The following is a 576716-nucleotide window of genomic DNA, read 5'->3' on the forward strand; positions in this document are numbered from 1 at the left end:
TCTCCTTGTTTGAGATATCTAAAACTCTTATCTGTCTCTTGATATGTATTTGTGGACAACAGCTTTTATCTGAATGTACAGCAGCATTCTTCTGGGTGTCCGCTCATGTATGCATGCATGCATCTGTGCTGTCCACATGTAGCGTTTCCCTGTCAGAGACCCACAGCGCAGGTATCAATCTTTAAACCTCCCCCTTTCCCCAAGGCTCGGACAGCTGCATATATCTCATTCCCCCCTTGAGAATGTGATCTTTGCAAGACGAGGAGGCATGATGGGAAATCCCCCAGTGCTGTGGCTGACCCTACAGCTTGACTTGAACAAGCCCATTGATAAAGGTTTGTTTCATCTGACACAGCCGCCACACAAAACATCAGCTCCGCGAACCTGGCTGACTCAGGGAAACATCAAGTGACAGATAAAGAGGAGGAAGAGGAAAATGAACAAGGGGGGGAAAAAATCCTGCTGAAAGAGGCAGAGGTGAAGAGCTTGGCGTGTGCGTCTGTTTTGTGTGTGCATTGACGGGAGTTGGAGGTGAGGAGGGAACACAAGCCATGGATGATCCATCCAGTGATAGGGATAGGACAAGTTGCCACGGCAACCCTGGCTCCTGATCCCTCAGACCGGCTGGAGCTGGCACAGAATGAGAGCGAGAGGGAGAGAGACAGACTGGAGGAGAGGGGAGGAGGGAGGGAGGTGCGATGGCTACGATGGGCTGGAGCGCTGCCAGAGGTTTTGACAACAGTTCGGTAATGAACAGGAGGGATGGAGCCATCGCATAGGAAGGAGAGTCTCCAGAGGGGCAACCTCTTAATAGTTAGGCCATCTGAAACCATCAACCTTTCGTGAACTGACAAGACTGCACACACACACACACACACACACACACACAAACACCTTCACTGAGCATTCCAATCCCCAGTAGGTACAGTGTGAAAAAACATACTGTACTGTATACTTACATACATACAAACACATAATACTGAAATATGGATGCAATCTGCTATAGACGAGTGTTTCACACACACAGATCTACAAACATATACACACAGAAATACACACACACTCGCCTAGGCACATGTGATATGAGATGATCTATGAACTCATATATAGCAGCCTTGTTCGAGATGCCACATATTAAAGTAGCCCTTCGAACATCTTGAAAAATTCACTTACCCTCGCTTTATTGCTGAGGCTTCGAAGCGATCGATACTGCACTCACATCTGGATGCTGAAGCTAAAATGGCAGAAGGTTAGCTTAGCTTAGCTTAGCTTAGCTTATCTTAGCTTAGCTTATCTTAGCTTAGAGACTGCAAACATATGGCAATACCACAAACCCATTTTAAAAACAACAAGATTTAAGGAGGGTGTGTGGGACTATTTCCTGGCCTAATGTGGGGACTTACCAGCGTCCTCCTTGATTTGCATTGTTCTTTCTATTGCCAACATATATGCATATATATTTTAGATATATCCTCTGTACATGAGTGTGCATCACTTTGATTTGGTTCCTATAACGTTCTAAGTGAGCCAACGTAAATTCTCCTAAAGATCTATCCTCATCAAGCTTTAGGAAACATTTGGACACTATGATAATGGTTTAGAACCTGAGGGTCGCACGATAAATATGAACGATCACAAGATGATTAAATTTTTCGTTACACAAAATGAATGTTTCTTTAACATGTTTTCCAATACATTTTCATTTCTTTCTCTTGTGAAAAACTGGATATTTTCCTTTCTTTGTGGCCTCTAAAACCTTGTAAGTATGGTCATATATAGACTTTGGGATCACAAGCCAGAAAGTCTTGGCGCCGCCACTGGTGTAGGTGTTTCAAATCAATAGTTCCTCTTATTTATATTTGATGCTAATCCAGAACAATGCCTTGCCCTGTTTTGGTTAGGGATAAAACACTGCATAACTACAGGATGTATTCTATTTGTGAATATGTACTGTAATCGCAAGAGCTACTGTACTCCCTGCAAATCATCAGGGAAATACAAGGGATTACCAGGATAGAAAGTAATTCAGTAGGTAAACAAAATCTAAAAATAACCCAGTCCCTGTGTGCTCTGTCAACACTGAGTGCAATGCATCATAATGTCGGTGTCATTGTGGCTTTGTGTTGTATGCATTGTGCTAAGAGTAGTGGCGTGGCATATATTGCTTCACATTTATGACTCCGTTCTTGATTGTTTTTATAGAAAGTACCCTATTTTTGAAATCTGATGTTGCCTGGAGTAGTCCTGCTGCCAAGTGAGAGATATTTTAATAAGGCGTTGTGCCAATATCATTCCTTAGAATCAAACGCCAACTCACTGTTGTTGCCAGAAGATGATTCATGCGACTTGTTTGTAATTCCGCGGCTGGGGGACATCCAGCTGCTCTCATAAATAGATGCGATTGTCACCATCTGTAATGGCAATCGCTCCTTCATTCAATTACGCATATAGGTGTGTGATGACTGCAGGTCTCAGGTGTAAACACGTGTTTACAAGACAAGCTGCGCGTGAGGAGAAGGCAGAGTGAGGAGCTCCGGCACGGGCGCTGTAATTTCATAAGTGACAAAGAATTTCATCGAGGTCTCTCGACAGGAGTCATTATAGGCCAAAGTAATGCTAAATGCAGAAACAGGAGTGAGTGCTATGCTCATGGGTTTGGTGGGAGGAACTGGCACAAGAAGCTGATCTGAGACTGATCTGGCTTGGGATTTGTGCTAATGATGCACTGAAGAGCAATCCTCAACAATCCTACGAGCCGGTCTTCATTTTAATTTCTGTTTATCCAGGAGGGGTTGCAAGGCATGTCGTTTGTTTTTTTCAGAAAGCTTTCTCACACATACAGTGGTAAAGTTTCATACATGGAAGCTACAGATACAGCATCTGATTAAGATTCTTGCTCAGCACTAGTTGTTGATGGTGAAGGAAAACATGCCAATATGTTGTGTTTTATTAAAGACCCACATTAACTCAAACAACAACACAAAAACTCTACAGCTATGCTACTGACTGGCAAGTGGCTTAACTAAGGCACAGTGCTGCTTTCAGCTAATGCTAGATAGACACATCGGAGGCACTGGAAGAAGGTATGACTGCACCCATTAAGATTCTAATATAGAGAGAAAAATCACTACAGATGGACTAAAATCACGGAAGAGTAAGATATCACACAAATGCACATAAAATATTAATACTGAATGGTGGTTTTAGATAAAAAGCTAAGTTAGGGTAGTGAGGGGGAATCAAACAGGAATAGAGTCCTAAATGTGCACCATTTAGGACTTTCAACTGGATCCTAGTGTCTACAGGGCATCTGTATCAAAAACCCAGTTCTAACAACTGTATTATATTCTCTTATTTTGTCCTCACATTATTCTTAAAGAAGTGTTTCACAAAATGACCTCAGTAAAACTGAGAAACGATGACACTGGGACCAGGTAGTATTTCAGCAGAGAGATACTGATTGGTTTCTGGGCCTGGGTGCTGTGTGCACTGTACTTGATGGGGACTTGGAGCAAAATGGCCCAAACAGCTAATTCCTGCCCCGGGGCCTTAAAACAGGTTCATGTTGCCGCGGTCACAACTCCATAAAGAAGTGGGAACAGGCTGAAATGACCTCACTTCCAAAATGGCCTCCTTCCAGTGGGCTTAAAACTCAAATGTGTTCTCGCAAGGACAGCAACACAAGTACAGACACACAGAGAGCCACACACACACACACACACACACACACACACACACTTCCCTGAGTCAGTCACTCCACTTTGGCACCTCGAGTGGACTAGCCAAGAGACGGGGACATGAGCAGGGTGATACATCTCTGGGATGACACCTCTGTTTGGCGATGAGCTGTGCAGTCACAGGCATTTAGCTGTGATGGCGACACTGACAGAAGACAAAGCCACGGGTTTACAGAGAGCCGCCGGCGGTATCTCGGAGTGACACGTGGGTTATCGTTGACAGGCCAACACTGCATCTCCGGCGCGTATTTCCCATGAACCGCTGAGCCGAACAGCACAGCTTTCAAAAGATAGGAAGACAGCAGATGAGGAAAGGTGAGACATTAATCTGTGGAAGGGGCCCGCTGTGGAAAAAGTGTGGGGCAAAGTTGGATGGGTGACTCCGTTGAAAACAAAAAGTACGACCGGCAACACAGGATAACTTTCTTGTCAGTCTTCATCATCTGTGCCAGCCTTGCTTTCTGAAACTTTTCTATTCTGCTATACGCTGTCTCTAATCATTCAGCTGTGATCTTGACGGTCAGCCTTCTCCTATTGTCTTTTCCTGGCTCCAAGCCACAGTGGAGATCAAGGCCCGGCGAAAACAAGCACAGGCAGACATAAAGCGGGAAAGAATGGGGAGAACGTGGGGGTCATTCCTGGGTGTGGGCAGCCGTTTGTCCAAGAGATATCCGTGGATTAGGGGCCAAGGCCCGGCTGCCAGATCTAAATTGCTCCACATAGTGAACAGATTAAGTTAAAAATGAATGGACCAACCGAGCTGATAGAGTCAGGCTTATGGGGGGGGGATATTCTCCTTTCACAAACACTCCCGGCAGCAGCAAGGAGGCTGAAGGCTGATAGCAGTTGGGAGATTAACATAGAGGGGAATCTATTTTCTCACTTAGGAACGCTCTGATTGGTCTGGGTATACCCTCAGCGGTGCTACTTATTTAGTAGCATCATTATCGCAGCCATTATCACTATCAGTATAAGTAATCGTTGTCAGGCTTAATGCCACTGTCATCATGATTATGCTTGCCATCATTAACTCTCTAATCATCATCTTCATCATCACCAGTTTATCTTCATGGTCACTACTACCGTATCAGCAGTACTGTCATCCTCATCCTCTTTAGCAGCACTAATGGTTTAGTTCTAGGGAGAGCAACGTTGGTCCTACAACCTTTTGATGCATTGTATTTGCATTGTATTTCGTGTGGATATTCTTGATCCCCAGAGGAACGATCCCTTTGACTTTGGCGATCCCATGACTTCTCATGTCAAGCCACCAGCGGGTCAAATTTTTCATTTTTGCAGTGAAATATCTCAACATCTACTGGATCGATTTGGAAAAAAAATTTGTGCTGACATTTATGGTCTCCAGAGGATGAATCCCTTTTTGCTCTAGTGATCTCCTGACTTTTCTTTTGGTGCATCCATGAGGTTGACATTTGTTTTGATTGATATGTTTCAACAACTATTGAATGGATTACCATCACATTTGTTCCAGACATTCATGGTCCCATTTAGATGAATGGCCAGAACCATCAGGCCACAGTCATATGCACTGTCATTGTGAGTGTGTTAACATGCTAATGTTTGCATTTTGCTCAAAGCCTAAGCCAGGTAAGTCTCCACAAAGACCTCATACTCAGTTTCATATCATGTATTAATCAAAAGGAATTGCCCACCCGGCCCACATCGACATTTGTCTCGCCAGGGCAATAATGTGTCATATGGGATTTAAAAGCAGCTGTAGAAGAATTATGTGAGAAATGAGAGACACACATCCGCCCATTATGTAAGTTCTCTCTGAACAGGATTAATTTTCTATGTACTAATTCAGCATTTTTCTTTGTATTAATTAATTTTGTGATCCTTGGTCTTTATCTTCTCGTCTCTCATTCTGTGTGGAGCCTTTATTTTGGTCCCAAAACATAGATGTGCATCACTTTCTCTGCACTCTACCTTTGTAGGAGTAATACGAATCCTGACAAATACAACTATCTGTATAACTCCATTTTATTTTTTATCCTATATCTTTACTTTCACCTTATTCCAACCACCACCTTGTTCATACTATCATAAATATGTATGCATGTTGGCTCAATTCTGATAAACCTACAGAACTGCATCTGAAAAAGACTTTCTGTCAAGAGATATCCAGATGCTCCTGATATAATTAAATAATCTCACATACCTTCTATTCAGTCCTTTCTGTAGTCATGAATGAGCTGATGTTGAGTGGATTAGGCCGTGCTGGGTTTATTTAATGACTGCTGCACAGGCTACAGTACACTGAGCCTCTCTCATGGGCTGAGGTCAGAGAAAATGCCTCATAGTAATAGAGATCTTTTACAACCACCGGGGGAAATCACTGCTGGTTTGTCGGCAGTCCATGTAATTAACCATGTTAGCTTTCTTACGCACACACAAAATCTGGAGAAGAAACCCCTTGCAGGTCCAGACCTCTAAATCCTGTGCCACATAAAGTGGATGGAGGCAATGTTTGACAGCTGGCAGCATCCCTAAATTCTGAATGCCAAACTCAATTTTAAATGATCTAGGACTGACAGTGGAGGAGGAAATTATGTGTTATTCAACTGATTGAATTCAGCGCGTGCTCTCGCTCCAGGACAGTTCAGCAGGATGGATGTTTGCTGTCAAAAGGGGCTTGAACCCAGGCTGAAGGACAGCCTCCCCAGTCACTTCTCACACCTTCTGTATCACTGTATCATGCTACCACATGCGATGCTGGGCCTGGACCTCCTCGCTGTAAGAGTGTCAGTCTGTCAGGAGCTTGCGGTGTTTGGTATTAGTCTATCTAATTAGCTGGGCCCAGGGCAAGGTTACACACTACAGTAATAACCATTTTTTTCCCTCCTCCAATACATCATAATGATGGTGATGATCCCACAGGGCAGAGTTGTAATCATTCACTTGCTGACTCAGCTCCAATTATAAAGCGTTGGTTTCAGCTCGATCCTTTTTCAAACTGAGGCATTTCAGAGCAAAACCCAGAGAATAACATCCATTCTTGGTCCAAACAAAGCCATCGCTTAAGACAAACTTTACAGTTCTTGCCCCTCAAGCCCTGGTCAAAATTAGCCCTGAAACTTTTTTGCAAGGAAATTAATTAATTTTGCACATCTTCTGATAAGATTTGATTTAGAGTTTATTTTGCACAGTTCCTCTTGCTTGACAAACACATTTGCACCAATGACTAAAAGCAAACTGTCTTGATCTGGGCAGACCCAATTGCCAGTACAGTTGTTAGCTAAGTTTGTTCCTGCAAAACCATGGATAAGTTAAAAGTGAATGTTTCTATATGTTACAACTTTTAAGTTTGCTCAGGTTACTTTTTTTTCTATTTCTCTTATGTTGGAATGCTTTGCTTAGGTTTAGGCACAAAAACCACTTGGTTAGGGTTCGGTAAACATCATGTTTGGCTTAAGATATCAGGTGAAGCTGGTTTTTGACAGTGGTGTGACTTGGTGTGACGGCAGTTGGCTGGCTTGTTTGTTATCTGTTTCGGTTACACTAGATTAGCACCAGCTGTATGATTCGTCAACAAGCTACTGCAACATGTTTGTGAGCGATTCACATTCAGAGTCCATGAGTGACTGCTTCATTATTACAGGTGCAGAACTCAATCACCGGACAGGTTCAGTTGACTGTAAAATTGTTGGACAAAGTGACTCTCCAGACAGGCAATATTTCCCAAGAGGCAAAGGGTCTTAACATGTCAGTCTGATAGAAATGATCACTTGGTTGCACTTAATGGAATACAGCTGAACTCATAATAACCGCAGCAGATATCTCCCCTGAAATATTCTCAAACCCTCTAGGTTTACTTCAGAAGCCCCTGATGTTTTACCACTAAGACCCACAACCCGCTTGCATTGTTTAATTTCCACTTAATTATTCATTACACCTTTAACAGCATCTCAGGGATAAAACTTAATTTCCCTCTCTTAGTGTGACTCATAAAGGCGGTCAGTGGGCTGCAATCTCATAAAGCGCATAAACAGATAAGTGATGCTTCCGATAAATGAAGAGTAAATACAGTTTCATCTATTTATAGCTATTGGGTCCCATAAACAGCGGAGCCTCCTTGCCAACAGTATCTGGTAAGAGGTACACAGGAACACAGTGAGCATTTATTATTCTCACCTCTCATAAAACATCTACTGATACTGATGAAGACTTTCCAAAGGTAATCATATAGTTCCTTTGGATGTAGTTTAGGGGGCTTACTGGACAGATTTATGTGACCTTTCTTTAAAACTAAAAAATACCTTTGAAATGTTCTGTGATGTTGAAATGAAATGTTATTCCAGTATATATTTGTTGGAATATTATACATCCATGGATTCGACACTTTTGGGAATGTTTTAATGTTGGCACATCTATAAAGACAGCTGTCTGTTATAGCCCTGTATTTCAAAAGAAGCCCACAGTACTGCTGGCGGCTTTATGTGAGAGACAATGGTGCTTATAGCTTAATGCTAACATCACCTCTCTAACATCCTGACAAAAACAAGGCTAACGCAGTGATATTAAACAGATATAATGTTTGCCACAGTCAGTTTATTAGACCAGTAAACATACTGACCGGATGAATCCTTGAAATGGAAGGACTCATACAGACGGGGACATGGCTGTGCGCGGAAAATTTCAAACTACGCATAGTTGGACAAACAAAGTCCATATGACTCACCCTCTGGGGAACATGAACGTCTCCACAGAACATCATGGCAAACCTCTGATTAACTGTTGAGACATTTCAGTCTTGACTACAATGGTAGCCTGAAAAACACAGTGTCCCATTCCGCCAGCATAGATGAAAATTGTGTGGCAGTTTGTTTTTTTTTATTTTTATTAATGGTTCCCAAAGGAACTGAAAAAAGAAAGATACAATCCAATTAAAATGTTGAAACCAAGGAGCTGTCCACTGTGCTGAAATGGCCCATTATGTTGTATCTTTCTGTAGCTATATTGTGGTTTTTGGCCTGGCCCCGAGCCAGTAATGTGTCTCCCTTGTTTCCCCACAGCCTTTATGTTATAGCTAATTAAACTGGAGCAGATGTCTTTTGAAATAGTCTGAGTGAAGGTTTTGTTTGTCTTGAAGAGGAACTTGAGGTCCTTATAACGTGTGAATACATACAAATGCCCTTCACAAATATCCCAAACAGGAATTCCTGTATTTCTACGGTGCTGACACTGTGTGCGTCTTAAAGATTATGTTCCCCTCTCTGTTACAAACCACGTTTGTCACCACCAGCTGTCTATTCAGAGAGCATATTATGAGCTAAAATACAATTAATTAATGCCGTCACTCCCTTTAATGCGAATATGACTCAAGGGCAGGCCTACCCTTTGCTGCCTCACCGCTGAGAGTCGCTCGCTGTGTGACAGAGACGGAGATGATGGAGAGGGAGACAAAAGATTTGTGCGGCGGATTAACTTGTTTTTATGGATTCAAACATCATTACCGCGTTAAGTGTGTTGAGAAATTGGATGCGGGCAACAAAATGCAGATCAGCGCTGATAAATATTCCAACGCAGCCAATAGCTTGTGCGACAGGCTGGGCCCGAGAGCCGCGGGGTGGGGAGGGAAGTAACACATCCAGAGAGGGCGGCTGTCGGCGCATGACAAGGAGGAGAGTGTTCGAACAATGGCTGCCTCCACGAGGAGTCTACTGTAGTTGCTGTTGAAACAAAAGGTCGTAAAAGCAACATATGCCACCTTCTCTCCAGCCTCCCCCCCGTCTGTGTGTATATTCAATCGTTTTTCTCAATGGACCAGATGGAGGGAGAGCGAGTGGAAGACCAGGACAGATGTTTCACTCGACTCGGGGTGTGTTTGTTTGCCTGTGTGAGTGTGTGTGTCTGAGAGTGAGACGCTGAAAAGAGACACGTGGAGGGAATTAAATTGAATCTGAAAGGAGAGAAGAACAAGGGGAATAAATTGAAAGGAGGGAGAGTATTAACTCGTTTTAAGTCCAGATTACCTGCCATCGTTTCAATCTGTATACAAAATAGAGACTCCAAGTGGTTTGAGGTACAGGTATAAAGACGTCAAATGTCAATTTACACTTAGGAAAACAGTGACCAGACCAGTGATACATTTTTTGTTAAGTTGCGTACCTTAACTATCCAAAACCCGGAGAAATCCATATTTTTGTGATGAGTGTGAGTTTCATTCACCTGTGAATGGTTGCTTTCACTTCCTGCGAGACACAGGGAAGGCCAGACAATGTGTCAGAGTGAGGAAGCTAGTTAAATTACTCACTTTGCTGTCAGCTGTTGTTTTTATTGCACACTTGACCTGACTTTTGCCAGAGTCACGAAAGATAGCTTTAACTGAGAATCGCGATAAAAGCAACAACTCCCATGATCCCACACTATTTCAGGTCATCAAACTCCTGCTTTTGTAAACGATTTGATCCACAGACCCCCTTGCTGCAGAAATTACATACCGTGCCTTTACGTGTTTCTATTATTTTAATGGTACTTTATGCTTCCTGTACTCTTCTACTGCATTATAAAGGACAAAGTATTGTACTTCTTATAAGACTTTACAAAAAAAAAATGTAATAGTGATCAGTAAAGTGTCATAATAATTGTGTTTTTGTTCACCCCATTTCATCTGCATTTATGTCACAAGAAGGGCAGCTGTGGCTCAGGGGATAGAGCCAGTGGCCTGTTATCAGAAGGTCGCTGTTTCAATTCCCCTGGTCTGCATGTCGAAGCGTCCTTGGGCAAAATACGGAATTGAAAACTGCTCCTGATGTGCTAGTTGGCATCTTGCCCCTCAATCTGTGTATGAATTATTGTAAGTTGCTTTGGACAAAAGTGTATAAAAAGGTAAATAAAACATATTCCACTTTCTTAACACCCAAAAGAAAAAAAGAGACTTTCTTGTACACTTCAAGCTTCATGACCACAAGAAGACTTCTCCCCCTCTCTGTGTTAGAGACGCTTACAAAATGTCTTCCATGCTCAGACAGCATTAGAGGGAGAGAAAGTGAAGGTGCCTCCTGCAGCAGCACCATGGCCAGCGCCTCTGCTCGGGCGGGCACCGGCTCCCTTTCACTCCCGAGGCGGAGACATGTGTTTTTTTGTTTTGTTTTTTTGTTTTTTTATGCAAACAGCATGTGGAGAGCAAAGCGGACACTGGAGGCTACAGCCGACATTCGAGACAAATCATGGCCGAGGGGCGCCCTCCGTTAATGAGGCAGCCGATACACCTGTGCGCGCTGGCGTGACGTCACGCCTGGAGGCAGCGCTGACTCAGAGAGCAGTCGCAGGTGCAGCTGAAGGTAATCAGTCATTAGTGTCAGAGGTGACGGTTAAAGGGGCTGCTGCGTCGCAAAATTACACTACAGCTTCTGCCGTTAAAGTTAAACTAGCAGGCGCTCAATAAGCTACGTTTGTTTACCTGCTGTGTGACGGAAGTAAGACCGGAAATGACCGGCAGGAAGAGGTAATGTTTACATAACTTGACTTGGGAGAAAAAGCACAATTACCTCTGAAATGAGAGGTTTCATTACTCCTCTCCGTGTGCTGCACCTTAAAACCAATGTGAAACTACAGCTGTAGCCGAGAAAGTTAAGCTAGTTAACGCTCAATAAGTTAGCTCGGTTGGTGACGTAAAAAAGACCGGAAGTGAGTGGAGGAAAAATGAAATACAGGCATAATTTGAAAAAAAAATAGATAGGGTAATGATTAACAGTTAAAAGTTTGTGATTAGGTTGTTTTCACGCCCAATGCTGTGGGACATAAATCAGACCCGGAAACAAACAGAGAGGAAGCTGTTATATGTTAATAATTTCACTGGAAGAAAAAGCCAAAGGCTGCTGCCCGTTATATATATATATATATATATATATATATATATATATATATATATATATATATATATATATATATATATATATATATATATATATATATATATATATATATATATATATATATATATATATAAAGGAGATGCAAGGTAATTATTATTAATTATACATTATTAATTGTTGACTAACTTAGTTTTACCCGCTGTGTGAAATACATAATTGAGGTAGTGTTGGTGTTTTGAGGAGAAGTCAAAAGTAATCACTCATTTGTGTCAGAAGTGATGTTTTATTTGTGTGGTCGTGACTGCATCATAAGATCAAAAAGTACAGTTAGGCAGAGAAAGTTAAAGCAAGCTAACTCTCTTAGGATGACTTAACTTTACCCACAGTGATATAACGTTAAATAGGACCGGACATGACTGATATTTTCATAATTTGACTTCATGCGTCAGATGAAATAAGCTATGAATTTGTCACTGTAAGCGTGCTCATGACAGAACAGAGTCGTGAGCTCAGAGCGCTGTAACGCGTTACAGTAATCTGTTACTCCGGAGCCCTGCCTCTACTATCTCCGTCTGCCGCTTTGTCTACGCATCCATGTGGGCTCTTCCCCCTCGCTGTGTCGGTGCTGCGCCTCTCCCGGCTCCGCCAGCCTCTCTCAGCCATTGGCCTCGGACACCATCCGTCCCCCCCCCACCAACCCCCCTCCACAACAATAGACCCCCACGCGCACACCCGCACGCACCGCATCCACTCTCACGCGCCGCCACAGACGCGCACAGCGCTTTCGAGGAGCGACGGTGAAATGTTGGTGAAACTGCGGCTTACCGACTCCTTTCTTTCCAGCTTCACATCGGCGAGGAGCGCAGGGAAGCGTCTGCTGAGATGCGCTCAACCGGGGACGCGTCGGAGTTGAAATAAGGGAAACACGGGGGGGTCGGGGGAGGAAAAAAAAAAAAAAAAAACAGAAACAAGAGGGGGGAGATTTTCGTGCGAGGATGACTGACTGGTGACAAAGAAAACGGGGAGCCCCTTTGGCTTCGGTTGTCATCACCCGCTAGAACTTGACGGAAGGCGTTTCGGGGGACCGGCTTGCTCTTCTCACTTGGACGGCCAAAGATTTTTTGTCATCATAATTTTTGGAGGGGAACCATGCCTGTCCGGAGGGGTCATGTTGCGCCACAAAACACATTTTTGGGAGTAATTATTCGGAAATTCGAGGGACAAAGTGAGTATCTGTCTCTCCCTGGTGTCCAGTGCTGTGTGGGTGCGTTTGTGTTGTGTTGTGCTGCCTTCCCTTTTGTGTCTGTCCTGCTGCATCCTCTGAACAATTAGGAAATCGTCTAATAGGCCATCGTTTATAACACGACTTAAAATGCAGGGACACTGGACTCAATTCTATAACATCTCCCCCCAGATATTTCATTAAACTATATTATAGAGGTCTATGAAAAGTCATTAGAAGTTAATTATTCTGCTATCTTATCGAGCACCTGCTTTGTGTACAGTCCTGTGATGCTCCTGCTCCAGTAGAGATTGTAGTTTAAAAAAGCTGCATATGAGAAATAAAAAGGATTAAAGGATTTCATAAGTTCAGATCACATCCCCAAAGTGCCTTCATTGCCCTTATTAAATCCCCCCGACATGTTTAGTTCTTGTGGATTATTTGCGGTGCTGTGTAGTCGCACACCACGCTGGAGCAGGCCTATTGAATAAAGCATAATTTGTGCCATAAATCTGGTTTTACAGCTGAATATTTCCTTACATTTCTTATTAAAATGTCAAATTGAAGGCAATCATATGAAGCACAATAAGCAATCCAGCCTTCTTTTGGAGATTTATTTGTATTCACTGGAACAGTGTGATGGAGGATAAGCCCATGTAAACCCATTACATCCACCTACCTGTATCTATGTTTGACATATTCTATTTTTTTATATTCCTGTTGATGTATTTCCAGTTTTAATGTATTTATTGTTATGTCCACATGTAATAACTGAATAGTACAGTAAATTGGTCTTGTTTCTGTGATACTCTGCCCATGATCAAATTTCCCCAATTAACTCCCCCAATCTCCCTCCACAGATAAGAAATTCATCATAGCCAATGCCCGTGTGCAGAACTGCGCTATCATCTACTGTAATGATGGCTTCTGCGAGATGACGGGCTTCTCCAGGCCGGACATCATGCAGAAGCCGTGCACTTGTGACTTCCTCCACGGCCAGTTCACCACCCGGCACGCGGTGGCCCAGGTGGCCCAGGCGCTGCTGGGCTCCGAGGAGCGCAAGGTGGAGATCACCTACCACCGCAAAGATGGTGAGTGCTGCGGGCTGTCTGTCTGCACGGGCTCAGGTGGCTCGTACAGCACATGACATGAAGCCTTTACAGTTGTGTCACTTTAAAAATGCACTCTGCTGCAGAAGCTCTTTCAACCCCTCTTCAAAAGCAATCATCATGTCTTGGTCTCTATTTCCACCTCGGAAAACACTTTGATTTGTGCTGCCTGTGTACTGCACAAGGCAGACCCACCTGCAGTGTTAATGCAAGCTACTTCAGTGTGGGATAAATGTGTGAGAGGTGACTTTTACAATGTCTAACGCTGCAGGTACACAGTGGGTAATTTTTAGTTCTGAGTCGGCTCTATCTGGAGCATTTTGCAGCAGCAAATCACTGAGTGCACCCATTTAGAACCCTGAGGGGAGAAGAGCAGCTGCGAAGGTTTCCTTCGCTGTGACGTCCAGTTTTGAAATGATGCAGGCGCTGGGTGGCTGGGAAAGATGTTCATTAGCCTGCGCTGGATAGGGCAACCTGGGAAGGATGTAGCTCACTTCCCTAAAGACTAATGCAAAGATAGTGAGGCGTGCAGTTTCTCTGCTTCTCTTAAATGCTAACTTTAGCATTTTTAGATCCTGTTAATGCTCCCAGAGCTGAAAATTGCTTGTGAATGGCCGTATCTGTTTAGCTTTTCCATCATTTAGATAATCTTCTAGCGTGCATATGCTGCTTATGAATACTGCATGCAGATCATGACTTGGCATGACAGCTGGTATTGTTTTGATGAGTTACAAGGCGAGCCTATACAGTGAACGTTTGAAAGAGTAGCATCAACTATGCTGGTTCAGGGAGAGTTCATGTAGTGACCTCTAACAATGACATATGTATTCAGATGATTAAGCCTCCTTGCATAACGTTCAAGGGCTAGGTGAGGAAATGAGGATTAGCAGTTTTATAAGAACTACGTGGGGATCACCCTCACATGTCTGTTTGGGGTTATTGTTTACTGGAGGCCCCCAGCAGGTGTATTTTCTCATCAGCATTTTGTTAATACTACAACGTGGGAGGTGTAGTTAATCAAACTGACGATAGGTGCATCCCTAATAAAAATCAATCGACTGCACACAAGCTTAGCCTGTTGGGCACGGCAGTTTTTCTTGAAGTTGTGGCAGCTTTTGTTAAAACACATTGAATGTAATTGATGATTACTGCACAAAGAGTTAGCTGAATCAAGAAACTATACTTTCTGTATCAATAAGTCAGGCCTTGAGGACAGTTCGCAATAGGGTTGCTCTGGTACGATAACGGTATCGGAAATGCTTCAGATACATCCTAAAATGCTTGATCTGTTATCAGCCAGGCATGTCTAAACTATTCAACAAAGGGCTGTTTGACTCCAGGTTTTTGTTCCAACCAGTCAAGAGCACACAGTTTGACCAATCAACTTTCTGAAGACTGAGATCAGTTGATTAAATGAGTCACGTCTGGTGTGCTGCTGCTTGGTTGAAAAGAAAACCTGCAGCGACATCGGCTCTTTGAGGAATAGTTTGGACATGGCTGCTGCGATTATGCATCAAACTGATGCCTTGTAATTTATTAGCATTGCATTTGGAACCTGCTACTACCTGGATGCATCCTGTACACCGGTACTGCTCAAGTAGTCAGTATCCATAAATGACAAGCGGCATGTCACTCAACTTCCATTTGTTGGTTTCTGTAACCTTTTTAGCGATGACTCACTGTCATACTTGAATTTGTATTTTCTTTCTGAAATATTGATAAATAATTGCTGAATAAACTGTATCTGCAAACTCCTCTAAAGCTCACTTGAGGCCTGTGCCCACCAGCTGATATAGCACCAGGTAGAGTAACCATAGTTCATCTGAGTGTCTGTCAAATGGCCACGAGTGTTGTAGGAGAAATGTACTGTCAGGTTTCCTTTCTGGAGAAAGTTTCAAACTTATCTCTGCTCACAAAAAGATGGACTCTCGTATGGATAATGAGACAAGATGCTGTCAGGGCGATTTGTTTGGACGTTTGATGTGTGATGGGAGCTCTGGATCAGTGATGATATTGCGGTCTCAACTTGTGTGTGTATGTGCGTGTCCGTCTGTGTAATTCATACTCAGGCAGGTATGAGAAAACCCAGAGGGAGAGAGGTGCCGCAGATTAGGTCGAAGACAGTTTACAGAGCAGTTACAAATGATAGTATCCGTGGAGACATAGATGTGTGGGGTCAAAGGTTGGAAGATAAAGTTAGAGAAAAATGCTTGAGGGAATAGACAGGGAGAGATGTCAGCTTATTTTCGAGTGGGCTTCAGCCTGTGCCCCTCGAGACCACGTATATGCAACCCAAAGCCTTGTTGTATATTGTTTTTACTGAACTTTGACTAGCCCGAGATAGCACCATAGGATAGGCGCAGTCGGTATCAGCTAAGTTACATGAATTCTACTATTACGGAGCGCTTATAATGTTTCTGTTTTGTTTTGTTTTGTTTTTTTATAATGTCAGAAAGGAAATAATTCTATTTTATGTTTATTATTGAGTGTGTAGTGGTTGGTGGTGGTGGTGTTCATTATATTGAAAGGTGTTCCGAATACTCTGCTAATCCCATGTATGTCAAAGAGGTGGCTAAAATATTGGAAACTCTTATAAATACAATGCAGTGACTACAACGTCACAAATAAACATCTAGTTAAATACTTCTCCGACAGTGTAAATCAAAACTGAACATTATTATCTTTGAAAAGGCAGAAATTGTAAAGGAAGCAATAACTTTTGCCAGTTGTAGAGCTGCAACAATTGTTTGATCAGTAATTGTCGACTGTTAAAATATTAATAAACAACTATTTTGATAATTGATATGCGTAAGAAGTCAAAATTCTCTGAAGCCAGACTTTATTATATTCATTTTTGATTATAATAAAACAGTTTTGTAACCAAGTTGCGATTCACCATGTGAATGTGTGCACATGCTCAGCTGAGAGGTTGTGTCCCGCCCAGTAGAGAGCGGAGTCGTCTTCAGTGTTTGACAAATATTAACAGAATAATTAGTGACAAAACACATTAAGAATGGCATTGATTGCACAGACAGGGAGCATCCTCATTAGATGAGTTTATTTACGCTTGTTTCAGAAACTGGACTATTGTGCAGTGTGTATTAAAAAGTCTCGCTACATTCTACATCTGGCTGGTAACTCCATATCCATGTGGAAAGCCCTGCTTGGGGAAATGATCTTGCACATTTTCTCATGATCAGAAAACTTTTTTCAAACTTTTCTCAGAAGAAAACTTGCTGTGGTGGTTCCTAAAACATTTTCTTAAACTCACCAGAACAATTTATAGTTACAAGCACCTTCAAGGAAGTTTCTCTGGATGTTCTGTAGAGGTAGTTTTAAGAATCAGCACGCAGGAGTCGTTAATGAACGATCCCATTAGTAAGCAATATTGTGTAACCACAAGATAAAGTAATGAATAACCCCTCAGGGAATATTTGTTGAACTAATTAACCAAACAAACTGTTCTTTGAAGGCATACAGAGTGTATACAACGTGTTATCAACCATATTGGTAACAAGTTCAAGTTGAGTACTGTACTTTTACTTTAAGCGCTTAGTACATTTGAACCTTTCAATGTGGAACATTCACTCATATTAGAGTATTTTTATGCTGAGCTATGAGCGGTCTGAGGTAAAGGATTTAAGTACTTTAAACTCGGCCATAAGAGGTCTGATGCCTCTGTGGGCTGGCGCATTGTCAGCCAAACCAAGCTGGGGATTCAGTCTGCATCGATCCACTGAGCAAACAGCTTTAATGAGGACACAAATACCTTCATGTTGCATTGATCTTCAAAACCGGTGCATTGGAGAGGGGAAATCAATGACGGCCGAACGCCCTCCCTCCACCCGCTGGCCCGCAGGAGACTTGAATAAAAAGAGCTGGAGGGCTTCTGCCTGTCGGACCCGGCAGCGAGGGAAAAGGCCTCATTACCATTCTGTATGCTGTGCCTCTAATTACCTCAGTGTTTTCCTCTCACCTGACTCAGAGCTTCTCCAGGGAAGGTCATACACCTGTTTCAACAAGGCAGACTGCTCTTATAATCTCCTATTTATTATCAGCAAGTATGGCTGCACAGTTTATCAGGCTGGAGAACATCAGGATTTTCTATGTCTACAGTTCATTATTTTGTAAATACAGTGACAATGGAGTTATTTTATGTATTTTTTTTATTTTTGATAAGGTGAATGGTGTCTCTGTCTCAGCCAGTTGGACCCCCAATCACTTGTTTCTGCACTGTGTAACTTAAGTGAGAGGTTAAGATCGAAGTCTTAAATATACACGTTTTCAACTCATAACATTATTATGATGTGATGAGTTTTGTTTGAAGTTACCCCCGAACAGTTCTGTTGTACTCAATATTTTTTCAGCATCATGATACTCAACATGTAACAAAAATCATATATTACAATTATGCGTTTGTCAAAGAATACATTCAGGGCTACAAATAAATAGCTCAACTTAGAGATTAAACATGAAACCTCCTTATCTTAAAGTTGCTTCATAAATCATCTTGTAAAAGTGAAGAAAAAGATGCAGCCTTTAAATCAGCCAAAGACGGAACTATCCCAAGCATAACTTCTCAGATTTGTATCCATTTAACATTTTTGACGTTCATTTAATCCAAAAGTAAAGAGAGCGGCTTCAGTTGGAAAAATGCAGATAGTGATAGTTTGTCTTTGAAAGCATAAGGAAACGAATGGACGACAGTAAGGCAGAACTATCCATCTTATTTTGAGCAATACCGCGATGTAAACAATGCAGAAATCTATGAATGAATCAATGTACGTACTTCTGTCCCTTCCTCGATCCAACAAACACACACACTCTCTCACACAAACTCACACAGCTCTCAGACAATCTCGATTGTCTCCTGTATTGGAATTCCAGGAGAAATGTCATTGCAGTGAGCTGATTGCTCTCCCTGCAGTGGACCACTGGGGTTTCTGTGAGGCAATCTTCTGCTTTTTAATCCTGTGACCCAGGGTCTGCATAAACGCATCGCCCGCTGTCCTTTACAGTCCGTGAAGGAGATTCTGCTCGTCAGCACAATCTTCCGGCACATTCTTAATGCTTTATGATTTGTGCCCTTACAGAGCCACTGGTCCTTTCGCCTTCCTGCGTTCATATCTCGATGACCTCTATAGGGAAGCCAGCGTCATTAAAGTGGCAAAAGTTTACTCCAAAGTCCTGTGCTTGACATTTAGATGCTGAGCTCTTTACTGCTCTCAGTCTCTCAAACACAGGACAGGTCAGCTATTCTCTTATATGACTGTTGTGTCATCTAGTTTCACATACTGTCCAGTACTGCTATTACTCACCTTTAACATGGCACTTTTGTTTTTATGATAATTAACCAAGGCATATTCTCTGTTCTCGGCACCTTTTAAGACAGAGAGTGAGGCATTAGAGCTATTTTGCGTTGCTCTTTGCTGTCGCCATCCCACATATTTATGCATTTTAGTCTTTGTTTCCATTCGTAACCATTGGAAAAAACAAACCTGCACCTTTTGTGCAAGAGGAAGAGGATACCTCAGCAGTCATTCTGCATAATGTAGTGTGTGTAATATATGCAGACTGGCAGTGTGAGCAGGCTGTATGGATGTTCTGTGTCAGGGGTGTTTTCTAAGACAGACGATGACAGATGAATTTCACAGTTATAATCACATGAAAACAACCAACCAAATGCATGCAGGATAAAGTAATTGATTCATAAATCTTGAGCTTACAAAGCAGCCAGTAATTATTTCAAGGACGAACAGATTTAGAAACATGTGTGTAACTTACCACTTTGCAGATGTTTAATCCTCAACATGTTAATCTTACTAAACATAATGTTTCGCAGGGATACTTTTGTAACCTAACAATGATTCCACTTGTCCATAGTCATTTTTGTGCAAAGTGCTGGTGTTGTGTGTGTGATGTTGAATTCTCTCACTCAAAGGAAATTATTATTTTCCCCAGTCAGTGGCTTTTTCATTAGCAGAAAACTGCTGTTCAAACATGTCAAATAACCTTCATATTAGGCCCCACATTGCAGGGAGATCACTTTCTCTAACACAGCAGGTTAGGGCAAAGGATGTCATTAAAAAATCAAAAATTATCCAGGGGCTGTCATTTAGGGATCATTTGTTCAGAGAGAAAAATGGGAAGAATAGCTTTCCATTCAATTAGCCCTTGACTGAGTCGCTCCATTATGTGGCCTTACTGTAAAGGCGAGGTGCCAAGACTTTGGATTGAGGTTCATTTTTCATTCATTTTCCTCCACAATTTCATGAAAGATATCCACATGGCCTTTTTTAAATGGAAATGCTTAACAGTGCGATTAGACAATGAAGTAGTGAGGAATTGCATTTGTAAGATGAGCTGATCTCTTTTCATCTAAAGCAAATGCAAATGATAAAGCAGATGGTGAGATCAGATCTCAAGTTCTTCTGTTTGTCAGTGAATACATTCAGGGCTACAAATGAATAGCTCAACTTAGAGATTAAACATGAAACCTCCTCATCTTAAAGATGCTTCATGAATCACCTTGTAAAAAGTGAAGAAAAAAACACAGTTGTAACCAACACAGCCTATATTTACTCAGCAGCAGTTGCTCTTTGTGCCTTTTCATTCAGTGAATCCGATCAGAATAAATCTCAGTGTTTTGCCTTCCATACTAAAGAGCTGACTCTCTGGGTCCTTGGTGTATCAAGAAATCCATAAGCTCAGTACATGGTAAAAGCTCTCACTTGCAAATAGCAAATGAGACTGAAAATGTCATGCTATAAATAGATGAAAGTTGGTTGTGCTTCAGCGATGCTCTCTGAGATTAGAGGTTTTCTTCCCCTCACATTTAAAATGAAAAATTAAAGCTATAAGAATACCGGGGACATTTTGAAATCTGTGTGTAATGGAAACATCGCCATCAGTCCTCTCTGTTGAAATGCCGTCCTCTTACTTATTTAACATACACATAAAAAGCTGTTTTGTGCGTTACTAAATGTTGAATGAGGATGCCACAAACAATTATTTGGCATTTTGTAAGTTTCAGCTTTCCTTTCAAAACCTGATGACTTACCCATAATGCTGCTGGTTGTTGGACTAATGGAGTGTATATATATATATCATTACAATATCAGTCAAAAAATGTTATTACATTATTGGTTTTATCATTGATTATTATTATAATAGCAATCAAGATGAGTGCACATTTTCTTCCATTATCAGGAATTATTATTATGTGGATGCCATTAGGTGACTTTACACTTCTGATGCATCTCCTCCACACTGTGTACAAGCAGTGAGTGAACTAGGATCTATAGCCCTGAGTGGAAGCCAGATATGTTGAGTGATGATGATGATACCGCCCTGGGTCATTTGCGGCCAGAGTTTGATGGTGCGACTCTGGAATGGAAACCATTCTCTGTTCAACCAATTCTTGTATATCCGCTGCTGTGCAAACAAGATAAGCTCTTATTCTGTTTCGCCTGCAGTCTCTTTCACATTCTCAGGTTCAGCTGAGTGCCTGCAGTGGACAGCTTGTGTGTGTGAAAGACATATGTACGAGGCGAGATAGAGTGGAATAAAAGAGGAGCGCAGATGCAGTGCAGAGAGAGAGAGAGAGAGAGAGAGGGCATCAGCAAGACAAAATTAGGCACATAAATGAGACGGAGGGAGTGTGTGGATGAAGAAAAGGAGTGTTCATCCTAAACTGAGTTTGACGTTTTGTGTTAATTTATATTCTCTCGCCTGCTCTCTCACTTAAGTGGTGGTAGAGGGAGAGAAATTAGGGGAAGCTAAATATCAAGACAGATTCTTCCAAAGTGGGAACTCCCTCCTGAATCCAGTCCAGCAGCTCTGTTACTGTTCTGTAGCCCTCAGTGTGTCTCTCAAAGGATAACAGTGCAGATGTGTACATAATCTTCAATTGACCACCGTAGAAATTGTAGCTTCCGACACAAACTAAACCCATAAAGGATCAAATGAATAAAGGCTCGGCAAATGGTGTGTGACTTTGAATATGGCTGTCCAGCTCGCTCTCATCAGTCCTCAGATCCTGAGAGAGAGCAGTGTAATGAGCAAGCCCCCCACTCTCAATCTAAAGCGACATGGACAGATTTGTGTTGTAGCAGAAGCTTCGATTTCCTCTGTGTGTTCATGCCTCGCAGTGGAGCTCATTTATAACAAGTCTTATCAATGGCTTCTTAGAAGAAGAAGAGGCTTCAGGACTACAGATTGGTCGTTTACGAGAAAAGCACATTTGTGGTTGGTTACTCTCAGGAGGATGGTTTCCATTATATACTTGAGTGCTTTTAAACAGACAAAGTGCAGTGATGTAAAATAGTTTTGTGTTAACATACCACGAGCTGTTCGGATGAACATCGTCCTCTCTGTCACACCTTCATGTTTCCATCCCTATAAGAAAAAGTCTCTGTGCAGCACAGCATAGTGTCGTCCTGGCAACCGTTGAAAGAGCCATGATACATCACTGCAGCTCACCCTAGCGGCTCTGCCTATGGGACTCACAGCTGGAGAACAGAGCAGACTACTGGGGGCTGGTCACACAATTCTGAAAATACCATTAAATTTAAAATTAGCATCTGAGTCAAGTACAACTCATGCAGAGGAATTTGACGCAGTGATGATGCTGGTGTAGAGCCATACAGTACTGACACGTCTAGTATATAAGAAGAGCAGGATCGATAGTGTGATGCAGAATGATGGACAGCCATTTAAACTCAGGCAGCTCATGATTCAATTCCTTTTAGTTTTGGAGGGCTGCAATGTGATTTAGAAAAACAATTAACAATATATCATAATGTATCAACATTTTTGATTATATACGTGATTTGACTTCTTGCTACTTTTAAAAAATGGGACTCTATTTTATGCTTGGTGCAAAGCGGGGCACAGTGCAGCACAAGTGACATGGTTATTTTTCAGACCAACACTTTTGCATTTTCACACACAAAGGCCACGTTGTGTAATTGGCAAATGTGCCTCCGCCCACCTGATCAGACCTGAGCATGTTGGTCTCAAAATGAGGTTTGGTCAGGCGCGTTGATGGCTTATTGCTATTTTGAGATGACAGAAATGGACTGCACCACATACCAACAAAAAGCCACCACCTGTAAAGGCCATTTCACATCACATGTACACTGTTTTTATGATTAGAGAGGCTGCTTTCACTTATTTTAAACATTTCCATACAGGCAGTAATGTCACTGCAGCAAACAATGTGGCACAATTAAGCAGCAGTTCTAAAAGCTGTAATGATAAAATCGACAGGACAGAGGAAACTGAATTACTTTTAGCTTCTTTTAGACAGGGTTTCTGGATTTATCAGGCAGACGGCTGCTTCATAGAAAACTATTTTACTGCATGAATCTGGACTGTGTGACCTTTTGATATGACGATCCACAGTAAATCTTATAGTTCAGTCCTTAATTGCGACATAAGAGCATTGCGATGCGTCCTCCTTGCCCTTACATTTAAATTCATGCCTAGTTGAAATGCTGCTAAGGCCAATTCCAATAAGGCATCCTTGGAGAGACAAGCTTCACCCTAGGACTGAAAGATAAACACTTTAAATTTGTAAGTAACTTACTCAAGAAGAAATGCAGCATCTGTCATGACAGTCAGAAAGTGCTAAGTATGCCCTCAGAGCGATGAATGATATGCTCTTTTTTACCTGTGTGTTTTGAAAATCGTGGTCGTTTGGATCAATAATCCAATCCTTTAGAGGTCATCCCTTCTCCATTATCTTCCTGCAGGGTCATTCTTTACAGTCCCACTTCTTGACATTAATTTCTCCCAGAGGCCACCCCGTCAAGTTAAACGACCAACAATGTGGCATGAACGGGTCATTTTCAAGATGGTTATGTCTTCAGAGGCAAATTCACCTTCAAAGAATGTTGTCTGTTTTTGGCATATCACATTTGAATTTTGACAACTGATACCAAAACTGACATTTTCGGCTGAATTTGAGCCTGTTTGTAATAAGTTAAAATTCCACAATTCCCACTGTTAAATTGTTCCAATAATCGGATGCTTTTAGGCTTTTGTTTGAAGCATTCATACACATGAAAATGAGCAAAGAAGATTTAAATGAAGGGGACGGACAGCTGTGGACATCAAATCAGCAGTTGTCTATATAAACTGTCTGATATATGATATTTTATGATTGCCAGTATCAACAACATTGACCAGTTTAACCTCAGCTTGTACATATGAAATCTATATCACAGCCTCAGTTTGCAGTCACCGTGCCAGAATATAAATATAGGTCATGCTGATGTTGCATCTATGCATTAAGCCCACACAGGCTGCCATTATGTGATGGTATTATCAGGAACAGACCGTAAACAGTCTGACGGCCCCCTCCCCCAACTTACACCGGCTTGAACACCTCGCTCCACAGCTCCCCCTTCCCCCTTCGTCTATCCCCATTCTTGCCTTTATTGCGGGGCTCCCCTCACCCACCCGCCACAGCTGTACACCAGACGGCTCCGTGCACCAGGAGATCTCGTCCATCCAGCTGTGATCTGAGCGATAAATGACAAGCTGGATGTGAGCAAGGAAGATTATTTTGCCAGATCATATAGAATTTTTTATAGTGTTAAAATCGTAGAATGTGTCACGCGAGCACATTTAAAAGGTTTGAGTTGACATGTTGATTCAACCCCCCCCCCCGCAGCAGTCATCCACTCATTTTTGTCAGAATGATTTCAGACCATGATCCCTGCTTTACACTCATTCACAGATTGGATATGAGCACATCTGTGAATGAGCAGCTGCAAGTGAATGAATTATTTTCATCCTTCCGTTCACGTGCTGGCTGGATTGTTTTCATTCATGTACATGTTTGACATTTGCTCAATTTCTAAATGTTTCTATGGAGTAGTTCCTCTTTTAGTTGATTGATTTGCTTCAAATGTAACCACTTTCCGTAAGAACTTATTATTTTAGAAATTGGGCTTATTTGTGCTTTTTATTGCCACTTTTGGGAGGTGGTGTTTTGGAGGCTTGTCTTTGTGAAACATCAGATGTTTTTTTTGTTTTATTTTTTACATTTTCTTTATTTTCTCAGGGAAACTCGAAAGCATCTCAAAGAAAAACGTTAGGTATATTAAGGTGGTTGGTATGTGTGAGTGACTACAAGGGGACTCTTGGGCCTTGGCAGAGGTATGTGCCGTTCTAGTTTTATCTGTATTTTTCTTCCTCAGTCCTCCTCTTAGACATATTCACAGGCCTGATGCTCTGCAGGGTAATTTATATGTTGATGTTACTGCAGTGTCTCCATGCCAGGGTCTCGACACGCTTGAATCAGATGACTCCCACAGTAAATCACCCAGATGAATTAGGTGAAATCTTGTGTACATGAGTCAGCCCCTCACTAAACACCAGACAGGCAGGGATCTGCGATCTGTGGCGCTTGCAGAGTCACTTTGATGGAGCTTGAATCAGCAAACCCTTAGAGTCTAAACTGGCGGCACACAATCGCTGGCCCGTTTCATCACAGCCACTCGTATTATCAACAAAACCTTGCATCAGCAGATTATCAAGGACCATGATGGTCAAACCCTGCCATTTCTCTGAAGCTTCTGATTTGTCTTTGTCCGTTTGAATCCTCCTCATGGTCTCTGTCCAGCTGATACACTCCAGGGCACATACTGTTTTTTATTCTTCTTCTGCTGTAGGCTGACAGTTCTTTGACAAAAGTAATTTAGTGCTGCAATGAGACAAGGGTGACAAGAACAGGGGCCTGCTAAGGTTTTATAGTGTTCTTTAATCGAATTTGTTTCGGCATCTGCAGGAGAACTTACAATGTAACCCAGTGATTGCTTTTGCTTGTATATATGTCATGCTCTCTTGTCAGCCCCAGTTCAGTCTCGGAAAATTAGATAAGATTATTCATTGTTTGGATCAAGTCTATCGTGGAAAAAAAAATGCGTGCTATGCTACTGCCGTCAACAAACCAAGCAACCAACAAAATACACACATTAACTGAACAGAAAGAAAGCCAAAGCACACTGTGTATGACGCCATTCAACCATCCAACCACAAAAACTTGACTCAACAGTTCATGAGAGGGAGGAATTGAGAAATAAGAATCTGTATTATCTTAATGCATGAAAAATAACAAGTGGGCATCAGTTTGTCAGAGAGAGACCAAAAAATCTGAAAAAAGTCAACTTTTTTTTTTCCAACACGTCCAATCAAGTCACTTACTTTGCTTTGCTATTTTTTGTTCACGGCACCATCTGTCAAGCCTTTTTCCCCATGTCATAATGATAAACAGTGTATTTGTGGCACTATCACAGCTTGCTGTTTGACAGAGTCCACAGTGCCTTCCATCACCCACCACGATCACCCAGATAACCTTTTGCAGCGACACTGCATGGTGCACAAAGCTTCAGACAGATTATTCCTGTTAATACTGCTATGCAATGCTTTGTTGTATTCCGTGAATTGCTTCAGACTTGCTCCGTGACCTTAGATTATCTCCTTGTTCCCTGTCACAAATCTGTCGTGGCAAGCCAACAAAAAGTACAATAATGTCTTGCATTGCAGGCATAATAGGATTCCAACATCAAACCTTTCTATTAACAGGGGCAACATGCTGATAGCAAGCCTCTTTTTCCTGTTTTCCAGCTATGAATAGGATGAACATCTTAATTATAATACATTTTTTAAGGCAATTTGTTGTGATTGCTAAAACAAATAGAAGTCTGAAAAGCTGAAATTCTAAGTGCATTTAAACTCATGCCCCTCAGCATGAATTTGGCAGATGAGTGCCATAACTTGGTAGTGACGTATGCTTAGTAAACACGACTGCGCTTTTCTGAGACAGGACACAATGACATGAAATCGCTAACATGGAAAATATAGCAAGATCATACAGTGTAGCCGCCTCTTGCTCTGGGTTTTTGCTCTATCATACTCAAAATTTGGTCAAAAGAAAGGAAAAAGGAAAAAGTTGGTTACTGGCTTAGTTATTTGTGTGTTGCTTAAGAAGGGGTTACTACGCTCCTTGACAAACTCTAGTTTGTAGTGTATTTGCAGTTGTTTGGTGTTGAATTCTCAACTACTACTAAATATTTGTATTTGCATTTTTTATAATGTTACCTGTATTAAATTGATTTAAATACACTATATGGAAAAGTAAAAAAAATGGCACCCTCAATTCAGTTCAGACTAATTTTAGATGATCTCAGAATGAAATGCAAACCTGACTAAGATATTAAATCCCTGGCTGACTTTGAGTACACTGGAGTACCACCTGATCATTCAGCGGGCTCTTACAGCGTACTTACACGCACTTGTACTCACTTAATGGGAAGTGTGGAGGCTTGTAAGACGCGGTGACCTTGATTTTTTTCTGTGAGTCAGATATGTGATCTTCTGTTTAAAGGGCTGTCTCCCCAAATATCAGACTCTCTTTTGCCAACATGATTAAGTCCTGTTCAAAGTCATTATGCACTGACATATAGAGTTTTCAAGAGTTAATGGATTCTTCTCATCTTGTACTCTCTACATTGATTTTGTCTATCTAGTTTTCTAGTGCACGTATATATCGGCTGCCTCCACATCCACGAACGGCAGCCGTGCATCTCTGTATCACACCCACTAGTCCTGTCAGGTTAGTCGAGGCAATCACACATGGGAGTACAGATGGCATGATATGGATTTTTGCCCCCAGCCTGATTCTCTATTATGCATCATTTCTTGTATGGAATACATTCTCTTACTCGTTTTTTAATGGAGACTTGGCCTTATTTAAGAGCAACATTACTTTAGGCCTGTACCAATAAATTTGAAGCTTCTGTTGAAGAATAATGACAGAAGCAAAAGATGAAGTACACAGAACCAAAAAGTCCACATCTGGAGGATGCCACCACTTTCACCCAGGTGACCAGGTCAGTGGTGACCGTTTGGAGGAAGGGGTCATTATTTTTCTTTCTTCGTCATTGCAAATTCACAAAACAACACACATGCAATTTCACCTTCTTTTCTCCCTGTCTTGCTTCCTTTCCCCCCCACTCAGCTATAACAGCTTAACCCTCCCTCTTCCTCCTTCCATCTCAGTTTAGACTTGCATTACTAATACAAATCCTGTGCTATGACTTGAGTACGTCTTATTACAGGCAGCCTCCAAAGTGGTGGCTTTGGCCTTGTTTACGGACCCTGTAGAAAGTTCTATCATGAGCAAATCTAGTATTGCACACATTTTCTAGCATACACTTTGTGTGGTTTCAGTTTTGAAGTAATTGTTTTGAGCAAGACCTTGATCTTTTCCTAAATAACCTAGTAGTTTTGGTGACATGGTTGACATGGTGAACTGGCTTGTCTGTTGCACTGTTTGTCCTGATACAATGTTGCATTGTTAGTATTATACTGTTTTAATTGGATTCCAATGGTGGTTTTGCAGTATTGTGACTTGTGTGATCCAAACATTTCCAGTAACTCCTGAGCATGTCCAAAAAGAAAATGTTTTTAGCTCATGAAATGTTCTGTGTTTGTAGGCCTCTACAAAAACCCTTCAAAATAACATTTTCATAGAAGTCAGAAAAATGACTTGCCGCTTTTGCTGCACACAAAGGGAGGCACACACCTGTAGGCAGGGGCAGTCTAGCAGCAACATACAGTGTGTATAGATTAAAATGATTTTCAATCATCTGCAGCAAATCACTTAGACAGCAGACCGGACATAACACCAGGATCTCGTACTGGTGAACCAGCTGATGACTTTGCTTCTACAGCTACAGTAATAGAGTAAAATGGGGGGTTGGTGTATAGACATTTTCAGTGATGACGTCCATCGATGGACAAACGTCTCTGTTGCAGTGATTTGACACGCGACCTTTGGGCTTCAGTACTCTGGAACCACCAGGCCAACGTGCCACCACTGATGATATTGTATCCCCGGGGATAAAGTAGCGCTCTCCCTCCTGGATTAGAGAGTTAAACAGCTCTTAGTACAACTGAATGTTCCCGGGGGAGAAGAGGAAGGGATCACATTTCCCTAGAATGGAAAGCAAAAAACTAAGCCTTCCACCCTCTGAAAGAAGGTCAATTCTCATATTTAACTTTTTTATTATCTCCACACTCATAATCTTACACCAGCTGTGTCAACTTTGGGGAATTATTGAAGATTTTCACCCCCTAAAACAACATTTTACTGTGAACTTTGCTTCATTTTCAAGATTCAACATTCTTGTCAGCGTTTTGCGCTTGTGCTTGTTTTGCTCACCTCTTCATGTAAAGTCAAAGAGGAGGCAGTAGTAGTGCAGCAGCCATTGACTCAGACACGCTGACATGTGGACATAGGGTCAGAGAGCGACCCTGTTAAGTTGATTTGATGACAATTAGCCGTGCCAAGATGAAGACGCTCCCCGCTGAGCTTTTGACAGAGAGAGGGAGATGTCACCATAACCCCTCAAGCAGTGTAGCACCTACCAGCAGCTCCCTGCTGCTGGAGGCTCAGCTCCCATCAGTGTCACTCACACACCTAACGACTGGATGTACACACATACACACGCAATTTAGAAAGGTTTTGACTGCGATACTCCTGGCAGCAGTTTCTCCAAATGAGGGCTATAAAGATTCCCATATGCCATCATCCCACAATCACCGTTAGATACAACCAGTCAGCAGATGTTGAACTGGTCTGTGTGTGTTTGTGTGCTTGGTGTGTGTGTGTGTGTGTGGAAGGGAAAGGAAGGCATTTTAATCACACCTGGTGATCAATGTGTGTGCACCCTGCTTCTGTGAACAAGCGCACGTTGAGCTGCATTGTCTTAATTATTGATAGTGGAAATAGAATCTAATGAAATTTCCAGCATCTTGAAACTAGAACTCCTCTCACTGCTCCGCCTATGTGCGCACACTCAACAAATCCTGTTTGTTCAGTCAGATTCCTTCAGTTGTAATAAAGGGATTTTCTGTAATGAAATAACAGGTAGCTCCATATTTGTACTTTCTCAGAATCAACTTCATTGGCCAGCTATGTGCACACACACACAAGGAAATTTACTCTGTTAACATTGCTCTCAATATACAAGGAATAAAGAGTTGAGACTAAAGAAGAATACAGTGCAATTTGCTTCCTTCAGTATATTGATTGAACAGCTGTAGTTACTTTGGTTTAATATGCAAAAAAACATATGATACATTATTATAGAGCTGTGTGATGGGATTTACCATGTGCTAAGAAGAAATATTCATGGTGCAAAAGTAACAAAAGTGTCCCTAAAGAGCTGCACAAGATATTTTTTTGTGTACATAATATCAAAAATAATTATTTTTCAGGACCTCAGGGCTCCATAATTTAGCATCTAAAAAGTCTTTTTGGATAATGAGTAGGATTACTTTTCATACTAAACCTTAGGGTTGCAACTCATGATTATTTTCCTTTTTGATTGATTTGCAACCTTTTCGAGATGAATTAATAGTGAAGAATTTATAGTGATTGAATGACACAGTGACCAACAATGCCATAGTTGCTATGCACAAATGGTTTGTAGCAATATACTAAAAAAGTATCAAAATAAATATGACTGCACAACTGAGACAGCTGGATTGCACAGGTACTCTAGCATTATGTGGATTTTTTTTTTTTTTTTTTGCTTTTTTGACCAGTTCAGACACAAAAAAACATTACTATGTCATGTATAGGATGGGATAAAGTCTGTATGAATGAGGTATATGTGAATCAACACTAGTGTTGTTTTCACTAAGCTAATGAATTGGATGAAGTGTTTTGAATCAAGTTAAATCTTAACTTAAATAGTTTGTATGGGTAAATAAATGTAAGGAGGACTTTGGTATATACAGTGATAATAAGAAAAGTCGACCTCATCTGCATGAAAAACAAAAACCACATCCCTGTTTAATTATTAATACAATAGACTGAAATGAAAGTGAGCAAAAGCAGTAGCGAGGGGAGTGCATCACCTTTACCACAGAGGAGTAGTGAGCCCTCAAGCTGAAAATGAGGTTGAACCGACGCAACCTTTTATAAAGTGTAATTAATATAACTTAAGCTAAAGAACGGGGAGGTGGCAAGAGACACAGGGTGAGTCTACTGAGGTGAACAGGGAGGTAATATCATAGTGGGGGGTGTGTGTGTGTGTGGGTTGGCAAGCTCTGTGTAACGAAGGTACATCTCTGTGGGAACAGTTGGTCAGCGGTGTATCAGAGCGTCCTCATCTGAACTTTGTCCTGACGTCCAACAGTGGTGCTGCCTTCAGTCCAAATCTCAAGGTCAAACAAACGAAAGCAGACCGTATGCTTAAAAATCCAAGTTGGTTGTGTTTGTTTCTCCAGCATGTTTTGGATGAATAGCCACAAATCTCCATCTGTCTGTGCATATAATTGTGCTTTTTCCTTGACTCACAACCAGTCGTCATCCAGTCCAAAACAAACTGGCGTGGAGGTGATTTTCGTGTGTGTGGACCGGCCTTCTTTAATCTTTTGGTTTATCAGACTGAAAACTGAATCCCCCACAGCACCAAAGTAGCGGTGACGCTAAACAACGCAGCTTTGTCTGAAAACATTCAAGAGCCCCTCAGCATACTGTGATTTGGCATATTCTGTGTACGCACTTGGTGCCATGCCGTGCTGTCATCCTGCCGAGCCATCTGTGTAGCAACAGATTACCAGGTAGCCCTATTAATCCAGGTAGGCGGCGCCGCGTCAGGGAGGAAATGAAGCCGAGTGGAAAATGTTTAAATCGATAAGACCTACGTTTCCACTCAGGCCTCAGGCTTATGGCTTGACTTTGACACACCAGGCCAGTGAAGCAATGCGCTAGCAGCGCAGTAGGCTTATCAGGTTGTTTTTATAGGATTCACTCTGCTGTTCTCATGGATTGTGTGTGTGTTTATGTGTGTGATTGGCAGCTCTGTGTTTTTTAACTGACTTTCACCTTGCCAAAGTTTGAGATTGTTTGCCTCCCTCAAAGCACAAGTCAGCACTCTCCTCCTTCCATCATCCTTGAAGGATTAGAGTGCAGAAAAGAAAAGATTTTGTTCGGTGCATCCATCCATGATTGTATTTGAGTTGAGAAGGAGAGTGCAGAGTCACCTTTTCTATTTCTCAATCTGTTTACACAGAAGACCTGATGGCACAGATGTATCATATTATGATGTTTCACTACGTTTTGTTGTGCCGCTCCGTATGAATATTCAAATCCGAGATACTCTGAGTGAAGCTGTTTTAGTGCCTTTCAAAGGTGCGTTCTCTCATTGCACCACACCGTGTAAACCAGCTCCATCGCCTGCTTATTAGATTTAGTTGGACAGCGAACATTCTGCTAATTAATGCTGCCGGCAGGCTGTGTGTGAGCCACTGTGTTTGTGTCTGTGCTGAGCTGAGATCTGTGAACCTCATTAGTGTTTGTCTGCGTGCGCCTCTCGTGTGCATGCTCATCCATCTCTATACCAGTGTGCGACTGAGCAATGTAAATGTTATTTCTGTTTGCGTGAGTGTGTGCGCGCATGTGTGTGTTTGTCTTTGACCCTCCGCTGAGGCAGGATGTGCAGGCTGCAGACAGGCTGAAATTTGCATCAGCGGCAGCGCCAGAGATCTGTTTGATCTGTCCACTTATAACACGTCAGGTGGCCTTCCTGCAGAGAACCTGGGCCGCTATCTCATTTCTCAGGAAGAGAGACCTACACACTGATAGGGAAAGAGTGAGCAGGCACAGTGAGGCTGAAGGGAGAAACGGGGGATAGTTAGAAAAAAGAAAACAAACGAGTGGAGTCGGGTGGATTTAATAACAGTGAAGCAGGCAGAGAGTGACAGACGAAGACGTGGAGAGAGAAAAGAGTGACTGAGGCAGACAGTGTGTGAAAAGACGTAAGTTATAATGGGAAATGGAGGGGAAAGAGTAGGAAATGGAAAAATAAATTGTATTAACAGATTTATTTTATTTCAGAATGAATTCATTCTGTTGTGCCTCATCACACACTTATGTACATCTTTGAGAGTAATGGGGAAAAAAAAGAAATGAGCGCCGCTCCGGCTCTTACAGCCAGCAGTAGCAGATGATATTGTCAGTTTTACATTAGGATGCAGATTTGAAGCACAAATAGACAAATAGAGGTGGAGGTTAATACAGAGAATTAACACACATACCCACATACTGCACTGTATACCCCACTCCAACTCTGTCCCACTTCACACACACCTACACATGACATAAACACACCCACACACACACAAAATGCATAGTCCCCTCTTATGCCGGTACAGTTGACCTCTCTTCCTCTTGCTTTCAAATTCAAATGCATTTAGCTGTTGTTGCAAGTATCTGACATAATGTTACACACATGCATGAACAAAACAATGATTAACTTTAATAGATGGAATGGAAATTATGATGGATGTATCTATAGATGTCTCGTGCTTGACAAGCTTATTAGCTGCATTTCGAGGTTTTCAGCCAAAGTTTGTGATACAAGATGTTGTTGGTTTTAGGGTTAAAAGGATTTCCACAAAACCTGGATCGAGGACAGGTCTCAGCCCAGAATAGACCCCTTTAACTTTTGGTGCAGATCTTGGATTGTTTTCTAATTATCTCTTACTTTTTCGCTAGTTTCTCAGTGAATAAAGTATTGATCTTTATGGACAAAATCAGGTGTATTTAGGTGGCTGGTATCCATGAGCAAGTACAAGTTGATGGAGTTATGGTAGAAGCAGTTATAGGCTCTACTGAGTGCCATTCCCATTAATATGTCATCATTCAGACATAAGGCAATTCAGATTGCTTTACAGGGGCATAGACATACATTAGAAATAGAAATAAATATATTAAGAAAAGTAAAAGTCGCATGTCAAAGATTTAAAAATGCAAACGCAAGCAAATGAATAATAATGCTCCAGTAAAAGCCACAGTAACCAGTAATGCTTAAGCCCTGATTTTGAATTAGTTCACAGTTTTAACAGACCAAAGGTATTCAGGAAGCTTGTTCCACAGGTGAGGAGTATAACGCTGAGTAAACCTGTCCCAGATGACCTGCCGTGTCCACATCCTTCATAACATGTAAATGAGAAATGTATTTAGGCCTGAGGTAATTTAAATTTGTTGATATGTATCTATTCTGGAACCAACTCTCTCTCCACACACATAACCATCGAGCCTCCTCTTTCTTATATTGCCTAAACAACCATTATGCTTTCTAGAACATAATACTTAGCTCCTTTGAATTATATATGCCTATGGTTTCCAACCGGCTTATTTTTAGAGTGCATGCACTCACACACACACACACATGCACACACATATGCACACAGATTGCTTTACAAAGCTGGGGTTACATGCCTTCATGATGCATGCAGAGGTTAAACAAAGGCACTCTAAGGGATGAATTATGTGCAGAAGAAATTTGTTTTTCGCATGATAGCCACTCATTGCAACCTCAATCATCAGTTTAACCTCTTCAGCTGAAGCTTGTTTCTGTGTCTGCTTGTGTTGCTGCAGAGGAAATGAGTCCATGATGATGCACAATAAGCTCTATCTTAACTTGTTTAGTCTGGTATTGAGTAGCTAAGCCTTAACTTTTGCAAGGTGTAAAATGTGCCAATGTCTCTCAAGCTGACAGATGTCTTCATTTGAGAAACATCTTGAAGTTTCTTCATGCTGGACAAAAAAGAAAAACTAATCTCCAACTTGGCACAGGAAGTTTAGCTTTTCTTCAGAGCGCTCACTTGTTTCCATGGAGACACGCATCCGTCGTTTTTAGTTTGCAAAACAAAATGAATTGTCAGGGTTTTAAATAATAGCACGCCCATCACTGTCGTTGCTGCTCCTTGTGCTTACGGAGATAAAACGGACACGTTTGTACTTTAGTGTCAGTATGTAAAGGCTCCTACACTGACATCATTTTATGTCTTACAAGGAGTTGTTTGGGATTAGTCAAGTATACAAGATCATCTGAATTTTCTCCCAAAGCCTTTTTCTGTTCCTCTTAAAACTTCCACTGATAGTCCAGGCCCTCTTGCAGCATACAGTATGTTTTCCCTTCAGCTACAGTGCTGGAAACCACGAAAGCAGAGACACCTCCACTTGGAGCCAGGGCCTCTTTTGCATATCGTCACTGAAGGCAGGAGAGGCGTGATACTGCTTGCCCCCCCCCATCACTCCGTCTGACTGAAATTAATGGCTCCATCCACTCACAGTGACACTGATGTACTGTTAGGGGCAGGTTACTGCTTAGCCCAGCGGAATCATTGCTCCCCAATACATAAATCAAACCCCGGACTGGTAGGGCGCCGGTTTGTTATGTTGCTTCACAATAGGGTTTCTTGGTTTGACGGTGATACAATGAGGGGAAAATGACCGCAGCTAGTATTCTGCTATTATTTTGTTTGCGTAGGTCTGTGTGTGACAGCGGTGTGTGTGCACATGTTCGCAAGTGCATGAATAGAGTCAGCAGCAGCAGCAGCAGTGTGTCTGTGTCTCTGTGTTTCCCCCAGTAAAGAAATGCTGTAGGCCGGGTGCCTGCTGGGCGAGCTATAAATAGCCTCGTGGTGACAGCAGGACTTCGAGCTTAATGTGAGGGAGAGCATCTTCCAGAGATGTCCACGTTTATTATTTAAAACTTAATATACACTTCATTTTCTACACCAGTAACCTTGAGCTTCTCTACAGCTCATCTAGTCAATGCTGGCAACCAAAGATGCTACCTCAACTTATCAATGAAGTCAGGGAAATCTAAAATATCTTGGCGACTATCTTTATCTTATTTTCTGAATCATTATATTTGATTTGGTGCGAAGACAAGACAGATGGTGTAAGTGGTGCACCATCTCAGTTTCTTCTGTGTTCTCTTGTCTGCTGTGATAAATTAGGAACATTTAGAGGCATTAGCGACTGAGCAGGGTTGCATTAAATTTACCTCCCACTATGGAGCCATCGGCAACCCTAATAATTGGAATAAAGTACTGAGAGCAATTTAACTTTTTTCTGTGAGACCAAATTGTGAGGAATAGGGCTGAAACTAATGATTTTAACGATTTCTCAATTAATTGATGAGGTTTTTGGTCTATAATATATCAGAAAATTGTAATCAGTATTTCTTAAACCCCAAGAAAACATCCTCAGTTGTCTTGTTTAATCCACAATTCAAAGATACTCAGTTTACTGTCACAGGGGAGTAAAGACACCAGAAAACCTTCTCATTCATAAACTAGAATCAATTAATTTTGACCTTTTTTCTTGGTTGCTGTATTTGCGTGTGTACGCATCATTATTTGTGTTACACAGTGATGACTTTGCATGTCCTGTCACCAGGGTGGATATAAATTGGATCAGGCATTAATGTTAACTAGAGGTGAACTGATGTTTGCACTGTATTTGACTGTACTGAACTGTAGCAGGACAGACTCGGGGCACGTCTGGATATATGAAATCATTCAGCTCCCAAGGCTTTCCTCTCAGCGGACCTCTTGACCTTTTCCCCCTCATTTCTCCTCCGTTTCCGCACACACGGCTTTATTTGGAATAAGATATTTGAATGTCAAAGAGTGTTAATGGAAAGCTCCAGGGTCAAGCTGCACTGTATCTGAAACGCTGTTATGTTACTTTGAGCCTTTGTTCAGGGGTTTTACCATCTTGTTTGGCACAGAAAATCATTAGATTAAGAATTTTCAATCAGGCCAACTTGCCTTGTAGATTGATGGGGCTCATAATTTCAGGCCTCTATAACTGATTGCAGTGGATCTTGTACCAAGTCCATCACTCACAAAACATAAAAGTTTATTAACCATTTCTAACCCTGATATATGTTCCTGTTGGTCAGGTTCGGACTTCCTGTGCGCCACACATATCATCCCAGTGAAGAACGAGGAGGGCGTGGTGATGATGTTCATCCTTAACTTCGATTACATCCTGGACGAAGGCAGCAGTGACTCACTGGAGAGACTCAACCACACCTCACCATCCAAAGCTGACCAATGTGAGTAAAGTTATAAAATAGGCTGGAGGCAAGGAGGTTAGTGCAAGGTGACATGACGTATGGTGAAAGCTTGTACTCCCTTTTCCTGGCCTTGTTGACAGGAGAAATATATACCGTTTTACCTTTTTTCTTTTATTCTGTTCCTACATGTACTCCATGTACCTGTGGCTATATAGAGCATGGATGACGCTCCTAGTTCTGAAAGATGAAGCCATTGCAGTACCTGCATTCCTGCTAATGGCCAACTAGGGGCGAGTCATCTGGTTTCAAAAAGGAATCCTATTGTATGTGAGCTTATGAGAAAATGATCCTAGTTTTTACTTGAATTAGTACCCTGATAAGCAATTTCCTAATGAGTTTATGGTCTCAAATACTAGTTTCAAGTCAATGACATTAATTTTGTAAATTATGGTCCCATTTAGTGTAAGGGCCTGACAAATGAAACTGACATCAAAGCACGAAAAGACTACAGTCAGTGGCCAAGTAGCTCTTACATTCTATGCCTTTGTAAGAAGAAATACCTTGCCATATCACCAGTTTTTTTTAAACCATTTACACTAACATCTGCACTTCTCATTCAGAATGTCTTACAAAAAAGTTGCAAATTGCATTCATCGCAATAAGTGGGTGAAATCCTGGATACTACACTGAAAGTCTCAAGTGGCTTTTCCTTTCTTCTTCTGTTTCTTCAGAGTGAGTTTTCTCACTGACATGTTGCGCTGCTGATTCTACAAACTCAGTCAGTGAAAAAGCCATCAACAAGGGCCGTCTCGTGCCAGTGGTGCAGGCAACAAGACGCTAACCAACGGCCCTGACATTGGCAGATGGCCAACCTTCATCTGGTGTGTCAGTGCCCTAAAAATGACCACAAAGTAGAGTATGCTTTCAGGCATCGCTACCTTGTGATTGACGCTACCAAGGCTTGTCCTCAGGTTCTTGGTCAGATCCAGTCAGTATCCTCCCAAGCTCCATGCTGTCAGCCACAATGCCAAGTTCAAGGGTTCAAATTGGCCATGCACAAAGCACTTGGTGATTTCATGAAGGGTTTACACTTGTACATGTACAGAAGAAAGACGTCATCACATGGAAAGAGCAAGCAGGAAGAAAACAAGTGATAGTAGTGTAACAGCTAGTTATGACCTTTTACTTGCAACCTTTTCCCACATCCACATCAATTTTTGCCTTTACGCAGTCCCTGCTGTGTCTTAACTACTTGACATGACCCTAATATTAATGCTGCACAACCTGCTAGATGCTATTATGCAAAGCATTTCTCTAGCATCTTTAGCCTTCTTAGCACTGTGCTTATGCAGACATAACTTGTGGCGATCACATTCACTTCTCCTCGCAACAGTGCGGTGCAGGATATCCCTGCTAGACAGCTCCTTTGGCATGTTGACACCAGCGTTTAGCAGACACTGATGTGTTAGCCTGCCATCATCTCAAAGGTCTGGCCCAATTATAGCTCATAGCCTGCCAGGATGGCCTGATGAACTACTGGAGCAGTGCTGCAGAGGACTCAGCTTCCCAGAGCTGTCGGTGTAATGCTGTATAATGCCATTCCCCTGCGGTGCGCTCAAACACGCTCTTGATGCCTCCTCTCTCTTCTCTGTCGCTCTCTTCCTCCACTTTGTGTCTGTGACATATAAAGCAGCAGCATAGAGGACCAGAGGTCACCTCTGGATGACTGTAATTGGATGAGGCCCTTAACAGGCTGCGGTGCCTCATGGGGGTGGGATGGGGGTGGGATGGGGGTGGGGTGGGGAACAGAGTGGGAACGCGTGTGTTGAGTGTAAAAGCTACTCTTGTGTGTGTTTGTGTACAGACTCTCGCGAAACCATGCGTGAACGTATAAGCTTTTCAATTTGTGAGTGTTTGCGTGTACGTGTCGCTGATAAGGCCTACTCCTTTCACTCTTCTATGGGAGGTTGCCCAACCAAACACAAGGGCAATCCCTGATGGAGCAGGTCTCTGTGAATTACAGCCTATTCATGCTTATCTGAATATCTAAGTGGGCGTTCCTGCAAATCTGGTGCTTGACGGTCAGATTTGTTTACAAGGGCGAGTCTCAGTACTGGACACCATCTCTTTCTCTCTCTCCCCCTCTTTCTCTCTCTCTGCCTACATGCAGCCGCTGCCGTCGCAGGGATTACCAGAGAGAGTTGGAAGTTCTTGGCTTCGTTTCATCACAGCTAACTCTACTGCACTTTTACTAGCAGATAGACAGAGGTCACACATTATGAATAACTCTGCATGATTTAAGAGAACAAACTGCTACAGATGTAAATTTAACTTGGATGAAACCCATCATGTTGCTATTCTGAGGAGCAGCTCTGCAGTATGTGTAGAAGAAGCTGCCTTCAGATGGTGCGAGGTGATGATCCATGTGTTGCATTATGTAGACTGCCTCTTGGGAATGAGCAGCCGGGCATTAGGTGATGCCTATCGATTGCCTCCGCTGCCCTGCGATGATTTCATACATTCTGCAGCTGTCTTGGATTTCCCCATTTTGGTTTGATGCGGCGGAGAAGAGCGACTTCCACACAAAAAAGTCAAGTGGCATTTAAACGTGCTATGTGAAGAAATGTATTAAAGCAACATTATGCAATAATAATTTCTCACAGTTTCGGATTGGGATTCACCTCACACAATTGTAGTAAATATGGATTGAACACTAGCAAGTCAACTGTGTAAGTCCTCGCTTATACAGACAAACATCAAGCAAGTGCAACGACAAAACACAACACATAGCAAGCCAACTTTATTACTCAGTAGTCCAAAAGCAAGAAGTGTAGGTTGGTGTCTGCCATGTAGCCTTTTATATTTTGTCAAAGTTTTGACCTTGCTAACGCCAAAAAGCCAGTCAAGATTTACTCCCATCTGGCCTCTTTCTCAGTCACTCTCTCTTTTTCTCTTCTTAGTGTCCTCCATCAGTTGGTCTCGCCTGTATCGTGATTTCCGTAGAGGCTCAACATTCCTTGTCACTGGCCTGAAAACCTCCACATCACAGTGGTTCAAAGCTCAGTGCCAGCTGTGGAACCACCTCCCAACTGCTGTGGGCATAGTCTGCTAGCTGCTCGCCTATCGGAGCTAGCTAACTGCAGCTACAATCAGCAGCAGTGAGTGGTTACTTTGTAACAACTAAAGCTGTCCACCAGGAAATTCTGTTCATCACAAAACGTTGAAGCAGATCAGCAGGAGGAAAAACAAGAAAACATTTTCTATAAATATGACCTGTTTTCACCGTCATAGTTGGTGGTGTGTGACATGGTACATAAAGAGTGCAAGGAAGGGCATGTAGCGCCATTCTCCCTATTACAAGTTAGTGTAGCATCAAAATGATTTTGTAGCTGTTATTTTCAAGTTAAAATAGTGACATAATGTGTAGTGAAAAAAATCCTGTTTTGATGGATCTGTACTCTTTCAGCCTCTTATCCAATACAAGTACTCGACAACCCCTAAGCTGGAGCCAACAATGGCTACACCAAGCTCAGCACGACCTACTGTCATTCAGGGGAAGAAAATAAACTGCTTTGATTTTCCCCTGCAGCACTGATACAGCAGGACACTGAAAATGTCCAGTGAAAGCCTCATAAAAGTGTGTACTAAGTGTGTTCATAAGAGGAGAGGGTGAATGCTACAGGCACCAGGAGCTAAAAGCCAACAATGGTGTGTTTCCACGAGGAGACACATGAACGCTGCAGGTGCAGGGTACCAAATCTATGCAAATGAGTGGTCGGCCAAAGTATCTGCATGACTGACAGCGACAGCCACCTGCACAAGACCAACTGTAGCTGAAATTCCTCCATTTTGATTCCTTTCCCTCCTCCATGTTTATTATATAATTAAGAAAAATGCCAAAATCAAAATGTACCTCTGTTAACTGAGGCTCATTGCAGTAATAATTTAGTTTTCTCTCTATATAAATGAGTTGGGGGCAAAGTGGGGACACAGCAGAATTATCCATGTTATTCTCTAGAGCTGGTGAGTAATAGGAGAACTGGGAGCCCAGGTAAACACTCCTTAAGGTAAAAGAACACTGCATGCAAATCAGGTTTTTTTTATTTTCATTCAACGTCAGCAAAACCACAAGAGCAGCAGGGAAAAACAAAAGGACACAAAGCCGTTTTTGTCCCGGCTTTTTACCAGAGGATCAGGCTCTATTGTTCTCTCTCTACTTCTCCCCTGACATCTGAATCATGTTCACATTACAGAAAGACATTTCACTCCCCAACATGGGGATCTGAGGGCCCAATTAATATTCAATGCAAATATTACTACCCGGTATCATAGCAACAAGGGCCACTGTACGTCCATTGGTTGTGTGAAGCCGCTGGTGAGTTTTTGCAGGCTAAGAATGAGAGGGTTTGAGAGGGAGTTAGAGCGAGCACACACTGTACAATACACACACACACACACACACACACACACACACACACACACACACAGAGCACACTAACAGCATATTCCTGCAAGGTTTAGCCTTTTCAATATCACCATTAAATATAGCTCAATACAACGTTCTCAGCACACACAGTCGATGCATGACTGACTTATGAGCTAATTAAAAGATTTGTGGTATACATGTTTATCCTCCAGGCACAGTAATTAGAAACAGAGCTGTGAGCATGTGAAAGCTCATGAGCTACCATTCATTATTTTGTTAAGGTGTCATTTTATCAGTGTTTAAATCAAGCTAACGGAAATGTGAGGCGCTCAGGCTGTAAGACTGAATGATGTTGTAATATCGCAGTGGTGTGATTGCAAAAGGTAGTGATTTTTCTTTGGAGGGAAGAACCCCAATAAACAGAGTTTCGCTGTATTGTGCGCACTCTTTGGCATATAAATTGGATTTGCTGGTTTGGGAGCAGCTGAAAACTGAAGATCAGAAGGTATCAGCAGTTTTATCTGCCTCGTAGCACCAACCTCAGATGAAACAAACTTTTGTGATTCTTTTACAGAAAAACAAGAGACATCGTTTCACTGTGATTATGATGAATTACCTCGTGTAGTCATACTGGCTCCAGATCCAGCTCTGACTCAACAATTTAATGCAAATCATTATTTCCAGTGTCACCAGCATCCAGTTCCACACTTAATTCTTAACTTAATACAAGAATTATACTCTACTGAGGCCCTAGGATCCAAAATTGATTTTAAAAAAACATTATTTAAATTTTTACTGTAGCTGCTAAAATAAAAGCGTTAGTGCCCACCTTGTCTGGAGTGGGTGCAGGAGCTCGACCGCATGCATTGTTGTATATTTATGTGCAAATGAATGGATAACAAAAGACAACTACAGCACCAACTCAGAAAAACATATAAAAAAAAATCAAATTTGAAGTTCAGGAGAATGCTCGACTCTGTTTTGCCATGAAGCTCCGGTAATGTTTTGTGGACTTTGAAACTTCACCCAACTTTCTGTCCATACAGAGGTGAGTAGATTTTGACTGAATATTAAGTTTTGAGTGAACTTGACCTTTTAATTGAAACACACCACACCTGACCTGAGCAGATGCTGGGCATTGTGTCTAAAAGTAGTTCTTCCCTCTCCGTCTCATGCCAGTAAAAGGAAAACAAATCAGCATGCTGCTCCCTGCTGAGCCTCAAACATTAATTCTATTTTCTATTTTGCCTCCTGTTGTGTCTCTGAATACATCCATAGCTGCTAAACGGGGTGTGTCAAATACAATGTGCTGTACTTTGCTCTAGGGCAGTCAGATTTGTCCGAAAATGGCATTAAATTATTCCCTCTTAAAAAAAAAAAATGAAAAACCCACAAAAAGGTATCACATCTATTTTAGCTCGTGTTTACCAAACCAAAACAACGAGAGAGAAAAATATGTAGGTTTATATTTTTTAATAGAGCTACATACCTACTCATTGCATAAAGTAGTGAGGCAAATATTGTACTTTTTCTCAACTACATTTATTTGGTAAATGTAGTTATTAGTTACTTGCCTGCTCTCTCTACTCTCTCTGTGGCTGAGTTGGGTTGTGAACTCTCCATCATTACCACACGGTTGCTGTTAAACTACTTGCTCATTTACTTGTTGCCCAGCAATTATAAAAAGAGAACGTAATGATCTGTCATGATTTGTTTTTTTTTTATATTTTATTTTATTCAGGTTTGCTTGTCCTTTTTACTTTAAATGTTTTTAGGATTGACTTTAGTATATTGCATGACAGTGACTCTTGTTTCCAGGGACTGAGATAGCGCCCTGATCTGTATGTATGGCATATGTTCAATCGACTAAATGATTCACAGCATGCAGGCCACAGTTTGTGGTCCATATGGGGAATCTAGCAAGCGTGACTGTCTCTCTCATGACATGTTTGCAGATATTGTTAGATGCAACTAAGTGTGTCTTTTTGTGAATGGTGTGTGAGTGGGTGTGTGCTACGTGTACGTAACATAGCGTACATGTACTCATTTTCACAAACTTCACACTTTTCTTCACCTTTTCCTGCACATCGCTCCCTCAGAAGTACCTGCTGTTATGACAGCAGAGCCCTAAATATCACTCCTTCATCTCCACAGGAGCTATCACTCACTCATTAAAATCCTGCACATAATTCTTGAAAGGACCGACTCCTCACGCACTACTGCCATTACAATATTTCAGTAAATGTCCTCCTCCATGAATAATTGAAGGAAATTGAAGATTGAACTAGTGCCCAAGGCGGAGCGGGCATTTGTTTTGATCTGCCAGGGTCTTTTTAAGATAGCTGCATTGGCAGGCTTTTCAGTGCTATTGGCAAAGAAGTGTGAGATATCAGCGGGGATGTTGAAGGCTGCAAGCAAGTTCTGCTACAAACACACCATCAAAACACAACACAAGGTCATTGGGGGTTATGTCGATCCCACTGGCTCATTAAAAAGCACCGTGCATTCTGTTTTTATGCTGTTTTTGGTCTCAAAGCAGCCAAGTAACTTGCTGTGTAGACTCCTCATGATAATTGTGCAACTTAGCTCTCACAGCCTCAGACTTGATGGTGATACATGAAATAAATCGCTCCAAGGCACTTCGTGCTCTGTTGCTGGTCACTATAAACTGATGTCAGATGAATAATGTGGCAGTAATGAGCTCTATTCTTTGTCTCTTTCTTCTTCTCTGTCAGGGAAAGGGAGATTCTTTCGCTTCCGTTTCCCAGCCTTACCTCTCCTGGGCATCAGTAAGCAGTCCCTGCCCCAGGAAGACCCCGACGCCGTCATGGTAGACTCCCCTCGCCACAGTGACGGCTCGGTGGCCACACGCGACTACCAACTTCCCACCACCCGCGAGAGCTGCAGTCCCTCGTACGCCAACGACACCCGTGCCCTCATCGGCCCTAGCCATTGCTCCACCCCCGTGTCCGGGCCTTTAGACCACTCGTCGCCTAAGGGCCCCTGGGACCGGGTATACCCGGACCAGGCTGTGGCCCAGACGCAGCACCAGAGCCAGGAGAACACACTCGTCGCAGCTCCTTCAATCCCGGGCCTCACTCCAACCGCCTCCAGAGAGAGTGTGTGCAGTATTCGCAGAGCCTCCTCCGTACATGACATGGAAGGCTATGGGGCCAACTCCAAGATGGTGTTCAGGGACAGACATGCCAGTGAAGGTAGGAATCTCTTACCAGCCCTTCATGTGTGCAGTAAAGCAGCTTTCACTGCATATCAAACACAGTTTATTTATATATTTATTTATTTAGTCTTTTAGACTAACAAGTTGTTCTAAATGTAGTTTTTTCATTCAAGATCAACTTCACTTAACATTTTGTAAAGTCACTTTGAATTTGATACTTAAGGACTATTTTTACATGAATCTGTCAAAAGGGGAAAGTTTCTCGGTGCTCTTGTCCAATCTCTTTAAAACATAAAAGTCTGAAATCACTTTCTAACATCACAACTGGTTTGAAAGCCAATTGTTGCATTTATACATGTATTTTTTAAAGCATTACTGGAAGGGGAGATCTCTTGGTGTGTGTGTGTGTGTGTGTGTGTGTGTGTGTGTGTGTGTGTGTGTGTGTGGTTGATGGCTACTGCTCAACATAAGCACTATGTGCCAAGTCGTGTCAGTAATAACAAAGAGTCAGAAGTGGTCATTACCCAAATGTTATATTTCACATTAAGGGACCAAGAAGGAATTTATTATTCGTGACGACAGTAATTTGGCTTTATTAATTACCAAACTCCCTGTGGTCCCAAAATAGGAAATGCAAGATGCTAGTCTCTTAATCAGCATTATAGTGAGTCACCATCTGTACCGGGTGCTATTGATCTTCCCTTGAGTCTAAATCACTCATTAGCCTTTTGGCCCTCATTTGGATGAGGGTAGAAGTGCCCCAGACTGGCCCCGTTTCCTCCAGGCCAATCAGTCTACCCCGTCCCCTTATCTACAATCGTCATTCAAATAGCTCCCAGTGGCTGACACAGTAATACGTCTACTTCACGATAATGAATTGTTCACGGGCGCACTAGCAGGGGTTTAATGCCAGCTGCCATTTGTCATGATAGAAAACCAGAAATTCTTTTCTCTCTCTTCCTTCTCCTCGCTGTGTCGCCACCATCACAGACAATGGTCGCAATATTAAAGGTAATGAACAGCAGCATCTTGAGCTGCTGAATTGCATGTAGCATGGATGCTACATGTGTGCTGCACAAAGCCTGCTTGTTGCATGCGTTTTTTCCACATGACTGGGGTTGATGTTGAATGCAAATGCCTTGGCGGAGTGACTGACAGTGTGTTTGTAAGTTCTTGCACCAGAGCCTCGAAACAATGGCTCTAAATGCCTCAGTCTCAGTGCACATAACCCGCTGATCCCCAGATAGTCGCCCAGGGGAAGCCTCTGATAAAAAAAAAAAAAAAAACACACTGACCTCTGCACGCGCCTGCATGAAGCAACATATTACTTTTCCTGCGTTTGCTCATTGAAGAAAATCAATGAAGCTTTAAAAGATGATACCTCCCACTGTCTGTAACCTCTCTTTTCTTCTGTGCAACCTCTGGTTTACTCTGCCATGTCTTAGTGAATGAACAGAAACCTGACTGTGTTTCCATTTGAATTTAATATGCTGGCCCTTTTGTAAGCTGCAATGGAAGCGTAGCAGTGCATATGCTGCATGCAACATTATCTCACTCACACAGGCAATGACTTGATGCATAAATTAAAGTATAACTGACCAATGTTGATGTTTTGCAATATTAATAAGAAAGGTTTACATGCAGCACTGCCATAATGTTATATTTTAAGTACTGTTTGTACCCTACAACCCACCCATCCTTCCATATTTTCCCTTTTACCTCCTATTTCTTCTCTCTCCTGGTTTGCTAGTATCTCGCTCCTGGATGGCTGGGGGTATGGCTTCAGCTTTTCCCTTTTTAATTTCTTTCTTCATGACTGCAGTGATGTAACCTTACTGTGGCATGTATTGAAGCTGTGCATGCAATCTCTCATCCTCAGCTGTCTGTTTCTCTGTCCTTGACTCTCAATCACTGTACTGTACTTTGTGAAAAGGGGGAGAAACAAAAAACACCAACAGTGCCACCAGTGCAACTCAGCAATTCTCTCTTTTTCACTTTTTACCACTCTCATTGGAACACGTGTCGGTGTGCGTCACAGTGCTGTCACATAATGTTGCGGTGCCAAATACTCTCATGAGAAAACAGGGAATTAATTTTGTGGAGTTTTTACCATGCTGTGAAATTGTAGAGGACACTGTGTGCTAAGATGAGGGAACATTTTGTTAATTCACCGCACTGTCTGATTCATCAGACAGATAGATGGTTCGAGTAATGCCTTGTTTCCACATGATTGTGCGCAGACATGCAACTCAGCCAGCAGTCCTTTCATTTATATGGAAGGCTACATAATCTCCGGTGTGTTTGCAAAACTCCTCCTTTAATTTTCGTACTTCAGCCTTGTATACGCCTTGCATGTATTTTAAAAAGCACATCTTTCATGTTGAGTGTGCAACAGGAAGTTAGCATTAAAACAATGTAGCTAACTGAAGTGATGAATGCAATACAACTCTATTTATACATGTCTTCTCAGTAAAAAGCTGTGTAACATACAGAATGCATGTTCCTTAAATGAGATCAGATAGCCGATCAACATTAAAGGCTAGTCCACCTAAAGAAGTTAGAGGCTAACCCCCTTGACTTTAATCAGCAGATGGAAAGCCAGACATGCCAGAAGAGTTGGCCGACGTCACATAACGTTGCTTTAATTGTCCACCTTAATGCCTTCTGGCTTGCCTTGCCTTTCTGTTTTTCTCTCTTCTAACAACGGTGTCTGCAGCTTCTTTCATCAGCTTTATAAAGTCACCTAAAAAAACCACACACCCAGGTTTTGTTGCGTTGAACACTAGAGGTGTACGTCCGTATTTACAGAGACAAAACAAAACTGTGTGGAAACGAGGCGTAACTGTGTGAAGTTGCATTCTTTGTGCATTGAATCATTCTTTTCTTTCACCAACAGTGTTCTTCATTAGTTTTTAATGAGAAACCTTGAAAAGCCTCCTCACCCTAGACGGGTCAATCAGAGGCTGTAGAGTTTCTATTTCAGTATCTGTTGTATTGTGTTGTGGTTGAACTCACTCCAAAAGTACGAGCCGCTCCATGCTCACTACTCATGTCACAACAATCACAAAATGAACAGTAGACTGTTCTCTGATGTCCACAATTCACATCAGCAATAACCCAACCACAATGACGATGTGGCGATTTTTAATGACATCGTCCCTCTGTCGTCGTGTCTCTCTCAGGGCCGCTCAGTCAGATCAAATCCAGCCTGCTCGGCTCCACCTCTGACTCGAACCTCAACAAGTACAGCACCATCAACAAGATCCCCCTCATCACACTCAACTTCTCCGAGGCCAACAATGAGAAGAAGTGCCCCTCCCCTCCGTCATCTGAGAAAACCATCATCGCTCCAAAGGTCAAGGACCGCACGCACAATGTCACCGACAAAGTCACGCAGGTAAGATGCTAATTCAGCCAGGCTCTCCACAAAAAAGGAGTGAAAAGTTTCTGAGAAAATAAGAAAATAAGACTTCGAGAGATTTCAGAAAATTAGTCTTTGCATGTAAACAAACTGTTTTTGGAGTTTGACTTTTAAATGACTTTATAATCGTTCCAAGGATATTATTATTATATCGCTGCTGTTTTTCTACCACAGTTGCTTGTTAATTAATCGATCGTCATGCTGCTGCTAGTCTTCTCCCCCTGTGTGGGTCTGGACTGCATTTTGGATCAGGACTAATTTTCCTCAGATCTCTTCAGGTTGTGTCTCGCTGTGTTTGGGCTTCATATCAAGTTACTTTATTTAAAAGATACATTCATGCTGGTGGGGCAAGGGTAGATATTTCTTATTTCCATGGGGCTTTATCAAAGGGCATAGAGCAAAATGCCTCTGGACGCAATTGGGTAGACCTACAACCAATCGCAGCAAAGAAAGAATGAGGGAGCACTGAGTGACACATGCAAGTTGCGGCAGTTTTTGGACGAAAGACAGTGTACAAGCAGTGTATTACAGCTAGACAGTATAGTAAAGTGTGTTTTAGGTACATTTTTTGAGGTTGAAAATGGGCAACACAGTAGCTGAGTTGGATTTTTGTGAGTCTGGTGGTGCGCTGCTGGGCCGACCTGCTGGCTGAATGGTATTAGTCCTACGTCCAATCAGGGCAGTGAAACAAGTGACGTGACCTTTCAAACCTGGACCAGTAATGCTTCCTTGTCAGTCCTCGTAACAGACCTGCCCTATATTAATGTAGTATGATATAACTGGTTGTGATTCACCAGACACAGACCAGATCAGATGGAAATCTGCCTAAAATAGAGTGGGAAAGGATGGATCTGCCATCTGCAAATAAGCTCAGCAGATTTTTCTGCGTCTGAATATTCATCTGTATACCTCTAGTACAGCCAGTCGGTCTTGATTAAATGTCCATAAAACACACAATTTTCCCCAGTTTGAATTTCTCTTTTTTTCTCTTCTCCAAAAAGCAATGTTTTGAGGTTGTTATTCTTGACAGCGTTGTATAGAATCCATCGTCCCTCCATCTGTTAGGAAGTCATGATTATTATGGGTGCTTTGCTCAGACTAAAAATAAAAAGTAATTAAGAACTATGGTGGGCATGTATATTTTGCATTTATTAATAATTCATAACACCAATTAGTTGCTGACTATCCGAGGTTGTGCAGACTGGAGAGGAGAGACATTGGAAGTCGATGTTCATCATATTATCGTTTACTATCATCACAAATCACGCTTGCACAGATTGAGCAGCTGATGAAGTCAGCAGATTGCATCCACACCCCCTGCCCGTCCTCCCCCCGCCTGCCCTCTGTGAGCCTCACGATGATTAATTGAAACTCAAGGGGTCTGATACGTAAAACGGCCAAGGTGTCTATCACCTGTGCCAGATAATCAGGGATAGTTTTACTGCTGCCAGACAGTGTCCAGAGCTCAGGCCATATTTCTAAAGTTACAGACAGGGTTAGAGGTCATTGTCACCTTCCCTGCTGTGGCTGAGAGGCAGCACAGAGGAGCCAAGGACTCTTAGTTAATGTATTCTCAGGTTTTTGCCCCTAACCACTGATTAGGTCTCAGTTTTGCATTTTGCCCATTAATGGTGTAACGGATAGAGGGCATGGAAATTGACCCCTGTTCTCACTCAAAGGCAACTTCAGCTGAGGGCCTTCGACTGGAGCCAGAGGCAGAGACAGAGAGGACAGTGCGGCACTCTGACCTCTCCATCCAGCTTTAAAGCTGAAGTTATTAAGCAGCACACAGGGCACTCCTGCTAATGTGGTTCTAATGGACTTCTGCTGGTACCTGATGCACTAGGGCTGCATCTGAAAGTTACTTTAATGATTAATTAGTGAATTGGTTTAGTCTGTAAATTGTCAAAATGTACAAAAAAATGTCCAGTGACATCTTCATATTGCTTCTTAGAACATTCCCAAAGGTGAATCATATCTCAGCCATTATGATTGTCAAAATAACCACAATCTGATGTGTTTTATTCAATTGTGAAGCTCTTCTTATGTGCCAGTGGTCCAATATTCATCTGTGTTACTGTAACATCCTCGCTCTTATTCTTCCCTCTCTGTGATGTTTCATGTGTTGTCACAGTTTTATCTCCTACAAGCTGCTCTTCCTGGAAATTAGCTGTCAGATACATGTTTCTGTGGATACACTGGTAGCTACACCAGTATTTAATCTTCAGCTCATCTCCCCTCTTCCTCCATCTCTGACTGAGCATATGCTTTTCAACACAGACTCTTATTTCTGTTTTGCTTATTGCATGCTGCTAGGCATTAAAATGATCATAATCACAGATAAATAAGCCATGGGGAGATCTCGGCAAATCCCAGTCTACCACAGTTTAAACAGTTCTCTAGACACCTGACTGCGAGGAACACAAAAGCAACAGCAGATGTCTTGAAACCAACTCCGGAGTTCATCTGAAGCTCTGATCAAGGCGTGTGAACAGACACGCTCTCATCTGGCCTTGGCTGCCTTCAGAGCCACCACAGGCAGATGGAGGGTTCACCCAGGGAGCCAGTCAAAAAGAAAGGAAAGCAGCTCTCATGCTGCTTCTTACATTTTGAACGTCTCAGTGCATGCAGCTCCAGTCTCAGATGCCCACAACTTTCCATTAATGCCTCATTTGAAACTTTTTAGTATTATCTGAAGCTGAACATAGAGTCAAAGTGGTGGCACATGCATCATTTTTAATGATGGAAGCCACGAGAACATGAAACAACACTCCACTCTTATAAATAATACCCCAGCCCTGTCAGTGCAGCGCAAAAAGAAACGAAGAAGGGAAGCAAGCTGATGCTCATTTGCATATCGTTTGAGGCCAAGCCAAACACAGAACGAGCCTTCCATTATCCCACAAGAGAGAGTTAATTTGCGCCAAGTGCACATAGCTACAGTAGGTAGGTTAAATAATTAAGACGGGATCTTTTATTTAGGAACAGATTGGCTGCAACACGTTAATCCAGAGCTGTCACGCAGCCAACGGACCGACTCCTCCCAGGCTTCCTAGTAGGCCGAGGGGTAATGTATCCATGCATGCAGAGCGCCGTGGGTGCAGTGCAGAGTTACCATGTTGTTTGTGTCATCAGTAACTGCACGACGGCTGTGAAGAAATTAAGAGCTTGGTTGAAACGACATTAGCTTTCTAACAAAAATCAATTCAAGAACACATCAGTCGAAGCACAGTTATTGGAAAGTCAACAGCAATGACATGTTTCGTCGTGAATGTAATGAAACAAGTGGCAGCCCACTGAATAATTTACCACACCTTCCTTTTGTCTGTCCGCTGTTTTCTGATCGATCTCAAAGGTTATCCCATATCATGGGGTGAAAGCATTTGACCCTCGCCATCACACCGGGAGCAGGAGATTCTAATAACCAATTCAATTATTAACACTCAGCCTTTTCTTGTGCAATACATCATCCTGCTGCCCCCCCAGTCGTCTCCTCTCAATCAGAGAGGTTATGAAGGTGACCAGGGCAGAGATAAGGCGACACGCAGGTGGTGATGGATGCAAAAATAGAGCCATTTGAGGCTTTTCTGCTTTGTTTTATTCTCTCGCTCACTCATACACAGTAATTGTCTCTCTGCCCTTGCAGCTCATGTACTCCACCTGCCTCACTCTCTTTGCATTCCTCCTTAGAGCTACAATAATCAGCGGTGAGAGCCACGGCCTGAAAATTCCTGGCTATTGAAGTGTCAGACACTTAAATGAATAGATGTATCCTCTGCCCGCACCTATAATTACCCACAAGTCATCAAGGCTCTTATCTGAAATGGTCCATGACGCTGCTGTAATATTGATGTTAAAAGCTATTCGGATGTATATGGTAACTGCAATAACACCGATAATGATAGTGACATCCTGGCTTGCTGGAATGGATCACAGCTCCGTCCTCAATGCAAAACATTGTTCGGATTTTATGCATGCTTGTTTTTGGAAGGTGTTTGTACATAATTCATGCACATTTTTTTGTTTTTGTTTGTATTTTTCTCGGAAACCCTTTGATTTTCTGTTCTGATGCAAAGTTATGCACACTTTCCACAAGTGATCATGATTAAAAATGTATTCCCACAACGGCATTTTTTAGACTTTTCTCAAACATGTTACACCATGGCTCTAAACCAACCTTCCCCCTATATGAATTATGTGAAATATTTTTAATGCATAGTTTAAATTTCAAATTATTAGACTAGAAGCGTTTTTTTTTAAAGTCATCCATTACTTAACACATGAATGATTTATTATGAGAGTGGAGTTTTTATGCCTCAAGTAATGTGCTTGTCCAAGATTTTAGTCAGGAGATAATGTGTATCTACATTAGGTTTGTACAGTATGTACAGCGTGTACAGTCGTAGAGCTGAAGTTCAACTCCTACAGCCAGATTACTCACATATCAACAAACATGACCTTTGCTAGACCTAATCTTCAGTCATGTCAAGGTACAATTCTACAAACCAGCACGCACAACACTGTAAAGGCACAGAGACACTAATGCATGTTGATGTAAGTTTAACTGTATTTACATTTTACTGAATTAAGCCTGTTTCCTTGAACCACAAGGCTTGTTTAAGATTCATCTGCTGTTCTTCATCCTAAACTCATTTAAATGGGAAATTTGGAGGTAATAAAATATATTTGTTCCCCTTTAGCAGGAATGAACAAAAAAAAAAATTAAAAACATGGTCTACTTACATCTTCTTCTACTTACTAAACAATATAAGCCAGCAAAAATCAAAAAGGAACAGTTTGTCTCTAGCAGTCCTAGTAGCTGACTTACATTAGACCTCGAGTTGCCAGGAGATAAACCAGACAAGGAACCCACCTTGGTACTGTATTCTGCTGCGTTCAGGTGTTTGATGAGTCTTCTTACCACTTATTCGGCTGTGTTCCCTTGTGGGAGCTCACGGTCAGACAGAGTCTGTTACTTTGACATCTAGCGGCATGGCAGGGCCATTACTCACATTCTACGCAAATAGTTTCCGTGCTGTAATGGTCAGAAACACAGTATTTTTCTTACTTTTCTTGCTGCAGCACCTTAATTCACCCTCTGCCAGAACGCTCTCTACTGAAAAGTCCAGCCTTCTCTGATTGGTCAGCTCTCACAGGCCTGAGCAGACACCAGTGACTGTGTTTTTATACCTTACAGAAATCCTGATGTCTCTGAAGTCACAGTTCAAGAGTACTGTCTGTGTTTTTCTGTGGACTGACAGTTTTGATACTTTCACAGTAATTATACATCCCCCCTGACTTGTTTTATAATCAAAAAAGATGTGGAAGGCTCACTTTCTACAGTATGGGACATTTTAGGACATCACTTCAGTGATGTAGTATTGTCCTTTCACAAGTTGTGAGACTCGTACAAGGTTATACAAAGAATTGCCAGAACGAGAGGAGCAGGTGGTGAGATATCATGATTTTTTGTTGTAAAAATGGGCTCTTTGTAATGAGTAATCTTATCTCCATCTGGAAATTCAATGAAGTGCCCCTTTAAATCGAGACAGAAATCTGCAAATATATTGTTATTTCTGGCAGAAAGCTGAGAAGAGGGAGTGATTAAATGTCACTGGATTAAATGAAATAAATTCTTTGTCTTCTTTCCTCAGGTTCTTTCTCTGGGTGCAGACGTGCTGCCTGAGTATAAGCTCCAAACACCGCGAATGGACAAGTGGACCATCCTCCATTACAGCCCCTTCAAAGCAGTGTGGGACTGGCTCATCCTGCTGCTGGTCATCTACACGGCCATTTTCACCCCCTACTCTGCTGCCTTCCTCCTCAACGACATCGAGGAGCAGAGGAGGCGGGAGTGCGGCTACTCCTGCTCCCCCCTCAACGTGGTGGACCTCATCGTGGACATTATGTTCATTGTGGACATCCTCATAAACTTCAGGACCACGTACGTCAACGCCAACGAGGAGGTGGTCAGCCACCCAGGCAAGATCGCCATCCACTACTTTAAAGGCTGGTTCCTCATAGACATGGTGGCCGCCATCCCGTTTGACCTGCTCATCTTTGGCTCAGGATCAGATGAGGTGAGAGGGGGGTAATGATGCAGTGATTCTGAGGAAGGCTGCCAATCAATCCACAAATCAATCAGCCTGTCCATCGTTTGGATTTTCTTACAAGAGAAGCTCTTCTGGGAGGCAGAAATAGAAAAAATAAATAAATTAAACGTTAGTATGCAGCAGCCGACTGGTTCACAGACCAGGAAAAAAAAATGAGAAGCTCTTTTTTTTGTAATTTATGAGCATAAATGAAGAGTCTTCAGGTTTTAGGTTAGAAACTGGGATGAGCATTTGAATTTTTATAGACTGTAAAGATCAATTTATCATGAAATAATCCATACATTAACTGATAATGAATGTAAAATGTAGCCCTAGTGACAAGACTGTGACTGGAGTGGATGTTGTCTTTAAGTATCCTGTGGGTACTGCCAGAGTAAGCCCAGCAGAAATAGACATATCTTCCTTTTTGCACATTGCAGTCTCGTATATTTCTGAAACTATTTCTGAAAGTTTGATTCAGTAAGAGTTGAACAATCTGTGAATACAATTGTGTCCTGCATAATCTTAATATCACTGCGTGAACGTGATCCTGGAAATGATCACGATCACTCATGATGTTTTGGATGGAGATCTAGAAGGACGACTGGCAGGAGCAGACATCCCGAGGGAGTTATTAGCAGAGAGATGAGTTTTAATTGGTCTACATTTTTTTCATGGAACTGTGTGAACTGTTTTCAACTTGTCAGCATCCAACACGCCTGTTGATTAGGAGTAGAAATGGTTTGAACATGTTTGATGTGGACACCAGCACCGGAGTTTCAGTGGTTATTTTGCAACAGTATCGGAGCTTGTTGAGCAGCAGACAGCCTAAATTTGGCTCGACTTTAGGGCTGGGCTGAAAAAAATGTTCAGAAAAATGTTTTCATTTCTGATATTGATGCATATTTTGTAAGACCAGGAGAAATTATGTTGAATTGAACCATTTTATTCTGAAATCGAACCTTGTATTGCACAGTCTCTTCTTGCTATTGGTGAAGTGGCTATCTTTTTGTCACCCAGCCCTACTTGACATTGTGCAGTATCACTCCAGTTAGAGGCTGCAGATGGAACAGATGCCTGGTTCCTTCAGATGCTGTCAAGAGAGACGGGAGAGAAAAGGAAGAGCCTCAGTAATCCCTCAATCGTTATTCTGTCTGGCTGGCATCAATAAGATAATTAGTAGATATTAATCATGTTGTGATAACTAGTTTGGCTACATGGATTTCAGCACTACTGCTTTTAAGGAAGCACCAACTTCCTTTACAAACTGAGCCCCTCCTCGGTCACTCCTGTGTTGTGACATAAGGCTGCATCTCCGGCAGTCATGTTTCCGAACAGCTTTCCTCAAATGTTTAGACCGCTAAACTAATCTGACGCCTGGCTGTCACATCTGCTTCCTTCTGCTCTGTCTTCATCAGAGCCGGACTGGAAAGGCCCTGGGCGATCAAAATGAGTTAAAAAGGTCTCAGCCTTCCTAAGCACTCCGCCTGTGAGAAACTATTTAGCTCATGTAAGACACCTCTTTCTTTAGTTACAAAAAGCGTGCAGAGTAGAAGCGCTCAATCCACTAAAATGTGCCAGATGCCAGGATTTGTTATGTAACAACTCCAAACACGCAAAAAACACTCCAGATTGATGGGTGTGTTGACAATGAGGCCCCCCCGCTGTGATCGGCTGGTTTGCGGAGTCATTATTTACCATTCGGTGTGTGTTGCTGTGAGGGAGTCTGTGGCTAGAGGCTGGCAGTGAGTGGCAGGTGGAGAAAAAAGAGCAGACAGCTGAGTGCGATGTATGTCCTCGTCATACAGCTAGATGACTGGTGCAGCGACAGAATGTGTGTTCCCGTTACAGCTCGTGTCCAAAGCACACAGTGACAGGATGAGTAGAATGACAGAACGTTGTATTTTTAGCTCCTCCAATCAGCTGCAGAAACTGAAAATAACACATCCATGTACAGTTTTAGCTCCTGTCTTTAAGGTTATTTTAGCTCTTCGTGCAGAGACGAGGGCTATTTTTAGACATAATCTCGTGCACCTTAGTTGCCTGGAAACCATCACCGACAATATGTTAAGTTTTTTTTTTTTTTTTTTTCCAGATTTCATTGGAAACATGGCAGGTTGAAATCTCCCATGAGAGAGGTGCAGGATTTCAGCTGTGCACTAGAAGCTGAATTTCCCTACAGGAGCCATATGAGCTCCATCATTTTCATATCAACGTCCTGTTGTGATAAAATGAGATTTGCCTATTATGTCCGCACTCACGTGTACATAGTGTTCAAATTTGAGGTAATTGCAAATTATAGAGGCTTAGTGCAAGTCTGCTCTGAGCCAGAATTCAAATATTATTTTGTTTTAATCCTGGGCAGGGTAGAGTTCATTTGTGTACATACACAAGTGCAGGAAATAGCTTTGAACTCAGCCAACTTACCCAAAATGTCTTAGGGCACGGGTGATTTTACTTTATGAGTAGATTTTTTGCTTCAGTAGTCTCAAACTCTCACAAGACAAATATCTTTCTTAGCTCAGTGTGAATTAACATAAACAAGTCCACAGCGTCAGGCTTTTATTTGCTGTCAATGAAGCAGTTCCACACAGTTAATCATTTCAGTGATTGTTACTGATTGGGTCTCCTCTTCGGGAGATTTTTTTTTTTTTTTTTCAAAGTGAACCAAAAGCTCTTTTCGGCAGATTTTCTATATACATTTCCATGTAAATTAAACAAGTGTTTGTTTTTTATTTGTTTTCGTGCGATTGTAGTCTGTACATTGCCTGTACAGAAATGTTCTCCATCTCCTATTATGCACCAAAAACCTGCAGCAACGTCTGTGCTAAACAAAGCAGAAAGAGGAGGCAGGTTCACTGTAACAAGCAGCCCCCACAGTCTCACTTGTGCCCTGCTGGAACTGTGTTCTCAGTCAGAAGAGACACAGAAAATCAGATTCTTTCTACTCAGACAATCGTGTAGCTGTACACAGCATGTGTTCTTTGTAGATTAGATGAATAAGCAAAACAATATTGTTGACTTGCTCTATGACCTGTGCAGCTCGGTGTATGCAGTGGATATGGTTAAATCAATATGTTCATATTAACGTTGAACCGCATGACTAAATTGCGGTGAAGGGTGTCGATGTGCTGTGATGAACCCACAAACTTTGCAATTCACCTCAGCTCTGTGGAACTTTTCAGCATTTTTCAGTTCAGTGATTTTGTTTTACAACTTTACTGCTCTGGTTAAGTCTCTCTGCTCTTGTCTGTTGTCACTTGCTGCCACAGCAGGCTGCTGTTTTCAGCGAAAAAGCTCTCAAGAATCAGCAGCAGATAGACACAATTACAGACTGGCTGGTGAACATGAGTGGCGAAAGAGCCACAAATTTCCCTCAGGAGTTTGTGGAGAGCAGAACAGACCTAAAAGTAGAGTAAATATTAGACTTGCATTCAAAGGGGGGCACAAACATGACTCTAAATGAATGCTAATGTTGCTCTGTAACTGCTGGATGTGTAAATAAGCAACTGTTTTCTAACTTAAAGGACCACTTTGTAGGATTTAGTGACAACTAGCAGTAAGGCTGCAGCCTCACCAACTTCCCTACAACAGCTCCTAAAAACATAAAAGACATGTAGAGCCAGCGGTTGTTTTTTCTATTCTTGGCTACTGTGGAAACATGTTGGTGTGACATGGCAGACTTCCTGGAAGAGAGCCTGCTCCCTCTGTATGTACTGTATGTTAAAGGCTAATTCCTAATTTGGATTCTTGAGCTTCCTAATCCACTAACTTCGGAGAATAGGCTGAAATGATGATGTTTGCTTTATGAGTAATTTCATAAGAGCATGTTGTGTACAAAGTCAGAGGGTTACATCACAGCCGTGATTGACTCTTGGTGTTTTAAAGTGGCCAGGCGAGCCTAGAAAGCCACAGTGGCAGATGGCCAGAGGGGGATATTCAGCGGATACGTTTTATACAGCTGGTTGCTAATTGGAGCTTTAGCTTCGCTCCTCAGCCCCAAACGCCTTGGACTTACTGTAAACCCAGATTTTAATCAACATTACACTGTGTGGCCACATCATACGGCGTGTGCTGTGTCATCTGTGCAGGTCACTCAGCTACACTACACCTAAGGCAGTGCACGCTCACAGGCGGCGTTTGCTGGATAATTTAGGGCTCATCTGTTTCTGTGTATGATTCATTCACTGTTCGCTCAGTTGTCAGTGAAAGGGTGCGCTGGCCTGACGCACAGCAGTGAATGATGGCAGTGATTTAGGGGTGAGATTGGGAGGATGGAGGCTCTTTAATGGACCCATCAGAAGCAGCTACAGCACTCTTCCTCACCATGACGGAGACACACTCTCCCTCATGAATCATCTCCCTCCAAAAAACATAAAACCCCACCACCTGTCCTGCTTTTACTACCTTGAATAAGTCATTGTCATGTTTAGTCTCACCTGTACAAGAAGCCTAAATCAGCAAGCAGAGACATGAGGAAGCACAATTACAGCAGGAGGTAGTGGCTAATGATTTCCCTGAAGATATTAGGATAATTGTCAGGTGCAAAAGGGAGTGGTAGGACCCATTAGCACTCTGGAAGTCTCGCTTATCGTATTTACAGATTGCGCCATTCTAATAGATCGGAACCTGTGTCATGGCTGTTTGCTGGTCCCCCTTCTACCCAACTCCCCCTCCCATAGTCAGTGTGTTAAATCAGTCCAGCTTGAAAATTGAGACTGGAGGATTAAAGTGCTTTGAATTAAATGGAACAGCAGGCAGTATTGTGTGTACATTGTGATGTATGCACGCAAGCTGCTTAGATGCTCTTGTCTTCCCATTGACTGGCTTTGACTAAGGCTCCAAGCTGCTGATGTTTATGCTTTATCGAGCTCATTTTTCCATCCTCATATGCCTTTTCATCCTTGGCCAAATGAATGACTCACCAAACTCTCTCCTTCTCTCTCGTACGTTTATGTCCATGCCAGCCTGTTCCACTAAAAGCCAGTTCAAAACAGACTTTCATGATGTGCGGAGCCACGGGCAGCCCTGTCTCAGTCAGTGAGGTTGTGTTGACACTGAGGGATGCTGAGACCTTGAGAGATCTGTTTACAGCATCAGGAATGATCCGCTGTCTCGCCTGTGTGTCTGGTACTGTATGTGCAGAGTGCGAATAAGATTAAGTATTCCGAAGCTACATATGTTTTTGAATCTCTAATCCTGAGCTGACCCTGACCCCACAAGTTAGAAGTGTCAAGTGACAGACCTGAGAGGATGCTGGACTTTAAAGGTTAGATGTTCCACAAAATATTTAATGGCAATAACTAGTAATTCAGTTTAAATATTTTACTTAAAAGCCGAGAAGAGTTCCAGCATCGTGTGAGAATGACCTGCTTAGTAATTAAGTAGATACACTCAAGAACTGTACTTAAACTGGCAATAGACACCAGTGTTGATTGCACAATGTAGTGGCTATAGAATAACGACAGCATGTGCATTTAGATAATCCTCCCTTTGGCTTTGCAACTGTGTCTAGCACTGGGTTTGAAATTTAGTGCTCAGTTTACGATACGATACGGCACGGTCAGTGAGTAAACTCACGCTTTTCCTTCTTGTCATGTTTTCTTCTAGTCAACCGTGACAACAGCCCCTGCTGTAGTTACAGTTTCTCTTTACTTCTTCAGTAATTATGCTGATTTCTTCTCTCCTATTTTCATGCTTGTGTTGATTGTTTCCTTGATGCAAAATTTAGAAGAAATGCCTGCCGCATTGTTAGTATAAGCCCAGTGATTCCAAACCATTAGACTTGGGACCTCTTGGGGAAAAGTAGCCCAGCTGGAGCTCCTTCCCACATTTTGAATAAGGTGAATGTTGCGATTAATTTAGTTGAGTTTAAGTTGAACAACATCTGGGTTGTAAAACATATTTGGTGTTAAAGTCCCTTTATGCTACATAAGAAAAAACAAACAAATTGAAGTGGCTGAACACCTGAGGAAAGAAAGCTGCTCTGGTGTCTGGTGGTACGGCAGCGAATGCTTCTGTATCTTTTGCCAGGTGGCAGCAGGATGATCAGACTGTGGCCGGGGTGGGTGTTGTTTTTACTTTCTGTGGGCTCTGTGATATCTATTAAAGAAATGTTTCCCCTTTTATATTTCGGGTGGTATAATTCATAATTTTTTGCAGTCCAAAGAAGACAAATGATCCAGTGTGTAGTTTTTCTGTCTGTTCTTTCCCTTTAATCATCTTGTGAGAGTTTGAAGGGGCCTGATCTGTGGATTAAACTACCCACAGTAACTGCATACAAAGTAGTTAGTGTGCTGCTTACACACTGATGCATCAGTGTTTACAATTTAACAATGTATGACATTATAACATGAGTCACAGGGGAGACCTTACCACAGAATGAGTTTTTGATACTTTAAGTACATTTAGCTCAAAACACAAATAGTCTGGTGTAATCAGGGACAACAGCAGGTGATCCACACATGAATCTGTGGGGGATTTTACTAAATCCTGTATGCTTCTGTTTGTGTTTCACCTTAGACCACCACTCTGATTGGCCTGTTAAAGACAGCCCGTCTCCTACGGCTGGTACGAGTCGCCCGTAAGCTGGACCGCTATTCAGAGTACGGTGCTGCCGTCCTCATGCTGCTTATGTGCATTTTTGCCCTCATCGCCCACTGGCTGGCCTGCATCTGGTACGCCATTGGCAACGTGGAGAAGCCTTACCTGGAGCATAAGATTGGCTGGCTGGACAACCTGGGCGTATCGATAGGTGATCTCTCTTGTTTTCTGTTCCAGTTTTAAAGAACGATTTAGGGATGCCATTTTGGATGCTGAACCACAAATGTATATGAAGTCTGATTGTATGTAAGCTTATGAGAAAATTACCCTATTTCTCACTTGATTTATTGCATCAGTAAACAGTTTCCAAATGAGTTTATGGTCTCAATCGCTAGTATAAAGTCTTCAATCAAGCATGATGTTCATTTTGTAAATTATTGTCCCATTTAGAGAAAAAGAGACTGTAAAATAAGGTATGCTTCAGGGTGTGGCTGCCTTTTGATTGATAAGTAACTACTGGCTCATTGAAATACGATCACCTCCGAAAACCAAGATGGCGAAGGCTGTAATGCCCAATTCGAGACTTTAAAATGGTCATGCAGTGTAAGTTTTAGTTGTGCCAAACCCAGGTTTTTCAACCGTTGTGTTATTTTTATTCATTGTAGGGAAAAAGTACAACTACAGTGACCCCAGCTCAGGCCCCTCCATCAAAGATAAGTACGTCACGGCGCTGTACTTCACCTTCAGCAGTCTGACCAGTGTGGGCTTTGGGAACGTCTCCCCCAACACCAACTCAGAGAAGATTTTCTCCATCTGTGTCATGCTCATTGGATGTGAGTGACAGCTGAGTCACAGTACATACAGTTCTTTAATCCTGCTATTACTGAAACCATCTGTAAGGTTGCTGCTATTGAATATCTAAAACCAGACGTTTTATAAGACAAATGCACTGATACAAACAATTTACACTCACTCAATAGGTAAATATTGAATTCTGAATGTTCTTTTATTGCCTCCCATTTTAACACAATTGTGATTTAATGGCTTCCCATTGCATGAAAGCCCCTGGGTAGGTCTTTCCCTGAGAAAACCCTGACACACAGGCAGCAGCAGTGGTTTATTTGGTAGGTACTTTGCATGAGCAGCCTCAGCCGCCATGCCTCAACGGTCACCTGTTTGGCTTCTCTCCCAGCTCTAATGTACGCCAGCATCTTTGGGAACGTGTCCGCCATCATCCAGAGGTTGTATTCAGGTACGGCCAGGTATCACCTCCAGATGCTACGGGTCAAAGAGTTCATCCGCTTTCACCAGATCCCGAACCCGCTGAGGCAGCGGCTGGAGGAGTACTTCCAACACGCCTGGACGTACACCAATGGCATCGACATGAACATGGTACGAGAGGAAGTGTGTGTGTATCAGTGTGTCTTTAATTTGTCTCAGAATATTAAGTTTGTTGTTGTGTCTTCCGTTGCTTCTTCTCTCTTTCCAATATCATTTTGTGCGACTTAGAACCATTTCTGCCCAGTTGCCTGTCCCCCGAAAAAAAATGCTCTTACCACATCGTGAAGCAATCTCGCTATGTCACTGGCATAGTATAATGTTTTCATCCCGATTATACTGTGCAATGTTCAGTCATAGCCTCAAGTGAAATGAAAGCCACAGTCGCTTTAATGCAGACAGTAACTGTGGCTTTCCTCATCATGATACTGTTCATGGTACTTATATAAGTTTGTCTTTTCCATGTCTGCCTCATGTCAAATGGAATGACCCCGCCACTCTGGTAAGAGCAGGAGGTACATGTGTTAACCCAACTAATGTTGATATGAATGTTCCCCAGTGGTAGAGCTTCATCTAGCTGTTTCTGATACTAGTAGTGTTAGCTGTTAGCTTCATATGCAGATAGTGTGAAAGAGTTAATATGTTTAATTACTGTCCCAAAATGCATGTTAATGGAGGACATGTCCCCAGTGTCTTATCTGTACACACATGAACACATACTGTAAACACTTGCTGTGATGCTGCATCATAGATGGATTTACAGTATCTACTTGTGCATGCCAGTTACTGCAGACGACACTGAGTTTTCTCGCAGGCCACATTAATTGTCCATTACCTTGCACGTGGCCGGCCTCGAGGTCCCTCTTTGCATGAAATCTGTGTATTCAAACAAAACCCCATGATATTCATCTGGTACCAGAGACAGAGTGAATCACGCCTGTGAGAGTGGGCACAGCCTCGCCGGGCGCTGCCAGGTTTCCCTCCCACTGTGGGAGGCTTGGCTGCACGCTCCGCGGTGGCACCTGCGCTTGCCAAATGTTGTTCAGTCTTTCCTTTCCAAATCTACTGATCAGTTGTTGTTCTGAGCAAACAAAAAAAGCCTATCAGAGCCAGGAAAAGAATCAGCTCAGGCTTCATTTCTTTTGCTGTGCTCGTGTCATTAGCACATTGTATTTTATGTGTAAATGACAAAGATGAGAAATGTGTTTTTTACTTGTTTCAACTTTCCCTTACGTGTCCTCGAAGCCCCCACCCCCTTCGCCTTCCAGTGTCTGTTCAGGTGTCAGTGTTTGGAAATGTGGTCCTTCACAGTCAGTTCATGTTGTCCAGAGACTGTTAGTTGTTTTGTCAGTGGTCCCTGTATCTTTGTCTTTAAAGGGTAAGTGTGCTATATATTTGTATGCATCAGAAAATCCTCAAAGAAAATGTTAAATTTGATATTAAATATTTTTCTATTGTTTCCCAGGCTAACATGGATGAGTCGGAATGCTTGATCAATCAACATTTGTATTTCTTTTTTTTCTTTCTTTCTTTTTTTTTTTTTTTAATGCAAAGCAGATTCTGCTTCAGGGTAGAGGTGACGAGATGTCCCGGTACTGACGATAACTTTGCAGTGTTGGGCAAGTTACTCAAGAAGTGTGATAAGTTACACTTACTGCTTTTTCTAAAGTAATAATATTACTTTACTTATTACTTGGTATCAAAAGTAATAAGTTGCGTTACTCATTATATATATTTTTCTGAGGTAACACCTTCTCAACCTACCAAGCAACAAGCTTCTTTACATCTTGTCCACTTAATGTCTCTCCACAACTGTGTCATGCTCTTAAATCCAGTTTCTGTAGTTTATCTGGAGAGCGTGCTGCGTCACTGGGAATAGACAACTCATTTCCAACACAGGTTTTTATTCAACAAGTTTCACATTGCTGTGCTGCCATATTAGATGATTCAGTAATTTACATGTTGTATTTTTCATGGTTGGAAGCGTGTGGCTGCTCACACAGAGTTCACAACCCTCTCACCCTCATCCTGCAGTCACCCTGACCTGCCGTGTGTACATAGGACACATACAAAAAAATTGCGCACTGGTAGCACAGTAATGCTGCTTTACTGAATATAGTAAATAAAATATTTCTAATTTTGAAATTGCAATCCTTTATACTACTCATCACTGAGAAAAGTAATAATATTACCATAATATATTTACTGAGTAGTGCTTTAATGCCCAACACTGATTGTGATATTAAAAAATGAAATATTGATATTGTGTTAATAATACACACATGCTGAAATCTTGCGAGTGATCCAGTGCAGATATCAGGCCATGTCGATGTTTTGCTGTGGTGTCCGTTACACATTTTACTAAGTGGAATTGTTCTTTTTATGTACTTTTGAACATTACTACATTTTATTAATTGCAATTGAATTTTTTTTTGAGATTTAAGTTCTGACATTTTGACTGAAGACCGACTATTTTCACCGCCTGTTGAGTGTAACAGGTTATGGTTCATAGAGTTGCTTCATCATGAAGAAAGTCCTGCAGAGAGAAGACACAATAAAGTGTGTGACGTTTTTTGCTGTCGTTTATCTGCAGCTTCTCAGTCTCTGTTCTGTCTCGTCTCTCGTCTGCTGCTGAAACTCTCAGAGAACCGTAGCTCTGTGTAGAGGGACATTGCAGGCTATTTCTGCTGCAGCGTGTAATAGGTTTTGAGAAGAAGGAAAGAACACAAGTGGCAATTGTATCAAATTTCTCTGGAAATCTGCTCAATTCGACCCGAAACTTCACCCCCCCAAATCAATATTCAACACACATAATCTCTGCACAAGAAAACAGACTCTCCTTCCACATCCCATCTGACCACAGTGATGTCTGCTTTGACCCGTGTTTCACTCTCAGGTCCTGAAGGGTTTTCCAGAGTGCCTGCAGGCGGATATCTGCCTCCACCTCAACAAGAACCTCCTCCAGGGCTGTAAGGCGTTTCGCGGGGCCACCAAGGGCTGCCTCCGGGCCCTGGCCATGAGGTTCAAGACCACCCATGCGCCCCCTGGAGACACCTTGGTCCACAGCGGGGACGTGCTTACTGCTCTCTACTTTGTGTCTCGCGGCTCCATCGAGATCCTCAAAGATGACGTTGTAGTGGCCATCCTGGGTGGGTCTGATGTTCACCTCCATAATGCTGTGATCCAGTCATTTGTTATGGATTACTATGACCTCATGACTTTGTCAACATTAAGCAGTTTCACCTCTTCAGTCGCTGACCCATGAAGTTGGTGTCAGCACTAATGTATGTGTTGAGAAATCAATGGAGATTTTTCAAACCAGCAGATACAAGAAGCAAAATGCTGTCGTTTGGCAAAATGCTCATAACCGCTAACAGACACAAGTATTTTATCACATGCTTATTTTCAGGGGGAAATTGACTCCAGCTTCAAACGCGCAGACGCCATTCTTATGTATTCATTTAAGCAATGAGATTAAACCTATTTAGTCAGAAAATCTGTTATCATAGATAATCAGATTTCCAACACATTTACCAAATTCTAAAGCTATATCAGTTTGGGAATGATGTTATCTGAAGTTCACATTCATTCTTGTACTGTGGATGTGTCCCACGCTGTGCTTATGAGCAGAGTCATCAGAAGTTTGATGTAATCTCAGCAAAATAAGACACTTTGTGAATACATAATGTCTTTGCGATGCTTGGGCTCACCAGGATAGATATATTAAACCCACAGCACATTTACATGTCACATCTTATTTGTTAAATCCATACAAAGATTTGAAGGTATTAAACAACAAGTTACAAATTAACAAGAAAAAATTCATGGCTGGACTTTGTGACTTTCTGGAGTCACATTACCAGGCAGCCAGCTAGCCTCCAGTTTTTAAGATAAGCTGAGCTGAGACAGAGACACCATTCACCCTTTTACGAGACACTGAGCCATTAAAATGATTCTGAAGCTGTTATTTGAAGGTTCAATATAACGCTGCTTTAAAACAGTGAATTGCATCCAAACATTCATGTTTGTTCATGAAAAATATCTAGTGAACCATGTCCAGGCCTCATAAGGTCCCCACATAGATCTATAAATTGAGCTACTGTAAGCCAGGCACTTTACATACCTTCCACTGCACACTCAGATATCTAAGAAAGAATCCAGTAGCTTGTCTGGCTGTAGATTATAAAGTCTGACGATGCAAGGAATGTCATTGCAGAGTTCAGTGTAAGCACACACACACACACACACACACACACACACACACACACACACACACACACACACGTGATGAGGAAACTTGGTGACATTCATTTAGCATTCATGAACACAGAATGTCTAAACATTTCTAATTAGCCCTGTCAGTTCTGTTGTTGAGCTAGTATGAAGCACAAAAACGCTTCAGGAAGAAGTCTGATCGTTCTGTCATTCCAGCCTGATTAGCTTTGCCTGAACTCGCCTGCATTAGCGTAGACGCGGGTGGGCCAACTAAATGAAGATGGCTCTGTTGTGCTGTGATATGGCTGGGTTGGCAGCTGAGATCCCTGTTGGGTATGTTGTAATAACTTACTTCAAAGAACACTGTGATTGCTGCCGCCTCACAGTCGTGCCTCAGATGATGGGAGAGGACAGGAGAGAGTGGGGGAGGACACGTGGTGGGACGAGGGTAACCGAGGATCTGTGTTGATGATTGCTTTCGAATAGAGATGGATGACAATAGAAACAGGAAGGGATGGAGAGCTGAGCGAGTGGGCAGGGTAGAAGGAGAAGACGAGAGTAAAGGAAAGAAGGCAGATTGAGGAATTCAGGAGAGAACCGAAGAGCCAGAGGGAGTAAGAGGGACGTCAGGGAGAGTTTCGTGTGGTTGTCACTGTGGTGTGATGTAGCGCTTGATGAATGTAATCACAGTTAATCTCATCTCCAGCGGCCGGCAGGTGTATCCTACTGAGCCTTTTATGCATTTGTTTCTCTTTTTAATGGCTGTTCTCGTGCAGCCAATAAGGGTTGGAGAAACCGGGTGACACAATAGGGTCACGATGAGCAAGACGCATGGAAGCTGAAGTTGTAGGTTACACTCAACTCAGCACTTTTGCTCTGCTATAGCAAAAGAACTGCTGATTACTCAGTTTTCACACTAACATACCTATACACTACTGTCATATGATCACATATTTCCCTACAAATGGAAGATCCATTTTCAGTGCCGAGGACAAGACAAATGTGACCCTCTTCAAACGCCAACAAACTAAATAAATACTGAAACTGAAATAATGACCTGATAAGATTTTATTCCTGTGTAGACACATCCTTCTATCGGAGTCCACAGTGATATTAGTCGATTAGTCAATATTAAATGGATTTAAAAATACATTTAAAAGACAATTAACCAATAAATAACTGAAGAAATTATTAAAGTCTAATAATTGTTTGCGATGTTCTGATTACACCAAAACTGCAGAGCAGATTTCCACTAACCTTGCATGGAAGAAGAATCTCAGCCCAGAATAGATCCCATTAACTTTTGGTGCAGATCCAAATAAAGGGATATATCAGGACTTTTTTCCTCACTTTCTTTAACATTGCAAGATTGTTTTTTGATATACTTTTGTTGATATCACAGGCATAATGCATTGATCTTTAATATTTGAAGGCTGTTTGATGTGATTTCTGGATCTGATGAGCTTAAATTATTGTTAAGCAAAACAATGGGCTGTTTAAAATTTGGAGAAAAACAGGACTGTCAAGTTTGATATTGGATTAGGCTTGATTGAATGGAAGAGGACTGATTGGTCTTGGAGGAGTGCCATCCGAGATGGATATGAGCTCCAGAACAGCTTCTAGATTTAGCCCGTTAAGATCAGCTGAAAAATGAGAGGGGGGAGAAAAGCCACTGTTAAAAGTGACATTATGATACAAAAAGCAACATTATGAAATAAAGTGTAACATGGAATAAAGAGCGGCCATAAATTAAAAAAAAAAAAAAAAAACATTAATCGCTGCCTTGAGACTGATCTCCACTGAAGCCAGTAAACCCTGTGGCCCTCCCATGTAGGTCAATTCTCACCGAACAGAGGCAGGAATGTGTGGCCCGCGTGACTTCATGCGGACTGACTGGCATTGTGTAAATCCTTTTTTAGATGACGCTGATGCCCTTTAGCCTCTTTAACATTCTTCTCTACCAGGTGGCCCACCTCTTTATAGGTCATCACATACAGTACTGTCCTTTTACATACAGCTGAACTAAAGAACAACCTCTAACATACTTCATCTGTTTATGAGGGCAAAAATAGATGAGGAGAAAAGCTTATGTCCTCAATTAGCTAAGAAGGGTCTTTTACTTACATTTGATTGCTTTCCTTTCACCCCCCCACCCCCAATCTCTCCTGTCTGTTTCTTCTTTAGGCAAGAACGACATTTTTGGCGAGTTGATCCATGTCTTTTCCAAGCCCGGGAAATCCTGCGCAGACGTGCGGGCGCTGAGCTACTGCGACCTCCACACCATTCAGAGGGAGGAGATCCTGGAGGTGCTGGACATGTATCCAGAGTTCGCCGACCACTTCCTCACCAACTTGGAGCTGACCTTTGACCTCCGTGATGAAAACCGCAAGGTAATCCACGCAATGTAGGTGCCACTGCTAATTCCAGGAAGCAGTAGCATGGATTGCAGACCTTTTATCTAAAGTCAATCTGCTTTACTTTACAGTAAGAAAGCTCCAAGTAGAGACCATTAACTTAAATTAAACAATCTATTCCTTGTACAATATCTCTGTCCATTTCAACTGGAGGAATGACTTTTTTATTAACTCTCCTTAGTGCTTCAATTTATCCCTGGTTGTTGGAATAAAAGCACAAGGGCTAATTTAGGCGTTTACAGTAGAGAGTATTAGTCAAGCACTAAGGGTGGGGTGGACATGATTGTGGGCTGTAATTGAGATAAATTGGGTGTACGAGAAAGACTTTTAAGGCCTGTGGCAGTACATGAATCCACATTAGTCAGTTGTTTTATTTATCTTTTAACAGAGAGCGGGAAGTGCACTTTGTGTTGGCCTTCTGTTATTTATTCAGAGAATTGGAAAGAAGAGACAGGAGAGGAGAGACATGAGATGGTTCTGGTAGGATTACATCAAAAACAGGAGCGACACGGATCTCCGACAACACCGGCAGGATGTTACCTTCCTTAGTTAAGCTGTTAAGCTGCGCAGCCCGCCAGGCAAACAAAAGGAGAAGAGAGCCAGCCAGCTAGTGTGTATGTTTAGTTTTGCCAACTCGCCAATAAAGTGTCTAGGTGTTTCATTAGTGCGTCGACTCCAACGAAAACTGTCTCATTTTATACCCAGATGTAGATGTGCAGTTTCCATGCTTCCAGCTGACTCATTTCACAGCAGACACCATCATCTCTCTACACCAGTGGTTTTTAATGACAGCTCATCTCAAGCAGATAGGAGCTTCTAAGCCCGCCTTAGAGCCTACAAAGGCCAATGAGTGATCGTGGAGACAAGTGACCCACTCTCTCTTCAGATCTAGTAATATCTAATTTTTAAAGCCCAAAACTTATGTGTTATTTTCAGTGATATTGTTATCTAATTTCCAAGACAAGCAGAGTTAACCTCTTCATTATTAATCTGATAATGTTTTTATTCCCTCTACAGATGAGCACCCAAGCAACTGATTCCAATGTGGACGAAATCAAGTGTCCAAGACGAGTGTCCTACAGAAGGAAATCCTCCACAGGTCGGCTTCAGGCACAACACAACACCTGCTCCTACGCTTTAAAATCATAAAACCAGGTTCAACTTTAAAATTAGAGACAGTTGTCTGACTAACATCTCAGTCCCTCTGCAGCTTCATTAGACAAAAGAAGACCTCATGGGTAAAGCTCCACCCATCCTCTGTGCACAAGTGTAGGCAATGACTTCATTTCAGTTGGGGTGTGAACCGGGTATCAACAAATATCTGAATTTACTGTTCAGATGATTATCACAGTCCTACCACAGAAATTAAACAGATTTTTATAAGATATAACAAGTACGTGCTCTCAAGGGGAAAAACAAACTCAGGTCTAAGCGTCTGAAAAGCTTTTAATTTAATTAGTGCAACAGTGGTAGCTACAAATAAAATACAGTAGTTTGATAATGCAGGTAATATGATTAGTTGTTCTGCTAATGCTATTTGAGTCTTAACTCTTAATCCATGCTGTATATGGTCGCATCATTCCTTATAATGTGACACTGCAGCTTTGCTTCTTAATGCATTTCAAGAATAAAACATAAACCTCTTATTTTTATGTTTAAGGTTAAGGAAAGGAGGCTGTCGTGCAGAGAATTAATGAGCTCCAGTATGCTGATGTTGTAACCGATCAATCTGATGTGTGTTATTTTGTTGCAGACATTTGCACAGCATTAAATGAAGGTAAACACAGTGGCACGCTGGTAGTAGATTTATCAACGTGTGTCATGCTGCCTTCAGGTGTCTGCAGGGATTTAATGAACCAAAGAAGAAGCTTTTCATACAGTAGAGAACAAAAACCCTTGCTTTCATTTATACATTAATGCAGACTGATTTACATATGTCCTTGATTTAACCACATTAAACATGTTTCTTTTCATGCCAAATATCAAATACAATACAATTGATCCCTCTAACTACTGTAGTTTCATGTGATTTGTCTGTAACATCCACCAAATCCACAAAAGGACTAAATGATGACATCAAAAACTGTTAAGTATCCAATGTTTGAATCAGATAATGAAACAGTTATTTGATTAACCAACCAATTGAGCAAAAATTTAAAATATCCACTCATTCCATCCTTGACACAATGTGAAATTGCTTTTATCTATTTTCTAGCATATTAAATGTGAAGATCTCACTCTGTGTTCGGTGCAGTTTTATTACTTGTCCTTGACATTTTATAGATTCATTTAAGATTGATTTATAATCTGAGTACCTCCTCAGAAAATCAAGAATCCTTACAAATTGTAGACAGTATTTTACTCAGTGTGCAAATGCAAATGCTTTAACCATATTATCAAATCAAAAGCAGGCTCATATTTTGATATCTAGTAGTGAAACTCAGTATTGTGTCACTGATATCAAGACTTTCAAGCAATCCTAAAGCTAGGTCTAAATAATGTATGTAAACTGCAAAGACGATTCAGGTGTAATTATGTGTATATTATTGACTTTGGTCTCTCTAAGACTGATGGTCCAAATACATGTGTGTTTATTAGAAGACACTTCCACTCATTCCACTACTCCTGTGCACAGACTGGGTGAAGCAGAGCTGATATAAGACCTTCTTTTGTGACTCTTTCAACTCTGAAAGACTTTTGCTTTTTTCTTTTACATTATTTTTTCAAGAATCCACATCCAACCGACTGTAACAGTCTTTGTTGTTGTTGTCGTTGTCTTTGGTGTTGCTAGGGTTCATTGACCTCTGTTTGAGAGGGCTGTGGTCTCATCCCAGGTCAGACATCATGTTTAGTCTTTACTATGATGGCATTTGACAAAGTTTTATTTATATTATGAAGCTCCACTCTCACATTGTCAGGTTGAGAGCTTGCAGGTCTGCTGGCGTTCATGAATAGCTCATTAGCCAAAGTGATAGTTACATCAGTGGGAAGCACGATTACCAGTTAAACCAGGCTTCCTAAAGTCAATTCTACTTAAAAAATTCAATTTAAATATGTCTAAAAGTGTTTAAATCAGTCTGACAAATTGGTACTTCCCCTCGAGGGTTCCTCTTTACTGTTGTACTGGCTGCATTCAGAACACTTGTTTGCTGTGCATATTTGCTTTTAAATGCACTGCAATCATAGGAAAATTAATAAGCAAATTTGGCTGTAGTCTCACAGTAAGCAGCCATTTGGCATCAATTAAATAATACAATAAATACAAGAGGGCTACACGGCCAATCTGAGGGTATTTAAACAGCATAATCACCATATGGAGTATCTTAAATCACTTGTGCCCCTGGCTGAGGTCCTGTTTCATCTTGTACATATTTGATTGATCCATGATTACAGCAGAGCACCGTGACACTGCAAAATAGCAGAGCTAAAATACAGGAAATAAACAGTAAACTTAGGGAGGAAATGACTTCGTAATAATGAAATTATCTTTCCACACAGCAAGATAATGTAACTTGAAATTACTTGGTTGAAATGTGTAGAAAAAGCTTTTTTTTTTTTTAGATCAGATTACTTCAGATGAGCACAGTCACACTCCATGTCGTTAGCACAGTCCCTGACAGAGGTTACAGCGCTGACGGTTTTTTTGGGGGGGGTACTGTTAAAGTTTAATTTAGAGGCAAACTCTGTAGGATTTGTTGGTTGCTTTTTGGAAAACATCTGAACACGACTCCCCAGAGAGACAGAGCATCGGTGGTCAGGCGAGCGACAGAGTGGAAAACAGCCCAAACAGCAGTAGCGCGCCTAAAGCAGTGAATCAGAAAAATAAATGATATTTGGTGGTTATGTTCTAAAGCACAAAAACAATCCTCTGGGAAGGTGCCTCATGCTGAATTCTGTGTGAATTCAGCCAAAGCTTCATCCTGTTGGTTGTGTGTGGTCACTGGCCAGCCTTGTGTCTCTGAGTGTCTTTCAGCCACACACTCCATTTTCAAACGGACACAGACCTGTAGCGCTCCGTCAGAGTCGAGGTCCGCTAAGTGGGCTATGTGTGGAGCATGGGAACATGTGGGAAAGTGTTTTCAGGGGGCCTAGAGAATAAATAAAACACACAGAACTTGACCAGAGCTTTATTTTTGGCTGCTTTGAATACATAAGGAACACTGCTGGAAAACTATAGACGATATTAAAAAAACAAATGACAATAAAGAAATCACTAATCTAAGTGTAACATCACTGAATACTAGTGGACTACGGTTATGTTGTAACTTGAAACAGGTACTTTAGTGTTAGTGTAGAGCTGTGTGTGGCTTCACTTTGTCTGATGTAGCTTGTTTCACCTGTAAATGTCTTATTTTTAAGAAGTTTAAAACAGGTCTAAAAGAATTGTATAATCAATTTAAGATCATACCATGAATAAAACCATTACAAATCTTGGCTAGCTCTAAACTTCTTGCAGTGAACAGACCGAGCTAACAGACGTTTAAATCAAAATAAACTCCTCTGGGCTCACTGCTTCTCTTTTCTTATTGTTTATTTGGCTCCGATTTTCTCAGCCTCCTTCATGAAACACCCCACAGTACCTGTGTGTTCTTGTTATACACTGTGCTCGGATCAGTTACGCTATAGATAAACACAGCAGCCGTCAGACCAGAGTGACCGTATACAGCGTGTTTGACCGAGAGCAGCCACGGGAACGTTTGTAATTTCACTTCAAACAGCCAGGAAACTCGGGGACGCAGCAGTTGGCTTCGATTCAGGCAAATCTAATCGGTAACCATGGTTACAGGCCGTCTGAATACAGTGTCACCACCATCTCCCAAATATACCACAAGTGAGGACAGAACCAGCAGTCGGTTTCACAGTGCAGCAGCCGGTGTATCCTGCCTCCATCCATCAGGTGTGAAGATGTAGAATGCTCATTTAAACACACATTCAGAGCGACTGTCCATTTCGTAATGTGATCAAAGAGCATAAAACGCTTGCTGTTAAATTCTCCTTCAACATTGTTTGTCCTCAGTTTAACCCCGAAGCAAAATACTGTTGTCAAAGACAATGAGTCAACCCCCAGAGGAGGACTGAGCGCAAAAGTCAGTGTTACCCCAGCAGATCTCCTGATTAGTGTTTGTCCCTGTAGGCTGCTCCCACAACAAGGAGCAAGTAGCCTCCTACTGCAACACCAAGATGTACGCCTCCTCAGCCGCCCAGGAGAGGAGAGAGTCCGCCGAGGACGGCGAAGACGAGGAGGAGGATGAGGACGAGGAAGGCAGGGAGGAGGAGGAGGAGCAGAGGCCCTTGTGTTCTGGCGTGTTGGGCTACCCGGTGGTGAGGGACCACACCCTGGGGCTCGGGCTGAGCGGCGCTGCAGACGCACAGGCTGGAGACAACACACAGAGCCAGACATATAAAGGTGACGACAGAAACACCCATCTCATCTGTTTAAACAGTGGTTTATTTTTAGCTCAAGAAAGAACGCCATTTCGTAAACAGATTTCTATTTTTGCCACGCAGAATAACACTGAGGAGACAGTTTTAATTACATCTGCGTTAAACAAATCACTTTCTTGTTCAAACGGACTCAAAATTTCCTGTGAATCTGTGAGCTCGCCCTCTAAAGTTTCACTCCACAATTGTAATTGGCTCAGAAGTTAATTTAGAAAAGCCCAAAAAAAATCCCTAAGCCCCAGAGGAGGAATGTCACACCTATTAAAAATCCAAACATGGATTATGTGTCATTATGGTGAAACCTAAAACCGCCTCAGTAATAAAACGTAAGAGGATTATATCCAGCAACCGGTCCGGGGTCACCCCCTTTTGATCGTAGGTCACGACTAAATAAAGGCTTTACAGGAAACATTCTGTAAAATGGTGTTGTTGACATCACTGTATCTGGTGTGTCAGGTCATGTTTAATTTATTTAGGAAATCCGAGATGGTGGTTTTAATTATTTACTCAGCCACTGTGAAAATTAGACTCTGCGATACAAGTAAGGGGAGTTATAAAATCCTCAGCTGCATCTGGAGTCGATATCCCCGGCGAGCTCCCGGAGAAATCCTCACTTTCACAGTCCGCCTGCTGAGACGTGGCGAGCACTCCGGTTGGTGTCTGGGGCCCGACCTCACATAGCCTCTAGTCAGAGGAAGCCTCTGTGCAGTCAACTTAAACCCCCATAAAATCATCCAGTGTGAACAAAAGCTGCTGCACACACACGCACGCACAGGCAGGCAGGCACTCCCTATATTTTAACTGCCAAGGTAAACGCGCCATGATTCCTCGCTGCGATGGGGAAACTGTGTCAGCGTGTTGATTTGATAGTAATATCCCATAATTTATCTGCTGCAGCCTTAAGAGGATTTCTGCGAGTAGAGAGAGCAGAGTCATATTGATCCCTATAAACAAACATACAGAAAATGCCAGTTTAATCTCCAGCCATCGCCTGCGGAAAGCCTAAATGAGAGGAGCTTAAGTCCCACCGGTGTGATTGTCGACCAGAGTCAGACCTGTTTTCATCTGTAGGATGGATGTTAGGATGCAGGATGTGGTGAGCTCAAGTAAAAGCTAAATGATGAGAAGGCACAACACAGGAAGATGCTTCCCCAGAGGCACAGCTCTAATAACACACCCCGTTGTGTGTGCCTGTGTGCGTGTGTTCATGTCTGTTTGCACACACGTCTCTCCCTCCAGAGCACCAATCAGAGGAGTGGGTGCGTCAGCGTCCCAATGAGGTTGCGGAGGAGTTGGCCCAGTGTCAGGAGACACCGGCCAGGGAGGATGACAGCGACACGGATCTCACCTACGGAGAGGTGGAGCAACGGCTGGACCTGCTGCAGCAGCACCTCAACAGGTGGGGAGAGGAAACAGCATGTTGTCAGCTGAACACCACACGCTAACGTGGCCTCTGACTGTGATGATCTGTGGCCTCATTTATATAATCCTTCACAGGCTTTATCTCAGATCCCATCATATCATTGTTGCAGAGAATATTCTGGAAGTCAGGTGGCTTTTCAATGTGGTTTTCACACCTTCAGAAGGAAACTCCACTCGTTTCACACATGACTACAACTGCATATGTGAAAAAAGCCTTTAGTGTCTCCAGAGAGAGCAGTGTGAAGTCTGATAAATGCCCTCAAGTGATGTCACTAGAGTCAGCATCAGCTGGTGCCAAAGACAAGTTTGAGAATGATTCAGATGTGGAGTTAGAAACAAGTCAGCCTGAGACTTAGAGCTTCGACTCTACCAGCATAACAAAGCTAAACTTCAGACTGAACTGAAGTTGAATCTGTTCATGGACTGTTGAATCCATGACAAGTGCTGATTGTTCAGTCAAGTTCTAGTCAAGGTCTTTGATGGTGCAGGACATAGTTCTGAGTTCAGTAATACAAAACCTCATCTAACTCGGACATTTTTCTGTAACGAGGCCCAAGGGTTTGACAAGAAAGAAGATATAGATCCCTGTTTTAGAAGCTGTCTGTAATGATACTGACAATGTTAAGTCTGTTTTTTTTGTAGTTTTAGTATCACATAAATCCAGATGTAATGAATGGAAGTGATTATTTGAAACTTTGAGCTGAGGTCTGAAGCACAGAAAGTCTTCTTTCAGAGATGAGACTTGTGACCTTTAGATAACTAAAAACCCTTTGTGATTCTGCTTGGTTCAGTTTCCCATTATAGGTTTTTTTTTATGTGTCTTCAACTTCATTTCCACACAGTCATCTCTCAGAGCTCACAGGATTTCTGCCTGTAATTGGCAGAAAATTCCCACAGAGACATTTTTAAGGCCAGACACCCGCCAGAGCCGCGTTAATGCAGAGAGCGGACTGTGCGAGCAGCTTGGTGTGATTCTCAGCTGGTGCACCGATACAGATGAGGGGGAGGCAGACAGTCAGCAGCTGTCTATTTATAGCATGCAGCCACGAGATGCAGACACATTGCAAAGACTCTTGACGTCATCCTGTGAGGTCTGCATGCTGGATGTCATGGTGAAGTTGCGGCGTGCACTTTAGGAGGAAACAGGTGAGAGTTTATCTGAGGAGGCACAGGAACAGACCGGAGCCAAAGTGTTTACGTGGACCTACTGTCCTCCAAAGAGCCAAACAGGCTGCTGGCAGAGCGACAGAGGCTCTCCCCTCTCCCTCTGTGTTCCCTCTTTTTTCTTTCTTTTTTTTTTTTGTGCTGATGGACCGAAAAAAGGAGTGTGTGGAGAAAATAGGTTATTCACCATCTCAGACACTCCATGCTATGATGTAACTTGCTGCATAGGTGATGACACACAGTGCAGGTGTTCAGTATTTCTCTACCTGCCTAACAGAATCTCTGCTGCCTACATCAAAGCTCATCTTCAGCTCACAGGTACATAAATATTAAATATACCTGGCAGAGATCTGAAAGAGGAGATTGCAGCTTACAGCCGTTGTAAGACAAAATATATCTTTATCTGTTCTTTGATATTTTCTTTACAATTCAAGTAAAAAGTGCGTTCACGAGACTGAAGTATAATTTGAAGGTGCTTGTTCTTTAATTTCATACATCGTACATCTACATCATCACATTTCAGAAGGAAGGCTTGTGAAACTCATACAAAACACACTCCATTTTTAGGTAAAAGCAGCTTCCCTTCAACTAGATACAACATAACAGTGCTGCTTAAATCCTCTGGGGTCATTACTGAAACTTCAAATTGTAATGGAGTATTTTTACTTTATTAAAGGTTAAGATGACTTATCTCTTTAGCTTTATGAGGCTAACATGTCATACTTCCTGCTGTTATTGCTTTTCAGAAGAGCTGTATTTCTCCATGTATATTAAACCACCTGCAGTTGTAAGGTTTCAAGGTTTCAGACTCCCCCCTAGTGTTTGGTATTAGTATTGATTACCCGTCCACCATCCCATAATGATAATAGCACTGCACTTCACTGTAATTAAATACATTTTCAGACCTTTTGCTTCTTGCCTTTCAGACCGACATACGAAATCTCTCCACTATTCGTATTGTTTAGTGTTCCTGACAAAAGTAGGGCGAAAGATAATAGCCGTCATCATATTAATCACAGGGCTGACAGTCTAGCAGCAGTGATGAGATCAAATTATTGATCCCTGTGGTGAAATTGGGTCGCTGCAGAAACAAGACGAATGGAGAGCAAACATAAAGCAAACAGTGGCAAATGCAACACAACATTAAACACAGAGCAAGAGTGTGTGGGTGTTACAGACCTAGTTTAATCATACTGTACTGAGAACTATTGATTGTCATCAGTATTTAAAATTAGTATTGATTTAGAAAACCGAGCATCTAAACAATCAACTCTCACGACTCATTTTGCTGCATAAACAGTCAATAAAAATAGTAAATCTGTCCAGAACCAAGATCAAGTCTTAAGTTTTAAAAGTTTCAATTATACAGTTTTATTCTCCGTCCGTCCATCAGACTGGAGTCCCAGATGACGTCAGACATCCAGGCCATACTGCAGCTCCTCCAGAGGCAAACCACGGCCGGTCCCCCCGCCTACAGCACCGTCACCTCCAGCCCCGAGTACCAGAGGCCGGCCATCAGAGTCCAGCCAGTGCCTGCAGTCCAGACAGATCTCAGCCTCGCTCCCGCTCCGCCTCAGCCACAGGTACCTCACTCTGCTTCAGCACCAAGCCAGGGAGGACAGGAGGGGTGACTTCACGTAACACACTGCATTTTTTAAACCAATCTGAGACAAATAATCTACTACTAATATACATAGCCGCCTCATTGAGCACTGGACCATACATCGACGTTGCCGCCATATTGGATGTGGCGGCTCTGCCTCGAGAACTAATACAAGTCACTGGAGTGAACTTTATAAAGCTCCTTCTGCAAAGTGCTGTAAGTTAATGCCTCTCATTTACACACTCACACACATACCACTATATCTGGGACCAAAACTACTTATGTAATGCTCTTACGGTTTACAGTTATCTATGTATGTAACTGTATGTGTAGCTGCTCCCATTCAACGGCAACAATATGCAGAAAATAGCAGTAGTAGTAGTAGTAATAACAATAATAATTGTAAAAAAAAAACATATATAGTGCATATTTATAATATGTACCTTCACCCTGTTTCTTCTCGCCTCTGTCACCAGGTGATGCTCAGGAGGGAAATGGCGCTCTCTGCAGATCAACTCTTCAGTCTGGTTTAGCCCTACGCAATCTGGAAAGTGGCATCACACAACGTTTGTTGGCACTTATCAAATAAAGGTCTATTGATGTGTATTATGGGCAAGTTTCATGGATCCCAATGCAACAACTTTTAAAATTTTGCCCCGTCCTCGCACTTCAGTAAAATTTCAGCTGCTCGCGCTTCATTTTTTCATAACCCCCTGCTTCCATCTCTCAGAAAGCCCGGGGAGGAGACACAGCTCCCCCCCGAGGCCCGCCACACCAGCTCGGCAGAGTGCCTATTCGCGCTACAAACACGGAGCAGACCCACTACTCCACCAGTCCGCCAGGCACTTCGACTACTTCTCTGGGCGCTTTTCAATTCATACTTCAAACTTATGACTTTTATAAGAATCAAACACAAACTCAATCAGGACTCGAACCCACCACCTTCACAACTGCTCACCAGGCTCCTATCAGCCTGAGCTACTGGATCTGATTGATACCATCTATTTCTTTAACATTTCAGCCTCACTGAGTTTCCAGTGTTGAGGTTCAAAAGGGTGAAGTGTGTAAGAAACAGTGAGTATCAGTCAGGTCCAGTAGCTCAGACTGATAGGAGCCTGGTCAGCAGTTGTGAGATTGCAGGTTTGATTCTTATAATACTTTGTGGGTTCAAACCCTGGGTAGTTCATGTGATATTTAAACCTGATGTCCAAAACAAAGAGTGAAATCCTCTCAGAAACAGAAGTTTATTCCCAATTCTTTAGCTCAGGAAGACAAAGTGTTGCTTTGAAGAGTGAATTGACTTTTGAAGGCTGCTGTCCACCTGTGTGATCCAGCAGCTCAGGTGTCCCAGACCAAACTAATTATGCCTGCTGTGACTGTACAGGTCAGAGTTTGATCTCACGAGACTCGGTGACTTTTGAAGTCCAACACTTAAAATAGAAAACTTAAAAGCGCTCAGAGAAGAGATGTGTGAGAAGATCCTGAGTGTTTGTGAAGTCGCTGCTCAGAAGAAGGAATGAAAACCTCTGAGAGACAGTGAGATTGTTACTTCTGGTTAGCTCAGCAGGGTAAAACTGGGGTTTGAAGTTTTCAGGTTGTGGGTTCGATTCTTGATTAAAATTTAAGGTTTGACGTTCAAAAAAGTGACATGTGAAAGAAACAAAGCACATGAGTCAGATTAAGTAGCTCAGGCTGATAGCGGGCTGGTCAGCAGTTCTGAGAGTGCAGGTTTGGTTCTCATAATACTCAGTGAAGTGTGCTGGTTTTGGGTTCAAACCCTGGGTAGTTCAGGTGATTTTTAAACCTGATGTCCAAAACAAAGAGTGAACTCCTCTCAGACACAAGCATTTATCCCCAACTCATTAGCTCAGGAAGATAAAGTGTTCTTTTGAAGACTGAAGGTTGTGGGTTCAAACCCTGAGAGAGTTTTGAAGGCTGATGTCCACCTGCCAAGATCCTGACTCTTTATGAAGTTTTGAGGTCGTAGGTTTGACTCTTGATTGGTTGATAGGAGCCTGGTCAGCAGTTGTGAGTTTGGGTTTCATTCTTATAAAAGTTTGAAGTAGTGACTGCCGAGCACTTCAACTTCTCTGGCCACGTTTCATTCTGTACTTTTATAAGAATGAAACCCAAACTTAATCAGGACTCGAACCCACAACCTCAGAACTGCTGGCCAGGCTCATATTAGCCTGAGCTACTGGACCTGACTGATACTCACTGTTTCTTTAACATTCGAATCCTTTGTGTGGCTTTTGAAGTTACTTATCCAAAGGAAGAAGTGAAAAGCCTGCAGACGCGCAAGTGAAGCCTGTCTGGTCAGATAGCGCAGCATGTTAGAAGCTTGGTTAGAGATTCGGAGCATGTTGGTTCGAATCCTTTGTGTGGCTTTTGAAGTTACTTATCCTAAGGAAGAAGTGAAAAGCCTGCAGACGTGCAGGTGAAGACTGTCAGGTCGGATAGCGCAGCGTGTTAGAAGCTTGGTTAGAGATTTGGAGCATGTTGGTTCGAATCCTTTGTGTGGCTTTTGAAGTTACTTATCCTAAGGAAGAGGTGAAAAGCCTGCAGACGCGCAGGTGAAGACTGTCAGGTCGGATAGCGCAGCGTGTTAGAAGCTTGGTTAGAAGTTTGGAGCATGTTGGTTCGAATCCTTTGTGTGGCTTTTGAAGTTACTTATCCTAAGGAAGAGGTGAAAAGCCTGCAGACGCGCAGGTGAAGTCTGTCTGGTCAGATAGCGCAGCGTGTTAGAAGCTTGGTTAGAGATTCGGAGCATGTTGGTTCGAATCCTTTGTGGGCCTTTTAAAGGCCAACACGGAAACTGAAAACTAAAAAGCGCTCGGAGAGAAGGTTTGAGTGTGAAGGGGACTCGGTGGCGCGGTGGGTTTGTTCGTGACCGTTGAAGGTACCAGGGGCGTAAGCACCTGGTTCGAATCCCGCCCGTGGCCAGTACCTGGAACAAAGGAACAATCCCGCAGTAGTGGGGTCGGGGAGGAGGAGCGTTCCTCCCCGGCATTTCGGAGAGATGTACGGGGTGGGTTATGGTACAGAAAACTAGAAACGGCTGAAGTCTTGCGGCGAGTGGAGGCGGCGGTGGGCGAGTGGAGGCGGCGGTGGGCGAGTGGAGGCGGCGGTGGGCGAGTGGAGGCGGCGGTGGGCGAGTGGAGGCGGCGGTGGGCGAGTGGAGGCGGCGGTGCAGCGGAGCAAAAATGTTGGAAAAATTACTTGATTCCTTTGTATGTATGTTCCTGTAAGGGTTAGGCTCTTGTAATATAGGTTGGAATGTGTGGATTGGTATGTTTTTGTGTGCAGGTCAGAGAATCATGTATCTTAGGATTTTGTATCTTTATGGTTTGGTTTTTCCATCTTTGTAATTTATGTTATGTTTTGTACTTTAACTTGTATATTTGTAGAAAAGATTAAACTGCCTCCAAGGTTTTTGAATAAGTAACATAGGAATGCAAATGTGTGTTATTGGGCAGCTGACCTAACTACTTGTAGTCAACTAACATTGGAACAAAGACACTGTTTGATTCCCCTTTATTGGGGCAGGAAGTAGAGTTGACACAGTTGATGATACCTCCTGTGTACTCTGTGTTGTTCGTCCAGTGTGATAAGTCAATGTCAGCTGTTCCAGCTATGACCAGCTCCAGCTCCCTGGCATGAAAGCCAGACACCAGCCTGGCATCCACCACCTGGACAAAACACAGTGTGGTCACATCTTCTGCAGTACATTCAAAGAGGCCACAAGTTATTGCACTTTCAGTAAGCTTTTTTCGATTCCCTGCCGAGCTGGTGTGGCGGGCCGAAGGGGAGCTGTGTCTCCTCCCCGGGCTTTCTGAGAGATGGAAGCAGGGGGTTATGAAAAAACGAAGCGCGTAGGGCTAAACCAGACTGAAGAGTTGATCTGCAGAGAGCGCCATTTCCCTCCTGAGCATCACCTGGTGACAGAGGCGAGAAGAAACAGGGTGAAGGGTTGTTGTGTATGTGAAGTGGTCAACTTGCAGTAGAGTTCATATTATGTACATATTATAAATATGCACTATATATGTTTTTGCAGAAGGAGCTTTATAAAGTTCACTCCAGTGACTTGTATTAGTTCTCGGGGCAGAGCCGCCACATCCAATATGGCGGCAACGTCGACGGATCTCTCTCCACTTTCACTCTTTGAAATTCTGAATTTGAGAAAAATAAAGCACATTAATTAAGAATGAAAATAATCATTACTGGCAGCCTTTGAATTGTATTCATTGGTTTCTTTTAAAAGAATAATAGGCCTTTAAAAAGTAGACTGACATTTTAGTAAGCTTATGAAAACATTGGTGTTTGAAATGATGGAGATTTAAGCCAAAATTGAACACTGACAGCCTCAGTCCTTTCACAATAAAGTCAAGTAAGTTTTCCCATCCATCCATAATTTGTGCAGAATTCAATGTAATGTTTAAGTGCAGAGAAGCATTTGCATTTGGTATTAAAAATACTGTTGGACTACTGACTTACTGAAGTAAAAACTCAAGTTTGTAGAGGGATCTTCAATGATTCAGTGACCGTCTGCTTCCTAATAAGTATTCAAACTTGAGTCTGTATTCTGCTGCGAGCTGTGAAAACTGAGCCATGGTAAAACTGTAAATGTTTCCAGTTCCTATCAGACTGTGTCAGGAGCGGGTCAGCTGCTTCTGTCCAAACACACATTTGTATGGTGTCTGCGTGTCGTCTGTTTCCTCTCATCTATCTGTCTGTAGTGTCTCTGCCAAATGGCTCATGACGCCCACTGTCTTCCCTCAGAGCCCCGGCCCAGAAAAGGCCCAGAACAATTCCAAAGAAACCTCCCCGGTCCTCCTTCACACAGAGACTCTTCCAGACGGGAACTTCGCCGCCACACACACAGAGCAGAGACACACACACAACAACAGCGCGGACTCTCTAGAGCAGCAGCCTCCGAGGTTCCCCTCGGGCCGACAAGCCTCTCTACCTGACGTCCCCAGCAGCTCAGGAACGTTGGGACTCCACAGGCCAGTTTCTGACCCGGGGCTTCCAGGAAAGTAGACTGCCGGTCTTCTCTCAAAGCTTGACTCAGGGTCTAAGAAAGAGACTGAATATGCAAAGGAAACAAACTGTAGACTTTTCTTCCATTCCTTTTGGGAAAATTCTGCCCTGTCCTTCCAACTCTCTGTTGTATAAAGTCCATTTATACAGAGGTATTTATACACTATATTACTAAACATATGTAGAGTCATCATCTACCGTGTACATACTCCAATAGAACACTGCCAGCAACACGAGGCACCTGATGTGCTTTTTCTAAAGAGAGATATGCATGTTTCTGTTTCTCATGGTTCCTTTTAGTTTCTGGTGCATGTTCCTCACACACACTGCAAACTCACCGGGCAATCAGGTGTGATCTTGGCATGCTTACAGACTACTGTAGCTATCAAGTCTCATTTTGTACGACTCTCCCCCTCTCCGTGGGGACAAAAAGCTACTTGAAACTCCCTCCGAGGCATTTCTGTACTCCACACCGCAGCTTTGAAGCTCATCTTTTATCTGCAGCTCCGAAACGGTCGGCGACAATGGAGGTCTGTCTGTATATTTAGCGTGCCTACTGTACACAACATTGCCACAAAATCACTTCTTATTCAGCTCAAAGTCCAGACCGCAGTGGAACAATAATGTGTGTCGACATCCCATAGCACAACAAGACTCTTGTCAGTCTTTGAGAGCAATAATGATGAAACGAACTGACTTTAATACGCTCTGGTGGCTATTTTATACAAACCAGAGCAAAGAGGAAAAAAAAAAACAAACAGCATTTTATGTTGTGAATTTATTTGTTAGGATCCGTCTCAAACATCAGGGCGATTCAGTGGGTCACTGTAAATGTTCAACACAACAAACTGAATGCTTAAATTGTGGATTTTAGTAGATTTAAAAACATAGAACCACCTTATAACCACCTGCATCGTGTCAATATTACGTAAGCTTGGTTGTGGGGTGTTTGCAGTCACAGTCAAGATGAGTAATGGACATTAACGCCATGGCAGTTTGGAGATTTTAATGACTTCTACTAATACCGTTACATCATCTGTATCGGCCAGTAAAAGCTTTTCAAATCAAACATCATCTGCTGTGAGACTTGTGATCGTCTTAGCTTACCGCCCGTCCTTTTTGCAGTCAGCATTGCCCACTCTCCTCACTACAGCACCTCATGAACATGGAGCGGTAACCTCCAGACATGGCAGCAAACAGGATTCTGCTCTCACCGCGTGTCTCCTGTAGATGTTATTTTTAAAAACCTTTCAATTACATGTTTTTTTTCTCAGCAACTAGTTACTTCCCAACATCCACCAAAACACAGCTCTGCAAGTCACTTCATGTATATTTTTGACCCACCTTGTAGAAGTACATTCCTCGATCATTCTGTCACAGAAAAAGAAAGGTTGTAGAAATGATTAAAAACCCCAATTTGCCCTGATTTAATGTCCTCTACAAGTGTTTATGTAAATGACTGCAACCGTCAGACAGGAAGTGACGTCCTGAATCTTCTTCACAGCCAGAGGGGAACTCTTTGACTATCGCGTGATAGTTTTTGGTTGCATGCTTTAGGTCTTCCATTATCCTCTTTAACAAGTACAATTTAATCATCACTAACGACGCATCTTCAGAAAAAACATAAAACATAAAAACAAAAAAAAAAGTTCATGTTTGGGGCCGAGGACGCAGCTCAGCCTTCAATAGCCTTAGCTTTATAAGCCTGCTCTAGCCTTTACAGACAACATGGATCCAATGCAACAGACAACCTGCTTCTCCACCATCACACGTGTAAATGTACTGAACCTGAACGTTTTTAGGCTGAACTGCATGACGAAAAATTAGCCATTTTAGATTCCTTAACTACACGAATTTCCCACACGAGCTCATGTATTGCATGGAGACTGCACTCGAACTTAATTATTGAAAAGGTCTCAATCAGCTGTGTGTTACATGTATCGACGCATAAGGTCCAGCACATAAAACTCCACCAGAGATTTAGTAAGAACGGTTAGACCTATTTTTCTAAAACAAAGTATTTAATTTGCCATTATTTTTCTATGTGACTTGTTTTTTTTTTTTTAAAACAGCCCCTGGTGTTAGTTAGAACGGTGTGGACTGCTGGCGGGATGATGAAAGTGATGAATGCACTGCAGAGCCTCTCAATGTAGCAGCAAGACGCCAGCGACGGGCGACACTTTGAGCTTTGCGCTGTTGAAATAGTTTGTCTCGAGTTGATATTGCACATTGATTTTCATGTTCCTCCATTTTTCTGTCTGAACTTATTCAACTCCTTACTGTCACATGAAGTCCAATGGAAACCTCCTCACCCCCCGGTAATAACGTCAAACGCTCATGTTCCTACACTTCGAGAGGAGCCCAAGTGAAGAGGTGACGGCAGGATTGAGACGGACTACACAGATGTTTCCAGCAGAACGCGGGGTGTTTTCTTTGATAAGCTTTCTTTCCAGAGCACAGATGTAGAACAAAAGTTGCTGAGGCCTAACTCGACACGTCCAACGTCCTGAAAAGAGTCGTCCACTGAACTTTCATGGGATTTGCAAACTTTTGCACAGAGATTAGAAAAACTTGCTGTACTGGATATAAATGTCACTTTTTAAATCTAGTGCTGTTCACAATTGTTTTTATGCATTTTTTAAATGTTTGCCACTGTATTTTATACAATGCAACACTTAACAGCTAATTTGAATGTTTCCGTTCTTAACTATATTTAAAGAAAATAAATATATTGTGTAAATAGACTGGGGAAAAAAATGCGCAATTGTATAAATTAATAAACAGAATGCATACTGATTAAAAAGTGTTTATTGTGAGTAACAAAATATGACTTTTACTACAACAATGTGTCATGCAGAGCTGACTTTTTACATGAAAATCTGAACAGAATGTTTACAGCATTTGTAGCTATATAACAATAATAGTTTCATATCTCAGTATTATTAATAACAGGTGTCACTGTGGATTTAACACAGTCACTTTGGCTTGTTATGAAGCTAAACTACATCTATGATCTACTGTTCTTTTATAAAATAAGTGCACAGAATATCAAACATGACAAATCATAAGTCATGATGCTTCCATTACTGTAAAGTTATACTTTTAATATATTAGAACATACATTCGGAGATTATAATGGCACAATAGGTAAACAGGATCCTTATACAATCAGTTCACATTGCAGTTTCTGATAGAAGCCAGAGCTTATTATTCACACGTATATGATGGTTAGTAGATTAACTCCTACATTATTCCACTGAAACCTCCATTCTTTGACTTTCATAATATACTGACACTAATCTGTTTTTATTTTCTAAAAAATCACGTAAGGGCTTTAAAGACACTGACATGTTTATCTATTATGTTCTCTCTAATGTTGATACAAACTGTGTGTGTGTGTGTGTGTGTGTGTGTGTGTGCGCACCTGATACACCTTCAGCACGTCCCTGTGTCACATACAAGACTAAAGCATTACAGCAAGCATTACAAGCAATGTGTACTTCTCCGTCACGGCTCATGACAGCTCAGTCCGATATACTGGCCTCCCTCTGCATTGCTGTGAGGCAGCGCTCCGCAACCCACCACCGAGTGGTTCGTTAAATGCCCTGACCTCGTGGTGTGGGACACATGGCAGCACTTAGATGGCCATTGTGCAGAGGATGAACTGTGGACAGGGAGAGCAGAGACATAGAGTGTCAACAACCGGAGTCGTTTTTGTGAAATCACCCACAGGAGCGCAACAGGAAATGCTAATTAAAGCTGCATTCATGCTGAGACGGCAGGTCATTACAGCGAGGGATGAAGCGCAAAAAGTTGGGTAATGTATCTGTGCACCAGGGGCCGTAACAATTAAGTAAGCAGGACCAAAATACCTGGTTTAAATCAGGTGGAATTAGGGGCTGTCCAAAGTTATTAGGGGCCAAAAGTGGTGGAGGAACAACAGGTTTTTTAGGTTTATTTTTGGGAAGGGACCGTTTCTGAGTGGCAGGGTGAGTCTGTTTATACTACTTTGATACAGTCAAAACAAACTGGAGGATGGAGCGAGAGGGACAAAAATAAAAGGACCTTGTGTGAGGTGGACTTACATCATCATACTGGAAGTTGACAGAGCCCTGATGCATGGTATCTCTCCGCCGGAAGTTCTCTGTAACGGGAAGAACAAGCGCTCATGATTTCAATAAAGCTCATTTCAACACCTGAATGTCACGACACTTCAGAGGTAACACTGGGGATTCCAGGTGGAGGAGAAACCACAAGCAATTTCACTGTCAGTCCACATTTTAAAGTCTGCACAGAAATCGGGTTATTTCCATCCACCACTGATCCTGGCTCTGTTTCTTACCTGTGAGAGCTCGCAGTTTGACACAGCAGGCCACGTAGTCATCGAAGAAGATCCTTCCTCCTTTGTTGTAGCGTTTGATGATGGCGTTCAGAGCCTGAGGACTGACACGGTAGCCTGAAAAACAAAATGTCAGAGTCACTGAACCTTTTACTTATTTCACCAGTCTTTCCTGTGAGGCTGTGTATGAAAAGAGCAACTTCACACGACTGTTAAGCCCTATAATCTTTTTAAAAAACACTGAAGGAAGTGAGTTGGTAAAATATTATGATAAGATTAATATCCTGAAATTTTGTCTAGTTCACCAACTTCCCCATCACAGAGGTACCATGTGAAATACACAGTTACCATGAGTTAACTGGGTCTGGATTTTAACATTGTTAGAAACATTTGGAATAATGCACAAGTACACAACTCAACAAAACCTGAGTCAAACGACCTGATTAAAATGCAACTACAAGTCACAGACATGTTTATTCCTCCATCGTAACTCTCTGCTCTAAAGGGCCGCCTGTCAATTTTTGATGAATAGATGCAATAAAACGTTTGAATATGGAGCACATGTAGTAATGTTTTCCTCTGTTGAACTGTGGGTAATATTCAGCATGTGCCTCCACTGTGATCACAAGCACGATAAGTCGGAGAGGGATCGCTCTAATCGGCTCATATTAACATATTAACTGACTCCTATGAGGTCTAATTAAGTGTCATGAAACATTCTGATCAAGGTCGGACCTGTCATCTCCATCATGTTAATCATCCATCATGTTAAACCGTTCAACCCCTCACCCATAGAGCTGATTGCCTGGCTCATCTCGTGAGGCTCCACGGTTCCACTCCGGTCCTGGTCGAACATCATGAAGTTCTGCTTCCAGCCGTTCAGAGCGGTGAAAAGCTCCTTGAACTCATTGAAGCCCATCTTGCCCGTGAAGTCCCTCTGGTGGACGCGTGGTTAAGGTTTAATAACAGCTGACTCAGAGGGAGGAGGAAGCAATGAAGAGAGACGCCGCTTCAAGGCTGAACCACAGCTGGTGTTAATATGTCACATCGCTGAGGACCGGAGGTGTCGGTACAAAAAGGATACGTCGAGCATTGCGATCATGATCCTGCACGTCTCCAGGCTGAATGCTGTGAAGACAAAACAAGCAGGATTAGATTCAGCTGGTGGCTCCGTAGGATTGATTCTGACTCGTGTGATCCAAACATTTCCCAAAAGCCCAGAGTGTTGTGAATTTTGGAAATGATTACACCTATCCTTTTTCAATAAATGTTGACTTTTCAGACTTCACAACACGTTATTATCTTCAAAGACTTGTCAACATTCACTAAGACCTTTATGTCTCAGCCTCTGAAGCAGATAGAAGCTCGAAATAAAAAAAAAAAAGAGCTCAACTTCAGCGTTAATTTGACATTATTGCTTACGCGCTGATGTTCATTAACAGATCTCAATGGATTTCTACAGTCATCAGTCTTGAAAGTGAAAACATCATCCAAAACACACTCACATGTCATCAGGCTCCACAGGGAGAAACACGCAAACGTCGCGCCCGTCATAACTCATGATGACAGACACCGAACGCTTCATTCACAAACCACAATAGAGGCTCCATGACATCTGGCACCGATGAGTCATTTAATGGTATAATCTGATTGTCAACATTAGCTGTACAACCTGCTTTCGTATTAAGAGGCATGCTCACAAAACATCCTGAGGCGAAAAGTTTTCTCCTGCTTGTACTCTGCTGATTGTTGCAGGTAATGTGCTCATGTATCAGTATTGTGTTAAAATACCACTTGAAAAGCTCATTTTGCTGCCAGGGGAGTGATTAAGGATCCAAAAAGTTGTTTCTTTCCAGCCCTAATCTACCCAACCTTTCCTCACACCACTTGGTTTAACATTTCATTAAGTGTTAATTAAATACAGACAAAGTTGTAGCCTAACGTCACATGGTGATAGTAAATAGTCTGAGGCGTGTGGAATCTGTGACACATATTTTACAACAGTTTTACATACTATTCATCCTCATGCTTTTGTAAATTGACAAGTCATTTTGTTCACGTGAACTCACACAGACATATCAGCAAACTGTGCACACACTGTCGATGTGTTTCAGTCGTGGTTTAACAAGCCACTGCTCACTTCCCCTCTACAGAATCCCCACCTGTCTGTTCAGGCTCAAATTCGCTACTTATAAATCCAAGAGCAAGTGACGGCATGTTACATTCTTTGGCTGTCCAAGGAGAATAAAAATCACTTGAGGGCATTAATCCGAACTGAGCGATATAGAATAACTCGCAGGAGGGCTGTGATTATGAAGTTAGTCCTCCTCTTGTGTGGAAGGGAGAGTGGTGAACTCACGAGTGTAGCTGCCAGTGAAACCAGACTGGGTCAGACACCTCTGGAGCTCCTCAGCATCGATTTCACCGTCCTGCACAGAACAGGAAGCGATATTCAGACATTTTAACTTTCAGAGGGATTTAAAAAATAATAATAATAATAATAATAATAATAATAATAATAAAAAGGTTATAAGGAGACTGGTCTGCTGGTCAAGTGTGAAGTGATGAGAGCAGAAAAACAACAAATAAAGTTATTCAGCTGACATTTCCCCACACTTACCTGGCCTGCGATGGCTGTGAAGTAACCCCACATTGGATCATTGGCGGCTGGTTGTGGGGCGCCGTATGTACCTGGATAGCCTCCTCCATAGGGGGAGGGATATCCTCCTTGACCTGGTGCACCTCCCATGGGCCCACCCATGGGCCCACCCATGGGGCCTCCCATGGGGCCTCCCATGGGGCCTCCCATGGGGCCTCCTGGCATTCCTTGGGGCGGCATCCCCTGAGCCGGCATGCCTGGCATCGGACCCCCATACTGAGGCAGAGAACAGACACAAAGCGTCTCAGAACAACATTTTGTTTTGAGTGGGACAAAAGGTTAAAGGAGACATTTGATACTCATTTCCAGGTTCATCATTTATAAAGTGTTACTACTAGAATAGGTTTACATGCTTTAATGCTCAAGAAACACATCAGTTTTTCTGTCCAGTCTTGCAGTACTGTATTCCTCTTTGTTTTAACTCTTTTCTCTTTAAGGCCGGGTCCCCGAAAACACCATGTCTGGTCTGATTGGTCAGCTTACACACGCCTGAGCTAACACCGCTCACTTTGTTGCTTTCTCGACTCTGACATGTATTCAGCTTCCGGTATTCATTTTAAATAAGTGATTGTGTGACGTAGTGATGTCACAAAGTCATGTAATTAAAGATGGAACTACAGCAGAGCCGTTTCAGGTACTTTAGGTGCAGTGTTTTCTGTGGGAGAGAGGAGCTCCCATTGGCACAGACTTAGGACTTTTTACTTTTGAGACCATTTACATATATAAGAATTTACAGTATATGACACACTTAAAGAAATCAAAAACACAAAATAGGTCTTCTTTAAGAAGAGGGCAAAACAGTTAGGTTGCATGTTCAGTTGGGATTTTAGTTGCTACACACATTGTACATTTTGGAAACAAATGATACGCGGTACACACAACGTGAAAACGGATTCACTGTGAATATAACCAGAGTTTACTCTGCTCTGCTTTGCTCTGGTGTCACTGAAGGACAATGAACAACACTCCCTTTGCTTCAAATATACAAACTTGCCCATAAACTTTTTATGTAATTGACTCAGTTCTAAAAACAGAGAAAATCGCACGTGTCTACTTAAAATACAAACATTTTACATGACTGTTGTGTCTCATGTGATCATCTTATGAAGACTATCCCAAATTAAATTAAGTGGGTGTGGATGCAGCTGAACTTTGACCCTGTCACCTTTGGAGGCCAGCTGATGGCTGGATGGAAGGCACTGTGGGTTTGCTAAAACTTATGTCAAGCTTCCTTAAACAATCACTTTCAGTCTCACTTTGATTCACGAACTTTTAAAAGACTCCCCAGATAGTAAATTTAAAAAAAGAACAGGATGTGGTTACTGTCCCTCCCTGCAATCAATATGTCACAGTGCATTCAGAAAGACACTTATAATGACACCAGGTCAGTATTTGTAAGAGTTGTATCTAAATAATTGTATTACAGTATAAGATTCATAATCCTTTTAGAAGATTTTGATAAGCACATCGCACTGCATGTTGAGCCTCTTCACACCCACATGCAGTGGTCTACTGGTACCGTGGTCTCGCCCCTCAACACTGCGAGATACCGGAAGACAGAGTTATTTGTTAATTTCTGACAGCTGAGAATGCAAACATGCCTCCAAATTATCAAAGGAAACTGAGCCAAAGTCTTCTGCTGTGGTTTGTGCGTGTCCACATTTCTACAGGAGGCAGGAAAACATGTAACAGCACATCTTCGGACAAATTATCGGAAATTCACTGACACCCGAGCCCCGGGCTAGCTTTAATGCTAACCAGTGCAGCTCGCTAATCACAATAATGTCACGGTCACAAGTCGTTTACTCACCCCACCGTAGCCTGGATACGCCATTTTGTGATATGAAGCAGGCTGTCAAAAGTTTAATGTCTTTGAAGTGATTGTCGGTGAAGTGTACACGGTGCTAACTTCCGATAACTCCGAAACAGACGCTACATCACATCCGAGCCGTTCAAAGATGCCGGAAGTGATTGACTGACCGCGCGGATACACCAATGAGTGAGAAGGAGTAGGAGAAGCCCCGCCCAACAGCTGCGTTGCTATTTAGAGTGCGGCTTTTAGGTGATGCTCGAAAACTCTAGTTACCACTGAACGACGGTCGAAAAGGATGGGAAGTCAGAGGTGTAAACATAAAAATATAAATCAAAATAAGTAATAAGATTACAGAAATGTTCAATTCATGAACCCCTATTGCTTCTATGCGCCCCAGCTCCTGAATGTCATGTTGAATTGAACTATACTATTCCTATATGCCATGAAAGTAGGATTCTCCACTTTGCCAGTTTTTCAACTCACCCTGAAGACCTCCCCGTGTTCTTTCCTTTGCGGCCTTAAACGCGTGTTTTTGACCTTTTAATGGCGGAGATTTCCTGTGCAAATGCTCACAGTCTAGTAAAATATAACACGTCTAATGCTTTTACAAAGCTAGAGATCCAGTCAACATGTCTGTGAAGCTTTTTAACTTCGGGAAAGTGATTTGGGCCGTTCTGCATGGCTTCCTTTCACCGCTAGATGGTGCTGTTGGGACTTCTGCTATTGCCATGGCTGTATTTTATTTCTACAACAACCAACAAACTTTCTGCAAGAACTTGTACAAGAACTTTTAGATAGAAGCAGAATTCACTCAAACTGCTTTGAAGCACGCAACAACACACCGAAGAGCAGCATAAAATACATTTGAAGTGGAATACATTTAAACAATAAAGTACATTTATGAGAAAATGTCTGTTTTCTACAGCTCAACTTTCTAGATAATATCAAACTCCCTCTTTATCCATCAAGTGTCTGTATTATTAAGCTTGAACAAAATAAACGCTCACAAATCATGTGTGACTTCTATCTCAAAGGCTGTCATCTGTGATGGGATTTGATCAGGAGCTACAAGGTGAGAATCCACATCCCTGAGAGTGATTGGAGGAGACACACCTGTCCTTGACTGTATTTCATCCTTGAGCAGTAGCGCTCCGAGGAAGCGTACTGTGAACTCTACTGTAAAGCAGCATATTCCGTTATGCAGGAAGCAGGCAGTTAAGGTTGCAGAGGATGTCACAACTTCCTGGTGAACTCAACTGCGGCGTCTCATGGCTCCGACTCAGCCAAACATCTGTGCTGGGAGGTGTCCACTTTCCAAAACCGAAGGGGCATGCCACCACTCATGCAATGAAACATGGCCGTGACAGACAGATTAGTGAAAGTGTGAGTGGTGCTGATAATGGAATATAAGGGCACACACTGGCAGCTATGAAGGTAAATATGTTGTGATAATATGCGGGAGCTTGTCTTTTGTGAAACACCTAATGTACATGACTGTGGCTTTTAATATGACACGGTATGATTACAGATTTGACAATGTTACAAACAAGCAATGGGAACACAGTCTTCAGCCATTATGTTAAGAGTGATTACTTTCCATGCCATTTTTCATTCACAAATATCTTCTTAAAGTCCATTTCCTTGTCTGCAAACATGGACTTCCTGATAAAACTGTGGCTGTCACAATCTTAGTATAAGGTATTATAAAAAAAAAAAAAAAAAACATTGGTATTATCAGTTATAATGACCTTCACAGGAGTAAGAGTAAAAACGAAATATAGAAACTGTCAAGGCCTCATCTGAGGATAGTAAGTTGGGTCTTTTGCGGAAGATGGAGAGTGATGGGGGTCACATGGGAGAATTTATGAAGATTGTAAACGAGGCGCGCTGCAGCATTCTGGATTCGCTGAAGTGGTTCAGTCACAGAGGCGGGGAGTCCGGCCAATACGAGCAGATACACACAGTGTAATGGAAGCTTCACTGACCCATTTTTTAAACACCACCAATTCCCTCACAGTCCCCCAAACAATAACTTCCCAACTTGAACACTCCTCAACCTCAAGCCAAGAATGCAATTATGGCACCGACGCTCGCGCCACATCTGGCAAAATCAAAACCCAGCACCCCTGTTTATCCCCGCGAATAAACACTGGACGTCTCCCTGAGACGAACTGGTTACAGTCGGGGATTTTCAAGTGCCAAATACCCAGCAGCCGTTGCAGGAAGTAAACAGTGTTATGTGCTCAAGTGATGATTAATGACTATGAGATTAACCCCACTTCTTCTATGTTGTGCAACTTTTCGACTAACAGAAACATTTGGAACACGACCTTTGCCCACTGTTTCATATTAGAACTGGACCAAGAATAAGTCAAACAACAATAATCGCCATGATGTATTACTCGTTTCAGTCGTTTAATCAGGCAAACACTGCCAATATTCCACATTCGTATATGCAAAGATTGACCTGAATATCTCTGAGGTTCACAGTGTTTGAAGACATCTCTGTGCACTCTCAGAACTTAGGATGGACATGGAAAACTATTGATAATTAAAGGGCAGCTCCATCAATTTTACACATTCAAGTGTGTTTACAGGTCTTGGAGTGAATACTGCAATAGTAAAAAAGCGGTATAAAGCCTTTTGTGGCTCCAGGAGAAGCTACATGAAGCTGATATATTAGTGTCATTGCATTGTGGGTAATGTAGGCACCAAACAGTCCACTGGTTTGGACTCATATGGATGATATGTTTTAATAACACAAGATTAAAATCGATAGAGCAGAACCAGAGATGCCACCTTTTTATTCCACACATTCTGGGGTCTATATTACCCACAATGCAACTTTGCCACTTGTGACATCAGTGAGGTCACTGGAGGCAGTTAATCAGATTACATACAGCTTCTTCTGGAGCCACAAAAGGCTTTATACTACTTTTTAATTTTTTTTTACATGTGTTATAGTATTCCTGCTCCTCACTTGTAAACACAATATAATGTGGAAAACTGGTGGACTGAGCCTTTAATTGTAGGCTTATTTCATATTGTTAGTATACTGATTACAAAATGAATTGATCCATAGGCAACAATGGACAAGAAAACAGAGATTAAACAACATCCTTGAATCTAATTTTATATACACAAGAAATAACTTCCTAAAAAACATCTGTACACAGATTTAAACGACCTTTTCAATCACATCTCTTTAACACACCGACGGCTGTTTCCTTTCCTATTCAACTGTATCGCTCCAAATAAGACGAAATGTGTCCAAAGCGACACCTATAAACGTTTTTAGTGTCAGCTAAATGGAGGCATCTATGAGGTGACGCTCTTCAAACAAGCCGTGCTGCATTAAGGGAAGCATCCACTGGCTGTTTGTTTGCTGAGGATGTCCGGTGTGAGGGGAGCGAGTGCAGAATATGATGTCTATTCCTCATAAAGGCACAGCTTTATATTTGTTAAGCTTTTAGCAGGCTTTTAGCATTCACTGGGCCTGCTCAGCACTTAGAGTATGTGCAAAGGGGAAAACTTCCACAGTCTGTGGCCACACACACTAACACCGACTTTATTTCCCCCTTGCTTTGAAGTGTGGTTCATGCATTCGTTTTAAAGAAAAAGAAAGAAAACACATATTACTCCTTTAAAATTTGAATACAGTTAACAAGTTTTTACCTTGGAGATTCTCCATCCTCGTGTCCGGCAGTCATGGCATTGGTCTTGCGCTGCCTTCAAGAACCGAAACAGGAAGCTTATTAATGATTATGTAAATACAGTTTGTGCATTTTATGGCATTTATGATGGTCAGGTTCATTAACCTTCGTCGCAGCTACAGCTCTGATGTCATCAACACTTATGTGAAATCATCTGAGGGTGCGGCGGACATGATAGAAGACATGAGGTGAGTGAGTTTGAGATCTCAGTCAGTAGTTTTAGGTCTTCTTCAATAAAGCATGATGTTCATTTTATAAATGATGGTCCTATTTACAGTAAAATAGACGATACAGGGGATTTGCTTCACGGCGCGTCTATCTTGTGATTCTCTTGTGATTTAAAAAACAAAAAAAGGCGACTACTAAGGCCATTGATGAATGTAACAAATATATTGGCAATGGTTAATGGATCAATATTTCACAACACTGTCATCCCCAAAGGGTGGCACGGTGTGCAAAAGTTGAGCAAAGTTGTGGCATATCATCGAATGCTTTGTGTATTCTGGGTTGTAAAATGGCAGCACACATTGAATTTACTGAATGATGGCACAACACGTTATCTGCTCAGGAAGTACATCAGTAAGAAAAAGAAAAAAAAAAAATCAGGAAACAACTTTTGCCCCCAATTTGCCTCATCATACATGTGACGATTGTTAAAGGATGAACTGGCAATAAACGGCCGCGTTACGTAAGAGGTGTCCAGCTAGAATTTGGGATCTTGCAGACGGCTAAGCAGCTCAACAAACGGGGCCTGAGTGTTCTCAGCGGCTAAGTATAGCAAATGGGTGCACTTAATGAGGCGCCGAGGCCAGGAGTGTGTAAAGTGTTGCTGGCCGGTGCCCCGCAGAACCCACAGTACCCACAGGTGACTATTATGGGATAACATTAAATGCGCAAATGTAGTGAGACAGCAGCAGAAGTAGAAAAAGAGTCAGGAGTCAGCAAACTGACCCGACCGCTTGCGTTTGTTTCACAGCAACATCTGCATACGTTTGCTGATAATAGCAAACATCAGCCTCTCTAACTACCGGACACACCAACCCCTGAGTGTATTGTTGAGCGAAGGTGTGTATTGCGGCTTGTGAATTAAACGTTTCACTTGCAGAGATGATACTGTGTCATTTCTTCAACCAAACCTCAAAGTGTGGTAACGTTGTTGCTGCTGTCTATGTTTCGTTGTTTTTGAAACAATGTACAATAAACCTCTATCCCACCTAAACATTATATATTTCATAAGCTGCTGGTCCGACTGGCAAAACTCCAGTATATTGAGCATGGGTGTGTTTTAGTGCTCAAACATTTGCCTGTGTGTTAGTTCTTATTTTGCATGTTCAAGTCTTGCTTTAAGGAACTCTTTCAGCAAACAGTCGGCAGAGACCTTCAGGTCATTTTGAATGAAGTCTGAGAACTTTTCTGTTGGATAGTTTTCTACGTTTCAACTGTTGTATTTTCTTAAATTTATTCATTCTTTTGTATTCATTTGTATTCAGCTGTATGGCCTCTGCTTTTTAATAATGTCCTGAACTCGATGAAGAATAGGGGGGGTCGTGGCCCCCCCCACTGCCTCCACGTTATTTACGCCCATGGTTATTATTTATTCAGTGCATTACTTCATTATTTTTCTACAATTTTTACACACACTTAACATAAAAAAAAACCTTAAATGAGCAAATATTTTGTATTACTTGTATTTCAAATGTGTATTGTGTGTACTCTGAGCATCACCTCTACACACAGACACCTGTTTTTCTTTGCTCTACATCATTATGGTGGCATAATTTGCCTGCAGCACCAGCCTGACGACAGTGAGCAAACAATTCTGCCTGACTGTCTAATCCAGCCTCATATCTGGGCCTTTGTCTCATTACATTACACGTGTTTTATATGCTATCTATTCAGTAATCACAGAATTAACAGGATAAACATCCGGATGAGGTGCAGGAAGTTTTTGAAAGAAAAAGGCGACTTGTTTCATATCAGTTGCAGGCCTCTGATAATGATAATATTTATAAGATAAATCATATTCTCATAGAGATGGTAGTAGAGGTGTGAATGAAGAACTTGTCTATGGTGAAGGTTTACAGGGAAGCAGCCACACACACTTCCTCAAAACACAGGCACGCCACCTCCATCCAAACCTGACGAACTTTACTCGGCTGGACATTTATTGTCCCACCTTTGAAACTTAACTTGAGATAATATTTAACAGCAAAGCCGGAGTAGCGCATAACTTCAGTGCAGTCCGCGCGTCGAGCCGGCTGGATCGTTGGAGCTGTGATCCGGACGGATTTGGGTTGCACACTTCGCTGAAGAAATAATGGTTGGTGTTGGTGGTTTGTTGGTACTCACTTAATCGATGCCGTGTCGGGGGTGAGCTTCGCCTGGAGCTCTTTTGGAGCGGCTTTCTCACTTTTTTTCCCTTCTTTTTTCCGCACAGGTCTCCTTCGCCAAGGTGCTCCTCGCAGTGTTCGGGGTAGCAGTCGTCGTCATTTTGATCGCGGTGCCCACGGCGATCTTCCTAAATAGTGAGTACTGGCTGTTAAGTGATTCACATGTTGGCATTAATGCACCATCCGTGGTCCGACGCACCGTTAACCCGCAGAAAGAGGGTAACATTACGCACGCGTCATTACGCACGCTGTTAAACGGCACCACTTTGGACACTGAGAGGGAATGTGAAGACATTCAATTAGACTGTGCTTTAATTTAAGAAAACACATGTCTTCGTGAAATACATTTTATTTCATTAAATTTGTCGCGTCATAATTTAGTTTTGCTGACGAAACACGTGCGTTCCTCTAAATAGCTTCAAACTCACTCAGCACTCCAGGACAGTTCTCATAATTACGCCCTGACGTAAGAAATATTCCGCTCGCCATTATCAGTTACAGCCTTTACAGCACTTACCCTCTTTTATGATGATGATCGTAATGTGCGTCCGATACCGTATCTGTGACCTGTGACCTTCAGCCCTCTGCCAACGTTATTTTTTTTTTCTGACATGTGCCTCAGAGGACACTGACGGAAGCAACCAGAGATCTTTCACCCTGGGGGATGTGTTCAACAACACCCTGAAACCGAGGTCCTACAACTTGAGGTGGATCTCAGGTGGGAGAAAATGAGCCTTGACAGTGGCATTGATTACAGACAGGTGTGTCTGATTGCTAAACTGTGAATCTGTGTGGGATCTGAGGACACCTTACTGTCCTCTGTTCTGGTTACTTATTCACTGGTGATTGATCCCCTGATTTCAATCTCACCTGTGTGTGCGTTCATACACGTGAGTTATTTGAAATTTAGTGGGTGCAAAACACATGTTGGTGCCAGACTTGTGAGGATATAATTATACACAAATAAATGCAGGATATTCATGTTGGTCAGCCTTAAGGAAAGCATTAAGTCAGTATAAGTGTATGTGATTAGTCTTGTTTGATAGTGGGTTGATAACTGTTAACTCACAGTCACACCACACACTAAAGGTTCAGTGTGTAAATCTACTGGCCAAAATTGGTTATACGGATGGATCACTGTGATATTTATTACAGACATTCATGGTCCCATTACACATTTAACTAAGATTGCCATGCAACAGACATGCTTTACAGCCTCAGCATCATTGTGTGCGCATGTTGCCATGCTAGCATTAATGATTAAGTCCAACCTCACTGAGCCCCCAGTATCTGTAGACTCTTTCCTTTTCTTTTTCTTTTTTTTTTAAACATACATTTTTCTAATTTTCCTCCACAGATCATGAGTATCTGCACAAGTCCCAGGGCTCCGTTACGATCCACAATGTGGCTTCTGGAACCTCCTCCGAGTTCTTGAGCAAAGCAACTTTCGTAAGTGATTCGGTGTGCATCTGTGTCATCACCGAACATAATCCACAAAAAGATTCCGATTGCAGTTCCATACAAACGGTCGCAGTGTTGTCTGCGGCTGACGCGAGCAGCGGCTCGGTGTGGCTCTCACGACACTTTTCTTTTATCCAACACAGGATCAAGTCCAGGCTTATGATTACCAGCTGTCTGCTGACCGCAAATATGTTGCGTTCATGAGCAACTATACCAAGGTACGGTGAACTCATACATTTTACAGTCACATGAATTCAATGCATATTTAAAGCTCCTGGAGTGATCCACAATGTTATGTGTCTTTTTTTTGTCCCATTAGCTGTGGAGGCATTCATATACAGCTACATATTCACTTTACGACTTGGACAACAAGTAAGTACTCTAACTATGGACGGCCCAATTCATGTACTCACAATAATTCAAAGTACATTATTTTACTTTTCTTTCTAAATCAATACTAGTGCAGCAGTTGTGGAGTAAATGTTACAGAGTAAGTAACGCCGTTCTTGTCTTTTTTGACTTTATTTCAGCAAATTTCTCACATCCAACATTCTTCACGAAGTTCAGTACTTTTCCTGGGCTCCTGTAGGGAACAAACTGGTGAGCCTGGACGCACAAATGATTGGTTATGTTTGCATGACTTTGACTGACAGTCGGCCGCTTTGAAGTGGCGATCGAGCATACCTCTCACAAACACTTAGCAGAGCACAATGGGTTCAAAGTGGGGTTTTTTCTGAAGGTGTGTGTTTGTGCTCTCGTTGTATTTTCAGGCCTACGTTCAGGATTATAATGTGTATGTAAAGAGCACACCTGAGTCGAAGCCGGTTCAAGTCACTTTCAACGGCGAGTATAATGTGATCCTGAACGGGATCCCGGACTGGGTCTACGAGGGTGAGTGTCAGATGTTCATAATTCATGTCAAACCTTAAAACCTGTTCACACATGGTATTAATGCCTGGATTTGGATGATGGCATCTGATCCACAGGGGATTTAGGGATCGAACCATTCCCTTTTTCCGATTACTCATTATTATTATTATTATTATTATTATTATTATTATTAGTATTAGTATTAGTATTAGTATTAGTATTAGTATTAGTATTCATTCTGGAGTCCATTCTGCAGCCGACCCGATCTACAATCCCAAAGCGTCAGTATTCTACAAATTGGGACCGGGATTCAAAACTCTTTCTCTTTTCTTACAAATAGAAATTAAAAGATAGTTAATTTTAGGGCACAGGTTCCTCATCCACCATGTTACTAGTTACAACTCCAATTTGCATTCTGGACACTTTCCGAGATTGAGCACAACCTGAAAGCATCAGATTGCCCACCAGTAATTGAACCTCAGCCTGACTCCGACTGAAGTCCTGAATCCTAACTTCGCTTCGCACTTTCCCCCTTCCAGAGGAAATGTTTTCATCCCATCAGGGCTTCTGGTGGTCACCTGGAGGGAAGCACCTGGCCTATATTGAGACCAACGACACTGAGGTCCACCTAATAGAATACACGTGGTACGGTGATGGACAGTACCCCAGAACTGTTCAAATTCCATATCCAAAGGTGAGACAGCGATGCGTGGCTTGTTTGACTCTAACATTCTTTCACTTGGCTCCTTGTATTGTTGCATGTCGTTAAACTGTGCACGCTGTGTTCAGATTTGGCGGACATAATCTTTATTATGTGATCTTTATTTTATGCATCTCATGCTCTTTTTTTGTGCAGCCAGGTACTCCCAACCCTGTTGTAAAACTATTCGTGGTGGACACCGATAACGTGACTGACATTACTGAGGTTGTAGTTCCAGCCACATGGAAGGGCTCGAGGTGATGAAACAGTTTCTATTACGCTGTTAAACTTCGTATCGGGATATTCAGTCCTGCTATCAGGGAGCGAGATCATAAACAGAGCGTCATAATTGATTTGATTTCTTTCTTGCTTACAGTGAGCATTACTTGGCCACTGTCACTTGGGTGACAGATGAGCAGATTGCCGTCCAGTGGCTGAAGAGGCTGCAACAACACCTCATCCTTCAGATCTACAATCTGACTGGATCTACATGGAGTCCTTATGAGGTAAAGCTTGATGTCATGAACGGCTTTTTTTATTTCATCGACATCACACCGGGAAAATGACACGGAATTTACCCATTTTCACAGCAATTCAACCTACAAGCAACACTTTTACTGAAAGGGAGGATAACTACGCCTTGGTTAGGTTTAGGAAAAGATCACGGTCTCAACTAAAATAAGTACATTAATCACACAAGTTACATTTTGTACGCAAGAGTGTAATGACCAGACAGCAAAGACCAGTGGATGAGGTCGGGATAGATGGGTTGAGCCAAGACCTTCACGCAGGTGAAGAGTTTAACTCAAACCATGATCTCCTTCCCTTTCCTGCCATTGTTAAATATCTCATGATTGTCAGAGGAAATGGAAATAGGAAGCTACCTTGTGTTGAACCTTGCGTTTTGTGTCGACCAATTATCTTGTGTGTGTTAATTTGGTAGAATCAATGTCTTATGGCGCTGGATCACGGCCACACACACTTGTTTATTCCGTCTAAATTGCCTTAAATCAAATGTACCCACACATAAATAAGTGAGGAGACAATGACAGCTCTATTTTAAAAGTATATTAACCCAGAGCCTTTGGAATGTGGTTTTGCCACCATCTTTATCATTGGAACACATTATTTTAAATTGATCTGAATTAAGCTACCTGACATTTAGCAATAACTCAACTGTAAAGGGAACAATATTGAACATCTCTTTTCTCTGCTCCTTTTCACAAAAGGCTCTTGCTCTTCACTACTTTGTTACTAGCGATGGTTTCCACCTGAAAGTCACATCTGCCATCGATTTAACCTGTTAAACGGCAAACTTTGTAGCTTAAAGCAGTGAGGCTTCATACAGAAATTCAGTTAATAGCAGCAGCTTCAATGACATTCATCTGTGTAAAAATGTTTCACGTGTTATAGCAGCCTGTTGTTGGAAATTCCCTATCAGCTAAACAGTCTCTAAATTCACTTCTGGCTTTAAACTGATAAGGCCGGTGTATTTTTATATTATATAGCTGTAATATAGTTACAGGTACAGCTATAAAAAAAAAACTATTCTGTATCTTTTGCAGAACCTGGAGGTGAACAGTCCCACCGGCTGGGTTGGGCGGGTATGTACAAGCAACAAATGTGAATCACTGCTGAAAAAAAATCCCACAACAAATGTACTGTTTCCTGTTCCAGTCCGGGCTAATAAACTTGTTCTTTCTAGTTCTCTCCACCAGAACCAGTTTTTGCCACAGACAAGAACAGCTATTACCTGCTGAAGAGCAACACCGATGGGTACAAGCACATCCATCACGTGGTCGCTGTAGGTAGACAGAGGCAGTCCAGTGCCACACCGTTTTCATGAGTCTTGCCCGTCATTACAGTATCCCTCATACATTTTTTTTTTTCTGTGACATTTTTCCAACTCATTCATGCAGGGCAAAGCTACACCAATCACTTCTGGAGAGTGGGAGGTCATTGACATTCTCAAAGTAACCGCAGACAGCGTGTAAGTTGGAAAGCGTTGCATTGTCTGCATGACCCGTGTGCTCACATCCTCAGTTACTGTAGCCCGCTCAATCATCCCAATTATTCCACAGGTATTATTCAAGTAACCAAGAGGGCGGCAGGCCAGGAGGAAGGAACATTTACAAGTAAGGGACTTTATTCTACAGTTTTATTATTTCTGTGATCAAGAAGCATTTCCACTGACTAACAGCGCCGGTGTTCGTCAGGTGGACTAAACAAGGGACGCGCAATCCGAACACCTGTCTGACTTGTGCGTTACAAGAAGACTGTCTTTATAACTCAGCCTACTTCAGCCATGATGCTTCCTTCTACCGTATGAGCTGCAGTGGTAAGTTACATTTTTTCTTCCCCTTTTCAGATTTTGCAATAAATATTTATATGTATTTGTATGTATTTTATTAAAGGTAGATACTAAATGACTAAATATTATTTTATTTTACACAAAGGTCCTGGCATTCCTAAATATTCCATCATTGATAACCGGAACAATAAAGGTAATCCACAAGTTTGTAAGTAAATCTAAAATTGTACCCATGAGAAAACATTACATTAACCAGCTTTGTGTATTTGTACTTGTAGAGACAACAGTTTTGGAGAACAATGAGGATTTTAAAGGCCTAATATCGGAAAAAGCAATGCCCACGATGCTTCGAGACAAAATTAAACTTTATGGATTTGGTGAGTAAATTCAGCAGCATTTTCTCAAGTATTGTATTTAATTACACATTTGAAGCTTCAAATTCACTTCATACCTCTGCTCCACATTATTTCAGAGAAAATTATTATACTCCTTACTCCACTACATTTACCCGAGAGCTATCGTTATAGTTCTGATATCAAACTATTTTTTTTGACAGATCTCTGGTACCAGATGTATTTGCCTCCAGGATTTGATAAATCCAAGAAGTACCCTTTACTAATAGATGTGTAAGGATTTATACATGAAATTAAATGTAAGGCCCATGCTTTTCAAAATAGACTGGCAAATAAACTGGTGGATTTTGCCCAACCTTCCAGGTACGGTGGTCCCTGCAGTCAGAAAGCAGACTACATCTACAGGGTGGGCTGGTCCAGCTTCCTGGCCAGCACTGAGAAAATCATCGTCGCCAGCTTTGACGGAAGAGGAAGCGGTTTCCAAGGCGACAAGTTAATGCACGCAATCTACAAACGTCTGGGAACCTATGAGGTGGAAGATCAGATAAGAGCAGCCAGGTAAGGAGAGCGAGGAGCAGGTTAGACAAGTCAGTGCATCTCCCGCTCAAACAAACAGCCTCACGCTCCCCGTTTCCCAGAAAAGCTTGATGAAACTGGATTTGACTTGTTTTCTTGGGTTGAAACTCACCCAGGTGTTCACAAACACACTCACAGGAAATGCCATTAGCACCACCAAGTGACAACAATAATCAGAAGGCCTTTGTCCAGTTGATATGCTTTTAATTTCACTGCCTTTTTTTCCATATTTTAGGGAATTCATTGACATGGGCTTCATTGACAAAGACAGAGTTGCTATTTGGGGCTGGGTAAGTTGTCAACAGCAAGTTTTTATCACCTAAAAATGTTACGTAAATAAGAATAAAATGTATTCACGTTGCGTTTGTACTTCATGGCTCAGAGGGCAGTAAATGACTGTCAAAACAAGTTAATGTTTGACCCCTCTGTCAGTGCGATCGGTCTTTACTCAAGGCTTATGGTTAAGATGAGCTGTTTATCTCTCGCAGTCTTATGGTGGATACGTGACGTCAATGGTCCTGGGAGCTGGGAGTGGAGTCTTCAAATGCGGCATGGCGGTCGCTCCAGTTTCCAAGTGGTACTATTATGGTAGGTTTCTGTCTTTTTGAGCAATCTTTCCAGGGCTCATACACTTCACTGACACGCGATGTCTCTGATCACCGTTTATTCCAGATTCCATCTACACCGAGCGTTACATGATGCAGCCGTCAGAGAACAAAGCTTTCTACGAGGTAACGTTCCAGACTCTGATAATAAACTCTCATCTCTTGTGGCAGAATGTCAAAAATAGCTTTCCTATTGCTTACGGTCGATAATAAACACAAATGTAATTGTGTGCAGAACTCAACGGTGACAGAGAGGGCCAAGAATTTCCACTCAGTGCAGTACCTGCTGGTTCATGGAACAGCTGACGGTCAGTTAAAGGAGCCATTATTTACCAATGTATTTGTTTGATATTTCTCTGCATATTATGTGTTATGTGTTACAGTGTTTCTCTCAAAACCTGATGACTATACATTTCACAAGTTAGAACTGGCATGAAGGTCAAGGAGATATGTGTGTGCATGGGCATTGGCTACGGGAGTGGGCGGGGCATTATCACCATAACAAGGCAGGCATTATTATATAAAAGTAGGATAGTCGGGGTCTGTGGTCAACCAAACCATCTAAAGCCTGGTTATTTAAATGTTGTTGTGTTTTTCCAGACAATGTTCATTTCCAGCAGGCAGCAGAGATCTCTGAAGCTCTGGTGGAGGAGCAGGTGGACTTTGAGGCGATGGTGAGTAATCAGGACAATCGGAAGAGGAATCACTGGAATCCTTTGTATGACGAAGTCTAGACTAGACCTTGCTGATGAGATTTGCATAAAAATCCTGGACATTTAGCATACTGGGACTTAATATTAGTGGAATATTAATGAACTTTTGTGTGTTCTTCTCTCAGTGGTACACGGACAAGGACCATGGGCTGGAGGGCGAGGCGTATGAACACCTCTACACCCACATGACTCACTTCCTGCAGAGGTGCTTTGCGTGAGGTCCACTGGATCAGCAAGATCTCTTTTCGCTGCTCATGTGAATTAAAATAAATCTTGCTTTGGGATAAAGGTTGTAATTGTTAATGCCTGCTTGATTGTCAGAGCGCCAGATGTCTTCAGCAGAAACGTGATGAGTCCAAAGCTGTCCAGGACATAATGTCTGTTCAGCGTGGATGAAATGTTTTGTTGTATATTATATGTTCAGTGAGAAACAAGCAGCTACTCGAAGGTATGATATTTTTTACTTATAACACATCTTCATGATTTCTTTTTTGGGGTGGGGTTGTGTGTGTGTTTATTTGTTTCATAAATTAAGAGGGCATACATACGGCCGATGTAATACTGTAAACATAGAAGATGTCCTGTCAAACTGTAAGGGTACTACTTCAACATGAAGGGTTTTAAAATACTGTATTAAATTATGTGCAGAAATGCAACGCGCCACAGTGATTTTAGACTTTTTTTAGTAATTTTTTTGAGATTGTTGATGTCTGATGTAATAATTGCTTTTCTAAAATAATAAAGAATAAAATAACGTTGACTTTCTTTGTTTGAAATAGCATGTGTTTCATTTGATTTTAAGGAGAATTAGCAGCGTGATGTTCGCATTTATTGTTGAACTTTCTAACATATGCAGCTCTGTGAGGCTGTCAGGTACGATGCTACTACACCCACAATCTCAATATTAGCATTTTAAGGGATGTATTTTTCACTGCTAGCCTCTCAGCTATCAGGTAGTAGTAAAACAATGGGTAAGAGAAAGATATCAGATATTGAAAACCTAACTTTCTGCAATAAGATTTAGGTTAGTTGGGATTTCATGCTACCGTAGTTGAGATAAGATGGTGCAACAGCTTCAGCATTAAAGTAGTTCCAGCGTATCATTTGGCGTGAACTAGCTTCAGAGAGAACTTGCATATCAAACCGTTGATGTTAAGCGTGTTCACCATCAGCCACAGCATCTGCTAGTAGCACTCAAGACGATCAATTCAGCAAACATTTCACTCAAAACTACAAATATCAAGCTCATGGTGCCGAGAGCACAAAGCTCAGGATGCATCTCTGACATCGAGCACCAGCAGCAGATCAAACGTTTCACTCATCCAGTAAAAACTTTCGATTACATTTTTTGGTTTTGAGTGAAACTTCCCATAACTACTGAACAACCTGCCAGGAAAAAGGGATCGCCCCGTGTTCACCTTCCACTCAAGATAAAAACTGTGCACAGATCTGCTAGCATGGCTCCAGACTTCTTGACTTTAAATAGGAATGAATTGAGGTTAAACGATGAGAAGTGTTCTTCTACATGAGTAAGCTTAGCATCAGGCTACTGACAATAGGTCTAAGTAGGCTGATGTGTTATTCGATTAAATAAAGTTTTGTTTTATGGGGATTTTTAGGCCGAATAACAGAGAAATCTTGTGATCTGTCAGTCTTAACACCATGCTGATAGTTCTTGGCCTTTGCTACATGGGACTGTATATGAGTCATACACATAAACGTGTTTATTCACAGGGCATCAATCTTTATTGATCAATGGCCCTTGTAAAAACGGAGATAACAGCCACTGATGCGAAGAGCGGTCCATTTTTCCCACCTTTTAAATTTGATCGGAAAGAATCCGCAAATACTGACCCAACCTCGCAGATACGACCACACACGTATCTCTTCCTATCGTGATGACACAGTAGCACATTAAAGCATCTCCCTTACTTTCTGTTTAACAGGATGAGCCGCCGTTGTTTGATCTTAACACCTAAGTACCAGCTGGCATCACGCATGAATGGCACCTTTCCTCTTGGCTTGTTGATTCGGCAGATGAGACAGGGCCCGTGTCTAATGGGTTGAGAGTAACAGGTGGACCTGGCCGAGTGGTAAAATCGTCCCACCTGAGCGGACCCGTCCTCCTCCTCCTATTACAGTATATAAGACAACAAAGTTAGAGAGGAGGGTTAGATTCACACAGGGGAACTAACAGCAGCGCTCTTTGGAAAGACAAGAAGAAAAGGTGAGTTCTGTTTTGTCACATTGGTGAAACTTCTTTACATTTGGCTCTCTGATGCCACATGCAAACTCTTCCTATGTGTGTGTGAATGTGCTGTCGCGTGGTGCAGGTATAACCATGAAAAGCATCCACTCCCTGGCCGGTATCCTTCTGCTCCTCGGCTTTGTGCAGAGCAGCTGGCAGGTTCCTCTGCTCGAGGCTGATGACAGCTCAAGGTACAGAAATCCCATCTGGACTAACGAGGTCGTCTTTGTTTAAGGAACCACAGTTGCTGCTGCTTTTATTGTCTTTATGTTCAGTGAACGCATTTCTCAGATTAATTCTATTATTCAATGGACCCAAAATATGTCCCAAAAAAAGAGGATGAAATATTTTAGCTATGGATAACATCTTTTTTGAAAACCTATAGACAGTAAAGGCATAAAGTCTCCCTGCAGTTAAATCAGAAGATAGATATACTGCACTGATATCCTGTCATTCACTTTTTTATTATAAGAATATGGTGCTGCAGATGTGGATCATCACACTTCTCATTTTTCATAAATGTTGAAAGGCTGTTGTACAAAAATAAAGCAAAAAATTTTATAGAAACTAAAAAATGGGAGATATAATTGAGATTTGGGAATCGATGCAGCTCAGACCTGTGGAGAACATGTGCGAGGAAGACAGCATTTTTAAAGATTGGTTTTATTACTCAAAATAAATATACTAAATATGAGTTGTGGACAAATCTGTGCAAATTTAAGTTATATTTTGGAAAACCAAAGAAGAAATTCTCTGGATGCATATTTCACGTTTTAATTACTTTTTTTAAAAATGCGTAAAAAAGAAAATAACTTCCTCAAAATGTAAAACTTTGTTCCAAGTAATTCAAAGAAATTTCAGTATTTTTTTTTTCTTTTTCACATTTTCCCTTTAATATATTTGTTTTACTTTATTGCAATTACTATAATTCTTTTTATTATCAGTGTGGAATGATTCCCCACTATGATATATACAAATGTTTAAACATGATGATTAGGATTTTATGACTCATTATGCACAGGGATCAAATAAATAGATAAGATGATATAGGAAAAAATAAGTTAATTTAAAGAAAAAAAACTTCTTTTTTAAAAAAATAGATTTCAATTTGTCCATCTGGTACCATAGCATTTGTAGTATTTTGCAGCTGATCTACAAATATGAACTGGATAAGCTGACCCGAGTGTTTTCCCTCCCGTAGTTTCGAGGCAGACGACACGTTAGGCGACGAGCAGAAGGAGCTGTCCAACATGAAGCGACACTCGGAGGGGACCTTCTCAAACGACTACAGCAAATACCTGGAGGACAGGAAGGCGCAGGACTTTGTCCGGTGGCTGATGAACAACAAGAGGAGCGGGTCAGGGTGGGAAGTGTAAAAAACAATTATCATCACAATCGTTTTTTTTTAATTTCTAATTGTTAGACCACTACATCACATTATATGGTTAAGACATTTTGTTGTTATAGCTGCTACAGATGGAGATAGATTCAACCACACTGGGCCCTGCAAAGAGTTGCAAGATAGATCTGAGGGGTCATGAGAGGATTAATGAGCGAGGAAGATGGAAACACTGTTCTGCTACATACACACATCTGGACTTATTACTTATTTGATATATTTGATCATTGGACCTCTTTAGACCTGAAACTATTATTTAAATGGAATCACCTGAAACCAAAAACAGGAGACAACCGGTTTAATGTTCCTGTTAAATTTGATATTCATGATTGAATTAGTAACATCAAAGTTTTAAAAAGCCACAATTTGCTTTTGTATATTAACAGATCATGAATCATAGGTGCTAAATTCTTATTGGTGCTTTGAAGCTTGTGACATCAGCTCTTCCCAACTAGGCCCTGCCTTCTTTAAATCAGTGAGAAAATATGTATTTGGCACAAATGTGTATTTAGGGCCTTTAACATTGCATAGTATCAGGTTGTCATGTATTTCAATGTAATCCTAAAGGTTCAAAGTTTAACAATGTAAACGTTTAACCTCTCTTTGTGTTTCCAGCGCTGCAGAGAAGCGCCACGCAGACGGGACCTTCACCAGCGACGTGAGCTCCTACCTCAAGGACCAGCTAATCAAAGACTTTGTCGCCAGGCTCAAGTCTGGACAAGTCAGAAGAGAGTAGGCTGTCCCTCCTTCCTCCTCCTCCTCCTCCTCCTCCTCCTACAATGCCAAAATCCCACAATCACTCCACCGTGATGAGAGAGACAGAGAGCTAACCAATCACCAGCTTCTTGTGCCACTTGTTTCCTTTCTTTGCTTTTTTTCCCCCCCTCGATGTTCCTTGTTGTGCTTGTGCTAAAATAAATCACCTGAACTTTTCTCACGGCGTTGATTGATTATCTTTACTGTGTGAGATGATTTTTTTATTTTGTTGTTGACACGAGCAAGACAAATGCACCAATCACGAGAATGATCGCAGCGACGTGAAATGCCATCACCAATCAGGTTAATCATTAAAAGATGGTGTTCTGATGGTCACACTGTTAGAGGCCAAATGGCACGTTGCATTATGTGCCTGTGTACATGCTCAGATCTGAAATGGAGAGGCGGGGTGAGGCGTTCAGCAGGAGGCATGTAGACGGGAGCTTCACCAGCGATGTGAACAAGGTGCTGGACTCCATGGCGGCTAAGGAATATTTACTCTGGGTCATGACCTCCAAGCCTTCAGGGGAGAGGTAAAACCGAGTCACGCGGCTCATCTGATATGTAACAGGAATGCGAGGCTCGGTGTGATTGTGATTTTCTCTCTTTTTGCAGTAAGAAAAGACAAGCGGGCCAATGAGACGCTCCGGGACTCCCTCTGCGCTGCTCACTAAGCCATATTCAAGAGGAATAGGAAGCCATACAGCTTTGGATGTGATCGTTTTAAAGTCTTTTTTTTTTTCTACTTAAGTGTGTGATGCAGACGTGACAAAATCTGCCCCCCTCGTCCATAGTTCTTATGGTGGACCGGAGAGGAGCTGTGAAAATCGAGAGCATATTTTTTTCTACAAGTTTAAATTATTTTCTATATTTTTAATGTAAAAAGAACACAATTTAAATCTCAGGTTTAGAAGCCTATAGGGAAAAAAATAACAAAAAACACATAGTGTAGTTGGTTTTCATTGCATATTCTAAATCCACTCTGCAAAATAAAGTTTTTCATTGTGTGTTTGTGGTATTATTTTTATATACTGATAGACATCTTTATTTTCATCAGCTGGGCTCACACATGGGATATTCTTTAAAAAAGGCTCAATAACTACCTGAAACAACTGGTTACTTTAGTTTGGCATTTGTTGGGGCTATTTTCAGCAGTGGATTAATACACATTTGACTCTCCAGTGAGTATAATGCTTTTCACCATTTTTCCTTCTTGATTATTTACTGCACGTACAAATATGAATGTGGAACTTTGACTTGAAGTGGAATATTTGTGCTTTCAGGATCGGACTCCATCGCAGTTTGTCTAGACAGATGAGATTTAAGACTTGGTCTAATGAAAATAGATAAAGAAACAAATTTAAATTATCTAGTAGTAATTTGCGGCTCTTCAGAATTACTGCAACTTTGAATTATCATTCATTAAAAATTGTAAACTTACATGCTTATCTTCTCTCGGCAGTTATTTCATGCAATCCAAGTTATCTCCTGGGATCAGGGGGAAAAAAGCCACAGCACAATTCAAAACCAGCCTGCAGGAGGTGCAACAGATTCCTCCCACTGTTTTCTGATTCACGCAGCCATTTTGAACAGGGATGGCAGTCTCTCCGGGAGCATCACGGGTCAGAGAATACAGGCCTGTACCCTGTATCTCTGCCATGTGGAGGCCTGAGGGTGCAGGGGGGCTCTCTGCTCTCCATCTCCCATGAAGCCAAAGACACGGAGCTCCTGAGGTCAAAGGTCGAGAGGGAGCCAGTAACCACACACTGAAGCTGGAGAGCTGCATGGAACCACTCTGGGGAATACAGGATGATACAATATTGAAAAAATATCTACATACGGTGCGAGAATTGACTATCTTGTGGACAAGAGCAAACTTGTACAGCACAGAGATCAATAAAGTACCACATCACTTCAGCAGAGTTGGTTTAACATCTTTATTTCTGCTCTCACTCACTCGCTCTCTCATTCTCGTGAAACAAATCACACTATAACAACAGATCTGAACTGATAGGTTTCTATACAGGTGACTTAAATTATTGAACAGAAAGTGTACAGCTATCACTACCAAATTTAAGGCAGAATTCCACACAGAAGTGGTCAAAATATTTGATATTGATATAATTTTGACCCATATTAGTTTTTCTAATCAACTAAGAACCATCAAGTAGACAAAGGGAAAATAACATCTACAACAAAAACCTGCTTCAACACTGACTTTGTATTATTAATATATTAGTAACACTTTACATGAATAAAATATACTATGTATTATACATTGTTAAGACTCTTTACTGTTTATTACATGTTGCCCTTCCCCGAAAAAGGGTTTTATTGCATCTCTAGAAGTAACCATGGTCCTGCTGCGGGACAGTCAAGTCTGCCTCACCAACATGCAGGTGTTTTCTTTAAAAACAATTAGCTTCTGATGCTAACACATTGAGGGTCGTTTGGATAGGAGATCACATGTCCATGGATGACACTTACTGACAAGATGACAAAGAGTATGACGGTGGAAAACACAGAGCTTTCTGTACAATCACCCTTTAGTTCAGCATTTGAGTTTTTAAAAAGCCAAGGCCAAGTAGCTAAAGATACTGAGAGTACCCAAATTATGCTGCCATGCTAGCTTGAAAATGTAGTTTTCCAGTAAGCTGCCCCAGAAATACTGTCCTCAAAGGAATGGTGTATTTTGGGAGTTGTGCATATTCACTTTCTTGGTCAGAGTCAGATGAGAAGATTTATTTGCTTTCTTATATCTGTACGCTAAATATGAAGCTGGGGTATCTCTCGCTATTAGCCGAGAAACTTGTTGTTATTGTTCACTTTTTATACAGACTTTACAAACAGTGTTAATTAGTGAGCTTTAAGCAGATTTTTTTTGCATCTGGATACAGACAGGTTAGCTGTTTCGCCATTTTAGGTCTCCGTGCTAAGCTAAGCTAGCCGGCCACTGACTCTATCTTCAGTAGCCTCACCGATATGAGAGTGGCATCAATCTGCTTGTCCAACTCTTAGCAAGAAAATGAACATGCTTAATTCCCAGAATGTCAAACTATTCCTTTAAATCACTTGGGGAGAAGCCTTACTGGAGACATTTGTGTATGAAACTGCAATGGAGAACACTCTGGAGTGATATGAGTTGTCACTGTCACAAAAACATTTAGATATACAGAATATATAAAACGTATATTTAATAATTCCAAAAAATGACTAGATTCGCTATAGAGTCAACTCGTTGAGATACCAGTGAAATAGATTTGTATTGGCAAATATCTACTCTATAGATTTTCTATTGTGAGGTGCATCAAGTCAATAGCGGCGTTAAATACTGCACACTACGTCCACACGTTTGCAGTTTGCTGTGGCACGTTTTTAAAAGGACAACTCGCAATTGTTGTAGGTGGAAAAATATAAAAACATACAAAATACAAATAAAGTAGATTTAAAAATTGTTTAAAATTTCTAATTGGCCCATTGACACAGCATTTACTGTAAGTGTTGTATAATTCTGGCTTCCTTCTGCTGCTGGTATCACCAAACATAGATATACATAGAAAAAGAACACAAGTGTGTCTCGGTTCATCGTGTTAATACTGTTGCTAACAAATGTTTCTTTTAATTTACACAACTCGCACACAGACTAACATGACAAAAAACACAGTGTAGCACAGTACAAAGGTGGCTGAGTGTGGCACGGTAAAGTTTTTTTTTGTTTTTTGATCTACTGATTTGACAGCACAGTGGCACCGCCAGTATGTGTCATCACAAACTTGTCTCCCTGTCCAAGCTCTTGTCATGCCTCCGGCGCTTGTGTCGCTTTTCGCCGCCACTGGAACTACTGCACGGAGAAAACAAACACTGAATTAAACCAAAAGAGAGGAAAAAAGCAGATGTATTTAGATCCATTTTCAGTACAAATTCAAATGTGGAGTGCAGATGCCTTGCCAGCATGCTGACAACAATCCAGATCACACAGCATGCAACTATGTCTCATAAATCTTTAAAGCATTAAAGCCCTGACACTTCAATATCTTGTGACATTGAAATATACAGTCAGGCTGCTTTTACAACATGCAGAAGACATCATAAAACATGTCCTTGCGGTAACATGCACACCCAGGCCATGCTGTCCCGTCATTTCACCAACATCCATGTATTACTGAATTATCTCTGTTTACCGAGTCGTCGAATCATCACTTGCAGCTCAGGCCAGCACCGCTTTCAACATGCAACAATCGACAGTCACCAGCATTAAACACAAGACAAGACTCTCCATGCTGACAGGGACTGGGAACTACTTACCTTTGGGATATCAGCTTCTGAGAGGTTAGGAAGGGGAGCTTTAGGGGTGGGGTGGAATGAGAGAGGCAGGCGTGAGACACTATGTTAGTCTACTCTGTGGGAAATCTGCAAGGGCAGGGCTGCTCTTAGATAAACCCCTTTTATCTAAACATACTAGCTTCTCAGTTTCCTGGAAAAATACAAAGTAAGTGTTCCATAACTAAACATCCTACTACTTGCTTTGACACCCAAAACACAATTTTCCCTTGAAATTAACACTTTTTTCTTTTGACCCTGCAAAAATTCACAGGATTTGGATTCAGTAAGTCTCTATGCAGCATTTGATATCAACCTCTCTGATGTATTAGAGATGTGGAAATCAGAGTAATGTGGATAAGGAGGCTAACCTTTTAGCACTTGGTTCCTTCTTGGTGCTCTCAGCAGGGCTTACACTCTTCCACACATTCCCGAAAGATCCTTTGGACATCTCGTCAGTGATGTTCACTGTGGCAGGGTCACACCTTTAGAAACACACACAGACAAATATAAAATATTTCAGATTTCCAGGAAAAGTTTCTCCTTGGAAACATGAGTACTTAAGGATAAAGGGGAAGAGAAAGTAAGGAATACTGATACCTGGCGCAGCCTCCTGTTTTTTAAAAAAATCAGCATTTTGGAAAATAGGCTTAAACACTTTCTTGCCAAGAGCTAAATAAGAAGATTGATACTACTCCTCGCAGTAAATTAAGCTACAGTCGGGGAACCATTAAGCCTAGCTTAGCTGAGCTTAATATGATTAGTTGAGAGGGGTGAGACCGCTCTAAAACTGTTAAGTTGTTGGTTAGAAAACCTAAAACTGAAAGACACTAAAAGGTTCTGTAGAGTTGGTTGATAATTCTCTGTTAGTACGTGGCTATGTGCAACACCATATTCATTTAATCAATTATTAATCTAAAAATACTGATTAGAGCAGCTGTAAGTGCATTTTGCTGATATTAGTTGGGTAAAAATTGTTAGATTTCTACCTATAACTATTTCTGCACTATTGTGTTCCCACATTTACTCAAATGAATGTCCTTCTTCCACCTCAAATGAAGAATAAGATTAAGGATCAAAATGACTTACTTGAAGTTCCCCTCCAGTGGCACCTGTACAATCCCTTCCTCCTCTGCAATAATACTGTGCTCCTCCTGAAGAACGAAGCAAAACAAGAAAACCTAAAAAACTGCGTGGTAGCAACTTTTCCGCTGCAGCAGTGAAACACAGGTCATCAAGAGTCTGCCTTCATTAAAGTCTACTCCTGTACCTCTTGTTGTGCATCCTCCAGTTTCTTCTTCTTCCACTCTGGCATCAGGTCGTCCAGCCAGCTCAGTTCTCTCTTAGTGAACATGAAGTCTAGCAGCTTACGAATAAACACCAGGGCCAAGACCTAATGCGGCAGAAACAGACAAATATCAACCAATCATATGCATTAAACAAGCATGTATATGTGCACAGATAAACACACTCTGATTACCATCATGGGGAAGACGATGGCGGCCTTGGAGGTCTTGATGACCCAGAGCAGGATCAAGCAGCTGAGCTGGACGATGGTGAAGAGGTGCACCTTCCTCAGTGGGACGTGACGAAGGTAGATGAAGTCCGGCTGATGTTTGGCCGGCATGCTGAACAGCCTCAGACGGTCAAAGAACTGTATAGAAGCAAACAGATAATCCATTCGTTATCTTGCATCTTTTTCTCAATTAGTTCTTCTGATCAAGCACCAGCAGGCAGAATCTGGGCTCACCTGGATGCCTCTGAGTGAGGACGCTCCCATGTACAAGAAGACGCCGTACAGCACAGGCATGGGGATGAACTGGAGACAGACAGACAAATAATCTGGATCAGTGGCCATATTACAGGAACTCGTCTGGAGTCTTATGTCAATTAAGGATGATATTAGGGATTTTTGGTAAATAATTTTTTTACTGTTCATCCACTGACCTTTAGCACAGAGGTCATGAAGACAGAGCAGCCCATCAGGGTGAAGATCATGAGGCCCGTGAAGCGCTGCTCTCGGATGCCCAGGAACTTGGGCTGCTCTCCGGGGGCCGAACACTCTGACTCCAGCTTCAGGCTGTTGACATGGGAGATGGAGAGCACGGTGGCTGCGACGAACCATGGCAGGCCCATCACCGAGCACACACCCAGCATCACCCCCACCACAAACAGGTCCAGGTGGTAGCCACAGCCTTTCTGGAGATTGAGAAGAACATGGCAGATTTAGGTTATTTCATAAACAAATTGGGGGCAGGTGGTTGTTTTTATCTCTTATCTTAAATGTCAGTTTTGAAAATACCTTCAGTTTGTGCTCCTTCCTGTTAATAATGACAGCTGTGATCTGTTGGTCCATGAAGATGAGGATGGTGCAGAGCAGAGCAGGAATGAAGGTGATGATGGTGGTCCACCAGGGGTTAGGCCCCACAGGGTTTATAAGCCAGCCACGATCGTCTCTAGTTGGCTGGGGAGAGCAAAGAGAAAGGTAGAATGAAAAATAATATGATAAGAGAAATCTGATGTCTAAAAATATATGATTTTTAATTTATTTTCATTTGACTTTTTAAAGCAGAGGACTTCAGTCAGCTATTGATAAACAGCCAAAGGATTGAAAATTTATAAAAAATTATCTAGTTTTCTGCAGTAGTATAATCAAACGTGCAAACAAAACTAAAACTAAAAAATAACAAAAACGTAACCAGCAAATTTCATTCATGTTAAAAAGAATAAACATCACAATTGGATGGCATCAAATCTAAACAATGTTACTGTTCTCCATACATCTCTCTTGGCTGTTTTTCTTTTAAGGATCTATAATGGAGGCTTTCATGTGGACTTACTTTGAACTTGTTGGGAACCTGTAATTTAGGTGAGGGGATCCCCAAGGCATAATCTACAAAGACCATTGTGAGGATGGTGATGAAGACGGCAAAGTCGCTGATGATGCCCCGCACCTGAAGAGAACAAAGACATTACACACTTCAGACAGTTTTACGGGGGCTGGATCAAAACACAAACTCAAGGCAAAAGTAAGACACAATATGTGCACACTGTACTGAAAGGTTCCAGTTTAAAATAATTAGCAATTTAATGTGAATATATGTAAGTTAGAGTTGTGAGTTTTGTTTTTATTTCCCTCTAGTGTCTGCCCATTGCTAGCTTGTATGCACTTTGGTCATTGAAACCCTTTTGGATCATTATTAGATATATACATAAATGTTTCTATGTTATATCTTTCTGCATGTGTTGTAGTTTTGATCACTGCCTCCTTTGGTGAATTATATTTGGTATGTTGTTGTATAATGTTACTTTTGATCTTTATTTTCATATTTTGACCTTCAAAAAAAGGCATGTTTTTTTCCACCACAGTGAAGCATCAAACAGGTTTTCGTCTGAGAGGAAATTTACTGTCAATTGAGCAGATACATATTGTTCTGCTTGATGATCTCTTCGTAAGACAGAACAATTAGTCTACTGGGAACTGTCCAAAATAGTCCCTCAAATCAAACCCAGGTGCAGATATGTTGTCTGACTTTGAGATAACAGCAGTGACATCACCACAAGGTGGCGCCGGTACACTATAGATTATTGTGTCAGCATCACGCCACATATTACGCCCATGAGTGTCATCTCAATGATAAATCATAGAAATTGCACACATAGAAAGGCCACACAGACTGCAGGATGTTTGCTGTGCTGTAAAACAACCAATAGATGGCAGCACACTCTAAAATGACACACAGGCAAAGTTAGGACATGAAAACCAATTTCAGTGCAATTTCAGATCCCAAAGGCGAAATGAAAAGTAAATCGAGGACTGTAAAATCAATGGAGCTTTAATTCACTTGATGACAGCGTTAAACAGGAACATCATTTCCAAACATAAAGATGTGTTTGTGTGATATTTAGGGACGATTAAATTGTGGGTACACGTGCCTTGGTGGGGAAGTAGCGGCTCGTCTTGAACTCCTTGAGGAAGGCAGACATGAAGACGGTGGAAAAGAAGAGGACCACGCACCAGAAGAGGACGTCGGGAATGTAAGGGCCGTGAGGGCTACAGGCGGTGCCCACGAAATCTCCATGGAACATCTCGCACTCCTACTGGCACCAGAGGACACAGTGATGATGATGATGATGATGATGATGATGATGGTGATGATGATGATGAAGATGGGATGAGGCCAATAAAAATGATTAGAGTGGCAGTGGCGATAATGGCGATGATGGATGTCGGCAGTGAATTAGTGAAGTCTGAATACCAACAATGTAGAACACTCATTATTGATTACTTCAGCGCTCGATGCTTTAAATATATATGTAGTGCATGATTCATGCATTTGAAAACAATCCCTGCCTTCCAGACTAGTTTCTGCTATACGTCTGATGAGCACGTGTAGGAGTGACGCAGCATGTAGTCACTGGCACGACTGATTTGTGTCTGGAAGTGTGAGAATCCACTCATTACACCACGTCCACATTCTCATTCTGCACGACTTAATCCTGTGAAATCCTGCCCACACGTTCTTAATCCCTGCCTAGACTCATGACGCTTCTTGATAAAGCAAAATGTGGGCAAAGTAAGACACAACACAGTGCCAGAGACTGTGAGAAATAACCCCAACTTCCAAGGGAAATTTGTTTGTGGGCGAAGTTTGAAGGCTGTGCGCTATTTATTTCCCCTCTTCTCTCCTCCACACACACTTTGACTGCTATTACTTAACAGCTTACAGATCCAGATCTTCTTTGGGGTGTTTATCCATCATTAGAAGTCTACTTGCATCCAAGAAAGTCTGTTTCAACTCTAGGATCTTTAGGCCACTGAAAAAACTTATTACCAACAAGCTATAATATGCTATAATTTTCTCCACATGTCAAGGGATCCTTACCTTGACCTCCAGCATGGTCCAGTTGACTTGGGAGGACGTGATGTTTCTCTCCTCCCAGTACTGCAGGGTCTCATTGCTGGGGTCCCTTGGCTCCGTGCACATACACCTACAGAGGAAATTTTTATTTAGTGTTCTGAGAACAAGTACTATACTAATAGAGTAAAAATAAACATATTAATAATGACACTTTTGGTAAGAAACACAACCAAAAGAAGAATGAAGTCAGCTTGTTTGACTAACATAGTTCAGTGTGCCCACTTGGGATTTTGAAATTAGGGATTTTTCAATTTGCTCTACATTTTTTAGAGCATAAATTGGCTAGCGGGTGATTTCATCTTCAAAACAAAGCGTATCACTGGAGAAAATTAATCGATATTTGCTGCCATTAGCTAGTTAGCTCAGTCAGCCCTGCAGCTAGTGGTCAGCGAGGGAGTGTTGGTGTTTGCACCAATTGGAAAGGCAGAGGGGGTACCTGGTTAGCATGCTAACTTCAGTAAATAACATAACATAAAATGCCATAATGTCAAAACTGTTACTCCATCGCATTCTGTGGGTTAAAACTCAAATACTGCACCTTTAATAAATAATAACAAATAATCATCAGTTGCCGCTTTAAAGTACACACCAATGTTCCACCATCGACATGATATGAGTTTTTCTGCTGGCATTTTACAAAACTAAATGTCAGCATCCCCCGCTGTCCACCACACCAGAATAGAAAACCACAGAAGGAGCTCTTGGCTTCACACAGCTACTCCCCAGCTTAATGCATGACGCTCCTGACACACACTCAACATGGGATTATTCACTGTAAAACAAAACCCATCACAGCAAAACTGGACAGGATGTCTACTGTACCACTGCACCATCTGTCCGTTTGATGACGCAGCAAAACATTGGAGCACGTGCGTGCAAATGTGCCAAGTTGGGTTTACTGTGCGTGTAACACAGGGCTGCAACAACAATGACAACATCAGTACAGAATACTTAAAGGAGGCAATTTAATTTTTTTATACTCCAATGGATAGATGACTGGGAATGATATACAGTATGTAACCCTAAGTCAGCAGAAAATCCTTAAAAAAATAAAAGAAAACTGAAATATTTTTTAATTTCTCATAAGAGTATTCATTTTACATTTCATATATATAATTTTGGCCATTAAATGTTGGAAAATGACAAAAAACCCTGAGAGGCAACTTATACAAAGAATTCTGTTTAAGTCTTATCTTAACTATTTTCATGACTTGAGAACAGGTGAAAAATTTGACTGGTAAAAAAATAATGATAATACACAAATAGATAAAAATAATTCAACTGGAAAAAAATGTTTCTAACCTGTATCACCTATTTAAAAAAAACGGGAGAGAGGGGTAGTCCCTATTTTAACTGCACTTCCTCAAATGAAATTATTACTTTTTCAATGATTCACTGTTTAAGAATTTGAGATCTTTTTTAAAAACAATGTCCACTTGATTTCGAGTAAAATCTGGACAAACACAACAGATTTGGCTGAGTTATGACTCTAAGAAGCAGCACAAATTCTAATGCAAATTCCAGATCACGTCTCTCTGCTTCATGTCACAGAATAATGGAAAAATTCCAAAATTTCCTTGTTTTACTTGCTTTGATTTCACATTCAGAGACAATACAATATCATTATTAAACAAACGAAAAAGGAAAGCAGCATTTAGGGATTTCAAAAAGGCTCTTACCAGTACTGCGTGAGTTTCTGAAGGTCGTTGTTCTTATTGATGGGGTAGTGATGCCCCAGGTGGAGCAGCTTCTCCAGAGCCTCGTAGATGAAAATGATGCAGATCAGTGCCGCGAAAGCTTCCTCGGTGAAGCGTGTGATGTAACAGACAAGCGAGCTGGCATCCGTGGCCACCAGCAGTAGACAGAAGAAGGCCGTCCACAGGCCAATGCAGGCCCTCAGGGAGAGGTAGGAGAGGCCATACTCCCTGAGAGAGACAGGCGACAGAGGAGAAGGAATAAGCAATTAGATATGGCATCCCTACTCAAGCAGAAAGCACAACATCAACACTAAACAAAAAAAAGACATTTCTACAAAAAAACAAAACAGGAAAAAGAAGATAACCTACTTGCAGAACTTGAAGAGGATCTTCTCAAAGACGAGAACTGGCCCCGTGCTGCCCAGGATGGTGAGGGGCTGCCCGGCAAAAAGGGAGTAGGCTATCCCAGTCATGGAAGCCCCGAACAGGGACTCAATAGCACTCTGAAATAATAAGGGAATAACTCTCCGATTCAACTTGTCGCTTCGATCAGTCACTTACTTCTGCTTCACTGTTAAGTTAATTTCAACCAAAACTTTATATCTTATTAATTTCCCTCATAAATATCAAGGCACACCTCCTCATTCAATTTTAACAAGACTAAGAGTCTACTAAATGTCTAGCCGCCCTGTGAGGGTGTGCTTAAACAGAGCAATGCATTAAGCTCAATGCTAATGCTAGCATGCCAACATGCTCTCAGTGATGATGGTAACATTCTGATGTTTAGCAGGTTGAGAAAGCCAAAATGAACGCTAAACTTCAGGTTTAGTTGCAGATGTAAGGCATTGGCTTGGATAGAAACACAGCACAAGCTTACAGAACTTTTTCTTCTATTTGTTAGAAGTAGAAGTTAGAAGTAAGTGTGGAGCAACATTTGAAATTCAAGGCTATGTTCCCTTTACTCAGCAACTAGTTTCAAGGTGCCTTTGAGCAACAAGTATCAACAGTTTAACTTTGACTCAGGGTGTGGATGAAAAGAGCCTCTGTTCTGAGTCATGTGTTCCCCAGACAGTGACCCTGTATGTAAATTTTTAAAAAAGAACAGCCAGATATGTCCCCAGGAGGTGGTGGAGACCAAAAACAGCGCTAAAAGAGAGTGAATATCAGCCAAAACATGACTCTGAATGAATGCTGATGTTGCCCTGTAACTACTCGGTTGTTAACAAATTCAACATACTTTTAGGTCTGATCATGGTCTCTTGGAGTAAAGATCCTGCTTCTTACCACACGTCCCTCTGTGGCCTCACCCAGGAGTCCTCCAAAGGTGATGACAGGCGACATGCAGGCGCAGTAGAGGAAGAGGAAGGAGGCCAGACACTGAAGGCTGATGGCATCCGTGTAGTCAGAAAGGTAGTGAGGAGCCTTTCGCTTGATGTCCAGGATGAGCCCGCCAAATATCCTATGGTGAAACAGGGATTTAATCAAAGAATTACAAATTATTCCTTGCGTATATATCTTTTAATCTTGTTTAATAAAATCCATAAAAAAGAGGAGACTTACTAATACTAAGTATTAAACAGAAAAGATACAGCATGCTGCTTATTGAGATTTAGAGGAGCTAGTAGGTAGATTTTGTTATCTTTGGACAGGACCAGGCTGGCTGGTCAACGTTCAGTCTTTCATTATGATGCTTTAGCCAAGCGAAGCTAATGGCCTCCTGGCTCCAGCTTGATATTTAGCATGCAGACATGAAAGCGGTATAAATCTTTTCATTTAAGAAAGGGCAAGAAAGGGAGTATGCTGATTGCTTAAAACAATTTTTGAGCTGAGCAAAGACGCACTGAGCGTTCCAGCCCATCTATTTTCAGTGTTACTCGTGCGGACGACAAGAAAAAAATAGAGGAACAGGACAAAGTGCCACCACGCTGAGCTTACATCTGTGACGTGAGTGTTTAAATCCATGTAAAAGCTGCATGTGTGTACATTAGTTGACTCATGCATCTATCTTTGAGCGAGCACACTCTCCTGCTGCAGCGAGATGGGACCTAGCTGGAGGTGGTTGCTATGGCAACGGTGGGCGGGACTTTATGCTTATTTCAGTCGGAGCAGTAGGCAGGGATGCCATGGCCCAGGAGGTGGTGGTGGAGCGAGAGGGGAGGGAAGGAGGGAATCGGTTTGATAGCTGAGACTGGGCTTCCGGCCAATCTTAGCTGGGATAAGAGCCGCAGCATACCGCAGCTCAGCAGCAGCACGTCACTCACCCTGCTGCTGCTAAACCACCGACATCTACACTTCACACCTATGCACACATCAGGAATACTCTGGTTGTCACTGGGGGATTTCTGAGTGATGACAACATGATGCTTTTAACATCTTTAATCCCTTCTTTAAGATCTCAATATGTGCCTCATTGTTTAATCTCGCTATCTAAAAGCCACAAAGTGCTTGTAAACTCCTCCAAAACACATTTTTCCCCTTTTCTTGTCACATTTTGATCCTAAAGCTTTCAGAGTGTGTTGATATTTTTTACTGCATTACACAAATACTACTGAGCCTGCCAAGCGACTAGCACAAAAAAACAAGTTGGTCAGCAAAGGAATCACTAGCAACTGTTCAAAATAAACAGTTTATGGAATAGACTGGAAGACCTGTCTTTTAAATCTAACTGAAGGAATTAGACACAGGAACATGTTTAATGGTTAAGCTACAATTTAAAAAAGCCAACAGTCTAATGAGGCTGTAGTAATATAGAGCCTCATTAGGTGTCTCCTGTTGCAAATCAAGTAATTACTGTTTATTCAGCAATGAGAAATGATAGAAATTCAATTTCACAGCACAAAAAAGTGCCTTGTTATTAGCACCGGGGCATGATTATCATAATGAGGAGAGCGAGAGTGAAGAGACTGGAAATAAACAACACACCATGATATTATGTGTTTTGATTAATGAATGCAGTGTTGGGGGAAGCACGTCTTTACTTCTGTAAAAAATAATTAATTAATGAGTGGTCTAAATACAATTAATGTGAATGTACCATAAGTAAAGTAAAGTAAAAGTGCAGTTTCTAACTGTGATGGATCAACACTCAAGTAGCATTTTACTGTTGTAGCTGAAGGAGCTAGAGTTTTAGAGCTGGAGCTGCTTTATATACAGTTAATGTTTTCTTAGTACAGTGGTTCCCAACCTGGGAGTCAGACCCCTCTAAAGGGTCACAAGATAAATCTCTGAGAGGTCGTCAGGTGATTAACTGAAATAAAGTTTTACTGCACGAATTTGGACATCCCTCTAACCTTTTAGCTCTTTGAAATACTAGATAATTTAACCTCTGTTGGCTTCAAACTGCTTTTTTAGATGAAACCATGTGAGAAGTTGAAGCTGGAATTGCCTCCAGTGGTGCAGGTGAGGCATCTCATGTGTTAGAAATAACTACACTATGTACAGTAGGCCTACTTGAGTAAATGTATTTATTTACTTTTTTGCCACTGAGTAAATGAAATTTGCTGTGTGAGGACCAGTATGCAGGTATGCATTATTGTGACTGAAGTCTTGTGTGACTTAATGTGTGGGATAGAGTGCTGGGATGCCTTTTAAAGTAAGATTGAATTGAGATTCAAACAAAAGGTCTTTGTGGAGTTGAAGTGTGAGGAATGATAATGGGCCAGAAGGGTAGTCTGCCTCTTCAGAGAGCTAAATTTACAGTTTGGGGACAGCGAGACAGCGAACAGGCGACAGGCAGACGGGGACAAAGACAAGTTTAGAGAGCTCCAGGCTGTACATCACGAACCATGCGGTTTCTCTCTCACACATACCTCCCAGTGCGCTGGAGCTCAGGGCCACCGTGCCCTCCATGTTCCTCCAACTCTCCAAGATCTGTCACTCCGTTGGGAACAGGGGGAATCTTCCGCTTTTCCTGTGAGGTTAAGATCACCGTCAGTCAACTGTCTGTCTTCATGAGAACAATAACAAGCGTCAGCTGCACTTAAATCTCCACTGAGTCACCAGATGTTACGCTTATTTCAAACAAGGCTCAGTCCCAAACGAGTGATCCCTTATGCATGAATCTGGCATATTATGACTCAGAGTTCATCAGCATAACAATCTAATTGCACAGTGGCGTGTCATTAATACACCTCAGGAGCCTAATGACAAAGAGGCAAAGGAACATTTTTTTAATCATCAGGAACAGCTTTCTTTTAGATAGCAGCATTTCTCTCTCCACAACAAGATGGTGAATCGCTTTTCAAAGGCGACCAAAATAACTAATGGAGGAAAAACAACTAATGTTTTGGAGAGGATTGAGAGCAGAACCCTGGGGAGAGGCATCAAAGCAGCGAGTACAACGCAGTTGAGATTAGACGAGAACGCAGATGTTTAAAAATTTCTCAGCAGGCAACACGATGCAGAGGGGACTCATAGGAACGGATACATACACAGACTCAAACTCTAAACACACTTTCAAATAGTTTAGTTAAGTAGTTTTTGAGTGGCAGCTTCTTAAAAAAAAACAAAAACGGAAACAGTCACCCATTTTTACCTCTTGTTACAAGCAACACGTGCCATTCTTGTGATGTAAATATGGAGTTTACCTGAGAGGGCACATTTTTGGGAGGCTCTATTCTGATGGAGGGGTCCCACTCTCCGGGAGGTAACACCGTCACCTGGTCCAGGAACTCATCAATGCCCGCCACCAGGTCGTTCCTGTCTTTGGCCTTGTATGCAACATCATGGAAAATCTGTCGAGTAAGATAGAAAATTTGAGTGACATGATGACTTTAATTATTATTTTCTTTATTAGAAAATAAAGAATATTTAATTTTCTGCTCTGTCCTTTTCTGCTGAGTCATTGAGTGCATTTCTGTGGATTTACAGACAGAAATTTACATACCAGAGCTATAAAGCTTTACTCAGCAGGGGATTATCTCCATACACAATATCAACAGCACAACAACTTGAAATGTCACATTATTTAAAATATCCCATTATCAGAATAACAGAATATGATTCTTGTACACTATACACACTATATCACGAAGCAGATGGACATCCATACGCCTCTATTTTCGTACGTCCCAGAGGACAACATCTGGCTCCGATGATGGGTGGTAATATTAGCTCATAGCTGCACTGTGGGAAATGCTGTCACAGTCATACTCAGCTGACCCCCAGAGGCTTCTCCAGAGGTCAAAGGTCAGGTTCTGAAAGGTAGAGCTACTCCCTAAGCCACTCTAATGCCACATCAACAAACACATATAAAAGATGTAATGCCTTGGTTGGGACTTCTTTGGAAATGAGTCAAGGCTAGAAAGAAATAAGATTTCTTAAATTCAGTTACTGAGAGAAATGTCTTTATATGATGTAGGTTTCTGGATATGAGACAGCACAATACTTTATAAAGTTCTTAAAATCAGTTCCACCTTAACCCAGAGCTGCTTTCAAGTTATCTAAACCAAATCACATTCCAAGTCTTTGAGAAGTCACTTTATCTATAATCTAATTTTGCTATGGCAAGGATGCACTGAGGATGTAGCGGCTGGTAGCTCCTACAAATTATTCTACATTTTTATTTTTCTTCTTATGGCAGCAATACCATGAACAGAACTGGAGAACAAAGTGGGTGTTTTGGATTACGAGCAGCTGACTTTAAGACCATTATGACCCACAGTATCTTTCTACCATCCGACAAGCCAGACTGCCCCAGGGAGGAAGAGAGTCAGAATAAGAGCTATGCTAATCCAGCTTGGTTTATGACTGATATGGACAAATAGGACTCTAGCTGGCAGAACAACGTGTAATCAGAAGCTATTGTGCCTACAGAGACCTGTCTCCACCACATCATCTCGGATCAAGCGCTTGCACTCGATGGGTGGACCATGTTTTGAGCCAGCAGAGAGCGGGACTACAGCTGGACGAGGAAAGGTCGACTCTGAGTTTATGTCAGCAATGCTTGGTGCCACAACCACAATATCATCACCATCATTTTGCCACTGTTTACATTCACACTGACACAAGATGCCGTACGTGTTCATGTATATTTGTATATGTATGTATATTTCATGTGTTCATGTTATATAAATAACTGTATATTTGTCATTTATGTAGCAAAAAGGAGTTCATGAACTTCCATTTTGTGTTGTATAATGATGATTAAATTCATCGTGGAAATGTCTTTAAAAAACTAAAATAAATTGTTTCTGTGTCTGAATAATTTTCACAGCCTCAGGGATGAAACTATCCTTGACACGAAGAGGTGAAACTATTGAGTTGATCATTTATGTCTAAACACATCAATTTTATAATGAAAAGTTAATTTTACTCATTTACTCGAATTCAGGGTTTTTCTCACTTTTGTGTGAGGTACGTGGTACAAGTGAAGGTGTCCTCTTTTCCTGGTTACGTTATTTATTAATCACGAAAGGTTGGTTGGTTGGTTTATTAAATTTACTTGAATGTGAATACTTCTCCTAGAGCAATTTGAACCTTGACAACATTCTATTAAGGCCTCACCTCGTCAGTCATCAGGGTAGCAATAGACCGGCCAATTTCATGATACTGTGGACCTTTTCCAAGAGGGCCGAGCAAGATGAAAAGAAACCTGTGCAACACAAAGGAAAACAGTTTTCTTGGGGAGTAAAATTCAAATCCTTTTCTAATGAAGCATTCAGGGAATCATCAGCTCAACTGCACAGACTTGACACAGAGTACAGAGAAGTACAGAGAGGGGGCTTTTCAGAGCAGCTGGTGTATAACCTGGTGGTGATGGGAACCTCAGCCAGTCCGTTAAGCAGCACAGCAGGAGCAAGGCGGATGAAGGCCACCACAGGGCGGTCTAGGAACTCAAGCTCCCCCACCAGGACGTTGGATGCCTCGGCACCTGGAGGGATCTTCTTCATGAAGTGGAGGTCAATCTGTGAGACAGAGAGAAACCATAACAACGCTAATACAAAATATTAGTATTGAAAACATGTGGTTTGAGGTTTACGAATTGAAAGTGATTATAAAAGTGAAACAAAGTCCAAAACATTGTCTGGATCTGATTCTAGTGGTCCACTCAACAAAAGAAAACAAGCTTTACTCCTGTTAAATTCCAGTCAGTTTCCCAGGGCATGAGTCTTACGGTGACCATTTCACACGTAACCCAATCTTGGTAAAATATACAGCACTAGTAATGTGTCCACTATCAGTGCCCGTAGATAAACAGCAGGATCAGCGGTGGGTCCGGCTGCTCACCTTGCTGAAGTCGACGGCACTGTTTTCTCGGCTGACGTCCTGTTTGCCCTCATTGTTAGCCGGCTGGGACTGAGGTGAGACTGTTTGGCCTGTCGGGCAGAGCAGGAAACCAACATGATGTCAGCTTTCATTATCACAACACTGCTTTCCCACACAAAGACAAAGGTCTCCAGTGAGTGACTAGAGGGTACAGTTACATTCTCCGAAAAACTATGATACAACAGTGGACCTTTTAGGTAGGTGCTGTACATTTGCTAATGACAAAAGACACAGTGTTGTACCATTTTTCAGAGTGTACCGTGAGTAAGCTTGATATTAATATTAATATTATTATTATTATTATTATTATTCTATGATGAATGCTTGCTGGTGCAGTGGACAAAGTGATTTTAGCTAGGCTCAATCTTCCCAAATCAAGTGTAGTGAACTAAATAAGATACAATCTTTGACTTCCATTTCAGTCTCATGTGTATCAACTAATAATTCCTTACTTACATGGCTTATTTGTGGGGGGGTTTAAACAAAGCCAAAGATTGCTCCTTTAAAATCTAAAGCAATTTGTGATGTGGATGAACCAGTTGTTTGAGCAAATCACAGAATTTTGACAGAAATTGTAAAAAATGTGGTTTGCTCAAACCCTGACCTGTTTTAGTGAGGGTGTAATACTGCTACTGTTACAAGAATTGTTCAGCACTTTAAGAAATACTCTTACACTCTTTACTTTTGCCAAGAGTTCAATGAGAGGATTAATGCCACTCTCATAGCTCTATACAATTACAAAGAGACAGTGAAGCCAGCAGCCAGTTAGCTTAGCTTAGCTGACTGTAAACAGCTGGCCTGACTTAGTTCAATGGTAACAAATCCACCAAACATTGAAGCTCAACATTGAACAGAACTAAGATAGCTGTTTCCATGCTTTATACTAAACTAACTATCTTAGCTTCATGTTTTGCAGACAGGCATGAGAATGATATAGATCAATGATGAGACTGTTACCAGTATCATCATTTTGGAATCTCAACCAATCTTGCATGTTCAAAATGAAGCCAGTCGCCAGTTTCATCTTAGCATTAACACTATGGCACATAACCCCCTTTGTTAAACCCCAATTTGCTTACTTTCTACTGGGTTTCTTACTATTTCTTATAGATTAAACAAGATGTAATCTTGTAATTAATGACCTGTTGGCAGAGCTTGTCAGCCTTTTCTAAAATAAACTTTTTCCTGTGTGGTATGATTAACTCTCAGCAAATAAGTAAATAAGTGTATTTCCCAAAATGTTGCACTATTTTTTAAAATAGCAGTCCTAAAGGCAACAAAATGAGGATTATATTTTGTGTTGTTAAGTGACACCATTAATTCAAAGTGAGAAGCTATCATTATTAGTAATTAGTGACTGAGTGTAGAACATGACTCACAACTCTGCTATGGTTTCTAGTCATGAAACACATTGACAAGAAAAGGGGAGCATTATCATGAGTCTTTGGCACATTGCTTGGCCACATACATAAATAATTCATAATGACTACACTTTCTAAGATGTTGAAAGCACTAAAAAAAGTACATACTGTAATCATCTTTCATTGACTTTACTTTTAAGATTCAAAAATAGAACAGCTAGAGGGACATCATGACTGTGAGCAGTCGGCGCATGAGGAAGAGAAAGCTGCATGAGTTTAAAAATGCAGTGGTTTTCTTCTCTCAATTACTTTCTTCTTGACTGCGCATAAACTCTTTCTAACCCCTCATGATGATACTCTCCTCTTTAATGAGTGCCTTTTTATGCTATCACTACAACTATTGCAGTGCTTTTAGTGTTTAGTATAAGCTAAGGCGTTCTGGTTGCCTGTCCAGATTTCCTGCTCTGTGTCTTCATGTTCGATGGGACAGTAGCCTTGTGCCACTGCCTGGAGGACACTAAGGCGTTTGGTCGAGGCTACGCCAAAGCCTGTGTCTGTTGCCAAGTGGCCATGGCTCCTGGAGGAGCTCGAAGGTGATGGAGTGGTGGACGGACATGACACGCAACACACACACCGTGGCCATGCAACACTGGGAAAAAAGGTCTTTCTGGGAGAAGCACTCTTTGGAGGTGTATTATCAGGCAAATACTTGGGAGTGTGATAGAAGCCATTTACTGATTAAGTGTACAACACACATGCGCACACACATGCAACATACAAACACATACACAAACACGGAGAAACACAACAAGAGGAGAGAATGAGATATCAAACAGCAGTAAGACAACAAGTCACAGATGGACACACTTTGGAAAAATCATGCAAAGGATTACAAGATTATACATAAAACATACTTCATATATTTACATACAACAACATTTATGATCACCAGGGAAAAAGGCAGAGACTAATACAGAGTGAAGAAAAGACTGCAGTCATGATAAGTAGCAGGTGTGTGTAGGTGTCCAAGTGTTCAGACCATTTGCTCACCATTCTTGTCCATGGAATGAGGTTCAGACTGCTTCTTGCCAATATCAGCGAAGGAGCGCACAATAGGTATACGGTTGGCCAGTTTCTTGTGGTTTTGGTGGTGATGCTGTTTGAGCAGGGCCTCGCGGATCTTCTTCCTGGCATCCTGACCTAGAGAGCCTGACACCTCATGCTGATCCAGAACCATGTCTGATTCAAAACACACACACACACACACACACACGAGAGAAAAACAAACGTGGGTTTTTCCACATTACTCTTTGAAGAGCTCATTTTAAATTCACAAAGGTTACTCCTGATAGTGTTTGTCCCTGCGTGTGAGCCAGCTGTGCTAAGCTGATTATTCCAACAAAAACCGACCCACTGCTGCTGATTTAATCGCACAAAACCAGGTTAAGTTCAAGAGATCTCTTCAGCAGCACAGTGTTTCCCACAGTCAGATAAACAATCTCTTTGCTGCCCTTAAAACCTTATTCTTTTTTTAGACCTGGTCCAATGAGCCTGCACATGAAGTCGCAAGTCTTTGAAACCAAATTGTTGAATGGCCTCTGCCTGTCTTCAAAATGGTGCCTTTAAAAATGTATGTTTGTAGTAAAAGGCAAGTCTATTTATAGAGCACTAGACAACAGGGTAATTCTGCAATGCTGAGAAAAGACATATAAGAAACACAATGTTATGTAAAAACACAAATATATAAAATTATATTATATAAAATGATCTAGAAATTAATTTAAAGTGGCAACAAACAAATTGTCCCCCTTAACGTATCCCCATGGTTTTATTGTTGGTGAACTTGATAATTATTGTTTGGCTCAGAGTCACAAACAGCAACACTAGTCCCAAATTACAACCACACAGGACACATTGTGAGTATATTCAACCATTAAGTCAATAATAGAAATAATCTGGCGGAGAACCTTCCTTTTCCCAGCAGAATACATGTCTATTGCCAGTTAAAAATGATTAAATAGGAGAATTAAAATTTTGCTGTTTCAGTGGAGAGAGAGAGATCTGAATGATTCCGCATGGAGTAGCAGATAAGAAATGTAAATTAGCCGCAAACCATTCAGTGCTTTATGATGGCAGCAATTCTTGAACAAAAAGAAAGCAAGTACAAAGATTTGATAACTTGAGTTAAAATGATTCACTTTCTTGATTGAGTCTTATGAATAAAAATGCACAGATAACGTTGCAAAGTCTATCTGAGACAGAAGTCATTTCATTCTTTATATATTTCCAAGGGTAACTTTTTTTAAATTTGCCTAAAGCTATTCATGGCTTCACAGGGAGTGTCATTAATTGCCTTAATGTCCACTGAATCAGTGTCAGTTGGAGCTAAAGACTACAAACTTGAAAAGGAATCTATGGTTATGGCATTAGAAAGAAGTGAGTTGACCTTCGCATCCCACTTATCATCTCAACTTCAGGCTAGCAGCTCGAGACTACCTCAACTACTACTACTACTACTACTAATACTCTGTGGAGTATTCTTTTAAATATATATGCATGTCGTTTGCATAATTCTGTTAAGATATTGGATTGTTTCCAATAATCTGAGCTATTACATTAGAAATGATGAGGAATAAGCAAGGAGCCTTGGGGAGCTCCAGAACAGGGCACAATCAGTCATATTTTAGTTCTAACCACCTAGTTTTACAAATCAATGTTAGTGTTTACCTGCAATCTCCTCCAGTGAGTTGGCCCTCATGTCCAGCATCACGGTGCCATTCATGATGCAGCTGCGGAGCTCGAAAAGACTGTGTAGAGACAGTGTGGCTACATAGGGTTTACTCCACCGCTCTCCACCATCCTCAACATCCTCCTCAAACTTCAGCCACCTGCACACATGAAAAAATGTGTAATGAGTTTGAGTTTATTAAGTTATGATGAAGTTATTCAATGTACAGTGGAACATTAGGTTAAGTGTTAACATCCTGAGAGGTATGGCTTCACAATAAGTTGGCAGCTAGACACAAACAGGATCAAACTCTCAGGTGCAGCATAGGAAACTAGTCACAGCTGGACAGACTCAGCCTGTGTGGCCGACTACAGCGGTGTACCTGGCTGTCTCTTTCCATTCGGCGTCCTCACCCTCCCTGAGGCAGATTTCGTCCAGCTCGGTGAACAGGGCATGGGGGATGTGTTCCTCGTCGCCATCCTCTGTCCCCAACAGAAACTGCACCCTCTGAGCTGGTGTGTCTGCTGCAGCAAATGGAACAGGCAGAGGACGAGTGGAAATAGAGGAAGGAGGATAAAAGGAACAAAGCATACAACAAGAGAAATGCTGAAATGTGATGCATGCATTTTTAAAACTAATTTTGAGTGAAGGGTTCCATAACGGAGCTGAGTCTATTTCTGAGACCTACTGTGTGACGGGGATTCTCTTCCATCATCAGCTGTAGAGTCCCGTTCCTTGGACCTCTTCCTGTGTCTGTGTCCATGGTGACGGTGACGTCTGTGTGACCTCCTGCCCAGAGGGACGTGAACCCCAATGTAGAGAGTGCGGTGACCTGGAGACATGCAGCAGACAGCATAAGATTCCTTTGTCTGAATTTAAAGGAGACTTCTTACAGTGTTACCAAAACTCACATTTTTTCCTTCGTCCTTACATCCCTTGCACAAGGATTAGAGAGCTAATTCTTTGAGGTACCTGAGATCAAGTCTTGACTTTTATGATCGTTTTTGTTACAACTTGAACAAAACACATTATGAGACCTGACCACATGTTTGTTAAACTTCTAAAAGTTAAACAAAAAATCTAAGCATACCTACCTACAGAAAAATACTGTCAACCTGAGCAATGAGAAATGTTGAAAAAAGGTGCCAACAAAGCAATAACTATCAAAACCCAGAAAAGCACTTAACGAATTAGCTACTATCTCCACGCCCTCTTGTGCTTGCGCTTCAATAAAAGGCTGTTGTCCTCTTTGAGGATGCTGAAATCGATTCTGAAACTAGATGGCTTTTACAATTAGGGGTATTTTAATCTTAAATCAATACAGAAAAGTTAATGAGACTGTGATTCTGAAACTATCTGATGTGTTTAGCCTGTGCGTGTACATGCGCGTACGAGTTTGCATCCACAGGGTCAGCGTGAAGATAATCTGAGCTGACTCTTTCCTCCTTTATTGCAGTCGAGCTGCCTTGCCGATGCTTCCTTCCCGCCCTCGGCTCAGTGGCCGGACACAGACGAGACTATTGGACACCCTGTTCTCTTTATCTGCCTCCTGCATGATATGAGGCGCCACAGTGTCCAACATTATGTCACACCAAGGGCATGTGATGCCTCAGAGCCAGAAAATGGGGTCCATCAGAGGATAATAAATTGGTTCTCTAATTCATCATTACCTTTTTTTTTAACATGAGGAGAGCACTGATTGCAGAGGGATCACTGTTAATAATTAAGTTTGCTCACTTCACTGCTGTTTTCACCACAGCAGGCAGTCCAATCACACTGTACCAGCTTACAAAAATATTCCCAGATGGCATTTATTAAACTATGATCTAATCAAGATGAATTTCCAGTGGTAATGGCGGTCATGTCCCCCTCGTTTTTTGGCCACCTGACTTTTACAGTCTTATTTTCATTTATAACTAAAGGTCCACTGAAAAATGTCCCCTACAACTGACAAAATCCAGAAATAAACTAGAAGATATTACTGGGATCTTACAGCATTTAAGCTTTATGAGCAGTGTTGTGGTTATTTGGGGTTTGTGAGGAAGACTGAAGCTGCTATTCGTGGCTGAAGAAGGTCCCAGGTAAGAGATCATTTCAGGTTTACATCTCACTTTTTACTAAAAAGGATCCTAAAGGCATTGATACACTGGTTGCCTTTTTTCATCTGATTAATTTGCACTTCAATATATTTTTTACAGAAACATGATATTACATGATGAAAAAGCAATATCATTATTTTCAGAATGAGGTCAATACTTCTGTGCTTTCGCACCATGAACGAACACATCCACTCATGACAGTAGTGTTGATCATTGAGGTTTGCCATCACCCTGTATTATATGACTAAGGACACAACACTACAAAAACAATGAGACAAAGATGATGTGGGATGAGCAGTCTCGATTGCTCTCTGCACAGGCAGAGTGCTATGTGGGATTTACCAACAGGGAGCTGAAGCTGTTATCTCCATCTGTGCTCTCTTCAAATCCAGCAGACTACATTGATAAGTACAGTAATTTTACCTCCCAGAACAAAGGAGTTGCATATCTACTCAGCTGCTGTTGTTGAATGTATTAATACATCTTTAAGGACGGGCGAGACTGGAGCACTGAGACAGTCAGCTGAGATGAACCCGGTGAACCTTTCTCAACCTGTCAGCAAGTGGGTCAGTGCTGCAGAGACTTGTAGAGAATACTGTAGCAAATCTGTGTCGCTGCCAGCATTATTTATTGACTTTAAAGGGGCTCTACGTTACAACCTCTAGTCATTTACATGTATCAATCACATTTTCACTTGGCCGTTTGTGAGCAGATTTTAACGTGACATGAAAAGTGAGACCTTTCACATTTCTTTTAGGACCTTCCTTAAGAAGGATTTTCTACGACAGTCCAAAGGCTAAACATTAGCTAACATTAGTTTAGAATTTTAGTTCACTTCTATAAACAAACAACGGGCTACCACCACAACAGAGACTTTCCACAGAGCCCTTCTAAAGGTTCCTTGTTGGCATGGAATATGGTCGTTAGATTTTCTGTCAGCATTTTGATTTAACATATTTACATTTTTCAAAAAGTCAGATCACTTTCAAGGAAATTAGGGGTCACTATCAGGTTGGTGCATACAGTGCATAATTGGTAGACATTAGTAGACAAACATTATTTAGTTGATGATTATAACCAATTTCATCATAATGTCTTAATACTACTGCTATTAATTTCATATAACCAAAAAAAAAAAAAAAAGCACTTACACTACTAGTACACAATTTTGAAACTAAATTCACTCTTGAAGTTATACTAGAAAAATGCTCTGCCTTCAAAGAGCCATTTGTGCAGATTCAGAAATAAATTAGCTAGTTATTGTCAGTGGGAAATCTCCATATATTTTCATTTCATCGAGGGGAAAACATTCAACGTGAATGCCATAAATTGTTTTCACTTGCTTGGAGACACAACTAATCACATCATAGCGCACTAATCAGATTTAAGCAGAGCACAGACATAACATGAATCACCTCGGAGCTGACACTGACATCACAGCATTTGAAAGGGAGCCTCTCACGCAATATCTTCCGCCAATAGTAAAACAGGTTAAGTGAGGTCTCCAAGAACGTAATGAAAAAATGAACTAATGTCAAATTGTATTTGCCGTTTGGGGGTGTATTTGACTGTTGGAGTGTTCACTGCTGTAGACTCGTTCATCCGGAGCAAATCGCTGTTAGCATCTTGTAAATTATGTATGTCAGGAGCAGAGGAAAGAGGAGAGACTGCACATATAGCAAATTTCACAATAAAAGGCACATTCAGGAGGAGACAGGAATAATAAGGTATGCAAAGAAAAACATAGGGACGAAGCAATTGAGGTTTAAAGTTCATGAGTCAAGACTCATGCGTGGAGGACCTAACAAAAATAGCTCGCCTCCCCCAGGCCTGAACTACTGCTGATGTCATAGAATGTATTTTTTTCTCTTTTCTTCTGTCACTGCATCTCAGTGACTCTTAGTCAGTTACGGCTTGAATTCATGCAGTGGTGTGTGTCGTGCTGGGTTTCTGGTGTTCCAAATCTGTAAGTCTTTGTGTGTATTCATGTATGTACTGCTTTGCAAAGCAATTCTGATTGGCTGTGTTAAGAGTTAGGGCACTCTCCTCGCAAAACTCACTCTGGGTATGCTGCTCTGACGCACGGAAGCAGCAGAGACTGTTGTTTCTTTTTTGATCTTTTAATTCAAACATGTAGCAAAATACTGCTCCGGGATTGGGATCTCAATGCAATCAGATCATGTCATGCTAAACTTTTCCTTTCATACCAAATGTGGGAGTGTATGAGAATGAGGAGGCAGGCTGACAGGAACAGTTTGGTTTGGATCTGTGGATCTCCCATCTCCTTCTCTTGCGTGGTGCTGACGCAGTGCCAGTGTCACCTCAGCGCCAAACATAGAGCTAGTCATTACGGCAGCCATCATCCGAGGATGAGGGTCCTTCAGATGAAAGCGCCGTCTCACCGGTACAGTGTCAGAATCAAAGAGTGACATCTGTGCCTGGGCGAGCGTTGCCTGGCAACAAAAAATAAAGCGGATTCTGACGGAGGAACCGATACTGCTTCCGTTATTACTCACCTTTTCAATGACACACATTTTATATTATTCAAGTGTTATATGAGCAGGAAATGCAATGTTTATTTTACATTTTGCACAATGATACAGGTGGTTCTTTTTATTTTCTCCTTTTACTCACTCTATAGAAGAAGAATTTTCCTATACACATCATTGATTAAACATCCTGCATATTCAGTACCTTCCCTTAGTTTTTCTCTCATAAAGCATTGTAATTTATTGTCCCCATTTTCCCTCAGCTTGTTTGCAAAGTGCCTCTGCAGAACACTCAGACAATGTGCCTGAACTTCAGCTCAGCTGGGTTAAACACGTAGGTGGGGAGATAGTAGCAGCACTAGTAGTAAGCAAAAATGATGTGCAAAAATTAAGCACAACTGAAGAGCCAGTTAAAGTGCTGCATCATAACACAAACAACATGTAGTGTGGCTGCATTGCACCCCAGACATTTTGTATGTATTTTTGCACTGATCTAAACTTTTATATAAAGCAAAATTAAAGAAATCCTGACTGTTTTACATGACTGTATGTTCTAGTTTAAAATCTCAGTGAACCCAGTTCTGGGTCAGCCTTTGTGTGGACTGAGGATGCTGTTGGTGCAGACATGTGCATCTCTGTTTCTTTCATGATGGATGAAATGCTGACGCAAACATACAGAATGTGAAAAGAATAAAGCCCTCGCTCTTTGATGCTGCGGGACTCTCATCAAAACCTAATATGCATCTGTAATGATTTAGACGGGCGGACTAAGTTTTATGCCATCAGTAAGCTTGTCTGTCAGTAATTCTGCTACATCAGACACGTTTTCTGATATCAAACTGTGCCAGTGATTGGCTGTAAATATACTGTGACATCCCATCAGTTCAGCCTGTCTACAAAGGAAAAGCAAATGCCCCTCTGAAGACCAAAATAGGGGGTGGCTAATCCAAACATGGCACAGAGGTTGGAAGCAGGTTTGCAAGTTAGCTGTGTTTACACAGACAGAGAAGTGAATTTTAGATCAGGTTATGAAGTGAGTTTGATTGCAGATTCATTTTTGACTTTTTAAGTTACTTGAGTGAGTTTGACCGTAGGTTTGTTCACCCCAAACAGACAGAATACCTGACTGTACATTAGCTCAGTAGACACCAGTTGTGTTTGTGTTCATTTTAACCTCGTATAGAAGTCAGCACTCACCAGAAACTTTGGTTCTTTCTGTTATCCCTCAGTGTCTTTTTTTATTCTCCTGTCTGCATTTTCAATTAAAGCACATTTCCCCTCCATTCAACAGTCAAATGAACAATAATTACAGTATATTACAGTGGATTTTAGCACTTCAGCAACTTGCTGAAGCAGGAAAACCTGCTATTTTTTGGTTCCAGCTGGGAGCACACGTTTGGTTCTGAACCAGTTTGCCTTTGGTCAAAATACACAGAAAAAGGGAAAAGGGATATCTGAGAAAATGTGTAAATACCTTCTAGTTCTTCCTTCTCAAAGTTGGTGTTGAGCATGGAGCGTGTGCCCCCGCGATCCACCACGGCCTCCTCATCAGTTCTCTGGAAGAGACACACACAGCAACAGAGAGTATGAATATTTTATAGATTTTATATTATTCCCAAACTGATACACCCACATGGTGATAATCACTAATAAATTATACATTTATAGTTAAACTTTAGCTAATAGTTATTTCACTGTTAAGAAACGGATACATTTTGTATTGTACAATAGCAACTAATGTTTATAAAGCTTGATAACCACTTTATAAATGGTTAGTAAAGCGTTTCATTGTTTGTTTACAGTGAGTAACCAATAACTTAAGTTGCTGATCTCTGACTGGACAGTCTTAGTGGCACACCATGTCCGTCTAAGGAGACATTCTGTCCTCTCTGAAGCAAAATCCATATTTCATCTGAATGCAACAAGTTGTTACATAAGAGCACACTGAGCACACCCGCCCACCCCCCTCTTCCCACCCCCACCACTGCCTAGTGGGAGGATGTGTCCTCAAATAAATACTCACGCACGCACAGAGAAACTCAGCATTATAAGGCTAACTTCCACCGACTGTCACCATGGCAACAAAAGGCGGCCAATCGTAATTTGTAAAAGGAAATAAATAAATAAATAAATGCCACGCTCATCTGCTGAGTGCCAGATTACGCTGTTTTTGAGTCATGCTTTTAAAAAAGAATGCATCATTGTGCGTGAGCTTTAAATCATGTTGCAAAGCTCTGACACCCACACCTCTGGCAAGACGAGGTACTCCGTGACTGGAGCAACTGGGAGGGAGGGACTGGTGCTAATGGATTCAACAAACTGCTCTTCTGGTTACTATTAATAGCTCTGACCTTGAAAAATGAAACAGGGATTGGTTTTTGAATGCTAACACTGCTTTAAATATTTAATGACATCAGTGGCTTGTTATTCGTGGGGCTTTCATTGTTTTGCAGTGGGGTGGAAACTTACACATCATCTGATCCTGGACAGAAATACTGCCACACAGCAAAATTGTGAGTTCTGATATGGTAAAAAATGAACACCACATGACTGTGTGTCTGCGTCAGAGCTATTTTAGCTCTTTTGATCGTTGCCTTAAAGCCACATCAGCTTTAATTAACATTTATCAACTCAAAAAGTGTCACTGAACACCAACCCTTATGAACTAAGGCTTGAGCAGGAGGCTGCATGTATCCAGTCATGATTTAAGCCAGTGGACAGTGATATTGACAGTTTTAGCTCTACTCATCAAACTGAAAGCTTTTCTGTCAGGGCAGTTGCACGCCACGAACACCAGAACAAAAAGTTGTCATGGTGACGCCTCCTCCATCACCTTCTCCCTCCTGTCCTGCCTCCGTCTCTCTCCAGTCTCTCCGCAAGTGTGTGTTTGCTGCGAGTCTACAGTTTATCATTTAGATCATGTGTCCCCTGCCCTCTGTTGTCCTTGGTGAATTTGCTGCAGGTCTCCTGACTGTGTACCTGTTCTGCATGAGGTCATTAGACAGCAACCACTTTTCCCGATGTTGTTCTTGATGTTACCTTGCTGTTATTCAACTGTCGCGGAATGTAATTATCAAAAGGGCACCATGTGGTTGAAGAGAAATTCAAACTCAGAATATAAATAGTAATATAAACTCAGAAATGTTTTTTTCCATAACTGAATAAAAAAGCTGTTCTCAGAGGAAAGTAGGTCCCCAGTTTGAAGCTAGAGAGGTGGCAGGGTCCGCCAAATATAAACAAAGTAAAACAGTATAAAATTGTGTTGTCCTTTGTGGTCAGTTTGTTAGTTCCTTAACGACAATCAAGAGAATGTGTTTATTTAGTTTGTTTAGACGGATCCTGACATTTTGCATGTTTGTCTGACGTGACCCAAGTTATAAATAATCCACCTCAATACTACGCCTGTAGTAAAAAATAATTAAATCTCATGTACTTTAAAACCTCAGTGTTGGCAGGCATGGTGCAGGAGGTGGAAGTGAGTCTGCCAGGTTTTTCAGGACGCTAACTGATGACGAGCTAGCTCAGAGATTTTATCATCATATAAATCCATGTATAAATTTGCTAAATAAAAAACATAAGAGACTGACTACATCAAGCCAGTTCCCAGCTTTTTAAGCCCTCCACGAATGCTGATGTATTCTTGTAACTTTTCGGTCTAAGGCTGAATTATTTTGAGTTAAGACAGGTGTGAAACTGAGGGACACAGGCTACACTGCAAAAATGACACAAGAGGCATATGCCGCGCTGCATTGTGACAAGCTAAAGGTGCCTGATGCTGGCCATCAATCTGTGATCCCCAGAGATTAAACAAGAGCACTGGTGCTACAACAGTCTCTCACACACACACACGCCCACACACATGGACATCCATGTGAGGAAGACAGATGCTGACATGGTGGGCTTACTGTATATAGGGACATTAACAGACCCAGACATGCAAGGCCACATACTGTACACTGGGCCAGATGGGGATTCATTATCAAGTCCCTGTAGACAGACTTCCCTAGATTTCCCCTGACAGAGAGTTAATGGTAATCTGAAAGACTCTGACATCTTCTTCATGTGCTAATTTTGTCATTGTCCGTGCCGCTGCATTCCAATTCACTCTGATCCGAGCCTGACCACTGCGCACAATCTACTGTGAGAGGAGCACAGCACTCAGGACCCATAGCTAATATTGCAAACCTACTGAGGCTGTAATAACTAAATAAAGAACTGACAAACCTGGCTACTAACTGATGCATTCCTTATCTTTTCCCCCCTGTGGTCGTGACAGTGGCAAAGATGTGAGTGTTCGTGACAAGCCTGGGAGAGGAGCAGGGGGTCGGCAGTGCTGGTTGGCCCTGCAAGTCCCAAGGGAAACTCCCTCAGCCTCACTAACACACTGTGTCGATCCATGCAAACCACACACAGCTAAATACAGCCAGTGTGCAGTTCAAAGACCCAGCATGAACACCTGAATGCAACAGGATGAGGATTTTAAAAACCAGCCAGATTCACTGTGTGTAACCTCCTGTGTCTATATAACACAAAAAGTGCTCTGATAGCCTCAGGTCCTCTATATCTATCCTGCATCTCCCCTGCATTAGCACTGCAGTGGTCACTGCAGCACTGTTTATGACAGGAAGGCTATAAAACATGAGGAAAAGGAACAATGCAGCCATAATTCATTGTAAAATGTTAAAAACGTGAGCATCTAATCACAGTACCGGGGTTTCTGATAACTCTGTGCCATGCTCGGAGTTGCATCATCAACACAATCTATTAATAAGTGTCTCAAAGTAATTTATCATATACAATCACACACTGTAATGAACATTGTTCTCTGCATTTCATTTAACCCATCCCTCAGGAGCAGTGGGCAGCCAACAGACGCCACCCAGGGGCCTACTCCACATGTAGGCCAGCACCTCGGGTCAAGGGCACTGACCACAGCATTGACCTAATACACATGTTTTGGAGCACCTGGAGGTAACCACACAAGCACAGGTGGAACACACAGTCTCCACACAGGAAGGTCCTGCAGCCGCTGGGAATCGAATCCAGGAGGCAGCAGTGCCACTGCGCCATCATAGCTGCAATCAGCTTGTTGGCTCAGTTAGCAATGCAGGTAGCAGTCCTATCCAGAGCCCACACCTGGAGGCATGAGCTAGAATGCTAACGTCAGTAGATAAAACTGTTATTTGGTAACATTCTGTTAATAATTCTAGTCAATAGTTGGATGTTTTAAAGTAAAATTCTTACATATTGCACATTTAAATAGTTGTCTGAACCAGCTGTGTTTGCATCTCTCAAAATGTTTTTTAAGTAGGATTTCAGCCCTACTTTACCTTTATGATGACAGTTTCCATTCCAAACACGCACCTGCCTGTAGACAGACCTCAAAGTCTCTTGACCACCTGCAGTTTGGCCTCCTAAAGAAAAAGTGGCCTTTATGTATGCTGTCTTTTAAAAATAAATAAATAAATAAATGTTCTGTCCTGTTCATGGACATCCTGTCCTGCTGAACAAATATATTGATTCCACCAAACTATCAAATTGGGTGCTTGGTGTCCCCCAGCAAGTCTACCCTCCCTCCCTTGTGGTTTGCTGCCACAGCAGTGTGCACTGTGTGGGCACTCATTTTACATTTATATTGATACTGATGCACTTGAGGGATTGCTTGAACTATTTACCCGATCGACATGTGCCATCCAGCTAACATGTGCTAGTAATGGTGAAATCAGTGAAATGCAATTCAGTCCTTGTGTCCTTTCTACCGAACATTCTACATAAATGTCTGGTATATTCACTGTTATAGTTAAAATGAAGCATTTGTCCTTTGGTTCACTGGCTCTGCTGTTTGTCTTTGTTAGTTGTGTTTAAAATGTTGTCCATTTTCCCTCAACAAAAGGGAAAATAGTGAATAAGAGAGGATGAAATCCACTCTCTTTTCTTAATGGATTTCTATCTTTTAGTTATATCAAAGCCTGATGCTCTGCTCCTCTCTGCTCTGTCCCAAACAGAGAAACAAAGCTTTACCCTGCTCAGTAGGACAGATGAGCCAGAATCTCCTCCCTGCAGGTCCCTGCTTCTATTTATAGACACTGGTTTCTCTACCTCACGATACTGACCCCAGACCAGCCCAGAGAGTCGCATCCCCTGCTCACCAATCTGGGCTGAAATTAATCTGCCAGCCTTTACGGAAGGATAAAACCTCGTCTCTGACCATGGGATCAGTGATGGACGGGCCCTGGTGGTGGGGAGAATTAAATCGGGCGTCTCGTCGGTCCACCGGTCGGTGATGAAGGCTTCGGGGGGAACGGGAGCACAGAGCACGTGATCAAGACCACTGGGGAGTTGGGATGGGAGGGGTGGGGGTAGCCATGTGACCAGGCATGATGAGTTGACACGCAACAACACAACATGAATTTATGTCTAAATCTTTTATCATCTAGCTTGGTTTCATCATAAGCCACTGCTTTACAAGTTATTGATTTGTTTGTGTGTATGTAGCAAACACAGATCTGTACAATGCAGGCTGCACTGCAGGCTGTACTGTACACACAGAGGATGTCATGAGAGACATCATGCATATAAGCCAACTAATGTATACAGTCCCTTTGCAGGCAGTGGTGTGATGGGGAGGAGCAGTGTGGATGAATGAGCACAGGGGCGAAGAGGAGCAAAGGGCTTCAGGCCTGGAAACAAACCGAGGACCAGAGGATGTTCTAATGTCACACAGTGTTGACGGCGTGTGTGTGTGGTCGCGTATGTGCATATAGCTCGAGCATTTGTGCAGTGATGGTTAAGTGGAGCATCGTGACCTTCATGAGAAAGGCTTAACATTGGACTTCATCTGATTTTGTATTCAGTGCACATTCTGTAGATGCGTGCAGTCGCTAACGCACATAATCTTGGTCATAAAGGAGGTAATGAGTTGTTCATTTGACTTTTTATTAATATCGAAAGTAAAGAACAGCGATCTGATTCCAATCCTGATTGGTTTGGCCTGATTGGTGTGTGACATCACTTTTTTTTCCCAGCTGATCTCCCCCTACTTCAAACCGGTGTCAACATCAGGGAGAAAAAAAGACAGAAATCTCTCATGTGAAATGATTGTTCTAATTTTGGCAAGAAAAAAAAAAAAAGGTCATGCATGACCCCACCAGCCGAGAGCCTTTCAACCCTTCTTTTTCACTTACTCTACTGATCTACATCCACGTTCTACTGTTGTGTGCACATAAAAACCTGAAAAAGCATTTGGAATAGTGGATCATACTACAAAAGGTCTGGTGTGTACTATTTAGGTGAAGAAATGAAATACAGTATAATATTCATAGCTATGTCTTTATTACCGTACAATCACTTGAAGCTAAGCATTATTTTGTTTCAGAGCGCTAATCGAGAACAAGCTTTTTACATATATCTACAGATATAGACATATTTTACATATTGTAAAAATGGACCTTTAAGTCCTAAAATGTCTAATATACCTCGCTACTTAAAGGCAATTTGATGCATCAAGGTCTGTTGACAGGTGTAGGGGAGTACAGTAGTACTCCCCTACACCTGTCAACATGCCTGCAAGTCTGATAAATTGCCTCAAGTGAGTCAGCATCAGTTGGGTCTAAAGACTTCAAGTTTGAACTTGAAAGAAGATCTGGAGGAGGGAGTTAGAAGGAAATAAGATGACACTAATTCTCCAGCATACGCACAGTATATCTAGTTATATAGCCTGAATAAAGTTTTTTTTATTATTATTTTAGTCTTTTAAACATCTTTCCTGAAGAGACTTAAACCTAACAAAAAAAATCTGGGTAATTTCCCAGACAGCCACAAAACATTTACCAACAAAACAAATCTCTAGAACAGCCTAAATCTGTCACAGGATTACCACCAGTGTTCCCCTCCGACGAACAGGTGTCCCTGGAGGCACTGAATCTAGAGTTACAGGTTTCCCACAGGTTGATATATTGTTTGCAGTGGTCGTAACCAAGCCGGATGTTTCTGGGGGGCTGCAAAAACTACCAATTGCTCTTAAAAGCACCATTACAGCAGACTTTTTCAATCAATCTGCACTTTGAAATGTGATTTTTGACAGGGGCCACTCAGATAAATCCCATTCAAGGGAAACACTGGAGGCATTTCTAAACCTATTCATCCACCACCACTCAAAACCTGATTACACACCTCAGGCTGCTCCACGTGCAGTCCGTGTCCCTGACCACTCTTCCTAATGAGTTTCATGTCTGACATTGTTTAACAGTGCCTCCGGAGGATCGAGTGATTGACCCATAAGGGCCGACAAAAGCCAGCGTGTCCTCGGCATCACCAGCCAGCCACCACCCTCGCTTTTGTAAACACATCTGGTGAATACTGGTGAGTGGAAAAAGGACTAAAGATCGTGGGAAAGCGGTGAATAAAACACATCCATGCACTCCCTGAATCCTACTAATGAATATGCATTGTTTTAAAACCTGACACAGGACAAAGGACGAGAATAATCCTGTACACAACATCTTGTGGCGCAATTTCAATTGATACAGTCCAAAAATAAACCCAGCCACCGTAGAAAGTGACCTGAAATGTGTCTGAACATCCTGCTCCAAAAACACTAACAAGCCTCATCTTACTCTCTGAATCTCCTCGACAACTTGCTCCACTTTCCTCCTGACGCTGACCTCTCAATGTTGCAGTTAAAGGTGCATGCCACTCAATTGAAACAAAGTGACAGCCCAGTCAGCGTGCCTCCACATGCGGACCACCCTGCCACAGCTGAGGAGCGAATGTAAGACTGGCTTGTCATAGCATGGTGTACAGCCTGGAGCTACCGTAGTGACAATCAATGGGAGACTGACTTTGTTAACTAACATTGTTTGTTTGAATGCACAGATTGTTGGGGGGCACTTTTAATGACAATCAATGACAGTTTCATTTAAAGGAACACATATATTATGAAAAAAAGTACATCTCCTGTGGCTCAGGAGGAGCTCTAGAGTAAGAAGCCCTAATGATTTAATAATTACAGAAAGCCTGTATTACAGGGTGTGGAGAGTGGAAGAAGAAGAGGTCATTTAGGAGGCGGCAAGGGTCTAATGGAGTTCATCTTCCCATAGATAATGTTACGTGACTCACAGTTGGAGCACCTCTTCGATTGAACAATCAACATGAGACTCTCCTGTCTCCTCGTCGGTCAAAAAAATGAATAGCTGCATTCCAAAATCTCTGATTTTTGATAAAAGTTTAAAGATATGCCTGTGCACATGAAAACAAGAGGGCAAAGCATCCAATAACTGAGCTAAGCTGTGGACTAGCTTAATAAACTGGTTGCAAAAAAAAAGTCTGATTGTATGTAAGCTCATGAGAAATTTACCCATCATGGTGGGTTTACAGTAATCTAAAAGCTTAATTTAATGCTCAATCAAAAGATATCACCAATTATATTTCCTTTTCTGATTCTCTGTCCAATTCTGCTACCTGTGTTGAAGCTTTGCAAAGTTAATGTTAAACTAGCAAGATAACATTACTCAAGATGACTTATATACATCTTGTTGTAAGCAGTTTTATGTAGGAACAACCTCCTTCAACGATGCAGGAGGATGCATACATTTACACAAGGCTAGCAGTTTAAGCTAACAAAGCTGCCTAATGTTACACTTCAGTCAAAGAGGGCACCAATAATGTTTAAATCCAGCGCTGGCATGAGCAAGAGACTCTCCAAAAATATGGCTCTGACCTCATCTGTGATGATTTTGTGTATTCCACTAATTCCACTCCTTTCTTTGAAGACAAAAAAGAAACATGACTGCTTCATATCTCGCTTTCAGAAACCACTCATTTATTTTACAAGAGCCTGGCCCAATGATGAAAGGATGAAAACTGCTTTCAAACTAATGCTTCAGCTTTCAGTGATCACAGACATAGCAGTCGTTGCATTTGGAATAAGGATTAGTCTGAAAAACGCAAATGAAAATCTTTAATTTCATGTTTCATACAGTCAAGATTTTTACCAGCGCATGGGAACAAAAAACACAAAACGTAATGGAAAACGGGTGCAACACTAGCCTGGCGTATCAACTATCCAGTGATGATCTCTTCCAGTCATGACTAGTTATAAAACAACAGAGAAGATCTGTCCGAGTGTCAACAACAGATTTGTCTGAGAGCTTGTATTCCATTTTCTCGGCCAGTGTAAATCACAGACCTATTGATTCTCACAGGCTTCGTTCCAGGAATCTGTGCACATTATCACTTCACTCTCAGGAAGGCAGATATGTGCCCTGATTCCTGTGTCCTCCTGAGGCTTTCACGACAGCGGGGATGATTAATGTTTACATTACTATACCTTAAGATCTAGGCCAGGAGGTGTGGGCTTAAAATCACGTTAGAGGGAGTATGTTGCACACATTCTTCCACAGTAAGCTCAGAAACTATCCGAGCACGTGGCGTTTCATGCAAAATCCTTTGGTTTAAATGTCAGTCTATTAACTTCCAATCTGCTTTAGTGGACTTTGTATACATGCTAAGAGTGATTTTATAGCTCGTAGCTAGCTAAGAGTGGAAATGGATTATCAGCAGCTGTGCACGCCTTGTGATTGGCTGTCAGCTTCTGTTGTCATGGTTTTCATCCCTACAGATGGCCATGGTTACTGTGGCAATAGCAGCAGGATCAGCATCGGCAGCATCACAGGGAAGAATATGCTAAATACACCGGGAACATCTCTGCATCATCACTTCTCTCTAACCTTGTCAGACATATGGAGATGAGAGGTGTGGGCGCTGACCTCCATAAAAAGCAGGTTTTTAAAAGCTTTGAATTTGAAAAAAAAAAAAAAAAAAAAAAAAAAAAAATTGCTGCACGTCCTAAAAGCACAAAAACACCAGAAAAAAACACGATATATGTGACAAAAGTGCTCAAACACAAAAAAATCCAGTGTTTCTGGCTTTTATTCGCCTTTTGTTCCCTCAGAGATCACCAGGGTCAGTACAGCAGGTTTAAGCTCCTCACTCGCCCCAGAATGACAGTCCCATCTGTCAGCAAACAGACCCGGGACCTTTCGCATGCACATCAGCACAAGTGGCCCTCTCTGCAAGCCTCACCATCAACTATACATGCATTAACATTCTGCGGTTAGCAAGAATGAAAGAGCACACTCAAAGCTTTTTCCAGCAAATATTCTCCATCTATTGTTGGTACTATTTAACATCAATGTCACAACAATAGTGCAGTCAAAACAGTCTAAAATGTGGCTATTGGTTAACAAATGTATATTTCTGTATGTTGCAAGATTTGACAACACTCAGCAAATTACAGCAAAGTCACAGAAATGCTCTCTCTCTTACACGTTGGATTCTTTTACAAGATCAGATTAACCTACCTGATATATAAATCCTTTACTGTGGTCCACTGAGAGCATGGTGTGCTTCCTTTAAGGTTGGGGCAGGATGCCCGCTAACTCTCCTTGTGCTTGCGGCAATGGTAAGACGAGAGGCTAAGGCTCAGGGCCTGAGCCCCGCTCTGGACTCAGAGTGTGTTTTTGTAATTGTGTGTGAGAGTCAGAGAGAATAGCAAACACAGATAGAGTCAGCTCCTCAGTCAAAGCCTCTCCTCTCTTCTCCTCAGCCGCTCTCCTCAGCCGCTCTTCCCATGCTGGAATATGGCAGCAGCCTCAAAGCTCCACGATTACTACATAAAAACAAAAGCACGGAGCTCAGCACAGCTCCGACTCTGCCTCTCCCTCTGCCTCCAACGGCTTTCATCCAGGGTAGCATCAAATGTTTCTGACAAGCGTCCATCCGCCAATCCCCCCAGAGAGATTAGCGCTCTGACATCACCGATGCTGTGCTGTGCACAGTTCTGCTCTGCTGAGCCTCCAAGCAGCTCTGTAGCTCTGTTACCTAAGAGAAGCCTGAGGTCGCAGGGAGTCAAATAGCACCATCTTGCATTAGGGTCTTCACACAGCCTCAGTTCACCTCACAGCTACAGTGCCATGGTCACAACACACCTCAATCAGGACAAGCAGCAAGCTTACCGTATACAGGATGTGCATCTTTACGTGCATGCCTCTGTGTTTGCACAACCTACCTGAGGCGAAGAAGCTGTTCTCTGGCTGTGGTGCATTGTCAGCGAAACTGTGATCGAGGCACAGTGTGCTAGAAACAGATCCGGAGGAGCAAGCAACTATTTTTGCTGCACTGCCTGTCAAATTATAATAATGCTGTCTTTGTGGATCATGTCATCTGATACTTTTTAAAGATGACTTGTGATATTTTTACAGGTGAAGATGAGACAGCAATACCACAACTTAGCACTGCATCTCACTTTCCTCATCTTACCATCTGTCTCTCACGTCCTCTATCCAGCTCTGTACCCTCTACCTCTACCTATCTCCATGCCCTCTTCAGCTTCCTCTCCACTGACACTGCTATAATTAACCATGGAAAGGAGCACAGCCGGTCTAGGCTCCTAGCTGCGGTGGGGAAGGCTTCCTGCCTGCCTGCCAGTTTTGCACAGTTGGATCACCGAATCAAACAGCGATTTCACACTGATCCAAGAACAGCACGCTCAAAAGAACAAGCCCGGGCAGCTACGGCAGACTTCCTCCGTCTGTTCTCGCTGGTATTCTCCAATCCGACCAATCAACCAGCCCTAAGTGGACAGCCTGGCAGACGGCCTGCGATTATGTCAGGGTTGTAATTAGGACCACATCAGTTCAGGTCCAAGTCAAATCCAGGACCAGGTGACCTTGAGTTCAAGTCAAGAAGTGGTCAACAGAAGTTCAAGACTTAAGCACTCAAAGCATTTTAAACTGCAGATTCAGCACAGCAATGCCAGTGAAGCTTGATGCTTCACAAGCTAACAAGCAGACAAGACAAGTAATGTGAAATGGACTCCATTAACCAAAGACAATTAATACAACCAGCCTTTTCCTCTCCCTTGATGAGTGGCAATGGCTCGGGCATGCCAAAAACAATGTAAAATACGGGATATGTCTCTATTTTTTGTGGTCTTATCCTGTGTGAGCTGCCTCTTACTAATTTTGCAACTGATTGGTTTTTTTGAAAGGACAAACTCATTGCATTGCTGCTAAGATTATAAAGGCTTTACTACCAGAAACATCAACTCCATGTGTAATACCCATGTGCTACTGTGCCTCGTTTTCTTTTGTTGTGTTGGTTTTTCTTTTTCCAGTTCTGACAAAAGCCTGCCAGAGCTTCCTGTAGTTGGTCCAAAAGTGTGAAACATCCAATAAACAACCGACTGAACCATAGTTTCATTGGTTCTATGCTGAGTCCACCTTCTTTTGACAGGCAAAGTTTCAGCGGTTTGTTCCGGGCCATGACCAGGGTGACATTTCACACCTGTAATTTTGGTTTTGGATGAAACGACAAATCCAAAAGACTAAAACAAGTCCAAGTCTGAGCAGATGAAAGGTGGTGAGTCAAAAAAAAGAGTCAAAACTGGCAGAGAATACATTCGCGCTTTAGTTTACGAGCCAGGAATGCCCCTCAGATCCTCCGGCCCGTCTCTTTGAGCTGTTCCACAAAGCAGAAAACATTTGGTGAAAACATTTGGTGATGCCGCTCTCAGCCATGATGCTCAAAGCCGTTGGAACAGCCTCCTGGATCTGAGAGGAGCTGGAAATACTCATACTTACGAACCTAAATTAAAAAACCTACTGTATCCATTCATTTGGTGTCATATAATCTTGCTGTTTCAATGTTTATACCCATTTTAATTCATTTGTATTTTATCATAACCCTTTCTTTTTATCTTTATTTTGCTGTTTATCATTGTTGTCATCTTATTTTGTTAACATTTTTACAAGTAGTAGTATTTCATCTTCATCATTATTTTTATGGCTTGTATTTATTTTTTATGATTTATTTTTTGATATCCCATTAATATTTCAATCTCTTGTGAAGCACTTTGAATTGCATTTTCATAGGTTTGAAAGGTGCTGTATAAATATAGTTTGGTTGAATGATTGATTGATTGACTGAAGCTGACTTCTCAAGACTGGATTCAAGATTAAAGGTATACTAGGACACCTCTGTAAATACGCTTATAGATAAGAACACAGATACCACTCTAATGGCACATGTAGCACTTGTCCAGAATGTATCCTTTACTTCCAATATTCTACCAGGTAACCTCTGCCACTGAGGAGTCCAAGGGTTAATACTGCAGTGATAAAACAACAAAGATGACAAATATCCTTGCATCTGTACAATATCTAGGACTGAAGAGAGTTCTGGTAAAGAGGGGCTTCACAGTTTGGCCAGTGGCACACACTTTGTGCTCAGCCTTGTCCTCAGTCTGGCTCACAGCCCACAGTTGCATAAGCAATATTTTTGTCAGAACAGATGACATGCATGCATCAAAAGTCCTCTCCAGCCAGCTCGATTGTCTGCCGACACTCGCATCCTGCAAGCTCTTCAAAGCCATTTCACTTAACTCCCATTAGCTATTGTTATTTAGCCAGCCTGCTCTCCACCTCGCGTGGTGGCTGCCAGATGCATGGTGACATGTGTGACAATTGTGATCTAAAAATACTTGACATCTGCTAAACAAGCTGGCTAATTAAAGACCGAAACCAAATACAGCTGTGCAATATTACTGTAGATTATAGATTATAGAAAACATGGATTAAGGCCCATCACACTTCTGCCATCAGAGTCATCAAGAGAAAAAAAATCTGCCTAATTCATTACTTTTTAAAACTTTTAATAACTTATCTGGTGGTTCAGAAATATTTAGATCCTTTACTTAAGTAAAACTACTAACACAAAATTAAAAAAAACTCCTTTACAAATTAAACTCCTTCATTCAAGGGTAGGGTCTGATAAATTACATAATTAGATTTTTAATACTGATGCATCTGTGAGCAACATTTATTGCTGAAGCTACTCGAGTTGGCACTACTTTCATAGATAACTGGTACTGTAGTCCAGTCCAATTTTACATTTTTGGAGGTGTAAAAAGTCCATCCATCCATCCATCCATCATCTGTACATATTCTATGTACGCCGCTTAATCCTCTGCAGGGTCGCGGGGGGGCTGGAGCCTATCCCAGCTGACTTAGGGCGAAGGCAGGGGACACCCTGGACAGGTCGCCAGTCCATCGCAGGGTGTAAAAAGTCATTTAAGTGAAACCATCTGAGACTGTTTGGTCTCGCCGACATCTGAAATTTACAATGGGCCCCCAACTTTTACCTGAAGGAAGGCTAAATATTCCACTATGTTCAGGAGCTGATGTTTACTGTTGGGTAGGTATGGTAAGGTAGGTTTTTAATGGCATTTTAGCTGAGACCATAGTAATAAATACCAACATGGGACAGAGGAGGATGCAACCCATCCGGGGGAAGAAATAGGATTTGTCCCCCCCAATACATCAAACCACACAGTACAGGAAAACACAATCATCACCAGTTTTCAATGACGTTGCATAGAATTAAAGGTCGCACATATATTAGCAAGTGGTTAGCTGACATTTGCCAGCCAGCCACAGTAACATCAGCCAATCTTTGCAGCCGTTTGAAGTCAATGAGAGAAGCTGACAATGCAATGTAGTTTATTTTACTGGCAGTGTCTGTTAGCAGACTTTTGGTGTCAACCACAAGAATTTCCCTTGAGAACGTTGTATGTAATTGTAACCTCCAAAATTAATATCAGACTTTTACCCCTTGCTTCCCACTGATACTGGAAACTACACTAACGAGGGTGGTGAAAATGAACTTTAGCAAAAAAGTTGTTTGTAACAGCTTATCGCATGTTTCGGTGTGAAATCTCTAAATCTGCATAGTAACTTTATAACTATGAAATACATTTTATGCAGTAAAAGTACAACACATTACTCTGAAATGTACTGGAGTAAAAGCATAAAATCCTAATCATTTTCATTACCAATTATATTTTACGATTGATTAATCGCTTAGTCTACAAAACGACTCTTCATTTACTGTCAGAAAGGACAAACAAAAGCAGCACATTTCTGACATTTCTGCTTTAAAAATGACTGAAATGTCAAATCGATTATCAAAATAGCCGGCAATTAATTTTCTTTCAGTTGACTAGCTGGACATACTTAAGTCCAGGTACCTCACATATAATTAATTACTTTCTTGAAGCTCATTACAGACTTGCTTTACAGTCAGTACATTTCTTATGACCTCCTTTTTATTATCCCTGCGTTGCCCTTTGTATTTCTTTCTTTACTATTTTACTATTGATTTATAGATCTTGCGTTTTTAAACTAGTCTTTAACAAGTGCATTCAATTGAGTCAACATTCATATCATGAGGCAAATCAATATGACATTTTTGCAGGGCAGACAAAGCGAGTAAGGGATTTGGGTACTCACCACATCTTTATTTTCTTGGGGACTTTGTTCCTGCAAGTCAAAGAACATGAAGACATCAGTCAACAGGACAAAAGCGATGTGGATACTTTACTGTCCGTTAAGAATTTCCTGAACATGTAATAAACCTGTCCCAATTCAAAACAACTCAGCAATTAGCAATGCTTCCTGCTGTAAATTAAACATACTCTCATGCTTGACCTTGGGAACCTGGTAACCTAGAATGGGGCACAGTTTTCTTTCTTGTCATGTTGTGATGGTGAGGAGTCCCTGAGATTCCCAACGTGCTTACACCTCACATACCCATGAACATCCCGGTGAAACCATGACAACGCATTTGCTTGCCCGTGTAGGCAGAGGGACTGGGGAAGCGGCGATGAGTTACAACAACAGGAAGAGCAGCCACACTGCATTGAGACTGCAGGGGAAACAGAACAGCCATCCCACGCCACATCAGGCTGCACTGCAAGCACTGGAAAACTGAGTCCTCATGTAACACGTCCACAAATAGGACAAAACAAGTAGGGTTATTGATTCGCCTCCGGAGCAATCGCTGCTTTCAAACAGGAGCACAAAGCAGACATATTTTATCCCCCCTCTCCTGTCTGTGCATCCAAGGAAGCAGCGGACATTTTTTTTTCCCTCCTCCTCCTCCTTCTCTGTACAGTCTCACCTGAATGCTAATGAGGGGAGGCTGACCTGCAGGAGGAGGATCTGCCTCCAAGTGGCTCAATGTGTTAGGGTCGAGACACACTCGTTTGGTGTTGTGCCAGCTGTTTCTGTCCCGTTGTGCTCCGGCAGCATGAGCCCACTAGAAGGTATCTCAGTGAAATAAATACAACTTTGGGATGCTTGCGTGGCATCTTTTATATCTCTCAGGTTGATGGATGGGGATTCCAAGAGGAAGCTGCTCACGTGAAAGATTACTTTTTGTATCAATTTCTGCTAAGCTCTGAAAATGGGCCAATGAAGCAGGTTATGAAGAATAATCCAGTGAGGCTCCTCATGCAAAAATGTAAAGAGCGTGAGCTCCTTGCATTCAACTGATGAAGCCCCCTCTCTGTCTCCTCATTGTCAGGATCAAACACCTCCTGCTCTCATCACAGGCCTGTAGACCTACAGCATCTACTCAAAGCAACAGCAGGTTTACACAGAGTGGAAAAACTGGGACGATTTGATTTAGCTGAACATATTAGAGATAAAAAATGAGAAGCTCTAGCTGCTGTGTAACATCCTATCAACCTGTACAGTGCATCACAAATGCCTTGTGTTTGAGAGATGTCATCTTTGGTTCAAAATATGAATTGTGCGCAAGGTGCAACCATCAATTCTGCCAATTTATGGTGCGCAGCATCCATGTTTGACATGGGATCCATTGCAGGCACCAGTAAAACAGTCATAATATGGGTCATTTTGAAATCCAGAGGTACTGAATATGAATCATACATTGATGGGACGTTTTATTCTAAAGAGAAATTACATAAGCTTCAGACAGATTCATCCTGGTCTAAAGGCTCCAGGATATGAAAGTGAACACAAACACAACAACAGCGCGTGTATTTGGTCTTACCGTTGGCAAGAGCGGCTCCATTTGAGCTCCTTGGTCCGTGATGTCCATCTTTTCTTCTCCCTGGCTTCACAATAGACACGTCGTGATGCGCTGATGCGCTTCAGTCAAACGCTGCTGGAAAAGACGAGCTCTGCTTTTTGTTGATTTCTGTTTTTTGTTTTTCTCCCTCTTCTCTCTCCCCACTCTCACATTCACCGGCCGGGTTTTCTCAAATGGAGGTAGCACAGCATTCCCGTCCTGCCCTACATAATTTACGCATGAAGGAGGGAGGTAGTGCTTCCCATTACACGCGTTTCGAGCCCCGGCGATGATGAGGCGCACTAGTGAGACGCGGACCCGCCGTGCGCACACTACTTTTTTTTTTTTTATCCAGAATTTTAAGTATGAGGGCTAATCCTCACTAAATATGTGTTTACAGCCACGTAAATGAGAGAAGGCGTGTGTGTGGGTATCCCCTCAATTTGTGAATTTAAAGCGACCTGGCGTTTCATCCACAGGGAACGACGCTCCTACAGGCTGCGCTTTTAATTTAATTTTTTTAATTTAGATTCTGTAGGGATCTTTCTGTGATTTCACCCACAGACGTCAGACGTACACTCATCGGGCAAAGCCTTCAGAATGTGCCTTGTTTGGACGAACCATGTGGGTTTCCTGCGCCATTCAGGCCCTTTGTTATCACGACAGGTTGGAAACACCCGCAGCCATTATGACCACAGACCTACAGGCCCAGTCATGTTATATTAAATGCTCTTGGCTACAGGCGGCAGTAATGTACTGGACATCCCGTTATTCGTAGCTGCGGCACGCGATGGTGCACCGGCATCAGCATCCAGATTACACAAGGAGGCTGCTGCAGGGAGGGTTATACTCTGGCGCCCTCCTCTGGTGACACACAGGAAACGTCAATTGGACTGCGAGGCACGGGCCGGAAGAGCACTGGAATTTGATTACTCGCAATCCAATTGTGTTTTCTCAATTGCACTCAAACAACTTCAATTAAACGTGAATTTTCCATCTTATTTTCTTACATAAGCTCTTAAAGTAATCATGTTGAGTCAATGTAAATACATCTAATAACTTGAATTAGATCAATGCAGACGTATAGGCTACATGAAACCTTGCGTTTGTATTGAATCATTATGTACAAAAGTTAAGTTAATGAAGATTCGGTAATTATCTACTCACCGTCATCCTGATGGAAAGTTTTGGGTGAAGTGTTCATAGTCCACAAAACATTCCTGGAGCTTCACAGCAAAACAGAGTTGCATCTTTCTCCTAAACAACTGGAGCAGATGAAGATATCTTTAAAAATATAGTAAAAAAAAAAAAACACATGCACACACAAATTTAATTGAAATATGGCTCCATGCGGCTCGTCTGGGGTAATTAAAGTCTCCTAAAACCTTAAGATCCTAAACTGACTTAAATAAAAAGGTGTATAAGTTATTGTAAGTTGAAGTCCTCACTATAGCTGAGCTAAAAGTGTTTTCTCTTTAGTTTTTAGACAAGCCCCCATCTACTTCAGTTGTTCAGGACAGCGCTGCAACATTGTTTAAAGTCCCAGGAATGTTGTCAGGATTAAAAACTTTACCAGATTTTCACTCAGCGTGATCATTTTGGGGTAATTTATCCTTTCATGTGAACTTCCACATAAACATAATGTGTTTTCAGCACGATGATGACAGTTCTCAGTCATCAAGGTCCTGGTAACTCTAAATTCTATTTCATAGGCAGTTTTATTTTACAAAAAAGTAACGTATTTTAAATAGTTTATTCTCTGTCCTGTGATAAATTATACATCTGATGTGTATTACATGAATGTTAGTATTAAAGAATATATAGATGCTATGATCTAAGGTGCTATTTATTAAGATTGCCGTCTTTAATAATAAAAAGTAATCTCAGTGTGATTACCAGTGAGCCTAAATCAAGAGCAGTGATTCCCAAGTTGAGGCAGTGGCTCCAGGGTCCCTGACAGGCTTCCATGGGGTCCCCTACTCATCTGAGAAGTGATTTAATCAGTACCTCCCATTTTATCCAGCTGTGTACAAGATAAAGTGGTTCATTAATTAGCTTGATAGCACTTTCTCGGGCTGCCTAGACCAAATCACCACATTACATTTTATCTGCTGGAATGCCATCTGATTGGACTCTGTGGTGCACACGGCCACAACAACACAGTTTAATACGGATCTATGTAAATACCACTGACTCGACAACTTTTGGGGGAGCCTCGGTCCATCCACCTGTCATCTGCACCTGGTGAGAGAGCAGTCAGGATGTTGTTGTTGATCCGGATCCGGATCCGCCCAGCCAGGCGTCACAGCACCGACAAGATGGCCGAGAGTACGGGACGAAAGTGAGGGAGGAAACAAAAACACTGGCGAGCTATCCCTGCCGCAGATGCCAGACCTGTAGAGCTGCCGAGGGGACGATAGAGGAAAGCTAAAAGCTCGGTGGTCGGCTTGGTCAAGACACCGCTGTGTGGGTGACATCTGCGGTATGCAGACAGATCGTCCTCGGAGCCAGCGCGCTGACAGAACGTTTGTCAGGTTGTCTGCGTCTGCTAGCTAGCTAGCGGGCTAACCATGTTAGCTAGCTGACAAAACCGTTAGCGAGAGAATACGCTTTCAGAAAGTGACAGTTGGGTAATTTTATGATACACAATTGTTGCCACTTCCTTGTGTCGTTTGTCGCTGCAGAGAAAGTCCCCTGAGTGGGAAAACTCGGATTTAACCCCCCCACTCGGCGAGCTGGTTAGCAAACTAACATTGCGGATTTCTTGTTTGCAGCTACAGCGTTAGCATTAGCGAACGTCTGTTAGCTTGCTCAGCTGTTTTGGATGACTCGGGGTTGCTCCGACACGGGGAAGGTACACCAGCGTGTGTGGAAGGACATTTTCCCTCCACATATAAGTACCTGAGACGGTTCTTGGTAGGCCTGTGTCGCCGGGGGTGTCCGGGAGGACTGCTAACATTAACCGCAGCGCAGCCGGGGACTGTAAACATAAGTCAAGCCGAGGAGAGCTGCGCGAGGTCGAGGCGCAGATCCAGTCAGCATCACCATGGCCCATTCTCCTGTTCAGGGCAACCTGCCGGGGATGCAGGTAAGCCAAATGAGTTTTCAATTTACCCCGCAATAAGTAGTCTAGGTCAGTGCCAGAACAAAATGTTCACTCTTTGACTCCCTGCTGTGGGCTTGTGCACTGCACACCTACCCAGCTCTGTGATTTTTTTGGGGGGCATCTTTTGGACACGAGTACACCTCGTGAAATCTCATAATCTCGCGGTCGGACGTCGGAAGTGTTTTCACATACCACGATGCGCCAAAGGGTTACATAGCAATGCTGCAATAGGAATAAAATGCAACCCAAGCTGTATTAGTGATGTCAAAACTGATTTAAGGGTCAGAAAAATACGCACTTAATCCCAAAATTCCGATATTTTGACCATGACTTGAAAGCATCCGAGCTCTGTGGGTCCCCTGTACAGTGGAACTATTATGCACACATGAGCCTTGTTCTTGCCTCTGCTGCTATCTTTAGGATTGTGCCTATAGGGGATAATTGTGTTGGGTAGATAACTAGAGGAGATAACTGTGTTCCTAATGTAAACTGCCTCATGCACCAGATTATAACCCCCCCAACACACACACACACACACACACACCCCTCCCTGTGCAGGCTTGTTAGCAGATACCTCTGGTTGGGAGCTGAATGCATGCAGAATGAGAGTCTGGGGGAGGATGCATCAGAGGCAGACAAACTGCTGGGATTTTGGCACCATTAAAGGCTCCAGTCCATTTAGAAGATAATAACTCATGCTATCTTGTAAAGACGTTTTCTTTTCTTTTTTTTTTTCTTTCCTGCCACTCAGGTGGAGAGCAATTGTTCTTAAATTAAACTGCACGACACAGGAGAGTGCAATCAAAGTTTCCGCTTGTCAGCTGGATTTTTCTTTACTTTTTAAAATATATATTTTTTAGCAGTCAGGTCTAAATCTACTGCCGTAAGCTCTAAATCAGGCTAGAGAACTCATGTTCCAGTGCCACCCCTTGGTCCCAAACAAAGCATCTTACTGTTAATGAAATATGACTCATCATTTTATTGCATCCTAATCCCCTCTCCATTAGCTGAATCACTCTTAGTTTCGTAGCTATATCACCTTCATGGCACCAAAAGGATCTCTGTGAGTGACATAAGGATCCCTCCTTGCGTAAGACGGCCGCTTCATTTTTAGCTATCTCAAAACGGGCGTATTGACCCTTTTCTCTGCTCCGAAAAAAGGTCGTAAAAGGAAGTTGTTTTTGTCAGTGCCTGCTCTTGTGTTTCCCACATAACAGCCTCTGGAGAGTTAAGTCATTTCAGTTCACTTCCTGCAGCGTTCAGCAGTACAAGTGTTTTAGGCCTCCCCCCCTCGTTCATCGCTCAGATACACATGCCACCCCAGAAAAGTTGGAAAAGGGACTCGTCATTTGTTTAACTGAACACATTTTCAGCTTCTTTTCAAATACTGACGACCACAACACACTTTGAAATCAGGCAACAGCACCGGGTTTGTCTCTCTTGTCCCTCTAGCCTCAGGAGGAGTTATAATTATGTCCTGAAGCACCAGCGGGCTGTAAAAGTAATAGGATGTTTCTTTTAGGAGATTTTTAATCATTTTTGTCACGTTTAAAATGATCTGAATTAGAATATACACGAGATTCAAAGCAGGCATCACAAATTAAAAATGATTGCAAATCTTTATAGTCTTAAAAAGGTGCCTACGATGCTGCGATGATGACCTCCACCACCTTTTGAAGCCTGCTGCTGGCTCAGTTGGTGCTTTGTGGTTGGACATAATTGTAGGTCTTCCTCTAAAATACTGAGGACTGAACACAGAAGAATCATGCCAAGACTCCGTTAAAACTCACTTTTAGATTCTTTATGGAAACTGGAACATGTCATAGAAATGTTCTGACTCATCACTCAGAAGTTTCGGACCAGTTTCAAACAAACGTCGCCAGTACAGCTGCAGCGATTAGTCAATTAATTGATTAATGATTACCAGAAAAACTGTTTTGATTATTAGCAAGCTAGTTTTTGTTAGACAGTGTTTTGTCCCAGAAGAAAGGAATGAAGAACTCATTTGTAAGTCTTCATATTTAGACACTGAACTTGAGAAATGATAAAATAAAAATGCTTCAGCACTTTTGGTGACATTCTTATGTAAACAAACATGCAGGTAATCTCAATGCGCAATATTGAGGTCAGAAAATATGGGCAATGTACATAAATGCGGATATGTACACGTGTCAGTACGATGATAAGAAATGTACCATAAATCAATGCAAATATGCCATAACTTTGCTATTTCAGCCTCTCTAATATAAGCATTTGCTGCATTAATCAGTTTATATTATTCCAAATGTAATATTTATTGGTTTTGGCCTTTTTAGTTGGACAAAACCAATAATTTGAGGGCACATCGTTGTGTTCGATTAATGGAGAAAAGAGTCGGGAGACAATTAACCCCAATCATGAAGTAGAGCAATGACTAAATAAATAATTTAAGATGCATATCTTGTGTTATTTAAATTCTTTTTAACGTGCATGTTATCCGATTGTTACACTCTCTCCCTTGTTATTCTCCTCTGTCTCTCTCTCTGTGTACACAAACAAAAGGTGTTGCAATGAATGAATTAATGTATCCTGTAAGAATGGCACCCTGCTGGTGTTTCCTATTTACTCCCCAACATTCAGTTCTTTTCAACCGTTCCTTTTTATCTTTTTCTTTTTTTTCCCCCCCTTTTCTTTTATCCGCCTCCCTTTTCCTCCCCTGCTTTGTTCCCCTCTCCCGCCAACCGCCAGAATGCCAAAGCTGACCCGGAGGAGCTGTTCACCAAGCTGGAGCGCATTGGCAAGGGTTCGTTTGGCGAGGTGTTCAAAGGCATCGACAATCGCACCCAGAAAGTGGTGGCCATCAAGATCATAGACCTGGAGGAAGCGGAGGACGAGATCGAAGACATTCAGCAGGAGATCACGGTGCTGAGTCAGTGCGACAGCCCCTTTGTCACCAAGTACTACGGCTCGTACCTGAAGGTGTGTCACACGCGGGGTTAAAGTCGACAGAATATGTTTGGTTCGGTATTTTGTGCATCAAACCTCCAAGTGAACAAATGGGATGCGACACGAACTGGTCTCTCTTTCTCTGCCCACCTTTTTCTCCTGAATAATCCTAAATTAAAAAGGGATTAGCTTCAGACACCCACCAAGCCCTTATTAGAGTCATCATGACTTGTTTAGGAATGCACCTGGCTCTTGATGTCTCACAATAAGCCAGTCACCACCTTTTATTAACCAGCTCTGAAGTGCACTACAGTGTCTAACAACCCCTTTCTTCCTCTGTCTCCGCTCTTCCAGGACACTAAGTTATGGATCATTATGGAGTATTTGGGTGGCGGCTCTGCATTAGATCTGGTAAGTGATTCCTGCTTCATGTTTTTGTCCCACTGAGCTCCGTATTGTCTCCCTGATTAACCCCCGAAAGACAAGAAAACATCAGCGTTTTCCCAGAAAATTGGTTTGCGGAGGAGGGAAACACTTCTTACCAGCTGCCTCAGTACAGTGAGAAAACAACATATTACAATAACAACACAATACACTGCTGTCTGGAGCGTACTCAGTATTAATGGATTCATCTGCATCTTTTTTGTTACTAAAATAAACCATCTCAATTCATATCAACGGTAAACAGAGGCAGTGATACACTCTAATTCTAATAACCCTTTATAGACATGTGCTTCATGTAAACAAAGCAGGTCTTGGCATCAGCAGCTTGGAGGAGCTCCAGTAAGGGCCAGTTAGAAGTAGCATTAGCTGCTAAGATTAGCATTACTCATGTTTAACAGCACTCTGCCAGCCCACACATCAGATCCTCATTTTGAAGACTGCAAGTGCGAGGATTCCTCACACGCTTTGGTCTGTCTTTTCAGCCGTACTATTTTGCTTAGACTACGACATGCTGCTCTAATTGATTACTGCAAAAGTAAAGCTGCTGTAAGTGATATTTCTTTAATCCAATAAGGACGGACAACTCGATAAAGAGGCGGGACTGTCTGCTCACGAATGTGCAGAGAGCATGTGGTGATGTAGAGAGGAGGGGAGGGGATCACTAACTGCAAAACAGACGGGAAGTTAGTTAAAACATCCAGAAGCATTACAGCAGCTTTAATGAACATGCGCTGAGATCAGTGGGTCACCTGCTGAATCTGTTTCTTGTGTCTGTTTCTGGTATCCATGTGATGATGGTTGAATGATCTCCTCACATATTCATTACTTGACTTTTGAGGGGGGAAAAAGGCCAGGAAATGTTGAGCTGTGCTTTTTCCTCTTCCCTTTTCCCTTTGTTTAGATTTGGGGATATCAGCTCAGGCACACCCAAATGTAATCAAGTTCTGGCGCTCAAAGTGCCAAAAACCCTTATCACCTCCTCAGCTTTCTGTCTGAGAAGGAGGACACAGTTAATCCCAATAATCCATAATTCCTTTTTTAAAGAGGGCTCAAATAATGATTTAAAACAGCAGGTCACTGTAGTTTTTTGCAAATATTACTCAAACAGGAAGAAACTGTACATTTGTTGGGGACTATTTTCAGTGGCGGATGAATCCCTTGTTGGTGTGGGTGCTTTCATGAGATGCGTTGTTAATCAAAAATGTTTATATATCACCATGCTTATCCTTAAATATTCTTTTAGGGGAGTTGCTCCTTTGATTCATAATCAAAGTAGTGTTTCTGGCCGTAGATGAGTTACTCCTCTCCAGTGCTCTGCTGTCAGACGTAGTTTTGACCTGGTTTATGTTTGTTTGCTCTTCTAAAGATGGAGCCCGGAGCTCTGGACGAGACCCAGATCGCTACAATCCTGAGAGAGATCCTCAAGGGCCTTGAGTATCTGCACTCTGAGAAGAAGATCCACAGGGATATCAAAGGTAGCTGACCGACTGAGAGTGCTGCTATTAGAGGAAGCAGGTTTCAGCTGACTAAATGGCATCAGCGTGCGCACACACAAATATCACATAGCACGTTAATGGCATTGATGTCCACTTACGGTTTCATTCATTGTATAGTTCACGTTTCATCGGGGGAATTGAGATGAACGCTGCGGCGGCTGGCTAAAAGGCTTTCTTACTGTTGTTCCCTCTTTATTAAATAAATTGCCGCTGCAGATAATAAACGGCATTGACAGAAGTGTCTGACGATGCGGCACAGCCTCTCACTCACCGTCAACTCGCCCATCTGTCCTCCCTCCCCGCAGCTGCCAACGTGCTGCTGTCCGAGCAAGGAGAGGTGAAGCTGGCAGATTTCGGCGTGGCGGGTCAGCTCACCGACACTCAGATCAAACGCAACACCTTTGTTGGCACGCCCTTCTGGATGGCCCCCGAGGTCATCAAACAGTCGGCCTACGACTCCAAGGTAAGGCTGAAGACACATTGTTATATTTAACGCTGTGCATTCTTGCTACGTTGATTTGCACTTCTCTGTCAGATACCAGTTAGCTTTCAAACAGTGCTAACAGCTACAGTACCACTTTGAAACAAGGTACACATATCATATTGACCAGAGCTATTCCATGTTCTACAGTCTGTAGGAAGGTCTTGCTCATAACAAATACACTAGTAGAATGTTTTGTGAGTTAGTAATTGTCAAATGACAGTTATATTCATCAGCAAAGACCGTATTTATCTAGAGTTATAATGCCCAAATCCTATCATCATAATTCATGTTCAGCATCCTAGCTTATTTTAGTAAGAAGGCATTAATAAGTGCTAATAAAGTGCTAATAAAATGCTGTTGGACTACACCCTGATCAGATTGTGTGAACATCACAGTGGTGTTGATGCTAAAGTGTCAAACAGCAGGAAACTGTTAGCTTCCTATGCACTTAATGTTTATTGATGACACTTCTAATGGTGTGGTGCAGTGAAACGGTGAAATTGGTCATCTGTTCTGTACAATGAAGTGAACTGGTCTGGTAATAGTTTTTTTTTTAGTAAAGTAAAACATGTATTTGCATTTGAAAATTGAAATAGAATCCAACTAAATTCTGCACTGGTGCACCTAAATAAAGAAGTTACGCACACCAAACAGGGTAAAAAAACGTTTTTAACAGTTCAAGTCAAAATGTGTCAGAACTACAGAGGAAGGAAAGGCTATAGAAGCACACAAAGTTGATGAGCGGACGTTTTTCCATCAGCTGTAGAGAGGTCTTCACTGGTTTTATCGTCTTATACCGTGTAAGTAAAAAACTAGTAAGCCAACAAAAAAGTTTGCCCTCCCTCAGAGAGAATGTCTCCATGCACAACTTTCCTAAACACTCGATGTATTCAGCTAGCTAATGAGACGTGCTTGAGGTATCTGTTTAGCTCAGTTCCCGTCATTGCCACATTTGACAGTTTTTCCCTGCAGATGAAGTATTCAGCTGCGGGACACCACCTCTCCCACAGCCACAAAAAAGTCAGACTAAACTGAGCAGCTTTCACCCTGAGGGCAGAGACGTAGCAGCATTTCTTTCCCTTCAGCTCTATTTCCAGTGACAAATCTTTCCAGGAAAAAGCATGTCGTGTTGCCATGACAACAGGCAGCTGTGCGTTGTCGTCAGCAGTCTCAACGGCTGCATGATTGATAATGTTTTTAATACGCTTCTTTACGTGATATAAAAAAGTAGTTGTAAACGTCAAACTCCTACAAATCAGAAACACTCAACGTAAACATGTTTGCAAAAAAAAACACCTCTACAAGGCACCCCGGGGTGCAGTAACACCCACTTTAGGAGCCACTGATTTTAAGTATGTGTTTCTCTGTCAAGCTGCAGTCACTTCTGGCAGCCTGTGACTGACTTTTAGTATGAAGTCAGTCTAGTGTTTTGGCCGCTTCCCTACACTTCCAGCTATTTTGAGCCCAGTTTTTGGCCGCTGTACCCTCCTCTGGTGAAAGGTCAGGGACTTCTGAAGAGGTTGTGATTCATTTGCTGCACTTCCAGTAAGTGCATCTCAGCAGAATCTGTTTTTCAGAACACTAGAATTAAAAAGCAATGTAGAAAAAGTACTGGAAGTTTGAGGAAGGTCGAAGCTGTATGCAAAGGAGGTGGTGGATTAACTGTGGAGGGAGGGGATATTAGCAACTCTGACTGTTGGTTAGGAGGTTTTTGTATTAATATGATGTGTCTCGCTGTGCGTTCAGGCGGATATTTGGTCTCTGGGCATCACAGCCATTGAGCTGGCGAAAGGCGAGCCGCCTCACTCGGAGCTCCACCCCATGAAGGTTTTATTCCTCATCCCAAAGAACAACCCGCCCACGCTGGAGGGCAACTACAGCAAACCGCTCAAGGAGTTCATCGAGGCCTGCCTCAACAAAGAGCCCAGTTTTGTATGTGTTTTTTTTTTCTTCTATTTGGGGATTAACTTTTCAACAACAACTTTTCGGTGCGTTTCTCATGCACACCTCTTCGTTTCCACAGAGGCCAACTGCCAAAGAGCTGCTGAAGCATAAGCTGATCGTCCGCCATGCGAAGAAGACCTCCTACCTGACCGAGCTGGTGGACAAGTACAAGAGGTGGAAGGCAGAGCAGTCGAGAACCACCGAGTCCAGTTCTGATGAGTCCGACTCGTAAGTCTGAAACCATCCTAAATTTGACACCAACACGTCATGCAGACTGAGAGAATCGTCCTCTGAGCCCTGTTTTCCTCCCACATCAGTTACAATGAGCGTTAAGCGCTTAACACGCATGACTTCATTACTCATCCTGGTAAATATCTTTTCATATCTGTCCAATCAGAGAGCAGGATGGCCAGGCGTCAGGCGGGAACGACTTTGGCAGCGACGACTGGATCTTCACCATCCGGGAGAAGGACCCCAAGAAGCTGCAGAACGGGGAGGGGCAGTCGGGGGCAACAGACCAGGTGAGACGGATTATTCTTTAGGTGATTAACAGTTTCAAAAGGATCATCCCCCATCTGAGTGAATGGTTTTGCAGATATAATGCACTATTTCTCAGGCACTAACCCGTGATGGCATAATGTTACTTGGGGAAATATGCGTGCTTTGCACATTTAAAGGGTCCCCCTTAAGGTGAAGCCGCACTACTTTTAATTTCCTTCCACTCCCCTTGTTCTGATGTCTCTCTCTTCTCTTTCCACAGACAAAAGACATTCCAAAGAGGCCTTATTCACAGAGCCTGGCCACAGTAATCTCTCCTGCGTTAGCTGAGGTAAGGAACCGACTGGCCGCCCATAAGTTTGCCTCCGTCAGACTTATGATTAGGCCTTTTGTTGAGGAGTGTTTGGTGCCTGAAATTGACCCTTCGTCCCTTAACAATCTAACCTTCCTTCCCCCTCACTTGCAGCTCAAGGCGAGGCAGGAGCAGGTGAATGGGAACCCCATGGTCCTGGATGAGCTGAGGGAGGCCATCCTTATGGCCGAGGAGGCCTTCCCCGGCATCTCCGATTCCCTGGTGGCTCACATGGTCCACAGGCTGCAGAGGTAACTTCTGAGGCTGGTTTTGTACTTAAAGGAGCAATATGTCAGATGCTGCCATAAGTTTAGTTTAACATATTCACTAAATCAACTAATATTATCAACAGAGTATATAGAAACAACAGAATAGATTGTTACGTCTAAGACATATTTGCACTGTGTTGCAGAGAGAGCATTCTATCAAGCTAGCCCAGTCTGTCATGTCTCATAATGCCACTTACCTGAAGAAGCAGTAGTTCGATGGACTCTGTGGTTTTAGAAAACTGGCAAGTCTGCTCCTAGGTCTAATAAGTAAACAAAATCAACACAAAAAATGCCAAGAAAGGAAACATTTGTACAGAATTTACAGTCTTTAAACTAGCACTGGATAGCCACAGCTAACTGAGCTCCTTTCAAACAGCTAATGGCTAGTAGCTAAAGCCAAAGACAGCTAGAGTAATTGTTATGGTAATTTCATCCAAATTTTAACTTTCGATCAAGATTTGAAGTGTTTTTTCATACGGCAGATGATAAAGATTATCTTACCGTTGGATGTTTTCTTCTTCTTGCAGTTTCTCCACAAGCAGGACGTCCTCCTCCTCCCCCTAGTAACTGGCTCTCTGCCCCAGCCCTGCTCTCCCAGGCCCCCCAACCCCCCCCAACACCACAGCCACAGGTCAGAGGGTTAAAAGCCAAGGGTCATGTCATTCAATACCAGCTGACCACGTTTGACCTCCCGTGTCGTGGGGGGGCTAATCTAGCCTGTAAAAAATTACTGAACTCTGGCGCGGAGGACAACAGAGAGACTCTGGAGAGCTTCTTTTAGCCACTTTTGAGAGGAGACGTTCAGGGGACGACAGAACCTGCGGATCGGCTGCGATGAGACTCAAAGTCAGAGCGAGTCAGACTCTGGGCTCTGCGAGACTTCTCCAGCCTCACACCGAGGCGTCTCCACACGGAATTTTGCCCGACGAGGAGCCCCCTTTAATCCCCCTCTTAATGCAGGCGTCATATCCCCAGAACCTCTGAAAGCATGCTTGATGAACCTGCAGGGATATTATCTTTGTGTGCAAGCTGCGTATGTGTGCGTGCACCTGCGAGCGTGTTTGTCTGTCTGTATGTGTGTGTGTGTGTGCGTGTGTGTGTGCACGTGTGCGCTCACGTATGTAAGACTCCCTGTTAAGGCAAATTGCAGCATTCTTAATGAAACCTCAGGTAAAGTGCTTTAAGTGGACTTCGAGGCAGTGGGAGGAGGGGGGAGGGTAGGGGGGGTCGCCATGCTGTACATGATTACGAGTTGTCATCGCGGGAAATGAATCACTGTGTACAAAATGGTCATGCGCATTTTGTAGATATTGATAATGTTTAAAAGTAGATATTTAAAGATTTCAAAAAGTTACTCCAAGAGAAAGAACAGAAAATGCCTTGCCTTTTTGAGATACACACGTCTACGTTCTGGCATTTCATCCGAGACTTCAGTTTGTTTTCTTTTGCTCGTCGGTGAGTGAAAATTCAGTATTCATCTGTGTTTTCTGACTAAGTTACTGAGCTCCAATCTTCCATTTCAATCACCTGCTGAATCATCGGACTAACTATGATACTAAGCTTACTTTGTTTAGAGGCAGAAGCTTTTCCTTTGTTTTTGTAGTCAGGGGGAAAAACTCCTCCCTGTACTTATGTTTTAGACAATTTAAGTTTTGAAATTGTTTAGGTCAAGAATGAAGGTAGATCTGTGTCAACAGTGGCTCTTTTAATAATAATACAGAGTAGAGCCAAGGACAATTACAAGGAGGAGCCACTTGCTGATATCATGTAAAGTATTACTTTTCCTTGGCTTGTACTTTATCTTCGCTTTAAAAGTGGAGCAGAGGAGTAACCGGCAAGGACCATCGTAGGCAATCACATCATGACACTCGCTCATGGCCAAACTAAACCGTAGATCAGGACGAGCCAAGCTGCAGAAATCAACGCCATCTTTATTTCCTTCACTCCAGACATTTCTGTTCTCACTTCCACACCACGCTAGAAGTGCCATGTCGTCTTTTATGCTTTCACCAGATGTTTGTAGTATGATTTGCACCTTTTTGTTTTTTAATTTTCAGATCAGTTGTTTTGTTTTGTTTTGCACTTTGAAAGTGTGTCAAGTATTTAAAGAAACCTGTAAGAGGAAAAAAAAACAAAAATGAAAAAAGTTGCTAATAGCCATGTTTTACTATATATGTTTACTTAAGAGTTCCAGAATTTACTACTGTGCTAATGCAGCAATAATGTTGAGGAGTTGCATCAAGACGCACTTGTCAACACAGGGATTGAAAGAAATTAAGAAATATCTGATATTTTTATAACTGCAAAGAGTTAAGTATGGAAATATGGAATGCTTTATGGATATGGGCACCGGCCTCCGGCAAAAAAATATCTATACCTTACAGAAAAACATATGCTACGGAAATAACTACAAAATGTGTACATTTGGTCTCCTTTATCATAGCTGACAGTTTATAGTACTGTATATAATCTTTGCTTGTGTCATTTGAGAATTCCCAAGTTAAATGTAAGCTCCTTGTAAGCTTTCAAAGTGACATGAGAAATAAAGATCTAATGCTAACTGAGAACTTTGTCAAGCATTGACTCATTTTACTTCAGTTAGATGTGATAAGAGTAAGGTTGATTGTTTGTCGTGTTTATGTGGTGACAGAGAGGAGGGAGAGGATTGCTAACTGCAAGAAGTTAGCTTCAAGTACACCAGTGCTTACAGCAGCTTCAAGTAAAATGTCACAAAAGAAGACAACTTCATTGATGAACATGCTAAACATACTGTCTGCTAATCACCAGCATGTGAACGTTGTCACTTTGAGCGTGTTAGCATTTAGCTCCCCACAGAGCTCCTATCACGGCTGTCGACTTTCACTGGTCTCCTGTTACAATGAGTTAGAAAATAAGTTGCATCAAACAGTTTTTTTTGATAGTTTTCAGAAAGGTTTGTTCCCAGAAAAAAAGTCAAAGGGATTTGACAGAATGCAGTTGCATGGGTTTTAAGAAACCTGTGTTTATTGACAGCACCTCGCTAGCATCTTACTGAGCAGCTATTACCACAGGGCAAATGAAATCTGAGGTTGAATATGGAGTACAATTAAACATTTTCTGACTGAATGAACAGTCCTGGCTCTTAGATTTTACCCTGGAGAAGATGAGAACATCATACAGTGACATTATATTACAATACATACAACATACAACACTGTGCTTGGAAATAAATACAAATGTTGGAATGGTTCCCTTGTTTGTGGACTCTGGTACATTACAAAAGCCGACTACACAAAAATCACATGAGGATGATGCTACACAGTGCAAAATAAATCATCTTGGAAACAATTTTACAACAGCTAGAGCACCAATTACCAGCCTATAAAAAATCCAGGGATTTTAATTACATGGGTAACCTCTAAAAAAAAGGGATATTCTTTAAAAAGTTTGAGCCAAAATAGTGTTTGAATTATCCCTGACAACACTGTCCACCGAGAGCTTGACCATCTAAGCCCTATTTCTGTGTTCGTCCACCTTCTGCACTTTGGGTCATCCTTCCATTAATTCAAACCACCACACGCCGAGCAGTGCACAGGACTGCGTTGACAAAATGACCCTAAAAAACTTAATGGCACAGGCACTCTGAGAAACGAAGCACAGAACCAAGCAGCATTCGTACATGAAAGAGGGAAAAAGGCAGCAGAGAGGGGTTGGCTTTAGATCTTGGTTTGTACCTCCTCCTCATCCGAGCTGGATCCTTTAGAGCTCCTTCTGCCCTCTTTGTGGTTCTCAACCTTGTCCTTCTTGGTCATCTCCAAACTCTTCTTTCTGTCTTTTTCGTCAGGTTCCAGCTCTTCAGGCTTCCTCTCTGCAAACTGGGCCTCTATCTTGGCCGGGTCGATGTAGGTGTAGAAATAGGCCATGACGGCGAAGATGATGCACACCAGCACCAGCAGAGAGGCGAAGAGGATGTACTCGGCCCACTAGTGGACGGAAAAAAATGACAGTTTCTGTCTTAGAGGTTACATGTGGCACCTTTACCTGTAAGTTTAGCTCTCAGAAACACACAGGAATCCAAATTCATCGAGTTTCACACATTAACCTGGACATTTTGTCACACTGAATGAACCTTGAGGACAATATGTGTCAAGTTAAATAATATCCACCAACCTGATCGTCGAGCGTCGCAGCCTCAGAGATAATGAGCACGATGATGTTTCCTACAGCGACGGTTAGCAGCCAGCCAGCCTGCAGCACAGACTTCATGTTGCTGGGTGCCTTGAGTGCAAAAGCAGACACACACAGAACTTTCATTATTATGTGTTTTTCAGTTGTTTTCCGAGCTGCTTTCATGAGCAAAGCACCCTCTTACCTGTGAGTAGGAGAACTCCAGGCCGGTGACGGAGAAGACCACCTCTCCTGCAGTCATGAGGAAATACTGAGGAATCTGCCAGGCCATGTGGACGGTGTTGGGGCTCATGTCCATCACTGGGTGGATGCTGCTCTGGCACTGCAGGACAGAGACGAGTAAACAGATGCGTTACCTCAGTCAGCTACAGCTACATTCAAGCTATGTTGTGACTCATAAATGTGGTTATCAGTTACATCTGGTCCAAAAGTGAAATTCGGCATGATGATCATGGTGAAAGAGCTGCCGAAGCCAAATTTCTGATTGAAGAAACACTCTTGTCCTGGTCCGAAACCTCTGATCGAGAATTTTGCACTGACGTAACAAGAAAAAAACACCAGTCAGAACAAGGACGTTTCTCACAACACTACTGAATGTTACGTGTTAACAATCATCAGTCTTACTTTCCCTGTGGAACATCACCATAAGCTGACATGTTGTTCATGACGGTGACCCCAAACAGCACCTCATCCCACGTTATGTTCAAAGGAGCATTGAAACCATTCAGAAATCTGGTGGGAGAAGAATTCAGCACACGAGTGTCAGTTTTAAAGTAAGTTTATGCAACATTTGAAACAGGATTGATCTGAGTTCACTAAAGAACCTGAGTAAAATTAAAAACAGCTTGTTGTTAATTTGCCTAGGATGACAGGCTCACTAAATCACAAATACACCATAATAATATAACTTTCTGAGATTCCTGAGGTCAAAAATCATTAGGATGAGAATTCAGCTCAGAAATACATGTGGAAACAACAGTCTTAAAGGTGCAATGAATAGGAATTGGCCACCTGGGGGCAGCATATTACCAGAGTTACTGTTACCGGCTGCTAAATGTAGCTGCCATTAGCAAGTTAGCTGAGTTAGCCGTGCAGCCAGCATGATTACCTCCGTAGATATCTTTTCAACAATACATATAAGTCTTTGACATAAATTCAAATAGTTATTTCCTCACATTCTTGTGATATTGAGTATAAAAGTTCTTAAATGTTGCACCCTTAAAAACTTATAGTGGCCTAAATATAATGGTTACTGTAAACATTAACCTAAAAAATGAGCCTTGTAACAATTTTAAACTTGCCTGATGGCATTGGCACCTTGCTCCGGCTTTGAATTGATGTCCTCGTACTGAAGACAAAAAGACACGTTACAGCCTCCACATCTTGATACGTTAAGGAAACATGCAAGTCCATTTTAAACCAGATTTTCTCACTATCTGGCTCTCACACTCACCTTTATGTACCTGGGTAGGTCCCCATCCTGAATGACAACCAGGGTACTCCGATTGCCTTTATCTAAACTGGCAGAGTAAGTGGCATTAGGCCCCAGCTGCAGCTGGAAGGTGTCAGTAAAGGTCAGGTACTTGGGGCTGCCCTGTAGCAGAAAGAAAAGTCAATATCAACACGTCCCTCACCCTTCAGTGTACGGTGACTGAGTACCTCTGAATCGATTGTGCCTGTGTACTGTGTCTTATGTTGACTGCAGTACCATGTAAGGTTCCAGCGGAATGTCGTTGCCTCCAGCTTTGATGTCCAGCTTTGTGTCAACCATGTTGATGAACTTCACTTGGGCTTCATTGCTTGATGGGAACGTAGGCAGTGTTTCCTACAAGAGAAATGGCATTGCGTACATGTGCGTGTAGGTTGCGCCTCATACGATTTTGCATATGTTGCAGTTGCTCGCTGTACGTTTTTATGTGTCACACTTACGTCAATTTGTATCTGGACCAGGGCAGCAGCGATGAAGGCGAGAGCAGCGAGGAACATGCCCACAGTCATCCTCTTTAACGGACTGCAGGAGACACGAGTTCATACATCATTTCAGTTTATCCTCATATCTCTACACCCTACTCAGACACATGGAACAATAGTCTCTTAAGGCCAAAATGGTAACACTTTATCTTAGCTTCCAATTTAGCATTTATGATTATATTGTATATAAACAATCAATGATGATTTATAAGGTACTACGTATTCAGCTCTAGCAGAATGTGATAAGAGTCTGTCATGTCAAAAGCCTCTTTTTATTGTCTTTAAAAGATGTCTACCAAGTTAGCATGCTCACTGCTAGCTGCACTGCTAACTGAGCTAACTAGCTAACTGCAATGACAGCAGTTAATATTATATATATTTGGTTTCATGCTGCCCCCTATTCATTTTTTATATATTTTTTGTCATTCTTAATTGTTTGACTCTCTGAAATCAATAAATACACTCTTGAATAAAGATTTATAGCTGAGTTTGTGCTGAAAAAGGGACACCATGAATCCATCCCAGGAATAAGACATACACAACAGACTCACCTGAAGTTTAGTTTGCACTTGGCAATCAGTGGGTAGATCACGCTGTCCATGACCGGCACCAAAATGAGGATCAGGATTGGGTTGACAGTCTGGTGGGGAAGAAGGCGAGTTGCTCTTTAAAGCCACGTCAACAGCGTCAAGGAACACCACAACAAAGTGCGTAAAATAATCGGCACAAATGTCTCACCTGCATCTGATCGGGCTGGATCGTCATAAATCCCTGTTGAAGAAGAGAAACAGAATCTCATTTATAAAACAGCCTTCTCTAAACAGACGTTTTATCAAAAAACGCTTCAAGTAAATCACTTACAAAGTCACCGTTCAGGGTCGTAGCCTGCAGGGTCCATCTTGAGCCCTGTGGAGGAGACACATCTATTCTTTAGTCCGTCTTTTAAATCTTAGTCCGTCTTTTAAAACTTAGTTTTAGTCTTAGTCATCTTAAATGTCTTAGTTCTTCTCAAAAAAAAAAAAAAAAAAATCACAATCTGTTAAGTGTCAAGGAGAGAGGATTGGTGGTCACCTGCTGGTCAAAGAGAGCCCAGAACATGGGCAGGGGGATGTAGAGGAACAGAACCTTCAGCACCATCTTCACCTGCGCAATCAGGAGTTTCTGGAGCCAAACACAGACAGTGATTATGATTTTTTATTTTTTTATTTTTTTACATCACTTGATTGTATTTGCATGTGCATTTGTACCACACTCACATCATATTTCTCGTCAGCCCAGTCCATCCAGTGTTCTCTCTTTGGATACTGAGAGCTACGGTGTCTGGAGCGGTTGACGATGGCAAACTACCGTCAACAGCGAGAAAACATTTCCAGTGGGAACAAAATGAATGAGTGAAAGTCCTCCAAGTTCGATCATGAATGTCAGATAAATCTGATGTGTTCCACTTACCCCGATGCAACTGCAGACCTTCACAATAATGTTGCCTTGAGGGGCAGTCTTATTGTACATACCGCTTCCAATGATGAACACGACTGCAGGGATGATGATCAGAAAATAAAGGATCATTGATACATTTATTAAAGGGGCATTGCAGTGATTTAGTACTTTCAGAAACAAAAATAAGAGGAGAAAGAGTTCTTACTCAGAGCGACCACCATGAGAGCAGCGGGGACACCAAAGGCCAGAGGGTAGCACTGCATCTTTTTGTGAATACCACACTCCTGAGCTGGAAACCACAGCACACATGCGCATTTTTTTACTTCCATATGTCATATCTCTCACATAGTTTGAGCTTTGCGATTAACCTCTGCATACCTCTCAGGATGGGGGTGATGATGGTGGACAGCAGGCTGCCGGCATTGATGGACAGGTAGAAGATGGAGAAGAAGGTACTTCTCTGCTTCTCCTGTTGGACGCAGAAAGCAAAAAATAAAATAAAAATCACGCTGTATATCATCGATAACAATGGATGCACTTTCCCAAACTCTTATGTAACGCCTCATTTCACTTGAGTCATTAATGATATGGGTAATCTTTGTCCCTGTCCTTTAGCGGACAGATGTACCTGTGATTATTAGTTAATCAACAACAGGCTGGAACGAAGCAGAGATAAAAGAAGTGCTGACACGAGGAATAACTGCGTGAATCATTTTTTTTTTAATTGCTGTGATGCGTGTCCTGCATGCGGTGTGTGCATGCAGTCAACGTCCATGTGTATGTTTACATGCGGCTGCATCACAAGCATGTGTACCTGTAATTAACAAAGTGGGACATAGTGCGAGGGTCATACAGGGCGTGTGTTTTGAGATATCCAATGAGGTGAATGCTTCTGTGCGTGCTTGGGCGACACCTAACCTGATGGTCTTCAAACTGGTCTCCACCGAAGGCGGCCACGCAGGGCTTGATGCCTCCCGTTCCCAGGGCAATAAGCATCAGCCCCACCATGGACAGAGCTCTGTGGGCACAACGCAGCACAGACACTCTGTCAGCATATCTGTGCATGTTCACCTGTCATGTTTCAGTCACACGAACCCGAGCGTGCCTTCAACTCACACGTGGAAGGTCATGTCATCGGGGGTGCCATCCTTGTTGTGATCCGTTATGTCATGGATGGCGCTTACTGCCATGATGATCTGGCCCAGCGTGTAAACGATGGACAGGTAAACGATCGTCCTGTGCAGAGGGAGGAGGAGGAGGAGGAGGAGGATGGAGCGAAGAGTAAATGGGTGTGCGTGAGGTTCAGATAGAGATAAGATAGACAAGGGTCAAAAATCCAAGGATGAAAGTTAACAGCTGATTCTGTGATACACTTTGACCCTAAACCTGCAGAGAAGCATATATCTACTATTAAAAAAGTATAGAAAGCAGATTACAGGGTCTGGATTTTGTGTGGGGTTTTTTTTTGTAGGATTTAAAACTCACTTGAACTTGCCGAGCCATGAATCGGCCACGATGGCACCCAGGATGGGTGTCAGGTAGCACAGAGCCACGAAAGTGTGGTAGATAGTGGTGGCGAAGTCATCATCCCACTGCAGGAAGTACTTGAAGTACAGCACCAGCACGGCTGCAGACGGGGAAGGGATGACGGAGGACACAGGAAAAAGTATAATACTCCATTACAAATGACAGTCCTGCAGTAAATGTTTTACACATGTACAAGTGCAGATGTATTACACAGAATGAAGGAAGGAGAAAAAATGTTATCAGTAATGCAAAAGTAACAAATTACATTTACTCATGTGAGTAACTTTAAATTTTACCCTACTAAATACCTTTTCTCCAACATCTCACATGGTTTAATTCCCCAAATATGAGGCCCAGTGAGGCTCAAGTGATCCAAAATGTCATATAAAAAAGCAAAGATTTGAAAAAAGTTCAGAAAATGAATGTAAATATCTCTTCTTCCACCTCTTGGATCAAGTCAGAACCCTTCAGCTTTATCTTGTGACCCTTTCGAGGGGCCCAGCCTGAAGGATGGGAACCACTTCAGCAGGACAGCATGACTTTTACTCATAATGGAGTTTTTTTTACATTGTTGTGTTGGTACTTTTCCACACACTGATCATATATTTTGGGTGTAAAACTCTTAATCTGTAAAATAAATACTAAATAAATAAAGTAGAGAAGTACAAAGTTGCATTAAATAGAAATACTCAAGCACAGGCACCTCCAGATTGTACTCAAGTAAAGTTTCTACCACTGAGTGCAGGTGAGGAAATAAAACAACTTCTTTAAATATGATTAAAGTGGCCTAATGACACAAATCAAACTGTGTTAATTGCATCGACTAGGAGCCAACCAGCTCACCTCGCATGCCATAGTAGGAGAAACGCTCGCAGAACTCATTGACCACAATGAAGAAGATGCTGATTGGGTATCCGAGGATGGTCACCTGTTTGAAGAGAGGAAAAGTTATCAAATAACAGCACCACAGTGAGAAGGGGAAGTCATTTGTCTGCACTTATTGGGTGTTCAAAATCCTCTACTGGAGCACCTGGAACTGGACTTCTAATGTCACGGTTATATTTTCTTTCTACACATTAAATATATGCATCTTTATAAGTTCAATAACAGAAGGACTTACACTTTTCCCCTTGTGTTTCTTCTCGCCTTTGTCTGCAGAAATGAGCATCAGAAGTCAGACGTGTTTTTTTTTTTCTTGAAAGCAAATATGAAAAAGCTAAATATGCCCATAAATCAGAAGCTCTGAGTATATTCCTCTAAGGCCCCCCCCTCGCTCCAGACTGGGACTCACCTGCCATGGCTGCTGTGTGTGTCGACTTTGGGTCCCTTCTCTGCAAGAATCCTTCGGCAACAAGAAAACAAAACCAACAAAGAGACTAGTGACACCTGTCTAGATCCACGGCGTGAAGACCGATCTGAGGACCCGGCCACCTTCTTATGTAACTTCCCATCAACACCCCCTGTGACTCCCACTGATGCTACAAACATCATGTCCAGCACCTCCCAATGTGCAAGTCACCACAATTCCCTCCTCCCAAGCACAATCTCCTCATCGTTAAGTGTGTGTGTGTCAGTAATTACTTTATGACTCAGGTGCAATGAGAGGGTCTTGCCTTCCAGATAAAGAGGACCGATCAGGTCCGCTGATAAAGGTAATAACATTCTTATTGCTTTCCAAAATGTCCTGACAGTTCAAATATTAGCATTACTGTCTGGATGCATTACGTGTGTATGTATGGCAAAATAATATGTACATAAGCAAAGTGCATACTAAACAGTACGCACCTTTAAGATCCTTTAAACCCTCTTTCATTTTCGATCACAAACTAATAGACTGGTTTTTTTATTAGTAGATAGAGTGTTTAGCCTGAAATGTGTACATGTGGTTTCATACGGCAGGTAGAGTAAAAGGAATCCATAAATCTGAAACTTTGTCAAACACGTAGAAAAGATAGTTCCACTTGCATTGTATTGGGAACTACAGGTCAGAGCGGGTAAATGCGTTTCCTTGCAGTGCGAATGCTGAATGACTCATTGATGTAAATGCAGAAATTGCCTCACACTGCCTTATCAAAATCCAGGATTAGAAATGAATGATCTCGTGGTCCAGATTTCAAGGTGAGATTAACTAATGGTTGTCTCCAGGGAAAATGGCCACCATGTGAATATGGTGTGTTATGTCATCTTAGGCTAAAAACTGTTGTTATTGAGCATTAGTCTGAATATTTTTTTACCCAGGTGGTTAGAAGAGTCTGTGAGAAGTCTTTAAATACATCCAGAACAGCAACAACTTTTTTTATCAAACCACCATCTGAGTTTTTTCAAAAAATATCTCTGGACTGTTGTGGCACATTTATACACAAGAGGCACAAACATATAGAGAGATCAAGCTTACAGCAGTCGAATTCTTGCATTAAATAGTGACGCACACAGAAACACACGCACAACACAAAACGCCGGCACGACTCACGCCAGACACATGATGTTTAGCAGCCCAGATCTGTGAAACAATGACACGGTTTGGGGTGTTTGTCAGGGCGTTACTGTGAGGTAGGGGGGCTCTGCCGGTGATCGGAGGTGGGATTAGCTAGTCATTTAAATGACACAGAGCTCAGCGGGGATTTCACATGAGTCAGCATCCTGATTTCACTCCAGTCGCTCTTCGATGTATGCACTGTATGCATGCACTCACACACATGCACAATAGTTATTTTTAACAGATAATACAATGACCCAAGTAGATTACGTTATCTAAAAATGACACATTATCAGCCATCAACTATAAACACATTACACCCAGAATTGGCTCTTAAAACTGTACACTGTAAAGCTTTACTACTGATGTGTGGTGCACTGTAAATTATAAAATATAGCCAGTAAAAGGTTATCAGATGAGTTGAAAATATAACTGCATACATTGTTCAGTTATACTGTTTTAAGTAATTAAGGCTAGGGCTAGCTTGTTGTCTTAAATGGTTTAGTAGCTGTTTACAGTCCAGAGTACATGGATGAATATTGCCTTGTACTAGCAGGCTGAAGCTAGGTGGTCCTAGCTAATGTAAAAGGCTGCTTCACTGCAGTTTTTTCAGTTGAACCCTAACAATGTGAGGAAGACAGGAATATGGGTTTGAGAAAATAAGGAATAATTTAAGCAAAAATTAAAAAGTTGAAAAATAATATGTTTAAGAGTAGCCAATTAATGGTAAACTTTAGCCAACCCCAGCTAACAGTGGGTATAAGTGGAAAGAAGTCAAGGAGGAGAATTGCTCCAATTTGCTGTTAGCTAGTTAGCTCAGTTAGCTTTGCTGCTAGTAGTCCAGACAGGGAGCTCAGAGTGGCATTATGAGAAACGACAGGCCAGGCTAGCTGGTTAGCATGCTAACTTAAGTAGTTATCTCTGCAACACAATACATGGACGTCTTTGACAAAATGACAAAACTCTTATTTCTTTACATTCTGTCTTTAATGTCAGTTAATTTTTAAACTAAAATTCTTACATTTTGCCTCTTTTTAAACTCCATTTTAACTATTAGTAATATTTTTCATCGTATTCAGTTATATTTTTGACTTTTCTGATAAACTTTTGCTCCTCCTTGTCAGTTTCAGGCCTCCACTGGTGCTATTGCTTGTCTCAAACTTGTTCTTCATCAGTGTATCGTATTAATACAGAGTCATGTTTAGCAGAAATCTACCAATTCAAACAGTCAATAACCAATTTTTAACAGTCCGCTTCTCAACTCACCCATGGCGACACGTAGTCCAGCCGTACAGCATGAGTCACCCTTCTGTTGCACACAAAATAGTTTCCCTCTCTGTGTTAAAGCTCGACTGACAGTTGGAAGTCTGTGGCTTCCTCTTCACAGATAAGAGACCGTTTTGAATTTTATCTGAAACAAAAGAGGGTGCTCAGTAAAACTAACACAACGAAACGCCTCCGCATTCCTTCACGCTGGTGACTTTCAAAGCAGACACACAAAATAAAACTCTAGTTAGGTGTTACTTTGTGTTTAAAGGTGCTATATGTAAGAAACAATAAGTTATTGCAAACTGCTGCTAACCGTGGCTGCCGTTAGCTAATTAGCTCAATTAGCCATAGCTGGCGGTCCAACATGGAAGCTTACAGCAGTATTATGAGACTAGCTGGTTAGCATTTCAACACATTCTGGTTTTAAACAAAAATTCTTACATATTGCACCTTTAATGCTGGCAAATTTTAGCGCACCAAAACCAAGCTGGTCAACATTAGCATATACCTTATAAACATTATTAGCTAATGTTGCCATTGTAAGACATAATGGTGCTAGCATTAGCATTTAGCTCAAAGCACCACAGTTGGCGACCTAAATAAAGCCTCACCAAGTGTTGGACACCCAAAGACTTTACGCTTTTAGAAATAAATGAGAGAAAATACAAAAGAAAAGTGAATAGCAGAAGACAACAGTGACACGTTAAAGGTGCAATATGTAAGATTTTTAAAAATGTCAAATTAACATCATCAGAATGTGGAGAAATAACAGTTTGAAGTTATGTTAAAGACGACTATGTACTATGTTGCAGATACACCTACTGAGGTTAGCGTGCTAACCAGCTAGCACCCAGGCTGACTGCTAGCTGCATGTCTAACTGAGCTAACTGGCTAAGGGCAGCTACAGTCAGCAGTTCTTCAGGTGGCCAGTTGTTATACATCGCACCAGATGACACCGAGTAACACTGTTGCTGCTGCTCGGTCATGACTGGATCGGTTACAGAAGTGACTCTTAGGAAATCATTTCATCAATAGTTGTTGACTGTGCTGAAATCTGATCTGCAGATAAAGGGGAGCGTTATTGCAATACACTTCCGTCTTCTTCTGCTTGAATGGTAACACCAGAACATACAAAATTGAGGCACAGACAAAGGTATTATGACAGATTTTTATTATTTATATGTCTTAAACATATTTACACGAGCAGTCATTAAGTAAAAATGTGTTTCCTTAATTTTGACCTCACAGATAATAAAAGGCATCTACATGACAGACACAGAAACAGAGAGGGCAGATCACAAACAGTCACACCCTTGTCTTGCATTGCACGGTCCTTTTTTCTAATGTCTTTGGCAAGAGTGTCGGTAACAATAGAAAATATTGCACACCATTTTTTTTCCTTTACAGAAAATAGGTTTAAACATTGTGGTTTCACTTGGCTTTAGACAGTTTTCTATACACGTCCATTGGCCTAAAATAGAGCGAATAATTCTTAAAAGATAAACTCTGACGCCTCCGCCGTAGCAGGGTCTTGATGGAAAAGAATAGAAAAAAGGGGGTAAATGTAAAAAATACTGTGCACCAACCGGAGGATGCATGTACGGTTGCAGTGGCATATATTTATTTATTTATTTCCATTAAAAACGTCCTTGAACACTCTCTTAGAAACACTGTACATAGATGGGAGCCCTACAGTTTAAAAACAAAAGAGAGATAAGGTTGAAACTCGGGTCAAATTTAAATGCCGACGTTCCTCATTTGTTGCAACATCCCTCATGTGGAGCTTAAGACACCAGGATGATTAAGATAACATTGTGTTGTCAGTCACAGTATTGGATACACACTTGCTGACACCTATCACATGCGGAAACCCATCTAACATGACAGAATAAACTATACAAAAGGATAAAATGACCCAAATCTGACACGTGAAAGTCAAAAAAAAAAAAAAAAGTATCGACCGGAGTCTCCATAGGAAACATTTTCCAGCTCGTGACGTGTAAAGTAAAAACTGATGGGCGATGGCTTCAGGTTGCATTCAGGTAACTCTGTGGTTTCCCTCACCACTGGCAGGTAGTTAAAATTTGTCACCAGCGGTGAAGACGTCGCGAGAAGATCATCCACGTCAGAGGACGGTGGTGGAGCCGTGCGGGTTGGCACTAGTCGGCGTGCCACTGATGGCGTTGAAGATGCCCATGGAGTCAGACAGCACGCTCCTTGCGCCGTCCTCCACTGGGTTTATCTAGAAGGTCAATTATCGAGATTAGGAGGGGCGTTCAGAAGCGACACACACTCACTCGGTAAATGTAAGTTTAGGGACTGTGGGAAAATTATTGGGGAGGTTTTGGTGGAAGATGTTTCGCTTTTGTCTTAAATTAAACATATGATTGCGCTTGTCTCCCTGTTCTAATAGTTTTCATACAGCCCCTTAGTGTCTCTGTAGTGACTTCCTCAAATGACAAAAGCACTGTTTACCATCCAATCTGCTCAGGCCAGCACAAAGAGAGAGGAGACAGGAGACACGGTTAGTGAATGAGCAGAGGAGCGGTGCAGGGGTGGACGATGCAAAAAAAAAAAAGTCTGAATGATACAACCCACATCGTTACCTGTTCGTGCATGATGTTTGACAGCTCCCGGGCCAGGTCCCTGTAGTTGGCCTTCATCTCGTCGTGGTACTCCTGCTGGTCCTCTTTGATCAGCCGCTCGTTCACACCCAGCCCCTGACCGCAGGCGTCCACAAATTGCCTGAGGAGGGATACAACAGGGTTTTTTAGTGCTGCTTAAAAGCGACATGCAGTGGACTGAGTGTGAAAGTCTAACACAGTAGGGCGTATTCCTGTAGACCACAACCTAAATGCAGAAACAAACCAAGGAAATAAGTAGATAGAGGGAAGAGAGGTTGAGTTGTAGTTTTACGTATGCAAACGTTTCCATCATTAAGTACCTGAACACCTCTTTGAGCTGTTTGACCTTGTTGTCAGGATATTTCTTGGCACTGCTGTCGTCCAGGAAGGCTCTGGCGTAAGCGAGAGGGCCGGCATTGACCTGGAAAACAAAAGGGTGAAAGATCAGAAATGACACTGGAGGAGCGAAATGATTTATGGCATTTTTTAAAGCTGCACCTGAACGCTGATGCTGCCTTGCAGTTTGAGCTGCAGGCGGATCATGTCCACCTCGGTGGCCGAGCACAGCAGCCGCAGCTCGGACACCTTGGCGCTCATCTCGTCTATGGCCACCTCGATGGGGCTCAGGTCGGTCTGGTGCTGGTACATGACGGCTATGCGCTTCTTCACGTAAGGGAAGCAGTGGGTGGCTGGATGGGAGAGAAAGGAGGACAGGGAGGACTTAAATCATGCTTTCAAATGACATAATTGCACAAAACAACAAAAAAAACCTACATTTACCACAAATGATTAAGCGGTTAAATGAGGTCAGGGTTCATATAAAATCAATTTGGCACTACAAAAAGGACTGTGGCTTCAGGATACAGCCAAATATTGAGGCCCTAAACACACCCCTGCCTGCAGCCAAGTCATTATCAGTCAGCATGATTGTTACCAAAGTAAGATAACTACATGAACTTTGGGATCATGTGGACATGAATAAACCTCACATGACCTTATCTGATTAATGTTTCAGGCGTGATTAACAGTGACAGACAACAACCAGGAAACCTTCATGCTTTATGCTTCCTGACTTCCTCAAGTCCGCGACACATTTCTTGCTCTTTTCTGTAAAATTCCAGTTTGTGTCTAAACTGCGGTGATGATGGCGAATTGTTTCCATCGCTGAGTGCATGACCTACTGGTGAGAACCGTCCGCCGTTTACACTGCTCCTCCACCCCTCCCTGCTTCTTCCCCGACACCGTGAACGGCGTCTCGAACACAAAGCGCCGGATATTGTGGCTCTTCTCAAAATCGGTCTTCCGGTCCTCCAGCTCCTTGTCGTCTAGGTAGGGTGTGACGTGGGTCACCTGGATGTAGGCATACTTGGAGTCCAAGTCCTTTGGGTTTACCTGTTAGTGCACAGAAGACAGATTTATGAGAACAGGCCTAAAATATCTGTGGTTCTGGGAAATCCTTAAAGGTGCAATATGTAAGAATTGGCCTGCTGTTGAAATCACATTCTGCAACTTACACCAAAAAAAAAAAAAAAAAAAAATCAAGTGAGAGCACTACATGTCAGTTTGTTTTGGGGTGAGCTGCCCCTTTAATAAAATTCAACCTGCAGTGAAAGTGGCTAATTTGCAAGCTTTCACCCAGAGTCAATCATCTGCAGCGATGCTCTTGCGCGTTGTTTTGTAACTGTGACATTTCAGAATGCCATCCCTGAACTCTGCACCACAAACCTCCTGGTGCATGTTCTCCTGGGACCATTGCACAACTGTCAGGGTTCTATACCACTTCCTGTCAAATCACAACACACACAGACGCGACCCCACCTTGCCAGAGTCCTGGATGATCTTGACGTTCTCCTGGCCGAACTTGTCAGAGTACAGCTTCAGGAGCCTCTGAGAGATCTCAGACAGCGGAGTGAACTTCGGCTCCTTGTAGATGTATTCTTTTCCGTCTTCATCTTCAAAGAAGCCCTGCGGGGGGAGAAGGAAGCGCGTCAGACTTCAGGATTTGATGGCTTGTAACCTTTTGAAAACAAGACACCTCTCTGACACAGCTCAAACAGAACATGGACAAACAAAACACACATATGGAACACCTCATTTGAGTGAGACGTTGCATACAAAACCACTGATGGGACAATCAAAAAAAAAAAAATCAAGACCCAACAATAAACACGCAAACTGCAAAGAACATGCATGTGCAGTTACTGTCCACCACCCTTCAGCCAAGAAGGAGCTAAATGTAAGGAAATCTACAGCTACGTTTAACCTCTAACTGAACTTAACAACATCTGGCCTCTAATAATATCACGATGCAAAGGAGGTGGAAGTGCACACCAGGCCAACACACACAGCTTAACCTCTACGGACTTACCGCAGCCTTGGAGAGGGAGGAGAAAAGAAGAGACATTTCTATTAAAAAGAGAGTTTTCAGTGTTTCGTCTCCATGTGTGTGTTCTTGTGAAAAGAAAGTGTTAACACAGTCAATGTGCATGCAAAAGGCAAGAGATAACATGACTTATCAAGAGTTTGTGCTTGGAAAAATAGTACTATGATACACCTATGGTTCAGTTGTGTGTGTGTTTTGGTTGATGTTCGGCCCCCTCACCTGTCCAAAGAAGGCCACTCTGAAGTAGGTGCCCAGCAGCCTCTTGCCTGTGTGCATCACCTCCATCACTTTGGTGTAGGCACGGTGGAGGGTGTCGTACAGGTGCGTCAGTTTCTGTTCCACAGAAACGCAAAGATTGCAGACATTTTCACAACCATCAACCAAGAAGCTAAAAGAAATAACATGTAATGTGTTCCGCTTGATAAAAGATAGAAATACAGTCAAGCTGTTATCATAAAAATATTGATTAAGCTGCTTTAAAGGTGCATTATGTAAGAAATGGCATGTGTCAAATTTACACTCAAAACAATTAGGGGCAGCATATCACCAGACTTACTGCTAAGTTAGCTGCTTAGCTTAATTATACATGCAGCTAACGCTCATATTAGCTTACACTGACTGGAATGGGAGTGTTAGTGATGTTTTAGGGACAAAGTGGCTTGGAGCTAGCTGGTTAGCATGCTAATTTCAGTATATATCTCTGGTAAAAAAAAAAATTCACATTCTTTAAATATTTTTTGTAATTTCTTGAGTGTTTTATACTATTATTGCGCCTTTAGGACTGATCGCTGTTCACTTTACCTCGAAGTCTCTGCGCTGCTCGTAGATGGGAATGATGAGCCTGTAGACGTCAGCGATGAGCTCGTAACGCTCCGCCTTCCAGAGGCCGTCGCCGCACTCCTCCAGCAGCTCCATCAGCACCTCCTGAACACACACACACACACACACACACAGACGCACTGATGAATAAATGTGAGCTTCCTGCAGTCTGCAGCATGTTTAACTGTTGCAATGGGGGGACATTTGTGTTTGTTCTGATTTACAAGGCTACAGTGGACTTAAACCGAGCGTAATGTTCCCGTGAAGACAGCAGACGTGGGAGGAAATGGATCCATCATGTCTGTTCTTTTTATTGGGGGATTACACAGAGGAGGAAATGGAAGGTGGGAGTGCTTTTCATTGCCTGCAGATGTGTTGACCGATGTCATAAAAGCTCAGAAATTCTCTAGCCATCACTTTCAATTTCGCATCAGTTTAGACCAGGCAGCTCCCCCCCACACACATAAACCGGTATCTGTACACCTCACACATACCTCACACGTACGAAGGTTTCCAGGAGATAGAGATGTGATATTCTGCATACATTTATGATCAATGTTAGGAACGGAAATGAAGCTTGTGTACAAACGGCCGATTCCACAATAATTTAGATCACGCAGAGCTTTATAAAATCTGATGGAAAGAATGCATTTTTGTTTACTGTGCGATAACACAGTTGTATTTTTTTAATTCTTAGGCCTTTGCATCAACCAGGGCTTATTATTTCACATTTATCAATTAATCATTTAGTCCTTAATTGTTGAAGGCACCAAATCCTCAATTAGGAACCAGCAAATGCTTGACACTGTATCGTATTGGTTGTATTGTGTTTATCCAACTGTATCTCTGATTTATTACATTTTGTATGACTTTAAATGCCAATAAAAAGACTTTAAACTGTTCATCTATAATTCAGACAAATGGCCATTGATTTTCTTTCAGTCGACGAATCTATTAATCTAGTGTCAACAAACCCACTTCTCCTGCGGGAGTGTCATTGATTAAGATGACACTGGATCCCTGAATCCCTCCACAGGAGTGTTGACCCTGAGGCCAGACTGTTCCGTCTGCCAACTCAGTGATTTTCTATATTAACACATGTAACCAAGCCCCAAGGCAAAGTCTACTGCATTTTCACTTCTCGAGGCAATTGATACTCTTAACAGAGATAAGAGCTCATCTAGACGGTCATTATGACACGTGTTGCCAGTGTGGAAGTGTGAGTGCTCGGTCAACACAGCGGAGCGCGGCGTGTAAGAGGGTCAGTGCACGGAAGTGTCACCTCGTTGAAGTGAACGTCCTGCATCCCCACGTCCTCCATCATGGCCGCCTCCTCGTCGATGTTCGGAGTGATGACGCGGAAAGCCGAGCAGCCCTGCCTGAACATACCTGAACATACAGATACAGAAGCAGCATGAGTGTTTTTTCCAAAATGAATCCATGAAAGGCAAAATTCGACACACAGACAGGACTTATGGGTGATTTAAAATGTGTGAGGCCAATAGTTATGAGCACGATCATCCTTCTCAGGGAAATGTTGACGTTGACGTAGTGTTTGAATGCTTTTAATCTGAAGGACAGTCGTGGAGAAAAGACCTTTTCATAAACTATTATGTTCCACATTAAACCATGTGAAGTCCAACTCGTAACTTCCAACAACACCTTCCTCCCAGCGGCCACTTTAAAATTAGATTCTATTAAAATACAAATCACAATAAGAGCAAAAAGAAAACAAGGAGCTCTGAAGGGAGGTCAACACTCTCTCCACTCTGAACTGACGATGAACTTTCATAAAACCCTGCCGTATTTTACAACAGATCCCCCAGATCCAAAGTCTGAACACAGTATCCAGCTGGATATTGTGCAGGAACACGAGAGGGGAGCTTATCTAGAGAATGCACTGAGTGTTTTTAACACAGGAACAGATGACCCTTGGACGGCTGCTTAGGTGGAGGATGAAGGTGTATGTTCTCTGTGTGTGCATGTGTAGGTGAGCGTGGAGCAAGGCATGCTCACTTTCTTTCTCAACAAGCGGCGTAGAGGGTAAATAAGTAAAGAGAGAGGGAAGGAGATATTAAGAATTACCTGCAAATCATCTAACTGTTGGTGGTGAACTGATTCACTGTAGTATAGCTCAATTAAAAAATGTGAATAATTAATAAGCGAGTTATTTGGCTTCAAAAGGCCCACACACATCTTTGTTGCCATCCTTAATCTTTCATCAGTTCAGAAGAAGTGAATCACATCATTTTATTGAGTTTGTTCAACACTTATTCCTGTATAATCTGCTTTCTACGGTGATAAGCAGTTACTCATTATATGGCTCCTATAAATTGGGATTGTAAAAATGTTTGAGTTCAAATGATCAGCGCTTATTTTACTGGCAGAAGGAAGCATACCGTTCCCCACTCCTAGATCCTCGACTCACCTTTCCTCCACAGGTACTCGGCTACCAGGGCGGCGACGTGCACATAACACATGGCTGCCTGCAGGTGATGCAGACAAACAGAGACAAGGCACCGGTTAGAAACGGGATCAGGTTAGGGCCAAATAAAAGCAAACAAATAAATAAAAATACCTCTGAGAGATCGCCGTTCTTGTGGTGGATGCGAGCCATGCTGTCCAGCCACGTCTTTCTGAGCTCGGGCGTGCTGGTGTAAGACTTGGCCAAGCTGTACTGGAGGTCCACCAGCATCTCCGGGTCGTTCTCGTGCTCCTTCATCTGCTCTGTGGCCATCAGCACCGTGCGGATGCGCTTCATCAGGTCCTTCACATCTGACGGAAAGGCTGTGTGCTGCAAGAGTACGACAGCAAGGTTGCATTGAAATGTCAGAGATAACATGTGTGGCAAAATTAAAGAAAAACTAAAACTATCAACAGAATGTGAAGAAACAACAGTTTTGACATTATTATCTAGCTAAAGGCGGCTACAGTTAGCAGCAGTTAGCATTATCATCATTCTCCCCTCACCTTGATGTTCTTGTCACTGTTGGCACAGTTGTTAATGATGGAGAGAGACTGTTGGAAACGGGTGCCCCCGATGCCGATGACATCAGCAATCAGCTGACTGACAGCAATGACCACCTGGGTGAATAGGGAGGAAGAACAGAGAGAATCAGTGCTACACTAACGCAACAAGAACTCATCAGAAAGGCTTAAAAACTAGTCGACGCACATACCTGCAGGTGTGTTCGTACAAACGACTTGCGCCCTGTGTAATCAAAGTTGCTCTTCATGAGGAAGTAGAGGAGATGGGCAGCGTCGCTGCGGATACAGCTCAGCTTGGAGTTACAGCACTTGAGGATTTCGTAGCATAGAGAGGCACACATGTCGGCCCGGCCGTCAAAGAAGGTACAGGGGAACTGTGGGACACATGGAGGGAGGCAGGGTGTTATGTGTGACAAATACTGCTATCAAGGGAAAAAAGGCAATGAAACAAATGTTCTGATTTCCCTTTCACCTTGTAGATGAAGGTCCTGAGTGAGGTGAAGACCTGTTTGAGGGCAGCCTCAGACTGAGGGATCTGCAGGAAGCAGAGATGGACCTGGAAAACTTTCTTCATCAGGGGGTTGTGACCGAGATCTGAAGTAAGCTGCGTCTGAGGGGGACGAACCAACCAAGATATGATTAAGATGCAAAATGTAACGTGTCTTTGTCGCTTGTCTGTCACAGCTGCTACCTTGAATCCCATGATGAAGATGCTGAGTGTGTCCAGCACAGTCAGGCAGACCTCTGTGGACACGTTGGCCTCCAGCAGACACTGGCTGCTCACGTCTGCTTCCGTATGAGAGTACACTGCACAGAAAGCACAGTTGCAAGGTCGCTGTCAAAAGATATGTCTTTATTGGAGCAGTAAATATGTTTTTCACGGAAACACCACCTGCTTGATTAGGTTGTTGATCAGTACCAAGCACGTCTGTTCTGCTCGTTTATGAACGGAGATAAGCCCCGTCATTGTTATTGCAGCTCTACCTGGCTGCCAACAGAGGTCAGTAAAAGACACAGATGTTTAGTTCAGCTGCTCACCCAATACACAACTAAAATCATATCTTAACCTTACATGGGCTGATGTTTAGGGGGCACTAGCGAGCCATTTTGCTCCGCCCATGGTGAAAAACTATAAACTGGTATATTTCCATCACGTTTTTTCCTGTGTGCAAAGTTTCAAGAGTTTTTGGGCATGATGAAGCTCTCAAAAGTGCAATGTATTTGAGAGAATGATAATAATTCCCTGCATTTCAAAGGGGCCTTCACACTGGTTGGCGCCTGGGCCCTAATAAATCTCTGTTCTGGCCCTGGCAAGCAAGGAAGAAAGCAGGAAAGCTTTCTTTTGATGAGACTTTCGTCCTCTAGAAGACAGGTTAGGAGAAGTGGTCTTACTATTGTTGAAAGTATGAGCGTTCTCCAGCGTTCCCAGCTGCTGAAGACGGGCGTGCAGGATTCCCGCCCTGTTACGAGACACAGGCAGAGTCAGAGATTTCCTTTCGGGAGCTACAGGCCCTGCCGCCTCCTGGCTCCTGTTGGGAGAGGAGAAACGGTGTTAGCGCTTTGCTACAGTCACACGATAGGACGGTCAATACATCGATAAAAAAGGCACACAAGAGGAAATGTCTGAGGAAATGTCTGAGTGGTGTTGAAGGACCGTAACAGATAGAAACACAGCAGACAGATGAGTGTGGTTTTAATGGCAGCATCATGCATTTAATTAGGCAAAATGACACCAGCGATCTCTTACCCATGCAGGAGGGGCCCCGGCCCAGCGACATTAACCACAAAACAACTTTCCAGCAGTGTTACAGCCGAGAGAACAAACCAGAGGCACAGAGGGTTAAAAGAGCATCAGTGTGAGTCAGATTAATGCACAGATGATGAACAGAATAAGTTTCAGCTCAATTTCTTTTAAACACAAAGTCAGTTGAGATTAATCAACATAACACCGTACCTGACGATGAATCTCTTCCCCATGTATCTGAACTGATGGAGGCAGACTCTGCAGGACAAACACAAGAGGTAAGTATTTTAGTCTGCTGCTGTGTTTTCTGTGCTAATTTTCATTTCCCAACAAACTTCATCCACTCTCAGTGACAGGGCTTCATTACCATGAAAGTTTGTCCAGTTCTGTACTTACTCTATTAATGTGAAGAAGTCCATTAAGTCTGAGGGAGCTGCTTTGTTCCAGTATGCAAACAGGGCCTCTGGGGTGAGGAGATGGGGAGAAAGTCTTTAGAAAGGATTACTGTGGAGCGGTTTTTCATATCAGCAACGTGTCACGATCAAGCACAGCGACTCAGACAGGCGGTCCTACCCTCTGACATGCTCTTGAGGATGTGCAGAAAGCACATGAGCAGGTTTTTGATCTCGTCCCGGTCGAGTTTGTCGCAGCGCAGCACAGTGCTGCCCAGAGCCGACGCACACTGGTTCTAGAGAGACAGAGAGAGGGGGGGAAAACAAATAGAAGATATGAAGTTTGTGTTATCATGCGCAGACGGCGGAGTTGCAGCAAATCGAGAACTTCAGAGAGATAAAGAACATCACTCAAACCCAAACTTCAGAGATGAGAAATGTCAAGAATTTTCCCTCAGGGCGGACAGAAGCGTTTGCCGAAGCGGCTCTGCGCTTTGAGATAACAGCATCAATTGCAGGTTTGAAGAAACACATTTACAGTTACATTACAGCGTCTGAGGAAATCAGTGGAAGAGGCCAGGAGGTCAGCACACACACACACTCCCTGACGTGGGACACTCGGAGGAAGAATGTTGGGAGGAATTTAGGGAGGATTTTGGACGTACTGTACAGATTTGAGCAGCGTTTTCTGTCTTTAAATTTGACACTAAAAGCAAAACTCTGGTTTAGGGAATCATTAAAAATCTCACATATGCTTGACTCTGTACAGCTGCAACCAAAAGTCTCTGTTGGAGAGCTCACAAAGGTCAAACAGAATACTTGTATGAGTAAGTTTTCCTCGTGATTCTCCTCCACCCTCTGGTCTGCTGCTTGTTTGTCATTATCACTGTCACTCTCCTGCAGGAGGTGACACAAGGGCACCGACAGCAGCGAGAAGTCCATGGTGACCCGCTTGGTTGCGCGATTCACGGGCGGGAGTTGATCCTCGGGGTCCAGGGGGAGAGGGGGAACGTTGACCGAGTGCCTCCTGATAAACCTCTCCTTGCAGTGGGTCGGGAAGGTTACAGAGCAAGGAGAAGGGGGGTGGGAGGTCTGAAGGAGGAGGTGGGAGGACAGCGAGGACGTCCAAGAGTGCAGATAATGTCAAATTAAACAGAATCAGGGGAGTGCTGCGCAAACTATCAACCTTTAACTTTTTGTTTTGTTGACATGGGCTTTATTTCCTCCTTATTTCAGGTCTCACAGACCGGCATCATGAAGGCAGTACATACTGCGATACTGGATAGTTGGTATCACAAAGCTGGTCAAATGAAAAATTTATGATTTTAATCTTGTCAATTCTAAGACTATAAGGTCCAGTCATTTGCAAGAACAAACTTGGAAATCATCAGAGATTACAGCCACAAATCTATGAGGAAAGAAACTCGGACAATGGGGTTTTTTGTCAAGGAACCGTATGGCTTCACTTTGCAGAGCTAGATCGACCTCAGTGCGCTGCAGACGCCACCACTTTGGGTCTAATGTGCCTGCAGTTGATGATATAATCAAATTACATTTTGTGATTGGATTTAGCAATAAGAAAATGCTCATGATTTTGGCCCAGAGCCAACGTATTATCGCAACCAGCCAGACTTTGAAGAAATGGCCCGTAACCAGCAATATCCTTACATCTGTCCGGTTCATGCAGTTCAGCCTCTTTTTTTAAACTTGTGACTTTTTTCTCTTAAATTTACAGCTCAGAATATCAGAATTTAAGAGTTTTCTTTCCAAGACACTGTGAAACAGGATTGAGTGATTCTCTAATATTGCAGTGCAGCATATTGAAGTGTCATTCAAGTATCTATATACCTTCTCCAGGGAGTTGGTCTTGTCGCTGCTCTTGTCCAGGAGGCTGTTTCCGGAGTCGGTGGAGACCAGAGAGCCTCTGGAGTCGGCGTGGTGAACCGAGCTGACGTTGGGGGTCGAGCTTTGAGGGGAGGCTGCAGGGACAGAGACAGAAAATGGAAACAGTTGAATCTACAGCTTACACGTGCAGAGGAGAAACTCATCTGCTATATTGTTTGTGGTCCAATGTGGAAATGAGGCAAGCCAAAGAAAAGGGATGTTGTGTTTTTATGATCCAAGTTCAGAGAACATTAAGCTAATCATGAAGATAAATGGGATAGAGGAGTGTGGATCCACCTGTCCCAGAGATGACCCCAAACACATCTTTGTGGAGGGCATTTTCTATGCAGCTCCCAGGTTTCTGAGGAGTCACCATGGAGTTGGGCACCAGGGAGTCCTCCCTGGCATTCTGGAACAGAAAGCAACAAACTGAGGATGCTTTCAGCTGCAAAGTAAACACTGGTAGTCAAGAGAGCGACCTGTTCAGATGACAGTAAGCCAGTAATTCTTTTTTAAAAGACATGAGCTGCCATTTAATTTCCCACCACTAGGTGTCATGCTTACATTGTGGTTGCTGAGGGGGGCCGACTCCTTGATGTCAAGTCTGTAGACATTCTCCTGGAGCAGACCAAACAGGGGGAGGTAGAGGGTGGCGAGTCTGGCCTGCTGGCTCTGGAATGACACAGTAAGTGCTCATGAGTAGAAAATAATCAGAATTAATTTATCTTCAGATCAACCCACTGATAAAGAATTTAGCAGGCCTGGAGGCGTACATGGTTTTCATTTAATTGATTCTTTTATGGTGTGTTTAAAGTACAGTAAAGGTGTTGTAGAGCTCACTTTCGCTGCGTAGCGGTCGTCAAACGTGTGTTTGATCATCAGCCCCTTGAGCACCTGGATGGCGATCTGACGGATCTCTCTGAACTCCTGAAGAGCCCCGCCCACCTCCCTCATCAGCAGCCCCACCAGGAAGTGGTTCCGACAGAAGTCGTCCGTCAGAGAGTAGTCCAGCTGAAGATCTGTAGCAGGCAGCATTCAACAGAAAAAATATTGGATGCAGCAGACAAGGAGAATGTAAACTGTGCTTCGCTTACATGAAAGCGACGTCAAGTGTGTGATTTACCTTGGAACCTTTGAATTCTGCCTTTTCCAAAGGGCATGGGCAGATTGAGAGGGACAAAGTGCTCATGGTTGCAGACCACCCGCAGGAATTCAAACTTGAACTCGTACAAAGTCTGACAGGAATGCACGACAAAATACATGTCATGAGGGCTTTAATAACTGGGATAAAAGGATTAAAGATGGGAGCAGGAGAGCCTGTTCACCTTGGGGTCGCCGGGCACAAAGCAGTTCATGTAGTTGTTGATCTGCTTGAATACGAAGCCTCTGTCCATGAAGGTGAAGCAGCGCTGAGTGAAAAGGTGAGGAAACATTCAAAATTATGTTAATCACCAAACATAAACCATCTGCAGCGAGGAAGATTTAAATATAACTTCCTGGTCCTTAACCGAAGGGCAGTTTTTCAAACTCATCTCCATATTAAAGGACAATAAATCACTGCAGGCATCGGGAGGAGTGCCAACCTTGATGAAAACTGCCAGGCTGTGGTTGGCATTGCGAGCCGCGTCCAGGTTGTCCTTGTATTTCTGCGTGATGTGTGGCATCAGCATATTCACCAGCGTCTCCACCGCGTGGTAGAACGACGCGGAGAAACGCTGGTTCCTGGAGAGCTGCGAACGACGAGGAAGAGAGGGAGAGGGATTTAGGCTCGGAAGAAAAGTGGTTCGAGAAACGAAGACCAAGGACTTAAACAAGACCCACCTTGACCTTCCCACACTCTATGAGATAATGAGCCATCGATTTCACCAGGGCTTCAAAGAAGTACCAAGAGTGCTGCAACACAAGGAAAGAGTAATAAGTCTACCATCCCAAATGTGGATGGATGTGTTTACAAGATGCTAAAATTATATTTAAAAGGAGGCCAGGCATATAAGAGAGAGTAGACATGAATTTAGGCTACCTTCAGCAGCTTGTTGCTCGTCAGGAAGTCTGTGGATGGCTTGAGGATGGCTGTCATGGCTTTTGCTAGCTCCTCGTGAACCGTCTTGACATTGGTGGAGGAATAAGGCTCGGGCTTAAACACAAACTGAGAACAGACAGGAAAAATTGTATTTAGATGTTTAACATACGCAGGAACACATTAACATACCTGCGTCATACAGTGAGAAAAGACTGCACCTTGACATACGATCTCAAGTAATGTTCCAGCCCTTCTTCGTGGCACTGTGCTACCACGTGAACCATCACCCTGCAGGGAGACACACATAATGATATAAAACATAAAAGAATAAGGAAAGGAGGAAGCGAGGCTCGCTACAAGGAACTAGCCAAAGATAGGAATTACATTTATCCATTCTAAGGCGCTGACTCCTCATTTACACACTGCCTACAGAGCATCAAAGACTACACACACACCCGACTGAGATACATACACGGCGGGTGCAAGCATAGGTGGGTCTAATGAGAAAAAGGATTCAGGCTATTAAAGAGAAACAGAGGAAAAGAGACCCAGATGAAAGCGCTGTTATTCTAATTTTCTACGGAAGAAGTCGTTTAAAGGAGACCCAAAAATATCGTCCAGACACATAGCTTTCCACTGCTGGAATCCAGGCGTCTCACACATGTGTGTTTAGGCGTTTGTGCTCGGCTTGCCTGGTCACGTTAACGGCCACATCCTCGTGCGTGGCTCTGGTCAGGACGCAGAACAGCTGGTTGAGGATGGTGGGCAGAAAGTTGACCATCACGTGACCCTCCATCGCATGGAGACTCTGTGGGAGGGGGGAGGAGGGAGGGAGGATGTAAGGCTGCTGCATGCCATGTTCCCTTAAAGGCTAGATTACAAGATTGTATTTGACAAGACAAGAATAAAAGGGGTGCGTTGCATTTCGCCCCCGTGGGCGTTTGCGATAAATTACGCTTGCAGTACCTTTAGGTATTTCACCAGCTCCCCTTCTAAAGCTTGTTCTGACAGCTCCATGCTTTGACAGTGGTGGAAGAAGTTGTGCAAGTGCTGATCCTAAAGAAAACACGTCATTTACACCTGTTTCACTTTTCTCTGCATTGAGCTGAGCAGGTGAGATTGATGGACATCGTTAAATGGACGTACCTGAGTGTAAACTGTGGAAACAAGATGGGTTGAGACTCTGAACAAGGTTTTTCCCCCGTCTACCCATTTGATCTCCGAGCCAGAGTGCTGCAATGACATGTCGGCAACCATGACTTACACTTGATAATGGATAAAAAACTGTGCTGATTTATTAAAGCACATCTAGAGTAACAAAGCACAAGCAACATGATACAATCAACAAATTAGCAGCAGTTCTTCTGTAATACAAGAAGACAAGCTGTCTTACCATATGGCTACAGTTTACTAGAAGATAAATAAAAGAAGGTATTTTTAACTAGAGTTCTTATGAAGGAAATGCAGATTTCCTTACAACCCACAGAGTGCAGAGGCTCATTTTGAGAAAACTGCAAGCCTTAAGCACAGCCGCTGTTACATACATACTACAGCTTTAATTACATTTACAGGAAACCCATTATCTCTGCACCACAAAACCAACACACAGGGATCTTAATGGTGAGATGGCATTGATTGTTTTTTTTACTGGATTAAATTTTAATGCTTATCAGATTCCACAGGCATTTCATGTGAGAGCCTGTCGGGGGCCATCTACGAGCTCCCAATCCAATCACAGCTAATAAGATCTTTGACCGTTTACCACAACCTGCGCCGGATCATTTATGGTAATGTGTTCCATCTTAAAAACCATTTCGGAAGACTGTTTGACCGACAGAGCAACTTGGATCCAAAAGCTCTTACGTGGCTTACTTAAACAGAACCGTGCAGCAATCAATGATTTCCATAAACAACCACGAGTCCTGCTATTACAGATTCCTCTTAAGACGATTTCCAATTTCACAGCCCTCTTGTGACCTTTAGTGCATATCAACTACATAAATTACCCTAAAAAAATGATTTTACCTTGTTGACACCGTCCTGGGAGCTGAGGTAGCCGGCAGGCAGATTGGCAGCCACAGGCAGCTGCTGCTCATTCATGATGACTCTGCCATCCCTAAGCAGAGGCAGCCATGCTGAACCCACTGTGAGTAAAGAACAGGTATAACACTTAAGATGTACAGCAGAAATGTACATGAATTTACTGAAACACTGAAACAGTTGAAATACCCTCTGGAGTTTTAATCCAGAGGGGGGAGGGAGACGTGACTGATAGCTGCAGCCTACCTGGCGTCTCCACCAAGTCTTTCTTCTTGCTGTTGCTGTCGCAGCTCACATGATAGAAGGTGAAGAGAAGGTGATGCTTCTCATGCAGCTGAGTAGGCAGCTCTATCTTTATCTGAAGGTGAGAAAACACAGATTCCTGGGGTTCGTTTCTCTAATACGCAGGGAGCTTTGTTCCCGAAAATGAAAGAGAAAAAAAGGCCTGCGGAGCATTTCTACTGAGGATTGAAATATGCTCAAACAACATAAGAGGAGGTGAGAGGTACCTCCTTAACCTCAAAACACACGCCTTTCAAAGAACATATAACTTTTTGACTTTGAGCATATGTTGCAGAGCATATCTAGCTCTCACTACTGATTATTAAGCATTAAACAATGTCTATAATAGCAATAAAGCTCTGATTATGAGTAGTATGAGCAAAGAAATACCTCATCGTAGAACTCAGGGTTCTGCTGGTGGTGCAGGACGGCCGCATATGCCTGCTTGGTGAATAGAGGACCCCCTGGACGGCCATAGATGCACTGCAGTGGACATGAGAGAGGGATAGGAGTGCATGTTTATGTACATGGTCATCACAATGTGGTTTATTGAGTGAAGCGCTCGCTGCCAGATAAGCCAGTCTAGAATCAAGTCCACAGAACAAGACCAACAAGTCCTGAGTCAAACCCAACAAATCCAGTTTTGGCTCCGTATGTTAGCTATAGATGATAAAGTCTAAGTGAAGCTTCAAGTCACAGGTGTCCACTGATGTCAAGTCCAAGTCATGTGACACCCATGTCACTCCTCTGTTGGTCTGAATTTTGTCGTTTCAGATTCTGTAGCATGCAAAGAGCTGAAAGAAAAACTATGTCCAGTCTTTCCTAATATATATACACACACACCTTCAGCGGCTGAGCTTCATCGTCATCAGAATCCTTGAATTCAATACAAACGGCGATATTCCTCGCCTGAAGAAGGGAGACAAACCATTAGAAACAGACAGATGCGAAAAGCAAGTACAAGTCCCGAGATGCCCTAGAACCAATTTTAGCTGGACACTTTTCTTGACTGATGTCTTATATCTCTGTAAAGAGTGGGAGGATACTTCAGAGAAAGGATAGCTAGCTCTCATTCTAAGTGAAAGTGGGCAGAGAGACAGATGATGGGGAGAAGGCAGGTTGATTTCCGAAAAGGGAGCTGACCTAGTGAAAAACACAAGCCCGTATTAATGTATTAATCAGAAGCGGCTGCTCTGCGTAAGGATAATTCTATCCAGCTCTGCTGCTGGCTGAACGAGCCAGAGGCGGCTGCCAGTAGTCTCACAGGATAGGAACAGAAAATGATGATCATGAGAGAACGGTGGCCAAAAAACACTTCACCCTCCAAAAAGGATAAGTCATAGGATTTGTAATGACTTTATAACATATGAAGGTCAAAATAGTGATGGTACAGATCATCTGAGCACTAAAAAGGCTCAAATTGCATCATTGCAATTGCATCCATACTGTTTCACCTTTGCAAAGGATTTCTGTCCGTCGTATTTGAGGTGTTTCGGGTACACATAGAGGTGGTTTTTGTAGATGGTGAATGGTTGGGAGCACTTGGCGATGCAGGGTACAAACTCCTCCACCTCCAGGAGAGCGCTGCCGGGCCCGTTGCCTTCGAAGTTCCTCATGGGGATGTAGGAGGAAGTGACACAATCTGCAGACGGGAAACAGAAGGGGAGTTACAGGGTTCAAGGTAGAAGTCTGACGATTATAAATAGATGTTGAAAGTAAATATTTGGAGGGTTTACTGGTTACATCCGGAGCCACGCTGTCAATAGTCACGTCTAAGTTCCCTAAGAGGACAGGGAGTTTGGCCATTTTCTCTGGTCTGTTGGGAAAATATGGAAACAACAATAAGTCAAATGTATAGAGATCAGCTGTAGTGATAACTTTAGAGAGGGTGAAGAAGCGTACTTTCTGAAGTCAGTGAGCAGCTTGAACATGTCCTCGTCTGACAGCTTGCTGCTGTCCTGCCTGTAAAGAGCCGAGAAGCGAGCGCCTTTGTCCAAAGTTCCTGATGCATCTTTGAACACAGGCCTGCAGAGACAAAGAGAGAAATCTACTGGAGAAAGGGCGCATTTCAGTTCCACACTAGTGGTTCAAAAGATTTGTGCATCCCAACAGGCTGACTTTCTTTTGACAGCTCCCACTCAGTCTATATGCAGTATCCCAAATCTGAATCACTATGTGGCATCATGGCACAAGAGAATACGTCTCCTTGAACTTTTAGAAGCTTAAAGTTTTTCTTTATGTGCAAGAAATCATCAGATATAGTCTATGATTCTGTATAAGGGTACAACACCAACCAACCCTGACACAAAGATTTTTCCAGAGGTTTCCAGGTTGTCAATTAAGAGTTTACACAGGTTTATGTTTGAAATTAGTGTCATCTTCATATGTATATGAAACCAGATGTGACATCAGGCTTACAAATTTTGGAACATCAAACATACGTCAGTTTTTTTCTGCAAATAGTTTTGTTAATGTTGCAGTTTATGATGAATCCATCCAAGCAGATTCAGATTGGGTTGGTTGAACAGATCCAAAATCAGATAACTAGGAACTTATGTTCTCTATGTGCTGACAAATTGCCCAATTGTTGTCATTTTTAATATATGAGAAAATATTACCATATATTCATTTAGTTAGATATGCATAATACGTTTAAAGTAATACATGTTTAAATACACATCAGTATATATCAACGCTGTATCATCAAAATGTAGTTCGTTATAGTTCTTAAAATTACTTCATATACTGAAATACTTTTTTTAAAACATGACTAAATTCTTCACTATATGTCAATACATCCCCTTTCCTTCAGGGAAGGGAAACAGACTGCCTGCTGGTAGAAGTCCATTTATTCTCTTGTAAACAAAACTGGGTACAAGCACTTGTGCTGTGGATATTTTAAATCTTTAATTAGCAACTAAACGAATGGTGCAAACATACCCAATAGTCCAAAACCAAACTTTATTGTGTAAATGCTTTGTAGATAAGTGGGTTTTGTTCCCTCTCATGCTGCAGAGGGCTTAAATTTCTTTTGTTGTTTACTTTGAACTTGGGTGTGTGTGTGTGTGTGTGTGTGCGGCTGTTTTGCTCAACATTTTAGGAAATAACTTCTTTGACACAACAAGCGAAGATTAAAGAAATACACCATGTTTTTTTCATACCTTGCAGCCCAGGCGAATGGCATCCTGTACTGCCCCAGTCTGCTGCAGGCTGTCTTTGCATTCTTCAGCACCTTTTGAGCCATCTGAGTCAAAAAAAAAAAAAAAAAAGTCAAGAAAAGAGGTATTGACTACATTGATGTTGAGATTTCACAGCCACATCCTCGTCATCTCTACCAATCTCTCTGTACCTTTGCTGAGTCTGAGCTCTTCATGTAGGGTTCGGTGCAGTGGGTGATCCCCCCCTGCAGCACCTTCTCGATCCTGGCCACCAGGAAGATCTCCGGATGGGGGCATGTGACTGAGAACACCCCCTGTTTGGGGTACTGGAGAGCCCCCTCTGGGAGCCCACTGGCCTGCCTGTGGCTATCCAGGGAACCATCGCCACTGCCGTTGATGTGCAAGTCGAGTCCGCCGCTAGAGCCTGATGTCATCTGACGGACCAAAGGGTGGTTGAGGTCGACGTGGAAGTCGGCCGAGATTTTTCTACTGTTCTGGACGTCGAAGAAGGAGAGGACGACGTAGAAAGGCTCCACCTTTGATGAATAAGGGGATGAAGGAACATATTTTGAGGGAAAGAAAAAGGACAGTAGTTTACATTTTGAGGGAAACACATCCTTCCTAATGCACTTTTCCACTCAGTCAAAATGTACCATAGATGTAATTCATCTTCCCATTCACTCTTTCCACCGTGGATTTCCATTACACAAACCCATTTGTGTGTGTGTGTGTGTGTGTGTGTGTGTGTGTGTCTGTGTTCTGAGCAGCAGAGCTAATAACTGTGGTTTCCCAGTTGAGTGCTGAGTGTGGGAGGCGTCCATCTTTTACAGAGACAGAGACCTTGGAGAGTGACGGCAGGAAACCAGCCTCAGACTGGTGCTAATGCATGATGGGAGGCCCAGGCTGGTTGCTATGGTAGCGGCCATTCCTCGTGCCAACAACACCAGTTTTGACAGGAGCCAGCCAAGTGGGCTATCTGAACTGTCTGTGATCTTCTTAACTGATTTAAACCTTGCCCTCGTTCACTAAAGGACATTTCCTGGAATTATTCCAGAGGCGTGATTCTGTCCTTGTGCACACACGTGCATTCACAGACGTGTTGCCTCCATATAAATGTAGATGTGAACATACTACAGGCATAATAAACACATTCATCTATATTTGTTTCTCATTTCAAACGTACATTAGTTGTTGGTCCCTCTTCGTTCTCTGCAACACAGCCCTGCAGGTTGAACGACAGGTCGTGACAGCTGACCAGGACTCTCTTCCCGAACTTCTCTTCAAACTGCCGCACGTCTGGCTCAATGCCAGAGAAATCCAGCTTCTGTGGAAACGGGAGATGCTGTCGGTGAATCAATCAGTAACAGGAGCAAAACTGACTCTTGTGCCAGGGAGAATGAGAGCAGTCCTCACTCTGAATGTACAAGGCTTAGTTATCAGATATTATCTTCATCACCTGTGTGTCAGGATCCAAAGTGAAGAGTTTCAGGCGAGCTTCACTCCTCATTTTGGACTCAATATCTCTGGCAGTCTGTTAAAAAACAAAGCAGAACAAAGGACTCAGCATTACAGAGGAACAGCTTAATATTGGGATGGAAACAAGCAGCCTGTCTAGATCAGAGGCCTGGCTTGGATGCACTGTATAAACTTTAAGATGAGGAAAGAACGCTGTGATCAGGAAATCCAGGGACAGTGTTTACAGTCAGTGTGGTCAGTGTATGAAATGATTAAAATTCACACCTGCCTTTGTACAATCGAAGTCTGCACCCATTTTCTTCATCATCTCTCCTTTCTATTGTCTGCATTTTCTCTCTTTCGTTTTCCTTTTCTTAACTGCAAACTATTATTCGGACTGACCTCATCAATACAATGAAAGGGAAGATGGGAAGATGGCGACGAATTAAATGATTTATCGGTGGACAGTGAGTTTATCGGAACTTTCTATTTGTAAATATCTACTGCTGATAGTGTTTTTTCAATGTTGATTTGGTAAATACAGCACTATGCCTTTAAGTGTTTGTGTTCAGACTGCCACGTTCCATGGCCGGACCCCTTTTCAGCACCAGCGTTGGCCTCATCTGGCCTCTACATTTGGAGACCATGCACACTAAACCAGATGTTTGCTTGGTTAGCACCAACAGGAAAATGTGGGGACCTGGTTGCAGGAAATACAGATGTTGAAGCAAATCTCCAGCAACAGTTCAGACAGCTTCCAAGTGAAGTCATTTGACACCTCTTGTGGACTCATCCATATGGTGGTGCTTGTCGCGTGGTAAAAACAGAGGTGGTGAGCACCATTTTAATGCTGTTACAGATGGAGGAAACAGGCTACCTGAAAGCTGTCTTGAAAACTTCCGGAGGAGAGGTCTGTTTTTCCATGCTCCTCATCTGCTGGAGAGATTAACAAGTGCTCTGTTAGCTAATGCAATTATAGAAAAACATAATGATGTGTGGGTCTCGGCTTCTCGATGCAGAGGAAAGGAGAATCACACAGGAAACTGATTAAGAAAAATAAGTCAAGCATCAGCAGTTTTAATAAGGAAACATCCTTGAGATAAATTATTTCAGGCACATCAGGGAAGCCCGCAGGTGCAGCAAGCATCAAAAGACACGGAGAGAAGGCGGACAAATAAACACACGCAAAAAATGTATTAAGATGTCAAAGGGAAGGAATTGTACCATCGTGCAGGTCTCCGTTCCTCTTCTCCTGCATGGCCTGCTCGAAGCTGCTGTGGAGAATCTTGTTGAGGGTGCCGATCCACTCCTCCATCTCCGCCTCGCTGTCCGCAGCCAGCAGGAACGTGCTCTTATCCTGCATCTTCAGCTCGAAGGCAAACCGACGCACTTTGCTGTTCTGAAATAAACACATACAAACTTCGAATTTTGCACATTTTCACTCATGTTTGGACAGTTTCAAAAGGCCTCAGTGCTTCAGTCTAAGGTCCTCTACCTGAACGACCCCCATGCATGAGTCGAGGAAGATTGTTCCCTTGGGTTCCTTGGAGGTGTTCTCGTCCTTGTAGAAGTTGAGGTTGTAGGATCCATCGCCCAGCTGGGCCAGATGGAAGTACCTCCTCTTAAAGGACTAGAGGACGAAAACACAGAGAGTTTAACATCCCAAATGGCCTCTTTCTCTCTAAAAATACCGCAAGGGTGGAGATGGGGCATGGGAAAGTGAAAATATACAACAATTTATGGGCTACCACAAGCAAAGGCTGAATTGATTTCCATATGTGCACAATATCTAACACTGATTACGTGATTTTTAACTTAAAAAGACACTTATAAAGGATTTCTATGGAAAGATTACATCCAGAAGAAAATAATCAATCAACAGGAACAAATAATGGCACATCTCTGTTTTCTGCCAGAAGACTGATAACACTGGCAGACCAAGTAATACACAGTGGACAAGGCAGATGCTATTAAGTCCTCCATTAGAAAAGGTTACTGATATATCAAAAGGAAAACAGGACATGGTCGAAAAAGGTTTGGGGACCATTTACCGCTTTTGTGAAGTTTATGGACTTGATGGATGGATCAAGACGTGGAGCAATAAATTCTCCTCGGCATTAAACCCTGCAGAATGTTGTAGGTGCTCTGGATTATTAACTGTGGCCGTGAAAGATTTAAACTCCACCTTCTGTCTCGCACCTCACAGCAGTTCAATTTAGAAATGTTTCATTAGGCTTTACTCATGCATGAAATGTCACCGAGTGGTGTTAAAAGTGCTGTTGTAAGCTCAAAGGCTTTATATTTTGTACAGTATTTCCATTAAGTTGGTGGGCATACAAAAAAGCAAAGAAGCAGAGGCACAGATATTCAGATTTGTACTCCACTGTGTGGGCCAAGCCTAAAAAAACACTACTGTGGCTCCTACATTTCCCATGATGCAATATGATAGCATCACTTCATTAAAGTGTGTTCACAGTTCTTGGGGAGTTCGACCACCCACGTGAAAGAGTAAAATCAAGGTTTTTTTACGGCTACAGAGTAAGCTGTTACCTCCAGTGATGTCACTCAGAGACTCACATGCATTCTGGGTAATGTAGGCACCAGGCTTTTATTGCAGTGCTATAACACTGTTGGACTCACTTTGGACTCAATTTTTTTTTAAAAATTGTATTACACGCTTCCACTTACTGGTGCGCATACTACCCACAATGCAACTTAGCCACTCAGTGACATCACTGGAGGCAACCTATCAGATCGCATGCAGCTTCCTCTGGAGCCACAAAAGGCTTTATAATACTTCTTTCACATATGCGGTCTTACTCCCGAAGGCCTGTAAACACACTTTAAAATTGGTGGAGTTACGCTTTAAATGCCCATTTCTTTCTAAGGGTTTCTTTCAAATCTTAAGTGCACAATGACATCATCTTTTCATTTCTTTAAAGACACTTGAAGCTCTCCTAAAGCCTCAGAGGACACTGCACAAGTGCTTTCACAAGCTGATTAGCTCTTCTTGTGCAGAGTAAACTGAACTTCATGCGTGAAATCGGTGGAGTGCCCCTTTAACCACGCCGCTTACACTATTAGAGGAGGTTGTGAAACGCTTTAGTGGCGTTACTGTACTCACCCGCATGGTAACACTGATTGCACTGTTCATGTTGCCTTTGTACAGCCAGCCATGTTTAGACACTCCTCCCTTCTGAGAGCTGAGGGACGCCGTGTCCTGCAGGAGGAGGAGGCGCAAACACATCCATCAATACACGTTTTCTACTGCAAATGAAATTAAACACAGATATTATATCCATTCATGTCCGCATTCAAAACACACTCTCACACAGTTACTTTGCTTTGTGCTTAAAAATGTGCTGACTTCCCCCGAGGCGAGTGGGAGGACAGGTCCACATTGACCGCCCTGTTCCCTCCTGACAAGAAGGCTCTTAATTAAGATCAACGTTTACATCATCAGTGCACTTCTTTTAATCTCGGGAGATTTCAGCCATGACGGTGTGTCCATTAAAGGTCACCGGCCCTCGGTTAAATCAATGCCTAAAGCAAGGTAATTATTGTAGGGAGTGGAGTGCCCTTAAAATCCTAGAAATGTCACGGAGATGTCAGCTATTCTGGGAAATGACTGGTTGCCTGGAGCATTAAACAAAACATCCAAAGGTTGACTTCTAATAAACAAGAGAAATTAGATAAATGAATACGATGTTGAGTAATAAATTAAAGGACAATGTTTGTGCTCTATTGCCGTCCCTTGTAATCAAGTTTACTCGAACAGAGCTAGAGGAAGGCTGAACTTGTTGCCCCAGCGCCGTTATTGTTATTAACTCTATAATGGTTTGCTGAATAGGCCGGCTGTTTTCCTTGCATGTGAGAAAACAATGGGACAATCAGAATTCCCTAAACGAAGAGGAACAGGGCTTGTGATTGGGCAACTTACCTCATCTTTTTCAACATCTTCATCCACCTCAAACAGGTGAGGGGCCAGTTTCTCCGGTCGCAACACCTTACTGAAAGCACAGGGAAAAGATCACATCCGATTTAGATTTACAGACTTACAAATTACCCTCGGCTAAAAAAGCACGACTCGTCATGAGAAACAGAAAGAAGAACTCAGCTGAATGATTACCCGGCTGAGCTTTGTAATTCAATCAAACTTTTTGGATCTGAAGAGGTTTCTGGCAGACGCATTTTTGCAACCAAAATGAGGACCCTATGTTGCTGTCAGGAATAGGCCAGGGGAAAAGTGCAGTGAAATAATCAGTTCTGGATGTTATGGAAGCAAGTACAAGAATTGTGGCATCTTTCTTAAGCCACGTTTCCACCACAGGAACTTTTCCCAGGGAACAGGGAACAAAGGGTCGAATTAAGTTTCAGAGACATTATATTAACCCCAAAAACTCACTGCTCAGGGTAGTTAGTCCAGGCACTAATTGGGCCTTTATGCGGAGGATGAAATCCAGCAGGAATTGGAAACTGTTGCAAAATTGGTGTGTAAAAAAAAAAAAAAAACAGCCGTTGAGTTTTCATACAACGGCACAGATTCAAGAGGATATTTTGCCAATTCAACTGTGTTGGAAACGCAAAAAATAACAGCCTGGTGGAACCTTGAAAAGTTGTTACTCTGGGTAGAAACCATAGCTGGAAATGCTGCCCTTGGTAGCTTTGGACAGAAACTCAAAAACTATTTCCAAATTCTTGACTTTGTAGTGCCTTAGGCGTAGCGCGTAGAAATACGGCACACAGAATGCACAACACAGAGGGCTTATTTAAGTTCAAGGCCACACAGTAGTGCATCCAGTTTCACAGGAAGTCGCTCTAATACTGCAGCTGCTCCTCTAAGTGCAGCTCAGATCCCAGACGGACTGTTTGCCCTTCGACCTTTACAAGACCCAGCTTGCTCTGGGGATCGACTAGTGTAAACAGTGGTCAGGGCCAAGGCCGGGGCGAGTTTTTTACTCACAAATGTTTTTAATGTGACACGCAACATCTGTAAAGCACATTCCTGTCCTTAAGGAAAGTGGCGGCTCAAGTGAGGACACATAAGGCATTGTGGGATTTCCCCTGAGCTTTAATGATATCTATCAACAGCAGGCTTAGAATAGCTCTGCTTATCCTTGGTAGAAAAACATAGGAAGCCTTCTATTGTTGTTGTGGGAGAACTCGGAGCCTCCGAGACACACGCTTCCGTCTTTCTAGAGATCTGGCTAAAACATTCGCTGGGCTGTAAACAAAAGGGCAGTGTCACTGCAAAACAATAAGATTTACAATATCCCTGGGATGGCTTTGGCAGCATCGTGCGGTATGTGGTGGACGAGGCCGGCTATTAGCTGAGCAACACATGCATTTCAAGATATGAAGACATACAGTAAACACAAAGCACCCAATCCAGGCGTGACAGACTAAACAACTAGATGGCAAACTGGTGGCCAATTAGAGGTTTTTAAACAGCAGTTTCTCTCTTCTCATGAGACACAGAGTAGGTGGCAGTGACCTTGACTGCAGCTCAGTAGGCTGTTAACCTCTCAGGTGAAACGCATCGGTTAGTATAATTCAAAAACACACTCACTTCGGGAGCTGGCGGAAGTCTCCTGAATACTCCTCATACTTGTAATTGACCACGTGCCAGTCGGATTTGTAGGTTTTGATGCACTGCAGGGACAGACGGAGAAGAAGGCGGCGTGAGGGGTCATTTCAACATTCAGACGTGTACTTACATACAAGGTCCAGACGCCAGCGGCCTCGGATTTCTAAAACAACCTCGGAAAGTACGGGATTTCCATCCCAGTCTTTTTTCAGTGAGAGTGAACTCGGACGGAGCTTCAGCAGATGCAACACCCCCTAAAATGCATTTAATCCAACTGATTTAGCAAGACAAACATTTATGTTATCATAGGTCAGATGAGGGAATAATATTGTATTTCATTCTCAATGATCCTGACGCAAATCAAGCACAAGAGAAGAGTCTGACGCAACGCCATTTTAGATAGACAATACTACAGATGTTAGGTTGAATCACAGGACTCTCAACAATGGGCCAGGTATGTATGTGGCTGACAGTACGGTACCTGACAACATGATAAAAATGAAGCTTTAACACAACTTTATGCAGTTCATACTGGGACACATTTGGAATTTAGTTAGTGAAAGTTAAGTTGTGGATGTAAGTCTGTAAGTACCACCAAAAGGAAGCTAGAGTGTCTCTCTATCACGTGTAAAACCAATCACACAGTGATCTTTTGCATCCCTCCTGGGTCGAGTTAACGTATTGTGACCCTAGAACACAACCATACCATCGTTCAAAGTTAGGGTAGGAGATGAAATACCCCAGGCAGGAATAAAATCACTGACCTGAGCAGGTTAAGCTGAAATAAATCCTGTCTGAATTTAATTTTAGATCATTTAGACCAATGCACAGACACTGTATGACATCCATCAATCCTTTTTGTCATCATCATAAAATAAACTGCTGTTCAAGCTAACAAAGCTGTGGAAAATTCTGCTCGTCAACAGGCTACTGAGGGGGTTATGTTTGGTTAGAAAAATATTAGTTATCCCGCAGAGAGGGGAGACGCAAGCTAAACATCTGTGTAAAACAAACACCAGCGGTATCACTCGGTCGGTGACATTCCAGTATGTGCTCATCAATTCCGCGAAATTCATAAAATACACATGTTGAGCGAGGCGAGTGGTCACTAAGAAGTAGAAAAATGATTCTGAAAAATATCAGCACATCTGTATCAAGCTACGCAGCTGCTCCAGATGTGGCTATGATGCAATTCCTGGCCGCAGCCCTGGGGGACTGTCCCCTATCAGGCTCTATCAGGCTACACCCCGACCAACGCCGGCACACGGCTCCTCTGTAATAACATTACACGACCCACCGGTTGAACTGCGGACTCCATCTGTGGCCAATCCTCTGATTTGCCAGGAAACATGTGAGGGGTGGAGAACATGAATGGAGGTTCATTTAAAGGCTAACAGCAAAAATATTTGACACACACCGTATCGATTTTCCCGTATCTCTACCTCGTGTGAGTGGTCAACAAACACTTCCCTCTTTTGAAAGTGTTCTCTGAAATCTAATCAGATCCGCTTTATCCATATAAAAAAAGAAAGAAATCAGACTGAATCCTTGGCTCGATTCCTGTCTGAACTTGTGAGCTCCGGTATCTGACGGGTCTTCAGGGTGTGAGAGCATTATCTGGACCGAGGCGAAGCACCTGTGTTCGGGCGAAGGGAGAGAAAACATGGCCAAGCTCCAAACAAAAGGATGAAGAGGGGTTTCAGTCATGACTGAAGGAGATTGAGGCCAAGATCGGGGGGATAAAGAATGGACAAAGCAGGCTTATGTCCAGGTATGTATTAGTTTTACCTCTTGGACAAACAGCGAGTGAGCTTCTTTCTCAGCGGTCTCTGGCACAGTGGAGAACAGAGTCCTGCCCTGGCGCCTCAGGGTGCAGATCTGAGGAGAGAAAGAACAAGCAGGCATGAAAAACAGGCCAGACAGAAGAGACGGGCACGACAGAACCGTCCTGCCGATGTTTTCATAAAACACGTTTCCAGCTTCAGGTGTGTGTTCACTGTTGCTTTTACTGCTCCCGGTGATTATATCAAACTTTACTGATCCCCACGGAGCTGCTCTCTTTGTACTTTCCTTCAAAGGAAGGTCAGAGATCAAGGTAAGGCACTGAGCAGCCTCCTGAGCTCAGTGCTATGCCCAAGGACACTTCAGCAGATGGATGCTACATGCTAATCCTTTCTGATTTGCTCTGACAGCTGACATACAACTTTCTTGCAGAAACTTAGATGAAGAGATTGATGCTATTCCCATGTTTGTACATAAAGCTACAGACAGGGGAGGGTTAGCTTAGCATAAAGGCTGGAGACAGCTAGCCGCTTTTAGGTGGCTACAAAAATTTTTTTTAAAGGAGCATACACATTTTATCTTGTTTATTTAGTCTATACAAAAATCAAAAAGTGAAAATGACTCCAAGAAGTCCTTATGCGGTTGTGTACATATGATTTTCCCGTCACAAAGTTTTGTCCAAAGCAGTTTAACATAATATAGAGAAGTAAGAGGAGGGCTAAAATGATTGAGGTTGACAGCTCTTCAATTTTACCATTACTTCAACCCACAAGCAACCCTATGAACTTTACAAGGAAGATGAGCCACATTTTGATTCATACCAGTTTCAAACCAACCACATTTTCACAGACAGACATTCAGCAGTCACATATCGTTATTAATCTTGAAGCGAGGTCCGTCACTGATTGGGGAAAAACAACATCGGCCGCGGCTCACCGGTATCTGACATCACCAGCGTTTCCCCAAAGAGTGAACCATTCTTTCAATGTTAAAAAATTAATGCAATGAAGATGAAAGGAGAAGAGAAAAGGCAGAACTGCAAGAGAATGTCGTGCTGCCTGTATTATTCAAGTCCTAATTCTTCTCCCTGCTAGCCTTATTAAATGGATACAGCCAGAGAGAGAGCAGAGCGAGGATCCATACCCAAGGAGCAAGAGACGCCTCAGGGCTTGCAAGTCATCCAAGCTATTGGACGCTGCAGCCGCCATTGCTCCCACTCAGCGCTCTGCTTTTCTACTCTGCCCTCAAGGATGAGTAGGAAACAGTGGCACCATGACCTAGTTTTGTCATGGATCTCCTATTCTCACACTGGCAAAATTGTTACTGCCCTCATTTGTCCGGTTCACTCTTGGAATAGCTATTAAAGATGTGTCAGTAGCCCAAGCTGAGCTCAATTTTTTCAGCCGTGTTTAATCTGTACGCAGATCAAAGGAAAAAGTTAAAACAAGTAATAAAATCAGTGACACCAATTATATTCTAAAACATCTGCAGTGAGGAGAATATTCGTCATTCAGGCCAACAAAGCAGTGGTTTGGCTAAGGCTACAAAAGACTAGAGATGTTAAGAAAAATTTAATTTCTATTCTTTTGTTGTGGCTGCATAAAAGGAAAAAAAAAAGATTTTATAAACTGAATAGTTTTGGACATTTTGGGAAAAAAAAGGACGATTTGCTTTCTGACCGTGAATGAGCCTCAAAGATAACATTGATAAAACTCTTGTTCCTCCTCATTGAACGTGAAGTTGAGGCCAGCAGGTGGTTAGCTTAGCTTAGGGAACACAGCTATCCTCTCTTGGGTTTACCTCAATTTGAGTCGAGCTTGTTTGTTTTGTCCATTCGCTCTCATGTCTTTCTGAGAAAGAATGCATTTAGCTTAGCTTAGCTTAGCTTAGAATAAAGCCTGCTGGCATGAGGAAACATCTGGCACGTGTCTGGCTCAAGCTTCATATTTAGTCCACACACGATAGTGGTATCAGTCTCCTCATTTAAATCTGGGCAAGAAAGAAATATTCCACAAAATGTCCAGCTATTGCTTGAACGTGATTAGAGTATGAACAGGATGAGATAAAAAACGGCAGGGGGGTTGGTTTCCCTGCCTCTTGTGGTCATAAAAACTCCAGGGTGAGAAGATAACGGCTGAATTGTAATATTTGGGTGAATATCCAATTAGCATAGCACAGCATGACACAAACACAGACACCTATTTGCCTTTTCTATTTGCCTTTTCACTGAAACCAAAACCGTCAACGCGCACGCGGCCCGTCCCATACGAGCGGCCGCTCACGGGAGATTCTGACCGAAGTGCACCGTTGTCAGTCGACTGTTGGCAAGAACTGCCAGCTGCCAATTAATGGCATTCCTTTCACAGTCATTAAACAGGAGCTTTGATGGCCTCCACTGGGCCAGAGGAGCCTGTTCCCACAGGCAGTGACACGGCGGGGCAGACAGGGTGATGCCAGGGAGGAATCAAAATCCTCTAGCGTGGAGATATTCGGGCGTGAGCGGTTGATGACGGGAATCTAGAAATGAATGCCTTCTTTTTACTTTTAAAGATGAAAGTGCGACCGGTTACATGTGCGAAATATCCATCCAAGGATCTCTCCAGCGCTACATGAATCTGCATGTATGGGAAGTTGATCCACAACCTCACATCCTTCCGAAATGAGGCCCCCTCTTTTGTATGCCCAGTTACTCGCGCATACACCCATATGTCTGGCTGGTCTCCCCCTTCTCCTCAGCGCGGTGATGTAAAACATATGGCAGGTTAGACAGATGGACGGACAGGGTCACACACACTTGAACACACACACACACGTAGACCCGGGCAGTTACTAATGACTGTGCTCTGCAGACAACCTTGTAATGAAAACCACTCATCACATACTGATTGTGAAACAGTCTGGAAGCTGTACGTTGACGATTTCCCACCACATGAATATACAGTTTAATCTTTTATGAAATAAAAAGGCGCAGTGATTTTCTGCTTTTTTTTTTTTTTCTGGGACTATTTTCAGCGGTGGATGAACCCAAGTTTCTTGTTCTCGCGACTATTTGGATACACACGCGATGCCTCTCGCCGAAAACATTCATTGTTGGTTCGGGTGTGCACATGGGATCTGTTGACAAGAAGGAAAATATTGAATCTATTCGGACCTTCAAAGTCTGAATCAGGAGGGTTGAGGAATGACAAACATTTGAAAACACGGGTCTGCCCGTGTTTTCGCTCTCTGTCTCGAGTCGAACTGGGAGTGGACCCCGCTGAGATCCATCTCAGCGCCGCAGTGATGTAATGTTGACTCGGCCTTTCAGCCTCTTTGAACGTAAGCAGCGGTTATATGTGGAGTGTAAATGTTTATAAGACCACGAGCCAGGAATTACATACAGTGCATGAAAAAGTCAGATTTATAACTGATTAACTGGGTCATACCATAATTTGCAAGAGCTTATTTCCTCTAACTTTAAGAGCAGTAAAGAGGAACTTAAACAGCTTTATAAAAAAGAAAAAACACTGGGTAAGAGGATTTAGGTATGTCCCAAAAAGTCAAATTGATGTTCGAGGGTCTTGGCCTCACCTTTCTCACCTGTGTTCTAGTATCAGAGCCATAAATGGAAACAGCAGCTACAAAAAGTGTGAATTGTGCATATTCTTTATTGTATTTTAGTAGTTTGTAATTTCTGGAAAATGTCAAAAATTGCTGATTCTACTAACTTTGCGTCCAGGTCACTCACTTTTCTGGGGCCGTGACAGGGCTGGTTACTGAGGAAATGGGCTAAGATGTAATAATAGTACTTCTAGTATTCACTCTTTAAAGTTGCTAACCTAAATGTTGATGAATGAATTATACATTGTGCGAAATCTACATCACTGGCGACATCTCTCAGTGACATGACCCTTGACTCATCAGATGTGTGACACAAGATGAAGGAGAGACTTGTGAATAAAGTCCATCTCACCTCTCGTGTTCTGAATATTCACTAGCCCTTTGCAAACTGTTTGACTTGAATTCAAACCTGCTGCTTCCACTCCTCAAAAGGCAGATCCACCGTCACGCAGTTCATCATCCCTCCGAGAACTCCAGGTGTTGCTCTGCGATTACGTCTTGCTGTCCTGACTTTATCTCAACGTGCCTCACCCACTGCTGCCTCACTCTCTTGACTTTCTACATTTCCCAGAATTACTTCAAACGACCTGCTGAGAACAGGTGGTGTTTTCAGCTGCTCGTACGGGTGGGGAGAGCAGCGAAAACAACGGAGATAACAATGGGATCCCAGTGGTGGAAAGTATTGTGCCTGGTACAGTTTTGTTAAATATTTCCTTTTATGCTAAGGTATACTTCCTCTCCAATAGATTTTGGAGAGAAATGTTGTGCTCTTTACCGCACTACCTTTATCAAACAGCTTTATCTCATCCCCGCCTGAGACTATTGGCTCAAGGCTGCATTAGCGGCTGCTAAAATAACACAACTAAATCTCTGACTGAACTGCCTGCGGTTGATTTGCATTATGGGTAATGTACGTTTTCGACACGGAGAAAGAATGCATGAAAAAAGAAGGAGCGTATCTTCAGTTCCGCCGCATCGATGTTCTGGGAGCAGTTCACTGTGAGTTCAACGACTCGCTCAAGCATTTTGAAAGTGACATAATTTGTATTTGTAAAGGAACAGTTCATCACGTTTCTGCTTGTACAGCAAAAAGGTTCCTCGTTGCGATGAACCCCAAGACTCTGAAGCTCCACTCAGCTCTATGGAGCTTTTTAGCCCCTTTCAGCTCATTGTTTTGGTTTTATAAGCTTTAACTTTGATGGCTTGGTTGACTCTCGCCATGCTCATCAAGCCGTTTTCAGAACCCACAGTACATGAACAGCTTACAGACAAAGTTGGCAACTATAACTAATTAATCCGACGCAGGTTTGAGTATTTCAGTTGTGTTGAATGTGGATTGTTAACAATTCAAATTAGTGTGGGCACAGCCTTAATCAATACCAGGCCTACGAGAGGGTAAAAGCTAAACAGAAAATGTACCTGCAGGCCTCAGAGAGTCTCTCTGCACATCTTACCTGAAAGTCGTCCGTGGGGAACTGTAGCATGTCCCGCAGCACATCGCTGATGATCTGGGTTTTCCTCTGCACAATCACATTCTCGTAGTCCAGAGGCTCAATGATCTTTGGCTTCACCTAAAAGAGAAAATCACAACAATGCATCACCAAGTGGCTCGGCATTTTGCTTCTCGATAAATATTTGTGGTCATTTAGTGAATTGCCATTGACCACTAATTGTTCTTTAATAAGCATAATGCTCAGTGAATGGGTTGCGGGATGAGTTACAGAGGAAAGGGGGTATTCAAGCTCGTCTGGACAACAAGTAGCTATTGTCCTTTCACACAGTTACTGGTCGACAGCCACAGAAGCGGGATCTGGCACAGAGACGCAGATGAATGTGGGTTAACAGAAGAGATGATGGGTAAGAGAAGCGAGGGATGGGTGGATGGATGGATGAGCGAGAGTCTGTGTGCCATTGTACCAGTCACTGTGTCAGGGGCTCAAAATACAAATCTCAAAGAGAAACTGGTGAAGTCTAAACAGGATTCTTCATTCCATAGTTAATCCGTATGGTGTTTTACAACAGAGGGGGTCTTTGTCGGCATTGATGCTTGCCAGTAGGTAAAGATAGTGGAGCCTAGTTCATGATACAGCAGAGATTAAACTCCCCTGGCGCTGCAGGCTTACATTCCACAGAAAAGACCAGAGGGAGTCCTCCAGCATGTCCTCCCTCAACAGGCTGGACTGTGATTACAATACAGATCTTTAAATATGACACACATGCGCCTTCATGTTAAGATTCTAAGGAAGTAAACAAAGCATCGATCTATTTAAAGCTGAGCTAAGACAGATACTTTCCGGGTTTAAATCACAAAATGAGGACACCCTACCTGAACTATACCTGTAGATTCAATCAATTTCAGGCATAGATATGAGGACACAGTGCATAAAGGAATGAGTCAACACTTGAGAACGAAGAGAAAGCTGAACTCAGCAATGGTAATCCTTTCCTCCCTTCAATTTCCTTTGCTTTAAAGCATCACAAAGGAGACCGGATTTGGGAATAAAAATAAGTAAAATGATATTGTTTTTCTCTCCAAGGCTTCAGATGATGTGTCTTCAAATTGCTTGTTCTGTCTGACCAGCAGTCTATAACTCCAAGATGTTCAGTGTCCAGACACAGAAAAGCAAAGTCATCACAACAGAGGAGCTGGAACTAATAAATGTTTGTGCTTGGAAGAAATTATGTAAAGGACAAATCGATTACCTGCAGCTGCTAGTGAAAATAGCTGCTAATCTATTTTCTGCCTATATCAATCAATTAATTGCGTCAGCTCTAATGTGAGTTTAAAATCAATTAATAACATTCTGTGTGTGAACAGTTGAACAAAACAAGATTAAAGATCAGTAACCACGCTCGCAGCTGTGGCAGGCTGCTGCTTGTACTTTGCACTTCAAGCTAAATGCTAACGCCAGCATGCTAAAATGCTCACAGCGACGTTTGAACACCTATCATGCCACCATTTCTAACAACTGGTCATATCATGTTCAGATTATATATACATCAGCAGACTTAACTGTTAGAAGTTGGACCGGATGGTGCTGCTTGACAGCTAGGCCTACGGCTACCAAGCTAGAGACCAGTGTTCAAGACTGTGTTTCAGCATTTGGTAAGCACGTTTCTGGATGGAGACGTAGCCTTTTCAATGGCAACAGAGTGCAGATGTTTGTGATTAGACTTCTGGGCAATTTGCAGCTAAAAGTTGGGTATTTCTAACGGGATGTAGGGACAATTTCAAGCTGTTTTTGTGGCGACAGAACCAGCCAAAACATTAACTTTTCCTATCCCTGACCTCAGTGGTTTTTGTGCCTAACATGAAACTGTACACCAAAGTTGCGTTTCAACATAACCAGGGTTTATGGGTATGGGCGATTGGGTTGGGTAATTGTTAACAATCAAAGTATTGGACAAATAAAACATTGGCGCCAGAGGCAAGGCTTCATTTTTTAAAAATTGTCGATGATGGAAAAACACGTCTGCACCAAATCCAATGGTAACCCATCCAACAATAGTTGAGATACTTCGATCTGGACCAAAGTGATGAACTGACCGAACCGACAGACAACCAACAATGTCTTCACTCTGACTGAGGCAACAGAACAGACTCTCTGTCTCTGACTAATAGTTATCACTCATCTCTCTTTCCATCTCTAAATCATCATACCTCCCACGTCCGAATGTGGCCACTAGGTGCGGCTGTGATCCAGATTATTTGGATTAGCCTCCTTGGTCTGCGTCCAATGAACACATGACAAACTGAGGACAATTAAACGTCTGACCATAGAATGACATTTTGATTGGTCCGACCAATCCTCATGATGACGCAATGAAAATATCCCTCCATATCTCTCAGCCCTTTGGATGTAAACGATCATCTGATAAGCGCAAAATCGTCGGTCCCAGTTTCCAACTGGATAACTGCCATTCAGACGGAAGATAACGTTATGCAGCTGTGAACTGTGACTCGTCAGTAATTACCTCACAGGAATACACTGTATATACATACAAGAAAGATGTGGATCAAGTTCAACTTAAAGCCTTATGTAGATGTTATTCTGCCCTATGAGGTCAGTTTGCTAATACTCTTACCCAACTAGTGACTACTACGATTTATAATCCATATAATCCAAAAATTGGGAAATTTTGCAGTAAAATGAAAGTCAGGCATTTAGAGAAACAGACCTACAGTGACCAGTTCTTTGGTCTCAAACTACAGAACCATTTACATCTTTACGTAAACTTTCTTTTTAATGATTTCTACCAAAAAGTACAGTACATGCAGATTCCTTAACAAACCAGCGAGTCTCACTGCACAAACTTTGCAGCCAACTTGGCAAACTCCCCTGACTCTGATGCTCAGGAACGGTTAATGAACAAAGGGAGCCACAAGTGCTCCATTTCCTAAAAAAAGATCAACATCCAACCCCCTGGAGAGGTGTACCCTGAAGCTGCCATTTCCCGTTTCCGTCTTACTGTTCTTTTAAATTATCTTCAAAGCTGCTCTTGAAAGAAAACCTAAGCGATAAAGAACTTGGTTAAACAGTCAGATCAGATGAGTTCCTTTTGGCGAGCAACTCCCAGAACAACACAAGATCTCACAAAGCCTCTAAATGCAGAAGATGGCCCAGTACTGCACACTTACCGCTGCCACCTGTGACCCAGCCTCCACCTCTGCCTCAATCTCAGCCAGGCTCTTGTACTGCTGTGGAGACTCTATCACCATCTCCCTTTTGGGGGCTTTGCCGGCCCGGCCCTGCATGGTGTGATCAATCCTACGGCCTTCAACCAGGTGTGAGACTCACTGCACACACACCGCCATGGCACAAAGCTGCCCACAGTGCGTGAAGTGAGAGAGCTCTGTCGACCGTCCGGTGAGATTCCCTCTGTGCTCAATCACAATAGCCCAGCCTCCCCTCTCCCTCTCTCTCTACTCCCGCTCTGTCTCTCATCAGAAGGGTAGGGCCCCTCCCACCCTCACAGCTGTGCAGCTGTGAGGATGTGTGTGGATCTGTGTGTGTGTGTGTGTGTGTTTGTGTTTGTACGTACAGTATGTGATTTGTGCGAGGAGAAGGGGAGGAGAAATCAACCACTCCCCCATTAAAATACTTAGAAGAGGCCCAGAGATCATGTCGTCATGTGCCGGCTCCACCTGCCTGGTGTGTATGTGCGTGTGTGTGTGTGTGCGTGTGTGAAGTTCAATTGAAAAAGTTTTAATCTTTTGAAAAAGAATAAACTGTAACTTGCCAACTACAGTGTGTATATTTCCCTACATTCAGTATGTTTTACCGCTGATACACTGAGAATTACTGGGTAAATACCAGTAGGTATAACAGAAGTCGTGCAGGGAATAAGGGGCTATTAATCTGTGACTGGATGGCAAGCACATTTACACAATTACGAGCTTTTAATTAATCAATCGTGATTAATTGCTATCTATACTTTAAAATGAGGTGCTATTTTAAGCCCGTAATTCCCAGAGATTCTTTGCTGCATGAATTTCACAAAACAGTGCCATTCAACAGTTCCATCTACTGTAGGTGCTTTCTGAAGCCCCACTCCAGTGTGTCTCGGTATTTTTATGATCTTTCCTGACATTGTTTTATAAGTTTTGATGTCTCGGACTTTACTTCATTAGAAACTGGCCTGGCTTCTGCTGTTATAATAAAAACTGATTTATGGTCGGATGTAATCCCTACGCAGGCGGCCTACACCTGATATTAGCTTATCACCGCTTCTCTCTGGTCAGCCAATAAATGACATAAAGTACATACAGTACATATGTTTTGAAACAGGATCATTAGTTTTTTGTTCTTCCAACTATGAAACGTCCTGCCAGGCAAAAATGCTGATTTTTTTATACCATAATATATACATATTGCAGCCTGTATTCCTAATATTTACTTAAGAATTTGAGATTGAAAACTAATTTTACTGCCTGCAAACTATGTGACGAGACTATATTAAAAATGTGAAAGTGAGCAGCATAGAGATCCTTAATTGGCTTATAATCTAACACCAGTTTTAACTGTCAGACGGATCCTACACTGGATCCAACAACTGTCAAAATCACTAAAAATAACTCGCACCAGCCGGAGAAACAGTATTGAGACACTCAATCTGTGTTGATAAAGTTCTGCTCCCCATTGATATTGATTCGTTTGTCTTTGAACTGCTCGTGCACCGTATCCGCTGCAGCAGGCACCCACAGCAGGGTCAGTGAAAACACACTTCCCCTCTTATCCGGCTCTCAGACTTCAACACACACACTCTCCTGCTGCTTCGGGAACACTTTGAGTTGCCCCCTTGTTTCTCCATCCAGTCAGCGTTCTCTCCGAGGAGCATCACTCGCCTTTAATCTTTAAGCAACGGCGGCGCCTCGGCTCAGCTGTTTTCTATCGCCGAGCGTGTTTCAGAATGATGACATTTAAAGTTTTCAGCGAGGAATTACTGCGGGTAAATTCATGCAAATCCTGTGTTGTTGGTTTTTTTTTGACTTCTCTCTCTTTTGCTCTTATGCACACAACTCCCAAACCACACTGATGTTTACAAGCCACTGAATCTTTCTGACTCAACAAGCATGATTAATAACTCATCCAATTATTTCTGTGGGGAGAGAGGTCGGGGTGAAGCGAGAAGGGGGAGAGGCGAGGTGTCAGAGAGAGGGGATGACACGCCACGGGTCGGGGTGACTTCAAAGGCCGTCACGACTCCATTACAGTTTGAGCGCCACTGCTCCTAACACAGTATAGCACAAAGGCAGGCGAGGGTGTGTGCGTGTGTGTGTGTGTGCGCACGAGTTTGACTTTTTTGAGGGTCTCTCTGATGTGTGAGGCACTGTGCATAATTAGCATAACTTGTTTTAACTGTACGCGCTTCAAAGGGACTCGCTGAAAATGTACCATTCAGAGAAATTACTTCTTCTGAAAACACAGGAAACTGCACAGAGGCTGCAAAATAAGGTCGGGCCACTAAGCCCAGCAGGGCGTTGCAATGAGGTGAGGTGAGATGGAAAAAGCATTATGAGCCACAGGAATAACCATCATGAATGTAGTGGGAATGATTACTGTGATTATTAAAGGTGCAGTATGTACGAATGCTTGTTTAAAACCCTTTGATATTAACTAAAATAATCAATAGAGGGTGAAGAAACAACAGTTATGACATTATATTAAAGACTTGTATGTATTATGTTGCAGACATCCTCTGACATGCATGCAAACAAGCTTGCCTCTGCCCAACCTGTCTCATAATACTACTTTCAAGCTACAGAGGCTAGTAAAGTTCATAGGACTGCAAGCTACATGGTCAACTGAGCTAAGCAGCCGACGTTAGTGGTTACTCTAAGATATATGCCGCCCCTTGTTTGCTTGGAGTATAATTTCAACAAGTGGCCAAATTGGTCAAACGGCACCCAATTGCTTTGCAGCCATCACCATTTTGTTATTTTGGAGCCAGAGGGGGCGAGAGGAGCTTATTCTTATCCTGCTTTATCATCCATTTTACTCTGGGGCCATTATTTACATAATGAACATCATGCTTTGGTGAAGAAGTCTTGAAACTAGTGACTGAGACCATAAACTCATTACGGAAACGTTTACAGACGTAATAAATCAAGAGAGTAGGGTCATTTTCTCATAACATTACATACAATCAGACTTCTTTTCGAAACCAATACAGGTTTGAGGCACTTTGTCCACTATTTATACAATCTACAATAAGGACAAGACTAAGAGAAGGGCAAAGCAATATTTTTCTCCTCTTTCACATTTTTAACTGGAGGGATTTAACCCCGACTTTGTGTTTTCTATTCATGCTGTGGGAAATATTGCAGATTGTTTGTTGGTGGTTAATCTTGAAAAAATTCACGAGACACAATCCATTAGTTTTGCGCCGAAAAACTTGGATTCTCACGCTGACTCTGGTTGGAAGCATTTTATGTTTCCCCTTCTCGCAGCCTCATTAATTTCAATAGTGCTGGAAAAAGCTGAGAGATTCAACTAAATTAGAAAACCGAGCGTGTGTTCTCAAGGATACTCTGAGGTGAGGTATTTAAAGCAAATCTAACGCGGGCTCCTGACTTGATTTTCTGGCCTCGGTGTGTCACGGACTGCTGACTGTACAGTGTCCCTGGCGTCCTGCGGAGGCCAGTGACAGCGTCACCAGCTCAGCGTGATAATCAGCCTCTTGTCAAAGACCCTGGCTGCTCTGAGGTCATCCCGCTTCACTCACCCGCATCTCTGGAGCGCTCTCACACCATCACGCTTCCAGGAGCCATCGCTGGTAACATGCCAGCAATACCACGAGGATGTGTGAGTTTGTGTCTGAATATGTGTGCGTGTGTGTGTGTGTGTGTGATGGGGTGAATGGTGGTGCAAATGAGTTTACAAGGCCATCTGCGTAAGAGCTTGACATTAAAAAAAAAAAAAACTGTCAGAGAGAAAGCGAAGGAAGAAGCATGGCGTCCATTTGTTTTTCCACAGCTTGAACTCATTAGGACATGTGAGCCTTCCACACCCTTCCCAAGTGAACGCACACACACACACACGCACACACACTGTATGTAGACGTAAAGCGTCACACAAGTCCGTGGGGAATTGCATAAGAGCAGGTTGACGTAATGTTTGGGAGCCGGCGATCGCTGCGGGCGCCCTGGAGAGAGAAAGTGTGAGGGTGTTGCCTGAAAAACTTCCCCTTCAGACAGATCCCCCCTCCTCACACACACACACACACACACACACACACACACACACACACACACACACACACACACACACACATCATCACGTGCATGTTAGCGCCCCGACCTAAAACTCACTCATCTGTCACTTGTCTGTCACACAAAGGGGAAAATGTGAATTGTGCTTTAATCAGAGAATCAAAGAGCAGCTCGGTCGTCTGTCCTGTGGTCAAACTCATGAGGCTGTGGCTCCAGGTGAACCAGGGGAAAACATGTGGGACAAGTTAAATCTGATATGAGAGATGGGAGTTCCCCAAGTCTCCATGATGTCAGAGCTCTCCGGGGTGCTGAGAGCTTGATTCAACACTGCGCAGCAACAACTGAGGCGCAGAAAGTCCCTTCACGGGATTAGATCCGAAGAACAATAAGGAGATCCCTATAAAACACAGAGTTATTCAGTCTATTGTCTGTTTTAAAGGGATAATCCGTAACTTGAAACTGGAGCCTGCATATGTATAGCCTACATTCCAGTATGCTTTATTCGTAAATGGTAAATAAACAAAACATGATGGAAAAGTGCCTCAGGTGACTTGAATTCAACACTTGTGCTTTGCTATACTGATACTGACCACTGATCATTTAAAATGTTGTGCAAACCACCTTGATGGTCTGAGAGAGAGCTGTAGGAAGCTATTGTGGCTCATTAGCTGTGTTTCATCCTTACTGTCTATTCACTCACTGGGTATAAACTGCTCCACAAAAGAGGCATGGTCCTTCAACGGTCATGAGACAGGCGTCGATGGTACAAATAGGCTACGTCTTTGGAATAAACTGTGTGAACTATTGTCCTGTTAGCAAATGACTGCTCACTGTACAGGGGTGCTAACTGACATCAAGCAGGCGAGCTCAGACAGTTTTCAATTTCCCTTTTACTTACTGTATGAAAAAGATTACTTTTTCATAATTCAATTCAGTAGTTTTCCCAAAGAGGGTTCAAAAGGCTTGCTAACGTCTTGCTAGACGGTCGCCAAATAGAACGACAAATCACACATTCATCAATTTCTGCTCCACCATTGTCTGCAAACCAACTCCTAACATCATTAGAACAAGTTGAATAAAAGTAGATGATGCAACACATATAAGCTACACTTTTGGACGACATCTCTGTCATCCCTGAGAGGTTAGCACAGGTAGGAGTGCTTTCTTTTGGCCAGTGGTGAAACTTTGCATGTCAAAGGTCGCCGAAGTGGAACTCAGCGCTCCTTTATCTGCTGGTGTGACACCTCAGGGTGGTTTTCTTCACTTTTAACCTGAATTGTTGCTCCTCCGCGGAGCAATAAAGGCGTGTCTTATTTCATCTTACATGATCTGAAACCGGGTCTCAAGTGGCATTAAAACTCATGCACACGTGAAAACAGCATTGCAAAAAGATGCTTATAGCTCACAGTTTTCCAGTCGAACAGAAACAGTATGGACATTGGATTTTGTCCACTTACTGCAGTATTGACAGTATTTTTAATTCTTAAATAAGCACAAAATGTCAGAATCTGCATCTCAGTTGCAGGCCAAAGGCTCAGTCCTGGACGCTTCCTGTGTTTTCCAGCATAGCTATAATTTGGATAATAATAATAATAATATGAGGCTATATTCCGCTGCAACTGCACATGGAACTGTTGTTTTTATGGAAAAGGTTACAGGAGGCCAACCACAGCTTAATGGCTGTAAAGGAAACACTACATCCCAAAGTGATAATGGTTTATAGTGAATGTCCTTGACTCAGTGTGCACTAGCAATCCCACTTAAACCCTTCGCTATTGATTGTCCATTAAATCTCTTTGACTTAACACAGGGGCAGGCTGCTGGCTAATGGAGCCAACTTGAGGGGAAGTAGCTTAATGTAGCAGTGCATAAATCCAAAGGGAGGACAACGTGGCTGAAGGCCGAGGAAAGAGAAGTTCAACACCTGGATGTTTTCCTTTCCCAACTGAGTGAATCCTGAGACGTATCTCGAACTTCCTCGCAGCCAAAACATTAAGCTTTTGATGTGCTGCGCCAGTAATTGTGTGATTGGTGGAGGGGGACTGAAAGATATACTCAACTTCTGAATCTAGTTTCTCAAGGGAGTCTATTAGGAAGATTATTAGCCCAAATTCTGCTGATCTGTGCAGTAACTCATGTTTAATCCGACAAGTCTCCGCACTGACTGTAAATTATTCATCTTTCATCGAGTTTTCATTCTCAGTGACAGCACAATATTGCATGTACATGTGTTATATGTATGGAAAATACATCGCTGTAACTCTTGCTGATCAAATACAGATAGAAAACCGAAGGGATTCTTCAATTTGGAGGAGAATTCAGTCTAATAAATGCTAATTCTTGTCGCTACCTGTTTATAAATTAAAGCATTTGTAGGTCTTGTTTTCCTTGAGATAAATCCTGCTCGTCATATGGAGTCTAAAAATCAACTTAAATGGGCAGTGTGTAATTTTGGAGAAGAAATTAAAACTCAGAATTTCAAATTTGATGATATTAATGAGGTAATACTACAAACTTTTTTCCTTGACTGAATAAACAAGCTGCTCTCAGAGTTTGTTTCTTTAGTTAAGCCATAAAAAAATAGATTTTAACTTGCATGATGAAAGTGCTGCATGAAAATGAAGCTGGAAAATAAGAAAAGGCTTCTCTAATTAAAAGCACAAATGATAACGAAACAGCGAAACATGAAGAGAGGTAACGTTTACGAAATGAGTTTACCAGAGCCGTGGTGGGGATCCAGAGTTGTGATCCCCTCAGACTCAGTGTTTCCTCCTCCTCCTCCAGAGCCCCGAGCTCCACCGCCCCCTTGATGTAGCCACAGTTCCTCTCAAGGATGGAGCGCAGCCCCTCCAGCAGAACCACGCTGGTGGTGCATCCCATGGTGCCACCAGAGACTCGCCACCACCATGCAGGAAAAAGGAATTATCTCAAAACTCTTTGCCGGGTGGATGCAGCAGCAGCAGCAGTCGTCCCAACTTGACCTCCTCCACATCTAGGAGTCCTCCTCTTACACAGGTTGTTTTTTTTCTGTTTTTTTTAATTCACTCAGGTGTCAGCTTTATCTCCCATCGCTGAGGAGGATTTCCCGCGTGAAACCACAACCACGATCTTCGAGAGCGATATCTCAGCCCGAGCGCCGGGCCGCTGGGTCGTATCCTCCTGTGAGCAGCTCAGCGTGGATGGAGGGATGAGCGTGCGGAGGAGGGAAGCTGCTCATTCAGTCGGAGCAGGGCGTCGACTCTTCCTTCTGCTGGGAGATGCTCAGGCGCTCCGCTCTCTCTCTCCCTCTCTCTCTCTCTTCTCCTCTCTCTGACTCTTCTCCACCCTCCGCCGGTTTGCGCGTTCTCTCACTCTCTTTCTCTCAACCTCCCCGTCCCTCTCCATCACTCACTCATGCCCGTCACTTTCACTTCTTCTCTCCTCCCTCCCCTCCCTCCCCCTCGCAGCTTAGTCATTTCTCTGACTCTGCATGCTTTGTCAACAATAAAAAGCAGACTGTTACCAACAAAGACACACACACACACACACGCCCACACACACAAAAACCCGACTGCTGCAGACAATGTTTGCCTCTTTCTCTCTCTGCTTTCTTCGCCTCCTTCCTCTTTCTCCCACTCACGGCGAAATTACAAGAGATGCAGTCATCCTGCTGATGTCATTTACACGCCGCTCTCAGACATGAAAAGGAATGATTTAACTCCCCCTACTCCTCTTGACCCGCATTGCCGGGCCCACAGCCATTAACACTCGGCCGGACTGGTCCGTCAAATGCGCGATGCGTCATAGGGCAACAAGGACAAACCTAGCAATCCTCTCCACAAATCATCACATTATTAACATCACAGCAGCCTCGCAACCCCTCCCTCCATCCAGAAGGAACGACGTGAGCCGAAGCATGCGGTGCTTGTTTATGGACGGCTAATTTACATGCACATACAAAACTATTTTCTGAATTTTCCCCTCAGCTGCTCCCTGTAGGCTGGCGTAAATATTTCATCAGTGGTTGACACACTCACCTACTTTTAAGTGGATGATGCAGCGAAAAAACGGGTAAGAAGGAGAATCGCGTTAAAAAACGGGGGGGGATGGAGCACAAAGTAGGATCAGTGTTTGGAATCACGGGAATAGCTTTAGCGCTTAAATGGGTGGAATCAAATTAAAGTGAGTCTGTATCTTTTGAGCCAATAATGTAACTTTTACTGACAATATTTACTGTGGCAGTAAATGGAAAGAGATGAAGTCGCCAGAATAAACGTTGGCAGTGTGCATTCCAGTAAACCACAGATGTGTTGAAACTTTACGGCTCTTTGTGTTGCAATTTTCAGTTTTATGTTGGGAAAATGCAACGCTGAAGGTCTGGACTCAATGGTAGGTTTCAATGCAAAACCACACGGGCAGGAATAAGAAAAAGATGATGTTTTGGCCCTTGCAAAATGTCCCTGTTTTGTTAAATATACCTGATCTTGTCACCACGAAGGCAACTGGAAAATGTCCTGATGCTTCGCTAAAAACACCTGGTTTGTTGCCACAGTTAGGGCAGAAAAATGTCCCAATGTGTCATTAAAAATACCAGGTTCTGTCTTAACAAAGACGGTAGGAAAATATCCTGATATTCCAAAAAAACCAAACAAACCTGGTTTTGTTGCCACATAGTAATCTGGAGAACGTCATGACATCTCATTAGAAAAAGACCTGGGGTTATTACTGTAAAGATGGCAGGAAAGTGTCCCAACATCTCATTAAAAGTACCAAGTTTTCCTGGCACAAGCATGGATGGAAAATGTCCTGGCATTCGCAAAAATTGTAGTAGGAAAGTGGGAAGTAAACTGGCAGAAACAAGCTGCCTGTCCTAGCTATCATGCCGCCACCATCCTCTCCTCCTCTTAGGGGGTAAAAGGTGAAAGCAGTTGAAACGTCATTTGAAGGGCAAGTGACGAAAGCAGTTAAATCTTCAAGTTTGAAGCGCAGATAAAAGCTGTTCAAATGCCAGTTGACTCGCGAGCGTCTGTGGTTGAAATTTCACTTGCGGAATAAAAATCACCTCCAGTGAGAACTGGCGTTGCAAAGGTGAACGCAGCTGAAGCTTGCAGGTGATGAAAGCACTTGAAATTTTCATTTTAAGTGTAAAATAATGAGACAGTCTTGCATGAAGCTGAGGAGATGAAGCCTAAGAGGAGTGCCTCGGTTTTAAAAATAGTGATTATATCCGCTTTAAACTGAAGGAGTCACATTAAAAAGGAGTGATCAGAATCAAAGCTGACTTTGAAAGGCTCTCTTTAGAAGAGAGACGATATTAAACAGCTACTTTCATAAATTAGCTTCAAGTTTAAAATGGTGGAGTGGCCCTTTAAAGCCGAAAACAAGCCTCTTTCATTTCAGTGTTTTCAGGCTCATTCAAAAAGCCTCCGCAGCTTTTCTTTGAACGATGTCATTACATTAGGGCGACTCCTCCGAGGACGCATTAATCTGATGAAATCCAAACTGCACCCCGCCGTGCACCCGGTAACCTTTTTTTCACACAGACATCTGCAGGCCGGGCAGACGTTGCACCACCACTCAGGCCGCGTAATCGCTTTATCAGAATCCACAAAAAGACGTTTATCAGTTGTTTTTTTTCCCCGTGTGCTGTTTGGCGATGACGGGCTGGACGCGGGGCGGAAGTGGGAAAGACGAATTCCCCCTCAGTCAGCAAAGTGAACCCTAATGCTCTTCTCAGATGGTTCATCCCCCGCTCGATTGTAAAACTACTCCATAAAATTTATGGGGTTTGCACTGGCAGTTTTAGAGCAACATGTTTATCTGTTTTCATTAGATTTACAACACGGTGAACTCTTTAGAACACATTATTTATTCTGTGTTTCAAAAGCCAGATTGATAAATCAAATAAGAGAGCTAAATGTTGGTCTCGTGGCAACAAGGCAGTGCTGTTCTAAGTAAAGAAAAGTACAGAAGTGAACTGGCTGAATGCTAAACACACATGCAAGATCTCTAAGAAAGCACAACTCTTTGTTCTTACATGCTCAAATACTTGCAGCATGATCATTTCTCCACAGAGTTGGGAGACGTGCGTCGCTGCTGCCTCCCACAGGCCGCTCCTGACGCTGCAACAACACTGAGGCTTGATGACTCACTTCTTACCTCATCTTCTCAAATAGATTTTTTTTTTTTTTTGGATAACACTCCCTGCACATCCACATGAATCAAGGCAAACAAAGGGGATGCCATGCGAGCCTGTGCGAACGGCTGCAGTCGTGTGGTCGTGGAAGCTGTGCCCAGAACGTAATGTCACGCGGCCCCAGACAGCACGCACAGGCAGCACGGCAGCCAAGTTTCACTGCAGTAGTTTGGGGGCATGGAAAAACTATCAAGGGTTTTATTGGGCCAGTGACTTCATCTATTGTGACTTTTATTTTTTTGCACGAAAGGACAGGCGTACGAATGCAGACAGAGGGAACTATGCCCAGTGTGATTACACAGCATTAACACACTGACTCAAACAAGTATTAGAAAGAAACCACATGGAGAATAATCACATGGAGCCAGTTTCTCCTGTGACGTCATGCTCGGGGTCCGTTATGCTAGTGGCTCTATGAGGCTATAGTGGATGCTAACATCGGCACAATAACATGCACACAACTTTAGACAACATTCCATATTCAAATTTAGCACTACACAAAACCTGATTTGTAATGTCATAAGCTTTGCAGGTAAGTTTTTAATGTTTATTTAAAAGGGCACCAGGTAACAGTTCACAAGTGTTGATCACTAATTTGTAATTTGTAAGCACTCCCTGACTTTACACGGAAAATAAAAGTTAATGGATGCGGTTTAAATATTGTGTTTTGCTGGATCGTTAAGGGAACGGTAGATTAAATTCACATCGGTCAAAGGTAGGATCTGAATTTTGATGTATTTTGGATAATTTGGTGCACAGTCTTCAATCGCATGAGCCCATTTTTACTACAAAGAGACTAACTGTTCAAGGATTTCTTCCCAAACCTCATTCAAAAGTGGCCCAGATCATGTTCCCATTGAGCAAATTTCAGTATATAAAGTGCAAGTTCTCACTGTGGTCTTTCCATCTCAATTAGTTTCACCAGGGACCTAAATTCAGGCTAATAATAATGAACATTACAGCTGAATCTGGGTTACACTCATGTGATTTGGGTATTGAGCGTCTCATGAAAGGCCTGCAGGTAATGTGGCAGACTAGGACAGGATCCTTGTGTCTTCACGGCTAATAAAACCAGTTAAACAGCGTCAATATTATATTCGAAGTAGGCCGCCGGTTAATGTGCTCTAATTCTACCTATCTCACCCTGACTTTTGCATGGGTTAGGAATCCAAGGCGGCCAAAAGGACTGTGAATGTTTTTCCACACGAAAGTGAAATTTCTATTTTTACACATGCAACAGAGAACTGGATGTGCAATTGTGTCAACTGGGTCAGGGGAATTTTTTATGGTCACCACCCAATTTTTGCAGACACGGCTGGCTGCGCCGCTGATTGAATTAGCAACTGTTTCGTTAATCACAGTCATATTAAGCACACATTTCCACATTAAAGGGGCACTCCACCGCTTCTCAAAAGGGGTGCTTACTCCATGGCTCATGGGGGGCTTTGGCAAGTCTGAGTAAGTAACCTTGATGATGTCATCATGACAGGATGATGTCATCTGGGTTATTTCAGCACATTTGCAACACAGAGCCTGAATGTGAAAGATGTGGAAATGCACCGGGCACTAATGTAGCCTCCACTGTAAAGCACTGACACATTAAAGGATCTTGTACAATTGTATGCAAACACAGTTTTGAATTACTAATGCTATATCCCATCAAAAGCACAATGTTAGCATTGTCAGCTGCTAGCATGGCAAGTCCACACTACAAGCTAATCATCATACTAGAGGTAGTAAACAAATCATCAACATACTTTGGAATCTGATAGTAAAAGGGACTGACATAATATGTGTGACAACTTGGGGACTGCTCATTAAACTTCACAAAGAGACATCAAATGTGTTTTCCTACGACTAAATGTAAGATCTTCCCCGGGCTGTTTCACCACCACCCATGATTCATTTGAATGTTTTTCATTTGTGAGCAGCTCCTTCATCCCCGTTGTGCAATATTGCATCGTGGAATGGTTCTGTCCGTCAGTTGCGCAATCTTAAATCGACTGTTCAAGTCTGTATACTTCTTGTTTGGAGCATACTTTCTGTCATTCTGTCATTTTATTCCAGTGTGAACAAACTAAACTGAAGACAAAATGTGAGACGTGCTGTTAGTTTTGTTCCACTAATAATGACAATGAGAACAAAAAAATTGGTCCCATTTTTAATGTTGCATCTTGAGTTTTCTCTAAGTGCTTCCTGAATCTAATATTTTATATTTGGCAGCCTGGTTTCTCCCCCAAACACTGGATTCACTCAACCATTAAATGAACCGCATCTGAGGCTGTTTCCTCTTCGACACTGTTAATGGGCAGTTTTTCACAGTAATGAGACAAAGATCTGTTGGAATTGCGAGAGTTTGTGCAACTCTCTGCTGAATCTGAAATGTAATATTATTGTCTCCTGGCAATAATTCCTACAATAAACAACAAAAGTGACCCTCAAAGGATCGAAGATGTCGCAATGGGCTGAAATCTCCTCGCCTCCTTGGATCAGCGCTGCGGGGCCGTGACGGAGAAACAAAAACACGCAGCGACTATCCAATAAAAATGACGCGGCGCTCAAACAAGAACAGACGTTTCATTTGCGAGCCTGCAGGCGCTGCAGACTGATGACAGCGCTGTTTGATGAATATGCTGGAGACTGGCGAAAGATCAAAATCATGTCACTGTGGAGGAATTTCGCGTTATGGTGAACAGTTGAAACTTGTTGTTTTCTCTCCGTCTTAAAAGAAGTAATCAAGTTCGAAGCTCGCAGGCGGGCACAGTCCGCACATGCCAGACTGGCTGCTCGAGAGCTGGTGTTTACACCAACGAAAGGGTGGTAACGACACAGAGGATGAGGTAGCCTAAATAAAGAACGAGTGGAAACCGCATGGCCAGAAAAGCCCTCGCCTCAGCTATCAGCGGCGGCGACTCGGGACTAAACCACAAACCCAGCAGCCGACCAAACGCCAAGCTTCATCACAGCTCCTGTATCATGACACCGATATAGGTCAGCTGTGCTAAAGCATCTGCAAATCTGCAGATTATCTCTGCCAGGGTTTTTTTTTATGCTCTAATCAGACCAAATCCTCTAGAGTGGAGCTCATTCTTAAGTGGGATTGTGGAGCAGTGGAAAGAGTCTCGTGGCTGGATGGACGGAGAGGGGGAAAAAAAGAGAGAGTAGACGAACGGCCAAAAAGGGCAGAATTAGAGTATTTCTGTGTGTTTTTATAGCGTATGTGTGTGGATGGAGGAAGGAGTGGAGACACTCATTCAGGAAGGCAAGGAGAGGGCAGCGAGAGGTTTAAAAAACGTCTAAGCAAGCATTTCCCACAGTTGGAAGTGATTATTAAAACTGCAGGGGCTGTCTTTACCGCTCTACTGCTTGGCTCCCACTTTGTTTACTAAGGTATAGCAGAGAGAGAGCCCAACCACACCTGCAGTAACTATGGTGTGTGTGTGTGTGTGTGTGTGTGTGTGTGTGTGTGTGTGTGTGTGTGTGTGTGTGTGTGTGTGTGTGTGTGTGTGTGTGTGTGTGTGTGTGTGTGTGTGTGTGTGTGTGTGTGTGTGTGTGTGTGTGTGTGTGTGTGTGTGAGCAAGTGTCCGACTTGATCCGGCCTCAGTTTCGAATCCGGGTGATTTATCCCATATGCAAGTATTTATAATTGATGGTCCCCTGCCTAGTGTGACGCCGAGTTGCAGAGGAGAAAGAGGGCGCGTTTAAAAATAGCCAGAACACCTACCATCATCTCATCCATTATTTAACACGGCCCAGAGATCCGATCTGACATCCATTATGCCACTCCACAAGCCGAAGGGATGAGCGGAATTAATAGGCCACTATGACATAAGTGTGGGGATGAAGGTTGAGACTGAATAATGGATTGTTTACGAGTAAGAGGAGTATACTGATTTTCATACCATTTTACTTTGTCTACATGTGGCGGACCCTGCCACCTTTCTGGCTTTAAACAGTGCTCTGGGGACCGTACTTTCCTCTGACAACAGCTTGGTTATTGGGTGATGGAAAAATACTAATATAAGAACCATTGCAAACATGAAAACTCTTCCCAAACTACATACTGCCCCTTTAAAAAGTGGTTTTGTCAGATCAAAGGTGCCGGTCAAGCATCTCAACCGCAGTCCAAGGCCGGGTCGACCCGCCTCTCCCTGTGTGACATCTGAGTTGTCGAGGAAATTCTTTAATGTCCGGCTACTATATATATATATTTGCTTTTACCATACCGGCATGCCAGCGTCCGTGTCAAACGAGCAGGAGGGAAACAGCTGCAGCGTAAGCACACAGTCAAAAATAGAGGTTCAGGAGAAGTTATGCGAACTATAACAGGGGCATAATGGGAGCCAGATGCACACCTTGTGATCCACCGCGAAGGTACAAAGTGGTTTCTGATTCTGATTTCTGCTAGTTCAGCCTGAACGAGACGTAGCGCTCAGTTGCCAAGGTTAGTTTAAGAGGCATTTGTTTATTGGCCACATAGTACTACTCAGCCTGTGTGAGCGCGCTCTGCGAATGATGTCATCGGGTCTAATTAGGCCTGTCATGATAATTAGGTTATTGATTAATCCTGCATATCTTATTGTACACATTAGATCAAATTATCGATATACGCATGGGCATGACCTCAATCCCTTTTTGCTAATCACGATATATGTCTGTGCTGCTGGTGCTGACTATTTTTAGTCCCAAGTACACAGGAACTGAGGATATCTCAGCCTCTGCTGATTAGAATTTCATCATACATGTAATTGAGAAAAAATGGCCGGCACACCTATTTAAAGGTATAATAATAATATCTTTGAAAATGGGACTCAAAGACACACAGTGGCAACCAGGTACACAGCAAGGTAGCCCCTCGTCAACCACAACAACTTCTTACATGTGCAGAGACTCTTGGAAGGCACTGTATCATTTTTTGCACTTTGTTTTCTGGACATATTCAACAAGATATAACTTGCTGCTAGGTACTGTCTTAGCAGTCTTTGTGTGAAGTTAAACTAACCAGCTAATGGCTCTAACTATCCGCAATACAGCGAAGAAGCGGAGCTCCCAAAATGGTTAAGTATTCCTTTACGATGTCCTGTCAACAATGCCTCCAGAGTGTGTCCATATTGTACACAAATAGCACTGTGCTCCGGTGGGAAGCCAGTGAGGGATCGTGACCTTGACACAACGGTAGCTCCGATTAGTCGGCCTATCTACACTGCCTCCTGTCTGCATGCTTCCTCTTCAAGAGACGCAATACGGGGTGAGGGCAGGGTAAAGATTTCCAAGTACTTAAAAATATCAACATGGAGCCTTCCACAGTCCTAGTAAATTATTTTTTGGTATTACAAGTTTATTGAAGTGTTAAATTTGAATATACAAATGAGGCAGCTAGACTCGAATAAATGCTCATTAGCAAACATTTCCAGAACATAAATCTCAACTGAAATCACCTAATTTGGTCTTTTGGTTAGTTTCTTTCAACTGGTCTGAAAAAAGGACGCTGCAAAGATGCAAAATACCTCAAAATCTCATGTTTTAGTTGAGGCGTGTGGTGATCGGATTAAAAGACAAATGCTGAAAGCAAAAAAACTAGTTCAATTTGGTCAGATGGAGTGCTCAGCCTCACTGTACTGCAAAGGCAATGACAACAGAGTGTGCAAGTGTAACATGATGACCCGTGCCCAACCCAAATACAAACTCATTAGCACTGACAGGATCTCGTGGTCACCGGTTGGTGCCTGGACCCCTGAGCTCCACATTTATGCATTTGTGTGTTTGTTGCACACAAAAAAAACAAAAAAAAAATATCAACATCCTTAGCTTCTAATGCCTAATTAGAGCCCGGTCTAGAAAAGTCTGTCTTTATTCTAATGACATCATTATAAGATCAGCAGGCACACTGGGAGCACGGACACGGACATAATTGACGGCAGAGGCCATTAGTGGCAGAAAAATACTGTATTGATCACGATTATGCAACGAGGCACAGCCGTCGGGGGGCGAGTCCCTGAGGATGGTGACACTGCAATCAAACAATTATCAGTCAAGAAGTTCCATGGCAATTTTTTTTTTTTACCTCCATCATTACTCAGCTGTTTTCTCTCTAACCTATCCGGTTGCATGGTGCACCTGCGGGGGGTCGGATGACAAGAGTGGGCCAAAGAAGTGTGCATGTCTTAGTGTGTGTGTGTCATCTTTCTCATCCCTTCAGAGCTGGGCTGGAGGTGTACATTTCAGTTACCTGGCAACCCCCCTTTGAGAAAGTTGCAACAATGGGCACCCTGTAGAGTTAGACATGGGGGATGTGCAGCAGGAAGTGACAGGAAGAAGGGACAGAGATGTCATCCTTTACCAGAGGTTGCTGGGGTGCCCATGAGCAGGGCATTAAACCTCCTAATCCTGACCTATGACCCCTCAATGGAAGGAAGGAAAGCCTCTCTATTGCTGTAGGCTATACTGTATGATAATTCAGTGTTCTTGAGTGTGCAGAGGAGACGCTTCACTCACCATCAGCACTGACGTCCTGACAGCCTCGGACACGCTCTGCCTCAGCTCCGCCGCGGTGCCCGGTTTGTTGAGCCCCCGGGTGAACTTCCTCGCCTCGGCTGGAGCAGAAGCCATACCGTGTCCCGCCTCTCATCAGACAGCCAGGTGGTGAAGAAGAGTCGACTTGTCCCGAGTGTCGGCGCAGGAAAAAAAAGAGAGAGAGAGAGAGAGAGAGAGAGAGAGAGAGAGAGAGAGAGAGAGAGAGAGAGAGAGAGGCTGCGCTCCGGGCTGTCCGACGTGCGTAAAAATGCACCGTGGCGCTTTTTTCATCCAGGCATTACGCTTCTGTGTAACTTCGCATGAGCTCGGTTTTTACGTGCAGAGGGGATCCGGGACGGAGGGAGGATGACTTCCCTGGTGAGAGGCGGTCGGAGAGCAACATCCAGAGGCTGCTGCGTTCTGTCCCGTCAGGAGATCCCGTGCGCAAAACCGACACGCCCCCCTTCCTCGGTGTAATAATAATGCCCGGTGGGACAGCTCCGTGGACCGATTCATCCATCACATTTTGCAGTCTGTTTGCAGAAAAGCATTGGCACTACTATCCACAATATGATTATTATTTATAGTGTTGCTGTAGGATACTCAGCACTCAGCAGTTACTTTAGTGCTGATTTCCGTCTGCGTAATCACTATAATGTGTCCATTATATAAAAAAGTTATGGATATTAAACCCCCTACGAGACTTTTAAAGCAATTAATGCCTAAATTGTTACATCAATAGGCGCCTAAATACTGTTTTGTGGTTATATAACTGCATATCACACGCTGTTCAGCCGCAGGCACGGGATAACATTGCCACCTACTGGAATAATTATTGTTTTAAGCAGACAGTCTGAGTTTAAGGCTTTAAACTCTGTATAAAGTTATCTGACCACACAGAGGCAGTAAAGTTACACTGAAAGTTGAATTAATAGTGATGCCTTCAGTTGTAATCGGGAACGGCAGTTTCGGGAAGAGCGCAAACAGTGTGAAGCACAGCAAGTCTGTCCCATTATTAGGAATACTGTTAATACATATGTAATAATGAGATATTATCAATTGTATGAGCACACAATTAGAAATTCTTTATGTCTATATCTCAATTGAAGGATAAGTTCATCCAAAAATCAAAAAATATAGTCATTATTTACTCACCCTCATTCGGATGGAAAGTCGGGTGGAGTTTTTAGAACAAATTCATCCTTCTTCTGACGACTTGAAGTGGATGGGGGCTTGTTTTCGGACCAATGAATTAAATATCCTCATACAGCTCATCCTGTGCAATCCAAGTTTCCTAGAGCCCTGACACCTCAAACTGATTTTTAATGCTGATATCTTCACACCCCCATATGAAATAAGTGCCGCGCCACGTCTTTTAGTATCCATTTTGGTTTGCTGGTGCTTCTGGAGCCATTTTATGTTTATTCTTTGCTTGTTTCTGCACATTTTAAAACAAGTCCCCACTACTTCAGTTGTTTTGGAGAGCACCGCTGCAAGGCTGTTTGGCAGTGAAGCTCCAGAAAATGTTCAGCGGACAACACGACTTCCCCTGACCTTCCCTCGGTGTCGAGGCGACTACATAATGAGTGCATTTCAAATGTTGTGGGTGAACGTGTCCTTTAAGTGTGCCCTTTAGCCTTGTGAATTAAAAATGAAGGCACTGTGCAAGTCGCATCCAGATGGGCGACGATGTTTAAGCTTGAGGCGTTCAAGGCAATTAAATGAGTCGGACAATTGCGCCGAGAGCCTGAACGCAGCATATGTTTCCAGGGTGTTATGTCCACAGTCTGCGGCACAGCGGCGCTGCGCCACCCCTCCTCTCCGTGTAGGACTGTCCTCCACCCCCAACACCAACCCACAGCAACCTGATACCGGAGACGAGCGGTCCAGACAAGCCTGCAAACGAGGCGTTCCCAGCCGCCCTGTCTGTCTGTCTGCCCCAGCGGAGCTCCAGACCGTTAATGCCAAACGCTGCCGACCGCCTCGGGGAAGATCAGACCAAGAGATATCCATTCCGTCAGCCCCGTCGTCATCCAGCAGGGGAGTAATAACCTCCGTCTATCGCAGACCAGCGAGGCTCACTGTAGACGCCGTCGACTTGTGAATTATTTTCCACCCCCCCAACCTCAGCGGAGATCGTGAAACGAGACGGGACGCGGAGAACTAACTGGCTAGCTGTTCGGCTAACGTCGGTTAGCATCGATAGCAGCCAGCTTGTAACCAAACCGAGCTAGTTCGCTAACGTTTAGTATGCCAAATTCTCGCCCGCCGTATCGAAAGACTGGATGTTTCCGCGAAGTGTGCAACTGAGAGTAGTTGTTGTGTTCGCGAATTAGCTGCGTGCGGGGTTATCTTTGCGCTATTTACCCTCTTTGCCTAAGTTTTCTGGTCCCAGACAGTCGCCCTGGGCAGCTAGCATGTTAGCTAGCCGATATGGACGTTGTTTTCTGGCTGGCTGCAGATGGCAGGTCCGCCAAACAAGTTAGCCGCTCGGTTTATCTGCCCGGTCTTGCGCTGGAGTCGACAGCAGGACTAACTTAACTTTTTTTTTCTTTCTTTTTTTTTTTTTTTTTTTTAACTCGCGGCCAATGTTAGCTACCAAATCACGTCAGAGGACCCCGACTCTCCTCCTTTTCGTGTTATTCATCAATGTGCCCCATGCCTGAGAGATCGGTTCAAGTTATTGAGCTGACGTGAGGGGAAATAAAACAAACAACAACACTGGGGTCACAACAAAATCTGCGAAGAAGAACAGAGCGGAACAGGAGGAGAAGAAGAAGAAGTAGAGGGGGACTTGGAGGAGCTGTAATCCAGAGACCAAAGTCGATGCACACTGACATGGCTGTGAGCCGAATCACGATGAAATCACTCGCTAAATTTGGGTTTTGCCTGACGATTCTCCTGACTTCTGTGGCCGGTGAGTGGCTTATCAGTGCATTGATTTTATTTGGGGAATTAAGGGTGTTGGGTTGGGGGGGGGGGGGGGGATGTGCTCCTCATGAATATTTGATGCCTTTACATTTTCGGTGCTGTCTGTAATGCGTCCACATACCCAGTTTGGTGCAGATGTTGTCCTGCTTGAGTAACAATCCTGTGATCAATCTGCACCAGACATCATGTATCCTAAATCAACATGCCCTCCTTGTGTGTGTGTGTGTGTGTGTGTGTGTGTTTGTGCCTAACTGTCCCCCTTATCCACCTTCCCCATCTAGGCCCGCCTCATTTTTCTGGAGTGATCTTAGTGCAACCCAGTCAAACCCCCTTCCACAGATATCTCATCTTCAACACAGCACAGCACAGCGACTGCACCCCCTGGCTCCCTGTTATTTTTTATTTTATTTTATTTTTTTAAATCATTCTGTGTACAAAGGCCTGGAAAAACACTGCCAAACATACCGCAGTCCTTGTCTGCCAAGTTGTGCCCCCCGTTCAAGACTTTGGGCTCAAGCCAGGCTTCTGTGAGACCTTGAGCTTGATAAGATAGTAGCAGGGCTGCACAGAGATGGAGGAACAGTGCATGCACAGGGAGGAAGAGGAGGAGGGGGAGGAGGAGGGGGGTTGTTGGGTGGAATGTGTGGGAAGCCTGGAAAGGTATTTTACAAGATGGGTAATTTGGGGCGATGGAAGTTCAACATTGTGCAGGGCGGCTGAAAAAATTAGGTGGTCCCAGGAGCAGCTGAGTACGTGGGTGTGAATGTGTGTATAAACAGCCTTTTAATAGTGCATATTATCATTTCTGGAGTGTGTGTGTTGTTGTTGTTGTTAAGGCTCCTACACCCATCCACAGACAGGGTATTATCAGAAGGCCAGAGTAATGACTGCTGTTGCAGAGTGGAAATATGCGAGCGTGGAGCATAATTTGGACACACAGTTTGAAGCAGCGTTCGCCGCTTTAAGCTCAAACGGTGCCCCGGCTTTGCAGTTACATTTGTATTTAACAGACAAGTCGTAGTGTCAATGTTTTTTTTGTTTTTTTTAATTCCCCGCCTTCCATTTAAAAAAATGACAAGCAAGGCCTCTTCAATTGTCTTTGCCCGGGCTGTGTTTTCTGTCATCATCTGATTGTGAGGTCACACAGAAATAGAGAAGAAAAAAGCTTGCCGCTTAAATTTAGAAACACTGGAGTAAGTAGAAAAGCAAGGCGTGCTGTGGGAGAGGGGGTGAATCAGCGGAGAGAGCGGGACGTGAATTGCTCACCGAAGAGATGAGTTATCAGGTTGTGACGTAGGATAGGAAGAGGAGGGGGAGGTGGGGGTGGGGAAAAAAAAAGCAGAGTGCAATTTTTTAATATTCAGCAAAATGCAGTCCTGTAGTTCATCATCTCAGCATGTGCGGCTGGAAGATGTCCCATCATCGCGAAATAACACAACCCTGATATGCTCACCTTTATGAGACATGACATGTAAATTAGTATTCCCCGAGAGCGGTTTAACGACTACAGTGACTGGCAGAGGATTGACACATTCACTCAATAATCAGTACAAGGACGATTAATGGATACTTACAGGCACGCGTGCCATGTAAACAGCCGATAAATTCAAATCGTTGAACTGTGCAAAATTAATTAGGCCAGCAGTCAGACTTTGTTGGCATAATGACTGTAAAGAGACAGGAGACAAACCGCTCTATGTTCCTCTCTGGGCCGGTGTTTAGTTCATGAATGTGAGGCGGCGATACTCCCAGCGCCCATTTCTTTGGATGATGAGAGGAATCAAAGGGCCCTAATAGTCTGCAGGAGTGTGTTACTCATCTCTCTGACCCGACACCTTTCCCCACGGTTCCAGCAACGTTATTGGCTTTTTCCATCTCAGCTATTACCTCCTGTTAATTTCTCTCTCAGATCGTTATTCATTTCCTTCTACCTGCCATGCGTCGAGCCAGTTTGCAGCTGAGCCCGGGTCGTCCTTTCCGCTCCCTGTCCCCCTGTGACTAATCAGTGTGTGGGCGTGCGCCTGCTGCTCCGAAATCTGGAGTCGAAACAGTTCCAAACAAGCCTGCAGACGCTACCTGCGGCGCGTGGCCACAGGTGTTCTCGAGCAGTGGCATCAGGATGGGCTTTAGGCCATACTCTCATCGAGTTCAGCTTGTAGCACACGCAGGCCCATAATGTATGCCACAACCCACATTCAGGCAGACATTTCTACTGTTGTCCCAGGTAGGCTGGAGGTTGGAGGGCCCAAAGAGGATTAGAGCAGAAGTATTATACTATACTATAAAAAAGGACTGCTCATTTGCTCCGCTTGTCCAAGCTCTGTCGCTGTGTCCCTTGAGCCCCATACTGTGGCGTTGACAGGGCCCACTGTTCCTCAACCGGACCGCGTCCCTTCCAGCCTCTGCAGGGCCACGCGGGGACTCTTGAAGCTGTCGGCTCGGCGGTCACGTCGGCGGCTCACAGAAGTTATTGGCTCATGATTATGGCCGCGCGAGTGTGTTTGCCGCGCAGGCTAGTTCAGATCGGAGCCTCCAGGATTTGGCGGCTGCTGCCCGCCCTGGCATTTAATCGATGGTTTTAATGGCAAGGTTGGTGTGAGAGGACTAGGATGAATCAGAATGACTTAAATGCCAAGTAGAATACGTGCTCAGGAATTTGCCTCGGTGACATCCCCAGCAGAGAGATTTCAAAACACAGAAAATGGAAGGGCTGTTATGAGAGAGTGTGGGAAGTCGTCCTGATGTGTTACGGCCTGCAACTAAGTATTATTTTAGTTATTAATTACAGGTTGAGGCAGATGTTGTGGTTCTACTATATAAAGTGGTATAAGCTTGTTTTGTCTCAGGTGATGTCACTTCCATAGTGGCTTAATACTACAAGTCTGAAAATGAAAAAAATCTGAAAGGAGTTTACCAGACTTCTGCCGGCTCCTCATCTCCGCTTGAAGCTGCAGTAGCAGCTAATTGCATAACGCACCCGAATCTCAGACTGAGCTTGCTGTGGTTGAGTTGCATTTTGGGTAGTGTCAGGCTCCAGGTTCGGACAAGGAATAAGAGTGCGTGGAATCAAAAAAAGAGGATATCTCTGGTTCTGCCTCATCGATTTTTATCCTTTTCGATCATAAGTCTGGCAATGTTAAGAAGGCAGCTTCAAATATCTTCATCATCTATCTCTATTATAACAGTGAAAAGCAGCATTTTTCTATCCTCTCCTTATATTTTGGGTATATTATTAAAATGTAATTTGTTTTTGCCCTTTAGCTGAAAAATAATGTTGCTAGTATACATCTCTGGTTAAATAATAACATTGGATCATGGGAGTTGTTGTCTTCACTGACCACAGTTGTTGCCTACAGTGTCATCTGACTCCAACCAAAAATCCAGCAGAATCACAGTTTTATTTATGTTACATTTAGTCAGTTTTTCCCCATAGAACTTCTGAGCCGCAGGCGATCAAATCAAAAGCAGCATTACCTTGAATTATATTGTAGATTGTGCTGGTTTAAAGGTAATGTAAGCACACAACTCCACAAAACATATAACATAGGTTGAATTGGTTTAAGGCATTTTACTGTGGAAATCCGATTAATTATACATTCATATTTATAATAATTCCGGCAAATGTATGCATCTATTAGTTATATTGACTTCCAGAGGCTGTACGGAAGCAGTACACCAATTAAAACAAATCAATGCCTCGAAAAACTAATTCTGTATGTCAGTATTGTAGTAAATTTGTGTGTTTCAATTAGCGGCACCGATTCCTAGCCCAAAGCCCCGGGGCCTGCGCTGCCGAGCTGCATCACCCTGTGGCTCTCAAACCAGCCAGCTGAATGTGCATTACAGTCAGACAGATGCTTCTGGTGGTAAACACAAAGATAGTAAATGGGTCAAGGTGGCTCGTAAAATGTTAAAATCTCGAGGCGAGGCAACCAGTGTGTGTATGGAGGAAGCAAAAATAGGGGGGTAATATAATGGTGCGTGCACTCCGAGGCAACAATTTGGCGTCCGCATTCGAAGAACTGGAGCGATGCAATTTAGACAGGAAGTAGTTGCATGTGCAGAAGGATATAACAGCACTGCGCCCACTTTGATTCCATAATATTTTGCACTCAGTCCACATCGTTATTTCATGAGAAGAGATGACACTGACTGCGGCTAGAAGCAGACCAATGAATGCTGGAATGGGATGGAGGGGGGGTGTTTGGTGTCTAAGCTAGCCTTGTGCTCTATTAGACGAAAAAAAAAATCAATGTGTTTCTCTCTCGGTATCCTCGGGTTTGAGTTCTGTGCAGAGGTAAAAGCAAAGCGAGGTACAATAGAACAGTGTTCAGCCGAAGCTTCTGGTTTGGCAAAAAGGAGAAATTAGTGGATGTTTCAGAAAACAAAAGGTGCAGCCTTGAGATGGTAACTCAGAGTGACAGCCTATGATTAACACGAAGCGTTCTCCTTGACCAGCAGAGACAATAAGTCTAGAGCGCGCAAAAAAAAATGTTGCCCATAGTATGGATGAACCAGTTCACGTTTTCCCTTATTTTTATGAAAAGAAGTTTGAAAGGGAGGGGGACATGTGAAGGTGATAGTGCTCCTGTGGCCTGTCTTTATATTTTGCCACCGTTATCTGAGCCTTTTATAATGTTTCCATCCACATCAGCTTTATAATCACAGCAGAAACAGCACGAGGTGCAGTTACTAGATCCCGGGATTTACAGGCGATCATTGGTGGAAGGTGCAGGTCTCGGACCAATGGTGCACTCACAGCACTCCTCTGAGAAATATCCCAGGAAGAAAAATAACTGCAGAGAAGAGCAGGAGACGGCTTTAAGGGCTGATGAGTATAGTCCCACTGATACAGGGTTCTTCAGGCTGATAGATTCACCAGTTACAAGTAATTATACTTAACAAATGATCTTACTAGGTATTTCATTGGGTTTTTTTGGTTGCAAACTGAGCATTTTACAGTGTGCACAAAAACTTCCCAGTGCTCTCTGGAGGACAATGGAGTCGCTGTAATGGAGACAGTGTTTCTAAATGACTTTAAACCTAGTTTGGTATTTCTGTGCTGCAACTTCTTATTGCCTTTCAGCCCACATGTACTCAACTAAAGCAGAACCAAGGACATATCTGCCTACATGTCAGCTTGGTATATATATTAGTGTATTGTAGTTGAAACTGTTTCAATACTCATTTTCAAGGTATTGAGTCGAAGTTGGAAATTCCAGGATCATGACAACACTAGTCTGGCGATACAGTTCAACTAAATGTTATTTTTCTGTATGAATCAGTCAGAAAATAATAGTGGAAAATGCCCCTTGCTATTTCGTAAAGCCAACATGATCCCATCAAATTGCTTGTTTGCGTGCTCCACGCTCCAAAACCGTAGTGAATTCGATTTACCATCACACGAGGCGAAGAAAAAGCAGAACATCCTCACTATTCAGAAGCTTTAACTCCGCATTTTTTAAAAATAATGACTTAAAGGTGCACTGTGTAGTTTTGGGGAAGCAACTTTAATCAGAAGAGAAAAGATCCTCATTGACTCATTTTTTTCCCTCTTTGGTATCATGAATAAACAGAGTGAACAAACTGACCTTAAAGGACAACACAATTTCATACCGTTTTACTGTTTATATGTGGCGGACCCTGCCACCTGTCTAGCTTCAAACAGCAGTCTGGGGACCTCCTCAGAGAACCACTTGTTTATTTAGTTATTGCTAAAAAATTATATATTGCTGCATTATTATCTTACTGATACTGTAAATAAAAAAAATTGACTTTCTTCCTCGAAGTTACATAGTGCCCCATTCATAGACTAATTGTCTCAGTTGTTTAAAAGGATGACGTCTGAGTTTGCAGTTGTTTGCAGAACAGGTGAAAACCCCCCTTCATACCAGACACAACCACAGGCCTCCTGAGGTGACAGCGAAGTGGGTGGAGGTGTCCTGGAGAGTATGTGGCACGTCAGGCCTGTAATGGCTGTTCATTTACTCGTCAAGGAGAAAGATGCTGTCATAAACAGAGACTGAATTCAGACGCGGCCTGAAAGCAAACTTTTGCTTGTTCATAAATAATCTGAGATTATCCCCCCCCGCTGTGCGACAGTAAACACCACTTCAGCCACTCTGTCATCTGTGTATCACATATTCGGGAAAGTTAAGGTATACAGGGAGGGAGGGGGGGCCGGCGAATTTCGGTATAAATGCATTGTGGTCAATAATGGAGGCCTCTAAGCTTTGAGGGTAGTATAAGCCCCAGGATTAGCATAACTGTACCAGACCCAGACAGACACAGACTGAGTGGTGGTGTTTTTGAGAGTGGGGGACTGGGCAGTCCCTAGGCAACAGATGGGACAGATTAAAGCCCACTCACCCCCCACGTCTTTAAACTCAACCAGGGGACTTGGAAAATTGGGGGTGTCAGCAAATACTCCCTTGAAAACCCATCCATCCTACCTCAGCAACAAGCATGCACCCAAACAGCAGCAGCAGGTACGATTAGCTGCGATGGTGACAGCACCTTGCAAACGTGCATACGTTGTTTTTGCATTTTTTACTTTTTTTCTGCAGCAGGGGGATGCACCCATCGTGCAAGATGGCACGATATCAGTTCTCGGGGTGTGTTCGTCTGCTTCACACACTAGAGCCGAGGCCTGTGTTTGAAAGCATACATTTTTGATACTGACGCAGAGTCAGCATGGATAAAAAGGCTCCACATGCCTGCTTTATGCCCGTTCTCCTCCAGCAAGCGAGCACAACTTCAGTGGCTGCGGACAGTGCACGCATGCCTGCAGAGGAGATGGTGCGTGCACGGGTGCATCGAGCACGTTTCAGCCTTCAGTCAAGAGAGTCTCCTCTGCTCTTTTTTTTCCCCCCGCTGCCCCTCCCACCTTCTGTTTGTGCCTCTAATCTTGGATCTGAACTCGGAACTAGTTGTGGAGAGAAAACAGAGACACATCAGCGCACTCAGTGACTTTTAATCAAGTCTCAGACTGCCATGTCTTGCAACGCTCCGACGGGCCTTGGCAGTAGGAAGGAGAGAGCCAGATTAGATCGCTGTTGTTTTTTAGCAGCGAGGCTGAGGGGATGGGGGTAGTCCGGGCAGGGAGGGTGCACCGAAGGCCAATTGGGGGAGGAGGGTAAGGGGGGGAGAGATTAGCAAATAACTGGGCCATGGGTAAACACTCAGCAGTGCCTGCCATCATCCAATGAACAGGCTTGGAGCAGAAAACTACTCCGAAGCCTTTTGATATGACTACCCTCTCTCTCCCTCTCTTTCTCTCCCTCTCTCTCTCATCTGCCTCGCTCCACTGGCCTTGCCTGCATACTCTGACCCACAATCCAATACTGCAGTGCAAGCCAAGATCACACAGCAAGCTCCACAGAAGCAGAACCAGGGACAGAGCTGTCCTCGGCCAATCGGAGATAAACACACGGATTGGCATCCAACCAGAAATGCTCCCAAAAACGATAGGATTGAGGGGAAAGAACCAACCACAGGCGAGCCGCGCTGCAGACAAACCAATGAAATGTGACTACAGGAGTGCTCCCATGGCTCAGACTGCAAATGAGCAAATGCTGAAATGTGACTGCTGGGGTTTGAGCACCATCCCGTGCTACACTGTCTGTCTCCTCTTTTTAAATAGAGCTGCCAGATTTGCAAGGAAAAAAAAAAGGTTCTATACTTCCAGACGGCTGCTGTGTGATTAGTGTGTGCTTTCCAATTAGCGAGGGCCAATTTCCTGTGTATTGAACATGTTATAGAATGTCGATGTTTTTCAAGATATTGTGAATCAATATTGTGTCGAATCAACACTCAAATAACCTTTTCCCCAGACAACAATGAAGTGCAAAGTTAATTAATATTTGTGAATCAACTCTAAGTTCAATTTCTAGGTTGAACTGCGTTTATCTGCCTTCTCAGTTGTTTCAAGCCCAAGAGCTCTCGTAGCTCGAGCTTCATTATGAGGTTTTTGATTTCACGGCCTTGGATTATAGTAAGAATGTTAATAATTAATGTCAGCTTTGGGAGAAAGACAGAAGATACTCTGCTCTATGGATTTCTGTTCTCCCAATCTCAGTACAAGGTCAGTCTGTTTGTCTAACTGTCTATGGGTGTTGTCCCCCGGCTAGGCCCTTCCTTCCATTGTTTCTCCTCTTTTTACTAGAGTTCCTTCTCCGAAACTCACACCCTCGCCTCCGATGCCCACTTCTTGGTTATTGTAAAGGAAGCCTACTCATGGCGGAATTTGTCACACTCAAGGAAGCCCTGTACATTTTTTTAAGTGTCACAAGAGATGGAGTTTAACAGTCCAAGTGCCCCTTCACGACATTGCACTAGCTACATTTAACAAAAACAGTTCTTGGGTCCAGGAATTCAGAACTTGGTGAACCGAAGCAGGTCTAGGTATCATGCTAAAAGCCTGAAGCTAAAGCTGACAGTTCCCAGGCATAAAAGTCAACATTGCTAACCAGTTGCTGATAAAATAATGTAGCGTGTAGACAGAAAGCCACTCATGTTAAGGTTTGTGTCGTATTTTGTTGACTGAAATGTCAGCCACTTCAAGCTGATTTCCTCACTTCTATCTAACCAGCAACTTAAGTTACCAGTATTTGAGTTGGCTGATGACGCTGTTTCAGTCTGACTTTTATCTCTTTCTAGCTGACTGGTTCTGAAATGAGAAATTTGCAAAAGGCCTCTTAAAAATAAGCACTAAATGGCTCCATATGATATCATGCAAACAGACTGAAGCTAAAGCTATGAGATCCCAGGCAATAAGTGGACATTACTCACCAGTTGATGATAAAATAATGTAGTTTGAAATGCCCCCTGCACTCGAAAGTAATGTAGATTGTTACTATTGTGGGAGGAAAGCTAGTCAGCCGTAAATGCCAACGTCTGAGTTTACAAAAGAGCAGGACAAACACACAGTTAAATCACTTCCTTACCTTTTCAAGTTTCTTTTTAATCAACAGAGAACATACAGCTTAGAACGTGAGTCTTTTTATTTCATTTAAATGGAAATGGAGAGTAAATAAACGTGCTTGTATTTTTCCTATAAAAATGCATCACCAGACTTTAATAGCTCAGAGCTGATCGTCCCTCTGTGGCAAACGAAAAGTGGTAAAATATGAGTGAGTGCCAGCCCGTGATGTCTCCCATTTAATGTTCTGGTTTAATGGCAGAGCTGGTGCTCATTTTGGGGAAAATCATTGTCCTCTGAAATCAGTTATTTCCATGACGTTCATGTAAAGTGCTCGTGTTGGCTTTGAGCTGAAACGGAAACACTGCCCGGTATTGATTTGCTTTATTTCATGTGTTTTCTCGCCTTATAGTTTTGATACAGTGAGAACATGTACAGTACAACATATGTATGATTAAAATTCAGTGCATGTACCTTTTGGTGTTCAATTGAACGCAGAGCATGTGAATTCGCATACCAGTGTAGAAACATCCGCCCCGTCGGGAATCTATCCGCTAACCCTGACGATGCCATCGTCATCTTTTTGAAATTCAGTTTCTTCATCGCAATAAAATCCCCCACATATTTAACCCTGAGTTTGAACTCCTTTCCCGTTCTGCTTGTACACAGCGTGCTTCCCCCTGCAGGCAAAGTCAGTCCCACTGAACAGTAGGCAGTAAAGGCCCACAGGTTGAGGGCAGCCGAGGCCCACAGTAGGCCTGGGTTGATAGCTTTATCTGCAGATGGGAGCAGAGGAGGAACGTTGGCGCCGTGCCCAGCAGTGCTACCACTCCATCGCGTCACCCTCTGCCCACACAGGCTAGCTCGACCTTGGGCAGGGCGCAGTCACCCTCCTCCCTCCACCCCCTTCGTAACATACCCCTCCAGCCCTCCCCCCTCTTCCCGGCAAGGAGGAAAGGGAGGAGCTGGGAGTAAAAGAAACAAACTGGCACATCATGTTTCCCTTATCTGAAATTATGCACAGCGCAGGCTACGTACACAAACACACGCTCTGACATTGACTCAAACTGAGCCTCCCTGGAATCACTTCCAGACATTCGCTGCACATGAGCAAGTAAGATGTCTATTTCATGGACACATTCTGCATAATCTGACAGCACCTGAAGTTTGTCCATATTTTTTCTGCAAACAAGTCAGAAAACAAGCTACAGGCCAAAGGCCATAAATCAGTTGAATTCATTAAGTATGCGGTGGTAGCTAAAGCCATTTTCACTCGGTGTTTCTTTATGTTTTTAATGAGGCTCCTTTCAAACCCAAATGTCCGCTTCTCCACTACGCCTCTGCATGCATTTGTGTTCTGTCCTTCAGGCTAGAGTTTGAATTGGTATTTCTATTGATCTTTGGCTTGTGAGAGGCAGCACTCTGTGCAGGCAGACAGCTATTTTTCATCTGTGGGTTCTTCCTGTATAGACGGACACAACGCCAGTATCAATCCGTCTCTGTGGCTGGTGTAGCAGACAGGAAGTGTCTGTACATGTATGTGGTTATATAGATGCGCTGCGAGCGAGTTGATGTGCATGACTTTTCATCCACATCAGGCTGAAAACTTTCATGTGAAATGTGCGTGTTTCTGTGCAATGAAGCAAAAGTCGATACAGAGACACGATGAAATAGCATAAATTAATGAAGCAGTTGAAGCTGTCGGTCTCTTGTCTCTCCTCAGCTCACACGCTCTGTTTTGCTTGAAATTTGATTCAGCTCTGCTCAATCTTTTCTGTGTCTTCACAGCGGCGCAGGGCGAGGAGAGGGAGTGTGCCTTCACGGACCAGCAGCAGCAGTGGGATGTGGAGCGAGTGGCCGGGGGCGAGGGCCGGGTCTCCCCAGAGAACACCACCATCAGATGTACCAAGGGCAGCCACTGCTTTGGCCTGTGGGAGAAAAGTCCTTCGAGAGAAGTGCGACTTGTCAAACAAGGTAGAACTTGAGAGACCTTTGACTGCTTAGTCCTGGATTAGACTGTATTCACTACCACCACAGGTGACAATTATGGGATAATGTTAAATGCTAGTCGCAAGTGGCAATGAGTGATAAAGTCAGTAATATCTCTCTTAGTATATTAACTTTCGCTATAGCAACCATAAGCTTTCGGAAATACCGGTGGAAATGCACCAAGTTCCTCCCAAAGTTAGATAAACAGTCTGCAGTAATTGGATCTTTTTGTTGGATTTTAATTTCATTAGCTCAACACACTCTTCTGTCTCCCCTCTATTTTAGGTTGCTGGACTCACCTGGGCGACCACCAGGGTTGCAGGGATGACCGCTGCGTGGTGACCAACCTCCCTCCACAGATCCAGAACGGGACGTACCACTTCTGCTGCTGCGGCAGCGACATGTGCAATGTTAACTTCACAGAGGACTTCCCAACTCCTAGCCCCACCACTGCACAGCCCCTCTGTAAGGACGCGTGCACGCTCACACCCCTCACATGTCGTCAGTCATACAATAGACGAACACATGCTTGCTTTGTAGTGAGTTTCCATTTCACTTCTTGCCAAAGGATTCCTCTCTAGTCGTAATGCATCTTCCTTTTGTATGAGCGGTGGTCAGCTCTCAAAGAAAACATGTGAACCAGATGGATTCAAAGCCAGATCTCAGCCTACGCTCGTCCTCTTATGGCTTTTATTATTGAATTCTGTGTTGACCGTTTTTATGAAGGTTGAGGCAGTGAAGGAAATCACTTAACTGGTGATCACGTGTGACATCAGGTTGCTTCACCAGCAAGAAAAAAAACTCCATGGAGTTGTGTTGAGAACGTAGCTGTGATTTAATTGATTAGAAATGTATTTTGGATTCAGATGGTGTGTCATTAACCTTTCTTAATGACATAAGAATTCACTTAGAAGCCCATTTTTAGCTTTTAATGGAGTCATTGCTCATACCGGATGAAATCGAACTTTCCTGCAGTGGTTACAACAATCTCCCGCAGGGCGGATGAATGAACGAAAAATGACGAACGGCAGAATGGGAGAAAACAAATGCAGGGCCCACACAGTCCTGAAACACAAAGCTATTAACAGCAAAGAATGAAAGGATGTTTGATACCATCAGAGCTGTTCTACCTCCACCTACTTTCTCTCTCCTCCTCTTCCTCCTCTTCCTCCGCTTCATCATTCAGCCGCACGGCTTCCTGATTGTTATCCATTATGAGCCTTGACAACTGTGAATCGCAGAGATGAATTGGCTTCAGTTCACCGACAGATAAGCTTCATAGCGTACTCACTCAGAGCTGGTATAAATTATTCGCAATCAAATTCCTTGAAAGTAGTCGGTATTGGATTCCATTTGTATCAATGCTGGTCTGTCGTGTTAATAAACTGTCGGTAAGACGTCAAACAAATCAGACCAATGTATTGTTAATTGTTCCTTCCTTCCTTTTCGAGGTTTAGCTGTGAATGAAAGCAGCGTGTGTGGCAGGAGAAGGTGGGGAGCGGGGGATGGCGGCAGCGGCTCATCACCATCGCTCCTGCCCACACATTAACGCAAACACACACTCTACCATTCGTGTCGTCTCTCCGCATTCCACGGATTACAAGGCGTCTGCTGTATCTGTCTGTCTGCGGGCGTGCCGGTGACTGTTGCTCCGAGCAGACGGGTGACAAGACAGACCTTGGGGAAAAATAACCATTAGGTGTTAATGGCTGTTAAGAAGGATGTTTGATTAATCGGTGACGTTTGAGTTTAAGGCTGTGCTCTAAACTTAAAATCCTGTTTACTGTTTTTGCAAGATTGTAAATTCCTGACATGTCTGGGCAGATCTGCGCCAGTGTTACGAGGAGCAGGAAACAGTTTGAGTCAGTTGGCGGTCTGAGTGATCAAAAGCGAAGAGCCGACACGGGTGACAACATACAGGGCTAGGGGGAGGAGGAAGTACTCTGATCTTGAAGTAAAAGTTGCAATACCACTGTGTAGAAATACGCGTTACTTCAAAATCACCTTCCTTCAGAGTAGCTTTAAGAGTTTGCCCACATTAGTCTTACAAAGTGCTGCTTTAATTTGCCACCTTAATGCACACACACTGGCTTGCCTGACTGCTTTTATTAAAAACATAAAAGTAGGCTTAAATGGGTCACTAGATATCCCTGGGATACAGCATGCTGTTCTAAATGGCTCTTATAAATGAGTGTTTTCCTACTTTTAGACCAATTGAGTAATCTCGGGTTGCACAGGAATGTTAGGAGCATCCTTAAATGTAACCAGTGACTAGAGACTTCAGGTAAACATGAAGATTGTTGCCCGGCACTGTCATTAATGTTATGGAGAATTTAAACAGTGTTCGGGGGTGCGTGTGTCTGTGTGTGTGTGTGCACGTCTGTGTTTGTCAGACGGCTTCCTGTGCAACCCTCTCGTTGATTATGAACTCACTGACCTTGGCATTTGAGGGGGGGAGCCATCCTGTCAACCCCCCATGTTGTTAGTGTGTGTGCCAGAGCGCGTGTGCACGCACGCTCATGCTTGTACGTCATTCAAAGCTGCCCTTAGGCTCTTCAAGCCATCAATTATTGATAAAGCTGGTGTCTCACAGCAGCACCCGTGTGTTGACTGATGTAACGGATGCAGCAGAGTGTTTTTCCTGTTTGTATACTCTTTCTGCCAAGTGTGGAGTAGTGGTATAGAAGTGTTGCTATATGTATGTTTGTCTCCAGAGTAGCTCTGTTGCAGTTTCATTAATCACAAACACCTGACAGCCTAGACTGCAGCCACCTCAGCTACCTGCCATCGGGACCAGCTCTCTGGTGTTCTCTCTCTGCTTTTACATATTTTCCTCCTCTCGCTCTTTTCATTCACTTCCCACACATCCTCTGTTTCTCTCTTCCCGTGCTCCTTTCCAGTCTGCTGACCACGCTTTCACGGTGGTTGTTTGCTTTAACTTATTTATTTTTTTTGCCTTTTCCTTCATGTGCTCCACCGGCATGCCTGATGGTCTGCAAACACACGTACTTGCGAGACATTTCGATGTTTGTGTGTATGTTATTGACATTTTGGAGAGCGGAGTAAATGCAACATGCTGTAAGCCCACTGACTGGCTATTCAAAACCGTGCAATCACATGCAAACCAGTTATGAATCCTGGTCCTTTCTGTTTTCCAACACGTGTTCTGACATAAAAAAGTGAATTTGCACAATATCAAATGGAAGAATTAAAGGTAAAATAGGTTAGAGCACAAGGAAGGCATCCTACAGTAACAACATACGTGAGCCAAACAGCCAAGTGGCTTAGGCTGCAGCTCACAGTAAGAATTAAAGGTGCTGTGAAGTTTTGTTTACATTCTGTATTACTCACCAAAACACATTCTGTGTGTCCTTAGGCTGACCAATTATGTTCAGCGCATTTCCTCTCTGATAAGACTGTTTTTATTCAGATCCTACCTTGTTTACATCTACGTTCATATCCCGCAGTGTTCTCCTTCCCTGGTGGCAGGAGTACTACAGACTAAAGCTGATGGCTGTTCCAAGTTTGGTAGTTGCGCACGGTGCTAAATATGCAGAAACAATCATCCCAGACAGAAGGCAGAGGGTTTTTGATGTAATGATGTATAACCTGGACAAGCTGCTGCTGTTTGTTTGCAGTGGAAAAACATGGCAGAAGTTGTAAAAAGGGATTAGAGTACTTGTGTGGCTTACACAAAATAAGACAAATCTCTTATGGAGTTTTGAATGGTATTTACTCACCAAGAGTAAAACGTGTTGAGTTAACAATGTATGTAATATATGGCGTTTAGCTTATCCACCTTGATTAATGTTCTATTGTATCTTTGTACTGTACTGCAGCAAATTGTACAGGTAATGGCCGACCAAATGAACTCAGTGTATAGATATTAGCTTTGGTACACAGCCATCCTCAGACTTCCTGCTCGCAAATCAAAGGCCTTCACATTGTTTCACTTGTTAGTTCTTCCCACACAAAGGTCACACTTTGATTTGTACTTTTGTTTTTGATGTGTGTCCCCCCCCCACCACAGACCCTCGCACACTGGGCTACGAGGAGACAGTAATTATCACCCTGGCAACAGTGTCGGTGCTGGCCGTGTTTGCCGTAGCAGCCTTCTTTGGTTACCGCATGATGCACGGTGAGTTACCATGGCGCCACGCTGCGCGGAGGATCATTCATTATTCAAGGCTGCTTAAATGTTTTTGGAAGAATTTCGATTAATGTAATGAATGGATTCTGAGCCGACGTTTTGTCTTAATGCGTCTGCATGTTCTGTACTTTTTCTGAGCGCTCTCTGTGTGTTTCTGTACTTCCACAGGAGACGGTAAGCAAGGGCTGCACAACCTGAATATGATGGAGGCTGCTGGCTCTGAGAGCTCGCTGGACCTAGACAATCTCAAACTGCTGGAGGTCAGTCCGCACACTCTCGTCTCTGTGTACATCTGTGCATGGCTGTCTATGTGTAGACTGCCTCCAACTTGTAATATTTTTAGTTTTGTGCCAAACAGTCATCTGTTCATCAATCGAATCAATTTGTTTTCTGGCCCAGGAAAGAGCCAAAGTATTTAGTGTGACAGTGTGAGTGCCAGCATAACACTGTGTAATACTACTCTCACTAGCCAAATGAGACAATCGGGGGCCAGTAGAGCGTTGATTATAGATTCACTTTTATTAATGGTGATTTGACTAATCACGATTTGGCAATATTACTGCTACAATGCCACAATTTTATATAGTTTAGTTATTTAAAGCATATAAATACAAATTTCCTCCTTCATAACTGTATTTAGTGTCACTACTAGCATAGGTTTACATGTTTGTGTCTCCTCTGATTGTTGAGCCAGCACAGCTAACAGAGCAGCTGTGCTAAATCAATCTTTACGAGCCAAACTAGCCGCTTAGCATAAATTATGCAAGTATTTGACATGGCGATGGCGGAGAGTGTTGTCACAAAGTCGCATAATTCACGGCGGGACTAATGATGAGGCGTTTGAGGAGCAGTGTTTTTCCTTTTACGTGCACAAGAACCAACATAATGCACCGAAGGAAAAGAATAAAACGGAAAAGCGTAATAGGTCTCCATTAAATTGTCATATAAAAAATATTCTTTTAAAAAAAGATCCTTTCAACAGCACAGCTCACTACATGTTTTATACCCCTAATCCTGCCGATTTTCACTTGTCTGTTTTTAGATGATAAAAGCTTGTATCCCTGGTTCAGACATAAAGTGTTCCTGCTGGCTTCAGCTACTCTGCACGCAGTGAGAGTGTGTGTTTGGGAGGGAGGGAGGGAGGGAGACAAGCGTAAGAAAGATAAAGGAGAAACCAAAGGCATAGAGGCAAAAAATACACCCAAAATACATCAAGGTTTACGGTTACATTTGTCGTTCCAATGTGACCTTTATCATCCGATCACGGCAGGACGCATTAAGTGACAGGTCAGGGCGCACAGAAATAGGGTTTTGCTTACACTGACGCAGGATATGGAAAACCTGATATGGAAGCGGGAAGGCTCATATTGTGATAGGAAGTCAATGGAGTGTGGATGATATTCAGCCAAGATGACAAAATAAGCAGGGATTTAAATAAATCCAGCCACAGGAGATGGTGTGATGGCAGCTGTAGCTTTAAAAGTACAACTTACGAAAGCTTTACGAAAAACTTTGTTATCTCTCTTTTTTTTTAAACTGTCGTGCGCAGGCTTATAATAAAAGGATTTCTCCAAAACATGTTTCTGTCGAGACGACTATTTAGGTGCAGTTCATGAGCCGATTTGTCAGATGAAAGCTAAAGGTAAAATTCAGGGATTTCTGAGTCGTAGCAGTGTTGCATTCACCAACTTTGTAGAATTTCTTTTGTTCCAGCAAAAGATTGGTATATCAGGTCAAGCATCAGGAGCCTCCTTAAAACATTCTTGGTTAACCTTGTTTCTGACTAGAAGTACAGAGAATTCAGCCCCATTAGCTAGTTGAGTTAACTGCATTTGGAGGTACTTACAGAGCAACCGGGAAAAATGACAAACAAGTTTGTGGTGCTCTAGTGGCGATGACAACTCTTATCTTTAAGTTGCATTTTCAAAACATTGGGGCTGCGCTGACGGCCGACACAAGTTTCGCGAAGAGTCTGTAGATATAAAACGCTCTTTCTAATTTTGAGATTCTTAGGTTCAGGCGATTATTATGAATTGGATATAATTTCTGCTAATGGATCCCCCTAAGTCCTACACACTGCACCTTTAGTAAGAAGAAAAAGACCCAGGTTGGGGGAGAAAACAGGCACATTTTTCTTTAGCTGTGTCTGTGTGCTGATGTTTATTTTTGTACTGTATTTCTTGCAATTCACCAGAGCAGCCATTTTATCAAATTTGTGCCATCAGCGTCTTAACACCACAAGCAATCGTGCTGAAAAAAAAAAGTGAAATTTTCATGTGAAACATTCTCTCAAAGCCAGAGATGCTTCAGATGGAGGCCAATCAGTAGTGGACACAATGATCCACTCACCGAGGCTCGGCGTTGTCTTTTTCTCTCGTTTTGCCGTCCATTTATTGCATTTCAGACTAGAGTTAGTGAACGGTACCTTTCAGAGAGGATTTGAATCAGAAGGCTGTCCTTGTGCTTATCAAACACAGGCACAAGTTCTTTCACATGAAAAGTCACTGAAAAGGGGGAGGGGAGGATTACTCATAGACAAAACACAGTCCGCCGCTTTCACAGTGTATTTTCTACCCAGAGATAAACTGTTTTTTTTTGTTTTTTGTTTTTTTTTTTTTACCAAACACTGAGGTGGAACCCACGCAGAAATAAATGCACTCCCCAGTTCATTTCGTACTCCCAAGCAGATGACTTTTAAAGCTGAATGTCAGGCCCTTAATGGCATGCTGTGCTCGGGTTAATTCAGAGAACTAATTGAATGATTTGGAGCCGACTTTGGGCCATTTTAACTGTTTAACCCCGCTGTTCGCCTGTAATTTAGTTTATTTCCTCTCTCTCCTCTGCCTTCCTGCCTGACTGTCTCTTATATTTTTGTGTTTGTGCCTCTCTTTGTGTTTCTTTTTTTTTTTTTGCCTGTTCAGTATTTGTCAAGGAATCTTTGTGTGTCTTGGCTCATCAGCATTTCTGCGGCATTTCAAAGCAGCACAAACAAAATTACCATTTTATTCTCACCATTTTCATTTTCTTTGTAGACAAGTGAGAGCTAAAGGTCCAGAATTACAAAAACAACAGGGCTATAAATAGTTTTTCCTCTTTCAGCTTATCGGGCGTGGCAGATACGGCGCCGTCTACTGCGGATCCCTGGACGAGCGGCCTGTGGCCGTGAAGGTGTTCACGGCAGCCAACCGCCAGAACTTCCTGAATGAATGCTCCATCTATCGGCTACCGCTGCTGGAGCATGACAACATCGCCCGGTTTGTGGCTGCCGACGAGAGGACAGGCCCGGAGGGGCGCACTGAGTACCTGCTGGTCATGGACTACTACCCACATGTGAGTAGTGAAGGGAGCAGGAGGTTTTGCATGTAGACTGTGTTTGAAATACAGGCAGCGTTCGATGAAATTCCCTTCCCTTCCTCTGTGACCTGTAAAGACTAGATGTTTTACTGGGGAGGGGCAAACTCCCCAAAATCTAATCAGATTTGTTTGGTTGCACCTGTAGAAACAACAAGTGCAGCTTCATACCACAGATCGCTGAAATCTAGGGGCAGCAAACACTTGTTCAACAGATACTTTGTCAGGAATATAAAAAGTGATCGACAGGTTTATCTTTAACAGTCCAACCACTTTTTGGTTTTTGTTTGCATAAATGATTCACATAATGGCTTTTCCCATCATGACCAACCTTGATCTGCACACCACATTTTCTTCGAACACAACGGCGGGGCTATAAGGTAGAAAAATCCATTAGAATTGTATTGAAATTGCAATATGTAATAGTGCAACATCCAAATCACAGGAGGTGCGATATTTGTTAAGGGCAAAATTTGTGCCAGACTACCATTCTGAATATTGGATAAAATTGAATTCAGCCCAAAGCTGGACACAGTAAAACAAGTGTGTTACTTTGCTGTGGAGGTGGAGGTGGAGCTCTTCATCTCCCATCTGGCTGTGGCTGCACCTTCCTGTTCCATCCCGCTCTCCTGCCAGACCAAAAAATGACCACATCGTGTGAAACGTTACAGTCAGCACTTTGACGAATAGACAGCGTTTCCTGTGGTTGCTTCACAATTAAAGCCAGCTCAGTGATTTTAATATGATGAAAATGTTGAGTTAGCAGTAGCGGTAACATGATCCAACTCTGATATGAGGGGGAAAAAAGAGATCAATGAGTTATAATAATTTATAATGAATCCCTTGTCTGTGTAAAGTCAATCCGATCCCAGTGCAGAAATAGCGGATCCCACCACTAGCAACACTAACCATCGTCCTCCTTTAATGTGGATTCTGAACCACACAACAGAGTGGAGTTGATGTAAATTTAAAGTACATCTTTTCACCCAGCTCACCTTTTCCTGCAGATAAATTATCATGCAGCTGGTGCAGCAGAAGAAAACTGCCTCTAGAAACCCTTCAATATTAATGTCGACTTAACTAAAAACTGTTGCTGCCCGAAATTGATGATTACCAGTCAGCCGACCTGAAGGCAGCCTATGAAAGAAGCCCATTGTGCATCGTAATCATTACTCTGGCACATGTTGTCATGGAAACGCAGTGCAAGCTAGGACAGGACACCGGGACACATAATGCAGTCAAGCAAACGATAATATAATTTATTTAAAACGAACAGATCTAATGTAATATTCTTTAGTAGCGGATGCGCGAATTGCCTTGTGATTGATTTTTAGAGAAAAGATTAAGTGTGCGTCTGTGTGTGTTGGGATGTGTGTGTGTGTGTGTGTGTGTGTGTGTGTGTGTGTGTGTGTGTGTGTGTGTGTGTGTCTGTGTGTGTGTCTGTGTGTCTGTGCGTCAGGGCCAGGGCCATAATGGGTTTTTCAGGGCTGATAGAGATAATTGCGGAAGGAAATTAATAATATCCAGTATAAATTCTGGTAAACATTTTTATGGCTTTTTTTGATAGTCCTCGTCCATGGACCAAATTCTTCAAACCGGAAAAAAAAAAAAAAACTTGTAACTTTAATTGGGCCGTGATAAAATATTCTAAGTTGGTTTTATTGTGAAAGGATCAAAGCACAAGGACGGCCCTTTTAAAAGCTCCGAGTTTTAAATGTGAAGATAATCATCATGTGAATTGTCAGTTTTGACCTTTTTGGAGATTTTTTTCATGGTGAAGATGCCACGGAGGTAAAATTATCTTGGCTGTTGAATGTGTTCTACGCATCACTCTAATGTGTTGAAGCAACAAACACCAAGTCAGCACCCCCCCCCCCAAGTCTCTGCTTATCTTGTTAGACCTGGAAAGTGATGCTTGCGATTGATTTTTATCTGCATCCCTCTCGCCCACGCTTCCCTGATATTTCCCTCTGGTATCCCTTTTTTTTTTCTTGACCCCCTCCCTCATCCGCTTTTATCCGCCTTTTGTCCCCCTCTCCTCAGGGCTCTCTGAGTCGCTACCTGGGCCTCCAGACCAACGATTGGGTCAGCAGCTGCCGGCTCGCTCACTCCGTCACCCGCGGCCTGGCCTACCTGCACACCGAGCTCTTCAAAGGAGGTGAGCTGGAGGGCAATCACACACACACACACACACACACACACACACACACACGCGCGCGCAGACAGTTAATTACATAACTGCTCACAGTTTACCGAGGCTCAAGTTCCAAGGCTGCCGCTTCCATCTGTTACTGAAACACAAATACATACAATTATGCTAGAAAATGTGTGCGTAGCTCAGTTAGTTTAGATTACTTAGAAAGGCTTTCGAGTGTGTGTGTGTGTGTGTGTACGTGTATGTGTACGTGATTCTCCCTCCATCCTGGCGCTTGAGCCTTCTTACGACCTGCACACTGCAGCTCCACGTGGGTCTGTTTGGCTTGGAGCGATTTGCATCCCTGCATTTTGACAAACACGCTGCGTGCACGCCCAGCCGAGGGTATTTATAGACCGGCCTCTAGCTAGCCTCAGAGAGAGTGAAAAAAAAAAAAAGGGAGAGAGGGACAAAGTAGGGGGAAGGAAGGAAGGAAGGCAGGCAGGCGGAGGCGAGATAGGGATTCAGATGACATGTGACTGTCCTTCGGGCTTAATAAACCAAGTCTTAGGAGGCAGAAGTGACAACTTGGCGGTTGAACTTGGCCCTCCTCTTTTCCCTTCATCAGCGCGGATACACATCAAGCAGGCTCAGAAGTGAAGAAGAAAGTGCGCTCGCAGTTGTGTGCGAGGGAGGCCATTCTCCCTGTGCTAGCGGGGGCGTCCACCTCTCCCCGCTGTAAAAACCTAAAGTGATGAGAAGAAGTGACAGCAGAGAAGGAGAGGGCTGGTGTTTGTCAGCTCTGCGTGGAGCCGCTAACACCACAATCTCTCCGGCTTTGATACAGTCGTCATCCTCCCCCACTCCTCCTGCACATCAATAGAAGGCAGCAGATTACTGTGGTGGCTGCCACAACTTCCAGCCTGCCTCGCTGCACCCTCTGCTGGACAGCACGGTACTGCAGGCCAAGGCGACTCTGATATGGTCATAATCCCATTGTTGTAGATTAGATTAGAGGGTTTAGCTGTCTGTTGACAGTGCTGCTTGCTTTGCTGAACAATGGGTAATGAGGGGGAACAGAAAGCAATGTGAGGGGATTTTCTGGATGTTATCATTCATTTGTAAATGTGACAAAAACTGCTTGAGCACGTTGTATCTGGAAGGCAGGGAATTTTTTTGGGAGTGCCGTACGGGCTTAAATGTTTAATGAAAAGTAAATTAGCCCAATTCTTTTGTCTCATTTCTTCTCCTGATCCTCTCCATCGCCTTCCCCTCCGCCTGCATTCAGACTTGTACAAGCCCGCAGTTTCCCACCGGGACCTGAACAGCCGAAATGTTCTGGTCAAGGCCGACGGCACATGTGTGATAATCGATTTTGGCCTGTCTATGAAGCTGACGGGAAACAGGCCGGCACGTCACGGAGAGGAGGACAACGCTGCTATTAGTGAGGTGAGTGTTCCGCAGGAAGCGGGACAAAAGAAGATTTCTTTTATGGCTTTTATTATCTGCAGGATGTCGTGCAGCGACCGTATTTCAACAAACGTTTGTGTAACAGACTGCGGCTGAAATAATCTACCTCAGCCTCCAGTTTGTGTTCGGTAGGAGGAGAGGAGACCCTTTACAGCTCCAGGCTGGGGTTGTAGATAACTCTCCTCCCTACACACAGAATCCAGCGGCTGATTTATGTGTATGCGCTCTCTAGTGAAGGCAGCATTACTGGCGATGGCAGAGTGGAATTAAAGTGGAGTGGAATTAAAGACATTTCATGTATCAAACACAAGTGTGAAATTGACTTTGTAATTTTTTTGTCCAGCCTCCTCCGTCCGGACGCGGAGCACTGCATACCTATGAGCTAATTTACATCTGCAGTCCCCGGGCAGGATGTAACAACATCAGCGGACCTCACACCAACATGATTTCACAGCATTAAAACATTTAGTGTTTGCATTTATGTGCGATTGGGTTGATTAGGCCACGATTCATCTTGAATTTAAAATCAGTGAAGTTGCAGAGCCCTCTCATAAAACTTGGCATGACAGGAGCCGTATTAAATCTCAGTAAAATCAGAATGCAAATGTGATGATTGAATGCTGATAGCAGCACAGCCCAGAGTGTCGCACTGTACATGTGGTGAAAAGATGCTTTGCTGTCTATGAAAATGTGGCAAAATCTTGATGAAAACAAATAATAACCACTACTTCAATGGTATCCTGTTGCCTCAAGTTTCAACGTACATATTTTAAATCTTTTCATACATTACAGTGTTACTGCACAGGTCTGAGATGCTTCCGCAGTGATGGCAACTTGATCAGCCCTGCGTGTGACGATGTATTAATCACAACTACTCATGAAAAGCCTTGAGCTGGTGCACAGAAAAAGATATAATAGGAGAATAAAGTTTTCTGCCGATGTCTAATTTTAGAATATCCTTTCTCACCTTGTCTAATTTTTTTTTTCCTCCCGTCTCACCTCATCGTTCATCACAATCCTTCTTCTTCTCACCGCCCTCCGTTGTCTCCCTGCTCTGTCTACCAGGTGGGGACAATTCGCTACATGGCTCCAGAGGTGCTGGAGGGGGCGGTGAACCTGAGGGACTGTGAGTCGGCGCTGAAGCAGGTGGATATGTACGCCCTGGGTTTGATCTACTGGGAGACCTTCATGAGATGCACCGACCTTTTCCCAGGTGAGGCAGGCGGACAGACCGGGTGAAGTGTGTTACGACTTTGACGGATCGGATGAGCACCGGTTCTTCAAAGACGCACATTTTTGTGTCGTCGTTCAAATTTTTACCAGCGCGATTAGCACAAACAACACATGGACGGGCCCCTTTCCTGTGCTAGATACAGCAGAAAGCAATTAAATACACATTAGTCATAGTGAGAGGGAAGAAGTGCATTAATAAGATTAATGAATATTTCTGCTGCATGAAAGATATCTCAGACACACCCTTCCTCTCCCTGTCCTACCTCTAGGAGAGTCTGTGCCAGAGTACCAGATGGCCTTCCAGGCGGAGGCAGGGAACCACCCGACGTTTGAGGACATGCAGGTCCTGGTATCCAGGGAGAAGCAACGGCCCAAATTCCCCGAGGCCTGGAAAGAGAACAGTTTGGTGCGTTTGTGCGTCTGTGAGCCGAGCCAGGATTCAGATTATAATACTAGAATGAGCAGAGATAAACACCGTCAGCAGATTGTGAAACGTGTCACAACAACTTCAGTCACTTGTTATTATCTGAGGGACATCTTGGGTTTGTTTTTGTCTTTTTTTTTTTTTTTTTAAATGAGCTGTTGATGGATTCACCTTTTATTAGATTGTGACCATCCAGACAGGAAACACTGGAAACAAAATAGCGGTACAATGATCACTGAAGGTCACAAGCTTGAATCAGATTGTGGGGGAGGGCCTTGAAAGGCAATGAAAATCAATAACATAGACAAAACATTTCACATAGATATTCTAGTCAAGTTATTTATCGATCTATCGTTTGTATGTGCAACCAATTCCAACCAGATTCCATGTCAGAAAAGCTAAGAAATAGTCTGGAACAGGTCTGGACAATGCAGGATGTATTAGCTGGTTAACATGCCAGCTTCAGTGGAATTCTCTGCAATGATGTCAGAGTTGTATTTTCTTCAGATTCTGTTGATAATTGTACTTAATTTTTGAAAGTTTACGCTAAAATTCTTACGTATTGCACCTTTAATTTTAAATTTACTAGCGTTGGCTGATCTTGTGAATGCAGTTTAACACAGAATGACGACTGTGAGTTTTGTGTCTTAAAATGGGATCTCAGCCAGTATATAAAGAAGGAACAATTACAGTATACAGTAGCGCTTCAAATACTGTAATCTGTGTCTAAATTGTGATGTATTCAAACTGTGTCTCCTGCAGGCGGTTCGCTCTTTAAAAGAGACGATGGAGGACTGTTGGGACCAGGACGCGGAGGCCCGCCTCACAGCACAGTGTGCCGAGGAACGACTGGCAGAACTGCTGCTCATATGGGACCGCTCCAAGTCTGTCAGCCCCACCCTTAACCCCATGTCCACCACCCTGCACAATGAGAGGTGGGTGTAAACACAGAACCACTTCTGTTACTGCGACGCCCGTCTCCAATGTTGTCTTAAACGTTTTTTTTCTGCAACTGTTTTCCTGCCAGAAATCGTATGACACCAAAGTCCGGCCCGTACACAGACCACCCCTCAACCTACATTGAAGAGCATGAGGGCGTGGCCAAGAACACTCAAGCTGACACCACCGGCTCCGTGAGCGGTCGAGCTGTGGCCGGGACCGGAGAGAGAAACAGGAACTCCATCAACCAGGAGCGCCAGCAGCAAGCCAACGCCCGCCTGCCCAGCCCAGAGGGCAGCAGCACCAGCATGGGACTGAGAGGCAGCCCCTCAGCCTCCACCACAACCACCACCATCATCTCCGAGTCTGAGGGACCTGTGGGGGTCGCCACAGTCCCCGTCTGCCTCCACCTCACCCAGGAAGATCTGGAAACCACCAAGCTGGACCCGAAAGAAGTGGACAAGAATCTAAAGGAGAGCTCAGACGAGAACTTGATGGAGCACTCGCAGAAGCAGTTCTGCTCTCCAGATCCGCTGAGCCCCGGCAGCTCCAGCCTCCTGTACCCCCTCATAAAGATGGCCACCGAGGCCTCAGGCACATCAGACCCCGCCGCCCCCATGCCCACCACCATCTTCCCCCTTCCCAAGCAGCAGAACCTGCCCAAGAGGCCGTCCAGTCTGCCCCTGCGCACCAAGCCCACCAAGAAAGAGTCGTCGTCGTCTTCGCTCAGGTTCAAGTTCGGACGCTCGGGGAAGTCTAACCTGCGGCAGGTGGAGGGAGCAAAGATGAACATTGGTGCAGTAACGGGCACAAACACAGCTGTGGAGGCTCACCGGGGCGCAGGCACAAACAACACTCCTGTTCTGAGAGATGTACATGTCAACGGTGGCGTCAACGGCGCTGTCAATGGTCACGCCAGCACTGGGATATCATCCATGGCTACAGGTGGGGCGACGGGTTTCGGAGGATCCAGCGTAACTCAGAACGGCTCGGGAGCCCTGAGGTCGGACGACGGCCACCTGAGCCTCGGTGTCATCACCGCCAGCCCCGACGAACACGAGCCGCTCCTGAGCCGCGAGCGAGAGCAGCCGGATCCGAGGGACGCGTCGTCGAGCGTCGCCGCCCTTCGCTCGGCCCGGCCCAACACCAACAACAACAACAGCAACACCGGCCACGGCCAGGGGGACGGGGAGAGCGGAGGAGAGAGTGATGCAGAGGAGGAGGGCAGCGGAGAGGGAGGAAGCAGGGAAACCACAGGGCCGCCGGGGGAAAGCTCGGGGTCGGGATCTGGCGCCGCTGATTCCCAGGGGGCAGCTCCTGTCACCATGAGAGGGGAGTCCCTGCTCAGGCAGCCCCGAGCCCGCAGGCCCGAGAGACCCAACTCCCTGGACCTGTCCTTCACAACACAGGACTTCGCCTCATTTGGTGATTTAATACACCAACACCTCACACACAGAGTAGTTCAGTAGGCTCAGGCACTTTCTAAAATAGCGGGTCCCTGTAGTTTTTATCAAACGTTGCTCAAACAGAGAAAAGCGTAACATTTGTTGGGGACTATTTTCAGCGGTGGATGAATCCACATTTGGTTCTCTCGTGAGGATATATAGTATATTTCTGGCAGCAGGACTGTGTATGTGGGATTGAGTCAAACGTTTGTTTTTAGACAACAGCGGAGCTTTATGGCACAGAGGAGTGAGATATATCAGGCTTTGGACACACGCACACACTTTTCCCTGATTCCAAAAAAAGGTTGGGATGTTCATATAAATGCAGAATGCCTTTCAAGGATGCCACGTTCATACCCAGTCATGATAAATCACCTGTCACCATTAACCTTTTTTTTTGTTGTTGTTGTTTTGTTTTTTTTATCACATTCTACATATTCAGAAGAAGCATATATGGACAGAAATCAATGAGGTAAAACATTAATTATATGTTGTTTGTGTTTCTGTTTTAGATTAGTTACATGTCACAAAGGATTCTTGATTTGTTTACTTCTGTTTTTACAGTGTTCCAACTTTTTTGGAATCGGGGCCGTAGGATACATTTATTGTTGGTTCCTTCAGAGTGTTGCAGTTTGAGACTGTAGACGATATAAATCCTCACACTGGACAAACTTGAACCTAAATGTTTTATGTTCTTAATTGACAAATAACTTCAAACAGTGTGGTCCAGTCATAAAACAGTGATTGATTGATTTTGTGTTTCCCAACTATTACGATTGAGTATTCATTGAAGCACTCTATTGCTGAATTAAATTGTTCTTACCATCAATTGTTGATTAGATCATTTATAATGGATCTGAATGTGCAGCCTTAAAGGGACAGTACAACAGTTTCATCAGGGTTATCTTGGTAACCACAAACCTTTGTCAAAGTGGGAAAGAAATGGGCAGTTACCAGGCAGGAAATTACAGTGGTTGCATTATGGGAAATGTAGGATCTGCGACCAAAAGTCAGCAAATCTCAGGGCTCTGCTATTTTATGCTTTGTGAAAGTGTTGTACTCAATTTCCAGAATAGTTTGTTTCTTTGTGCTGAATTTTTGTTCATAGATGAGTTGTTTGGTTTATCAAATGTCAAAAAATCGCTTTTCAATCAGAAATGCTTTTCTTAAAAATCACTCAAAACCAGCTGATCTACTGTTAATATTGTTGGTGATTAATTTAGTAGTTTAGTAGCTGACTAATTAATCGTTTCATGCTGTGTAAAATCCTGCCACATGAAACTAATCAGCGTTCCTTGCTGTGTTGCAGGGGAGGGCCTGGTTCAGCCAGACGGAGCCTTGGGCGGAACCGGAGAGAAGATCAAGAAGCGCGTCAAAACTCCTTATTCCCTGAAGAAGTGGCGGCCCACCACGTGGGTCATCTCCACAGACACCAGGGGGCCGGAGGTCAACAACAACGGCTCCTCCCGCGGTCAAGGTCACGGTCAGAACCGGCCCAAGTCCAGTTCGGCCATCTACCTGCATGGGGGGAGCTTGGCCAGCGAGCCCAGCGACACGCACGTGTGAACTCGGACCCTCTGACTAGACTGGAAAAAAAAAAAAAAAAAGAAAACAAAAAAAAGATGTAACCAGAGAGCATTTGGTTTGTGTCTGTCGAGCTCTCTGCTCTGAATCAGCAAGAGGAAGCTATGGAGTGTCTTGTGAACAAAGAGTCGAGTCTGATCATGTACAGTAATTAGGTCTGTCTCGCTCCTGTGTGTCTTTCTGATGATGGCATTGCTTTAAATGGAATCCAGCTATGCAGCATTCTTGTCCGCTTCTGTTTCCGCATTCGATTAATCTCCCCTTTTTCCGTCGGTTTTGTTTCATGTTTCATCCTCATGAGCGTAGCGATGTTTTGAATGGACTTAATTTTTTTTTTCCTTCTTCTATGTGCACTTTGAACCGATTAAAATCAGTGTTTAGAAGTCCTGTCTGTTGCGACCACGACAAGAAAGTGGTCTCTAAACTTTTAAAAAGGCGAAGAAAAACAATCAACACTTCTGAGCGTTCTCTTTCTCGTCCTCTGCTGTATCAAGCGATGTTGGGGGAGTCGGCTCTGTAAAAAGAATTGAGGGTCTTAAAAGACGGAACAAACTACTCTTCTTTTTTTTCATTTCCTTGATTTGTATGCAATACCAATTTTTATTTGTCTTTTTTGACCATGTATCCATTTTTTTTTGTATCATAATTTTTAATTGTGCAATAGGATGTAGCTTTTAGATGCTTTCGATGTTTTTATCGCTTCCATTTCTTTGGTCGTTGTTTTATCCCGTCATTATTTTAATATGTTAATCTCTGTTGCACTTATGAATAGTCACAATCGTTTTTTGGAAACAATCCACCGTACACTATCACCCCCCCACCCCAGACTAAAGAGGAGAAAATGGATGACAATCCTCCTCGCTTTCCTTCTTCTCTGGACTATTCTTAAAGGGGGGAACAAACACTAACAATCAATCCCAGCTGACTGGAAGAAGTGTTCGTGGAACTCCTCTGCACAATTACACCAGGACCGGCTCAAACTCTGGGGGGTCTTTTGACACTACAATCATGAGAATCAAATCTTCGGAGGGATCTGTTACAGTGCCCGACTCAATCACTGTACCACTATCACACCTGACCTCACTGTGGACTGTGCGTTTAGCTGTCTGTCCGTGACCGAAAGACCAGAAACACTAGAAAGACCAGATTCTGCTCTTCGAACTCTGTCGGAAAATCAGAAACTAGTCTAAAAAGAAAAACGACAAAAAAAAAACCAAACCCCCCTCTGAAGCACGCTGGATATTATTTCTGCTTCTTCTCGTCTCATCCCTCGATGTTCAAACGACTGATCCTGTGTGTGCGCGCGTGGATGTGTGTGTGCGAATGGGTGTGCACGTGTTGTGTTTCCTTTGCGTCAGCAAGCATTAGAGTTGTTGGGGCCTAGCACTGTACAGGCGTGCTGAAATGTCATTGTACTCCATTCTGTATTTTCAGCGCTGCTTCAGGGCATACAAAAAAGATCTCATTTATGTTTTTGTAATCTGTAATTTGTATGAAAAAAAACAAACATATGTATGTGTATTGCATTGATATTTGCATCATTTTTATGGAATTCTGTTTTGCATTCAATGGACATGGCCTTTGATTCCATTGCTATGCGTCTGCTCGGTACAGTTTCTGTAAACATTTTCAAGTCAATATGAAAGAAGAAAATTCTCAATAAATGTATGAAATAATCGTCGGTTACGTCTGATGGATAACTCTCATGTTGGTTTTAGGCCTCAAAGGTGCAATACATAAGAATTGATTATGTAGAGACGCACAAAGCTGCAGTTTTGTTTACTATAAGGCTTTCATCTGGTAACACAAACTGCATAAAAGGCTAGCTGGTTAGCATGCTCTCTTCTACACAGTACATAGGCGCCCTTGATGTAGCGTCAAAGCAGCTATTTCTTCACATTCTGTTGATAATGTTAATACGCTCACATTTGGCCACCTTGATTCATACGCCCGACAAATAGTGGCAACCTATCACCACACTGACTTATTATGAAGCTACAGCTAGCTGCCTGTTAGCCTAGCATAGCATAAAGACTGGGAATGGGGGGTAACAGCTAGCCTGGCTCTCACTAAAGGAATACAAATCTGCATCCTAGCACTAATTTGCTGCATGTGCATAAAGTATGATAAAAATGTTCAAGTGTGGGGAAGAAAATGTCAAAATACTCCTTTAAAATCTTTCACACAGTTGTTTATTACATATTTTCTGTTTCTGAGGTGTACATTTTGATCAAACAGATCATGCTCTGTAGGCTGTTGGGTGGGAGCTCGAGTTTAATGATCAGGCTGCCAGGGAAGGGCAAGGCTGAGTCTGTTTTGGGTACCATTTTGGGATGAGACTTGCAGCAGCAGCAGCAGCGGACCACGGCTGCATGATGAAACAGCTCCGGTCCTAAAGTCAAAATGTGCTTAAACACGTACGAAACAGATAAAATGTAGATTTTAGGGGTCCTGTTAACTGTAACAGGATGTTTTAGATCCCCTCTAGACACCGTAAGTCGCCGGTTTGGACGCAGGAGGGAGACCTTTCCTCTCCTCCGCTTGTTTACCTCCCTTCTCCTCCTCCTCCTCCTCCTCCTCCTCTCCGCCGTCTGTCTGCTCCACGCGCCCTAGCAACTGCAGCATCAGCACGAGCAGCGCAGCGTTGGTACCCTACGTCACAGCGCTGCTCCGGCTGCGTCAAGGCGGCACGAGGCAGCGGGGGCAAGACCGGAAACTGCCTGACTCGCATTCAAAATAAAATGAAAACGCGTCGTTTTTTGTGTATTGGTGCAACTTTGTTTTTTTAAGCGATGTTCGCTCTTGATTAAGATTTAGATACATTTTGACGAGCTCTCATTTAAGTGTACAGTGAAAGATTATGTATTTTTCGTCCTTAAAAGCTATTGTTTATATTTCTTGATAATGTCTATGACTTACAAAAAGTCAAATGTAGGCTCTATTAATATCATACATACATATATTAATATATATATAATGACAAGTTTTGTTTATGCTGCACTATTACCTAGCCCAGATGGTATATTCACTCAAACATTAAACTGCTTTTTACTTTATTTGTGTATTTCTATTTCATGCCACTCCATTACACTGAAGTGGCAAATATTTTACTGAGTACTCCACTGCATTTATCTCACGAAGTAGTACATAGTTACATTTCTGATAAAGATTTTACAAATAAAATGTGGTAATGTGTTACACTAACTACCTAAAAGTATATATCACAGTAGAATTAGCCCCACCTCAACCGGTTATCATTAAAAATGATTGTTTGCATGTTATGTAGTATTTAGCGTGTTTGCAATACATTGCATTGCATGTACTGCATGCCTTTGCATGTTTATGCGTCAATAATAACCCCCAGTAGTATAATAATTTAATCCTGAAGGCCCATTCTGAAGAATGAATACTTAACTTCTAATTCTTTAAGAATATTTTTCTGACAATACTTCTGTGCTGAAATCAAATTTTGGATGCAGGACTTTAACGTGTAATTCAGTCTTTCTACAGTGTGATATCACTACCTTTACCTCGGTAAAAAATTATGTACACACTTCTTCCTCAACTGTGCGCCCCTTGGTTTGTTGTGCAGTAATTAGATTTAACACATTCATTTAAGATCATGCATAACAAAAGCTCAAAACTGAATAAATGGAGTTGTTGCAACTACATTTACATCCAGGGTTTCAATGCTCAGCTTTGGAAACATGCTGCACATTTTACTTTGAAAACGCCAGCCGGAAGTCGCACCGTGTATCCGGGCTCGCTTCACACTGGTCCTTCTCCCGTCGTGTCAACCGAGGCTAGCCCAGCATCACCGCCTTCTTCTTTCTATCCCCTCTGTATTTTCTATCCTTCTGTTCATTTTTTCCGTCTTTCCCCCTCCCCGACACCTCGCTCTCTCGGCCGGGCGCACGACGCGTTTTTTCTCTCCTTTCCTACGCGTTTTTTCCCCACCGAGCAGAAGGCGCTTCGGGGAGCTGCTTCGTGCCGCATCAGCCGGGGGGAGAAAAACATCCATCCACGACGACAAGGAGGAGGCAGGGTGCGAATACAGCAACGCCCATTTTGACACCTAACTATCACTACGGCACCCGCGGAGACGCTTCTTCTTCTTCTTTTTATTTTTTTAGTGTCTTTTTCTATGTCTGCTTCTTTGAATATCTCACAGGGCTTTTCCTCACTTGTAGCCTGCACCCTCGCCCCCCCATTTTTTCCCTCCCCTCCGCCTCTTTAGCATCTTCGAGTAGCGGCGGGTATCAACAGGGGCCGGGGTGCTGAAGACCTCCATGCCCCGAGACCACACTTCTGCAAGTGAGTGTGTATGTTTTTTCTTTTTTTCTTCACGCATACACACATTTAACCTCGACACCACGAGTCTGGACGATGATATTCTGTCACACGAGGATGGATTTTAACCTGCACTGGTAACATGTAGTGTGTTTTGATGGTGGTGGTGTGTGTGGGGTGGGGGTTGCATGCTCCCAGTAAACACAGCTGGCCTACATTACACTGTACATGCGATTGATTGGAGAGCTGACATACATTGAGCATGTTTTATGGATTAAAGTTGATGTGCAGTTGTCACATCGGCTCCAAAATGGTCGATATTGTGCACTATTTGACAGTTTTTTTTCTTATGTAACTCAGAAAACTTCAAAATTAATGCATGCATCTTAATGCATGATAATAAAAAAAAGCACAGACATGAAAGATGAGGCAAAGGCATTTGTGTAAACCAGACGTTAATTGCTTAATTGATAAGTCAGTCATCAGATAAATGAATGGCAACTATTTTTTAAGCAGAAATGACTGATTCTGACCTCCTAAATGTGAAGATGTTCTGGTTTTGTGAGTTCATTATGATGCATCTTGGTAAATGATTGCGTTTTGGACTAGTGGTTGCAGAAAATTTGCAATTTAAAGGTCATAATTTGGCCTTTTTGTCTGATACTTTTGCACCCATTGATCCATGGAGAAAGAACTATATTTACATCCAGTCTTCAGTGCACTCTGTACAAGCTGTCCATCCCACCTTTGCTCTTGTCGAATCAATAAATACTGACTTACTTAACGAGCTTAACCTGTTTTAAGTGACCTCAGGTGTTCACCAGTGTAGCTCCTATAAATAATGCATATCCCAAACAAGCCTACCAAGTATGGGTCATAACCCCTGAATAGGTTAAGAATCTGTGCATTAAATATGACAGCAGACCAGTCCTACTACTACTATTACCTCAGTGTGACAACTGCTGTCAGTCTGCAGTACATTGTAGTAGGTTGCAGATTTGAGCCCCCCCCAAAAAAAAAAAAAGTGTGAGTGTTTGCTAGTAGACTGCTGATGCCCAAACCCCTGTTTACTTACACACACACACACACACACACACACACACACACGAGAGCGACTGTGTGAGGATCAGTCGGCCCCGGTTCCCTAGCAACAGCGATGTGCGCTGGTCAAGGCCCCTGCCAAATTTAGCTCCGGGACCCGCGCACCGCCAGTTGATGCTGTGTGTGTTTCTTTTTTTGTTGTTGTACGTGTTGAAACATGCTGCATGTACAGTTTGTTGTTAATAGGATTGAGCAGCTTGTGGGTTCCCACTGGGATGCTAAAATAAATAAATAAATAAATAAAAGCACTCTTCATCCTGCAAGGTGTTTCGCATCCGTTTGAAATGGATTCTGTTGTTTGTGTGAGCATGCATGGCTCCACGGCTGCAGCAGGGTTGTTCTATTGTTCGAATTGGTGAATACAAACACTGAATATGAATATGAGTCGTTTTTGTTTGATATTACACTTGAAATGTAAGTGCACTGCTTGGCCTAACATCCTTTGCTGAAAAAAAATCCTTATTATGAATGACATTGTTGTTCATGTAGAGATAATAGTACTAGAGTATTTACACTATTCTCCAACATGGAAGTTTTCCCCACATGAAACCCTCTTTCTCCTACACCCCCTTTAAAATGTCAATGAATGTATTAAATAGATTAAAGTGGCAGTGTATAACATTTTACAAAAAGATCCATTTCTCTTTCAAAAGCAATGAAAAGTTGAATTAATTTGCAATAAATTACACACATACTCGATTCGATACACTGAGGAGATTCACTGCTTCAGCCTTACTTTGTCTTGGTATGATCACTAGCTTATGGTGGCAAATTTTCCAACATTTCACCTCAGGTTGGGTGAAATGGCCTTAAAATAACATTGCAACATTTTCAGACTATATGGGCAACAAGCTATGTTTCTCAATATTTTAAAACATCTTCTAAAACGACATTATGGTACAGCTATATAGCTGCCCAGCCAGCCTCTGTAGTGTATCCTTGTAATGCTCTGTTGTGTCTGTTTTCCAATGCAAAACTGTAATCTATAATTAGAAATCAGAATTTGCTGATGCTGTCTGATACCCAGCAGGAGCTCGACGGTGTCAGTGGACCCATTCAAAACATGCTGCTGCAGCACTGAATCAGGGTCAGTCGGGCAGAAGCCAGCACCTGCCCTCCCTCCGCCCCCCTTCTGCTTTAAGCTGTTTTAATGCCATTAACCAGGGGGACTGTGTGAGACTTGGAGGGGGGTATATCCGCTCGGCCCAGCACGGGATGGATTAGCGTCAATCTGGGAACACACACACACACACACTCAAACCTAGACAGACAGAGTAAGACAGTCATGAGCTTATCCTGCAGGCCAGCTGTGGATCTGTTGATTTGTTGATCTGTTTACCATGTGTTGACAGATAAGTTGTTTACATCTCCAGGCAGACCTCACTCATCTAGACGTCCCTCTCCTCCTCTCTCTCTCTCGCCTTCCTCCTCAGACTGCATCCGTGGCCTTAACCTCCCACATCTCTCTGTGGTCCTCCTCAGCGTCCTCCAGCATCCCCCTCCTCTCCCTCTGAGCGCTCTGCTCCTTCAGTTCTCCTCTCGGTCTCCCGCTATCGCGTCCAGCTGTGGCCCTCACAGGGCGCGCTCGCTGGCTCTCACCTGACAGGTCCCTGGCCTCAGGACGACAGCCAGCACCAACACGTTCCCTACATGAGGGACAAAGCGACGCAGGTGAGTGCTGTTGGGGGGTTTATGTCTGTGTGTGTGGTGCATTAGTTTGAGTTTTGTTTATGTGCACAGGTTATAGAGTCAAGGAAGTGGCATACAAATAATGGAAATTGATGTGCAGTGAGAGGAACAAATGCAAAATGTTTCATTGACATTATTATTGACAAGTCCAACACAACTGACAGTCAGACAGTTCCCTCAGTAGAGCTACACAGAGCTTCCCTGATGGGAGAAACTATGTTGAACACATGTAGTAAACTAAAAAAGGAATAAAAGCATAAGAATAAGAATGGAGCCTTGTGGCACGCCACATCATAATAGTTGTTTGTGAGCATTCCAATAAATTGTTCTCTATTTTAAACAAACAGGTGCTGTATCTTTTGTGTTTCTGACATTTTTTAGAAATGAAAATCTCCAGAAATATCCCAAATATTGTACAAATGAATTAATAAATACGGAGAGTTTGTCAGTCAGGTGAAACAAAGCCTTGTCGGTTCAAGTGGTCTTTACGTGCGTGTGTCTTCTTGCTTCAGACAAGGCATACTGAATTCCTGCAAGACGTTTGTGTGTTTACAAAGCAGGCAATCAATGCAAAGAGGTTAGGAGAGATTGCTCACGGTTGCATCATTGAGCTGCGTTGCCTCCGACTATCACGCACAGTCTGACTCTGAAGCAGACTCAGGTCAAACAGTAGCTGTAAGACATTTCTTTAACAGCAGGTCATCTCGGTCTAGCAGCAAGAGTGTTCAAACAGATGTTTCAAAATAGCCTCAGGTGTTGTTTTTGTGCTGCTTTAACACACTTCTTAGTGCACACACACACGTTGTTGAAACAAAATTGATTCCTCCTGTCTTTTTCCTCCAGACTTCATTCATAATTCTTGCATTTTTAAAAATATTTTAAACCCAACAACGCCAAATCATGACAAACTAGAAAAGAGTTCAAGTTTGCATTATTTATGGGTTATCTCCGCCAGGTCTGGTTTTCATGTGACTTTTATTTCCGCCTACGTGTGTCCTAATTTGACCGTGCTTGTTTGTATTTTTGATATCTAGCTCTAACCAGTGTGTGTTTGTGTGTGTGTGTGTGTCAGACCCCCAGGGCCTGGGCAGATGAGAGGAGGAGGGGCTCTCACAAACGCTCGGCCTCCTGTGGGAGCACCGACCAGCTTAAGGAGGTCAGTTTCTTGCCTGATTTTTGGAGCCCAAATAAACAACCACTTGCAAAGATACATCTATCATTTGAAAATAAATGCTGTTCCTGGGAATCGTGCATCAGTCTTCAACTATATGTCTGTATCACAGTGTGTGTCTGTGTGCGAAACTCTCCAGATTGCCAAATTGCGCCAGCAGCTTCAACGCAGCAAACGCAGCAGCCGGCACCGGAGGGACAAAGACCGCAAGTCTCCATTCAATGGCAGCCATACCATCATCCAGTCGCAGGTGACCAACAGAGATAGTGTGTATGTGTGTCTGCTAAGTGGCTCCGTCTGTGAGAGGAACTGGGTTGTTGAGAGTTTTTGAGGACGTCCCACTTTTCCTCCTGTCCCTGTTTGGCTGTTGCGTGTGAGTGTCTCCTGTTGATTCAAAATGTGACGTGGTGTTTTCTGACGACCTCGGCTCTATGTAAAGTCAGTTAAATTGGGTTCCTCTGATACTGCACGCACACACACACACACGCACACATATGCCGTTAGCGTCCACTCCTGTCAGTGCTGCTCTGTGTTGGAGTCCTGTGCTCCCTGTGGAGTCTGCTGGATTGCAGCTGTCCTGCTTTCTGGGCCTCCTCATGAGACAAAGAGAAACGAATGGCTGAGTTGTCGTGCAACTTTTCTCTCCTGACAAGTTCATTCACGGATACAAAGAGCCACCAGCTAGCAGGAACGCACTTATGAGCCTCAAGTAGTGAAAAGATGAAGAGCTTCCTCCCTATATATTCTTCGTTACAGGAGGGCAAAGCAAAAGTACTTTTTATGATCTGTTCAGTATAAGGTATTCTCATTTAAGTATTTAAGTCATATTTATGACCATGTACAATCATTTAAAATGACAAAAGCAGCTCTTCTTTGCTCCCTTCAGTCCTTAGATTAACAAAGAGGCTGAGGGAGAGATGTGAGGCAAAGTTACTGAGTGACGTGAGTTGGGAAATGTCTGGGAAAAAATGTCAGAAAATCTGAGTCACAGTTCAGTCACGTCTTAACACACAAACATGATGCACATGGTGTTTTCATTTAGTCCATTAGGAATAAACATCTGCTTAGAAATCATAGAAAAAAGAACTGCAGAACTCAGAATCGTCGTGTTTTTAAGGTTTTCTTCTGTATTAAAATAATCCAGTGGTGGTGGCGAATCCATCTGAGTACACCACAAACAAAAAATGCTACCAGCAAACTCAGCTACCAGTTTGATCAAGTGTAAACAAATACAAAACAACAGGGCTCAAGTGGAAATCTTCAGCTAGATTTGGTGGTTACACAAACTCCTTATTCAAAACGTGTACAGAAGTGCCTTCGAAGTATGTTTTTTTTCAAATTTTGTTTAGTGTTTAGTTCTCTTTCAGTAGTTTTGATTTATGGATACTCATGCTGGCAGAACAAATGCAGCTGTATTCTTTCTTGTGTGGGCTGAGAACGAAGCCCAGAAATATGAAGAACACGTTTTACTGCTCACTGCAGCTTAATCAGAGCATCTACAGGCTCTCACAAAGTCTTAAAATCAATTAAAATATGGCATACAACATGCTGTACCCTTTGTACCTCTTAAAAAGAATTGAATGTAAGTGTCAGATACCTGTCCTCACCCTGTAAATGGAAGTGAAGATCAGGTGTAGATTCTGTATTAACCTCATCAGTGTGTGTGTTTTTATGTCTTACAGTCGCCTATGCCCAAAACCATCCTGATCCCCATCCCTATATCCAAGTCATCTGCCCCTCGTTTCCGCAACAGTGTGGAGGGCCTCAACCAGGAGATCGAACGCATCACCATCCAGGACACCCCTGAGAAGGAAGAGACCATCGTTGTGAGTTTGACCTGTTAAATGTCCTTAACTGGAGTTATTAACATTCAAGGTTTTTAAGGGTTCAGATGTCACCTCTGGCTGGGGATTAAGCCCCTCAGTTCATCGTTGTTATTGTGACCTCATTTGTGTTTCCACGACAGCCGCAGGATGTCCCAGATGGGCACCGCGCTCCCCCACCCGTCCCCCCGCAGCGCAGCAGCAGCACCCGCAGCATCGACACACAGACTCCCTCAGGGGGCGGCCTGAGCGGTAACCATAGCAACTGCAGTAGCCGTCCCGACTCCATCTCGCCCTCCTACCTCACCGTCCTCAACGACATGGGTGGAGGCAGCCCCTATGAGGACAAAGGTAGCACTCGCGCACACACACACACACACACCACATTGTACACGTGCCAGCGTCTGTTGCTGCTGCTGACCTTTGACCTCTAGTCTCCCCTCTGTTCCTGTCCCCAGAGCTGGGCCCCTGCTCCCCGCTGCCTAAGTACGCCGCCTCACCCAGACCTAACAACAGCTACACCTTCAAGAGGGAACCTCCAGAGGGCTGCGAGAAGGTCAAAGTGTTCGAGGAGTCCATGTGAGTACAAAGACTGGTTTGGTTTTGTCTAATCTGGACAAGACATATGTTAGATTTCACAGGATATAATCAATATGTTGAAATCAATATGTGAAAAGTTAACATTCAGTGGAGAATTGCCACAAACTTTGCAGCTCTGTGGAGACTTTTGCCATCTGTCAGCTTGTCGTTTAGCTGTAGCTTTACTGTTTTTGTTCCGCTCTCATAGGGATATCTCTCCTGAAAAGATAATAATCCCTCTTTACACTACCTGCCCAGCAGCAAACAGCAGACAGACACTGCCAGCCACGAAAGAGCAAGATATTTCCCTCAAGAGTTGGTTGAGACCAAAAGCAGAGATAAAAGTGGAGATGCATATATATGCAGTCCTATATTCTCTCTAAAAGCAAAAACCACCGCTTAATAAAAGAGCTCCATTGTTGTTCAAAGACTTGTAAAAACACATCAGTGAGTCACACTGTTGCTCTGGGTGACATGTTCTTTCATTACTGAGAACAGAAACACTTTTGTTTATTTTGATACGGTCACACATACACCATCCTGGCGCCTGAAACACTCACTAGAGCACCAAATGTAGACTAATCTACCACTGAAAATAGTCCCTGAGGCTGCCTTAATGATATTATTAAAGAGTGTAAACGTATCTTCTAACACGTCTTCACTGTGTCCCTGTTGTTGTGTTTCCAGGCCCAAACCTCTGCAGGAGATCCCTCCCTTCCTGTGTCCCGACCGCAACAAGGTCAACTTCATCCCCAACAGCGGCTCTGCCTTCTGCCTCGTCAGCATCCTCAAGCCCTTACTCCCTGCCCCGGACCTCAACTTCCGCCCCGGGGTGGGCCTCCGAAGCCTGTCCCCGTCCCTCGTGCCTCTGTCCACCCAGCCCTGCCTCCTGGAGGAGCCGGAGAGCTTCTGAGGAACCTCCCTCCCCCCCCCCCCACGAAATCAGAAAACATTGGAAACTAGGAAACAACCCTTCTGCTCCAGAAAAATGCCTTCAGCATGCCAGCTAAGCTCTCTCTGATGTCCTTATCTTGTTGACAAAGCGCTTCCCACTGCCTCTCCTCCTCAGACAACGACTACGACGTGAGAGTCCTGCGGCAGCCCTGCAGCGGGTGTTTGCAGCTAACATTTCATCGCTTTCTTCTACCTTTAGTGCTGGTTATGTTCCTGTTTTTTAGGAGGAAAAGGGCGAAAAGGACAGACTCTTTTATTTCATCGTATTATACCATGGCGCCTTTCCACGGACATATCTCTTTTTCTATCTGTAGTTATTTCTCTTGATATTAAGATATGCCTTCCATTACTTAAAAAAAACAAACAAAAAAAAACAAAAAACAAGGCCGCTGGTTTCCTTGGCGGCCGAGAGTTTGACCACGGAGGCTCATTTTTGGTGCTGCCAGATATTACCGTAGCAAAACTTGAACGGTCGCGACAAGGAGAAGTTATAAATGTGCCTGACTATTTTAGACCGCTCAGTTTCGCTCAACCAGCGTAGTGCTCGGATCACGCGTGATGTTTGCACTATGATGGCCATAGATACACACACGAAGGCAGGGACGGATGAAAACCTACATTCGACCACCTGTGAAGTAAATCCAGACATCTGTTTTGTACTTAAATCAGCCTTTTACAGTGACAGCTGACTGTAAACCGGTACGAGCTGATGCCTTTGGTTCCCTGCTGGGCGGTGTGTATCGATGGGAAACACAGGCCAGGGCTATGATGTGTGCAGCGTGTTCAACCTGTGTCTGCTTGCCCCTCCTTCCCCAAGCGCCAGCCTTTTTTTCTAAAAATGTCCCCTTTTAACTCCACCGCCATCACAACCACCACCACCTCCTTCTGTTCCTCCTTTCTCCAGCTCTCTCTATCCTTTTTTTCCCCTCACTGTCACTGTTAACGCTGATTTCCTCCCGTCTTGCTCAGTGTTGTTGTGAAATATGTCCAGGAGGGGCCTCCTCGTCCTCAAGGGGACAGGCTCCCTCTGGCTTGCAGGGCCCTGAGCATGGAGAGGTTAGATGAGCCCACATGAGGGTCGGATGGAGTTCAGATAAGTATCAGACACACCCTACCTGCTGTGGGATTCCTAGTCCAAATTCAAAGATATATTTATTTTAACAATAAATCAAAGGACAACATGTAATATGAAAAGTGTCACTTGTAGTGACAAACCTACAGAGAATTATCTCCCAACTCTTCAGCTCTACTAAGCTTTTTTTTTTTTTTATAGGTACTTTCAGCTCATTGATTTGGTTTCACAGCACAAAACTTCCTTCGCTTTGTTTCCATCAACCAACTCCTAATATACACAGGTAGATGGAAGCAGCATCTTTAACAGATTTTCTGGACATTTGGTTAAAACACGCTGATGAAAACTAGACCAGTGTTGTGTTAACGGGTTGTCTCCGCTGCCCCCAAGTGGCCTAATTAATATATTCATACAGGTTTTGATTAAATAAGTAACAATCAAAGTTAGTTTAAAACAAAAGAAAAGTATGCAGGTGTGCTTTCTAAGAGTCACCTGATTGTTGCACACGTGTGACGTCACTTTTCCCACATAAGCCCCGCCCTCTTTAAGCTACCTAGAAAAAGGAAAATGACAGAAAACTCGCTTGTACATTAACCAAAACTGTCCTAAATATACTCTTAGATTTCTCTTCATGTTGGAGCCAGTTACTCAAAGTAAGAAGCTAAATGAGAAACTATTTTAACATTTAACATTGTGACAGCGTATTTACGACAACATAAATGTATTACTTTTTTTAAAACTGTAAATTAAATCCCCTAAGGAACTTTTACTATACCTGCTTGATCAGATAGGATGAAGTCTTCAGTCTGTTCATCTCACTTCAATCATTTTTCTGAGCAGACTGACCAAACAAAAAAAAAACCCCCTCTGATGCAGCTGGCCACCAGAAAGAGAATCTCGATCTAGCACCATCTAATGGACTGGAAGAGCCACTGAACTTATTATACTTTTTCTCGCATCCTTCGTGGAAAGCATCAGTTTCTTCTCATCCTGTCAAGTTTACAAAGCACACAAAAAAAGGAAATACTTTTTGTTGAACATCTGATTGAAATCCGCTGAAACGAAACATATTTTTACGTACACCTCTCAGAGTAGTTCGTTGGTTGGCAGCCTCTCCATGCCCCGGCCCACCTTCCTGTATATGTCATTACTACTTGACTGTGCCTGCTCCGGTGGGATAGGAATGTACTGGATATGTAAATATAGAGGCACACTGTGTTTGTATTATCGGCTGACAAAGATATGTATCTGAATGAGTCAACAATTGTACCATATAACCCTCCTCCTCCTCCTGCTTTCTCTCCGCTGAGTACTGTGAATTACTACATGTCTCATTATTGTGAATAATAATGTATTTATTTATCAGGAGTGTCATCGGGTCTGCAGAGAATTTTAAATCCAGAATAGATTACATCGTCCATCTCAGGTTGTAGTGAATAGGATACAAAAACAAAAAAAAGATATACTAACTTCTCAGCGCACACTAACAAGTCTACACTACTATTAAGAGAGCGAACCAACAGCTGCTATCTACAGTATGTAGCCTCACACAGTGGAGATCCTGAATGATGTAAACCTGTAGCAGAGTAGAAAGTAGAGAGAAGTGACCTGATTTGGCACGAGTAACGTCTCGAAAAAAAAGAAGAAATTATTGACGAAATGAAGAGTTTCTGTTCCAAAATGAGATATCCACTTGCTGAAAAACAATCACACCTACGGCGACACGCTCACCTTTGTCGCTTTTAGACGTCTGTTTACAACAAAAATACAAGTAGTTTGGAAGATTCATACACGTGATAATAATACAGATTTATTTTTACTCTTCAGAGTGGATAAACAGCATTTTGGAATGAGGCTCGACGCAATGATTCTTTGTTTGCTTGTCCAGTTTATTGGAAACAGAACTGCCAAGTTTTCATCTGTTAAACCCCTCGAGTGAAATAAAAAGGCATAGTTGAATTAAATAAAGCATTTGTGATTGACTTGAGAAATACATTCTTTTTTTTTGTTTGTTTAAATCAAGAGTAAACAGTACGATACAAGATGTGACAAATGCTAAATCTGTAGTTTCCCTTCCCTTCCTTTCTGCTTTTCCCTCAACGAAAGTCCCCTTACATTAAAAACAAGAAGAAGAAAAAAAAAGAAAAACTAAATGTGCAGCTTGTATAAAAAGACTCACAAAACATGACAAAGTTTTCCAATGATGCACTCCGGGTGCGATTCACACAGGCACACAAACATCAGAACTGAGGATCTGGTTTCAGTCGGTACGTGTGGACGCCATATTCACATGTCATCCATCATCCATAAAATACATTTCAGAAAGTCCTTCACTCAACATTCAAAAATGTCAGTCTTAGTTGTTTTTTTACCAACATGGTAACAGTTCTCCAGTGTTGATTCTTTTCCCTTGCAACAAAATCCATCTATGAACCCCCACGACACAACACACAGAGCTCAAAATACAGTATTTTTTACAGTGTTATTTCATAGCGTTATCATAGTTTTACAGTGTACTGCACATCAAAGTTTGCAATAGTGTTATAATCTGAAAATAAATACATTTTGATGCAGCTTAGGTGTCGTTTCTTGCAGATTTATAGGACTTAAATAACCTGCCCGCCCCCGAAAATATTCTTTTTTTTTCTGTGTCCTACTTTTGAGTTTCCTTCAAGAGAGAAACAACTACAAAATAACTTTCATCCTTCACACATTTTTCTTGGCCTTGGACTTGTGATTGTGAAATGACAGATGGGACTGAAGATGATTTCGAAAGCATCCTATTTTTACACATTCAGCGATCAGACTCTGGGCTGAAGGTGAGGGGATGAATGCGGAGAGGCTGCTGGTGTCAGTGTGGGTTTCCACTGTGCCTGTAATCTGACTCCAGGTCAGGCCGTCCCAGTGACAACATCAGTCCTCTCCAGAGACAAAGACGGCTCACAGTTCTGAATCCCTCAGAGGAAACTGAGGCTTTTTCAATAACGTGTCACATTATTTATACTGAACTGCTGGAGATTCAGGGGTCTGTATCAAAAAGCAAGCCTCACCGAGTCAAACATCAGTGATGCTGGATAACTGGGAGTGTTCTTGTCGCATGAACGACAACAAACTGTCATGGAGAATAAAAAGAGCGGACAGTGTAGTGAGGCAAGAAAGTACAGATAATCTGCTGAGGTCAAATCTGACTGAAAAAAATGCATCTGTAAAGCCAACTTTAGCCGTTAACTGAAGCTAATGGGCTAACAAATATGTTGCTGTACCCTGAAATATGGTTTTTAAAGTATCTTCTGAGGATTCTGTCAGAAAGATTACTTAAACTTTCCAGTGATCTGTTGACGCAAAGACAGCTGGATAACCCACTAATGTTGCTTCACAATACTGACCCCTATGTGCAGCGTGAGCTTCAACTGCTGTTTTTGTCTTGGCGTGTAAATCAAGGCTCAGTGAGGCTCAGGGTCCCATCTCCTCTCATACATACACTATGTCCTGTAGATAGATTTATTTATATATATATATATATATTCTTCATTAAAATGTGACAATCATGTGCTACCATGTAGAAACGACGTTAAGCAGTAAATAGAGATATTTTTTTTACATACAGAGTCCCTTGTCGTGTGCACACTTAGCAAACTGACACACCCAGACAAAGCAAACATGATTAAACAGAAAAAAAAACAAAAAAAACAAAAACACAACAGCGTCCAGAATAAACCTGTAACACAAACATCTTCTGCACCGACTGATAGTGAAAGGTAACGCATGGAGTTTAATGTGTGCATACGAGTCAGTGTCTTCATGTGTTAACAGTCATGTAAGGAGCTGCAGAGTCAGCTGAGTGTTTCAATTCCTAGTGTAACACACACACACACACAAACGCGATTGTGGATATGCTCTCGTCTCCTGACAGAAATGTGTGTGCATCAATGTCTGTCTGTGTGTGTGTTTCTTTTACTTGGCTGTTGACATGGCAACGTGCTGACATCCGGATCCTTTGAGAGTATTGATACACCGCTGCACACAGACACACACACACACTCACAAAAAACACACACAAACGGCGCGTTAGGCATTGAGTAGCTCGTCTGCAGAGCGTCCAATGGCGTCGGGGTTGGAGAGGGGGTCCAGGTCTGCGAACAGGTTGAACCAGGCGGACATGTCTTTGGACCCGGCTGGAGCAGCTGCACACACACAAAGAATATTTAGATAAATCTACAACACATGCAGAATCCAAACGATTCATTTCCTACCTAAACCAAAATGTCTGAAAAAAATCAATCCAATCAATTCACAACAGGAGGAACAAGCGGGGTAAAGGGGCCCAAACAGCTCATTTTTGCCACAAGGCCCCAAAGCAAGTTAATCTGGCCGTGGGGACAGGATGACTCTGGGGACAGGAACATAGATTGAGAAAGATCTTACCGTTAACTGCTGAACTTGAAGCCGGCTGAGCTGATTGGCTCTGACCAGGAGGAGGCTGCAGGGGTGGAGCCTGGAACATGGGCGGGGTTGCCCAGCCTAAAACAGAAATAAGAAGATGTTTGGTCCGATGTTTCTGTATCACGGGGTGACGCTCAGCGAGCTCATTCCTCCAGCAGAGGGCGCTGTGGGCTGACCTGTCGAGCTCAGACTGTGATCAAGCAGATGCGAGGGCAGGAAGCCTGTGGGGCTGGGGGGGTTCGAGGGTGGACGCGCCGCCGCCGGCCCGCTAATTTCTGTTCCCGCGCTGGAAGGAGGGGCGCTGGGAGGTTCGAACAGCCCGAACGCGTCCTGCCACTCCCTGCTGAACTCGTCGCTGGCGCCTGGGCCCGGGCTCAGGAGGTCTTTGAGGAAAGCCATGTCACCTCGTTCCCCGTCCTCCTCCTCTGGTCCCAGCCCTATCCCGGCTGTGTGAGACGGACCACCTGAGGGGGGAAGGAAGCATCAGGACCAGAGGGAAACGCATTACAGCTGATTCTGAAAAGGCCACATGTGCCAGAGCACCAGTCTGTTACAGCCACACAGAAGAGGCACGTAATTAGCAGATAGACAACAACCTAAGCAGAGGGAGCTAGTTTTTGATAAGAAGGCTCTTCAATGATAAGTGACATTTAGGTTGAATAAACCCTTTCCACAGCAGGCGTGCGAGGCACAGGTGCAACTAATGACATCAACAGCTGCAAAGAGCCGCAGTAATTACAGGAGCGGAGCCAGCGTTAGTGTTATTAGTTCCACCTGTGCTCCTCCTGCTGCGCAAGAGGTCGGATGGAGGAAAGAACGGAGGGAGCTCCGACAACAGGAGACTGGCCAGATTCAGGTCAGAAATATAGTGAGAGAGTCAAGTTAGTAAAGTTAGAAAATGAAGCCCAGAACATCAATAAGGTGAGTCTCGGAAGTGAAGTTTCAGTTTTCTTTTTCATAAATGACAAAAGCGGGCCAGGCAGACTGAATCCAGATCCAAAGAGCAGGAAGAAGCAGAGTAGAAATCCCAGGAGAGGTGAATCTGTGTCATAACCAGGCAGAGCGAGCCGAGGGAGCAGCTTCAAGTGACAAGAAGTAGGAGACGGCCAGCCAGTTTACCGGAGGCAGGCGGCTGCGAGAAGCCGGACTGGAAGCTTCCGAAGCCCCAGGGCTCATCAGGCTGAGGGGGCAGGAGCTGGGGCCGGAGAGGAGAGTCGGCGGGGGCTGGGAGCTTACAGGCCATGAGCATCAGGTCGTCATCGGAGCACGCCGACAGTCCTCTGAGGTCGCCGAGGGCTGGAGCTGGTTTGGGAGTGTTTTGGTGCGCTGGGATCATAAAGCCAACAGGCGGCCGGTCCACAGTCAGCAACGGTAATCCCAATACACACAACTGTATAAGAAATCGCCCAACAAAACACACACAGCAAAACTCACCACTGTCGTTGGTTTGGCTCGGCCCATCACTGCTGTGGGCGGCGTCTGGGAAGATGAAAATGTGACATTAAATTGTGAAATTATTATATTTTTAATGGTTAAACAGAAGATAATTTTGGTAATAAGTTTGGTTTTAGCCTACAGGGGGCAGTACACACCTGCGTCAGGGTTACTTCCTGATGGCTTGTCGTCATCCAAGGACACCAGACTGAGGAAGGAGGAGGCAGGGAGAGAGAGAGAGAGAAGGGGAGGGAGGAGGGGAAAAATGAGAAAGTGACTTATCTAGCTGGCGAGACTATTTGCTATTTTTAGCGATGCAGTAGCCTCTATTTGATTTGGAGCTGCGGTCTCGGGTCTGCTAACTCTAAAGCCACCAACCACCACATGGATCGCTGCTGATCAGCACATGTACGACCTGCCGCGCACGCACTTACTTGTGAGTGAACACGGGCGTGAGGTTGGCCTCGTGTTTGATGAAGACATAGCTGAGGTGGGTGTGCGCAGGAAAACAGACAGAGTGGAGAGTGAGGGGAAAATACAGAGATGGAAATCAGCAGGAGTGTGTGTGTGTGTGTGTGTGTGTGTTAATGATGACAGGGCAGAAAGAGGAGAGTAGTGGCATGAAAACACAGACAGATGGTGTGGCAGGACAAGCCTCAGACTGCAGTTGATTGATTGTTTAGTGTCTTCTCTCACTTGTCTGTGTGGCTCTGTAGAGCCTTCTCCTTCTTATCCTCTTGTTTCTGTAAGTCTGTTAATTCCTCCAGTGGGTCTCGCAGGTCCTGTAGGAAGGATGAAAACAGTTAAACCAAATATAAAGACATAGATAGATAGATAGATAGATAGATAGATAGATAGATAGATAGATAGATAGATAGATAGATAGATAGATATACACACACGTAGCAGACTGCTGGGTATTCCCATTGTGTTGTTTCAAGTACCTTGAGTGTGGTGAACTGGTACGGTACGTGTCCCTGGAAGGCCTCTTGGATCCCTGACATGGCGTGGGCCGTCTTCTCCCAGAACTGCAGCAGAGTGGTCTGCCATGACAGGACAGAGATGTTGAAGAAATGACACAAGCGAGGCAGACAGATGAAGGTAGAAACCGGTGACCCCCTTTTTCAAAATAAAGGCCAATTAAACCCTCTGAAGCTGTACCTGGTAGGTGCAGAGGGAGTGTGACAGCATGTTGCAGCGGCTCGCTCCCAGCATGTCCACCTTCTGACACACATCGTTCTTCAGCTTCTCAAACTGGCCCTTCGTCCCTCTGACCTGGGCTTGGACCTGACAACAGACACATGATGAAAAACCTCATCTTTTCACAAAAATCTGGTTTGCCATTTGTTTTTTTATTCTGGTGAGTCCCTTTCAATGTGCTGAACAGTGACTCCTCCCACCTTGCGGAACTTCTCCAGCTGTTTGTAGGTGTCGGGGTCCAGTTCTTGGGAGACGTCCTTCATCCAGAGCAGAGCTCCTCTGTACTCGGTGCGGGCCTTCTCCATACGGGTGACTGTCAGCAGCGTGTCAGCGATGGCGCGCCGCCTGAACGTCTCCACTTCCTGGTGCAAGCGGTGCAGTGGCGGGCACAGAGCCATCCTGAGGGACAAGACGAAGATACACTGCTTCAACATTTCTCAAAATCAAGTAAGAGATTCAGGAAAATTTCCTCAGGGGACGAAAATAACACTGAATATTCATCGCATCGTTACTTCCTGCTGCTGACCTCTGCTTGGCGGAGGTGCACAGGGCCTTGCTGGTGGCGTCCATCATGTTCCCGGCCTTCGTGCGATCGTGTTCGCCCTGGAAGCGCAGGAACAGGCCGAGCTCGTTCTCCTCTTGAGACAAGCCTGGAGAGGAACACCAATCAAAAAAAGAGCTATAAATAGTTTATATTATGTAAGAAAATGTCCAGGCTTTACTGAATCACCCGAACATACACAAAGATGCACAAGCTTCTTTTAAAAGAAGACAGAAATCTAGCTTCCATCCCCTCAGTCACGGTGAGTAACTCTTCAGTGACTGATGTATTTTTGTAGTTGACTTCCTCATACCATGACGGTGGTGCTAAAGACACCACTAACACTGTTCCAACGCATCTAACAGGACACAATCCCTCCTGTGCTTAAGTGTTTCTCCAAAGAGGAAATGAAAACATGTCTCTTGGACATTTTTAACAATTTAACTGCATCTTGAAGTCCATCGTCAGGTCCTGATGCTCTCTGTTAGTGACATTTAAATCAGAAAATAACAAAATAAAACGTAACTAACACACATACTCATAAAACACAACATGCATCTGAGAGAGAAAGTAGAGAAAATACAAAGCTACAATAATGGATGACTAAATAAACCAGATAAATCTCCTTTTCCCGTTTAGTAAACATGTCTCCTGACTAATCCTGCAGTACATTATGATGTCTGAAATGAGGACTTCCTGTTGTCAGGGAAGAGATTAGAGCAGCAACATTAAATCAGACGGAAAATCTGTCCATACAAAAAAAAGGGCAGAAAAATGCTGCTTTTAGCTTCTCGAATCTGGTGATTTCCTGCTGTATATCTCACTGATTTGGATCTCCTGGGTTCTGGACTGACAAATGAAGCATTTAAAGACATCCTCCAAGAGTCTGACCAACTGAGATGGACATTTTTCAGTTTTCTGACATTTTTAAAACCAAAACAATGAATCACTCAATCTAGAAAAACACCACCAGATGAATCAAGGGTGAAAACAGCTGCCAGTTCATCATGTCATAGGCGTAGCTGTCACTGGCACTCACGTGTGATCCTTTGCTGATACTTCTCGATCACCTTCAGCAGCTCCGTGCACGTGGACTGAACCGAGCGGAAAAACTGCAGAGACAGAAAAACAGGCCTGGTTACAATCCCTGACACATGAAGTCAGTTCACGTGCCAGTTTCATCGTACTTAAAAAGACGTTTTCCACCACTTCCTGTCACTTGGTTCAATTGCTTTTAACTGATGATGTTTGTCGCTCGGTGACGCAGCACGCCAGCCTCTCACTGAGTGAACAAACATATTCTTCTCCTTCTTTCTCTCCGTCTGGCAGTCGGACGCCTTCTCCTCCCATTTGGCAGACCAACACAGCGTTTGTCATGGCAACACAGATTTCGAGGCCACTCCAGCGCCGCCGTCTGACAGAAAGGGAAGACTGAGGGATGAAGAGGTCACCTCGAATATTACGGCCGGCTGGTTAACAGAGTGCGCCAGCGTGCGGCTCGAGGAGAGTGTGTGTTGTGAGACCTTTACATCTAGATATGAGGCTGGAGCTTATCAGAGATGATTGCGTGTGTGTGTGTTTTCGGGCTATTACACCGCCATCGTCCGTAATGATGACATTTATGGAAAATTACCAATGACTATTTTTTTTTTTTTCGTTGCAACCCGCTCAGCCGTGATGTGACGTTTTATCTGTCGGCATCGGGCAGTAAAATCACAGTGGGGGCAACAGGTGTGAGCTATTGTTGCCACAGACACTGACAGTGGCTTTGTTGTCTTCAAGTGTCCCAGTGAGTCATGACAGTGTGACAGAAGTCTGAAACAGAAAAAAAAGGCATGATATGATTCAGCCATTGTTCATTTTCTTATTCATGCCTGTGCTTTTCTTGCTCTGACACAGTGTCTCCTCTGAAACATGCCTGTATTCTAGTCAGTGGCTTTTTAAACCATGTCTGCAGCAGGTTTCACAGAAATCTAAGTGATTTCTACAGGGCACAGAAGTGGAGTTTAAGATACATTATGATTTTAAAAGCGCAGAGGGAGGAGGTGATCTACGTAGTTACTGATTAACTGCAGAATCAACAGTCAGTGCGCCTCAGCAGTGACCAAACACCTGTCGGATCTCCAGCTACAATCCTCAAAATTATGTTGATGTCATGCAACTGCTCCGTGCGAGTCACAGCAATACGGCAGGAGGAAAAACAGAAGCAGACAGCCAGCTTTGGACTTTGTGTGTGTGTCACAGATTCCTCCATCATCAAGTCAAAGTAGCAGACACGGATGGAAGGAAGGAATGCGACTTCACCCAAAAAAAAATTGGACAAAATCTGATTTGATGTTTTATTCAAGTATTTACAGGTCACAAAGCATACGCCGCTGACATGAAATCTAAAAATGCCTTACAGCCAAAGCGATGAAATCAGGTTAGCCGTTCCAGAAGCGGCTCCAAATCTAATCTGCCCTGCTGGTTTTAAAACGCTCCAGACAGCTCAAAGTCAAGATGAAACATCTGAAGGAGATCTTCAGAAATCTGTATGCACTCTCACGTCTCCGTCAACACTTTCCCCCGGCCTTTCTGACTTTGTCTCCTGAACGGAGGCACAATGAGCAGGAGGACAGAAGAAGCCTGATCTTGTTCCAGAGCAAACAAAAGCCTCACAGTGCGTCTCTCTCTCTCTCTCTCTCTGTCTCTAGCAGCTCAGTGTAACTCGACCACGTCCCCGTGTCTCAGCCTGTCACAACTAAATGCCAGCCAATCCAAACTGTCTGCTCTCATTTGTTGCAGCAGTGAGAACACACTGTGCCCAGCTGACATCATTCTGACAGCTGTGATGTGGTGCGACACGCCTCTGCTCGAATGAAAATTGTTATGACAAGAAAGCTACAAATATGAAACACCTTGTTCCAACACTCTGCTACATAATCGCTCACAATGACACACAATTTCCTCTTTAACGTTGGAAAACAATATATACAGATATCATATACAATATATTATGTACTAGTATGTTCCAAGTTTTCTTCTTATGACTGTATCTTCGACATGTGACATAAAATATTCTAAATGTCTTATTGAATCAGTTTAAACACGTTTCTTGAGTTTTGCCTGAAACATTTGGCATCTTTGGAAAGACCTGGATCTCCACTAGACTCTGAAATAAAGTTTTGTAGATTTAAACTTTAAAGTTTGGCTGCAGAGCTTCAGTCTGGACGATGCTGTTGACTGGGTTTCAGAAGGAGACAACATGATTGCAATTTTCAAACCATGTGCCTCAAGTGTTCTGGGAAGGAAAGGTCACGTTATATTAAATCATCCATCTTTGCTCGCTGCATCTCAGCCTCACTTACCTAAAGGTGTTCAAAACTACAGGTTTGGAGCTTTCATTTTAAAACACATAAATGGGAAACTTTTGGTTATCTTATTAGCAACAGCCATGAGAAGCAGGTAATAGTTGAGATTTGCATGAAAACATATCATACCCTTGTAAAATACCAAATAATGTTAATGATTAAAACACTGATTTCCAGTGTTTTCTGGCTTGTAAACTCTGTTTGAGCCCTAAATTACGAAATAAACACTCACAAAAAGAACAATAATTGTATACATGGTTATGATTTTGTATATTACTCGAGAGCATTGGAGAGCTGGCATGGACAGTGTCACCATCAGTCGCTTTCTGACTGAAATCTGACTGACAATCTCTCATGTCGTTTGTTTCACAAGTGCTAATTTGCATGATGGGATCTGGTTTTCCTTTCCAAGCTCCACAGTGAGTGTCTGTGTGAAGCGTTTGGCTCCGTACTGAGGCAGAATATAAGACTCCTGTAGTCACGGGATGGGAGGGGAGGAGGAACCAGACAAGGTGCCTCTGGGAGAGAAACAACGCTTAGGAAATGGCCACCAGTGGAAGAAAACATGGCAAACAAGGCAGAGTGGTGAAAATATCTGTGACTGAAGAATAATCAGCGTTTAGGAGCATTAACACGACAAATTCTCACCCGTACGATGGATGGAATAAGAAACACAGCTTGCGTTAGAGGTGTTAAATTTCATCTCTCTCTCTCTTTTCCTACCTCCAGCTTGGCGTCCAGGTCGGCGTCTGAGGCCACCACGTACTCGTCCTCCTTCTTGCCCGTGGCTTTGATGAGGACCTGCTTGGTCTTCCAGAACTTCTTCTGCATGCGAGCCATCACCGAGCTGTCCTCGCCGAGCAGAGCCCGGCCGCCGCTCAGCATGTCCCCCGCAAACCTGCAGACCAAAGCCCGGTCAGTGAACCTGTAGTCTCTAACCGACTGCCACTCACAACAACAGAGTATGACTGCACACGTACCCGTCCATCACTGGATATCAGCCTTTTCCTGTTCTGAAGACAAAGACAATGATGGGATTAAATCATATGTTTTAGAAGAAATCAAAATCAAAAGAATGTGAAGAATCAGTTGATAATTTCAGTCATTTTTCAAGCTAAAATTTCAAACACTTGCTGGTTCTGGCCTCTTAAATGACAGGATTAATTACTTAAGCTGGACAAAAAGAAGCTATTTGAGGACATCATTCTGAGCCTTTTACAGATGAACTGATGGATCGATGATGAAAACAGGGCTGCGATAGTATAGATGCAGCTCTTGGAGGAATAAGGAGGCTTTAAAAAATACATAAAAGTATTAACTAAAATAGAAACAGGTGTTTTCCTTGTTTACATAGAAACACGTGGCAAGAACATTCAGAGGAAACTGCAGATTTTACCTGTTGAGTAAGTAAAGGTGACTGACTAATCTAAGTGGGGGAGACAGAAATAGAGTGTCTGAGTGTCTAACAATGAATAAAACAACTGAAAAAAATGACCTCCTGCTGGTTTTCCTGTTGCACAGGTGCACACAGGGAGAAAACAGCAGCAAGCATGACAACAGAGCTGACAGCTGTTCCCCCACAGTGAATTATAATAGAGTTATAAGCGGTTATCATTGAGGCTTCACTGTCTTTTGTCTGGACCAGAACTCATCGGTGCCACAGGCTAAGAGAGCTAATCTAATACGGTCTTTGGAGCGGGGATCAGACACCTGCGACTCCAGAGTCAGGCGAACTGAGAGCCAGCTGGCTGCCAGTCGACCAGGTGTTCAGTTACAACAAACGCTTCCTTCACGAACAACACGGCAAGGAGAGGCAAAACCCCCAGGCATCACTCCGACGTTCCCGAACACCGGGAATAAACTCACGACGAGGGGTAAAAGCAGAAATCAACGTCAAGAAAACGTCTGTGAAGGAGCTTGTTGTGTGCTAGCAGCAGTTTAGCTAGTAGCAAGTGTCGAGGCCAGTGCAAAAAAATGCCTTGTGGACATTTACATCATCGCGTCCGGTTTTAAACTTACAGTCTGGCATTTCATATATAAAAGAAAAAGAGGGCGATTATGGCTTTACCTTGCTTCTGGTTTTGTCCCAACAGACCGAGCATCAATGCGGCTCAGCTCAGCTAGCCTCCTCTCCCGAAGACCGTCATAATCTGAGTCACTCAAACAGGATATGCAAAGTAGCCGTTGCGCCGTTTGGTCGCGAGGGGTCGCTGCTGTTCCGGCCACAGCGAAGATCGTCTATGGAACAGATGAGCCGTTTCATAGTTGGCTGCAAAAATGTGGACTCTCGTAAATAACTCATCAATGTGTCACAGATGTTTGGATAAAAGTAGATGCACGTTAGGTTTTAAATGTATAGTAATGTATAGTTAGTCTGATTGCAGGTAGAATTAAATTGAATTTAAAAATGCAGTTTAACAACTGAAATGACGTTCTTTAAAAACGTACTAAGTTCAGTTCTTACGTGAATTAAAATTAGCAAAAAAAAAAAAAAATCCATCAAAATTTTGACACCGATGTTTTTATTTCAAGCTATCAGTCTCCTTGATTATTAATGATCAGGATTAGCCCAATGCCTACTGTTCCTCCCGCTTTGAAATTGCATTATCTTAAAACAACCAGAGTGAGAGCCCCCTCATCTTAACCCCTCTCTGGTCAAACCAGTCTGAAGAGGAAAAAGTCTCCAGTGTCCTTAAAACAGGTTTTCTTCTTCTTTCCTTGCTAAAACATGAGGAAATACATAATGTGCTTCAAAAATGTGAAATATGTGCGACCATATATTACAATAATATAACAGATATTACCCAACATAATGGCATAATTACTGATCTGTTGATGGAATCATAAATAGTCTTAATCTCCAACCTGGAGGAGAAGAAATTAATGTAAGAATGTGACTTGTAACTTTCTGCAAATTTCCATCATATCAGAGCCACCATCATACATCAGCATATCACAACTCATAGGTCAATGAAACAATAAACACAAGAGACATTTTGGGAGACAAAATTAATTTATGTTTCTTGGGTTACAGGGAAAAAAAAAGACATAAGAAAATCTGTGTAAAAATTGAAGGGGGGTTAAAAATAACCACAACAGCAACAATCAAAGTGAGGAAAGTTCAAAACCACTGCTGCTTTTGTCCGCCGGTCACAACAATAATATTTATGATGTTTTTATATATATATTTATAGATCAGTCTGTCCATTCTGTGTGTGTTTTGTGAGGGATGAGCTGGATCTGTGCAGAGTCTACGCCCCCGCATCCGTCTGCCCGGCCGAGTGTCTGTAGGTGTACAGCTTGTTATCTGCGCCTCCACTCAACATCAGCTGAAAATAGAGAACAGAAAGAAACAGAGGAGATTTTAATGCATTGTTTTCCCATTGGATCATGATGGTTTTTTGCTTTGGGATTACATTTGTGGAAAAAAAAAAAACAGCCTTACCCCACTTTCTGTCCAGTCCACACAAAACACTTTGTCTTCATGGGCTGCCAAGTCATACAGAGGAGCCTTAAAGCTGTGACACACGAAAGAAACACAAGTTAACATTATTCACTAAAGCTGTTTAATATAGAGGTTTATTACACAAAGGCAGCAGCGCCAAGAAAACAGTGGGTGTAGGCTGAAGAAATAGCTCTCAGCTCTATATAACTGACCCTGAATTTTATTCTGACAAAGACAGGAAGCTTGTTCCAAAATGGAGCCGTCGCTGGCAGAAAACTAATTACTTTCAGGCGTGAGGAAGGAACAGGATGTCCCGCACGTCTGCACCAGTGCCCTCTCATACTTTAATATTGACCCTGTTGATGCTCAGTCTACATTCTCTGAAAAAGTACAGAAGAACTGGAATCCAATTCTCCTGTTCTGAAGCCAAATTTCTAAAGTTTGATGTGCTGAGTGGGAGCTCATGGGCTTGTGCCACAGAGAGGGAAAGCTGGAGAGGAACACAAGATAGACCAACGCATAAAAGATCCTTTAAGTCCCAGTGGGTGTATGTTACTGTAAGTGCTGTACAGACCTTCTGGTGTCCCAAAGTTTGACCAGGTTGTCGAGGGAACCCGAGACCAGCTGGTGCTCATGTGACGGCGCCCACTTCACAGCGGTGACCCAGCCAGTGTGGGAGGTCAGAGACAGCAGCACCAGCGACCCGTCTGGAGAGGAGAGGAGAGGAGAGGAGAGGAGGCGTTTAGAGCCGTGAAGAGGAAGAGTGAGGCCAAGTGCTCACGGGGGGGCGGAAAAAAAAATGCTGCTGCTAAAACAGCTAGAAAGACAGGGAGGGGGTTTAGAGCCCAGTGGTACCTTTGGTGCGAGGGTCCCACAGTCTGATGTGTCTGTCGGTGCTGCCTGAGGCCAGCCGTCGACACAGAGGTGAGTAGGAAATACAGTTAAACACTTTGGTGCCCGTCTGTGAAGAGGACAGAAACACATCAGTCAGCTTAGTGTAGTGGGCTTTATTGCCTGATGTTGACGCATGTTCAATTCCAGTATTTCTTAATCAGATATCGGCTGTAAATAAAATATTAGATGACATTCTTTATATCTGAAAACTTGAAGTATTGCCAGAAGTTGCAAACTCCGCCTGTCGCCTGAGAGTCAAAGCCCAGGGCACAATAAGTCAGAAATGGTTCCTGACGTAAAATCATGCTGTTCAAATCAGTTCTGCTTTGTCAGCGTTTTTCTCACCAGCGTAGTCTTCATCCCGCCCGTCTCCACGTCCCAGATGCGGATGGTGTGGTCCCATGATGCACTGCAAACCTCCTCGCTGTCACACCACAGGACAGACGACACGGCCTCGTTGTGTCCGGATAACGTCATCAGGGGAGTCTGTGTTGGCGTGACAACATGTGAGCCCTCACATTGATCAAATATGCTCACTTGAGCAGCAGTTTTAAAACCTGATAGACGACTCACCCTGGTCAAGCCCAGCTGTTGAGTCTTCTGTTTCTTCCTCGGTCTGTCGGCAGGCTCTTCAACCTCGTCGGCCTCGTCTGTGGGCACTGAACACACAGGAAAAAAGCTGTAGCTTGGCAGAGATTTGTTTTCTACTCAGTGAAGCTTCAATCAATCTTTTTTGCAGCCTACCTGCTGACCAGATCTTCAACATTTTGTCCCAGGAGCCACTGCAGAACTGTGAGAGAGAAACACAAACACTTTGAATACTCAACCCTACTCATTCCTACTTCCTCTTATCCCCTATCCCTCCCTCTTTACCTTTGAGCCGGTGGGGTCTGTGGCGACGGTGTCCACGCTCCCCGTGTGCCCCCGACAGCAGTGTCTTGCTTTCACCTTGTTCCTCTCAGAGTTCCACTCCCACAGCAGGACGGTTTGGTCCAGAGAGGCCGTCAGAAGCAGAGAGGTCAGACCGTCTGCACAAACAAACAGCGAACAGATGTTTCGAGAAGGGGTTTGTCACAACTGAACCAGCAGAGTAGACGTCTGGCATCTCCGTCCTGCTCACCTCTTTTGACCCAGGCTACATCTTTGACCACCTCCGTGTGCCCAGCCACCGTCATCACTGCCTTGCCCTCCACGGACCAGATCCTGGCCGTCTTGTCGTACGACCCTGTTAGGATCCTAGGGGGAGATTATAAAAGATTTCAAGCGAATATATTCACCCCACAGACAAGCAGTGACGCAGTTTTAAACCTGTAAAAATCCTTCACTCCCTCTTTATGAAATGTGTTCATGGGTCGATTTGTTTTCTTACTGATCATCTTGTTCTACTTTAACTATGTAACTACCAGCGTAATGTCTGGGGTCTGGTGTTTGTCTCCTTACCATTCAGCATCTGCATCTACAGAGCTGATCCAGTCATCATGCATCATGCACTCCTCCGGCTCTGGCGCTGTGATCCGCTCCACGTACTCTATCTCCACCACGTCTTCCTGAAACAGACACACGAACACCGACGCATAAATACCAAACTACACGTTCCCAGCCGATCCAGCCCTGATTCCTGGATATATAAATCGAGTGGCAAAGTGTCTTTCCTTCACAGTACACAAAGTTTGAGTCACTGGAAGCATCCAGTGCCATTAAAGCATCAGAAACAAAACATATCTACTCAGGTTTTAGAAATGAGGCTGGTCCTACCGTCGATATGTCTTCTGTCTCCATGTGAGAGGACAGAGACGTCCGAAGGAACTGACCCCTGACCAGGAAGTCGAAATCCACCTTGGTGTGAGATGCTGTAGAAACAAAACAACAAGTGAATTCAGAACAATATAAGTATTTCTGATCAAGCACTGGGATTTTGTGAATGATCTTATATAATTTCAGCTTCATATACACAGTAAAAAGGCTACATAATTGGAAGCAGTGTGGATTCTTAACAGACAGTAATACCAGAAAACAAGATTTTAATCATAAAGTGAACAAGTTATAGATTTGATGTTAACTGTACTGACTTATACTGTCATATATCCCATGTAATCGTATTGCCCAGCAGCACTAGAAACTGGTTCAGATCACATCTTCTGTGTTAAATGTGTAATTTCGCTTTAATTGATCAAAACCTGAGATCATTTCTTTCACAGTAAGCCACAAAAAAACAATGATTGAATAGTTTTATACAACCCTGCTGCAAGTGGACACTCGGATGGGCAACTGTGTGCCAGGAAAAGTGAAACATACTTGTAAGTGATTAAGTAAGGTGTGTTTTACTTACCATTTCTAGCCTCCAGCAGCTTGTTGATGACATTGCTGAGGTCCTGCACTTCAGCTCCAGCAGGGATGGAGAATGGGACGTCATCTACAACGTACCTACAGACAGAAAGGTATTAGTTACACCCATCAAATCCAGACCAACATATCTAACACTAGATTGATTGATTGGGTTACTGGCTATAGCTGCAAATAGGGAGGGGGGCAGTCTCATGTCTTGGGGTTGTTAGCATTAGCTTAGCTAGCAAAAACATTAGCCACACTTTGTTAAAGCCTAACAGTAAATAGAGGCTAAGCAAACAGTATTAGTGCACATGCAAAGGTTTAAAGCCGAGTAGTATTTTACAATAGTGCCGCAGTGTTCGCTGTAAGTTACAGCGAGTTAGCCAGCGAGTTAGCCATCTTGTCTTTTTTCAGCTTTTTAATGTGTCCTGAAAAGAAATAACCACTCACCGTTTGTTCTCCGTAAAGAACCTCGCTTGTAACTGCGACATGTTTAGTTATATGTTTCTGTTAAAGAGCTACAAGAATATAAGATATGGGTCATTAGTTAATCTGTTCCTTCACAACACATCTGACTCTCATGCAGTCAGTCGTGCCATGTGGTATGAACGCGAGGCACTTCAGCCGAGCACAGATGCAGACGATCGATGATGCGGATCTGTGCTCCTCTAGTAATGCCTGGCCAAAGTAACTTGCCTCCTCTGGTTGTTACTTGTCAAACAGCGACTGCCATTGACACAAGTCGCATATCCAGGATAGTGGCATTAGCTACTCATGCATGTAAACAAACTCCAGTAATGAATGCTCTACAAAGCATCTCTAAAGTTAGCTAACATTTGCCACAATAAGCTTATGATGCTCAGAAGTTTATCTCAAGAGGAAGACGGACTTTATTCTTTCCAAAGACACCACATCTCATTCAGAGTGCAGTGAGGCATCTGTAACTAACACTGATTTTACTTTGAACTGATTTAAACCCAGCCAGTGACATATAAACTTAATTTGGTAATAAATACCGGAAAGACACTGAAACGGTCATCCACTGCCATTTCACTGGTCTTGAATTTAAAGGGTACATCCACCAATTTTTTGTGTGTAAAATCGATGGTCATACCCTTTAAATTATACATAAACACACACATAAAGAAAATAAATTGCCTCCTGTGGCTAAGATGAATTTTAGGTAATGTAGGCACATGGTTTTGAAAAAGTATAATGTGTGGAATATAGTAGTGACATCTCCAGTTCAACTCTTGATTTTGATCATTTGTTTTCAAACACTAAGCAACATCACTGGAGGCTAATCAGATTACATGATGCAGCTTTCTCTGGAGTCACAAAAGACTTTATACTTTTTTTAAACATACACATAGTATTCCCCTCTGTAATCACACAAGTGTTAAAGCGGTGCACCTACCCCTTAATGAATTCGTAACATTGAATGATATAATAAATGTTCTCTGCATTTTAATACTGACCAAGCAAATAAAACCAAACCACATCATTACAGCAAAAAATGTTTATTTCACCAGGGCGGATGTTCAGTCTAGGACAATAAGAGAGCTGGGGAATCTCAACTCATTCTTCTGTGCTCAATTTGGTAGACGTGTTCACAAATAAAACTGATGATGGTTGATTACAAACTGAGTATATATCATTTAAAAAATCATAAAAATTCTACATTATTCACTCATGTTAAGTCTGGAAATACATGGAGAGATTTCATCCCACAGTTTACTCAAAGTTATAAAAGTGGATCCCACCATTTTGTTCTTCAACATGAACTCTCTCTGATGTCCTGAAACAGCCACTCAGTTTTGCCCTGATTAGATATAAATGTATGACACAAAACTAAAATGACATTAAAAAAAAAAAACTAGAACAGAACATATATACACTCTCCACTCTTTCATTCATCATCTTCTGCCTCCTTGACTTTCTTTTTCTTCTTCTTTTTCTTCTTTTCAGTTGACTGCAGAAAGAACACAAGTCAAGTTAGCGAAACACATTTTCAACACGGAAAACAAGACTCATGAATTGACCGAGGATCAGATTTGTAAAACAAATTCCTACCTCTGTTACTGCTACTTCTTCCTCCTCCTCTTTTGGCTCCTCGGCTTCAGCCTCTGCCTTCTTATCCTTCTTTTTCTTCTTCTTTTTCTTTGGGGGCTCCTCCTCTACGGCTTCTTCTTCTAGAACAAAATGAGGAGCAAAAACAAACTGAGCATCATAAACACTGTTGACGACAACACAAGATTTCTCACGTTCCCACTCCACCCACCTTCTGTTACTGCTTCCTTTTTGGGCTTTTTGGCTTTCACTACTGGCGTTTCGGGCTCCTCAGCAGCCTCTTCCTCCTCCTTCATCTCTTCAAACTTCCTCTTCTTTGAGGTGGAGGGAATTGTGGAGTCGCCGGATGGATCGTACATTCTCACTTCACTGTGGGTTAAAAAAGCAGGCATGTAATACACATTATATTGACATGGAGTTTTTTGTTTTTTTGAAAAGAGCAGTTTATGACTGTTCACCTCTTGTGCTGGTATTTGTCTGCCTTTGCCATCGCTTTGCCTGTTCCACTGATTCTGCGGATCTGAGAATGAAACAAATACAAACATGATTAGATGACCCGCAGAGAGAGAGATCATATTTACTACATACGTTATTCAAGATTAATATCCTTCAGTCCAAGTGGTACTTACTCCTCTCTCCTCCAGCTGGCGCAACCTTGCCTCCAACTTGGCTCGGTTCTCTGCTCCCATTTCAGCATTAGTGTCTTCGCCCAGGGCGTCATAGCGAATAGCCAGGGCTGCTTTTGCAGCCAGCATTCTGGAGATCTGAATGGGAAAAAAAACATGTTCATTTTCTAACCATGACACTTACGATCATTAACTAGTCCAGTTACAGCTCCATCTGAACATACCTTGCCCTTATTCTTGGCAGTGGTCTGACCCACTAGGGATGCGTGGTAGATGAGACCGTACTTGGGCGTGTCTTTGCGGGTCTTCAGGGCTCTAAACAGAGCCTTTTCTGCACCAAGGATCTGCACTGTGGAGGCTGGATGCTTTGCCAGATTGAGAAGGGAACCTTAAACACAACAAAGACAAGTAAATACGATGCTCTCAGCAGTGCCCGCCAAATGTTCTCTTTAAGCAAGCTCAGATGAGGTAGTGACTTAAAACCATCAGTCATTTTCAGGAAAGTGACATAATGTCGTCATCATCACCGCTTGGCTGGTTTTCACACAGTCCTGTTTTCTGACACTTACCTGCATGTGAGATGAGACGGGCGCCGACCAGTTCGCCCACCATGACTGTCAGGTTGGGGGCGATCGCCATCATTCGGTTCTTCAGGTAGTCATACAGCTGAGTGCGGTAATCTGAGATCTCAATCACCTGCAGCAGAGAGAGAAGATTTAGACGAATGATGAGTAAATAGTTCGATTCCCTTCCTGTATGTTTATATGCAGAGCAGGAGTCTTGAAATGAGACTGTTCAGATGAGGTAGTGACTGAAAACCCACATGATTTGTTTCAGGAAAAAAGACAAAAGTCGTCATCATCACTACTGTCATTCAAGCTCTTAGATTCTTCAGGGCAGATGTAAGGGACTTACCTGATCACACAGGTGCCTGATGTTGCCAATGTCCTGTTCCGACACCTCTGTTCCCATGGAGATCTCAGCAGCAAGTTTAACCTCGGCCTCGATTTCCTCGGGGAGGATGTCTGACAAATCAGAGCCGGCCACGTTTGTGCGATCACCTGAAGAGCCACAGAGACATTTAGCCACTCAAGAATACCGTCGCTGTTAATTTCATGCATGTAAAATTAAAGCTGCATCTATGGTGCATTATAACTAGTTTTAGAGCTACAGAAAGGCAGATTATTCTTACCAATTTTGCGGACAGATTTGCAATAAGCCAAGTTGTCGGTGACGATTTTTCCCAGCTCTGGAAAGTGCCAGCCGTACCACTCCCTGCAGCGCATAATGTAGTTGTTGAGCTCCTTATCCAGGTCGTCTAACAGAGCTGGAGAGACAATGAAAAGTCAGTCAGGCTACATATTCAAATACACAACAGCAGTAATCAGTGTAGCTTTAAAAAAAGAAAACAAAAAAACTTACATATAGCTTGCACGATCATAGTGTCGACTTTGTCTGGACTGAACTTTAGCTTGTATCGGGATAAACTGGAGAACACAGAGAAAAGAAGGTTTATTAGTGATCACATGCCAAACTATTAGATTTAATATGCCTTAAGAGAGACTGCTGCCTCAGTGGTAGTGACGAATGCTGAGGAAAATCTACAGGAAGATTCAGACAGCAAGTGTAATCATAGGCAGCAGTCACTTTTCACTGAAACATTAACTGTGCTCCGTTTACCTGTGAGCCAACCCCAGGGACATGGCACTGATCTCCTTGGGAGGAAGTCCCGTGATCAGGCCCTCCATCTGGCTCCTGATGCACCTCATCAGCTCAGCCACGGCTGGGCTGTGGACGCAGCTCAGGTCCAGCTTTTCCTGGAAAACACCAAAACTGGTTAGAGACCCAACTCTGCGCTAGAGAACGCGAATGTTGGTGTACAGACTTTCGGGTCACTTACTTTAATAACACCACCGAGCTTCACATCACTGATGGCCAGCTGCTCATGTGCCTCCTTGGCAACAACCTTCTTCAGGACTTTCTTCAGGCTCTTGCCAATTTTTCCCTCGACAAGGGCAGTGGCAGCTGGCGGGCAGAGATTAGGAACACTATTAAATACAAACCAACACCTGCAGAGACTTGTACATAGACAGAAAACAGTCAAACTAATGTGCCTGAGGGGAACATCTAAAACAGAGGACTACTTTTCTAGCTGCTAACATGACACGAAGTGGTCTCAGTGGTAGTGACGAATACTGTGAAATGCCTCATGTTTTAATCAGACACAGAAATGCATCACAGACCACAGATCTCAGGTGTACAGTAGAGCACAAACACACATGTCAGTACCTGCTAGGGCCTCTGTTGTGTCCTGGAACTTCTCAAAGTGCTTCAGCTTCACACTGAAGAGGAAAAGGAAAAGAACATTTTGGTGACACTTCATCAACTTTATCAATCAATGACAACTGTTGTGTCTGTAACACATGGTGCTCTGGGCAGATGAATTTTGCATCAACACTTACACTTTGTTCGCCTTTTCAGGAGTTTCAAACTCCTTATACAAGCTGTCGACTTGCTGCAGTTTGGATTCATCGAGGACCTGAAATATAAAAACACACTTCAACTTAATTGTCATCTTTCAAATCAGACTTTAATGAACAATGACGGGTAGAAGGTTAACGCTATAATCTTTTAATTCTAATCCAGGTTGACTGCTGATCATTAATATAGCTTCGTCGTTTAGTTCATTTCCAATGTGCATGTTCGTGTGGCTTTATGCGAAGTGGCGACATGCACTAAAGTCAGCCTCAGCGTGCACACGTGGTTACGCGGCCTTTCAGCTGCTAGCTAACTTAGTGCTAGCTTGTGCATTAGCAATGACAGTCATGCACAGGTACAAACATTACACGTACACATTCACATAACTGAGTATAAATTAATATATTACATTTATAGTAACAGTAGTGTCCACTGTCTGCTAAACCCAAAGCAGCATATGCTGTGAGTTACTAGCTGCGCAGCTAACCTAAGCTAACTCGGGTAGTTAGGCGCATTTACTGCTTTTTCTTAAAAGGACATACAAATAAAAGGCGGACATACTTTGAATATCGCATATCCAGCAGCGGTCTCGAATAACACCAGCATTTTGGACGCCGGTCAGTCACTTTATAGAGTTTGTGCGCTCTCTGATTGAGAGCCTTCAGTTTTTTCCGACCGTCACCACGCTGTTGCTCCGACTGAGGCTGAAGCACACGCGGCGAGAGAGCGCACCAGGAAACTGCTGGGTTGCCAGATCCGGTCAGTCGATACTCCCCCCTACTAGACTTGATGGTGTGATTTTATTTATATTTAAGCAGATTTAAGCACATTACAACATTAATTTAATTTCAAGAACATCTTTGTGTTATTTCCACTGTAAGATGTTTGTTTAACAGTGTTTAATTACGTTTACTTTCTCTCAAACACATGAAAAAAATACTTGGCGAATGAAAAAAAACGCTCGTCACAGCTTTGTGGCGCTTTATGCCTCCATAAGGATGTTATTATTATTCTAAGCTTATCGAACATCCTGCAACATTGTCCTCATCCCTTTAAAAGTAGAACGTAAATTGTCCGTCTGTTTTCCGCTCCACAACCTGGCAACACAGGAAGCTCTACGTTAGCTTACGTTAAACCTCGCGAGAAGTTGTTGCAAACATGCCGGTGTTGTATCAAGCTCTGTTTCCTCGTCGAGTTTTGTTTCCCCTGGTCCCGCCCACATCCGAAATGGCCCGAAGGTCAGAAGGAAGTGAGCGTTCACAAAAAGCTCGCCCCAAGCTGTTGTGCGCGTACCACAGAGGCAATGTGGAGAGAGCTGAGGTTCAAAACTGACTCTTTTTTTTTTTTTTAGCAGCTTTTATCTGAGTATGTTTTTGAAGTGAAATCCAATTTTCATGACTGTCTAGTTATATTTTTAAGCCGGGACGACAGCACATATTTTTTTTTATGTCTTTATTGACAAAACCTGTCTATCAATAAGTCTCCTTTCATTTTGAACAGAGGGGAAACAGTATAAATATATATATATATATATATATATATATATATAGTGACTTATATTTAGCCTTTAACTGAATGAGCACACTTTTTTCCAAAAGTCCATAATATTTGAAATGAATAGTCTCTCAAAAATAACAGCAGTTGGTTGTGTTAATAAAGAGACAAAAACAAATACACGTGTGCTGTTGTCCCAGTTTAAAAATATAATTAGACAGTGATGAAATTTGGATTTCACTTCTACAACATCTTCAGATAAAATTCACTATAAAAAGTTTTGAACCATAGCTCTCTCCACATTGCCTCTCTGGTATGAACACACCAGCTCGGGGGCGAGCTTTTTGTGAACGCGCACTTCCTTTTGCCCTCCCGGCCATTTCGGATGGGGGCGGGACCAGGGGAAACAAAACATCGTAGATAAGACAAAGTTTGTTTTTAATATAACGTATACAAATGTACACAAAACACGTGTTATTATAAAATGCCAGCTATAGTTAAGAAAATGTATTTTATCTCTCCTCAAACGTTCTGTGTACTTCCGATTCTTGCGGAAGTGACGCACCGACGCACAAACCGGAGCAAAACATGTCCATGTGAGAGCTGCGTGGTGTTGAGAAGCCCTCGTTTAAGTCAAATAAACTTCATTGTCGACGTGAGGAAAGACTTCGGACGTGCAGCATGAATGAACCGGGACACTATCCTCCGCCGGACTTCAGCGGTCTTCCCTCGAACACGACCCAGCCCTTCCAGCACCAACAGCAGCCCCGCTCCAGCAGCTTCCACTCCAGCATGTGGAGCTGGACCGAGACGCCGTTAGAGCCCGGCTGGGACCACAGCGGCCCGGCGGGATGGCATCACGGGCCAGCTGCAGGGTTTGGTTACCAGTCAGGTCGTGGAAACTGTGGACCTAAACGTCCATACGGTAAGCTATCTATAATGTACTTTTAATGGTAAATAAATACATCCAAAACGAACACAGTTACCAGCTATAATGGCTCTTTTAATGTGTTACTTACAGTGTTAACGTGACCTTTCTTTACCTTACCTTAATAACCTACCTTACCTTAATCAAGTTATCCAACTTACATTAAGAATTATTACTTATTTCTCAGAGACAAATCAATATTTGAAGATAATCTGGGGAAAATAAGTTAAGGGACAACCTGATAATTAATTCTTACACTACTAGAACATTTTTGGGTCTCATAAGAGACAGATTTTTAAAAGAATGGTCTAAATCAGTTCAGCACAGGCCAAGATATCCTGATTTACAGTCCCTACTACAGGTCAGGTTCCAAAAGCACTGGATCCTACTTTTCCCACAATGCCACCGAGAGCATACAGGGTTAGACCCAGCTGGATGATGCCCACATTTATCAAACTCTACACCATGTGTTTGTAACCTAGGCTTGCCTGTTAGAAATTGGCAGTCTACAAGCCTGATCTGAAATTACCCAAATGACTACGACATAATCAGGGTTACTTTCTCAGGATTCTCATACATGCATAACTGCATTTACAGGCTGAGTAGTATTCCTCATGATGAGTTAAGTGGACTTGGTGAAATGGCCCTTTAATTGTAATACAGGAAATATTGTAACATTATTATAATTTGGGTACAAATGTGTGTGTGTTGTCATTCATCTAACTTCAATTCTTGTCTTCAGGTCAAAACTTTGGTCGTGGGTGGCATGAAGGTGGACATCGAGACGGAAGACAGAATTATGGACCCCCTAACAACCACGGGAAGAAGGTTGGATCATTAACACTTAAATCGTGATCATGGCTTTAATGGTGTTGTTTTTATGTGACAGCAGAATACACACATTGTTACATGTTGTGATCTGATGTGTCTCCACCCCACAGCAGAAAAATAAGAAGGAACCAGAGTATTCGCATTTTTGCGACACCTGTGACCGAGGCTTCAAAAACCAGGAGAAGTACGATGAGCATATCTCTCAACACGTCAAGGTAATTTAATTAGATTCGCCACAGTGTGATCCGCTACATTTCATGTCATTTGTGGAAATCTGTGTTCACGTTTCACTGACCGCCTCCTTCTAATCCCCTTTGTAGTGTTCAGTGCCCGACTGCCGCTTCATGGCTCATGAAAAAATAGTCAGCATCCACTGGAAAAATGTAGGTGAAACAACTCGCTGTGTACCATGAAGTTAGATTCTGAGTATTTTTCTTTGCTAACATCAGTGTTTTTCTCCTCCTGCTTGCAGAACCATGCACCAGGAGCCAAAAGAATCAAGCTGGACACAGCAGAGGAGATCGCAAAATGGAGAGAGGAGAGGCGCAAGTCAGTATTCACAAATAGATCATGGAAACTGGCAACTGATTGATCGTTGAATTTCAACTCAAGACTTACAACTTTCGTACAGAACTGAATGAACCGAAACATTAGTGTAATATGCAAACTTTAATTTTTCTTTGCAGAAACTTTCCAACTCTTCAGAATATCGAAAAGAAGAGAAAAGTGATGGAGGTGCGGGAGGAGACGGGAGCTGTTCTAGAGACAGCTCAGTTTGGGTAAATTACATTTTCTCTTTAATTAAATCCAAACATAAGTATATTTGCACTCGGTATGACGGGAGGCCTGAGCTAAAATCTAAATCTAAACTTCAATATTTGAATCACAGACGAATGAGAGGCAGAGGGCGAGGACGGGGTCGAGGTCGCGGCTGGGGTAACAGAGGGATTCATGGGCGGCATCCTCAAGGCCCCCACCAATCGAACGGCAGCGCTGCAGACACACCCCCACCCCTGACCCAGCGCTCCATGGACGTGGATCCACTGGGAGCGCTGGCCAGCAGTGACCATGGTGGGTGGCTCATCTGACATGGGCAGAACTCAGTATGCCAACAAGACAGTAAACAATCCCCTGATGGTGTTTTTCATGTCCCTCCAGACTCTGACAGAGAGGACCCAGCTGCTGAGTCCAGAACTGGTGTCCTGGTTGTGGCTCCTAAACAGATGAGCTCAGCTCTGGGCTCACTGGTGGCCAACTACGGCTCCATGAGTGAGAGTGAAAGTGATGAGCCAGAGGGTGAGTTCATATCATGTTTTGCAGAAATATATACAAGATGCATATGGACGCATATATTAAAAAACCAAATATTATGACAGAGGAACATAACACTGACATTTTCCATCATTTACATCAAAGTTTCTCATGATCCTTTTTTTTTTTTTTATCCGTATCAGCCATACCCATCCAGAGAGCCAAAGACCTTGTGCAAGAAAACAAGGCCCTACTAAACTCGGTGGCACCAAACTCCCAGGACAGAGGAACTTCTTGTGTTCTGAAATCTTCTCCTCAGGGTACAGAGGCTCACAGAGCCCCTCAGCATGACTCTGTGGTTCACACACCTCACAGCATGAGAGGAAGAAGGGCAAGGGGAGGCAGGGGAGGAAGGGGTGGCAGAGGAGGACACCCAGAGAGATCGCAGACACGCCGTCCCACTCTGCTTGAGATGGTAAGGAGAAAACTGAGATCAGTCAAGTGTGATTTAAAACAGTGCTCTCAGCCCTCATGTGCATCTCTGATTTCTTCCACTGTGTTAAGTTACTGGCCCCAGACATCCGCCATGAGAGGAACGTCCTCCTGCAGTGCGTGCGCTACGTTGTCAGAAACAACTTCTTCGGCCTGGAGAGCAAAGCTCAAAACCAGGCGGGGATGAGAGATAAACCCGAAGCAGCCACCCCAACTGGAGAGCATGAAGAAAGGCAGAAAGAGAAAGACAGTGCTGTGCCTCAAGATGGCAATCAGGAGGATTTAGAAACAAGCAAAGCCATTGTCGTGGACCAGAACTGTCTTGAGCAGGGCTTGCAGAGTGATCAAGTATGCTCAGAAGCATCCGCAGCAGTAAGGGCTGAGCAGGCTGTAGGGGACTTCATTCAAAATGTTGAAGAGACGGCTGCCAAGGACTGTCACAGCCAGGATTCAACAGCCACAGATAAAATCACATGTGAATCGAATATATATGATGATGAAATATGGGAGAGCCCTGGTGCTGTTATGTAAAGTCTTTGTAAAATAATACATTTGATTCATCTGCTTTTTGTTGTAAAGGTGAGACATTTATCTTCCATATGTTAGTTTGATCATATGAAATTTGTGTTTTTATTTTTAAAGGCTGTCATTTTTGTTTTACTTGATATTATGTTAGTGTTACTAACAAAATCAGTTATTTTTGTAACATGAAGGAAGAAGATCCTTTTCTCTTTGGAATAAATCTCAACTATTGATAAATTAACATTGTACAAATGTCTGTTTTATTTGAGTTGTGTTGATTTGTGGATAAATGTTTCTGATTTGCTAGTAATGAGCTAGAAACTTATAGGTTTCCCATATAACTTTTATGTTATAAACTTAAGTAATAAAAGCTGTTTATGTTCTATTTTCACAACTTATAAGCACTACTACTCATAAAACATTAATTTAGTAATATGCCAGAATGACGCGTTTGATTTACTCATTTTAGTAGCGAATTACTGAGAAAAAAGGCGGAGATACACAAATAAACGTCTTTTTTTTAAGAAAGCATCTCGCCTTTTTGAATTATAATGATAACCATCGTTCTCACTTATGGTATTAGAATATAAAATTGAAAACATTACGTTTTTTCTGGCTGTAAAGGTGAAGTGTCCACTGATAACACCGCCCACCATGAGTGACCAAGGTTGTACAGCGAGTGCAACCACAGGAGTCGTCGCCTGGATACAACCTGAGCTGCCAGCGTCTGTTTGGTCTCCAGCCTACCAACGGCGAAGTTGACCATAGGTATGCGAGCCAGCAAGTCGACTGAACTTCACCATAAATTAAGTCACATTTACTTTGAAGAAGGGGAGATATTTCTGCGGCGAGTGTTTGCCTGTAAGTAAGTAGTAACCATAAAGTTATAACATGGCCGCAAACTGCGTAAGAGTGGACCCACCGTTTGTCGAGTTCAACGATGTGAAAGTGGGGAAGGTCTACAAAACCAAAGTCACGGCCGCTAATGTTGGAAAAACGTCGAAGAAAATAACTTTTGTGAAACCTGCGTTAAAGGTAAGGTATACTCTGAGGTGTTTTTTTTTCTTTAAATAAAGTAAGAATACAAAATTCAAGAATAAAAAATGACGCATCCATAGCTATCTTAATAAGAATTTGGCTAATTGCTCGTTAAGCTAGCAATTACACCTCCTGATGTACTTATGGTAGCTTTAGCTAGCTAACTTTACCGATGGTTTGACTTCCAAGGTCGTTATAATTATACCCTACTAACATTTTGCAAGATAATTTTGTACTTCTACTCCATTTAATTTATTTAATTTTAGCTATTAAATAACTTACGCAAGTACTTGTATAGGGTTATTTATTTCAACATGACGTTAAATACTTTTAATAGATCTGCAGACATGCGCATTACAAAATAGCTGCGAGGTGATGTAACTAGGTACATTAAAAGACACTTTCTAGGTACTTTACTTGAATATTTCGATGCATATGTCGATTACGATGCATATGTCTATCTCTTAAACTGTCTCCCCCTAAATGTTTACTACTTAACTGAAAGGCACCACCAGGTTCTTTGTGAGCATTTAAATGATCCCTCTTTCTTCTTCTTCTTATTCTTTCTTTACCCCTTTCCTGCAGTCATTCAAGTTCACACCCCTCACCTCAGCTGAGGTAGTGGCTCCTGGTCTGTCTGTGAGCGGCTTGTTGGAGTTCACTCCAGAGGAAGACGTAGAAATCAGAGACTGCCTTCTAATTTATGTGGATGATGTGGAGACCATTGAAATCCCACTGCTGGGGTAAGCAGGCTAGACATATATTGTATTACCTTCTGACACATAAAAGTTATTTAGGATCAAAAACATGCCAACATTCATGCACGCAACTCTCATCCAGGTTTCCCAGAGCTTGCTCCCTGCTAATGGACTCAGTTGTAGACTTTGGCTGTGTTGCTGCCTTCAGTCAGATTATCAGCAAACATCATCACATAACCAATCAAGGATCAGCACCAGGTAAATCAAGTGTGTCTTGAGATACTCCATGCTCACATTAGTATGACATTCATTTTCCAAAAGACAGACTCCATGACCCATCAAATTAGATTAATTACGTTGCTGCTGTTGATGATTAAAAGCCTCACAATGTGATTCCCCCCTTTTTTTTTTTAAATTCAATTTTCTAAAATGAAGCAGGCCTTGGTGTGAATACACATATGCGTTTGTGTCTGTGTGTTTGTGTGTGTGCACTGAAGGTTTGTTCCAGGTGCAGTACAATCGAAACCCATCAGTCAGACTGTCTCCTTGTAGTGGAGTCATAGCAGCTGGCGCCACTCAGTGGCTGAAAGTGGAATTGTGCACAGATGGGCCCAGGCTGATCGATGAGAAGGCGCTGTAAGAAAGTCTTCAGAAAACTGTGACCACAGATAGCAAGTATTAAAGGGATAGGACGCTAAATGCAAAGTTACATATTTTAAGAAATTATCTAATAATATTTTGTCATTTAAGGAGTAAATCATTCTGTCATTTTGTAATGGGAAATGTACAGCTCAGTGGACAATTAACCATTGGTGGTATTGGTTTCAAGTAACTTGTAAGCTTCCACCCCACCTGAACCTTCCTCTCCATTTGCACCAGGGTAAAATTGCAGAATTGCCCAGCTGTAGTTCTCAGTATAAGGGCGGAGGTTGTGGACCAGCGCCTTGAAGTCTTTGACTTGCAGGTAAATTAGAGCTTCAAGTAGATGTATGGCTTACCCCCTCTAAATTGTGTTCATGTAAAGACGCTGTGCCATTTTACAGGGTGCTCCATTGTCCTGTCTGTGGTTTGGACCTGTATACTTTGGTACATCCTCGGTGGAGAAAGTTATTCTGAGAAACAATGCACCCCACGCATGTGATTGGGTCTGTGTGCTCCAGGATACTGCTGCTGGGACTGAGGTGGTGAGTGACACCCTCAAAGACATCATGTGTGGCCACAGGCTAGGTGCACTGAACTGAAAAGGTAACAACAATGCTTTGAATATGTTGGCTGTGTAGGGAACAGATCTCCAGAAGACAACAGATGCTGCCCTGCTGGAGAGAATGAAGAGGTGCAGCCCAGCCACTGAAGACGTCAACCGGGTCCTGGTGTGTGATCCGAAACAGGGTCGACTGGGGCCGTATGCCAAAACCACTGTTGCAGTACAGTTCAGCCCCATCTGTAAGAGGTAAATTGTCTATGAATGTGCCTGAAAAAAATACTTTTTTATGAGTACGAGTACCATTTCAAAGAGTATAAACTACCTGAAGGCCAATACTTATAAATCAAACTAATAGGCACTTACAAACGCAAATGTGGTAATATATAAAATAGTTTTATGGTAATTTATTGTATAGAAATGCTAAGAAGTCAATTTTGATAGTGTGGTATGGTGGGAAAAGTGTGCTTCTCCCCGTCGGGGAATCGAACCCCGGTCTCCCGCGTGACAGGCGGGGATACTCACCACTATACTAACGAGGAGCCGGCCGAGGCAGGGTGGAATGTGGTAGGGTTTTAACCCTACCAGTACAGAATAGTCTGTCTGTCTTTCAGTACAACTGAAGGGAAGAAACATGATATCTCATCCACCCGTCAAGACTACTGCCTTTTCCTGCTGTTTGAATCGGTGGGAAGCAGATACGGCTTCACACATCATAATGGTACTAACAAAAGTCACACACTCTCATGTCACATTGTATAGTACAATATAAGTGCTCAGAGGAACAAGCCTGCAGTTTAGTTTGTAGATCTCTATGTGCAGATTATTTTTTGATATTTGGTTGAAACTGTTTTCTCTCTGTCTCATAGGAAACAGCAATGTGGAGTTGGCAGTGACTGGCTCAGGACTGCCTGTGTCTCTGGTGCCTTGTCCCTCTGAAACATTCGACTTTCTCACCTGTGTGACAGGTCAACGTGTAGACAGGCTGTGTGTCCTGAAGAACCTCTGCCCTCAGCTTCCCGTTAACTTCCACTTCCCCAAATTAGCACATTTCACTGCCAAGCCCTCAATTGGCACAATCTCCCCCGGGCAATGCCAGGTAATGCTGGTTTTTGATTTAGTTACTTGTTTATACATCCAAGCATAACAGTGAATGTGGGAACTGTCTCTCTCATTTACTTTCCCCAGGATGTAGTATTGTCTTTCACTGCAAAGCAGCAAGGGAGCTTCCAGATGCATCAGAAGATCGAAGTCTTAGGTCATGTTCTTCAGAGAGATGGCAACACCGCGAAAGATGTTTCTGTACTCAAGCTCTGCAGCATTTGCACCATCACACTACATCTGTCTGCTGTCTGCCGCAGTGAGACTAAACACACTAACAATGTGTCTGTCTCTCAGTACCTTGTCTTCCCCACCCTGGCTGTTGCTCTTTGCTGAACTGCTTTCTGCCAACACAGTTTCTTTTTCTTTTCTTTTTTAAACAAAAAAATAAACACAACATAATCACCAGACTTGCCCTTGAATCAGATGATCTTGATACACATACCTTGGCTTCTTTACAGGCATCAATCCAGCTGTTGCCTTCAACACAATTAAAACACAACTCCACGTACACCATGGTCCAAACCCAGAGGGGGAGGAGTTCCTGACTCTTCCCAGTGACCACGCCACAAGCACCAGCCCTGCCTCTGCATACAGACAGTACAGGTAGAGATTAAAGAAACACACTTTAACAGGCTTAGTGCACATTGACAACTGATTTGTCAGCTGTGTTTGTAACAAGACAAGAAAAACAACAGATCAACTTTTTCCAATCTGAAATAGGCTTATTTTGTTTCTGCGTAGCTTTTTTTTTTCTTTCTTTTTTTACAGCATATGTTTCTTATGCATGTGTTTATTGTTACTGAAGCATTCCAATCTTTATCACATTCAGGACCATTTTCACTGATGTGCACCGCTACCACTATCTGGACACTGGCTATGCTTTCACTTATGAAGAGGAGCAATACAGACAGCACCTAAGACAGATTTATGCAGATTTCATCAAACAGCTCAGACAAACACGCCTGCAAAAGATCAAGGAGAAGTAGGCTTTCTTACATCTTTTTACGTCAAGCTTCTTTTGTCTTACAGATTTACAGTAAATAGTGCGGTTTTACCTTTTTGTTGCCAGACAGCAGGAAAAGTTGGACGACATTGTTGATATTGGGATAGTTCCATCTCAAGGGCTTGTTCCCCCTAAACTCCGCATCACCGACCTGGAGAGCTATAAGATCTCAGAGACCAACTACATCTGTGCTTCCACAGCAGCTAAACGCAGCAAAGACATGACATCTGGCATCCAGCAGGGAAACTGTCAGGTCAGATCAAAGATGATCCAAAGAAAACGTCTTGTTCTGTTTACATTTGCAGAACTCAGAATTTTTTTTCTCTTGCATTCTCTCCAGGTTTCAGAACTAATAAATGCAGTTCCAACAACCAGCCAGGAGGTGGCAGACTGCAACAGGACTCTGACAGCTCAGGAGCTCTGCCAAGTTGACATAGGTTAGAGATTCATTTCAGAAGTGCTAGACTCACTGAGCTTGAGTATATATTGAAATACAGCAAAACCGGAATTAATACAAGAGTTCTTGTATGTGTTGTTTTTGTCTCTGTAGTGGAGAAAAATTGTTTTCATGTTAAACAGCCAGGTAAAAATTGCATTCTTTACTCATCAGGTCCAGCATTAATGGACTTTGGCGAGGTGTGTGTGCAGTCAGTGTGTGTCCAGAAGCTTCAGCTGATCAATCACCTATCAATGTTCGTCTGGGTGCAGTTGGAGGAGGACTGCCCTGAGCTGCAGGGCTCCTCACCCCTCTCCCACGTCCTGCCACCCCACTCCCACAACACCCTGAACCTGATGTTTCAAAGCAGCAAGCTGGGTCCTTTCTACAGGTCGGTGGGGCTTTAATTACTTGAAAATCAAATATTAGAGTTCAGCTGCGATGCAGACACTATTCTTTTCTCCAGACCTGTATCCTACTCAGTGAACCGGCAACACCCTGGTCAGATACGGGTCCAGGCACAGGTCGTCCCCTTGGCTCTGGAGCTGTCAGACACCCTGCTGGTGCTCCGGCCCTCCCCCAGTCTGCTCGCCCAGTCAGGATACAGGAGCTCAGTCACCCTTAGAAACAGGCTTAACCAAGCCACAGAGTTCACATGGAGACCAGTAGTGACAGAGAGTGGCATCCTGTTCTCTGTTCGACCAGCCACAGGTAGACTGTGTTTGACAAGAGGCTTTATTGTTATTTTCATATAATAGAGTTGCCTTTTGAATTAGAGCTCATACAGCCAAACTCAACCCTCCCTATCCCTCCCCAGGCACAGTGGAACCATACAGTGAATTGGACTGTGAGGTGGTGTGGCACCCCTCCTTCACCTCCCCTGCAGAAGGAGACTTTGACCTCTGCGTCCATGAGGGCAAAACTCAACGCCTGCACTGTGTTGCTAAGGTCTGGACCTACAAGAGTGAAGATTACTTTGTAATTTTTGGCTTGGAACAACTTAGTGACATGACAGCAATCAGTCATTCTAGTATAAAACAGAAGCTTTTCACACCATAATCTACTATTATTCTAACATTATTCTAAGCAGTTTGGGACCAGTACTATTGCTGTTGTCAATGTATCTATTTATTCTGAATTTGGATACAAATTTCAAACACTTGATTTGTATGCTAAGGGTGTCCCCAACCTTCACCTTTTACCAACAGGCAAACAACGTGTCAATACTAATTTAAACTCTGGTGCACGGGTTTGTGCAAATGTAAAAGCTCCCTGATTTAGTCTTGAACATTTGCTGTAATCAGTTTGCAGCTTGTTTGAGAAGTTTTTGCAGCAGTATTGAGATACTGAATCAATCTACTTTTTAAATTGTGACATGTGCTTTACATTTATGTGTCCGTTTTCTCACTTTATGATGTGGCATAACGTAAAACCTGTGATGCATCCTTGAGATGGATCATTATAGTTATATTTAAAGTTAATAACAAAATGATTTTCAGCAATCTAAGTCATTAATAATAAATACACATGAATCTCTCAAAAAGAAAGAGCCTTTCAATCGACTCATTATTATGACTTTTCTTTTTTTAAACCAGTGTTCAGTAATCATACAAAGACAAATCCATCATAGAGGCGGATATCGATTTCGGCTCTGACAGCAGCCTCAGTAGACCAGAACAGAACTCAGCAACAACGCGTGTATTAAGTGAGGCTAAAGCTGTTCCACTCACACTTGTTACTATTGTTTTCTTTACTGAGTTGTACACTTGCTTCAAATACATGTTCCCTTGGAGATTATTTTGTAAAAAGCATGAAATCAGTGACTGGAGTAGAGGTAGACGAGGCAGGTTTAGGGAGAGTCGGTGAATGAAACATGTTAAAAGAACTCTGTGGATTCATTATGATAGGACAATTAAATATAACCTTGAGAGTGTTCTTGTTCTCCCAGGTTGGATCCACCAGTGTGCAGCTGGCAGACAAACAGGTCCTGTTTCGATCAGTACCTCTCAACATGCCTTCTGTCAGAACTTCAGTCTTACACAACACTGGGCAGAACCATGCCTACTACCAGGTGCCTACACACACACTCTTGTTTTTGCACACCAAACAAGAAACATAGCCAGCCTGGCACTACATGCTGTCTCTGTTTGTTTGAGGCAGGTGTTAGATGTTTGCCCTCTGCCCGGGATGGTGGTGAGTCCGGCCGAGGGCGTGGTGCCAAGTTGCGGGCAGGCCATGCTCAAGATCCACTTCAACCCTGACTCTGTCATCAAGTTTGATGCCAGAGTCGAGGTAAGAAGTAAAGAATAGAAGAGAGAGAGGTGTTTATTGGGATGTTAGGATGATTTCTCTGTATGTGTGTGTGTATGTGTATGTAAGGAATACCAAGAAAAGAAATTGATGTACACTAATCATGTATTTGCTTTACAGATAGCTTTGAGGAGCATGAAGTCCGTAGAGCTCAGAGTGGGCGGATCAGTGGAGCCTCCAAACGTAGACATCAGTGTGGTGAGTTATTGCATGTGTGTTTACACTTCACTTTTATTCACACAGTGTTTTTTGTTGTGACAAACAGCAGTAAAAAAATGGCTTGCGAAAAAGCAGTTGCAGAAAAAGGGAATTGTGAAACTATTTCATACATAAAAGCCTTTCTGAACTCCTTTCATTTACTGGCTTAGAGCTTATAACAGAGCATAAACCAGAGCCAGCTTGTTTAAACCTCACAAATTCAACTGGCAACAGACAAGTTTTTTGCATTAACGTATCATTATGTAGTAAATGTTGATTGCACAATACAAGATTGGTTCCATATAAACCTTGTTTTCCCCATGCAATTTTGTCTGCCACTGGGCACGAAATCTCCCGAGAAAATGAAGATTGACTGGTGATATAGTGAGGCTGGCAGCCCGACACGATTTCTGTGTGCTTCCATGTCTCCATTATAGACTAAATGAATTAATAAACTCACATTACGTCCTGTGTTATTAGTAGTTGTTAGGCTGAGAAAAACCAAAGCGGTCTTGTTGTTAGCGACAATGATACCACTTTGAAATGCTTTCTGTTTGCCCTTTAACTTGTGAAACAAACTTACGTTCAGGAGTGTACCATTATCAGCAAGCAGAAGAGAAGGCCAAAAGCCAATATTGTAGTTAGTGTAACAAATGGAACAAGCACCACTATGATGGGACTGTCATGATCCTTTCATGATTGTCAATATCTTACAGAATTATTACAGAATTATTACAGAATTATTGCAGAATTATTATTCAAATAAATTGAAAAAGGACAGATGTTACATACACTTGAGGGAATATTCAAGAAGTGGACAACTCTATGTGATTGTCCCACCATGGCCGAAAGTTTTTGCTCAACAGTAGAAATGATTAACAATAAGATAAACTAATCATAAGCAACGGTTGATATTACTTTAGCTTGGTCAGATCTTACTTATAAAATCGAATAAACAAATGAAGCACTTGGTTACTTAACAATTTCAGTTTTATCAGAGATTGTAATAACAGCAAAAACAGAGAGGTGTTTTAAACTTTGTTAGATATTCAGTCATAAATCTGCTTTATTTGTTTGTAGTACTTTTTTGTCTTTCATCCCACTCTTTTATCTTTTAAAGAGATTCACAGTGAAAGGAAGCTATTAGCTTTGTTTTGCCCTCCACAGAATAATTGTATGTCAAGGCTGGGTGATTGCAGTCTTGTATTTACCTTGATATTTGTTCAATAAATCGATCCATGCTTCGTTCTATGCCACAAGCGTAGTCAATAAAATGAACAGTTTGTTTAGCATGTTGATTAAACTTTGTACAAATGATGCACCTGTAGATAATAAGAAGATCAGGACACAAAGAAAATGGATGTGCCTTTATTTGGAAATAGAAATGGCTCAGTGTGGTGAACTGAGAGTGGGTGTAGGTGTGGAGGAGATAGTGTTAAGCAGAGTTCCTGACATATTGGAGTTTATCCATAGTTTTACTGGGCAACTCAGTAAGAAATCCAGTGTAACGTTGTTGATGTGGCCACTGTTAGCAAATGATGGCCAGAGCCTGACGATTTTTCTCAAAGGAAAGAAAGTCGATTTGTTCTTGGAGAGAGCTCTGCATCACGTTTTGTTCCGAAGGTTCAGAAAGCCACTGGCTTTCTTACATATGATATCAAAATTGTCTATGAAATTTAGTTTGTTACGAAGGAAGAAACTTGAGCAATCCAACAAGGAGTAAGCATTGTTGTTCACAGTTAAACTATTATATAAATCCTGAATTGTGTGTAGGTGGTTGAGCTCCTTCACTAAGAAGGGAAATGTGCATTACCTTGATATATAAAGGACATGGAAATCCTGCACACACACTGTGCTGCAGAATATCTTATCCTAAAATGTATTACTTAGCTCAAAAATCCTTGTTTTGTGCACTCAGACAATGCTTCGTGCACAGTCCTTGTAGACAGGCATTAAGCTGTAAATACTGCCTTCATGTAGGTCAGAGCATAAACTGCTCTTGTCTTGGTTGTTGGTTTTTGATTAGTTACGCGGCAGTGTTTATTTTTACTGGTAGTTGTGACTGAAAGCTGATGTTTTGTTAGTAATTTTAAATCATTCACACAAAATGGCACAGATGTATATTTTTAATTGCAAAATAATAAGTTTTATAGAGGAAATGAGGAAAAACAAAGAAAGAAAAAAAGCCATACAGTTCATCCAGCTACATGCGCCCACTTACCTCTCTTGTCATTCTGCGGGTTATATAAACTTAACTAAAGCAGCAGCTGTCTTAATAGATGCATTTGCCTCATCGTCAGCATTTCTAAAACTAAAAGATTGTGAAAAGAGGACGCCCACTGTCAAATACATAATCTATGCAGAGGTGTCGTCTTTGTTTTCTTAGCTACAGTCATGCCAGACAAAAGGCTTTTTTTGATACCTTGACAGATTTAGAAATGACTCATCAGTCAACAGCTCTGTGCTGAGGAGACAAGCCATGCAAGTCAATAACATAATGGCCTCTTGACACCAAAATATTGAATGTTTGGATACTCAAAAACTGAAAAGAATATAAGGAAAGAATTGATTTGACACCTCCACTGGTCTTATGTTATTAACAGAATAAAATGTTAACAGTACTGGAGTGTGATGTGAATGTTTTTTGAATTAGGTTGGTTTCATTTGTCATATCCCAAATACAGCATTTAAGAACATACTGGACATGAACGTGCACGGTTTTGGATTTGTGGTGGCGGAGCCTGGGGCACTCTAGTTTGAAATGTACTCTTGGATCATTTCAACGATTTCAGCCATTATTAATCTCCACAGAGTTGATAATACCTCAGCTTATAGATGTGGAAAGTGAAAAATAAGCGGAGAGTGATGTAAGAAAGTTAGACGTTGTGTTAAAGTGTGTGTGTGTGTGTGTGTGTGTGTGTGTGTGTGTGTGTGTGTGTGTGTGTGTGTGTGTGTGTGTGTGTGTGTGTGTATTTGTGTGCAGCTTCAAAAACAGCAGGGGTTGTACCTTTGAAAGTCAGATATTCTGCTTTTGTACTTCTCCATTATTCTTTCTATTTCATTGTTATTTGCTGTAGCTGTTGAGGTGCAGGAACAGAGCTTCCTTGGCAGAATATAGATCTTAAGTTTCTCTCTGGAACATCAAGAGTAGAATTTGTGGGGAAGTTCTCTCACTGAAATTTATTAGGGAAAAGGAATTGAGAAGCTTTTCTTTCAGTTTTTATACTAGACTTTTTCACAATTTCATCTATTATGTTTGTTTGTATTGCTGTTTACTCTGCTGAAATGGTAAATGATTAGATAATTAGATGTCAGGACACAACAACTGGAATAGCATTTATTAATTTAATTTGTCTGGATTCACTTAAAATGCTTCTTCCTTTCTAATACATGTACATTTATCAGTTTTGCAGATATCCAGCTTTAATTGTTTCTCTCTCATTTACTTGTGTTCAGCCCGATTTTCAATTTTATGAGGTCCATACTGGTTCGCGGCGAGCCATACCATTCGCTCTGACAAACCTCTCCCCAGCCGCAACCCAGGTCACCTTTGACCTGTCAGGATACACCGACTTCTCATTGCAGCTGCCTCACCCGTCAACAAGTACGTATTTACAAACAGGATGCAGCATTTCACACAACTGATATATTATGATGGGTGGGTGATATGTCCTAAGAAGAAAAAAGGTGGTTCATGCAACAGAGTACATAGTGTTACTGCATTACTGTATGTGTGGACTATAACTAGAATAGAAGATTAGAAATAATCTGTACAATAAAAGTGATAATGTGGTTTAAATACACAATATATGTGGTCTTTATTGTGCATTTTTGCAAGCAGAAAAAGAGCCAGGCTTGAGTGTTGTTGAAGTCCAGGCCAATCAGACTGTGGACTGTTCGCTTGTCTTTTCTCCCACCCGGGTAAGACTTTGACAGGACTACTCTCAGTATTTACAATTATGGAGACTGAGCAGACCAAGCTCCAGTGTACATTTAGCATCTATTATTTGACTGTTCTCTAAGGCCAAGATACACCAAACTGAAATGTCACCAACAAGGGCTGAATGAATAGTGTGTGTAACTGTTTGCTGGTCAAATAGTAAGTCAAAGCTCAGGATACTGTAAATAGAGTTTATTCATTTTGAGGTGATTTTGAGATGAGATTTCTCCACACACACAGTGAAATGTGTATCTGTGATAGATGAAGACATCAGGAAGCAGATGCAAAGACAGTGATGAACCAACTTATAAAGGAATTGATTTGACATTAGGTCAAAGGTCAGGATACTGTAAATGGAGTTTGTTCATTTTGGAGCTAACTAGCTTACTAACTGTGGATATTATTTTTTCCACCTCTGTCTAAAATTAAAGTTAAATTGTTTCAAAGATGAAAGGTGCATGCTGTCACCTACTGTCATGAAGTGTGTGACATCATGTTTTTATGTATATGCAGCAGCAATTATGACCTTGAATCTGTTATAGCTGATGACCAGACAGTAGCAGTTGTCTGAAATGGTGAAGTAAAATTTCATCAAATCTTTTCACAGCTATTAAGTGCTGGTAAAGATGATACAGTACCTTTTACATTTATATTCAGCCATGATAACCAATACGAAATATGTGTATATCTCTTCTTAAAGTTGTTTGTAAAAGTGAGACTTGGAAATGTCAGAGAAATAGAGGAGGAAAGTCAAGGAAATGTCATCCTGCAGGTGGACTGTTATGACTTTGACTTGCCACTGACAGTCAACGGCGTGAGATGGCCCACTGCTTCTCCGTCTCCTTTCCCCACTCCACCTTCCACCTCCTCCTCGCTGTCAGCTGGCAGCAGGAAGCATGTTGTCAAACCTGTGTCTGTCAATATGGCGACACCACAGTCACAGCGTATACAGGCCACAGGTGGGATCATTAATGTGGAGTTGTGAGTGTGTTTGAAACTGAAAAAGAAATACTGACATTGTTCATGTACAGAACACATTTCACACATGGGAACAAGTTCATGTGGCTAAGTGTAATGCTTTTCTTTCCCTTGCTGTTTTTTCAGTGCTGTGCTCACCACTCGAAATGTCCCCTTCTAGCCTGCAGTTCTACGTGAAACCTTTGACACCCCAGTCTGATGCTAACACTAAGGTATCGTTTTCTTGTCTCCTTCCATTCACGTTTTCCGCACTATTTTTCCCTTCATTTCTAAAGTTTCCCCTTAACTTTCGTACTCTCCTCCCTCTCTTTTCTCCTTTATCGTTCTCATTTTAACTTGTGTTTTTTGTCCTGACACAGCATCTGACACAACCCTCTGACATATAAAATAATTGCATGTTTCCTTTTTACTCATCCTCTGTGTTTTGGTTCTTTTGATCTCACTCCATATCTCGCTATTCTCCCCCCCTGTAGACCGTTGAGCTGAAAGCAGTATGTGAAGAGAATGTCTTTTGGCGTATTGGTGCCAAGAAGCATGTAAACTGGTGGTTTGACTGTGCAGCAGTAGCGTTATCAACAAAGGACAGAGGAAAGGGAGAAATATGTACAGTGTCTCCATCATCAGGCAGTCTGGGGCCCGGACAATCCATCTGTTTGTCGATCAGCATCAGCCCTGAGGCTATCAAAACAGGTGAGAAATGATTGGGAACACACACACACACACACACACACACACACACACACACGCATCATGATTGATTACTTTATCTCTCTATGCTTTACCCTTTCTCACACATCCAAGGTCATATAAGAAAATACAGCTGTTCTCTGATCCCACCATTACAACTGATATCACTTGACCCCTTCCTCCCCTCACATACATATGTCTGGAGGAAAACTAGATAATATGCAACATAAGTCATTGCTCAATAGAGTCAAACCTCCCTCTGAATTTATTGCTACATAAAACATAAAGTAAATCTCAATTGAAATAATATTTAGTTAAAGAATGATGTCATGCAACTGAGGAAAAATAAGGATGAAATTATGTCTCGCCCTGGGTCCAAGCATCTGAAGTCAATACATATTCTTGTCACACTGAGAGAAACCAGAAACAGACCAGTGGTTCTTTTTTTTTATTTTTGTCCAGTGTCAGCCTTCACACTGGCTGTGAGATGCCTCATAAGACTGCCTGTGACCTTTAAAGAGCCTTAAACATTATCCTGTTGGAGAATTCCATATAATAACCTTTAAGGAGAGTCATGTAGCTCACCCCAGGTCATTATTGTTGCACGTGACTCTTGTTTCCCCAAGTCTCTACGACAGAATTAGTGGGTGCAAAATAAGTTAAATGTGCTTCGCTCAGCAAGTGCAGTTTTGGTGTTTTCGTGGCCAGGCTTATCTTGTGCAGCTGTGGCGTACTTGGGTATGGGGTTGAAATCTTTGGGTGTCTTAGAGGCTGTCGCAATTATGGCCATGGCCAATCATTTTCACGGATCTCATCCCCCTGAAAAACATGACTCTCTGTGTCATGACGCATATAATGTTTGCCTCAGTTTTTGCTACATGCAGAGTTTCAAATATCAATGCAGAAACTTTAATATGGTGATTCTTTGTAAGTTTAAACCACTTTCTTTGAACAAGATTCTATTGTGACATTTTTTAGATTCTTTGTGACAAACACAAACACTTGAATGATCCACATTTTTGTTTCTGGGAACATCCCTTTGACATTTAATCCACATTGTCTCTATCATGGCCTGTTGAAGATCACAGCCACATTTTCCTGAATTAAAATGCAGAGCTCCAGGCGGTAGACTCGTTAAGAAGAAGATGACATGCTTAGTTGTTTCTCCGGTTACCCTTTGTATTGGATGGAGACACGGAGAGGACTCACAATAACTGACTGTCCTCTGAGAGTTAGTAGCTGTTTTAATTGATCTCTGACTTTTCACTAAACTATTTAAATCGTTTTCAGTGGGTTGTTATCCAGCAGCACCTGTTTAACAGTAGAACCTGTAGAATGATTAATTAGACTGACAGATTTGATGTGCAAATTAGCACAGAGGTGTCAGGAATTATTTGCACAAATTGAACCACTGGATCTGTCTTCACACATTTGTCATGAAATAATGTTATCATCACTTCAGTTAGTACAGATCATTTACCTGCTGTATTCAAGTCAGCAGGGTAAAATATTGGCATCGAAAACACTGGCAGCCCAAGCCATCTCTGCCACTGCTTCACTGGATCTCCACTTGTGTTCTCAGCATGATTTGTAATCTTTTTTTCTTGTAGGGTCTGGACGAGTGATTAAACTGTCCCTCCCTCTTTACCTGGGAGACAAGGGAGAGGAAAAGGGACATCAACCCTACCGAGAGCTGTCTGTCACTGTTTCTCTCCAGCTTCCCCTTATCACTATCCACCCCCCTCAAATCCTCCTCACACCAGTACCCCTGGAAAGCAATGCAACTGTCATGCTCACCCTGCTTGCACGAGGATATCATAGGTTGGTTTACACACACGCACACGCACACACACACACACACACACACACACACACACACACACACACACACACACAGTGTTTTTTGCTGCAGTACCAGTTTCATCTTTGAAGCCCTCACTTTTGATTATTTGGATCACAACACATGGACAGAGCCACTTTGTAATCACAGTTGTCGTCAGCTTTTTGGGTAAGCTGAGCAATAAAGATGATGGACTTTTATTGTATTTACATTTTACTAGCTCTTGGCAATTTACCAGCTGTGTTGAGCAATTAGAACTAAATGAGTGTGGAGGAAACACTGCCACCCACATAAACTAAATACATTTTTCATGCCAGTGGGATTTTTATCAATCAAGCCAGGACTCGTTAACTGGCAGGTCTGGGCTCATTCTGGATTCTGCTTACATTGTGAGCCAGTAAGCTGGTTTACATTGATGTCAATCTGTATGCACTATTACAGCTTTGGCTGCATTCTCTGACCCCCTGGCACTGAACTGAGGACCAGGGCATCTACTTAAAACATATATATAAATAAAGCTAGGACACCGTTTACATGCCAAATTGTCTATAAAACAACACAAAATGTTATTGCAACTGGAAGAAAGTAACAACTAAAAATGCATGAGACTGCTGTTTTTTACACATTTCATATAACATTTAAATCTTGTTTGGAGGTTCTGTCTATCTGATGTGCTCTTTTATGTATTCACTGTCTGTCTACGTATGCAGTGGAACCAGTGTAACAGCAGAAGTGGAAGCAGTGGAACTGGAGGATGGGACAAAGATTCAACCTGTTTCTGTCGTGTTTCCAGAGGGTAACAACATCCCTGCCCAGGATCAGGTACACCCCTATACTGTGAGGTTAACTTGCTTTAAGACTGTGTTAAAGTAGGTCCACATCAAGCCCAAAATGACACATTTACCATGGCTGTATTTATCTGTACTTTACCTTTTCCTGCAGTCTCATTCTGCTGTCAACAGTATATTCACACACTGTTCAGATACCATCATGCCTGTATAAATTTTGTTGGCAACTTGAGGCTGTAAGAAGATCTTATGGTGTGAGCAAAACCTATTTTATGTGCATTGAATCTATCTGTTGATCAGGGGATACAGACTGGATTAATATAACAAGTGAACTAGGTTTTCCTGGCTAGTGATTCAACAGAAGGTCTGTCTTGAGCTGTAATATTATCGCACTTTCTCACTCTTATCTGCAACTATAGAGACATCCAGTCAGCCACCAGAACCAGGAGTCCGATGTGGCCTCTCTGATCTGCAGAGTGTCCTTCTGTTCTGCCGTCCCTCTGTCCCTCTGCACAACCATCACCTTCACTGACGACCAAGCCAACAGGTAACTGGATGAGCACATTGTGGGTTTTGGTCCTTTTAAGGGATTTGTTGACAATAGCAAAAATAGAGAATATCAACAGCACTATCTTTTAAATATATATTTCTACATTTAATTAATTCTACATACTTCTTCCTTTTCTACTTCTCTCCCTCCAGGTTTAAGGCTAAGATGTGTGTTATTGCTGATAGCTGTCTGTTGACAGTCTGGCCCTTCTTGGCTTTGCACCGCTCTGAGCAACAGATAATTCTCAAGACTGGTACTTTATGATGCACACAATTTACCTAGTATAGTTTGAGAATAACAGGTATTGATAGACTAAAGTAAACATTATTTTATAGCATCAAGCCATACTACTTTTTGCAATATTCTCCATTTGGAATAAAATGTATAGCATCAGTTTTATTTGTTTTTAGGCAAAGAGTTTTTTTTCTGAGTGAGGGCACAGAAGAGTGTCAGGAAACTTGTACATGCTTGAGCAGAGACAACAAGCACAGGAAATCTTTATTAAGGCGAAAAGACAGAGTAAGATAGCAACAACATTATGAAGTCAATCAATCTTGTATTCTATAAATGTCAGATCATGCTGGAATATATGTCTTCAAATTACAAATTCAAAGTATACAGTATGCAAAATGTGTTATTACATGTTCGAATCAGTTTACAGCTATGATTAATTATTCAGTGTTTTTCTCCTTGCGTCTGACTGATTCATGATTGACTGTCATTTAGGGGCGACAGCTGTCGAGGCAGTCCTTCAGCACTGTCAGACACCAAGTCCTGCCTCTGGTCCAACTTCATCCTCCTCTTCCACATTTGATCACAATAGCTCAACATACAAAAACTCCATCTCAGGTCAGAAAATGTGTCTCGTTTTTATATGTCTGTCTCAATATTTCTGCTTATGTCTCAGCAGAAGTTTGTGTTTTGCTTTCCTCTTCAGACTCTTATCCAGGCAGTGACAGTGTGAGTGGTCAGGCCAGCAGGGACACAGATATCTCTCCCAACAGAGACACTCCAACCAATACTAGCATCCCACAATTCCCTGCTACCAATTCAGAGGAGGGAATGTATTACCAGAATGTGTTACTGGCGGTGGAGAGGTGGTTTAGCCTCTTTGGGTGGCCGACTGGACTGCACCCTATCTCTGTACCACACACGCTCAGAAGGTAGACCCAAGAGTTTAGCTCAGGGGCCACATTTGGAGTTGGGTTTAAGTCAGAGGACTTCCACTTTGAGGTACTTCTTCTATTATAATGTATATCTCCCTCTCCCTCCAGAGTTGTGTCAAAAATTCAAATGAATCCTTCCAGCGGAAGAGTCAGTCAAAGTAAAGATTCCAGGTGTGTATATGGAGGGATGAATTTTTAGTAATATAATTGTCATTGTGGTTGCTAATGAGTCATAATTATGGTAGAGCAGTGAAAGCAGTCTTAAAAGAGAGCACCTGGAAAGCAGAATCTGCCTGCAGAATAATGCTTTTATATGGAGAGTTTAAGAATAAGCAGAGGCTCTCAAGTACAAATAATGTTCACCTGCTTTGAAACAGCAGTGGACAGTCTACTCTATTCATTATTGATCATTCAGAGGGTTAAAAAGGGTCAAGAAACATAGTTTATGATACCTGAACTGAAGCTCTGGTGGGATAGGGTTAGCATCAGGGTTAATTTTGCATCAAACGGGGCATTGAGTTTTCCCAGGATGCAGTGACATGACTGTATTGTATTGTTGTGTTTAGGTCTTTAGTGGATATGCTTCATCACCTGACCGGCAAACAGATACCTGGTATTCCTCGCTGTCAGACATTTTCCAGTGATATAGACCAGCGAACCAATCAGCTGCTGCAACAGCATGAAGCTATGCTTAATTTTCTCAGGTAGGCCTTAGATACAATGCAAACATGCTACTGACATTGTTTGAACACTGACATCAGCTCTTTTCAGACATGCAGTCTAAGTTATTGAGGAGATAAAGACCATGGTACACTGGATCTGACAAGCTTATCATGAAGGCCTTGCAAGTACTTATAACTAATAGGTTGAATTTAAAAGATGGACACCGACTGTAAGGAAAATGCAGTTACTTTAACAGAAAGCTGAAGCCAGGAACATTACATTGTCTATGCCTGAATGTGTTTAAATGACATTTTGTAAATGTCTTCAATCTTTTATGCTAATTCTTTGTTCAGGGTGCAGGGAGCCTGCCTTTGTCACATCAAACCAGCGTACTTGCTGGACATGCAGGAGTTTAAACACTGGTGTTCCCTGCAGGTACAGACACACACTTCCTTTGTCCTAGACCTACACCATGTAAATTAAATTGCATGTCATATACATTAACATGTGCGTTTTTCTTAGTCATATGAGGATGAACATGGTTTAGACTACAGCAGTGTTGACTACGAGTCTCTCAGCAAACAATGCTGGACTGATTTGCTGTTGCAAATACACAAGGTGAAAAATGCTTCCTGCTCCTCCCAAAGTAGTGCAAACCCTCAATCTCATCCTGTTAAACACAAGTACTGAGTATTTTATCTGCACATGCCCAGGTGCTGGTGCTGTATCGCGTGTCAAAGAGCGGTCTGAGCACAACTGCAAACCACAAAGATACAAAGGGAAACCTTCCTCTCAGCTTACAGCCACTGGCCAGTAACATCTATTCATCCTGCGAGCTCCAGCTGCTGTCATGGCTCAACATGCACTACGAGAGCATGAGGGACACCGTGTGGGGAACTGGTAGGACACGCAAAAGTACACACACATTTAGAATTATTTTTGATGGTTCAAAGTGTTGTTCAGGCTAGTACACTATGTGCAGGGAGATACAGGGTGGCGTACTACCGTTGCTAAAATGCAATAGATAATAGAGTGAAAATGAGAACCAGAAAGTGTAGAAAACAATCAGGTAACAGCATCTTATTTTTAGCTGGCAATAACATTTGCTTTGGCTGGTTAACTTGATGAGGGTCGCCACCAGTAGTCAGATCAGCGGTCACCAGTAAACGTTAATTCTGTGTGTAATTTCAGTATAAACAAAAATGTGGCAGCTGTCTGGCCTGTGTCTGTACTCAACCAAAGATCATCTGTGGGGAAAGAGTCTCCATGTTGTTATGCCACTGTACAATAGAACCAATCACAAGTAACAACAACTTCTGGGTTGAAAATCTCTGTATCGCTCTGCAATTTACATAGTTTTAGAGCAGAGCAGTTCCCAGACCTATTTGCCATTATCTCATGTTTGTAGATATTATTATTGTTATTATTATATATTTAGCAGTATTTGTCATCAATACAGCTACGATTTTTTCTTATATTAAGTCTTTCAAACTGTTGATTCTTGTGTCTTTTCATTTAATGTTTAGTTTTTTGTCCATTTCATGCTCTCTGAATTCAGGTAGGCCTTGTGAAAGTATTTCCAACACCTGGAACATAATTTGATATCCTGCTTGTCAGGCTTGAGGCTGTATTTTTCAGCCCCTTTTTGATGCCTTCATATGTATTACTGATTGATTGGTAATTTCTGTCCTGTAATGGCTCACAGGTGGTGCCCCATCAGCACGCTGGATAGTGAATTTCGACCTGGATTTGACAGATGGACTGGTGCTCGCTTCTCTGCTTGCTGCCTACTGCCCTTACCTGGTCAGTGTGTGTGTGCACGTGCCTGTGTGTGTGGACCCTCTTCACTGTGTAAGAGATGGTGGTTAATGTCTCTAAGTGGCACTGTGATTGATATGATGAGGACACAATTAGTCCTGAGCAAGATTAGGGGAGCCTGTTACCATTCTAAGCACCATTTTGTGTGTGTGTGTGTCTCTGTGTGTCTGTGTCTGCTTGCTGTGTGTGAGAGAGTGTTGGAAAGAGTGCAACATTTGATTTACAGAGCACGTATTGCAACAGAGTAATGGCTTAACGGGCAAGCGGAGAAAGTAGCGAGATTATCCAAATGAAACATGAATTACAGATACACCTTGTCAGTGTTTTTAAATCACAGTAACCTGATGTACTCGTAATCAGATCTGCAGCCACTTCCGGAGGATGTACACCACAACTAGCAGCCTGGAGCAAATCCTTCATAACAACATCATCGTGTACAAGGCCTTGACTGCACTTTGTCTCAACATAGATATACAGGTAAATACCAGATGGGACCAGAGTGGGGCTTCACACAGGAAGATTACCTGTTAAACTTTACTTTAGTTTACTTAGGTAAAGGGAGGTTTCTATCAGTCCAACCTAAGTTACCATGGAAACCAATTCCTCAAGACTAGCTTTGCCCTGTCAGGTTTAACCCAACCCCAGGCATAAAACGTGTCAATCAGCAGCCCACAACGGAAAAATAATACATTTTTTACCATATAATTTTCGTGATGGACAGTTTAAACAACGAAGAATCAAATTTCGAAGCAGCAGAATCTCCGGTTGTTTTTGTTATTCAACACATGGTATGGTATGTTAAGTCACTTGCAGTTAACGTGGCCTGGAGCCTCTTATCTCAAGCAGAGATGAGAAGCAGACTACAGAGGTCACTTCTTTCTAACTTCACATCCTCAGATTTATACAACCTTTTGCTCATATGCAAGAGTTCTCACCAACACACTTTGATGTGCCAAAACATGAATAATTCAGGGAATCGAAAACATTGCAGCAAACTGAATCAAAAAAAGAGTCAGTCTGTCTTTGTGTCTAGTTCCATCATGCTGCTAAAGGTTCTCTTTGCTTTATTTATGGCAGTGGTTTAGTCAGCTTTTCAATCTTTACATTATGTTCAATGTGTTGTGTTTCAGTGTAAATTAATGTTATTGTGCTTGATGTCTCGTGTCCCTAAAGTCGTAGTCTTAGTTGGAGCTGCTGTAAATCCCCTCCATACTGTATTCTTTGTTGTCACACTGACATCCATTGGTCCTGCGTGCTGTGTTCAGTCCCAGTCAAGGCAATCTCTGTTGCCATCTGATCCATGGTTAACTGAGCCATGAGCTAATTAGCCAATGATAGCCAGCAAAGAGCAACAGTTGTGAGTTAATCTGGTGATATGCTGCACCCTCTATTTTTGGAGCTATTTTTTAATTCTGGCCATATTGTACATATTAAAAAATTTAGTTGTAATGTTTAGTTTGTTCTGATTAATCAACATACATGTACATATAATAAGACCATTTATAATGAAGTGAGACTAGATACACAGAGACTAAATCCTTTAAAATATCAAGTACATACAAGTACCACCCACAAGTATGGGTACGCTGTGACTTTGACAGAGAAGTATTGGCTAATTGCGGCATTAATTACCTAAATTAATGACCTCTTTAGCATAAATGGAGGTATTTAATATATCATGTTGATTATGTCTGAGATAAGGCAGCACTTCCTGATGTGTGTCTTCTTGTGTGTCCCTGTATCTGTGTGTGTGTTCTGTGTGTGTGTGTTCAGCCCACAGACTTGTCAGACCCCAATCCAGTGCAGATGTTAATGTTGTGTGTTCACCTGTACGAGAGGCTGCCTCAGTACCTGCCACTGCACACCATTACACTCTCAGGAGGCCTTCATAGCACTTTCAGTAAACAGGTAGCACACACACAAACAGCATCAACAATGGTCTTCAAAGACACCCAAATAAAGATTTTAACTGCCTGCCTTATAAATCATATTCATGAGCACTGTGAGACTGAAAATGGTTTGGATAATAACCTCCTGGACAGATAATGACACGCACAGACACATACAAACAGTGCAGCTGGGATCACACAGACACACATTAACAAGATTATAGACACACACATCCATTAATAGGATTATAGACACAGCCACACACACACTAACAGGATTACAAACACAGACAAATATACATTTGGGTAATGATCCACACTGTCAGGTTAAGCCACATTACAAGCTAAATAAAAACAGATGTCAGTTTTTCAGTACTAAGGAAGACGGATTTCATTGTGATATTGTTTTCTGGCAGCAGCATTTGTCGCCTGTGTTTCTAAGTATAGAAATAGTTTTTAAGTGTTTGTGTGTGTCTTTGTGTGTGTGGGTGCTGCAGGTGCGTCTGAAAAGTCCATCCTCTAAGCCTGTCAAATACCAGGTCTTCATTTTAGGAGAGGATGCCCACCTCTTCTCCCTCCCAGACGGATCCACTGTCACCATTCCTCCAAAGTATGTTTTTTACCCAGGAAATTGAACTCAGTATATTGGTGCATGCTTTTGTTGTGTGCACCAACAATTAATACTTAGATAAAACTGGTATCGTTAGTGAAGAAGTGCTGTCTTTGCGTCTGCACTTCCAGAGTAACTTTTTTTAAACGTAAACCTGTGCATGTGCAAAAAAAGGGAAAGAAACTCTTAGCATGGCTCTAGTTTTTCCTTTTTTTTCATTTCTTCATAATCTAAGTTGAGTAAATTTAGTTTTGCCTTGAGACTGTACCTCATTAAAATGTACCAGTTTTGCTCTCAAGTGAGATCTCTCTATAAAAATAGTTCACGTCCCATTTTTAAAACCTAGCTTTAGACTGAAAAATGCTGTCTTTAAGGACAATGCCATTATGCAGAAAAATAGTTTTAAGATTCTGCTGATTCAGTGATATCATAACCTGAAAATGGGACATTACGCAATAAAACAACTGAGTTGTAAAAACACTGTGTCGAGCATTCTGGTTCCTGAAGAACAGAGGCTAAATAATGCACTAATAATCTGTTGGCTGTGGTGATTTCCACAGGGCAAGCATTGATCTAACCGTCCAGTTCAAGTGCTCCTTCCTGCAGCCCATGGAGGCAGTCCTTCTGCTCATCTCCAGCTCTTCTGATGGCCTGCACAGCACCACCCTCGCCTTCTGTCTGAAGACCCATGTCAGTCAGATCACACCCACAGTGAGTATCATTAACTAAAAGGGCTGACTGACTGTCATGCTACAGTTAGCGCACCACCGACATTGCAGTTGGCTGCAAGCCTCACTTGCTGATTTGTTGAAAGCTTGCTGTTTGACTGAAACACTCCTCAATAGCATGCTGTGTCTAACACACATCACACAATGTTTGGAGAACAGAGTGGATGGCTACAGCTGTAAACTGAACTGAACTAGATGAAAGACTGTCTGCTTCTTGCTGTCTCTCCTTAGAAAACTGTCAAGTACAAGTGTCCATGCTACCAGCTTAAAGTGATCCAAGTGCCCATCACTAACCCTTTCAACAAAGAAGCTCATTTTAGGTAGGTGTACACAGACTTTATTGTCAGTATAGAGTGCAAGTACTGAGCATGTAACCAGAAGTGCAAAAAGCAGTTAGGTGTCATGTATGCAAATATGCATAGCTGTAAAAATAACAGTGAGGGGTGTGTGTGTGTCTATGTATATATATATACTGTCAGACAAAAAACAGAGTGACTTGAACACAATAAAATATATACAGCATGTGAAAAGGAACATTTTTGTGCTGTACTGCTGAGGTCAAACCTCTTGTGTGTTTAGGGTGGTGCTGTTGGAGTCTCCAGTCAACCCGCTGGAGCCTGAAAAGAAAAAAGACAGCCTCGTTCAACAGGCGTCCTCCAAGGCCAAGTAACACATACACTCAACTAATACACACACAGACTCACACACAGTAAACACACAGTTAAAGGAATGTGTCGGCTTTCTTGTTTAAAGTTAGGTCTAATTTTTTCAGTGGACTTAGGGGGAACAAGATACACACTGTTTAGTAGCATAGGCTAGGTGTTTTCTCTGGCATCATTCTCAAGCAAACTTTCCAAGACAGCCACACATAAAAGTAGAATTAAGCATAAAATGCTCTGTTTTCAGTTCAGAGCTTATTTGGTAAAAGGATAGGGTGTCCCTCCTACTCGTCACAGTTTCAGAAGTGTGAGGTAAAGTACGAGGTGGTTCCCCGGGAGAGTACCGAGTTGTCATCAAGAATAGCTAGTTGGTATGCAACTCTTACCTCCTGAGATGTCTTCAAAGCTGAACAGTCCAACTCCTCCTCCTCATCAGGAGTTGACTACGAGGATCTGAAGTAGGGCTGAGGTCATCTGTAGTACACCTGAATCAGCTGGTGTAGTCTGATATCCATGCACTATGAATAATTTTACTCCACCGCCCTCTTTTAGTATAGAGAAGATGAATTCAGACAAGAGCAGCAAGGAGGAGATGGAAGGTAAGTCTTCAGATCTCAGTATGAACACATATGCTTGGTACTCTGTTTAAGCTTATGTGTGAATTATAACCTTTATACATGTCTATATATGTTTGTGTGTGTGTCCAGATGGTGACGACAGCGAGTTCCTCAGTGCAGAGAGGAGTGTTTGTCTGAAGTCAGGCCAAGCAGACACACTGAACATCTACTACCTGCCCTTCTGCCCAGGCACCAAGTACTGCTCTATACTGCTAGTTTGCCCGCAGGTGTGTGTGTGTGTGTGTGTGGGTGTGGGTGTGTGTGTGTGGCTGGTTTTCTGCCGGTTCCCTGAAACACATTATTCTCAAACTCATTAACTCGCATTTTTGAAATTGCAGATGGTTATGAACACTTACTGAAGATACATTTCTAATTCATTAGACTATAGAGAAAACCTGCAGTGCATGCTAAATTAATTTAAATTAATTGACTGAAATCTTCATCCTGTCAGTGCAATTTGATGCTCTGTCTGCATGAGAGCACCCTGGCTTCATTACAAGAGATTATAAAATGGGAAATGCATTTAGCTTGAGTGTTTTCTAGAGTTTTGTTGTGTCAACAATCAGGTACAGGTTACATTCAGGAAGAAAGCGCAGAGGTTTATCTCTAAGACATTGGGGCAGCCAGAAAATATGGCCTTTACAAAATATCTTGTATTCTAAGGAAGGGAATATGGGGCACTGGTCCTATGTCAGTATGTATATTGTCCAAAATCTAGCACCTAGCCTTCTTATGTGATTTAACAGAGACATGACATCGCTCCAATCCTGCCTTCTCTCCACTGGCTCCCTGTCTTACTTCGAGTTGATTTTAAGATTGTACTGATAGCTTTCAAAACTCATCTAAGTCTTGCCCCTAGATGCAAAGCAAGAATGTTGACCCCTGCCTGTTTGCAGCCTCAGATCCTTAGGTGGGGTCCTGCTGGCAGTGCGACCTGCCAGAGGAGATAAGGCTCACAAAATCTGTAACTGAAAAATCCACTTTTATAGACTTCCTATTACTAATTCCTATCATGTGATCTTGTCTTCTCGTCATCCTTTATTGCTTTTATTCATTGGAGTTGTATGTATTCTTGTTCACACTTGTGTTTTGCATATTTTGTTTATTCTGTTAAATTGTCTACCTTAGTTTCCTGGTTTTGCTTTGTCTGTATTAGCACTTGGTAAACTCTGTTTTTAATGTCGCTGTTTAAATAAAAGTTATTACTCTTTCTTTTGTTAACAGAAATGTTTGGATAATCATATTCATATTTGTGTGTGTGTGTGTGTGTGTGTGTGCGTGTGTGCGCTTTTAGGTGGGAGATATGGTCTATGTGGTAAAAGCCACAGCAGAATTGCCACTTCCTTCCCCTCTCACTGCCAGGCCCAGTTCTAACATAGTCTCCATCCCGGACAACTCTGGTAGTAAAACTGTGACCCAAATATTGCTCATAAAGTATTTTAGGGCATCATTGCACAATCTGAGTGAAAATAAATGTAATTTACTGTAGTGGTTTCTCCATTTACTAAAAACATTCTGAATACCAATTACCACTCAACATCATTTTGAAAATTTGAATAAAAATCTTGTGTAACATAATTTCAGGATGATAAATAGAAAAGAAGCATATTTATAGTGAAAAGCAAATCAGATAAAATCCAGTCTAATATTTTTTTTCTCCACCAATAGACCACATTGTGTGTGTGCCAGTGCTAAGCCTGAGCTGCCAACTGGGGCAGGTGTGCGAGGAGGTGGTGCGTGTGCCGCTGATCAATATGGCCTGGGAGCAAGCTCTGGCCATCTGGGGTCAACACAGCATGAGTGCTGACGAACACAGGAGGCGGATGCTGACACACACTTTGCATAGCAGCACCGTGAGGGCAGCAACAGCTGCTCGCAAGCTCCTCCAACAACAGGTACACGCACACTCTGGAAAGCTGATCTTTGAATATACGGGCAGGCAGTATCTGTTCATATTTTACCCTTTTCTGCTGACTCCCGTTAGGCCAAGCTCCTGAAAGATGCTCAGCAGAGTAAAGAACTCGAATACAGCATTGAGGTTTCTTTGCCACAGTACTTTACTTTACCCAGGACTGTAACAATACCTGTAAAAGAAGACACCAACATACCATGGAAGAATCTTGCAGGTACACATACGAGAAAGGTCATGCTTTATTTCCTCTCGGCATAGGAGAATTTTTATGTGTAGCGTTGATGAAGCAGTATTGACTGAAGAAAAGTAGTTGCATGTGGAACCAGAGGACACTAAACTATCATATTGAATAAAATTCATTTTGGTTATTGTTTGTATTTCTAAGGCAACTGAAAATCTATTCACTACTAATGTTTACTAATCAAACAATGGTAAGTAATAAGTATAAACCAGGGTGTAAAAAATGATATAAAGTGTACTGGTTGAATGTGTAGCAGTGATGATGGCAGCTTATGTAATTTACCCACAGAACTAATTTCAAGTGTCCACCTCCTCCCTGGACCTACTTTTCCATCCATTCAATAGATTGTGGCTGTGTGGACATCCCATTACGCTTCCAGGCAAACTCTGTTGGACAGTTTGCATGTCAGGTGGTCTTGAGGTCCTGGTGTGATACGAGGGTCTACATGCTAGAGGCACTGGTTACTTCACAGGTAGACATCAGCAAATATCACATCTCAAGCCTGTAAATTAAGGAAATGCCTGTTGGGTCGCTTGAGCAAAATCTAACTTGTGACCACAGCAAAGATCCATCCACTTGGACTTCAGTTCGCCTGCTCACCGTTCCGTCACGCAAGATATTCCACTGGTGAGGAGCAAGGGAAAATGTATTAATCAGTCTGTGTGTGTGCTGCTTATTAATAGGGGCTGAGCTGAAAGCATTTGATTAATTATGAATGATGAATAATATTACCTCTATAATGAGAAACGGATTTCTTGGAAGAGAGTAGTGGTTCTGAATATACAGCAACCAGAAAGCATGGTTAAAATGTATCTTTGACTAATTGCATCTCTTGACTTAAACTAACATATTTAAAGTTTTAGGTTAGAAAAGTATTCTAATTGCAGTTGTTTAAGATTGTTTATTTAAATTGTTGGACATTTTTTCTAATAATGGTTCCTTTGTGTCTCCCACAGCACAATGAGACCCACCAAGACTGGACAATCCAAGCTGAGGTGTGTGGTGAAGGATTCTCCGGCCCAGAGGTTGTGAATGTGCCAGCAGGGACAAAAGTCTGCTACCCCCTCACCTTTCAGCCTTCAGTACAATGCATTGTCATGGTAATGCCTTTTTTCTTTCTTGTTTCAGATTCATTCTTTATTTCTTTGCTTGCATGCTGTCTGTCTACATTGTTTGTCCTCCCTCCTTCCTCCTGTCACATCCTTGCAGTCTAACTTTGCTTGTTATATGCTTTCTGGCAGACCATGACATCTTTGCAGTGCAGTGGCCTCAAGTTAGTGTGTATTTAAGATAATTCAACATCAGCAACATTTAGAAGTCAGCCCAGTTTTAAATCCCCTGCTACCAACGCTCATTCACCAAGCCCTCATATTTGGCCTTTCTTCTCATTAGCCTCCTCAGTCCTATCCTCTCAGGGAGCAGTCGGCTTAAGTACGACCACTTATCTCAATGCCTCAAACAGCTGCACACTGTCTAGCCTGTGTGGCTGTTATGATTATATCTGGGAATTAAAGCTGCCAGTGCTTTTCTAAGAAGCACAGCAGATATTTTTCTACACAACATCTGACCTTTCTCTTTTTGAGAAACAGCCTTTTGACAGCAATACCCAGCAATCTAGAGTAGTAGCCGATCCTTAACAGTGATGAATGGATACTTCACTTGTTCTTTCATATATAAAGAATGTTTAACAGTTCAAATAGGATTTTTTTCCTTTACTGAGCAATTTATCCATTTAATCGACAGGGGACTAGAAGAAAAATTTTACATTTTTATTTTAATCGAGGAAAATGATATATAGACATATAGACAAAGTACAATAAATCCCATATTTATCTTGACATTGAATATCTTTGACAACAATTTAGATACTTTACATATATCTAGGATGAAAAATTACTCAAATCATCAATCAATAAATGACTAAATTCATAAATAAATGTCACCCAGCAAAAGCGAGTGCCTGAAGTGCTCCATTTTACATCAAGATTGGATAATCTGGTGGTGCGCTGCCCATCTGTCGCAATATGCTTTAGCTCGTCGTGGAGAAGGTGAACAGGGTTATCCAGCATGGCTTTGATCTTGTCATCCCTACTCCCTGCCTCCAGGCTATCTAGTTCTAGTCCGGCCACAGAGCACGATAAGTCTTGTTGCCACCACCATCCCAGAAAGGCTCAAGGAATAACAAAGAACTAGCTACCACAGACCGGTAGACGATCTGCAGTAGCCTCTTGTACACACTGAAGGATCTGAGTGTCCTCAGGAAGAACAGTGTGCTCTGTCCCTTTCTGAAGAGGCGGTCTCTGTCCAGTCCTCTGTTTTTATTGATTTGAACTCCCTTGACCTTACCTCTCCTCTTCCTTTCCTTGGATGATAACATCACCGGTTTTCTCTGTTCTTTTACTAGTCAGCTACCTGCTCTCCACATCAGGTGACTGTTGTTGCACCATGACAGGCTCTCTATCAATCCACTGTGCTCCCCCATGGTGTCTTTTATGATGCATCTAACAATAGAGAAGTTGTAGGGAAACTTGTAAAGGAACCTGCGATGAATTCGAAGTCTCTTATATTAAGAGGGAAGAGAAGTGCAGCCAGTACAGTTCCTGACTGTAGCCTGCAAGTGAGGTCCATGATCCAAAATGCACTGTCATGGTGCAGCTTTTCCTGTGGAGGCAGGTCTGCTGGATTGTTGAGAGCACTGTATAAGTCAAGGTATATGTCTCACAGGGCTGTTGCATTTATTTTAGCATACATTTTAACGTTTCCTGTAAAGAGTGTATGCTGTATGTGTTCCACTTTTGTTTGTATTTGTTGTGAACGGAGTCGTGGGGGGGGCGGAAAAAGGTACTTTGCATTGGCCGGGAATCGAACCCGGGCCTCCCGCGTGGCAGGCGAGAATTCTACCACTGAACCACCAATGCATTTGTGTAAGAGTGAAAGGGGGCAGAGCTTAAGTAGGCAACACTCTGCTGCAGGCAGTCACTGTGCTGTTAGCTTTTTGACTTATAAAATAGAACCGTTCTCCCTGTAATCAACCAACGTGGCAGTCAGAGAGTGTTTGACAGAGCCTATGAGTCTCTGTTTGCCTTTGTTCCTCTGCATTTACGCTCCACACTGAACATGCTCCAAACTGAACACATTCCAAACTGAACATGCTCCAAACTGAACACACTCCACACTGAACACAAGTTTGTGTGTGTTTGACTGCCTGAACTTTATCCCTCCCCCCACAGGGCAAGCTGTCCTTGCATAATGACTGTGACGGTACAGAGCACGTGTTTACCCTCAGAGGAGTGGGAGAGCACCCCCTGCCAGTGGACCATGTGGTATTACACTGCCCTGTTGGCCAGACCACACACACACAGCTGGATGTCCCCAATTACAGCCAGAACAAAGTCACCCTCAAGGTACAATCACACATGCAAATAGCTGCCACACACACTGATACGTGCCAACATGGTGTACTCTAAAGCATGGTCACGCAACAACAGTTTTGCACAACACATTTTGAAAGGAAAGCGTTACTAAACCAATATAATGAATTAGACTTTACCACTGTGCTACTGGCTCTGTGATGCTGTGCTTGGGATGCTGTACACAACAACAATGCTAATATCTAACAATCATGATGTGCTTTATTTACTTATAAGTACTAGACAATTTGAAGTTCGGACCTGTTGGCTGTTTGGGGCTCACCAAAGTCAGTAGAATACATCATCAGAAACCATGACTGCATGTACAAATTGTTGTGCAAGTCCATTAAGAAGATGTTGAAATATTTAACTGAAAGACTGAAAAACGCCTGAGATCACAAAGTCAGCTGGGTCCATCCTCTAACCACCATGATTGACTGCACAACATGGTGTGCCTATCCAGTGGTAAATGTTGAAATATTGAATGAACTTGCAGATGAAAAGCCAGAGGGTCATTTAAATCAGTATGGTTGATCCTCTGAAGAACGGTTTATGCATATTATCATACTGTAAAGTCCTTGCAGTCTGACTGTCTGGCTCTGATCATGTTTCTTGGCATCTGTGTGCATGTATTTGAATGTATGTTCGTTCATGCGTGTCTTCAATGCCATTTATTTCCTCCATCCTCTGTATTTGTACTTCTTGTCCATAAAAACACATGGACCCAGGTGGTGACAGATGTATCTGTTGTAAGTGGCACCCCCTCCCTGGAGATTAAACCTGGTCACAGTGCTCCATACTCCCTGACTGTGTTACCATGGAAACGTGGAAAACAGACAGGTGATTTTTTTTCCCCCACTGCATGTTTGTGGTTGTATGGTTTTGTGGTTTGTTAGGATCTGACAGCAAAGGTATCTGCCCTCAAATGTCGGTTCAGTTTGTTCACTATATTATGTTACGTTTGCTTAAACTGATGCACACAGACTAAAACAGTCTTATTGTCCTTAAAATGTCTGCTTACATTTACATGCTTGGGTTTCACCGTGTAGTGTTGGTGTAGCATTGCTTTAGGCCACTGTGTATCGCTTGATTTGTGTATTCAAACCTTTATTTAAGCCTTTAAAATCATTTAGCTTTCCCTCAATTGCAATGATGTTGAGATACACAAAAATATGCAGAGTAAAAACACTTGAAAAGAACAATACTCTGTGAAAATAATTGCGAACTGAGGTTAGTTGTTTTGAGGTCATCATCTTAGATTAGATTCATTGCCTACATCTAGAGGATATTTTTGGCTGTTGGGATAAGGATAAGATGTTGATCTTTAAGTAAAAGAAAACATCAGCAAAAACTAACGTCGGGGCTTCATCCACCACATTTCTTTCAGGTTTGTTGTCTTTTCAAGAAATGGATGATATTCAGGAGGCAGACACACTCAAAGGTAAGCTTGTTGCACCATACTGTGCCGATCAATGTGCAGCATCAAAAACATTTAACTTAGAAGTTGTGTGTTTGCATTTATACCATATTTATTCGTGTATGTCTCTTATCCAGGAAATGTACGAGGATGCTACAAGGTGCATTTCACACTGGAGATCATTTGTGAGCCAGCAGCACCCAACATGGTCATAAATGTACAGTGTACAACTCAGGTAAGCTCTGGAAACATACTGGCACATTTAAGGTTGTAGGTGGTTGTACTAATCAGGCATTAGCATCAACTTAAGGTGACTCTGCATAGGAACACCTCATAATAGCTAGTGCACAAGACACAATTCTGACCTCAGCGTGGTCCAGTTTCACTGCTAAGCACGTAAATCTGTTGCTAATATCTCTCCTTAGGCCTTTAATTTGAATCTATTGTTTGAAAAATGCAGCAGAACAAAGCTTGTAACTCATGGCAAATTCAGTATAAAATGTGAATAGTGTGGTGCTCTAGGGATTAGAAATGAAAAGACTCTGGTTCAGCCAATAAAGAGGAATGTTCTTTTGCTGAATATATTGAACGGAATATGAAAAGAGTTAATTCAGCTCCGGAATATGATTATATTTCGAACATGCAGGCCCTAAAGAAGTGCGTGCTGTTCCCTCCAGACTAAGATCAAAAGATTATCAGATCATCACAAGGAAAAAGCAGAACCAGCGGTCATCTTTGAAATCATGTGTTCCCAGAGCTCAGTTGCCATAGAGATCCCTGTCAATAACCCACGAAGAGAGCTCATGATGCTGGATGTCTACCTGGAAGGAGATGACATCAGTGGCGCCAGTACAGTTTCAATTCCCCCAGGGAAGACTCTCACCTACAAAGCTACATTCTCCCCTGGCGGAGTGGGGAAAAGTATGGGCAGGTAAGATTTATCACACTGTAGCTGACACAAACTCCTTTAAAGATGTCTATTATTCAAAGTAAAGATTTCTGTTAAATAGATGCTTTATAGGAATGCTTTAACAAGGGAAATCTGCCCTGAATCTGACAGTGTTTTGTGATCTGCGGTATGTCTACAGCATTTGCATTGGTTATGTGTTTTCTGCCAGTGTTTTGTTCCAGTCGGAGCAGGTGGGGGAGTTCTGGTATCAACTGGAGCTTTATGCTCTTCCTCCTCCAGTCCTCAAGCTACCACAGGCCTGCTGTCAGCTGGGCAAGTAAGTGCACACACACCAACACACTGCAGGGTTATTGGCTAGGAGTGCATGCACACATACTGTATAGACACACTCACACTCACACACCACTGAGAATTTGTTCATGGCAATGGTCCCATCCTCAGGATTTTCCCAAAACTGAGCAGTGTGGGTGAGGCTCCTTCTCTGCTGCTTTGGGTCTGTTTACTTTACAGTTGCTGGAGAAAAAGGTTTAATTTATTATTTATTTATAAAAAGATGTTGTTATTCACATCGTTTTCATTTTCATTTTCACGATTCATGCCCACTGTGGTCCCAGATACCTCCTGACAAACCAGCTCCCTGGATCAATATAAACATCATTCCTGCAGGATCTTTGCAGTGACGGAAGAGCTGAATTTGTCCACTGTGATAATTATGTTAGAAATATAAGAAAAGTTGTTCCATTGAGTTTAAAACAGGACTTCTAATGAACAGAGACACACTTTACCATACTAACAGAGTAATGAATGGCAATTATAGCTGCATATTAATGGAGCTGCTAATTAGCTCAGTAAATTATAAATGCAGCATTTGGGTCCTTATGGGGAATTCGATTCTTTACTTCAGGCCTTTTCTGACCATCTGTACTTCTCTCTCCTCTCTGCTTTGGCAGCCTTACTTTATTAGTATTTAAGTGTTTGTGTTTGTGTGTGTTTGTCAGATGGACCAGACAGACTGTTCCCCTGGTGAACCCCACAGCTGAGCCTCTGAAGCTGCTTGTAGCCAACAGTAACCCCAGAAACTTCAAACTCGAAATTGATTCAGGAAGGACTGTTAGTACTTACACTCACCTTTTCATTATTTCACAATAAAGCTTTATTCGTAATGACATGCATTCAATGTGCCCTTGCTCCTGCCCCTGGGGAAATGTATTTACCATTATTGTTGATGTTCTTTATAGTTCAATGGATATTTGATTGCTTTTGCTTTAGATTTCATCTCTTTAAAGAACCACACAGTATACTAAGAGCTTTGATAACAGCTGTTGTCTTTTTACACAAAGAGACAGTGATGCCACTTGGAGGCTGTATATCTTGATGGAAAGCTGTGGGTTGCCTGGCAGTGTGATTTAAAGGGTTTTTCTCTCTGAGCGTGAGTGTGTTTATCTACCCTTACTGTCCCCATGAAAGCTGTTCCCTTTGTGTTTGTTTGTGTGTGTTGCAGCTTACTGTGGAACCCCACTCTTGCTACCAGCTTGGTGTCCGTTTTAGTCCTTCATCCATTGGAGAGGGGAGGCACACTGCAAATATCAGTTTCACCTGCCCTGAGGTGTATATACACACAAAACACACACACAAACTGAGGGAAAATGGATAACATAAATCACCCACCCCTGCCTTCACATACACACAAGAACACAAATAGACACACATACAGTGAGTGCAGGAATAACTCGCTTATTTTTCCTCCTAAATTAGTTTAAGCAGGTGCCCTGATTTTATTTACTGCCTCATCACTCCCAGTCATCGACATGAAGCTTGAAGCAATCAGATCACCTCATAAAGCTTTTCATTGCTCCAGATTGTATAGTTTATTTAAGGCACAGGAGGCTGGATGATATGAATAAAAGGGACAAATCTTTCTCTCTTCATAATTTCTTATTTTTTCTTGATTTCTCTCGCTTACGTCGCCCATGCATGTTTAATCTGTCTGTCCTTCATTAGTTGCAGGATTTCTGTGTGTCACTGAGTGGACATGGCCTTTATCCGGAGAGTGAGGAGCCAATGAGCATCTCTTCCCTGATTGGCTCCAAAAGCTACATCACTGTTCCCTTTGCAAACCCCACTGAGCACCCAGTCTGGCTCGATATCACACTCACAGGTCACAGGCACTTCAGGTTTTTCTCCAGCAGACACTCAGTCTTCAGTTGGGACACACTCAGACATGTTCCTAATATTGTGTGCACTTTGTCTGTCTTCATGTCTCAGATGAGGATCCAAGTGAGGCCTCCAACTGCCACCAAGGCTCTGCAGACATGGACGTCTTCTCTGTCCCTCTGAGCCACACAAAAGGTTTGTTTACTGACACATGAGCATACATAACTTAGAATAATGTATTTCAAGCTAAATGAAAGCAAACGTGAACTCTAAAGCTGCCCTAGCAATATTTTCTGTATTAACAATGGATCAGATGGCTGTTTTCTATAAAATGGGGCTATTGCAGTGACCAACAAACAGTAATTAATCTTTCAGCTCTGCAGCTGCACTCATCTCAACAGACTTAGACTCTTTCAGTTCATTGTTAAAGGTTTTTTTTTCTGCAACTTGATTGTGCTGATTCACTCTCACGGATTTCATTGAAATGCAACAACTGTACACTACCCGATTAGCGCAGTTAGAGACTAGCTGGTGGACACAGTGGAGCATGTACCAGCTAAAGAGACAGACATTTTTCTAGGTAGTTGGTGGGGACAACAACAGAGATAAAAGCCCAGTTAATATTTGACCTAACATTAATCAGGTAGACACAAACATAACTCCACCTTCTGTTGCTTTCTGACTGCTCAGTGTGTAACATGCCAATAATTTGTATTACTAAATAATAATGATTGACTCTTGGCCAAAGACTCAATTATTGCAGCTTTAATATTCGCTCAGAACTCTCAACATTTTTTCACTAACCGAATATGGAGAGTCTTCATCATCTTACAAATAAATCAAAGCTTTTCCTACAAGTCAAATTTCTTCTAGTTTACTTTAAATCAACTGCAGTGTTTTTGCAGGTGTCTGATACAGTGCATTTTAATTAGTTGTGTTATCCTCAGTTTTAACTTGTCTTTCGGCTGTCGATCAGAAAACATATCGATGAAGGTGTGTTTGTCCTCCAATTTGGCTGCAGGGATACAGCTCAGTGAAGGGGCCAGTTTTGATGTGCCTGTGGTTTTTGCACCTAACTCTGTGGAGGTAAAACAGGCCTGGCTTTGCATCAGTATGAAGCTCCTCAGCAGCCCTGACAACAATGGTACCTTCAGCACAGACAACAAGAGGTGAGTGTGTGTGTGTGTGTGTGTGTGTGTGTGTGTGTGTGTGTGTGTGTGTGTGTGTGTGTGTGCGCGTGTGTGTGTGTGTGTGTGTTATTGTGTGCATGAGATTATTCCTCCTCTCAGACAAGTTTCTAGATATTCAGTAGAACTCATTAGCCTCCGTTATTCCTGCATCCGAGCAGGTTTCCACTGTAAACAAAATGAAGAATAGTTAATACAATGAGAGGCAGGAAAGAAGCACACAGGACAGGTTGTCATACAGCTCACATTCACACTCTCTTTCACACCTCAGAGGAGGAAACACATGCTGGCAAAGGCACCATATTCCATTACTTCTACAGCATTGCATGACGGCTTCGGCTCAGTTTTCAGAACTAAAATTCTTGCCTTTAAACACGAAATGCTGTCAGAATACAGATACCTAATATTTACGTAAGTACTGGTTTACTGCTAATCCTAAATACAGTGTAAGTACTGTTTATAAAATGCTCCACATACACGTTTTAGGTCAGAGCAGGAATCGTCAACCATCTATTGGATTTACCCTCTCCGTGGGATTCCCGTGGAAGTGCCTGTTGAGAACTCACCACTTGGCCCGCTCCATTGTGAAGCAGGCTGCCAGTTGGAAACGAAGGTGGATGTACTGCTCACTGGGTGTATGCTGGGGAATCAAAAATGGGAAGGCCAGAAAGGTGTGTGCCAGTTTTTTCCAGTATTAGACGACAGTTTCAAGGGTTGTTTTTTAAGCGTTGTTGCAGTGATGGGGTGTTTAACATATTCGCCCCATCATGCAGGAAAAGCGAAATATTTAATTAATGAGTGAAGAAATTATTTAAACTGTCATCAATGATAATGATAATGAGATGAGATGTGTCAGGATCTGTGTGATTCAGCTCAGCAGGTGATTGATTGATGATCACGTTCTATGTTGGCTTCTCTGCAACTAATCAGAGCAGCATGTTGCAAGTGAAAAGAGAAAACACTGAGAGATTTTTCAAGTTGGGAAAAAAGTTCAGACAACATCCCATTCAGTCACAGTGAGGTAAGAGAGTCAGAAAAAATGACACAAGGCTGAGTTTTGTTTGAAAATCACCAATTGTGATTTTGTTTTTATCTGATACATGTTTACCACACGTTACAAACACTATTTGACAGGTAGAGTTACTGGTTTTGTGTGCAGATAAAACCTGACAAATTGCATTGTGCTGCTGTGAAGTAAAGGGTGTTACTCAGTTTAATTACATGCTTCTGCAGTTCTTCATCTGAAAGCTCATTTATGCTCCCTTCATGCATGAAAAATAGATGCATCCGTCCTGCCCACATACTTCCGTGGGTCTTTTTGTGTTGGACGTTGAGCAATACAACCACTAAAGGGCACAGCTTAGAGTCTAACACAGAGCACAGTGAATCTAACCATGAACATGAATAAGCCTCAACCACTTCACCTGTGTGTGGCTCTGTCTTGTTTCTGTTTTTCCCTCACAAATCAAAACCAAGTTCCTAAATTAATGTTTTAAAGCAGCTTGATTCATTGGGGTTGTTTTTACACTATTTTGTTTGTTTTGAGAAGTCCATTTTTTCTTTTTTGACTATTCTTCTTCGAGCTTTGTTAAAGAATCAGTGAAATCTTGTTTGAAATGTTTGAAAACTGACAAAAAGTGCAGGAAATACACTTTTAGACAAACTGTATTCAGTAAGCTTTTGGTGACATCAAGCTGCAAATTGTCTGTACTGTTTTTGCGGTGGCTTCACATTGCTATTATTATTTGTGAATTTTGACCCTTTGAACTTTGCTCTGCTCAGAGTATGAACACAACATAAATAGAAAACTGTATTCACGGTGGGTTAGGGGGTCTGTTAATGGGGTCAGTGTCTGTGCTCACACTGTCCTATTTTATGTTTACTAAAATCCTTAGTATGATTAAATAATGTAAAAAGAATAGTGAAACATCAAATTAAAGAAAAAATCTATATGTTTAAGCACAAAAGCTCATTAAGTATTATCTTTTGTTGTTTCTTGCACCCGCTGAATCTCACCTACTTGGGGACAGTTAACAGCGTGACGATCCAAGAATTCCTGTGCACGGTGCGTTCGGACTGCAACACACAGTGCTCAGAGGTGGAGAACTGCCTTTCTGCTTCCGTCGAAGCAGCAAAGCGGGACCTTGAGACTGGCATTATAACACTCACCCTGAATGTAGTCTACACTCCCTTCAGGCCATGCAGGTAGGTTACGGTACTACATACACAAAAACTTGTTCATAGACAACATGACACATATGCACAAGTATGCAGGAAAAATGGAATGCACACAAAGAAACATATTCAGATAGTCAGAGAAGGAATGTGTCCCTTTGTTGCAGAGATGCAGCAGCTTTTGAGTTAAATCCTGTTGTTCTCCTTACAAAACCATTCCATTGGTTATCCTGCTCCCAGTTAAGGCAAACAAATACCTCGCACACTCAAGGAAAAAACATTATACACACAAATACACATTGAAAAAAGGGGTGCTTTTTGAGAGGCACAAACCACAGTAAAAACTATAAAACCAAGCAAACACACAGACGCTCGCACATTCAGAGACACAGAGAGATGTAGACATACACAAACACTCATTACCAGTCAGAAGTAAACACATGCACACACGGTGAGATTATGCAGACTCTGAGAGAAGCACACAAACACTTCAGAAGTTAAAAAGCACATGCACAGTAAAGAAAGGGAAAGGAAAAACAAAAAATTGCACACACTCAGAGAAACAAATATGCACACCTCCTGGGTGCATGAAAAAAAAACAAAAGGATGCTAATAATAAGTCAGCAAAACAAGACAAGCACATAGAGTACTTGCATATTCTCATGCACACAGACACACAACAGGAAGGAAGGCACACAGGCACAGTCTGTTTGTTGCTCTCTCTCTCTCTCTCTCTACAGATAACACACTTGCATTGAGCGTTGCGTAAACACTGCATTCATTTATCTCTTGTCGTTCTCCTTCTACAGTACAGTATCTTCTCCCTCTACCTCTGCTTTTTCTCATCTTCTCTCTCTCTCAGGTGGGTGTGGCCTCTGCATTCATTTATTACTGACTGTCTACATGTGCTGAGTCTTAATGTTTGTAGCTAAAGGTTACTGTGCTCCCTCAGAGTTAAGGAGGAAGGCTGGCTCATTAGCTTCCTCTGCTTTAACTGTACCTGCCATGTTAGGGCAGATCCACATAGAAAACACATTAGCCTTTGGTTTAACCTAAAAACGCATTCGATACTTTTTTAGACTCCAGGGATTCTCCCACTGCTTTTGTTACCGTGGCAGTCAGTGAGCTCAAGCGTTTTGACATATTTTGACTTCTTACGTTTGAAGTGTTATACAAGCCTACACAGTTTATCCGAGATGAGCCAGTTTGTAATTGTTGAGCCAATTCTTCTCATGGAAGATCAGTGTGTAAAAATTGTTTCTCATCTCATATGACTACAATAATAATTGAACCAGCACTCGGTTAGTAATCTTTGGTAAGTGTTACCCCAATCCATCAAGTACATTGACTCAAGTGCTGTACTTGAGTGCGGTTTTGAGGTACTTGTGCTTCACTCCGCTACACTATGTAGAGTATATACGTACATTTAAAACCATGTATAATTTATTTGATGATTAACTTGGTGATATTTTAACACAGTATCTTTACTGTTACTCAAGTATGAGTTGTTGGTACTTTATATAACACTAGTCATACTTTGGCTGATGTTTTATCACAAAATATAGCAAACATTGTTGTCTCTTTTTATCATGTCCTTACAGGGATTTAGGGGACATAAAGATGAGGTGAAAATAACCACAATGCTCAAACTTTAACATACTTCTTCTTAACTTTGTCCATCTTTGATCTTTTTCCTTCCTGACATTTCTTGTTTTTTATCAGCCAGACTTTATGCAGATACCAAATTATCTATGATAAGCTAATACATCGTCCCAGGGGATTCATCTGTCTCGGACTAGTCATTAATTAAGGCTTCAACGAAAAAGAAAAACAGTGTTACAATCCATCAGTGATGCAGCCTGTGAGACAGCATGAAACACTCTTCTTCCTTTTATATTATTACTTTTCTACTCCCCAGGGGTCTCCTCTTTTGATAACACTTTGTTTGCGTGACAGGTTCAAAATATCATGTGAGCTTCAGGATAAAATTGTCTGCATTTTTCATTCATTAACTTAATCACCTTAAATCTAAATGATTCAGTTTTGATTATATGGTGATGAAAAATACGTGTTTCCCATGTAAAGACTGTTTTTCAAACTTCTGTCATGTTTTTAGCTTGATTATTGCTTAAAGATTTAAAATTCTTTTGATCAGTGCTGCAAATCTAATTATTCTGCCAACCGTTATTGGCAGGATTCCATAGCTTAGAGGTGCCCTTTGGAAACAAACACAACTTCTGTTTACATTCAGTGTTTCTCACAAAAACACAGTGTGTCTATCGTTGCGGTCCAACAAACCAGTTAGATGTCTTTCGTTCCACATAAAACATTTGCTAACCAATTTTAAAGGGTTTCAAACCCTGCATGGTTTAAGTTTTCTCCTACTTTCCTGTCTGTGCTGGCATTTTCCTGCGTTTCATGGCACATTACCACTACCTGTAGATCAGTAGGATAATGTGAAGCCTTGCTTAAAATAAATGCTGTAGTAACTTCTTTTTACAAAATATCTGATGTGACTCGTTTGTAATGGAAATTCACCACCCCATCTCACTTTTTAAAGTCCCGATTACCTATTCTCTACGGTTCTCCTTACTGTACATTGCATGTGACATCCTGCTGAGTGAAGAGTGCATTCATTTATCAGCTCCCATCTTCATCTGTGGAGTCCATTAATGAGGCGTGCCCTGGTAGAATCAATACCTCCGAGAGCTAATGACTTCTCCATGAGGAAATGACGGGGGGGTGTGGTGCTGCTAATAGGCTCTTCCATTATCTACAAGTTATTTATCTGCTGTGGGCAGTGAGATGAGGAGACCAAGTATCATAAGCTGAAAGTGGGAATATTAAAGACCGGTTTAGACAAATAGGAATGCTCAAATTACACTTTTCAAGATAAATTAAAGTGGAAGAATGATTTGAAGAAAACAGAGGGGTGGAAAGCAGACTTTGAATCAGAGGTGTTCTTCTGTGTGCCTTCGTGAGCCAAAGGTAAACAGGTTTCTACTCCAATGCAGCTCATTGTGTGTGTGTGTGTGTGTATGTGTGTGGGGGTGTGTATCCCTGTCCAGATGCTCAGCGGTCCTAGCCGTACAGTGTGGGTCCAACAGGATCTGGGAGGTTCCCATCACTCTCATCGCCACTGAGCCTCAGGTGGACGATGTCATCCTCACTGAAACCACTGAGGTGGGAAAAACGTCAGCGGTGGGCTTCCGTCTGACCAGCACCACCAGGTGTGTGTGTGCTTTATTGCATTTTTATACTAAACTAGAAACTTAAAAGTCCCCCTCATACATTCCTGTTTGTTTTTCCTCCTCATCAGAAGTACAGCTTTCCGGTTCTGTGCATTTACTTCACTGTTTGAATGGATGTAACAAATGGATGCAAATATTTCTCATTTAGTTCTAAATCACTAATCAGATCAAATTAAACCACTTTTTCTCACACAGACACACTTTCTCTCTCTGTCTTCACCAAGTCAGGAGACTGACTTGGTGAAGACATCAATAACATCAATAAACTGCAAGGAATGTCGATCCTTAATATTAAAACCACAGGTACCTATTGTTTGTTTACTGTGTCTGCAGAGGTTGAAGCACTTCTATGTTAGGCTGATTAGTGATTCTACCCCAGTGGTGGCTGGGTTATCAATAGTGCTACTCCTAGCACAGGGACTTTCTTGTTTCAGGGACTGTGGCTGAGGTGATAAATTTACCTTATGGTTCCTCTTGTAGAAACACACATAATAGTTTTTTGAATAGTTTTTTCATTTGTTTATCCACGTCAGTATTTGTTTCTGGAAGATAGTGTCAGCTCTTGGCAAGCTGTTAATATGAAGAGTTGGTTCCAGGAGGCCGGAGCCGTTCACAGCAGCGTTCCTGCCAGGCAGCAGCAGTGAGTTCACAGTGACTCCAGCCTCGGGGATGTTACCTCCTGTTGGTTCGACCGGAGCTCTCCTCATTGTGTCCTTCACACCCACCAAAGATAGCAGGCACAGAGCAAGACTCGGCATCCAGGTATTTAAAGGATTTTATCTCTGATAATCTCATTGACTTTTGTGTTGAATTGTCGTTTCTGTGTTACGGTGATAAATTATAGTGACTGACAGGAATTCACTTTATTTTAACCACTTCATTACTGGTCATAACTGTTACAGTCTAACTTTTACCCGTTACCCGTTAATATACATACAGACATAACAGTTAATAGATTCGCATGACTCTCCTGTTACAGGCAGCAGACATGCAGTGGACCTACGAGGTGAAAGGAAAAACCCCTCATGACCCCCCACCCCTCTGCACTACATCCACCAATGGCAGCTGTTCTCTGTCACGTCCAACCAATGAACGGCAGCAGAACTTTGTGGCTCTTAACCTTCGTCTTCCTGCCATGGCTAACTCATCCCCACTCAAAGTCCGTAGATAAAGGACATCCTCACTCTCAGTCAGCTAAGGATTGTCATTTTTGTGTAATTTCCTTTTAGACTTTTTTGTGTTTTTGTCTGGCCACATTTACCAGACAATGTCACCTTCAATTAAAGAGATACCTTTATGTTTGGAAAATGATCTGTTATTTGGACAGACACATTACCACATGGCGGTGATGGTGATGGCTTTCACAGTTTGCCCTTTTTTTCCTCTTAAAACGGCTCATTAGTCGGGTTAGTGTTCCTCATCAGCAGCTTTAATGAGCTATTCTGCCAATACAAAGACTTTTTTCTTTTGGCAGCTGACAGAAATTGAACAGGATGACACAGAAGTGAGGATCATTCTGCAAATTAAACAAATGTTTATCTCTGTAATTCTAAAATACTCTCCAAGGTAATTCTTTTACATGTAACTCATTACTTTGCATGTGCTGTAACTGACATACACATTATATTCAGTACAAAACTCCCTCCACAGCTCATCTTCTCCTCCTCCTCATCTCCTTGGTATAGATTTAATCAGTTAAATCCATAAGGAATAATGGCGTTTCCTGGGTTCACCTCATCAGTGTACTTCATGGAAAGAGCCAGCGTCCCTGAAGTTTTACACATTCAGCAGGTATCAGATATATGATGAGCAATAAATGCTAGTAATGGTTATGATGTCCCTATCATGCCTCAGAGTCCACTTCAAGTAAAATGTTACCAGCTTCGTTTTATCCATCCTTCCCCTTGTGATCCTCTCTTAGATTGTATGGCCATAAATTAGATCCACCTCAAGCCGCTGGTCCAACGATATTCCCAGCCCACCTTATATTACACTAACCAGGACAACCTTGAAATATACAGCAACCTTTCGGATAAGCTCAGTCTTCGATTTAATAAATCAAACCACATGAGGCTTAAGAGCTTGTCCGGTGTGTGGGCCGGTGTGCATGCAAATGGATTCCACGCTGCACCCGTGGCTGCTCAGCTCAACTGTAAATTTTTGCGTCTGTAGCCACAAGAGAAGCAGAAGTTGTTTCAATGAGTGTTCAAAATTATAGTTCTGTTTTCCTTAGTATATAAATATTATGTACCGTGCCTGCAAAAAGTATTTCTTGTTCTGCATTAATGAACCAAAATCAACACAGTGGTGCAGTGTTGAAATGGAAAGAGTATGACACAGCTGTAAATGGGCCGAGAGCAGGTCAGCCTTCGAAAGGTGCAAAGAGAAGACGAGAAAGCGGAGGACAGCAAGAGACTCTTGATATCTCGTCTATAATTTTCCAGAAGGCATGTGGGGGACTTTGTAGTCAGCTGGAAGGAGAATCTAAGGTTACTGAGACCAATATTGAGCTCTCTGGCCATCAGACTAAACACCATGTTGCACGGCACGTCATCATAAACATCCCCAGAGGCATGATGGTGCCTCTCTGCAGCAGGCTTGTGAGGGTAGAAGGTAAAAGTGAATGCAGTGAAATACACAGAAATCCTGGAGAAATCTGATGTAGTCTGATAGAAACATTCGGCAAGACGGGGGACTCATTCCTATTCCAAACTTGTATTTGTTTTTGCTGTAAGGTTTGCACATACAAGAATTCACCAAACTGACATTCAGGTTGCCATGTAAGCGGAACTCTTCCTCTCTCTGTGTTTGATTTGTAGTCCAAGAACGGAGACCGAATATCAGTCTCAGTGCTGTAAAACAATAAAACATATTTAAATATTTGAATTCCAATATTTGTTCATTTTCAGAAGAGAAAAAAATAGAAAGACATGGCACATTTTAAAGTTGATTCTATTTTGTGTGTGCGGATATAAAATGTTGTCCATATACTGTAGCTTGTGCATGCGCCTGCTTTTACCTTCCTTGTGTGTCCACATATGGAGCTGTCCTATGGCTCACCTTGTGCCTGTGGAATTATTCACGAGGCAGTTACGCTCAGTTATGCGTCCATTAAGCACCATCTGCAGCCTGCTGGGGCAAGAATGGAGGCAGAGAGAGGGATGGGAGAGGAGAGGAGAAGAGAGGAAGGATGGGAGAAGGAAGCAAGAGGTAGAGGATGGAGAGAGTGAAGGACATAGAGGAAGGGAAGGAGAGGATATGGTTGGAGTAATAGATGATGGAAGGAGCACGGGGGGAGGGCGAGTGAGAAAAGATGAGTGCAACCGATAAAGTGAGGAGTGGGAGGCGGGTGTTTGGTCGAGGATGAAGGGAAGATGCTCTCTGCATGTGTTTTGCATATCGTCTGTGTGTGTGTGTGTGTGGCCCCTGTCTAACAGTGTGCATCAGTGACCGTGTGAGTGTGTTTGTGCGGTTGTTGATTTCTGTCCACATATTACCTGCGGAAATGAGCTCCCCTCTCCCTCTGCGGGCGAGTTGCCCCCGGCAACAGATGAGCCCAGGCAACAGTAATTGGCGGACGGTCTGTTGTGATGCCCGCATTTGCAGGAGATCACGCAGAAGTCACACTCGTGGTGGTGAAATCGTGATGATGAAGTGCCAAGTGCTGACAACCCCAAACGGAGCTGAACAAGCAGAAACTCGGACACTTAAAGTGTAACTTCGCTTTCCTCTACATAGACGACTTTAAGGCGACAGTCGGTCTGAATTCGAGACAGCGCTCATTCTTATGTGTAGTAAACACTGACACGCTGAATGACCTTTGTTAGAATGTCACAGTAGTTTCAAAATGGATCCTTGTGCCGACATCCGGAACATTACCTGGCCGTCAGAAATCTGTGTTGTCAAACTTCTCCTACATGCGATCAAAGACAGCTTTGGAGAAAGACTTTTGGCTCTTACAAACGACAAGGAATATACTGGAATACAATTTACATATAAATATACATGAATGGCATCAACCTTATTTTAATATGTAAACAACGGATGTTGTCTCTGTACAAGCAGTGGACCGTGTCGCTGCCAAATAACTTGTCCCTCATATGTCACATTTAAAACAGAGCAAAGACACGTGTATTTCCTGCTTTGCAAGAGGACCTCTCCATCAGCAATCAAAATAAATACTTTGGAACGCATGAAACTTTGTACAAAACCAGTTGAACAGTAGGCTGTAAGTAACGCTGGCAATACAGTCTCATGACTTCATAAAATACATGAACATACAGCTGGAAATAGCTGTGGGCCACACACTCCATGGAGAAGTTCTTAGACTCAACCCATATTGGTGGGAGGAAATATAGTTATTTCGGTAGCGTAATGCCAGAAAAGAATAAGTTAATACTTGTCACACTTGTCTTACCCGGCTGAAAGGCAAGTATTTATTCCCTTGTGAGGGGCCACACTTGAGTGAAAAGCTGTCATAGAGATGGAGGAGATTAATCTTTTAAATATGGGGATAGCTGCATATTCTCAGACAGAAAACCACAGTGTTGCACCGAAGCTGACAGAAATAGGGAGAAAAAAGTTTAAACAAAGCTTGACAGATACTTCCTTTCTCACCTTCGCACAGCTGGCCAGTCTCTGTTGGAGGTGGGAGTCAGATTGTTGGTTTTGGGAAAAGTTGCTGAACCTGTCTGACTCACCTTTAAGAGTTACCGAAGACTGACTTTTTACTGTCGAAATTGTTGGTTGTGACGGACCCAAATCAGTAGTTTTCCAAAGCTGCTTTTTCCTCTGTTACAGTAAGGTTCACAGAGACCTTCTGTCTTATTCTGTGGAGAGGGCACCCACTTTAATTTTTGACAAAAATGCAATAAAGAATACCTCTGAGAACTCGATGAATGTATTATGTTTTAAATAATTACTAATGCAAACAAGGGTTCATTGTAGTTGGTAGCAAGCTAATATTAAAGTAGCATTTGTCAGCTTCGGTTTACCTTCAGATACCTCGTCATCATTCCAGTAGGTCTTTGTTCTGCTGTTTTTTCTGACTTCGTCCGGATGATAACGACCTCTTAATGTCTCTTTTGCTTCGAGAGCTCTGGACTGTGGCGTTTATCACTCCTCTGTGAAGGCTAACAGATGCTGCTAATTGGGATTCAACCTCACGCAACCCTCCTCGTCTGCAGCCGTGACCCTTCATGGTGAGAATCATCTTTAATGACGTTTTATATTATGTTGTGTAACCATAGACGGAGCTTAAGGTAAACTCATTCCCACAGGTGGATGTTATGATGTGCGACAGTTAGCAGAAGTGTCTGTAACCCCTCGATTGTCAGGTAGATTAGATTAACGGCCTGCGTAAAATCAAGATCGACCCGAGGCAGATGTGTTCGGTTTGTCAGAGAAGAAGAATGCCAGTAAAAATGACACAAACAGAGACAGAGTGTAAAACATTTTAGATTTTGAACAACTTTGATGTCTTCTGACAGGCAAGCCATATGGCGCTGCATTAACTAATCCTTCTAGTTTCCCAGACATTCCTAAATGGATTATCTACTTGGCTGCTTAATACTATTTCATTTTCATTCTGTCACGGAGAGTCCTATCCCCATACATCACCCACACTGGGATTCAATTAGCACGGCAGTAATTAAGCAGGGGGCTGTTTCTCCCTGAAATACACACAAAATCATCTGACAGAGTGCCAGGAGAAGTGTGTGTGTGTGTGTGTGTGTGTGTGTGTGTGTGTGTGTGTGTGTGTGTGTGTGTGTGTGTGTGTGTCATATCGACAGAGAGTGGGTGATGAAAGACTGTAAGAGGGAGGACAGTGTTTGTCAGTGTTCTCACTTTGTCCAGCGTCTTCCTCACTTGTTGCTACACACTGTAATTGTGTTAACCTACACACACCCACTCACACAAAGCTAGCTGCATTATCTAACAGTATAAAGTGTTTTTTGGGTTTTTTTTTAAAAAATGGCTTTGCTTTGCTTTATTACCGCAATTTATATTAAAAAAAAAAATCTGAGCAGCACAGTATTTCCTCTTGGTTAAAGATGAAATGTATTGATTCTGGGAAACTGGGTCACTGTAAAGTACAAATAAGGCAAACTGCAATCCAGTTAATTAAAGCACAAAGGATTTGACGCTAATGACAATTTGTCTTTTCTGTTGTTGGCCACAGTTTCACTTTTTATACATGTGAATATCCAAACTTTTATACACACAGAACATAAACACATATTTTGTGCAATGATCCTTCAAATGCAGTTATCAAACACTCGTTTTACTGTCACTCGTTTTACTGTCTAAAACGAAATTGCAGCACTAAAACAGTCAACTGCAAAGCTCATTTATTAATGATAAACTCCCCCAAAATGTCTTTTGTGCCTTATGTTCTGTTAAATACCTGGTCATCATTCAAGATACAGAAAGAAATCAAAAAAGTTAAAGTGACCACAAGCCAAATAATGAAAAATCAATACAAAAGACCTGCAAAATAAACATATAAAGTATGAGATATGTCTTTTACTGCCTTTTAAAAGAGATCCAGGGAGTCAGCGGACTGGAGGGGTGCTGGCAGAGTTTTCCATAATTTAGGTGCTTCAGCCTCAAAAGCTCAATCACCGCAGGTCTTCGGTGGAACATGAGCTGGATAGTCGGTGCGCAGCAGTACGTATACAGTAATGTCGCGATGTGTTCAGACCACTGCAGTCGAGATGGTTTCCTCTCTCACTTCGCCTTTGCTTAGCCGCCCTGTTTGTCGCTCGTCGTGTGAACATACTGCTCAACAGTGACGTTGTTGTTGTTGTGTGTAGAAAAGTTACTCAAGGCTACTCCAGTGTGTGACTTAAAAAGTTAAGATTCTTTTTCTACTTATTAGTCTTTTCAGAGTTAACATTCAGCACATTTCATCTTCACCAGTCGTGACTCCACATCTCATCCCCGAGCAGACGTCTTCCCACCTCCTAATCATGAGTCCTGTTTTTACCCGTCTGCTTTGTTTGAGGTCAAACCGATGGGTACTATTTTTACAGTAGCAGTAAATTACTGTGAACTTACTTGTCAGTCAATTATCTACACACACAAAGATATGCAGCCCATCACAGAGTAATGCAACAGAAGAGAAGGGTGAAGCAACTCGGAGCACCCAAAGTCCCTCACCTGCTAGTCTGAGTAGCCAATCACACGTCGGCCCCGTCTCCCACCGAAACAACTGTGTGGTTCTTTGAAGTGAAATCTAATTATTACTGCGGCACTTCTCCGCGAACGCTGCGTGTGTGTGTGTCTACACTTATGCCTCAGAGCGAGAGTGTGTGCATGCGTGTGTGTGAGCCTACACCTATCAAAACTCCCTCTGGTGAACATGACAGAAGAGATGGGGAGAAAGAACAAGCTGCTCAACCCTGCTTTCATCATCTCCCCCCTTTTTACTGCACGAAAAACTCAGCTCTGACACATAAAAATCATCACATCTTTGTGTGTGTGTGTGTGTGTGTGTGCGAGCGCAGGAGACATTGTTACATATTTCATGTTGCCGATGATCGCGGGAGTTATCATTCCGCTCGCATCCGAGTGTTTGACAAAGCAGCACTTGCGTGTGAGGGACAGCAGGCATGTGTTTGTCTGGTCCGGGTGAACACTGTGTGGCACATTTGGAAGCGGCTCTGATGACTTGACAGATTGTATGACACGCCGCGTGTGTGTGTGCCTTCATTGAAATGTCTTATTACACACTTTGAAGCGCCGACTGATGGTTGTGCGCACACATTCCGCTGAATGATGAGCCAGCGTTGTTTGTATGTTTACCGCGGTGTGTGTGTGCGTTGTGCCCAGTTTACTCATGAAGCCGGCATCCAGCACCTGTGTCTTGTCTCCGCCGCCGATGGAAACAGATAGAGAGCTTGGAAACGCTCGGCAGCAGGATATGAAATATGCTAATGAACCGACATCATAATAACCCATCATCACACACGCGGCAGAAAGAAAATGAAAAACTTTGCAAAAGGATTTTGTCTTCTTCCGACCTTGTTTCAAGACCACATTTAAATTATCTCATCCTCGCCGAGGGGAACATTTGCTGGTTTGAAGAAATAGTACTTACATCAGAATAGCCCAAGCTTGCATTAAAACATCAATCATTGGGGAAACAAAGTAACATATTTCTAAGGGCACAACACAAACATTGAGGGCTCCTTACAAAGTCTTTCAATTACATTAACAACGTTTCTAAGCTGTTCATTTTCCTGCACTACAAGGGAGTATACATTCAGCGCAGCCACCACGCCTCACGCAGCAGGGGAATATGCAAATTGTAAACAAGTCTGGTTATCACTTAGTTGCCTGCAGGGGCCGATAACATCTATTTCAAGGGACAAAAAATATATATATATATTTAAATCATCCTTTTAACAACATAGAATCTTCTTGGATAACAGGCAAACACCAAAGCTTGAACTTTTGAGTGTTATTTTTGTTGTCTAATAGGACGTGTTTACATGCTTTATGATCAAAAAACATGTTTATTTTTCTCGTATTGTCTACCGCTGCAGAACCTCTATTCAAGATCTGTCTGAATGCTCCGTCTCTTTAAAGCTTCCCTCCTGTAAAGCCCAGTCTGATGTGATTGGTCGGCTCTCACAGGCCTGAGCAAGGAGTGCCCACTGTGTTTCTACATCAGGTCTCTGGTGTTTGTGCAACCAGGGCTGTGCTGAGGGGTGCTGACTGTATAGTTGTAACATCACCTTTGGTACAAATCTGCATTCAAATATCTAAGAATAATGAGATATTATATATTTTGTTGAGTTGTGTACTTACCTCATTCATTTTCTGATAACCGCGGCAGTCAGGGTGACAGACAGGAGTGAGGATGAATCCACTTTTTATTCCCAAAAGTTAAAAAGTCATCTCTGAGCTTTGGATCAGAGCAGAATCAATGTGTTTATTCCTACAAAAGATCCGACTTTGTCTCTTGTTTTGTCTTAATTGAGAGCCCCCTAGTGGCAGTTGCATTAAAGTGACATATTGTGCATCTAATGACGGGGTCTAGCAGCAATCTTGCAGCGACGTTAATCACTTTTCTACAACGACAGTAACATAAGTCTATTTCAGCAGAAACACTGTAGTAACTGATTTACCATGTAATCTGCTGAGTCACTTTGCACTTGTCTGAGTGTTGCAGGGATTTGGAGTTGTTTTAATCCTTCTCCTGATCTAAATACCTTAAAACATTCAAAGTATTTTGTAAGCCACCTCCAGCAAAGCGGTTACTGTACTGCACCACAAACACGCGCTCCGATCAGCCCTTCATTCTCAGCTGAAGACAAACAAACACTATCAGGAGCGTGTTCATTACTTGCCAGCCCATGTTAATGTGTATAATGAATACCCTATTGGACAGATTTGTTATTATACAATTTATATGAGGCGTACACAACGCAAAGCTGCTGTAATCAAATTTCTGACAAATGAATACCAACTCATTTACTGTGCACTCTTCAATCACAGTAAGTTAGTGCCGAATGAAATAAAGGAGACTTTTAAGCGATTCATTTGGCGAAGGACCCACGGAGAGCCATTTCTCTTTGAGAGAATCACTGGATTCATTATTGATGCTCACCAGGAGCGACGCTTAAAACACACCGCCGCGCTCCTTCATCATCAAATTGCGAAACCTGTCTAATTAAAAAATAACGCGGAGTGGAATTTATAATAACCAAAAACAACTCGAGAGCGCTCTGCATCCTGTCTGTGTCTCATGTTTACAGCTGGCGACAGAATGTGTTCATGTGCCGTCGTATTCAATTACTCAAGTGCTGTAATTCGGTACAGGTTTAACTGACTGAGTACATCCGTTTTCTGATACTGTATACTTCTACTTCACCACGTTTCAGAGGGAAATGCCACACTGTTAACTTTACTGTATTTGTCAGGTGTAAGACACATTTTTCAAGACAACTATTAACAGATTTTTGGACAAATCTTATCTGAACGAGCACCTAAACATTCATCTTCATCTGATAAATCTTCTATACATTTACTTCTACACATTCACTTTCCACACCGCAGATCAATATCACACCAAAATCCTTAATCTAATGTTACAGCCTTCAGCCTGGTAATGAGACATTTGTGTACATGTAAACTAAAGGCTGCTTTGCCTGACAGGAGATCAAGACGGGAGGCGAATTTGTGACCCGAGTGCCCAAGACAGAGGAGGATGCTCCTTAACGAGCGAGCTTTTGATTTGTAAATGACTTAATTCCCTTGTTTGAAATAGCGCAGGCAAATCGTCTGATGTGATTTACATAACCTCACCTGGCGTTTCCTAAAAATTGCAAGACCTGGGATAGGTTGCAATCAGTCATCGTGGTTTTCGGCTGCTGGAAGCATGCTGAGCTGCAGAGGTGTTTCCTGTGAGTATAATCTTCTAATCGTTTGAACACTGATACGAAACCAAACCACTGAAGTATTAGAGGTTTTATTAGACCACCTGCTCCAGTCTAATGTTATTTACCTATTGCAGTTTAATGTGTTTGGTGTTTAAGACTGCTAACACAAGATCAGCAGTTTGCCTAATATGCAAACATTGTGAGAGAGAATTAACAATGAATCGACATCAACATTATATCTGGTGACTGATTTGATTGTACTATAGAGGGATTTTATCAGCTTTAATATGCAAACACCTGTTAAAGATCAAATATCTGAGGAAACAGCTAAGGAGTGAGAGAACCACTGTAACAACCTTTCCGTAGGATTCTTTTGACGAGACAGATTTGACTCTCAAACAACCTTGAGACTCTTGTTACATGCACACAGACAGAGTATTTATCTGGAGTTTTTTTCTCTTTAAGTACATGCTGACAGTAATTTTTCCACCATTCAGGGATAATAAGCAGCGTCAGTATTTTAAATAGTATATAATCAATCTAATGTGTGGATATGAACTTTTACCCACGATGATCAGTCCGTCCTTTCAACATGCAAAGATTTAAATCAGTAAGAAGCAGCGAAACGGCCGCACTGTTTGGTTGAGAGTTGAGCCCTGACAGATTTGTTTACATGTAATGGCTCGAGCCGCATCATTTGCAAAGAAACACACGGGCCCCATCAAACCACCAGCAATTATCATGTAGTCTAGACAAAACACGGGCATTGTATTTCGCTCCGAGTTAGCTCTACTTGATTACATTTTAATATCAGCGATCCATCTATTACTTTGTGGTGTATTCGGGCCAGGCAGGCCTGTTAGAAGATCGCACTAATTGATAGAAATAAATGTGTATATGCAAGTAGTGGACTATTATTGAACAGAGGATACAGATGACAATTGAAAATGTATTGTGTTTTTTAATAGCCCTCAGCAGCTCCAGTCCAGTTATTCCTGGTTGAAGCACCAAACGTTTAAAGTAGCCGAGTAGTATTCTTTTTATTCATAAACAACTTCCTCCCGTATGAACAAATGCTTGAATTAATGTCTCGATTTGAACCACTATAGTGAATTTAGTGGCAGAAAACACATTATTTTGCTTTCCACACATGCCACACTCGCTCAAACAGCCCATCGGTCTTGTTTTGTAGGTCTTTGTGCAAATCAGATGAACTGTGGCTGGGGTTACTTCTTATGCGTATTAAATCTGTAATCTTATTAAAAAACTGATTGGAAAATTATGCTAATTTTTTTGCTTTGCACTAATGTGCCACCAAGAACACAAGATTTTGGGTCTTGTAAACGAAACAGTTGCGCTCCTTTTACAAAAACAGAGTTAGGGTCAGGGTTGAAACAAAGACAGAGGCGAACAGGCTGCAATCAATACGTACTTTTAACATATCTTTTTAATGTTTATACAATAGATTATATTATCAGGATGAATAAATAATATGCTCAATCCTCAGATGAATACAGGAAACATCAGCAGTTAGCTGATTTACACACAGACATATTCGTACTGAAGCTGAGAACAACCGTGATTACCATTTTTTTAAACGTCATTATCACATGATCACAATTTAGTTATTTTATTTCAAGGTAAGAATGCTTGTTTTTCCATGGTCATGAGTTTATTTATCTAGTTATTTCAAGAAAAACAAAATGCCCATTACGCAAGATAAGAAGATCATTCATCAGGAGAAAATGACTTCTTTACATTCATTGGAGTAAACAGTGACAAACACACACTGCAGCAGAGAACCGTATCAACTTTTATGAACTTTTGCCTTTTGTTGTCTCATGATAAAGGGGCGATCTCATTACCTCAAGATAATGTTATTATTTTTAGGTTGTGTGGTAATTAACTCATGATCTCATTATATAATTAAAGAAATAAATGCAAAAACAACCATTTTTGGCCTCCGTACCAATTGTTTTTGCATTCACAGGATTACTTGGGCTCACTTGAAGGGTACACACTGTATTTTACCACTGAGGGCTTCAAGTCACACCTTCCAATGTGCTTTAAGCAAGGACACAAAAAGTTCTGCCCTTTGTCAAGTTTCTCTGCTTTTAGTCCTCATCACAGAAACTAAAATGACCCATGTGACAGTTTGTGTTGTGCATTTTCTTCTCCTGTCCTTGAAAAGTGCAGCAAAACCCCTTAATTCAGCTGCATTTCTTTCTCTTTCTCTCACTTTCTTTGCTTCACTTGCTGAGGACACACACATAACAATTTGTCAGCAGTTTCCGTACGTGGACTGTCAGAAGAAAAAAAAAATAACAACGCTGTGTGTCTCACTGCAAATTCATGAAGTTGGGCCCGGCTCTTATGCTGCAGACGAGACTGTGACTGGTACTTTGTAGCTCGGGGTGTCGAGCATAACAATACAGAAGAGTGATTTAACCGAGAGACAAGTTCAGCTGCCTGGATTTTTTATTTTATACAGCGCACATGATTGCTATAATAATTCCTCGATTTGGTTCAAGTTCTGTGATGAGCACAACGAGAATGATGGGAATTTATATGCTAATATCAGCTGAAATCTTTTTTTGTGTGGTCGTAAAACTGGAGGTTTTAACTGCAGGCGGCAGCTCTTGTGGGTGTTGAGCACATGCATTAATAAACATATAACATATGTAAAGTGAGGTCATAGTATAACTTCACGTGACTTCTTTATGTTATGATGAAGGATAAATAACAGCAAATGATGCATTCTTGCTTCATTTTTTTAATAAGGTGTTTATTTAATTGGAGGGATGATGTGAACAAAAACATGAATGTCTGATTGAGTTATCTTTTTTCATTGACAGGTGTTTTCTTCCAGTTGTGGCTCCTCACAGACTTCACAGGTAAAGAACCAGCTGGTGTGTTTACTGGTGTGTAGCCAGCCAGCAGACTTCTCACGAGCACATCGACTGTTGATTATTGTAATCATGACATACGTTGTGAGGGACAGGACATCATCTCCACAAGGGATGCACGATATGGATTTTTTTCACCTGTTAACTGATGTAACTTGCTTATTTCACATTTTTGTATCTTAACAAAAACTTCTTAGCGGGCAAAGATGCAGCAGCTCTACGCCATGAACGCGACGGCAACAGCAATTGTTGTTGTTGTTCTTCTCTGTGTTTATTGGCTGCTGGCGAACCAACTTTAAAGGTGCATTCCGCCACATGTTGATGGTAAATGCTGCACTTGTTAGGTCAACTACAGCAATCTGGCTTTGTATTATAGGCAAGACAAACAGTGACACTTACACAGTAGCCAGCTGGGCCGTTGCAGGCCAGAACCTGATAACGGTCGCCCTGTTAATGCGATAAGATTATTTGCTCTATTTATATACTCTTCCAAGCTATTCAGATGCTGCTGAATCATAAAAAGTTACCACACTGAATGAGATGCTGGAGTAAATAAAAAAATATTTGACGAAAGTTGGCGATAGAAGGTTTGTGCATGATGCCAGCGATGGTAACATTAAGTGTTGTGTTTTGTTTTGTTTCTTGTCACCTCCAAGCTGCCTCATCGCCAAACGTGGCGCTCAACGGAACGGCATCTCAGTCGTCGACATTTCTTTTCGATGGAGCCGAGAAAGCAATTGACGGGAGCAGAGACACGCTGTTTTCCTGCAGCGGTACATTAGTTGGATTCAGCCACTGGTGGAGTTTGAGCCTGCCGGACATGTACAGGATCAACTCTGTCACAATCACCAACAAAGCTGATTTGTTGTACAGGATGACGGATGTTGAGATCCTCATCGGGAATTTCGAGGAGGACAACGGCAACAAGAACCCAATGTAATCCTGGAGAATATTTCAGTTTCGCGCTACAACCTTATAATAAACCAGAATTATCCTTTAATTTTTCTCTCTTTCTGTCGTTTTTCACAGCTGTGCAGTAATTTCCTACATCCCGAGCGCAGGCACCCACACCTTCAACTGTGGAGGGATGATAGGCCGGTTCGTCAACCTGAAGCTCGACTCCCTAAACCCTTTAGCTGCATTGATGGTGTGTGAGGTGGAGGTGTACGGAGGTTAGTCAACTGTAGTCCAAAAGTCTCTAAATGTGTTTCCCAGCAGAAGATCAAATCAGTCACTCAATCACATTTTTTTCCAGAGCTGGTCGTTCCTGCGCCCTCTTTCAGCACGGTGGTGATGGGTAGGAACGTCACAGTGGTGGAGAAGAAGCTGTGCTGGTCGGACGCCCTTTTTTATTGCAGAGACTTCCACTGGGACCTGCTGAGCATACGCAGCAAGCAGGAGCAGAGGAAGGTGGAAGAGGCGCTGAAAAAAGTCTCCTTCCCCCTCACCCATCACGTTTGGTTTGGACGGCGCAGGTAAAAAAATGTCTTAATAACAGGGACCGTTCCTTTTTTTTGTGGAAATGGTTCATTCCACCTTCCGAGTGCTCAGTCAGGAGTCGGGTGCTCTTTGCTCTAAACTAAACATATCACAGTAGATTTATTCTAACATAACTCAAGTACATTTCAAACCTATATACATATAAATAAAGTAACAGTAGTTTCACTTCACTAGGACATTGTGGTGCTCTCTCCACCTCCTTATTCTAAGATTTATCTGGAGTCACAGCAATGGGCAGGGCGGCACACTTAATTGTGTCCATTGTTTTTCACCTGTATCGATCCGGGAGGGAGATTTAAGCAGCTCCTCGCCTCTGCAGTCACACACTTACATGCATCCACACTTGGACATTGCCAGGTGTAAGAGCAATCTGCCGCTGTTTACCTCTGAGCAAGAGTCGGGCGCAGGGTGCCAAGTGCAGGGGAACAAAGAGAATTGGCTGTTAGAGGCGTGGAGAGTTTTGTTTTCCCATCTGGCCCGGAGATCTGAACACCTCAGCAACTCTTTCTTTATCGCGCCCTCTGTAGTAGGAAGATATTTGAGTTTTTCATTAAATGAGGAGAAAGCGCAGTGAAAGGATTTAGTTCTGGTCAGACGAACAAGCGTTAGTACAATTCCCAAGCCAAATTTGAACCCATGGTGTTCGCACAATCACGATTCTTTCATTCTCAAATATAATTCACTCTCATTAGTGCGATATCACAGCCATTTATTACACCACCGCACCACCAGACAACCATCTGCTATGTTAACAACAGGCCATTAAAGGAGCAATAATAATTAAACAGAAGTCACAGTCAATAAGCTCAGATTGTGACAAAGTGCCATATTAAAAGAACGGATCCACCTCCGCACGGTAATAGCTGCTATATTTTACGTTTGCCACTGTGTTACACATCCAGGCCTCTGTAGACTGATGTTCAGATATCAAGCAATCCCTTGTAGGTACTTGATGGCTGGCACGTGGTTTTGGATGTCTGGTGCTTCTGAGACCTACGACTACTGGGAGAGAAACTCCTTCTGGGGTGAAACCAGTCCCTGCGGCGCCATCACCACCAGCGCTCCCTTCAAATGGAATGATCTCCCATGTGGAGAACACCTTCACTTCATCTGCCTGAAAGGTGAGGAGTCAACTCTCCTCATCAAAGTGTTGCGCTCAGCTCCTGGCTGTGTTTCACTTACATGTAATACTGAAAAAAATCAACAGTTCAGCAGATGGCAAATTATTAGAGGGAGGGCTCCTGTCCCATGCCTGGTATATTTGGCGTTATATGTGTGCTTTAATACTACAGACACCAGAATTCTAGAGGCAGCTAACACTCCTTTGGCAGCTTTTTTGTTAGAAACACAACAGATGACCAACTGTTATACTTGCAGCCAAACAAACTCGTGTTGCTTTCATAAAAAAGTCAGTCAGTAATTGGCCCTTTTTCAATCATGCCATGAGCAGCCTTGATCTGCTTTCATTCTGAACTTGTCAGTTGAAATCTGAGGTGCGCAGCCTGTCGCCTGCTGACAAAACAATTACCAGAGCGGCAGATGTAGATGCAGTTGTTGATGAGTGGCTGCCAATACTGTGCTAATCCTGTTTAGAAATACATTAGGTTTCAAATGCTTCAAATTGAAAGACAATTTGAGTTTGCATGCTTGTTTTGCTCTTGTTCTGGGTGCTATACATTTAATCCTGCATGCAAAAAGAGGGTAAAGACTGATAACAGTGCAATAAAATTGAGAACATCAACTCTGGATTACATGCTTCATTGATGCTTAGGTAGGCCACTGGCGTCCTTGACTGGAATGGCGGACCCCGCCACTTAAAATGAAAGCCATCATTTGAAGATAAATTAATGTAAATACATTAAATGTCCATTGATGAAAAAACCCTATCATAATAGCCTACATTGCCCACAACCAACTGCATTTTGACCATCAACAGTTTGCTCAGATAATCAGCCGTGCTATATTAGTAGCGGCTAATGTAGCCTTGTGCCTCAATCCTCAAACAGGAATGAGAGGCGGCCTACAATCTAACTTCACACAGCTCCCTCCGGAGACACAAACAGCTGTTTCACATATGCGGTAGTACTCACCAGCACCTGAAAAAAGACTTTAATGACCTCATGCAGAATATATGAGAGTACAGGTGTAATACAATTCTGGTTTCTTGAGACCGATTAATAAGAACAATATAACAAAATGTTTTCCCCTCACAGTTTATTAATAGACCTTTCACCCCTTCCCCTTTGTCTCCACAGACTATCAGAGTGACAAGAAGAGAGTGGAGTTCTACAGCACCACCAGACGATTAACACAGCTGTCACCATAGAGAGAAACTCCCACTCGGTTCACTTGTCTCCAGAGCCCAGTCTTTACAGTGTTCCTCGCAAATGTACATTGGAATTGTTAATATGTGTTTTCATGCGTCTCTGCTGTGTTAAACTAAAACTAATCACAGTTCAACCATGAGGATGCACATTTTAGGCCTAAAAAAGTTGTTTTTGGCAGTAATTGATTAGTTAGTTAAATGATCAAATTTAGTAAGTTGGCTAAAACTCATGCAGTCCATAATATTTTTTGTTTTGGGGGGGTTAGGACATCCATATCACCTTCTCCTCAGGTGCTGTCTCTTGTAGTAGTGAGGCACACATTGCAGGCGCACGAGAACAATAAAGCATAAATCTGACTAATGTTTTACTTGTCTGGGTGTTTTTTGTTATACTAAGCATAGAAGCCTTTCAAGGGCTACTTTAAAATGAATAACATTTTTAATTTGTGACCATTTTTTTAATGAGAGAGGAAGTCCTAATTGGATCTGACTGAGAACTTGAGGACTCACTATGGTAACCACTTCTTACTTGTTAACCAGTCTTGCTGTATTTTACTGCAAATGGGATCACCATTTATAAAATGAACATTCCTCTTTATGCTTTGCAGAATCTGCCATCGTGGCTCAAACTGGGATGAAAAAACACTGAGTCATGAATCTGTCACCATTCTAAACTTTTTTTTAAAGAGTAGATGGATTTTTTAAATGATTTTTGACACACATGCGTCACTTTTAATATCGATGCTCATGCATTGATGGAGGAGGTTCTCGGAGGGGTGTAGTCGCGGCCTCCTCACGCTGCTCTCTCTACGACTGAGGCAGACGTGCTAAAGGCTCAACCATAAAGTTTTATAAGATCTGGCAGCTTTTAAGATATGAGAAATATGAAGTGTTTAATGTTTAAAAAAGAGTACATTTTTCTCCCTCTCTTTTCTGTCTTCGTTTGTACGTCCCCCGATAGTATGAATTTATGTATGGGATGGGTGTAAGCTGCGAGTCGTGAGCCAATTTAGATTCTCAAAAATGCTCTAAAAAAATAGTTGAAAGGTCTCCCCTACTGTGCGATTGTTTCCCCCAAAAAAATCAAGGTAAGCATTTTCTTGAGTTTGAGGACTTGACACATTTAGGCTGAAAATTAGACAGGGAAAAAAAAACTCCTCTGAACATCTTCCGACTGTCCCTGGAGTTTTTCTTTCCCGCTACAATCAGCAGAAGACCATTGTCGAGGCCCGAATAAACTGGATCTGTCAGCTCGTAAAGAACAGAAATACAATTTAGCTGGTGCGTCCATTATTCTCCCGCTGAGCGTCGATAACAAGGACCGGGAGCGGCGGTCAGAAATTAAACATGTCCTCAATAAAGCTGAGTTTCCTGTAAATGCTTATGTGGCTTTTACTGTACGGAGAAAAATAATTAGCTTACTCACTCTAATATAATACATTTTACTGTTGTGTACCACAAAACATGTGGGCCCCTTTAATACGATAAACAAAGCGGTGTCCTTCACTGTCAACAATATCAGCATTCCTTCATTATTCCGTAATATGCCCTCGAAATATAACATCCCATTTAACTATGATTTATATGATAGCAGCCAGTGTTTAGGAGTATGGACAGTTCTTTTTGAGAGGAGATAAAAAAGAAAGTGCCTGCAGGTATTTTCTTATTAAGCCCAGAGTAACTGATGTGGATCAGCACCGAGTCAATTCATTAGGACGTCTAGCCGAGACCTCCAAAGCGCAGGGATGTCATTCCTCCGGGCGTCCATCCCTCCATCTCTTTCACCTCTATCTCTTGCCCTTCTCCTCTCTGCTCTGCTCCCCTGCCTCCTCCCGTCTCTGCCTCATCATCGCTCATTATTGTCCTGATGGAGAGTAAACAAGGCCATCTCTTCCTCCCATCAGTCCCTCCATCCCTCCTTTCTTTTATTCTCCGCCTGAATAAACATACGGATGGCTCCGCTCCCCCCTTTTTTTTTTTCAAACCTGCTCACCTCTGCTGCTTTCTAGGCCTCCCTCATCCCCTCCTCCTGTCTCCGCCGTCTCATCTTCTGGCTCCGTCATTAGTATGCAGAAGAAACAATAATATTCCTTCATGTGCCTCCCACTTCCTCCCGCTCCGTCACTGTGCACGCTCTCCGTTTCTCTTCCTCTGCTTTTTGCTTCGCCCTGCTGCCAAAGAAGTCCTAAATATTTAACCAGGAAACCAAAATCTAATTTTTGTGAAGCCACGAATAAAAAACAAAGGGGCCCGTGACGTTGAGTGCGAGTGTGTTGATGCAATATTTAAGAGTCACAGTGGACACACATCGTCTCCGACATGGGATTATTGTGTAACGGGATGACTGCTCCGAATTAAAACCGGCCATTTAATAAAAGATGCTCAACACACACAGCAGCTGTGTGCAAAGATCCGCTTTGATTAATTACACATATGTTGATAAGTTGCATCGTCATTAAAGGTGCAATGTGTAGGATTTCTGGAGATCACATAAATGGAACATAAGAGTCATAATTTTGTCGTCTTTTTTCAGTGAAACTAAGAATCGTTGTGTTTTAGTTTCCTTAGAATGAGCCTTTTATCTGTGTGTGTTGTTAGAGGCTTCTGGGAGGGCGAGATGAGGGGTGTTCAGTTGGTCAGCTTCGCCACTAGATGCCACTACATCCTACACACTGGACCTTTAAGGTATCGCTTGTCACCCTGGCCCGTGTGATGTCAGGTTTTGGGTTTGTGTTCAGACATTTCCTGTTTTATTTTGCAGATTCATCCTCGGGTGTGTTTGTGACTTTTCACCTCCTGTCTTTGTCCCCTTCTCACCGTTTTTTCTGCACTACCTTTGTCTGACGTCTTCATTAGCACCCGTGTATTTAAGTCTGTCTTCTCTCCTGAGTTTTCATCCTGCGTTCCTGCATCTGTTCCCAGGTCCTTGTGCATTTCCTGCGTACCTGATTTGTTCCTCTTGGCCTTATGGCCTGTCCTACTTTCCTTGCTCTTTAGTGTCCTTGTTGCCTTTTCGTTGCCAGCCTCACGACCCAGAAAGGTTCAGAACCACGACCTCCAGCGACTAAACAGGAATCGGAATAGACAAGAAACGAGGTGGGCCACAGAAAATCTGTGTTTTTAATAAGAGGAGGTTTTATGCAATCACAATTTTATGAATTTTCAAAGAAAAGCAATACTCCATAGCTCTGTTGGAGGATGCAAACTTCACTGAAATTATCTGACTGTTTAAAACCAAACTCAACTAAATAAGCATGACTTATTATTTTAAATACCCGCAAAACTGTACAGGGTTTGGTTGGTGGCGTTCTTGCAGTGTGTCTGAACTTGAGGATCTGGGCTCTGGACCTCTGCATGTCTCAGATCCTATCTACGGCTCTGGTTCCTCACCCCACCCTCCCCTCCTTCTCTTTAGGACCCTGTAGCACCTGCTGATCCCTCGGAGCCTTGACGTCAGCGCAGTAAACGGTGGAGATCTCCGGTGCGCGGCGGCGGCGGGGCTTCACAGGCGCAGCGTCCGTTCAAGCGCGCAACGCAGGGCGGCTGCGGCGCCACCAACTCAGCTCAGACTTCCCCGCCCGACTCTCCCGCACATCCACACCGCACACCGCTCGTCTGGAAGGGGTACACACACACACACACACACACACACACACACACACACACGCATACACTCAGCGACATCCACCGGACCGGTCCCCCTCCTCTCTCACTCCTCGCCTTTCCCCTCCAGCCCCGCCATGTCGTCCGCTGTCACCGAGACGGAGGAGTCGGCGCGCAGCTCCCCGCTGACTCCGCTCAAGCTGGTCGGGCTGGTGTGCGTCTTCCTGGCGCTCTGCCTGGACGTGGGAGCCGTGATGAGCCCGGCGTGGGTGACCGCCGACGACCAGTACTACCTGTCCCTGTGGGAGTCCTGCTGGAAGCCGGCGAGCACCGAGAACTGGCAGTGCAGCAGCACGCTGGGCTCAGGTAAGACCAGGGTGGGGGGGAGTAACAATGTATGGACTCATGGTGTGAGAACAGCCCTGCGTCTGTCCTGTCCTGTCCGGACCGGTGCGCACGGGACAGGGTGGAAGGTGGACTGTGGAGTGGGGAACAAAGAGTTGTGGTGACGGATGATGATGATGATGATGTAGAGATGCCTCCTCACCTCCAGAGGGGCAGCCCTAGAGGAATGATGCCTAAAGACAGTAATCTGTGCAGCTGCAGGGAGATATTGTCCTCCTGACCAGGAGGGTGACTCCTTCTCTGTCTCTATCCAACCATGACAAAGCCTCATCCTGACAGTCCCTGTCATCTGTGACTCCCCCGGGGATTCCACGTTAATTATAGTGCAGGTGAAATGAAGGGAGAGGCTGGAGAGCACTTCAAATAGAATTACACTCAAAAATGATTTCAGTTTCTTTCTTTTCTTTTTTTTTTCTGCTGTGAGGAAATATAAAAATGCTCGTCAACTGTCACCGATGCAGTTCGCTGATAGCTGCACCGGTGACATCCCCCCTCTCGCTGCTCCTCAGAGAGCTGCAGACCTGACACGTTGAACGCATGAACGCTGAAATGTTGAGCTGGTAGTTCAGGAATTTATTCTGATTTTAATATTTTGTGGCAGTAAATTGAATGTCTTTGAGTTGTGGACTGTCAGTCTGCCAAAAACTTGTTTTAATATGTAAGCTTGGACCATTTTCGCTGTTTTCTGACATTTTTAAAGCCGTTAAAAGTGCTCCATGTAGTTTTTGGAAAGAAACTCAAACTCACAATATTAAGGAAGTCATAATACGAACTCAGAAGTATTGATTTGTTCCATAACTGAGTAAACAAGCTGTTCTCAGAGGAACATAAGGTCCCCAGAACACTGTTTGTTTGTGTTTGCCAGACCCTGCCACCTCTCCAGCTGCACAGTAAATTGGTATGAAATTGTGTTGTCCTTTCAGGTTTCAAACCAGTTTATTCAGTCATGAAGACAGTTTGGGGGTGGAAATTATCACTTACCTATTTCCATAACTGAATAAACAAAGTATCCTCTAAAGGAGAAACAACATTTCATCCTGTTTTGCCTTGTTTGTGCTGGCAGGACGCTTCTAAGTCGCTAAGTTTCTCCAGCAAACTCCTGATGTCAGGACTTTATTCCACTCAGTGACAGCTTGTTTACATGGACACATATCTAATTACTCTTTCTGAGTTTGTATTATTACCTTTAGTCTGAATTTTTGATTGACCCAGAAACTGCCTCGTGCACTTTTGATTAACTGAGTTAATAACTGGCTGGAGAAAAGGCAATTTTAAGTTTCACCAAGTAAGTAGTGTTAAGAATGAATGGTGGAAAATCATCTCTCGGTATGTTATAATGTGGATTTTCTCGGTACGCTTCAAGATTGTTCATACACTTATAGAGCTGCTTTGGGTTTTTGACTGTTAGTTGGACCAAAGAACAATGGGTGGGGATGTAGCAAGGCCAACTAAAAAACACTTGGATGCGAGATAACTAGATAAAACATGGCAAAGAGCCCTCTAGAGCCCCCCAGCGGCCCCTCTCTTCACTATTAATATATATATATTATATCTAACTCTATGAATGCTGGTGCCCCCCTTCATGTTCTTCGCCCCTGCCCCTCAAATATCCTGAGAGCGCCACTGCCCAAACAAGCAATTTAAAGATCAAATGATGGCTCTGCTATTCCCTGAACATAACTGGCAGGTTAATAGCTAATGAGAATAGTCATTAGTTGCAGCCCCCTATACACCCGAACACAACGTAAATGCTATAATGTGCCCCCTCAGCTGCTCTGTAATGATCACCACTTGGATTATTAATACTGCAAAACTGCCACCACCCTCGCGGTAAAGTCAATCAACTCTCCTGGGTGTCGCCACTTACCTGCACCTAATTAATTCATTTGTCAGCGCAGGAGAAGGAAGAAGAAGTAGGGGAGGGGGGGCATAAAAGTGCTGGCTCGATATAGAGCTCATCCTGTCTCGCTCTTCTTCTTTTTTTTTATTGTCCTTCCACTTCTTTTGTTGTCTAGAAAACGGCCTTGTTGTCGCACCCAGGAGAGGTCTGGCAATAAGTTTTGAGGTTGGGGGGGGTGGGGTTGATCTTGGGATGTTGGATCGGTTTCCAGGGAAACAAGAGGTCGCGAGCATTACTTTAATTGAGGTGAAAGTGGCTTTATTTACCACCAGGAGCTGAGTGGTGATAATTATACATGGGGACATTTAAAAAGGTCTTCTGGCTGTCAGACACTGTGACAGCCGCCATCTATCTAAGTATCTGTCTGTCTTTGTATGCAAGTTAATGAGTGTCTGAAATCCGTGTGTGTGTGTGTGTGTGTGTGTGTGTGTGTGTGTGTGTGTGTGTGGACATGGAGTGTCTGGGTGTCCATATGTCAGTGTGTGTAAGTGGCTTTGTGTCTGCGCGTGTTTGTGCCAATAAGATGCTACCACGTCGAGCTGACCTATTTCTGGACAGTCTCCTCTGAAGCCGCGCTGAATATTTCATGTCACACTCTGATTTCTCTGTTGTTACATCTCCGCACCTCCTCTTTCCAGAGGACCTGCACTGACACACACATAAAAACACACACACACACACACACACACACACACACACACACACACACACACACACTTTCACTGACACACTTTGTGACCACAACTTTCTTTTTCTTTCTTTCTTTTTCTTTCACACTCATACATGCACACCCAGACTCCAGAGCAGGGTTACCTAATTAGATGTCTTGGCGCGACAGGTGTGTGTGTGTGTGTGTGTGTGGGTGGGTGTGTGTGAGCCCGTCCAACACACACACTGATCTCAAAAAAATAAATCTCTCCCTGCTTGTGCCAGCTCCCCTTGGCTTGTTCCAGCGCCCGAGACAGACCAAAGCAGCAGTTTTTGTTAATTTAGCTCATCCTTTTCACTCAACGTGATGGTTCTCTTTTTCTAATAATGTGAAGCTGAACCGATCGCAGCGGGGAAATTGTCTTTTTCACCTCCCCCTGCTTGGCATCTCCGCTTGGCAGAGCTGCTACAGTGTGGCCCCTGCTGAAACTGGCACTCATTCACTGGCTCGCTCAGGGGCACTTTAGCATAGGGACGTTTGATCCTGTTGGGCCACCATAGTGTTCAAAAAGACAAACAAAGGGAGAGATCACAGATATTATGACAAGAACAATATACCGTCTATTGGCCTTAATATGAATCAATGTATAAATACATTTACATTAATGGATTCCTTTTTTATATATTAATATGCAGCCTTGATGCGTGATCACACCAGCACTAAAAATGGTGAAATTTAAAAACCGAATCAATTAATTTCAATGGAATTGCAGCGATTAGTGAATTTGTTCACTGAGGCAAAGTAAGCCAGATTACATTTTTCATGTCAAGTAAAAGTTTTGTGACCAATAGCAAATTGAAGATATAGATGGACACATAACATTTACATGTAAATCTCTGATGGAGGAATGAGGTGGGAGCTTACTTTCACAAGATGGTGTCCATCAGTCACCTTCATTTTTGGCAGCTCTGCCGGATAACCGAGTGTAAAGGGGAGCTATAGCATGTGGCTAGCTAACATCAGTAAATGGTTATATTTCTACCTCAAGGATAAAAAAAAATCAAATGTTAGAATGCATACACATGAAAACTGCATAAATACCTATACCTAAAAAAATATATAGTTTTTCGACAACTTATATGTGCATACCATGACCAAAAAAGAGTCTAAACACTAACTTTTTAAAGTCTCTAGCCTAAAGTTTTCCAGCAAAACATTAGGGAAGACAGTATTTAACTATTTTGACAGCAGAAAACCCCTTAAAATAGGGACTTCAGGGCTTAACTGGAAAATGAAATGAAGGGATTAGACTCGGTTAAGTATGCATAGGCTATAAGGTATGCATCAATGGGTTAAATTAACATGGTAATGGGAACATCCAGACAAATACACTGACTGTGAAACTCCCTTCAGCCTAAACAAGAAGCAAAATGCTGTAATGTATGCAGAGACAGATCATTTAATTAATACCTCAATCAGAGACGGAAATCTGCAGCTCACAACATACGTACATAACATAACCCTCTAATTAATTGGACCGAGATGGAAAATCAAAGGCATAAAGGAAGGCTCTCACTGTGCAGAAATGAACAGAACTATTGTGTAAAGAGCAGCTGTGGTAATTGGAGTTTGCATGTTAACCGCTGCAGGTAAAATTATAGTGTCGGGAGTATCTGAAGCCCCTCTCAGACTTATTGCTACATGAACATCTCGGTCTCATGTGTGAATAATTGCCTGGAAGTCACGGAGGCAATCTTACAATGTCAGAGCACGTTACACCTTTTGTTAAAGATGTGACTGTACAGAAGTAACGGAAAGGGAATCCCACATTTGAGTTAAGCAGGATTGCAAGCAGTCATGGGACAAACTTGTGCGTTACCAATTCCAGATGCTTGTGTGATCACAGAGTTGGTTGTGTGAGGGGTTAAACCGAATCTAATTACGTTAAACGTCAGACTTTGGCTGACATGAGGCAACCACGCTTGGCTGACTTTCAGGCCCATATTATTAAGTGCCAAGTCTGGTGTTTTGGAGGTTTCACAAAAAAAATCAGAGTTCCCCAGTAATAATTACATTTGGATGTTGGCATGAATTCTGTTTCCTCGACAGATAATTCCAACCTGCCTTGAATATGACACAAGCTTCAGGACATGAGGGTGCCTTTGTTTTTATGGTTGTTGCAGAGATTCTTCTCATGTCAGATTAGTTTTGTAGAAATTTTCAGAGTTTTTTTTATTTAGAATTAGACTTTTATTCCCCTGCAGTGTGGGGATAGAAGGGAAATGAACTAAACAGTATAAATTCAGATCACACTCTCTTTGTACATAGTTTTTTAAATGTTTTTGTTTATCGGTTATTGCAAGATAACATACAGTGGTGTTACCAGAACATTTGTTAAAAGTGATAGTATAGAGATGAAATGACAGTCACAGATCAAAGCTGCTATAATTGATATTTTTATATTAATAATGTGAAAAGTTCCTGACTATGAAGTTCCCTTCAGCTCTTTGCAGTGCTTTCAGCACAATGTTTTGGTCTAAAAGCCCACAACAACTGTTTATCTGGCCAAAAAATTATTTTACAATTTGCTAAATCACATTTACAATACACAATCTAAATCTGAATCTATGTAAACTATAGCCAGACTTTCATTAGCCCATGAATTTCTTCAATTTTCACTATTAAAACACGATTTTCATTTCTGGCTATAACTTACCTTTGATTGTTTAAGATACATCACATAAGGAAGAGCCGTTTGTCCATTCAGCATAGCCATCAAGTTGGTGACATCTCTCTATTTTAGTATTGTTCACATACTGTAGCATGAATCTCCAATTAAAATAAAAGTATGAGGACATTAAACTGGCAAGAGGCATGTTTTCTCACTTTAACGTGTCATTAAGAAGGGGATTGTTGATGGCTACAGAATAACACAAAACACCACTGGTATTTAGAGCAATTCTGTCTGAATTCTCCTGGCGATCCTGTCAGGTTGCCAGCCTGGCAGCATTTGGCAGCCTGGCGCCATCTGCTTTCACTTCTTCATTAGAGACTAGATTAATTCATAAACTCGCGCTTTTTCCTATCCTGTTAGTAGTTGCTGCTCTGAGGAAAACGGAAACAACCCAGTTGTTTATATGCAACAGTGGTGCCAACAATAATGCCTGGCACCATTTGGCAGCCTGGCACCATCTGCTTTCACATTTCCATTAGAGACTAAGTTGATTAATAAACTTGTGCTATTTTCCTATTTCCTCTGAGGTAGTTCCTACTCTGAGGAAAACAGAAACAACCCACTTGGTTTTGTGACAGCGGTGCCAGCGATACCACTACTACTACAATACGCCTTGATCAGAGTAGATTGTGTATGCCTTCAAAAGTTCCCCCACCCTTACTTGCAACTTTACCGTTTTAGCTCCATCACACCAATTATGTTGCCTTGTAGCCTTTCAATACCCGTTCAGCACTAAACAGCACACACAGTCAGTGACTAGCTGCTGAACACCATGGGAACATTTAGCAGGTAAACAGCATGATATTTGTTGGTGGAGACCAAAATTTAGCTAAAAGGATTCATCGTTAGGGCACAGACATGTCTCTAAATGAATGTTATTGTTGCGCTGTGTCTGCTAGATCTTGAGTTTATTATATTAACTTAATAGGGTATAAGTATGTGAACGTTAATATGGGTTTAACATCCTGCCACCCTCTTCTTGAGCGCTTTCAGGCGTTAGAGAACAGGCAGCAGTACTGTCGAAACGGTGAGAAGAGGGGGCGAGCATCCCTCACACTCATCTTAGTCATTAATTAAAGCTTCAGCCACAAAATAAATTCTCAAATCCATCTATGAGGCAGCGTGTGGGTGATCAGAAATCGCTTTTCTTGCTTCGTATCATCTCCGACTGACCGCTGCTCTCCATTATTCATGCGGCGGAATGACAAAAAGCCGCCACTCTGACACATAGGTGAGGCGAAGCAACGCATTCTGAGTCTGAGAAAGAGCTAAGAGGGATTTTTGATATTCATGACAGTGCGAAAAACATCAATAGCAGACAAGCAGGGAGTGTACGAGATCAAGTCGGCTCCACAGAGAAATCCTGGAGTTCAATTCTCTCATGTCTGGCAAATGGGACACGGCTTGAGATGAAACCTCTCATAGTGGGCGTCTGGCCTTATAGGCAGACATCAGGGGAACCTGAACCTCCGCCTGTCATACAAGCTCCGCTGAAAGATGTTTGAACCTTAAGAAGTTACACCTGGAAGCCAACCTACTTTCTTTCCATCTTTTATTCTCTGCCTCGCAGTCGTTCTTCTATTCCCCTTTCAGGCTCAACCGCCTCCTCCTCTCCTGCCGTTGTTTTGCTCCGTCCTCCTCCTCCCCCCCACCCCCTCTTATTCCTTTGTTTTCCTACAACTCCGATGTCAAGCTTAACACTCGAGTCAGGTAGACAAACATAAGTGTTCTTCAGGTGAAATAAATTGAGAACAAAGGATGCGTTGTAGCCTGACCTTGAGAGATTTCACAAGTTCTTTGTCAGATTTGGTTGCAGCCTGCGATACTAAAAAAATCATGAGGAAACATTACTGTATTCTCTCCTAGATCACATTATTTGTATCCTGTTTAAGGGTAAATACCAAAAGATGTGTAGTCATATGTGGATTTTAGCAGGTTTAGTGAAAGGTTTCAGTTACGACCCATCTTGACCCACATTTGCAGGTCTTTGTTGCCACAGATTTGCGATCAATCACACCAAAGGCCCCGAAAAATGCCATAAATGGTGCCTCCTCGCTGTCTGCCCCGTCTCATCTTTCTCTATCAGCCCATCGATCCATCCGTTGCTTTTTACTCCCCGGGCGTTTTTCATCTGTACTCTTAAATGAATTGTATTTTTCTCAGTGCTCAACCTTCCTCCCATCCCTGTTTGTTCCCTCATTCCCCCTCGTCTCCTCTCGTCCTCTCCTCCCTGTCCCTCGCTCCTCCCCGAGGGCTTCATTGTTACATTTCTAATGTTAATCATTTTCCCTCTGTAATTTCCCCATCCTCCTCGCCCTCCTCCTCCTCCTTCAACCATCTCCATCACTCCTTTCCATTTTCTCCCGGGTCAAGTCTCTCCCCCCCTTTTTTTCTTCTCCCCCCCCACCTCCTCTCTTCTGACTCCGTCTCTCCTCTCAGTGAGCTCGGCCCCCAGAGATGCCCGTTCTATTTGTAGCAGCTGAATGAGGAATGGGAAATGATGTGGCATTCACTGCTGTGGCAGGCAGACAGACAGGTAGACAGACAGGCAGGCGGGCAGACAGACAAGGGAATAACCAGGAATCCACAGCTACACACATACACACACACACACACACACACACACACACACACACACACACACACACACACACACACAGACACACACTCTGGGGGCATGATGGGGGGAAAAGGATGTGCATGTGCCATAACACACATAATCCTTTTGGTGGATGCAAATCAAGCGCTCTTCAAAGCATTAGCAGTATCACAGCAGCAGCAGCAGCAGCATGTTGCAGCACATAAAACATCTTAAAAATAAACACATTCTAAATTATCTACGGACATAAAGGAGACAAAATTGTCTTAAATGTGGTTATTCCTCTGGTATTAACTCGCAATCATCATAGTTTTTAGAGAAAAATAAGCCGGCTGTTTTTAACTTTCATCTGCCACGCTCACCAGGAAACCGCCTGGTTTATCGTCCTTTTTCATATTTCACATTTGTTCGTTCAATCGGTTTTTGATTAAAGCATTAAGAGACCTTCGAAAGTTTTAAACCCACTTTGCGATAATACAATGGATTTCAGAGCGTTTAATTAACACCTAGGATGACTCAGAAATATCACATTTGCGGGGATTCAGAAATTAAGCTGATTATTTTCTATATCTCTGTGTTGTTTATTATTCATTCGATGAACATAAAAATAATCTGCAAAAAACTGAATGATTTGGGGATTTGATGTGTTTTAAAGGCTATATGAGGAACTGGCTAATCAAATCATCACAGAAAGTGAAACGGTGAACATTAAGGAGCTAGCAACATCACCTGGACACGGTGGTGCCTCAAGCTAAATGCTATCATCGTCATGCTAACAGATTACCAAGGTTAGTTGGAGCACTCCGAATGTTTGTGTCAGGGCTCCAGACTAAATTTATTCAGAAGCACCAGAGAAAACTATTTTGCAAAAACTCCTGTCGACGCTATATCAGATTTGATATACACAATGTAACACTATCAGGGAACAATAAAGGCTGCATCCCTGCTGACAGGTTTATAGCATCCTTTTAACATTTGGTGGGTAGCCAGCCATTTATAGTAAGTATAGTAAGAGCATAACAAAACATTTCATTTGTTAAGTGATGGTTATACATAATCTTTCAAATCCCTTTTGTCATAGAGGCGTCCCAGGGTAAATTTTCATATCACGACAACTCAATACAATATCTGTAGAGATATTTCACTCTGGACCAAAGTGGTGGACTGACCCACAGACAGACGGACATGTCCACCCCTCAAGCTAAGCTGCTAGCATTGCCAAAAAATGACTGCCATCCTTTTATCACTAAACAAACACAAAAGGCAGCTAAACCTTCTAATGATCCCGCGGTATAAACTGTGAGGCTCAGCACTCTGCGGGAAGGCTCAGAGAGGTCAGTTATGTTATATCCCAGTGCCAGTAATTCAAGACGGGATCCACACTTTGCCAGCTGTGCCTGAATAACGCTGCATTCTCAGCGTGGTCCCCTGCCAACAGAAGCAGCCTGCACAAAGGATTCTGCATCCCCAAACCTGCTCAGACCTGAAGACCAGCTTTTATCAGCAGCCAACTCTTTTATTTCTATTTATTTTTGTTTGATGCATCTGTTGGCTGATCTTACACAAACGGATGAGTTCATCCAAAACTGAAATTCAGTCATTATCTACCCACCATCGTGCCGATGATGGGAAGTCTTGGATTAGGTCTGCGGAAGCACCGGACCATACGGACAGGCCCAGTCTACTTCAGTTTGCTGCAGTGCCGTTTTGCAGAAAAAGCTGCATAGCTTTCCATCTGCATATGTGTGAGCAGATAATTACCGGCTTGTCATGTTAGGATGAACCATTCTGTTAAAGGGTCAGGTCTGGTTTGGATTCAGAGGTGTCTCTTGGTAATGAGTCGGTTCTGACTCTGAGCTTTTGAAAGTCGTCAGGTTGAGGGCTCACAGTGACCTTTTTGGTGTCAAAACGATGCCACTATTGAGGTGTTAAAATGACACATAACTTTTAAATTGTTTTTTTTTTTTTTTTTTTTTTTTTACATTTGCAGCTCGAGGTCTGACGGGCTTTGTTCTGTGCATGAACTCGAAGCACTACAGCGGTTAATCAGCGTGACAGCTCGAAGTGGCTTTGCCGAAAAACAGAAAAAAATGTGACAGTGCGGTAATCCCGTCACATGGCAGACGGTCACATTGCAGCGAGAGGTGGTTCTCACAACACAGCACAGTGTGCAGTCTGTGTGTGGGGAACCGGCACATTCGCAAGAACTAATTTGCAAGCCACGAACGCAGAGGAGGGAGGATCTAAATGGTCCATGGGAAATATTCTTAAGTCAGCCGTATGTGCTGTTACAGTGTGTACAGATCCGATTTTTTTCATATTTTTATTCAAAGCAGAGACAGAAGGAGGGCTTTGCATACTGCATGTATTTGATAGCAGGAGAGAGAGGTTTACAGTTAAAGCCACCATTGTGTGTCTGTGTGTTTGTGTGATTAAGAGTGATATTTGCAACCACTGTAGTTACAGAGAAATGTTACTTACTGTATTTGTGTTAAATCCTGTAGTATTTACTCAAAAACAAACATATGAAGTACAACTTTATAACGGGCCTCAGTAAGAGGACACTGAGTATTGTAGCGCCTAAAACAATCCCTGGCTTTGTGTTCTGTTACGTAAAAAATCATCCCGTTGAGTTTTGTGCAGTTTCTAAATTTGGGGCGAAAGAGAGCTTTGAGAGAGATTTGTGTTGGTAGAGAAGAAGTCAACTGCTCAATACTACACGACTCTATGCTTTTAGGCGGGTATGCAACATAGGTAGGACTTTCATGTCTGTGCCTATAAATAGTGAATTGTTCATCTGAGATTGTCTGAGCGACGTTAAGTTTTGGATGAATCTCCGCTGGCATGTGACTCTTATCTCACAGTATTTAGTGATAGGCAGAGCTTTGGACATTTACTGTGTGTTTTTAATAATAATCCTTAATGTAGGGTTAACTGTGTGGATGAACATTGTCTTGTCAATTGCTTTCCTTTTTATCATCTCCTCTCACGTAACACAGATAAAGTCATCATCTCCATCTCTTGAACCAGGTGTGGTACAGAAACAGTAACTGGAAGCGACCCAGGACCAAAGACTTATTCAAGAAGCTTAATGTGAAATATAATGTGAGAGGATGGGAAATTATTATTTTAGTGATCCCCCTGACGTTTTTCCTTTGTGGTTGGAGAGTCTGCTTTGCTTTTTGCAGGAGGGATCTTACACTGCACCATCTGTACCTGTACCCTGGGGGGTACCTCTGTAGTTACCAGGGGGTATCTACATGGTGCGACTGTGGAGTAGGCTGGCTCAACTAATTTGAAAAACTTTGGAGCACGCATTTATTTTTAAAAAAGTCTATCCACATATTTAATCAGTGAGAAGGCAGAGAAGTTGAAACAATCAAATAAAAGTTGTCAATACATGGTAAATACAGTCACCTAAAAGTAAAGGATGGCTGTTTGACATAGAGTGGATATTTAGTAGATACATAGATGCTATAACTATGGGATAAACACTCAAAATGGTAAAAAAAAAAAAAAAAAGACAAATTAGCTGAAATTGATGGATAAATGGTTCAAATGTTTCTAGTTAGCAGTGTGGATAGTTTTGAGGAAGAAAACTGTTTGGTTAGCTTTAGGAAAACATGGTTTGGATTAAGATCACTGTGTTACTTCTGTAACTTCCATTAAAAACGTACCTTCATGACTTTTGAACAGTGCGTACAGTTCGACCCAATCGTCCTTCCCTGACATCCTCCTTTGAGCTGTAATAACTACTCCCACCACTAGAGGTCACGACGTATCAGGACACAAATACGAGTTGTAATAAACTGCTTTCATTCTTGACCTTTATTGTCAAGTAACAGTTATCGTTTATCAAGTTTAATCTGGTATTCTCCACCACACTCAGAATATGGTAGTTGGTGTTGAAGGGGTGCTTGAGCTCATCTGTAGGTGGGTGTGAGTACAGCGGATGAAAAAATAGAGTACTCTGGTGAGAGATGTGTGAATGAGCATGTCTGAGAAATTGCGAGAGAGAGAGAGAGAGATGAATTCTTACTCCGCTACAGCTGAAGACATTTGTTTCCACTTCCACATCTCATGCCTTGTCATGCTGACTTTTGTTTGGCTTTGGCTGCTCCGTGCTGGAGGGGAAGCTAAACGTGAATGAAAGATAACACCAGCCCTGTTTTAACCCTCCACCTCTCTACACCTCATCCCTCTATACGTCTGCCATCCCTCATTCTGCTCATGTGTATATCTCGTTGCACTGCATCTTCAGGGCTAGCTCGACTCTCCGGGGGGAGGAGGTGCAATAGAACTGCCTGAAATCCAGAGATTTAGCCTGAAGTGCATCAACTAAAATATAAAGTAAACAGACTCGAGCATGTACACAGCAAACCCACAAGGCTTAGATGAGAGACCAAGGCTGAAAAAATAAGAAATTGGGCTTTTCACTTCGGAACACGTTGTTGCCAGGGAACATTTTAATAAATCTGAAAAGGTGTCCAGAAAAACAACTTTTGGTTTCCCCCCCTCCGTAATCAGCGACATCATTCAAACCGGGAAATAAACAGTTTTTCGGTTGCTTTGCATTTGTATTACAAGATGCCGCTGATTGTGCACAAGATCTATCTTTCTTTATCTCTCCGCTCGTCTCTCCGCTCTCTCTCTCATCTTTAATTTCCTGCCTCCCACCGCCGACCGCCGCAATCTCATCTTTCACCGCTATCTCCCGACTCTCTTTCCCTCCCCACGCCTCTAAATCTCTCATCGTTCCTTATCTCTCCCCTCCACCATCCATCTCTCACATGCCTTACCACTCTAGTAAATTTAGGCGTCTCCTGTATTTACACACCTTAAAAAGCTGGAAAATGGAAAAAAAAAAAGAAAAAAAAATCCACTTCAATGTACCGTTGACGCCGGTGACTTCGCATCGAGTTTGCATCTCGCCTGACAGCCACATTTTCTGACTCAGGCGCAGCTCACTGAAGTTCGCATCTTAAGAGCCTCTGCCGTCGTCGAGGAGCGCCAATTATTTCATTATTTATCCATAACACACCACTTCCTATTTAGCGGCGCGGTGCAGAAATAGGTTTTAACAGCAGCGTGCACGGGGCCCCGGCCAATTTGACAGCATCACATCTGATCACAGCGTGAAGGCAGACAGGTGGAATAAAAGGTGAGAGAAGTGGTCAGAACTCCTCTTCCTCCCCCTCAGAGCCCAGATGTAGTACTTGATGGTGTGTGTGTGTGTGTGTGTGTGTGTGTGTCCAGTTCCAGTCACGCCAGCGTACAAAATGGAAGAAATGTTGCACCGGAAATCAATTAATTCCAGTGGAATCGTCCCGATCAGTGTACTCGCTGTGGAGCTCCCAAGCAAGAGGCTATCTCGAAGACACGCTTATTGGCGCCGCAGATCAACAACGTCAGCAAACCACCTCAGCAGTGCTGAACTCCGAGAGCTTGAGCTGGAGATGCTACAGATCTGGCTCTGAGCTGTTTTTGCAGCTTTTATGTAAAACAAGAACTGAATCTCTATTCATTCACTGGAATGTTCTGTGACTTGTTAAATAAAGAGCAAGGACAGTCGTTACATCAGCAAAACAATTAAATTAAAAAAAAAAAACAGTTACACAGCAGTTGCTCTTGAAGTTGCATTATGTAAGAATTTTTGTTTAAATGATAAAAAAATAAGAGTTTCAGCATCATCTACATATTGTGTTGCAGAGATATCTATATACCACTATACCACTCCAAGCTCCTACTCCTGACCACTAACTGCATATCTAACTGAGCTAACTAGATAACGGTGGCTACAGTTAGCAGAAATTATATATAAATATTATATATAAGCTAACTGTGCTGGCTGGGCGGTGGTAACGCTGAAGTCATGCTAGTGTGATTCAGCTCGTATATAGCTGACTGTTAGCATTTTACGTCTGGCGATTACAATTATGCTCCAAAAAGCATAAAAGTGATGTTGTCTTGAAGATTATCCTACTAAGCGAAATGTATAAAAAGTCAGATTTTTGGCGACAATGGGAAATCTGACAGAGAAATCCGACAGACTTTTTGAGGGGACCAGGGCGATGCTAACTTCTGGGCTACCCTACAAAAATAATCCATGTCATCCCTGCAGCACTTAATATGATTTGTCTTTTTAGCGGCATGTCGTTGGATGTGATATGTGGCACCACGTTTGGGTGTGTCTTGGTATGTGACCATGCTTCCATGTCTGTGTACGTGTGTGCTATTTCTGAGTGCATCGCGGCGCTTCCTATATATAGTCCCCGGCCTAAATGCGGACAGACTTTTGATAACATGCCAGCAAAGCTTTTTAGCTGAGGCTTTTTGTCAGCTCAGGTATACTAAGTGCTCCCTCTCTTCATTACTTTCCCTCGGCGCTGCTCTGTCCCCCCAGCCCCTTCACGCCCTCCTCACCTCCTTCTCCTTCCCCCCTCCTCCTTTTGGCATTGCTTTCCACGCTGCCCTCTCCTTGTCCTTGTAACATTACGCCCGTGCCTCTCCACTCGCTTCTTGTTTCTCCCCCTTTTATCGCCCATCACCCCTCTCTGAGGTGCTTGTCTGCCTCGTCGCCACTGAAACCTGTCTTCATCTCCCTTTGTTCCTCCATTCCCTTTGGTTTTTCTCGTGGCTCTCACACACTCCTTTGCTCTCTTATTTCCTTACTGTCTATCCCTTCCAGTATTCTTCCCTTCTGTCACCTCCCTTGTTCATACTTCCTTCCATCCTCTGTCCTCCCTCCGTCACTGCTTTATTTTCGTCTATCCGCCAACGCTTCCTGGGCTTCATCACCTGTTCTCCGTCACACTTTCCTTCTCCCAGTCTTTCCTTTATTGCTTTATTTCCCCTCCCTCCCTCCATCCTACCTTCCTCCGACTATCTCCATGTTTCTCCATGTCTCTTTCATTGCATCCTTCTTCTCACTTTCCTCTTACTTTCCAAACCTTTTCTTCATTCGTCTGCCTGACCTCCCTTTTCACCCCTTTCCTTTCCTCCTTTTCGTCCTTTAATCTCGCCTTTGTCTCCCTAATTACATCACTTTTCCTCCCCACTCACTGTCTTTGCACATCTCCCTCTTTCTTTGTTTCTCTTTCTCTATCCAATATCTTTCCCTGTATCTGTCTTCCTCTCCTTTCTTCTTTCACCGTATATTAGCTGCTTCCTTTTCCACTCATCCATTCATCCTCTATTCAGCATCTTCCTCCTGTCCTCTCGCCTCACTTATTTCCTTCCTCTCCCTTTTAATTCCTCCAGTCCTCCTCTACTTTCTCCCTCCATCCTTTCTTATATTCTTTCCTTCCTCTTCTGTCTCTTATGTCCCCCTTGTCTCTCTGTATTTGTTCTTCCTTTTCCTCTTTTTCCACTTCCTGTCCCTCTCTTCCTGCCCCCCTTTTTTCATCCGATGTCATTTTCCACCTTATTTCATTGTTCATGCCTTCCCTTTTTATACCTTTTCCTACGCCCTTTCCGTCCTCACCCCTTCCCTCGCTCTCCCTCCAATCAGTGTACTTGATTGAGGGTTTAAAATGTCAAATAAAATAATACGTCTCTTGTGGCTCCGTCTCCTTTGCAGGCCACCCTCAGGGTTTCTTCATTTTTAGACCGTATTCATGAATTTCCTCTGACTGTTTAGGAAACGTGTTGCTTCCTCCTGTTCACTTTCTTCTTCTTTCTTCCTTCCCCTCCCATTCCAGACTGGCAGGTTGCTACGTTGGCCCTGTTGCTAGGGGGCGGCGCCCTGGTGCTGATGTCGTTCCTGGTCGCTCTGGTCGCCGTGTGCATCAGCACGAGGCGGCGATTCTACGCGCCCGTCGCCTTCATGCTCTTCGCCGCAGGTCAGCGCACACGCACACGATGAGCTGTAGCCACAATTACAACAGTCATGGGTCGAAGGCCACGCGCTCATTATGTGCTAAAGTACACACACCTAATGACACGCTCACACACACACACATTTAATTAGCCAATTTAGACAAGGTAACTGGAAGGTTGCAGGGTAATCACATTGAAAACTGACATGCATTTAAATGATAATCCTTACTTACTCATTAAGTGGGCACACGACTGCACACAGACCACACACACGCACAGTTCCTGTCTCCCTCAAACTAATTTAGAGAAAATTTTATTTTTATGAGTTGGGCCCAGCAGGGTTGGACCGGAGTGTCATGCCAGTCCGTTTAATTTCCCCAGCCAGCCCCGATCTCAACTTGGACAACTGACAAGTTTCCACATCTTTTCCGCATCCTCATCTCCTGGGAATAATTGGGAAATTTCATTTTTTTTTTAGCCGTGAAATGTTTCATTCTGCAAAGCCGCATGTGTTGCCTGTTGGATGTTATTCTCAATCACACCGTGCAAACCTCAGAAGTGAGATTCTACACTGAAGAGGAAATCTTCTTAACTTAAAGCGACTGAGATTTACAGATGCTATGTGTTTTTTTTCCCCCCCAGAGAGTACAGTACGAGTGAGAAATGAGAACACAACGGATTGGAATTAAACATCCTTATTAAATTTGGATTGACATTTGACTGCTCATTCAAATAGAATAATTTTGCATGCTGTAATAAATGAGCTGCTTTTCTGCCTTAAGCCTCGGCACAGCAAAGAGAGCGGCGTGACGTTTACAGTTTGAATGCATATCGAGGTACGAAGTGAGAAGTGTAAATGATCATTTCAACCTTTTCCCTAAGATTTCCTCCGCGTCATCAGCCTAGCAACACAAGAGTCATCCAGATGATGCAATGTAATTAGATTTCTAGGTTTCTTTCCATTAAGTTTGGCATGGAAGATGGCGACAGACACTTGCTAGCAGCTGAAAAGAAGAACCAGATTTCTTGACTTATGTCTTGCTCTAATGATCTAGCTGGGAGTATTCCCTGAACTGACTGTTATGTGTGAAAGGAATGAATACACAAACGTCTCACTTGTTAACTTTATGTTGTTAACTGTAATATACAACATTTTCCAACCAGTCAGATATAAGACCTAAGATTGGAAAGAGGCGCTCCCAAGAGGAACTTAATTAACTTAATTCCAGCACTACAGTCCATCAGGGCAACTGTGACACATCGCGTAACACTAATGAGCCACAGTTAATCCTACACCAACTTCCTACTGATTAGAGTTTTCTCTTGTGGATTTGAAGAGAAGTTAGTTTTAACTTGATTGTCAGACAACAGCTAGTTTGAAAAGCAATCATGTAAAAAAACACACATTGTGGCTTTGAACAATTAGCAACGCAATCGCTGCTACAAAAACCTCCTGAAAAGAAATTTATAATCAGGGCTTCTTTCAAAGCTGATTATGTTGTTTTTTTTAATTGGAACCTGAACAAAAATGTGGCTCCGCACTCATTGAGCATTGTGAAAAGTAAAAATGCGCTGCTTTGATTTAATAATAATTAATACTTCAAGCGAAATATAATCATTTATCATTTTAAAACTTTGAAAACAGAGATCAGCAATCAGTGAATACTTGGCAGACAAACAAACACACAAACAAAAATCTCTAGCTGTCAAAATGGGACACCACCCAGCTCCCTAAATGATATCTTAAAAGCCGAGCGCAGAGGCAAAGTGTTTTCGGGTTTAGGATAAAGGGACCCTTCAGTGAATGGAAGATCACAACCAGCTACCTCTTCAAGGCTTGTTTTTCACACCAACTGTGTTAATATTTGCATGTTTTTTGGGATATTATGCATTCCGCGCTGTTTTTTTTTTTCTTCCTTTTTTTCCGTGCAGAAAAAGTGCCAGAGCTTGTTTACGTTCCCACCAGATGAATTCCCTTTGAAGCAATAGCGATTGATGTGTTCCCCCTTTGTTCCGCTGCCATCCATCTCGCCCTCCCCCTCCTCCCCTCTTAAGCATCTATCTCTCGGCTCGTGCTCACCTCTTCCCCGTCCTCCTAAACTACTCCTGTTTCCTTTGACCCTTTAGACCTGCTCTGATCCTTCTCCGTCTCACTCCTCTCCACCCTCCCCCCTCCTCCTCTCCGCCATCCCCTCGCTCTACCCTCTTGCCTGATCACGTTTGATTTATTTCATTTTTTTCCGAAAATGTGCTAAATGAACTAAAGAGAGGTAAATAATGTCCCCTGCGGGACCCAGTCGATGATAATTTCTGCTGTTTTTCTGGTATTTGTAAACTGTTCCGTACGTGACTATAAAACTAAGAAGTGTAATAGAAAAAGTGTGTGTGTAACCAAATCCAGTGAACACACAGTTGCAACTTTTACTTCAGAGGATGTTCAGAATTCAATTATTAATACTTACCACATAAATGAAATATTGGCACCCCGCTGTTCGAAAGCACCATTGAGGACAAATATCTTTCTTCCGTGTTGACACCCGTGTTAATATTATTGTTCGGCTGTTGTTTTAGAACTGATAAACTCCACATTACATGAATATTTCCAACATTTACAACACTTCTGCTTCCTCCTGCTGTTACAGCTATACCAAATATAGATACTGAACACGGTCTATTTCAAATGATTGCTCACTGTTTCTCACTTTCACCCTGAAGACACTCATTATCATGGATATGTGCACAGCAGGTGGCCAGATATAGTAAATTTGCCCATAGCATATTCATACAGTGTCATAATAGCTTATCTTTGGACAGTTTTCAATATTTGGAAACAGGACTGTGAGTCTGTCGTCAGGCTAACAACACTATGCTAAGCATGGATCTAATAAGCAAAATCTGGATAGCTTTGGAACCTTGTTGTGGGTTCCTACGGATGCTTCGTAGTGCATGAGGTGAAAAAACTTTTTTCTGGGTTGTTAAATTACCCAGATCTTCTACATGGTGTGGCCCATATATAATGTGCACATTAGAACCCTGTTGATGATGATCAGCAGGTCCAATTCATACTCAAAACAAGCAGGAGCAGCATATCACCAGAGTGTAAATGCCCAGGTTCAATAGTCACAGACTTCAACTTTAATGACATTTATCAGCTGCCACTTAGTCCAACAAAGGGACCCTAAATCTGTCCTTTCAGTGATCGCAGAGCCTGAGAAGCTTTAACGATATTCATCAGCAGGCATAAACACACAGTAACAGCATGAGCTGTCTGACCGTAGTCCAAACATGCTTTTTCCTCATCAATCTCTGTGAAAAACTATCTGCCACTCTGGCCAGATAGCATGGCACTAACAGCTATTTATGCGCTTGAGCTAATTAAGTGGTTTCCTTTCAGGGATTTTGTACATTTTCACCCATTACTTGTGTGATTGGCGCATTTTAAAACACAAAAATAAATGTCTACATGTTTGTTTTATCATGGGCTCTTAGTTATTTTGGTTTGTTTTCAACTAATGATGAAATGATGTTGCTTGGATACCCACCGACTTTTTGTACTGTTGTTTTTAGAAATTACACCTATTAAGTACTTACTTTGTAGCAAGTATACTGCCTTACACCTACCGTCTCTATGTGTCCTCCAGTTGTCCTCCAAGCCTGCAGCTTGGTCCTCTACCCCATCAAGTTCATCGAGAGCATCAACCTGAGGATCTACCACGAGTTCAACTGGGGCTATGGCCTGGCCTGGGGGGGGACCATCTTCTCCTTCGGCGGAGGAATCCTCTACTGTCTCAACCCCAAGAACTACGAGGAGTATTATTAACTCTGATTCAAGCCGAGGACCCTGCAGTCACATGGTATTCAGGGGTGAAGGAGAGGGTACTGGGGGTATTTTCCTTTAACGGCTCAATTCCCAAGAACTTTGAGGAATACTGTACACCGGATTTGAGCCAGTAATTGTAACACCACAAGCTTTCCCCCTCCCCTGAGAAAAATTCAGGGGGTTAAGCTGGCGTTTTGGGGATTTCTTTTTGTGCCTCAGTCAACAGAAGTGTGAGCGTTGAAGCTGGTGGGTATCTGAACTTACAGCCCTAACGTCAGCAGGTCAGTTTTTGGGAGGGTTTGGAGGGTGGAAAGAAGTCTTCATGTTTATTCCCCAGACTTGAGACACAACTGCAACAGTAACAAAGGATGGAGGGTTACAGTGACGATGCCACCTCGGGTTCTTGATGATTCCTCTTATTGTGTCACTTTACTTATTGACTCTGTTATTTCAGAAACAGGATGTTAGACTGGGAGGCTTTTACTGCACGTCTACGCACGCATGCACATGCAAAGGCACCTGTAAACATCGAATCCTCCGCCTGGACATCTTCGAAAATCCACCACCCAGCCTCCTGCTCCATAAGTTCATCTTCATCAGTGCTTAGTTAGGAGTTGTTTTCTTTTTCAGAGTCCTCCAGAGCTCCTCTACTTTAACAAGGACGTGGAAGAGAATCAGACGGTGCAGTTGCGCTTCATAACTTTTCATAAGACTGAGCAGATTCCTCTCGGGGGTAGGTAAGATGGGGGGGGGGATAAAATAAAGACACCCGCTCAATATTCTGTTATCGACCCACCTGTCTGTTACCGCGGCAACCCACAGGGCGTGCACGTGCAGCTGTCATGATTGATTAGCCATGGTCGGAGGTGGGAGACCAGACTGCGCTCAGCTGCCTCCAAGGGTCTGCTAAATTTTCGATTCCCCATCGAGCCGAGGGTTCTCCGCACCGTGACGATCGGAGCATCCTTCCTCCTCTGCATCCTGCTTGTGGATGGGAGGGTAAACTACACACAGCACAGACAGATACAATCTCTCAGTGGGCATGTTTACATGTACATCAGTAGTTTAAGGAAGATAGGATCTGCATTCAGAGTGTAGTGATATGATTATGCACTCAGCTGAAGTAGGTACAATCACAGAAACACATATGGAGAACTGTGTTTTGAGTTGACGCCCCTCAGGGCACGTGTACACCATCCTCATAAGAGTGGAAAATGATATTATGTCTACGCATAAGATGACCTGAAGGAACAACGTAAATGGATAAAAGAATGGGTGGCCATTCCGAGCCCTGGGGCACTACTCGCAATAGTGCGTATCTGTTGTGGCTGACCTGGGGTCAGCAATACATACACTTCAAACCAAAACCATAGCAGTGTCACCATAATGCACAAAAGTCACCTTGAAATCTGTCTTAACGGTGGATATAAAAAAGTGTTTTTAAAATGTGGGTAATTTGCATCATGTGTTTTGACAAGACACATGCATATGTATAGTAAATGTAAAGTTTAAGATGAAATAATTTCATCCAGCACGCAAATATAAATGATCTAAATTTGATCATATGGCCTTAGTTTGGTATTTTCCAAAAAGGCATATGGGGGTTATATCACACTAATGTTGAAAAAAAAGCAGTGAAAGTGCCCTCTTGGATGCCCTTACGGTAGATAAAACATGAAGAAGTGGCCTCTAGGGTGCCCTTTCTGATGAGTATGAGGTATTGATGCATTATTTTGTGCATGTAAACATGGCCACTGAAGCTGACAATTTATAAACCGGATCAGTGTATCTACTGATAAGTTCAGGCCGCACTTCATTAACGTCAAACTGCTGTCTCCTTGTCTGCAGTAAATGTCAGGGACCAGCCCTGCACCCAGTGTGCGCATATTTTGGTGGGAAAACCAGCCGGTCATACATCTGTTGGCACAAGGAAGAGGAAAATGTCAATATCAGCCAGTGTCAAATGTCAGTATTAATGAATGCTGTGACAAAAAGTAGGATTGTATCTTACATCAAAACATCGCCACCTTGCAGTAAAACTCGTCTGATAATCACGGCCCAACAGGCTCGTTTGAGTTTAAACAGCACTTATCTCATTTCCACTCTTTCCCCCAGGGTTCGGTTCTTATCATCAGATGTTTGGGTGGTAGCCATGGATCAAATGCACTCACTGTGCAGAGACGGAGAAGCTAATATTATAACTTATACCGAGTTTTTAATTCTAGATTGGGCGATAAAGCAGGTGGTGAAGCTATTCTTGCTTCCATTGTGCAAAAGATTATTTATGTTCTCTCTGAGCTAAAGTATGAATTCAACTTCCCCCGTGTGCTGAATTACTTTCCTAACCTGGCGACCTCCATTCTCCCTTCAAAACCAACTCTATAATTTCAAAAGTGCACAGGGAGATGAATGTAGGATAAGAACTCTATGGCTGACATTTTTGGAGATACAAGCGGCCTCCTCTCTGTACTCTCCATTGTCACATATTTACTGTGGAGCTGTCAAGCAACCATCACCCAAAAATAGGATCCAGGCTGCCTCCCTCGCCACCCTAATAAATGTAGAGCTGTGCAGCCGCCACGCAGATCACGCAGCTGACAGAAGTCCATTTACTTAATCTGCACTGACACGGTGATGTTTACCACAGACGGAATCATTTCCTCCGCCGTCGACGAGGAAAAGTGCTATTTGTTTGTGCTTCGCACTACAAAAGCGGGGCTTCGAAAATCAGCTCATTCAAGTTTATCAGCAGCTGTGATCTGACACGGCTGGAAGTTTTACGGTGACGCTTTTAGATTACAGCCCACAACTGACAGTGTGATCAATAAGTACATACAGGGTATCAATTTGACACTTAATGGGTACCAATAATAGGATAAATGTGTCAGTACAACGGAAGAAAGTGGTCGGAGAATTTAGTGTTTAGGTTGAAATAAATTACATACAATAGTTTTAAAATGCATCATACATATTCTTACTATTGAATCAACAGTTTTATACTTCAGGAAATAAGCTTACTCAGTTTCTTGTTGGGAGTTAGATGAGAAGATTGACATCACTCATGCCTGTATGCTAAATATGAAGCTATAGCCATCAACTGGTTATAACTGGTTAGCTTAGCATAGCATTGCATTGCAGCATGTATGCTAATCTAAGCTAACCAGCTGCTCGCTCTCTCACAAGTTTGTCCCTCCTATGTACCTTTGTCCTTACTCTGCCATTGGTACCTTGTCTAACAAAACACTACACTGTAAGTTGCAGGCTGTAATGTAAAGCGTGACTAAAGAAGCATTACTAAAGGATAACTATGTGGGCAGGACGTGTCGGAGACTAAAGCCACTTAATCTCACGTTTCAGTTCCAGGCCTTTTCAGGCTGACATAAACCTCATGTTGTAAATTCACAGTGTATATTCAAGTAGTATCGAACTGATGGATGTTATGTGAAAGTAGAGGGGGGAAAAAAACCTGAATTTAACAGCTGTAATGTGGATTTTTTTGTATGTCTAGTGACAGGATGTCACAGTCGACCCATCTTTTGATTCAGCACTGAGTGAAAACAGAAGCAGCGCTCACCGTTACAGCCATTATTCCATTAGTCATACCAGCTTTATGGGTCAGCGGGTGCTTTTCAGCACGTGACCCTAATCTAAAGTGTTCTATCAGAAAGATGTCACAGCGTCACCGTGTTTGGTGGTGGGGCGCCAGTTAATCAGTGTTTAGCTTTGTTGGGTCACCAGATTTTCTGTCGGGTCATGGACTCGGGCGTGTTGTTACTCCGTGCGGGCAACGAGCAGCAGTGGAATAGATATCATCACCGCCAGTATGATATTTGATATGGCCGCTATTGTATTTAAATACTGTATGATCACAGCTTAGTGAGGGTGTTTTTGCTACCTAGAAACGTCTCTGTGCTTTGGTGGTTTAGAAGAGCCTTAGGCACTAACACTGTAACAGACCTGGGGTAAAATATACAGGAATAATCTGAAATATTCCCTTATGTATCTAATAAGAAGGACTGCATGTGAATATGAAGGGACAGTTAACCTAAAAATCAAAAACACTTATTTTACGTCATTCCTGTAGGGCTCTTTATCCATCGAGTATTTTTCGGTGTGTGTCGCTGAGTTTTGTATTATCGGCCGCAGAGACGTCTGCCTCTAAATATAATGGAACCAGATGGCACTCGGCTTGAGGTACTTAAAGCACAAAAAAAAACAAAAACAGAAACTTCATGACCCAAAACAGCAAGGAGAGAAATTCTCCCAGACTGCCTGACAAAATTGCTCAATTTTGAGAGTTGTTGAGTTAGGTGGCACTCAAAAAACTGAATGAAATGCTATTAGGGACCAATTCTCAATTATTTTGGCCTTCTTGTAAATTCAGCAAATGTCACCTAAGAAGTTATTTCTTTCTTTGCGGAAAAAAAACATTTTTTTCCTAGTGCTGCATGCGTTCAACTGCATATTGAGCACGTATGTGAGATCTGATCACATGGTGGTCACTCGAGATGCACGTCGGATGCATGTTAATGCCAGGTGTAAACAACCTCATAATTTATCATAATGCAGCCTGGTGAGATTACGGATGTTAAGAGACAACACACGTTGTTGGATGATAACAGATGATGCCCTCTGCAGTGTAGTTAAAAAAAATGAATTGGATTTGATGTAGTCTCTATGTTGCAGTATGTTTTTGTGTTATTTAAGCAATTTGAGCACCATCTAGTTCCATTATATTCAAGAGAAGGAAGACATCTGTACGACTGAGCAACTCGCACTTAAACAATCTAGATGGAAAAAGAGCACTGAGGGAGGAATATCTATTTTTGATTTTTGGGTGAACTGCCCTTTTAATGCTTTCAGAATCCAAAACAAACATTTTTATGTGCAGAAACTGTGAATACTGTTGATTTACAGTACCAGTCTGGTATTACAGCACGCTTATTCTCAATTTGCCTGCCAAACATAAACACTGTCTAAATGTCTGGCAGGGGAGATGAATCCCCTGCCAGGTAGTCTCACATCAAAGACTTACTGCTTCTCTTCAGGTAGTTTAACATGGTGCAGCTGCTGCGATTTTATCCGAGATTCAAATTGACAATTTGCGGCTTCTGAAAACAAACACACCATAACTTATCGTGGTCGCTGCCTTTCCGAAAATGAGCTGCCGCGTGTTTTGATTTCCTAATTGGGAGCTGAAATCAGCGTCACGTCAGTTGTGATTACGATCCTCTGACTCTAAACGACAATGCAAATATGTTTGCGCCAGTTTTCGAAAAATGACCTACATGCTTTGATTTTTAATGAAGGCAGTTCAGTGTAGTTCAGCGTAAATAAGATGATTTGTGTTAGGCCCCTCAGTGTCATTTCTTTTGGGAGCAACATGCTACGACAACACGACTGCCCTCTAATAGGTTATACTTGTTGCAAGCGACCCCGGGGTGCCCGACCCATGCTGCTTCCTTGTATGCTTTGTCCCAGGTCTGACTTGTAGTTATTAGCATTTATTCGGTTATTAATTTACTGATGAAATGTAGAGGCTCGCAAACAGAGTCAGCTCTGTTTTATGCATAACCTCCCAGTAGACTGGAGAGAAACACTGTCTAATGATGTGCATAGGGATTTAGGAAGTGTGTGTGTGCATATGTATGTATGTATGTATGTATGTATGTATGTAAGTGTGTGTAAATGACAGAGGAGAGAATGTGTTGGACAAGACGAGAAAGCGTGTGTGTGTGCATGTGTTGGCATGTTTTAGATGCCATTGTAGAGATGTCAGTAATCAGCATTTATCTCTTTGTACGTTGGCACATTAAAGCACTGAACAGAAAGTCTCACTGTCTTTTTTTCCTCCTATCACTGTCTTTATTCAGCTCTGATATAACTACTGTCATCTTCATTTTACTTTCAGTGTAAGCTTAATGAATTGGGGATGTTGTGAGCTAAATTTAGCGCACATCAGCAACATACGCTGAAAAAAAAAATGCACTGGAGTTTCCTGGTGTGCTGAGTTTAAATTGTCAGATGCTGCAAGAACATCCTTCAAAGGGAAGCTCGGAAGAAGTGAAGTGCACCCAGAGGACAAAACCAAAAAAATGACTGAAGTCAAGATACTCTGGTAAGTCGATGTCCATTTGTATGCAGATGATATCATCCTGTCTGCCACCAGCTATACTGCAAACTAGGTGTATTCCAGTGAAGTCTATGTTCGATTAACATAACAATTTAAAGCTTGTTCTAAACTAAACAAATACATTTCTCAACACTTTAATTGGCAGCTCCAAGTTTTTACCCTTTATTAGCCATTTTGATCTCAATTAGTTATTCTGAACGTTCATGTTTAGATTTAAATTTGAGATGCCAGTGTTCTCAGTTGAAGATATTTCCCTGAATGCTCCAAGTTAACAAAATAAAAGCTTCATTCTCTATACCACTATATCAAGGGTTTATTCAAAGGAACCCAGATTCCTCCAGGAAGAGGACTACTTTCCCCTCATTATCTGAATGAACACATTGGAGATTATATCTATTGCCAGTTTTTGACTCGCTTTCTTTCAAGGCTGCCTCTTAGCAAACACTCCTCCTGCCAATTAGGAAGGGGGGGATGCCAATTAGCAACATAAGGAAAGGCTCCGCAGAGTCAGAGCGAACACTTGACCAAAACAACAGTTACTGTCTTCAGGAAGAAAACATATTAACATAATCACAACATGTGCCCCCGCAGAGACCTGGGTGTCATTATTTCTGGCTGAGGAGGCGACTGTTCACAGCCCGTGAGTGACAAAAAAAGACCCCGATGATGTGTTGTTTGAAGTAAAGTGGTTTGTGATTGCTGCTGTGACAGACGAGCACACTTCACTGCAGGGAACATCGAGATCGCTGCAAGACAGAAGATCTCTTCAAGTTACGTAACAGTTGGTTAAAAGTGGCACCTCCCTGGAGCAGCAGCTTTTTATTCCAGGAATCTGTAACATCGTAGAGGGACGTCGTGTCGTTCTCGTCGCCTGATTTAAAAACAGATGTTGGCTTGTGATTTGCTTTAAGGGAGGAATGAATAGAGCAGTGCAATGAAATTTTCCCAGCTGATTACTTACATGAGACAATAAATTTTTTTGTATTACATGTCTCTAATATTTCACTTATTAATCCCATGTGAACTGCAACTTTTCTGCAGACATCACATATGATTGGAAATTTCAAGATAACACATTCTCACATGTTAATACATTATTTTGGGATTGGATGGTCACATCTGGAAACATGCAAATGATTCTATCCAATTAAATATGCAAAAGTGTGTCCAGAACAGAAATCAGAACTAAGATAAACACCTCAATGTGTATTTTGGACATTTATTTCCTAGAAGACAAGTCATGGAAGCAAAACTGGCCAAAATTGACAAGTGCATCACTTAAATAATTACACTCAAATTCTCCACCTGCACCCATTTCTCATTTTCCAGAAAAAGCAGATAAAGCACAATTATTCATGAGACTAAGGGCTCAGTTTGATAAACTAGGAGCTCTCTCTCCTGCAGTAAATTGATTTGTCCTCCGCCATCACTGCTGCCAAAACCCCCCAGGAAGGAGAGTCGGGGGGTCGGTTAAGGAGCAGCACGCCTTGTCAGCCTGGATTAGCCCTCATCAGCACAGTGAGCACACCCAGCGTCTGCCACAGTCAACATCTGTGTCATTTAGCCTCACACAGACACACCCAATCAGGGGTGAGCGTGTGTGATCCCACAATCACATGTAACACCACTCTGGATCGTTTCGACTCTCATTCCCCGTTTAATTTTTCAGAATCGACTGCGGCTCCTCTGTTGTTCACTCGGCCCCCCCAGAGGCAGATGTCTTCAGAAAACATCTTTCCAACACTCACTGGCCTAGTTTACAGTAGAGAGGCCTACTGTACTCACTAACCTGTGCTCACACTGCCCCCTGATGGCCGGATCATGCTATTACAACCCAGAGCCACTGGGTCCTAAATCCATAAAGGAGAGCTAAAATACCAGACATAAACATTACATTTGAGTGGGAAATAACAGAATTATTTGACTTGACATCTAACAAGTTTATTTTTTAGTGAAATTGAGTTTTCTGTGGCTTCACCTCATTGAATGTTGCTTGTTCTTCCAGTAAATTACTCAGTCCTAATGGTTTTCTGACTAGCTGAGGCATAAAAGACACGCTCAGTGAATTCAAGGCTAGAAACTACGAAACAACTTGTAAAACAAATAAATGGATCTCATATTTCCAGTTTTAATATGTTAAATCTCGGCAAGCACAGAATGATGGTGTCTGCAGTGTACTCATTCTTGTCGCTACCAGTGTGTAGTGTGGTTCTGCTGAAGAAAAATGTTGTATTCCAAGTATTCCTAGAAGTGTCAGTGTAAATGAATGCTGCAGAACTCTCAGTTTTAAGACCAGAGAGAAAATAAGTAATAAATCTTTAAAGATGTTTTGATTTCTCTTTCGGAAATTTTAATCACAGCTGGAATTTAAAACATTTTGTGGCAACAAAGAAATCAGAACAACCCATTTTATTCAACAATACGAATGCACTGTAGCCTCACATCTTCAGATTTGAATTCTTATGTACATTAGAACATCTAATGCATATGTACAATATTCCATTAATTAATCTGGTCTTTAATTATTTCAACAATGTATATGTGCTTATGTATACATGTTTTTTTTTTCCTGTCAACATGATGTATGTCCCCTGCTGTGAGGTCTCTGTGAGACACTGTTGAGGCTCCGCTCCCGACCGTCAAGATCTCAACATTCATACCTTTCGTGCCATTTTTGGTGCGGCTGAGTGGAATTTTCTCGTTTGAGCTAACATAAGGTTAAAAAACAAAACAGTAAACTCAGGAGATTACATCAATAGAGAACAAAAACGAGTGACACGAAGAAACAAAATGACGTAATCTTTATGCATTAAAAACAATAAAATATGCCCAGCTTTCAATTGTTTCGCTCATGAAATTGCAGATCTCATCACCTGCTTGAGGAACAATTTTCCATGTTTTTATGAACTTACTTGATTTTTTTCCCCACCATATGTCTTGTAGACTGTCACACTACTGAAAGTTTTATTTTTAATTGGATCAATAGAGGGGAGTCGAGTTAAATAAAGTTTTATAGAGTAAGTATTAAAGACAGAGTCTCTTCAGTGTTCTGTCTGGGGCCCCACAGCTGTTAAACAAAAGAAAGAAATCAAATTATTAGTCAGAGAGATTCCAGACAGTGGCGTACTCAGGATGTTTGAGGGCCAGGGGCCAAAACATAAAAGGGGCCCCTGCTGTATGAGGTGGGGATCCTGAGAGGGCACTTCACCATGCTGTGTCGACCGTCCCTGCATCCAAGGGGACACTTTCACTATATTTCAAACATGGGGGCACCGATGACTTCACCTCATCTCATCACCACCTCAGGGAGCAGCTAAATGACATAAGTCACCCAGCGGCCCCCCCCACCCCTCACACCCACCTACACCACCTCTCCGTCCAGACAAGCCGCCCGGAGCTCCATCCAGCCGCCGGCTGCCTGCCTGGGATGCCAGTCAGTGCATGGCGGTTTCTGTTTTTGGAACAGCTCATTCACTTACAGTTACACCCCGCAGACTGTCTGTGGCCTCCCAGCACGGAGCCCGAGGCTCCGGAGCTGCGCCCGGATCCATCACACCATCATGTCTAAGAATAGCAGCTCTCAGGCTCGTAAATGCGCAGCGCGCCGTGCGTAATGGAGCTATTACAGCTCAGTCCTGCCTCTGAATAACCGGGAAATCCAAAGTGGGAGTATCAGTTTATCAACAGATCTAATATTAGTAAGTTTGTACCACAGTAAGGAATGAGCTTTCCCTGCAGCACAGAGACGTTTGCGCCCCTGGTGTGATTTCACATGGGAGATGTTTGCGTCTTTATTTTCCTCCTCAGAGATCATTACTGTACAGACCATCAGTTATGAAGTCAAGAGACACCAAAACAGCCACTTTACTAAAGACTTTTAACTCATTTCTCAGGTTGCTCCTCATTAATGTCACATCTGTCAGGCTTCCCCTCACTTTCTCTACTTCAGAGTGAAGTCCATCCATGTTTCTGTGCTGCTCTAAACTCTGTGACCCAGATCCCCGAGCATCAAAGTGAGCAGTAACCTACTAAACTCATTTTTGTCGATCAGATCGAGGTTATCACGAGAAATCGTGACGCGTCAGTAAAAAAAAAAAAAAAAAAAAAAAAAAGACTGCTGATTGGCTGCACCACCCGGCGGAGGACAGCTCCACAGTTGACTCACCTTGATAAGTTGCAGCTGCATCATCAGACCCCCCCACCCTACCCCACCCCCTCCCTCCTTCCCTCCCCACCCCGGTGCGGAAATAAGCGTCCAGGGATGCGTCCGCTGGGTGTCGGGTTTTACGCATGGCGTCCGCCAAACGGGACGGGGCCCCGCGGACAGCCACCACCCAGCATCCTACTATTTAGAGGTGGGAATGCTCCGACACCCAGCCCCCGCATGCACACCTGCTCCTCTCCGTCTGTCCGTGTCTGACAGACCCGGTCCTCCTCCACCACTGACACCACCACCACCTCCTCCTCTCCTGTGGAGCTCCTCGGTTCGTGCGTCCACACTTTCACCGGTTCTGGATTTGTACTTTGGGTCTCCTCTCTCCCTCCAGGTGGATTTAATCTCCTCTTTTATTCACAGCTAACTTTTTTTTTTTTTTTTGGTGCCCTGTTATCGATGGCGGAGGGTGTGCGCCCCGAGGACTACTGCGACGAGCCGGTGGAGGACGAGTTTGGAGAGATCATCAAGTGTCGATCTGGTAGGACATCAGAGTGTCTCTAGTGGGTGTGTGTATGTGTGTGACACCTCTGCGCGCTGCCGAGGTGAGGATGCTCACTGACAACAACTTTCAAACTTTTTTTTTTTTTCCCACAAGTGTCACAGCTGCAAAAATGAAACTCTGGGATCTGATTTATGTGACTCTGATTGTGTGTTTTCTCAGCAGAACACCTGGTAAAAGTGGCTGGTAAAACAGTGATTGGTGTGGATGTGATGATAAAAGTGAAGTTCATAGTTTCAGAGCACTGTGAGACTGTTTTATCATTTTAAAATCCCATATCTGGGTGATGTTCAAGGTGCTGACTGCAGGCTGCTCTTAGCCTCCGTCAGACGTGCCAACAGGTGGAGAAATGCTCAGTGAGTCTGCGCTTCAGACACTTTGCGCGCTGGTGCTGTTATGGGAGTTGGGAACTCCATTTCCCATGAGCTCTGTTCTTCCTCGCACGGGGAGGATGTTGACACTCTGCAGGGGCATTATCGGATCTAAAAACGGTCCATGCCAGCTGGTGACCTTGTCCGCAGTGTATTTCTCGACTTGTTGCTCATGGGAGAGAGCGCGGTGAGGTGTGTGTGCGGTTATAGATGCACAATATGTCAACTATGAGCGATAGAAGCAACTTTACGTCACTTTTTTTCCCTGTAAAATATGATGGTACAGTGTCTTGTAATAGGGTGAGTGGTGTCCACCCCCCCATCACTTCCTACATAATGTGGCTTTAAGATGAAATGGCTGAATTTGATCACCTTTTTCTGTAATGATATAGGAAGTAAGGTGGAGCTGTCGGTAAACCCCTCCCCCTGGTGACTGATCTGCTATAATCTCTGACATTATGAGGTTGTTGATACTCATCCACCAATGTGTAGTTACTGTTGGAGCTTAATGCCACGGTGTGTATATTAATGCCACGGTAGTATATTATTTACCTCTGAAATGCAGTGTTGTATTAATGGAGCATGAAATGGAAATACCTAAGAGGAAATGCATCTGAACGCACAGTCACCAGGAGCAGTGTGAAACCCACAAGAGCCCGATCCTCCTCTGTGCCACACTGGTACGTTACGGTCACACAGAGCTCCCCTCATCGACAAGTTGTAGAGCTACATCAGGAGCGAATTGTTCCCGAGCTAACTGGCCAGTCTCCACTCGTGTGACCCCGACACTGAGCCCCCCCTCTCGCAGCTCGATGGGGATGATTTTCAGAGGCCCGCCGAGGTTTGATATCTTCTTATAGCGCTTGTAAATACTGGTTGACCTGGAGTGGTCTGATCTAGACTGATGGAGACAGACAGGTGGACGGCAGAGTCAAGCTCTTTGGACCTTGGGACATGAAGTTCCTCTCGTCTCTCTGTCTAAATACCTTTTTTCTGTACTGACACGCCTGCTTTAAAGAAGCTTCAGCAAATAAATAAATCTGTGTTTCCCCCCCTCTCTCTTTCTCTCTCACACACTTTCTCTGCATGTCTCTCGCCCTCTCCCCCCCCTCCCGTGGTACAGCTGGTGGGTCATCTCATGCTGGAAATAGCGGTCAGCTGGCCTGACGGACGGCTGCTGCGTGGTGTCAGATTGCCCGCTTAGGGAGGTTTCCATGCTCCCCGCCTGCCTTCTCTTTCCTTTACTCCCTCTCTCCTCTTCCACTGCTTTCAGTTTTTTTCCACGACACACCTTCCCTCTGTTTTTCCAGCTTCTCCCTTTATCTCTCTAAAAACTCTCCTTTTGCTCCCAAATGTCAGCCTCTTTCTTTCTCTCCCTGATCTGTTCCCAGTGTATCTGTCATTCCCTTGTCTTTTCACGTTCCTCCGCTCCTCTCGTGTTTTCTGTACCACCCAAGTTGTTTCTCCACTGTACGACCGGACTGTCTGTCAGGAGCTAAATCCAGCTGTCTGACTCTGTGTGGCAGACCCCACTCAGCATATTTAACATGCCATGTTCTGTGTGGTATAACATGTCTGTGTGTCCTGCAGTCCGGATTTCACTTTGATGCACAGATCAACACATTTATAATAGATTTCTTGAGATGCGTCCTTTAAATAAGTATGTAATTATCCACTTCTAAGAATTTGTAAGACAAAGAAAAGCAAGTCCTGGTGCATGTTAGGATTCCTGCTTGCTACAGTACATTACTGAACGATTTGTTGATTCGACAGCAAAGTCAAGTATGTTTGAAATCGAGACACACCAACAGCGCTGTTGAAACATGTTCTTCAATAATGCATTTCTCAAAATACATCAAACCCGATTAAAATTTCTTCCATAACGTTAAATATTAATGAGAAACCACTAGAATAATAATGTTGAAAACATCTTTAAATATTATTCAATGATAATTTATCACACAAAAGTTGTTATCTGCTTAAGAATATGTGGGTGCGGTTTGATCAGATTTTATTTAAAGCAGAGCCTGACTTCAATCAGATCTGGTTTCAAATGCTGCTGAATCCTGATTGGTGCAAAGCATACATGACATCACCTTTTTTCCCAGCTGAGCCCACCCACCTAAAACCAGCAACAAAAACCCAGATCAAACAGATAACAATGTCAAGAACGTGAAGGCCCGCTAACAAATGCTAACAAGCTAATCAAGGAAACATGTGTTCTGGTCCTTTAAGACAAACAGGTGTTTTCTGGGCCAAGGGTCCCGCGCACTGTCAGCACCAGATCCACTGAAGAGGTGCCGACAGTGTTCGGGCCACGACCCGGCGTGGCATGACCTCACTCTGCTCTGCACCTGTTGTTTACAGGAAACAGCTGTTCACGCAGCACAAACACAACACGACAACTTATATTTCTAAAAAAAATGTTGAAAGTATATTTTAAGGAATATCAGTGTTGCTTTTTTAATTACACATCGGGACATACTCTGTGATGCGATCATTTTGCATAGATAGACAGTTTTTCCTTGGTTCTGCATTTTTCTATTGGAAAGCGACACAGAGGTATGCAGCAGGTGTGTTTTATCCCTGCTGCAGGCTGTGTGTGTGTGTGTGTGTGTGTGTGTGTCCGTGTGTGTGTGTGTGGGGCTGACGGTGGGTCTGCGTTCTGTTTTAGATTGCTTTTAAAATGGTTGAATTTATCAACATTGACAACCTTTCAGTGGGTGTGGGAGACGGGCTGTGTGGGTGTGTGTGTGTGTGTGTGTGAGTGTGAGCAGACAGGCAGGTAGACTCAGGCGTTACCATGGACACCTGCACCCTGAGGACCCCTGTGTGATATGCAAAACAGCAGGCACACCTAGGAAAGACCAGCCCCCGCCCCCCAGTACAGCAGATCTCATGTTTACTTCCCTGCTTTTGACATGACATGACATCTCTCCACTTTGGTTTCTTCACCTCTCTTCACCTCTATTTTGACTCAATATCACTTCAGTTTCCTTCATTTCCTTCATTCGGACTTGAAATCACTTTACTTCGCCTCACTTCTGCTCTTTTTTTTACTTCACTTCACTCGTCTCTCACCTAAACACTCTTGATGCCTAACCTTTTAGATCGATATCGCTTCAGTTCATATTCACTCTTCCTTTAACTCCACTTCGTTTTTTACATCTCCCCATTTTCTCCCCAATTTTGTTCACTCGTCTTTGCATCCCTTCATTCCACTGCACTTTTCCTCTTTCGATGTCACTTCACCTCACTTCTCTCTCTGATTCATATGACATAACTGACTGTCATCTCACTTCATTTCACTTGACTTCTCTTTTTTGACCCGTCTTTGATCGATGTCACGTGCTTCCTTTCCATTGAACTTCACTTCTTTTTTTAAATGACACCACTTCCCTTGTCTTCACTCCACTTGTTCTTTTCTCTCTCGACTTCTCTCCCAGTGTCGTGATATCACTCTTCATCAAGTCGTGTCCCTTTGATCGACGTGTCATTTATTTTCAGTTAACTTTGCCTCGCTTCGATTCGCCTCATTCCTCGTTTTCTCTTCTTCTTCGTGCCTCTTCATTTCGCTGCAATTCTCTCCTCTTCACCCCCTTTTAGCTTAACTTTGCTTCTTTCCCCCTTCTTTCCTTCACTTTCTCTTTTTGTCTCGTCCTCTCGCTTCACCCCTGCGCTCCTCTCCTCTTTTTGATTTCTCTTGTTGTTGATCTGTCTCTCCCTGCCCCTCTGCCCACTTTCCAGGCCGATCCTCCTCTTTCCCGTGATTATCTCTCTCGCTCTTTCTCTCCACCACGTACACTCTTCATCTTGCTCCCCAGTTTATCCCTCAAATCATCGACAGCGGGGTGTTTTATCTTCTGATCTAGACTCTCTGAGTATTTTGTTGTTTTCTTTCCCCCCACTGCCACATGAAGTCAGGACAGTTAAAGAGCTTGCACACCAACTCTAAATATACTCTGCATGCAGGCTCACACAAGGCCATCAATAAACGCTCAGTGATTTAACTTGTCCCTCAGCGCTGTTTTAGGATCAGCCCCCCTGTCTTTTAAACCTTAACCTCATCTGTCAGCATGCGCGGGAGGAGCAACTGATCTGAGTGCAGCCGCAGCGTCGGGGGACACGTTAGTGCGACAAGCTCCCCGGTTTTTCAGTTAATGTCAGCCTTCAGGTTGCATTTACAAAACAGAAGTTCTGCATTTAGGACGGGGAGAGAAGGCTAAGGGCGCGTTTTAATAATGAACCAGCCGCTATTTTATCCTCGTGTTTGCTTATCTTCAGCAGCCAAAGACAAAATAAATCAGTGCAGGCCAGACGAAGCAAATGATTAAATAAATGAGACACAGAACTAACTAGCCACAAAAGTTTAATAGACAAATAAGTCTTCAAACAGCAAAGTGTCACCTTTAGAATTAGAAAATTGAACATATATGAAACTGCAAGACAGTGGTAACAGAGCAACAGCTGCACCTCTCGTGTCCAATCAGTGTCAGTGAAATGAAGAAAATGAAACAACACTTTGACACATTTTTGGAAGCTTGGCTGAGAAGCGCCATGCGGGAAATTAAATTCTGAAGGCGGTAGAATACTGGATGTGATACCAACACAGTCACCTCACAGGGACGAGAATACAGCAGAACATCGAGCAAATGCAGGAAGTAATGCTGTAAATATGTTCCGTGAGAATACAGTTTTTATTCAAATTAAATCACTTTTTTTTAGAGATGAAATTGAATAAATTGCCACTAAAATTATACATTATAATGGTATTATCTAATTTTAGCAAACAAAAGTAGTAGTTGAAAGTAGCCATAGCCACAAACGTTAGCATCCGTAGCTAACTAACTTACGATGAACAGCAACACTAACACAGTGTTCATCTAGTGTTGTGTTTTTTTGCAGGATTAAAGGAGTAAAGCAACATAATTCTTTCACTGTGTCTCTTTTATATTGTAGTTTGTGCACCGACTTTTCTGGCTCGTAACCTTTTTCGTCATTTATTAAGATTATTTAAAGTTTTCCACTCGGGCTTTATAAGGCACAATTTGTCCAAAGAACCAGGTGGATGGTAACCCAGCGACTGAAGCCTACGATGGCATGATCCTGCCCGAGATGAGTCTGCAGCTCTGAGCCTCGGTGCCTCTGCAGTCCTGGTGCCCTTGAACATGTCACCAAACTCCAGTGGAACAACCAAAGAAAGGCATGTACTGTATGAAAGCAGTGCGGCAGGTATAAATATAAAAGCAAGGTCTTGTTTAAAGCAAAAATAGACTCATCAATCCTCCCGCTCGATGACACATTAATAAGCTCCAACAACTGTGAGTCAGTGGCTTTTTTTTTTTTTTTTTTTTTACGCGATTGAGCAGTCACACCTGCGGACAGAAGATGGCAGCAGAGGCAGCCGCTGGGCGCTGCCGGTGTCCTCAGAGAGAACCGCGTGAGCTGCTGGCAATGAAGATGAATGTGTGGGAACAGATCCGCCTGTTCTTGGGAGATTTGAGTCTGGCTCTGTATGAGAGAGAGTCAGGTTGGGTTTGACGCTTGTGGCGAGAGAGCGAGAGAAAACAAACACAACAAGAAGGACGGTGGAGAAGAAAGGCAGCTGTTGTTTTCTTCGGGGAGGAGGGGGAAAAAAAAACAGGTTGGGTGGTAGAACGAACGACCAAGTCGTGACAGATATGAAGACGCTCCATCTCTCGGTCGGGGTGGAGTGGAGGGTTCAGCGTATGATCTGACCCATATGAAGTTTCTGGGTCACTACAGACCAGGGGAGGAGGCTGTGTGGGGATGTTGTAATGAGTCTGGCAGTCGAGGATCCCAGAGGAACCCCCTCCCTGCTCAATCAGACACACACACACACACAAGTCCACGCTCACAAAAAGCTCTTTCTGGGTTAGGAGGAGTCATGTCAGGGAAATCAGAATCAGGTTGCACCCCATTCTTATGGAAGTGGGCCAACGGCTCGCAGCGGGGGGGAAATGATCAATCAGGCCAGGGGGGAAGAGCCACGCTGGGCCGTAGTCAAGCACAAAAGGAAGTTCTCCTTGCACAGATTATCACGTCTTTTTGATAGATGCATCATTAACATCGGCGCTCTCTGACAGTTGACGTGGGAGTCATTAAGGGAGAAAATGTCCAGCATGACATTGCACGATCAGCCGCAGTCGGTGGGGTTAGGTGACGGGTGGGAATCCTTTTCCCACTCACATTGGGCTCAGGATCAGAACCCTGCTTGCATTTTGGATGAGTTGGGATTTTCAACTCGTCGAAGCGTGGATTAACAGTTTGGGTTAACTTTTTAAACTCACGGTTACGGTGACAGAGCGCCGGCAAAGAGGACGAATGCAGAGGAGCGAAAGACGAGTTCGGATAGGGTGAGCGGTGTCGGCTCTCGAACTCAATGAGGTCATCAAAAATCATTACCGTCATTTTTATGAATTGGATCGATGGTCCTGGAGCGATCATTTAGCTGGATGTGCACCCACGTGTCCACACACACACACTCAGAGCTAGAAGATAACCACAAGGCTCGCGCCATCAAACACACATGACGGAGCGATAAGATCAGCTCCACTTTGATCCTCTCTGCAGCGTCAGTATCAGGCACGCTGTGCATGTGTGTTGTGAGCTCGTGTACTGTACTTCTGTCTTCGCGAGGGCTGATTTGAGTTGCAGACCTTTTGATGGAAGACATTTTGGGCGATCCTCTCTTTGGGACGGACCTTCAAAGGGCTGTCGGAGGGGCGGTGCCCCGGTGGCCTGAGGCGCAGAGCGGTTCAAGGCCTTTTATTGCACGTCCATGTTTATCTTCTTTCTCCCTTCATTTCCTGCCCTCTCACTACCGTTGACAATCTAATAAAAGGCCTCAAATGTGCCTGAAAGATTTTAAAAAGGGGCTGTTTGAGAGGTAAGACTGGAGAGGCTTGAGGTCTATCCAAACTGGATGATGAGTGCAGTCTGATAGTCTCTCTTTGAAGACTCTGCACATAAACACCGTTGTGTGAAGGATAAAACAGGAGAGCTTGTGAGTCATTTTGATGGAAGAACTGCTGAGGTATGTACAACATAATGGATTGTGGTTCAGGGTTAAGGGGCAAACCCCAAGAAAGAGTGCCAGGCTTTAAATTCATTGTTCCTAGAGGCCAGACTGTCTCGTGTTACGCACTGTGGCCCCAAAAGACTTTTTTCCCGTAGGCTCATATAGTGAAAGAAGCGTCTGTCACACAGTGGATACATTTTCTTTCAGGGTGTCACAACCCCTGCAAAATGTCAAAATCTGATTTGAGCAATTTGGTCCGATAACATTTAGAAAGTCTAGAAGAGCCACAGGATGAAATCGTTTTATCCTCAAGTTAGCCAGGCACTAAACTAGAATTTAGCTGGTTAGCTCGGCTGGCTGGAGTCTCGGCGCTTTAAATACGCGAGCTGTGCGCTGCTGGATATTTGTAAGGATAATGTCGGGGCAATTTCCTGCAGTGTTTGTGGCATTAAAGAAGGACATTTTTGGACAGGATGTCGGTGCATCGTTGTTTTTTTTGGTGAGTGTTTTGAATTAGACCTCCAACTGTGTTTGTGGCAACCAAAACTGTCATTTGGAGCCAAAAAATGATCTTTTACGAACCTTAGCTGGGTGTTTTTGTGCCTCAACCTAACAAGAACATAAGCACAGCTTTGTGGCATATCAGCATTCAACATCAAAAGCTGTCTCTGGGTAAATACTCTGTGCAGTGCGAGATTCTTCATAAGGTCTTTTAAAGTCATCCACCACAGAAAGACGTCATAGTAAGACACCCCGCTTTATAGATTATTCACTTCCGCCTGTGGTCCCTGCGTGGAAATAACAGCTAAAGTTAAATAAATGATATGAAACGGAGGAAGATGGGAAAGATGCTGAAAAGAGGGACAAGTTTAATTTCAAAGAGTGATATCACCTCCCCGTCTGCACTCCTGCCGCGTCTCCCTCCTCCAAGTGCATCCTTCAACACTCGCCTTAAAACCCGCAGTGATTTCTTTCCAGGAATTCAAAATGCCCCGGCGTCTCCCGGCAGTATGTTATGTGCGTCTTTGTGAGCGTGTGCAGAAAAAGAATGGCGCTTAAATAAGACCTCTTTCCTCTCTTCTTAATGAATACTGCATTGGAAAGCCAGCCAGCCACGATTTAGTGGAAACCTCTCACACACCGGCAGCTGCCTCAGGGTCTCTGTGTTAGTCACTGTTTAGAGGAGTATCCTCAGCTGTTCCACTTGTCAAGTATTCTCTTATTCATCTCTGACTGTCATATTCCCTTGACCGCCCCCCAGTTTAATCATGTGCTGCTTTGCTCAAGCGAGGCGTTTAGCTTGGTGTCAGACCGCCGCTTCTTTATTTCGGTCACGTCACAGAGCTGCACTGGAGCATGTAACTACTGTCACTGCTAAATATGTAATGTTTTTATCTGCTGATCTCTGACAGCACCCTGAGCTGAAGCTCCCTAATATGCTTTCTGCACTACAGTTGTGACCTTATTGTAAATAAAACTCAAATGGAACTGAACAGATAGACCCGTGGAGCCGTTGGGGGGTGTCAGCTAAGCTAATGAGTCAATCCTGCAAAAACAGCATGTCTTTATGAACAGGAAGTGTTCATCAATATGAAACAAGCGATTTCTGACAAGTTTGTGCAGTTTGGTGAATCTGGCTTGAAACTTTCTCACATTTGTCTGTTTGTTTCAGCTATGCTGACGCAACACTCCTCGGTGCTTCGTTGCTGTGATAGTGATTCACATTTGTAATCTCTCAGTAAGACCTACACTCATTGATTTTTTTTTTTTTTTTTGGTTGATTTTGTGGCAGAGCAGAAACCTGCAAACATAACAGACTTATTTTCTAGTTTCTAGTTTCTGTAATGTATGGCATATTACTAGTTACTATCAATTGAAAGTAATATGTTACATCACATTGCTGTCCCTGCAGATTATTGCATTACTTATGCGTACTTTTACCTAAATAACCGCACATGTAAGACTCACCATTATACAGTGGAATGGGGCAGTGTTTTTTCATTACTTTTGTGGCAGGTTACTTTTGTGGTGTGTTGCTTTTCCCCCCATATAAAACAACAGACGGACACAGTCAGGTGGACGTTTGAACACTAGAAAGGTTTTCTGTTGTGACTGTGAACCAAAAAAAACATAATTTCCGAGCACTGAAACCAAAACAATATGCTGAAAGAGGCTAAAACGCCCCCTGTACATGAGAAAAACTGCACCTTTCACATATACAATGTCATTAAATGCATTGTTAATGAAAGGATTTATATAGATTTTGCCTCCACCCTCCTGTGAAGCAGCTGTCCCTGTGCTCGAGCACGACTGACTGTGAAGCCTGCACAGGAAACACTTCTGTGTTTGTTTTTTTCGCAGCCAGGTGAACGCTGTGACGTCAGAACATTTGAGAGGAGTGTGTGTGCATGCCTAAGTGTGTGTGTGTGTGCGTGTCAGCTTAGCGACAGTTCTTTCTGTATGTGCTCTCACAGCTCAGCAGGTTATGGATCCACAGTTGCCTCCGATTCAGTTTCAGCCGAGCACTTTTTAATCTGGCCTTTGCTCTCCCCAGTATTTGCTCTCCTTCTCTCTTGTTTGTTCTCTCGCTGTCTCCATCTCTCTCCCTCTCCTGTTCCCCTCTTTATTCTCTCCGCTCGTATTGCTTTTGCCGTCTCTCCATTGTTCTTGATTTTCATTTTCTGTTTTGCTGTTTCATTCTGTACTGTCGTCTCTGACACGCACAAAGCACACAAAGGCACACTCCCGGCCTCTCCACTCGCTTCTGTTCCTCACGCCTGTTCTTCCTGCCTCTTTTTCTTTTCATGAGACCAATGTCAGCAATGGTCTTTTCATTTTTTTTTTTGCTCCCTGAAATGGTGTCACAAGGTTGTTGAGAGGAAAGATGGGGATGGGAGAGATGATTTAGAAAAGCACAGATGAAGGGGGGGGGGACTTCAGAGAAATTGAGACAGATGGCCAGAGGGCAGATAGGGACACTTAGGTTGAAAGGTTGAATGGATGATTCGATGGAGGGACAGATGAAGGGACGGGAAGGTGTAAAAAAAAAGAAAAAAGAAAAAGAATGCAAGGAGGCTGGAGGTTGTGGAGGGCGAGTCGCAGGAGGATTTCAGATGAAGGATATACTGCGGGGATGGAGTGGAGAGGGTTGAAAGAGCATATTTCTGCTAAAGCTGCTTGGATGGAGAGGTTCAGAGGTGTAGAGCTGCAGAAACAGGAGGCTTTGAGGAGGAAAATAGTACCAGATGCAGGAACAGGGTAGTAAGAAAGAAAAAAAAGAACATTACGTCAGTTTTAAAGGTCTGGAGGACGGTGCACCCTTGGAGCTTGCGGGAATGGAGAGATTTTGTATTTTGAAGGTCGTGCTTCTTAAAAATGAGAACCAGCGAGGGTCTGCAGGGTGTTCGGTGTGTCTCCGAGCTGGTTAGCAAGCAGTCTGACTCGCCAGATGTAGACCGCTGTGATAAGCATCCCACTGGCCAAATACTTTTTCCTCTCTCTCTGTTCTGCTCCCCCCGTGTCGCCACTTTCAAAGCCTCTAAACGCGACAGCTGCCGATGCCCCTGCCAACATGCTACATACTAAAAGGGACGGAAATCTTTGTCAGCAGACTGAAGATCGGGCAGGAGAGCAAGGTGTACTGGCTTTAGAAAATAATGGCTATAAAGAGTTGCTATTATTGTTTGGTACGAAGCAATGACCCGAGAGGACTTGGATCTCAGCTTACAACTAGCCAGAGGAAACATCAGTGACAGCTGACAGCTAGTAAACTATTAATAATGCTAACACGTACAGATATGTAGCTTTTCTGTAAGCAGCGAGACTACTAGCTACTTGGTTAGGTGTAGGCTCCCAAACCATGTGGTTAGGTCTCGGCTCCACAGCTATTTGGTTAGGTGAAAGGCTGTAAAGCTACTTGGTTTAGGTTTAGGCATCAGCTGCCCCCTGACACAGATGTCTCTTGCCAATTATACCACAACAATTGAAGAATTGAGGCTGTAGGTGTACCTGTGCCATCACATTGAGGAGCATAGCGTAAGTGAGCAGGCTGCTGTATTTGATAGGCTGGGATTGAGAACAGGCTGGCAGCTGCAACATGTCTGCACAACAACCCAGACAGAAAAGCAACGTTTGCATAGGAACACAATTCATGATGACTCATGATCGAAATGTACCACAAGACACCTGATGTGTTAGTGCGTTAGTGAGAATCCCTATTAGAGGACTGAAGCGTAGGGTTTGATGTATAATTCATCAGGATCATGAATGAGATTCTGCACGTGTGTGTTTTTTTTTTTAATATTACTATATCACAAGCACAGCGCCATGATGCATTTTCCATTTCACACCATTGATTCTGTGATTTTTGCAATTCAGTGCACAAAATCGACTTCTCACATCGGGCCCCCTGCATGAGCTCTCAGTCATTCTGATAATGTTAAGCCCGTCCGCAGCAGCCATTTTTTGCAGCTGGTGGAATATTTCATGTTCACAGGAAAACAAAGTTGTTAATATCACGTATTACCTATTATTATCATACGGCACCCGAGAAAATGGAAACTGCAGGGATGAATTACACGCATGTCTTTTCCAGCCTCTCACACCGGATTTGATTTGGCAGGAGTTTCATTAGCCTTGTGCGAAAATATTTAAGGTCGTCAGTGGGCCTTTGATTTTTATAAAACCAGAACTTCATTACTCTGATTGAAGAAATTTAAATCAACCTGACCTTTTTTTACCAGCGGTGCTGCACACCGCTTGTAAATTCTTACCAGACCCCTCGTGGAAAATCCAGATCCTAGCGGGTAAAACATGGCCTGAAGTGCAGAATAGTACACCTCGTGATAAGAGGGGTTATTAGCAGCAATACCACGACTAACAGAACTGAGAGAATTGGAAACATATTTTAATATCTGAGATCAACAGGATTATTATCTTTTTAAGTCAGATAACCATAGCGAGGGAAAACGCTGCATAAGTCACCTCTAAATAATGCTTTTGATGTTGTGATGTTTGATGATTTATTAGACAGTGAAGGAAAATCAGGACCAGTGTGTCTAACTAAGTTTCATGAAGGGGCTGCAGGTGTCTCGGCGGATCAGAGGGTGCACCTGGACCTCCGGATTCAGCACCCTGCCGAATGCACCGTGCCTCTCCCCTCTGCTGGGTCTCATTTCCTGTCACTCTCTAACTTTAATTACATTTGCTGCATTTAGTTGACGGAACCGCGGCGACTAATTAGCTTTGGCTCTATCATCGCCATTTCGAGCATCCTGTAATAAGGAGGACGGCGACCAAAGCCGCTGTGACGTGACGACAGCCCTGTGAACGTGGATGGAACATGGACCAGGCAAATTCTAGTAAAGGAAATTTGAAAAATGGAGATTTTTTTTTTTTTGGCTCAGCTCAGGTGAACTTGAATATCCACAGTGGGGACGGAGAGCAGTGGAGGAAGCTGTCTTATGCTTATTCACCTCCACAGAGTAAAGGCTTGCAGACATTTAAGAGACAGGAGCCGAGGGCATCAACACATCTTTGGAATAAACTTTGATTACTTACATTGTCCAAGGTCTCACTAAAAACTTGGTATTCCACCTGGATGGTTGTGGCTTTGCAAAATTAGTAGTATTACATGCTGAAGGGAGTTTCCATTACCATCCCAGCCTCATGCTCCGATTGCACAGTTTCTCTGTATTTTGTGTATTTGACCGCACATCTAGACCATTTTGGTGGCGATATGAGAAGCTACATGATATATACGGTTGGACAAGGAACGTGTAGGATGAATGGATCTTTACCTTCAAGCAGACAAACAGAAGTTGTGTTCCATGTGCGGTCTAAAGATTTTGTTGTCTTTTTGCTTTCAGACAGAGTGAACTTACTGTCGCCGTTTGGTTAGAATAAGGCAGCAAAACTACTTGGTTCAGGTTTAGAAAAAGATCATGATTTGGTTTCAAATTATATGTTTGGTTTCACACCAAACATGAACAGTGAAGTGGACAAAAAAAAAAAAAAGTCTGCAACACTATGCGACACACAGTGTAAGACACCGTCTCTGGGGGAATTACTGAAATTTTGAGGTAGTCCCATATTCTCCCGTTAGCAACCGAATCAAGCTGATGAACTACAACTTTGCCCTCCAACCTTTATCAAGGATGCTAGCCAGGAGAGCTTTATTTTCCCCCTTCAAAATTGTGTATAATAGTGGAATAATGCTATTAAAGTACGCACTGTTAGAACAGTTAGAGAGACTCCAGCTAGTTGCCAGCTACAGCCCGCCGCCAGCCGACCCTGCGAGTATAGTCTCCTCATCACCAGGACAAAATATTTCACAAAGATGCACCAGACACCCACAGCTCAGCGCAGCAGAGATGGAGGATTTTTACATTTTTAAATTGCCGAGAATGTTTTCCCCCACTGTCGAAGGGGGGAACGTTCCCTCCGGCAGCAACACCATCTGTGTGTGCCGAAACAAAAAAACAAAAAAACAAAACCAAGTCAAAACTTAAACATCGAGGGATCCCTTTTTAAGAATCACCGAGGCAAAAACAAGGGCTGACACGCAGATGAGAGAGCGAGGGGCGAGAGACACAGGGAGAGAAGGTGGGAGGGCCGGGGAGGAGAGGGACAGGGCTCTGATTGCAGTTAATTGCTGTTCACATCCAGGGCGGGTCTAATCACTCTGAGGCTCTGTGCACGTGTGTGTCTTTGTGTGTATGTGTGTGTGTGTGTGTGTCTCGGTGTGTGTGCAGACTATGCTAATTCCTCCCCAGCCTCTGGGTATAGCCCTGAGCTCAGCGGAGCGCCGGCCTGGTCGTGCTTTAGCCTTGGTTTATAATTAGCAAATAGATTATATTCCAGAAGCTCCGCAGCAGCCTCCACGCCTCCGAATCAGACAGGGATCCTTTTTCAGCTTACACAAGACTGAGAGGAGAGACGGGGAGCCAGGACCACAGATAACGCCGTATAAATAACTTTTCCTGCCTCTATTTAATTTTCACGTGCCCGTGTGATATCTCTGTCCCCTCTACAACCTTTTTTCTCTTCGCTCTGTTTTGTTGCTCAGGCAGAATCCGTTTTTACCGTGTTGAAGTCTTTAGCCGACACACGAGCACCTGCCCTGACGCAGTTTACATTTTTAGATGAAAACCACAGAATGGGCTCAGTTTGATTTCAGATTTTATTGTCATAATGTCCGTTTTAGCTCTGGCTGCAACATTTGGTTTCATCAGGGACTAATTAGTTGTTCATGTTTTAGTTCAATTTGTAGCTCTGTTGGTGCAGACTTTGACTTTTTGAACTTTTAGGACCTTGTATATGCACAAGAATGCATATAAAACACTGAAGGAACAGGAAAAAACTAAAAATCATAATAGGTCTCCTTTAAAATCCAGTATTAGTCAAGCCTTATTTTTTAGCAAGTGAGACAACAGGTGATGACACTTTCCTTCCCCTTTTCGCAGATCCTTCCGATGGCTTTTTAATGGACCTTGACGGCATCTACTCACCTAAACCATAAACTAAACCAATGAAAATGAAACACTGCAGGGGAGAGATTTACTGTCGGCTTGTATTGTCACTGAAATGTCGTGAGGGCTGTTGCCATGTGGCGCGTTTCCAAAAACAAACCCAAAGCCCCCGGTCCCTTTTGGAGCCTGACTTACAGTTTAGAGAACGTAGCGTGGGAGTGATCGAACTTTATGACACCTCCCTCGCCTCTGAAACATTCACCATCTGCCGTCTTCTGTCAATTGATTTAAATAACATTTAAAAGCCGGATTAAACCGGAGGAGAGGAAGCTGAAAAGTGTCTTATTTGAGCAGAGGCAGCGCTCCACATCAGTCACCGTTTCAAGCACCATTGTCAAAATCATCAAATGCAACAGTTTGGTAATGTTGTTTTTTTTTCTCTCTCTCTCGCTGTTATTTATTCATCTCTGCAGGATAGTGTGAGCTTAATTAAAGACCGTCCAATTCCAGCATTGTAGCTGTCTGCTCAGTTCGCTCCATTAGATTTAATTTGACCTGGGCAGGAGTGCAGATCAATCAGAATTGTGTCTTAATGAGCGAGTCTCACTTGGTTGGACGTTGTTTCAAGCTGCAGGGCCTCGGAGTCTGTTAGTTGACTTGTTTACACGCCTTTAGCTAGAATTAAATTCACGAAGGGGCCCTGGATTTGTTGCCACGGTGGCTCAAGCTGCTGTCAGCGTGAGTGGCTGTGTGTTTAACCTGGAGACAGGGGTGCACAGGAGTGGGAGGAAAAATGGAATTGATGCTCGACGTCATTTCATCCAAAACATATGCAGGTGTTTTTTCGAAAAAGTTTTGTGATGGAAATGATCGCCTTGAGCACCGAGCAACATGTGGTAAATACACACCATGTCGGCTTCGAAATGAGGGATTAATTCCTGGGATCAAGTTGGTATCAATATTGCTTGAGCTGCCAGGAGCGCGGAAATTTGTCTCGGTGAATTTGCTGCTCAGACTGAATCACACAAAGATTGAAAGGCACAAACGGATCATAGAGCGGGAACGATATCAGAGAGCACACCGGGGTCATTGAGAGAACACTTCATGATTTTAGAATAATAATGTGTTGAAGCTAGCATTTCATCTTGGCGGAGCATAAACACTGTTAGAATGGGGAAATAGCTTGCAAAGCTCTATTCAAAGAGTTGTTATTTTAAAAAAAAAAAAAATGGAAAGAATATTTTTTCAAAATGAAATAAAACAAGAAAAAATGTTTTGATAAATTAGCGTTACAAGTGTTGGTAGGCATTGTCACTACCCTATTTGAGTAGAGCATGCCCTAATTCATCCGCCATCTTGGACAAACCACATTCAAAATTGCCGTAAAGATGGAAATTTGTTACAAAGGTGCAATATTTAAGAACTGTCACCCAGCAACACAATACATAGATGTAATAATGTCAGATCTGTTGTTTTTTATATTATGTTGATATTTCAGCAATGTTTCAACTAATATTGTAACATAATGAACCTTTTTCAAGCTTCTGGTTTTTCAAGTTAGTGGTTTGTCCAAGATGGCCGCCTGTGCTACTCTGATTGGGCAGCCACTCACATCAAGTAGTGACAGACTTCATTCATTAGATGTTTCCCTCTGCCTGGAGTGTAGTTTATGCTATGCTAAGCTAATTGTCTCCTGACTTGCGTCATAATTCAACTAGCATTGAATTTTTTTTTTTGCCCACCTGCAGGCAGCCCAACAAGTTCCAATTAACACTCCATTAGCTTATAAAGCACAACCCGCTAGCAACATTAGCATTCATTAGGAGTCATTTTGTGTCCACCTGGTGAATGGAAGCAACATTTTCACTCTGTTTTGCTCGCCAGCTCCTGAGGGAAATGTCTCTGTCTTTAGCCGCTAAATGCTCCACTGTGTTCACCAGCTGGCCGCTAACGTTGACAGTCTGCTGTTTGGTGCTGGATCAGGTTGGGATTTTCGTTTTGGGAACCAGCTTCCTGCTGCGGTTTTAAAATGGCGCTTTTGAAAAGCTGTGACAGTTATTCAAAACAATCACATGAGTGTAATTCTCACAATATCAAACTGCTCCTTTTAATCCGTTGTCTTTCTTAAGCTTCATTATGAGCTCCCATTCAAACCATTTTCATTCTCCACATGTTTTCCAGCTGTGATAGACGTCGCCTCGCTGTTGTGTCCCTGATTAAAAGCTAGCTGTAAGTCCCCCTGCTTAATCAACCAGGGTGGAAGACACATTTCAGAGGATAAAGTATTCCTTAATGTGAGACAAGCTAAACAATTTAATTAGCCCTCTGGTTGTTTGAATCCATTGTATGCTTTTGTAACATCATACAGAAAGTGCTCTGGGTGTTGTGTGTTTGATCAACAATAACAGTGGAGGAAAGGGAACCCTCAAAGTTTTGTCTTCTGGTGAAAGATAATCCCCGTCTGACAATAACGTCTAATTTCCTGTCACAAAATGATGAGGAGCATAAAATTAAAACATGTATTTTTGAATTAACTCCCCATGACCTCTGGGTTTGGAAACTATTAACGCAGGCTTTCTGTGGCTTTTAATAGAAGACGCGTTGAATCGCATTAGCAGGACAGAGCTGAAGCTTTGTTGTCTGTTTCATTAAAGTGGTAATAGTCTGCCAAGTGTAACGTAAAACCTTGAAATGTGCTTTGAGATTTTTTGTAAGTGAACAGAGCAGTTTGACACAGTTGTTCTGTCGGCAATGATTTTTAATATGAAAGGAAGTCTTAATTTACCCAGAATTCACAAGATATTAGTCATACTCAACGATAGTCACGACAGCTTTGTAAAAGGGATGAAATTAGACATCTATCTGAAGTCTGACTACTAGTTTGAGCCTTGGGTTGACGTCTTTTAGGGAAAAGCACTGTGGTTATAGTTAGGGGGAAGGGACCACGCTAATCTCCATTGTGTTTATGTCTACTTCCCCGTGAGAGGGATGATGCACGAGCCTGGTTTCAGTCGGGAGATCCATGAGGCCGGAGTGCTGTAGCAGCGGTGTTTGATGTTTATTCTATAGATTTATTAAAAACAACTTGTCACCTGTTCAAGTTGCACCAAATTTGACACTGCATGTGCTCAGGTCCTCGGCAACAAACCTGCCAAGTGTGAATTAGACTGGATGATCGGTTCTTAAGATATGTGAACTACAGACAGACAGATGGAAAACTGAATCGTGCTTTAGTTTCCAGAATCAGATTCTGGTGAGCCCCGCGACCCTGCAGAGGATTAAGCGGCGTACATATAATGTGTACAGATGATGGATGGATGGATGGAGATTCTGGTGAGTGTGTTAAATATCAGCTGATGTAAGGCTCCAACTAAAGACTATTTCCATTACCTATTACAATGCCAAGGTTTTTTTATGGTTCAATATTGAAACACATAGTCTATAAAATGTCAAATAATTGTAATTGCTTCTTTTTGCTCTTCATTTATTGTCATAAATCACAAAGACAAGCGGCAAATCCTCACATTTAAGATGCTGGAAGCAGAAAATGTTTGACGTTCTTGCTCTGAAAAGTCCTGAAACGATCAAAATAGTTGATCGACTAATCAATTTAATGCCGACATACCTAGTTCAAGTGTGAGTCCTGGTGTGACAGAAGTAAAGATTACAGTCACTAGATGTAAACGCGTCTGCTAGAAGTCTTTAAAGTATCTATTAGTGGACTTGAAGTGAGTGTAATTCACTGGATAGTCTGAGTCGAGGTGCGTGCATATTAAACTAATTAAATCGCAGGAGAAGGATTGCTGGTGGTGCGTTTCCCCCAATAATCATATTTCCAATTATCACATTGATACAGAGGAGTAAGTTAATGTTTTTTCCGATGATCCCTGAGACGCACAGTGCTGAGGAAATTATTACTGTGCAGTTTGCTGACTTGAGGCTGTCGAATGAATCTCAGGCAGGTTAATTGCTTGCTCACCGAGGGAAGCTGGGCCAGTGTTTTTTGGGAGTGAAAATGCTCTTAATAAGTAAACAAAAGCCACAATTGAATCACCCGCGGGATAATTTCACTCAGGGCAGGGTTATAAAAAGTCTTTAATAAGTAAACAAACTGAACAACTTGCGTGTTGTCTGACTCGAATAAATGGACTTTGAGTTTGTTTGGTTGTTCAGCTCGGGAACGTTTCAGAGCTGACAGTGATCTGGACTCCCCCGGCTTGTTAGTTTAATCAAACACCAGCGCGGTTGATTACTGAAGTCTTGCACCGCTTCTGCAGAAATCCCTCCTTCTATTCCCTTCAGATGAACTCACAGCAGGGCGACGCTCACATGCAATCGCACACAGGATCAAAAGCGCTCCAGTTGACTAACTGTTTATCAGGCTGCCGAGAGTAAAGAGGTGGTAATTACAGCGTAGCGGAGTGCGAGCGTGTCAGGTTTTCTGCCTCTCTGTGCACACTTGAGTGTGTGAGTCTTTCTATGTGATCCTGAAAAAGGGCTGCGTTTGAGTGGCATCTCATTTGACCATATGAAGTTATATGCCCACCCTAGAGCCTATAACTACCATTGAGCGATTATTTCTGCGATATGAGGCAGGCTCACAGGAGATCGTCAGATGGTAGCCATTTCACCGACACCACATTTGATCCGATATGAGCTTCTATGCTCGCCCTGAAACATACAACAGCCAATGAGTGATTGCATGGACAGGAGAGCACTTTTTTGTTCCCTCCCCTTTCCCCTGGAACCACTTACATGCCAGCCACCAGATGACTGACACATCATTTAGCCAGTGACATTTCAAGTCGTGGAATATATAGTTTTTGCCACCTAAGCGGTTGATTTGGACTATTTTGTTCTGCACAAAGTGAGTGTAAATACGGAAATAAAGTGCTATAAAGTTACTATCAAGCAGGGCAATGTTGAGGTCGTTACCAAACTCCAGCGGAGCAGATCGCTAAAGCCTTACATTTACAGTAATCCATCCTTTTTATTTCCTAACTTCACGGTGAACTCACAGCAGGAACACACACATACGCAAACACGCAGGATCGAACACATGATTTAAAAAGACAAAGCGTTCCGGTTGACTAACTGTTTGTCACGCTGCCAGGAGGAAAGAGGTGGTAATTACAACACACCAGTGTGACTGTTTTTGCCTCTCTATGAGCGTGTGTGTGTCTTTCGGTGTGATTTCTACGTGTGTGCGCGGTGTCATCTGAGCAGTGCTCGTTAAGCTAATGACTCCGCCCTCTGCGGGATAGCTCTCCGCGGGAAACATGCATACATTCATCGCCGCTGGCAGCGCAACAATACAGATGCCATAGCAACTGTAGCTGGGATACAATACTGTAGGCGCTGAGGTCCTTGGCAGCCCGGGCGCTTCCCCAAAAAACTCCCAGTGAGCCTGGAGGCAGCTGGAGCTGACACATGGCTACAGTGGTGCACGCCTTGTGTATTTTCACAGAGGAAGTGTGTTCATGTGAGTGTGTGTGTGTGTGTGTGTGTGTGAGAAAGAGAGAGAGAGAGAGGAGAGCATCAGGTTCCGGCTCTGTGTATCCACCCCCCGCCACTGTGGAGCAGTTGTATCTAACAAACCTCGGTTAGGGCTTTCATGATCAAAATTGCAGCTGAGCGTTCGCCTGCGGCGTCTTATTTGTTCGCCGTAGCCTCTGTTGCCTCGAGGTTTGAAAGGCTGAGTGGAAGAGGCTGTGACGCAGCATCAGTGTCAGTGGAAAACAATGATGCTGATGAAAAGTGGACGGAGAAAATGTGTCAGTGGGAGACGTGAAGAATTAATGGATGGGTTGAGTTTGTGAAAGACGCGTCCCCCTGGAATGTGTCTTCTTTTTCGTTCAGCTGGCTCTGTTTGAAGTTTTTCTTATAAATGGAAATACATGCAGTATCTTTCCTGTAGGTGTTCTTGAAACCGCTCCCCGTCTCCCAAACTTGGGGACGAGAGACCCTGAAGAGATCTCAAGATAAATCGGTCAACACGATGTGAAAGAAAAGGAGAAGGAGTCACATTAACCTCTCACACCTCTTACGTTCCACCGTTGGTGAATATTTTACCTGCACACAGTGCGATGCAAACAGCCCGTGACGTGGGGTCACGACTTCATTTTAAAAGGCTCACAAACCAAAAAGGAATCACTGGTCCAAGGTGACCTGCGCACCTGTTGGTCTCTAATAGAAATGCCCCATGAATATAGAGTATTTTAGTTCTGCCTTGTTTTGTGTTCGCTCTGACCTTTTGCATGCAAACCCAGAGCTGTAAACATGAGGTGATGTGGTCTGCATTCCCTGGACACGAAAAAGAGGTATCAGGGGACTAGGTCCTGACTGTTAATGTGATTTTTACTCATTTTCTGACAACAAGAACTTCTAAAAGGATGCAAATGCAACAAATCTGATCATGATCATCGTGTTTACCAAATAGTCTCACGTGTCTGTGGTCTAAAAGTTCGCTTGACGGCTTTCACATTAGCCTAAATGCAGCGAACCAAACAGGAAGACATGCCAAAATCCATTTGAAACAAACAAATATGTGAGAAGGCTTGCACGGAGCAGTCCATTTACCCTCCTACTCACTCATGAAAAACGTGTGTTAAGTGTTCATTCTCAGTGAGATTTGCTGTCTCATTTGAACTTGTGACTATGTAAGACTTTTACAATGTGGACCCATTGTGTTTTCCAGCTAACAGGGGGCAATAGGGGTTACATGCAGGCGTATTTTTGGATGAGAAAAAGAAGTTTGAACATGGTGAAATAATAAATATCTCAGACTCATATAGATCAGTGCCAGAAGCAGTTACTGTGCAGAGCCTCTGACAAAAAAAATGCAGACTTTAAACTTTCAAAAAGAGCCCAAAACCATGTCTGCACTCCAAATAGTCCAACAGCAGCTTTGAATTTACTTTGTGATGGACGTGGAGAGGTGCTCTCAGATCATTTTACACATATTTTCAGGAACGGTAAGGTGTTTTGGTCCTCTGATAACAGCCTCGTAACAAGCCTTAATGGTTTATTTTTTTGTAAAGAATTGCCTCCTAGTATGGCTTAATCAAGAAAGCTGGTGATTAAGAGACCAGGTTTGGTGTGTGTGTGCGCATGGGTGCCGATACAGTCCACACACACACACACACACACACACACACACACACACACACACACACACACACACACACACACACACACACACACACACTCACACAGGTGCTTATATTATCACATGCACACACACTTAAACACATTCCTATACATACACTCCAGAGAGCCGTCTCCTTAATGGTCCCCGCTCTCACGTCCCCCACTGCGATAAGTGAATTTTAATTAAGAGAATATTGAGAATTGTAATAAATTATTTTAATGACCTCCAAATGGTTTTTGCTTCTCTGCGGAGTGGGGGAAGAAAGAGAGAGGACACACACGAGTGGTTTCACCGGGGGGGACGGAGGGGAAGTGTGTGTCGCGACTGTCGGAGCCAAATTACACAAATCAGTCTGTTCCTTTTTAGTGACTGACTGGAAGTTGGTGTTTTAAGGTCATTTATGAACCAGCCAGTCCAAAACTTCATATTTATTCACTTTTAATGATATAAATGTTATTGAAAACAGAACTTCTTTTTATTCCTGGTTATGCTTCTCATGTGTAATATTCTGTTTTTCTCCTAATTGGCACTCTTTACGTATAATGTGTAGTAAATAATTCAGTGCACTTAAGTCTTTAGCTGATGTGCATGTGAACTGTGTGTGTGTGTGTGTGTGTGTGTGTGTGTGTGTGTGTGTGTGTGTGTGTGTGTGTGTGTGTGTGTGTGTACCCGGGCCAGCCAAACTAGGAAGCAGATTGCGGTGATTTTCAGCCAGCTGGTCCGGCTGTGTTCCTATCTGTCACCCCTGCCAATGCACGCTCGCGCACAATCTCACACACGCTTACACACACATGCGCGCACGGGGGGGGGGGGTCATCGTCGAACCAATCAAAACCCCCTTAACGAGGTCCCCCAGCCAATGAGAGTGCGGGATCCCTGCCATTCCCCCGCGCCCCCGGCTGACTAATGGCCACGCTTAATGACGCTCGTGATCGCCGTAAAATAAAGGCATATGTTCGCTCGCCGAGTAAGAAGGGCTGTGTGTCATGTGGGCAGACTCCCTCAGCTGCCGGGGATGATGCACTGTGTTGTAGGATTTTGTTTTGCTCTTACAGGTTTGGCAGGCGGGAAGTTGGCAGAAGCAGGCGAGCCCAGAATAGAATTATGATATTCCCAGGTCTGCTGGGGGATAATTACGGTGCAGTCAGAGAAGAAAACATTTCCGGCCGGCGGCGAGAATACATGGAAACACAGAGGATGCTGAACTTCACTGGACACATGGTAATCAGAATTCCCTTATTTGAAGCATCCCGCCAGGTGAGATATAGACGCACATAGCTCTGAATCTCATCAAAGAAAGCGGAGGGCGCCTTCTGCGGCGCCCTCGGAGCAATTTGGGGCCCTCGGTGCTTCGCGTTAGGGGCTGTTCAGCAGTCACAGTGGGCACGCCGGATGAAAAAAGCATACGTTCTCCCGTCCCCAGATCCCGGCTGAAATACAACCTCCAGGCAGCCCCGGTAGATCACTCCAGCTGCCCTCAGGTTATTGGTAATCCTCTCCACCTCGGGGGCCGACCTGTCTCCTGTAGGACGTTAAAAACAAAACTCTGCACGTTTTCCAGTCCGAGTCCTGTTTCCCCTCACTTTTCATCATGCAGCGAGGAGCTGCAGGACACATGCATGGAGAATATCAACGAGGGCCACACATCCCCGATGTAATGGCTTAAAGCAATCAGTTGTGTTATTATATTCTGGGGGTGGAGAGGGATGGATCCTGAGTCAACGATGAAAACGTGTATGCAACAAGGTATTTATTTCACTGAGAGCCTATATATCTGAGGCTAAAATCACTATTTCATCAGGAAATGAAATGAAATGAACCGAGAGGTTAACGTAAGACTCTGTGGCTCATTAACTAACAGCCACGCTGTTGAAAAATAAGACCTCATGTCGTCCATCTTTTGCCTTTTCTGATGCAAAGAGTAGCGACCGCAGGTGTCGATTGGGCTACGCACCATTTCGCATTATTTAGTCCAAGTCCTTGAATCCTATTTTTAATGCTAATCTTGTGTTTTTCCTCATAAGGCTTTACAAGAACAATGCTTTTTCATTGTCAGACAGTGTTTCCCACACACAGATCTAACCTAGCCCTTAGCAAGTTGCCATCTCACTGACTAAAAACGAAAAATTCTAGTTTGTGTCCGAATTCAAAGTCATCAAAATAGCCCACCTTTGAGAGGAAACGCACAAACCTGGCAACCATGCATTGACCAGAAATACCCAAATGTACTCCTGTGGTTTCATGTCCTTTATCACAGTGGTGCATCTTAACAGACATCAAAGAACATGAAGTGTCCTGTATTGAAATTATGAGTTGACTTTTTTTTTTATAATTAGCCCTCCTCTGAATTTCTGACACTCTGCACTTATCTCTCACTTCAGCAGACCTGCCAGCTTTATTTCTGTGTGTAGCATTTAAGTTCGGAAGGACTCCAAGAACAGAATACACGGCAACAAGTCAATCAACCGAGAAATTGACGCTTTATTAAGGCAGGTGTTCTTGTAGAAGCACTCAAATTCACTGTAACAGAATATATTAACCTATCCTCAATTTACTGACTAAAGAGGCTTGAGTCACTCTTGGCGTGTGGGGACAGGTGTCTGACAAACTACCTACACTTCAGCTGTCGTCTGTCTTTCAGCCTTTTCTGTTCGTCTCTTGTTGTGTTTGCATAAACATTTGGGGACTGTTTTTTTTGGAGGGGAAGGGTGAAATTGGCACCCATGTCGGCGAAAGCTGATTGATGCCGGCTCTCGCTTTTAAAGTTAAGCCCAGCTCGGGGATTGTTTCAGATTTAAAGTGATACCTTTCTAAGTTACACGGATGATTTATGTAGTCGCAAATGTCCCCAAACTTTTGAACAAGGTGTTTTGCTTTTTGGATTGTTAATGGAACAGTTTGAGGTTTATTCATCATCCAAGCAATGCTGTGTGGAGGACACTGTCTGCTCGTTGGAATGATGAAAATGTGTAGCCGACTGAAAGACCTCGACCTTAATCCTCACAGTAGGAATGTGTCGGTACAGTTCCTTTCAGATTTCATAACTTTGCTGCATTGAATGCATTTTTCTTACTGCAAAGCTCAGATGTGAACTCTATTAAAGAATGCGGCTATGTGGGAAGTAAATAGCTGATGCTGTATATATGTATATGAGCAAGCTTCTTCACCTTACAACACGTACTTATGCAGCTGTGCCTCATGTTCTGGTACCAATAAAACCCACTGTCAGTCCTTTCAGTTTTGCTAGTCTCGCACTGAAATTGTTTCTGACAACTTAGTTTTTCAAACTGCTGTGTCCCTTTGAAGATTATTGAAGTTCAACCTCTCTCCAGGCTTCTTTCTATTTTATTAAGACATAGTTTACAACCTGGAAACCACAGTGTTTCCAGCGACAGCAGATCCAACAGAGACCTGGATACTAGAATGGTCAGGATTTTTTTACAGGTCCCTCTAATTGCAAATATAAATCTGATAAAGTGGCAGCTGGTTGCTTAAGAGCAGGAGTGAAAGAAGTTCTCAACTTCAAAAAGAGTGCCTTTATTAAAGATTAAGACATACTTATAGCTGCATCAATCAATATGTTTTTATTGACAAATTGTTGAAATAACTGTAAATGTGAAAGAGGCCTTTTGTAGTGATGAACCCACAGAGATGTATCGCCTCCTCTCTGCTTCATAGAGCATCTTAGTGCCTTTCTACTCGCTTTTTTGGTTGGCAGGCCCGCCACGTAAATGTTTTTGATGCCTGTATCAGTGTCAGTCCCAGCAGGTAGCTGTTTTCAGCATAAAAAGCTAACATAAATCCACTGCCAAACAGCAGACGTCGACAATTAGCTGGTGAACATAGTGAAGCATTTGGCAGCTAAAGAGGAAGATATTTAAATCAGGAGTTGGTTGAGACCAAAAGCAGAGCTTGAAGGAGATTAATGCAGACATGACTCTGACGCTGATTTTGCTCCAAGTCAGCCGGGTTGTTGAGCTTGTTCTGCTGCTGCCAAGTGACTGAAAAATCAATAAATGTAGCTTTACGTTCAAAGAGAGAAGTTACAGTATCAGGAGTGAATTTATTATTATGATTAAAGATCTTTTCTATCCCGTCTGATTGCTGATTTGTTGGGTTGTCACCAGGATTACGAAAAAGCTACTGAATGGATTTCCACCAGACTTGGATGGAGGATGGGATCTGGCCCAGAACAGACCCCATTCATATGTGGTGCAGATCCAGATAAAAGGACGGAGGAACTCTACTGAGTGCCGCCCTAGTTGTTGATGCATTAAAATATAAACAGAAAATACAAGAAAAGCAACTTACTTGCCAAAATGTGCCATACTGAGACAGACATGTAAGCTTATTTCTGGACTATTGTCAGCTCCAATCAGCTGGAAACATCTGGGCAGTGGCTGGGCAGTAAAAGCGAAGCCCCTCTGTCATCTGTGACCTTGACCCAACATCCAACACTCAGCAGACCCAGCGGCTCTGCTCGGAGGCCAGTCGAGCAAAACTGTGGTTGCACTGGGCAGCTCTCAGGTGTGAATGTGTGTGAATATAACCTTCTTTCTCCTTGCCCGCCGCTATAAACAACAACAGCACGTTCTTATCGGAGGTGTGGAGTCCTTCTAACTTTGGCTCCGGTGTTTTTGATGACTTCCGACTCGCCGGGGACGTTCACTGTCACGCACAGTCCGCCCGCACTCAGGCCAGTCAGTGCATTATCCTGTCAGTGGAGTTTAGTGTTGAATAGATAAGACCGCACTTGACAGAACTAGTTTTATATGACGGATCGCTTGATTCCCATTGCAGACAAACGGCTTCAGCCTCCTGGCCTTCATCACCGCCTGTGAATAATGGCAGCTCCTCCTGTTCCTCTTACAGGGAGGATACGCATTAACACTCATTCTGCTGTTATCACCTGGGGAGGGATCCTCTAATAGGCAAAATGCAAATGTCTTCATTCAATATTCATTCCCGGTGTTAAATATATAGTATTTATATGCAATAGGAAGCAGGCTGGAACAGATGTGCATTAAAGGATGAATCTCATAGGGACATATTTTTTACCCAAAAACCCCTCTGGTGTGCAGCTTGATCGTAGATTGGATAATACCTCAGTCAAATGTATTACGTTTTCAATCTAATGTTTTGGCCTGCAACCAGATATATTTAAATCAGCCGGATGTATTGTTTGACCTGTCTTCCACTCCACAACTCACGGATTTCTCGCCATTTGTTTGTTATTGATTCGCTGGGGTGATATAATGGCTCGAAACATGATTGTGGCTCGTCGGCTGCATCCAAATTGTGTTGACGCGCGATCACAGAGACGACGCACATTACGTTCACTACACCATCAACCTCGTCTCCTCGAAAATGATGATTATATGCTGCTAATTTGTGTCGCCAAACACATTTGGAGTGAAATGGAATCGCTACCTGGAGTTTGTTGAGCTGCAATCTGCAATCAATGTGAGTAAATAGCAGTTTTGAGATGATGTGTAAGTATTGTGCGTCAGAGATTACTGGTGGAGTTGGCATGCTAACCAGCTAGCTCCTTGAGCGCCCAGTCCAAACTGCTAGCTGCACAGCTAACCGAGCTGAGATTGCCATTTGCCTCACATTGGTTTGGTCCATTGCCAGTTAACCTGCACCTCACACACCTGTCTCTGTGGAGCATCTCTCAGCGTGGTGCTGACGGACCACAGTAAGCAGATATTTTGTTAACTTTAAAGAAAGGGGCTGTTTTTCTCTTGTTACAAATATTTTAGGTTTCTGCACAAAAAAAACCTGGTTCGGGTCAGAAAAACACAGTGTTTTGGATTAAAATAGCTCCCTTGTTTCATTTGCCAGAAACACAGCTGTGGATGTCCTCAAGGGCTCAGTAAAAACACCTGGTTTTGTCACGACAAACAGTCAAGAGTTGCTCTTGAGAATGTTTTCAGTTTATTTTGCTTTCACTTCCATCAACCTTATTCTACTGCGAGACTTGTTTTGGTGCTGGTCAGGCTGTGGTTCTTAAAACAGCTTCCTGTCAGGGCTTAAAATGACGCAGGTGAGAGACATGAGAGGGAATCAAATCAGTAAAAACAACAAGCTGAAAGCCTCCACAGAGGAGGTGATCATTCTCTGAGCTCAACAATACGAGCAGGTCGTTTCACATTACATGTCGCCTTCTGACTTTTTGTTAGTGTAAAGATATTGATCAGAGCAGCTTAGACTAAGTACAGTGAGCATACATTATGAATCATGCTGTTGTTGTAAGTGGACATGGAGGGAAATAAGAGGAATATGTTCCGTGAGTGTTTTGCAATGATAAAAAATGCAGTCCCGGTGGCATCACATTTATCTCAAAAGTTATAGAAATGTATAAGTCTGACTTCGGGGAGACAGGGTTTCCACGAGGCAGAGCTAAAAGAGATCGTTTTCATCCAACGGCGCCAACAGGGAAACGCAAATCGACACATTAATAGCCTTACATTATTGTTAACTGCTCATTATGGACCGCCACGCTCTCTGATGAGGAGACCCGAGTCCTGACACCGGAGCGCCGACTGGAAATCATTACTGAACGAGGAAGCGAGTCTCGAGGTTTCAAACACGGGAATAAGAACAATTATTGTCAAACAAACGTAATAGTGATGTTTGTGTTAACCACCCCTCCACCTTTGCTGTGGTACAGCTCTCAATTGAAAACAAAGAAAACTAATAAAATACAAATGATCTTTTTTTTTTTTTTTGCTTTTAATGTTTTCTTAATGGTCCCTCTTTTATTTCCTCTGGTTAATACTGCCAGATGAAAAAAGTAAATGAGAACGCCTCACTGTTTTAATTATGAAGAGTCTTGCAGTGCAATTTGAAACAATGATTAACTGCACACTTGGCAGCGCAGGCCTCGTGCTGTAGAGCAGCTTTTTAACTGCTCAACCCCGAAAGCCCAATAAACGCTGTAACGTCTGGCGAAGAATAACTGGTTTAACTTAACACCGATTCTGTCGTCCGATTGTAGTGCCTCTGCTACGGTTATTAAATTAAGTCAAGCTGAACGGCGGACCCCTCCACAAACAATGTAAATGAGAAGAGACTTTTTTCTTCCTCTGCCTAAATAAACTAAACAAAAACACAACAGATGTTCCGATAATTATGCAAAGATGGGAGAGTACGGAAATCAGTGATTTATATAATTTTTAGATTACATCGCACCTTTTCACCTGGGATGAGATGAAAGACTACATTTGCTGCGGAATATTCTCAGCATTTTGTGTGTAATGTCTCTTTCATATTCATCCTCTAGGATGTAGCGTAGGCTTTGCTTCACAGTCTAAATCCAATAGATGTGTTGCTGATGTTGCGACTTAAAAAGACTGGAAAGGACCTCAGACGGCATCCTGTCAAAGGCAAGATATCTGAGAATATATGGTGAATTAAGTGTGCTGAAGCCTTCTTTCCTGCTCAACCCTCGTGTTTTGGCCTCTTAACTGCACTACAGCGTGTCACATCCAGATAATTCTACACCACCGATAACAAAATTTGCACAAAATGTCTTCTAAGAGACACTCAAACCACACTTTCCCTTTTTTTTCTCCCGCCCATTCTCTGGATGTGAAGGTTGGATGTGTTGAGTGTGCTCTCAGCCTTTTACCCAATTACCCGAGCAGCAGATGACCCAGGAAATGAGCTGATATTCTATTCATGAGAAGAAAAATACACTTTGCCGAGCCGAGCAGAGATCAAGTCGGCCCAGTGCAGATCCTCACGCTCGATAATTGTCCCTCATTTAAGTTTTATCTCATTTGGATATTCCAAAATCAAACTCCGTTTTGTGGAATCTGCCCGGGCTACAACTGCTGGGTTTGATGAATGTTTCAGAGCGCTGGAAGCTGCGGGGCTACTCACAGAGGCAGAGCGACGTGGTTAAAAGTCAATAGACAACAGCGGACGCATAAATCATGAATTTAGCGAAGGGAGGTTTCAGCCGGTGAGAATAACAGCTTGGATTTGGCCGAGTGTGATTTGTTCCCCGCTTGCAAACAAAACCAAGGGCCTGATTTTAAAATGAGACATTCGTCTTTTTGAAAAAACATGCACACCCCCTCTCTCAGAGTGATTGTGAACAAGAAACTAAAGCTAACTATGGCTGATTATTAAAGCCATTAGCAGCAGGAAGACCATTATTTACAAACTACAACCCTTTAGATAATGCACTCGTCTATATTTTGGGAAGGCGGAGAAATGAACACCATCCATCACGACACCGGGCCACCGAACAACCAGCTAAGCATGCAGCTAACCAAAATAGATAGAGAGAAACTGGAAATAATTTAATTTTTCATTAAAGTTAATGCATCATCAGTCAAGCTGATGGGCTGCCTTTGGAGTGTTTTCATTTTAAAATGATTTTGATATCAAATCCTGTCCAAAAGAAGCCCATAAGGCTGATTGATGGAGCATTAACGCTGGTGAAAAATGAAATTGTTTCTGGTTTCGCACTGTAGGGAAGAAAACCCCGGCCCATTTTCTCTGTTTTTACCGCCGCTCGCGGTCTTCTACTGGGAGACAAATCTTCCTGCTTCCAAGTGCGGATGAAGTTTGGATGTTAAATGAAAGCAGGTCTTAAAGACTAATTGACAATTTTTTCCCAGTTTGTGGTTTTTTTATTACCATTTTCTGACACTTTTAGAAATTCCAAAAGGAAACAATTCCACTAGTTATCTGACAGCGACTTGTTCTTTTAGTTTACTCGACTTAAAGGGGCATTCCACCAGAGTTACACATAAAGGTCAGTTCAGTTGTCTTAAAACCCTGATGATGTCACTCGGGTCATCTCAGGTTGAGTTTGAGATGTAAAGCTTTGAAAGATAAGGGTTATTTAGATGCATTGTGGGGATTGTAGGATTTAGTGTTTTGAATTTTAAAGGTGCAATATGTAAGAATTGGCCACTTGTTGAATTCATTACATATCACTAGAGTAACTGCTGACTGCTGCTAACTGCAGCTGACTCTGCCCAGGCTGGGAGCTCGGAGAGTGTTGGTGTTGTTGACTACCTGATTACCATACTAACTAACAGATATCTCTGCAAGAAGATATGTAGACGTCTTTGCATTTCTTCACTTTCTGTTTATATTTGAACTTTTTGGTGTTTTAAACAAAAATTATTACATATTGGACCCTTAAAGTCAGGATTTGTCGCTCTCTGCTGCTTTGATTTCAACCATTTTCCATGTTATAACCCTTAAGAGTCCCCCAACTTTTTACAGGAACAAGTAATTTCTAGTAATCTAGCAGAAGAAATTCACCACAGGGGGGACACTGGATTCACAGGCCCCAGTGTTACTAAACTCCCAGGTGCCCTGCGACTGACACAACTTCTACTGACTGTGGATGCTGAAGGCAGGAACTGTGGGATGCTTCTCATGTCATCACAGCTTTTTTTTTTTCTTCTCACATCTACTACATGACTGTTTGGTACAACAGCGCAGCTGGGATAACACAGTATTCACAGAGGAGTTCCAGACTCTTAGCCTCTGCTAACCCCCTGCAGTTTGTCAGCCTGTGGTTCTGTCTCTCAGAGGGAGGACACCTCAAACAGAGAGGAGGAGGGAGGGAGGGAGGGGGAGAGAGAGAGAGAGAGACTTTGGCTGTTAGACTCCGGACCCCGCCACCAGACGGTGAGAGCGCCGCTGCCGGAGGAGGAGGAGGAGTCTCGGCCGCGCTGTCAGCGGCACCGGGAGGCTCTCAAACACCGGGACTGTTTCTAATTGACAGCGAGCGGAGCACCCTGACACACACACTTATTTCCTGTGGCCGGCTTCGTACACCCGCACACACACACACACACTTCAGGCGTTCCTCCACCAGCCGCGTTTGCGCGCGTCCACCTGGATACGCAGAGGGGCTCGGTTACGCACGGGGCTTTTTTTTTTTTTTTCTTCTTTTTCTTTTGGTGGAATTTGGAGAAGCACCTGTTCAGCCGTGGCCGAAGCTGCAGAGCGGCTCAGCACGGCTCAGCTCTGCGGGATTAAAAGCAGCTGAGATGGCAAGCGGCTAGAATGGCACGTTTTCAGGTAAGAATCCCTGGAAAGCGGCGCTGGGAGGAATACTGAGAGGTGGAGGGGGGGAATGCGCACCGCACACTTGAAAGTCTTCTCGCTGGCGTTTTTGTTTCCTTGGCAATTTGTGCGAGTCTTAAGAAGTGACGGCAGCATGTCAGCCGGAGTGAGACGGGGTCAGAGTTGTGCTGGGCTGTCTGCGCGTCTCATTATCCTCGTCGACTTGTTTAGGAGCGAAACTCTTGTGTGACAACAGGCAGACGTGCAGAGGCAGGGCGCTGTTATGCAAGACATGGAAGAGATGTGACATTCCTCAGCATTTAGCGCGTGCGTCTGTGCGCGCGTACAGGTGCCAGGGGGATGGTGGGGGGGATTATTGCAAGTCATCTGTTAACGCAATAATGGCACATGCGTTGATTCTGGCGTGTCTGCTGTCATTACATCTGGAGAGAGGTGGGAGGGGGGGAGGGGGGGACCTCTTCTGTTGGGCAGCTGAGGAGGGCATCCAGACTGTGTGTGTGTGTGTGTGTCCTGTCTCACCCACACCATCAGCGTCTACCTTTTTTTTTTGTCTTGTTTACCCTTTACACGAGGTAATGACATCTCTCTCCCAGCCTCTGAAAGGTTGGAGTGGAATTAATAAAGTCTGAAACATCCCTCCTCTCCTCCACCTCCTCCTCCAAAGACATTTCCCGTGTCCTGGAATCATTATGAGCATCCTTATTAATCATTTCGGTTGAATAGAAATGATCTCCTAAACCTAACACCCACCTGGACCAACAGCCAATTTAGGAGAAAAAAAAAAGCCACTACAGCAGCTTATTGTCAGAGAGAAGGGTGAGGCTACTTTTTAAAGGCCTGGTGGGTATACGACAGTGATCCCAGAGGGGATGGAAAATAGCACTGAAGGATGCTTGATCGCATAAACTCAACGCACACCGGCGCAGGTTTACTGTAACTCCCACGGGGATAAGATAGTCATAATAGGGCCTGTATATCAAAGCAGATGGAAATACATGAAAGCACCACGAGGCTGCTATAAACCCCTCCCTCCCGCTTCTGAGCTGCGTAAAGGCCCTTTAGGTGTTTTGATGCCACAAGGTACGAGACAGAAATGATAGAAAGAACAATGAGGCAACTGTGGACCAGTAAAAAGTGATCTTACCGAGACTCAGAAGCAGTAGAAGCTGTAGTAATAAACGTATCGTATGTTTTACGAAAATCACTTTAGAGTCTGTCATTTCTTATGGGAACATTTTAGTGATCTCATAATAAGACACACACACGTTTTTTTTTTTTTCTCTATAACTGAATAAACAAGCTGTTCTCAGAGGAAACTAAGGCCCCCAGAACACTGTATCAGGCTAGAAAAGCGGCGGGGTCCGCCACATATAAACAAAGGAAAACAGTATGAAGTTGTGTTGTCATTTAAGGTCAGTTTGTTTGGTCAGCATATTCAGTCATGAAAGTGAAGAGAGTTTGTTTATTTAGTTTGATTAGTGCACCTTCTGAATTAAGCTTCATCATAATTTTCATACTCTCCATTCAGCTTTGTTTGTCATCGTTTTCCCATGATTTCTTTGCATCTCATGTGGGTGAGTAGACTATGTACAGTAGTTCACTGGTTTCTCAGTGTTCTCCAAAGGATTTTGTGAGACTATGGTGGGTGGACAACCAACCTGCTAGAAACAAAGAAGATTTTGCATATTTTAAAGTTAAAGGCATCAGTCTGGTGCACTTGGAGAGAAAAAAATCAAGAGGCTAATAGCTATAAATAATATCTGGAGAGAGATGATTGTTGAGTGTCTCATCAAGATGCTTTTGGTTGGCGGCATGTGAACTAAAAGCATCTGTATTTGGTGACGAGTGTCCTGAATAGCAAAAGTTAGCCAACACAGTGCTTGCCTCGTAGGGTCAGGGCAAGCGAGATTGTCTAGTTAATCTGTCTCGGATAATGTTGTTCCTGAGATGGAAACAATGTTTTAAATAAACGATGTGTAAAGGGATGGCTAATATACCTGGGTGGCCTGCCAACAGAAAGTTTACATGTGGAAAACACCTAGGGGAGATTGTCAGGTAGTTAACTGCTGGTGGATGGATCGTTCTCTTGGACAATAAAAGTAAAGAAATGCTCAAATGGGTCACAAAATTCAATTGGCCAGCCATTAATATACCCGGGTGGCATCCCACACATGTAAAGTATATTAAATCCTGCATATTATGCCTTTAAAGTATCCAAACAGTGATTTAAGACTTTCTCCGTCCACGCTTTAAGACATCTTAAATGATTCAGAGCAAGGTCTGAATAATTTCTGTGTCTGGTAGGTTTTTTTTCTCTTCTTAAGAAAGTTAGATTACGTTATTTAAATTCTAAAACCTCTTTCTTCTCCCTCAGGAAAAATCAAGAATCTATGAAAACACAAATATTTGTCAGTGCAAAATGTTTTACCGCTGAATGAAAGTCCTTACTGGGAGTATGCAAGTTCCCACATCAAACTTGTCTATTTGCTCCAGACTAGTTGTGATTGCAGGTACGTCCAGGTGTTAACTGAGATTTAAGGTGAGCACGGAGACACTTCTACCCACCCTGACAAGATGAATACGACAAAACTGCACATGCATCAGTCTGAAGAGAAAAGGAACAGAAAGGAGAACACATGTTTGACTGGAGGGGGCTTTAAAATAAAAGCTATAAAATTCAGAGTCTGGAGGTTTTTAAGACGGCACAAATCAGGTATAAAGTCAGAGGCATGCAGTATGGCTTGAGAGGAATATTAGAGTCAAATCACTGGATTTCGGTTAGAGTTGAATTTATGGACCAGTTATGGAGGGAAGCCGGAAATATGTGTCTCTGGTTGTACGTTTAAAAAGATATTTTGCATTAAAAATGTTTCAGGGACGAGTGCAATTTCATCATTTCCTTTGAAACGTTGAATAGGTAGAGTTGTGAAAGAGGCTTTTTCTTCATTTCATCCCAGCTTTTGAATGATAAAATACTGTTTTCATGCAGAACAGAAGACATAAAATGTATGATTAGTTGGCTGTAAAGTGTCTCAGTAGTATCAAAGCAAATGATAGTGATTTTATTTCCCTATTTGGGGCCGAGTAGCCAGCCAGCCTGCCGATCGCCTCACCTCAGCTCGTGTGCTCTGCTGTCGGGGCAGCTCAGGCTCTCCGTCAGTCGCCTTGTGGCCGTGAGCCAACCATGACTAGTAAACACACGACACTAACTTTCCCGTCTTTCCGTCGCCCTCTCCGCTGGGCTGTCAGTGTAAATGTAACACAGATCCGTGGAGGGTTTTTCTGGCGACGCTACAGCGCCAGCTGAGCCCCGGTCGTTCTAGGTGAGGCTTATTAGTGTGCCGGTCGTGTGTGCGGGGCTGAGAGATGTAAGATCCCTTTCACGCTCCTATGATAACGTCCAGGAGTGATTCTGGATGATAGATCAAAAGTCTTGTGACGAAAAAGGGGAAGGAAGGTTTACGTGCGAGCGTGTTCGGGACCAGTCCTGAAGGCGTGATGTGTCTGAAATAAAGAGACATCGAAGTATTTCACACCTAAATCCAACAGAGTGCGAGAGGGGAGCTGAGAGAGGCTTGTGTCTCTCTGCCAGTGCATTTATTGATGAACCCGGCATGCTTGTATGACCTGAAATGCATTTATTCATTACTGAGGCAGTGTGTATGTGTGTGTTTTTGTGTTTGTGTGTGAGGAACATTAACCACTGGTCAACATTTGAGTAAAATGGCATTTATCTTGCACTTATGATTAAATAAATGTGGCATTTCTGCTCTGTTTTTACAACTGTGGATAGAAATGGCATATAAAGGCTGAAATCATTTTTACTTCCTCCAATCTCTGTGTGTATGTATGTTTGTGTTTCTTGGCGGTTCATGAGATTTTTGACTGGAACTGAAAATGCTTAACTTTTAGGGAAAAACTCAAGGAAATGAGCGTCGTGTGCGCATCGGAGGAAGCGGTTAAGACTGGAGGCGGTGAGCGTGTAGTGATACAAATACCCAGAAAACTCAATGTTAACCAGGTGCCAGGGGTGATTCTGCTCCATGAGTCACTGTTGACGAAGCACTGAGGTCAACAGGTTGCCATACTGACCTTGTTCCCACAGCGGCGAATTGAAATTCTCTTGACGCAAAGGAAAATCTGCCAGGTATAGCAGGTGCAGCCCAGCCGCGCATCACTGCTGTGCAACAACATTTACATCACGCAGCTACAGAATATTTCAATTATTGATTGATCCATAGATTAATACTTGATTAAGCAATTAACCATAGTCTGAAAAATTGCAGAGAAAATGAGCAAAATGTCCATCATAATTTCCCAGAACCCAGTGGTGCCTCTTAAAACTGGTAGTTAGTGTCACCAGATGTCTGAATCTTGTTCGGAAATTTGACCTTATAATACTATGAGGAAAAGTGTCACCAATGTAATCTGAATAAAACTCTGGGGGTTGTGAATCTCTGTACCAAACTTCATGGCAATCCAACAAACAGTTATGGAGAAATGTCTCTCCAAACCACAAATGTGGACTTCGTGGCAGCTCTATAAACTTAAGTCAGCAGAATATTCATCCTCTGTGGACCATAAATGCTTGTGGCACATTTGTTCTGGTCTATCCAACAGATGTTGAAATATTAAATATTCGCTCAAAAGCACAAATGTGAACCTTTTGGTAGCACTACAATCACCAGAGTGGGTTGGATTAATCCTCTGGAGACCATTAATGCCCACATCTATCTATTAGGTGTTGAGCTATTTCATAAGATTAGCAAAAACTTTGCCCGCAGTGCTTGATGAGAAGTCAAGGGATAACCAAAATCATTAGGTTTATCATCTGGGGATCAAGAATGTGTGTAATAATCCATCCATCCATCCATCCATTATCTGTACATTATATGTACGCCGCTTAATCCTCTGCAGGGTCGCGGGGGGGCTGGAGCCTATCCCAGCTGACTTAGGGCGAAGGCAGGGGACACCCTGGACAGGTCGCCAGTCTATCACAGGGCGTGTGTAATAATGTCCCAACAATCCATCTAATAGTAGAATAATAGAGAATGTAGTGAGCCTGCTGCCCAAATTACGCTACCCTTCGAGGCGAATGTACTCAAGAGATCTGCCGGGGACTGACGCTAAGGGAAAGCTCCCGCGGTCAAAAGATCATTGCCAGATCTCTCGGGACATGTTTCTACATACACTCATATTTGTCTACCTTTCCCCTCAGCTATGGTTAAAGAGGTCGTCGAGTCCTTGACTAAATCCTTGAACCCCTCCCACCTCCAGGATTGTTCTGTATCCCTGACCTCTTGAGTATTATTATTGTTCTGTGTTGACCGTGCTAAACACAAGTATTCTCCCAAACTGAAGCATTTACCTCTAACAGTTGGGGAAGGACAGTCCTCACAAGTGCAGTCCTACAAATGTGTGTCAGGCTGTGTGTTTGTCCTGTATGATGCTTCCCAGGCACCAGGTGCACGCTGGGATTTGCCACACTGGGTCGGCTGAGCTCCACTCACCTCATTATCCTCTTTGGACAAGGACGGACGTAATCTCCATCTCTGTTTCTCTCTCTCTCTCTCTCCTCCTCCTCCCCCCCTTTTTTTTACCTCCCTCTGTCTCACTCTTGCATCATCTATCTCTCCTCTCGTTTTCTACCTTTCCGTCTACCTGAATCTATTTTCGTCCTCGCGGTTCCTCACCCTTCGCCCTCTCTCTTTCCCCCTTTTTCCGCCCGCTGCCTCCCGTAGTCTCCCCGCCGGTGGATTGATTAGTCTAGTCTGCCGCCGGTGCTGTTGGGTGACAGAGCACGCTTGTCATGCTTGGTTTGGCAGGTTAGGGTAGCTCGCGGTTACATGGAGTAGATGGGGCAGGGCTGCGGGGGGGGGACGCGAACGGGGTGTTGAAAGGAAAACGTCGCCATCCGGCCATCCGTTAAACTGCGGTGCATGATTCTTGTTCTGTCACCCTTGGCGGTCCACCTCTCACCGGCTAATACGCCCCTGTCACGTCCCGGGGGAGCCGCCATGACTGAGTGAGCAATGCTTAAAACTGTGTGTGTTAAAAGAGAGAGGGAGAGCGTGGGGAGGAAACAAAAGGGAAGACGGGTTTTTGTTCTTTAAGAAACTTTCGAGGAAAAAAAGAAGGTGCCAATAAACCTGTCAATCCCCGGGAATCCCTGTCGGCCAATCATCAGCAAGTGTGTCATCTCTGATTGTCGGTATAATCAGTATAATTACAAATAAAAAAAACCCAAAAACGCTGGAATGCTTTAATGAGTCACGAGTCTCGGCATCATTTGCAAAAAGTATCATCAGAATCCACTTTGCACACGTGAATGCGGGTGCTTATAAGAAAATTAATGAAGCTTCTCAGTGTAAAATGTTGCTAATTTAAAAAAACAAAAAAAAGTAAATGGCCTTCAAAAACTGATTAAACTTTGAATGTTATTGTTATTTTACCTCGGTGGAGGTCGGTCAGTCTCGCCTGAGGAGTTGGACTTAACGCTGGGGTGATTTCAAAGAATGGGATGATTATTTTAAAGCGGCGTCATTGTAATTATGGAAGGCCGACGTCGTTTGGTGAGCAGGGACTCGCGGGCGGACTTTGGTCGTGAAGTACGGAAGCAGCTTCAGTGAAACACAATGAAACAATAAAACGTTTGTGGGGTGAATGAATAAAAAGGGCCATGGATTTCAAACTAAGAGCACTCAAAAGAAACACACAAAAGACTAAAAGTCCAATAAAAGTCCAAGGAAGTAAAAGGTGATCTTTAAAGGTTGATGTATAAAAGCACCAAAGCATCTCCTGCTTCCACTCCCAATTTGAAAATGAGTTGATTTTCTTCCAAGCTGGGAAATAAGATGTCTTTTTGGTTGGGCATGCAAGCAATTTAAGGAAGTTCAGCTTTTGGGGATTGTAATGGGCGTCCTGTCAGCAATTCATCTTTTAAATGAAGAACAAAAACAATCATTAATTAAAAGTACATGTTTGATACAGAGACACAAAGCACGGCAGGTGATGGGGGGGATGCCATCCTATCCGAACCCGGACCAACAGCTGATCACCGATAATTATTACATTTTGATGGAGCGTTTATATTTGATCTGCGCTTCTTTTCTAGCCTTTTACGCCAGTAGCAGCTCTGCAAACACACAGACCAGTTGTATGCATTGTAAATCGGTAGTCACATCCTAATCACAATCGTTAAATCAACGGATCATCAGCGGGATGCGTGCACGCTGTTTTTATTTGAGGAAACTGTGAAACAAGTGTCTTTTTTTTTTTTTGCGCGTGCGCACGCATCATTAACGCTCCCGGCCCCAGGTGATGTTCTGTTATTCCGCAGCGAGACTGAGCTTGACCGCACGTCATTGATCACGAAATGTACCGTTCATCGTCTTCTTCTTCTTTCATTTAAACCTCATAATTCTAATAAAAGTAGCTGAAAGAAACTGAAAGCGAGGGCCAACATTCCTTCAGTGTCAGGTGTTGTGTTGTGCAGCTGCTGGGGAAACGTGATTTGTGTGTGTGTGTGTGTGTGTGTGTGTTGTTGTGCTGCATCATCACAGTCATTGCCAGACTACACCAAATTGAAAAGGAAGAGCAATCCTTTATTGTGATAGTGTTACGGTGTGTTGTGTTTGTCAGCTGGCGTCTGTGCGGGCCAGTGTGTGTTTCTTTGCAAAGATGTTATCTGTGTGTGTGTGTGCGTGCGTGCGTGCGTGCGTGCGTGCGTGTGTGTGTGTGTGTGTGTGGAGATGTTGGATGATGAAGAAGGGCGAACAGAAAAGAAGTGAGAGCTTCCTACTCTTGTTTATTGTTGCTGGAATGTCCGACCAGCTGGCTGTGGAGCGATGAAAATCAGATGGATGGAAGTCTGCGTGTCTGTGTCTGTGTTTGTGTATGTGTGTGTGTGTCCAGCCAGGATAATAGAGCCATGAATAGCATAGCGGTTGTTTGTGTGTGTGTGTTTGTGTGTGTTTGTGCTGGGAGAATCTGTGATTGTATTGACAGCTCGCTTATTGTGGCAGCGCTGAGGCCCCTCGATAAATCACCCGGACCCTCATCCTGTGGCTGTTTATGTGACATCACATACTCATAATAACACCCCTCAGCCCTACGTGTGTGTGTGTGGGCAGACGGGTGGTGGCGATAGAGATGGATAATTAGAGGGAGTAAGGCGTGAGGTGGAGATATAAATCCCGGCGGGAGGGGGGAGAAGGGTGACGGAGAGAAACATCCCATAATTCAACTGCTTGATCACATTTTAAAGTAATAACCTGCGACAAACGCAATTTGGGCTCCTTCCTGTCGCGAGTAACGCGGCGCGATGTGATGTGAATTTAGTGCGGCGGCTGCTTTAAATATCAAATGTCTGCCAGGGAAAAAATAAAACCTGAAAGCAACCCTCTGGGTGCGCGGAGAGAGCGTCTGGTTTTTAGCTACCAAATACTTGTTTGTCTGGTTTATTTGTTCTTCATTTCAGGAACAATAAAGCATACACCAGTGCATTACTGCGCCCACTTTATTGTCTGAAATCATGTATAAAAAAGACAAACTCTCATCGGCATCATAACACAGTGAAGGTATAATCTTTAGTCATTTGGAAAATGTCTGTTTATAGCCAATGTTGAGATTGTAGCAATATGTAGAGACTGGCTCAAGGACAAGAGCTTCCTCTAGAGGGGAGGAGGGAGGATGGATTCAGGTCGACAACACTCATACGTTAAAGAGAAGTTGAATTGGGAATACACAGTATGGGAAGCATCCATTTAGGGGTCAGCCCTATGCTCCCACATTTCTAGGACATTTTCAAAATTAGGTCTTTTTAAAGGGATGTTCCAGTGTAAGTTTAACACACCGTGACACCGAGTAAGACCCCCCCTCGAGAGATCAAGTTTGCAGACCACAGCTTTAGCAACCTGAGAAATGACCACACGATAACAATACACTGCAGTATACGCCTCCAACAAAAAACCGCCATCAAAATGCCACAAATAATGCTCAGAACAAATAGGGTCGCAGCACATAGTTTGAGGCATCAAACCGCCGCTATCTTATCCGGATTGCTATTGTAAAGTGAACACAGCTCACCACTCTCCTGCAGCAGCTTCCTGCTGTGGGGAAGCCCTGACGAGTCGATTACCGAGTGCAGCAGAGTTCTGCAGCTCAAGGATGAATATGTATGATTATAACTCAATGGAAATGCAATCAAAGTTCATACGCGTCTTTCCTACCAGCTTATAACAGTTATTAACGAGAGCGGACAGGGACTGGAATTGAGCATTTCTAACCGCACTCGGCAATCGACTCGCAGCATATCACCAGGGCGACCGCTAACTGCTGCTAACTGTAGCTGCTGGGAGAGTGTTGTTGTTGTTTTCCATCAGACCAATTTCTTTTCTGGGATCAATAAAGTATTTCTGATTCTGATTCTGTTCTGTCCTCTAGGGGTACAAAGTGGCTCACGGCTAGCTGATTAGCATGCCCACAAAGTCCACGCATATGCATCTTGGGCAAAACTGTTTATTTCTTCGCATTCACCGTCGATACTTTTTAGTACATTTTTGAAAGTTTTAAACTACAATCCTGACAGGCTGCCGGCAAAGTGAAGCATGCAAGCTTGAAAACACGGTTGAAGGACGAAAAGTCTCGCAGTCATCGAGCTAAAAGAAATTGATTGCAGGCTGTGTTGCTGTGAAGTGTTTTGTTGGCTGTGGCTGAAAAGAGTTAAATAATAATTTAGACCTCGACTGCAATCTTTGCCAGCTGCCCCCGCTTTGATTTTTTAAAAAAGAATCCCGGGCGCGTCAAGGCTTTGCAGTCAATTCATCCGCCGTTTAATTTTCTAGATTAATTGCTTTGCACGAAAATGTGTTTCGGAAAGTTCGAAGCATCCTCAGATGTCCTCTTGTTTTGTGTCTGTATCACAAAGATATTAAGTTCACTCTCACGGGGATGTGAAGAGACCAGGAAATACTCACATTAAATCAGAGAATTTTGACCGACATTGGCGGCTGATTTGATAGTCGACAACTCATTGAATAGGTTCTTGCAGATTTACTAAAAATGTACAACGGGCAAAGATGCAAAAACGCCGCAGCGACGATCAGTTCAGACCATCTGGTTTCGCTTCTAACTGCGTTGGAAACACTGAACTTCAAATGTTAATTCTCATCATATAAAACTGCCAACCAAGTGAGACAGTTCTGGTGTTCCCGACCCGGGCGAGCACATTTCTCCCACTCCTCCATCTGCGATTCAACAGGTTAGATCGCTGGGCTCATTCCTTTTATCATTTGCGAGGATGATGAAGACTTAAGGGGAAGGTTTCCTAGATGGAAAATAAAAATTCCCCTCGCACTGTGCTGCATTCATAACTCCTATTGTATTTTGCTCTCTTTGGGATCTTAATCGATTTTTACAGCATATGAGTTCGTAATGTTTAGTCTATAATGCAGCGCTGTGGTCACAGGACACGCTTCGAGAGCCTTCATGGTGTAAACTCAATTGGCAATGGGGCGTAAACTTCAACCACATAAAAAAACCTACCTGTGCTGCCTGAACGTGAGGCTGGGCTGAAGCTTGATGGCATTCTGTGTCAGCATGTCTTTTCCTTTGGTTTTCTTCTCATCAAGGTCAGTGTCAGTAGAGACTGGGCCGCTAAAAGGAGCAGAGATGTCTCTGTGACTTGGCAGTACAAAGGAAACATGCCACAGTCACTGCGTGTCACAGAGGGACACGCAGAAAATGCCTTTTCATTTTGGCTGTTTTGACTTAAAGACTGCTTTAAAGCTGACATTATAATTACCATTCATTATGGAAATGGAGAACTACTTTGCCTGGCAAGCTAACAAACAAGGCGACAAGCTGGGAACATGCTAACGCAGGTCAGTCACAAATGGCTTTCACTACATCTTTCTGTTTTCCTCTGCTTCTCCGTATTTATCCACTAATTGACAGCAGCTAGTTATTATCTTTTCATTTGGCTGTTTTTTTTTTGCTTTAAAACTGGTTTAAAGTTGAAAATATAAATTCAGTTTCCATTTGTCCACTTTTAAAGGCCTGGTCACACCAGAAACAGGTGCTGCCAAAATATTTTTTGAAAAAGGACAGTTAGCTGGTGAACTGCTGTAGCTCGCAAGCTAACAAACAAGATGTTAGCAAGCTGGGAGTAAGCTAATGCTGGTCGGTCTCAATGGCTCTCTCAACATATTTCTATTTTCTCATTACCGCATGTCTTCCCCTGTGACTAAAATAGGAGCAGCAAAATGAATTAATGAAAATGGACGGGCTAGCTGGTGAACTACTTTGGCTGGCAAGCTAACAAACAAGACATTAGCAAGCTAGAAACTTACAGACGCAGGTCAGTCACATCGACTTTAACATCATCTTTCTGTTTTCTCTGTACTGTGTGATTTTCTTCTCTCTAGCTAACTGGCTACAGCAATTGACATGTGCTAGTAATTTCAATTAGATGTTACTTGCTTTAAAACTGGTTACAAGTAATATTAATTTATCAAAATGGTCTGGCTAGTTGGTGAGCTGCTGTAGCTGGCAAGCTAACAAACATGATGTTAGCAAGCTGAGAGTAAGCTAGCAGAGGTCAGTCTCAATATCTCTCAGAAAAGCTTTCAGCTGTTTTTGTCCTCTGACAGGTTTAAAGATGACAATGTGAAGTGAATCTTGATGTGTCCAGCACTTGGTAGTCACACCAGAAAGAGGGACAGCGAAATTAATTGATGAAAATGGACGGTGCTGGAGGCTTGACGACATAGGGGCTAGCCGGTGAACTACTGTGGCTGGGAAGGTAACGAACAAGACGCTAACACAAAAGCCAGTCACAATGGTTCTCTGAACATGTTTCTGTTTACTCTGTACTGTTTTTTTTATCACCCCCTGTGATTTTCTTCTTCATATCTACCTGCTAACAGGCAATAATTGTTGCCAACACCTTTAACAGTTTGACTGGCGGGGTAACGATAATCTATCTATCTATCTGATGAATTGAATAAATGTCTTAAATTAAAGGTCACGTTTAGGAAACTTTGCGATAGAGTGCATTTCAGTTCCCATATAAAATGTTAATACTCTAAGTCTCAGTGTCACCCTAGAGACACCATGCATCAAAAGTCTGTCGTTATTCCTCACCAGGAATTTATCGCCTGCTCTGGTGGGGTGGAAGGATAAAAAATTTCCATACCGCCCCTTTCTGTTACCCGAGGAGTGGAGGGCTTGATAACGATCCCAGTGGAAGTGCTAGCCGCGAGCTAACCGGTTGCAAAGTGTTGCCTCATTTTTTTATTCTTTATGTCGAGTGAAATTAAAAATTTCCCTCCCGCCGCCTTGGTGTATCTTCACGCTGTTGCAGCATGGAGGGACTGACTTAGCGTCTGTCACTGTGAACCTTGAAGTTGTCTTTATTTAATATCACACGGAGGCAGAGCCGCTGTCGGTGTAAATGCTAATTTTCGGCAAAATTCTGCCTTGAAATATGTGTGTGAAATGACTGAAACCCTTGCACAGTCACTCCGACATTGATTTTGTTTGCACAGCGACTTGGATCGGATTAGAGACATGGTAATCTGCCCAGCCGACAGGACAAATATGAACAAATCAATCGTGATGGTATAAATAGATAGAGAGATGATTGGATGGAAGGATGAAAAAGCAGATGAGATACAGATGTATGCACAGCCAATCAATGAACCGACTCAACAGATGGAGCCGTCTCTCGTCTGTTATGAGTTGCCATTGAATTGGCAGACATTTCTGTCGCCGGGAAAAAGCTCTTGTCCCAACTTTCCTGCCCAGGTTAGAGCAGAACAGAGAGGTAGACCCAGATGGGAGCAAAGACGGGGGCAAGAAGTAGAGTTGAAAGGCGGTCTGGCTCCTGTTTGTGGTTATTTTTTAAAGAGGCATCCCTTGTAGATCAAGGCGAAAGCTCCACAGAACAGATCTGAAACGGTATTTTACATTTCTCCCTTAGTTTTTTGCGGGGAGTGTTTCGCTCTGAGGGGTTTTGGTCTTATGATGTTGAATGCAGGCAACACAATTCTTGTTTCTTCTTCTTTTATGTCACTACAAAAAACGACAACCTTAATTTGTTGTTGACATTGAACAAGTCTTTTGAATGTTGAAAGCATTTGCACCGGCCGTGTGAACGCACTGGAATGCATTAGATTCTTTCATGGTTTAAACGTTGCTCTCGGTGTGGAATTTCTCAACCATCCCATCAATTTTATATTCATTTTTTTACGCTATTCAGTTTGAACTACAGTGAGTGCAGCAGCTACTGTGTGCGTCAGACAGTAAAGTTTAGAAGGAAAGATAAGAAAGTTAACGAACAATTAGAAAACGTGAGATTGTGCAGTTGAAGTCGAAGCAGAAGTAGTAGAAGTAGAAGTGTAAATATCAAAGGAGACATGCTAATTTTCTGGTCCATAATTTAATTCTCGGGCACTGCTACAATAGGTTTACATACTTTAATGCTCAAAAAACACCTTTTTACCTTCGAGACAAGTCAAAATCAAATTCCACGTTTCGAAATTTTCCTCCAAAACTACTTTGTCTGCCTTTTAAAATCACCATCAGAGTAGTTGAAGAATCAAGATCAGCTCAAGTGTCAACTGACGCGTAATGGGCTGTTGTGCCAAGTTAAAGTGCAGGTGAGGAAGCGTTGTTCCAATCCTCAGCACGTCTTTGTTCCTGAGCATTTGAGAATCCTGCCTGATTTCACTTTAGTCGATTTAGTCATTTTCTCTTGATTTTTACACTTCCATGGATTGGAAGGCTTTGCAGATAAATGGCTTCTTTTATTGTGTCTGTTTTATTTTGAAAAATGACTGGATACTCAGTACCATTCCTCAATCTGACTCCCTGCCTGGCTGATGAACTCTGGTAGAGGAAGTAGCAGCCAATTGTGGCGCCATCTTGCCAGGCAATCAGCCAGCGAGCCATGAAAGCAGTTGAAATGCCAGTTAAATGGTAAGGTAATAAGTTAGATCCATTAAAGTTGTTCTGGTGAAATGGAAGCACCGAAGATAGCTGGAAGTGTGCGCACTGTAAGCAGTTGTGTCAGCTGGTGTAAGGCAGTCAGAATGTAAGTTGAAGTGGAATCTGTGCAAGGGGTCAGTTAACCTGCGGGGACTGAAAGCGGTTGAGTTCCAGTATAAGTGAGCACAGCACTTGAAATGTCAGGTCAAGTCCATGAAGGATCAGGAGAAGTTAACATGTCGACCTTTGTTAGTCGTGCCTCTGGGCTCTAAAGGAAAATTGGTAATTTTGTGGTCAGCTGTGACTTTCTATTAAGAGCTGTTCGAACTTCAAAAATCAGTTTCCAACAGCTCTGTCTTTGTTTCTGTGATAATTGGGCAGGTTCAAACTGACCGCCCCAGGTTAGATCAGATGATATTTAACGAATTTGATGCTCAACGTTTGTTGAACGGAAAACACTGGAAGTTTTTAGGGAGTATTTTGTGGCCGCATGTGGCCAGCTGGAATCACTCAGTGTGACCCAGCCTCCTGCGTACTCCGTCCACTCTGTGATGTCCATTAATCCTTCGAGAGCACTTTTCAGTTAATATTAGCGGACATTTATGTGCGTGTGTGAATGTTTTTGTGTCTCTGCACCTGTGTGCATCAGTATGTCCATTTGTGCATTTAGAGATGTGTGTGTGTACGTGTGTGTAGCGCAAATGTAGCCGCGTCCGCATCACTCAGCACCTCCATATTGCTTTTCCTATCAAAGAGGACGCTTTTAGCCCCCCGGCCAGCGCTCGCAATGCTCCTTTGTGTCTGTAAGTGGTGGACCGTGGACAGAATTTCTAAGTGTCTGAGTGTGGACACGTGTGTGTGTGTGTGTGTGTGTGTACAGCAGAGTGAGTGATAGAGACGGGCCCTCGGAGGGACGGATGGAGATAAAAACAGTGGAAAGAGACAGAAAGCGGGGGGATGGATGGAGGGAGGGAGGAAATGTTGTGGTGAACGGAGAGAGGAGGGAAAGTCTGTGTCATGAACTCTGTGTTGGACAAAGTGCCTTGAAAGCAAAGTTTATCAAAGCGTGCCCAGATACATGGCGAGCAGTGGAAGAAGATGAGGAAGGGAGAGGAGAAGGAGTAGAAGAAGAGGAGGGATGTAAAGAGAGAGCAGCACAAAGAATGGAGGGTTGTGGGAGGGACGGGTATAAAACTTAAAATCTGTGCTGTCACAGCTTCCCAAATTGCCTTGTGTCCCCTGGAGACTACAGATAGGATGACTTACTTCCTTCCTGTCCTCTCTCTCACATGCACACACACACTTACACACACACACACACACACAGTGCAGTGACGCATGCACATACACACACAGACATCTTTCCTCATCACTTGAAATAGTCATCTGACGAAAGGATTGATGAATACTCCCCCGTGATCAGATTGTTCTTTATCAGTCTGAATGTCTAATGAAGCAGCCTGATTATCACCATAATGGCTCTGGGTAGAAGTAAAGAAAGATGGCTACAAAGCTTATGTTGTACAATGAAACCCTTTGAAATGCCCTATCTGTGTTTGATTTAGAGGCAGGCGTCTGTTTTAATCGGAAAATTCTCCTTAAAAGGACGGACGTCAGTTCTGCTATTCCTGCGAGCTTATTGCCTGATTAATAACAGCGCTCCCGACCAGTGAGTTCAATTTATTTTTCAGTTCACCGTCTTGCACAGGCGTAAAAAAAACTAAAGAGCAATATTACAAAGGCATCATGAAAAAATATCAGGATTGCTAGATTAAATCATCTCCCTGTTGTACATGCCGGATAGAAAATATGAATGTAGAAATTAAGTGGAGACAAAAGGAAAAACCGGCGGCAGCATTAAACTGCAGTGCTAACAGGCTACAGTACATCAGTGTACAGTACCAGCTGTGAATATTGAATATCAAGTGAGACATAATCACATGGATGAATGTAGACCAACTTTAACCAACTTCTTCTCATTCGTTTTATGAAATTCCAGATCTTTTTATTCAAATCTTATGTATCGTGAAACCTGGAAGAGCCTGGTCACCGTCTGTAATGATCTCTGATTCAACTTGAATTACTTTGCAGTCGTTAAAACAGAACACATGATTGTGAACAGTATGATGATGATACCACACTTTGTCTTTCTTGTCATCCTTTAATGCTGTAATCGCTGATGTTTTGGCCACCAGGGGGCAGTAGAAATGATCTGTAAACCATTCACATATGATCACCCACTAAAACATCTCTGGTTAGCATTCATTTGACCCATATTTGTTTCCACCTGATTAATCTCCAGTCCTCTGCTTTTGGTCTCCACCATCTTCTGAGAAAAATGTCCAGCTCTTAAGCTGCTAAATGCTCCGCTGTGTTCACCGGCTGGGTCTTTAACTTGTCTGTCTTGCTGATTGGTGCTGGGCAGGTGGTGTAAAATGGGTTAATCAGAGCTCTGCGTCTGTTAGCAGTGAGATTTAACCAACGTATTTGACCTTAAAACCGAAACTACTGGCTAAAAGACGAAAAAAAACCCTTCTAGAGAGTGGTGTTAATTTAGGCCCACGTTATATATGGATACCACCGTCATCTTCAATGCTACCTCCGCTTTTGCCTCTAGCTCAACATCGATCACAACCACCTCAACTGCCAGCATGTTGTCAGACACTCTTGACTCTGAGCCGCCCTCTAGTGGACATGAATGTGTGTAGTTACAGTTTCATCTTTTGATATGGACATAAAGGGGGGAATAAAGAGTGACCCCTTTCACATTATACCAGCTAATTTGACTTATTAGTCTTCATCTCTAAGTGTAAAGTAAAATTAAAAATGCACTTGTAATGAGCCCGGTTCATCCTCTGCTGTTGTGGCCGAGGTGTCGAATCAAGGACGCACCTGCGCCAACACAGATACAGACACGCAGTTTCTCCTCTGTGCAGGGGAGTGTAGCCACTTCTGAAGGCATTAAGGCTGCATCCTTGGTATTTTTTTCTGGGAATCCTGGGTTTTAGTTAAAATCCTTTACATTTCATGGACTAACTTTGAGGATTCGGTGTTTAGTTTTATTCTTGGCAGCGTGGGGAGGGATTTAAGAACGGCTTGGGAAATAAAACAGTGGTGATGTATTTTACAGGTCTGTAATTTTCTAGGTGCTTTCCAGGAAAGAAAAATGTCATCCTGGAGAAAATGGAGCCAAAGTTACGAGTCAGAGTTTACTTTATTGTGTTAACTGCTCCATTTTCATAAAACAAGTGAGGATATTCATTCAGCAGCTAAATAGATGTCACCTTTTTCTTGTTAAATTCAGTCACGCATTAAACTTGCATCTTTTTGCAGGTGACTTTTGTGTACTTCTCTGTAGTATCGCTCACATGGTTTGGATGACAACAACAAGCCTATAGTAAATACACTATAAATATGATGCCCTTCGCCCGCTGCTCAACAGAAACAGATGCAATCTAGAGATTACACCCGCCCACGCTTGCTCCTTCCTTATTTCATTCCCGCCCCGTGCTGTAGATTGAGCCGGACCGGGGCTTGTCGTGATTCAGCGGCTTGGAACGAAAACCTCATTGCAAACAGATGGCGTCCAGAGATTAGCCTGGGCCGCCCTCACTCACACATTTTGTTTGAGAATTTTCCAGACAGGATTTCCCTCAGTTTGTGGACGATAAAAAATAAAATGAAAATAAATAAATAAATTAATAAAAAAGAGCGCAATGTAAACGGATGAATTCTGAAGATTATTCACTCGCCTGTCACTCAGCTTATTCAGGTGCAGATATTACACCAAGCCCCCTACCCCCCCTCCCCTGGATTCAATCTGATTGCGTATTGATTTTGTGTCGAGCGGTCGATTGACAAGGGCAAAAGCGGTTCATTGTCATTTCGGTCGGGTTTGTACTTGTTGCTGTGGGTGTATGTGTTAGCGTGCGTGTGTGTGTGCATACTTTATGGAGGGGGAAGCAGGGCAGAGGACTGGAGAAAAGAGTGTGAGGGGAGTGGATGTTGTGTTGACAGGAGGACTGCTTTATGCGTGGTGTGCATGCGTTGTGATCATGTTTTTGTGCAGCCAGTTTATTGGCTGATGGACGAGCCTTATCATGCTGTGTCCCACTGGTCCTATCTGAGGAAGTCAGTGTGTAAATCTTGTGTCTGTATCACTTCATTTTATTTATTTTTTGCATTCATACCCCCTCTTGATTTTCCAACCCCTGCTTCTGCTCACATGCCTCCCCTCCTGTTGGGCGACAGGCAGCTGTACGCAGGGCACGTACTCTTCTGTTGGATACAAAATGGAGGGTCAGAGTCCTCTCCTCCTCAGATAATATTGCCAGGAATTCCAGTTGATTTACATTTATATGCAAAAAAATGGGCCGATAATATTCAGGTCCAAGAGTGGACTCCCACATATTTTTCTTTTTCCCGTTAGTGATTCAGTTTGACCGCCGCCTGTGATAGGCAATCCAGGTGGGTCGCATTGCCGACGGCGGTGACGGGATCTTGACGTTGTTATAAATTTAATAGAATGGTACCGTGGCCCCTTGACAAATTAATTAATCATCAGAAAAGACAATTGGTTACAGCGGCTGGTCGAGTCTCCCTCGATGGGTATTGCGAGACATTACGTCTTGACAATTTCCAGTGGTTCGGCTTGTCTGTGTGTCTGCAAGTGGAACATGCTAAAAATATCTGCTTCAGGCACTTCAGGTAGAAGCCTACGTCAGTGTGAACATACAAGGTGTCCATGTGTGGTTCCGCTCAAGGATTTTCAAGGGCAGAATCACTGTATTATAGAAACTAAGGCAGTTAGATCTTTTGGAGGGTTTTTTTTTTTTTTGAAAAAATACGACAGGTCATATTTTCTGTTTACCTTTTGGGTTCTGCTCCAAAAGAAGGAAAACCTCTCTCAGAATCCCACTGACATTTGTAACAATACAGAAGAACCCCACCTTAGAACAGCATGCTGTTTGATGCTGAACAGGTAGTGTACAGTGAGGTTTATCAGAGCTTTTCACTGAAAACAGCTGCCTGCCGCGGCTGTGAGAGAAGTCAAAGTGAATCGTAAACGGCTTAACAATGAGATTAAGTTCAGCTCTGTGGAGGGAAGATGGAGGTTCAGGTGGCCACTCTAATCTAAACATGTTATTTTCCTCATGAGACATTGAATTTTTTTCCGCTCACTGGGCAATTTTGAGATATTGGGCTATTTTGCTTCCATAACATGTCTTTTAGTTCATGTCACTGTTCAGGATATTTATGCAGATCAGTGCGTATTTGATAATATTACCTCATTTTCTCATTTGAATCATAAATATGTAATATTCATTGTGCGTAATCAGCTGGAGAAGTGTCATGGTGGTATTTAATATTTAAACTTATACTCTCCACTTTCGACTTTGGTAGCACTTATATACACGAAACTCTCCACCTGTATTCCTCTCTGTATTCTGAAAGTTTTCACAGAGATGTTCACTCATATATCATTCATAAGCAGATTTTTATAACGTTTTACTCCTAGAAAAACATCGCAAACATTGATTTCTTCGACGGCTGTTGGGAGCATTTTCTGATTTATGGTGAGATTAAAAAAGAGATCAAAATCTCCTTCTGTAAACACTTTTTTACTCTAATATGTCAACAAAATGTGACGAGAATTTTGAACCTGGTGTTCAGATTTCTGTCTTGGAAATGTATGCAAATTTTTTCTTGATCTGATGTTATATTTTTGGTTGGCTCAGTTTAAAGTTATTGTGTTAGCATGAAGTTATTTTGTGGTGAAATGATTCAAATGTCTCCTGTGCATTAGTGTTCAAAGCTTTCTTAACACAAAATGTCCATTCAGAATGAGCAGAATAACATTTTAAGAAAACAAATATCACTTTGTCAGTGTTGGCTTCTGGTAGGGATGTAAGTAAGATAAGAAGGTCAAAGGTCAGGAGAGAGTGAGGGCATTGAAGCTGCTTGTAAACTCATTCGTCTCTGATGATCTGCCAGGCTGGGTGTGACGTTATTAAGAAAATACTTCCTTCCTGTCGCAAGACTTTCCCGAGAGACACCGAGAGGCAGATATACACCCTCCTCTTTATCCCGTCGTCTCCTGAGGAGCTCGATAGGCCGAAAACTACGTCTTCATTTCCTGTCCTTTGAGCGCTGGGACCCTTCCTGTGACTGAGCGATCCGCTGCCAGATAACAATCTGCCAGAGAGAGAAGGGGGGAAGATGATGGGAAGGATGTGCATCTCTGTTTGTCGTCTCGTAATTATCTCGCGGTGTGGCTGATTTTAGACATGAAAGTAGCCATCAATCAGCCAGTCAATATCTCCGATTGCAATCATCCGCAGAGGAAGAGGGAAGGAGATGAGTAGAAAACTATACCATATTTACGCTCCTGTTCAACTCGATCCGGCGTTAAGTTAACTGCAGCGGCGGTTGTTTTCCTTGCGTGCAGATTGCTTGTTATGTGCTGCTGATAGTAGAGATACACTCCCTTTGTGTGTGTGTTTGAGCAACTCTGCCTTATTACAGTGTGTCTGTATCAGTAATAGGGGTCTTGCTGCCAGACTGTGGCTCTCAAAGAAAACCACTTAGAGACGTCCAGGGAATGCCCGGGCTTCAGAGTGGCTGCCTCAGCACGGCTCTAATGCATCTGAACACACACACACACACACACACACACACACACACACACACACACACACACACCCACACACACACCAGACATGATCAGCACATACAGGCGCCAGTGAAGCAGGAAACCAAGGTTATTATAGTTAACGCAAACTAAACTCCACAGGTCTCATCAATGTGTGTGCTTTGTGCATTTTACTGTAAATTCAATCCATAGCTACTGGTTATTATCCGTGTCAGGACTTATCATACCTAATAATTCAACTTAGCTTTATTTTCCCCAAAGGGAATTTGTCAATCAAGCCTGATAAAAGACAGAGCAATACAAGATCCATAAAACATCTAATGAAATTGTGGTAAAACAAATGCTAAAAAAACCTACCATGTACAGTAAAGTCACATAACTGAACACGAGGGGACAGTATAACTTAAAACCAGATGTCCCATTTTGTAAACGAGATATTTCAAGTATGGGTTGAGGGAATTTCTTCAAATATTGGCACAAAAGACATAGAACTTCTTTCATCCCAATCATTTTTGTGCCAGAGATGTTAAAAGATAAAGTAACATAAGAATAAAAGACAAGAACACAATAGACTAAAAGTAAAAAGTGGAGTGGAAAGATGTAATTGCTGCCATCAGTGCCTAATACGATATCATGAAAATAAAGTAAATAAAGGAAATGTAAGTAAACTACAATAAAAAAAACTTAATAAAAAAAATATACAATATATTGAGAAGTAATTAAAGGTAATGTTGGACATGGTATCAGGATTATTTCAGCAGATGGACAGTGAAAATGTTAACTGAACCTGATACTAAGAGTGATAATGCATGTGTAAATTACTGGACTCAAGGTTGAACTGATTACAGGCGGTAAGTCTAGTTTCCTAATTTCTGGACTAAGAAAGAATTATCTTATCTTGTGAATGCCATGTCTCTATTGCATCATATCTATCTATAATATATAAAGACATTTCTACGGCAACATTAGCGCTTACTGTATATTCATTTATGTTTTTTAGGATTTAAGGATAATTAGCGGAAGATAAGTGACTTACTCTGTATTGGCGTGTCTTGTTTGACATCACAAGCTTTTTCAGTCTAAAATGCAACTCTGAACACACATCATGACATGGCAGCAGAAGAGGGGCGTGAATTAGTGTGCACATATTGGCAGTATTAGTCATGACATGTATTTATATAAAGGTTATACAGAGATCTTACCATTGCTTTCAGTCCAACAGGTGGTTGTTTTTTCATAATCAACAGACTGGTCTTTGCTGGAGTTTTACTTACATATATCTAAAATGGGCCTCAGCTCATAAAGTAGCCACAGTTGTTCAGACTCTTCAGAGGGCCACTGCGATCTGTGTTGAATGCTAACTTTAAGGGACCTTGAAATTAATACTGAATACACAGAGGTGTAACTTCACCGCTCCCCTGTCGCGCTGCAGTGATTAAAAGCTTATTTGCCTCAGTGTGTGTGTGTGTGTGTGTGTGTGTGTGTGTGTGTGTGTTTGTATGTGTATGTGTTTGTGTGTGTTAGTTACGGAGAAGAGCCACACACCTCCTTTCCACTAATGAAAAAAAATGCAAAGTAGGCAAACAGGGCACGTAACAAACGCATATGACTTTAAGGAGAGAATCACACACAAAGTCAAGACAAGCATCCTACACGTGCACACACACACACACACACACACACACACGGATATAGGGTTCTCCATTGAGACTGAATGGAGGAGTGGACTGTTAAAAGATTCAGAGCATGGAGTGCCTGGCAGATCATTACAGACCTAGTGTGGGAATTTAGAGAGACAACTGTGTGTGTGTCTGTGTGTGTGTGTGCGCGCATGTGTTTGCCTGGCACAGTGTGGAAGATCATTATAAGGTCACGGCAGGGGTGTGAGAGAGAGGGAGAGGGCTGGAGGAGAGTTCAATCATAGGTTACCCAATGGAGATGGCCCCCGCAAAGTGTGTGTGTGTGTCTGTGTGTGTGTGTGAGAGGAAGAGATAGAAAAAGAGAGTGTTCAATACTCGGTTTCCGTTGGGAGACACCCCTGCAGTGTGTGTTTGTCTTTGTTTGTAAGACAGAACAAGTGGGAGGAGATGCAGGGGGAGAGGAAGTGGAAGGAAGTGACAGGGACGCTGTGTTGGGGTGTGTGTGTGTGTGTGTGTGTGTGTGTGTGTGTGTGTTTCTACACTTCATCAACACCTTCATATATCAAATCTCTCAGTATTCATCTCATGAAAGCTGTGATCGCTTTCAGACACTTTGGTTTTTGTCCAGGCTCGCTGACAGGCAGGTTCATCCCTCATCTCATCCCTGGAGAGAACTTCCAATTCCGTCTATCCCTAAAAATATTCAACACTTGCTGTAGAGTTTGTTCTCATTCAACAAAACTCCCTCGCAGCTTCCTGAGTTGTACAAAAAATTCCCCGCATGTAATTGCATTGGAGGGATCCTTCCATTCCGAGTGTTGTTTTTGCGCATGCGATGCTTTTTCATGGCTAAATGCACTAATTAGTACAACAGAACGTGGCCCGATGTAAACGTCTCCCACATAATCTACAGCCTCTTGTGAATTGCTGTGCAGAAGTTCAATATTGTGATTATGTTCCGTTCAGATGAATGCTGCAGCCGGGGAAATGCAGAGCTGCAGATTTCCCCCCGCTGTGTGTGTGTGTGCATACATTAGCCCACTGTTGTAAACCTGAAGCGGAAATAAGTACAAGGAAGTTTCTCAAATTGACTTGTTTCAGAGGGCTGATGCAGGACACTCACTGTTGAAAGGGAAGGTGAAGAAATAGCAGGAGGGCTGTGATTAACTTACTAATGGTAAAAGCTCTGAACTTGAGTGAGACCCAGCTTGCACCTGTCGCATATCACTGCGAGTGTATTTGCATCTGGAATTATTTGCATGAGGCAGCTATTATCTGGTCAGAGGTCTTCTGTGATCTTAAAGCTGCTGTAAGTCGTCGTTTTAGCTTACTTCCTGTCAGTTTTGCAGCTAGCAATCCCCTCCCTTCTCTCTGCATCACCTGATGAACACGCAGCAGACATGGCAGCAAACAGGAGCCTGGATTTTCACTGGCCGCCATGTACAAGACATTCCTAGTGCAGCCACAAAGCTGCCGTTACTTCCTCTGAATCAACTGCAAAAGTGTATTTAAGCTTGTCATACATGCAGACTGTGGGGAAAAAGAAGCAACTCTAAACTATATTATTAACGTGGCTGCTGAACAACAGACAGTCTGCTTCCTCTGTGAACTGAAATAATGCGGAGGCTTAGCATCATATCCAGGAGATAATGTCAGTTAAACTGTGGTAAAATACAGACGTGTGGCTGCACAAAAATGAAACACAGACATGGGAGAGGGGTGTAATTTCTGAATAATGTGAGGTTCTCAGGTAATTATATTCCTGTGTGAATAAGGCTGAAAATATCCTGAACTGTTTCTACTTTTTTATCCATATGCTTTTGTTGCTGGGAGGACTAAATGCATCCTTTGGGAACAATCTCTCTCATAGTTTTTCTCCAGTTACCCCACTAATAAAACTCAATAATTCACATTACATCCTCACGTTGAATTGAGCTTGTTGCCGCTTTATCCAGCTCTCTCTCTGGCTGCGTTGCATTCAGCTCCTAAAGCCAGTGTCAGTGGAGAAAATGGTATCTCTGCCTCTTAAATGATGGATTTCTCCCTGCGTGTCTGCGGAATATCAGTTCAAAATGATTAATCTAGAGAGGAGTCCTTGCTCTTTGATTCTGAGAGGCTTGACAGTGAAACCTGACGTTTACCATTGATGTCTTAGATTGCTGAAAGTGCTATCAAACCTCCTCGCTGTTTTGCTGTAAATATCTTGATGGGATGTGACGTTTTCTGCGTACGGCCCCAGAAATAAGAAAAATGGCCGAGCAAACAATAAAACTGGGGCCTGGATGGAGACTGAAGATGCATCATCATGAGTTTTATTTTTTTTTCTCCTCAGTGTAGTCCGTTTACAACAGTACAGCAGGAGAGCAGCAAGTGCACGATAAACAACTTCGGATAGTTCATCAAAGAGGATCGCGGTCGAACTGGATTCATTAGTGGGAAATTGACTTGACAAGCGTGACCAGGACTAGCAGGCTATTGATCAGCTGCTGTCATCAGTATAGGTGATTTGTGCTGGCAGCGACAACAATGAGGAGGAGGAGTGGGAAGAGGCAGAGTAGGAGGAAGAGGAGAAGGAGGAGGAGGAGGAGGAGAGCACTGTACAACATATCAGGAGAGCTCGGTCTTGTAATGAGGAGATTTTTAGGGACTCGCAGAGATCCTTAAGAGGAGGCCAGCTGAGTACACTTACTGCCACTTTACTGTTTTAGAGGCAAATATTGTACCTTTTACTCGCTGTGCTTAATCGACTGATTTAATTAGTTAGTACATTAAAGGGCAAGTTTGCCCTAAAAATTAAAATTAATTCACCTTCTTCTCACACTCATGTCGATAGAAAGCTGGGTGGAGTTTTGTAGACCGCCAAACATTTCTGGAGCTTCACAGCTAAACAGTGTTGCAGCATTCTGATGAAGTAGATGGGGACTTGTTTTAAAAAGATCATCAAATTGTTCAAATAATCTGTGAAGCTGTACTTGGATAAAGCACTGCTTTCGGCTAAATGCATCAGTCTGATTTTTTATCGATCACAGCCATTAGTCCAGAGTGAGTTTATTTTGGAATGCTATTTATTAGGATGGCTCAGAAGTTACCCAAGCATCCTCGTCTCTGTGGTCAGATCTCAGATACTGAACATATACATGGGGGACTGTGGCTGTGGCATGATCCTGTTCCCTTCACAGCCTCTGCCAAGCGTTTGTCAAATGCAGGTCCCAAGTTAGCCTTAGTGTTGAAGCAGGGTGTCACTGCGAAAAAACAGGAGAGCTCAGTCAGGAGAACATCCCTGGACGGGTACAGCGTGGTCACCAGGTCTAGACAGTATTGATCGTTTTTTTGGGAACACTTGGATGTCTGCATTGGGATTAAATTAAACAAGGGAAGACTCTGTGTAGATTAAGATGGATTTTAAACTTTATTTTGTCACCCTCCACTAGATTTAGAATCAGATTTCTGTCAGATTGTGGTTTGAAGTGCAGTTTGAAGGGGTCAAAGCGCCCGATTAACTGCCAGCTATCTGGCTTTAGGACGATCAGATTGGTTTTTAGTCATCTGTCTGGTGTTTAAGCAGTTCCACGGTCAGATTTCCCATATGGCTGCTGTCAAAAGATCCGTTATCAGCTGTAGCGAGCTTGTGTTCAACAAGACTAGAATAGGATTTTTGATAGTAGAATCCCTCGAATGAGTTCTGCCTTGTCTCTTTTTGTCAACACGGTGAGGATGTGGTTGTCTTGTCATTGGACTTGGTCACTGGGAGAAACTCCACCCAGGGACTGATGCAGGTCCCCCTGGGTTTTGTTGCTCACAGTGTCTATCTACCTTTTAGGTTTAGCTTTTGTCTCATATCTTCCTGTAGTGTTTTGTATGTTTTGATATGGTATTGTACATTTGTATTGAAGTCCAGTCATTTGTTCACACTTTGTCCAGTCATCTGCTGAGTTTCCTTAATCCTGCCATTGAGTTTCCCTGAACCTGCCGAAATATCCTCCTAACCTCTAGTGTAGGTCAACATCCAAAAACTTTGGATCCTACATTTCCCACAATGCAGCTTGATAGCTTCAATTCTAACACCCTCCCTGCCTGTTAAATGTCATCATTTACTCCACATCTCAACCCCTAATGCAGCGTTTGGGTTGTAAAATTACTGTATAGTCTCCATATCCAAGCTGTGATAACCTTAATGACATCACTATGGCATCATCAGGGCTATTTTCAGACTTGACAAAGCCCCTCAAGAGCCACATAACACTTTCAACAACAGCTTTAACAGGCCACCTCCACTGTGAGAACCCACTTCATCCCAGAATTTAATGGAGTTGCAACAATCCGAGGTCAAATCAAGGTGACATGCTGTCTGTTGGGGTATCAGTCATGAGAAACAACATGTTGGCTGATCCCTCTTTTTTTTCATCGTTCTGCTTGATAGAGAGGCCAGTGGGAAAGCGAAAAAGTTGGTGAGATTAAGTGTGAGAGAGATAAAGATGAAGGAAGAGAAATAAAACAAGAGATATCGAGAAGGGTTGAGGAAACTGGAGGGAGCAGCGTGGAGAGAGATGTGTTTCATAAGAGGCATGACTGAGCTGGATGTAGACAGCTGAAGTGGCGGAGATATTTCATGTTGAAGTAACTTGCAGCACTGTTTGTCTTCTCCCCTCTTGGCAGGAGCGCCGGTATTTTTAGGTCCTGTTACAGTATATCTCAGCTGAACACGAGACAAAGAGTATGAAAGAGAGACAGATGGGGAGAAAATCATAGGGAAAGATGAGGCGGGAGGCTGAAAGGTGGCTGAGAGGATGTTTGTGTGTGCATTTATAAGACGGGATGTGACGAAACAAGAGGGGAAAATGTGAGCAAAGTAGATGCAGGACAGTGGCAAAAGAGGAAAAGTGGCTTTGCGTTTTACTGAGTGTGCTTTTAAGACCAGCTGGAAATAAAATCACATATCTGAAGTGCTCATTTGTGCCGTGAAAAGAGATGACAGCTTTCCACTTACGCCCCAAAGCTTGGTAAGGAACAGGCTGGGTAGGTGGGAAAGACTTCAAGTTGAAAATCGTCATCCGTGCATTGAATGGTTGGAAACAGGTGTGCTGAAAACTGAAATGGACGGCTGTACTTGTGAAGAAGTTTGTTCACATTCTGACTGGAGAATTACATGCTATTTCATTTAATCCTTATTGCTCTGATAATATTTGCAGTACTAGATAATAAATCAATAATGTGTGTGGAAATCTGCATTTGGTTTTCGTAGTGATTAAGTGTTAAACCACATAGACTTGCTTGTCACAAATACCACAAAAAATCTCTTCAGCTTTGACACATTAACTTGAGTTGAATTTACTTGAGTTTGACATTATCTCTTTCGAGTTGGATGATAAGAAACCACTCTCTTGTTCCCATGCTTCACCATCAGTGTGGGCTTGTAAATACTGCTACTCCCCACGAAAGACAGATCACAGTGCCCTGGTTCTGCCCACCTCGCAGTCATTCAGCAAGTCTCTTAATGTAGCATTCTGCCCTGCAGGCCAGTCCGTCTCTCAGCCATTAGCCAAAAGAGAGAAAGTGCACACTGGCATTTCAGAGAATGGGAGGTAGGAAGCAAGATTGATTCGCGGTTCTACCTAAGCACAGTGCTGCTTGCAGAGTTAAATGGCATTGCACTGGTGTGATTTCCTGCCACTGCGAGAGCTTGCCTATCAGTCACCCACTGCCTTCTCAAACAGAATTCAGATCAACATTATGTGATTAGGAGAGTAACAAAATGTCAGCCTGGCCCCTTGACTTGACCACTGACAGAGCTGTTCGGTAGAGAAAGTGAAATATACAGATCTAAATCTACAGGAGGAGAGATGGAAATACAAAGTTGGAGGACAGATAGAAGGGTTCTTGTTTAACTCAACACTTTTAGAGTATACCACATTGCCCCAGGGCTGGTTCTGTTCCCGCTGGGGCCACTTAGACTAAAACAGCGTCTTCACTCGTAGTATGATTTGACAGGGATGGGACCATCTTCAAAAAAATCATCTAAATTAATAGACTTTACAAGGTTGGCAAGAAAAAAGGGGGAAAAAAGGAGGCTCACTGCTGGCAGAAGCATAATGGTGCATTAAAAATTTGATGGGAGTTAGTCAGGGTTGTTCATTTGAACTTCTGCTTTGCTTCGAAAGTTCATTTTTTGAACATATAATTGTTTTACGTTGTAAGTGAATAATTTAAGGTTCAGCAGCATTTCTGAGGTGAAATTTTTAGGAATCCTTAAGTTTAATCTTCCGTATAAGCCAGTGTCAGGTCAGGTCAGGTCATTCATTGCTGATACTAAGGCTGAAAAAGGGTTAAATCCAGTTAAGACCGCCAAATATCTCAGCCTTGAGAGAGATGAGTCTCAAAATAAAGATCTTTCTCCTCCAGTTTAGACTGTGTTTTCACCTGTGCCCATCTTTCAGTCCACTGCTACTTCTTCTGAATTGATAGCTCTCACATTGGCTCACAGATATTTGCATTGTTTTTGTCCGCTTTCTAGTCCCTGAAGACCAGACAACATTTCAAGCAACCTCACTGAATTCTGCAAAATCAAGATTAACTTTCAATGCTTGAGTTTTATATGGTTGTTTTTTATGGTTAAGGTGTAGTCAAAGATGAGGCCACCGGTTCAAGTGTTTATTTGTAACCCTTTAGCCAACTATTTTTAGACTTCAGCATTACTTTTTGACAAGTGTTTTCAAGCATTTATCCATTACATTTTTACGACAACATGGACTGTTTATTCATCACTTTCAACTAACCATTTCAACTGCTAGCTTGCTAATTAGTTTCCACACACTCTTAATTGCACCATGTGGTGTAACAGATGACTGATGACCAAATCCTTATTTCTAAAAAGGCAAATGCATTTCTGTGAAGCTCTGGTCTTCTGCTTAAAATGTCTAAACCAATTTGCCATCCTGACCTGACCCTAACTTTCCGCTTTGCAACATGGGGCATACTACTTTGTAAATGGACGCTGGATATTGGCAGTGGACGTAAATCGTGAGATGCAGACTCGCCCACTGTGGTCGTAATTTCTAGGAGGCTGGGCTGTCTCAAGACAGGGGGCAGGCTGGGCGAAAGGGGCCAAAAAATAATGAAATTAAAATGCTTGGACCCGGTGAGACAAGCCGTTTACTCCCACATGATTTGTCACGTGTCAAATTGAATGATTAGTCGTGTATTAAACTTTTGTGTTCGAGACAACTGACACATTATTGTGATGTCCTGTGCTCCCTGCAAGCACGGCTCACCAATGGAGCACTTAAGCTTTCGATGTTTTATTGTTCATGTTCCATTTATCCGTCTTGATTGCGTATTTTGTTCTCTATGACAGCCTGTGGATTGGTTTCTGTTTCACAGCTCAATGGCAGCTAATCAAGCATATATCTGGTGTTGTTCAATGAAGAAAGATAATTGTTTTCAGGAGAAATTAACAAACTGCTGTAATTTATCAATCTAAGGACTCTTGTTACTTCAGCTGGGAAACCTGAGAAAGGCTCATCAATCACACATGGCAATAGTTTCCTTTTTTTTACACCTACATGTGGGTACCACATGCCATTACATAATATTACAATCAGTGAAATTAAATTGCAGTAAGATCTAGCCTGTGCAATAATATCTAGGCCTATCGGGCATTGTGTTATTAAACCCACAGAGGAGATGCTGGCACCACCTCTCAAGCAGCGAATCCTCACAGCCGCAGCAAAGACTTTCTTCTTTTGTATTCTGGATTTCATAAAGCTGATGCACTGTATGGAAAGATACTTCTGAATAGTATCTATAGTGACAAATAGGATTAAGCGAACAGGAGATCTCGGTCTCACCCCGTGGTTACAAGACTTGGGCCAGTAATAACAGACACAGGCTTCTTCATGCTTTAAGGGACTTGTAAGCACAGTCAGACCGGATTGCACGTCAGATATATCCTGTTATATAATGTATTGTAAGACACACTGATTGTAAAAACTCTATAGGAAGAGGGTCATGTAAAATTCAGTGTCATTTATCATCTCACATGGGTATATATGTGGACTGTAAGTGAGAGATGCTGCAAAAGCCGTAGGGGAGGCGTAGATTAGTTCCTATTCGTCATTCATCTGTCTGCTTTATATTATCTCAGACACACATGAAATTTTGACGAAACACGGAGACACGCTGCCTCTCACTGTTGAGTTCCATCATGTCAGCCTTATTGATGCTTTGGACTTGAGTGTTAACAGTCATTTTAAATCCCCCCAAAATACTAAGCATATTAAATCATGCTGTCAGGAAGTGATACTCCTTCTATCAGCAAGAGCCCAGCTGCTCTCTGAGGTTGTATTTCAGCATAGCTTTGCTTTGAGCTAAATGTCAAATGCTAATGTTGGTGTGCTAACCTCAGAGGGTCACCAAAGTAATTGGGATTCATCCTCTGGGGACCTACACCTGCAATGACTTCATGTTTCTGTCTTTTCCATTATATCCTGCATATTGACTGCATGTTAAAGAGGTTTGTGGATGGATGCGTCAAACACACCCAGAATTTCATTAATTAAACTGCTGTTTGTGTCCCATGTGAAACCAAAAGTCACAATGACTTGTTTTAATTCATGGAGCCTACTAATTTTGACCTAAACTGCAATCTTTTCCATAACCTAACCAAGTAGTTTTGGTGCCTACACCTTACCAAACGGGCCATTTCATGATGTTAACTGTGTGACGACGAAAGTCCGGTTGGAAGCTGGTACTCTCCAGTGTTTTCAGAATTTTTAGTCATTAAGATATGCGGACATGTTGGTTGGCTAGTTTAAGACCAGAGAGTTAATTTGGGTTTAACTTCAGCATAGAACCAGTAGGTGGTGGGTCGTGTTTCAGGAAACATTAGTATACAACATGCCAGTGCTAGGGACAAAATGATCGATCCTAGAATTTGCAAAAGCCAGAGTGCTGATGAGAAAACTCTTTTGCAGCATTTGTGAAGTGGTTAGACATTGTTAGGGTACTTCTACCCTCCACTAAAATCCTGGAAGACAATCAGAGACAGCAATGATCAGTTCTACAACTTTCCAGTCACGCCCAAAGACGACGGTTGACATTGACTTGCATTCCAACCACTTCAATTTGAACCTAAATTGATTTCCTGACCCTGCATACATATTTGGGTTTAAATCCACCACCTAAATCTAATCAGTAGTTCCTTGGCCAAAGGCCTGGGCACCAGATTTCATAGAAGTGGGTTAAACACACAATTTCTTTGGGTTTTTATCTTCCCCTGAGGTCAAAAGTCTCAAATCCAATAATGCAAAGTGTAAACAAAGCCAGTAATGGGGTGACAGGGCGTCAGGCTGAAGTTACAGATTGGAGGGTTTATTAAGTCAGTTCTTTGCTATAATTTGTGTCCACTTTTAACTGGGAAGAGCGGGATGTCTGCTTTTTCTTGAGCTCCGCCCCACCGCAAATCCCCTCAGATCCCCTCAAGCCAATTAGGGACTAGAGAAGTGAAAATCAGGAAGCAAATTGGTCTTTTGGCTAATCTCTCCTGGGAATGGCTAGCAAGAGAAGGGGAGGGGAGGAGGACGGAAGAAAGGAAATGTTTGGACATAGATTGAAGAAAGGAGTTAAAGGAAGAAAAATTTAAAGAGGTGGTGCGAGCAAAGGAAGAAGAAGAGACCAATGTGAGAAGTGAAAGAAATGAAAAAATGGATAAGGGAAAGTATTGGCACAGCAGAAAAAAGAGAAGATGTATGTTCACGTGAGCGTGCATGTGTATATTTGTTTTCCCAGTTTACAAGCGTCTGCATCTGTGTGCTCACCCCCATGTTCCTCCCGTATGTTGGGTGATGTATCACCAGCAGCTGTACCTTCACGTCATCTGTTTTTGTGCCTCAAGCTACTGCACCCAACTACACGGACAAACACAGATGCTTCAAGTGGAATGAAAAAACAGAGCTGAATGTGATATAAGAGCTGTACCGAGATCACCACGGGGGAAAACCAGATTAGAACTGGAAATATACACACGTACACATGCACACCAACATAATATGTATTATATCCATGAGCCTCTCCCATTCCCCAAGGCCATTTCAGGCCTGATAAGTGTGCAGAGTGAATGTGTTCACCAGAAAGCATCTTAGAGAGACTTGTTTGCGGGAGCTTATGTCGTTAGAAAAGGTCCTCGTCAATGGTTGTATTCGCTATCATCAGATGAAAGACACGCTCCCTCTGCTTCAGCACGCTCTTATTTTCTCAAACATGTTTACTTGGAGCTTTCATGAACACCCAGTGGTCACCATTCAAATCAGTTTTTCTGCTTTTTTTGCTGTCACTTTATCAGCTTGGAGCACACGTTGTGAAGTCTAGCAAACATGCAATCACGGACCAGGGAATCAGATTGGAGGCTGCTAAAAAATCCCCTTTTATGAAGATTTCCTGGATTTAACATTCATTTTAACAGTTATTTATAGAATGTTGTACTTGAAAAACTAGAGCCACAGCTCTATTTCGGAGAGAACTGTACTCAAACATGAAAACGTACCATTGGCTAAAGCGGTCAGATTTACCAGAACTCATGTCAGATTTACCAGATTTACCAGTATGTTAGCGTTGGAAACTTTGGCTTCCTATTCTCTGTCATTCTTGTGCCACTGGCTTGCTAATAGCTTTCCATCCACCCAGCCATGTAGAAGACATCAGTCAAGCACAATGCAATTTTGTACATTTCAGATGGGCTTATTAGCCTGCACAGTTTCTGGATTTTTTTTTTCTTCCTCTTGTCAGAGTATTTGATTTATCGATTGCTGCCGCGATGTTAAGAGCTTTTCTATAAATATAACAACAAAAAAAGCTTTTGAAATAACTTACTCTAGCTTTAATGCAAACACAGCAGTGATGGCAATCTACAATGCAAACATACTTTATATTTGACAAAGTCGGCTTATTTTTGTGCTTATCTTTGTACACAGCCACAGAGCAGTCAGCGGGGAATTTAACAGTCAGTGGCAGCAATTATTAGGGACCCAATCCACAGTTCTGACAGAGTAGTAACTTTTGAGTTAATGTTGCCCTTCATCTTAAAGATTTTCTCCCCTTCACCACTCATTGCCAAACACTGCTGAAGTGTGCCCAGTGTTTAACTGTGTGGCTCTAACTGCAGCAAAGTAGAAAAACTGAACTCCTTCTAAAGTAACCAGCTTCTATTCACATGCATGGCAGTAAATATAGTGTCAGGCATTTTCTTGTATTTACCAGGAATTATCACCAGCATCCCCACAGGCAAACCCCTCCCACCACCCTCTGCTAACTAAATTTACACCCTCGCCTGGCCTTAACATACATTACATCCAGATTGGATGAGATCTCCCCCATATCGACCTGTCTACTTGTGATTTAACAGCTGTGCTTTAACACTTGGAAATAAATTGTGTCTCAAGTGTCCCCAGAAATCAAATTGCACCTGTCACAGCCTCATAAACACCATTTAAAGACAGCAATCGTTTTTTTGGAAATTGCGTTACAAATTGTCCCCAAACAAATAGCAGGTGGCATTTACTCTGTCAGAGTCAACAGGTGAGAAGTTTATGCAGCCACTGTTTATTCTGTGAAGCATGAACGGAATATATTGAGGCTTGTTTGTTGTGCATTTATAGCTCTTTACTGTGTCAAGCTCAGATTTAGAGCAATGCCGTATAACTTTTTAAAAACAAAATAACACATTTGTTCTCTTTAATACTTTCTGTCGTGTGACCATTAGGTATTGATGATAAACTGGCATCACTGAGGCGAACGTTATGACCCCCCTCTACCATACCATGTTTAAGATGGTCACAGATAGCATATTTTAAGTGTTTTAGTTTCTCCTGCCTTTGGCCCCCTTGCTCATGTTGTTTAATGATGGCAGAAAGGAAATGGTCGGCCTAATGGGCCATCATACTGTAAGCTAATTGACACTTGCAGCTATTGTGACTTGGTTAAGCTAAAGTCACATAACATAGCTTCACTTTAAAGCTTCAAGAAAAAGTTTGACAGTTTTGGAATTACACGTATTCATTTTTTCGCTCTGAGTTAGATAAAAAAAGATCGATCCAATCTGATCTAATCTGACTGTATAAAGCTAGAGCCAAGAGATGGTTAGCTTAGCATAAAGATAAGTACAGTTAACCTGGCTAAAAGTCTGCACCTTTAAAGATATTCATATGAAAAAAAAAAACAAAAACAAAAACTGACAAGTTGTTTCAGAGGGAGATACATATTGGGGCTATCTGGACTTTCAAGAGAGCCAGGCTAACTTTCTAGCCTAAATACTCAGCCCAGCTAATCAAGTCTTCTAGTGAAGGCACATTTTAAAAATTAAGCATATTTGCTTATTTTCCAGTTAGATAACAATCTGTTCGTATGAGGCTAGAGCCACAAGATGTTCAGCTTCACTTAGCATAACGCCTAGAACATTATTTACAGAATAAAACTACATCCTCAGCACATTGACTGGAGGTATTTCTTGAAGGCCATTAAAGATTTCTGGCAAGGCAGAGGATAAAAACTGGAAGTTGTTGAAGGTCAGCTGAAAGTTATTGGTACCCACTGGAGATGGACAAAAAAACTCAATTAGGCCAGTACTCTCCATTAAGCTTGAGGTTACGCCTGTGCATTTTGCATGTCTAAACAGGTCTGTGCAGAGCTGCACACTGGGGATTATGGGTATTCACACCACACGCAGGCTCTTGCGTGCACCTTAATTAAAGCTGTGCTTCCTGGAGAGTGCTTGTATAGCATGTGTGTATGGACAAACAACTCATTTTGCTCCACTGCTATCAGTTTTTGGATTTGTGCAATTTTCCGATATAATATCCTATTTTGTTCCCTGATACGGGCCTGAAATCTGATGCCCGTGCCACTAATCCTCATTCACAGCAGATCTGAACAATTTTCCAATTACAGGGTTGAGAATGTACAGAGCGCCACTCTAGGATGATGAAAATGACTCGACAGAGGAGAGAAATTTGAGCGATATTGAAACAGCCTACGGAGCGAGTAGACTGGCAGACGGACGGAGACAGCTGCAGTGAAACAGACCTTGGAGGTGCTGCGTCCGACTCCAGTTTTTTTTTTTTTCATATCTCGAATTTGAATTGAAAGCCGACATCGTCTCCGTGCAGGGGGAAGCCGCGTGACCCGGGGGCCTTCAAAAAGCATTCGCAGCCCGCCGGCGTAGACTCCAGCCTCACTCGGGAGTGGTGGTTATTTTTTCTCTTTGTGAGTGTGTGTGTGTGTGTGTGTGTGTGTGTGTGTGTGTGTGTGTGTGTGTGTGTGTGTGTGTGTGTGTGTGTAAATGTCTGAAAAGGTGACATTTATTCATCGACAACTGCAGAGTTTTTCTCTTTTTTTTTTTTTTTTTACCTTAATGCCTGATGCTTTTGTTTAGTGTTTGAAATGATTCAACGGAAAAAGAGATCGAGGGGAGGAAAAAGCCCTCCAAGGCTTCCTGTCTAATAAAACACAGCGGGAGGAAAGATTACTTTTCTTTTATAGGAGAGGTAATTACAAGAAAGTCTGCTTTTATGAAGACATAAATTGGTATGAGAAAGAGATGGGAGATGGAGGAGGGATGCAGTGGGGAGGTAGAAAATACACTTGTCAATAGGAATTATCATGACACTGTGTGCCGGAATAGAAGAGTGTATCTTTGTCTGTGTCTCTTTTTCTGTGTATCTTTCCGCTGCACCTTTTCTGTCCTGTGTCCCGCCGTACAATGTACAGTACGTGTGTGTTCTGCCTGAGCAATTCCTGCGTCCGTGTGTGTTCCTAATCTGCGTTTGTAGTGAGGTTAATCCTTACCTGGCAAAGGAGCACACTGGGTTAATCTGGAACAGGTGGGAGCTGCGTCATGTGGCACACACAAACACATGCGGTGGGTAAATGATGGGACGACTTAAATGGCTTTGCGCCCGGACAGGTGTTCCAAAGCGCTTCTCAACCTCGGTTTGACAACACGGCAGAATAAAACGTTTAGTCACACTGAACACGGTTTTTTTTAAATTCACATTTAACCTCAAAACAGAGTCGCACATTTTGGTCGCATCTTAACTGCCAAGAGTGGATTTTTCTTTGTTGTGATTCAGTTTAAATGGAAAATATTTCAATATTTAACACACCCGCCTACATAAAAAGAGTAAGAAATGGAAATGTATTCGTCTTTAGATTAGATTTTATTTTGATTTCCTGACAGTTTCTTTTTCCAGGACATTTTTGACCAAACACATTCACAGCTTGAAGCTGCCCAGTGCAACCCCAGTTTGAGCTGTAGCTCCGCTAGAGTATCTGGGGGTTAAGGGTCTTGCTCGAGGCCACCTCAGTAGATGAGCGTTCTACTTTCAACAGCCAGATTTATCCTGCTGCTCCTGGGATGGAACACAGGAAGACAATATGAGCTGAAATTTGATTTCCCTTCACTTTTCTGTGTAAGGACATAGAAACTATGACACTAACTCATAGAGTCCATACTTTTGGAAGCCTCATCCTCTGGTTTCTAATGATATCTGAGCTCTGAGTGCTGTGTAGTCATTAACAGATGCATTGCTCGTTAAGTGGGCTGGGAAACCGTCAGACCGTAAAGCCTGAAGACAGTTTTCATCTGGAGGACACCTACAGTGCAAAGTTTGAATCTCACATGGAAAGTCGAGCTAACGTGAGCAGTGTCCCCCTTATGTTAGATGTTGAAATATTATTTGACCACAGCCAAGTCACCAGAACAAAATGTTGTATTGTGCGATTATGCCAACCATGGATGTGTCAGGTTTGTAGGCTATGTCTCACGTCTTTGATAGAAACAGATAGAAGATAGATAGACAGATAGATAGAAACAAAATTTGGTATCTTAAGCCAAAACAGGATGTTTTGTTAAACCTACCTGAGTAGTTTTAGTGCCTGAACCTAACCAGACCTTAACCATAGTGTAGTTTCAACATCAGACCTCACACTTTGCATGTGCTAGCTTGAATACTATGCTCTTCAGTAATCATAATTTTAGTTTTTAGTTTCCTTGGTTTGGTTCACTCGTAGTAGGTAGCGCTTATGAATCAATGCGGTTGCCCAGATATGATGAGGATTATAGGTAGCAGTGTCCAGTGTTGACATTTAGTTGCTAAACTATTGTGAAAAGCACGAGACCATCCTCCAGCAACAATAAAAGCTTGAGAATGTGTGTTCACAGCCTCAGTCACCGTTTGCTGACATGATCTGAACCCATGCTATCTACTGCCAGCCAGCCGGTTTTCCTCTTTATGAGAATTTTATGTCAGGGAATGAACTTGAGCCCTCAACAAGCCGAGCGTTCTCTTAACAGTGCGAAATGTACAAATGTAAGTTATCTAACATGCCTGGTCTGCAGGAACATACAAGGCCAGCATTTATTCTGGTGATCGGTGATTGTTCATCACCTGCTGAGTCTTTAGCAGCTCCCACACACTCCACATGCCACATGCTCATTTTCTGAGCGTTCAACAGGGATCTGGAAGGAGGACAGACCACCGGGGATATCATCCACCCACAAGAAGATAGCTAATGGTGACACTACAAGAGCCAGAGCTTAAGATTTTGTCAGTTTTTAATGGATTCCCAAATGAGAAAAAAAAAAGTGCTGCACAAAATCGATTTGAGTTTGAAGAAAAGTGAAGTTCGTCTGTTTACTCCAAACTACTGATGAATAAACATGAGCAGAAATTAGTTTGTGTATTGCTCATTTGTTCTGCTGTGCTCAGTCTAATTGTTCTATAGGGAATTTGAGGCGGCTGTCTGTATGTACATGTGGATCCGCTGTCTTTTGTCGGTTAGAAACCAACTGATTTGGACCAGGGAAGAAAAGGCTTTTGAGTGAATAAACAGAGAGACGATGACAGAGCAGTTGGTTCAGCAGGTGTAATGGCTCCGCTTAGTTTTGTCCATCAGCAGCTTTTGATTCCTTTTCTGCTGCGCGTGTGTTTGTTGACGTCGACATTTCTTCAGAAGTGGCAGCGGAAATCAAATATTGCTGCTCTCGAGTCACATTTTCTTCCTCCCGAAAAAAGCCTGTTTTGGCCGCAGGTGTCACGCATACAGACGCGAGCGCACACACACACTTTTGTCACGCACCTCTTTTTGTGGTTTCACACAGACACAGTCAGACGTCACACCTTTTTCCCACACACTCTCACACAGCGCCATATGTTTCCATCAGTGGGGGTGTGGATGTACAGTATAACAGGGTTCTACCAGCCAGGGGAAATTAGTCCTCACTCATCCCTATTTCTCTCTCTCTCTCTCTCTCACACACACACTTTCTGTGTCACACTCATTTATTACTGTACTCTCTCTCTTTCTTACTCTCTGTTTTCTCTTCCTTTATTTCTCTCTTCTGTCCCTGAAGCGACGTACAGTCCCTCGTTCCGTTTTTCATTGCTCTTCTCTTCTCTTTTCATTCATCTTTCTGTCTTCTGCCCAAACCCCACCACAATGTTTTCTTTTGGGTTCTTTTTCGTCCTCCTTTTTTTTTTTTTTCATTTGGTTTATTCTCACTGGGTTAGAGTCTCTCATTAGTTTTTTTTTCATCTTCAGCATCTGTTTTCCTTCCCTCTCAGTCTCCAGGATCTCTTTTTCTGTCCAAACTGTATCTTAAGTCTTTATAACACAGCTGAATATGTGCAAACTGATCACGTCTCATCTCCACCGTTCATTCTTTTACATTTTTGTGTTTAATCTATGTTTCAAACCGAAGATTTGTAAGACGTGCATGTCTATGTTGCCCATAACATCCCTCTCTGACGTTTATTTGTATCTGTGGAGAAGTGTATTTGCAGTGTCGCTGGTTTGATGTGCGATTTTGCCAGGAGAAGTGACGTAATCGGAGAATGTAGCAGCATTTGAATCAGAATCTGTAGACAGCCGGCGGAATATGTTAAAGTGATCCAGGCACAGCAACACTTTAACTGAGTTATATTGTCACAATGTTGGAATTCAGCTTTATTGTTACCCGTTTTATTTTGTAAGGTTCTTGTGTCATGTTCTGTTACTTCCTATCTTTTACTTGTTTGCCAATTTTTCACATGCTTTTGGGTAAATCAACCCTACTTATGATGGTTTACATGTGAAATGGCACCACAATAATGTCAGCTTGTTTACTTCCACCTACAACCTGGATTTGTCTATATTCATAGCTTCTGGCCACCAGTGACAGAACTGAGTCGGCACACGAGGAAGGGAATTTTTTCAGCATGTTTGATTTGACATGACTTGCATCAGAGCTGCGACACTTTAGCAATTAACTGATGAGTTGTCAACAATGCAATTAGCTGCCAACTATTTTGAGAATTGATTAAATGGTTTGAAAGGAAGGAAAGCCCACTGAAAGCTAAAGTATTCAGGAGGAGGGCCTTTAAGAGATGAGAGCTAAAACAGAATGGGGACAGAATGAGAAAAAAATTAAGTGTTTTTTGAGCATTAAAGTGTGTAAACCTATTCTAATACTATAATAATGCTAAAGCAAGACATTTTTAGGACGTCATCTTGGACTTTGTAAAACACTGATCGTCACTTCTCACCATTTTCTGACACTAATCAATTAATCGAGAAAAATTTGACAGGTTAATTAAGAGTGAAAATAATCGTGGGTTAGCATCAACCTTAATGCGAGACCTGTCTCCGTTGGGGTAATAAGTGCTTTTTTGCTGCTTTCCTGGCATGTTTTTTCCCCACATAAGATTGATTTTGTATATTTAGGATTTCTGAGGTGAAAACAGAGTGCCGCATGGTGCTGTGACTGGCAGGTGTTGACAGATGTTTTAATAAAAAAGGGTAAAAGTCAAAAGTGTTTCTATTGTGAAGGGTTTCACCGCCTCCCTGCCGTCAGTCCCCTCCCTCTCCAATTTCCTTTTTCTTCTGTTCTCCTCCTCCCTCCAACTCCCAGGCTGCAGATGATGGGTATCAGCTCCACATTTTGGGGCTTGTAAATGTATTTTTTCCTGGACAGCTGCACGCACACACACACACACACACACACACACACACAGACTGACTGACACACACGGCTGTACAGCAGTGGTTTTGGCCCATCTGTGCCTCTCCAGCTGAAGAGAAAGGGCTGAAGTGCATCTGTGACAGTTTGAAATGTAACACACTCACACTGCTGTGCACTTCCAGTACGTGTGTGTGTGTGTGTGTGTGTGTGTGTGTGTGTGTGTGTGTGTGTGTCAGATTAGGTGAACATAACAGTGTGTGTGTGACTCTAACAGAAAATGAGACTGGCATTAGTTTGACTGTGAGTGTGTGTGTGTGTGTGTGTGTGTGTGCTAATTGACATTGAGGCTGACATAAGCTTGTCATCCATACCTCTCACTTTCCAGTCGTCTTTCCCTCCTTGACTGCCACTTCTCTCTCTGCTTCCCTCTCTTCCTCTTCCTCTTCCTCGTCATTCTGTCTGTCCCTGTTTCTCTTCCCTCTCTTCATCTGTTTCCCTCTCTTCCCACGTCTCTCTCTCTTTCTCTCTCTCTCTGCCACTTCTTCCTCTCCGACTCATCTCTCAGTAATGACCTGATCTGATTGGATTTGGTCTCAGATTCCTTCCGTGGCTAATGGCCGTGACCGTTGCTAGGCAGCCGGTGCCAAAACAGCGACAAACATGGCTGTTGCGCCGGGCCACGCCGACACGGGCGGAGACGGATCGCTTGTTTGCCCTCGCAGGGCTTCTTTGCTTACACTTTCACTGAGGCTCCATTAGGACGGTGACAGGCCTGTTGAGACCGGCCGCCGTGATGGATCGGACAGTTTGCATGAGTTTATCCATCTATCACATGCGGTCCCAGTCTATTAGAAACACATTTTAGGATGATAAGTACAGGTCCTGCATAATCTCCCGGCTGATATGTGACATATAAATGACATTTAGCGTCAGACTCCGTTAATTATCATTTCATTTGAATGGGATCCTGGCTCTTCTGCTTCCATAGCGCTGCGGCTAAACATAACTTAAAGCATATTACGATGGGGATTTAATAACACTGTGTCTTAGTGTAAAATTCCACAGGATGAGTTCACATAATTACAAAGATTTGTAGCTGTAGGATTATAAATCAAGTGTATCACAGCAGCCTGTGCAGGAGAGGAGATAAAGAAGCATCACCCCTTTGTGCGATATCGAAATTCATTTGCATAGCGCAGGAAGATTACTTTAACTGTGGGAGAAATTGCAGCTAATATACTGACTTTTATAGTTTAATTTTCAGTGAAACACAGCTTTCACCTCGCCTCTGCCTAATGATGATCAGATTTAGGAGTAGAAGTTTTCTGCAACTGCAGTAAAATTGGATCCCATGATGGGTAAAGTTTCCTCTTTAAAAACTTTATTTTGTGGCAAAAACCTGCCAGGAAATGGATTTAACTGAAGCCTCTTCCTAAAAAGCTTTTACTCCCAATGGAGTTTCTTGCTCTCACTGAACATAAACACAATAATTATCTCTCTAAATTAACCAATGTAGTTTAATGCATTACCCCTCGAGGCAACCAGCAAGCTAACCAAGCTAGTAGTTATGCTATTACTTAATTAATTAATTATAATTAATTATAACTATTAACTGTTAATCTGAAGACTTGCGTGATAGTTATAGGTCATAACGGGACATTTAACGCATGTTCTTGTTAACAGACGTTAACAGATGTTGCAAAAATGTCCTGAAATGATTGTATTGCTTTCTTGCAGTTGTCGTTGCTGTTGCTAATTAGCCGGCCCTTCTTTCTAATTGATTATGGGGTGGGTGTATTTTACATTTTGGAAAATCAAGTATGCTGAATTTGCTTTTAGCAATTCCTGCCTTCTGTGTACCATGAAGTATCGGTGAATTGCTTTGATATTGAAGAAAACTTAAAAACTTTGTGACTTTCAGGCAAGTTCTGGGGTTTAGGAGCATCTTTCTTGTGGGACGATGTGTCACATCTGTGTTTTACTACTTTTTCTAAACACACACTTCACCAGATAGACTGTATACATAAATATGCAGCTAGCTAGTTTAGTTATCTTATATCCTATATTTTTTTTTTACTTTTGTTTGACATTAGTTCTGTAAAACACTCAGAAAGCTTTAGGAGACTAGCGCTTCCTGACAAAGACTTTTTTCAGGAATCTGAACACAGCAGGAGTGGCAAGCGGAAACTTAGCATGACTCATAGTTGTCAGACTTATTAGCCTATAAGAACCTGGTTGATCTGGATGTCTTTTAAGGTGATTTTTGCTCTTAAAAATCATAGTTGTCTTTTTGGTAAGAACTTGCTTGTGAACACAGTTCCACAGTATTCTGAAAAGTTTAGAACAAGACATTAACAGTTTCATAAGCAGTCCTGTTTTGTACCACGGGAAAGCTTTGGTATAGGCAGTCTTTCAGTCTTTGATCGCTTTAAGCCAACAGGTGAACAGACCACACAATAACTAGGTCGTACCTTGATAGTTTCAGGGCTGCATTACAAACTGCACCGTCTGAAACGCTAGTATGGGTTGTGTGTGTCCCTCTCTGGGGATCTCATTTCTTAAATCCCTGCTGGAGTTCAACATGAAAGCTTTAAACGTGTTGCTGTGGCAGCTCGAACTGTAGTCACACTACCTGCAGCAGTCACACTTTGTTAACTGTGCGCTTGAGAAACCACCGCTGGCGTCCATGTCATGGTGTGAGGCCCTAAGATCCCCTCTATGGCTTTCTGTGAAATACCTCTCCAAGGCTAACGGTCTCATCTCTCTCCAAAGATATTTAGGAGACTATTACTTTTGCTGCGTCGCTGCTTTGGCTCAAGTTTCGATACTGCACTTATGCTTTGTTAATAATACATTTTTGTATTATTGGATTTTTGTCCTTCTGTTATGTCTTTTTCTTCCCCCTGAACTCATTATTTGGCTGTTTGCAAATTTGATGAAGCAAGACCTTCAGCTTATTTTACTGGCGCACTCTTTGGTAAGCCACCCTCCACACGAGCATCTGCTAAATGCCCTGAGATGTAAATGGAACATAATGACTCAAGTTGATAATGTATTTATAGATTTGTGTTCACTTCCTTGCAGAGAGTGCTCTCTTTGTCCTTTTTTCTACTTTGAAAGCAAGAAGCATTAAGGAAGACAAAAATGCTGCCTGTGTTGCTAAAGTGCTAAAACTTTAATCATTCTATCTGTTTTGAACTTTGTTCTCTGGCAACAAAGAACAGGGAAGATGTTGTGTGCGGTTTTAAGTGTCGGCTCTGTTTCTTCCTTACAGTCTGTGTCTGGTAATGGCCAGAGATGTTGTTTGAATTAACTTTGTATCTCACGTCTTTTTGTACCCTGAACACATCCATGTCATTGGCCTTTTCCACAGAAGACATATCGATATTTCAGTGCTGCAAAAGCAGTGGAAAGTGGCAAAAAATATCTGTCGAGGTTTACTTTAATGGTTAATTTTTGTGTTCTAAGTGATAGTAATGTAAATTTTCAATCTGTTTTTAAAGAACTAGCATAAATATTAGCCTCTTTAGCATTTTAACATTCACTAACTTATTGCAAACATTTAAAGTTAAAGTCTCATCAGCTAGTGAGCTGCAAAATCATAGCTTGTTGTATATGGGGATGTCTTTTAAAAAAGTAGGCTAACAGTAGCATAATGTGACCTTCAGTCAATAAACCCTGGATATATGTGTTCCAGTTTTGTTGTCTTATGTTATGTAACTATATATTTTGATGGCAGAAACACCTAGTTAACTAAAATCAAACACCAACACAAGAGTTTCATGATGTCAGTCTTTTCTCTCTTTATAGGGCTAGCATAAATGTTATCCACACCAACAAGACACCATTACCTACCTATTCACCTAGCATCATTTGATTATAGTATTCAGCAAGGCTAAATGTTCTTTTTCACTAACAAATCAACTTTTTGCTCTGCTCATGCTAACAGATCACAGTTAGCTCTGGTTGTGATGCACTGTGGTCAGTACAAGTTGGTCCTCTTGAGATGAAAATGTGAATTTGATCACACGCGTGATTCCATATTTGTACAATGCATCCCTAACTAGTGTAGTTGAGTGGTCTGATCTATGTGTAATAATAAACTGTGCATTTTTTTGGCCACTGTACTCACCCTTTGTAAATCGCTGAGTTATTTAAAGTGAGACAAAATCTGCATCCTTATTTCTTGACTATCAGCTCCACACTTTGTCGAGGTTAGACCTCCGATTTCTCTCCTCCTGGGCTTTGTTTCTCGAATCGTTTCCAGATCCTCTGTAGTTTCACTGCGCTCTGCTGACAGGCTCCAGCTGGCTCCCGCAATGGATCAAAACAACCTTCCAGTTTCTCGTGCCATCATTAGCTGAGAATCTGATGGGCTGAAAGCACGCCCCATGTTGGATCCAGCTCCCTCCTCCCACCTAGTTTCACCAGACTCCATTAGCCGGACAGCTGCTTTGATGCAGCTGCTCGATTTGTGGGTACACACTCCTCTTCCTTTCCCTTCCTTTCATTACTTCTTGTTGTTTGTCAAGTACGTGCGAGGTTTGGTGGACATTACGTGTGTCGCAGTGTTGGATGACTGTCTCCTGCTGTAGCTGTCTAGTTTAACTGCTAGTTCTGTTGCGAGCGCTGCTTCTTTCTCAGCAGGAGGTGTTCAAACGTTTTTTTCCTCCGGGGAATGCAGAACAGTATATTTGGAGATCAATTGAAGAGTTTTTTTCTGAAAAGTATGAAGCCCAGAAGAAGTCTTTTGAAAAAAAAAACAAAAAAAAAACAAAACCTCCCATCACATTGGTAATTTGTGTCTTTAAATTGAGGAATCTTCCTACAAAATACAGACCTGATGCTTGCATTAGTAAAGGTAGACAGATCAAGAGAAAAGGAAATCTGCTGCATCATCTGCTGTCGTAAATATTCTATTGTCTTAAGGCAGCAACAGAGGAAGACTCATAACCAAAAAGTTAGAATGGGTAGAGGCCTGTGGGGCGGACTCAAGACAAAAAGTCTCCAGGTGTGTAGTTACTCCGGGTGAGAGAACATTAAAGACAAACTTAATTGAAGTTGAGTCCTGAAAACAAACAGGAAGTTGGAGTAAAGATGTTCAAAAGAAGGACGAGGAGGCTTGGTTTGCCAGTTATGAAAGATGAATTGTAAAAGGCGTCCATCACGACTGTCAAAGAGCAGAAAAGGTGGACCCAAACACAGGAGAGACGGCTGGCAGGCCGATCGATAGGTGAACATAAATCCTAAATAAACAGCCAGAACAGGTAAACACAACAGAAGACTCGACAAAGACTGAACTAACAGGGCAGGGCTGATGAGGCTGATGCAGGGCAGGTGTCGAGAGGGAAAATCAGGACCGAAGGTGAGCAGGAGAGAGGGCTAGAAAACAGAGACAGACCTACAAAATGAAATGTGAAATAACTGATCAAAAAACACCAAATGTGACAATGACGCCTTCACATGTTCCTACTAATTAGTAATTGCAATTGACTAAAGATCGCTTAGTAGTGAAAAACACCTCATGTGAAAGCTGAAGAAAGTCAGCCTGTCTGTTTCTCTGAGCTTTACACCCTCAGATGTGCTGCTACAGTCTCTGACAGATCAGCTTCTATTTACTGTTCCTCCTCTGGCTGCCACAGGCGCTGTCCACAGTGCTGATCCTGGAGCTGTCCCAGGTACTCACCATCATTCAGTCAGCAGCTTACAGTCCTCCTGGAAAGGACTCCTGTTCACTTTAAACTATATACTTTTAGCATTGCCTCTTCACACTAAGATACTACTCGGGGCCATGGCATTAAGTCGATAAAACATCAGAAAATATTGAAAAATGGCCATCAAGATCCCCTAAACGGGAGTGAAACGTCTATAAATGTCTTATATCTTTCAACTAACAGTCCCAAAACCCCAAATATATCAACTTTACTGTATCATGAGACCAAAAACAAGCAGGAATGTTTTAGAAATGGTTGTCAAACTTGGTTGTTTGTTAATTTTAAAGCAACTCTACATGAACTTACTTTCATCAAAGTACTTTCCGTCAAAGAGTATAAAATGTTTTATTAATCAGTGGACATCAGGGTAAGGGAAACATCCAGCTTAGATCAGATCAATGTTGATTTGTGTCACAGATTCAATGCGTGAAACAAACATGTAAACCAGATCCTGTCTGACATCAAACGCCATCTGCAAGCTGTTGACCCTCAGTTTCACCCTTTTGTTCTCCAGATTGCACCAATTTTACCCAGTAATCCAACGAGGGCCATGAAATCAACTTCATTCAGTGTGAATTTATTGCAGTCGGAGGTTATTTAATAAGCACTTGAAGACATGTCGACATAGAGGAGTCTCTGAAAACTTTGTCAGAGAGTTTTCAGACCATCGTTTCATCGTGGATTGTTTCGATTTGTCCGTGAACTGATTGGATCCTTTTATAACACACTTGCCATGGAAATATGCCTCTTTAACTTGATATAGTGAGGCACATAGCTTGTTGAAGTGTTTTTCTTTTTGAAACTTCACAGAGCTCAGTGCTGTTTTAGCTTCATGAATCAATCTCAGACCAAAACTTGGGAGGCTTTTAAGAGAGAGTTGTACCAATTTGGCTTCACTGTTCAACAATTCTGGACTTACAATGAACAATATAAAAGGTTTTGTAAAGTATAAAAATCAATGCAGTGGAACCAGAGAAATCATCATGTCCAGGGCCACACTGAAGGACCGCCTACTCAATTGCACGAAACAAGAAGAGGCCACCACAATAACACACTTTCTGATTTTTATGTGATTCACTCGAACCTAAACCACAAGTTTGGGCTTTTTTAACCTGCTGATGTCAGCGGCAGATGTTTGTGAACGAAATCCCCAGACAAAATTGGCGTGATTTTAAGAGTTGCTTAGGTTGAAGAAACTTTATAAAACTTTGCAAAACTGCATGGGCGAATCCTGAATCGCTCATGTTGTTTTGTAAATTTGGCATCAAATACGACACATTTAGATGTTTCTCTTCTTGTGGAATCTTTCAGATTGTCGTGGCATTGCCGTACCAGCCTGTCATTTTCCATGTCCCTCACTTTGAAAAGACTTTCACTGACAATAAACATATCAAATTGTACAAACAGTTACTGATAAAGGTCATTTCCTTGTCAGCCATGGAGAAACTCCCTAGACTCCCTTAAGAAATACCTAAATTCAGGGAGTTCTCAAGTTAGGAGGAATTATATAAACTTTGTGAGATGCCGTGTACAACAAATTCTTAACTAGTTGGGCTTTCCTGTTAATTCGGCATATGTTAAACTCTTTCTTTTTTGTATTTAAAAGACATTGTGTCTGTCTCAGTGATGCACAGGATGTATTTACTTGCATACAGAGTGGGGGAGCGTGATTCTGTCCATTCACACATGCAGTCTTTATGTAGTCCAGGGTTAGGTTTAGTTAGCCAGATAGTTCCAGGGACTTCTTTGTTTTTTTCCCTCTCATTATACATTATTACACATGTCATCCTCCCAGCTAGTCTCTAAGGAAGCAGTTTGCCTATTGAAACCACTTACAGAGCATTGAAGTGAATGATTTTGTGATGTAAACATGAAAGGCAGGCAGGGCTGAGCCGTGTTGCTCTACATGAACTTAGCTGATTTTTTTCTCCCAGATACGCGGGGAGCACAATTCAAGAAGGCGTCTTTTGATGAGGTGGAGGATTGATTCTGAGCGCGGTAGTAAATGCGCTGCGGGCTTTTATTTACAAGCTGGTTTGGGTATTTTTTTTTGTGTGTGCCGCTCAGCACAAACAGTGAGGCTGATTAGTCGCCAGGAAGACTGTTTCATCTCAGGGAGAGAACAGCTGATATTACTGGACAGTTTATTATCAGAAGATATGATGCAAAGATGAATTGGCATCATGTGACCACATCCAGTTGAAAAATCTAACATTTAAAGGGGCACTGTGTAGTTTTAGAGCAGAAATTCAAACTCACAATTTTAATATTTACAATATTAAATTTACAATATAACTGAATAAATGAGCTGTTCTCAGAGGAAAATAAGATTCCCAGAACACTGTTTGAAGCCGGAAAGGTGGCAGGGTCTGCCACATATAAACAAAGTTAAACAGTATGAGACTGTGTTGTCCTTTCATATCAGTTTGTTTATTCAGTTTATTCAGTCATGAAAATGAAGAGAGTTTGCTTATTCAGGTTGTTTAAGCATAAAGAGTGATAAGATTTTTCTCGTCTGGGTAAAATTTCTTCCCCAAAACTACAAATTGTCCATTTCAAGGCTGTTTTTATGTTTGGGAAAATGATTCTCAGCTGTCACAGAGATTCTTTCTGTTGCTCAGCCTCCAGTCACAGAAACCTGTTTGGGATTAATCCTCCGTATTCTTCTTCTTCATCTCCCACTCCGTCTCCTCCAGGTTTCTCTCTCCATCTAAAACCATCGTCTTCTTTATCTATCTCCATCTGTCTTTACTTTCCTCTCTCTCTCTCTCTCTCTCTCTCTCGCTATCTGTTCTCTTCCTCTCGCGATTCATTTCTTCCTGTAGTCTCTCTTCCCTTTTCCTCTCAGGCCTTGTCCAATCACCATTCTCCTTTCTCTTCATTTTCTTTGTTCCCTCTCTTTACCTCCTCTCCACTTGATTTCCTCCCTTTCTCTTCTCCCCAATGCCTCTCTCGAAGTAAGATTAAGCTATTAACGCTGGAGTCTCTTTAATGAGATGCATGTGGCTGTGTGCGTACGCCACGAGTAGATCTGTGTGTGTCCATGCATAACTTTTTATGTGTGTGTGTGCCGTAGGTTTCAGTAGCAGAACAGAGGTTTAAATGGACTATTGATCGCGCCTCAATCTCTGACTGCTTCCTGCCCTCCCTGCTAATTCTCACACACTCGCTCACTACGCCTGACAGCACACACACATATATGCAGATGTGCCCACCAGCCTCAGACGTGTTCATATATACTGTAGAGAGAATACACATGCTGCAGGAAAACATGTACACACAGCGGCATTTTTTGTAAAAGGGACGCTTTATTCTCAGTTCAGTCTCGATATGGTAACGTCACCCGACGTAGAAGTATAGTGGTAATGAAAAACGATGATCCACACCCTGAGAAGAGAAGTAAGGATATCCCACACTGATCCACACGGTCAAGATGCCGGCTGTCAGAAACATCCAACTGTGCTGTGTTAAAAACAAACAGCCTCTGGAGCCAGTGGGGTGCTGAGCGTCAAAATAGATAAGCTTCAGCCAGCAGTTTCTGTTGATTATGTCAGCGCTCAGATTAAAGAAATCTGTCTGAATTTAAACTCATTTTATTCAACTTTATCCACATAATTGTCATTACTTGTGTCTTGCTCATGTCCCTTGGCTTTATTACTTCCACCAAGGAGGTTATGATTTCACCTGTGTCCATGGGTTGGTTAGTTGGTTGGTTGGCACTAAAAACCTATAGGAATGCCATTCCATTTGCAGGTATTCGGTTAGAAGTATTGGACAACTTGAAAATTTGGGTTACTAAATGAAATGTGAGAGGATAACCAACATTATTACAGTTAATCCTAATGGGAATGACAGGTCTGAACAACATTTCATGGCAATCAGAGAGCAGTTGTTGATATTTTAGTCGACCAGCCAACAGGCTGGCTGACACAGTTCTAAAAATACAATTAGAACAAATTTGGATCATGAAACAGGGTCAGGACATCCATACGTTAAAATCAGGTGCTTATAATTCCAACACCTAAATTCCAGTGGAAAAAGACTTGGTGATAAGAAGGCGTACGTACATGAAGAATGTTAATCAAACACAGCTTATGCCTCTACTGAGGAGACAAAAATAACAGATGCGTGTGCAGCGATGAGGAGACTGTAGCCTTCCTCACATAATACATGAAACAAAGATATTAGATTTCCAGCTGGTTTTCTGGAGCTCTTCTAATCACACATCCCAGTCCCTCTTTTCTCTGCACCTGACTGAAGAATTATCTTCACCAACTGATTATCTTTCTGAACCAACTCCTGATATTCACAGAACAGTCGTGGAAGGAAACATTCCTTTGATCGCTTGTTATTTTGGTGATTTTTTGGTTAAAATTTGCATTTGATTTGAAAGGAAACCTGAGATACTGCTGCTGAAAACAATCCGAAAATACATTCATTGCACCCAGAACGATGCTGCACTCTTACAGGCCTTAATGCATAGTGGAGTGAATTCTGCATCATGGGAATACGGTGACACACACACGCACACACACACGCACACACACTGTACTCAGATGGATCACCTGCTTTAGATGAGATTGTTTGCTACATGCTTCCGTTTCATTCACGCTTCAGTGCTCGGTCTGCCATTATCTCACATCGGATACAATGTGCGAATGTGTGTGGTAAGCTTAAAATTGCTTGCTTGTGTGTTTGTGTGTGTGTGTGTGTATACCTATGTGTGTGTGTGTCCAGCGTCTCACCAGAGTGCACTGCTCAACGCGGGACCTTTTAATTAAGGGAGAAGTTTCATTATCAGCTCCATTAGTCAATGCCTGGCTGGTGTCAACAGTCACACACACACACACACACACACACACACATGCTGAGAGAGTACTGTTAGCTGGGCTGGTATAATATTTAACCTGATGTTCTGTTTCAGGATGAGAGTGTAATTTATTATCCGTAATAATGGGAAGTGACCCCATTTCCAGTCAAATGAGCGAGGCGGGGGAGAGGTGTTATTATAAGTCATCATGTCGTCATTTTCTATTGTAATGCGTGTCACAGGTCATAGTACACCGCTCTGCTACAGGGGAAACCAGCCTGAGCGGTGGAGGATAACGTTCCCCTGCCGTATGGTCATATAATCTGATACACCACTGTGAAAATACTCAATGCTGCATTCAGAATCTGATTTAGAGATATAGGTATGCTGTATTGAAATGTCTAAAATCAGCTAGGTCTTTGTTATTTTGAGCTGTGTACTTCCATTATTCTAGATGTTTCCAGCAATGGTCAACCCAGACAAATCCTCAATTTAACTCAAGGCAACACTGCATTTGATTTGGTCGCCCAGCGCTGTTTTAGGCATAGGGAAGTCGGCGAATGAGACAAAACTTAACCTGAATAAATTCATCAACAGTGGTGTTTTTTTTTTTTTTTCCTTCCAGTTTGGTCATTAAACATTTCTCAGTCCCTCTGAAGACTGTGGTTGTTTTGTCTTCCTCAAGAGCGTAACATCAGAGGTTATTCAGAGAATGGAGAGTCTCTGCGTGATTCGCTTCTCTTTGATAGAAAGTTTCTGGTACAAATTGTGAACTTTTAAAAGCCTTATTAGATAATTATGCAATGCAGTAAACGCCTCAAAGAACGGGTTTCAATTCATAATGAGTCCTGAATACAAAATGACACCTACTCTCACCAGATGATTGACAGAGCAAAATTAAAAACACAAGAGAGAACTCAAATTCTGGGTCGATGAGTCACTTTTCTTCAGACAGGACCCGCCGTATCTACTCAATACAAAAATAATGATGGTGTTTTTTTCCACTCGCATCTGCTTTTGTGTTGATGAGCAGCAAGTGGCAAGCTGCCTCACAATGACTGTCATCGTTGCACAGTAATGATTTTTAAATAGAAGGGGGGGGGGGGGTCTTTCCACAAGGGCAACAAGTGGGAACTGTGCTGACTCACTTGCAGTCTCGGCGCGTGACGGCGGAGGCCTGGAAGTGGAACGCTGATTGATATGATGAGGATGCAATTAGCCCAGAGCAAGATTAGAGGAGCCTCTTATCATTCGAAGCACCACTTGCGTTTCGTGTGTGTGTGTGTGTGTGTGTGTGTGTGCACGCCTGTTATCCGAAGAGACACAGTCGAACATGTTTGGATTGTCAACCAGTCAGTCAGAGAGATTGGAGTGTGGTATGCGCTGGTATTCATCAAAGTGTGCGTGCGCCCCCTTTTCATGTTCTGTTTGAACTGCTGCCATACATCTGACATGACCTGTACTCTCGGATTGCCACATCTGAGCGCAAACACACACATATACGCACACACAGATATCTACAGATTCCCTTTTTTTTCCCTGACAATCTGTTTTTTTTTTTTTTCTGTTCTTTCCGACAGATGAAAGAGAAGACGTTCAGAAGAAGACTTTCACAAAATGGGTAAACTCACAGTTGGCTAAGGTAAGACAGCTTCCTGTTTCCTTTCTTATTGCTCGCCATGTCCTCTGTGCCCTGTCTAAGCTCGCCACCGTCTCCAACTGGACCCTCTGATCACATTCTGCAGTAGCTTCCTCTCGCTCTTAGTGTCTTGTTTTGCCAAAGCAAGTTTTCAGCTAGAGGTATTGTAAGCAGAGGTGGAGAGAGACAAAGAGACACAACCCTGTCTCCCTAAAAATTAAACTAATTTGCAGCAGCTAGTTCATTTTGTAGGGAGCATAATGCCGACCGGATTATGTTTTTCTATTTACATAATGAGAAAATGTTGTTAATTAACATATCTCGAAAGTTGCTTACATTTGTTTTCCTACATTTACAGCTTTTTCCGATGCACTATAATTCAACATTTGGATGGTTATATGTGGGCGCTAGCAGCACTTACATTAGAGAAAGGTCACATACTTGGTCTGGTATTATAAAAGGTCAACAGTGACCTGAAGAACAAGTAATGTGTTGTTTTTGTGAAATATGATCAAAACAACAATCTTTCCCTAAATGTAAAAGTGGACTCAAGATGTCTAGTGTCAAAGTCTGAGAAATGTCTTAAGCTTCGGTTAGCAAAGCATAAATGCCAAAGTTATACCTTTGAAAATATTTTCCTGTAATCACATTTTGGACCAGCACAAACTTTTAACAGTCTAGTGTGTAGGATTTAATGGCATCTAGTGGTGAGATTGCAGATTGCAACCAACAGAATGCTCGTTGACTCACACTCCTAAACTAAAAAACTGATGTTTGTTTGATTTGTCGAAGAAGTCGTTTTTATTTTTTTATTACCAAATGTCCAAGAAGATCCGTTACAGTAAAATATTTAGTCCAGAACGCAGTAATCTAGAGATTAATGATGTGGAAATAGTGGCAAACTGTGTTTACGGATGATTCCTCATGCTTCTATTTGTCAAAAAACGTACTATTTGAAAGTGAAATGCTATCAATCTGCAATACCGAGATACCTAAGATGGCTGCCAACCTCTGTACTCGTGATTGATGCCTAGTTTGACCAGTTAGGACCCTATATGCCCGCCCTGTACCCTGCGACAGCCGCTTGTTCCATCCCCTCACTTCTGTGCCACTTATAGGCCTTACAGATGATGTAGCTAATGAGATTTCAAATCCGTGGTATATAATTTAAGCCAGATGGGTTAATGCCGATGGTTCAGGTTATTGGAGCATTCAGGCGATAAGCTTAGAATCTTTTTTTTTTTTTTCTTTTTAAGTTTGATATCCACATTGGCTCTCAGGTATCTCTTCGTTGTCTGTCAGCCTAATATTTTCTCTGTGTCCTGAGTGCCTCCCCCGTTTTGTTGTCATCTATTCCCTCCTCTTATTTTTTTAAAGGAAACGAACAGGAAGAAAGGATTTGTTGTTGTTGTTGTTTTAGAACGCTGGCAGCGTCTTCCACCTCCTTTCATCTCGGGCTTTTTTCCCCATCGTCTCTGAGAGTCACGGACAATTTCGGAGGCATTCAGACACACAAACACACACAAACACACACACAAAGGTTATTCTCTGTAAAGGTAAAGCTGGGATAAAGAAACACTCTAAGCAGGAACATTTTCAGGTTTCCATTCTTATTGTGATATTCGTGCTGAATTTGGGATATCTTAAGAAAGATGTTCCTTAAAAGCAGTCGCCCATTGTCGTCTGGTGCACTTTGCTGTCCTGTAATTCAGTTATTCGCCCGCCCCACTGGGACTGAATCACTTGTTTTGAATTTAATTCTAATTACATTCCTGTGTTTACGTGTGTGTGTTTATTTTATGGTGTCTGTGTGTGTGAGTGTGTGTGTGTGTGTGTGTGTGTATTTGTGCGTGCCATCACATCACTTCTTTTCCCATTTTCAAAGTTGATTACCAGGGTGCTAGAGGTGTGCCGTTGCCATGGTGACAGAGACTTAGGTGAGTGTGTGAGTGTTTGTGTGTGTGTGTGTGTGTGCGTGCGTGCATACAGTGTTTGTGTGCATGTTGGTGCTCATTTGTGTGAATAAAGCCGTTGAAACAGAGTCTGATCCCAGCCGGCTGATTAAAGCCAGGAGCAGGACAGACGGGACGGAGAGAGAGACCTTCTCTTCTCTTCTCTTCTCTTCTCTTCTCTTCTCTTCTCTTCTCTTCTCTTCTCTTCTCTTCTCTTCTCTTCTCTTCTCTTCTCTCCCTAGACTTCTCTTTCTCCTCTCATATCCCCATCTTACTTTCTCTCTTCCTCCTTACATTCGATATTCTTCCACCTTGCTGTCCTCTCTCCCTTTCCTTTTCCCTTTTTTCCTCTCTTTGTCTGTCCACTTCCTTCCTTGCTTTCCTTGCTTATTTTTCCATTCCTTTTCCTTCCTTTTCTCCTTGTCCCCTCCTCTTAGGTCCTTTCCTTTCCATTCTTTTCCTTTTCACTTTTCTGTTTTCCATTTCTTTAGTTCTTCTTCCCTCCTTTTCTCTCCACCCCATTCCACTTATGTTACCTTGCTTTACCTTTACCTTTATTTTCCTTTCCATTCATGCATTTTCCCTCCCTCCCTCCCTCTCTCCTCTCCTTCACTGTTTCCTGTATTCCTCACCTATCTTATCCTTCCCTTTGCCTCTTTCCTCTCTCAACTCATCTCCTCCTTTCTTACATGCCCTTCTCTCCTCCCTTCCTGTTCCCTTTTCCATCCTGTCCTCCTTTTCTCGCCATTTTATAAATTCTATTTACCATCCCTCCCTCTTGTTTGTCTTACCTTCCCCTCCCGTATTCTCCCCTTCTCTCCTCTGCTCTCCTCTCCTGTCCAGCCGGCGAGCCTGATCCTCTCTAACCATGACTAAGAGAGTGAGGAAGGAGGGACAATATTTGGAGATTTGTGCTGAGGCGATATGTAGGAAGAGAGTGATAGAGATAGGCAGCAGAGGAAGAGAGAGATCCCCTCATCCATCCAGACTCACCGGAGCATAATGAGTACCCCATCCGAGATAGATGAGTCCGTCCCACACACACACACACATTTACACATATATACACAGGCCTCAGGAGAGTAGGGAGAAAGCAGATGGGAGATGGTGTAATAAAAATAAAAAGGAGAGAGGAGATGGGGAGAGAAGGAGACGAGGAAACAAGGAATGAACGAGAGGCGCGATAGAAAATGAGTGAGGGGGAAACAAAAGTTCAGACAGGGACCGGCGGCGGTAGCAAACGAGTCGCGGCGGGAGATGGACGACGCGGTGACGGCAGGCGTGAGAAATATGGAGAATAAAGCCGGAGAGATGCCTGGCAGTGAGGCGGCGTCGTGTCTGATTTCAGTGTGATTTGCTACTCAACAAACCATAAAAAGAGGCACTTCAGGAATATATGAGGATCTGTCACCGGGGCAGGAAGCTGAGCTGTTTTTTTTCTTGTTTACCAACCACAGCTGGTACTTTATTCACAAGGATCAACAGCTGATTCCATTCCAGTGTGGAGGCACTGCAATATGTGAGCTGTAATTAACTTTTCTGGCTCTTAGGTCTTTAATAAATGCTGTATCTTCTTATGTCTTAGTTAGGTGTTTCCTACATTTCCCAGAATGCCCTCCAGTAACCGGCAGGGTTTCTATTAACGTGTTTGAGAGTGGGAAGTTTAGAGGATTAGACTGGGTAATGTAGGCTCCATGTTTTGAAAAGGAGGAAGAATGCATTGACTTTTTTCCCCCCTTTTAAGTTGAGAATGGACAAATAAATCCACCTCAGACAGCCAGAAATGGAGGAAAATGGATGGAAAAAGCAGAGGGGAGGGCACAGGGGACGGTGTTAATTTCACACACTGGCTGTCACTGTTTGCTCAGGACCTCAAAAATAAGCAGAATAACTCTGATAGGAGAGGAGGGAAGAGAGCGCATGGGACAACAATGAGAAACAAAAAATGAAAAGGAGATGAGAGGATTAGAAGCGTGGATAAAACCTTGAAAAGGGAGGAGAGTATAATTTTCCTCTCTGAGCAGTGCTGGGTGCCTTGTTATGCTTATGATACAAGTTTAATGGATCAGTATCTGCATTAAGTGATGTGTCTGCACTGCATGGCTGTTGTTCGACATCATCTGTGCTAAGTTTTGGGCCTTGTAATAGGCAGAAAGAGTGAAGTCAAGGCCAGTTTTTGCTAAGCTACTGTTACATTCTCAAGAAAGACAAATCCAGCAAGATCTAACAGTAAAGTCTCCAGATATCAGAAGGTGTTTCAGCTTCTTATCCACTCAATAAGTTGAGGGAGAAAAAAAGACCACATCTGAGAAGTTTGGTCCCATTAAACTTGAATGGCTCCAGAGAAGTTAGTTCAATAAAACGCTGTGAATCTGATGAAAGTAACTCAGACACAGATGTCAGAAGGGGTGACGTGAATTGATGTGCAGGCTAATGAGCTACATGGATATGAGTGTTTGTGGCAAGATGGAGCTTTTGGTTTCATTTATGCCTTTGTCATTTCAAGTCCGTCATCATAATGAAGGCCAGCGTCAGTCTTTTGTGAGTGAACCCATGCAAGCGTTTCAGAGTGAAGTGTCCCGTGGGGATGTCATGGTGAGGAATTTCCCCAGGGGCTGATAAACCTGTGACAACACCGTTAGTAAGAGGGCTTATTTTGATCTTACATTACTTACTCTTGCATTATAGCAAATACTGTGTTAAAATAATCCTACTCTATCCAGGAAATTTAATAAACCATCAACCTAGCGCAGCATTTACTGTAAAGCAATATCATTCAGAGGGTTTCTCTCTGCTGGCCTTTCCTGACTGTGGAGGAATTTCTCCTAACCAGGACCGAATTAAGCTGTGAAAATTCGGAGCCGTCACACTGTTACAGCAGCTGAGTGATCCTTTCCCAAGTCAAAACTAATCTCGACCTGCTCGTGGAGCAGCGCGAGTGAAGTGAGGCTGAGTGGGCTGCTTGTTCTGCCGACTGAGAGGTTCATAACTTGCTAGGTGCTGTGAATTTAAAGGTCATTGTTGAGGTTTTTACAGAATGCCGAGCTTGCTGTGTGGAGTTCGGAAAGGTGAGTGTGCCTTTTTTCATAGAGGGATTTAGGGTTTCTGATTCTGGCTCATTGACCAACTTATGTGTGCCTGTTTTAAAGCTGGTTCACTGCCAGCTGTGTTTTTGATTGGCTTTTGGCAAACCGCAGTGAAAGAATTGCAGCATTTACTGCACAATAAAATCTGAAACCACGCACCTGTGAGCAGCTTTGTTAGTGAGTTGTTTCTGTGATTGATGCCGAAGAAACTTTAATTCATGAAACCCCCGCATGCAATAGTTAGGCTTATTGAGTGGTTGATTTGGGTTCTGTCACTGTCAGTGCCTTTTTCTTCTGAAGTGGAGCCCAGCTGATTAAATCTAACACATTGTCTGCAGAAAGAAAAGTAAACAGCTGGCCTGTTTGCATATATCACAGGAGGATTCAACTCATGTAAAATCCTAAAGGTCCTTAAAATGTTCTCTCTTAAACAACTTCTAACTCTGAGCGAGTCCTATGTTAGCACAAACATTCTGAGAAAGTTTCCATGTTAGTGATTTTCAGTTTATTTGTGTTTGCTCTTCTAATTGCTGCTTCGAGGTCGGCGTGGCTCATCTGGAAGAAGGTGATGTCACAGATGTAAATGTGCCAGTCATACCATAGTTAATCCTTGATTCAAAGTGTGGCAACAGTTGGTAGATTGTGTGTTTTTGCTGCTGTCAGTCAGATTGAATAAAACTACACCCACACAGTCCTGACAAAGTAGAAGAGCGTAGATTAGAAGAGTGTTTTTTTTCTCAGTACTTCACCAAAAAGAAAAAAAAAGTTTTCATGGTCTTGACTACATTATATCTTTTCTTTTCTCTAGTTTTACTCCATTTACAATTGGTAACACATTCAGATTGAATCAAGAAGTAAGTTTATGCAGGGACATCTGTTATCAAGTACTTCATACTTTTTTTAAAACCTGTTACTATTTATTGTATGAATTTTCCCGTTTGTGTTTGTGTGTGTGCATGTTTTTGCTATTTGATCGTCCCACTGCAGATGAAAGCTCTTTGAATTGAATTTGCTTTCACCTCTTTTGTGTCTTGTGATAATAATTTAATCAGGAAACACTCAATGTGTGTAAATTTAACAGTGTTTGAACCTGAAACATGATCAATTATGAGCCGAGGTTTGATTTAAATGCAGCACAAATGTGGAACACAATTCCGATTTTCCTGCACTGCTCGGATGTGAATATTTAGGAGCTCTGCTGGTGCATCAAGACAACAGTTAGCGGAGAGTTATTCCACAGCTCAACCACTGCACAGGAGGAGGTTGCAGCAAGATGGTGGATTTAAAAGCTCAGACAATGGAGAAAACACTGTGGAAATGCAATATTTATGTTGCTTTTCTGCATTTATCTGAGGCAGGTTACAGTTTCCTCATCACTCCACACAGATCTGATGCCTTTTTCGTAAATGTGCAAACATTTGAGTGGAATACACACCGTGGGGCACGAAAACGGCAAAGGCAGGGAAAGCTTTATTTAGCCGGACAAAAACACATCAGCAAAGGCAAAAGTATCAATAAATTAGTACCTAATCTGGACCCTTTGACCTCAATGAGGTCAACTAAACAGTAACGGAACAGATGTATGATCTAATCTACTAATCTAGAACTAAACTACTTGTCAAATCAATTCTCACAGAATTGGGGAAACAGGGGAAAAACAAGCCCTGACTGGACAGATTCATTACATTACATTTATTTTGAAAAAGTCTAACTGTAACACACAGTTGTTTTCTGTATATACAGCCACCCGCTCAATAGAAATGTGTCCACACAAAAATTCAGTGAGCCATGTGATGGTGCATTGCAGGGTTTGATTACCATCAAGGGGAGGTGCGTTCTGACGTAGGTATGAGCCACCAGGGTGAAATCAAAGTAAACTACACTAACACTCTGGTGTTTTTCAGCTTATCTGACCAGAGTTCACTTTCACAGTCACCGCCCCATTCCTCCTTATATTAATGATCATACAGCATATAAATACACATGTTAAGGCATCGGTCAGAATCATATCGCCCTCGGTCCTCAGATTAGCTCCGACTTTACATAAATTCACATTCTGTTGGTCAGCTTACCTGTGCTGAACAATGGAGGCCCCTAAAGTCAACCGTGTGTCTGGAGTTGACATCATCATTTGCTCTGCTGATCCATGTCTACACTTCAGCCCGCGAACTTTAAATCTAAATGCTAATTGAGGTTGTACTGCATGTAATGGTTTGAGTTTTCGTAGTGGAAGTAAGTGCTGCGGACCAGCACTGCCATCAGATTTTGCTTTGTTTTTTTATACAACATGAGCTCAGAAACCACGATTCAGCTGCCACGCTGAAATAGTGTGCAGACGGGTTGTCCTTTATTTTAACTCACATTTTTATCCTTGCTAATGGCTTATCTCAACAATTATTGAATTCATTTGCACAATATTTGGTACAGCTTGTTCCCCTTAGGAAGAATTATATTACTTTAAATTGTATTAGCATTTAATTTAACACCATTATCATGATAACACTTTTCCTGTGTTTACCAATATGCAAATATTATCATGCTAACACGCTAAACCAACATGGTAAACATTGTCGTCCTACCCTTAACCTGGGGATGGACGGTTGGATTAAACAAGTAGGACATTCATTCAGGGGATTGCTGTTCTAGTACAGTGTAAAACCAGAGGTTGGTGAGTTCTTTTAACTTAGTAATGTCTAATATACATCAGATACAGAAGAATACATAAGTTACTTACATAAAACCTGTTGTAAATTAAATTACAGAAGTAATAAAGTGATTTTAACTCAAACAATGGTGAAACTAAACCTTAACAAATAGTTGGGACTGTAGGACGAAGGTCTCGTCATTTGGGAGAGGCTGGTTATTGACCAATGATATTAATTATCGATTAATTTGCTGATTATTTTTCACAATTTCCTTGTTTAGTGACATCTTCAAATAGCTGTTTTCATCCAGCCTACAGTCCAAAACTCAAAGATTCTTCATTTACTGTCAGAAATTGACAAGAAAGCAGAAGTTCTGACATTAAAGGAGCTGGACCCAGAAAGCATTTGACATTTATGCTTGATAAGTGACTCATCTGAAGCCTGAATCCTGAACTGAAAACAGCTGAGTTTCAGTCATCACACACTTAAAGAATACCTTGAATTGTTCAAAAAATAAACCATTATAATGATAATAGCACATTAAACTCCATCAACACTCCAGTGATGTCAACTCACAGCCTTAGATGTAAACCGTTCCCTCGGGTCTGTGATACAGCGTCCCTGACAGCAACTTTCAACGCTGTAGTAATCGAACAATCTTTGTCTTTTTAGTGGAAAAAAAACAATCAAATAACCAAAAAACAACTTGTGGAAATAACCGTGACTGAAAGACAATTTTTATGATCGCCTCTGTGGCTAAGTGGAATCCCACATAGAATCCCATGTAAGGATGACTACTTATGAAACATTATCTTTCCATTGAGGTTGTTATTCACACTGTTGAACACCGATCAAATGAGACCCACTTATATCTTACTGGTTTAATTCTACTTTCTAGTTTTTTTGTATTTATAAGCTAAGCAGAGTTGATACAAAACATGCCCTCCAGCAAAATTCTCTAATGGTAATTTAAACAATCCTATATTAGACATCTTCTTGCTTTTGTACGAGGACAATATATATGATAATGTAAATATATTCTTATTGTTTATTTCACCTTGAGGTGTTTCTTTTGGACAGTCATGCACGCATGCACATTTTTCTTCCTGTTGGAAGCAGTTTTTTTCCCCTCATCGGTGGCACAAATCAATTAGCTTCACTTCTTTAGTTTCACCTTCTATTTGTTCTAATTGTCTCAGAACTGAAGAGAGTCTAACCACCTCAAGGTAAGATTTTAAAGGCTTCATATTATGGATGACATGTTCCTTTTAGTTGCACAACAAAAGCAAGAAAACGATGCTTGAAATCTTGCGATTTAGCCGTGAGTCACCTAATCTGGAAAATATGCAATTGGAGGCGACAAGAGCATCTGAAACCTGTTGAACTGTGATCTGAGGGACGCACAGAAAACGCTGTGATAAATGTTGCTGCTTAAAGTCATGTAGAAATGTGCCTGGAGACAACAATTAGCAATATCCTTGACTGGAAAATCCCTGTGTATGTGTGTGTTTTCCTCGGCGTGAGTGCGAGTCTGTCTGCACTTGTGGCTCACTGAGAGAGACTGTGAAACGCTCAGAGATGTGAATTAAATAGATATGTTTCACAGCTTCCTGCCTGTGAAATCGCTGATAGCATTCTGCAGTGCAGCTGACCTCTGTAGATCATCTCAGTTTACATCTTGTCAGAAGGAACTTTAAAGTTGTCTCATTTGTTTTCTTTGGGGGTTTTTTTATGGTTAGAAAGCTGTTGTGTAAAGATTCTGTGGTACTAGATAAACAGCCCTCCATCCCATTTGCCTGCTTGTTCATACGTCCCAGAGGTAGATGAAAGCTAGGGTGCAGAAAATAACCACCTCTTGTTTTTCGATATTTTTTCCGTTGGAAGAATACATTTAGCTTGCCTCCAGTCTACGCTTACATATACACTTCTGTGTTCTTGGCCGGAAACGAGGTTGTCTCAAAACAATGTGAGTGTGCTGATGTTTTCTGCAGGAGATTTAACGACCTCAAGGTAGTCGAGTTTTTCAAAAGGCTGAGGTCAGGCTGCCAAAAGAGGAAAACAAGATGTACAAGAAAGAAATGTCTTTGTTTGCGGTACCATCAAAATGTCAAATTGATTAGTATTTATTTTAAAATACATCATCTCCCTCTTCTCAACATTGAAGAGCCACAATTTATCAAAATGCTGACATTGTTCGAAGTTTAAGTCAACAAACAGTTGCAGCATAAATATATGGGTTGACACTACTAGGCACTAAAACTACTTGGCTTGGTTCAGACACTATACACAGTGATGTTTAGGGACAACTACTTGGTTAAGATAAGGCTCTAAACTACTTGGTTAGGTTTAGGCCTTAAAACACTTGCTTAGGTTAGAAAATGATCATGTTATTGCTAACCATGCTCTGTCACCACAAACACAGGTGTAAAATTTTAATTATCCAGCTGATGATAGGCAGCTGTCTTGGCTAGCTGTGACACCACCACCATCACCTTCTAGTCCTGAAAGTCAGCTCATATCCATGTACTGTGAATGTGATATGACGTTGTATTAACATTGTACTGCAGAACCCTCAATTACCAGCATTTTCTTCCGGCGACTGTCCCATTGCACACTATGGATTAAGGCACAGATGTGATGGCATACAGTTGATTGCTTTGAATTAGTAGTGACTTAAGCCAGTATATCAATCAGCATTTAAGATGAAGATTCTGATTGGTGTAAATTAACAAATTACCTTTCAAATGAAATTCTTTGACATTCACTTAAAACCTTACAAAGATCATATCCATCACAGTCGATGGGTTGGTGAGCCATTTGTTATACACAATCCGTCAAGTAGGCTACAGTACACGGCGCCCAATAGAATACGCCAGTGTCTTAATTATATTTTCCTCAGAGGCCGGCTAATTCTCCTATCCTGGAATACTGCCTGGCCTTGGGTTAGCTGTTGTTTCAATTAGCTTGTGACAATTTAATTAAATGTTATTTTAATTTGATTAAATACAGACCCTGGGGGCTTTTTAGGGCCCAAGTGCCTGGACTTAAACTTTGCAATGTCTATAACGCTGTAATTCGTCTCTGTTATGCTAATACATATTAATTCAGTGAGACAGCTGATGTTTTTCTGTCACTAGCGTGAGTCACAGCACTCATCCATTCATATGCCACTGGCTCCTGCCAGCAAAAACAAGACAGTACAATGAATGTGTCACGTCGCCTGTTATCTCAGACACTTCCAGAGTGAAAATACGTGGTCGGTAGTAAAGCTTAAAAGAGATGCAATTCGCTGTTGGCTGTTTACCAAATCACCAAAATGCAAGGTTGTCTTTCTTTAAACTGTCTGCTGTCCTCAGATCAGACCGTGCAGCTGGCGTGCCATCTTTTGTGGCATCTATCCTCTTTGTAATGAAGTCCCCCAGTTGAGGAATTTAATTGGGGAAATTCAATTACAGAAGCTGACACATCTAGTTCTGATTTGTTTTCATAGCTGATGGTGGGTTTGTGTCTGACATGGTGGCATTTTACATTTTTGTAGAAGCAATAACGATAAAATAAATGTTGATGAATTAAAATGAACTAATAATGAGGACAGGAGTCTCTCAATTTTTGACACACAGACATGAGACATCAGCAGAACAATCTTAACAGTGATGGCAGAAGGATGTTCATCCGTAAATCTGTTCAGAAATCACAGAGAGGTTGAGTTTCTTGTAACAAAATCGTATTTTTTCTTCTATTTTAAAGTAATCCTCTTGATTGTTGCCACTGCAATGCAAACAGGAGCTACTGGTGTCCAAAGCAGCATGGCTTCCCGGGATGTGATGTCTCACCTCTGTGTGATAAATGCTGATCAGCTGAAGACACTCTTTCACATTGTTACACACTCTACCCCATGCTGCCGCTACTCTTCTGGATAGTTGTTTTTCAGTGCAATATCACAATATCAGCTTGTATAACCAGAACAAATTTTTGTAATATCGTGAGTTGAATTTCATCAAAGCTTTATCTCTTATGGATTATGGTTTGAGGGGAGGAGAGTTTTTCTTTATTATTCTTGATGTTCTGTCATGCTTGCTTTGCGTTTTATATATCTTGATGATTCTTATAATGGCTAGGTGTCCCATATGTGTTGCTTTACATCTGCACTATGATAAAATTATGCAGACTTTTCATCCAGTGAGTAGATTTTAGGGAAAGAGACCAAAACTTTTCATAAACTTTCAGTGTTGTGTGGTACAGTAAAAGTAAAGTAAACCAACAAATCTCACAGTATTGTTTTATTAATTTAGGTTCATAGTTTTGTGTTTATTTTTCATATTTTGTAACAACTTCCAGTTTAGATCCTATCCACTTCCAGTATAAATCTGAATCCCCATATTGTGAAGTAAACAGATACAGATGGTAGCTTATTGTCACACCCCTTCTAAACCCAACAGCCTGTCCAAAAGCATCTCTAGATGCACTTTGGACAGCCTACACATTTTTTAGTAGGTCTCTTGATTGTTATTTTCATGTTTTTGTTTTTAAAGCTGCCATATGTGATAACAAACAGAATCTCTTTAGGGGTTTAGTCTTTTGGTAAAAATAAAAAGAACAATTTGAAAATCATTTTGGGCTCCAGGACATTTTTTATGAGTGTGTTTCACTCTTCTCTGCCACCTCATAAGATAGAATTATAAAGAAAAAAAAAAGTGGCATATTCATAAATAATGAATAACTGTTAGTCACAGACCTATATTGTATATTTGAATATGTTATGCTATCTCGTGAGATAGATGTGTCAGGAGAGAAGGACAGGAAGCCATCAGACAGCAGATTTCCCCTAAAAAAACAAGAAAACTATAAAAATGTACGTAACATTATTTAGGAAAATTTATTGTACAATAAAAAAATAGACTGTTTGACTCTGTGAAAGCAAGAGTCTAGTTTCAAAGAAGTAAAACCTGCTGGTCCCCACCAGTGGCGCCCCCTAAAGGCTGTGGTCCTCACTGATGAAGTTGTTGGCATCCCACACCAGCAACACTCCTACAGATCTTTGCTAGCAGCCCACATAAAACGAGGAACTGTGCCTTGAGTGGTGTGGATACTTTTAGTTTAATTATATAGGATGACAAACAAGAATTTGCTGCACAAGTGTTTTGCAGTAGCTCGCGGCTGGTACATGTGGGTGATGATTGTCAGGACGCTACAAAAAGCAGCTATACTTACTTGGCCTAAACTGTAATCTACTGCAGAGTTGATAGTCAAGTGCAGGCTACCCTCGCTTACACAAGCAGTGGAATAAATGAATAAACTTTATCCCCCCACGTCTGTCTGTCACATTCCAGACTACATGTCCTTATCACAGATGTAATATTTTATTTTCTTCATTCATAGAAATTTAAATGGTAACCTTGCAGTGACACAATCCTTTAAAGGTGAAAAAAGACCAACTGTCCTTGGCTTGAAGGGCACAAAAGGATTCATCTGTGTGTCTGAAGAGAGGTTGTGGAAATATTATGATACTAACACATACACACACGCAGAAATGAGTCAGAGGTGTAAGTTTGGCATTCTGGTCACATGCTGGTGGAGGTGATTGTACTCGTAGCCATCACTGTTTGCTGAAAATGAAAAGGAGCTTGTGTGTGTGAGGGTTTATACCGATCAGTTCTGCCCTAGACACACCATAGTCAGTCAATGGAGTAGTGGTGGTGTGTGTTTGTATTTATGTGTGGATGTAAATCCCAGTTTGTGTTGGAAGGAGATGAAAAGATACATTTGTGCTAAAACAAATCAGGGCTGAGTGCGCTTCAGGAGCAGCCTGTGATTTCACACTTATTTGTTGGCAGATGAAGGGAACAGGCTGCCCTTCATGTTACCCCAAATACTACAGTCTCAGTGTTTCGGTACATCAAGAAGGGTTTATTTTTATTGTTTATTCATTTCAGGAACAATCAGCACTCACAGCAACAGACTGTAAGGTGAGCTACAGTGGCTTGAACACGTCAGCGTCACTAATCTCATGTGTTATTTGCAAATAGCATGTGACGATAAGGTTGGTTATCAAACTAGCACGTGGCAGAACAGATAGCAAAACATCATAGTAATAAAATCTGGATGAAACAAAGGCACGAATTAGGATCTCTGCACCAGCCATGGACAGGACACTTTGTGGCATAAGTAAAGGAAAAAAAAGGGCTGGGACCACTCAAGTAACTTCTATGTGTGTGTATGCGATAGCCAGGCCAGAAGCCAACAAAATTGTGCTTTTCAAAATAATGGTAGAACAGCTCAACATTAAGAACAGTATGTAAATAACTAACACACACTGTGCAGTTGGTAAAGTGTCCAATGTTTTGTCCTATCTTGTTCCAGGAGGAAATTATGGAAGTTTTTTTGTTTGTTTTGTTTTGTTTTGTTTTTTTTAACAAAAAGCAATATTTGTTAAAAGGATTTATTGCCAGAGGGGGTGCTCCAGCATCTACAATTTAAATTTTTAATCAACTGTGAATAATTCCTCCATTTGCATTAGATATTTAATTGTGTGAAATATCAAGCAATTTCAGTATTCATGCTGGTAAAGCAGACTTCATTTTGTCATTTTCACTGGAGACGCACGACACAATCCCAGCATGGCCACAGTTTAATAGAGGCATTCCTTATTTTATAGGATTGAATGTGTTTCAGGGGTTTGCAGCAGCAGCAGCTGTGGTTTGTTCTCAACAAAGAAAAGAAAACCTTGGTATAAATCAGTCAATCCCTCATGTGTACTGCGTAGAACACATTTTCAACTGTAGATCCAAAGAAATAGATGTCACAGTTCAGCCTAAGGACATAAAATGGATATAAAAACATTATTCAGATATGAACCGCTTCTGGATTTTTTTTTTTTGGTGGTAAAACTTGATTTACCCAATGTCAGACAAACGTCACGCCACTTCTTCTAAGAGCCATAACTCTGGCTGATAAGAACAGACAAGATCAGAACTGTGCAAGGTTAAACATGTTAAAAAATAATACAAAACGGAGCTTTCTATTACTGAAGATCTGGCTCCGGGTCGTCATCAGAATCAGACTTTTTTGTTATTTACGTGATTGTTTTATGTAGAGTGACAAGGACAGGCTTTAGGCTTTCACTTTCCACTAGAAGCTATGAACATTTTAGGAGCACCTAAATCATCATGCAAGACTTAATACTACTTTTGCCAAGTTCATTCTTAATCACTTCTGAATAAGACTATGGGTTTTAACAGATTTGTTGGGATGCTTACAAATGTTTCTTTTTTTTTACCAGTGATTCAACATGACATGACCCTGATGAATTAAAGTTAGGGACTGTCTCAAAAGTAACAATTAAAGTAGAAAGGGCACCAGCTGCATGCGGTTGGGCACCAGCATGGAAACTTGTGATAAATGTATACCCAAGAGTGCACTCAACCATGTTTTGTCTGCTGGAAGGGCACCCTCGAGGGCACTTTACCACATTTCATCCATTATAGGGACTGCGTTTTCCAAATCCATCCATCACAATCAATCGCAATTGCTACACCACACTTGATCATTTTCCTGCTCAGACCAAACCACACACAGTCCTACAAAGCAGAAATTGGTGCCAAACATGGGTCTTTGGATTGGTGTAATGTAGCAGTCTCGTGTCAGAGGGCTGCGACTTCACTGATGTCAATGCCACTGAGTTATATTGTTCACATAGCAGGTCATATGTCAAGGTCCTCCTGTGCAACTCCCCGGTCCAGCTCATCGTGTTTAATAGTATTTGAGAGTCTTTGGATCGAAGGACACCAGAAAATGCTGCCGTCTGCTCTGTTCAAAGATCCATGAAATCAGCGTGACCAAAAAGAAAACATTTGGATTTGATTAGCTGTGAAATCAATAAAACAACTACTCTCGATCAAGTCTTTTCTGAGCCAGCGGCAACCTCGTCTCAGTGTGCGCACGCTCCTGACGATTGTTCAGCCATAAGTACAGACCGGTTTCTGAGGGTTCAAGTGGTTCCTCTGAGAGCTGCAATTAAGGGAACATCAATTCTGCCCAGAGAACTGTTTTTTTATTGTTGGAGTGTGCTAGAAAAATGAAGGAGGGCGTCGCTGAACGGACAAGAGAGAGATTTTTTTGTAACAGGTGTGAGTGGGCAGGAAGGAGAAAGAGCCTGTGTTTGTTTACGAGTGTGTTCTGTTTTCCCAGCGTGGCGATATTAAAATGTGCATATGCTTCTTATTTGGCCGCGTTTCCCCCGTTCTTTTATCTGCGATCATCTGTGGTTTCTTCGCTTATCACCTACGCCCACGCGCAGTCAACCAGCCATTCAAGTAATACGTCTTCTCCCAACACACACGCACACGGTGTGGAGAATGACTCAATAACAGTGGGTCTCAGGATGATGCCGAGAGGCGTAGGTCGAGGGCAGAGAGGGATGGAAAAAAAGAGGCAGAGGGAGAAAAATACGAGACGAGAGTGTGTGTGGGAGAGAGAGAGAGAGAGAGAGAGAGAGAGCAGAGGAAGACGAGGAAAATGTGAGAAAATGAGACGCTGATAGGAAGAGGTCGTTTCTCAGAAGATTGATAACTGAATTTCTTTATTGTAGAAAAGTGATTTTTTACACTTTTCTCTCCTATATTGTGTTTATTTCTTCAGTTCTGGCTCATTTTCTACTATTTTCTTTTTCCGCTTCTTTTCTGTCTCACTGCCAGGCGTTAATGCATTTTAGATGCAGGAGTGGGGGACATGGCAGGATTGTTGTAATAATGCATGATCGATGCAAGTGGAGATATTTCTGCCACAGTAACGAGGACGGTAATAATGCGGGAAAGATTCATGATGTCATTTGTACATGATGCTTCAGGAAAAAACACACAAAGAAGAGCTTTTGGTTAAAGAAGCCTGTCTCCACTTGCTTAGTTGGTGTCTGTGTCCTTGCCCCTCTCCTGTCTTCACCAATTCCTCTCATACTTTCTCATAATTATGTACCTCAGTGGGCTTTTTACCCATTTTTCAAATAATATCATTGCGCTGCTTACCATGCTAAATCAAGTGTTGCTTTAAAATTACACCAGATTAGCTGATCTTAAATCTGTTATGACACCTCTAATAAGCTGTGTGCATGTGAAGGTCATTTGCAATATCCACGTTAAATTGAGGTAATTGATCAGATTCAAGTTAAGAGCCGCGGCCCTGCGGAGGCTGCTGAGGTGAAAATGTGTGTGTGAGAGAATAATGGGAGAATAAAAGTTTTGCATAGAGTGATTCTTCAGCAACATTTGTTTAAATCTGTCATCTCGGGCAGTGATGCCAGATTGGCCGGGTTAGGCTACTTTTTATGTAATTGTGTGGGTAGAAAATGATTTGGGCGGATAATTGTGGCGGTTTCAGCTACTTTTTGTACCGTTTTGGCGTCTTCCACCAGCAAAAAGTCAGGCTATATTAGTTGACTAGGCTCAGTTTGACACATTAGTAACGGATAACCTATTCATGACTGATTCCTCTGAACTTACTGTCATACTAAAGCCCTGTAATAAAAGTCTTGCGAAAGCTTACATCTGAAATAAAAAAAACACTATACATTTTACTGAAGCTCCCTGCCATTTTGGGTGTAAAATCAACCTAAAATGTATATTTTACGCGCTGAAGAAGAACCACAATTCCACCTTCCTGGCTGCCGTGAAGGCTCAGAGAAGACTGTCACTGTATTCAGCCCGTAGCATTTTCCATGTGAAGTAACTGCGAGCTTGTAATCCCAGACTTATCGGCACTGATAAAGAGCAACCTCTTGGGTATTAGCTGCTATCTTCACATTTAACGCAGGGCTGGTTTTGTGATTACTCAAGAGATGTCTCACTATACTCCCAGAAACTCTGATGTGGGCGTTGGCAAATGAAGAGCCGAGTCTCCCGTGCGAGGCCTGCACCTTTGACATTTACACGGAACAATTAAATTGACCTGATATCACCTCCTGCAGTTGTTGCTCTCATTCGAGGCTTGGCTGTTTCTTTGCAGAAAAATGATCCGACACGCTCGCAGACTGCAGAAATCTGTTCATCGCAGAACGTTCCACATTATATATTTCATTTTGATATCCTTGGTTAAATTGATCGCGCGCGTATCTTTGTTTTAGACTGGGAAACCGCCCGTGGAGGATCTGTTCTCAGACCTGTGTGATGGACGACGCCTGCTGGAGCTGCTGGAGGGGCTGTCAGGACACGAGCTGGTATGAATGCACACACACACATATGCACAAACACGGGGGCATGCTGTATAAACAGGCACAAACACACACATATCCGCATACAGAGAGGACAAACCTGATGCCAGAGTCATGCCAGACTTTAAACTCTCTGTCATCAGAAGACAGTTTGGAGACAAAGATCGGGTGCAGATGGTCCGATGTCTGGACAGTTTTCTTTAAAGGAAACAGTGGTCCACTAGGCATGGTTTGACCTGATAGATTGTTATTTTACATTTGCAGCTAGGCAGGCAGGCAGTATGAATAATGGAACCACTTGGAAACCAACGTTGCCAAAGTGCTACCCCAAAAGGGCCTTTTACCTGAGGCGTGAATCACAAAAACTCATGAAATGGTATTAAAACAACACAAATTTTCTAAATAATTGGTTAATAATGAGTTCTATCTGCCGTTAAATCCCATATTCAGCACCTTGAACGGCTGCTGCTAAAGGCTGATTAACCTTTATTGTAACTGAACACGTAATTATTTCAAATTAGCTTCAGTTATCAGCCTCGTTAACCAGAATCATGCAGTCAGGTCGAGTCCCATTTACCTGAGCAGAGGGTGGAAAGTAAAAAGCACAGTACAGATGTATTTGAGATCGGCTCTGTTTTAGAGATTGTGGGTTCTGGGTATACAGAGATATCTTGCATGTGACCGGTGGTAGAAGGGGTGGTTGAGTTATCTAAAACAATGGTATAGGGGTACATGAGACAGCAATATAGTTGGAAACAAATAACATAAGGTGTACACAATGTTTTGCCCCACAGCCCCGTTTTGCATCACTGCTTTATGTCCCATATCCCGCACTGTAAATGCTGCATTAACCTCAGCTTAACCTTAAACTAACCGTTTTCCCAACCTTAATGCTGAAATCATTATTTGAGGAAAGAATAACGGGAGACTGAAGTGCCAAAGTGCCGAGATTAAAAAAAAAAACCTAAACATATCCGTCCGTCCCCACACACACACCAAACACCAAACACCGGCACATCCCACAGTCTTAATCAAACTTCCACTCCCACCTTGTTTTCTTGTCTCCCCTCCAGCTCTTCTTCACCTCCTCCACTCTGTCTGTTTCGCTGGAACCTCTCCCTCTCTCTTCCTTTTCTGCCGTTCTGTTTTTTTCACTCTTTTTCCTCTCTCTCCGTCTTTCCACCACCTGTCTCTCCCCACTTTGTACCTTGTGGAGAGACATTATCATCTGTGTCCTTTGTTTGATTCTATCGCCTACTTGTAATGGCACACACACACACACAAATGCCCACTTTTATTGTAATGTGGCTGTTTGTAGCGCTCATGGATGCCCCTGAGCAAGGTCTGTTTATGCCTCAGTAATCTCCTCTGTCTGGTTTTATGTGTGTGTGTAGGTGAGGTTGGAGAGAGGATTCACGCGTGTTCACTCGCTCAACAATGTCAACCGCGCTCTGCAGATCTTGCAGAAGAACAATGTGAGTACGTGTGCACGCCGATGCACATTTTCCCTTTTGTCCTGATGTGATTATGTGTGTGAGTTAAATATATGGATTCATTAATAAACATTAAACAAAGCGCCGGTCGGGCAACACAAGTGCTTGAATTAAACTGCCTTCCAGGTTTCCCTACATCTCCTCTCAAACTTTGTTCCCGTGTACCTCGTCTCTTTCACAGTGTGTTTACTTTCCTGTCTAAGAAAAACATATATCTTTTATGTTATTGTCTCACTTCTGTGTACATGTTTGTTTGGCTGGTTCTTTTACTACAGTTCTTCTTTTATCTTGCTTCTCCTCTGACTGGTTCTGCATTTTTTCTCCATCCTCTAATGTATCACCTCCATTCCATACATAGGAAGAAGTTACTTTAGTCCAGATAAGTATTTAAATATGGTTTTTAAAACTGTGTTGAAGAGGATGCCAAGATATGTTAGTCATGTGCCTCCATAAGGTTTAGCAAATGATAGTCAGGGCAGTGGTTTCTAGCCCGGGTTTCAGGACCTGCCAAAGGACCTGAATATAAGGAGGTCACAAGAAGATGAAAGAAATGTGACACAAAAACGTATTCATTATCACGTTGATATCTTGACTAAAAGGAATGCTTTAGGCCTATCCAACTCCCTTTTGCTGGTTAAAGTGTGCAACATGTTTGCAAAGCAAGGCACAAGGTACAAAGGAGTTGTATTCAGACTCTTGATTACTCATTGGTGTGTTTAACATGAATTAAACCAGTCACAGTGTCTCCCATCCCCTTTAAGAAACAGGTGGGCCAGGACCTGGCACACTGCTATTTAAGCAGTGACTATCGTCTTTGTTGAGGGACAGGTACTCTGTTTGACTGCTAATGAGCATATGCACAAACATATAACTGAGTTGAAGGTTTGCTGATGCTTGTCCCTATATATATAAAGAATATGCAGTCTGTGGATCTGGTGGGCCTGATCATGAAAATGGTGATTGTTACACAAATTAAGAAGCCATCCTCCTGAAAAATCATATTCTCCATCAGAGATTATTTCTGATGCTTAACATTTAATTCTGTTCCCTCTAGAAAGTTTCCTCTGTCCTATCAACTTTATAGATATTGCTTTTAGTTTTGCTGCTTAATTGTGCCAAAATATTTGCTGCAGTGATGCATGAAAATGTAAAAAAAAAAAAAAAAAAGATTATATGTGCATTGTGGACCCACCAATGTAGGCGCGTCTCGCTATCTGAATGTATCAAAAGTGGTTTTGGTAAAAGAGAAGAAAGAGAAACTCATCATTACATTTATCACTTTTACTATCAGGCCTGTGCACATAGCATCAACATGTAGAGGGATCTAAATATCAACAGGCCTGGCGTACAGTTGCTAAGGTCCACATGAAGTGTAAAACCTGTAAAACAAGTAACAAGACACTGCTTCATTTCAAGGGTAGGATCCACGGAGTATGAGAACGTGGAGGCACTGGCTTGTATGTTGTAAAATAAACCATTATTAAGATGTGCCTGTCTGTTGTCTCCTCCTCCAGGTTGAATTGGTGAATATCGGAGCGGCAGACATCGTTGATGGGAATCACAAACTGATTCTCGGGCTCATCTGGAGCATCATTCTCCACTGGCAGGTGTGTGTGTGTCTGTGTGTGTGTCCGTGTGTGTGTGTGTGTGTGTGCGTGCGTGCACATGCGTGCGTTTGGCTTTGTTGGTGTTTGTGGGCAATACAAATTATATATTATATCAAGTTCTGCTATTCTTTTCAGCAAATCCTCACTGTGCTCTGGAGAAAGTGGTTTCTGTTCTGACTGAATGCTTTTCTATCAACTTTGACCTTAATGAGTATTCACTGGGTAACACAAAACCCCGGTAAAACAGGAAAATAGAGGTGTGCAGCGTCCCTGAACTAGAAATTGTATGTTTCCATCTTACTATGTAATTACACTGTATTCGGTGGAACCCATTTAGAGTGCCACACAAAGTTTTATAGTGAGGCTAAACAAGCTGCAATGAGTAAAACTACAGCGCTTGTGATGATGAGGTGATCAAATACACAGCTTTCTCACCGGGAAGCATCACTTTAACAGCTGAAATTGCCTTTTGTCTTTGACGCACAAACTGAATCTGCCACAACATAGGCGGCTTATATACAGCTTGCTGGATGTTGGTATTGCTTCCTGCAATACTCAATTTCATTTCAGGTCACAGGAACAAAATGCTGCACATTATTCTTCTGTGTCCGTCTGAATCTTTTTCTCTGTGATATTTGGAATGTGCACTGTTTCCTGGATTGTAGCTGTCAAGGTGAAGGTGGTGGTTGGATTGCACGGAACTCAAAAGGAAAAATAATTATAGAATGCTGCAAGACAAGAAAAGAAAAGTTTCCCTGTGAGGCAGGAAAACACATTGGTGCCTCAAGGTAACAAAAATGTTCTATAGGGGGGAAAAAAATCAAGTTTTCTCATTCACTGACACATCAGTAACTTTCCAATCACCTCCAAAGCATCTATCTATCTATCCTAATAATAAATACCACTTTATTATTTGACTGTGGGTTTCATATTCAATTGATTCACTAAAACACCTGGAATATTTTCTTATTAGTTTCTTATTTGTTTAAAATGCATGTTTTAAGCTCTCATAACTCATTGATAACGACTCTTTTCGATTGGGGATCCAATTTTCAGGTTTGATCACAGATGGCAGGTTGTATTTACCTCAAACAAGCAACTAGTATGAGATGTTGCTTGAGTTATTAGAGTTGACCAAGTAGAGCTGATGGCAGAGGAATCAAAAGGGAACCTTGATAACGTTAATGTGGGAAAAAGCCTTGGTCACCACACTGAGAAGCTGGAGGTGTGCAACCTGTCGCCTGCTGCTTTTCACCTAACAGCCCCTTTCTTGTTTAATTCACTCCCACAGACTGTATGAAATGACTTGCTGGCATTTCCTGGGATTGACCTACTTCAAAATAAGTGTTTCGCAAGTTAAATGCTTTTAACGTGAAGCAGCAGCAGGAGTGGGAAATATTTGTTTTTTGTTGAATACAGGACCCTACAGATCGTCTTATTAGTCATTGGGGAAATATTGAGACTGTAGTTACATTTGTTGGAACATCATGTTTTATATTTAAATTTTTTTTTCATCTTTTAATATTACATTTGCAGCTTAAGTGACAACAGTAATAAACAGCTTTGGTGATTTCGTGTGTCTGTAATGCCTCCAGTTATCTAACAGGAAGTGACTGTCACAGCAAGTCTGTAGGTGTTTGTTGATTAGGCCCAGATAGTGATATACCTAAAATATTACATTTTGGATCAAACATCTTTTAAATCTGAAATAAATGTTGATCTCCAGCCATATCATTTAATCAATATTGTAAATTTTGATCGCATTTTTAGTGTGATAAAGAATCTTGTATTCTCCTGATCTTATTTATTTATAACCAGAAAACCTAAGCGAGCACAGGTGAGATACCCGACATCGTAACTCTGGAGAGAAAGTACATCCAGCAGCCGCATTAATGCGAGTGCAAAAACAGTGCAAGGTGCTCCAAAGTTTTCCTTTAATGTTCTTTTTTTTTTTTTTTCTTGATGTCTCGTTCCCTCCCGGTCTTTTTTTTCCTCTTCCCGCCGCCTTTCATCTTTCTGCCAATTTATAGAAAAACATTCTTCCTCCGCCCTCCTCTGTTGGCTACCTCTCCCCCTTAATCTGTACTTAAAGTTCAAAATCTGTGTCATGATGGACTCCAGCTTCACGTGGAGCCAAGTTTTAATGGCTTAAATTAAAATATGGTTTAATTGTATTTCATTCCTCATTAAGTTGGATGGAGGCTAATGTCTCAATCACACTAGTTTCGGCATAGACTTAATGACGCGATTAATAGCAAAACACAATTTTATAATGAGGTGTTTGTGTGTGTGTGTGTGTGTGTGTGTGTGTGTGTGGCATGATCGTGGATAGCATATGTGTGCGTGTATGTGTTGCGTATGTAGCGCGTGTGAATGAGACAAAAGTGTCAAAGGCTGCTACGCCCTGGAGGTTACCGTTTGCTTGTGTGTGGGCACGTATGCCAGTCTGTGAGTACTTCTGTGTGTGTGTGTGTGTGTCATTGTGAGTTTGAGTGTGTGTCTACAGCAGTCTTTGTCAAAGCGCCCCTCCAATTAAAGTGGAAATGCATGCAGTGACCTACTCCCAAATGAGTCCCTTTTTACCCGGCAGGCCACATTCTATGAGGAATCGCTAACAAACCTGTGTGCGTGTGTGGGTGTGTGCGTGTGTGTGCGTGCGTGTGTGTGTGTGTGTGTTTGTGTGTGTGTGTGTGTGTCCTTGCTGGGAATTCACCTCAGCACCAAATTACAGCGAACTCTATTAATAGGTTTAGTTGCAGATCTTGTGTTAGTGTGTACCTTTGAGTGTGCAACAGCACAAATGATTCTTTCAACTGTGTGTGTGTGTGCGTGTGTGTAAATGGCTGTTTTAACAATTTTTTTTTACTACATTGAGGTTTACAAGTCTTTTTTTAGGCACCTTGTCTTTCACTCCTATGTCCAGCTTTTGCTCAGAGTTCTTCTAACCCTCATTGCACTGCCTTGTTGCGTGAGAGTGCGTGTGTGTGTGTGTGTGTGTGTGTGTGTGTGCGTGTGTGTGTGTGTGTGTGTGTGTGTGTGTGTGTGTGTGTGTGTGTGTGTGTGTGTGTGTGTATAGGAGTGCAGAAAGTATGGAGAAGGAAGCAGAAGAGGAAAGTCGAGTGGTATAAGAAAGTAAGACCACGGATTCTCATGGAAAAGAGAAAGAGAAGGGAAACAAAAACTCGCCCTTTTCGTGTGCACACATACTTTATGTATGTGTGTGTGTGAGTGCATATGTGACAGATAGAGAGGTGAGGGTAAGATATGCATAAGCAATGCACAACCGGGCAGTGAAAAGTGTAACGTCTCCCTCTCTTCTCCCTCTCTCCCTCTCCCCCCGAGCCCTGAACAAGTGCTCCAAAACTGTCACTCACAACTGCCAAAAACTCCAGCCTGTGAGGATGCAACCACATCCACACACCGGCTTATGCATGGATATGTGTGTGTACACAAGTGTCCTTTGACTGAGTGCATGCTGCCATGTGGAGGTACCTTCGTGTGTGTGTGTGTGTGGAGATGCAAAGTATCCTCTGACAAGCCATGTCGAAAGTTTGCTAGAAAGCAGCAGATTTTTTTTTCAAAAAGGTCTCTTTATGGTAATTTTACATCGCCTGGCTTCGTATTAGCATGGATTTCAATATCTGTTATTCCGTCCGTCAGGGTAGCTCTTTGAAAAGAGGTTTTGTGTGTGTGTGTGTGTGTGTGTGTGTGTGCGTGTGTGTGCGTGCGCGCTGTGAAAGAGAGTGGTTATGGGTGTGTTTGATGGTAACTGCTAACAGTAGCCAGTAGGTAGCTGTGAATTAAATAGCAGTCCAACTGTCCCTTAGCAGTTCACTACAAATCTGCAGAAAGACAAACAAATTGTGCACACACACTGCGTAGTTCCAAACATTGGCAAGACAGGCCAATAGTCCAGTTTTCAGTCACTATGTAGGACCATCTGTCCATCAGTATTTGGTCATGAGCAGAATGTTGTGACAATTACTGTCATGATTGTCATTAAATGTACTATTGCTAACGATATTCCCCACAAGATGATTCTTAATGAGGTTAATAACCCCCTGACTTAACTCATCTAGTGCCTCCACTGGTCTAGTGTCCTCTTTGTCAGGATGTTTGCAAAAAGAACCCAAATGCAAGACACCGAACTGAAAAAAACCCAAAAAGTGAGCTTTAATAAGATAAAGCTGAAATCCAAAGAACAATAACTGGCAGGCAATCAAAAGCAGAAGAAGCAGATGGGGCAAATCCAGGAAAAAAAAAACCCTGATGAGACACAACAAGGATAAAAACAGAATTGGGGAACAGATGTTGAAAATGCAGAAGAACAGAGCAAAACAACGGTCTTTTTTAGCATTTGTTGACAGCAGATCAGTCTGAAAGATGTCTGGGAGTAGTTTGATTCAGTCTGTGGGAGTGATGACAAAGACGTTTAGCTGAAGGATGAGAAGACGTAGGCAACAGACTGCACACCGCCATCTTCTCATTGAGGTACCCAACTCCAGCTCCCTCGTTAATATTATGAGGTTTTCTATTAAATACTGGGTTTCAATCTGAAGGATTGCCAATTAGGCACTTTTGCAACAATCCTTTCATTACACTGGTGTGACATTTACACTTAACAAGGTCTATCCCGACAAGGTAGCTCCAATTACTAGTGTCCTGTCATGGTAATCCATTCCATGGTTGCGGAGACATTTCATTTTGAACCAAAACATAGTAATTTGAATTCATCCACTGGTGGCTGTGAATACCTGCAGCAAATCTCTCACTCTCTTTCACTCAAAAACAATATTGCAATCTCCCAGTAGAGCGAAATTTAACAGCATCATGATTCATCCTCAGGGGACCAGGATCGAATAGTTTCTCAGATATTTTAGTTTTGCATCCACAGACCAGAATTAAATCTGAAATTGTCAGTTTTCATGAAAGAAATTGAACATGGCCTTGTTCTTCAGAGGTGAAGCCCTTCACGTTATTAATGAGGTTTCCTGTCACCGCAATCTCAAGACAAACTTTGAGCTTTGTTCATAGGACATCAATAACTCGATTTCCATCAAATTCGTCATAGATAAAAATGTTTTGTAGATGATAGAGGGATGATTAAAAAAATGCCCCTACAGTCTTCCCTCTGAACAAAATGTCAACTTTGCACACTAGATATGCAACTGATAAAACTTGTTTTTGTGTACTGGCGGATGAAACCTTTTTCTTTCTAATGATCCCAATTTACTTTCCTCCTGAGAGCTCCAGGGGACGCACTTCAAAGTTTATAGTCCTGGTAAATTGGAATCATATTATTTGCTTCCATCCAAATACTTTTTTCTTTCTGTGCGCAGGTAAAGGATGTGATGAAGGATGTGATGGCGGGCCTACAGCAGACCAACAGTGAGAAGATTCTGCTGAGTTGGGTTCGTCAGAACACACGCCAGTACCCTCAGGTCTGTACCTTTTACATCTTCCTTTTACAAAGAGTTCTTTTCTCGAGTTGTTTCTTCTGTGTTTTCTGGAAATTCTAGCCCTGTGACACCATAGACAACCATTGTCTCATGAGTGTTAATGTAGTGTCGTTTCTCTTTAAAGCAGAGGGTTCGAATCTAGTGAGCACAAGAGTGAAATGATGCCTTTCTTCATTTTATTTTTAGTGGTAGAAAATACTTTTACCTCTGCCAAAAACCGTCTGTTTTTTTATGTTGTCTGACTGCCTGTCTGACTGGATATCTCAAAACTCCTCATGAACAGATTTTCATGAAATTTGGTGGACAGATAGGCAGTGAGCCAGGGAATAATGGATTGGGATTTGGTGGTGATCCAGAACTGGGATTACTGCCATCAGATGATTATCATTTTATAGCCCTGAGCACGATACTAAAAAGACAGAGAGGCTTGAGCCTTACTCTGTAAAAAATATGTTGTCAGGGTGAAAAAGAAAAAAAAATCAGTTGACCTTAAAATTTCAGCAGTTGGGATGAGTTTTTTAATTTGGTTTCTTTTGGCTTGAATTCATCTCTATTGTACTGACGTCTCCAGGCTCAGTTGGTTGGAGTGCTCTCAACAATTTTGGATAACATTTTATAGCTTCTTTTGCCCAAATTGCTTGGAATGTCTCCCTGTACACAACTTTCAAGTAAGGTCTTTATTTTTTAATTAGGAATAACTGATCTTGACTTACAAATTACTCATGAGTACATGACAATAAGACGTTGACGGTGTCTAAAGAGTTCAGAGGGTGGTGTCCTTTTTTACCACCTTTCCAAAACCAACAAAAGCAGAAGCAAAGGTAGTTTAAAAGTGCATTAAAGCATGTAAACCTTTTCTAGTAGGAACCAAAAAAACAATTATGAACCTGAACATTTGCAAAATATATGTCCTTTACTACTTATATTTAACATTAAAAAAACATTTTTATGAAACTGACTTCACGCTGCAATAAATGAACATGTAGATCATTAATACCTACTTTAAGCTTTAGCTTTGTGCCTCTGTCCTCTAGCATGTCAAACAGGTTCACATTGTGTCCACATTCAAGACCTTTTACAGGGTCAGTTGACTGAAAAAGTTAAAAGGGAGGTTTTCAGTCAATTTTCATGGAAATCACAGAGTTTGTTAACTATTTTGCAATTTAGCAATCAACAGTCTTTTTATAGAAAGCCTTCTTTTTCTTTTGGTTACTTCAGTTTAAAATAGAAAACTCACTGTATAAGCGTTGACTGCCAGTGTTGCCCGTGTAAACTTTCTGTTTTTCCACAAATTGGAAAGCTTGACAGGTGTAGCGGAAGGGGGGTGAGGTTAAGTGAGCAGTCAGTCGACTCTGCAGTACTTCCCAAGCTCTATACTTCTTCATATTACATTAGAAACCCATTTTTAGCCTTGGTAGTCTGTCATTCCATGTATTAAAAGCTCCGACTGGCAATTTGAGAGAGAAAAGATGTCTTCAATCTAATATCTACCTATGGAAATGGAAACCAGTGCTCGGGCGATGGTCTTTCAATAGTGGGTGTCACGCTGCATTCAAAGGTTGGCCCTTTAATATCCATTATCTCTGTCCTCAGGTCAACGTGGTTAACTTCTCCAGTAGCTGGAATGATGGATTGGCCTTCAATGCCCTCATCCACAGCCACAGGTACTGTAAAATGTCTAGTGTGTGTGTGTGTGTGTGTGTGTGTGTGTGTGTGTGTGTCTGCAGTGACATAGAAAGAACATAAAGCAGTAGACACAGGGGAGGACTGAGCAGACAAGGGAATGTCAATGGTGCACAGAGGGAGACACAGTCAGGGATTTATTTAGCTGCCTAAATTGTGCTCTTGTTCACACATTTTATTAAATAGAGATACTTTGAGTTGGAAAATGAGCCCATTACTACAACGTACTTAGAAAAAGAACAGAGAGGAAATGGAAAGACAAAGGCAAAGAGACTATGAATATGTCAGGTGCTGCCAGCTAGCACCCAGCTGGCTATTAGCGATGCACTGTGAGAGGAAGCCAACTAGATGAATGACATAGTCTTCATTTAAAGCTAATGAGTTAATGCGTGGACATGGAGGAAGCTGCCAATGAGCTGAGCTGTGAGTGTTGCTGCCAGTAATGTGTCCGATCCTTTTCAGTTCTTTATTTTCGGGTTGCAATCCTCTTACTGTGATAAAATCTCTCTGGAGTCATTTGCACAGAGTACGTTTCAGTTATCACCCCTCGTATTTTTTAAAACTATTGACCAACCTCATCGTAGACAACATTGTAGAGGTTCACTTATTTCAAACGCACAAGGTACCTCTCCAATTCAGTTGATTCAGCATCCTCTAAAACTTCTAAATTGACTAAAACTTCACCAAAATCTGTCCAATCGAAGTTTAAATATGGCAGTTTCTTTTCGCCCATCTGGCAGGTTCATAATGCTGGGACCATGTTTAACATAACACCTTTAGTTACTTGATAATGGCAAATAGATGAAAATGGCTGTATGGAGAGCCAAAGTGGAACCACAAAGTCCTGGTTTGGTAACAGAAGTAAAAGACCCTCACTCGAAATCACATTGACATTTGTAGTGATGCTAATAACTAAAAATCAAGCCCTGGAACCGAGCCTTGAGCTGACAGACATTGTGATGTTGATGATACAACACCGTTAAGGTTTAGGAAAAGTAAATTGAACCAAAATATTCCGCTCTATACTTAAGATCTTGAATTATTACAATCATGTGTAGTTGAAAAAGTAAATGAACAGATAAGTAAACTACTCAGTAAATGGGTAATGAAGAAAAGGAGGGTGAGTAGATGGATGTGTGGCTCATACCGTGATAATCTGCCTTTATGAATCCCCACAAGAGTTTGGGTCTCAGCACTGGACTCGTGTAATTATGAATTAAATCAGGGTAAGCTAGCATGAACATCTGTCAGCAGTGTCCTTACATGAATACAAAGTGGGAGATCACACACAACCGAAGCCATCGTCCTGCAGATCAGTTCTCTTTTGCTCCGTGCCGACGACGTCGTTGTTTACCAGCAGACATCGCAGATTAAATGTTTAAATCCAATAACATGCAAAAATCAACATAGGATTTTGAATGAATATGGTCTGCGTTCACTGTTTACTGAGATGGTGCTTAACCGGAGAGCATGCACAGCTGTCACGGCACGGCAGACGAATACATGGCTGCTGACTTGAAGCAGTTCCAAAAATAAACTTGACTGCATCAGCTGAAGTGAGTTAATTACAGTGTATTTCATTTTTAGACAATTAATCTATAGGCTATATAATAAAAAAACTTTTTTATTACTACAGTGTCAGCCCTTTTACTTTCGAGAAGCTCATTGTCGGCTTTTACTCAACATATGCTCAAGAATTTGCCCACAACAACAGAGAAAATGATCACCCAGGGACATGATCTAATAAATACTTGGGCTATTCCTCTATATTTGTATCAATTAAGATATAGATACAGCGAGTGGATGATCCTCGTTGCCTTCTCTTTTGCCTCCGCAGACCTGAGCTTTTTGATTGGAGCTCAGTGGAGAAGAAGACGTCTGCGATCGACAGACTGGAACACGCCTTTAATAAGGCAGAACAACACCTGGGGATAGAGAGACTGCTGGACCCTGAGGGTAACACACACACACACGCACACACACACACACACACACACACACACACACACACGCACATGCACACACACCAGTAATTCCAGAGAAGAATATTGGAGGTGAGTTACAGCTCCCATCGTATTTCACGCCTTCCAATCATGCACCCTAATTGGCCCAGTTGAACACAATGTGTCATGCTGCGAATGGGTGTTGCCATGGCGATAACTGTGGTCACCTTGGTGGAAGGACTTGATCGCTGATGCACAAACTGACCGACTGGTTGGCAAAAAAAATCCTCTGAATTTGTGCAAAATAGGACCGGAGAGGCCTCCTGACAAGTGTGTTCCCCCAGAAGTTGTTGACATGTGTTGCTGCTGACCTCAGACCAGTTTACAGACTCTTAATCAAAACTGTCAGGCGGGGAAAAAGTGAGTACAGCTGACAGGGGTCAAAGTTTATTGCAACACTGTCTTTGGTGGGCAGCTGTCTGTGACAATAGTAGTGGTGGTTTTTTTTGGTGCAACCAAGTCTTTAGGGTATTTGTGATGCAGCATTTTAACTTTAAAAATAATGAAGTTAATAGTAGTTCGTAAAGCAAAAGTGTGTTGGATTGACTTGTTCTGAAAATGTGTCAATGGGGCTGAGTACAGACATCAGGTACATGAATACACATGTACTAAACAAATCAAACACAGAAATGTAGTTAAATAGAATACACATTCCTTTTTATATGTAGGTTCATAATTAAATGAAAAATGTATATTTTAAGATGATAAGCTCTTTTGGGTGGCTTATTCTGATGTGTTTTTATTCAAGCATTCTAAATCTTCCATACAATAACACCAGGGACTTAACTTGGTTGTTGTACTCTTTATTTATTACTTTTTTATTTCATCCAGTTTTCCAAAATCTCTTCTAAGGGTCTATTGATTGTATGTGAAAACAGTGATCGAGTTATTCGGCGGCATTCCTCTTTAATCCCCGCCGTTATGAATGCTGTGTTCAGGCTTTGAGCCAACACGGTGGGGAGCGTTGTAATCCCTCGCAGCTCGCTTAAGCCTTGAAACGACACATCACGGCAGATGAATTTTCATTGATCTTACAATAAACAATAACTAGTTGGGAGCAAGTGGGGTGAATGCGTTTCATTATTATGCTGCGCATCAATGCTTATAACACCATTAACCTCCCACCTGGGCCTTTTGAGCATTTTCTTGTGCTATGAAAGGATTTCACGTCATGTTTGTCTGAGGTTTTTGTGGCTCATATCTCAGTGAAGAAGAGCTGTCAGGAACGGGGAAGTTGGACACTCGTTTGATGTTTACCCCTTTGAAACAGCTAATTGTCTGTGATGCAGCATTTTTAACGCAAGATACTTCTACATTTGGGGATAATGATAGACTGCGACCGTTTTCCCTTGCACTCCTTTCCTCTCATTATTTTGTAGTTTCGTCTCTTTCTTCTTTCAGTCAAATCACTTCTTTGCATGAATGTGTAAAAGAGGGATTATCACCAAAGCTGTGAACAAATTGTGTGTTTTTTCATGTTCAAAGCATATGAAGTCACAAATATATTTGAATTGAAAATGTGTTTGTGACCAGGGTAAAACACTCTCTGTATCAGGATGAAACGTCCACTGCAGGTGCACAGAAGATGAGTAATAACCACATATTGGATATACAGAAGGGTGTCTAGATTGTACTAGCCTTCAAACCAATCAGTAAGATCATACATTCGTATGGACCATAGAACAGGCGTGATCATGCCTCTTGGTTCTGGCTGAAAGTCTGGCAGCTGAGTTCTGTAAACTCTGTAGGTTAGTTGAGTGCTATATTATAGGCACTACTCTGTAGGGACGCTCCCACACAGGGTTTAAAAGCCTGCAACCACCCTCCAGTTGGTTAGAACTGAAGAAGCCTCTTGGATGAGAGGTTAAGTATCATCAAGAAATGAGTCCAGGTGCCTACGATATAGCACTTAACCTGACTAAGTCATTTCAGTGCATAAACCTAACCAGACCACAGCCAGGTGACCACGTTAATAACACTGTAAAAGTTAAACCACTTGTCAGTAGCTGTATTTTCAGACTCCAGCAGGACATTGCGTATTATGTATTCATTCTGACTTTAATGCTGACTCTAGAGGGGTAGTTAAAGCAGCATAGTTGGAAGCTTAAGGCCACTGAGCAAGCTGCTGAATTTGACAAGCGAGGAGTGAGAACATGATGGATCGCCACATGGCGTGCAGAGGATACACACCGAACCTGCCGCGGTGCTCTCACGAACCCACATGCACAGCTGTTGTGTCCGTGTTGCTCTTCAATATTAACACCAACCTTCAGCGGGACAAGTTCAGCGAGCAGTGTAGTCATTTTAATACTGAGTTCTGTGCTTTCGAGGGATTTGATGACGTGGCTGGTCTTATTATTTGCGATCTGTCTAAGTGTACAGTCTGTAATGTAATGTAATAACTTCCCTGTTGGGATATCTCTACGCATAATCTATGTTTTACAAAATCACTTTCTTCCTGTCATTAGTACTCTTTCTCTTCCCCGTATCCTTTCCCACTGTTAATCCTGTCTTTGTGTATTTCTCCCACCAGCGTCTCTCCCCCTAATTCCTCTTTCACTCCTCTTTCTTGTCTTTGCTTTGTTTCTCTGTGCTCTCGAGCCTTTGTTCACTTCTTTAGCGTGGAATCAAAGCCGACATCCAGCTGCCGCGTCGAAGCTCGAGTCTCAAACTTTATCTCTTGGAAGCCATATTTTTTTCACGTCGTCTTTGAACACATCAGCAAACGATGGAATATTGGTTAGACATGTTCACCACAACTGAGCTGCGATTCTGAAGTTTTATCTGACCTAGCGTGGGTCGCAGCAACTCTGAGAAGTCGTGGATGGAATAACAGAATTTGTTGTTTTGTGTGAGAATAGCATGACTCAGTCATATGTTAAATATCACCGTTCAAAGCCAAATATTTTCTAGGGAATAATTTGAGGAGCTATTTTGATCCAAACTAATGACAGTTCCACGGTGTGTGTTTACAGAGACATGTAATCACTGAAAAGCAGACACACACACACACTCACACACACACAGGCAGAGGCATACAGATATCTGCGAAAGAACACACACGTCAATACACATAAATATGGACATTATGCACACAGTGACTTGCCTATGAATGGACGTATATTGACAAAATATTTGAGAGAGCATAAACAAATTTGAGCACTACTCAAGTCAGCAAGTCAACATTCGATGGCTCACAGACATGGGTTTTTTAAGAGCCGAATCTGATTTGTGGGCCGAGTCGTGAGGGAGGAAATCGTGTTGCTACATTTGAACCCTGAAATGAAAAGTGGTAGCGGAGAGTGTTCATATTCAGTTTGACCCTGAAGTGAAGAGTCACCTGTTAGAATCTTCCTTAATGTCAAACTTAAAGCTGAGACGGTGGGTTTTCATCGACATCTGCGGATTTTCCAAACTCTCCTGTTTTTCCCTGCAGGCTTTTGTCTTGCTGCCTGCAGCCTTTTCTCAAGTAATGCGTGTCTCCTTGTTGTAGTAAACAGCCACATGCTGAGTAGAAAAAACTTGAAACTTTCGATATCTTCCGTCGTGTTTGAGCGAGTTTGTGGTTGAGCGAGTGAAGGAGTGGGCGGCAGAAAAGTGAAGGTGAACGCAGGTAAAGCAGAGGATTAGGTGAGCAGTAAGATATCAATCTGAAAGTTAATGTACGTTAGAAGTGTATCTGTTTATAACGAGTGCAGCTCCTCAAGTCTAAGAAATGTATTTCCCCAACTTCTGGAAAAGTGAAAGGAGTTGTCTCCAGATCCCCAGTAACAACCCCACCGAACGTGGCTAAAGAGGCAAACCACCACTTCTTTGACTTTGACCTGACTTTGTAAAGTTCTGACGTGAACACCGACTGCACAGTGTAATGGATGTGGTAAACGGACACCATCAACCTTGTTTTCACTATGTTATTTGTTCTGCCACTGGGCAGAATTTTTTTATGGAACCCCATTTGTGCCAAAAATGTATGAAAAAAATCAGCGCTGATTAAAAAGAAATGTTCTGATGGTGAGTCATAAATATGAGACAGAAAAGTTGAAATCATGCGATACAAAGAAAACGTGTAAGAATAAGATAAAAGAATATACCATAAATGTCATAATTTTGAATTTGAAATATGTAATTATGAGTAAAAAAGTCAATATTAATAGACAAACCTTATGAGATAAGGTAAAATTGAGGATTGACGATAAAAAGGTTGAAATTATTTGACAGATTGTCATAATTGTGAAATAAAAGGAGAGAAAGTTGAAATCATGTGAGATAAATGTTGATTCTTTTCTGATAAACATGACAACAATGACTTGAAGCCTCAGTTTCATCATCATCATTTGTTTCTTTAACTGGTAAAAATGGACTCCCATATTTTTTTTTTTCATGAATAATGACGATTGAAATTACAACACAAAGTGTCAAGTGTGTTTTTCCACTCTAAGCGCTCCATGGCAGGGAAACAGCGCGCGAGCAGACTCATAAGCCCGCTGCTCTTACAAACCTGCGCCCGTGTGCTCTGAATGTTGACCTGCGGGCCGAGCCTCTCGCCTCAGAATTTGTTTTGTGCTCCCTTTTGAATCTGTCATCGTCAGTGCGCCTCGTGCACACTCACACACTGAGAAAGAAATCCATACAAATATCCTCACGCACAGAACACACAGCGGAGCCTCATAAGTATGCACACACATGTAGCTCCGGCTGAAAATCATTACAATGGAGATCGTGGGGATGGGAGCGCAGAGTGGACTGAGCAAGTGAGGGATGTGCACACACTCCGACACACACAGACACACACAGAGTGTGTGTCGGAGTGTGTGCACATCCCTCACTTGCTCAGGTGTAGAGGTGTGTGGCTTTACTTATATAGTTGTTCTCTCTCCCCTTAGACAAACAAAAAAAACATCCGGAGATTTCTCCGTAATGCTGATGAATCAGTATCCCGCAGCCGAAGAAGATGACTCCGGCTTTATCTATCGATCACGCACCGACACACACATCTCTCCCTGTGCACGCTCGTTTATGTTACTTTGTGTCTTGAGACTTCCCTCTCTCCATCTTTTCCCTCTCCGCTGTCGTCTCGTCCATCCCTCTCCTGTTCATTAAACAGTCGTGAGCCGCGCATCACTCCATTAACAAACCCACAAACGTCCCTTCCTTGGCGCCATTGTTTCTTTCCCTCTCAGATCCTCCTGCTCTCCCTCTCTCCTTCTTCCGCCCTCTCTCCGCCTGTGTCTCGGCCTCTTGCGGTGTTCATTTGTCTGCCGTGTCGCAGCACCACTGTGATCCGTCTCTATTAGTTTTGTCCCAGGGCTGACTGGCCGGGGCCCACAGGCTCCGGGCCGCCGCCCTCTTATATTTTTTCTCTTTCACCTGTTGGAAAAAGTTTGTTCGGGACTTAATTTAGCTGCGAGATTCAGGGCAGGCAGGCTGGCTGACTGACACACGCTGATGCTTTGGGTAATAACAAAACACAAAACAGCCTGAAGAGTGGCCGACAGTTATTCATGAGCGCAAAAGAAAAACGGCCTCGGATCTGTTTTTGCAGCACCCTGCAGCATCTAGGGTGCCTAATAAGTGGCCGTCACCTCATTGAATTAAATTCCTCATATTAGATTTGTTATTTGTTGTCTGGGGCTGCATTATTTATCACACATGTTGGAAAATACTGAAAAATGACCCTTGAAATTTCAAACTTAAAGCAACATTATGTAGAAATTGGCATTTTGTGTGACTTGTCTTCCCCCCAAAGTTTCTGAGTTGTAAATGCAAATCCCAGGACTGTCACAACTTGTCAAACGTAATGTAGAAACAAAACTCATCACGTCGTGACAATGTGTGTTGAAAACTTGTATGCTAATGTAAACAAGGATGTAACGCTGTGATCTGCCATCTGACTGAAGTTACATAGTGCAGAAACAAGTGATAGGAGGGCGGAGTGGCTGAGACAGAGACACTGTGACGTCAACTTTGTTGTGAGGCTGATATTTTAAGGTAAAAAGTTACATAATGTTGCTTTAAATTCCAGGCCAACATCTTCAGATATCCTGTTTTGTTGGGCCAACTCTCAAACCCCCCAGATATTCAGTTTACTCTCATTGAAGAAGAATAAAACAATGAAATATCACCATTTTAAAAGCTGGAATCAGAGTTTGGTTCATTTGTGTTAAAGAAAATGACTTGAATCATCTTGAGATGGTTGCTAATTAAATTAATGTCCATTAATTCTTATACACAACACAATAATTACAAAAGTGTCAACGTTTTAAATGAGCTCTTTTCCTCTCTGCTGTGGCCATGCCAAGCAGATATTTTTGCTAAAAACTGCCCCTCAGGTGGATGTTTTTTCTTTAACAAAAAGGTCCTCCTCTGTTTGGATCCTTTCCATAATGTTGTCAGACACCTAAAAGAACAGTCTGAGCCCGTCGGTGGTGAAAACAAGCACTTTAATTGAGCGTTCTTTGAAGGTGCACAGTTGCCCCCCAGGGGATAACGCTGCAGCTGGCTGCGCCAATTTCAAAAATAGTTTTCCCCATTAGTCACTTAGACACAGATCGTGGAAAGATAGGGTTCAGGTTGAATAACACAGAAGTTACCCTCTAACCAAGGGTGTATTATTGTAACCATGACCACAAATGACTCCAAATCTTAATGAAGAAGTCATCCTGACACATACTGGATTTATGGGCTGATGCTGATACCAATATAAAAGAGTGAAAAAAGTCTAATATCGATATATGATCTTTCATACACAGATTATACTGGATATTTCAGTCTGAATGTATTTGTATACTTTATTGATTGTACGTACTTCTATCTTTTATTGTAGTGGTTTAATGGAACTACAGCATTATGTGAGCCTTGTTTTTCCATCACTGAAACTAAAATTTGAAATTGGTCTTGAGGAACATGAGGAGTAGTTTAATTATGATCTACGTATTGTTAATTTTTGTCAATGTATGAGGCAGGTTTGAGGTTGAGGCAGGATTCAGTGCGTCGTGACTGTGTCATTCTTGAGGGCTCCATCCTTGAATTAGAAAAATCAAAGTCATCCCCCTCACCCTCTGCTCCTCAGATGTGGCCGTGCCTCACCCTGACAAGAAGAGCGTCATCATGTACGTGACGTCGCTCTTCCAGGTGCTCCCCCAGAGCATTACCATGGAGGCCATCAAGGAGGTGGAGACGCTGCCGCGGGCCGCCTCAGCCAGCATCGCCCGGGTGACGACAGAGGAGCACTACCAGATCCAGACCCAGCAGCGCTTCTCCCAGCAGGTTAGACACACGCACACACACACGTATACACATGTATACACACGTATACACACTGCGAACGTTTTTTTGTGACACTGTTACGGCTCATCGTTTTGGGGTTTTGTATAAGCAAAATGTCAGAATTTAATCAAAGAGCAGGATTACTTTGAACCAACTACCAGCTCTAATTTTCCCCAATGTACCCAAAAATCATATTTCCTGTTATACTCCGTGTGGTTTACGCAAATTGAGGTCATCTCGTGTTCTGGAAAATCTTCCAAGAGTCGACGGAGAGGAGAAAAATATGGGGAGAAAATTACCTGCCTGTCAGTATTTTTGGATGTACATGGAATCTTTGAGGGTCATTGCAAACTTCAGTAATGATCTTGTCCTCCACATTTATCCACGGCAGGTAAAGACTTCCATCAGTCAGCTTTTTGGGGTAATTACTGTGTGAATATTACCCACTTTTGCAGCATAAAGAAAAAAAAATGTTTCCAACTTTAGAACCCACTCTTTCCATTTGGGTTCACAGTTGGAGTCCTTTTAATAATATCACTAAAGCCCTTTTAGCTGCCCACCTCATTACGTACTTGGTGAATGCAATTATGCGTGTCATATTCACCTCTGAATAAGCTCCAGCTTACGTGCTTTTGTTAAGCAAAGTTGCAGCAGAAACATTTTAAACAAGTCTGAAACGAATGCTGTCAGATTAATAAAAAGGCTGGCGGCACAATGTGGAGAGGAGAAACCGAATGAGTCACCTGATTATCATTTCTCACGCACAAAGAAAAATAAAATCAGCTTGATGAAACAGGGCCGCTGTGAATGAACCTGTTGAGGAGATCAGATCAGTTTATAAAAACGATTTTTTTTCCCCACCTTGCATGACAAAAGAGGAGAGTAAAAAAAAAAAAAAAAAACACAAAAGCATGGTAATCAGACCAGCGTTTTTTCCATTTTAATTTGTGACTATCTCTTTCTGCTTCTATATCCTGCAAAACACTTATTGAATGAGAGTCATAATGTCTTGTCAACGCTGTTCCTGCACTGTTCGACTTTATTAAACATACTCTTGAGTTCTCTATCTAGTAATTGATGGATTAGAAGAGGAAGCAGCTATCCGCTTTCCCTCTTACTTATAAAAAAATATTGCACATGTTGCACATTTTTGAATTTGAAAAACATCACTTCAACAGACTGATGAAGCCAGCGCCGCAAAATGTTTCTATAAATGGCTTAAAAGACATTTAAAAACATGTAAAGTTAAATCCGTTTTACACATGTAAACTTGTAACTCCTAAACCAAACCGTAACCGATGAGCCCGACATCTTGTCACACAAGCATGGCGTCCTGTTAGGTGCCACTACAGTGCCTGTCAGTCATCATGGGAACTGGGCGAATGCTGACAAATTCTGGTGTTGCTGTCACCATGACGGCGTAGTGCCGTGATGGCAAGCAAGATGCCATGATTTATTTCCCATGAGCCTTTGCTCTGCATGTGTCTGTGCTCAGCTGTGTGTGTTTTTTTTCATGTTTCATGCTTTGTTATTGAGGCAGCGCCCACACTAGATAATAACCCTTTAGTAGGCTCTGTAGTATTGCACGTTACACAACTAAATGACTGCAGTTGTTTGTACACTGCGTATTTTCAGCTCAGGAGCTGGATTATCCAGCCCAGTCGCAAACACTCCCAACCTGTCGCTTTATCAACTCTACTAAGCAGGATTGTGAAATTCCCAGCAGGACCTTCTCGCTCTGTTGTGGCATCTGAGTGGAACTGAGGAGGATGAAAGAAACACGGGGGATGATCTCTGCTCTCAAATGTCCTGCGAGTTGTCTTGAGTCAGCACTGTATGGGCAGCAACACCAAGAGCGTAATAAATCAAAAAGGAATACTGCAGCGATTTGGATATCTCTGAGAATGAATTTGATAATGAAGGGTCATGCAATGGCTTCACCGCAGAGACGCCTCATTTTTACATCTCTGTGAGCCGTTAACAAAAGATTAAGGGAGATTTGAGACTCCCCTTTTCCCTTTACTTCTGCGAAAATAAAATTAAGTTGCTAACCAGCAGGCTCCCAATCTCGGTTATAAAGATTGAGAAGAAACACTGTTTGGATTCTACCTTTTTCACGATAAATTGGATAATGAGCCGTTTGATAGTGTATTTTCTTCTCAGTGGTACCGCAAACTGCGAGCAGGTTTTTCCTGGAGGACCCAGCAGCGAGCAGATTAACACAACCACTTTAATCACATGGCATGATTAAGAGGAGGAATTGCGGCTAATTTATGTAAAAGATGATGATTGTATCCGTAGACACAGTTTTGGCACAGAGAGCCCCCAAACATATGACGAGACAATAACCTTTCAGCTTTACTGTTCCCTGGAATTGAATTAGAAAGAGGAAGATCATTCCAGGTCGGACTTTCATTATTGTTGTGTGGGTGGACTTTGGAAAATAAACAATTTTCATTGTTGCCTTGAGCCAATTTTCAAAAAAGACGGGTCAAAATGAAACAGAACTACAAAGATCTATTCAGTGTAAGAAGCAGCCTCAGAAACATATAATTCCTTTGAGTTCATTCATTTCGTTATGAGCCGAGGGAAAATGTATGAGAAAGGGAAAATATGTGAGAACAGAATGACAGAGCTCCCCTCGCCGCCAGCCAAAATCAGCTCCGTTCAGTCTGTTTGCTTAAGCAAAGCTAGTGAAGCGAGTCTTTGAAATCTGCCTTTTTGCAAAAATATTGTCAGGCTGTCTGGAAAAGTCCTGAAACTTTGGGGAACAATTTTGAGACAAGAGTTACATCTTGGTATTTTTTTATGAAAACTATTATTTTGGGAAGGGAAGTGAGTGACAAACGGCTAAATGTGGTCAAGCACTATAGATTATAAACACTCCAGCTTAAAACAGGAAATTAAAAGAATGAAAACTAAAACAGGGATGCTCTATAAATCAAGTAGATATGCAGATATGCTCTGGTGCTATTTGGTTTTAATGGATAAGACTGACATGAAAAGTCGCTCAGTGACAGAATTGAAGTAATTGACCATCGGTGAGTTTATATTCCCAAACCTGAGTTTGAAATGAAACTTCAGTCTAGCGTCTAATCACCACCCATCTGTCCACTCATCCACTCATCCATCCATTTTGTCACCGCATATTCCGGCGAGAGTCTCAGAGGCAGCAAGGCAAGCAGATGTTCTCGTCCTCGCTAACTCCCCCCCCGCTGCAGTCGTCTTCTCTCGGTGTGGAATGGACAAATCTCTTTTCTCATTCTCCCGGCACCTAAAATTTGTGAGCGTCGGAATGAAAATTGACCGCTAAATTGAGACAGAAGCTCCGAGTGAAAGTGCTGCATAAAATCGACCAAATATCAAGTCACAAATTAGATCTACCGGCGCTGACCTTTCGAGCTGAGTTAAGCTGAGGTCAGTGTCATGCTATCGCGCCGAATCGCAGCAGGATGGAGTGAGCTTCCTGGAGTAATGGCTGGTAATATTATTATCTCACTCAGTTTAATGGCCACATCAACCCCTCCCTTCATCAGCCCTCTGTCTGAGAGTGGAGAGAAACTGCCGGCCTTTTCCTTCTGGGAATCAGACAGATGGAGGGAGAGAGAAAAGCAGACGGCAAGACAGACAAGTGGAAGGGAAAGGCGTGGATTTTTGAGGAAGTGGGAAGGTGTAAAGATGTATAAAGATGTAGCGAGAGATGAAGAGGTGGAGAGGGTGGAAATGAAGAGTGAGACGGAGCAGACAAATGGGGGGTGCGAGGAACAAGTCAGATGGCAATAAAACGAGAGACGGGGATGGGAAAAGAGAGTTACTGACAGCGGCTATTATCTGCCTCCTCCCTCATCTGTCATCATCAAAGCAGGGCTGTCACCACCTTCTTACATCAACACCACACCACCACCACCTGGGTCTCAAGACGCAGGAGGAGAGACATTTCATGGAGAAAAGATGTAATCCAAAATTTGCTTAGTAAAGAAAATCTACTTTTTTTTTTCTCTGACATTATCTGAGGTTTCCCGATCCCCTAAAACTCCACCCGTCTGGTGCTCTGAGCAGGTGAAAACAAACGCTAAAAGTTATTTGCCAGGAACCGTTTGATCCAGGGGGCGAGGTCGCCTCTGGCTGTCTGCTCTTTACAGCAAGAAAAACACCTAATCCACCTTGAAAGAGAGAGAGGGGAACACAGCGAGGGGTGAAACAGAAAACGGAAGACAGACGGAGACGCAATGACAGGTGAAGGGAGGAAGAAGGGGAAGGGAGAGGAGAGAAGCGAAGGCAGGGGGATGGAGGTGAAAAGGGGAGATTGATAGCTGGGGAGACAGAAGAAGAGACGGGGAGAGATTAAACTTTTATGATGTCTGCGGTGGAATGGTTGACTTGGTTTTAGCGATGCAGCGGCTGTCCTGGAAAAGGCATCTTGGGAATGTCAAACAAGCGGGAGGATCCGTCATCAATTAAAAGTTATTTGACCCACCAACCTCTTCTGCTGCGTTCCTGGTTTCCTGCTGCCCCTGTTGGGGTCACTTATGATTCTATAGCTCATAATCTGCTGTGTCAGCTCTGCTGCGGACAAACACAGACAACCCATTAACACCAGACGCTGACTGAACACACTGTAAGCAGATAGCACACTAGCTCACTAATTATTGTATCATTTGTGGTGAGATGAAATCATAAGTCATCGTGGCCTACTAAACTCAGTTTTTTTGATGGGAAGAAGGCGCTTATTAGGTGAACTCCTCCGCTTCTCTCACCTTCTGGAGCACCAGGACCACAGAGCTGTTGAGGATGTCATCACACAATAGCGACTGGGATCAAATCAGAAGCAGAGTAGGGCGTGTCTCTAAAGAAACCCAGTGGGATTCATAAGGATGACACTGCTGTTTAAATTTTGTACCTTTCTTGAGAAGGTTTGGTTAGGTTGAAGTGTGAAATCAACTTGGTTAGGTTGGAAACATGATGATTTGGAGATTAGATTACTTGATTAAGGTTAGGAGACCTTTGTTGTCATGGGCAGTCATGGTTCAAAGAAAGCAATGTTGACAATCCTTTCAGTCCAATCGTCCGTGCGACTCTTTAATAGAGACAAACTAGTACCAACTTTTCTCCCTACAGAAAAGAGTCAGTTCCTTGGGTAACTAAAGGAGTTTTGTCACACTTTATATAAAAGCTGATGCTGTAATTTTTGATTGGAAAGCTGGTATTAATATTGTTACTAAGTTTACTAATTAAGCCACTTGACATATATCACTTCTGTGAACAATTCGTGTTGTGGTACTAAATTCCACTAATCTGCCTCCCTTCTCAGCCGCAGAGTTGCTTCCCTGCGCCAGTTTGGATTTCTTTTTGTATCCATTTCAAGCAAAGATATTTTTATTTTGTCCCAATTTATATATTTATATCCTATTTATACTGGCAGTGTTAAAGAGTTGAAAAGGAGAGGCTGCTATAGCAGTAAATTAATGGCTATGGTTTTGGAATAAGATGTTTAGCAATCCAACATAGGTTTAAGATACTTTTGGCCCTTTGGGTCTTTACTGAAGTAACAAAGTTTTCAGTAAGAACCAATTTATTCAGATTAAATTATAAATATTTGTATATGTCTGAAAAGCAGGGCTTTGCTCTGACTGAAGCAATTAAGATTCCATAGTGATGGTGAGTCATCCACTGACTAATGAAGTATTCATGTAATTGCCTCCCGCTTTGAAAGACCACGTAATGCGTGAATACACATGAAGAGGCGTTATTGAAACACACACCAGAAAGGAAAAACACACTCATCCCCACTTGTAGACTCCCATCAAAACCACGCACAGTAGCTGTGAACCGTATCCAAAAGGCCTCATCCAAACCTGTGTGTTAACCCCAAGAGAAATGACTCATTAGCAGACTGACTTCATAAAGTGATATTTTTAATTTTTCATTATATGTCGAAAACATTTGGAGAGAGTGCGGATCATCACTCGCTGTAAAATATTTATTACGCATAACAGCCTGAGAGTGACTAAGTGTGCAGCACACCTACACTGCAGGTGAACATTTCTTTCCCTCTGCTGCTGAAACTCCCATTTTACTCCGGTCCAAATGTCAAAGATTGCTCACTTCTACTGTACTGTGGCATACTTGATTTAATTATTGATGATTTGTTTGTCTACAGCATTACAAATGTTATTATAGTGTAGACATTTGCAGAGTTTAAACTATCATTACTGCCCTCCCACATACAGTATTTAGCTCGCAAGCTAGCTACCCAACAGAGAAAATGGCCACAAAAATGGCAGCAAACTTGGATTAGATTGAGACAACTGCACTAATTGGTTAGTCAGCTCACAGAAATAACAACTATCAAATCGTTTCATAGCATCTGCTACCAAACTTCTGTATCAACTGAAAACAAAGTACAAGAGAAATAAAAGTTATTTTTAAAATTCAGTTCAAAGTGTTTGCATTGTAAAGCCTCCATGAGATTTCATGAAAACAAAAGTCTGTCAGTCGTTCGCCTGCCAATGAGTGATGGATGACGGTGAATTGCTGAGGACTGCAGCTGTACAGATCTGCTGCTAGTTTGGAACAAATCTTCCCAAATGTGAAGCAGGATGTTGACGCCAAACAGACCAGTGATCAGTTTCCCTGGAGAGAAAACAAAGTGTAAAACTGGTGACTTTCAAACATCAGCTGGCAGAAAGAGAGCGTGTAAGGAAAGCTGTTGGTGTCTGGGTGGATGTGGTGGATGTGTCGGAGTTGGAGCTGCTCACAACAACATCGGCTTTGACACCGTGCCGCTGTCTGTTGTTCATCCTGTTCACATCTGCTGCATAACACATCTGTCCACCTCTGTCTGTCTCTCTCTCATGTCTGCATTATCTGTAGCCAGGTTTCCATCCAAGGACTTTATCAAGGACTAAATCTGAAGACCATTCATTTGTAATCAGATTACTTATTATGTGGCTCTACCTTTAACAAAACAATAATCAGCACTGGTGGAAGGTAAAAAGTACATTTCAGATAATCATTTTTATGTAATTGAGTCCTTAAAGGTACAATACGTAGGATTTTTAGTGTAAGGATATCTAAGTTAGCATGCTAACTAGCGATATTAAACGCCTAATACAGTAAGCAACAGTTAGCAGTGTCTCAGGTGATCTGCTGGGAGTATGATTTCAACAGATGACAAGTTCTTACTGATTGCACCTTTAAGCTCCCATTTTTTTCAGAATAAGTGAATATATTAGACTATTTTAGCCTGATTTCAGTTCAAACTATCTTGTTTCAGATCATTGTAAATGTTTTATGTCGTATAATGTCAGAGCAAGGGGCAGACATCAAACAGTATTTTAGGTTACTTTAAACTAACTCCACCATAGAGCATTAAAATGCTACTTTCACATTAACGAACAGGTAATAACCATCCAGTGACACTACTAAAAGTAGCCTAACTTTTGCTAAACAGCAGCCACTGTTGTGCTAGCAACAATAATAATATAAAATGACACATAACATTAGCTAACATTAGCTACATGCCATACCAATGCAGGGTTATTGCAGTGAAACCTCTAGGTGTACTGTTTTTTTGCCTTAGGATTGAACCTTTTATTTATTAAAGGAAGGGGGTTTTATGTCTTCTTTAAAATGTTACATAGTTTCACTTTAAGCCCATTCTCCGAGATGAATCACTCTCAGTAAATGCTTTGGTCTAGTTCTAAAACAGAACATTGCGGTGCATTTGGGGTCACTACAGTCCAACACGACCTTTGTTCTGTTGCCGTATTTTTTCTGTTTCCACTTTCAGACAGCACAAGTCACCAACAAATGTTATAGCATTTGCCGAAATGAAAGTAAATTAACTTCTTGCTCAATATTAATTTTTGAGACTTTCCATTTTCTCCTAAATGTGTTTTTCGACACTCCGGTGATAGAAATCTGTATTTTTATTTTATTATTTACGCCCTTTCCAAAGTTCACCTAAAATTAGCTTGACATTTGGATGGAAACGGAGCTTATGTGTGATTATTCATGTTTCTTTTTTCTCCTCTCTTCTGCTTCTCTTTCTCATCCCTTTTTCTCGCCACCCTCTCTTTTCTTCCTCCACTCCTTCATTTTCTGCTTCTTCCGTGTTTTTTGGCTTGTGGATCTTTCGCTCCATGTCTTTCCTCCTCTCTCCTCTGTCCTCTCCTGCCACCTCCTCTCTCTCTGTCTCCGTCTCTCTCTCTCCCTCTCAGATTACAGTGAGTGTGGCTCAGGGGCGAGTGCGGAGTCCCTCGCCTCAGCCTCGCTATAAAAGCTATGCCTACACCCAGGCTGCATATGTCAAGTCGCCCGAGCAAAAGAGGAGGCGTTTTACTGATCAGGTCCGTGTCTTGCAACACTAACACCCCCCCCCTCCTCCACGCCAAACGTCCATCTGTCCGGTGCATGTTTCGGCTGCTCACCTGTTGTTTTGGCTGTCATTGTTTGTCTGTGTCACTGGCAGAAAAAAAAAAGAAAAATGCCCAATATCACAAGTCCACAGCTTATCTTGAAAATGTACCTAGAGTACAAAGGAATGCAAATAAAATTTCTTATCTAAATATTCTATTACTTTATTCTCTAAAACAGCAATGCACCCTTGTCCCTGTGACAAGTGAATACACACTGAGAAGCTGAAGGCAGAATTATTGAATTTGTCTTGAACTGAAGTATTTTATGATTGAATGGGAAAGTTGTGGACTTGCTGTGTTGGACATTTTTTTATTTTTTTGCATCTTGCCTGTCAATCACACTGTGGTTCAATTTCATTCAGAATGTCAATGTGTTTTGCTATAGATGTGATTGATTTGAACAATTCATGAGTCAGAGGGAGTACTAACTTTGCTCGGCGAGTCTTTACTTTATCATTCGTGACGCTGAGAGAGATTTTTATCTGATGAAACAAAATTAGCGGAACTAATTGTGATTAAACTTATATGATCGGTACCACTCCCATATTGTTAACTATGAAGTTAAAACCAGCTGATAAGCTAAGTTTAGCTTAGCATAAAATCTAGAAGGAAGGGAAACAGCCAACAAGGCTCAGTACCATGGTTGTATTTGTGAGTCTGAGGTATTTAAGTTTTCAACGATATAGCTTACTTGGTGAGAAGATCCAGAGAAGTGTCTGCACCTGTGGCACAAAGGTCTAAATGAAATAGGACGTAAAGAATTAAAATACAGTCATTTCAGCTTATGTAAAGGTGCAGTATGTAAGAAAACATGCTTTATGGACAGTGTTGCAGAGACATCTGCTGAAGTTACATGCTAACCAGCGAACAACAGCCTGTTAGTCTCCTCCTCTTAGTCTGTACCACTAAATGCACAGCTAACCAAGCTAACTAATGGCAGCTACGGTAAGCAGCAGTTCAGGGTTATTCTGGTTGTATACTGTCTTCTATTTGTTTTAAGTATTTGTGAGTCACACAGTGTGCTAAATCAGTGAGCTTTGGATGTGTTGGTAGACAGATCTTTGAGCTTTTCAAGGAAACCAAGCCAGCTGTTTTCCAGTTTCTTGTCTTTTTGCTATGAGCTAGGCTTATCAGCTGAAAGCTCTAGCTTCAAAGTTGGCGTACAAATATGAGGGTGGTATCAATCTTCTCAATTAACCCTCAGCAATCAAGTTAATAAGTGCATTTACCAGTAACCGAAGTGTTGCTAATCCAACCTAAAAAGCCCCTCTGTATATCACCGCCTTGAACAAACATAAACGGGTAAGTTTGTTTGTCTCTTATCTGTTAAATACAACCTACAGCACCCCGAAACACAAAAATAGAATTACTGTGCATCCGCCCTTCTTGTACTTTCTTCTACATGTCCGCTTTAATCCAAAACACGACATTTCAAAATGCTCGGATGCATTTTCAAAGCCCGTCACCCCGGGCTGCGTAGCTAAATGCGGCCCCATAAATTGCTCTGACTTGGGCAGGAATGTATTCAGAGGCTGTGTCAAATATTTAATGTAGCAGCGGGGTGCTTGACTCAACTTAGTTGGCACCTAAAAGGCATCGCAAGAAAAAGGGAAGATAATTTGTCAGATAAGCTTCGTTCGAGCACACCCACTGTTCTTTGAAATGCAGGATGCAAAGCAGAACCTAGCATAGAAAAAAAAAAAACGGTCTCATTGCAACAAAGTTTTCCATCCAAGGATATGAGCAACACAGATGACATTTTGCGACGCATTGTCCTCACATTGCCTCAGTAAAATGAGCTTTTATACAGACAGCATGGTGCATAACAGAAGAGGACTGTCAGGGGCTAAACATCCAGCTTTTATTTCACATTTATTTCACAATATTTTAAGCCGTAAACTCCGTCAGGAAACGAATAATTCCTGACTCTCTACTGAAAACATTTTTGATGCGAAAAACAAGAGGGGGCCGTGCTGACTGAGGCTGGACGGTTATCAGCGCCCGTGGATGGGCCTTGTGTATCTTTTCAGGACCTTATTACCGGAGAGAAGAATAGAGCGAGAGGAGGAGCGCCCGGGCCGAGATAAAAAGAAGAGAAGTTGTTAGCGCCCAGATCAGTTGCGGGCACACAAAGAGAGATATGGTGGGGAGAGAGAGAGAGGAAGATAGAGGGGGAGAGAGAGAGAGAGAGAGAAAGAGGACAAGTTGTTAAGGTTGGACAAAGGCCAGAACTGCTTGTCAGCTGCGGTAATGGCCAACACTAACGGGCCTTTCCTCATCTCTCTCTCTATCTATCTTCTCTGTCTGCCACCTTTATTTCACGCTGCCTTGTTTTTTTTTCCCCTTTCTACTCATCTCTCTGCCTCCCGCTGTCTGTTTCCTTTTCCCATCTCCTCCTTTCCTTCCTTCATTCCCTCGATTTCTCAACCCCTTTTCCCATCTAACCCCTGACACCGTCTATTCCTCTCTGCAATCACCCTCCATTTCCCATTCATCCCTCCCTTCTCTAGTTCCTAAGTCCCGGCCAGGAGGAGCTGCAGCGCGGCCTCAGCCCTCTGCTTCCAGGCTCCACCAGCCTGGAGAGCTACCAGGCTGCACTGGAGGAGGTACGGTACACAAATTATATCTACTTAATGTATTTTTGATACGGTATGGTGAGATTCTATACTTTCTTATTGTCTGTGTGTATCCAAAGCATGATATATCTTACTCCTCTGTGCCACAGGGCTCCATTAAACACTATAATGAGCACACACCACAGTTTGTTTGGATTCAGTCCCACATTCTCAGATCCTGCTGCCAGAAATACTCACTAGAGCACCAAATGTGTGTTAATCCGCTGCTGAAAATAATCCCCAACACATGCACTATTTCCTTCTGTTGGAGTAACTTTTGATGAAAGCTACATCGACCAGCTGTTTACTTCCCTTTTAAAAGAAAGATATTATACATTCGTGAGGCGTTGCATCTCCAGTAAGACACACCTGCCAACATTCATGATCTTCGCAGGAGTCTCCCTATTTTTAACCCCCTCTACCGCTGTGCTCCCAATTGGTAATCTCTCCCCGTTGATCTCTCGATTTCACAGTGATACAAACCAAATGTTAGTGTCCCAAATTTATGGCGGTACTTTGCAACCCGGAGGCAGAGGTGAGCATGTGCCAACCACCCTGCTCCGCTCAGTTCGTCGCTGAATATGGATGAAACAGGTGCCAAGAAGAAGAGATACGCTTTCCAACTTTCACTTCTCCATTCAGCCATTTGCTGAAACCTCAGAAAATCTCTCCCCCACCCCCTTTTTCACAGCCTAATGTTGGCAGCTTTCATAAGATTTGCTGGCGATAAGAAAAACATGAAACAACACCAGACTTACGGTTTCCTCTCCATTTTTCTCCTTCTATTGATATTTTGACAGTTACAGTAGAACAGAACAGATGCTATAGTGTCTCATAACATTCAAGACATGATGTTCACTGTCCCCACTGTTTTTTAAAAAACACAGAGACTATATGACAGACTTAAGACCACAGACATTTCACACCTTTAATGAAACCACGCAGCCCCTCATTACAGCATCAGCAAGAGACAGAACAAAAAAGAAAAAACAAGTGTCTTGAGTGGACAAGATACATCACACCTGTATTAACCTGTCAATTACACCAGGTACCAGTACAGATATAGTAGACATACCCCTCATTAAAGCTGAGATGAGACCTACTCTGTATGCAGCTCACTCAAGTGTAGCCCATTCTTTAAAGCAACATAGGCTGTATGATTTCCTGTGCCTCAATATTATTCTACATCCTCTTGCAGCCAGACGGGCCCATAACCTCTCGCTTTCATTTAAAATGATATTGTCTGGCAACAGACCCAGAATACATAATGCCGCAGATTTAATCACTAGTAATTGAAACAATTTATTTCGGAGATTACTGACCTTCCCCCATAGGTTTCCACAAAAACATGACGTGAGCAAGAGCACCGGCCTCTTTCTCAGACTTACCCTTGCATTGTGTCGCCCTAATTTGAATTTTGAGGTGTTGACGTGGCTGCTGTCGGCTGAAGACGGGCTCCAGGGTCAGCCGGCCATTTCCAACAATGTGGAGGAGGTGAAGGAGCAGTTCCACACTCATGAGGTGAGAGAGCCAGAGCAGTGAAGATCCAGCACATAACAAGGGGGGGGATGATGTGTTATGATCATAACAGCTTTTTTCTTTTGTCTTGGAGCAACATTATGTAACTTTTTAACAGCTTCAAAATCATTTCGATGGTACGGTGTCTTGAGAATGGTGTCTCTGTCTCAGCCACTCTGCCCCCCCATCACTAGCTTCTTCTCATTTGATACTGCACCAGTGTGTGTCTGTGAGATGTTAGATACTTAAAAATCATACTTTATTGCAGTGGTGGAAGAGCAGCAATAATATGTCTCCAGTTTCAAACAACTTAAAAGCACAATATGTACAGATTTTTTTCTCCTTCGGTTGCACACCCGCAACAACAACAAAGAAGTTAAAGTAATAGCAATCATCAACCTATAACAACATACCATGTCCAATAACAAGGAAAACTGTGTTGTTAGAGAAAAGAATGAGCCTCCCTCCACTACAATGAATGGTTTGAAAAGACCGCAGTAATGAGTGTAAAGTGGCCCATCACCAAATAAACAATCTCTGCTGTTTGTTGGTGGAGGGCAGACAGACCTCTGAAGAAGGCAGCACGCAGACACAGAACAATATTTTGGTGTATTTAGCAAATTCCTGCGTCCCATAAACCGTAAGATGTGGCTCCCCGAGGTCCTCAACACTGAGAAATTCCTGTTTTAATGATTCAGTTTTAAATGATTTTTTTTCTAGTCACAGAGCTGTTGCAGCACCAAACAGCTGTTTTAAAGTGAACTGTAAGGGCTGAATGAACTCTGATGGATGTGGACTTCCAGGACCACTGGCTCACTATCGACTTTCACGCTCTCAAAATTAAATTAACCCTGACCATTTTGCTGTGTTAGCCGCAAGAAGGATCATATAAGAGTTAAGTGCTTGGAGAGAGTCGATTAAGCACAAAGGTGAGGGGTGGAAATGTATTTTGAGAGCAGTTAAAGTGAATGGAGTGGAGTCGTGGTGATGTGAGGCAGCCTGCAATTAGTAAGAAGTGTTCTGTCCTATCTCCGAACCAGGGCTACATGGTGGAGCTGACCACCCACCAGGGCAGCGTGGGGCGGGTCCTTCGGGCCGGCGCTGCCCTGCTGGCTGAGGGGAACCTAAGTGATGAGGAGGACTCGGAAGTCAGGGAGCAGATGAACCTCCTGAACTCCCGATGGGAGCACCTGAGAGTGGCTAGCATGGAGAGACAGACCAGGTAGATACACTCTTTCAAACTTTGGGACTGAAAAATCTCAACAACTTTACGATGGCTTGCAATTACATTTTCGTACCTCTGACTTTCTGATACTTTGGCTTCTGACCAAATACCTGTGAAACTAATGACATTCCCTTCATTTTCAAATTTACTTTATCCTCTTGTTATCAAAATTGTGCATGCTAACACAATAAGCTAATGCTGTACTCTCTGGTTTAAGCACAAAAAACACTCGGTTACGCTGAGGAAATAATCACATAAACTGCTAACATTATATCCTGGCTGCTGGGCTGGCTAAACATTAACATGTTGGTATTGTGACCATGTTTTCATGTTTTTAGCTCCCTTTTAGCTTTCCTTACTTAACTATTCCATTCACATCATTTACTGTTGTTGCATTTCAGACAACAGGTCATGGGAAACTGGTTATTTTCTGGTATCCCCACGCCCTCAGGTCCTCAGGCTAAATTGGATATTTCTCACACAAGGTCTAGAGGACCTATACGTATGATTCAGATGAAGAAAAGAGAACTGTGTGTCTTTGTGTATTTATGTTGCAGCTCAACCTCGGGAAAGAACTGTTTCTATCTCTTGTCTCTATATGTTCATAAAGCAACACTAGTTTTCTGGAACCAATGTGTATCTCGCTCTGGGCCAAGTCCCAAATGTTGTCTGCAAAGCAGCTATTAAACATTTTAAACCCTTTGCGTTACTAACAAGAGTGGATGAATAGAGGAAGGGTTCGGCTGAAATTGCACTCCAAATTCAGAGAGGCTGAGACCTAAAGTTTTCCTTAAACTGGGTCCATCTCCAAAGTGAACTAACAACTGGGCAGTTATGCTGAAGTGTAATTGCTGCACTCAAACTGGCACACGGATTGAGGATAGAACGGATCCAGCTGAACAAGCAACAGTTGTTTGCAGCCCAGTGGTGATTCGGGTGTTGCCATGGCCACAGTGAGTTATTGTATCTGGAGGAGAGTTTTCTGCAAAGAGTGATGTTTATCATTCCAAATATAAAGAAAGATTTGGGAATAAAAGCTAGGAGGAATTGAAAAAGCACCAAAACTTTATAGAATAGCTCAGGCCAAAGTGATTCCACATGCTTTTTTTCTATCTTCATTTGGGCTCATGAATAAAGTTTTATCTCCTTTTACACAATGAATGAACCTCCCCACAGTAGACAACATTCATGGATACAAAGAACAGTGGCCTTTCTAATTATGGTGAATCCAGTGATAACTGACACCGCGCCAAATTTAATTAACAGTTCAGCTATCTCCTTTGATGGTCTTGTTGATCCGACACAAAGCTGTGCAGCCATGGCCCCAACTACCAAATACCACTTACACAAGAAAGCAAGGGTCTGTTGTAATGCAAGGGGGAATATAAGAAGAGGACACATAGCTTTTTTATTTTTTTGGCCGATAAGATCAGAAGTAGTCACTGCTTGAGGCATCGGCATGTTTAAGCAGACCTTCTGCCCTTCTGAACTGTCCTTGAGCAAGACGCTGTTTTTGATAATGGCTATGCCCGAGGTATCAACATGTAATTGTCTCTCCCTCTTAGACTCCACGAGGTCCTGATGGACCTGCAGCACCAGCAGCTGCAGCAGCTCACAGACTGGCTGGATGAGACGGAGGCACGGATTAAGAGGATGGGGGCTCAGCCACTGGGTCCTGACCTGGAGGACGTCAAGCACCAAGTGGAGGAGCACAAGGTGGGCAGCTGCAAGCCTGAGCCGAGTGGCCTTACATGTTGTAGTCAGGCTAAAATTATTCTGTTAGTTAACTCTTGTTAAGCCACACCCCCCTGCAGTGGAATTTCTCTGTCAAGATTTGCACTTTTGCCCAATTTATGCTATTTGAATTGACTGAGGCAATTACAATGGCAACATGCATGATATCAACTGAAAGACTGAGACTAAAGCAGGTCTTTCATATAATAAAGAGCAGGACAGAGTTGCTATCGTTAGCCTAAACTCTTAACATAGTAGCATCCAGCATTGGCTTTCCTGTAATGGTACTTGTGTACAAAGCTTCATTTTACTTTTAACATGGACTCCCACAAAATAATATACACCAGGAAGCTAAATATGAGATTTGTACTGGAGGAAGTGAGCTAGTTAGCCAGCCATGTGAACATTTACAGTTTACAGTTTACAGCTGTTTAATCCATTCCTTACTCTGGAACCATCACTTTTTCGGGGATGTTAGCGAAGGGTCAAGTCTATCCAGCTAATTTGGTCTTTACAACTTGAGGATTCATGTTTTAATGTTAGATGAAATTATCATAAATTATGCTTATTTTGAATTAAAGGTATTAATATGATTGGCTGAGTGCTCACCACATGACCGCACTGTCTGTGAGACAGGTGTGTGTGCCGGGAATCCTCCAAACAGACCGGGGCAATGGACATTAACCCCGATATGTTTGTGTTCCTGCATTGTAAGTGGTGTTAATGAGTCCCGTGTTGTTCCTCACACTGCTTCTACACCTACAGATTGTGTTGTATTGCCAGTTTTAGCAATGTGACTTCATTTGTCAGTCTGATTTAAATATTTCAGGTCATTTCCCACTAATATATAAACTCTGGCTCCAATTTGCAAAAGGTTGACTGTTTAAGTCAATCTCAAGGTGTAGATAATACAGTCTGCATTTACTGTGTTTAAGAACTTCACATAACCAATTGTCTGAATGAGAGTCAGAAACATTTAATAGAGGTCTTCTCAATCACCTTCATGTTCAAGTCCTTATTTCTGTTAAAAAATACAAGGTCTGTCTTTATGAAAAATATGCAAAGCCATTTCTCCAGCTTGAAAATGCATAATTGCACCGGCGACAGGAAAGCTGATACTTCCCTTCCTCTTTATTTCTTGAAGAGATTATGAGACAGAAGCTACAAGCCTTTGGTGTTATGAAGGTTAACCAGCTCTTAGTGCTGCTGCCGGTTCAACGCTGCTCCTGTATTTTCAGTATTTGGTTCATGGTAGAGATGAAAACAGAATGTATAATCCTTTCTAAAGCTTCCTGCTGCATAAGATCCACACTGACACCTCTCGACAAATATCGTTCAAAATACTGCTTTGGCCTCTGGGTCTGTGCCCAGTAGCCCCGCTCAGTAATCCATCCGAGCGAGCAAGTCTTCATTCTTGGAAAGCTGAGCGTGACAAACTGACCCAACTGTTGCTTGGATTCAGGCACATTCTTCCCTTTTTTCTCATGTCTCCCTTTTAATATCAAGACCAGAGAAATTAGGGAACGTAAAAGGCTTCGCTGACATTCAGGGAATAATAATGTTTGTTTTGACTTCACTGCTGCCACAATTTCGAGGATAATAATTTTCTCAAGCCCCATTCAATAAGTTAGCTGCTAATTTGATAGCTTTTCATGATTTGAAGGAAGGTTATTCCGAATAATAAAAAGGAAGGTTCTTCATGCCTCATCTCATCTCAATATTTATACCTCAGCTTTCAACAAAACATACAAAACGTCTTCTGCTCTTTGTGGTTGCTATCTATCTATCTATCTATCCATCTATCTATCTATCTATCTATCTATCTATCTATCTATCTATCTATCTATCTATCTATCCATCTATCTATCTATCTATCTATCTATCTATCTATCTATCTATCTATCTATCTATCTATCTATCTATCTATCTATCTATCTATCTGTCTATCTATCTGTCTATCTATCTGTCTGTCTGTCTGTCTGTCTGTCTGTCTGTCTGTCTATCTATCTATCTATCTATCTATCTATCTATCTATCTATCTAAAGTATAATGTACATTTCAATATGGCAACAGCAAGATACTGTCCTTTTTTATTTCTTTGAGAAGCAACTTGTACATTTCATGTTCTAAACAGTGCTATACAAATGTTACCTCTATCATTACTACTCTATGAAAAAGGAAAAGCAGCTGTTTTGAAGGTCATGACTGACTTGAATTCTTAACCCTTTTGCCAACATGGACAAGGAGTCTTGGAGGGAAGTGTGACTATCTATATTTCCGTGACAACTGGGCAAACTCTGCAGTGAAAGACTATGTATGATCGTACCAAAAGCTCCAGAACAGCTGCTAAATGGATGTGTGGACGCGCTTTTTCAACTCTGTTTCCAAGGAATGAATCATCAGTGTCAACAGAAATATAATTGATCGCAGTGTGTTCTGCTGCGTGCGGCTCTGCTCGGCATTCGTTTATACTCCGTCTGTTCATTTGGCAGATTTAAAGATTTCTGACAACTAAAAAAGCAACAAATTAGCCGACTGTTTGCAAACTCTTGTCAAAAGGTTTCACTTTTCTTGTCACAGTAGGAGGCTTCCGTCAGACTGGATTGATCCCGGCAAACATGCAGAGGCAAACAGGCAGAGGAGAAACAATTAGCCAACCTCACTATTTAGAGGCTGCTAAAATTAGATCCACTGGTAGACACAGTTCTGGAGCAGCGATGACTCCGACGTGTTGACAGTAGATTCAGAAATGTTTCTGCTTTGGCCCATTTGAAAGATTTGACACAAAATGGATTCCGATTGGGTAAATCACCAACAGATGATGTTCAATTTTAACTCGAGAGTAAGGACACGCTGAACACAACACGCTGTCATTCACTTGAAAATCATAGGTGTTCCACGGTAGACTCAGAAACCATTTCTTCTCCCGCTGTAATCCATAAACTCATTTTGACTGCGACCAGCGGAGAACTCAGTCTAAAAAAAAAAAGATGGAAGCATTGGAAATTGAATCTTGTTTCCAGCAGCAGGGGGTTTAAACAATCTGACCAGATTTTACACTCTTCCAGTCTTTCACATTTGTGGTAGCGATTTGGGAGTTTCAGTTTGAGTCTCATACATTAGACAGACTGAAACGTAGAAATTATTAGAAAGTAGAGAGTTTCTGACTGAAGGCATCCACTTCTGTGTGGCAACTGGTTGTGTTCATAGATATTTAGACAAGAAGTTCTTCAATCAAAAGACATAGTTATAGATTTCATGAGATTTTCTGACATATTATGCATTAAACAATCATTCTATTGATAATAAAAACAACAAAATCCACTGATTAAATTAAACCTAACCCTACATATGTACTGCTAAAAAAGTTTTTTTTTGTTGAAAGATGAAGATCCCAGACCTGAGAGGAACCTGTAGGAACCAAAATCGTTGTGAAAAATGTGGGAGCATGACGAGATTAAACATGAATCCCTCGTTTCAAAAAGCAGAAGAGCTGAAGGTTAAACATTCTGCATAACACACTACAAAAACTGGAAAGATTATGAAACAGCTATTTCAGAAAATCAGTGAAAGACTCGAAGAAAGGGGAACAAATACAATACATTTGAAAGGGCAAACAAACTAAAACTTTGAATAACATTTCTTGGTGAAGAATTGAATGAGTATGGAGGAGGTGATGGGGAGGTCAAAGGGTCCGAAGATGCGCCGAATTTTAAAAAATACGACAGACGTCATAAAATTTGAATCATTTGAATGACCTGAACATTTTGACATCTAAATTAAAAGAAGGAGAAACTGGAGCTCATCAAAATGTGTTAAAAATGAGAAATAACCCTGTTTACAACTTGTTTTCGCCACAGAAACCCTCCATCTCTTGTAACTTTGCTGTTTGCCGCCCGCCGTTAAGGGACTGTAGTGGAAACCTCGCTTCATTCTGACCTCCTGCGGTGTTACAAGAGACCAGCCACGTTTAGCTGCCATTGCTCCCAGCCAAATTCTGTCATTAAGTCGCCGTCGTTAAAGCCGGCTATTGTGTCTTCCCGTTGTGCCGCGCTCATGAGTACGTGTTCCCTGTGTTGGCAGCTGCTGCAGGAGGACCTGGAGCTGGAGCAAGTGAGGGTGAACTCTCTGACCCACATGGTGGTTGTGGTGGATGAGAGCAGCGGGGACAGCGCCACCGCCGCCTTGGAGAGCAAACTACAGGTAGGTGTTCACGTTTAACACTCTTTACAAATCATATGAAATCTCTTCATAGGACAGACACTCTAATGGGCTGATTTTCATCTTCTTTTAAAAGTTTCTCTCTCCCGTGCACTCGTTGCTCCCTCGTCCTCTCCCTCGCTCATTCTCGGCAGGAGGGGCGCTCGGCGCACTCCAGCTGCTGTTTTTCTGGAGGGAAATAGATTGAACAGGAGATAGTTTTGTCTTTGGTGTTGTGCGGTAATTAGACCTTGCCAGCGAGATGTGCTTCTTTGTTGCAGCTTTCTGCTGATTTTGTTTACTCTGTAAGTTATCATCACACTGACTCCAGCTACGAGCCAGACTTTCGCGGCATGTTTGTGCGGTTAATTCTCCACGCCTGTCTTAGCCTCTGATGTATGGGCCTCGGTTCCCCTTGTTAACTTCCATACACTGCGAAAGAATCAAGCCGAAATCTATTAAAACTGCAGCCGCTGATTTCCACTGCAGTCTAATACACTTGCCTTAATTGCAGGCACTGCAACACGTTGAAGCACCGTCACACTGTTACGGTCTTTGTGTGGGATTCACTCGTCGGGAGGTGTCTCGCTGTGAAATTGATTATTCGAGCTGTTGATACAAGGACACTGGATAAACAAGTATACAGGCACTGCAGTCAGTTGACATTAAACCACTGCAGATGGAACAATGCTCGAGTAGATGAGGTCATCAACAGGTGACACCTCAAACCAGGTGAAACCACGTGGACAACATGACAACTTTGTGTACTTGTGATAGACTCCTGCTGATTTTTTTGCCGCCATGTTTAGTGTTTTCTCTGGAAGCAAGAAGCGTTTTTCTGTTAACAATCACTTTCACAGATGAAGTTTGATTTATTTGATCCGGACCAATGGGAAAAAAATGGTATTGTTGCATGTTCAAACTGACTTATAACAAATGAGCCAAAAGGTGTGAACATGACAGGACTGATTAGGACTGACTCAGTTTTTACCACTGAGAGCGGGTTGATTGGTTGGCTTGTAAGCAGGATAACACAAGAACTGCCAAACAGATTTCTTTGAAACTTGGATAGAGGATGGTTTTCGGCCCTGTTAACATTCAGTGTGGATCCAGGAAATCATTACTCACTTTCTTTAAAGGAGACCTATCTCTTACCTCTCCTCGTTCCTGCTTTTGTGCCTCAAACGCCTCACTGGGTCATCATACTCCATCATCATGTCACACATTTGCGTAATTTCATGGGAGAAGTGAAGCTAACTAGAGGCTAAAAACACAACTGAACTAACTGGAGACATGGCGGGCACTGCTGGCTCAGGTGTGTGTGAGTTGACCAATTAAAGCACCCTAGGCATTCAGGAGAGGGAGCCTGAAAGTAAGCTGTGGGGAGCCAATTAGTGTAAAGAAGACACTTGCTCTTTTCATTTACCCCTCTAATGTATCAGAAGGACTGAAAACATGCTGGATGGTGGATTACAGTCACATTACATTTCCTGACATGTAGCCTACAGTACATTCAGACTGTATCCAGCTTCAGGGCAAATGATAGTGCTAGTCCATCGGTACCAAATAGGAGATATTTTAATGCCAAGCAGCAGACTGGATTACAGATGAAGGCTGCGCTGAACGGATCCGCGCTGAGCTGCATACAGTACAATGTGAACTGTGATGGAAAGCCGATTCGCCGGAAAATGGGAAGTTGATGCGTGCATGAAGGAGAGGAAGCCATGGCGATTCAGCCTGATATCTTTGGGGAAGGTGCGAGGAGCGAGCGGGCCAAGGTAGATTTGGGCAGAGCCGGCGATACAGGAGAACAGGAAATGAAGAAATTTGTATAATTGGATGCGACTGAAACTCTTCCTCTGGGAGAAAAAGGTTTGACGAGCTGTGGATAAAACTAAGCTGCTCTGTACTGAAAGCAGATTAGCCCAAAATGAGAATGTTTCCCTCCCAAACTTTATTCACAAACTGCTTTCCGAAGACGAAGAATTACTATCTTGAATTCACCACATCATATTAAGCAATTACAATGCCGAGCACACAATGGTTGCGCTGAATGCGAGGAGTAATCACACTTAACATCGTTGGAAACCTAATTCAGCTTGGTGTTTGACTTTGTGGAGGTCGCTCGGGTGTTCCTGCAGTGAACTTTATTACTAAATACAAGATAAGAGAGATAAATAGATGAGGGAGCGCTGTGTGCCGGAATGTAAAAATGCAAATAGAACGTGCCTTCCACCGGTTTCTCCCCGCTGTTGAACTGTCACTTGATTAATTACAGCCCATTCATCTTAAGATTAACCTGCAGAGCCTCGCTCTCCACGTCTGTCTGCAGCCGCTCGCTTGTCTCTCACTTTTTTGCATCTCATTGTCTTTTCATTTCCTCCCCTGCCTCCCCTCCCTCCTCTCCATCTCTACTGTCACTCTGATGACTTTGTTCACTGGACACACTGTGGGCTTTGTCTTCGCCGGTTAAATGGAACGGAAGAGTGTCTCTCCCGTTTTTACTCAGCCAACAGCCAGCTGCCAATATGCTGATGCAGTGGAGTGAGGGGAAAATAAACTTTGTACAGCTCACAGCACTCTGAGGCCGAAAGACAGCAAAGAGCAAAGTAAACTATACATCTATTAGTTTTAAGTAATTTAGAAAACAACAAAATATGTAATTATGAAATATAATCAGTAAAAGTATCCCAGGATATGGTTCAGTCCATGTGTAGCTCCCCTGCCAGCACTTTGTGAGTGTTTCAGTAATTGAATCAGAGAAAAACTATAAAGCGCTGTGTCCATTAAAGGGACATGAGCGCTGTATAAGTGGATCACATTTCCCACATTTTACTTCCAAAGCCATCCGAGCTCATTTCCAGAAGACCAATCAGAAAAAAAAACTTTATTTTAGGATTCAGATAAAAACGTTAATGTCCGATATTAAAACCACTATATTCAAGTTGTCGAAATTGATTTAACTCGTTCATTAAAAAAGTCAAGTAAAAGAAAATACGAGGGTGCTGAAATTAGACTGGTGAGGTTCGGGCAGCAGAAGTGGAGTCGACCCGTCCAATCAGAACCTGTTCTGTTCAGACGAGTACCCGTAAATACAGCACACTGATTTAAATCTCCCCCACGTAGCATTTATGAGTAATTTATAAGCATTTAATAAATTGTTAATAACACGCTATAATGTACTGTAGGAACATTTTAAGGGTCATTAATCTACAAGTATAGCTTCCAATACGAAGAGATATTTTATATTAGAAAATGCATCTCCTGCTGTGAGTGCCGTGTGAGTGCTGAATTCTCTGGAAATGCAGAAACTGCCTCACGCTGCCTTACCAAAAGTCAGGATTCGAACCAGTGATCTTGTGGTTGAGAATGTGGGAGTGAAAACAAAACTCCAGAGCTTCAAACTTCTACTCACATCTGAACACAGGCTGGAAAATAATCCTGAAACACAACGTGGCTAAAAGTAACTTTAAAAAGCTTGTCAGCAGATGTTTCCCCACACAGAAATCATCAAAAAAGGCATTCAAGTCCAGATCATCATTGGTTAATTTCTATATTCAATGAACTTTCATCCACTTGGACTTGAAATGGAGATATTTTGTTGCCGCCATTGCTTAATTTCATGCCCTTCCACAGTCGTGATTGGCTCCGTCCGTCTGCGAGAGAGAGGGGAATGTGAATCAAGCTGTATTTTTGGCAGCTGAAAAAATTAAACTGGCAAGTGAAAATGTGAATCCATCAGCCTGCGAGGCGGCGCGATGAGAGTGTTTCACTTCCTCTGGGTAAATAATGGGAAAATATAGGATTGTTTGTGCTAATGAAGACATTGATAGATGATTAATTTTGTGTGTGTGTGTGTGTGCAGGTGCTAGGTGACCGCTGGGCAGCCATTTGTCGATGGACAGAAGAGCGCTGGATTCTGCTTCAGGAGATTTTACTGAAATGGCAGCACTTCACTAATGAACAGGTGTGTGTGTGTGTGTGTGTGTGTGTGTGTGAGAAGCCAGGGCAGGATCACAGCCGTATCTGCCGAATGTATAATGAGATTAGATCATCCGGATCGTGTCTGCTCCCACATCCTGAAGGCTTTAAGGGACACTTAAAGCTGACACAGACTTCATATTCATGGGAGGATAGTTTGAATAAAAGAGGGAAGTTAGCTCTAAAATGATGTTCCCCTTACTCCCCCTTACTCCCCCCTTGTAAGGGGAAAAAGTCAGGAGAAAGTTCACAAAGATCAGGAAGTTGCGCTAAATTTCCTGATAATCCATGAAATAGTTGATTAAATATCTCAGTCTGCCAAAAACAGACATACATAAAAAAAATAAATTTGCCATTAAATACACCAAATGGAAAATGAAAATTAATGTAGGAATTCATTAATTTATGAAATGTGACTTAGAGTAGACATTTCTGGAGCTAACGGAAGCTAACGCTACAGTTAGGAACAACAACAACCTCAAAACAGTCACATTTATCTGTTACATGTGATGCAACAGCAAAAATATCAATAAATAGAGCACTGGAACATCGTGATCCTTCACCTTCATATGAGATAGGACTTTATTTACCCTGTAAGATTATATTTTGATTGGAATTATTAATTAGATGCCCTTTTTTAGTGACTCTCCTATTAGAGATGACATATTGACTCTGTCTGCGGTTGATATTTTCAGACGCGGCGACTGTCATGAAGGAAATTAGATGTGTTCGGTATATCCGATTTGCTTGTGTTCTGTGATTAATATTTGAGGAAGCCGAAATCACAACACTGGATTAAACGCGATTAACTGATCAGTCTTAATTAGGAGCCGTAAACTGGATTTGCATCGCCGCCCTCGGGGGTCGTCTTCGCCCTTTGTTTATAGACGCTTTAAGGCTCTCACGCTGGCGTCGTATCCTTGTTGCTATTTATCGTTAAGAGGCACAAAGTAGTGGCATTATAAGAGATTGTTCTGCTGATATTTTTTATCCAGTAACACCATAATAAAGTCTAGATCATTTTGTGTTTGTTTGCTGGAGCCTTACCTTTTAAAAGTCCTCGTTTATACTGCATATATTTACATTGTACCTCTGCTTAATGCGATCAAATTAGTGACTAAAGACATCAGGGCCCCATTTAATGAAGTGTGATTGCTCACATAAGTACAGCTTCATCGTGAAACAACCTCACTCCAATGTGGTTTATAATGAGGGATCATCGGCCACGATGGCTCCCAGACATCCATAAGAACCAGATTTAATTTGATTAATTATTCACAACATCAGGAAATACACTGAATTCAATTTTTCCCCACGTTCTCTGACTAAATGCTTGTTCAAGTAGCACCGCGGGCTCCGGTTGCAGATGAACTGTCCGTACGCTGATGACAGAAATAGTTACGTAGTGATCCCAGGCAGAGGCAGAGATGCTGTCACAGACGATCGGCCCGAGGAGGAGGCTGCAGTCAGGAGCAACACCAGACAATGGCTTCAAGTGCACCTCCTTCCACATCATAACATTTCTCTCTCCTCCTGCCTCCTCGTTTGCCCTCTCTTCTCCCTCCACCTTTTCTTCTCTCCTCTTTCTATTTCTATGTATCTCTCCTCACCTTCCTCTTCTCACCCCTCACCTTTTCTGCTTCTTTTCACTCCTTTCCTTCTATTCATCCCTTTCGCTCTCTTCTCACCTCCTGTGTTTCCTCTGTTTATCTCCTTTCCTTTCTTTTCCTTTCCATTCCTTTCCTTCCCTTTCCTCTGTCCTCTTTTCTTCACTCTTCACCTCCCCTCCTCTCCTTTCCTCTCCTCTCCTCTCCTCACAGTGTTTATTTGACTCCTGGCTGACTCAGAAGGAGGAGCTGGTTCGCTCCATAAAGACCTCCAACTTGAAGGACCAGGCAGAGATGGTGGCCTGCCTCCGCCGTCTCGCTGTGAGTCAACAGATCTGTTTTTCATTCATCAAGAAGGATGAACTTACAGAAAGAAACATATCTAACGTGTGTGTTTGTGTATCTTTCTATGTATGTTTCACCAGACGGTGAAGGCGGAGCTGGAGGTGAAGCGTCCCACCATGGACAAGCTGTGCTCCATGAGTCAGGACCTGCTGTCCAGCGTCAAGAACAAAGAGGTGGCCAGCAAACTGGAGGCCAGACTGGACAGCTTCGCCCAGCGCTGGGACCGACTGATCCAGAGTCTGGAGATGAGCAGCTCGCAGGTAAACCACACAGGCTCACCTTTGATTTATCATGTTCCAGGTTGATATAAGTATTTTGGTGTCCAAAACCAAAGAAATCGCAACACTGAGCAGCTTCAGTCCATCAGACTGAGGTTACATTCCTGGACTTAGTTCACCCCTGTTCCCATTAACTCCAGAGTTGACTTGCATGGCTGTTTGTTGTGTCCTCTTAGAGCTAGCATGCTAACTGTAGCAACTGGGAAGGCTACGTCGAGGTTGAGGAGTTGAGTATAAAGTTAGCAACTGTGATTGATGGCCAATAAATCCCTCCAAACTGTAAGCTGGTTGATGCTATACCACAATGTTTAATTTGCCAGGCAAACAGCGGAGGTCACCGTGTTAATTAGTGAAGGTTCTGGTATACAGATTGAAATTTTATGCTAAGATAATCTAATGACAAAAAAGAGGGTATGTCATTCCCCCAAAAGGTAACCTATTCCTTTAAAGTAACCAATGCCACTAATCAAATTCTCCACACAACAGAAGTATTTTTAAGCAACTTTCACAATACTGCTTGTCACCGTGAGTTTGCCGGGCAGCCAGCAGAGGTCACTGCACCCTGCCAAGAAATAGTTCCAGCCCAGTTCCCGTAAAATGTACAAAAAGAAATTAGATACCACATTTTGATTAGTGAATGCAGATTGAAATGTGAAATAAACTTAAAAAAAGGCTAACTTATTCCCCCCTTTCCAGTCTTCTATTACCAAAGCTAATAGACGAAAAAGTAGATACTCATATTCCCCAGAAAGGTTAAACCAGTCATTAGAAATAAACCTTGCAAAAAAAAGGATAATATGAGTGAATCAAACATGTACAAAGCCCATGAATTTAACTTAACTTATCAGGTAAAGTAAGTGTAGCCAACCAATATGATGCTTTTTGCTTTAGCCTTTAGTGTAACCAGGTTAGAGTCTGTCAGCTTTAGGCCTCTCGTCTGCTTCTCCGTCCTGACATCGAACTGATTGCACTTCATTTCACTCAGTGTCCCGGTTCGTAATCAGTGTGTGTGATTAGATAGTGGAATGAAAACCAGCAGGAAGTCGCAACTCAGGGACTAAGATTAAAAAAGGAAACACTGATTAAAATATAGCAGTTCATCAAAAATGAAGCCACAATACTTCTTTAATCAGACAAGTCGTGTCCTCTTCTCCTAAATAAAACAGCCAGTTCGCTCTTACTGGTTTGCAAGAACTGGACTATTTTGGTTTGGAGCTGTACAGATGAAATCCTTGTTGCATCTGGACGCACTGGGCTCAGATTTGTCCTGCTTAAAGAACGCAATCGTAATGAAACAGAGTCCTGGCAGTTGCAAATGTTTGGTCCGAGGGACGGAGAACATCAATGGATTAACTGGGCGACGGAGCTCATCGAACACCCAGAGAGGTTTATGTGACACAGTAGTGGAGAATATTGAGGAGGCAAAGATGGAATCAGGACCGACACTTGTGCGAGCAAACACACCCTGATGAAGGAGGCACTTTCAATCAGCGCCGTCGTACAATTATCACTCTCCATGAGCTCTTTTCTGAAGACGTTCGATTGCTCTCCCCCTGCTGCTCCCTCGCGTCTGTAACTACACAATCCTCTCTGTCTTTATCTCTGTTGTCACATTTGTGCTCGCTGACAGGCGATGAGATGAAGACATAGTGCCATTGATGAAGACATTTTTAGGAATTTTGCAGATAAAGAGACTGCACTGTAATGTTTCCTCCTTTAAGCCCTCTGGAGAGCTTCAACACCGGGCGTCAAGTAAATTATTGGAATTATTTATAAGTTTATAAAAGAACCTTTGTGTCCTGAAGTGCTTCCACTCAGGCAGCACTTTCTCCTTTAGGAAAGTCAAACTTTTCCTTTCAACACAAGGTGTGAGGCTAAAGCAGGACAGAAGCGTCCATTAACATCCACTGCAGCCTTAAAAGTCTCAAAAGATGGACATTTTTGATATAACATGATATATATGTTATCATGTACCAAGTGTATGATACAGATGTAGTTTATGTAAAGTGTCACATGATTCTTGGCTTCAAGATACTATTATCCATAAACAATTCATAAAAAATTCCATCGCTGACAGTGGTCCCTAATGATTGCATCATTTCCTCCAGTTTGAGAAACAGCTGTTAAAAACTACAGTGCCCAGTTGTTTGAGGGAATTACTGAGCCTTTTGTAAAAGTATGTACTGTATGTTTATTTAAAGATACATTGTAACATCCATCCAGTCCCTTACCAACTTTACACCAACAACAAGATGTTATATGCTTAAAGTTTTGTTTCAGTCCAAAGTTTTGCAGACTTCTCTGCATCTTATGGGCACCATGTTGTTCCTTCACTCCTTCACCCGGGGGCACTGTTAAATCCAAATATATCCAGCTGTGTTTGAGGACTTAAAAGCCAACAAAATAAAGCTTACCTGGGCGAACGTGTGTGGTTTTATAATGAATACTTAAACAAATATAACGTGATAAACAATTAACTGAAAACAAATATGTGCTGGAGTACTTACACCATCTGTCTTCCACTCTCCCTCTGTCCGTCTCTCGATTACTTGTCCATTATAATCAGTTGGATAATTAGTAGGTTGACCTCTGCAGGCACACACACACACACACACACACACACACACACACACACATACGTTTCCATGGTAGCAAGGCTATCCTAGTAGTTGAACTCGCTGCTTAACTGTTATTAGGCTCATCCCTGCTGAAACAAACCTGCGCGTGCGCACACACACACACACACACACACACACAGTTAATCAGAAAACAAAACAGTGGTCAGAGTGAGAATCAACACACACCTTTTTTTAAAAACAACATCTCTTATTCCCACTCTTCCTATTGTGCAGTTACAATCTGTCAGAGTCACAGAAATCCCAAATCGCTGCTCAGACAGCATCTCACCGCTGCTATGCTTATACACACTCACTGACACGCACACACACACAAACTCATACTCATCACAGAACACACCCTTGCTTATATTTTTGTTGCGGTAATGTGTGATTGATGTAACAGATCTTTGACTCATCGCCTCTCAAGGACACCATTGCACTCTGAGTGTGTGTGTGTGTGTGTGTGTACGTGTGCGTGTGTGTGTGTGTGTGTGCACGCACTCAGACAGATGTGAGAGTGTGTTAAGTGGTGATTTGGGATCTGTATGATTTTGACAGATCCTTGTAAACTGATGTAGCGCCGGCTGTTGTGTGCAGCTTGTCTAAATTTATTTTTTGTGTGTGTGTGTTGATGCGTGTGCACCCTCAGCTCTCCACCGCTGTCACCGCGGCCCAGCAGTCCGAGCTGACCCACTCTGTCACGGCGACCGTTACCAAGGTGACGACGAGGGAGAAGGTGTCAGCCATGCGCCAGACCCGAGAGTCGCCGCCACCACAGAAGAAGAGACAAGTCGTGGTGGATTCTGAACTCAGGAAGAGGTGTGTGAGTGTGTGTGTGTGTGTGTGTGTGTGTGTGTGTGTGTGTGTGTGTGTGTGTGTATGCGTGTGAGGGTGTGTGTGCTGCCCGTGTGAGGTCTCCTTTGAATCATAATTAGTTTCATAACATCAAAAGCCTCTTCTCTAACTTGTGTGAATGTTCAGTTTCATGCACCCCTTTCTGCTGTCCTTTCTCAGCAGGTAGGTGATGAAACGCTGCAGATACTGATAATGAGTATCTGTGATCGTGATAATGGAGTCCAGCCATGATAGTAGTGAAGTAGGAAATTCTGAAAGTCATCTCATAGCGTGTAGAGCAGCAAGTAACCTGAGCAGAGGATCTGTTGCGCAGTGGTGGAAAGTCACTCAGCACATTTATCCAAAAACTTTAATACAGTTTTAGGAACTTTCGCTTTACTTTTACTACAGTATTTCCAATTTATTTACTTTATACTACAGAGTATTTTCAATTGGTTGCTGTAATTCCAACTCAATTTCAAAACCAGGAATTTACATACAAATCTGACGGAATTCTTCAGCATTTTGGGAATTAAACAAATTATCTCAGAAAATGGATGCCAATCTCATGTCTGTGCGCTACATGCAGTTTGGGGGAAGAACATTTTGAACTAAACTAACTAAAGCTTTAGAATAAATGTTTTGTAATGTATGTTTTTTTGTGAGGGAAGCGCCATCACATTGTGACACCCTGCAATTGGATTAAAGGTCATGTTTGCAGTGGAATCGAGGCAATCGAGGAGTCGGGAGTTACTTTAGTTTAGCTCAGTATAAAGATCAAAAGTAGACAGAAACAGCTAGCTTGGCTCTGTCCAAAGGTAAGAAAACAAAGTTAACCTTTAAAGTTCACTAATCAATATGTTATATTTCATGTGGTTAGCTCATTTTTCACATTTTGGTAGCTGCTGTTCCAGTCACTTTCAAGACCAGGGACCAAGGACACAAAGCTCAAGACTGGCATACAATATGAACATTTTAGTGACCTGGGGATGAGCGAGTACACAATTATTTGTATCTGTTCAAGCAACAAAATTATCTGTGTGCTAATATGTGCTCTGTGCAGCATGAATAGGAAGTGGGTTTTGATTTATTTATTTTTATCAAATTTGATGAATAAAGTTCAGTCAGCTGAGGATTTTCCTTTATGACGAGTGCAGATATTGACACATTTTACTTGATGATACACATTCTCAGAAAAAATACATTATCTGTACCCATCAGCTGAGTATTTGCTCAAAGCTATTAACTGCATCATTGCAGTTTTACAATACTTACCTTACTTACCCTACCTTAAAAATTAAGCTTTCAGTGATTTTATTTCAAGTGGCACTGGGCAGATTTGACATTTTAAGTCCAGCTTACTCATCAGAAGGAGTTTTAGTCACCCAGTGAAAACAGTTGCACGGTGTTGCATGAGTTACCAGTGACGTCTGAGCGCGGTCATCAGGGTTACCTCAGGTTCTGTTTGAGGACTTCAAACAGAAAACCTTTTATACAAATTGGAGGAATGGGGTTTGAACGATTTGAGCGTTTACCAGGCAAACGAAAAGAAGCAATTTAGTTGGATTATGGGAAATGTAGGATGAAGTGTTTTTAGGGAAAAAAAAAAGAATAAAATCTGTCATCTGGCAGGATTTTGTGTTGGCCAATCAAATACATGCAAGGATGGCCACAGTAATTAAATCCTTCCCAGATTATTATAAACCACTTTGGAGTTTTTGAGACCTCATGGATCTTGAGCTTGCAGCATCGTATTTCATCATCTCAGTGCTACCTGCGACATTAGCACCAGCTACTGCAGTCACTGAGGTCAGAATATTTTAGACCCTGCTGCTTCAGTATAAGCCTCTGGACTCTCTACTCTCTTCAGTGATAGATCAGAATACTTCCACCCCTGCAGGTATCTTAGTTTTTAGTGATTACTTAGATAACTTTAAATGTGTAATTTGTAGGTTATGTTAGAATAAAATGTCCCTGTGAGTAGTTTTGATTAATTCATATGGATTTATGGGTAGTTCACAGAAATAACTAACATCAGTGGATGTTGGAAGTATACTTTTTGTGCAGCACAGGTAACATTGTCAAGTACGTGTGTGTGTGTGTGTGTGTGTGTGTGTCTCCTCAGGTTTGACGTGGACTTCACAGAGGTCCACAGCTACATGACCCGCGGCGAGGCCATCCTACAGAGCCCCGAGTTCTCCGTCTCACGCAAAGACGGTAGCATCCAGGAGCTGCACGACAAAGTTCAGGTAAAAACACTGTGTGTGCGCGAGCTGGTGTGAGAGTGTGTGACGCCCCGTGGAGCTTAATCTGCCGAGACCTGTGACGCTGAAATAACAAGGTTCCATCACACAGTTAGAAACAGATTGAATTTTAGCTTTCCTACAGCAATCATACCTGTGAGGACATTCTGAACTGTGATTATGCATAAAGGACAGTGCTGATGTATGTCTTAGGAAGCTGGAACACAGCAGTCGCACAATTGAGCTTCCCACCCTGAGCGTGACGTCAGTGGAAAATGGCTTGGTGTGTGGATATGGTCAGTTGGGGATTAGTGTCTGGTCCTTAGGTTCACACATTCACAGCTCATTCCTGTCTCCGTCTGGCTGCCGATTAGTTCACAGAACTCGCTGCACACAGTCAGTCCATGCAGGGAGAGGAGAGGAAAGTCTGGCCAAAAAGTTGTCAAAAGTCACAAAAGGGGTGTTAGAAATCATTAAATCTAAGTTAGCAACACTGGTTTAGTGCCAGGCAAGTAGTGTACTCTGGGCTTTTGAAACTTTTACAGTAAAAATTGCTAACTTGAGGTTGATGAGAGCGGCGCGAGTCAACCAAGGCAGTGAAGTTGTGGGCCGTAAAACCAGAACAAATGGCTGAAAGAGGCTAAAAAGTGGAGTGGAACTGCAGAGGTAGGGAAAACACTAATATGGCTTCATCATGTGTAGTGACCCTTTCACTCTATACACAGCAAATCGCCCCACTCTTCTTATAAAATGTATTAGTTAGACCAGCTTTACATGAACCAAATTAAGAATAATGACATTTCCTCAGAATTAACATTAACATTACATTTAAACACCATAATAACTCACTCAGCACACTATATTTAACCCAGCCTTGTTATAGACACAAATCACTTCCAATTGCTCCAATTTTAAATTAGAGGCAGCAGATGATTTATATATAGTCCATCCACTTGTATGAACATGCTCATAATAAATACGAAACACTGCTGAGTAGATAATGCTCGCACAATGGGCTGGCTGCATGGTGGCCCTAGATAAACAACTTGGTCTGTAGATTAAGCCCGACACAAACTGATGTGACTATAAGCCAGCCTTTACAATAACTAACAGATCATTCATAATACATGAGTTCGACACCATAACCCGCATAAACAATGTATGAATCCTTTAAGCACTGTTTGTGAGCGAGATGTAAACACAACTCCTGGCATCACAAATGGTGCATGGTAATAAATGCAAAGTGATTAAATGTATGTAGGCAGATTGTTCGACATCGCCTCTGATGTTGGTTGCCTCTTCGGCTTTATCTGTCAGCTCAGCGCTCTGCAGCAGCTTATATAAGAAACAGCATTAAATTCTTCCAGAACAGCACATTAGGAGGCAAAGTTAGTCTGAATTTGATCCCATTCACAGGATGACGGTGTCGGATCTCTCGACTGCAGGGCAAAGTTGAGGCTAAATCGTTTTATAAAGGCTGACCGATACTTGTCTTGTGTTCAGGTGTGGATGGACGACTGGTATTTTGTTTGTTTTTTTTGTTTTTTTTTTCAAGAAGTGAGAGAACCACAAACTCATCTTCACAGCTTGACGATTACATTTTGTATTCTCGCAATGCACCGAAAAACGCCATCGGACTCAGTGTGCAAGTTTCAGTTGTGAAAAGACGCATATGAATAAAACAGACTTGGTTCACAAAGGCCTTTAAGCTCACACATTATATTTAATTTACACATTATGTCTCATTTGCATAATTCTTAGGAGACAGTTAAACAGATTAAAGGCTAGGAGCAGAATAAACTGATTTTATTTGGGGTTATATAAGAGACAGGCCTTCATTTAGAATTTTCCCACTTCCCCATTTCCTGCCAACTCTTAACCCCAACTGTGTTCACTTTTCTTCTTGAGGAGTTTAGAATAATGTCAACTTACACATCATTTAATCCAGATATTCTATGTTATCTTTCTCCTCAAACAATCTGAAGCTACTTTGAGTGAATCTCAGCAATTACTCTGGGTTTTAAAAATAAAAGTCTTATAGTCCTCCATTTACAGGTAGGTTTAACTGTTAAAATTCTTCATGAACTGTGGAGATTTGTTGACAAAGTTTGACAAAGAAGACATGACTGGAAAAATGTTATTTCTGTTAAAAAGTAAGCAAGTGTTGTGTCTAACATGACTCTGTTGTTATTTAACCTTGCCTATATTGGTTGAACTATTCCTTTTACCAAAAATAGAAACAATTTCCTGCTGTAATATTAAAACCTCCCCACTTTAGAATGATGAATGGCCCCTCCGTTATCCTCAACCCAGACCATATTAGACCAGACAGGCTCAGGTTGTCCTAAATGTCGCCGCAGGAATAAGATCAGAGGTGGATGAAAGCTACAGGACCTCATATTCCGTGGAAATATTAGACATTGATTTTTGGAGGGAGTTTTAATCTTTCTTTGTAATAAATAATAATTCTCCTGATGTCTCCCCTGCCTCTCCTTGTCTGTCTCCTGTCCTTTCACTTCCTGTCTCTCGCTCTCCCTCACCACCTCTCCTTCTCTTTGCCATAGGCGATAGAGCGAGAGCGGCCGGAGAAGTACCGAAAGCTTCAGGAGGCGACACGCACGGCGCAGACCCTGGTCGAGCAGGGTAACATGCACGCTCGCACACAAACGCACACACTCATTCACATGCATACAAACACATGCACGCACACCCTGTCTGTCCCCATGGCAACGCCTCCACCTGTCCCACCCTCTCGCCTTGTCTCCATAGAAACACTGATAGAGAGAGGAACAGACAGAGAGAGATGTTTCTTCTCGTCCGTCCTCTCCTCTGTCCTTGTGCAATTGTTGGGGCCTCTGAAAGCACAGAAACACTCAATTTATACTTTTCACTTTTCTTCATTCATTCCGGCTCCGGCTTTGAACACCATTCAAGGAACACATGCCAGGACATTATATAACTTACTGCCACATGATGTGAAGCAATGTGGTTCAGCCCTGGAGAATGAATACAGCTCCATGAACATTACACCATGACTCGAGAAATGTGAGAATTTTTATGTTCAAATGAACAAACCAGCACTTTAAATCAAACAAATGAAGGATGAGACTGGAGTTGTTCTATATTTATAACATAGTTAACAGATCGCTTGAAAAGACCAGAAGCCACAATGTGTTTGTCTGTTTCACAGTACTTTCAGGTTTCCTTGTCTTTCAGCCCAAAGACCATTGGTTCCCACTTCAGAATGTTTTTATTTGTTTACTTATTATATATTTATTTTAAAAGTTGGTCGAACAATGTATCTTGTTGGGCAAGCGACTTAAAAAGTTCATTCAATTTCTCAGAAGATGTTACTCTCTGAAAACTAATTTCATCACCTAACTTATTACTCATTATTAAGATTAATTAGTTAAAATGTTCCATAGCTATTACTTCTAATCAGCCCTCATCTATCATGTGTACCTTTAAAGTTGCAATATGCATGTATTCTTAAAGTTAGATACATTATTAATAGAAAGTTAGCAGCAGTTAGCAGTTACTCTGGTAATATGCTGCTCACTAATAGTTTGGAGTTTTACATGGGACTATTTCTTACATATTGCATCCTTGAAAGGAATAGCTAGACAGAGCAAGGTGAGAAGATCTCACATTGCAACTGGCTAAATTAGCTTAGCATAAAAAGTGGGAGAAACATAAAAGAAACGGCCAGCCTGACCATGTCCAGCACATAAACCCACATAAAAAACTACAACTTGCTCTTTTTGGAAAAGAACTTGGTTGATATATTATTACAAGAAAAAGTTAATTGTCTGGCTTTTCATGTTGGTTTATTAACAAAAAGAGAAAATGTACTGTAGAAGGGCATCTATTGTTACAAGTGCATTCTGTCTTTAACCTCGGCCTCCTTCACTTCCTGGGTCACATATAATGCCCCTTATCCATTATCAAGCTTGTGCTGATGTTTCCTTTGCAAGCTGTGATGGAAAACAGCATCAGCCGGGTTTGTCACATGTAAATGGAACTGGGCTGTAATTGAGGCACGAATACGGGAAGAAGGAGCAATCTTGAGCCCGTTTGCGTGCCAGATGAGACATGTGAGCCAGGATGCATCATGCCAATGGTGTCCACTGTGCCCTTTCAGAGACAGGAGTGTGAATCCGTCTTTGCACAACTTTAGCATTGATTTTTTTTCCCTCCTGGAACCTCTTGGAGGTTTTTCATTTTCTGGGAACTGGAGTTTTTACGTGCTCTTTAAATTGGCTATTTGCATTTAAAAAAAAACTCAGTCAGTGGAGAGTGTGATGCACAGTGAGGCATGTGTGCTCAGTGGGCAGGCACACAAACAGCTTTTCGGAGCTCATATTTTGTTCAGAATATTGATGACTCGCCTCAACTCTCCTACAGATGACATTCCCCGTATTTTGTGTGCATGGATAGTGTGTATTTATGTCCGTCCCCCCACAGAGAGACCAGTCGTGCCCGTGTGAATTATTACTGTGTATGTGTGTCTGTGTGTGACAGCCCCCTCTCTGTCTCTGTCTGCCCCCTCCAGAGGGGAGTCGTGCTGATGACATTGCCCAGGCGGCGGAGCAGCTGAACCAGCGCTGGGTGGGATTTTGTGCCCTGTTGTCAGACAGGCTGGCGTGGCTGGCTTACCAGGCGAAGGTACCAACATGCACACATGTACCAACATGTCTACCCTGTTTCTCATTAATGACAGGCTATAACCATAGCAGACTGCAATTTAGCTGTCTCACCAAGTTCAGAGTTATGTCATCTTGTGCTTAACTTTAATGATAACTATGAAGGCTATACTGTATGTTTGCTGTATCAGTGATAATTAAACCAAGAATTTGCTATTGGATTTTCATGACTTTGAGGGACTCGCAAGAGACAGTTCTGATAAAGAATAGTCAAAATATGTGAAGCAGAGACTGAAATGTCCCATTGTTTTACTCCTGAGTAGCTCTGAAACCACTGGATCCTTGAACACCCCTGATGACATCATCAGGGTTATTTTCTCAGACCAGCTCCATTCATTTTCATGATTGCAGACTGGCAATTGACAACATTTACTTGAGTACGATTATGTGTAGAACTGTATATAGATTCAACTAATGATTTATGATGTATACCTTCGGAGCTACTCGGTAGGATATTAGCCCCCTTTTACCAGCTGTAACAAATGAATACATTACTAATTATAATCGATAGATGTGGTTATGTTAAAAAATGGACCCAAACACAGGAACTGATTAACTAATGAAACACAGTTGTACATTTGGAAATGGCAGGAAAAACACAAAGACAGGAGGAGAGAAGTAAAACATGTCACACAAGGATAGAATCTACAAAATAAAACGGGACACAACTAAATCAAAAACCCCAAATCATGACAGTGTGCAGAGAAAAAGGGCGAGAAAAGGACAAAGACCGGAAGTGGAAAGTTAAACAAAAACCCAAACCATGACAGTAATATGTATTTTTCTGAAATGGGCCATTCTACATAATGAATATGATAATCATAATTTGATTCAATTTGAGATAATTTAGTCACAGTGACAATTTTGCTTGGATCTCAGAGATAACTAATGCTGCAAATGATACTAGGAACCCTCTGACCTGGTGCATTATTAAACATGTGACTGCATTAAATGGGAATTGAATGGGAATTCTGGTTCAGATTTTTTCATATATTGTGGATGCCACGCTCTATATAACCATGTTTCTGTTTGTTTTTCTACCACAAACACATTATGCACGTCATATTGTCACTTAAGACTTTCAATAGGCAGGTGAAAAGCACTATTTTTACTATGCGTAATCTCGAAAGGACAAAATAACCATCTGGTGAGAAAAGTGAGAATTTCAGTCTGATCAGGTGTGATTAGAATCTGGTCAGTCCGGCTCATCATGCAGCTCATCTGCAAACCAGGAAAGAGTTTGTTGACAGAAGACAGATGTTGCGTGGGCATTCTGCTTGTGTCTATGTGGGAATCTGATGGAGGCTTTTCTCGACCTTTAATTCACATTCTGTTGTCTGTGTGTGTGTGTATCCTGCAGGTACTGGCCTTTTACAGCTTGTATGAGCAGTGTGAGCAGGCTGTGGACAACAGTGAGAACTGGCTCAAAGTCCAGGCGCCTCCGGCATCTGAACCAGAACCACTCAGAGTGCAGCTGGACCGATGCCGAGTGAGTTTCAGGGTTAACCATTATAAACAGTATATAAGGCCACTTTTACATGTGCATCCATTATTTTTTTGCATACACATGAAATCCATTTGGTTTTTTTTCTGTATATTATTTGTTTGCGCTATTTTCTTCATTTTCTTCTTCATATCATTTGCTTATTTGTTGGGCTTCTCTTTTCATGCATCTGTTTGTCACAGCTCTTTTCTGTAAGTATTCAACACAGACTAAATGAAATGTGCTTCTTCCTCATTTTCCCATTAGACCCTCGAAAACACACTTGTTCTTACATAACAGGTGCTTGTTAAGACACTATAGCCTCTAACGTGTTGTAAGTTCTGGTAGAAACTGTGCAAAGATTTGTCTTTGAGCTAAATAGTACAATAGTTGAGCTAGAAAGCATTAAGCTTAGCAGAAGCGGGGGGGAATGCTAGCGTGTCTCTGTTCTTTTCTTACCTTTCTTTTGGTGTACAGTCTAAACAAACCAGATGTAATGTGCAAGTAAATAAGATTTAAAGCTGCTGTGTTTTGAAACTTTTAAACTTTAGGCTAGCTGTTTTAGCTTAGCCTAGTTGCTATGCTATGCTACGCTAGTCTCCGGGCTCTAGCTTCATTTCCCAAAATGTCCAGCTATTCCTTTAAGCTGTGGGGCGTGGGAGTGTCAGTCTTTGTGTCTTTCTTGCCATTCCTCAGTGTAGTCTTAAGGCAAAGCCATGATACATACATTTTTAGAGCCAGTATGGCTTGCAACTCCTGATGATAGCATTACTACTGATGTCTATTGCAGATAAACTCGAAATTGTAGAAAGGGACACTTCTAATAACTCCAGACTTGCTTTTGAGTTTCACTCAGTTTCAAAGTAACCCACTGAAGTTTTTCTATACATCCTTGGGTACACTGCAAAAATGAATTCCTAATAGGTAATTAGGTGTTAACAGTGCCTAATGTGTCTATAAATAAGTCGGTGGCTTAAAGAACAGGGGTATTGACCTTCATGAAACACACACAAACAGGTTAATTCAATCCCGTTAAAAACAAGAGGAGAAGTGTCAGGCACCTCTGGAAAAACAAACTTCTAAAAGGAGAGTGGGAGAAGGAGAGGTGTAATTATAGTGACGGAAAGGACTTAAGGTAGGAAGGTATAGAGAGGAGCAAACTCCACAGATGCAAGGGAATGAAGATAGGGAGGGATGGGGAAATGGCAACTTTCAAAGAGAGATAGAAATAATAAGAGACAAAGGAAGGAGGAGGAGAGAGAAATTAACAGATAAAACTGGGGGATAAAAAAGAGATCGAAGAGTTCTGAAATTTGATTTTTCTTCGAAGATATAGCTACCCCTGCAAACAGATTCACACAAACAAGGTTTCCCTCAGAAGTGCGCCCACGCATTTTCCACTTGCCCACACGTAGACACGAACGGAGAAACGCACACTCGCTCCCACACATAAATACTTTCTGAGTTCCCATCTTTATATTAAACAGGAAAGACTTCAGAGAAAATAAAATATTTACTGAAACTTTTAAAGCGACCTTCCCTGTGGCGAATCATGCCGCCAACTGTTAGCTTATGAAAATGTATTCTGTCGAGGTTATAAATGCTGGTGTTTTCCAACATTACTCATGAATAAGGAGTGTGTCTCTTGGCTTGAGGCAAGAGTGTTAACTCACTGTGTGTTACAAGGGATAAGACCGAGCTGCGTTCAAAGCCTTCACTCCAGGAGGGTTCAGTGAATATTAACCTGCCTGAGCTTCTCAATCATGCAACTCACCAACAACTCTAGTTGAAATGATTATATTATAATAACATTATTCATTGTTTGACATTTATTTTTTCCTAATTGTTAACAAATCTAATGTGAGTGTGTATCTCAAGCCTGATGTCTTCTTCTTCTGTGCCACTGAGCCCCATTGTTATTCAGATACTATTAAAAACATATCAAAGAGCCACACTGTTCATTTGACTGCAGTTTTAACACTAATATAGTTTCAGTTTAAGCTTGTTTTTTTCCACATTTGAGATTTAATTGGTAAAAGTTAAATGTGTTTTCTAATGCTAAATCTAAATCTAAATCTAAATCTAAATCTAAATCTAAATCTAAATCTAAATGTTGAATGTAAATCTAAAAGTTGAACCTAAATCTAATGTTAAATCTAAATGTAAATGTTAAATCTAACATGCTCTATTTTCTACTGTCATAGTGACAATGAGTTACATCAATTCAATTCAACTAAAAAAACCTTCATTTGTCCCTGGGGGGAATTAAAGGCACATGGAGTAGTGGTACACAGACACAAACTAGTCAGAAAGAATAAACAGACTAAATGAACAAAGTAAGATATTTATAGTATTTACATGCGGTGCAGTGTGGCATTGAGGTAGGTTGGGTTATACATTAAGAGGCAGCAGCAAGTTGGTGCAAATATGCAGGCAAAAAAAAATATATGCTCCATAATTAGCATCAAGACATGAGAGCAGCGCTGGAAGAACAAATGGGATACGTATGGTCGCCATGTTGTTACATTCAAGATAGTACAGAACTGTGTTTCTCAGAGAACTGTCTGTTGATCCATCTGTAGGCTGATGGACTTCAAAGGTGAACTGAAACAGCAGTGATCTGAAATAAAATCTAACTCCATTAAAACTTTATTACAGACTCAGAGTCCAGGTCTGCTTAGCTCTGATCAGAGTTCATGATATCAGTAATTTACACATCTGCTATACATACAACCCATAAAGCTTCTTGGTTTTAATCAGGCCCACCTCCTCAGTCTGTAACGGACCATTTTGCCGATAACGCCACTCTGTACAGGCAGCTGATAACATTTAACTTTACAGCTGTCAGTGGATGTATGCAGATTAACCCACTTTAAAGAACAAACGTCAGTCTTTGAGTGTAAAGATAAGGCTCCTGGAACATATTCAAACACCTTTTGCTCAGTTCCACCTGTGTGATGGCTGATGGACACAGTGCGATTAAAAATGGCATACATACGTAATATTAAAGCGCAATCTGATGCAAACCACCATCTGCATTTAACAATCGATTAAACACACTTCCAGAGTACATCAGAGAGTGTCTCTGAATATTTTAGAACGAAATCCGTTATGTTTTTAAATTTGGATGAAATGATCTGCTGCTTACTTTTCTCTTGGTGCTTATCATTAAAGTTACTGTTTAAAAAGACCAACAATGTAAGCTAAGCAGATAAACAAAGGTTATATTTGAAAGTTTGATGTTAAATTTTTTTCTTATCATATTAAAAATCTTAAGACTAACTTGCTCTACGCTTAAAACGTACATTGCCGATGCCCCTCTCTTTATTTCAGTGTCGTCCACATGGATCACCAGCTGCTAAAAATGCTCACGTTCTCCCTGGGACCCATTAGCTTTAGCCTCAGTCATTTAGCAGAACAAGTGGCTTTTGAATTCTTATTTAAAATCCTTTTTTCCCGCAGTGGTGAACACAAACTAGAAGTTGAAAAGTGTGGCAAAAAGTAATTCAGCTGCTCTCCTCCGTGCTGATACAGCAGTGATTTTTCTGTTCTCTTTGTATCATTTGATGTTTAGGAGAAATAGTTTCACAGCTACAGTTTTGCTGAGCTGGTCCAATTTCCTGCTTGGCTTCCTGTTCATTAACAGTTGGGAGTGTATTTAAACATTTCTGTAAAATAGAATTGATTAAGCATATGGCAAATGGAGTGGAACCTCAAAAAATGAAAACACAATACTTTCCCACAGATTTTTTCATTAGACATATGGAGTAAATTTATTTTCACCACAAAATCTCCATGGCGACAACGGAGGCCTGATGTGACCCTTTCCTCCCTCTTCTCCTTGTCCTGGCAGGAGGAGGTGGCTCGCCTGGCCGCCCTGCAGCCCCAGGTGGACCTCCTGGAGAAGCGTCTGAATGAGCTGAGGGAGGAGAAGGAGGGGGAGGAGGACCCTTCAGCTTTCCTGGACGCCGACATCAGTGCCTTCAAAGAGCACTACCACAAGGTCCTGGAGGATCTGAGGGCGCGGGAGAGGCAGCTACAACTGGGTGAGAGAGGAGATGCTGATTCACTGCAGAAACCTAATCCCAGCAATTACTTTAGTGCTGAGCGTAAGGCACGACCTCTCCACTGCTCATCGTGACCCTCGCTTTCGTTTAGGTGCCCTCAGTTTAATTAGCTGGTGGCTACAGATTGTTAGAGTAAGTAATGCATCATGAAGATTATTATTTTTCAGAATAAGGGTCTTACTTTCAAAGATTTGGACATCCTTTCTATCATTTATGTGGTAGGTAGTTATATGTGTGCACTCATTGATGCCAGAATATTATCTTCAGCACTTATCCTCTTAGCAGATCAATATAACTGTAATGTTAATGCATTTAAGAAGACTAAATTGCCTGGCAATATCGATTTGTTGTAGTTTTTTTATAGCTGAGCATTAAAGTTTTTCCTGCAATGATTTCCCATATTGTGTGGGGCTTCCTGTAGGGAGAAGACGTCTTTGTTGACTTGCTTTGAGAGGAAAATCCGAGTTGGATTTAAACATACTCTCTTTGGTTTTAACAAAGTACAGAATATTTTTGAAACGACAGGCAGCTGAAACTGACACAAAACAACCATTTTTGAAGCTCAAAGCGGCTCTGCTGAGATTATTCGCTGCTGCATGTTGCCTTGTCATTAATTGTTGGTTCTGTGGGCTGTTGTTTTTATATTTTTTGGGCTCAGTGGGTTACTCACTAATGATGCCGCATGGCAGGCGTGGACTCGGGTCGTTTTAGGGACAGAGGGCAAATTAAAAAAAGGGCACCACATGTATGCGGGGGGTATCAGTCCACTGAAAGTTGTGCTGTAGAGAAGAAAGGGAACTCCACCATGTTTTGTCCACTGGCACCATAGAGGGCACTTTATCATGCTTTATCTATCATAGAGCCAAGTGGGTACCTTCTCTGCACTGTTTCAATCATTCGGGTCATTTTTGACAACTTCGGTTCCCCGGTCAAACATCTGGCCATACTAGCAATACATATTATATATAAAAATGCCCCAGTAAACTTTCATCTCAGCCCTTTAGATCATCTCAGAACATCCTTAATTTAGGTTTTCATATCAGGGTGTAAAGCAGGGCTCCAGGGTGCAATTATTTTGATCGCATATTCGGCTAAAAAGCAGCCCAACGCAAACAAACATAAAACTGGTTGCACCTACATGTAGTATTAAGCATGTCAGATTAATAAAATGTAGCCTGTATAAGTGTTTTACTACTATTATTTTGTTCTCATTTGCAAATTGTATGTTCAGAAATTACAATAAAATGTAATGTTAGGTGTTCCTAAATGATGTACTGGTGCACCAAAATGAACAACAGTTTCTTCCTCCTCTTGCCTGATGGATTAAATTACAGCGGGATAAAGTTATTTGGAGTCATGTTCAAACAGAGTTGGAGCTGTAACAGGTGACCAAGATGGCATCAACCTAGAAAAAAACAATCTCTCCCTGCCAGTAAACAGCATTTCTGAAACAGACTTTCATAACTGAAAGTTGGCAGTCCTTTTTTTATGTCCTCTAACAAAAAAAAACTGCTAATTTAGTTTTGGCAGACCACCAGGGGCCCTCTCATCACACCAGGACTGGAAATTCTTACGTGTTTTGAGATTAATAAGGAGTTCCAGTTCCTAATCTTCATCTTTCTTCCATACTTTTAAAGAGTTCCCGGGCCTGTTTCTGGATCCAACGTTTAAGGATAAAAGTGACTCTTCAGTTCCCCAACTGCTGAAAGTCAGCCTTGACAGACTGCTGTAGCCCACACACTGTATCAGACAGCTTTAAAGTGGAAAATGTCTCTACCCACAACAGCAACAACCCGACATTCAGCGCAGACACTTGTTGTTGGCTGTTGGAAAACGGAACGAAAAGCGTCAAGATCATGCAAACAGCTCTGCAGCCTACAGCTACGTCTGTCAGTGTGGGTAGATGCAGCGATGAATACAGGACTGTTTCCATATCATCTGCTCTCCAATTACCACCACTAAGCATATTTGTTATGGCACAGCAGGCTGCTTTGTAGAGGGTCGTTTAATAAATCAATCTGCCAGAAAACATCACTTATTATGCTGCACTGCTACAATAATGTTATAGTTATTATTTTATTTACCCGCTGAAAATCAAGGCAAACCACTCACAGTAGCACTAATTGCACCGCAGGTTGCCAGGCAAACCTGCCTCCGCTGACCTCGCTGTAACAAACATCTACCTTGTTGACACATCCTTGGGTGAGACACTGAATCTCTGCCAGCTCCAGTGCTTAATTAATGCCCACACTGACCTCTGATGTCAGTGCAGAGAGGGCAAAAAAAAAGAGGATTTTCATATGGAGATCTGTTTTATTATTAGAATTTTACACTGACATCAAATACATATTTGAACGGAAGGCCAAAGTCCAGATGTACCTGACATTTTATGTGGCCCTTATATTCAGACTGAGCAACAAAGAACTGAATAGAATTTCTTGAGACAAGGATCCATGGTGGACAAATTGGATAGGGCATGCCTGTAAAAACATTACAGCAAGGGCAGCAAGGGCAGCATTAAACTTGTCTAAACTGAAAGTACTACTCTCTAAAAGCTAAATGTGTAAGAATTTTAGTTTAAAACCTTAACAAATTAACAAATGGTATCAACAGAATGTTAAGAAATAACTACCTAAAATTTGACATCATCTCAAAGATGTCCCTGTGTTATAATCTGAAGTTAGCATTCTAAGCAGCCAGCTCCTAACTGCTCTGTTCGGATAGAAATCAACACGAACACGCTGCCAATCCGTAAATCAGTAAATAGATGCACCAGCGGCACGGCTAGCAAAAGTTAGCAGCAGTGGGAGGTTTCTCTGATGATGTGTTGCCCCCTTGTTTTTTGAAATATGAATTAAACAACATTTTTAGATTTGGTATCTCTGAAGAATCTTTGTTAACGTTGGAGTTCTAGCGAAGAGGCTTGACATACAAAAGAAAAGAAAAGACTAAATGCACTACAGCAACTGGTCACTGGGACAAAACAGGAAGCAAGATTGAGTTTTATTTTCTACGCCAAATATTTCCAAAACAAAGTGTAGTTGAGTTTGGATGATTCATTTTGGCATAATATAAATACAAACAATAATAAAGTGAAGTAAAGTGATTATTTTCATGATTACGTTTGTATTAACCATATTAACCATAACTATCTGTAAGGACCTAGAGGGCTCTGATGGTTCTTTTCAGCTAACAAGTAATGTGGAAATAGTTTTGTAATGTTTCAAGTGATCTACATTCTCAAGCTAAAGGACTCAAGAAAACTGTCATGCTTAAGTGTCATCCTGTCACTAAACATGCTCAAATCACATGTCATTTTAGAGCTGGTTAACACAAAGAGTGACTCAGACTTGGGTGACAACATGCCACATGTCCGCATTGCGAGTATCAAGCGAGAGTGAGTCATTTAGTCCAATTTGTAGTGCTACTCTCAGCCTGTGTGTGACGTGCTCTGTGGCTTCCTCAGTGATAACAATGACAATGAGACTTAATGAGATAGAAAAAGAAGCTGAGAGCTGCAGCCATCAAGACAAGGAAAACGAAATCAGACAGACGCTGTGACAAAACAAGTGCAGATAGCTATTTATATCAATGAGGGAGAGAATGATAGTAAGAAATGAGAAAACAAAAAATATAGCCATAGAAAATGACCCCGAGGGAAAAGGCGTTGAGAGACAAAGATGTGGGACGGAAGAAAGAGAAGGAGAGGCAGCTGGAGAGAGAAGAAAAGATAGTGAAAGATGCTGACAGCTGAAAAGACAAACGCGACTTCTTTACTCACTCAGACAGCTTCTTCCCTCGTGCCACACACTGCGCTTTTCTCACCCACGCCAGGGTTGAGATATCCAACACACACCCATTCAGCTGCTTCCAAATGAATGGTTACAGGCATATGTGGAGGATTACTGTGCAGAATTCATGTACAGTAGAGAGGCATATTGAAAAGAGTTTTGCTTAAAGCAGTGTGCCACTTATTTAGATTATATTTTCTCCTTTTGTGGCTTAATTTCTCTATCTGCCTTTGAAATCAGGTCCGGTCAGGACCTTTCTTTCAGTGTGCTCCACTAAAATCAGGGACGCTTTACTAGCAAGAAATGAAAAGAGCGAGTTTACCAGAGTAAAAGAGCCCTAAAATGCATTGAAGGCAAGACTCCAAAGTACTCAAAATGAAAAAATGATGGTTGTTTTTTGGCATCAACTAGAAAGTTTGGAAGGGTTAGCCATGTGCCATCAGCATGCAATATAATTAGATGCTATTGCGGTGAGTAATATGACCCAGGGTAAGCATATGTAAAATGAAAGGACCCAGAATTGACCCCTGAGACACTCCAAATCAAATTCTGACAGAAGGACACGATTAGTGAATTTGTATTGTTGTGATATCTCGTTTTTAACTTCAGGATGCTGAACTTGCTGTTTGCTGAATGATTTATGGTGGTTAATTTTGTAATTTGGTGTATTTAAATGGAGCAAAACTGAAATAGGTCACATCCCAGAGAAAGAGGATCTTTGTAAATGTACACAAAGGTACAAAGATAAAAGTAAATAGATCAATAGTTATTTCAGACAAACTTACCAAAAAACTTTCCAAACACCACTCAGCACTGCAGTGTCCTTAGGTGTTTTCACGCTGAAGGATTGAAGATTTATATCTATGAAATAAATCATGTTGGACTTCGTCCTTACACTTGGATATTAAAGTCTTTGCAGTTTGCATTGATCACCTGAGAGCCTCTCTGACATATCTCTCTGTCTCCCTGTGTGTCTGTAGTTTTGGAGAGCTTGCCCCCGGCTCGTTACAAGGAAACCATATCGACTCTGTTGGCATGGTTACAACAGTGCGAGGCCAAGCTGGCCATCCCATCCACAGCCGTTACAGAGTATCCTATTATGGAACAGAGACTGAAGGACGTACAGGTACACAAACACACACTCCCACACTTTGGTCTGCAGATGAGTGATATATTCCTGCTTTAATATCTTATTTGGAGTGTGTGTGCAGTCAGAAGTAATAACATTTATTTGCTTTCACAGCCATACAAATGTTGAATTAATCTTTGTGCTTTCAATGCAAAGGTGCAGCAACAGTTACGCATTACACTCACACAGAATGAAGGACAAGTTAAAACATTTTGTACCATGGGCTGTTGAATGTATTGTGATGTACTGTATTGATTAATATATCTCCATTTATATATCTTGGCTTTTGGTGGAAGAAGCATTGCAGCCTTTTTAAATATCGTCTGACACTTACTCAGAGAGTTAAACTACTTTTCAGTTTTAAACTCAGTGGCAGATTCTGGATGTTTAAGCGGCAGGGACGAAAAAAACAAAAAAAAGATGCTGTACCAGCTGTAAGTTGTGATATATTTATAGGGCGATTGCTCTTAAATTTACAGTCCAACTACTCTCATTTTGTATTCTTTATAAGAGAGTTTAGAGTTCATCTTAAGGGTGCAATATGTCAGAGTTTTCCACCAGTTGAAATCATTCTCAAAACATCTTGGGGGCAGCATATCGCTGGAGTAACTGCTAACTGTTGCTAGCTCGTTAGCTTTGTTAGGGTTAGGCACCAGGAAAGTGTTGGTGTCTACACCACTGACGCTGCAAGCTAGCTTGGTAGCATGCTAACTTCAGTAGACATCTCTACAACACAATACATAGACATCATATTGTCAAAACTGTTATTTCTTCACATTTTATTGATAATCTTTGAATGTTTTCAAGTAAAATGCATATTGCACCTTGAACAGTTCACTAACAGATACTTCAGAACATTGTAGTGATCAACCTTCAACTGGCATCTCAACTTTCCCTTCAAGTGGCTCTGGCTTTGACTGCTGCTTTAAACCCTTTCAGTGCTAAACTGACACTTCAAAATGCACAGACTTCACCTCTGACTCTTAAATGATCCTTTGAACAACAGTTTGCCATTTTAACTTGTTTGTGTCGTTTCAAAAGCTCAGTATGTCAAGACATGTCAATATATCAGGGCTGAGACTGTGTGATGGTGTGGTGTAATGTCTGAGGTAATGGCAGCTCTCTTACTGGTGTGAATCACAGGTAATTATGCCGTTAGCTGGGTATACTATAATCCCATCATCCACTAGGAGTTAACAGTGATTCGACTGATTCGCTCCGTATCACTGTGTATGCTCTTGACAACACCGCTGCTCAGATCTGTTTACAAATTCCCATAAAATGCCAAAATGGGACTGGCTCTATAATCCTGTGGGGCTGTATAACACTGTAATCAGTTTTTACTACGAGTAGTAAAGTTATATTGCCACTGGCGATGCCAAACTGCCATAGCAGCACTCTTTTAAAGGGATGCTGTTGCGCTGCTCTTTGAGGTATCAGGCAGGGGATAAAGAAGGGAGAGAAAACAGATGACAGGCCCCATTAGCCAAGAGTCTGATTCATATCCACAGCGTAGTGAGTAAATTGCATGGATCTGATACACCGGGACATCCTCAAATCACCGCTGTAAACATAAAATCCCTGTAGAACGAATCATTAAGGTAGATTGAGTGTCCTTTTAAAAAGAAGAGGTCATTTCCAACATCAACCAACTGTTAATGGCAAAGGGTTTTTTTAGCTGGCACATTCCAGTATATGTATTTTTGGCCTCAATTTTTTATTCACACAACATTTATTAAACTGAAAGTTAAGTGAATTGAGTTTAAATGACAAGCTCTTATGAAAATGACAACTAAAGACATAATGTTATTATTAATATACCTCTGTATTGCTGCCGCTTCCTCTGTGGCTGAGGATGTTGACTAGCGGCTTGTTTTGCAAACTGTAAATTATAACTATGATAATTGTTCCTTTTATATGTATTAATTTTTCCATTCCCGTCCATTTCCATTTCCGTTTCCATTCCTGTCATTATTCTCAGAAAATATTTTGTTGTCTTGTCTTTGCCATAGAGTATTAATCTCCCCCTCATACCTCCAAACACCTGTACACATACATACATATTTATATACACCTACAACCTCACCTACTGATGTGAACACAACTGACTTTACAGTCAACACTATTCATGCTGTGAATACAGACAGACATCATGTGTGATTGGCTTTTTCCCACATATGTAAACAGAATATGGCACAAGAAATTTTGCAAAAGTGAATTTTCAGGTTTTGTTATGAACTAAAATAATAACAGATGAAATAATGTCAAGTTTGAAATTGACACGATCACAAGGTAATTTCTTTTTGATATAGGAATAACAAATATTCCGATGTTAAATTTACATTTTGACACGTAAATCGCACATTTACACATACTGTATTTTCACATGTAAATTAAGTACATTCATCTGTGATTGGCTTTTTTTTTCACATGTGGAAACAACACATGTCACATGAAATCTCATTGAATTGCTCATTTTAACATATTTCCATGCACGATTACCAAATTTCACTGGTGAACTAAAGTTTTAACATGCGTAAATAAAACAGTGTCACGTGTCCTGTGCCAGAACCCTATTTTAAAGGTAACTACATTGAATTAAACCCAGAGGATGCTGATGAATACCCTTTTTCACTGTGGAATAAAACAAACAGCCCTCATTAAACTAATATTCATACCTTGTGCTTGTTTGCTGTCCTGCATCCTGTAAACTAGTCTTTTAAATTTGAAGCAGCAGCTCTAAGAGTGAGCTGAACTGTAAACCTTCAGAAAAACATGCAAACAAGCAGGGAGAATTTCAATTTCAGTAAAAAAAAAATCTGTGATTTTGTGAAGCCGGCTTGCATCTGCTTAACATGCGGAGTGCAGGCCAGAGCTCGTCTGCCGTCGCTGTGTGTGTGTGTGTGTGTGTGTGTGTGTGTGTGTGTGTGTGTGTGTGTATTTGTGTGTGTTTGTCTACAACTCTGCAATTATGAGAGGCGGGTGTGCATAATCCCAGCGGAGCAAATCAGTGTCTCTGTTTATCACAATATCTACCTACAGATAAACACTTGCACGCTCATAAATGCCACTGCAGAGTGTGTCAGTATGCACACAATATGGAGGTGAACACATACACACACACACATACGCACACAGGTTGTTTTTTTTTTCCATTGTGTCAATGTTAATCCGTATTTCCAGTCAAAAGAATACAAGAGCTTTTGTTCCTCTCTTTTATTACGCTGTTGTTGTTTGGCAGGCGATTTTTATCTTCTGTTTAAGTCAAGGTCACAGTACAGAGGAAGTGTGTGTGTGTTTGTGTGTGTGAGTGTGTGTGAGTGTGTGTGGGTGGGTGGGTGGGTGTGTGTGTGGACTCAGCCCTCTTTAAACTTGATAATGGTCTTGCAGCATAGCGGGGAGATCAGGCCTTGTAGCCTGAGATTAATTAAAGTTGATTGTAGATAATAATTAGGAATTCTTTCTGCATACTGATAAGCCGTCATTAATTTCCAGCACAACAGTTTTTCCCCTCTCTCGTCGCTCGGAGAGGCGACTGTGTGTACTTGTGTGGTCGGAAAGCGTTTCCTATGCACAGGTGACGGCATCACCTCTCACTCTGGTTTGCTTTGTTCATTAGAATAATGAGAGCTCCTGCCAGGTGGGAGCCCTGAATCCTGACTTGCTGTCAGAAAAAAAGCAGATATTAAAAAAAAAAAAAAAACATCCCTCCCTGATTGGTAAAGCTAACCGACAGCCTGAGGAGAGATTATCATTAATGTCATCCACAGAAGTTGCTGAGGATCTGATTGCAGCGTTCAATCACTGCCTCTAATTTTGGTGTCATTACGTCGAGTGATTGATTTGTGATCCTGCAACAGGGTGATTGAGTGAGAAGTGAGCAGGGGTGGGCTGTGGAGATAATTGACTGAGGACTGCAATTAACTTCTTCGAGCCCAAGAGGACGTCTATATATAAATGTCTTGTTTCGTCTGACAACTGTTCGGTTTGTGTCAAACACAGAAAATGCACACAATTACTAACCTGGAACCAATATTCCTAATTTACCATTAATAATCAGAGTAATAGCCTAGTCTGAATAAAAATTCCACCTTAATTGGAAGAGACCGATCAAATCCAGCTGGATCTAAATTGATTTTGGGTGGTGTTAAAATTGTTAAAGGAGACTTATGATGCTTGTCGTTTTCCTGATGTAGAACATCTTGAAAGTTAGTCCAATGGGAGCTCCTCTCTCCAACAGAAAACACCGCTCCTGAAACGCCTCATCAGTAGCCCTGCCTTCAATTCCGTCTCCTCTGGACCTCAACACATCACAACGTCACACATGTGCACGATTTTAACATATTTATGGTAGACGTGAAGCTAACTCCATGTTTAAAACAAAACCGAGCTGACCATAGACATGCCGAGTGGTGCCAGCTCAGGCACGTGCGAGCTGACCAATCAGAGCAGACTGGGTATTTCGGAGTGGGTGGGGGGGCTTAAAGGGACAGGAGCTAAAACATCAAGGGAGTTCTAGTCCTGGGTGGAGATGACAACATGTTAAAGACAGTGGTTATGGAGAGAGAAAAGAAACAGTGAGCACATATACACACATACAATATGCAACAATAGAGTGCAAAGCATAGAGCACATAGAATCTGTAGTCTGAGTCCTCCTTAAGACTGAGTGAAATCTGATCATATCCAGCCTGATTTAAATACAAGTCATGATCGCCAACTCTCTCTCTCTCATAAGCAAAGAGCAGTGAGGAGAACATTCAGCTAGCCGGCCCTCGCCAGTTGAAAAGACTAACGGCGGTGGCAGCAGGTTACATCAGCTGTCGCTAATTAAGGTTAACTCTGTGAGTAAGTGGACTAGAAGCCAAAACAACACTTGGCTGCTGTCTGGTTTGTGTGTCTGTACTCAGCCAAAGATCATCAGTGAGGGAAGAGGCTCCTCTTCGTACCACTGCTGTGCAAATTAATGGCTCTGTGGCGCCAAAAAACTCAAACCGACTGCTAAGAGTTTCATTCTCCCAATTTAGATTAAACTCACATGGATTGTTACAGACAGCAGCACTTATCAAAACTCTTTTGATTTTTCTTACAGCAACTCAAACTGAAACCTTCTCTGGCAATATCTGGAGTGAAACCAGTAGAGACAGACGTTTTGTCCACTCGAAGGGCAACCTGTAGTAGATGGCACTTTATGAGCGTTATTCTGAGGAACGTGGGGACACCAAGAGGGTCCACCAGTGCAACATACAGTTAGAAAATTAACAATTCAGTGAGGGAAGAGGTGAGCGTGTTAAAGTAATGATCTTTTTGTAGATCATTGCAGGCCATTGCACCCTAAAACAGTCTTTTGTTTAGATTTGTTTGTTTTTTCCCATTGACTCTTTATATCCAACATAGCTTTGGTGTCATTACCCATCACGGTGACTGGAAACACGTGTTTTTAGTGATAATTTGTTGCAAAACACACAGCCCTTTCACAGAAACTGGACCCTCAAGTGATCCGTCAGGACTTCTGTTAACTATAAAGTCACTGCCCTCATCTACGCCCCCATCATGGCCAGCGTTGCAAAAATACCGACAGAGATGATGATTTCAAATCGATTGCTGATGCCTGCTGCTGTGAGAGCCGACCAATCAGAGCAGACTGGGCTTTACAGTCCAATCCTTTAAGAGACAGGCACTAAAATGTGTACACCAAAAATAAACTGACAAACCTGAAAAATCAGCATAATATGGAATCTCTGCTGTCTTCTGGTAAAACTTCGCATTGGCATTATGATGTATCAACTCTTGACCTTTAAATAGTAAAGGAGCTCCCACACCTCACTCCTCAAAAGTGAATGTGGGACCAATTTTAATCTTCAATTGAGCTGGATGAAAACACTAAGAGAAAAGAAGAGGAAAGAAAAAGGAAAAGCCTCGAAACTTTGAGCAAAAAAAGTCCTTAATGCCTCCCTGCTTGGGATTCAGTGTTGCAGCAGAAGGATTGTGGGTAAGCCATAGTAACTGACGGATGTCCTGTCCAGGGGCTGTGCTTGAACTAAGCTTAACTAAGCCTCTGAGCCACCTTGGTGTGAACGAGGCTTTCTTCCCCCAAAATCCTGCACCCCAAGTTTACCAAAGAATTCCCTCACCTATCCTCTTTGTAATTCATCCTGCGTGGCGGGGTAAGCAAAATCAAACAGCATGAGAAGGCTTTCATTACAAAATGTTAACAGTGGCAGCCTCTCAGGCTCGTCATCCCTCGCTCAGCCGCCTCACCCCCGCTCCGTGTGGTGTAATGTAAGAGACGAGCTGATAAAATGACTTTTCCGCCCAAAGCATTTTGGCTCCATGGCATTTTCATGAGGTGTGGAAGCGCACACGACGGGTCTGATAAATAGCCAGCCGCGTTTCCTGCTGCGATTCTACAGAGGCTTGTTGATAAACGTGTCGAGGAAATGCCAGCATGAGGATTGATTTTCCCCAACGCAAACGTATATATTTGAACAAATTGATTTTGGCATAGAGGGCTGTGTATTAGAGACGGTTATGTTATTCAGTTAAGAGCAGACAGTGGGACCTGAGCAGATATAATTGCATGAGCACGTGAATTTTTGCACCATCCTTTTCTCTCTTCACCTGATTGACACAATTTGCATCGCATTGCTTCCTCTCACAGTCAAAATTTAGTCAAATTTAAAAGCACACACATTGTTACAATCAGCAGGAGTCACTCTTTTTCAGGATAACCTGACAATCAAGAAAACGTTTCTGCAATTCCATTGTAATATCCTCATATATCAGTTTTATTATTTGATCAATTTAGGTCAAATGTTATGTGTTTTGTGTCTTTTGTTAGGAGCTAGACTCCTAGATATGACTATCAATAGCGTTAGAGACAAATTCAAAAGCTGTGTATCCAAAAAACAGATTTCTCTGTGAAATATCTTTGATGACACAGAGAAGATGCTGACAATTCTCCCTCTTCCCCACATCTTTCCATCTCTCTCACCCCTCCAGGCCCTCCAGGTGGCTCTGGCTGAACACCAGGGGGAAGTGGACTACCTGACCTCAGCTGTGGAGCAGGTCTTCCTGAAAGCTCCGCCAGACATCAGCCAGAAGTAAGACATGGGGGAAAAAAAACATTTTGTGGTGCTGTGTGGTCCACTGAAAGAGAGCGTGAAACAAAAGGGATTCTGATGCTGATTCAAGTCTTCTGCAATACTCCAAGCTAGAAAAAAACAAAGTTACTGAAAACAGAGTGGAGTTTGGATGAGACAGAATCTATCTGAAATCTGAAAGTGAGGCAGAGTTGAGGCGTTAGGACAGTTATTGCTTTGGGCAACTGTAAGACGGACTTGATATACAAACCTAGCATTGCACCAGCAGTGACGTGAAATTCAGGCCTTTCCAGACTGCTTAAAATATTTGAAAGTGTTAAGTGTGAGAAACACCGAGGTGAATATATGCTGTATCACACCTCTGCTGTGGAGCGAGCTAGCGTTTCCTCAGGCTATGCTTCTAGCAGCAAGGACTGGAAAGACGATTATAGTCAACAGACATGCAAAGCACAGGACAGAGGCCTGTACTGGGAGGCTACTTGTGCTGTAAAGCTGCATGTTGTGGCACTGGGACTTCAAAAATTATGCTTGGAATGATTTATTTTTTTCAAGTGTTGTTTATTGATGGACACATTAGCTTAAACTCCCTGCTGGAGTAATCCTGCTGATAGCTGATGTTTTATGCTGATTTTCAGTCGTACATTAATAGATTTCTGATATGAAAGTTGTTTGGTGAATTTCTGCGACATACCTCCATTGCTGAATTCGATTGGCTCTCATGTAGGGCTGAGAATCACTGTGATAAATGCAGATGAAATGGGGGGACCTTGGTAGCACAGTGTCTTGGCAAATATAAAAAAGAAAGAAAGAAAAACAGGAGAATCGCTTAAAAGTGAATAAATAAATGCATTGGAAATGGTCTATACAGGCACTTTAATAATAGATGGGTAAAGAAATAAGCCTTCTTTAATTTTTTCATAGGTACCGCACTGAGATGGACGCCATCATGGCCCGCTGGAGACGACTTGGCACCACGCTGACAGACAACGCACAGAGAATCCAGGAACTGATGGCAAAACTGATGCAGTTTGAAGTGAGACCGTTTGGCAGGAAGGCGATATGTTGCTTGAGAATCAAAGTGAATTCAACTTACATTTTAACTGTCTCTCCATCAGAATGATGTAAAGACTTTAAAGAAGTGGATGGCAGATGTGGATGTGTTCCTGAACGAGGAGTGGCCGGCGCTGGGAGACTCCGAAGCTCTTGAGAAACAGCTGGAGCAGTGCACGGTGAGGAAACCATACGTCCTGACGTTTTAATTGCATAGGTTGAACTTAGGTTTCTATTTGTTACTTAATGAAATAAAAGATCATCAATCAAGTGGCAGCTGATAGAAGGTTTATACAGTAGTAGATGAAAATAAAATGTTCTCAAGATAAAAATGCCCCAGAGAAATCATGAAATAACCCTCTAGAGTTCATAAAATGTCTAAGAGTCCATAAAATATCCCTCAAGGAAGTGGAGGGAATGAGCAGACACACTGCTTTTTCATGACGGCTCGTAAAAAAAAAATGGAAATCGAAAAACACCAAAGATTCCTTGTTAGAACCAAAACGATACACACAACGCAATTCCACCTGTTTAACCTCCAACCCTGCACTCTGATTGGCCAGGCTCTTGTAAATGACATCCACACCATCCAACCCAGCGTCAACGGCATCAATGAAGTGGGCGTGTACCTGAAGAAAGAGGCTGAGCCACCATTCGCCATCTACATCCAGAAACTACTGGACGAACTCAACGGCCAGTGGGAGAACGTCTGCAAACAGGTAAGTAACCTTCATTCAGAAACTGTGTGTTCTTCCTCTCATGTGTCCTTGTAACATACAGTGTTTGTTTTTCCTCTCCCTCTTCAAGGCCTATGCCAAGAAGTCTGCTCTGAAAGGCGGACTTGATAAGACCATGGCCCTGAGGAAGGAGATGCAGGAGATGCAGGAGTGGATCAACCAGGCCGAGGAAGACTACCTGGAGAGAGACTTCACATACAAAACACCTGAAGAGCTGCGCAAGGCTGTGGAGGAGCTCAAGGTTTGTGAGTAGAGCAGACATATAAGGTTGTTTGGCAGCTGAGGATATGTGCAAGTGTAAGATGGAGAAACAGACAGAGGCAGAGACAGAAATCCAATCAAATTATGCTTATGACCATAATTCAGTGCAGTATCGACAAAGCAAGTTTTACAATGTAAGAATAATTACTGAGGCTCACTCTTTAACTCTAAATGAAAAAAGACAGCAAATTCCTCTTCCCACTGAAAAAATGAATTAATGAATGTAAATGATGAGATGACATCAAGCAATCAATTTAATGTAAAGGTATTGGTAGGAACCAAAGAAGAAATAACAGCATAAAAGTCATGCTAATATAAGCAATGCTAACGTGGCCTGGATTAATCTTAAAATCTAGCTAAAATGCTAGCATGCTCAGATTGAAGATTGAAGGTGAAGTTTAGTGGCTGTAATGTTGTGTGTTTTTCTGTTAGCATGCTAACATTTGCTAATTAGCGCTCAAGTCTGAACTTTCATTCGTTTCAGAGGTATTCGGCCTTTAGCTGTATGTAGCCTGATGAACTCTCTCCAGTGATCTAACTCAGCGGCTTAGTTGAATTATGGGTAATGTGGGTGCCAAGGTTTTGAAAAGGAATAAATAAATCAAAGTCTCAGGTTCTGTTGTATCGATTTTGATCATTTGTTTTCAAATCGTGTATTTATGATTAAAAGCTTCTGCCTTCACTACCCACAGTCCATCTCGTCCGCTGAGTGACGTCACTGGAGGCAATTTATCAGATTGCACACAACTTCCCTTTAAGCAAAAAATGACTTTATATTACTTTATTTCTCATATGTAGTTGTACTCCCCAAAACCTGTAAACACACTTTAATGTGTAAAATCAGTGGAGTTACCCTTTAATTTGACAAAAATGAAAATGAAGTAGAATGCACAGAAAGTAGGCAAAAAGAAG

The 576716-nt window shown here is 42.5% G+C and overlaps 18 protein-coding genes, 6 long non-coding RNA genes and 5 other non-coding genes across 77 annotated transcripts in view; 13 read left to right on the forward strand and 16 right to left on the reverse strand.

Annotated features, from left to right (window-relative positions):
- The first annotated feature begins 11845 nt into the window (after positions 1-11845).
- LOC119015438 (potassium voltage-gated channel subfamily H member 7-like) lies at positions 11846-86216 on the forward strand. Of its 3 annotated transcripts, none has more exons than XM_037091406.1 (18): positions 11846-12803; positions 13661-13891; positions 36697-36852; positions 43975-44454; positions 45408-45428; positions 46168-46191; positions 47600-47814; positions 53493-53918; positions 60453-60684; positions 61139-61306; positions 61666-61865; positions 64657-64900; positions 68151-68356; positions 69398-69479; positions 73515-73787; positions 75062-75221; positions 77802-77991; positions 82791-86216. In XM_037091406.1, exons 1-18 carry the CDS (start codon positions 12728-12730, stop codon positions 83049-83051), a joined length of 3645 nt encoding a protein of 1214 aa, XP_036947301.1. In that variant the 5' UTR covers positions 11846-12727; the 3' UTR covers positions 83052-86216. The 3 variants fall into 3 exon arrangements, with proteins under 3 accessions (XP_036947301.1, XP_036947300.1, XP_036947302.1); XM_037091405.1 differs by having other exon boundaries at positions 11847-12803; positions 64648-64900; XM_037091407.1 differs by lacking the exon at positions 46168-46191 and having other exon boundaries at positions 11847-12803; positions 64648-64900.
- On the reverse strand, positions 77871-82781 carry LOC119015440. The gene is made up of 3 exons (XR_005073352.1): positions 81586-82781; positions 78455-78555; positions 77871-78001 (listed from the first exon to the last, which is right to left on the reverse strand). It is a non-coding gene; the product is annotated as an uncharacterized LOC119015440 (long non-coding RNA).
- Positions 85844-92018, reverse strand: zgc:92027 (uncharacterized protein LOC449543 homolog). The gene is made up of 8 exons (XM_037091408.1): positions 91860-92018; positions 90011-90265; positions 89750-89819; positions 88475-88518; positions 88180-88327; positions 87394-87507; positions 87137-87195; positions 85844-86715 (listed from the first exon to the last, which is right to left on the reverse strand). The coding sequence occupies exons 1-8, from the start codon at positions 91881-91883 to the stop codon at positions 86689-86691; spliced, it is 741 nt and encodes a 246-aa protein (XP_036947303.1). The 5' UTR covers positions 91884-92018; the 3' UTR covers positions 85844-86688.
- Positions 92019-92248: 230 nt separating this feature from the next.
- Positions 92249-98062, reverse strand: LOC119014964. Its single transcript, XR_005073125.1, has 3 exons — positions 97925-98062; positions 95538-95591; positions 92249-93201 (listed from the first exon to the last, which is right to left on the reverse strand). It is a non-coding gene; the product is annotated as an uncharacterized LOC119014964 (long non-coding RNA).
- LOC119014960 (dipeptidyl peptidase 4-like) lies at positions 97743-106309 on the forward strand. Its single transcript, XM_037090431.1, has 26 exons — positions 97743-97895; positions 98013-98100; positions 98588-98683; positions 99323-99414; positions 99570-99644; positions 99746-99798; positions 99957-100026; positions 100197-100317; positions 100836-100990; positions 101153-101253; positions 101373-101502; positions 102562-102600; positions 102702-102800; positions 102916-102986; positions 103078-103131; positions 103213-103334; positions 103453-103500; positions 103586-103684; positions 103864-103933; positions 104024-104218; positions 104472-104526; positions 104725-104824; positions 104909-104967; positions 105077-105149; positions 105442-105515; positions 105680-106309. Exons 1-26 carry the CDS (start codon positions 97893-97895, stop codon positions 105770-105772), a joined length of 2235 nt encoding a protein of 744 aa, XP_036946326.1. The 5' UTR covers positions 97743-97892; the 3' UTR covers positions 105773-106309.
- On the reverse strand, positions 106024-109092 carry LOC119014966. The gene is made up of 2 exons (XR_005073127.1): positions 108982-109092; positions 106024-107686 (listed from the first exon to the last, which is right to left on the reverse strand). It is a non-coding gene; the product is annotated as an uncharacterized LOC119014966 (long non-coding RNA).
- LOC119014962 (glucagon-1-like) lies at positions 107637-110964 on the forward strand. 2 transcript variants are annotated; one of them, XM_037090434.1, is made up of 6 exons: positions 107637-107781; positions 107888-107993; positions 109004-109159; positions 109817-109933; positions 110347-110490; positions 110573-110964. In XM_037090434.1, exons 2-6 carry the CDS (start codon positions 107896-107898, stop codon positions 110595-110597), a joined length of 540 nt encoding a protein of 179 aa, XP_036946329.1. In that variant the 5' UTR covers positions 107637-107781; positions 107888-107895; the 3' UTR covers positions 110598-110964. The 2 variants fall into 2 exon arrangements, with proteins under 2 accessions (XP_036946329.1, XP_036946328.1); XM_037090433.1 differs by having other exon boundaries at positions 107640-107781; positions 109004-109165.
- Positions 110965-111880: 916 nt separating this feature from the next.
- Positions 111881-154816, reverse strand: LOC119014957 (sodium-driven chloride bicarbonate exchanger-like). 3 transcript variants are annotated; one of them, XM_037090425.1, is made up of 26 exons: positions 154753-154816; positions 153186-153215; positions 138314-138395; positions 132940-133083; positions 132634-132772; positions 132251-132411; positions 130574-130762; positions 128124-128212; positions 127644-127801; positions 127401-127488; positions 125483-125629; positions 124706-124806; positions 122181-122355; positions 121266-121399; positions 120879-121124; positions 119164-119269; positions 118214-118375; positions 117118-117231; positions 116580-116741; positions 116225-116476; positions 116028-116096; positions 115758-115931; positions 115548-115670; positions 115367-115431; positions 114649-114762; positions 111881-113798 (listed from the first exon to the last, which is right to left on the reverse strand). In XM_037090425.1, exons 1-26 carry the CDS (start codon positions 154798-154800, stop codon positions 113723-113725), a joined length of 3348 nt encoding a protein of 1115 aa, XP_036946320.1. In that variant the 5' UTR covers positions 154801-154816; the 3' UTR covers positions 111881-113722. The 3 variants fall into 3 exon arrangements, with proteins under 3 accessions (XP_036946320.1, XP_036946319.1, XP_036946322.1); XM_037090424.1 differs by having other exon boundaries at positions 132634-132775; XM_037090427.1 differs by lacking the exon at positions 118214-118375 and having other exon boundaries at positions 132634-132775.
- On the forward strand, positions 136904-137378 carry LOC119014965. The gene is made up of 2 exons (XR_005073126.1): positions 136904-136953; positions 137103-137378. It is a non-coding gene; the product is annotated as an uncharacterized LOC119014965 (long non-coding RNA).
- Positions 154817-156843: 2027 nt separating the features above from the next.
- Positions 156844-168852, forward strand: stk24b (serine/threonine kinase 24b (STE20 homolog, yeast)). Its single transcript, XM_037090432.1, has 11 exons — positions 156844-157858; positions 160604-160834; positions 161156-161212; positions 162612-162720; positions 163047-163204; positions 164972-165157; positions 165249-165397; positions 165567-165690; positions 165930-165998; positions 166134-166270; positions 166816-168852. The coding sequence occupies exons 1-11, from the start codon at positions 157817-157819 to the stop codon at positions 166850-166852; spliced, it is 1299 nt and encodes a 432-aa protein (XP_036946327.1). The 5' UTR covers positions 156844-157816; the 3' UTR covers positions 166853-168852.
- A 407-nt stretch (positions 168853-169259) lies between these two features.
- On the reverse strand, positions 169260-179175 carry LOC119014959 (solute carrier family 15 member 1-like). The gene is made up of 24 exons (XM_037090430.1): positions 179133-179175; positions 176682-176732; positions 176511-176542; positions 176234-176318; positions 175349-175490; positions 174980-175099; positions 174782-174881; positions 174242-174332; positions 174069-174152; positions 173876-173958; positions 173683-173769; positions 173498-173587; positions 173288-173332; positions 173165-173197; positions 172978-173066; positions 172385-172466; positions 172164-172280; positions 171909-172049; positions 171757-171803; positions 171080-171187; positions 170873-170990; positions 170640-170777; positions 170438-170545; positions 169260-170250 (listed from the first exon to the last, which is right to left on the reverse strand). The coding sequence occupies exons 1-24, from the start codon at positions 179134-179136 to the stop codon at positions 169984-169986; spliced, it is 2262 nt and encodes a 753-aa protein (XP_036946325.1). The 5' UTR covers positions 179137-179175; the 3' UTR covers positions 169260-169983.
- A 1114-nt stretch (positions 179176-180289) lies between these two features.
- On the reverse strand, positions 180290-233510 carry dock9b (dedicator of cytokinesis 9b). Of its 9 annotated transcripts, none has more exons than XM_037090418.1 (53): positions 233277-233510; positions 213348-213464; positions 208300-208389; positions 206494-206576; positions 204865-204934; positions 204049-204144; positions 202420-202554; positions 202149-202323; positions 201802-201857; positions 200926-201000; positions 200653-200793; positions 199661-200005; positions 199473-199555; positions 198214-198336; positions 198048-198127; positions 197766-197953; positions 197155-197220; positions 196702-196794; positions 196276-196387; positions 196015-196133; positions 195136-195222; positions 194956-195045; positions 194682-194797; positions 194208-194277; positions 193990-194115; positions 193791-193862; positions 193553-193699; positions 193295-193378; positions 193093-193204; positions 192810-192988; positions 192534-192641; positions 192267-192378; positions 191934-192064; positions 190267-190381; positions 190090-190156; positions 189904-189951; positions 189342-189478; positions 188641-188756; positions 188422-188559; positions 188141-188323; positions 187932-188045; positions 187540-187755; positions 187390-187447; positions 186244-186350; positions 184944-185066; positions 184362-184475; positions 184128-184133; positions 183578-183724; positions 182941-183151; positions 182258-182448; positions 182080-182180; positions 181742-181880; positions 180290-181377 (listed from the first exon to the last, which is right to left on the reverse strand). In XM_037090418.1, the coding sequence occupies exons 1-53, from the start codon at positions 233388-233390 to the stop codon at positions 181261-181263; spliced, it is 6243 nt and encodes a 2080-aa protein (XP_036946313.1). In that variant the 5' UTR covers positions 233391-233510; the 3' UTR covers positions 180290-181260. The 9 variants fall into 9 exon arrangements, with proteins under 9 accessions (XP_036946313.1, XP_036946317.1, XP_036946309.1 ...); XM_037090422.1 differs by having other exon boundaries at positions 189342-189409; positions 201802-201860; XM_037090414.1 differs by lacking the exon at positions 233277-233510 and adding an exon at positions 223325-223890 and having other exon boundaries at positions 201802-201860.
- Positions 233511-234681: 1171 nt separating this feature from the next.
- LOC119014958 (bone morphogenetic protein receptor type-2-like) lies at positions 234682-265545 on the forward strand. 2 transcript variants are annotated; one of them, XM_037090429.1, is made up of 14 exons: positions 234682-236211; positions 246934-247119; positions 247420-247599; positions 251165-251272; positions 251453-251544; positions 254384-254614; positions 256679-256793; positions 258058-258218; positions 259305-259452; positions 259742-259878; positions 260659-260831; positions 260924-262260; positions 262723-262752; positions 263590-263726. In XM_037090429.1, exons 1-13 carry the CDS (start codon positions 236121-236123, stop codon positions 262749-262751), a joined length of 2988 nt encoding a protein of 995 aa, XP_036946324.1. In that variant the 5' UTR covers positions 234682-236120; the 3' UTR covers position 262752; positions 263590-263726. The 2 variants fall into 2 exon arrangements, with proteins under 2 accessions (XP_036946324.1, XP_036946323.1); XM_037090428.1 differs by lacking the exon at positions 262723-262752 and having other exon boundaries at positions 263590-265545.
- Positions 265546-270707: 5162 nt separating this feature from the next.
- On the forward strand, positions 270708-277404 carry fam117ba (family with sequence similarity 117 member Ba; the record flags this gene model as incomplete). The annotated part of the gene is made up of 7 exons (XM_037091894.1): positions 270708-270926; positions 272017-272100; positions 272255-272365; positions 273798-273941; positions 274082-274289; positions 274397-274517; positions 275205-277404. Coding segments are annotated over 7 exons (1113 nt in total), but the record flags the coding sequence as incomplete, so codon positions are not given.
- Positions 277405-280030: 2626 nt separating this feature from the next.
- ical1 (islet cell autoantigen 1-like) lies at positions 280031-289699 on the reverse strand. Of its 2 annotated transcripts, XM_037091363.1 has the most exons (15): positions 289580-289699; positions 288492-288524; positions 288235-288409; positions 285201-285273; positions 284147-284270; positions 283821-284019; positions 283582-283707; positions 283365-283463; positions 283117-283202; positions 282579-282628; positions 282421-282465; positions 282106-282312; positions 281163-281450; positions 280969-281064; positions 280031-280727 (listed from the first exon to the last, which is right to left on the reverse strand). In XM_037091363.1, the coding sequence occupies exons 2-15, from the start codon at positions 288497-288499 to the stop codon at positions 280612-280614; spliced, it is 1692 nt and encodes a 563-aa protein (XP_036947258.1). In that variant the 5' UTR covers positions 288500-288524; positions 289580-289699; the 3' UTR covers positions 280031-280611. The 2 variants fall into 2 exon arrangements, with proteins under 2 accessions (XP_036947258.1, XP_036947259.1); XM_037091364.1 differs by lacking the exon at positions 282106-282312.
- LOC119015412 lies at positions 282219-289733 on the forward strand. Its single transcript, XR_005073336.1, has 4 exons — positions 282219-282357; positions 283839-284067; positions 288241-288426; positions 289605-289733. It is a non-coding gene; the product is annotated as an uncharacterized LOC119015412 (long non-coding RNA).
- A 772-nt stretch (positions 289734-290505) lies between these two features.
- On the reverse strand, positions 290506-294826 carry wdr12 (WD repeat domain 12). The gene is made up of 13 exons (XM_037091803.1): positions 294629-294826; positions 294180-294274; positions 293606-293700; positions 293291-293397; positions 292971-293086; positions 292724-292878; positions 292595-292640; positions 292424-292509; positions 292196-292336; positions 291812-291917; positions 291531-291663; positions 290957-291029; positions 290506-290840 (listed from the first exon to the last, which is right to left on the reverse strand). Exons 1-13 carry the CDS (start codon positions 294667-294669, stop codon positions 290763-290765), a joined length of 1272 nt encoding a protein of 423 aa, XP_036947698.1. The 5' UTR covers positions 294670-294826; the 3' UTR covers positions 290506-290762.
- An 853-nt stretch (positions 294827-295679) lies between these two features.
- On the reverse strand, positions 295680-300115 carry nop58 (NOP58 ribonucleoprotein homolog (yeast)). The gene is made up of 15 exons (XM_037091801.1): positions 299914-300115; positions 299337-299413; positions 299164-299216; positions 298775-298899; positions 298555-298691; positions 298297-298361; positions 298067-298201; positions 297790-297935; positions 297444-297570; positions 297099-297262; positions 296878-297012; positions 296707-296768; positions 296460-296617; positions 296252-296370; positions 295680-296150 (listed from the first exon to the last, which is right to left on the reverse strand). The coding sequence occupies exons 1-15, from the start codon at positions 299956-299958 to the stop codon at positions 296088-296090; spliced, it is 1611 nt and encodes a 536-aa protein (XP_036947696.1). The 5' UTR covers positions 299959-300115; the 3' UTR covers positions 295680-296087.
- LOC119015762 lies at positions 297327-297409 on the reverse strand. Its single transcript, XR_005073509.1, has one exon. It is a non-coding gene; the product is annotated as a small nucleolar RNA SNORD11B (small nucleolar RNA).
- Positions 297663-297747, reverse strand: LOC119015761. Its single transcript, XR_005073508.1, has one exon. It is a non-coding gene; the product is annotated as a small nucleolar RNA SNORD11B (small nucleolar RNA).
- On the reverse strand, positions 298434-298521 carry LOC119015758. The gene has a single exon (XR_005073505.1). It is a non-coding gene; the product is annotated as a small nucleolar RNA SNORD70 (small nucleolar RNA).
- A 1271-nt stretch (positions 300116-301386) lies between the features above and the next one.
- nufip1 (nuclear FMR1 interacting protein 1) lies at positions 301387-305111 on the forward strand. 2 transcript variants are annotated; one of them, XM_037091800.1, is made up of 10 exons: positions 301387-301771; positions 302517-302602; positions 302719-302820; positions 302926-302988; positions 303078-303154; positions 303292-303384; positions 303495-303676; positions 303764-303901; positions 304060-304331; positions 304421-305111. In XM_037091800.1, exons 1-10 carry the CDS (start codon positions 301528-301530, stop codon positions 304877-304879), a joined length of 1716 nt encoding a protein of 571 aa, XP_036947695.1. In that variant the 5' UTR covers positions 301387-301527; the 3' UTR covers positions 304880-305111. The 2 variants fall into 2 exon arrangements, with proteins under 2 accessions (XP_036947695.1, XP_036947694.1); XM_037091799.1 differs by having other exon boundaries at positions 301388-301771; positions 302716-302820.
- A 444-nt stretch (positions 305112-305555) lies between these two features.
- Positions 305556-347756, forward strand: LOC119015618 (cilia- and flagella-associated protein 47-like). 12 transcript variants are annotated; one of them, XM_037091792.1, is made up of 68 exons: positions 305568-305905; positions 306494-306651; positions 306749-306864; positions 307104-307242; positions 307486-307570; positions 307650-307790; positions 307887-308056; positions 308422-308528; positions 308677-308906; positions 308996-309167; positions 309370-309514; positions 309741-309893; positions 309981-310167; positions 310255-310351; positions 310525-310741; positions 310817-311061; positions 311168-311298; positions 312299-312421; positions 312511-312642; positions 312781-312858; positions 316315-316462; positions 316700-316779; positions 317571-317757; positions 317903-317988; positions 318250-318466; positions 320074-320284; positions 321014-321125; positions 321511-321638; positions 321794-321894; positions 322368-322490; positions 322579-322804; positions 322916-322978; positions 323374-323511; positions 323824-323905; positions 323993-324088; positions 324184-324370; positions 325176-325273; positions 325649-325765; positions 327062-327196; positions 327675-327787; positions 328348-328498; positions 328747-328835; positions 329095-329181; positions 329727-329773; positions 329882-330018; positions 331086-331191; positions 331460-331686; positions 331776-331917; positions 332289-332416; positions 332506-332571; positions 332901-333044; positions 335175-335348; positions 336083-336194; positions 336742-336795; positions 336909-337006; positions 337527-337702; positions 337890-337997; positions 338680-338791; positions 339183-339287; positions 339683-339839; positions 339947-340030; positions 340857-341004; positions 341509-341693; positions 343053-343227; positions 344012-344059; positions 346266-346427; positions 347045-347210; positions 347428-347756. In XM_037091792.1, exons 1-68 carry the CDS (start codon positions 305762-305764, stop codon positions 347617-347619), a joined length of 9198 nt encoding a protein of 3065 aa, XP_036947687.1. In that variant the 5' UTR covers positions 305568-305761; the 3' UTR covers positions 347620-347756. The 12 variants fall into 12 exon arrangements, 6 of the variants coding, with proteins under 6 accessions (XP_036947692.1, XP_036947690.1, XP_036947691.1 ...); XM_037091794.1 differs by lacking the exon at positions 323993-324088 and having other exon boundaries at positions 305567-305905; XM_037091793.1 differs by lacking the exon at positions 344012-344059 and having other exon boundaries at positions 305569-305905.
- LOC119015624 lies at positions 307123-310106 on the reverse strand. Of its 2 annotated transcripts, none has more exons than XR_005073413.1 (4): positions 309967-310106; positions 309354-309495; positions 307605-307843; positions 307123-307262 (listed from the first exon to the last, which is right to left on the reverse strand). It is a non-coding gene; the product is annotated as an uncharacterized LOC119015624 (long non-coding RNA). The 2 variants fall into 2 exon arrangements; XR_005073412.1 differs by lacking the exons at positions 307123-307262; positions 307605-307843 and adding exons at positions 307905-308047; positions 308333-308426.
- trnad-guc lies at positions 308278-308349 on the reverse strand. The gene has a single exon. It is a non-coding gene; the product is annotated as a tRNA-Asp (tRNA).
- Positions 334792-334862, reverse strand: trnag-gcc. Its single transcript has one exon. It is a non-coding gene; the product is annotated as a tRNA-Gly (tRNA).
- A 377-nt stretch (positions 347757-348133) lies between the features above and the next one.
- LOC119015622 lies at positions 348134-367123 on the forward strand. 5 transcript variants are annotated; one of them, XM_037091804.1, is made up of 9 exons: positions 348134-348239; positions 351543-351649; positions 359692-359730; positions 360399-360678; positions 360772-360914; positions 360998-361217; positions 366167-366253; positions 366491-366664; positions 366984-367123. In XM_037091804.1, exons 4-9 carry the CDS (start codon positions 360563-360565, stop codon positions 366991-366993), a joined length of 750 nt encoding a protein of 249 aa, XP_036947699.1. In that variant the 5' UTR covers positions 348134-348239; positions 351543-351649; positions 359692-359730; positions 360399-360562; the 3' UTR covers positions 366994-367123. The 5 variants fall into 5 exon arrangements, with proteins under 5 accessions (XP_036947699.1, XP_036947701.1, XP_036947702.1 ...); XM_037091806.1 differs by having other exon boundaries at positions 366566-366664; XM_037091807.1 differs by having other exon boundaries at positions 366592-366664.
- Positions 367074-392921, forward strand: LOC119015623 (transmembrane protein 47-like). 3 transcript variants are annotated; one of them, XM_037091812.1, is made up of 5 exons: positions 367074-367192; positions 367302-367537; positions 383159-383299; positions 386918-388095; positions 388945-392921. In XM_037091812.1, exons 2-4 carry the CDS (start codon positions 367309-367311, stop codon positions 387094-387096), a joined length of 549 nt encoding a protein of 182 aa, XP_036947707.1. In that variant the 5' UTR covers positions 367074-367192; positions 367302-367308; the 3' UTR covers positions 387097-388095; positions 388945-392921. The 3 variants fall into 3 exon arrangements, with proteins under 3 accessions (XP_036947707.1, XP_036947706.1, XP_036947705.1); XM_037091811.1 differs by having other exon boundaries at positions 386918-387833; positions 387919-392921; XM_037091810.1 differs by having other exon boundaries at positions 386918-387829; positions 387919-392921.
- A 4508-nt stretch (positions 392922-397429) lies between these two features.
- dmd (dystrophin) overlaps positions 397430-576716 on the forward strand; it is a 282422-nt gene continuing 103135 nt past the window's right edge. For 12 of the 15 annotated variants that reach the window (XM_037091716.1, XM_037091705.1, XM_037091714.1 and 9 more), the window contains exons 1-31: positions 397430-397713; positions 397806-397923; positions 482410-482471; positions 500266-500358; positions 501747-501827; positions 503360-503452; positions 508792-508893; positions 510505-510575; positions 512432-512550; positions 519667-519863; positions 528086-528214; positions 530794-530889; positions 532321-532419; positions 533457-533638; positions 535207-535357; positions 539459-539578; positions 543441-543542; positions 545377-545484; positions 545589-545768; positions 549054-549223; positions 551364-551487; positions 554046-554124; positions 556034-556146; positions 557545-557673; positions 561521-561713; positions 566506-566651; positions 573656-573756; positions 574678-574789; positions 574872-574985; positions 575370-575525; positions 575614-575784. In XM_037091716.1, coding sequence (XP_036947611.1) covers positions 397591-397713; positions 397806-397923; positions 482410-482471; positions 500266-500358; positions 501747-501827; positions 503360-503452; positions 508792-508893; positions 510505-510575; positions 512432-512550; positions 519667-519863; positions 528086-528214; positions 530794-530889; positions 532321-532419; positions 533457-533638; positions 535207-535357; positions 539459-539578; positions 543441-543542; positions 545377-545484; positions 545589-545768; positions 549054-549223; positions 551364-551487; positions 554046-554124; positions 556034-556146; positions 557545-557673; positions 561521-561713; positions 566506-566651; positions 573656-573756; positions 574678-574789; positions 574872-574985; positions 575370-575525; positions 575614-575784 — 3834 coding nt within the window. In that variant the 5' untranslated portion in view covers positions 397430-397590. The remainder of the gene's footprint in view (positions 397714-397805; positions 397924-482409; positions 482472-500265; positions 500359-501746; positions 501828-503359; positions 503453-508791; positions 508894-510504; positions 510576-512431; positions 512551-519666; positions 519864-528085; positions 528215-530793; positions 530890-532320; positions 532420-533456; positions 533639-535206; positions 535358-539458; positions 539579-543440; positions 543543-545376; positions 545485-545588; positions 545769-549053; positions 549224-551363; positions 551488-554045; positions 554125-556033; positions 556147-557544; positions 557674-561520; positions 561714-566505; positions 566652-573655; positions 573757-574677; positions 574790-574871; positions 574986-575369; positions 575526-575613; positions 575785-576716) is intronic. The other 3 variants (XM_037091717.1, XM_037091718.1, XM_037091719.1) reach the window with 2 other exon arrangements.

This window comes from Acanthopagrus latus, chromosome 24 (assembly GCF_904848185.1).
Source record: "Acanthopagrus latus isolate v.2019 chromosome 24, fAcaLat1.1, whole genome shotgun sequence".
In the NCBI taxonomy this organism is placed as follows: Eukaryota; Metazoa; Chordata; class Actinopteri; order Spariformes; family Sparidae; genus Acanthopagrus; species Acanthopagrus latus.

What these genes read in the sequence shown, in the direction of transcription:
- LOC119014958 (XM_037090428.1), top strand. Translation starts at nt 236,121, where the DNA reads ATGCACACTGACATGGCTGTGAGCCGAATCACGATGAAATCACTCGCT. An exon ending in ACAATCTCAAACTGCTGGAG is followed by an intron (nt 251,545 to 254,383) that starts GTCAGTCCGCAC and finishes TTCCTCTTTCAG; the next exon opens with CTTATCGGGCGTGGCAGATA. An exon ending in ACCACCCTGCACAATGAGAG is followed by an intron (nt 260,832 to 260,923) that starts GTGGGTGTAAAC and finishes TTTTCCTGCCAG; the next exon opens with AAATCGTATGACACCAAAGT.
- LOC119015622 (XM_037091804.1), top strand. Translation starts at nt 360,563, where the DNA reads ATGTACAGGATCAACTCTGTCACAATCACCAACAAAGCTGATTTGTTG. An exon ending in AACGGCAACAAGAACCCAAT is followed by an intron (nt 360,679 to 360,771) that starts GTAATCCTGGAG and finishes CGTTTTTCACAG; the next exon opens with CTGTGCAGTAATTTCCTACA. An exon ending in TGAGGTGGAGGTGTACGGAG is followed by an intron (nt 360,915 to 360,997) that starts GTTAGTCAACTG and finishes ATTTTTTTCCAG; the next exon opens with AGCTGGTCGTTCCTGCGCCC.
- LOC119014959 (XM_037090430.1), bottom strand. An exon ending in ACACACAGCAGCCATGGCAG is followed by an intron (nt 176,543 to 176,681) that starts GTGAGTCCCAGT and finishes TCATTTCTGCAG; the next exon opens with ACAAAGGCGAGAAGAAACAC. An exon ending in CAAGGTGCCAATGCCATCAG is followed by an intron (nt 171,188 to 171,756) that starts GCAAGTTTAAAA and finishes TTCTCCCACCAG; the next exon opens with ATTTCTGAATGGTTTCAATG.
- wdr12 (XM_037091803.1), bottom strand. Translation starts at nt 294,669, where the DNA reads ATGTCGCAGTTACAAGCGAGGTTCTTTACGGAGAACAAACG. An exon ending in CAGACCCCACCGGCTCAAAG is followed by an intron (nt 292,641 to 292,723) that starts GTAAAGAGGGAG and finishes TCTCTCTCACAG; the next exon opens with TTCTGCAGTGGCTCCTGGGA. An exon ending in TGGACTGGACAGAAAGTGGG is followed by an intron (nt 290,841 to 290,956) that starts GTAAGGCTGTTT and finishes CTCTATTTTCAG; the next exon opens with CTGATGTTGAGTGGAGGCGC.
- dock9b (XM_037090414.1), bottom strand. Translation starts at nt 223,486, where the DNA reads ATGGGATGCACCACCAGCGTGGTTCTGCTGGAGGGGCTGCGCTCCATC. An exon ending in GACTTCCGCCAGCTCCCGAA is followed by an intron (nt 204,935 to 206,493) that starts GTGAGTGTGTTT and finishes CTGTGCTTTCAG; the next exon opens with TAAGGTGTTGCGACCGGAGA. An exon ending in TCTTCATCATGGGATTCAAG is followed by an intron (nt 188,560 to 188,640) that starts GTAGCAGCTGTG and finishes CGTCCCCCTCAG; the next exon opens with ACGCAGCTTACTTCAGATCT.
- LOC119014957 (XM_037090424.1), bottom strand. Translation starts at nt 154,800, where the DNA reads ATGGACATCACGGACCAAGGAGCTCAAATGGAGCCGCTCTTGCCAACG. An exon ending in GAATGGAAAGAGACAGCCAG is followed by an intron (nt 132,412 to 132,633) that starts GTACACCGCTGT and finishes TCATGTGTGCAG; the next exon opens with GTGGCTGAAGTTTGAGGAGG. An exon ending in TGGAGGATGCACAACAAGAG is followed by an intron (nt 115,432 to 115,547) that starts GTACAGGAGTAG and finishes TTCGTTCTTCAG; the next exon opens with GAGGAGCACAGTATTATTGC.
- nufip1 (XM_037091799.1), top strand. Translation starts at nt 301,528, where the DNA reads ATGAATGAACCGGGACACTATCCTCCGCCGGACTTCAGCGGTCTTCCC. An exon ending in TGGAGAGAGGAGAGGCGCAA is followed by an intron (nt 303,155 to 303,291) that starts GTCAGTATTCAC and finishes TTTTCTTTGCAG; the next exon opens with AAACTTTCCAACTCTTCAGA. An exon ending in CTAGAGACAGCTCAGTTTGG is followed by an intron (nt 303,385 to 303,494) that starts GTAAATTACATT and finishes TTTGAATCACAG; the next exon opens with ACGAATGAGAGGCAGAGGGC.
- LOC119015438 (XM_037091405.1), top strand. Translation starts at nt 12,728, where the DNA reads ATGCCTGTCCGGAGGGGTCATGTTGCGCCACAAAACACATTTTTGGGA. An exon ending in TCGCTCCTGGATGGCTGGGG is followed by an intron (nt 46,192 to 47,599) that starts GTATGGCTTCAG and finishes TGTCTCTCTCAG; the next exon opens with GGCCGCTCAGTCAGATCAAA. An exon ending in TCCGTGATGAAAACCGCAAG is followed by an intron (nt 68,357 to 69,397) that starts GTAATCCACGCA and finishes TTCCCTCTACAG; the next exon opens with ATGAGCACCCAAGCAACTGA.
- nop58 (XM_037091801.1), bottom strand. Translation starts at nt 299,958, where the DNA reads ATGCTGGTGTTATTCGAGACCGCTGCTGGATATGCGATATTCAAA. An exon ending in CCTGAAAAGGCGAACAAAGT is followed by an intron (nt 299,217 to 299,336) that starts GTAAGTGTTGAT and finishes TTTCCTCTTCAG; the next exon opens with TGTGAAGCTGAAGCACTTTG. An exon ending in TCCCTGGGGTTGGCTCACAG is followed by an intron (nt 298,362 to 298,554) that starts GTAAACGGAGCA and finishes TGTGTTCTCCAG; the next exon opens with TTTATCCCGATACAAGCTAA.
- LOC119015623 (XM_037091812.1), top strand. Translation starts at nt 367,309, where the DNA reads ATGTCGTCCGCTGTCACCGAGACGGAGGAGTCGGCGCGCAGCTCCCCG. An exon ending in CAGCAGCACGCTGGGCTCAG is followed by an intron (nt 367,538 to 383,158) that starts GTAAGACCAGGG and finishes CTCCCATTCCAG; the next exon opens with ACTGGCAGGTTGCTACGTTG. An exon ending in CTTCATGCTCTTCGCCGCAG is followed by an intron (nt 383,300 to 386,917) that starts GTCAGCGCACAC and finishes TGTGTCCTCCAG; the next exon opens with TTGTCCTCCAAGCCTGCAGC.
- LOC119014960 (XM_037090431.1), top strand. An exon ending in CAACTTGAGGTGGATCTCAG is followed by an intron (nt 98,684 to 99,322) that starts GTGGGAGAAAAT and finishes TTTCCTCCACAG; the next exon opens with ATCATGAGTATCTGCACAAG. An exon ending in GGTTCATGGAACAGCTGACG is followed by an intron (nt 105,150 to 105,441) that starts GTCAGTTAAAGG and finishes GTGTTTTTCCAG; the next exon opens with ACAATGTTCATTTCCAGCAG.
- stk24b (XM_037090432.1), top strand. Translation starts at nt 157,817, where the DNA reads ATGGCCCATTCTCCTGTTCAGGGCAACCTGCCGGGGATGCAG. An exon ending in GATCCACAGGGATATCAAAG is followed by an intron (nt 162,721 to 163,046) that starts GTAGCTGACCGA and finishes CCCTCCCCGCAG; the next exon opens with CTGCCAACGTGCTGCTGTCC. An exon ending in AGTTCTGATGAGTCCGACTC is followed by an intron (nt 165,398 to 165,566) that starts GTAAGTCTGAAA and finishes CTGTCCAATCAG; the next exon opens with AGAGCAGGATGGCCAGGCGT.
- LOC119014962 (XM_037090433.1), top strand. Translation starts at nt 107,896, where the DNA reads ATGAAAAGCATCCACTCCCTGGCCGGTATCCTTCTGCTCCTCGGCTTT. An exon ending in AACAAGAGGAGCGGGTCAGG is followed by an intron (nt 109,166 to 109,816) that starts GTGGGAAGTGTA and finishes TTGTGTTTCCAG; the next exon opens with CGCTGCAGAGAAGCGCCACG. An exon ending in TCTGGACAAGTCAGAAGAGA is followed by an intron (nt 109,934 to 110,346) that starts GTAGGCTGTCCC and finishes GTACATGCTCAG; the next exon opens with ATCTGAAATGGAGAGGCGGG.
- zgc:92027 (XM_037091408.1), bottom strand. Translation starts at nt 91,883, where the DNA reads ATGGCGTATCCAGGCTACGGTGGG. An exon ending in CGTATCCAGGCTACGGTGGG is followed by an intron (nt 90,266 to 91,859) that starts GTGAGTAAACGA and finishes TCTCTGCCTCAG; the next exon opens with TATGGGGGTCCGATGCCAGG. An exon ending in CCAGGCAATCAGCTCTATGG is followed by an intron (nt 87,508 to 88,179) that starts GTGAGGGGTTGA and finishes TTTGTTTTTCAG; the next exon opens with GCTACCGTGTCAGTCCTCAG.
- LOC119015618 (XM_037091792.1), top strand. Translation starts at nt 305,762, where the DNA reads ATGGCCGCAAACTGCGTAAGAGTGGACCCACCGTTTGTCGAGTTCAAC. An exon ending in CTGCAAAAGATCAAGGAGAA is followed by an intron (nt 309,894 to 309,980) that starts GTAGGCTTTCTT and finishes TTTTGTTGCCAG; the next exon opens with ACAGCAGGAAAAGTTGGACG. An exon ending in GCTCGATATCACACTCACAG is followed by an intron (nt 339,840 to 339,946) that starts GTCACAGGCACT and finishes TTCATGTCTCAG; the next exon opens with ATGAGGATCCAAGTGAGGCC.
- ical1 (XM_037091363.1), bottom strand. An exon ending in TGCACCTCCGCCAAGCAGAG is followed by an intron (nt 284,020 to 284,146) that starts GTCAGCAGCAGG and finishes CTTGTCCCTCAG; the next exon opens with GATGGCTCTGTGCCCGCCAC. An exon ending in CTCGCAGCCGCCTGCCTCCG is followed by an intron (nt 281,451 to 282,105) that starts GTAAACTGGCTG and finishes TTCCCCCCTCAG; the next exon opens with GTGGTCCGTCTCACACAGCC.